The sequence below is a fragment of the Pseudophryne corroboree genome, chromosome 6, assembly GCF_028390025.1.
Source record: "Pseudophryne corroboree isolate aPseCor3 chromosome 6, aPseCor3.hap2, whole genome shotgun sequence".
NCBI classification, from domain to species: Eukaryota; Metazoa; Chordata; class Amphibia; order Anura; family Myobatrachidae; genus Pseudophryne; species Pseudophryne corroboree.
Genome location: NC_086449.1, coordinates 803,091,976 through 803,656,218, shown reverse-complemented (window position 1 = coordinate 803,656,218; position 564,243 = coordinate 803,091,976). Strand labels below are relative to the sequence as shown.

The 564,243-nt window shown below is 46.7% G+C and overlaps 4 protein-coding genes and 1 long non-coding RNA gene across 11 annotated transcripts; 2 read left to right on the top strand and 3 right to left on the bottom strand.

Moving 5' to 3' along the window:
* Positions 1–14,172: 14,172 nt before the first annotated feature.
* Positions 14,173–57,944, bottom strand: MKRN1 (makorin ring finger protein 1). 2 transcript variants are annotated; one of them, XM_063928954.1, is made up of 8 exons: positions 57,732–57,944; positions 51,734–51,862; positions 50,703–50,911; positions 46,734–46,957; positions 45,794–46,008; positions 33,133–33,243; positions 32,621–32,762; positions 14,173–14,641 (listed from the first exon to the last, which is right to left on the bottom strand). In XM_063928954.1, exons 1-8 carry the CDS (start codon positions 57,848–57,850, stop codon positions 14,432–14,434), a joined length of 1,359 nt encoding a protein of 452 aa, XP_063785024.1. In that variant the 5' UTR covers positions 57,851–57,944; the 3' UTR covers positions 14,173–14,431. The 2 variants fall into 2 exon arrangements, with proteins under 2 accessions (XP_063785024.1, XP_063785025.1); XM_063928955.1 differs by having other exon boundaries at positions 50,811–50,911.
* A 135,770-nt stretch (positions 57,945–193,714) lies between these two features.
* On the top strand, positions 193,715–270,975 carry LOC134933611 (uncharacterized). Of its 6 annotated transcripts, none has more exons than XM_063928950.1 (19): positions 193,715–193,851; positions 215,027–215,133; positions 215,822–215,936; positions 217,047–217,221; positions 223,094–223,205; positions 223,852–223,958; positions 225,219–225,345; positions 226,550–226,670; positions 229,506–229,591; positions 230,520–230,662; positions 232,842–232,901; positions 235,862–235,928; positions 243,638–243,732; positions 244,546–244,674; positions 246,770–246,884; positions 265,226–265,377; positions 266,121–266,312; positions 266,667–266,755; positions 270,070–270,975. In XM_063928950.1, the coding sequence occupies exons 2-19, from the start codon at positions 215,037–215,039 to the stop codon at positions 270,299–270,301; spliced, it is 2,214 nt and encodes a 737-aa protein (XP_063785020.1). In that variant the 5' UTR covers positions 193,715–193,851; positions 215,027–215,036; the 3' UTR covers positions 270,302–270,975. The 6 variants fall into 6 exon arrangements, 5 of the variants coding, with proteins under 5 accessions (XP_063785020.1, XP_063785022.1, XP_063785019.1 ...); XM_063928949.1 differs by lacking the exon at positions 193,715–193,851 and adding an exon at positions 214,555–214,908 and having other exon boundaries at positions 265,226–265,363; positions 266,149–266,312; XM_063928948.1 differs by lacking the exon at positions 193,715–193,851 and adding an exon at positions 214,555–214,908.
* Positions 270,976–283,326: 12,351 nt separating this feature from the next.
* Positions 283,327–426,353, bottom strand: DENND2A (DENN domain containing 2A). Its single transcript, XM_063928946.1, has 20 exons — positions 426,257–426,353; positions 358,060–358,158; positions 347,541–348,656; positions 339,489–339,613; positions 324,905–325,023; positions 321,609–321,806; positions 321,268–321,361; positions 320,514–320,564; positions 309,511–309,698; positions 306,911–307,020; positions 306,438–306,507; positions 305,921–305,998; positions 304,817–304,957; positions 304,371–304,519; positions 302,791–302,968; positions 293,676–293,717; positions 293,094–293,211; positions 289,532–289,771; positions 287,550–287,636; positions 283,327–285,583 (listed from the first exon to the last, which is right to left on the bottom strand). Exons 2-20 carry the CDS (start codon positions 358,125–358,127, stop codon positions 285,552–285,554), a joined length of 3,204 nt encoding a protein of 1,067 aa, XP_063785016.1. The 5' UTR covers positions 358,128–358,158; positions 426,257–426,353; the 3' UTR covers positions 283,327–285,551.
* LOC134933610 (uncharacterized) lies at positions 327,255–339,915 on the top strand. Its single transcript, XR_010179742.1, has 3 exons — positions 327,255–327,337; positions 331,617–331,827; positions 339,704–339,915. It is a non-coding gene; the product is annotated as an uncharacterized LOC134933610 (long non-coding RNA).
* Positions 426,354–460,730: 34,377 nt separating the features above from the next.
* Positions 460,731–472,850, bottom strand: RAB19 (RAB19, member RAS oncogene family). Its single transcript, XM_063930597.1, has 4 exons — positions 472,760–472,850; positions 469,878–470,156; positions 462,876–463,059; positions 460,731–461,356 (listed from the first exon to the last, which is right to left on the bottom strand). The coding sequence occupies exons 2-4, from the start codon at positions 470,070–470,072 to the stop codon at positions 461,091–461,093; spliced, it is 645 nt and encodes a 214-aa protein (XP_063786667.1). The 5' UTR covers positions 470,073–470,156; positions 472,760–472,850; the 3' UTR covers positions 460,731–461,090.
* Between the last annotated feature and the right edge of the window lie 91,393 nt (positions 472,851–564,243).

The window sequence follows — 564,243 nt, the reverse complement described above, 5'->3', positions numbered from 1 at the left end:
ATTAGATAGCCCCCAGAGGGACAATTAGCCCTGGTAAATTACTGTGGCTAATTGGATATCCCCCTTAATCTAGCACAATTTGAGCACCTAATTATTTCTTGCCAATGTAACACTTAACACTCTAATTACCTCCTTTTCCACTGCAACCCGGGAAATTGGCAAGTCTATCAACTTGGCAAATTCCCAGGTCTCAGCTCCGTGACCCTGGTCGGGAGAAGGGTCAGGGACCCAGGACTTAGTCCCAGGTAGGTTGCGTTTACACTGACCAAAATCCCAGCATTTGCGGTGCAAAAACCTGGGATTTTTGAAGTCCGTGGAAAAGCAGTATAACCTGTAACATTTAACACATAGCTGCTGCTTCTTACTAATGTAACACTTACACCTCTCACTAGTGTGATGCCTTGGAGCGGACGGCTTGTGCTGGCCTGGGTGCTCCCATGCCCTTAACTTGAACCTTAGCGTTAGAAACTCACCCCAGATGTGGTCACTTGGTCGCAGCTGGCAGACTCGTATGTTTGGCCACAATTATGAGAAGCACCCTTAAATGTATTCCGTTATATTGCAGAGTTATTAGAATTATTCTGATCAGCATCGTTTAGTATTTAGCGTGCACCTGCATTTTCTCTCGTCTATACACTTTAGCCTCAATAATAGCTAGAATGGCAGTGTGCTAAAGGCACTTAATTGCTGCTTTCATAGTAATTAGTAAGCGTCCCATAACATACAGATTACTCGAAGATGCCCCACCTGGGAACATATGAAAGAGGGTAGCTGAAAAAAACAAAACAAAGAAGTGTTGAAAAGTAGACTCCCTAATATAACATCACCCACACCTGTACCACTCGGCAATCGGTCCCACATGACCAATGATTTAATTCTCTGCATCTATAATAACCCAGAATGGGTATCTGCAGAATAAATGATGGTCATTAGTACATGAGAGACAATGTGCAATGATGATATCACCAAAGTACTACAGTTATTAACTTCCACCATTTCATAGACTGTGATATTGATATCACCCATTGACTATTTATCTTTATACTTTCGCGAAACCTTTGTCCACACATAGACACTCATAAAAATTATTTTTAAATACCTATCTATTAAAAATGTTTTTACCAGTACCAAACATGTTACAACGTCAGCCTCTGAATTAGAGTGCTCCCAAAAAAAAGAGTCTACTTTTCAACACTTCTTTGTTTTGGTTTTTTCAGCTAGATTAATTTTTGACTCTAGGGAACACCACTGAAGGCAACAATTATATGTACTAGGATAGACTATCCATATACATAAGGTTGCTATACTCAGAAGCAATTCAATAATAATTCAGTTTCTTTTTCATCCACTAGGGGTCACTGGAGTACTCTTGGGATATGGACGGCTTCCGTAGGAAACAGCACTGAATATTTAAATTTAGCACACTCCACCCCTCCCTATCCCCGAGTCCACAATTACTTTGAATTTTTTCTTTTTTTTTTTCTATTTTATACACATCCCTTTCCCCCTTCCAAAAGGCAGGGTCAGGGATACTGCAAGCTGCTGATAGCAGCAGTGGCGTGTCGGTCCTCACTGAATGAGCACCCTCACAGCCACACACAGATCTCCTGCACACTGGCTGGCCGGCGCTTACTGAGAAGCCCCGTCGGAGCCTTACCAAACAGCAGCAGGAGTGCAGGTATGTGAAACGGGGCGGTCAGCTCCCGCTGCCGCCCCGCTGTGTGGGGACATTGTTTTTATGCTGACGCCAGGATCCCTCTACAGCCCGCCGCCGCTACTCCGGCCATCGCCAGCCCCCACCGCTGCTCCGGCCGTCGCCAGCCCCCACCGCTGCTCCGACCGCTAATCCGGCGCTGCTCAGAGCGCTGCAATACGCGCTCCCCGCTGTCGGTCCCTGCGTCCCAATATCCCGCTGGCGGCCCCACACGCTGCCGCCCGCACTGCACGGAGTACAGGGGGGGGGGGGGCATTACGGTGATATACTATAAGGTGCATGAGGGGGGATACCCTGCAGCAACAGCAGTATGCTAGGCTGCAGGGTTAATTACACAGGATAAATGTCACTTTAAGGTGGTAACCTGTATTGTGGTTATAACTTTAAGCATGGCAGCCATTTTAACCATGCTTCCTGTGTCTTCCTGCTGTGATTCCAGAACGTTCCAGTACTACATCTCTACTCCACCGGAGGCGCAGGGGTGTTAGTGGGAATTTGGGATCACATTTCATAGTACTGGCCACGTGTACTGCACTTGGCCAGATATATATACAGAGACACCTTACTGCTATTTTACTGAGTCGTGCAAGTGTCTGTTTTTTGTGTATTGTGTTGTCTGTCGCCATAATGAGTAAGGCACCAGCAAAAACTAAAAAGCATAATTGCAAAGTCTGTAGCAGTGTGTTACCGGATGGATCTACCACATGTACAGTATGTTTTGTGGATTCGGTTCAGAATACAATTTCTGCTCCAGTTTTAAAGCCGATTTCCTCACCGAACCCTCCTTGGGAAATGCTAGCCAATGTACTGGCTGGGTTGCAATCAGAATTGACCGATGCTCGACAGGAGCGGGAAACGGCAAGATCTGAGTCTAGGGTGAGACCGCCAGAACTACCGGAGGCCTCTCAGCCTTGCGAAAGGTCCAAATCCATTTTGGGTAGAGGGGATAAATTTCATATGTCTTATGATTTACCAGTTTCTGCTATGTTGCATTCTGACGATTCCATGCCAGATCTCACAGCACAAGATGAGGGCGAAGTGGAGTCAGATAGTGAGGATTTTAACAGCTCAGGCATTGATAATCTCATCAGAGCGGTGCGTCAGTCTCTGAAGTTTACAGAAACTGAAGAGCCTCTCACAAATGATCAGGTCGTATTTACTAAACGACAAAGAACTCCAATAAGTTTTCCTGTGTCGGAATCTCTTCATCAGATGTTAGTAGAAACACGACAGACTCCAGATAAACGGTTTTCTATACCTCGCAGATTTAAGTCTAGTTACCCGTTTCCAGACTCTGTAACCTGTACATGGGAGAATCCACCAATAGTTGATTCGTCAGTGTCGAAGCTTACCAAGAAATTAACCATACCAGTGCCAGCAGCTACTACGCTTAAAGACCCTTCAGACCGCAAAATAGAAAATAGGCTAAAGTCCATGTATGTAGCAGCAGGAGTGCTGCTGAGACCTGGCTTGGTTGGTATCTGGGTCACTAAGGTGCTCATAGTATGGATAACAGAACTTAAGTCTGCCTTACATGACGAACACCTTATACTTCTTGCTGATCAAATGTGTGAGGCTGCAGAGTATCTCTGTACAGCTTCTACTGACGTCTGTCAGCTCACTTCTCGTATTTCATCGTCGCTAGTTACAGCACGACGAACACTCTGGCTGCGTGCTTGGCAAGCGGAGGCAGAGGTCAAACGAGGTATAGAGGTGTTGCCTTACGATGGCAAGAAGTTGTTTGGTCCTGAATTGGACACATGGATTGCTGAGGCTACGGGAGGAAAGTCTGTTTTCTTACCATTGCCTCCACCGGTACCAAGAAGGAGGTACTCTGGACCTTCGTTCAAATCTTTTAGACCTCAGTCCTTTCGAGGACGTGGCAGAGGAACAGCCACGCCTGGTAGACGTGGTCGTGGACGTGGTTTTCAACAAACCAACACAAGTCGTCAGGACGCTAAGGTTACCGACAAGCCAGTGGCATGACGGGCTACCAGCCCATCTCGGTTCTCCGATTGTGGGAGCACGCCTTCAGACGTTCCAGTTGGCGTGGTTCCAGACATCCGCGGATGGGTGGATCCGCAATTTAGTGTTAAAAGGTTACAAAATAGAGTTCGACTGTCTTCCGCCACTGCGGTTTTTCAAGACAGGATTGCCTCTGTCGGACGACAAGAGGGCAGTTCTGCAAACTGCCATTCAGTCCCTACTGGATTCAGCAGTTTTGATTCCAGTCCCTGTACACCAACAAGGTCAGGGTTATTATTCCAGTCTGTTAGTGGTACCGAAGCCGGATGGCTCAGTCAGACCAATATTGAACTTAAAAGGTCTCAATCGGTACGTAACTTACTACAGATTCAAGATGGAATCTCTGCGTTCCGTGATTGCGGGTTTAGAGCCAAAGGAATTCATGATTGCGCTAGATCTCAAGGATGCGTACTTACACATTCCGATTTGGCAGCCTCATCAGAGATTCTTGCGGTTTGCGATACGCCAAAACCATTACCAGTTTCAGGCTCTACCGTTTGGCCTGTGTCCGCGCCTCGGGTGTTCACCAAAGTGATGTCTGTGATGATAGCTCATCTCAGATACCTGGGAGTGACAATAGTTCCGTATTTAGACGATCTGCTCATCAAAGCCCCGTCTCAACACATACTTCTCCAACATGCACTACTAACGTACAATGTACTGGTTCACCACGGTTGGATTGTCAACTTCAAGAAATCACATCTAATTCCGTCTCAACGCCTTCAATTCCTAGGTATAATTTTCGAAACGGTCAATCAAAGAATTTACCTACCACAGCAGAAAGTACAGATTCTACGACATCTGGTACAATTAGTGCTCAAGCCACGCACAGTGTCGGTACATTTGTGCATTCGCCTCTTAGGCACAATGGTGGCAGCTTTCGAAGCGATTCAGTTCGGAAGATTTCACTCGCGTCCATTTCAACTGGATGTGCTCGCACAGTGGTCGGGCTCGCATCTGCAGATTCACCACAGGGTGAGGTTGTCGCCAAGGGCAAGGGTGTCTCTGCTCTGGTGGCTCAAGGAACACAATCTAACCGCAGGGAGACTGTTTGGCGGCTGGAATTGGATAATTCTAACGACGGACGTCAGTCTCAGAGGTTGGGGAGCTGTAGCTCAAAATTGTCAGCTCCAGGGTCTCTGGGCGGATCACGAAAGATTGTTGTCTATAAATGTCCTGGAACTCCGCGCAATTTACAATGCGCTACGACAAGCAGTGCACATGCTTCGGTCTCGCACTGTCCAGGTGCAGTCATAAAACACGACGGCGGTCGCATACATAAACAAACAAGGAGGAACGAGAAGCCGCATGGCAATGCGGAAAGTAGCTCGAATCCTCAATTGGGCGGAATACCACCAGGTGATATTGTCGGCAGTGTTCATTCCGGGAGTGGACAACTGGGAAGTGAATTATCTCAGTCATCGGGATTTTCATCCAGGAGAATGGGCATTAAATCCAGAAGTGTTTCACATTTTGGTTCAGCGGTGGGGTTATCCTCAGGTGGACCTGATGGCGTCTCGACACAATCACCAGACGCTCCAGTATGTGTCCAGAACGAGAGATCCAAAGGCAGTGGCGGTGGATGCTCTCACCGTCGCGTGGCCGTACAGCCTCGTGTATCTGTTTCCACCGTTTCCGTTGCTCCCTCTGGTGCTAAAACGGATCAAAAGAGAGACTGTCACAGTCATACTAGTGGCGCCTCATTGGCCTCGGAGAGCTTGGTTCTCGGATCTCCGCGGACTACTTGCAGACGAACCTTGGCCGCTCCCTCTGCGTCCGGACTTGTTACAACAGGGTCCGTTCCTTTACCCCGATTTAGCGCGGCTGCGTTTGACGGGGTGGCTGTTGAGACCGCCCTCTTAAGAAGAGAGGGCATTCCAGAATCGGTTATACCAACCATGTTACGAGCTAGGAAGCCAGTTACGGCAGCTCATTATTACAGAATTTGGCGTGCCTATATAGGTTGGTGTGAAACTCGTAAGTTTCTGACATCTTTCAAGTTATCCCGTCTTCTGTTATTTCTACAGACTGGGTTAGATGGAGGACTGCGTTTATCTACACTAAAGGTGCAGGTATCTGCGTTGTCAATTTATTTTCAAAGACGATTGGCTCTGTTGCCGTCGGTACACACTTTTCTGCAGGGTGTCCTCAGAGTACAGCCTCCATTCATTCCACCTACAGCGCCATGGGACTTTAATCTGGTTTTAGACTTCTTACAGTCTTCATATTTTGAACCCTTACAGCAAGTGGATATAAAGTTTCTCACTTGGAAAACAATTTTTCTTCTAGCCTTAGCTTCGGCAAGGCGTGTTTCAGATTTGGGTGCCTTGTCATGCAAGCCACCGTATTTGGTGTTTCATGATGACAGAGCGGAACTTCGGACGAATCCCGCTTTCTTACCAAAGGTAGTGTCATCTTTTCACATCAATCAACCAATAGTAGTTCCTGTGTTGACAGCACATTCTGGAACTCTGGATGTGGTACGCGTTTATGTATCCCGAACGTCTTCAGTTCGTAAAACGGATACGTTGTTTGTACTCTATGATGCTACCAAGATGGGTTGGCCAGCGTCTAAACAAACCTTATCCAGATGGATAAAACTGACCATACGTCAGGCTTACCTTCATGCTAGGTTACAGCCGCCTACATCAGTAACCGCTCATTCCACACGTTCAGTGGGAACTTCATGGGCAGCTGGTCGGGGAGCTTCTACGACGCAGCTTTGCCGTGCGGCTACATGGTCTTCAGTGCACACGTTTGTGCGCTTTTACAAGTTTGATACGTTTGCGGCATCAGCATCTAGCTTTGGCCGCCTAGTGTTACAGGTGCCAAACAGCTCTCCCACCCACGGGGGAAGCTTTGGTACGTCCCAAGAGTACTCCAGTGACCCCTAGTGGATGAAAAAGAAAATAGGATTTTGGTACTTACCAGGTAAATCCTTTTCTTTGAATCCATAGGGGGCACTGGACGCCCACCCAGAGCAGTTTTACCTGGTTTGTGGTAAGTTCAGAGGATCTTATGGTAACACACACTCACCGACTGGTTCAAATTATCAAGTGCTGGTTATGGTGTCAACTGTTTAGTTGTCAGTAACGTTATGTGTCAACTCCGTTGTTGTCCGTTGTTATATTATATGTAATACTCCATTGTCAACCTCTCTATAGTTCCTGTTCGGCTCAGTAAAAAACACTGAGGTACTCGGGGATATGGAGGGGTGGAGTGTGCTAAATTTAAATATTCAGTGCTGTTTCCTACGGAAGCCGTCCATATCCCAAGAGTACTCCAGTGCCACCTATGGATTCAAAGAAAAGGATTTACCTGGTAAGTACCAAAATCCTATTTTTTCAGAGGCTAATATCTATTTTGAATTTGGACTTGTGCGGTTCCCACACCTCTTTTTCAAAAAACATATGAAAGAGGGTCAGCTGTGGGTTGGGAGGTAATGAGTATGTAGTTATCCATGTAATGATATTCAGATATAAAAGCTTAGTAGCAGGGCAGTCCCAGAAAGCTTTGTAAATATCTCCCACCTGGCCACAGTTCCTCCAATAATGTGCCAAATCTTATGTTGCTTATCAGGAGCCAAATATAATCTATGAATGAGGCTGAAGAAAACAGCTGCATGATTAATGCATTGTGATTAAACCAGATTGGAAGAGATTTTTCCCACCCTTCCACTGATAATGCCAGCTTCCCATTTCAGTTGGTCTGGGAGATTACTTTTTTTGGGGGCAGTTTACAGACAGAACCACTAAGCGATGCCCCCTTCATGGGCTTTTTAAAAGATGCGCTGTAGGACAAAGTACTATAGACTGGGTGGGATGGAAAATCTGTAGCCAGAGGTAAAGGTGTAGGGATTTGTAAAATTTTTGTGGGGCTATGTGGAAACAAACATCCCTCCCACTGTAATGTTACCTTTCCCATGTCATGCCAAAGAGTAAAAGCTGTAGATTTGGGATCAAGCTGGCTATACCAAGGAGAGAACGGTTTAAGGCAAGCAACTCTAATCCCTCTGAGCTATGTGCCAATGTATAGCAAGTTTACATAGGCCCTCATTCCGAGTTGTTCACTCGCTAGCTGCTTTTAGTAGCATTGCACACACTAAGCCACCACCCTCTGGGAGTGTATCTTAGCTTTGCAGAATTGCAAACGAAAGATTAGCAGAATTGCGAATAGAAATTTCTTAGCAGTTTCTGAGTAGCTCGAGACTTACTCCTACACTGCGATCAGTTCAGTCAGTTTCGTTCCTGGTTTGACGTCACACACGCCCAGCCACTCCCCCGTTTCTCCAGACACTCCCGCGTTTTATCCTGGCACGCCTGCGTTTTTCCGCACACTGCCAGAAAATGGTCAGTTTCCACCCAGAAACACCCACTTCCTGTCAATCACACTACGATCAGCAGAACGATGAAAAATCTTCGTTAAGCCACGAGTAGAAATACTAGAAAGAAAAGGATAGTCTCTTTGTTGGCGCACTTTTAGGAAAAGAGTGAGTATATTTAAAATTTAACTTTTCATTTCATTTAATTAAAATACCTGAGAATGTGAAAAATCATGAGACAACAATCACAAACAATACATACAATAAAATAAAAATGATAACAAATCCTCCTGTGTGTCTTGGTTGTATTTATACAATTTGTGGTTCTTAAGTGTGTGCAGCAATAACTCAGACCTTGCCGCAAATTAGTGACTGCTCAATCTGACCCTTATTTATTGGGGTACCTTTATTCAAATTATCAAAGGGGTATATCACTATGTCCAGCAGTCTGAGGATTTGCGGTTAAGATTTTATTCTATATTCATAATTGTGCATATACACATGTGGGACCAACTTGTGTCAATTCTACACACGGTGACAATAAACAATTGTTATAACACATACTTCAGTGATTATAGTTCATTTCTGGCTCTATCATATAGCTATTCTGTCGCTGTCTAGAGAATTTCAGCAATCCGTGGTTATTGTGATGCAGACCTAAGAAATTGCAACAGTTAACGCTGGAGTTGCAGATTATCTTTCTGCCTCTGTGAATGGTCATATACACATTTCTGTGTCTATTAATTGTACAGAATGATCTGCAGAGGACGTTTATTTGTCAGAGATACAGCTCCACCATGTAAATTCTTATTCAATAAATGTGAGCTGTCTGCTGTGTGTGTCTATTTACACAAGATTTTTCCCATCCAGTGTATTGTGCCAGTTTAATTTATCGGGGTGGTTAGTTGGTATCTCTCACACACAGCTGCTCTGTAACTGTCTCTGTTCTCTTTATTAAAACGTCATTGGTGAACCACTATGTCCGTTTGTTATATGTAGTATCCTGCAGAAAGTCTATGTAATAACGTCTAAAAAATACAATTCTACCACATGAGCTGCTTTCTATGTGCATTCATTGCACAAGATTTCCACAGCCCATGTCAGAATATATCTGCATACTGTGTTAATTTAAGCAGAATTCAGATCACAAATGCCGGATCTCACCCGGTAAGAGAAACGTGTCCTTACCGGGTGGGATCCGGCATTTGCTCTGCTATGGTGGCTTTCCGACCCGGCAATATACATAGCAGCGGTGGGGCGCAGCAGGGCGGGGTTGGAGGCGGCGCTGGGAGATGAGCTCATCTCCTGCGCCGCCTCTCCCTATGCTGTGAATGGGAACCGTGTCGCATCGACGTGGCTCCCATTCACACTGCACCTGACCCGGTTTTCAACCCGGGTATAATCCTTTTATACTGGGTTGAATTACCGGGTCAGGTGGAAATCTTGTGCAATGAATGCACATAGAAAGCAGCTCATGTGGTAGAATTGTATTTTTTAGACGTTATTACATAGACTTTCTGCAGGATACTACATATAACAAACGGACATAGTGGTTCACCAATGACGTTTTAATAAAGAGGACAGAGACCAGCAGTCTCAGTGGCAACTGTTGCAATGTTCAGGACAAAATTATAAAAGCCGTGGTTTGTTGCAACTTTTGAGACAGTTACAGAGCAGCTGTGTGTGAGAGATACCAACTAACCATCCCGATAAATTAAACTGGCACAATACACTGGATGGGAAAAATCTTGTGTAAATAGACACACACAGCAGACAGCTCACATTTCTTGAATAAGAATTTACATGGTGGAGCTGTATCTGACAAATAAACGTCCTCTGCAGATCATTCTGTACAATTAATAGACACAGAAATGTTTATATGACCATTCACAGAGGCAGAAAGATAATCTGCAACTCCAGCGTTAACTGTTGCAATTTCTTAGGTCTGCATCACAATAACCACGGATTGCCGAAATTCTCTAGACAGCGACAGAATAGCTATATGATAGAGCCACAAATTAACTATAATCACTGAAGTATGTGTTATAACAATTGTTTATTGTCACCGTGTGTAGAATTGACACAAGTTGGTCCCACATGTATATGCACAATTATAAATATAGAATAAAATCTTAACCGCAAATCCTCAGAGACTGCTGGACATAGTGATATACCCCTTTGATAATTTGAATAAAGGTACCCCAATAAATAAGGGTCAGATTGAGCAGTCACTAATTTGCGGCAAGATCTGAGTTATTGCTGCACACACTTAAGAACCACAAATTGTATAAATACAACCAAGACACACAGGAGGATTTGTTATCATTTTTATTTTATTGTATGTATTGTTTGTGATTGTTGTCTCATGATTTTTCACATTCTCGGGTATTTTAATTAAATGAAATTAAAAGTTACATTTTAAATATACTCACTCTTTTCCTAAAAGTGCGCCAACAAAGAGACAATCCTTTTCTTTCTAGTATTTCTCTTCCATTTCTATTGTCTATGGCGGCACCCCCATATAATATTATGAATTGATCTATGATAATAAAATTGGGGAATCACACTAGTTCATTATGAGTATTATTAATTTGATATGAGTCCAGTGCAGAGGATTTCTACCCAATCCTTAAGCAGTGAGTAGAATACCAAACTTTTGTGCTAATTTACTTGGCGCAAGCGCACTGCGAACATTGCGCATGCGCAGTTTGCGACGTATCGCACCGATGCGAAGAAAAAGAACGAGCGAACAACTCGGAATGAGGGCCATAGTGGCCAATGTTGCTTTAGAGATGGTCAGATAGTGCACCTTGGAATGGGGAAGCCACAGTAGGCCTGTCAAAGGGGGCTGGTGGGACACTCAATTCTATAAAAGGACCCACTGTTTTTGTTTTTTTTTTGGTTTTTTTTGGGGGGGGGGGGTGAAGCTTCTAAAACTAGTCTCTCACTTTTAACTAAGGCAATGTCAGACACCCTTCTCTTTTCAGAAGGGACACCGCCAATCTAGCTAACCTAAGATTTTTACTTCCTGGTGACAAATTCAGTAGCTGCCTGTTACGTCCTGTATGGAAAATGGATAGATACTATTCAGCTCCTGCAAAGCTGAGCAATTAAAAAATATAGCCCCCCCCCCCCAACATCACATCAATAGCCTTCACATTTAGCAAATGGGTTTATATTTCATAATGATCAACTTTACATTAGGTACCATTGCATCAAGCCCCATCATTATTGCTATTAATAAATGGTCCTCAGCGCAGAAACATATCCCTAGCAACCAATCTCCAGGAGGTAGTTCCAGTCAACCAAACGCTGAAGCCTTGTTCGTGTATTCTTGGTAGGAGACCACGCTCAGAGAACCAAAAAATGCCTCACATGAAAACTAAGTTAAGAGTCTAAGAAAACAGTCATTTAGGATGGTGAGGGAGCTTTTAGGGAACGCCCTATGCCCAACAAGACTTACGGAAGGCATTGGGTCGGTGGAATCTCTCCTTGGGTTCAGGGCAATGTTTCTATCACCAAGTCATGGATGCAGGAAGCAGATGAAAGCTGCCTCCTTCATCCCCTTCAGTCTCCAAAAATATTAAGTTCCCATTTTATCCTCTTCCAAAATTATTGCATTGGTCGCTCAGTGTAAACACAGTCTTATGAAGGTAGTAGTCCTCATCAGCTTCAGGAGTTCCAGACCAGAGACATTTCTGTTAATTTATCAGTTTTCCAAGCGGTGCCGTTTCCTCAGAGTCAAGAGAATATCAAACACAAGTGGGTGTAGGCATTTTCCATACCCCTCTACTGGCGGGGCAGATGGGATATATAGATCGGGTCAATCTCACAATTAAAGTTAGAATCAATCCTTGGCCAAAAAGGGAAGATGCTATCATGCTTCCTAAAGAAAATTCCTTACTCCCTTAAAACAGACCATGTTTCGGCCACCCAAGCCCTCTTCTTCCAATGTCTGTCCTCAAATTTAGAAAGGTTACCAGGCCTGGGTTGAAGAACAGAGTCTTCTACATAAAGACCAACACAGAATGGATATAAATTACTCTAAAAAGCACAAACAAAAAGTAACTTCCACCCATTAAAAAAATAATAAAAAAAAATGGGATGCTGTAAAGCTCAGTCCACTGGCAATACCAAAGTAGCCGCAACAGGCGTGTTTCTTTAGAAGAGCCAATAACTTCTTGAGATGAAGCTGTGGACCACTTAACAATGAAACGCGTCAGTTATGCTGTTTAGGGACTACCCCCTGGACTGATCTTCACAAAACCCTCAACTTGGCTATAAGACAAATATGCCTAGCATCTCCTACTAAATTACTCTAGAGCGGGTTTCTATTCTTAAGTGGTGTCCAGGAAACCATTTACATTACTTAGGAGTGAAGACACAACACTTTTTTAAAAAGCAGCTTCATCTACATCTCTGTAATGCCATTTTCAGATTAAATTAGCACTATCGGAAAGAAAAACCATACTCTGGTATGAGAAAGCCAAAGCTTAACGGTTTTAACAAGCCAGAAATTTCAGCATTAAATAAAATGTTTAATGCCAACTAAAGCATTCTATAAATAACTGAATAAAAAAGGCAATTCCATCCTTTCATGTGGAGTTACCAGCCACATAGCAGTAGCCATGTTGACTAATATTCCTAGCTTTACACCCACCCAGCACTTTCATCCCTGACACCAGTAGTGGAAAGATCACGTATATGCTCATTCGCTTTGCGAGCATGTTTTCTTTATATGTTAAACAAAAAACGTATTTATTGTAAATGTACAGTAGTCGATTACACATACACACATTAGAAATTATATAGAACATATGAATTTTCACTAGTAATTCTGTAAAAACAAACTTGGGACTCTACTTCTTTTAGACACTAAGGATTTGTTTTTGTTGTTGTCTGCACGGATTTCAGAATGGTGTAGTATGGTAATGCAGGCAGACATATCAAGTTATTTCGAGTCCGTATTATTGGAGAGTTGTTTTTTTCTCCTATTACAGTCTGTGGCTGGAAATTCTACAGAACATTAAACATCCTTCACTAATAAAAACTTTACAAATGAGGTTCTGCCTAACTCCTCTTATAAAAACCAGGCAATTTTCTCGGCGTCAAGGATTTCCAAAAGGATTCAATTGCAAGATGCTCTTGTATAAAGGAGTCGTCTGCAAATGGCTAGGGGGAAGGGAACCACACAAAAAAAAAAACAGAAAAATAAAAAATTGTGCCCTAAATACTTATTCAGTAGGAGTGGAAATACAAAAAAAAAAAAAAAAAAAATTAAGAATAATAATAATAATAATAATATTGAAACAAGAGGGGACAAAAAAAAACCCTTTCCTCAGCCATTTTAATTATTTAATTCAGACGAATACATTTAGTATATCAGGTGGTAGGTTAATTTTAAATGGCAAACTCTGGAAAAACACATCTAACCCGAGTTAGCAGCCCCCATCTAAATTTGAATGGAAAATGTCTGTGCAGTACAAAGGGAGCCAATAACCCATAGAGGGTGGATGTGGCATTGTTGCTATTGACTAAACAATTTCCAGCCTAGTCTCTCTGGAAATGTTAACAGTGAGCTATAAACAGGGATTACCACCAGGTTCAAGACACCACAACAAAAAATAACAAAGTATTAAAAAAAAAAAAAAAGAGAAATAACACATAAAGGGTGGCTAAAGCTCAACTATGGCTACGAAGAGCTTTTAGTCACCGACTAAACTACGCCAAACGACGGTAACACCAACAGTGACAAAGGCCTGGAGAATGCGATAATCCACAGGGGCTTCCAAATATAATGAAAAACAAAGAGTTGGCGAATGAACTAAAGGGAGGACGTGTGTACGCACCATAATAGATCACAGCCAAGGAGCTGAACAACTTAACCTACACATATAAAGTTTCTTACTAGAGCCACTTTGTGGTCAAGACTGGTGAGTGAATTGCCTATAGCTACCTTAATGTATTTCAGTGCCATCTAGTGGTCCAAGCAGGTACCACAAGACCTATATATTATACATAGGGGGACGGGTTAGGAAAGGATTGTGCAAAAGTGGACAACCACTTTCAATACAGACCACTAGAGAGACAAACCACAATTTGCACATGGGTATAATTTCGTACTTGTGTGTAGTATTTTTTTTTTTTCTTTTAGTTTATTCGGGGTGGGGAGGGGATTATCTTGAAAACAGAGGAACACACACTCTGGGAAACAGGGGAAAAAAAAAAAAAGACAGACGTCAGGATAAAAATTATTACAGCACCTGGAATGGATAGGCCTGCCTAGGAGAAAACACAGGCACTGCCACAACACCACAGGAAATAGCTACTGTCTGAGGCTGCACAGACAGTCCATACTTCTTTCACAGGCGCTATAGGTCCAGGTCATAAAAATCGTCCAGATCCTCGTGAAACAAATCCCACTCATCCTCTGAGTCTGTAAGGTCTTCGTCTGCACCCGCTGCCAAAAGCATTAGAAGCATTTCACCTAGCTCAAAGGTCATCACTTCGTCATCGTCATTGTCAAAAGGATCTCCACCCTCACGTTCCTCAAAGTCCCAGAACCGGTTACGACGTTGGGCCTGGAGAAAAAGAGCGCGTTACAAAAAATAAATACAATGAAAGTACAAAAAGCAGAACTGAAAATAAGATTTTAAACCTTCCAGTAAATCTTTTTCTCCTAGTCCGTAGAGGATTCTGGGGACTCCGTAAGGACCATGGGGTATAGATGGGCTCCGCAGGAGACATGGGCACTCTAAAGACTTTAGGATAGAATGGGTGTGCACTGGCTCCTCCCTCTATGCCCCTCCTCCAGACCTCAGTTAGAGAAACTGTGCCCAGAGGAGACAGACAGTACGAGGAAAGGATTTTTGTTAATCTAAGGGCAAGATTCATAACAGCCCACCCCATCCACACCGTATAACCTGGAATATACGCAACCAGTTAACAGTATGAACAAAACAGTATCAGCCAACGACTGATCTTAACTGTAACATAACCCTTATGTAAGCAACAACTATATACAAGTTATGCAGCAATATGTCTGCACTGGGACGGGCGCCCAGCATCCTCTACGGACTAGGAGAAAAAGATTTACCGGTAGGTTTAAAATCTTATTTTCTCTTACGTCCTAGAGGATGCTGGGGACTCCGTAAGGACCATGGGGTTTATACCAAAGCTCCAGACTGGGCGGGAGAGTGCGGATGACTCAGAGCACTGATTGAGCAAACATAAGGTCCTCATCAGCCAGGGTATCAAACTTGTAGAATTTTGCAAAAGTGTTTGAACCCGACCAAGTAGCCGCTCGGCAAAGCTGTAAAGCCGAGACGCCTCGGGCAGCCGCCCAAGAAGGGCCCACCTTCCTAGTGGAATGGGCCTTTACCGAATCTGGTAACGGCAATCCAGCCGTAGAATGAGCCTGCTGAATCGTGTTACAGATCCAGCGAGCAATAGTCTGCTTAGAAGCAGGAGCTCCAACCTTGTTGGCTGCATACAGGACAAACAGTGCTTCTGTTTTCCTAATCCGAGCCGTTCTGGCTACGTAAATTTTTAAGGCCCTGACTACATCAAGGGACTTGGAATCCTCCAAGTCTCCCGTAGCCACAGGCACCACAATAGGTTGGTTTATATGAAACGATGAAACTACCTTAGGCAAAAATTGAGGACGAGTCCTCAACTCTGCTCTATCCACATGGAAAATGAGATAGGGGCTCTTATGAGACAAAGCCGCCAATTCGGACACCCGCCTTGCAGATGCCAAGGCCAACAACATGACCACCTTCCAAGTGAGACATTTTTAATTCAACGGTTTGAAGAGGCTCAAACCAGTGAGATTTTAGGAACTGTAACACCACGTTAAGGTCTCATACTGCCACTGGGGGGCACAAAAGGAGGTTGGATGTGTAGCACTCCTTTTACAAAAGTCTGGACTTCTGGGAGAGAAGCCAATTCCATCTGAAAGAATATAGATAGGGACGAAATCTGTACCTTAATGGAGCCTAACTTTAGCCCCATATCCACTCCTGTTTGTAGAAAGTGGAGAAAACGGCCCAGGTGGAAATCTTCCGTAGGAGCTTACTTGGCTTCACACCAAGATACACAATTCCTTCAGATACGGTGATAATGTTTTGCAGTCACCTCCTTCCTAGCCTTTATCAGAGTAGGGATTTAGGATTCGTGTTCAACCACCATGCCGTCAAACATAACCGCGGTAAGTCTTGGAACACGCAGGGTCCCTGCTGCAACAGGTCCTCCCTGAGAGGAAGAGGACATGGATCTTCTGTGAGCATCTCCTGAAGATCTGAATAGCAGGCCCTTCGAGGCCAATCTGGAACAATGAGTATTGTCTGCACTCTTTTTCGTCTTATGATTCTCAATATTTTTGAGATGAGAGGAAGAGGAGGGAAAACATAGACCGACTGAAACACCCACGGTGTCACCAGGGCGTCTACCGCTACTGCCTGAGGGTCCCTTGACCTGGCACAATACCTCCAAAGCTCCTTGTTGATGGCGTGATGCCATCATGTCTATTTGAGGAAGTCCCCAAAGACTTGCGCTTACGTGATTTTCCGCCCAGCGTAGAATCCTGGTGGCTTCTGCCATTGACACTCTGCTCCTTGTCCCGGTAGGTCGCGAAAAAGAGTCTCCACTTGTCATAGGCCGTTGTATATGGCCCTTAATTCCAGTATGTTGATGTGTAGACAAGCCTCCTGGCTTGACCATAGTCCCTGAAAATTTCTTCCTTGTGTGACTGCTCCCTATCCTCGGAGGCTCGCGTCCGTGGTCACCAGAACCCAGTCTTGAATGCCGAACCTGCGACCCTCTAGAAGGTGAGCACTCTGCAGCCACCACAGGAGAGACACCCTGGCCCTGGTGGACAGGCTTATTTTCTGATGAATTTGAAGATGTGACCCGGACCATGGACTGACACTCTTTTCGGTTTTAACAGGTCTCCGACCATGTTCTGGAGTTCCTGGGCTTTTTCCATCGGGAGAAAAACCCTCTTTTGTTCTGTGTCCAGACACATGCCCAAGAAAGATAGCAGAGTCGTTGGAACCAACTGTGACTTTGGTAGATTTAGAATCCAGCCATGCTGCTGCAGCACTCTCAGTGAGAGTGACACGCTTTTCTGCAACTGTTCCTTTGATCTCGCTTTTATCAGGAGATCGTCCAAGTACGGGATAATTGTGACTCCTTGCCTGCGCAGGAGCACCATCATTTCCGCCATTACCTTGGTGAAAATCCTCGGGGCCATGGAAAGCCCAAACATCAACGTCTGAAACTGGTAATGACAATCCTGTACAGCGAATCCCAGGTATGCCTAATGAGGATATATGGGGACTTGAAGGTATGCATCCTTTATGTCTAGTGATAGCATAAAATCCCCCCCTCCAGGCTGAAGATAACTGCCCTGAGAGATTCCATCTTGAACTTGAACTTTTTCAAGTACAGGTTTCGGGATTTTAAATTTAGAATGGGTCTGACCGAGCCATCCGGTTTCGGGACCACAAATAGGGTTGAATAGTAACCTTTTCCCTGTTGTATTAGGGGAACATTGATAATCACTTGCTGTTGACACAGCTTTTGAACTGCAGCTAAAACTATCTCCCTCTCTGGGGGAGACGCTGGTAAAGCAGATTTGGAGAATCGGCAAGGAGGCACGTCTTCGAATTCCAGCTTGCAGCCTTGGGATACAATTTCCATCGCCCAAGGATACATGTCCGACTGAACCCAGACCTGGCTGAAGACTCGAAGACGTGCCCCCACCGGTGCGGACTCCCTCAGTGGAGCCCCAGCGTCATGCGGTGGATTTAGTAGAAGCCGGGGAGGACTTCTGTCCCTGTGAACTAGCCGTAGCAGGCATGCTTTTCCCTCTACCCTTACCTCCAGCGAGGAAGGAAGAGCCCCGACCTCTTCTGGACTTATCAGGACCGAAATCAGGAATCAGGATTTTGGTACTTACCGATAAATCCCTTTCTCAGATTCCACAGGGGCCACTGGAGCACAGTTACAATGGGGAAATAGTAGGCAGTAATTGGGAGCTGGCACTTTAAAAATTCTAACACTGTGGCTAGCTCCTCCCCTACTATCTCCCCTCCAAGCCAGTCTACGTAAAACTGTGCCCGAGGAGAGCTGGAATAAACAAACTTGAAGGCAGAGGAGGTTAACGCCGCCATGTAAACCAGGATAACACAACAACCCTGGAACTTAACCCAACAAAAAAGGTAAAACTGAACCCAACAAGCAGTCACATAGTGATCTGCAAACCTTAAGCAAAAAAGGAGGAACAGCGCTGGGTGGGCGTCCAGTGGCCCCTGTGGAATCGGAAAAAGGGATTATCGGTAAGTACCAAAATCCTGATTTCTCCTTCATCCACTAGGGGCCACTGGAGCCCAGTTACAATGGGGACGTCCCAGAGCTCCGAAAACGGGTGGGAGAGCGCCGAGAGTCCTGTAAAACCGCTCGGCCAAACTGCGATGCAGAGGCCGCAAACGTGTCAAACTTGTAGAATTTGACAAACGTATGTCGGCCCGACCAAGTAGCCGCCCGACAAAGTAGTTATGGAGACCCCACGGGCAGCCGCCCACGAAGGTCCCATAGAGCGCGTAGAGTGCGCTGAAATCGAAGATGACGGTTCCCGAGAAGCAGCCAAATAAGCTTGTCTGATGGTCAGTCGAATCCATCGAGACAAAGTCTGCTTAGAAGCCGGCCAACAACGGCGGGCCGCATCGTAGAGAACAAATAAGGAATCTGACTTCCGAATAGTCGAAGTCCTCTCCACATAGATCTTGAGCGCTCTGACAACGTCCAATGATCTCGAATCCGGCGAGTCCACCGAGAGTGCCGGAACCACAAGAGGCTGATTGATGTGAAAATCAGACACCACCTTAGGTAGAAAAGACATACGAGTACGAAGCTCGGCCCTATCCGCATGAAACACCAGGTAAGGAGACCTACAAGAGAGAGCCCCAAGTTCTGACACCCGTCTAGCTGAAGCCAGCGCCAGGAGAAGAACCACCTTCCAGGTGAGATTTTATCTCCACTGATTCCAGGGGCTCAAACAATGAAGACTGCAGAAAGGAGAGGACCAGATTGAGGTCCCATGGCGCTGTCGGAGGGCGGAAGGGAGGCTATATTCGAAGAACCCCCTGAAAGAAAGTCTGGACTTCCGGCAGCATGGCTAACTTTTTCTGGAAGAAAACCGAAAGAGCAGAGACCTGCACCTTTAGCAAACCCAGTCCTAAGCCTGTTGAAAAACCTGCCTGCAAAAAACGGAGAAGGCGGGCTAAGCAAAACACGGAAGGAGAAAATTCTCGATGTACACACCAGGCTACATAAGCCTTCCAAATGCGGTAGTAGTGAGAAGATGTGACTGACTTTCTAGCCCGAAGCATAGTAGGTATAACCGTACGAGGAATCCCCTTCCTTTTCAAGATGGCTTTCTCAACAGCCACGCCGTCAAACGTAGCCTGCGTAAGTCTGGAAAAAAAAAGGACCCTGTTGTAGAAGATCGTCTCGTAGTGGCAGGGGCCAAGGCTCGGCTACCGACAACAGGTGTAGGGTGGAGTACCAAACCCTGCGTGGCCAATCCGGAGCCACCAGGAGGACCAGAGCGTTTTCTCTCTTGATGCGCTGCAGAACCCGTGGCAACAGCGGGAACGGAGGAAAGAGGTAAACGAACTGGAAATTCCAAGGAGCCGTGAGAGCATCCACGCCGGCCGCCGCCGGGTCCCTCGTCCGAGAGTAATACAGAGGCAACTGATGGTTCAGGCGGGATGCCATGAGGTCGATCTGTGGTTTTCCCCACCGGCGGACCAGTTGCCAAAACACCTGGGGATGTAGAGACCACTCTCCCGGGTGCATATCCTGTCGGCTTAGATAATCGGCTTCCCAATTGTCCACTCCCGGAATAAATATCGCCGAGAAGGACAGAGCATACTTTTCCGCCCAGAGAAGGATGTTGGTGACCTCCCTCATCGCTGCGAGTGCCGCCCTGACGGTTGATGTACGCCACCGTCGTGGCGTTGTCGGACTGAACTCTGACCGCTCGGCCGTGTAGTAAGTGATGCGCCTGAAGCAGAGCATTGTACACCGCCCTTAGTTCGAGAATGTTTATGGGGAGAACGGATTCGTGTATTGACCAACGCCCCTGAAACCGATGTTCCAGGGTCACTGCTCCCCAGCCTCGCAGACTGGCGTCCGTGGTGAGGAGAGTCCAATCCCATACACCGAACCGCCTTCCTTCCAACAGATGCGTCGACTGGAGCCACCAGAGAAGAGACGACCGTGCCTTTGGGGATAGCCTCACCCCTTGATGAAGGAACAGATGAGATCCTGACCACTGATGTAGAAGACACAGCTGAAACGGTCGAGAGTGGAAGCGACCGTACGGAAGAGCTTCGAACGCTGCTACCATCTTTCCCAGAAGGCGAATGCACAGATACACTGACATCCGACGGTTTCGAAGAACCGACCTTACCAGAGTCCGCAGAGACAGGATCTTGTCCTGAGGAAGGAAAACCCTCTGACGGACCGTGTCGAGAATCATCCCCAGAAACAACAGCCGTTGTGAGGGGTATAAGTGAGACTTCAGAAAATTCAGGATCCACCCGTGACGAATCAGAAGGTCCTGTGTCATCCAGATATTCTGAAGCAACAGTTCTGCCGAGCTTGCTTTTATTAGCAGATCGTCCAGATAGGGAACAATCGTCACACCCTGCTTCCGAAGTAGGGCCATCATGACCGCCATGACCTTTGTGAATACTCTGGGAGCAGAAGAGAGACCGAAAGGAAGGGCCTGGAACTGGAAATGAGCGTCCTGTATCGCGAACCGGAGAAAAGCCTGATGAGGAGGCCAAATGGGAACATGTAAGTATGCATCCTTGATGTCTAAGGATGCCAGAAACTCGTTTCTCTCCAACCCCGCAATAACAGACTGGAGGGACTCCATCTTGAACTTGAATACCCTCAAATACGGATTGAGATCCTTCAAGTTCAGGATTGGCTTGACTGAGCCGTCCGGCTTCGGTACGAGAAACAGGCTTGAGTAATAGCCCTGCTTCCGAAGATGAGAGGGAACAGGGATCACCACCCTTGCGGATAGAAGCTTCTGGACTGCTGCCTGTAAGGCAACTCTGTCGGAAACTGGCAAACCCGTGGTAAAAAAAAACGCTGGGGCGGTTGTTCCTGAAAATCGAGCTTGTAACCGCAAGTGATTAGATCCCGGACCCAAGCGTCTGGGCAGAACTGTACCCAGACCTCCTTGAAATCCCACAGACGAGCTCCCACCCTGTGGTCTCCCAGGTGGGAGGGAAGCCCGTCATGCGGTGGTAGAGGTAGAGGACTTAACCTCTGACTGGGCTGAGGACCCTCTACCCCTGCCTCTACCTCTATGGCCACGGAAGGTAGAAGTTCCTCCCCTGGCCTGGCCTCGAAACCTGGAAGGGGTACGAAAGGAAGAACCCCGATATGGCCTGCGAGTGGCTGGAGCAGCAGAAGGAAGATAAGTCGACTTACCTCCGGTGGCCTGAGAGATCCAGGCATCCAGATCCTTACCAAACAGAACCTCACCCGTAAAGGGCAACGCTTCTGCCGCCCTTTTGGATTCTGTATCCGCTTGCCACTGCCGGAGCCAGAGAGCTCTGCGGGCCGCAATTGCTAAAGCGGAAATCCTAGCCCCGAGAATACAGATGTCCTTGGAGGCTTCGCAAAGATAAAGGGCTGATTCACGGATGTGTTCCGCCCACGGTATTAATTGCTCTGCCGGCAATTCGTCACGAATTACAGAGGACAAGTGCTCCGCCCACGCTTCGATCGCCTTGTTGACCCAACAACCTACCTGCGCCGGGCGATGCAATACCCCCGCCGCCGAGTATATAGTCTTCAAGGTGGATTCCAACTTCTTATCAGACGCCTCCTTAAGCGAAGTTGCTCCCGGAACCGGTAGGACCGTCTTTTTGGACAGATGAGACACCAAAGGATCCACAATCGGAGAGGTCTTATAACGTTTCCTGCTATCTGCGGGAAAAGGATAGGAAGACAACAGTTTTCTTGATACCTGAAATTTTGCATCTGAATGTTTCTAGGCAGCCGTTAGGAGCGCATCCAGCTCCTCCGAAACTGGAAAGGTCACCGGCAGGCATTGGTTGGTGCCAAACCTTGAAGGGCGTAAGGCATCCTGCTCCGTCTCTTCCACCTGTAAAACTGAGCGAATAGCAGTAATAAGAGCCTCTATACCCTGAGCTACTGGTTTAGAGTCCCCATACACCTGATCGTCATCAGTATCCTGTATATCGACATCCGGAATATCCTGTACATCTAACCCCGCCTCATCTAATTGAGGCATATCATCGTCAAAGTCCTGCAACACAGAGGCTAGCAATCTCTTTTTTGAAGCCTGCTGAGGGGGGCTAAAGGACAGGGCTTGGGAAGGGATTACAGTCCTAGAGAGCCCTTCTACGGACTTAGCCAATGAGACAGCCCAAGCAGGTTCTGGCTCCGGTACCGGGACAAGCTGTCGGAACCGGGCCGCCTCTCTATCTTCCCGAGAGGCCTTTAGTTCCCTAGTCAGCAAAGACATAACCTCGGTGAGTTGTGTCGTCCATGCAGGGGCGCTTTGGGGTTCTGAGGAGGGCTGAGCAGATGGTTCAGACCCACCTTCCTCACCTAAAAGGTGCCCCTGTTTTTGTGCTGCCTTGGAGCCTTTACTAGCCATGGCAGCCCCTAACAACTGTGACCCTCCCTTACAAGAAACAGCAATAAGCAGAAGGGGAGGGACGGGGGAGAGTAGGGAAAAACGCAGCCACAGCAGCCAGAGCTCTCCTGCACGATACTGTGCAGCTACAGGCTTTAAAGAAGTATATAGATGCCCCCCAGTGCCCCCCTTCCCCACTGTAACAGGCTCACTGTGATCCGTGCAGTGCCGTGGCGCTTCTGTCCCGCGCTGCTGCAACGGAAATGGCCGCCAGCGCGCGCTGAGTCCGGCGGCGCAGAGCAGGACTAAGCTCCGCCCCCTCCGCAAAGGTGCCAAGTTTGAAGTTGCTTTGCGCCTTTTTCACGATCCCCGTAGTGGCACTGTGAGCCGCGCTAAGCGGGGATCCGAGCGAGGAGGGGGGCGGGCGGGAGACAAGCCCGATCTGAACTGAGGTCTCTGTATTTAAATAAATAAATTAAAATAGCCCGAGCTACCCAAGCCTATAGTAGCGGTGGAAAAGCGGGGGAAGGAGGGAGGGGGGCTGCAGCATAGAGCACTCATAATATGGTGGAGTGGCCGCGACACACGCCGCACGCAGCGGTGTCCGGCCACATATAATTACCGCCGCCCAAGCTGCCGGAATCTTCAGCCGACGGAGCGGCCCCGACACGCGCCGCACGCAGCGGTGTCCGGCTGGCTCCGGAGAGCTAGTGTCTCCTTCAGCCGGGGCCCATCCCGAGCCGCACATAGCTGCGATGGGACCCCGCCGGCAGCCTCCCGCGGTGCAGACTGGCAGTGGCAAAGCTGCCAGTCTGTGGATGTAAGTAAGAAAAAGAAAGAAAAAAAAATTCTTCAGAGAAGACCCAAGTGAACCAGCTCCCTTGGGCACAAATGAAAGACTGGCTTCGAGGGGAGATAGTAGGGGAGGAGCTAGCCACAGTGTTAGAATTTTTAAAGTGCCAGCTCCCAATTACTGCCTACTATTTCCCCATTGTAACTGTGCTCCAGTGGCCCCTAGTGGATGAAGGAGAAAGTACTGCATCTGATATTGTGGTGTTTTCTTTTGCTGTGGGGGAACATAAGGTAAAAAAGTAGATTTACCCGCGGTAGCTGTGGAAACCAGGTCCGCGAGACCTTCTCCAAATAAAACCTCACCCTTGTAAGGCAGAACTTCCATATGTCTCTGAGTCGGCATCACCCGTCCATTGGCGGGTCCACAGTGCTCGCCTAGCAGACATCGCCATGGCGTTGGCCCTCAAACCTAGCAGCCCAACGTCTCTCTGAGCGTCTCTCATACTTAAGACTGCGTCCATAATGTGACCTAAGGTCAATAAAATGGTATCCCTATCTAGGGTATCAATGTCAGCTGACAAGGTATCTGCCCATGCTGCTACAGCGCTACAAACCCAAGCCGATGCTATTGCCGGTCTGAGCAAAGCACCCGTATGCGTATAAATAAATAGATTTTAAGGTAGTTTCCCGTCTGCGATCAGCAGGATCCTTGAGGGCTGCCGTGTCTGGAGACGGTAGCGCCATCTTCTTGGACAAGCGCGTTAAAGCCTTGTCCACCCTGGGCGTGGACTCCCACCGTACCATGTCCTGTGCAGGGAAAGGGTACGCCATAAGAATCCTCTTGGGAATCTGCAGCTTTTTGTCTGGAGTTTCCCAAGCTTTTTCAAATAACGCGTTCAGCTCATGAGATGGGGGAAAGGTTACCTCAGGTTTCTTTTCCTTAAACATGCATACCCTCGTGTCAGGGACAGAGAGGTCATCTGTGATATGCAAAACATCTTTTATTGCAATAATCATATAATGAATACTTTTGGCCACCCTTGGGTGTAACCTCGCATCATCGTAGTCGACACTGGAGTCAGAATCCGTGTCGGTATCAGTGTCTGCTACCTGGGACAGGGGACGTTTTTGAGACCCTGAAGGGCCCTGTGACACAGTCTAAACCATTGATTGACTCCCCGTTTTATCCCTGGACTCAGCTTTGTCCAACCTCTTATGTAATAAAGCCACATTTGCATTTAAAACATTCCACATATCCAACCAATCAGGTTGGATATGTGGAACAATCATCTGCTCCACCTCCTCAGACGAGCCTTCCGCTTCAGACATGCCGACAGACACGTACCGACACCCCCACACACTCAGGGATATATCTATATGGAGACAGTCTCCCAATAAGGCCCTTTGCAGAGAGAGAGAGAGAGAGAGAGAGAGAGAGAGAGAGAGAGAGAGAGAGAGAGAGAGAGAGAGAGAGAGAGAGAGAGAGAGAGAGAGAGAGAGAGAGAGCCAGCACACACCCAGCGCCACTGTACTCTTGAATAAAATCCCAGTTAGTACTCAGCGCTTTTATATATCTCTATAAATACACTCACTGCGCCAATAAATTGTGCCCCCCCCCCCCCCCCCCCCCATTTTTTTTGCCCTGTGTAACCTTGTTCAGCAGGGGAGAGTCCGGGGAGCCAGCTTCTCTGCAGTGTGCTGTGGAGAAAATGGCGCTGGTTAGTGCTGGAAGTATCAAGCCCCGCCCCCTCACAGGCGGGCTTCGGTCCCGCACAAATTATTTATACTGGCAGGGGTTTATTAATATACTGCCTCCGCAGTACCTACTTCATGTGCCAGTGTCCCTAGAGGTTTTTATTGCTGCCCAGGGCGCGCCCCCCTGTGCCCTGCACCCGTGCAGTGCCCGCTGTGTGTGTCTGTGTGGGAGCAATGGCGCGCAGCGTTACCGCTGCGCGGTACCTCAGTGAAGATCTGAAGTCTTCTGCCGCCTTTAAAGTCTTTTTTTCTTCTTAATACTCACCCGGCTTCTATCTTCCGGCTCTGTGAGGACGGTGGCGCGGCTCCGGGACGAACGGCGAGGGTGAGACCTGCGTCCCGACCCTCTGGAGCTAATGGTGTCCAGTAGCCTAAGAAGCAGAGCCTATCATTTAAGTAGGTCTGCTTCTCTCCCCTCAGTCCCACGATGCAGGGAGCCTGTTGCAAGCAGTGCTCCCTGAAAATAAAAAACCTACCAAAAAGTATTTTTTACAGAGAAACTCAGGAGAGCTCCCCTGCAATGCACCCAGTCTCCTCTGGGCACAAGATCTAACTGAGGTCTGGAGGAGGGGCATAGAGGGAGGAGCCAGTGCACACCCATTCTATCCTAAAGTCTTTAGAGTGCCCATGTCTCCTGCGGAGCCCGTCTATACCCCATGGTCCTTACGGAGTCTCCAGCATTCTCTAGGATGTGAGAGAAAAACTTCTAACTACGCACTTGACGCTACTCCCAATGTAACATAGAAAAATAAGATTTTACTTACCGGTAAATCTATTTCTCGTAGTCCGTAGAGGATGCTGGGGACTCCGTAAGGACCATGGGGAATAGACGGGCTCCGCAGGAGATAGGGCACTTTAAGAAAGACTTTAGGATTCTGGGTGTATACTGGCTCCTCCCTCTATGCCCCTCCTCCAGACCTCAGTTAGGGAAACTGTGCCCAGAGGAGACGGAAAGTACGAGGAAAGGATTTTTGTTAATCTAAGGGCAAGATTCATACCAGCCACACCAATCACACCGTATAACTTGTGATATACTACCCAGTTAACAGTATGAAAAACGACATAGCATCAGTCCAAGACCGATGAAACTATAACATAACCCTTATTTAAGCAATAACTATATACAAGTCTTGCAGAAGTAGTCCGCACTTGGGACGGGCGCCCAGCATCCTCTACGGACTACGAGAAATAGATTTACCGGTAAGTAAAATCTTATTTTCTCTAACGTCCTAGAGGATGCTGGGGACTCCGTAAGGACCATAGGGATTATACCAAAGCTCCCAAACGGGCGGGAGAGTGCGGATGACTCTGCAGCACCAATTGAACAAACAGGAGGTCCTCTTCAGCCAGGGTATCAAACTTATAAAACTTTGCAAAGGTGTTTGACTCCGACCAAGTAGCTGCTCGGCACAACTGTAATGCCGAAACCCCTTAGGCAGCCGCCCAAGAAGAGGCCACCTTCCTAGTGGATTGGGCCTTAACAGATTAAGGCAACGGCAATCCTGCCGTAGAATGCGCCTGCTGAATCGTATTACAGATCCAGTGAGTAATAGTCTGCTTTGAAGCAGGAGCGCCAACCTTGTTGGCCGCATACAGAACAAATAGAGCTTCAGTCTTCCTGATCCTAGCTGTTCTGGACACAAATCTTCAAAGCCCTGATCACATCCAGGGACTCTGAATCCCCCAAGTCCCGCGTAGCCACAGGCACGACAATAGGTTGGTTCATATGAAAAGATGAGACCACCTTTGGCAGAAATTGAGGACGAGTCCTCAATTCCGTCCTATCCACATGAAAAACCATGTAGGGGTTTTTATATGACAAAGCCGCCAATTCCGAAACACGCCTTGCAGAAGCCAAGACCAATAACACAACCACTTTCCAAGTGAGATATTTCAATTCCACCATCTTGAGTGGTTCAAACCAAGGTGACTTGAGGAAACTTAATACCCCGTTAAGATCCCAAGGCGCCACCGGAGGTACAAAGGGAGGCTGAATATGCAGTACCCCTTCACAAATGTCTGTACTTCAGGAAGAGAAGCCAATTCTTTTTGGAAGAAAATGGATAAGGCCGAAATTTGGACCTTTATGGACCCTAATTTTAGGCCCAAACTCACTCTCGTTTGTAGGAAGTGAAGCAGACAGCCCAAATGGAACTCCTCCGTAGGAGCAGTTCTGGCCTCACACCAAGACACATATTTTCGCCATATACGGTGATAATGTTTCGATGTCACGTCCTTCCTAGCCTTGATCAGGGTAGGAATGACCTCCTCCGGAATACCTTTTTCCGCTAGGATCCGGCGTTCAACCGCCATGCCGCCAAACGCAGCCGCGGTAAGTCTTGGAACAGACAGGGCCCCTGCTGCAGCAGATCCTGTCTTAGGGGAAGAGGCCACGGATCTTCTGTGAGCAACTCTTGCAGATCCGGATACCAAGTCCTTCGTGGCCAATCCGGAACAATGAGGATCGTTCTGACTCCTCTTAGCCTTATTATTCTCAACACCTTGGGTATGAGAGGTAGAGGAGGGAACACATAGACCGATCCGAACACCCAAGGTGTCACTAGAGCGTCTACCGCTACCGCCTGAGGGTCCCTGGCCCAATACCGCTTTAGCTTTTTGTTGAGACACGACGCCATCATGTCTATCTGAGGCAGTCCCCACCGACCCACGATCTGTGCGAAGACTTCTGGATGAAGTCCTCACTCTCCCGGATGCAGGTCGTGTCTGCTGAGGAAGTCCGCTCCCCAGTTGTCCACCCCCGGGACGAATACTGCTGATAGGGCGCTTACATGGCTTTCCGCCCAGCGAAGAATCCTGGTCGCTTTTGCCATGGCCACTCTGCTCCTTGTGCCGCCTTGGCGGTTTACATGAGCCACTGCCGTGACATTGTCTGACTGAATCAGAACCGGTTTGTCCCGAAGCCATGCCTCCGCTTGGCGTAGGGCGTTGTATATGGCCCTCAACTCCAGGACGTTGATGTGGAGACTAGTCTCTAGATTTGACCAGAGACCTTGGAAATTTCTTCCCAGTGTGACCGCTCCCCAACCTCGGAGGCTTGCGTCCGTGGTCACCAGGATCCAGTCCTGAATTCCGAACCTGCGGCCTTCTAGGAGGTGAGCACTGTGCAGCCACCACAGGAGAGATACCCTGGCTCTGAGAGACAGGGTGATCCTCTGATGCATTTGTAAATGGGACCCAGACCATTTGTCCAGTAGATCCCATTGAAAGGTCCTCGCATGGAACCTGCCGAAGGGGATGGCCTCGTACGATACCACCATCTTCCCCAGGACACGTGTGCAATGATGCACTGAAACAGTTTTTAGCTTTAATAGGTTCCTGACCAGGGCTATGAGCTCCTGAGCCTTTTCCATCGGAAGTAAAAAAAAAATTCTGGTCTGTGTCTAGAATCAGACCCAGAAAGGTCAGGCGCGTTGTAGGGACTAGCTGGGACTTCAGTAAATTGAGAATCCAGCCGTGCCCCTGCAACATCCTCACCGACACGCTGTCCAGCAACCTCTCCCGAGATCTCACCTTTATGAGGAGATCGTCCAAGGAGCACCATCATTTCCGTCATTACCTTGGTGAAAATTCTCGGGGCTGTGGAAAGCCCAAACGGCAACGTCTGAAATTGGTAATGACAGTCATGTACTGCAAATCTCAGAAACGCCTGATGAGGAGGGAAAAATCGGAACATGAAGGTATGCATCCTTTATGTCCAGGGACACCATCCAATCCCCCCCCCTCCAGACTGGCGATGACCGCTCTGAGCGATTCCATCTTGAACATGAACTTTTTCAAGTACAAGTTCAGGGATTTCAGATTCAAAATGGGCCTGACCGAACCGTCCGGTTTCGGGACCACAAACAGGGTTGAGTAATACCCCTTTCCCTGCTGGAGAAGAGGAACTTTGACTATCACCTGTTGAAGATACAATTTTTGAATCGCAGTCAACACTAACTCCCTTTCTGACGGGGAAGCTGGCAGAGCAGATTTGAAAAACCGGCGAGGAGGCACGTCTTCGAATTCCAGCCTGTATCCCTGAGAAACAATCTCTAATGCCCAGGGATCCACCTGTGAGTGAACCCAGACCTGGCTGAAAAATCAAAGACGCGCCCCCACTTGAACTGACTACACCCGGGAAGCCCCAGCGTCATGCGGTGGACTTTGCAGATGTAGGGGAGGACTTCTGCTCCTGGGAACTAGCTGCATGCAGCTTTTTTTCCCCTTGCCTTTTCCTCTGGCAAGGAAGGACGATCCCCGTACCTTCTTGCTTTTATTGGAACGAAAGGACTGCATTTGATAATGATGTGCCTTTTTAGTATGCTGCGGGGGGACATAAAGTAAGAAATTCGATTTACCGGCCGTAGCAGTAGAGACAAGGTCCGAGAGGCCTTCTCCAAACAACTCCTCCCCCTTGTAAGGCAACGACTCCATATGCCGCTTTGAGTCGGCATCCCCCGTCCACTATCGGGTCCACAGGCGTCGCCTAGCAGAAATAGACATAGCATTTATTCTGGAGCTTAGTAAACAAATGTCTCTTTGAGCATCCCTCATATATAAAGCAGCATCCTTGATATGCTCTAGGGTCATTTGAATGGAATCCTTATCTAGGGTTTCAAGTTCCGTAGATAAGGAATCTGTCCATGCCGCGATAGCACTACACACCCAGGCCGATGCCATAGCCGGTCTAACGATAGTACCGGAATGTGTGTAAATGTGCTTCATGGTAACCTCCTGCTTACGATCAGCAGGATCCTTGAGGGAAGCTGTATCCTGAGAAGGCAGTGCCACCTTCTTGGATAAGCGTGTCAGCGCCTTGTCTACCTTCGGCGAAGATTCCCATCATATCCTGTCCTTTTGTGGAAAGGGATACGCCATAAGAATCCTTTTGGGAATTTGTAGTCTCCTATCTGGAGATTCCCAAGCCTTTTCGCACAAGTCACTTAGTTCAAATGAGGACGGAAAAAAGTGACCTCAGGCTTTTTCCCTTTATACATGTGTACCCTCGTGTCAGGGACAGGGGGTTCCTCAGTGATATGCAAAACCTCTTTAATGACCATAATCATGCAACGAATACCTTTCGCCACCTTTGGCTGTAATTTTGCATCCTCATAGTCGACACTAGTCAGTCTCTATGTCGGTATCTGTGTCAGTGATCTGGGATATGATGCTTTTTGAGACCCCGAAGGTCCTGGTGCCACAGGGACAGGCATGGTCTGACTACCTGACTGATCCCTAGCTTCAGCCTTGTCTAATCGTTTATGCAGTAAATTTACATTTGCATTCAAGACATTCCACATATCCACCCAGTCCGGTGTCGGCGTTGCCGACGGCGACCTGGCCATCATGCACTCCCCCTCCTCCTTAGGTGAGCCTTCCTCGTCAAACATGTCGACACACACGTACTGACACTTCACACACACAGGGAATCTTTTCTGAAGACAGGTTCCCCATGACGCCGTTTGGAGAGAGAGAGTATGCCAGCACACACCCCAGCGCTATATGTCCCTGGAGAAAAACACAGAATGTTTACCCAGTAGCGCTGCTGTAGTGTATAAACGCCAATAATGTGCCTCCCCTCTACTTTAAAACCTCCTTTCACCGTGTGTCAAGCAGGGGAGAGTCCGGGGAGCTTCCTCTCAGCGGTGCTGTGTAGAGAAAATGGCGCTGGTGAGTGCTGCGGGAGAAGCCCCGCCCCCTCGGTGGCGGGCTTCTATCCCGCTCAAACTTATTAAAAAAAATGGCGGGGGCTCTTTTATATACATGTACAGTGCCCACCTGTACATGTATATACACTTTTGCCATAGGAGAGGTGTTTTATTGCTGCCCAGGGCGCCCCCCCCTGCGCCCTGCACCCTTACAGTGACCGGAGTGTGTGAGGTGTAGCGTTGCAATGACGCACAGCTGCAGTGCTGTGCGTTACCTCTGTGAAGCACCGAAGGCTTCTGCCGCCTGAGACGTCTTCTGTCTTCGTTTCTTCTGGCTCTGAGGAGAACGGCGGCGCGGCTCTGGGGTGAACGCCCAGGACGAACCTGTGTTCATTCCCTCTGGAGCTAATAGTAGCCGAGGAAGCAGAGCCTAACATTTAAGTAGGTCTGCTCCTCTCACCTCAGTCCCTCGATGCAGGGAGCCTGTTGCCAGCAGTGCTCCCTGAAACAGAGAAAAAATCCTAACAAAAATGCTTTCTAAGCAGGAAACTCAGGAGAGCTCCCTGCAGTGCACCCATTCTCCTCTGGGCACAGTCTAAAACTGAGGTCTGGAGGAGGGGCATAGAGGGAGGAGCCAGTGCACACCCAGAATCCTAAAGTCTTTCTTAAAGTGCCCCATCTCCTGCAGGGCCCGTCTATTCCACATGGTCCTTACGGAGTCCCCAGCATCCTCTAGGACGTTAGAGGGAAAAAAAACTTCAGCTACACAAAATCAGTGAATGCAGTTAAACTGCTACACAAACCAATGTCTAAGAGAATGTGGCCTTCAAGACATCGGCTGCCAATTGAATCACAGAGGCAATGAGGTTCTACAGAAGCATCTTCACTCACGCATACTTTTTGCTCCCTTGGGTGCGATTTAGACACACAGCACAGATTCTCACACTTTCATACCCATATCTTAATTTAGCATCTGTCACTTCACAGCTGGCTACAAAGTCGCTTATGGTATATAAAGTTGCAGATTAAAGCCCGAAGCTGCATGTCGGGATGCAAGACGCAGTTCACTCGTATAGGTTCTCTGCCTTTTGATGCCAATGGCTGTGTCCAGGGTACTCTTACACTGAACTTATTGCAATCGAAGTGAATAAGACCACATTCTGCATAAAACCATGTGGCGGGAAGCATGGCACAGCTAAACTGCATAATCTATGGCGCATCAGATGGGACGATAAGAGAATAGGTCAGGGAGGATACATCCGTAGGTTACTAGGGAATGAAGATGCTGTATCCCCAGATAATGGCAATAGCTGTCTGCAGGGTGTAGGAGACATCATTGCAGCAAGATGAGCATGGCTACATCTGTAATGTAAAAGAATCTCAGATATAGGAGTACCTTCTATGGTTCTAAAAGAATATTCATGAAAAGTTATCTAGAGAGAAAAGCTGCAGAATTAACAAAACCGCTTACTGCAATTTCATATTATAAAAAAAAAAAAAAAAAAAGCAGATTTGTAAATCCCCATTTCCAAAGTCAAAAACAAAGGCGCTGAAAGGGGAGCAGAATAACCCCCCTCCACCCAACACCCCCACCCCCCAAAAAAAGGACTAAGCCTAGAACATTTTTTGCTTTTGTTAATAACTGATCATTGACAGAAAATTATCTCACTTACTCGGTACCTACTGGACATTCCCCCTTTTTGCCGCGGCTGTGGTTCTTCTATGCGGCCATCGGGGTACGCATGCTTGTAAAAGCAGTTGCCGCCAAAAGGGCAGGTGCCACGCCCTTCATCGAAATACCGGCAAGATTTGTTGCTGGAAGAAATAAAGAATGGAGGGTTACAGCAAAGCTCTGTTCATTGCAAACCAAAGGATCTATGCGTAGAACGGACTGTTAGGACATATAAGCAGTACAGAGCGTTAGCAAGCCGCTAATACCATCATATATACTGCCTTATACAGATGGAGGATAGGTAAAGCTGCAGAACCCCTTTCACCCAGACACAAAGGGGTCAGATTAGCAAATAAACCAGAGGCAGGCAGCAACACGTCACCCACCGACTGGGAAACCGAGCTGCAGAAATATCGCTGATATTGCAAATAACGCTGTCACCCTTCTATTTGCCTGAACTCATTCTGCTGCTCATGATGTGAAAAGAAAGATGTAAACAGAACACACACATACCTCATGGCTTCTTTGTACTTGAGGATCAGCTTCTGTTTATCATCCTTCTCTTCCACCCAGTATTCACTTGGAATGACAAAGTTTGACGTGATGCGGCATTCTGGGCACGACCTGTACACAAGACAGGAAGTTATAGAAGAGCCAATCTGCTTCTCCAGACTGATCCCCATCTAATACGGCTGAAATGGTCAGGTGACTGCAATGGCTGGTACGTGATACATGCAATACACCTATACGGGTGCCAGTCTTTATTTTATCCGTCTTCCAGGCACTTCTAGAATTCATTGGACGGGGGCTGGACTGCATACCCTAATTTTAAACATAATGAGAGGTGCTACCGTGCTGAGACTTGTAGTGGGCATTATTTTGTAACACTTAATCTAGCAATTTTTAGCATCTAAATTGTTTTATTACTAATGTAACACTTTAACACCTTAATTATTACCTCTCACCCATGCACTTCACACATAGCTGATACTAATGTAACAAGTTTTAACACGTTAACTACTACCTTGCACAAATATTATGCCTTGGGGCAGTTTGGATGTGCTGCTCGGGGGGTCCCGTGCCCTGGACTTCAACCTAAGGAACGTTACGGACTCATCTGATGGAGGTCACCTAATCGCGGAAGGTGCCAATATTTTTGGCCAAAATTATGCTAAGCAACTTAATTTTACTCCATGTTCAACTGCAGAGTTTTATTATAATTGTCCGATTAGCAGTGTTAAATACTATAAGAGGGTGCACCTGCATTCTCTCTTACTTCTAGAATTCAGCCTGTGGTCCAATACCCTCCAGAGATACAGCTGATCGATTCAAGGGGTAAAACTGCACTACCACCTGCTAGGACACCCTCCACCACCATTTTTATGTAGCCAACAAAAATAAGATTTTAAACCTACCGGTAAATCTTTTTCTCCTAGTCCGTAGAGGATGCTGGGGACTCCGTAAGGACCATGGGGGTATAGACAGGCTCCGCAGGAGACATGGGCACTCTAAAGACTTTAGATGGGTGTGCACTGGCTCCTCCCTCTATGCCCCTCCTCCAGACCTCAGTTAAAGAGCTGTGCCCAGAGGAGACGGACAGTACGAGGAAAGGATTTTTGTTAATCTAAGGGCGAGATACATACCAGCCCACACCATACAACATGGAATATACGCAACCAGTTAACAGTATGAACAAAACAGCATCAGCCAAAGACTGATCTTAACTGTAACATAACCCTTATGTAAGCAACAGCTATATACAAGCCTTGCAGAACTATGTCCGCACTGGGACAGGCGCCCAGCATCCTCTACGGACTAGGAGAAAAAGATTTACCGGTAGGTTTAAAATCTTATTTTCTCTTACGTCCTAGAGGATGCTGGGGACTCCGTAAGGACCATGGGGATACCAAAGCTCCAGACCAGGCGGGAGAGTGCGCATGACTCTGCAGCACCGATTGAGCAAACATGAGGTTCTCATCAGCCAGGGTATCAAACTTGTAGAATTTTGCAAAAGTGTTTGAACCTGACCAAGTAGCTGCTCGGCAAAGCTGTAAAGCAGAGACGCCTCGGGCAGCCGCCCAAGAAGAGCCCACCTTCCTAGTGGAATGGGCCTTTACCAAATTTGGTAACGGCAATCCAGCCGTAGAATGAGCCTGCTGAATCGTGTTACAGATCCAGCGAGCAATAGTCTGCTTAGAAGCAGGAGCGCCAATTTTGTTGGCGGCATACAGGACAAACAATGCCTCTGTTTTCCGAACTCGAGCCATCCTGGCTACATAAATTTTTAAGGCCCTGACTACATCAAGGGACTTGGAATCCTCCAAGTCCCCCGTAGCCACCGGCACCACAATAGGTTGGTTTATATGAAATGACGAAACCACCTTAGGCAGAAATTGAGGACGAGTTCTCAACTCTGATCAACATGGAAAATCAGATAGGCGCTCTTGTGAGACAAGGCCGCCAATTCGGACACCCACCTTGCAGATGCCAAGGCCAACAACATGACCACTTTCCAAGTGAGAAATTTTAATTCAACCGTTTGAAGAGGTTCAAACCAGTGTGATTTTAGGACCTGTAACACCACGTTAAAGTCCCATGATGCCACTGGGGGCACAAAAGGAGGCTGGGTGTGCAGCACTCCCCTCACAAAAGTCTGGACTTCTGGGAGAGAAGCCAATTCCTTCTGAAAGAATATTGATAGGGCCGAAATCTGTACCTTAATGGAGCCTAACTTTAGGCCCATATCCACTCCTGTCTGTAGAAAGTGGAGAAAACGGCCCAGATGGAAATCTTCCGTAGGAGCATTCTTGGCTTCACACCAAGATACATACTTCCTCCAGATACGGTGATAATGTTTCGCCGTCACCTCCTTCCTAGCCTTTATCAGAGTAGGGATGACTTCCTCCGGAATACCTTTCCCAGCTAGGATTTGTGTTCAACCGCCATGCCGTCAAACGTAACCGCGGTAAGTCTTGGAACACGCAGGGCCCCTGCTGCAACAGGTCCTCCCTGAGAGGAAGAGGCCATGGATCTTCTGTGAGCATTTCCTGAAGATCTGAGTACCAGGCCCTTCGAGGCCAATCTGGAACAATGAGTATTGTCTGCACTCTTTTTCGCCTTATGATTCTCAATATTTTTGAGATGAGCGGAAGAGGAGGGAACACATAGACCGACTGAAACACCCATGGTGTCACCAGGGCGTCAACCGCTACTGCCTGAGGGTCCCTTGACCTGGCACAATACCTCCAAAGCTTCTTGTTGAGGCGTGACGCCATCATGTCTATTTGAGGAAGTCCCCAACGACTTGTTATCTCTGCAAAAACTTCTTGATGAAGTCCCCACTCTCCTGGATGGAGATAGTGTCTGCTGAGGAAGTTTCCTCCCCAGTTGTCCACTCCCGGAATGAAGACTGCTGACAGAGCGCTTACGTGATTTTACGCCCAGCGAAGAATCCTGGTGGCTTCCGCCATTGCCACTCTGCTCCTTGTCCCGCCTTGGCGGTTTACATGAGCCACGGCTGTGATGTTGTCTGATTGAATCAGCACCGGTAGGTCGCGAAGAAGATTCTCCGCTTGTCGTAGGCAGTTGTATATGGCCCTCAATTCCAGCACGTTCATGTGTAGACAAGCCTCCTGGCTTGACCATAGTCCCTGAAAATGTCTTCCTTGTGTGACTGCTCCCCATCCTCGGAGGCTCGCGTCCGTGGTCACCAGAACCCAGTCTTGAATGCCGAACCTGCGACCCTCTAGAAGGTGAGCACTCTGCAGCCACCACAGGAGAGACACCCTGGCCCTGGGGGACAGGCTTATTTTCTGATGTATTTGTAGATGGGACCCCGACCACTTGTCCAGAAGTTCCCACTGAAATGTCCTTGCATGGAACCTGCCGAAGGGGATGGCCTCGTAGGCCGCCACCATTTTTCCCAGGACTCGAGTGCAGTGATGAACTGACACTCTTTTTGGTTTTAGCAGGTCTCTGACCATGTTCTGGAGTTCCTGGGCTTTTTCCATTGGGAGAAAAACCCTCTTCTGTTCCGTGTCCAGAATCATGCCTAAGAATGATAGCCGAGTCACTGGAGTCAACTGTGACTTTGGTAGATTCAGGATCCAGCCGTGTTGCTGCAGCACTCTCAGTGAGAGCGACACGCTTGTCAGCAATTGATCTCTCGATCTCGCTTTTATCAGGAGATCGTCCAAGTATGGGATAATTGTGACTCCTTGCCTGCGCAGGAGCACCATCATTTCCGCCATTACCTTGGTGAAAATCCTCGGGGCCGTGGAAAGACCAAACGGTAACGTCTGAAACTGGTAATGACAGTCCTGTACAGCGAATCTCAGGTACGCCTGATGAGGGGGATAAATGGGGACATGAAGGTATGCATCCTTTATGTCTAGTGATACCATAAAATCCCCCCATTCCAGGCTGGAGATCACTGCCCGGAGAGATTCCATCTTGAATTTGAACTTTCAAGTACAGGTTTAGGGATTTTAGTATCAGAATGGGTCTGACCGAGCCATCCGGTTTCGGGACCACAAACCGGGTTGAATAGTACCCTTTCCCTTGTTGAACTAGGGGAACCTTGATAATCACTTGCTGTTGACACAGCTTTTGTATTGCAGCTAAAACCATTTCCCTCACTGGGGGAGAAGCTGGCAAAGCAGACTTGAAAAATCGGCGAGGAGGCACCTCTTCGAATTCCAGCTTGTAGCCTTGGGATACAATTTCTATCGCGCAAGGATCCACGTCCGACAGAACCCAGACCTGGCTGAAGAGTCGAAGACATGCCCCCACTCCCTCAGTGGAGCCCCAGCGTCATGCGGTGGATTTTGTAGAAGCCGGGGAGGACTTCTGCTCCTGGGAACTAGCCGTAGCAGGCATTCTTTTCCCTCTACCCTTACCTCTGGTGAGAAAGAAAGAGCCCCGACCTCTTCTGGACTTATGCGACCGAAAGGACTGCATCTGATATTGTGGTGTTTTCTTTTGCTGTGGGGGAACACAAGGCAAAAAAAAAAAAGAGGATTTTGGTACTTACCGATAAATCCATTTCTCTGAATCCTCTAGGGGACACTGGAGCATTCTGAGACAGTAGGGGTGTGAAGCTTGCAACCGGAGGTGTGGCACAATCTAAAATTAGCATTGTCTGCACAGCAGACTCCTCCCCCTTCACATCCCTCCTCCCTCAGTTTGGAAAATTTGACTGAGAGAATAGGACATGATACTAGAGCACCAGGCGAGGAACCGAACCGTACAACATAGCAAACAGCATCCCAGAAACCCTTAATCGAAAAACCAACGCTGTTTGTACGAACTGCGTAAACCAGAACTTTAAACACAGCAGGCCGACAGCACCGAGGCGGGCGTCCAGTGTCCCCTAGAGGATTCAGAGAAATGGATTTATCGGTAAGTACCAAAATCCTCTTTTCTCTTTCATCCACTAGGGGACACTGGAGCATTCTGAGACAGTAGGGGACGTCCCAAAGTTATCCCCCAGGGAGGGAGTGCTGTCGGTGGCCTGCAAAACGAAACGTCCAAACTAAGAATCTGCGGAAGCAACGGTATCAAACTTGTAAAAGTTCGAACGTGTGGGCTGAGGACCACATCGCCGCTCTGCAAAGTTGAGTAGAGGAAACACCTCTGGTCGTCGCCCATGAGACACCCACTGAACGGGTGGTATGTACACCCGACTGAACTGGAACCTGTTTTCCACAGGAAATATAATCTAGCCGAATGGCCAGTCTAATCCATCCAGACAAAGACTGCTTAGATGCTGGCCAACCCTTCTTAGGCCCATCCTACAAAACACACAACTGGTCCGACTTTCTGAAGGACAACGTAACTTGCACGTATACCCGTAAAGCTCGGACAACATCCAAGGACACGTCCCCCCATCTGCGAGACCCTGGAAAGATGGGACCACCAGTGGCTAGTTTACATGAAACCCTGAAACAACCTTAGGAAAGAAATCTGCTCTTGTACAGAGTTCTGCCCAATGCTCATGAAAAATTAAAAAGGCGACACTTGCACGATAAGGTGCCCAACTCAGAAACCCGCCTGGCCGAAGCCAAGGCAGGCAATAATGTGACCTTCCAAGAGAGATATTACAGGTCTGTTCTTGCCAACGGCTTAAAAGTATGTTATTACAAAAATTCCAACACCAAATTTAAGTCCCATGGTGCAGTAGGATGACGAAAAGGGGGCTGCATCCTTGTAAAACGATTTCAACCGCTGGCAAGGATGCTAACCGCTGTTGAAATCGGATGAGAGAGCCGAATCTTGAACCTTCAGAGAGCTCAGCCTCAGTCCTACATCCATACTGGCCTGAAGAGTAGAAGTCCAGATAAGTGGAAGTTCTCCGAATTCCACCCACGGTCTTGACATCAGTCCATGCACCTCTGCCAAATCTTGCAGTAGTGCATGGTTGTTACCGGCTTCCTAGCGGCAAACATCGTAGGAATGGCCATTCGTGGCATTCCTCTGTTCCGTAAGATCCGGGTTTCAATAACCATGCCGTCAAACGCAGCCTGTGCAGGTCTGTGGAACGGTCCCCGAGACCGCATGTCCTCTCTCTGAGGTAACCGCCAAGGATCTTCCGCTAGCAAACTCGCAGGTCTGAATACCAACTTCCGCGGGGCCAAGCTGGTGCGATTAGAATCGCCCACACTCGCTCTCGTTTCAACCTCGTCAGGACCCTGGGTACAATGGGGAAGGGTGGAAAAATGTACACCCTCCTGTAACACCAAGGAAGTGTTAATGCGTTCACTCCGTCTGCTGCTGGATCTCTTGTCTTGGACACATATCTGGGCAGCTGATAGTTTTGCCGAGACGTCATGAGGACCCTTTGAGGTAGACCCCATCTCCTCACCACCATGTCGAAAATACGTGGGTGTAGGCACCACTGTCCCGGATGCCTGTCCTAGCGACTGAGATAATCCGCTTCCCAGTTCTCCACACCTGGAATGAACACTGCCGAGAGGATGACGTTTCGCCTGTCTGCCACAAACAAGATCTTTGTGGCTTCAGTGAACGCCATCCTGTTCTTTGTTCCTCCCTGACGGCTTATGTAAGCCGCCGTCGTGACATCGTCCGACTATCTTTAAGTGTTGACCCAGGACCAGGTCTTCGGATAAGAGAAGCGCACTGTAAACAGCTTTCAGTTCTAGAATGTTAATGGGTAGTGTGCTCTGCTGTAACGTCCATCTGCCCTGAAACTGATGTTTGTCTAGGACGGCACCCCAATCTCTGAGACTGGCGTCCGTTGTCAGGATCCTCCAATCCCAAATGCCGCATCTCTTGCCTTCTGTGAGATTCTGGTGCAACGACCACCAAATCAAGGAGGTTTGTATGCGCGGTGAAAGTCTGATTCTTTGACGTAGAAGCCAGTGCGAACCTGCTCTCTGAGCAATGAGGGTCATCTGGAATGGTCTGGAATAAAGTCTGCCGTACTGGAGAGCGTCGAACGACGCCACCAACTTCCCGAGAAGTTGCACACAGGTGTAGAGAAACAGTCTGTGTCCGTAGTACCTGAGCCACGAACCTCTGTAGGTCCTGGATCTTGCTCTCCGGTAGGAAGACTCTCAATTGTACCATGTCCAATATGAGACCGAGGAATTGAATCCGTTGGGTTGGTATGAGATTGTATTTCTGGAAGTTCACAATCCACCCATATCGAATGAGAAATTGATGAGCTGTCCGAGCATCCTTTATCAGCTGTTCCTGAAAGGAGGCCTTGATAAGTAGATCCTCTAGATAAGGTATTATCGTGACCCCCGACAGTCTCAATCCTGCAACCATTATCGCCATGACCATCGTAAAGATTCTCGGAGCAGACGACAGACCGAATGGTAGGGCTCTGAATTGGTAGTGATCCTTCACCAGTGCAAACCTTAAGTAAGCTTAGTGAGGAGTCCAAATTGGGATATGCAGGTATATATCCTTTATGTCCATGGATACCATGAACTCGTCTCATTCCAAACCTGCAATGACTCCGGCTTTGGCACGACAAAAAGATTGGAATAGAACCCCGTTCCTCTTTGAGAGGCAGGAACTGGAATAATGACCTCTGACTGTAGCCATTTTTGGATCGCTAGCAGTAGGGCTTTTGTTTTCTGAGGGCACCGAGGCAATCCCGTTGTAAAAAAAAACGGACTGTGAGGTCTCTGTTGAAAATTCAGTTTGTACCCTTGGGAGATTATGTTGTTTAGACAAAGTCCTGGTGAGGTTTTGGCCCAGATGTCCCGAAAACCCTCCAGACGCGCACCCACCAAGGGGGACACCAGGTAAGCTGGGAGACCGTCATGCCACGGTCTTGTCAGCAGGTAAATCCTGCTTTCTGGTATTTGCCTGTGAACGGCCTCTACCTCTAGCTCCACGTGTACCGAAACCTCTTCCTCGAGCACGAAAGGACTGCGGTCTAAATGAATGAAACGCTGGTCCCGAATAACCTCTCCTAGCCTGTAGAGCAGCTCTCGTGAAAGGAGTAGGTAAGAAAGGCGGATTTCCCTGCTGTAGCATGCGAAATCCACTTGTCTAACTCTGGACCGAAAAGCATCTCTCCCCCAAAGGGGATGTATTCTACCGCCTGCTTGGCGTCAGAGTCTCCTTACCATTCTCTGAGCCATAAAATCCGTCTAGCCTATATGGCCGATGCAGGGATGCGCAAAGCTATCCTACTAATATATTTTGAGGCTTGACACAAGTATGAAGCAGATTCTTCGAATGTGTTCCGCCAGTTGGGTAATCTCTTCTAAGCTATTTTCCTCTTCAATAGCCTGTACAATACATCCAGACCATGCTCCCATGGCCTTGTTGACCCAAGCACAGACAATCGCAGGTGTCTGTGCCGCACCTGCAGCTACGAAAATTTACTCTAAAGCTGTGTCAACCTTACGATCTGTTTAAAATCGGTACATTAGGTATTGGTAAGATTGTTTTCTTCGACAACCTTCCTAGGGGAGTATCCACTACTGGTGGAGTCTCCCACTTATCCATTACACCCTTAGGTAGGGGTAAGTTACTTGAAACCTTTTCGGAAATTGAAAGCGTTTGTCAGGTCGTTTCCAAGCCTCCTCCATTTGAGATTGGAGGGATTTAGGAATGGGAAACACTGCTGAACGCGGCTTTTGGGATTCGAACAAGTCGAATTCTTTCGGCTCCTTTAAAAGTGCAGGATCTCCTTCACCGCATAAATGAAGGACTCAAGATCTGCGATTGCCGTCTAGTTTAGAATCAATTAACTCACCTTCTTGTAACTGCCTTGCGCACATTCGTTTCTGTGCGGGCGGCGTTAACCTGATGAGAGATTCCTCCATCGTCTTAAAGAATCCCGTAGCCCATTTCGATTGCTGCTTGCGTGATTCTGGCATCTCCTTGGAGATTCTATTTGCTAGGATGTCATGACCTAGCGAGAGCACTGCTCTCAGGAGGAGCGTTCTTGTCTAAGCAGGAGTCGCCCACCTCGGAGCTGCCAACCCGCGTGCTCTTCTTGTTACATTTTGTACCAACAGAACAGGGCCTGGATTTCTTGGTTGGTGCTTTAGACATGTTGTTTAACCCTGTCACCAGGGTATTACGCAGCGCTTTCACCCTTTAAACGAGGAAGTGAAAGCCTGTGAGAGCCGACGGTAGCGGATCTAGCTGGAAGTACCTTTTCCCTTCTTTAGGTAGAAAAGGAGCAGGATGAATATATATATATATATATATATATATATATATATATATATATATATATATATATATATATTTTTTTTTTCAAATTAAATCAGTCTATTCGCAACCCTCACACTCCAACCGTAATCAGCTACGATGTTAGAGTTGGTATCCGCCTTCTGTGTAGTTTCGTCAGGATCTTTGCAATAGAATTCCTTTGAAAATATAAATTATAATTATTTTCCACGGTCCCTTGAAAATATAAGGCATAAACATGTTTGAGTAAAAACACATGGAAAATCCTTCAGTACAAGCAGCAGCAGAGGGAGTAATACTAAAACAAACCCTCCCCCTGTTCTAACTGGTCAGGAGTATGCTCCACTAAAGGGGGCGTATAACTTCCCCTTCTCAGTACCTTGGCGCCTCTTATATATTAAATATGGACGCTACTGAAATATATAGTTAACATCATTAAATGTCCCCCAGCGCCCTTCCAGCGCTCCAACAAACAGACCTCACCGCATAAATGAAGCTGTGCGGGCGGCGTTAATCTAAAGCGCACCTGTGCGGGAGGAGGGAAGTGATCAGCGTTGGAGATCGTGGCCGCGGCTCAGAGAATGCACCGGAGCTGCCTACGGCTGTCATCCGCTGCCCGGAGTGAGGAGAGCGGGAGTCGCTGCGCTGTCTCCCCCCCCCCCCCCCCCACCACTGACTCTCCCAGCCCTCCGCGCCCCGTTGTGTGCTGGTGGCGGGAGGGGACGTGCAGCGGGACATAGCTTCTGATATGCGGTGGGAGGGGGGCGAGCGGTGCTCTCAGTGAAGAGCCGGCCGGGGAGAACGGGGAAGGTCCTTAAAGTAAGCCGTTGCGCGGCTGAATTAACATTTGGGTGGCCCTGTACTCCGGAGTCAGGAGATCAGCCATGTGAGCTGTAAAAGCTCTCTTCAACCGCAGACTATATTAAAAACAGTGACTTCTGTTATGACCAGACCCCTTATACAACCAGTACTCACTAACTGCATCTGGATTTTCTGAGGAGAGATGCAGATCCCCTTTAGTAGGGATCATTGTCTCTCTAATGTGAAGACTTTGTTCCCCCTTTCATTAGGTTGACGCAGCCTCCTTTTCTGTAATGGAGCATGGAGCTCCCTTCAGTGCCTGTTACCTCCTAGGCACAATTTTCCAAACTGAGGGAGGAGGGATGTGAAGGGGGAGGAGCCGGCTGTGCAGACAATGCTAATTTTAGATTGTACCACACCTCCGGTTGCAAGCTTCACACCCCTACTGTCTCAGAATGCTCCAGTGTCCCCTAGTGGATGAAAGAGAAAGAAGATTTACCCGCGGTAGCTGTGGAAACCAGGTCCGCAAGATCCTCCCCAAATAAAACCTCACCCTTGTAAGGCAAAGTTTCCATATATCTCTTTGTATCGGCATCACCCGTCCATTGGCGGGTCCACAGGGCTCGCCTAGCAGAAATTGCCATGGCATTGGCTCTTGAACCCAACGTCTCTCGCAGCGTCTCTCACATATAAGGCTGCGTCTTTAATGTGACCCAAGGTTAATAAAATGCTATCCTTATCTAGGGTGTCAATGTCAGATGACAAGTTATCTGCCCATGCTGCTATTGCGCTACATACCCATGCCGGCGCTACTGCCGGTCTGTGCAAGGCACCCGTATGTGTATAAATTGATTTTAAGGTAGTCTCCTGTCTGCGATCAGCAGGATCCTTGAGGGCTGCCGTGTCTGGAGATGGTAGCGCCACCTTTTTAGACAAGCGCGTCAAAGCCTTGTCCACCCTGGGCGTGGATTCCCACCGTAACCTGTCCTGTGCGGGGAAAGGATACGCCATAAGAATTCTCTTGGAAATCTGCAGTTTCTTGTCTGGAGTTTCCCAAGCCTTTTCAAATAAAGCGTTCAGCTCATGAGATGGGGGAAAAGTTACCTCAGGTTTCTTCTCCTTAAACATGCATACCCTCGTGTCAGGGACAGAGGGGTCCTCTGTGATATGCAAAACCTCTTTTATTGCAATAATCATATAATGAATACTTTTGGCCACCCTTGGGTGTAACCTCGCGTCATCGTAGTCGACACTGGAGTCAGAATCCGTGTCGGTATCAGTGTCTGCTACCTGGGACAGGGGACGTTTCGGAGACCCTGAAGGGCCCTGTGACAGTCAAAGCCATGGATTGACTCCCTGCTTTTTCTCTGGACTCCGCTTTGTCCAATCTTTTATGTAATAAAGACACATTTGCATTTAAAACATTCCACATATCCAACCAATCAGGTGTCAGCGTCGCCGACGGAGACACCACAATCATCTGCTCTACCTCCTCCTTAGATGAGCCTTCCGCTTCAGACATGCCAACACACACGTACCGACACCCCCACACACTCTGGGATATATATGTATATGGAGACAGTCCCCCAATAAGGCCCTTTGGAGAGAGTATGCCAGTACACACCCAGCGCCACTGGACACTGGAATAAAATCCCAGTCAGTACAGCGCTTTTATATATCAATAATACACTCACTGCGCCAAATAAATGTGCCCCCCCCCCCTCTTTTTTTGCCCTCTGTACTTGTGTTCAGCAGGGGAGAGTCCGGGGAGCAGCTTCTCTGCAGCGTGCTGTGGAGAAAATGGCGCTGGTTAGTGCTGGAGGATCAAGCTCCGCCCCCTCAACAGCGGGCTTCGGTCCCGCTCAAATTCTTTATACTGGCGGGGGTTTATGTAATATACTGCCTCCGCAGTATCTATATGTCAGCCAGTGTCCCTTGAGATTTATAATTGCTGCCCAGGGCACCCCCACTGCGCCCTGCACCCATACAGTGCCGTCAGTGTGTGTGAATGTGGGAGCAATGGCGCGCAGCGTTACCGCTGCGCGGTACCTCAGTGAAGATCTGAAAACTTCTGCCGCCTTTGAAGCCTTCTTTCTTCTTATACTCACCCGGCTTCTATCTTCCGGCTCTGTGAGGAGGACGGCAGCGCGGTTCCAGGACGAACAGCGAGGATGAGACCTGTGTTCCGACCCTCTGGAGCTAATGGTGTCCAGTAGCCTAAGAAGCAGAGCCTAGCACTTAACACTTCTCTCCCCTCAGTCCCACGATGCAGGGAGCCTGTTGCCAGGAGTGCTCCCTGAAAATAAAAAACCTAACAAAAGTCTTTCACTCAGTAGAGCTCCCCTGCAGTGCACCCAGTCTCCTCTGGGCACAGGATCTAACTGAGGTCTGGAGGAGGGGCATAGAGGGAGGAGCCAATGCACACCCATCTAAAGTCTTTAGAGTGCCCATGTCTCCTGCGGAGCCCATCTATACCCCCATGGTCCTTACGGAGTCCCCAGGATGTAAGAGAAATGGACAGTAGCGTCAAAGCCCTGAGAAAAGCCGTTGCATGGATCAGCCTCGGGCTCTATCTAGGGCCAGAAGACCGTAATACTATGTAGCACATATAAGGGGATCCCTATATATTACTCAGGAAGCCAACATCAAACATACTGCAAGTGACCCAGTCTAAGGTCAGAAGAACGCTCACTTTATGATCTTGCTCTCGAACTGCTTGGCGCTCCTCCACCTGCGGATGCACTTCAGGCAGTAGGAGTGGTTACAGTTGGAGAGGATGCCGAAACGCCTCTCGCTAAGGTTTGTTTTCTCATAGACCACCTCCATGCAGATCCCGCACACTATGTCCTTACTGCGCTGGATGGCAAACGACAGTTCCATGTCCTTCTCGTGAGCCTCAATGCAGGACTGGTGGGAGAGAACACAACAGGGTTATAAAGAGAGGACACAAGGCCTGAAGAGATCCATACTGTGTTTGTCCATCATTCTTTCTGGCAGGTGTAGTATGGTATGCCGGCGGACGGGCTCCCGGCGACCAGCATACCGGTGCCAGAATACAGACAGTGTGGAGAGTGCAAATGAGCCCCTTGCGGGCACGGTGGCGCGCTACGCTATTTATTCTCCCTCCAGGGGGGGTCGTGGACCCCCAAGAGGGAGGAGAAGTGTCGGTATGCTGGCTGTTGGGATTCCGGCGCCGGTATACTGTGCGCCGGGATCCCGACAGCCGGTAAACTGAAGACCACCCTTTCTGGCAGGTTATTAAAGAATGACTGTACATATTACACTGCCAGACCTCTCTAGCGGATACAATCATAAAATAAGCCAAGAGATGGGCAGAGGTATCAAACCTTCCAAATAGAACAAGTGTCCATAGCAACCAGGTTCTTACTTTCCTTTGACAGAACGAACTAGGTAAATTACAGATAACATCTGATTGGATGCTGTGGGCAACTTCTACACTATCAAAAGGTTTGTTACATCTCCCCCAACGTTACAAAGAGGACCTCTAGGTTTGGAACACCTATTCCAAACAGAGGTCCAGTTCCTTATCCCATGTTAATAGAAGGTTAAGTTGACCTATTTAGGAAAAACCAGAGATCAGTACATTATAGCTGAGAGTTTGTACTGTCTACCTTGATGTGTTGAGACCTCTGAGAAGGGTCTGCAGGATGCAGGACCTGTAGCCCACACATATCACACGGGTCTCCGTGCAGGTAGACACAGTTCTCTCCGTATCGACACTCCCCCACCGCAGCGTATGGACAGAGCTGCTTCTTCAGCTCTGGGTCGGCCGGCTGCTCCTTCTCCTCCTCTTGGTGTATAGTTCCCTGAGTGTGAGTGTCTGGGCCGGATGGACCTGCGAGGAGATGGGTGGGGGGAGAAGGACAACTGTATCAGGCAAGCACTAACACATACTCCATACCAACAGACGTTGCAGCACTGTTCTTGTCCCTTACACTAAGCAGGTGGTAAATTTTGTGATGGGTCATACCTGCGGTTGTAGCAGTCAGGTGCTCATTACCATATTATTATTATACCAAGGACATCAGTAAACCACCATGCAATAAGAATCCTAGTGGCTTAGAAGACAATGTTGTATGAAGGTTACTTGCTTATTTTAGGAAGCCTTCAATAGGACAGAGCTATCTAGTGACAACTGCATCCGAGGGGATTTATCCGTTGCCAAAACAGAACAATGAATATGAGCAATTCTACATAGGTGTTATCCTTTAAGTTTAGTAATTTGTTCACCAATCTAGCATTTGTTCCAGGTTTCACGCAACACGCTTTTGTACATACATCATAAATCAGCTAAATTGCTCCCTACAGCAGAACAACCCAACACCAAGCCACAGGATTCTGGAAACGTCAATATCAGAACCAATAGTGGAAGCGCCATGTGTTGCGGTACCAGATTGCTCCAGCTGTTCTACCCCACACTTTCTATGCCTCACAGCTCTGACTTTCAGTTAAAAAAGAAAAAGCCATGTGGGCATCTATTGTACTTCCGCCCTGTCTGGTTAAAACAGAATGAGCAATTACTGACCTAACTATGGCATGGAGTAGGATGGAAGGACTTGAAACGCAGTGTTTCCAAACACTATAAGGATTACCATAACAAAGATCCTACAAGTTTAAAATTTGTTGGTATACAAAAAGTGTATATTGACTGGAGGGGAGGAAATCTCTCTATGGAACTAAGAAGAAAAGAAACTAAATGGATTACACGCAGACTTTACAACCAACTGGACTTAGTGTTGAAATTGACATCAATGCCTTTTTAAATTAATTAGCTATTTACATAATATACATACATTTTTACTGAGTATATACACTTAGGGGGACATTCAATTTGACTCCGAAGAGACATCGGGAGTAAAAACCCCCGATGTTTCTTCGGGTGCTGTGGTCGGGCTATTTAATTAGCTCGGCTAGTAACGAGTGCAGTTACACCCGTAAACACACATTCAGTGAAACCTGTGTGTTTTCGGGTGAAATAGCCGAAAACTGGGCTGTTATCGGGCAATTAGCTTCGACTGCCGGAGGCAGGTGAAGCAAAATCCCCAATAAGCCGCGGCACGCGCCGGCTTATCAGGGATAATAAGATAGCACCCCATGGCGTCACTTCACGCCCGCAATCGTTGCGGGCAAATTGAATATCCCCCTTAATTTTATTGAACCCCATACCAATATTTTTTTCAACATTGGTTATATATGTATATGGGAAAACACATGGTTGTCGCTTATTTGAGAGAGCATCCTGTTACACACTTCCCGTTTCTTAATTTAAAAAAAAATAAAAAAAAAAGGAATAAAAAGGAGTTTTTTTTTTAAATCAATAAAAGGAATCTGCGAGCAATGATCTCTATCCTTAACAAAGGGCATCAAAGCCCGAAACGCGTTGGTTAGGGTACGCTACACAGAGAACGGAACCGCAATTGTGACGTCATCACCAACCACGGGTAGACACCGCTAACACACGAGGTATACAAGGTACACGAGGTATACAAATGAACCGTATCATATCCGGTCCCTTGTTACTAGGGACCAGGAAACGGACCGGTCGCCTAGTAACAAGGGACCGGATATGATACGACGCTCATCTAAATAAGCATAAGCTTTCTATGGTGGATGAATGCTTAGAAGATCTTTGTTTTGTTTTAACAGTTTTATATGATCATTAATCAGTATATATAATAGAGAAATCTGTAATTGAGAATTTTTAATGTTTACATGGTTCAGTTCCCATGGTAACCGAGATAAACATATGGGGCAGCCATATTGCAACAGGTGCTCCACATATGTGATCTATAAGATGATTGGTGGAAAGCTAAATAAAAGGATCACCATGAGGAGGGATAAGCACACTTGACCTTGATAAAGAACCCAGAGGGGTTTGAAACGCGTTGGTGGAGCGCAGGTGACACCGCAGTGTCTTTCTGAGGAACCAAATACCGGATACCAGCGGACCATTTCCCGGGAGGCCAGCTGGAACTTTTCACACTTGTTTGAGAGCTTGTTTGGGCTCTCAAATTGTCCGGTAATTATTTCTTCTATTACCTGTTTGGGATATCATCTGGCGTTCAGTGTGCTCACACATTGGTCCCACATTTGGGACCTTATGTTTTTTTTAATGTTTTATGTATTGTCCAGTCTGTGAATTTTAAAAATAAAAAAAAGAACGTATTACACTAGATACGGTTCTCTTTCTGTCTTTTTATGATCATTACGACTGAGACATTGGCACTCCAGAAAAACTTTAGGAAGAAGGACGAGATTTGAAAGATGAGATCACACGCTGGATTTTAAATTCACCACAGGAACGTAATTAAAATCAGCACTGTCACTGATATTTATTATAAATAGATATCCATATATATCACAGCGCCATTTATAGTTGATTGCACAAATCTGTTTTTTTAAATCCCCTGCTGTAATGTCTTAATCCCCTGCTGTATTGTTCTCTCTGTATTGTATTGCAGCTGAGAACAATAGACGAAAGGCTTATGCTAATAAACCCTGGTGCACCCAGGACACAAAGGGGCTGATTCACAGCTGGAAGCAGAGCAGAGGAGAAAGGCGCAACTTTGCCCCTATTGGCCAGGCTGCACTGCATGCGGGCAGATGTATAATGTGCAGAGAGATTTATTGTTGGTGAAAGCCTGCCCTAGGAAGGTAGTCAATTAGCTGCAGTCATTGTTCTCATGAAAAAAAAAAAAAAAAAAAAAAAAAAAAAGATTTGCTATTTTTGCCCAATAGTCATTAGCAGGCTATCCAATTATAGCCAGTGTTTTCACACATGCATAGGGGGGAATCCAATTGTGCCACACGCCCCCTGCTGGGTATCTATACGAATGGGAGTTTGAGCTATTCAATTGTTTCTTCCATCATACATCCATTAGCTGCGACATACACAGCTTTAGGCGTCTCCGCGGCTGTAGACAAAATGCTTACTTCTCAGGGATTTCATTACTAAATCCCCAATAAATGCCAATATTAAGGCTAACAGAATAGCCCTAGGTGAGTCAATTAGCCACGGTAAATTACCACTGCTAATTGGACACCGCCCCTAGTTGGAATTCCAATTTGCAGTGTAAAAATGAAGTTGTGGGCTACCATCAAAAGCAGCCAGTATTTACCCTGCATGCAAAAATAACCATTTACAAAGCTTGCAGTGTGCAACATGGCTTGCTCCAGGTGCAAGTGCGCAACGGCGACACTGGAAGCAACGGTTTCTAGTATCAGAGCTATGACTACCAGCAGGTGTAAGCACCTACCAAAATCGGTTTCACCCACCACTAAACCAATTCTGCAACACTTCTAATGTGCCCGACAATTGCCTGGACTGCAGTGGAAGCAATCAGTGCACAATAAATGCCGCCCACTGGGCAATCCACTCCTATAGTCACACTCTCCGCTCCTAGTGACTTCTAACAAGGTGGTACTCACAGCCCCCATAAAACGTCCCATGATTGTAATACAGTGCTATAGAGACTGATGAGAAAAGAAAACCGCACGAAAGATAAGTCACATACACAACCACTGACTGTTTTTGGTTTTTCCAGGTGGCATAAAAATAAATTTCCCTCCCAAACAATTACCACGTCCAGAGTAGAGCTGCCCCGGCACAAACTCCACGGCATTGACCCAGTCTTCAGCCTGTGAGACCCCAGCTGCCAGGTCACTAGCTGCCAATTCAGCTGCCTTACTGTTAATGTTGCCGCTGGTTTCCGGGAGGGACCCGTGGGGGCAGATCCGTGCAGTGGAGTCACCGATCACTTCTTGCTTTAGTGGTTTTGTGTGTTCGTATCTTGGGAGAGAACACAGAGGTAAAAGGCGGTTAGGACGCTTTCTTTTCTTTACCTACTCGAGTGAATTTTATATTTAAACTAGAACTTTGTATTTATATAGCGCCTTCTCCTTAATACAACTCACAGCACTTTACATTATTTCTCAAACTCTGGGTGTATATACAAACCCCACACAGAGCGTCCGGAATGGAACTGAACTCGTGACCCAGGCGCCGAGAGGAAGCAATACTACCCACCGTGCTGATAGGCTGCCTGGATATTTACAGATGGTGGGGACAGGAAGCAAATTGAAATGCTGCTTTAGAGATTGTAAGCCCAAAAGCCGGGGCCTCTTCTCTCACTTATACAACGGCACCAAGTCAATGGGTTCCACATCTGGCGTTACCTCTGACTGCAGATGTAGCAATGTTTATATGCCTTGTATTCCTTGCTCTGCAATGTTACGTACTGTAAGTCCTTTGCACTGTTTCTGCTTATGGTAAGGCGCTGCAGACCCCTTATGGCACCATATAAAGGATAATGTTTCTGGACTCACTGCCCGTTACTAACAGCTGGGGGCCTGAGGTGAGCAGCACAGCAGGAGCGCGGATGCAAGAAAAAACCACAACGCAAGATGCGACATTCACAGTCATCATACACGGCAAGATATAAACTGAACATGTTTTTGTAAAGAATAAATACACAAGGTTACAGCCCTCTGCCTTCACAAATTAAAGAATGCGCTCTGAATTGAGAAGAGTTTGAAACGGTCAGGCACACTGCAAAAGTCAGCTGATCGGCCCCCACTGGCAGGAGGTGTGGCAATGCGGAGTCCCCCTCACCTGCATTGGTCTCCGTAAGCACAGCACCCGCGTTGGTAATATCTGCAGATCATAGTAGATCGGCTGGTGGACAGATCATGCGAATAGCGACAGTTGTTTCCTTCTTTGCAGACGCCGTGCATGAAATATCTGTAATGTAGTCAATAAAACACAGAAAATGTTGTGATATTATATAGGTCACTTGCACTTAAATGGACTTTTAAAAAAAAATGTATTCTAGTTTGTCAGTTCCTGAAAATCTAGAATTATTATTATTATTATTAAAAAGATCATCTTAGCGAACAGACATGTATTTCTGCGCTTACAATTTCATGTCGCCTTAATATGAGACTGAATGAAAGTATCAATAGAGGGAGGGCCGTACTGGCCCACAGGGGTACATGGGAGATCCCCAGTGAGCCCCATCCCCTTTCCTCAGTCAGATTCCAGCGCACTCAAATGATACATGGCTACTCTATTAGAGGGTCAGTTACAGGGTCCAAGCCTCCGTGGAGGCTGGTCTCACCCAGTTGTAAGTGGCCAAATCCCTTAAGCATTGGCCCCTATTGCTGCATTACCCCAATGGGCCCTTCATGCACCAGCCCGACAGATTATAGCCATTTCCCAAAAATACCAGAGTCAATATCCTGCTCACAATAGAGGCAAACACAGCCTAAAACCATCCTAGTGAGTCTGCCAATAAAGAGAGGAGCAGCTTAGAGGTTCCTATAGGTAAAGCATATCACTGGCCGGTGGAGGGCTCAGCCGCTACACTGAATGCTGCCTTGCTCCTCTCCCGGTGACAGCCGCCTGCACTCAGACAATGGGGACCCGCTCTTTTTACATGAAGCAGGTTTTCAAAAACGGAGACAAATTCTGTAAAACTCAATTATGAGCGAAGCCACTAGTTCTATTCAGAGCCTGATGCAGCCACCAGCTGTGGTGTCTCACCACGATTGCTGTGCGGGGCATAACAGCGGATGGAGAGTCTAGTGATTAAAGGTGCATTTTACTATTACCCTGCAATCACATAAAGTGTGATGGTAGCCTGTATGTGCCACTGCAAACCCTGATGGGACCACAGTGCCTGCTGTCTGCATTTTCTTGCATGCACTGTCCTCTCCAGGGCAGATTGTGTTTTGCAGGATTGTCTGCATTTTTAACGATTCGCTTCGCTGCTAGAAATGATAGGTTATAGTAATAGCATTAACTAAAATTGACTATAGACAGGGTAGTCCGTTAGTGAACGCACAACATGAGAGTTTTAAAAACACACTGATCCCAGATTCGGAAAGGAACACAACACTTCACTGTTGCAATACAAGTGGATACTGTCCTACTGTATATTTACAACAGCAATCACCATTTCCAGGGGCTGCCAATGTACGAGAAAGTCCCCACACTATCCTAAATTACAGACTAAATAGTCTAGTTAAAGGCCCCCACATACATCAGCAATCAACGGGAAGAATTTGGAGTTTTGCAGATGATTGCGTATATAAATCTGCAACATGTGGGGTTCACAGATTGCAGATTCAAACCAAAACGTGATTGGGATTGGTAGCTAGGGTGGCCAATCCCGGGATTTAGAACAAAAACCATCCGGGATTCAATCCCGGGATTGGAAGCTCCAATCCCGGGAATTGCGGGATCAGGCGTTCCTTTGTGTTTGTTACTGCCGAGCAGCATTGATCGTCCTCAGGTAGCCCAATGCTGCCCGGCTCCCCCTGCGCAGCATGATGTGAAGTCAGAGGTCACACTGCACAGTCAGCTGCCCGTGACTCGCCGCCGAAACCGAAGGAGATCTGCCTGTCACCGAGCCCGAGGGAAGTTTCCCACCCACCCGCCCCCGTAGTATGGCAAGTTAGGTGTGCGGGGCAGGGATGTGGTGTGGATGAGCAGACACAGCAAAAAAAGCCAATCCCAGGTATCTCGGAATTGAGCATTTTTCAATCCCGATAGCCGGGATTGGAAAAAAATAGGGATTTTAAATACCTACCGGTAAATCCTTATCTCGTAGTCCATAAGGGATATTGGGGACAGATTAATATGATGGGGTATAGATGGGTCCAATTGGGTGTGCTGGCTCCTCCCCTCTATGCCACCTCCCACAGCTCAGTTATAGGTAAAACAGTGCCCGAAGGAGAATGACATACTTGAGAGAAGGAACATAACAATAAGTGTGGTGAGATTTACATACCAGCACACCACAACATAACCGGGCCAGCAACTGCTGGCAACATAAACAGCAGCAGCTGAACAGGAACACATAACAGAGAACCTGCAGAAAGTCACCGCAGAGGCGGGCGCCCAATATCCCCTATGGACTACGAGAAAAGGATTTACCGGTAGGTATTTAAAATCCTATTATCTCTAGCATCCATAAGGGATATTGGGGACAGATTAGTACGATGGGGATGTCCCAAAGCTTCCAGAACGGGCGGAGACATCTGCAGCACAGCGTCCCCAAACTGGGTATCCTCTTTGGCCAGGGTATCAAGTTTGTAGAACTTCAAAGGTGTTCTTCCCTGACCAGGTAGCAGCTCGGCACAGTTGAAGGGCCGAGACTCTACAGGCAGCCGCTCAGGAAGAGCCCACTGACCTTGTAGAGTGGGCCTTCAGAGACTGTGGAACAGGTAAGGCTGCCAACACATGGGCCTTTTGGATAGTAAGCCAAATACAGCACGAACAAGGACTCCGTCTTTCTGATCCGAGCCGTTCGCTTGACATAGACCTTCAAGGCTCGCACTGCATCCAACGCCTCCGGAGGAGCAGAAGTGTCAGAACTGGACGGAACCACAATAGGTTGATTCAAGTGAAACGCGGAGACCACCTTCGGCAGGAACTGCTGTCTAGTCATGAGCTCTGCTCTATCCTCGTAAAAGACCAAGTGTGGACTTTTACACGATAAGGCCCCTAATTCTGTGACACGTCTAGTAGAAGCAAGGGCCAGTAACATCACAGTCTAACTTGTGAGATACTTGTCTTCTACCGTCATCAGAGGTTCAAACCAGGAGGACTGTAGAAAGCTTAATACTACATACAGATCCCAAGGTGCTGTAGGCAGCATGAATGGAGGTTGTATGGGAAGCACCCCTTGCAAGAAGGTCTGAACTTCCGGCAAGAGAGCCAACTTCTTCTGAAAGAAGATGGAAAGAGCTGAAATCTGGACCTTAATGGATCCCAGACGTAAGCCCTTATCCACTCCAGCCTGCAGGAACCTTCCCAAGTGGAACTCTGCAGGCAGATACGTGTGTTCCTCGCACCAAGTGACACATCTCCGCCAGATATGATGATAGTATTTTGACGTCACAACTTTTCTGGCTTGCACCATAGTGGCAATGACCTCTTTGGAAAGCCCTTTGTGAGCTAGGATGTTCCACTTAACTTCCATGCCGTCAAACGAAGCAGCCGTAAGTGTGGGTAGACAAACGGTCCTTGTTGAAGAAGATCCCTTCTTAGCGGTAGAGGCCATGGGTCCACTACAGACATGTCCAGAAGAGTCACGTACCACGCTCTTTGGGGCCAGCCCAGGGCAATCAAGATTGCTTCCACTCTGACGTCTGATCCGCTTGAGCACCTTCGGGATCAGCGAAATCGGAGGAAACAGGTAGACCAGCTGGTAAGGCCAAGGTGATGTCAGCGCATCTACTGCACTCACCTGAGGGTCCCTGGTACTGCCCTATTGCATGTGGTAGGAGACACAGGAGAGAGGACACCAGCGCACCCAACGCTGCACAGCCCCAGCGAGGCTGTCAGTGTTTTTATATGTAAACGACAGTGAGACTGTAATATGAAAAATCCCTCAGATGGATGTTATTGTGCACTAATATAGCGTCTCTCCCCCTCTACACTCGGTACCAGCGATCCAGGGACTGTAATGGAGGAGCTGTGGAGGCTGCTGCTGCTACTATGCAGAGGAAGGCGCCAAAATGCCGCTGAGCCCACTCTTGTGTAGCTCCGCCCCCCGACATGGCACCGGAGCTTCTGCTGAATATTTATACTGGCCATTTCTCCCTGTGTGTGTAACCTCACATAAATACTTGGTACAACTATATTAGCCAGTCTCACGCAGGGCCTATAGCGGGTCCCCCCCCAGGAGGTACCCGTACGCCTCATCCGCACATTAAACTGGGGGACCCCCCTAGCGGGGTCCCCGGTATGTACTCGCCACCGTTGATCACCTTCAGGCAGCGTTAGGGGTATGCGGCATGCTGAGGCTGCCAAGGCGCCATGCCCCTCTGAACAAACAGCCCCTCAGGACGACAGTCCTGTAGCTGGGAAGCGGCACTGCACCTCAAAAGGACGGTGACTGCCAAACCCCCCCCCCAAAATCCCACGGCGCAGGTATGCTGTTGCCCAAACAGCATGCCGAAAGAAATAAAACTTTGAAGAGAGATTGAAGAAAAACTCTGGAGCTTGTGCATCCTCTCCTGAGGGCAGTAAATCTCACCACACTTATTATGTTCCTTCTCTCAAGTATGTCATTCTCCTTCGGGCACTATTTTACCTATAACTGAGCTGTGGGAGGGGGCATAGAGGGGAGGAGCCAGCACACCCAGTGGAAGAAATTTAAAGTGCACTGACTCCTTTGGACCCGTCTATACCCCATCATACTAATCTGTCCCCAATATCCATTATGGATGCTAGAGAAATGGCCCGGGATCTGCCACTCTATTGGTAACATGTTTTACAGATAGTGTATGGTAACAATCAGCAGATTTGCAGACTGTTTCTACTAAACTGACGAGCCTTTGAAGACTGGCAGATCTGCTGAAAATGATCTGCAAATCACTGAAAAATATCTGTAATGTATGTGCGCAGATTGGCAGGGAAACCCTTAAATCTGGGACAAAATCTCAGAATCTGCAAATTGTTTTTTTTGCGATTGCTGATGTATGGGGACTTACATCACCTCACCTGCCTCCCCACACACGCACACAGCCCCCTCACCTGCCTCCCCCTCCACACACACAGCCCCCTCACCTGCCTCCTCCACACACACAGCCCCCTCACCTGCCTCCTCCACACACACAGCCCCCTAACCTGCCTCCTCCACACACACAGCCCCCTAACCTGCCTCCTCCACACAGCCCCCTCACCTGCCTCCCCCGCACACACACACAGCCCCCTCACCTGCCCCCCCACACCTGCCTCCCCCGCACACAGCCCCCTCACCTGCCCCCCACACACACCTGCCTCCCCCGCCACACACACAGCCCCCTCACCTGCACCCCCACACCTGCCTCCCCCGCACACACAGCCCCCTCACCTGCCCCCCCCACACAGCCCCCACACCTGCCTCCCCCCACACACACAGCCCCCTCACCTGCCTCCCCCCACACACACAGCCCCCTCACCTGCCTCCCCCCACACACACAGCCCCCTCACCTGCCTCCCCCCACACACACACAGCCCCCTCCCACACACAGCCCCCTCACCTGCCTCCCCCCACACACACAGACCCCTCACCTGCCTCCCACACACAGCCCCCACACCTGCCCCCCCCACACCTGCCTCCCCCCACACACACAGCCCCCTCACCTGCCTCCCCCACACACACAGCCCCCTCACCTGCCTCCCCCACACGCACACAGCCCCCTCCCACACACAGCCCCCTCACCTGCCACCCCCCACACACAGCCCCCTCACCTGCCACCCCCCACACACACAGCCCCCTCACCTGCCACCCCCCACACACAGCCCCCTCACCTGCCTCCACACACAGCCCCCTCACCTGCCTCCCCCCACACACAGCCCCCTCACCTGCCTCCCCCCACACAGCCCCCTCACCTGCCTCCCCCCACACACAGCCCCTCTTTCCTGCTCCTTCCCCATACACAGCCTCAAACACCAACCGTGACCCCGCATGCCCGCTACTGCCACCATAACCACTACCCATCCATAGCCCATACACCCCCACAGCACCACCATGGCATTTTCCGGACGTTCATGACCACCTCACAGCGGACACAACACCCTCAACCCGCCGGCCCCTCCCCGATACGCAGCCACCTACCTGCAGGTTACTTGCCGGGTCCAACCACCCACGGGGGGATTGTCAGGGAAGACGGGCAGCGGGCTCTTTCCTGCCGCGGCTGATGTGAGGGCTACAGGCGCCGCCGCTGCCTCCGCCATTCCTGTTTATCCCCCCTTCACAGCGACGGAACTTCCGGGATCACATGCTTCCGGCAAGGGGCGGGGCGCCGCCGCTCCAAAACTTCCGGTCACGGGAAAAGACAACTGCTATCCCAAACAATGGGGCGTGGCTAAGGCTCCACCTATTCGTCTGTATCAGCCAATGAGAACAAAAGAAATAGGTAGCCCCGCCCACAGCGCATTCCTTCTGTCTTTTGTTATCTCTGTGTAAATGCTGTGTGCTCCATTATATACTATATATCTATATATTATAACCCAATGCTGCTGTGTGCTCCAGTATATTCTATATATTATTACCCAATGCTGCTGTGTGCTCCAGTATATACTATATATTATTACCCAATGCTGCTGTGTGCTCCAGTATATACTATATATTATAACCCAATGCTGCTGTGTGCTCCAGTATATACTAGAGATGTGCACTTGAAATTTTTCGGGTTTTGTGTTTTGGTTTTGGGTTCGGTTCCGCGGCCGTGTTTTGGGTTCGACCGCGTTTTGGCAAAACCTCACCGAATTTTTTTTGTCGGATTCGGGTGTGTTTTGGATTCGGGTGTTTTTTTCAAAAAACACTAAAAAACAGCTTAAATCATAGAATTTGGGGGTCATTTTGATCCCAAAGTATTATTAACCTCAAAAACCATAATTTCCACTCATTTTCAGTCTATTCTGAATACCTCACACCTCACAATATTATTTTTAGTCCTAAAATTTGCACCGAGGTCGCTGGATGACTAAGCTAAGCGACCCTAGTGGCCGACACAAACACCTGGCCCATCTAGGAGTGGCACTGCAGTGTCACGCAGGATGGCCCTTCCAAAAAACCATCCCCAAACAGCACATGACGCAAAGAAAAAAAGAGGCGCAATGAGGTAGCTGTGTGAGTAAGATAAGCAACCCTAGTGGCCGACACAAACACCTGGCCCATCTAGGAGTGGCACTGCAGTGTCACGCAGGATGGCCCTTCCAAAAAACCCTCCCCAAACAGCACATGACGCAAAGAAAAAAAGAGGCGCAATGAGGTAGCTGTGTGAGTAAGATAAGCGACCCTAGTGGCCGACACAAACACCTGGCCCATCTAGGAGTGGCACTGCAGTGTCACGCAGGATGTCCCTTCCAAAAAACCCTCCCCAAACAGCACATGACGCAAAGAAAAAAAGAGGCGCAATGAGGTAGCTGTGTGAGTAAGATAAGCGACCCTAGTGGCCGACACAAACACCGGGCCCATCTAGGAGTGGCACTGCAGTGTCATGCAGGATGTCCCTTCCAAAAAACCCTCCCCAAACAGCACATGACGCAAAGAAAAAAAGAGGCGCAATGAGGTAGCTGTGTGAGTAAGATAAGCGACCCTAGTGGCCGACACAAACACCGGGCCCATCTAGGAGTGGCACTGCAGTGTCACGCAGGATGTCCCTTCCAAAAAACCCTCCCCAAACAGCACATGACGCAAAGAAAAAAAGAGGCGCAATGAGGTAGCTGTGTGAGTAAGATAAGCGACCCTAGTGGCCGACACAAACACCGGGCCCATCTAGGAGTGGCACTGCAGTGTCACGCAGGATGTCCCTTCCAAAAAACCCTCCCCAAACAGCACATGACGCAAAGAAAAAAAGAGGCGCAATGAGGTAGCTGTGTGAGTAAGATAAGCGACCCTAGTGGCCGACACAAACACCGGGCCCATCTAGGAGTGGCACTGCAGTGTCACGCAGGATGTCCCTTCCAAAAAACCCTCCCCAAACAGCACATGACGCAAAGAAAAAAAGAGGCGCAATGAGGTAGCTGTGTGAGTAAGATAAGCGACCCTAGTGGCCGACACAAACACCGGGCCCATCTAGGAGTGGCACTGCAGTGTCACGCAGGATGGCCCTTCCAAAAAATACTCCCCAAACAGCACATGACGCAAAGAAAAAAAGAGGCGCAATGAGGTAGCAATGTGAGTAAGATAAGCGACCCTAGTGGCCGACACAAACACCTGGCCCATCTAGGAGTGGCACTGCAGTGTCACGCAGGATGTCCCTTCCAAAAAACCCTCCCCAAACAGCACATGACGCAAAGAAAAAAAGAGGCGCAATGAGGTAGCTGTGTGAGTAAGATAAGCGACCCTAGTGGCCGACACAAACACCGGGCCCATCTAGGAGTGGCACTGCAGTGTCACGCAGGATGTCCCTTCCAAAAAACCCTCCCCAAACAGCACATGACGCAAAGAAAAAAAGAGGCGCAATGAGGTAGCTGTGTGAGTAAGATAAGCAACCCTAGTGGCCGACACAAACACCGGGCCCATCTAGGAGTGGCACTGCAGTGTCACGCAGGATGGCCCTTCCAAAAAACCCTCCCCAAACAGCACATGACGCAAAGAAAAAAAGAGGCGCAATGAGGTAGCTGTGTGAGTAAGATAAGCGACCCTAGTGGCCGACACAAACACCGGGCCCATCTAGGAGTGGCACTGCAGTGTCACGCAGGATGGCCCTTCCAAAAAACCCTCCCCAAACAGCACATGACGCAAAGAAAAAAAGAGGCGCAATGAGGTAGCTGTGTGAGTAAGATAAGCGACCCTAGTGGCCGACACAAACACCGGGCCCATCTAGGAGTGGCACTGCAGTGTCACGCAGGATGGCCCTTCCAAAAAATACTCCCCAAACAGCACATGACGCAAAGAAAAATTTAAGAAAAAAGAGGTGCAAGATGGAATTGTCCTTGGGCCCTCCCACCCACCCTTATGTTGTATAAACAGGACATGCACACTTTAACCAACCCATCATTTCAGTGACAGGGTCTGCCACACGACTGTGACTGAAATGACGGGTTGGTTTGGACCCCCACTAAAAAAGAAGCAATTAATCTCTCCTTGCACAAACTGGCTCTACAGAGGCAAGATGTCCACCTCATCATCATCCTCCGATATATCACCGTGTACATCCCCCTCCTCACAGATTATCAATTCGTCCCCACTGGAATCCACCATCTCAGCTCCCTGTGTACTTTGTGGAGGCAATTGCTGCTGGTCAATGTCTCCACGGAGGAATTGATTATAATTCATTTTAATGAACATTATCTTCTCCACATTTTCTGGATGTAACCTCGTACGCCGATTGCTGACAAGGTGAGCGGCGGCACTAAACACTCTTTCGGAGTACACACTTGTGGGAGGGCAACTTAGGTAGAATAAAGCCAGTTTGTGCAAGGGCCTCCAAATTGCCTCTTTTTCCTGCCAGTATAAGTACGGACTGTGTGACGTGCCTACTTGGATGCGGTCACTCATATAATCCTCCATCATTCTTTCAATGGTGAGAGAATCATATGCAGTGACAGTAGACGACATGTCCGTAATCGTTGTCAGGTCCTTCAGTCCGGACCAGATGTCAGCATCAGCAGTCGCTCCAGACTGCCCTGCATCACCGCCAGCGGGTGGGCTCGGAATTCTGAGCCTTTTTCTCGCACCCCCAGTTGCGGGAGAATGTGAAGGAGGAGATGTTGACAGGTCGCGTTCCGCTTGACTTGACAATTTTCTCACCAGCAGGTCTTTGAACCCCAGCAGACTTGTGTCTGCCGGAAAGAGAGATCCAAGGTAGGCTTTAAATCTAGGATCGAGCATGGTGGCCAAAATGTAGTGCTCTGATTTCAACAGATTGACCACCCGTGAATCCTTGTTAAGCGAATTAAGGGCTCCATCCACAAGTCCCACATGCCTAGCGGAATCGCTCCGTGTTAGCTCCTCCTTCAATGTCTCCAGCTTCTTCTGCAAAAGCCTGATGAGGGGAATGACCTGACTCAGGCTGGCAGTGTCTGAACTGACTTCACGTGTGGCAAGTTCAAAGGGCATCAGAACCTTGCACAATGTTGAAATCATTCTCCACTGCACTTGAGACAGGTGCATTCCACCTCCTATATCGTGCTGAATTGTATAGGCTTGAATGGCCTTTTGCTGCTCCTCCAACCTCTGAAGCATATAGAGGGTTGAATTCCACCTCGTTACCACTTCTTGCTTCAGATGATGGCAGGGCAGGTTCAGTTGTTTTTGGTGGTGCTCCAGTCTTCTGTACGTGGTGCCTGTACGCCGAAAGTGTCCCGCAATTCTTCTGGCCACCGACAGCATCTCTTGCACACCCCTGTCGTTTTTTTAAAAATTCTGCACCACCAAATTCAAGGTATGTGCAAAACATGGGACGTGCTGGAATTTGCCCAGATTTAATGCACACACAATATTGCTGGCGTTGTCCGATGCCACAAATCCACAGGAGAGTCCAATTGGGGTAAGCCATTCCGCGATGATCTTCCTCAGTTGCCGTAAGAGGTTTTCAGCTGTGTGCGTATTCTGGAAAGCGGTGATACAAAGCGTAGCCTGCCTAGGAAAGAGTTGGCGTTTGCGAGATGCTGCTACTGGTGCCGCCGCTGCTGTTCTTGCGGCGGGAGTCCATACATCTACCCAGTGGGCTGTCACAGTCATATAGTCCTGACCCTGCCCTGCTCCACTTGTCCACATGTCCGTGGTTAAGTGGACATTGGGTACAACTGCATTTTTTAGGACACTGGTGAGTCTTTTTCTGACGTCCGTGTACATTCTCGGTATCGCCTGCCTAGAGAAGTGGAACCTAGATGGTATTTGGTAACGGGGGCACACTACCTCAAGAAATTGTCTAGTTCCCTGTGAACTAACGGCGGATACCGGACGCACGTCTAACACCAACATAGTTGTCAAGGCCTCAGTTATCCGCTTTGCAGCAGGATGACTGCTGTGATATTTCATCTTCCTCGCAAAGGACTGTTGGACAGTCAATTGCTTACTGGAAGTAGTACAAGTGGGCTTACGACTTCCCCTCTGGGATGACGATCGACTCCCAGCAGCAACAACAGCAGCGCCAGCAGCAGTAGGCATTACACTCAAGGATGCATCGGAGGAATCCCAGGCAGGAGAGGACTCGTCAGAATTGCCAGTGACATGGCCTGCAGGACTATTGGCATTCCTGGGTAAGGAGGAAATTGACACTGAGGGAGTTGGTGGGGTGGTTTGCGTGAGCTTGGTTACAAGAGGAAGGGATTTACTGGTCAGTGGACTGCTTCCGCTGTCACCCAAAGTTTTTGAACTTGTCACTGACTTATTATGAATGCGCTGCAGGTGACGTATAAGGGAGGATGTTCCGAGGTGGTTAACGTCCTTACCCCTACTTATTACAGCTTGACAAAGGCAACACACGGCTTGACACCTGTTGTCCGCATTTCTGTTGAAATACTTTCACACCGAAGAGCTGATTTTTTTGGTATTTTCACCAGGCATGTCAATGGCCATATTCCTCCCACGGACAACAGGTGTCTCCCCGGGTGCCTGACTTAAACAAACCACCTCACCATCAGAATCCTCCTGGTCAATTTCCTCCCCAGCGCCAGCAACACCCATATCCTCCTCATCCTGGTGTACTTCAACACTGACATCTTCAATCTGACTATCAGGAACTGGACTGCGGGTGCTCCTTCCAGCACTTGCAGGGGGCGTGCAAATGGTGGAAGGCGCATGCTCTTCACGTCCAGTGTTGGGAAGGTCAAGCATCGCAACCGACACAATTGGAGTCGGACTCTCCTTGTGGATTTGGGATTTCGAAGAACGCACAGTTCTTTGCGGTGCTACTGCTTTTGCCATCTTGAGTCTTTTCATTTTTCTAGCGAGAGGCTGAGTGCTTCCATCCTCATGTGAAGCTGAACCACTAGCCATGAACATAGGCCAGGGCCTCAGCCGTTCCTTGCCACTCCGTGTGGTAAATGGCATATTGGCAAGTTTACGCTTCTCCTCCGACAATTTTATTTTAGGTTTTGGAGTCCTTTTTTTACTGATATTTGGTGTTTTGGATTTTACATGCTCTGTACTATGACATTGGGCATCGGCCTTGGCAGACGACGTTGCTGGCATTTCATCGTCTCGGCCATGACTAGTGGCAGCAGCTTCAGCACGAGGTGGAAGTGGATCTTGATCTTTCCCTAATTTTGGAACCTCAACATTTTTGTTCTCCATATTTTAATAGGCACAACTAAAAGGCACCTCAGGTAAACAATGGAAATGGATGGATACTAGTATACTTATGGATGGACTGCCGAGTGCCGACACAGAGGTAGCTACAGCCGTGGACTACCGTACTGTGTCTGCTGATAATATAGACTGGATGATAATGAGATGAAATCAATATATATGTATATATAATATCACTAGTACTGCAGCCGGACAGGTATATATATTATGTAATGACTGATGACGGACCTGCTGGACACTGTCAGCTCAGCAGCACCGCAGACTGCTACAGTAAGCTACTATAGTAGTATGTATAAAGAAGAAAGAAAAAAAAAAAACACGGGTAGGTGGTATACAATTATGGATGGACTGCCGAGTGCCGACACAGAGGTAGCTACAGCCGTGGACTACCGTACTGTGTCTGCTGATAATATAGACTGGATGATAATGAGATGAAATCTATATATATGTATATATAATATCACTAGTACTGCAGCCGGACAGGTATATATATTTATTATGTAATGACTGATGACGGACCTGCTGGACACTGTCAGCTCAGCAGCACCGCAGACTGCTACAGTAAGCTACTATAGTAGTATGTATAAAGAAGAAAGAAAAAAAAAAACCACGGGTAGGTGGTATACAATTATGGATGGACTGCCGAGTGCCGACACAGAGGTAGCTACAGCCGTGGACTACCGTACTGTGTCTGCTGATAATATAGACTGGATGATAATGAGATGAAATCAATATATATGTATATATAATATCACTAGTACTGCAGCCGGACAGGTATATATATTTATTATGTAATGACTGATGACGGACCTGCTGGACACTGTGAGCTCAGCAGCACCGCAGACTGCTACAGTAAGCTACTATAGTAGTATGTATAAAGAAGAAAGAAAAAAAAAACCACGGGTAGGTGGTATACAATTATGGATGGACTGCCGAGTGCCGACACAGAGGTAGCTACAGCCGTGGACTACCGTACTGTGTCTGCTGATAATATAGACTGGATGATAATGAGATGAAATCAATATATATGTATATATAATATCACTAGTACTGCAGCCGGACAGGTATATATATTTATTATGTAATGACTGATGACGGACCTGCTGGACACTGTCAGCTCAGCAGCACCGCAGACTGCTACAGTAAGCTACTATAGTAGTATGCATAAAGAAGAAAGAAAAAAAAAAACACGGGTAGGTGGTATACAATTATGGATGGACTGCCGAGTGCCGACACAGAGGTAGCTACAGCCGTGGACTACCGTACTGTGTCTGCTGATAATATAGACTGGATGATAATGAGATGAAATCAATATATATGTATATATAATATCACTAGTACTGCAGCCGGACAGGTATATATATTTATTATGTAATGACTGATGACGGACCTGCTGGACACTGTCAGCTCAGCAGCACCGCAGACTGCTACAGTAAGCTACTATAGTAGTATGTATAAAGAAGAAAGAAAGAAAAAAAACCACGGGTAGGTGGTATACAATTATGGATGGACTGCCGAGTGCCGACACAGAGGTAGCTACAGCCGTGGACTAACGTACTGTGTCTGCTGATAATATAGACTGGATGATAATGAGATGAAATCAATATATATGTATATATAATATCACTAGTACTGCAGCCGGACAGGTATATATATTTATTATGTAATGACTGATGACGGACCTGCTGGACACTGTCAGCTCAGCAGCACCGCAGACTGCTACAGTAAGCTACTATAGTAGTATGTATAAAGAAGAAAGAAAAAAAAAAAACCACGGGTAGGTGGTATACAATTATGGATGGACTGCCGAGTGCCGACACAGAGGTAGCTACAGCCGTGGACTAACGTACTGTGTCTGCTGATAATATAGACTGGATGATAATGAGATGAAATCAATATATATATATATAATTATATAATATCACTAGTACTGCAGCCGGACAGGTATATATATTTATTATGTAACTAGGTGCTTCATCGCGCCCTACGGGCGCTCTTCACACCGTCGCAAGGGGCTACGCCCCCTTAACCCTTGCATGCCTTTCTGGGGTTCAATATTTGTATTATATGGAGTATTACCTGCATTCCTTTGTTAGTGGTTAAATATTGCACAATGAAAGGGCGTGCGATGGTGAAGGAGGCGCAGCCCCTTGCGACAGCGTGAACAGCACCTGCAGGGCACGATGTACAGAATGTAGCGGGTGCGGGGGGGACTGCGGATGGTGTCTGTAGATGCAGCAGGTGGAGGGGGGGGGGGCAGAAGTGGGGGTGGGGCCCGTATGGGGAAGAGTCGGGAGGTGCTGCGGGTGGGGGAGGGGCAGAGGAGTGGGGGATGCAGATTGGGGAGGAGTCCGGAGGCACTGCAGGTGGGGGAGGGGCAGGGGTGCCATGGGTGAGAGAGGGGCAGGTGTGGGGATGTTGTGGATGGGTGAAGGGTTCCGGAGGTGCTGTGGGATGGGAAGGGGCGGGAGTGCCGGGGGTGGGGTAGGGGTCCGCAGGCGCCATGGGTAGGGGAGGGGCAGGTATGGGTGGTGCGGCGCATAGGGAAGGAGATCCGGAGGTGCTGCTGGTGGTGGAGGGGCAGGTGCGGTGGTGCCGATGGTGGGGGAGGGGTGGGTGAGGGGGGGACCGCGGATGGAGGAGGGTGTCTGCAGATGCTGCGGGTGGAGGGGGGCAGGTGTGGGGGGAGACATATAAAGGGGGTGGATGGTGGAGGGGGCCTGGAGGTGCTGTGGGTGGTGAAGGGGCGGAGGAGTGGGAGCCGCGGGTGGTGTAGGGGGTCTGGAGGCACAGCGTGTGGGGGAGGGGTGGAGCGGAAGGTGCGGAGGTGTGATGCATTGGGGAGAGGTCTGGAGGCGCTGCGGGTATTGTACCTGCCAAAAAGGTAGTTGGAGGGTATGCAGTAACAGGGCCAGGACAGGGGTGACAGGGTCAGAACAGGGTTGACGGGGCCAGGACAGGGGTGACAGGGTCAGAAAAGGGGTGACGGGGCCAGGACAGGGGCGACGGGGCCAGGACAGAAATGACAGGGACAGGATAGGGGTGACAGGCCAGGGTAGGGGTGGCAGGAACAGGACAGGGGTGACAGGGCCAGTATAGGGTTGACAGGGCAAGCACAGGGGTAACAGGGCCAGGATAGGGGTAACAGGGCCAGCATAAGGGTAACATGGCCAGCATAAGGGTGACAGGGCCAGCATAAGGGTGAAAGGGCCAGGATAAGGGTGAAAGGGCCAGGATAAGGGTGACAGGGCCAGGATAAGGGTGAAAGGGCCAGGATAAGGGTGGCAGGGCAAGGCCAGGGGTGACAGGGACATGACAGAACACAGGGCACGGGAGAGATTGGTATTAGGGACAAAACAGTGGTGACAGACAGATGTGTCTTACCAGAGTCACTGCTGCTGGCTGCTGCTGTTCCACTCCAACCTGTTGGGATCTGCTGCTGGTGGAGACTTGGCATGGCTGACTCTCTTAGGCTGGAGTCCTGCTTCCTCTGCCCGTCCGCATCCCTCCCCCCCTCCTCAGTCATACACCGCAGACCTTGCGCAGCTGCCGGGCACTGTGGTAAGAGGAGACTGGGAGTGACTGGTTAGCCCCCAGGAGATGCTGCGGCTGGAGGGAGGAGGGGGTCGGAGCCTGCAAGCAGCTCGGACTTCTGCAGTGTTACCCGCCGGCTAAAGTGTGTGAAGGAGCTGGGCGCACCTCACTGTGGGTGGCAGCGCTGCAGCTAGCGGTGGGGTTGCCGGGGCTGGAGATAACAGAGGCAGTATGGAACCTGCACAGCGGCAGGTTCCCCACAAAACTGCAGCTAAGAAGCGTGGAGTGTGCCAGAAAGTGACGCTCCTCTGCGCCAGAGAGGGGGGGGGTCAAGCACACAGTGAGCCGGTGCCCGTCTGTCTGTAAGGCATTCCCCCTCACACACCCCCATACCTCCCAAATGTCCCGATTTTCGCGGGACAATCCCATTTTTTTGGGTCTGTCCCGCTGTCCCACCCGCGGGTCGCAGTGTCCCGCGGTAACGGGGGGGGGTCAGTTGGAAAGCTCCTGTACTCGCTGTTCTACTTAGCAGAGCAGCGGTGAATAGTGGAGACAGAGGGAGAGGGGGCATCAGGGGGTATGGATTAAGGGGGGGTTCCAGCAGCAGAGCCGGATTAAGGGGGGGGGGGCAGGGGGTACGTACCGTTGGCCCCACAGTTTTAGGGGGCCCCCGGCTCGAGTAGCTCTGTCCCAGCTCAGAAGCCCCCCCCCCTGTCCTGCCAGCAACAACGGCAGCATTGTGCTACTGTCAGCACACGCTGCTGCGTGTTGGCAGGTCTGTGGTGTTGCAGGGAGACAGCAGTCTCCCTGCTTTCTTCTGCCTGTGCGGGTGTGTAGGTGGGAGCGACCACCCCCTCTGGATTTACCCCTAGCTGAGGGGCCAAAATTCCATTTAAAAACAACAACAACGGAATTTGTGTAAGGGGGCGTGGCCTCGCGTCCGCGATTAGGCCACGCCCCCAACCCACAGCAGGCACAGCAATGAGATAGGGCTCCCCTGTCTCAAGTGCCCTGGCCCCCCCGGACTCATAATCAGCCCCTCATTGACGAAAACGGGGCCCTCCCGTGAAGCCACGCCCCCTTTTCGCCGAGTGTGTGTCCCTCCTTCTGTCTGAAGAAAGCTCCTGCAGAAAGCTGGGAGGTATGCACCCCTGCCTGTGCCATGCCCATACTATCTGCTTCTGCTCCTAGTCTCCTGTAGATTTGGCCAGATCTGTGACTCATTTGACTAACTCTGCCCACTGTTGTGACTCCGCCCAGCGTTAGCAAATGAATCACAAAGTCACAGATCTGGGCTATTATATAGGAGATGACTGATGACGGACCTGCTGGACACTGTCAGCTCAGCAGCACCGCAGACTGCTACAGTAAGCTACTATAGTAGTATGTATAAAGAAGAAAGAAAAAAAAAAAAAAACACGGGTAGGTGCTAGGTGGTATACAATATTATATATATATTATATACAATTATATATATATATATATATTAAACTCATAAACTGGTGGTGATTATTAAACTGGTGGTCAGGTCACTGGTCACACTATCAGCAACTTGCAAGTAGTACTCCTGAGTCCTAAGCAGACAATCACAATATATATTATACTGGTGGTCAGTGTGGTCACAAACAATGGCAGTGTGGCACTCTGGCAGCAAAAGTGTGCACTGTACGTTATATGTACTCCTGAGTCCTGAGTCCTGCTCTCAGACTCTAACTGCTCCCCACTGTCAGTGTCTCCCCCACAAGTCAGATAATACAGTCACACTATCTCTATCACTTCAGCAAGTACTAGTAGTAGTAGTACTCCTCCTAATGCTCCCCAAAATTACTACTGTGTCTCTCTCTGTCTCACTCTCTTCTCGAATCTCTATAAACGGAGAGGACGCCAGCCACGTCCTCTCCCTATGAATCTCAATGCACGTGTGAAAATGGCGGCGACGCGCGGCTCCTTATATAGAATCCGAGTCTCGCGATAGAATCCGAGCCTTGCGAGAATCTGACAGCGTGATGATGACGTTCGGGCGCGCTCGGGTTAACTGAGCAAGGCGGGAAGATCCGAGTCGCTCGGACCCGTGTAAAAAAAACTGAAGTTCGGGCGGGTTCGGATTCCGAGGAACCGAACCCGCTCATCTCTAGTATATACTATATATTATTACCCAATGCTGCTGTGTGCTCCAGTATATACTATATATTATAACCCAATGCTGCTGTGTGCTCCAGTATATACTATATATTATTACCCAATGCTGCTGTGTGCTCCAGTATATACTATATATTATAATAACCCAATACTGCTGTGTGCTCCAGTATATTCTATATATTATTACCCAATGCTCTGTGTGCTCCAGTATATATATACAGTGGCGGTTCTTGCCACGGGCAAGCAGGACTTTTGCCCGGGGCGCCGCCTTCCGGAGGGCGCTGGCGCCATCCGGAGGGCGCCGCACCGTGGCAAGATCCGCCACTGCTGCCCGCTGTGTCCCCCGTCCGCCTCCGCTGCCCGCTGCCGTCCCCGTCCTCGGCGCCTCCTGTGAAGGGAACTAGACGCTATGCGTCTAGTTTCCCTTCGTGGAGAGTAACTGCTGAGCGGTGCGCGATGACGTAATCGCGCACCGCACAGCAAAGGTCCTCTCCACGAAGGGAACTAGACGCATAGCGTCTAGTTTCTCTTCGTGGAGAGGACCTTTTGCTGTGCGGTGCGCGATGACGTCATCGCGCACCGCTCAGCATTCAAGCGGCGCTTTCAATGTACAGGGGGCGTGACTCACCACGCCCCCTGTATTAGGCCACGCCCCTTTCCTGCCCGGGGCGCTCTGCGCCCTTGAACCGGCCCTGTATATATACTATATATTATTACCCAATGCTGCTGTGTTCTCCAGTATATACTATATATTATAACCCAATGCTGCTGTGTGCTCCAGTATATACTATATATTATTACCCAATGCTGCTGTGTGCTCCATTATATACTATATATCTATATATTATAACCCAATGCTGCTGTGTGCTCCAGTATATTCTATATATTATTACCCAATGCTGCTGTGTGCTCCAGTATATACTATATATTATTACCCAATGCTGCTGTGTGCTCCAGTATATACTATATATTATTACCCAATGCTGCTGTGTGCTCCAGTATATACTATATATTATTACCCAATGCTGCTGTGTGCTCCAGTATATACTATATATTATAATAACCCAATGCTGCTGTGTGCTCCAGTATATTCTATATATTATTACCCAATGCTGCTGTGTGCTCCAGTATATACTATATATTATTACCCAATGCTACTGTGTTCTCCAGTATATACTATATATTATAACCCAATGCTGCTGTGTGCTCCAGTATATACTATATACTAGGTGCTTCATCGCGCCCTACGGGCGCTCTTCACATCGTCGCAAGGGGCTACGCCCCCTTAACCCTTGCATGCCTTTCTGGGGTTTAATATTTGTATTATATGGAGTATTACCTGCATTCCTTTGTTAGTGGTTAAATATTGCACAATGAAAGGGCGTGCGATGGTGAAGGAGGCGCAGCCCCTTGCGACGGCGTGAACAGCACCTGCAGGGCACGATGTACAGAATGTAGCGGGTGCGGGGGGGACTGCGGATGGTGTCTATAGATGCTGCGGGTGGAGGGGAGGCAGAAGTGGGGGTGGGGCCCGGATGGGGAAGGTTCGGGAGGTGCTGCGCGTGGGGGAGGGGCAGAGGAGTGGGGGATGCAGATGGGGGAGGGGTCCGGAGGCACTGCAGGTGGGGGAGGGGCAGGGGTGCCACGGGTGGGAGAGGGGCAGGTGTGGGGATGTTGTGGATGGGTGAAGGGTTCCGGAGTGCTGTGGGATGGGAAGGGACGGGAGTGCCGGGGGTTGGGTAGGGGACCGCAGGCACCATGGGTAGGGAAGGGGCAGGTACGGGTGTTGCAGCGGATGGGAAAGGAGGTCCGGAGGTGCTGCAGGTGGTGGAGGGGCAGGTGCGGGGGTGCCATTGGTGGGGGAGGGGTGGGTGAGGGGGGGACCGCTGATGGAGGAGGGTGTCTGCAGATGCTGCGGGTGGAGGGGGGCAGGTGTGGGGGGAGACATATAAGGGGGGTGAATGGTGGAAGGGGCCTGGAGGTGCTGTGGGTGGTGAAGGGGTGGAGGAGTGGGAGCCACGGGTGGTGTAGGGGGTCTGGAGGCACAGCATGTGGGGGAGGGGTGGAGTGCCGCATGTGGTGGAGGGGAAGGTGCAGAGGTGTGGTGCATTGGGGAGAGGTCTGGAGGCGCTGCGGGTACTGTACATGCCATAAAAGGTAGTTGGAGGGTATGCAGTAACAGGGCCAGGACAGGGGTGACAGGGTCAGTACAGGGTTGACGGGGCCAGGACAGGGGTGACAGGGTCAGAACAGGGGTGACGGGGCCAGGACAGGGGTGACGGGGCCAGGACAGGGGTGACGGGGCCAGGACAGGGGTGACAGGGCCAGGACAGAAATGATAGGGACAGGATAGGGGTGACAGGGCCAGGGTAGGGGCGGCAGGACCAGGACAGGGGTGACGGGGCCAGTATAGGGTTGACAGGGCAAGCACAGGGGTGACAGGGCCAGGATAGGGGTAACAGGGCCAGCATAAGGGTGACAGGGCCAGGATAAGGGTGAAAGGGCCAGGATAAGGGTGAAAGGGCCAGGATAAGGGTGGCAGGGCAAGGCCAGGGGTGACAGGGACATGACAGAACACAGGGCACGGGAGAGATTGGTATTAGGGACAAAACAGTGGTGACAGACAGATGTGTCTTACCGGAGTCACTGCTGCTGGCTGCTGCTGTTCCACTCCAACCTGTTGGGATCTGCTGCTGCTGGAGACTTGGCATGGCTGACTCTCTCAGGCTGGAGTCCTGCTTTCTCTGCCCGTCCGCATCCCTCCCCCCCTCCTCAGTCACACACCGCAGACCTCGCGCAGCTGCCGGGCACTGTGGTAAGGTGAGACTGGAAATGACTGGTTAGCCCCCAGGAGATGCTGCGGCTGGAGGGAGGAGGGGGTCATAGCATGCACGTGGCGCGGACCTCACGGCTTCCGGGCAAAGTGGTAAGGGGAGACTGGCAGTGACTGGTTAGCTCCCAGGAGACGCTGCGGCTGGAGGGAGGAGTGGGTCAGAGCCTGCAAGCAGCTTGGATTTCTGCAGCGCTACCCGCCAGCTAAAGTGTGTGAATGAGCTGGGCGCACTCCACTGCGGGTGGCAGCGCTGCAGCTAGCGGTGGGGTTGCCGGGGCTGGAGATAACAGAGGCAGTATGGAACCTGCACAGCGGCAGGTGCCCCACTAAACTGCAGCTAAGAAGCGTGGAGTGTGCCAGAAGTGACGCTCCTCCGCACCAGAGAGACCCTGCTGAGTATGCCGATGTGGGGGGTCAAGCACACAGTGAGCCGGTGCCCGTCTGTTTGTATGACATACCCCTCACACACCCCCATACCTCCCAAATGTCCCGATTTTCGCGGGACAGTCCCATTTTTTGGGGTCTGTCCCGCTGTCCCACCCGCGGGTCGCAGTGCCCGGCGGTGGGGGGGGGGGCAGTTGGAAAGCTCCTGTACTCGCTGTTCTGCTTAGCAGAGCAGCGGTGAATAGTGGAGACAGAGGGAAAGGGGGCATCAGGGGGTACGGATTAATGGGGGGGTTCCAGCAGCAGAGCCGGATTAAGGGGGGGGGGGGGGGCAGGGGGTACGTACCATTGGCCCCACAGTTTTAGGTGGCCCCCCGGCTGGAGTAGCTCTGTCCCAGCTCTGAAGCTCCCCCCCCCCCGTCCTGCCAGCAACAGCGGCAGCATTGTGCTACAGTCAGCACACGCTGCTGCATATTGGCAGGTCTGTGGTGTTACAGGGAGGCAGCAGTCTCCCTGCTTTCTTCTGGCTGTGTGGGTGTGTAGGTGGGAGCGACCACCTCCTCTGGATTTAGCCCTAGCTGAGGGGCCAAAATCCCATGAAAAAAAATAAAATAAAAATCGGAATTTGCATAAGGGGGCGTGGTCACGCGGGGCGCGATTAGGCCACGCCCCCAACCCCACAGCAGGCACAGCAATGAGATAGGGCTCCCCTGTCACAAGTGCCCTGGGCCCCCCGGACTCATAATCAGCCCCTGGGGGCATGCCAGCAGCTCACAGAGCACTGGGCATGCTCCCTCACTGACGAAAACGGGGCCCTCCCGTGCAGCCACGCCCCCTTTTCGCCGAGTGTGTGTCCCTCCTTCTGCCTAGATAAAGCTCCTGCAGAAAGCTGGGAGGTCTGCACCCCTGCCTGTGCCATGCCCAATGCCCATGCTATCTGCTTCTGCTCCTAGTCTCCTGTAGATTTGGCCAGATCTCTGTGACTCATTTGACTAACTCCGCCCAGTGTTGTGACTCCGCCCAGCGTTAGCAAATGAATCACAAGGTCACAGAATAGGGCTATTATATAGGAGATTATTACCCAATGCTGCTGTGTGCTCCATTATATACTATATATCTATATATTATAACCCAATGCTGCTGTGTGCTCCATTATATACTATGGCCCTCATTCCGAGTTGATTGCTCGCAAGGCGAATTTAGCAGAGTTGCTCACGCTAAGCCTACGCCTACTAGGAGTGTATCTTAGCTTCTTAAAATTGCGACCGATGTATTCGCAATATTGCGATTACAAACTACTTAGCAGTTTCAGAGTAGCTTCAGACTTACTCGGCATCTGCGATCAGTTCAGTGCTTGTCGTTCCTGGTTTGACGTCATAAACACACCCAGCGTTCGCCCAGACACTCCCCCGTTTCTCCGGCCACTCCTGCGTTTTTTCCGGAAACGGTAGCGTTTTTATCCACACGCCCCTAAAACGCCGTGTTTCCGCCCAGTAACACCCATTTCCTGTCAATCACACTACGTTCGCCGGAGCGAAGAAAAAGCCGTGAGTAAAAATACTATCTTCATTGTAAAATTACTTGGCGCAGTCGCAGTGCGAATATTGCGCATGCGTACTAAGCGGAATTTCACTGCGATGCGATGAAAATTACCGAGCGAACGACTCGGAATGAGGGCCTATATATCTATATATTATAACCCAATGCTGCTGTGTGCTCCATTATATACTATATATCTATATATTATAACCCAATGCTGCTGTGTGCTCCATTATATACTATATATCTATATATTATAACCCAATGCTGCTGTGTGCTCCATTATATACTATATATTATTACCCAATGCTGCTGTGTGCTCCATTATATACTATATATCTATATATTATAACCCAATGCTGCTGTGTGCTCCATTATATACTATATATCTATATATTATAACCCAATGCTGCTGTGTGCTCCAGTATATACTATATATTATTACCCAATGCTGCTGTGTGCTCCATTATATACTATATATCTATATATATTATAACCCAATGCTGCTGTGTGCGCCGTTGTATACTATATATTATTACCCAAAGCTGCTGTGTGCTCCATTATATACTGTATATCTATATACACTGCTCAAAAAAATAAAGGGAACACTAAAATAACACATCCTAGATCTGAATGAATGAAATATTCTTATTAAATACTTTGTTCTTTACATAGTTGAATGTGCTGACAACAAAATCACACAAAAATTATCAATGGAAATCAAATTTATTAACCCATGGAGGTCTGGATTTGGAGTCACCCTCAAAATTAAAGTGGAAAAACACACTACAGGCTGATCCAACTTTGATGTAATGTCCTTAAAACAACTCAAAATAAGGCTCAGTAGTGTGTGTGGCCTCCACGTGCCTGTATGACCTCCCTACAACACCTGGGCATGCTCCTGCTGAGGTGGCGGATGGTCTCCTGAGGGATCTCCTCCCAGACCTGGATTAAAGCATCCGCCAACTCCTGGACAGTCTGTGGTGCAACGTGGCGTTGGGGGATGGAGCGAGACATGATGTCCCAGATGTGCTCAATTGGATTCAGGTCTGGGGAACGGGCGGGCCAGTCCATAGCATCAATGCCTTCGTCTTGCAGGAACTGCTGACACACTCCAGCCACATGAGGTCTAGCATTGTCTTGCATTAGGAGGAACCCAGGGCCAACCGCACCAGCATATGGTCTCACAAGGGGTCTGAGGATCTCATCTCGGTACCTAATGGCAGTCAGGCTACCTCTGGCGAGCACATGGAGGGCTGTGCGGCCCCCCAAATAAATGCCACCCTACACCATTACTGACCCACTGCCAAACCGGTCATGCTGGAGGATGGTGCAGGCAGCAGAACGTTCTCCTTGGCATCTCCAGACTCTGTCACATCTGTCACATGTGCTCAGTGAGAACCTGCTTTCATCTGTGAAGAGGACAGGGCGCCAGTGGCTAATTTGCCAATCTTGGTGTTCTCTGGCAAATGCCAAACGGCCTGCACGGTGTTGGGCTGTAAGCCAACCCCCACCTGTGGACGTCGGGCCCTCATACCACCCTCATGGAGTCTGTTTCTGATCGTTTGAGTAGACACATGCACATTTGTAGCTTGCTGGAGGTCATTTTGCAGGGCTCTGGCAGTGCTCCTCCTGGTCCTCCTTGCACAAAGGCGGAGGTAGCGGTCCTGCTGCTGGGTTGTTGCCCTCCTACGGCCTCCTCTACGTCTCCTGATGTACTGGCCTGTCTCCTGGTAGCGCCTCCATGCTCTGGACACTACGCTGACAGACACAGTAAACCTTCTTGCCACAGCTCGCATTGATGTGCCATACTGGATGAGCTGCACTACCTGAGCCACTTGTGTGGGTTGTAGACTCCGTCTCATGCTACCACTAGAGTGAAAGCACCGCCAGCTTTCAAAAGTGACCAAAACATCAGCCAGAAAGCTTAGGAGCTGAGAAGTGGTCTGTGGTCACCACCTGCAGAACAACTCCTTTATTTGGGGTGTCTTGCTAATTGCCTATAATTTCCACCTTGTCACAACTGAGGGCCTGAGCTGACGGGAGGCAGCCTCAGTTGTAGGGGCTGAGATGTAACGGAACCTGGGAGGTTGTATCAGATCCCTAGACATGTAAGTAACATGTAGAATAACTGCCCGAAGGCGTGACCACGACAACCAGGATAAAAGTCAATGATGTTTATTATGACAAACTCCGTAACACAGCAGCAGTAAAGGAAACATAAAAGTCAACAGAGGATAAATACAATTCCTGGGTACTACAGGGTGGCAAGGGCCACAGGCACTGGTAGGGTGAGACAGTTCTTATAATCTTCTAGTTGGAAAGTCCTTACCAGACCTGACTGTAGCAATGGAGAGAACCCAGGATCGTACCAGCTGGTGTTCCAGGAAAGGCTGGGTTGCTGAAGATAAAACGGCTGCTGTGGATACTGGCTGGAACCAGACTATTGTTGGTACGGAGTGGATACTGGCTGGAACCAGTTAAATAATAAACGAACTTGAGAGCGATGAAATAATAATGAAGTTTGGAGTTTGAGAGCGGTGAAATAATAATACCGGTGGAGAGTGGTAAACTGCAGAAAGGACACCGGCCCTTTAAGAGAAGCTGTACACTGCTGGAAGCTGGGCTGGAAGCAGGTGATTGATGAAGTTTGGAGTTTGAGAGCGGTGAAATAATAATACCGGTGGAGAGTGGTAAACTGCAGAAAGGACACCGGCCCTTTAAGAGAAGCTGTACACTGCTGGAAGCTGGGCTGGAAGCAGGTGATTGTTGTAACTGGAAACAGGTGAGTCCAGAATGGATCGGAGAGTCAGGCTACACCGCAGATGGAATGCTGGTGCGGGTCTCTATAGCAGAAGTCTGGAGACAGGAGCTGGAACCTGGAAGACAACCACAGGAGAGAGACAAACTGGAACTAGGTTAGACAACCAAAGCACTGACGCCTTCCTTGCTTAGGCACAGCTTACTTATACCTGCAGCAAGGAAGGGGTTGGCTAGGCAATTATGCAAATCAACAATACAGACAGCAGATTGGTGGAAATGCTCAGATGACAAAATCCAAGATGGCTGCGCCCATGCAGACACTTGGAGGGAAGTTTGGTTTGTAATCCATGTGAGAATTGAAACAGTAATGGCGACGCCGGCCACAGGAGACAGGAGACGCCAGACTGACAAGCGCACATTTAACCACGCGGGCACAGCGGAGGCCGCGGCTGATGAAATCACCACTCTGACATTCTGCATGTGGAAACTCAGGAACAGCGGGATCCGGTCCTGGAACGCTGAGCCAGCCTTAGGAGGCATCTGAAGGGTAAGTAATGGCGTCCAGATACCCGGATCGTGACACACCTGTTGTCTATTCCATTTGCACAACAGCATGTGAAATTTATTGTCAATCAGTGTTGCTTCCTAAGTGGACAGTTTGATTTCACAGAAGTGTGATTGACTTGGAGTTACATTGTGTTGTTTAAGTGTTCCCTTTATTTAAGAGGCTACAATACAATGGTACATACGTTTGATTTCGCCAGCGCCACACGGTCCAGTGCTCAGATCAATCAAGCAAGGTGATCTTCAGAGAGAGATGCAGCTTGGCTTTTATACAGTTGGTCAAAACACAATACAATAGAAACTGTAACCTCTTCATCAATAGGACAAAGGGCTGGTCATTTACAGTACAGGAGGGGTCATAGGTTGGTTTGAATAGGTGGGTGATGTTTGGTCCAGGTGTGCTTGCAGTTGGTCTCCACTGGGTTCCCGCCGAATATCAGAGTACAGTAAACACAGTATAATATTAATATCCTGTCCCTGCGCATAATTATGCGCAGGAGCGTGCTATCTTCTGCAAACTGCTACCGGAATGTTTCCCTTAAAATACCCTACAATTGGATACCAAACACCACCTCATAACCTAATGCTGTCCCCTCATATCCTGCAAAGGTGAATCCCTTTGTTGTTGTACCTTTTAAACAAGTATAACTTGCTGGTGTGGTGCGTGTGGGCTATGTGTACATTGTGCACTATGTGGACTAAATATGAAATATGTCTTTGTGGCTTTTCCATGCGATTACAAATGCTACCGTAATTACTCATACCACCTGCTAATACGCAGGACCGCGTGAGCGGTCATACGCAATTTGCGAATATGCGCACGCATGGCAGAACAAGTACGCGCACGGAGGCCATCTGTGTGGAGTTTGTTCGTGATGTGTGTACTGTAATATTTTCCGACTTCGACAGTCCACCCTTTGGCAGTCATCAATAGCTGCCACTCTTAACTAATAAACTAAAAATATTACCTATTCAATTTATACAATGCTTGGATGATCGGGGGAGAGTTGTAGGTGGGAAATGTATAGCCTAGTGGGATAGTAAAAGCATGTATGTATGAATCAATGTCTGAGGGGCATGTATCATCGTGCCGTATATGTTCTAAGTAAGCTTCAAGGTATTGCAAAGTATACATTAAATCCTTCTTATCCCATATTAAGGGTCTGTACTTGGGCAAACAAACACTACCGAGCTCCTTTCGGGCAAGGGCTTTTGACCCTCACCTCTTCGGCTTCTAATACCAACAAATGGGGAGCACATTTAGTTGATACATGAAGGGGGAACGTATGTGAATGCTACTACATGTATATAACACCTGTCGACTATGTGTGCCATAAACTGAGGGTTGCAGAGATGAAGATAAGACACATATATAATAATACATTCACATAAACATTGGGTAGGGTTGACGTCTTTTCCGGTTGGATGTTTCTGGGTATAGGGGGAAACAGAGAAAAATGGTGAAAGAAACAGGCCATGAAATTAATTTGCAATCCTTATCATAACACTGTCTCTATGGATGGATCATAAACCAAATCTGCTGCTGTAACATCGCCCTCGCTCCTTAGACTCATCAAATTTGTGCTGTGCTTGCGCCGTGTCAGAATTCGAACACACTTAAATATCAAACAAATAATTATGACGACACCTAGGATACAAAGGAGAAACTTTCCCACACTTGCAATTACATTCTGCACCCACTCTCCTAATCCAGACAACCATTTGAGTGGGTTTAACCATGAGACCCAGCCGGTCAATTCATTACCCACAGCCGTCAAGGTAAGATTGTGTCTCCTCCGGAACTCCCACTTCAACTGTAAGATCTCATCCATCTTTTGATCGATGATCTCTGTGGGGTCGTCAGTGCTGTTCGTAATATAAGTACAACACTTCACGCCATAGTGAGTTGCCAAAGTGACACAGTACCCACCTGTCACAGCCGTGACATAATTCAGGACCATCCTGTGCTGGACCAGCTCCGTCTTGTAGGCTTGTAACTCCCTGCCCGTATACCTAAAGGTGTCATCATTCATCTCAGTGATATTATCTAACAAGTTCGCAAGCGCATGGATGTACTTAAAATTTATAATTCCTCTGGCAGTACGGGTGATGTCTAATGCGAGAAGAATTTGAATCCCGGTGGATTCATGGATCAAATCAGAGGCTGCGTGCTCTGCCCTATCTATGATGTGTCTCTTGATGATGTGTTCATAATGGGTATGACTATAAGGAGTCTGAGCGTTGCGGTGAATGTCATTCATTCTATCGTGCTCTATGGTCATGACCTCTGGTAGTACCCTTCCAATGTAATACAATCCCTCAGAGCTCGGAGTGAGCCACTTGTACGCTTTCCTCCCACATATGAAATAGGCATCATCTGGGAGAACATAGAGGACGAAATGTAACAACACCATATTGCAAATCTTCCATGTAAAGAAACCAATCCCTAGTTCTCTCATTTGCTCAGTACAAGTATCGGGCTGGATGATGTGGGCACAATACCCTTGCGATACCTTTCCAACACACATGGTTTTGATCCCACGTGTATACCTATACCGAAAATACCTCCCACTGTTGGCTATCTTGCGTACAAGTTCAGAGTCAATAGATATCCTATCAGCTCTGTGTGAAAAGGTAATTGTCTCGTTATTCCAGGTTACTTCCCAATTTCCTGGTTTTCGGAAATTGGAGACATTAAAACATATTAGTGATCTATCTACATGGTACTGGTGGAGCTTCAAGCTAGGGGGCCTAGATATATTGAATTTCTTGTTCACCGGTCTCCCTCCCCGTAATTCGAGTACCTCATCTAACGTTAAAGGATATGGCACTAATCCCGACTTACTCTGTCCTTGAGGTACTTGGGAGCACACCCAACATTCTGTCTGGTTTAAGACCTTACCCACTAATGAGTGGTAATCACTCAACGGATGATGGTCCATGTCGATATTAATGTTGGACTGACATCTCTGGATGCACCCATCTTCAACTATGTTCTCGCAATATTTACAAATGCAATATTCATCAGACAATAACCCCTCACATTGCCTCCGAGCTCTGTGACTACCAGAGCGCTTACTGATACCAGCCTTTACTAGAGTGATGTGCTGCTCCTGAGATCCTACAAATCCGTACTCGCCATCAGAACCCATTCCAGATCCTTGCTCGACTTCTCTGGGACCCTCACCAAAACAGATGGTCCTGGGCAAAAACAGAATTACCAGAAAAACCCGAAACTAAGTCTCTTGAGGTAGATCCATTTCGTTACGGAAAAAGAAGGGAAATAAGAAGAAGGAGAGAGAGAAAAGGGCAGTGGGATGTGAAAAAAGAAAACTGGTACGACAACCGTCTTTGATCTTGTTGTTCTCCGCGCTCAGGTGCCATTTCAACAGTCCTGCCTCTCAGCTTTCCCAGAACAAACACTCTAGTGATACGAGGTTCTCTTCACCTTGCTTTTTGTCACGAGTTTTCTCAGAGTCAGCGACCTTCTTGCAGTGGGACGAGTGGACCCAAGTCTCTCTTTCGGCGAACTTTAGTGCTGTCGTGCTGGTTAACAAGACTTGATACGGTCCTTCCCACCTGTCTATGAGGCAACCTGAGCGTAAAAAATTTAGAATCATCACATAATCCCCAGGCTCAATGGGGTCAATTCTATTCGGCAACTAAAGAATAGCGCCGGGAATTAGCTCCCGACGCTATTCAATTCTGCTACTAGTTGCCCGCAATTGTCGGGAATTCTTCTCTCATCCCCGGGGGATGAGAGAAGAAACCCGACAAAAGTGCTGCCTCGCGGCAGGCGCAAGGGTTATTCTGTCGGGAATCAGCCTCGCGCCGGGTAGTTAAGTCGGAGAATGCCCGTTCTCCCGACAAAACTACCTGTTAAGTCGGCGAGAACGGGACATCGCCGGCTTAACTTTAGCTGAATTGAATAGCGTCGGGAGCTAATTCCCGGCGCTATTCTTTAGTTGCCGAATAGAATTGACCCCAATGTCATGACAATTACTGTTCGGTAGGTCAGGAATCACCAGCTTTAGATTTCTTTGTTGATTTCTCAGCTGCTGGCTCATCCTAACCAAATATTTCACAGTTATTTCGTTATTGCATTTCAAATTATCCTGGGGGTCTATCATTACATGGGGTTGTCGACCAAAAAGAATTTCATAGGGTGATAAGTTAAGCGGTGACCTGGGAGTGGTTCTGATGCTGTACAACACTAGTGGCAAAGCTTCTGGCCACAGCAATCCAGTTTCAGACATCACTTTGCTCAGCTTATTCTTAATAGTGCCGTTCATTCTCTCCACCTTCGCACTCGCCTGTGGCCAGTACGGAGTGTGCAGCTTGCTATTAATTCCCATCAGTTTGCACATGACCTGAAAGACTTCACCTGTAAAATGGGTACCCCTATCACTTTCAATCATTCTAGGGATACCATATCTGCACACAAATTCCTGCACGATTTTCTTTGCAGTGAACACAGCAGTATTTGTGGCAACGGGGAATGCTTCTACCCAGTTGGAAAACACATCAGTACATACTTACACATATTTTAAATTCCTACAGGGTGGTAACTGTATGAAGTCGATTTGTATTACCTGAAAAGGTCCGTCTGTAGGAGGGATATGGGATGGCTCTGTTGGTATTGCCTTACCAATATTCTCCCTCAAGCAAGTAAGACATGTCATTGCTTTCCTACCTGCATGAGAAGAGAATCCTGGCGCACTCCAGTAGGCTCTTACCAGCTTGCACATACCTTCTTTACCCAGATGAGTCAGACCGTGTGCCGCTTCAGCTAGACTTGGAAGATATGCTCTGGGGGCCACTGGCTTACCGTGTCCATCTGTCCAAAGTCCTGAGGACTCCTGACCATATCCCTTCCAGACCGCCTTTTCCTGTAGGGAACACAAATTTTGCATTTCGATTAACTGTTGCATGTTAACTGTTTCAAATGTCATCAGTGATGTGATGTTTGTTTGTATGGTTGTGCTTGCTGCTGATTTAGCAGATTCGTCTGCCCGGCTGTTACCAAGTGAGATTGGGTCTTGGTTGTAAGTGTGTGCTTTACAATTGATAACAGCCACTCTGTTTGGTTCCTGTATTGCTGTCAGAAGCCTTTTGATGTGGGACGCATGTGCTACAGGTGTGCCAGCTGCCGTCATGAAATTTCTGAGGTGCCACAGTGCCCCGAAATCATGCACCACTCCAAAAGCATACCTAGATTCCATGTATATATTAGCTGACTTACCCTTGGCCAACTCACATGCTCTGGTCAGTGCGACCAGCTCAGCGACTTGTGCTGAGTGCGGTGGGCCAAGGGATTCAGCTTCTATGATATCTTGGTCATCTACAACTGCATATCCGGTGCACAGGTCTCCCGATTCCGTCTGTCTGTGGCAACTACCGTCAGTGTAGAAGGTAAAGTCTACACCTTCCAGTGGGTTGTCACTGATATCAGGTCTCGCAGTGAAAGTCTGGTTCAGGTATTCCATACAATCATGCGTATCAGTATCTGCACTAAATCCTCCTTCACCATTGTTCTCATCCTCCACCCTTTGTGCCTGTCCAGGCACACTTGGCAAGTAAGTTGCAGGATTTAGTGAGCTGCATCTCTTAATGGTGATGTTTACCGCGGCCATCAGTGATAATTCCCACTTTATAAACCGAGCAGATGAGACATGTCTGGTTTGGGCGGAGTTTAGCAAGGCTGATACTGCATGAGGTGTATGGATGGTCAAGTTGTGTCCTAACACTACGTCCTCGCTTTTACTTACCAGCAAAGCTATTGCTGCAACACTTCGCAAGCAAGTGGGGAGAGACCACGCTACGGTGTCCAACTGTGCACTGTAGTAAGCTACCGGTCTGCTGGCTTCACCATGTCTCTGTGTTAAGACTCCTGCCGTGCACCCAGCACTTTCAGTACCGTACAATTCAAAGGGCTTCTCATAATCTGGCATACCCAACGCAGGTGCTTGTGATAAACACTGTTTTAGCCTCTCAAACGCCAGTTCGGACTCATCTGTGTGTGAGACCCGTTCTGGTTTGTTCGAAGAGACCATCTCCTGCAAAAGTAGTGCCAGTATAGAGAACCCCGGAATCCAGTTCCGACAGTACCCACACATTCCGAGGAAAGTGCGGATCTGCTGCTGGGTTTGTGGCAGAGTCATGTCGCGAATCGCCTGTATTCTATCAGCGGTGAGTTGCCTAAGTCCCTGTGTCAAGCAATGTCCCAAGTATTTAACCCTGGTCTGGCACAACTGCAGCTTATCCTTTGAAACCTTGTGTCCTGTCTGGGAGAGATGAAACAGAAGCTGTTTAGTATCTGCCAAGGACGACTCGAGTGAGTCAGAACACATCAACAAGTCATCAACATATTGTATTAGCACTGATCCATTCTCAAGTTGAAAGGATTGCAAACAGTCATGTAAGGCCTGGGAGAAAATACTCCGGCTGTCAATGAAACCTTGAGGAGAACGAGTCCAGGTGTACTGTACTTCCCTGTACGTGAAGGCAAAGAGGTATTGTCTGTCAGGGTGAAGAGGAACAGAAAAGAAAGCAGAACAGAGGTCATTGACAGTGAAGAATTTTGCGGTAGAGGGAATCTGCATGAGGATGACAGCTGGATTGGGCACTACGGGGAATTGGCTCTCAACTATTTTGTTTATCCCCCTTAGATCCTGCACTAGCCTGTAACCCCTCACCCCACTCTTTTTCACAGGGAAGATGGGACTATTGGTTGTGCTGGACATCCTGACTAGGATGCCCTGCTGTAGCAGCCGCTCTATGACAGGGTACACTCCTAACTCTACCTCTGGCTTCAGAGGATATTGAGGGATTTTTGGAGCTATCCTACCATCTTTTACTTGTACTGCTACTGGAGCTACATTCGCCATCAATCCAGTGTCCTGTCCATCTTTGGTCCAAAGGGAACCCGGTATTTGTAAGATCATTTCCTCTACCTGCGATGGACACTTGTCTATAGCAGTAGAATGCGGCATTAGCCTTTGAGGGGTGTCTAGTATATCTTGCACTTCTTGTGCGTGGTTCTCAGGTATATCCAAGAAGACACCCTCAGGAGTACAATATATGACACACCGCATTTTACACAATAAGTCTCTGCCAAGTAGATTAGTCGGAGCCGATGCAGCCAGCAGAAAAGAATGTTTTGTCTGCAAGAGCCCTATCGTAATCTCTGCAGGTCTACTCAAAGGGTATTGTTGCATCGTTCCTGTTACTCCCATTGCCGAAATCGTTTTACCCATGGTTTTTACACCTGATGTGGAATTCAACACTGACCTGGCCGCCCCTGTATCTACAAGAAAAGGTAATGGTACACCAGCTACATCAACCATGACCTCAGGTTCACTACCAAGGCTAGCAATCAATTTCACTGGCTGCAGACTACAGGTGTGGCCCAACCCCTATTGTGTAGTGGGACCCTCCCACAGCGCATTGGCAGCTACAATATGTGAGGGGGGTAGCTGTGAGTTTTCGGAGGCCTGCCAGTGTCATGCCGCCGCGGCCGCTGCGCTTACCCCTCCGGGTGCGCTGGGCTTCCTGGCGGCCGTCCCCGCTGGTGGTCCCCGGCTCCTGTTGCTCTGTCGGCGCTGGTCCCGGCGGATGTCCGGGGGACGGGCGTCACGCGTGCGCCTGGCGTCCCCGTGGGTCAGATGGGCGGGTAACGTCATCGGCGCTCTCCGCCAATCGGAGAGAGGTGGGAAGTTTAAATTCAGACGCCGGGCAGAGCTCCGGTGCCTGAGTATCATCAATTCTGCTGTCAGAAGCTGTGATCTCCAGAGCTCCCACGTTCCTGCGGTCTCCGTGCCTCCAAACACTTCCGTGCCTCCAAGCACCTCCGTGCCTCCAAGCACCTCAGTGCTTCCAAGCGCCCAAGCACCTCCACGCACCTCCGTGCCTCAATACCTGTGCCCCCAGCACCTCAGTGCCTCCAGCACCTCTGTGCCTCAGCACTCAGCATCGCTGTGCCTCCGGCACTTCCGTGCCTCAATACCTGTGCCCCCAGCACCTCAGTGCCTCCAGCACCTCTGTGCCTTAGCACTCAGCATCGCTGTGCCTCCGGCACTTCCGTGCCTCAATACCTGTGCCTCCAGCATCTCTGTGCCTCAGCACTCAGCATCGCTGTGCCTCAATACCTGTGCCTCCGGCACCTCCGTGCCTCAATACCTGTGCCCCCAGCACCTCAGTGCCTCCAGCACCTCTGTTCCTCAGCACTCAGCATCGCTGTGCCTCCGGCACTTCCGTGCCTCAATACCTGTGCCTCCAGCATCTCAGTGCCTCAGCATTCAGCATCTTTACAAGTCTTGTCTTTCAGGAGACCTTCAAGCATTCCTCCGTGCCTCCTGCCTGCCGTCTTAATCCTGTATGAGGAAGACCTACATCCGGCCATCTCTACTGCAACCCAGTAGCGGTTCCTCTTCCCGGTCACCGGAAGAAGCCCCGAGTACACAACACTTTCCAATCAGGTCAGTGATAGTATACTCAGGCCACATGGACCCGGGGAATCGGAACACAGAGTCGAGCGCCATCCAAAGTTTGGCTTCCCGAGTTCAGTCTCAAGAGGCGACACAGGGTCAGGTGATGCAATATCTCCAGGAACTGTCCGGCCGAATGGATCAAATCCAAGCATCCTTAGCCTCCGCAATTCCGGCTCCAGCTTCGTAACTGCTCCAGTTGCTGTTTCCAGTAATGTCCAACCTCCGGCCGGTACCAGGTCACGTCTTCAGCTTCCTACTCCTTCCCGCTACAATGGGAACCCAAAGAATTGCCGTGGTTTTTTAAATCAGTGCGAGGTGCACTTCGAGCTGCTCGCTCATAACTTCCCTACGGATCGCTCTAAGGTAGCGTATATCATTTCCCTGCTTGAGGGATCAGCGTTGGATTGGGTGTCTCCGTTGTGGGAACGATCTGATCCCGTGGTTTCCAACTACACCAACTTCATCACGTCCTTTCGTAGAATCTTCGACGAACCCGGCAGGATGACCACTGCTTCTTCCGATTTGCTCCGTGTTCGTCAAGGCTCCCGTTCCGTGGGTCAGTACGTGGTTCATTTCCAGACCATTGCCTCTGAATTACGCTGGAATAATGATGCCCTGAGAGCTGCCTTCTGGAACGGTCTCTCCGATCGGCTGAAAGATGAGCTGGTTACAAGGGATCTGCCGGATCCATTAGAAGAGTTGATTTCCCTTTGCGTCAAGGTGGATCTTCGGATGCAGGAGCGTGGAAGAGAACGTAGCCGTTCAGATCGTTCCAGGTTCTGGAATCCTACTCCTAGACCGGTGGCTATGCCTAGCTCGGACGAGCCCATGAAAATTAACCGATCCCGACTGTCTCCGGAAGAACGACAGCGTCGTCGTGAGGGTAAACTTTGCCTTTACTGTGGAGCCGCAGATCACTTTCTCAAGTTTTGTAAATCCCGTCCGGGAAACGGGCAGGCCTAGCTTGTTCCGGAGGAGTCAAGCTGGGGGTTACGACAAAATCTTCTCCAATTTTGGACTGTTTGCTTCCTGTAACTCTAGTCACCGAATCAGCCTCCAAGTCTTGTGAAGCCCTGTTGGATTCCGGGGCTGCGGGGAACTTCGTTTCTTCCTCCTGTGTTCAAAGCATGGTTTTAAAGTTACGGCCTATCGAGCGGCCTATTTCGTTGACGGCTATCAACGGGACTAGAATTTCCAAGGGTCTCATAATGTGGCGCACGGAGCCAGTTAAGCTGCAGGTCGGGGCTCTACATCAAGAAAGTCTGGAACTCTTGGTGATCCCAGAAATGCACCATGATCTGGTCCTTGGAATGCCTTGGCTAAAAATTCATAATCCTCACATTGACTGGAAGTCTTCACAAATTCTGTCCTGGAGTTCCTTTTGTCACGCTAATTGTCTCACTCCTGTTTGTCCGCTCCGTGTCTCTTCCAAGACGGATGAAGAGCATATTCCGGAGGCGTATCAAGGGTACAAGGATGTGTTTTCGGAACATTTCGGAACAAGCAGCTGATCTGTTACCACCTCATAGGCCTTGGGACTGCCCTATTGACCTTGTCCCAGGGAAGACGCCACCTCGTGTTCGCACATATCCCCTATCACTTCCCGAGACTCAAGCTATGTCGGAATATATTAAGTCCAATCTGCTCAAGGGATTTATTCGCCCCTCTTCCTCCCCTGCTGGAGCGGGCTTCTTTTTCGTGAAGAAGAAGGACGGGGGGTTGAGACCATGTATCGACTACCGCGGCTTAAACGATATCACTATCAAGAATAAATACCCCTTGCCACTAATCACAGAGTTATTTGATAGGGTTCGTGGTGCCCGCGTTTTCTCCAAACTCGACTTGAGGGGAGCTTATAATCTTATACGTGTCAGGAATCGACTTACCAGACTGGCATCCGTCCGCCGCTGCGGACTCCGTCCTGGTTCCCTGCGGTCACCTGTCGCCTATGCCCCTGCCATGGGACATCATCAAGGTCCTGGGAACACTCCTGAGCCAGCGGGCGTGTGCGCGCCGCGTCCCCGCTGGGCCGCGGCGTGGGCGCCGCCATGACAGTTTCCAAACAGCTAGTATACTGCGGCCAATCCGGTGCGTGGCCGCACCCACTGTCCTTTCCTCCATCCAATCCCTGCACACCATGGGGTATATAGGAGGCTACAGTTTCACCTCACAGGCATCCTGGACTTCGTGTCATTCTGACAACCTGCATGAAAGGATCGGCTCCTGTTTCTCCTGAGTTCCTGGTTCTCTGCTAAGAACTTATACTCCTGGTGATTCTGCTTGCTCCCGTGGAACTTCAAGGCTCAGCAATACCAGCAACCTGCATTGGGCTTCACACTCATCACCACCTTGTGTGCTTCAGCCTGCAGTTGAAGACTAAACTCCAGGTGTGTTCATTCCTCCACCTGTGACACAGCTTGCTGCTGCCAGTGCCTCATCACCTGCACTGTGAGTTGGTCTCCTGCTTATGCTCAGGTTTGCAATATCCATTTACTGCCTTAGTTCTCTGTTTTAAAACCCTGCTCTGGTTCCCAAACCAGAATCATTTCATTGACATTCATTCTGTTGTTTTATTTCCGGATATGATTTCTCAAGTCACCTATCATCCATTGCCATAGACTATTTGTTATCATTCCAAGTATTTGACTTTCTCATCTGATATTATTATTTCTGCTGCATTTCTGTTTAAAACTTATCTGCTAATAAAATACCATTGCGCTCATGCGCAAGAACGTGATACAACCTCCTCGTTTCTTTCCTCCTACCTCCACTGACCCACTAGCGCCCCCTCCGGGGACACAGACCAAACACAATCTGACAGTAAGTCCAGGATCGATGGACTCGGATGGTGGACGGAGTGTGGGGTCAGAGGCCTTGCAAAATCTGGTCTCCCGTCTGGATGGTCAAGAGGTTGCGCAGCAGCAGATGCTTCACTTTCTACAAGGGATGTCCTCCCGATTGGATACACTGCAGCAGTCCCTGCCAAGTGTACTCTCACCTACTGTTACCCCAGCACCTGCCAGTGCTGCAAGTTCTTCTATGTCGGCTGCATCAGCTCCAGTGTCACGTCTGCACCTGCCCGTGCCGAGCAAATATGATGGCAGTCCTAAATTATGTCGCGGGTTTCTTAATCAGTGCGAAATACAGTTTGAGTTATTGCCACATAACTTTCCTACACCAAGGTCCAAGGTTGCCTACATCATTTCCTTACTCTCTGGATCTGCTCTGAATTGGGTGTCTCCTCTGTGGGAACGTGCTGACCCTCTGATCAATAACTACTCAGACTTCGTGTCAACCTTTAGACGGATCTTTGACGAGCCTGGTCGTGCAACATCAGCTTCGGCAGACCTGATCCAACTTCGTCAAGGTAACCGAAGCATGGGACAATATGTCATCCAGTTCCAGACGTTGGCTGCAGAAGTCCAATGGAACAACCAAGCTCTGGTAGCAACCTTCTGGCACGGACTTTCGGATCGGATCAAGGACGAACTGGCAACCCGTGACATTCCTGTTCAACTGTCTGACTTGATCTCCCTGTGTATAAAGCTGGACTCTCACATCCGCGAACGCAATAATGAACGCGCTCGGAGTGAGCCTCGCAGAGTAAGGTTCATACCTTCTGTACAGTTTCAGCCTCCTTCTTCTGACGAGCCTATGCAGGTAAATAGGTCCCGCCTAACCCCTGAGGAGCGGGCAAGAAGAATACGAGAGAGGCTTTGCCTATACTGTGCTGCTGCGGGTCATCAAATTAACTCCTGCACGATGCGTTCGGGAAACGCCAGATCCTGACTTGTAAGGGAGGAGTCAAGTTAGGATCATTCAGTCAAGCTCCTTCTCAACAAGATCTCATTCTTCCAGTAACGCTAGAAACTTCCGTTGGGCTCCAGTCTGCGTCAGCATTAGTGGACTGCGGTGCTGCAGGAAATTTTATCACCCAAGCTGCGGTAAACAAATTTTGTTTGTCTACCTGTGAACTCTCTTATCCTGTATACATTACTGCTGTGGATGGTAGTAGAATCTCTAAAGGGAACATTTCACATCAAACTACCCCAGTGGTTCTGGGAGTTGGATTTCTCCATTCAGAAGTGATCAAGTTCCTGGTCATCCCTCAAGCCACCCAGGAGATTGTCTTGGGCATGCCTTGGCTTCAACTACATAACCCACAGTTCGACTGGACAACGTTGCAGCTTACCTCATGGAGTTCACACTGTCATCATTCCTGCTTAGCCCAAGTGTGTCCCATCAAGTCTACCGAAGTAAAGTCACAGCTAACACTCCCAGCAGCTTATCAAGACTTCGCAGACGTCTTCTGTGAAAAGGCTGCTGATATCCTGCCGCCCCATAGGGAATGGGATTGTCCCATCGATCTCCTTCCTGGCAAGAAGCCACCCAGGGGGCGCACCTACCCTTTGTCTGTTCCTGAAACAGAGGCGATGAGTAATTACATCAGAGAGAATCTTCAGAAAGGATTCATCCGTCCGTCATCATCACCCGCTGGTGCAGGTTTCTTCTTCGTCAAAAAGAAGGATGGTGGATTACGTCCATGCATTGACTATCGGGGTCTCAATGACATTACCATCAAGAATAGTTACCCTCTACCACTTATTACCGAACTTTTTGATAGAGTTAAGGGGGCTCGCATCTTCACCAAGTTAGATCTCCGCGGTGCCTATAATCTCATCAGAATCCGGAGTGGTGACGAGTGGAAGACAGCCTTCAACACTCGAGATGGCCATTATGAATACCTGGTAATGCCATTTGGGTTAAGTAATGCTCCAGCAGTATTCCAACACTTCGTGAACGAGATCTTTCGTGATGTCCTGTATAAGTACCTTGTTGTTTACTTAGATGATATTCTTATCTTTTCTCAAGACCTTCCATCTCATCGCCTACAAGTCTGTGAAGTTCTCCGACGTCTTCGTGAGAACCGTCTCTACGGGAAATTATCTAAATGTACCTTCGAAGTTCCCTCTATACCCTTCCTGGGGTATATAATTTCCGGATCGGATCTTCAGATGGACCCGGCAAAATTGGAAGCCATTGCCAATTGGTCCATTCCAAACTCCCTCAAATCTATCCAGCGGTTCCTGGGTTTTGCCAACTATTATAGAAAATTTATTCGAGGATTCTCCACTCTCATCGCTCCTATTACCAACCTGACTCGGAAAGGGGCAGATCATTCCAACTGGTCAGAAGAAGCCTTGGCAGCCTTCCGGAAGATCAAGCTAGCCTTTATGTCTGCTCCAGTGCTGTCACAGCCAGATGTCAACAGGCCATTCGAGTTGGAGGTAGATGCCTCTACAGTTGGGGTTGGAGCTGTTCTCTCCCAGAAGGGATCTGATGGGAAAGTTCACCCTTGTGGATTCTTTTCTCGCAAGTTTCTTCCCGCAGAAGCTAACTACTCCGTGGGAGATCAAGAGTTACTGGCAATCAAACTGGCTCTCGAGGAATGGAGATATCTCCTAGAAGGGGCTAAACATCCGTTTAACATCTTCACGGATCATAAAAACCTGCTATACCTAAAAGCAGCTCAGTGCCTTAACCCTCGCCAGTCCAGGTGGGCTATGTTTTTCTCACGTTTTAATTTTAGGCTTCATTTCCGCCCAGGTTCACAGAATGTGAAAGCCGACGCATTATCCCGGTCCATGGAATCAGAAGAGGGAACATCTGACTCTGTGCCACATTCCATCCTGAGTCCCGTGGTTTTCGCTGCCTCTCAAGTCTCTCCAGCTCCACCTCCGGGTAAGACTTTTGTTTCCCCAGAACTCCGTCCCAAGTTGCTAGCTTGGGCCCACCAATCCAAGTTCACTGGTCATCCTGGTGTCCTGAAGACATTCAAGTTCCTTTCTGCGTCATATTGGTGGCCGAAGATGAAAGTGGACATCCAGGATTTCGTGGCATCCTGTCCGAAATGTGTGCAGCACAAGACTCCTCGTCAGTCTCCAGCAGGTCAGTTACAACCCTTATCTGTCCCTAATCGTCCTTGGTCTCACCTATCAATGGATTTTATCACTGATCTTCCACCTTCTCAGGGACATAACACTATTTGGGTTGTAGTGGACAGATTTTCCAAGATGGCTCATTTCGTTCCTCTCCAGGGTCTCCCTTCTGCCCCGAAACTTGCCCAGATCTTCCTACAGGAGATCTTCCGTTTACACGGTTTACCCTCCGAAATAATATCTGATCGGGGGGTACAGTTTGTAGCGAGGTTTTGGAGGGCCCTCTGTTCTGCCATGCAGATAAAATTGAAATTCTCGTCATCATACCATCCTCAGACGAATGGGCAGACAGAGAGAGTCAATCAAGAACTTGAGACTTTTCTAAGGTTATATGTGACATCCTCCCAGGATGATTGGTTCAATCTGCTCCCATGGGCCGAGTTTGCCCATAACTTTCGTTACCACACTGCTACAGACACGACACCATTCTTTGCAGTCTATGGGCAACATCCCCGAGTACCTGAATTCCAAGAACTCCCTCACTTGGATGTTCCTGCTGCCACTACTGCTCTGACTCAGTTTTCCTCCATTTGGAAAAGAATTCATGTTTCCCTCAAAAAAGCCTCCAGTCGATACAAGATCTACGCCGACCGCAAGAGACGTGCGGTTCCCCATTTGAAACCGGGGGACAGGGTTTGGTTATCAACCCGCAACCTTCGTCTCAGGGTCCCATCCATGAAGTTTGCACCACGCTTCATTGGTCCTTACCCTATTGAGAGTGTCATCAACCCAGTGGCTTACAAGTTGAAATTACCACCTTCACTTCGTATTTCTAATGCCTTTCACATTTCTCTCCTCAGACCTCTAATCCTAAACCGCTTTCAGAATACTCTTCCAGTAGGTCCCAAGGTTCGAACTCAGCGGGGCGTGGAATTTGAGATCAACAAGATTCTGGACTCTCGTTGCCGGTATGGACGTCTCCAGTACCTGGTCGATTGGTTCGGTTATGGCCCAGAGGAGAGAAGCTGGGTGAATTCATCTGATGTCCATGCTCCTAGGTTGGTCCGTGTCTTCCACAGCACTCATCCCTCCAAACCACGTGGGTGTTCGGTGTCCACCCCTAAAGGAGGGGGTACTGTCAGGAATCGACTTACCAGACTGGCATCCGTCCGCCGCTGCGGACTCCGTCCTGGTTCCCTGCGGTCACCTGTCGCCTATGCCCCTGCCATGGGACATCATCAAGGTCCTGGGAACACTCCTGAGCCAGCGGGCGTGTGCGCGCCGCGTCCCCGCTGGGCCGCGGCGTGGGCGCCGCCATGACAGTTTCCAAACAGCTAGTATACTGCGGCCAATCCGGTGCGTGGCCGCACCCACTGTCCTTTCCTCCATCCAATCCCTGCACACCATGGGGTATATAGGAGGCTACAGTTTCACCTCACAGGCATCCTGGACTTCGTGTCATTCTGACAACCTGCATGAAAGGATCGGCTCCTGTTTCTCCTGAGTTCCTGGTTCTCTGCTAAGAACTTATACTCCTGGTGATTCTGCTTGCTCCCGTGGAACTTCAAGGCTCAGCAATACCAGCAACCTGCATTGGGCTTCACACTCATCACCACCTTGTGTGCTTCAGCCTGCAGTTGAAGACTAAACTCCAGGTGTGTTCATTCCTCCACCTGTGACACAGCTTGCTGCTGCCAGTGCCTCATCACCTGCACTGTGAGTTGGTCTCCTGCTTATGCTCAGGTTTGCAATATCCATTTACTGCCTTAGTTCTCTGTTTTAAAACCCTGCTCTGGTTCCCAAACCAGAATCATTTCATTGACATTCATTCTGTTGTTTTATTTCCGGATATGATTTCTCAAGTCACCTATCATCCATTGCCATAGACTATTTGTTATCATTCCAAGTATTTGACTTTCTCATCTGATATTATTATTTCTGCTGCATTTCTGTTTAAAACTTATCTGCTAATAAAATACCATTGCGCTCATGCGCAAGAACGTGATACAACCTCCTCGTTTCTTTCCTCCTACCTCCACTGACCCACTAGCGCCCCCTCCGGGGACACAGACCAAACACAATCTGACAATACGCATCCGAGAAGGGGATGAATGAATGAAAGACTGCCTTCAATACCCGAGATGGGCATTACGAATACTTGGTGATGCCGTTCGGTCTTAGTAATGCTCCTGCTGTTTTCCAGGGATTCGTCAACGAAATCTTCCGAGACATGTTATATCAGAGTGTTGTGGTATATTTGGACGACATACTGATTTTTTCCAAGAATCTTGTTGAACACAGGACTCAAGTCAAAGAAGTGCTCCACCGTTTACGAGAGAATCATCTCTATGCTAAGCTTTCCAAATGTACCTTTGAAGTAACATCAATTCCGTTCCTCGGTTATATCATCTCGGGGACGGAGCTTCACATGGATCCGGAAAAGCTTTCTGACATTCTTGACTGGACTCAGCCTCTCTCTTTGAAAGCAATACAAAGGTTCCTGGGCTTTGCGAATTACTACAGGAAATTCGTTAGAGGTTTCTCCACCATTGTCGCGCCCATTACTGCCCTGACAAGAAAGGGCTCTAATCCGAGTTTGTGGCCTCCCGAAGCCATTGAGGCATTTTCCCACTTGAAGTTAGCTTTCATGGCCGCTCCAGTTCTCCAACAACCAAATTTCGATGAACCTTTCTTCCGAGAGGTTGACGCATCTTCAGTCGGGGTTGGAGCCGTTCTCTCTCAGTACTCCTCTGATAAGAAGTTACATCCGTGTGGCTTCCACTCTCGTAAGTTCTCTCCGGCAGAACGAAATTACACTATTGGAGACCAGGAACTTTTGGCAATTAAATCCGCCTTGGAAGAGTGGAGATACCTCTTGGAAGGGGCTAAACATGTGTTTACCATTTACACGGATCACAAAAATTTGCTGTACATCAAATCCGCACAATGCTTGAATCCTCGCCAAGCAAGATGGGCACTTTTCTTTACTCGATTTTCTTTTGTTATCAAGTACCGGCCCGGGACTCTCAATATTAAAGCAGATGCGCTGTCCCGTTCACAAGTTTCCACAGACGAGGACGAATCTTTTGAGCGGAGTTTAATTCTAAGTCCAGTTTCTGTCTCCGCTGCTTTAACTACTCCAGCTCCTCCTCCTGGAAGAATGTCCGTACCAGCTAGATTCCGGCCAAGAATATTACAGTGGGTCCATAACTCCAAGTTTTCCGGTCATCCCGGTGCCCAGAAGATGTACAAGTTTCTACAAAGGTCTTACTGGTGGAACACCATGAGGAAGGATGTACAGGATTACGTTAATTCTTGTCCACAGTGTACACAACATAAATCTCCTCGCCTGCCTCCTGCTGGGTTACTTCGTCCTTTGCCTATTCCTGTGAGACCCTGGACTCACATTTCCATGGACTTCATCACTGACTTGCCCTGTTCCAAGGGTTGCAACACCGTCTGGGTAATCGTTGACCGTTTTTCGAAGATGGCACACTTCGTGCCTTTGACTGGTCTACCGACAGCTCCGAAACTAGCTCTACTGTTCATCCAAGAACATTTTCGGTTGCATGGGTTGCCACAAGAAATAGTCTCTGACCGTGGGGTACAGGTCACCGCAAGGTTTTGGAAAGCCCTCTGTTCGAACCTACAGATTAAACTTAAGTTTTCATCCGCTTATCATCCCCAAACGAATGGTCAAACGGAACGAGTCAATCAAGATCTAGAGACTTTCCTTCGTCTTTATCTCTCCCCTTCACAGGACAACTGGGTGGAGTTGTTGCCTTGGGCGGAGTTTGCCCATAACCATTCGTTTCATTCTTCCACTGGGGAATCTCCATTCTTCGTCAACTACGGGTTCCATCCACGTGTTCCAGAATTACCAAGCCTTCCGACAGAAGAGGTTCCAGCTGTAACGTCCACTCTACGACACTTCGGACAAATTTGGAGTAAGATTCATGCTAATCTTAAGAAGGTTTCAGTCCGGTACAAGTTCTTCGCAGATAAGAAACGGCGAGCCGCTCCTCAATACAAGGTTGGTGACAGGGTTTGGCTGTCCACACGTAATCTCCGGTTGAAGGTGCCCACCATGAAGTTTGCTCCAAGATTCATCGGTCCTTACCCTGTGCTACAAGTCCTGAATCCTGTGGTCTGTAAGCTGGGTTTGCCTTCTCACCTACGTATACCTAATGCCTTCCATGTTTCTCTTCTTCGTCCTCTCGTCCTTAATCGTTTTCATTTAAAGGCCTCTAGCCCCACCTCAATGGAGACTGAAACAGGGACAGACTTCGAGATCAAAACTATTCTAGACTTTCGTTACTATCACAAGGGTTTACAATATTTGGTGGAATGGAAGGGTTATGGACCTGAAGAAAGAAGTTGGATAAAATAAGAATTTACTTACCGATAATTCTATTTCTCGTAGTCCATAGTGGGTACTGGGAACTCCGTAAGGACCATGGGGAATAGCGGCTCCGCAGGAGACTGGGCACAAAAGTAAAGCTTTAGGACTACCTGGTGTGCACTGGCTCCTCCCCCTATGACCCTCCTCCAAGCCTCAGTTAGGATACTGTGCCCGGACGAGCGTACACAATAAGGAAGGATTTATGAATCCCGGGTAAGACTCATACCAGCCACACCAATCACACCGTACAACTTGTGATCTGAACCCAGTTAACAGCATGATAACAGAGGAGCCTCTGGATAGATGACTCACAACAATAACCCGATTTAGTTAACAATAACTATGTACAAGTATTGCAGACAATCCGCACTTGGGATGGGCGCCCAGCATCCACTACGGACTACGAGAAATAGAATTATCGGTAAGTAAATTCTTATTTTCTCTGACGTCCTAGTGGATGCTGGGAACTCCGTAAGGACCATGGGGATTATACCAAAGCTCCCAAACGGGCGGGAGAGTGCGGATGACTCTGCAGCACCGAATGAGAGAACTCCAGGTCCTCCTCAGCCAGGGTATCAAATTTGTAGAATTTAGCAAACGTGTTTTCCCCTGACCAAGTAGCTGCTCGGCAAAGTTGTAAAGCCGAGACCCCTCGGGCAGCCGCCCAAGATGAGCCCACCTTCCTTGTGGAATGGGCTTTTACAGATTTTGGCTGTGGCAGGCCTGCCACAGAATGTGCAAGCTGAATTGTATTACAAATCCAACGAGCAATAGTCTGCTTAGAAGCAGGAGCACCCAGCTTGTTGGGTGCATACAGGATAAACAGCGAGTCAGATTTTCTGACTCCAGCCGTCCTGGAAACATATATTTTCAAGGCCCTGACTACGTCCAACAACTTGGAGTCCTCCAAGTCACTAGTAGCCGCAGGTACCACAATAGGTTGGTTCAGATGAAACACTGAAACCACCTTAGGGAGAAAATGAGGACGAGTCCTCAATTCCGCCCTGTCTGAATGGAAGATCAGATAAGGGCTTTTACAGGATAAAACCCGCCAATTCTGACACGCGCCTGGCCAAGGCCAGGGCCAACAACATGACCACTTTCCATGTGAGATATTTTAACTCCACAGATTCAAGTGGTTCAAACCAATGTGACTTTAGGAACCCCAAAACTACATTGAGATCCCAAAGTGCCACTGGAGGCACAAAAGGAGGCAGTATATGCAGTACCCCTTTTACAAACGTCTGAACTTCAGGAACTGAAGCTAGTTCTTTCTGGAAGAAAATTGACAGGGCCGAAATTTGAACCTTAATGGACCCCAATTTTAGGCCCATAGACACTCCTGTTTACAGGAAATGCATGAATCGACCTAGTTGAAATTCCTCCATCGGGGCCTTACTGGCCTCGCACCACGCAACATATTTTCGCCAAATGCGGTGATAATGCTTTGCGGTTACATCCTTCCTGGCTTGATCAGGGTAGGGATGACTTCATCCGGAATGCCTTTTTCCTTCAGGATCCGGCGTTCAACCGCCCTGCCGTCAAACGCAGCCGCGGTAAGTCTTGGAATAGACAGGGTCCATGCTGGAGCAGGTCCCTTCTTAGAGGTAGAGGCCACGGGTCCTCCGTGAGCATCTCTTGAAGTTCCGGGTACCAAGTCCTTCTTGGCCAATCCGGAGCCACGAGTATAGTTCTTACTCCCCTCCGTCTTATAATTCTCAGTACTTTTGGTATGAGAGGAAGAGGAGGGAACACATACACTGACTGGTACACCCACGGTGTTACCAGAGCGTCCACAGCTATTGCCTGAGGGTCCCTTGACCTGGCGCAATACCTGTCCAATTTTTTGTTTAGGCGGGACGCCATCATGTCCACCTTTGGTTTTTCCCAACGGTTTACAATCATGTGGAAGACTTCTGGGTGAAGTCCCCACTCTCCCGGGTGGAGGTCGTGCCTGCTGAGGAAGCCTGCTTCCCAGTTGTCCACTCCCGGAATGAACACTGCTGACAATGCTATCACATGATTTTCCGCCCAGCGAAAAATCCTTGCAGCTTCTGCCATTGCCCTCCTGCTTCTTGTGCCGCCCTGTCTGTTTACGTGGGCGACTGCCGTGATGTTGTCCGACTGGATCAGCACCGGCTGACCTTGAAGCAGAGGTCTTGCTTGGCTTAGGGCATTGTAAATGGCCCTTAGCTCCAAATATTTATGTGAAGTGATGTCTCCAGGCTTGACCACAAGCCCTGGAAATTACTTTCCTGTGTGACTGCTCCCCAGCCTCGCAGGCTGGCATCCGTGGTCACCAGGACCCAGTCCTGAATGCCGAATCTGCGGCCCTCTAGAAGATGAGCACTCTGCAACCACCACAGGAGAGACACCCTTGTCTTTGGTGACAGGGTTATCTGCTGATGCATCTGAAGATGCGATCCGGACCATTTGTCCAGCAGGTCCCACTGGAAAGTTCTTGCGTGGAATCTGCCGAATGGAATTGCTTCGTAGGAAGCCACCATTTTTCCCAGGACCCTTGTGCACTGATGCACTGACACTTGGCCTGGTTTTAGGAGGTTTCTGACTAGTTCGGATAACTCCCTGGCTTTCTCCTCCGGGAGAAACACCTTTTTCTGGACTGTGTCCAGGATCATCCCTAGGAATAGAAGACGTGTCGTCGGGATCAGCTGCGATTTTGGAATATTGAGAATCCAACCGTGCTGCCGCAACACTACTTGAGATAGTGCTACCCCGACTACCAACTGTTCCCTGGATCTTGCCCTTATCAGGAGATCGTCCAAGTAAGGGATAACTAAAACTCCCTTCCTTCGAAGGAGTATCATCATTTCGGCCATTACTTTGGTAAAGACCTGGGGTGCCGTGGACAAACCAAACGGCAGCGTCTGAAACTGATAGTGACAGTTCTGTACCACAAACCTGAGGTACCCTTGGTGAGAAGGGTAAATTGGGACATGGAGATAAGCATCCTTGATGTCCAGAGACACCATATAATCCCCTTCTTCCAGGTTCGCAATCACCGCTCTGAGTGACTCCATCTTGAATTTGAACCTTTGTATGTAAGTGTTCAAGGATTTCAGATTTAAAATAAGTCTCACCGAGCCGTCCGGCTTCGGTACCACAAACAGCGTGGAATAATACCCCTTTCCCTGTTGTAGGAGGGGTACCTTGATTATCACCTGCTGGGAATACAGCTTGTGAATGGCTTCTGCTGCAGCCTTTTTCCTCTCCCTCTGCCACGGGGCAGAAATGAGGAGTCTTTTGCCCGCTTGCCCTTATGGGGCCTAAAGGACTGCGCCTGATAATACGGCGTCTTCTTATGTTGAGAGGCTACCTGGGGTAAAAATGTGGATTTCCCAGCCGTTGCCGTGGCCACCAGGTCTGTTAGACCTACCCCAATTAACTCCTCCCTTTTATAAGGCAATACTTCCATATGCCTTTTGGAATCAGCATCACCTGACCACTGTCTTGTCCATAACCCTCTTCTGGCAGAAATGGACAGCGCACTTACTCTTGATGCCAGTCGGCAAATATCCCTCTGTGCATCACGCATATATAGAAATGCATCTTTTAAATGCTCTATAGTCAGTAATATACTGTCCCTATCTAGGGTATCAATATTGTCAGTCAGGGAATCCGACCAAGCCACCCCAGCACTGCACATCCAGGCTGAGGCGATTGCTGGTCGCAGTATCACACCCGTGTGAGTGTATATACATTTTTAGGATATTTTCCTGCTTTCTGTCAGCAGGTTCCTTAAGGGCGGCCGTATCCAGGGACGGTAGTGCCACCTATTTAGACAAGCGTGTGAGCGCTTTATCCACCCTAGGGGGTGTTTCCCAACGTGCCCTATCCTCTGGCGGGAAGGGTTATGATGCTAATAACTTTTTAGGAATTAACAGTTTTTATCGGGGGAAACCCACGCATCATCACACACTTCATTTAATTCCTCAGATGCAGGAAAAACTACCGGCAGTTTTTTCTCTCCCAACATAATACCCTTTTTAGTGGTACTGGTATTATCAGAAATATGTAAAACATTTTCCATAGCCTCAATCATGTAACGTGTGGCCCTACTGGAAGTCACATTCGTCTCTCAATCGTCGACACTGGAGTCAGTATCCGTGTCGGCGTCTGTATCTGCCATCTGAGGTAACGGGCGTTTTAGAGCCCCTGATGGCTTTTGAGACACCTGGACAGGCACAGGCTGAGTAGCCGGCTGTCTCATGTCATCAATCTTTTGTAAAGAGCTGACACTGTCACGTAACTCCTTCCATAAGCTCAGCCACTCAGGTGTCGACTCCCTAGGGGGTGACATCTCCATTACAGGCAATTGCTCCGCCTCCACACCATTTTCCTCCTCATACATGTCGACACAATCGTACCGACACACAGCACACACACAGGGAATGCTCTGATAGAGGACAGGACCCCACTAGCCCTTTGGGGAGACAGAGGGAGAGTATGCCAGCACACACCAGAGCGCTATATATATACAGGGATAACCTTATAGAAGTGTTTTTCCCCTTATAGCTGCTGTTTTATTAATACTGCGCCTAATTAGTGCCCCCCTCTCTTTTTTAACCCCTTTCTGTAGTGTAGTAACTGCAGGGGAGAGCCAGGGAGCTTCCCTCCAACGGAGCTGTGAGAGAAAATGGCGCCAGTGTGCTGAGGAGATAGGCTCCGCCCCTTTTTCGCAGACTTTTCTCCCGCATTTTTATGGATTCTGGCAGGGGTTAAAATACATCCATATAGCCCTGGGGGTTATATGTGATGTATGTTTGCCAGCCAAGGTGTTTTTATTGCTGCTCAGGGCGCCCCCCCCCCCCCCCCCAGCGCCCTGCACCCTCAGTGACTGCAGTGTGAGGTGTGTATGAGGAGCAATGGCGCACAGCTGCAGTGCTGTGCGCTACCTTGGTGAAGACTGATGTCTTCTGCCGCCGATTTTCCGGACCTCTTCTTGCTTCTGGCTCTGTAAGGGGGCCGGCGGCGCGGCTCTGGGACCGGACTCCGAGGCTGGGCCTGTGTTCGGTCCCTCTGGAGCTAATGGTGTCCAGTAGCCAAGAAGCCCAAGCTGGCTGCAAGCAGGCAGGTTCGCTTCTTCTCCCCTTAGTCCCTCGATGCAGTGAGCCTGTTGCCAGCAGGTCTCACTGAAAATAAAAAACCTAAAACTAAACTTTCACTAAGAAGCTCAGGAGAGCCCCTAGTGTGCAACCTTCTCGGCCGGGCACAAAAATCTAACTGAGGCTTGGAGGAGGGTCATAGGGGGAGGAGCCAGTGCACACCAGGTAGTCCTAAAGCTTTACTTTTGTGCCCAGTCTCCTGCGGAGCCGCTATTCCCCATGGTCCTTACGGAGTTCCCAGCATCCACTAGGACGTCAGAGAAAGGCTTCTGAGGTCACCGCTCCCAGACTAATTCGGATCTTTCATTCCAGACACCCAACTAAACCAGGAAAGTGTCCTGAGGCCACTCCTAGAGGAGGGGGTACTGTCATGCCGCTGCGGCCGCTGCGCTTACCCATCCGGGTGCGCTGGGCTTCCTGGCGGCCGTCCCTGCTTGTGTTCCCCGGCTCCTGTTGCTCTGTCAGCGCTGGTCCCGGCGGATGTCCGGGGGACGGGCGTCGCGGGTGCGCCTGGCGTCCCCGGGGGTCAGATGGGCGGGTGACGTCATCGGCGCTCTCCGCCAATCGGAGAGAGACGGGAAGTTTAAATTCAGACGCCGGGCAGAGCTCCGGTGCCTGAGTATCATCAATTCTGCTGTCAGAAGCTGTGATCTCCAGAGCTCCCACGTTCCTGCGGTCTCCGTGCCTCCAAGCGCCCAAGCGCCTCCACGCACCTCCGTGCCTCAATACCTGTGCCCCCAGCACCTCGGTGCCTCCAGCACCTCTGTGCCTCAGCACTCAGCATCGCTGTGCCTCCGGCACTTCCGTGCCTCAATACCTGTGCCCCCAGCACCTCAGTGCCTCCAGCACCTCTGTGCCTCAGCACTCAGCATCGCTGTGCCTCCGGCACTTCCGTGCTTCAATACCTGTGCCTCCAGCATCTCTGTACCTCAGCACTCAGCATCGCTGTGCCTCCGGCACTTCCGTGCCTCAATACCTGTGCCTCCGGCATCTCCGTGCCTCAATACCTGTGCCCCCAGCACCTCAGTGCCTCCAGCACCTCTGTGCCTCAGCACTCAGCATCGCTGTGCCTCCGGTACTTCCGTGCTTCAATACCTGTGCCTCCAGCATCTCTGTACCTCAGCACTCAGCATCGCTGTGCCTCCGGCACTTCCGTGCCTCAATACCTGTGCCTCCGGCACCTCCGTGCCTCAATACCTGTGCCCCCAGCACCTCAGTGCCTCCAGCACCTCTGTGCCTCAGCACTCAGCATCGCTGTGCCTCCGGCACTTCCGTGCCTCAATACCTGTGCCTCCAGCATCTCAGTGCCTCAGCAATCAGCATCTTTACAAGTCTTGTCTTTCAGGAGACCTTCAAGCATTCCTCCGTGCCTCCTGCCTGCCGTCTTAATCCTGTATGAGGAAGACCTACATCCGGCCATCTCTACTGCGACCCAGTAGCGGTTCCTCTTCCCGGTCACCCGAAGAAGCCCCGAGTCCACAACACTTTCCAATCAGGTCAGTGATAGCCAGTCTCTCCTTGGTGGGTACCTCCTTGTTTCTCCTCTATGTGGCTCGTAATCTCTTCTATATGGTCCCTGATCCCTATTATGTGAGTTGTAGTGTGGCTCGTATTCAGGTCTAGGAGGTTTGTATACGTTATGTGTCCCTTTATTCCTACAGTCCCTTGCAAAATGTCCTTCTTTCTAACAATAAAAACATACTATTGACCGTGACTTACCATCAGGGGTCTGGGGTTATGGCTGATAGGACTTTCCTGTAAGTGCCTGTATACTTACCGTCATCAGCCTATCCCCTTGCGACTCCCTGTGTTTGCTGATGTTACGATCATGCTCAATAGCGGACTCTCTCAACGCAGCCACCGAGATACCTCTCCAGTTAGGTAGAGAGGTTTGCACCCTTGTACTCAGTGCCTCCTTTAAACATTCCATCAACACAGAAACAGCTACCTCCCTGTGGTGTGCATTATCCTTAATATCCTCGATCCCAGTGTATCTAGCTATTTCCTGCAGTGCTCGATGGAAATATTCGGATGCCATTTCACCTTCCTTTTGTCTTATGGAGAAGATTTTATTCCATTTAACAACAGTAAGGAAATATACTCCTAATTGCAGATTGATTTGCATTACGTTCTCCTGATTGTACTCATCAGTGAGAGGTACCTCTGCATCTAACTTACAATCCGTTATGAATTTCGTGATGTCAATATTTGAGGGTAAACACACCCGTAGCACTGTTCGCCAATCTTTATTTGTGGGCTCATGGGCGTTACCTAACTCTTTAACGAATTTCTGGCATCCGACTAGATCTTTTCTGGGATCGGGGAATTCTGACATAATTGACCTCAATTTTGCTCGGAACCAAGGACAATGCATGGCAATGTTCCTGATGGGAGTTACTCCCTGAATGTCAGTTCCCCCATTGGGGACTGCAATCACCCTGACAGGATTTAGTTCAACTATATCATTTTGACTCGATTCTATAATGCGGGGAGCTATCGTTTCTGCATAGTGTATGGTACCGTACTTCTCCGCTAATGTTCCACGACTCATTCCAATAGTGACCATCGCGTACCCAGTGAGGCCCTAACTGGCTTCTATTCACTGGAAGTTTTTGGAGTAACTTACCTTTTCCAGTGAATATCCACCGTTGAAGATTTTCCTGAGAGAGACCAGCGAAAACTTCCCTTTATGCAATACACAAATCACGCTTGCGTATGCTCTACACAGCTCTAATGATACCGCAATTTTACGCAAAACTCGTAGAGGGGTATCAAGTTGCGCTACGTATCACACCCACAAACATGCGGTCCAAACGTACAGCGTATAGGTACTTGTTACCTATCTGCCCTGCGATCACTGTAGTCGAATATACAAGCTGCGCTCCTCAGCCGGAGCGTAATACAAAACCTTTAAACTTCAATTCACAATTTCTATACTTCTGCACAATGCACAATTCTATATCACACTCCTCTGCAAATCACCTCACGATTTGTGTATTATTTCTATCTGTATTAACGTAAGTCAGCCGCCTCACGCCACCAAGCCTCCACTTACTTGGTGTACCACGGGACCCGATTTCCGGGGTTCAAATCCACTCACTCCGCTTTCACTCACTCAGATACACCTTGTTTTTCTTTTTTGTACAGAAAATTTCCACTCCCTTAGGTTGGTTTCTTTACCCCAGAGGCACTTACAGTTTTAAACAAAATATTTAAGGTAACCTGCTTTTAAAATCGGATAGTTATGTGCTATTGTATTAAATGTATACTATCCCGCCTTTAATTGAACAAACTATTGTGTGATTTGTACTTAGCGTCCGTACTCCTACGCAACCTTGCGTAAACACGCGACCGTGAGTGCCTTTTACGCCGCGTGCGCTCTCCTGTACTTTGTCCGTACCACGTGTACAAACGTGCGTCCGCAATAAAACAAATCACACAATCTCTATAAATGTGAGCAATACAAACTATAATCGCTCACTTAACACAACCGACACTTGTTCTGTATAAACCTAAAACGACTAGGCCAGAACTGCGTTTTGTGTTTTATAATTACTCCCTTAAATACATTTATTTCAAATTTATCTGTATAGCAAACAAATGTATCCGATTTCACACAGCTCTATAATGACTAATAACCTATGACAACAATATGTGGGAGAGTATGCAAAATATCGGTACCCTTTGTGTATGCTTTTGGCGCCAAAAAAAATTACACAGATTTTTAAATAGCTTTTTTCCTGTTTACCTCCGGATTCTATCAGCACCTCTGCAGACTAGACAGAGCGGACGCAATCTAACTGCACAAAATAGAGTTTTAAAACATCCAAGCAACCAGGGAAAGGTTTAACTTAAAGATGTATCTCCACCCTTTGCTGATAGATTAAAGTCTGCTATGATCTGCAAGCCTATGAGCGTGTGAAAAACCGGATCGAGCCCCCAATTGTAAATGTTGATTTACTTACAGGACTAAAAGCAATACGTTAATACACTCAATACACTTTAAATTCGAGCCGCTGCGGCCGCTGTATGTAATCCTTTCCCTACGTACTTTTTACACAGTTAGCGTACAAAGGTCCGTACCGTGTACGCACTTTGCGTACACACGCCGCGATGGACGTACAAAGTACACGCGGTGCATACACACACACCGACATGCTGATAGCACTATGCAGCTACACGTGCGACTGAGTTACACTTTAAAACCTTAGCAGGAAAAGAGACACGACACCAGTTGTATTTAAAATGTTGGGATCCGACCCACTAACATATAATTGCTGAAAGGGGTTTACAACAGATATACAATCACAATAACAGAAAAGAGGCTACAATACAATGGTACATACGTTTGGTTTTGCCAGCGCCACACGGTCCGGTGCTCAGATCAATCAAGCAAGGTGACCTTCAGAGAGAGATGAATGACTGGCTAGGCAGCTTGGCTTTTATACAGTTGGTCAAAACACAATACAATAGAAACTGTAACCTCTTCATCTCTAGGACAAAGGGCTGGTCATTTACAGTACAGGAGGGGTCATAGGTTGGTTTGAATAGGTGGGTGATGTTTGGTCCAGGTGTGCTTGCAGTTGGTCTCCACTGGGTTCCCGCTGAATATCAGAGTACAGTAAACACAGTATAATATTAATTTCCTGTCCCTGCGCATAATTATGCGCAGGAGCGTGCTATCTTCTGCAAACTGCTACCGGAATGTTTCCCTTAAAATACCCTACAGTTGGATACCAAACACCACCTCATAACCTAATGCTGTCCCCTCATATCCTGCAAAAGTGAATCCCTTTGTTGTTGTACCTTTTAAACAAGTATAACTTGCTGGTGTGGTGCGTGCGGGCTATGGCGGTCGTTCCGAGTTGTTCGTTCGTTATTTTTTTTCGCTACGGGGCGATTAGTCGCAAACTGAGCATGCGCAATGTACGCAGCGCGCCTGCGCCAAGTAAATTAGCACAAAAGTTTGGTATTTTACTCACTGCGTAACAAAGTTTTTTCTTCGTTCTGCTGTTCGTAGTGTGATTGACAGGAAGTGGGTGTTTCTTGGCGGAAACTGACCGTTTTCTCGGAGTGTGCAGAAAAACGCAGGCATTTCAGGGAAAAACGCGGGAGTGTCTGGAGAAACGGGGGAGTGGCTGGCCGAATGCTGGGCGTGTGTGTGTGACGTCAAACCAGGAACGAAACTGACTGAAATGATCGCTATTTGTGAGTAAGTCTCGAGCTACTCAGAAACTGCTAAGAAATTTCTATTTGCAATTCTGCTAATCTTTCGTTCGCAATTCTGCTAAGCTAAGATACACTCCCAGAGGGCGGCGGCTTAGCGTGTGCAATGCTGCTAAAAGCAGCTAGCGAGCGAACAACTCGGAATCACCCCCTATGTGTACATTGTGCACTATGTGGACTAAATATGAAATATGTCTTTGTGGCTTTTCCATGCGATTACAAATGCTACTGTAATTACTCATACCACGCGCTAATACGCAGGACCGCGTGAGCGGTCATATGCAATTTGCGAACATGCGCATGCACGGCAGAACAAGCACGCGCACAGAGGCCATCTGTGTGGAGTTTGTTCGTGATGTGTGTACTGTAATATATTCCGACTTCGACAGTATATATACATATATACTATGCTGCTATGTGCTCCATTATATATTAAACCCTAATGCTGCTGTGTGCTCCATTATATATATATATATATATATATATATATATGACAATAGCGCTCGGCACTCAAATAAACTTTCAAATATATCAGCTCACCGGGTGCCCTCCACAGCGTTTGCAGCAATGTAGAATATGTAGATAGGCGGCACTCACGGATTTCTGAACAGACAAGTAAGGAGACAACCCTTGCTTGTGAACTTAACGTTTCGGTTTATTAACCGTCGTCAGAAGTAACAATAGACAGACATAAACAATCTTACCTTTATACATAACTAAGACCACCACGTGCAGTGTCCTCCGTTCTCCTAACGGACTGACTTCCGGTTTCGTCATCATGCAGAGACAACTGTGTCAAAGAGATGACGTATACCGGATTGTGAATGAACCATCACCATAGCAACATAACAACATGGCAATACAATAACAAGAGAATGCTCAGTTTCCACATAACCATTCAATTACATGAATTTGCAAATCACATTTAGTTAATAGCGACTGGTTAGAGATCATGTTTATCCACATAATGAAATCATAAACAACTAAATAGGTTTATTTCACATGAAGCTGACAAGAGACAAGGTTTCATTGAGACCATATGGAGCCACGGTGTTGAGCCGATGTATCCACCGTGCCTCTTTCTGCAATAAAATCTTGTGTCTGTCTCCCCCTCGTTTAGAAAAAGGGACTTGCTCCAATATCTTATAACGTAGAGCTGCTAATGTGTGATTGTGTGATTTAAAATGTTTAGCCACAGGCTGATCTATATTTTTGCCTTCTAAAATCTGTTTGATGGCGCTTCTGTGTTGAGACATGCGTTCTTTAAAGAGACAAGTGGTCTTTCCAATGTAATATAGACCACATGGACATTTTATGCAGTAAATTACAAATTTACTTGTGCAGGTGAGTACCTGATGGATTTTGATTTTAGTGCCCGTATGGGGATGCAAGATATAATCACCTGTCTCCAGGTACAAACATGTGGTGCAGCCAGTACACTTATAGTTACCTGGCTTTCGTTTCAAGAACGTACCGCCATCTATGTCACCCAGTTGAGAGATATCATTATGAACAATTAAATCCCTTATGTTGCTACCCCTCTTGTAACAAGGAAGGAACCTGCTGGATTTAATGCTGGAGAGGTCAGGGTCTGCTTGAATTACCGGCCATATTCTTTTGGCCGTGTGGGTGAGCTTCTGACTAGCTGTAGTATATGTGGAGACGCATATAACTGCATTGTCCAGTGACTTCTTTTTGCTAGCCTCATTTGCTGGTATCTTAGGTTCTAACATGGCTCTTGCCCTAGCTGTTTGAAGCAGATTATTGCTATAACCCCTCTCCAGAAATCTTTGGGTCATAGAATCCATTTGCTTGGATTCCTCTATAGAATTACTACAGATTCTTCGTACTCTGAGGTACTGAGAATAGGGGAGCCCATCCTTAAGAGATTTTGGGTGATGACTTGAGGACAGTAACAAACTATTAACATCTGTAGGTTTTTGAAAAATAGAGGTAACCAATTTACCATCAAGTATACTCACTTTTACATCTAAAAAATGTATGCTCTCAGCTTGGATATCAAATGTGAATTTAATGGATTCATCCATCGAATTCACTTGCTCCATCATGTCTATGAAGGCTTCTTTTGAACTTGTCCACAGTAAAAACACATCATCTATATAGCGTGTATACATAGCGATATTGGACTTAAAGTTGGTATTAGACAGAATCAAATCATTTTCTACTTTAAACATAAATGAATTGGCATATGCCGGTGCGGCACAAGACCCCATCGCACAACCTTTTATTTGTTCAAAAAATTCATTATTGAATAAAAAATAATTTCTATATAACGTGAGTTTAAGTAGAGAAATGAAAAATTCAATCTCAGGACCAATATACTGAGAGTTTCTTTCTATTAGTGTTTTGACTGCTTCTAGACCTCGTGTGTGCGGAATGCTGGTATACAGGCTAACTACGTCCGCCGTGCATAACCAGCAGGTTTTAGAATTGATATCAACATTACGTAATTTTTGCAAGAATGTAGATGTATCTTTCAGATACGTATCCTCATTCTGTATCACTGGCTGTAAAAAATAGTCAATATATTTGGCCACATTTGAATACAAAGAATCCCTAGCTGCTATGATAGGACGCCCCGGAGGGCATATTGGATCTTTATGTAGCTTGGGGATGGTATAAAATATTGGCACTTTAGGAGCCGGTATTATTAATGAGGCATGTGTATTTTTGGTAATAATACCGTCTGTAACTGCCTTCGCAAGTAATAGATCTAATTCTTTAGTGTATTTCACAGTAGGATCTGCTGCTAATCTTGTGTACACTGTATTATCATTTAGCTGTCTATAAGCTTCTATTTTATAATCAACCAGATCCTGAACCACTATGCCACCCCCCTTGGTTATGTGGAAACTGAGCATTCTCTTGTTATTGTATTGCCATGTTGTTATGTTGCTATGGTGATGGTTCATTCACAATCCGGTATACGTCATCTCTTTGACACAGTTGTCTCTGCATGATGACGAAACCGGAAGTCAGTCCGTTAGGAGAACGGAGGACACTGCACGTGGTGGTCTTAGTTATGTATAAAGGTAAGATTGTTTATGTCTGTCTATTGTTACTTCTGACGACGGTTAATAAACCGAAACGTTAAGTTCACAAGCAAGGGTTGTCTCCTTACTTGTCTGTTCAGAAATCCGTGAGTGCCGCCTATCTACATATTCTACATTGCTGCAAACGCTGTGGAGGGCACCCGGTGAGCTGATATATTTGAAAGTTTATTTGAGTGCCGAGCGCTATTGTCATATATTGAAAATGCACACCTGCCATAGTGTTGCAATTTGCTAAGGCACCGCACAGTGGATATTTACCACCATTACACGTTTACTGAAGTTATCTGCAGATCGGTTGAAACATACTGATAAAACAACATGGATACTTTACAAGAGGAGGTATCTGGTTTCCGACATACACGTTTACCACAAGGAGAATTTCTCTCTCTATCTGATGTAGACGTTGAACGTATCCTCATTAAGGATAAGTTATTATCTGCTGCCGCACCTGATTCTACTGAACAATTATTTCAACAACTACTTAGACTCAAATACAAAGAGACGGATTTTTATCTGCATGGAGTCTGTCTTTCAGATTACTATCGGGACAAAATGCTCCCTAGAGGATTCCGCATCCGAAACACCCCCACAATTGGTAGATACAACGCTGATTTCTGCCGTAAATGGGCAGCTGTTTTAAATAAGGCATCCTTTGATTTAATGTTACTTGTTGTGGAGGAAGCAACAAGAGAATTGAACATTGTTCGGGACAAAATCAGAGAGCTAGAAACAACTACATTGCCTATTCTAACAGCCGACACAAGCTGTGACTGGATGTTGAAATTATCACAACAGGTCGAAAAATACAAAGCTGATTTAATTAAATTCAAGACCAAAAAACTGGCCACAGTCACTAAGGACTATGTTGAAAACAAGGTATATCTTTGGGCCAACAATCCATCTTTTAAACCCCACTCCTACCGTCCAAAATCATATGGAAGAGGACGTAGATTTCCATTGGAGGGAGACACCTCGAGTGGAGCTTCCAACAGTGAATCTGATGTAGCGCCCTCCAGACGACGTCCCATGGCTCAGCAAGTCCCTTTAGGCGTCAAAACAAGGGCTCGACGAGAAAGCCCAAACGAAAAAGAACCAGACGCAGTAAACAATGCCAAAGGGAAGGGAGGAAAAGGGGCAAAACCAAAGAAATAATACACAACTTATCTTCACGTTCTCTGACAGAAACGGAGATTAGAGTCTTATCCAAAGGACTGAATTTTGTGCCTACTAACCCACATAAACCTTTTGACAGCTTGGTCGATCTTTCCAGATTTAATAGACAACTTCGTCTTAAAGAATTTTTTAATTCTAAATCTGATAACAGTCTCTCAGTACCTGAATGTCCTGTCAAAACCAAATCTGTATTTGATCCTTATTCTATAAATCCTGCCATTAGGGTGTATACTAAAACTCTGTCTAAATGCATTGATGAATGTAATGTGACATCAAAAGCTTCTACTGTCTCTAATTTATCTGTAGATGAGCGCATAGCTTTGCGCAATTTATCATCATATCCTGATATCACTGTGCGCCCCGCTGATAAGGGGGGTGGCATAGTGGTTCAGGATCTGGTTGATTATAAAATAGAAGCTTATAGACAGCTAAATGATAATACAGTGTACACAAGATTAGCAGCAGATCCTACTGTGAAATACACTAAAGAATTAGATCTATTACTTGCGAAGGCAGTTACAGACGGTATTATTACCAAAAATACACATGCCTCATTAATAATACCGGCTCCTAAAGTGCCAATATTTTATACCATCCCCAAGCTACATAAAGATCCAATATGCCCTCCGGGGCGTCCTATCATAGCAGCTAGGGATTCTTTGTATTCAAATGTGGCCAAATATATTGACTATTTTTTACAGCCAGTGATACAGAATGAGGATACGTATCTGAAAGATACATCTACATTCTTGCAAAAATTACGTAATGTTGATATCAATTCTAAAACCTGCTGGTTATGCACGGCGGACGTAGTTAGCCTGTATACCAGCATTCCGCACGCACGAGGTCTAGAAGCAGTCAAAACACTAATAGAAAGAAACTCTCAGTATATTGGTCCTGAGATTGAATTTTTCATTTCTCTACTTAAACTCACGTTATATAGAAATTATTTTTTATTCAATAATGAATTTTTTGAACAAATAAAAGGTTGTGCGATGGGGTCTTGTGCCGCACCGGCATATGCCAATTCATTTATGTTTAATGTAGAAAATGATTTGATTCTGTCTAATACCAACTTTAAGTCCAATATCGCTATGTATACACGCTATATAGATGATGTGTTTTTACTGTGGACAAGTTCAAAAGAAGCCTTCATAGACATGATGGAGCAAGTGAATTCGATGGATGAATCCATTAAATTCACATTTGATATCCAAGCTGAGAGCATACATTTTTTAGATGTAAAAGTGAGTATACTTGATGGTAAATTGGTTACCTCTATTTTTCAAAAACCTACAGATGTTAATAGTTTGTTACTGTCCTCAAGTCATCACCCAAAATCTCTTAAGGATGGGCTCCCCTATTCTCAGTACCTCAGAGTACGAAGAATCTGTAGTAATTCTATAGAGGAATCCAAGCAAATGGATTCTATGACCCAAAGATTTCTGGAGAGGGGTTATAGCAATAATCTGCTTCAAACAGCTAGGGCAAGAGCCATGTTAGAACCTAAGATACCAGCAAATGAGGCTAGCAAAAAGAAGTCACTGGACAATGCAGTTATATGCGTCTCCACATATACTACAGCTAGTCAGAAGCTCACCCACACGGCCAAAAGAATATGGCCGGTAATTCAAGCAGACCCTGACCTCTCCAGCATTAAATCCAGCAGGTTCCTTCCTTGTTACAAGAGGGGTAGCAACATAAGGGATTTAATTGTTCATAATGATATCTCTCAACTGGGTGACATAGATGGCGGTACGTTCTTGAAACGAAAGCCAGGTAACTATAAGTGTACTGGCTGTACTACATGTTTGTACCTGGAGACAGGTGATTATATCTTGCATCCCCATACGGGCACTAAAATCAAAATCCATCAGGTACTCACCTGCACAAGTAAATTTGTAATTTACTGCATAAAATGTCCATGTGGTCTATATTACATTGGAAAGACCACTTGTCTCTTTAAAGAACGCATGTCTCAACACAGAAGCGCCATCAAACAGATTTTAGAAGGCAAAAATATAGATCAGCCTGTGGCTAAACATTTTAAATCACACAATCACACATTAGCAGCTCTACGTTATAAGATATTGGAGCAAGTCCCTTTTTCTAAACGAGGGGGAGACAGACACAAGATTTTATTGCAGAAAGAGGCACGGTGGATACATCAACTCAACACCGTGGCTCCATATGGTCTCAATGAAACCTTGTCTCTTGTCAGCTTCATGTGAAATAAACCTATTTAGTTGTTTATGATTTCATTATGTGGATAAACATGATCTCTAACCAGTCGCTATTAACTAAATGTGATTTGCAAATTCATGTAATTGAATGGTTATGTGGAAACTGAGCATTCTCTTGTTATTGTATTGCCATGTTGTTATGTTGCTATGGTGATGGTTCATTCACAATCCGGTATACGTCATCTCTTTGACACAGTTGTCTCTGCATGATGACGAAACCGGAAGTCAGTCCGTTAGGAGAACGGAGGACACTGCACGTGGTGGTCTTAGTTATGTATAAAGGTAAGATTGTTTATGTCTGTCTATTGTTACTTCTGACGACGGTTAATAAACCGAAACGTTAAGTTCACAAGCAAGGGTTGTCTCCTTACTTGTCTGTTCAGAAATCCGTGAGTGCCGCCTATCTACATATTCTATATATATATATATATATATATATATATATATATATACACAGTATATATATATATATATATATATATATATTATATATATAATCCAATGCTGCTATGTGCTCCATTATATATTATACCCTAATGCTGCTGTGTGCTCCATTAAATGCTATGTATATTATACCCCAATGCTGCTGTGTGCTCCATTATATATATATATATATATATATATATTATAATCCAATGCTGCTATGTGCTCCATTATATAATATACCCCAATGCTGCTGTGTGCTCCATTATATTATATATATATATATATTATATATTGTAACACTGTAGGGGTGCAAGGCGCCTCTTCCTGGGGAATATGGCAGCACGCAGCAGCTTAGAAACAACACAAGTCCAGTTTCTGGTACAACTGGCCCCGGCCAGTTTTATTGAAACAGAAAATAAAACAAACACCAAAAGAAAATACCTTGCCTGTCCGGCACTAACTAAACACAAGATGTTCCTAACTATCACTAAACAAAAACACAGGGTTCTCCAGTAAACACTGTATAGCTCACTTGTATCCAGAAGCGTGTTTCTCTCACACAGATCCCTCCAGTCTTCCCAGGCAGTCTGCCCTCAAACACTATCCCAGTGTTCTTGTCACATATCCCCCTCCCCTGTTTCGACCTAGGGGCCGGAACACTTGTAGCCCCCAAACAGAAGATGCGAGACAATGCATCTGCGTTGGCCAATTGTGTTCCCGGTCTATGTTCGACCGTAAACTTAAAGTCCTGCAACGCTAGAAACCATCTAGTTACACGAGCATTCTTGCCTCTATTTACATACATCCATTTTAAAGGGGCATGGTCTGTCACTAGTCTGAATTGTCTACCCAAGAGGTAATATCTCAAGGTATCTAGTGCCCACTTAATGGCCAAAGCCTCCTTTTCCACAATGGCATACCTTTTTTCATGCTCATTGAGTTTCCTACTCAAATAAATGATAGGGTGTTCGTCCCCATCTCTGGTTTGGGACAACACAGCCCCTATCCCTACCTCTGAGGCATCTGTCTGTACCACAAATTCTTTTGAAAAATCTGGTGTTATCAACACCGGTTGTGAACACAAAGCCACTTTTAACGCTTGGAACGCTTTTTCTGCATCAGGGTTCCATTTCACCATATTTGACTGCTTCCCTTTGGTAAGGTCTGACAACGGCACCGCTGTGGTCGCAAAATTGGGAATAAACCGTCTATAGTACCCAGTAATTCCCAAAAAAGCCCTTACCTGTTTTTTATTCACTGGACGAGGCCAGTTTTGAATAGCATCAATTTTATTCAATTGGGGCCTAATCAGACCTCTGCCTATGGTGAAGCCCAAGTATTTGACCTCCTCCATTGCGAGGCAGCACTTCTTTGGGTTAGCAGTTAACCCTGCCAATCTGATTGAGTCCAGTACTGCTTGTACTTTAACCAAATGGGACCCCCAGTCTGTACTGTGAATTACCACATCATCCAAATAGGCAGCTGCATATTTTCTATGGGGCCTCAAAATTTTATCCATCGCCCGTTGAAAGGTTGCTGGAGCCCCATGCAACCCAAAGGGTAACATCTTATACTGGTACAGCCCGTCCGGAACCGAGAAGGCTGTTTTTTCTTTGGCGCTATCAGATAAAGGTATTTGCCAGTAACCTTTGGTCAGGTCCAATGTGGTGAGAAACCTGGCTGTTCCCAGCCTTTCTACAAGCTCATCCACACGGGGCATGGGGTATGCGTCAAACTTGGACACCTCATTTAACTTACGAAAGTCATTACAGAAGCGTATGCTACCGTCGGGCTTCGGGATGAGCACTATGGGACTGGACCACTCACTGTTAGACTCCTCTATGACTCCAAGTTCTAACATGGTTTTAACTTCTTTAGAAATAGCTTCTCGCTGAGCTTCAGGAATCCTATATGGCTTTAAATGAACCCTGACCCCTGGTTCTGTGACAATGTCATGTTTTATTATGGTCGTTCGGCCAGGCAGCTCTGAAAATATCTCCCTATTTTGGATGAGAAATTCTTTAACCTGATTGTTCTGATCAGCTGATAATGTCTCTGACACCTTCACTGCGGGAAGTAACCGGGGTGAAGACACCGAAGGGCAAGGCTCCGCTGACAGAGACAACCTATCTTTCCAGGGTTTGATTAAGTTAACATGGTAGATCTGTTCGGGTTTTCTCTTTCCCGGCTGGTATACTTTGTAATTAACCTCATTCACTTTTTCCCTAATCTCAAATGGACCCTGCCATTTAGCTAGGAATTTGCTTTCCACAGTGGGTACCAAAACAAGAACTCTATCTCCAGGAGCAAATTCCCGTATCTTGGCACTCCGGTTATAGACCCTCTGTTGAGCACTTTGGGCCTGTTCCATGTGCTCTCTGACAACAGGTACCACGGCTGCAATCCTATCCTGCATTTGTGTTACATGTTCAATAATGCTCCTATAAGGAGTGGGCTGTCCTTCCCACGTCTCTTTGGCAATGTCCAACAGCCCTCTGGGGTGTCTACCATACAACAAATCAAATGGAGAAAACCCCGTAGAGGACTGAGGAACTTCTCTGATGGCCATTAACAAGTAGGGCAACAAACAATCCCAGTTTTTCCCATCTCTCTCAACAACCTTTTTTAACATACTTTTTAATGTTTTATTAAACCTTTCCACCAACCCGTCAGTTTGGGGATGGTAGATGGACGTCCTGAGGTGAGTGACCTTAAATAATTTGCACAATTCTTTCATGATCCTTGACATAAATGGAGTACCTTGGTCAGTCAAAATTTCTTTTGGTATTCCCACTCTACTAAATACCTGCACCAGCTCCCTAGCTATCGCCTTGGTTGTGATAGTGCGTAAAGGGACAGCCTCAGGATATCGAGTGGCATAGTCCATAATTACCAGGATATACTGATGGCCCCGAGCAGACTTTAACAAGGGCCCCACGAGATCCATGGCTATACTGTCAAACGGGACCTCTATAATAGGCACGGGAACTAGTGGGCTCCTAAAATGGGGTCTAGGGGCATGATACTGGCATTCAGGACAGGAAGAACAATATTCAGACACTTCTTTATAAACCCCTGGCCAAAAGAACCTTTGTAAAACTCTTTCAGTGGTTTTTTCTGCCCCTAAATGTCCTGCGGTAACGTGACTATGAGCTAAATCTAGTACCGTTCTCCGATAAGGCTGGGGAACTACCAGCTGTTCCACCACATCCTCACCCTTTTTGACAATGTGGTACAAGAGCTCATTACAGATGGCCATGTGGGGATACGTAACCCTGTCACCTGGTACCACAGGCTCCCCATTAACAATCTTAACATTCTCTCTAGCCTTTATCAAGGTAGGATCCTTTAACTGTTCAGATGCAAACAGATCCTTTTTTACCTCCAGGTCAGGCACACTTTCGTTTCTAACCACTATGTCTCTGTTCCCAGCAAGAGGGTCCTCACTGGACTCCCCGTCTGTCACTTCCCCAGCCAAACTGGCAAAAGGCAAAGGGTCAGAAAGTTCCGAAGACACACGTACATCCATACAATCACCGGTATTACCAACTGGCTCTTCACTTCTCACATCTGTTGATAAACGAGATTCCCACAGTTTCCAAAAATGAGGAAAATCCCTCCCTATTATGGCCTTATGCACCAAGGTGTGGACCAGTCCTACTTTAACCATTGCTGACCCACAACAAGTTTCTATATTCACTTCAGCAGTGACATAATATTGGGTATCCCCATGTATGCAAGTTACCCCAATAGGTATTTGCTGGACCTTTAAGGGGTTCACTAACCCAGCTTTCACGAGGGTAACTAAACTTCCGGAATCTAGCAAGGCCTCTACCCGGTTACCCTCTAAGAACACATCACACATTTGTTTTTCCAGCTCAGGTGAAGGTACCACAGTACAGGCTAACCTAGCAAAGAAAGACATTCTGCGACATTCAAAGGCAGCATCACATTGCATGGGTTCTTGCATGACTGGGCAATTGGCAATAACATGACCTGGCATACCACATCTAAAACATTTAACCACACGATTATCAACCCGTTTGGGCAACATAGACCGTTCTAGCCCCATTGGCCTGTCTCCAGGGCCAGTGTTTACAGTCTCTCCAGCCTTGCGTTCTCTTAACCGCCCAGCAACGTTTTCCCACGGAACAGTCTTACCAGTCTTTACTGAAGGGCGCTGTCGAGGATCTATGGGTTGCTGGGTGGTCATCAGTAGTTCCTCTGCTGCCAAATACCGCTCTACCATGTCCACTAATTGGTCAGCAGTACCCGGGTTTCCATGGCTCACCCACTTGCGCAGGACCATGGGCAAAGATCTCAAGTAGCGGTCCATGACGACTCTTTCAACCATCTGGGGACCAGTTAATGTCTCTGGCTGTAGCCATTTTTTTGTTAGCTGAATAAGGTCGTGCATCTGGGAGCGCGGAGGCTTCTCCATGGCGTACACCCAACGGTGCACCCGTTGTGCTCGTACTGACAGTGTGACTCCCAGGCGGGTCAGGATCTCAGTCTTTAGTTTATCATAGTCCCGAGCCTCAGCAGGGCTTAAATCAAAGTACGCTTTTTGGGGCTCACCTGACAAAAAAGGTGCCAGCAGACTGGCCCACTGCGCTTTCGGCCAGTTCTCACGCTCGGCAGTCCTTTCAAACGTGGTCAGGTAGGCCTCCACATCATCAGCCTCTGTCATTTTCTGCAGGAAGTGACTGGCCCGTATAGAACTAGAGCTGGTCGGAGCACTGACGGCCACATCTCCAACCCGAGCTGCAAGTCTCTGCACCACTTCTGCTAAGGCCTCTCTATCCTGACGCTGTTGCCTCCAATTTTCCTCCATTGCCACCTGCTGCTGTCTGATGGCCTCCTGCTGTGCCACTGTAGCTTGCAGCAGGGCTTTAAGCAGTTCCTCCATGTCGACAGATTTTTCAGGCGGCTTGGTAGCTGCTTTCACCCAGGACATATATCAAACCCTCGGGGTGAGTCTCAGCAACTTCACACTGGGCTGTATCTGCATAAACCACCGTGTTCTGCAGGCCTCATAAAGCTGCTGCTTTCACTTATGCGCAGAGCGGCATGCTCGCATTCTCCACCAAGTTGTAACACTGTAGGGGTGCAAGGCGCCTCTTCCTGGGGAATATGGCAGCACGCAGCAGCTTAGAAACAACACAAGTCCAGTTTCTGGTACAACTGGCCCCGGCCAGTTTTATTGAAACAGAAAATAAACCAAACACCAAAAGAAAATACCTTGCCTGTCCGGCACTAACTAAACACAAGATGTTCCTAACTATCACTAAACAAAAACACAGGGTTCTCCAGTAAACACTGTATAGCTCACTTGTATCCAGAAGCGTGTTTCTCTCACACAGATCCCTCCAGTCTTCCCAGGCAGTCTGCCCTCAAACACTATCCCAGTGTTCTTGTCACAATATATATATATATATCTCCTATATATTAGCCCAAGTCTGTGACTCTGTGCTGGCCGTAACACTGGGCGGAGTCACAGGTGTGCGCTAAGCTACTGACGTCACACACCCTTCTCCCCCCGGACCCGCGCCGAAGATGTGAGGGCGGGAGGCGACGCTCTGTGTGAAGCCAAGCGCCTGTCACTCCTGCTCCCCGCCAGAGCCCCGGCGCCTCTCTCCTGCCGTCTGCCCAGTGAGGAGAGAGGCAACCCTCCGTCCGGACCTCCAGGTACAGCGGGTCCCCGGCTGCCGGGGGGGGGGGGGGAGGAAAGATGTGCCTGGCGCCCTGGGGGGGAGATGTGCCTGCCGAGGGGGAAGGTCTGCCTGGCGGGGGGGACATGTGCCTCGCGGGGGAGATGTGCGGCTCACGCGGCAGCGGGGACAGCGCACACTGCTGTGCTCCCCAGCTGCCGAGGGAGGTGTGCCTGGCGTGGGGGACACACATGTGCCTGGCTGGGGGGACACACATGTGCCTGGCTGGGGGGGGGTAAGATGTGCCTGGAGGGGGGGGGGGGATATACTGTACATGTGCCTGGCTGGGGGGGAGATGTGCCTGGCTGGGGGGGGACATGTGCCTGGCTGGGGGGGACATGTGCCTGGCTGGGGGGGGACATGTGCCTGGCTGGGGGGGCGGGGGAAATGTGAGGCAAAGCGCCTCACGCGGGAGCAGGGACACCCCACAGTTACCCTGACACTGCGCCTGGGTGGCCTGCGGACCTGCTGCTGCTAATGGACAACCACCCCCAGCGCCTCCTTACCCCCTACCCCACCTGTGGCACCCCCACACTCGCCCATCCACCACCTTCCACCATCCGCTGCACCACCACCCCACCCCCACATTCCGCGCCTCCAGACCCCCCAGCCTCTACAGACACCCTCCCCCATCCACCGTCAACCCCCGCAGCCGCACATCCCCTACACGCAACGCCTCCTCACCCCATACCGCACCTGCAGCACACCCGCAGCCACCCATCCACCACCCGCACTGCCCTCGGACCCTTCCACCATCCGCCGCACCTGCCACTCCCCCACACGCAGCGCCTCCAGACCCTCTACACCACCCACGCACCCCACTCCGCTGCCCCTCCCTCATCCACAGAACATCCCATCCGCACACCCACATCCTCAGGAGACCCACAGCATCTAGACATCCTCCCCCATCCGCAGTCATTCCCCGCAACCAACCCCACCCGCACCACCTCCTGACCTCCTACCCCACTGCACCCACCCCTCAACCACCCGCAGCGCCTCCAGACCCCCTCCCCCATCTGCCACACTCCCGCACCTGCTCCTCCCCCACATGTATCGCTTCTGGACCCCTACCCCACCCTCAGCGCACTCACCCCTTCCCCACCCGCACCACCTTCTGACAGCCTGCCCCACTGCACCTGCCCCTCCACCACCCGCAGCACCTCCCAACCCCCTCCTCCATGTGCTGCACCTGCCCCTCCCCCACACACGGCGCACTCGCCCCTTCCCCACCTGCAGCGCCTCCGGAACCCCCTCCCCCATCCGCCAGATCCCCGTACCTGCCCCTCCCCTACCCGCCGCACCTACCCGCTGCTCCTCCCGACCCCATCTGCCAAACCCCCCTACGCCACACGCGTCACTTCCGGACCCCCTACCCCACCCGCGGCGCACTCGCCCCTTCACCACCTGCAGCGCCTCCGGAACCCCCTCACCCATCCCCCAGATCCCCGTACCTGCCCCTACCCTACCCGCGGCACCCCCCGCTCTCCCCCACCCATACCGCCTCCGGATCCCACTCCCCCGCACATCCCCACCCGCAGCGCCTCACGACCCCATCCGCGTTCTCCCCCACACCCGCTGCATTCTGTACAGTGTGCCCTGCAGGCGCTGTTCACACAGTCGCAAGGGACTACGCCCCCTTCACCATCCAACGCCCTTTCATTGTGCAATATTTAACCACTCACAAAACTAGGAATGCAGGTAATACTTCATATAATACATATATTGAACGGCATACAGGGGTTAAGGGGGCGTAGCCCCTTACGACGGTATGAAGATGAATCACCTAGTATATATATATATATATATATATATTATAATCCAGTGCTGCTATGTGCTCCATTATATATCATACCCTAATGCTGCTGTGTACTCCAGTATATGCTATATATAGTATATGTTATACCCTAATGCTGTGTGCTCCATTATATGCTATATATATATTATGTATTATAACTAGTGATGTGCACCGGACATTTTTCGGGTTTTGTGTTTTGGTTTTGGATTCGGTTCCGCGGCCGTGTTTTGGATTCGGACGCGTTTTGGCAAAACCTCCCTGAAAATTTTTTGTCGGATTCGGGTGTGTTTTGGATTTGGGTGTTTTTTTACAAAAAAAACTAAAAAACAGCTTAAATCATAGAATTTGGGGGTCATTTTGATCCCATATTATTATTAACCTCAATAACCATAATTTCCACTCATTTCCAGTCTATTCTGAACACCTCACACCTCACAATATTATTTTTAGTCCTACAATTTGCACCGAGGTCGCTGGATGACTAAGCTAAGCGACCCAAGTGGCCGACACAAACACCTGGCCCATCTAGGAGTGGCAGTGGCGGAACTAGCGAGCGGTGGGCCCAGGTGCGACAAAATGCTTTGGGCCCCCCCCCCCATCCCATCCAAGTCCACCCCCTCACCCCTGGAGAAGATCTGGTGAGGGGGACCTGCTCAGGGCCAGAGAAATGGATACCTAGCAACTAGTGATGAGCGGGTTCGGTTTCCGAGAAACCGAACCCCCCCGAACTTCACCATTTTTAGACGGGTCCGAGCCAGACTCGGATTCTCCCGTATGGCTCGGTTAACCCGAGCGCGCCCGAACGTCATCATCCCGCTGTCGGATTCTCGCGAGATTCGGATTCTATATAAGCAGCCGCGCGTCGCCGCCATTTTCACACGTGCATTGAGATTGATAGGGAGAGGACGTGGCTGGCGTCCTCTCCATTTATATAGTTATATACTACACAGTTGATCTGATTGCTTAGCTTATTGTGGGGAGGATTGGGGAGCAGCTGTTAGGAGGAGTACAGTGCAGAGTTTTGCTAATAGTGACCACCAGTTTTTTATCCGTTCTCTGTCTGAAAAAAACGCTCCATACCATATCTGTGCTCAGTGTGCTGCATGATATATCTGTGCTGAGTGCTCACACTGCTTAATTGTGGGGACTGGGGAGCAGCTATAGCAGGAGTACAGTGCACAGTTTTGCTGACAGTGACCACCAGTATACGTTTGTCTGCCTGAAAAAGACTCCTGTGGTGTCTTTTTTTTTTATACTATAAACGCAGTCTGCTGACAGTGTCCACCAGGTCCATTATACTGTATATAGCAGTACGGTAGGCCACTGCTGTACCTACCTCTGTGTCGTCACTCGTCGTCCATAAGTATACTATCCATCCATCTACATTGTATACCTGTGGTGTCTTTTTTTCTTTATACTATAAACGCAGTCTGCTGACAGTGTCCACCAGGTCCATTATACTGTATATAGCAGTACGGTAGGCCACTGCTGTACCTACCTCTGTGTCGTCACTCGTCGTCCATAAGTATACTATCCATCCATCTACATTGTATACCTGTGGTGTCCTTTTTTTTTTATACTATAAACGCAGTCTGCTGACAGTGTCCACCAGGTCCATTATACTGTATATAGCAGTACGGTAGGCCACTGCTGTACCTACCTCTGTGTCGTCACTCGTCGTCCATAAGTATACTATCCATCCATCTACATTGTATACCTGTGGTGTCTTTTTTTTTTCATACTATAAACGCAGTCTGCTGACAGTGTCCACCAGGTCCATTATACTGTATATAGCAGTACGGTAGGCCACTGCTGTACCTACCTCTGTGTCGTCACTCGTCGTCCATAAGTATACTATCCATCCATCTACATTGTATACCTGTGGTGTCTTTTTTTTTTATACTATAAACGCAGTCTGCTGACAGTGTCCACCAGGTCCATTATACTGTATATAGCAGTACGGTAGGCCACTGCTGTACCTACCTCTGTGTCGTCACTCGTCGTCCATAAGTATACTATCCATCCATCTACATTGTATACCTGTGGTGTCTTTTTTTTTTATACTATAAACGCAGTCTGCTGACAGTGTCCACCAGGTCCATTATACTGTATATAGCAGTACGGTAGGCCACTGCTGTACCTACCTCTGTGTCGTCACTCGTCGTCCATAAGTATACTATCCATCCATCTACATTGTATACCTGTGGTCTCTTTTTTTCTTTATACTATAAACGCAGTCTGCTGACAGTGTCCACCAGGTCCATTATACATTATACTGTATATAGCAGTACGGTAGGCCACTGCTGTAACTACCTCTGTGTCGTCACTCGTCATCCATAAAGTATACTATCCATCCATCTACATTGTATACCTGTAGTGCCTTTTAGTTGTGCGCATTAAAATATGGAGAACAAAAATGTGGAGGTTAAAAAAATAGGGAAAGATGAAGATCCACTTCCACCTCGTGCTGAAGCTGCTGCCACTAGTCATGGCCGAGACGATGAAATGCCATCAACATCGTCTGCCAAGGCCGATGCCCAATGTCATAGTACAGAGCATGTAAAATCCAAAACACAAAAGATCAGTAAAATGACCCAAAAATCAAAATTAAAAGCGTCTGAGGATAAAAGCGTAAACTTGCCAATATGCCATTTACGACACGGAGTGGCAAGGAATGGCTGGGGCCCTGGCCTATGTTCATGGCTAGTGGTTCAGCTTCACATGAGGATGGAAGCACTCATCCTCTCGCTAGAAAAAAGAACAGACTTGCGGCAAAAGCACAGCAAAGAACTGTGCGTTCTTCGAAATCACAAATCCCCAAGGAAAGTCCAATTGTGTCGGTTGCGATGCCTGACCTTCCCAACACTGGACGGGAAGAGCTTGCGCCTTCCACCATTTGCACGCCCCCTGCAAGTGCTGGAAGGAGCACCCGCAGTCCAGTTCCTGATAGTCAAATTGAAGATGTCAGTGTTGAAGTACACCAGGATGAGGATATGGGTGTTATTGCTTTATGGAATCTTATTTATGAATATTAATATTTAATATATCATATATGGTATTTAATATATGGATATATTTCAATTAATATGCATTTATCATATATATCTGCAAATATATTATGTCAGGCTTACTAAGTGGCTGAAAAATATATGCAGTCCTTATATATATGACTTATGAAATTATGAAGTTAAGATTCCTTAAAGAGAGTTCAAGCTTGAATATTACCGCTCTTTTTATATGATTCTTTATTTACAGGCAGATCAAATCGTACAGAATAAGATATACACAGTAGTGATATATATACTAATTATTATATTATATATGCTTCCTTCGTTACATAACATAAAACAACATGACATAAGTTTCACAAACAGTTTCAATTGCTAACATAAAATGTATACTTGCAAGTTACAAATCCTTTCCTTCTGCATCTCTCCTTCCCCTCTTCATGACTTCTTCTCTTCCTGACCGACCTTCCTTCTCCTCCTTCCTTCTTCCTCCCTTCTCCTCCTTCTTCCTCTAACTCCTAACTACAAGTCTGGTCCTTTTATCTCATATTTTACCAATTCAAACTATCATATTCTCATAGTTTCCAATGGAATAGGTAATTATAGGTTTGTCAGATTCCAAGGTGTAATAAAACAAACATTGAACTGGGCTGTCGTGTCCTGTTCACGGAGGCATGGTGTCATAAAAGTGTGGTGTCCACACTGCCTTAAGCAAGTATAGTATTGTAAAATCTGGAATGTCTTTTCATCCAAAGTCCTGTTGTATTGACAAGTTTTCCTGGGGTCGGTTACACAATGTTTTATCAATGGATGTGATCTCTTTTCATAGTTGTTAATTTATGCTCCCTAGCTTTTAACCTTCACTGGACAATAGACAAACCAGTAGATTCTGATCTACTGTAAGCACACCTGTGAATTCCAATGACCAACAGAGCTCTGTCACATACCTATTATCATTTATGGCCTAATACCTTTTCTCTACAATGACTCTTGATCTTACTGTAACCTCTCTGGCCTTATTTATGACTAGAGCAGAATAAACCTGTTCCCTACACTATTTTTTACCATCTTGCAGTAAAACACAAATATACAGTATATCTATATAAACACATACACAAACCTAATTTCTTAAATCAGCTAAACATTACCTCATACATTCAAACTTATTTCATATCTATTCCTTACTATATATATCCACTATACTGTCCACTATGGTAACATCGCCTATTTATAATGAATTATATTTTGATTCAGACAACATCTATTGCCCTAATATTAGACTAAGTGCAGACAATTACCTATAAGGCAACAGTCGCCCCCTTGTGGCCATGAGAAATTATTTTGATTGGCCACACATTAAACTAGCGTAATTGCTTCCAAATACATTTCAAAATATTTCTTCAAAACATAACTTTTGTTGTAACCCTAATATATACCATAAGTGTAATAATAATAACCATTGTGATTTTAAAAATCTCTAAAAATTCTTAGCTTACCTAACCTTATTCTACTTTTTAACTAAAGCAGACCAAGACTGAGGTTTTTATTCAGTATTCATGAGGAAAACTAATTTCTACAGACATTTGGAATACCATAGCCCAATTGTAGACCTTTTTTCTGTATCTGGATCAGTACATTTGGACATTTTTGCTGTTCTTGGCTGTAGCAATTTACTGGGATAAGACTGTCATCTGCGTGGTTTGCTTGCAATTGGAGACGCCTTGCGTCTGCATTATGGAGGCAGTTGACGTAGAATTCTTCATAGCAGCTGCTCCTTTGCTTGCCATTTCGCTGTTTGACGCAGAGGGCTGTGTATTTTGCGTACTATGATCTTGAGTTTGCAACTCAGTACTTGTGATGACCCTCGGTAATGGTCTTTATACAGTATTTAGCAGTTCTGTTTCCTTTGCGTTTATCCAATACCGCAGTTGTGACCAGTGTCCATATTGCTTTGCACAAAACAGGTTGTGATTTTGAATAGAACAGTCATATATGAACCAGTCTTTCTTTCTTTCTTTGCTTGTTAATAGTAGGTCTTAATTGTCTTCGGGCAATAGTACCACAAATGGCTGCGAGTAGTACACCTACTCTGTTTACTGTATTTCCTCACTGAATAAATTACCATGCAGTCTTAAATCTCCTTATTCTACCTTGTACCTATTTATACATCTCAATCTTACATAACCTTATACCAGTTTAACCCATATAAAGGCGTTTTCTATCCTACCTATATTTTGACTAATAATTATTTAAAATGCTTTTGATGTGTATATAGTAACATCCTATCAATACAATAAATGAATACAATTTTGCTTCAAACAGATATTAAATATCTTTTAGGAATGGCTTTGACTAAATCTAATTCCATCCAGTATTATTTTATATGCAGCCATGTGCATATACAGTTGACCCTGTTACGCTACAAATAATTCCCTTTGACTTGTTACAGTCTTTATTAAGAGAATTATTCATCCCACTTAATAATCTTGTCCCAATTTGTTAAAACGTGGTATACCATCCTGTATTAGATATTTAATTACTTTTGAAGCTTTTACGAAGGAAGCATAGGTAGTATCTACTGTGTAATATTAAAAAAACATAAAATATTTACAAGGTATATAATACAATTACATAATATATATATATATATATATATATATATCAGACAAATGTTTACATATATTTGATTAAGGTATATGAAGGGATGAGACAGTTCTGTATAATCACAGTGATGAGATGTGCTGTACACTGTTGTGGGGGTGTACATGTAGTTTAAAAGACAAGTAATGATTACTTGTGATGAAAGGGTTAATGAAAACCTTCCCCTTTCTTGTGAAACTGGAAAACTCCTTGAGGATTTGTCCATATATCAGTCTTTAGGGATGCTATGTAGATTTTGCTGGATAGCAGCGATGAAAGGGTTAATGAAGACCTTTTCCCTTGTAAATTGGAGTCTTTTTGGAGTCTTGCACCATTCTGTATACAGGTTGCCAGGATTACTATGAATCAAACAAAAATACATACAATGAATATCACAGATATTTATACAGTGATTTAACATAGCTTGCTATGCATTCTGTCCTATCTGCTGCATGTTATCAGGTACAGAATTTACAAATGTGTCTTTAAAGATTGAAGAACAAACAAACAAACAATTGTTTCTGGCCTGTGCCAATCTTTCCTGTCACATTGTGTGTCAATGACAGCACAATTGTCGCTGCAGATATGATGCTGGTTTAATTTGGAAACTGTGGCTGTTTGAACATCAAAGCAAACAATGGCTACATTGGATCTAACAAGTAAAGGAATGATACTACCGTATTCACTTGTGACCATACTCCCTTGTGACGTAGCCTGGGCCCAGACTGTCTTCAACCATAGCGTTTGCTGCTTGGCATGGCTCCTTAGTCTGGAAGAATCTTGGAGCTTCTGAAAAAACCTACTTTTGTGGGGAGAGAAACTTGTTAGACTTTGCCAAATATGTATTGCAGGTCCCAGGGCTTTCTGTCTTTCCACACCTGTAATAAAATGGTTATGGCACCAGGGCATAAAAACATTTTCATCCTGGTGATCCTTTTTGTCATTGTTAATTGGTGTGTGGTTTGCAGAATGACACTCTGCATGTGGTCTCTCTGAGAGCATGCAAACATTTGCACCATCACTAGATGTTTCTGAGTGTTGTGTGGGGGTTACAAAAGTTTGGGAACCTTGTTTGTAAACATGCATTCCTGAATTAATTTTATGGATTTCCCCTTTAAACATGTTTCCAGGTGAATACATTTCAAGGTTTGCAACTCTGGTTGCCATGGGAGTTTTCACCATGGGGAACTTCTTCACCCCTGTGTGCACTGTACTGCAGCTATCAGTGTTTAAATCTGCTGACAATTCACCTTTGCCTAAGGGCATAACAAATTCTTCATTTACATTGGGAACTCTGAGAGTGTATTCAGCAGAATACTCATAATCTGAGTTACAATGATCTTCCCCTTTAGTAGAAACAGTATAGGGGACATCTCCTATTGCTGCTACCTCCTTTACATTAATGTGCTGTCTGATGATAGACACATCCTGCACATTGCTACTTTCTTCATTTACCAAAGAGGCTGTTCTGCTGGTGGTCTGTGTGACCATAGCAGACTCTGTGTGCTGCACATGGACAATGCTGTCCTGAGTCTCACCTACATCTACAATATTCTCCCTTGTACTTCCTTTTATCTCCTCCTGAGAGGTCATGACAGTTTGCTTACAATCTGCCAGGCTTTTTGCTTCTGCCCCAAACTTTTTCTGTTTATTTTTCTGTTTAAGGGACTTAAATAATGAATGCATTTTTGCATTAATGGTCAGGCACGCCTTACGAAGACGAGAACCTGATTCTTCTTTACATTTCTGTTTGGCTTCTAAAGCCGCAGTTCTGCGCATTTTTCTTAATGCTACAGAAAACTTTTGCATTTTTAACATTGCAATCATTTACAATGCTAAATTTTTATATTCCTTGTTTTTGTACTGACGGTATCCTCTCCTTAAGATTGACCGGTGTCTTAAGGTTAAACTCTAATACCTGGTACATTTATACATTTATTTGGAAATACTCATTTCCACTGTGCACATTTTCTATTCTAGGCCTTTAAATTCTTTATTCTCATTTGTAACCTATTCCACTGTGATCTTGTACTTTGCCAGCAGGCTTATAGCCATTGGTGCTGCTTCCTAATAGATATTATGTTAGTTAAAATAACGTATATTGCACTAACACATTTATCCTAGGTTATACAGAATACAAAATTGACATTACACAATGGTAATAAATTTTCATAGATACATCCCCACCGTGATTCTGCAGATTTGGTAGCCAGCTTATAGCATTTGCTACTCCTCATAAATATTATAAATCAGATAATCAGATTCAGTAATAACAAGTCCAATTCGTGGTCGCCAATATTGCTTTATGGAATCTTATTTATGAATATTAATATTTAATATATCATATATGGTATTTAATATATGGATATATTTCAATTAATATGCATTTATCATATATATCTGCAAATATATTATGTCAGGCTTACTAAGTGGCTGAAAAATATATGCAGTCCTTATATATATGACTTATGAAATTATGAAGTTAAGATTCCTTAAAGAGAGTTCAAGCTTGAATATTACCGCTCTTTTTATATGATTCTTTATTTACAGGCAGATCAAATCGTACAGAATAAGATATACACAGTAGTGATATATATACTAATTATTATATTATATATGCTTCCTTCGTTACATAACATAAAACAACATGACATAAGTTTCACAAACAGTTTCAATTGCTAACATAAAATGTATACTTGCAAGTTACAAATCCTTTCCTTCTGCATCTCTCCTTCCCCTCTTCATGACTTCTTCTCTTCCTGACCGACCTTCCTTCTCCTCCTTCCTTCTTCCTCCCTTCTCCTCCTTCTTCCTCTAACTCCTAACTACAAGTCTGGTCCTTTTATCTCATATTTTACCAATTCAAACTATCATATTCTCATAGTTTCCAATGGAATAGGTAATTATAGGTTTGTCAGATTCCAAGGTGTAATAAAACAAACATTGAACTGGGCTGTCGTGTCCTGTTCACGGAGGCATGGTGTCATAAAAGTGTGGTGTCCACACTGCCTTAAGCAAGTATAGTATTGTAAAATCTGGAATGTCTTTTCATCCAAAGTCCTGTTGTATTGACAAGTTTTCCTGGGGTCGGTTACACAATGTTTTATCAATGGATGTGATCTCTTTTCATAGTTGTTAATTTATGCTCCCTAGCTTTTAACCTTCACTGGACAATAGACAAACCAGTAGATTCTGATCTACTGTAAGCACACCTGTGAATTCCAATGACCAACAGAGCTCTGTCACATACCTATTATCATTTATGGCCTAATACCTTTTCTCTACAATGACTCTTGATCTTACTGTAACCTCTCTGGCCTTATTTATGACTAGAGCAGAATAAACCTGTTCCCTACACTATTTTTTACCATCTTGCAGTAAAACACAAATATACAGTATATCTATATAAACACATACACAAACCTAATTTCTTAAATCAGCTAAACATTACCTCATACATTCAAACTTATTTCATATCTATTCCTTACTATATATATCCACTATACTGTCCACTATGGTAACATCGCCTATTTATAATGAATTATATTTTGATTCAGACAACATCTATTGCCCTAATATTAGACTAAGTGCAGACAATTACATATAAGGCAACAGTGTTGCTGGCGCTGGGGAGGAAATTGACAAGGAGGATTCTGATGGTGAGGTGGTTTGTTTAAGTCAGGCACCCGGGGAGACACCTGTTGTCCGTGGGACGGATATGGCCATTGACATGCCTGGTCAAAATACAAAAAAAAATCAGCTCTTCGGTGTGGAATTATTTCAACACAAATGCGGACAACAGGTGTCAAGCCGTGTGTTGCCCTTGTCAAGCTGTAATAAGTAGGGGTAAGGACGTTAACCACCTCGGAACATCCTCACTTATACGTCACCTGCAGCGCATTCATCATAAGTCAGTGACAAGTTCAAAAACTTTGGGCGACAGCGGAAGCAGTCCACTGACCACTAAATCCCTTCCTCTTGTAACCAAGCTCCCGCAAACCACACCACCAACTCCCTCAGTGTCAATTTCCTCCTTACCCAGGAAAGCCAATAGTCCTGCAGGCCATGCACTGGCAAGTCTGACGAGTCCTCTCCTGCCTGGGATTCCTCCGATGCATCCTTGAGTGTAACGCCTACTGCTGCTGGCGCTGCTGTTGTTGCTGCTGGGAGTCGATCGGCATCCCAGAGGGGAAGTCGGAAGACCACTTGTACTACTTCCAGTAAGCAATTGACTGTCCAACAGTCCTTTGCGAGGAAGATGAAAAATCACAGCAGTCATCCTGCTGCAAAGCAGATAACTCAGGCCTTGGCAGCCTGGGCGGTGAGAAACGTGGTTCCGGTAACCATCGTTACTTCAGAGCCAACTATAGACTTGATTGAGGTACTGTGTCCCCAGTACCAAATACCATCTAGGTTCCATTTCTCTAGGCAGGCGATACCGAAAATGTACACAGACCTCAGAAAAAGAGTCACCAGTGTCCTAAAAAATGCAGTTGTACCCAATGTCCACTTAACCACGGACATGTGGACAAGTGGAGCAGGGCAGACTCAGGACTATATGACTGTGACAGCCCACTGGGTAGATGTATTGCCTCCCGCTGCAAGAACAGCAGCGGCGGCACCAGTAGCAGCATCTCGCAAACGCCAACTCGTTCCTAGGCAGGCTACGCTTTGTATCACCGCTTTCCAGAATACGCACACAGCTGAAAACCTCTTACGGCAACTGAAGAAGATCATCGCAGAATGGCTTACCCCAATTGGACTCTCCTGGGGATTTGTGACATCGGACAACGCCAGCAATATTGTGCGTGCATTACATCTGGGCAAATTCCAGCACGTCCCATGTTTTGCACATACCTTGAATTTGGTGGTGCAGAATTATTTAAAAAACGACAGGGGCGTGCAAGAGATGCTGTCGGTGGCCCGAAGAATTGCGGGACACGTTCGGCGTTCAGGCACCGCGCACAGAAGACTGGAGCACCACCAAGCACACCTGAACCTGCCCTGCCATCATCTGAAGCAGGAGGTGGTAACGAGGTGGAATTCAACCCTCTATATGCTTCAGAGGATGGAGGAGCAGCAAAAGGCCATTCAAGCCTATACATCTGGCCACGATATAGGCAAAGGAGGTGGAATGCACCTGTCTCAAGCGCAGTGGAGAATGATTTCAACGTTGTGCAAGGTTCTGCAACCCTTTGAACTTGCCACACGTGAAGTCAGTTCAGACACTGCCAGCCTGAGTCAGGTCATTCCCCTCATCAGGCTTTTGCAGAAGAAGCTGGAGACATTGAAGGAGGAGCTAAAACAGAGCGATTCCGCTAGGCATGTGGGACTTGTGGATGGAGCCCTTCATTCGCTTAACCAGGATTCACGGGTGGTCAATCTGTTGAAATCAGAGCACTACATTTTGGCCACCGTGCTCGATCCTAGATTTAAAACCTACGTTGAATCTCTCTTTCCGGCAGACACAAGTCCGCAGGGGTTCAAAGACCTGCTGGTGAGAAAATTGTCAAGTCAAGCGGAACGTGACCCGTCAACAGCTCCTCCTTCACATTCTCCCGCAACTGGGGGTGCGAGGAAAAGGCTAAGAATTCCGAGCCCACCCGCTGGCGGTGATGCAGGGCAGTCTGGAGCTAGTGCTGACATCTGTTCCGGACTGAAGGACCTGCCAACGATTACTGACATGTCGTCTACTATCACTGCATATGATTCTCTCACCATTGAAAGAATGGTGGAGGATTATATGAGTGACCGCATCCAAGTAGGCACGTCAGACAGTCCGTACGTATACTGGCAGGAAAAAGAGGCAATTTGGAGGCCCTTGCAGAAACTGGCTTTATTCTACCTAAGTTGCCCTCCCTCCAGTGTGTACTCCGAAAGAGTGTTTAGTGCCGCCGCTCACCTTGTCAGCAATCAGCGTACGAGGTTACTTCCAGAAAATGTGGAGAAGATGATGTTCATTAAAATGAATTATAATCAATTCCTCCGTGGAGACATTCACCAGCAGCAATTGCCTCCAGAAAGTGCACGGGGACCTGAGATGGTGGATTTCAGTGGGGATGAATTAATAATCTGTGAGGAGGGGGATGTACACAGTGAAAGGGGTGATGAATCGGACGATGATGATGATGAGGTGGACATCTTGCCTCTGTAGAGCCAGTTTGTGCAAGGAGAGACTGATTGCTTCTTTTTTGTTGGGGGCCCAAACCAACCAGTCATTTCAGTCACAGTCGTGTGGCAGACCCTGTCGCTGAAATGATGGGTTCGTTAAAGTGTGCATGTCCTGTTTATACAACATAAGGGTGGGTGGGAGGGCCCAAGGACAATTCCATCTTGCACCTCTTTTTTCTTTCATTTTTCTTTGCATCATGTGCTGTTTGGGGACAATTTTTTTGAAGTGCCATCCTGTCTGACACTGCAGTGCCACTCCTAGATGGGCCAGGTGTTTGTGTCGGCCACTTGGGTCGCTTATCTTAGTCACACAGCTACCTCATTGCGCCTCTTTTTTTCTTTGCGTCATGTGCTGTTTGGGGAGTATTTTTTTGAAGGGCCATCCTGCGTGACACTGCAGTGCCACTCCTAGATGGGCCAGGTGTTTGTGTCGGCCACTTGTGTCACTTAGCTTAGTCACACAGCGACCTTGGTACGCCTCTTTTTTTCTTTGCATCATGTGCTGTTTGGGGAGTATTTTTTTCAAGTGCCATCCTGTCTGACACTGCAGTGCCACTCCTAGATGGGCCAGGTGTTTGTGTCGGCCACTTGGGTCGCTTAGCTTAGTCACACAGCTACCTCATTGCGCCTCTTTTTTTCTTTGCATCATGTGCTGTTTGGGGACAATTTTTTTGAAGTGCCATCCTGCCTGACACTGCAGTGCCACTCCTAGATGGGCCAGGTGTTTGTGTCGGCCACTTGTGTCGCTTAGCTTAGCCATCCAGCGACCTCGGTGCAAATTTTAGGACTAAAAATAATATTGTGAGGTGTGAGGTGTTCAGAATAGACTGGAAATGAGTGGAAATTATGGTTATTGAGGTTAATAATACTATGGGATCAAAATGACCCCCAAATTCTATGATTTAAGCTGTTTTTTAGGGTTTTTTGAAAAAAACACCCGAATCCAAAACACACCCGAATCCGACAAAAAATTTTCGGTGAGGTTTTGCCAAAACGCGTCCGAATCCAAAACACGGCCGCGGAACCAAACCCAAAACCAAAACACAAAACCCGAAAAATTTCCGGTGCACATCACTACTAGCAACAGTGCCGTAACAAGACATTGTAGCACTGTGTGCAAGAAACGGCATTGGAGCCCCATCCCTGCATGCAAAACAAGGGCAGTGCGCACCGTAGGCGCGCGCAAAAATACATAGTGGCGTGGCTTCATGGGGAAGGGGTGTGGCCACAAAATAATACCAATTCATAAAACGGTGCACAGTAGTCTCCATTATTCAAATTACGCCGGACAGATTCCTCTTTTTACACATTACAGCAGACAGCTTCCCCTTTTTACACATTACGGCAGACAGCGTTCCCCTTTTTACACATAACCGCAGACAGCGTGCCCTTTTTACACATAACGGCAGACAGCGTGCCGTTGTTACACATAGCGGCAGACAGCGTACACTTTTTACACATAACGGCAGACAGCGTGCCCTTGTTAAACATAGCGGCAGACAGCGTACATTTTTTACACATAACGGCAGACAGCGTCCCCTTTTTACACATTACAGCAGACAGCGTGCCCTTGTTACACATTACGGCAGGCAGATTCCCCCTTTTTACACATTGTGGCAGACAGCGTCCCCTTTTTACACATCATGGCAGACAGATTCCCCCTTTTTACACATCACGTCAGGCAGATTCCCCCTTTTTACACATCACGTCAGGCAGATTCCCCCTTTTTACAGATCGCGGCAAAGATTCCCCCTTTTTACACATTACGGCAGGCAGATTTCCCCTTTTTACACATTGCGGCAGGCAGATCCCCCCTTTTTACACATTGCGGCAGGCAGATTCCTTCTTTTTACACATTGTGGCAAGCAGATTCCCCCTTTTTACACAATGCGGCAAAGATTCCCCCTTTTTACACATTACGGCAGGCAGATTCCCCCTTTTTACACATTACGGCAGGCAGATTCCCCCTTTTTACAGATTGCGGCAGGCAGATTCCCCCTTTTTACACATTGCGTCAGGCAGATTCCTTCTATTTACACATTGCGGCAAGCAGATTCCCCCTTTTTACACATTGCGGCAAAGATTCCCCCTTTTTACACATTACGGCAGGCAGATTCCCCCTTTTTACACATTGCGGCAAAGATTCCCCCTTTTTACACATTACGGCAGGCAGATTCACCCTTTTTACACATTACGGCAGGCAGATTCCCCCTTTTTACACATTACGGCAGGCAGATTCCCCCTTTTTACACATTGTGGCAAGCAGATTCCCCCTTTTTACACATTGCAGCAGACAGTCCCCATTTCTCAAGAAAGAAAGAAAGAAAGAAAGAAAGAAAGAAAGAAAGAAAGAAAATTATACTTAGCCTCTCTGCTGGCTCAGGCTCCTCGGTGCAGCTTCTGGTTACAATTCCCGGGCAAGAGAGAATGAGGAGGAGGGGGGGTGGAGGAGGGAGCCGCAGCAGCGCTGTGTTATTGGTGGAGGCGCTGCTGCTGCTGCCCCTCTGGCTCCACTATAGGCTGTTCTCGGAAGACAGCCTATAGTGAAGCAGAGGGACAGCAGCAGCAGCGCCTCAACCAGTAGTAAAGCGCTGCTGCGGCTCCCTCCTCCACCTCCCTCCTCCTCCTTCTCCCCCGTCCCGCTTCTCCTCTCCTTTCTGTCCGGGCGGCTGTGTGCTGCGGGCAGCGGTTGCCCGCAGCACACAGCGGCATGTAATGAGTCAGTTTGACTCATTACATGCTTTGGGCCCCTGGACAGTGGCGGGCCCCAGTGCAACGCACTGGTTGCACTGGCGGTAGTTCCGCCTCTGAGGAGTGGCACTGCAGTGTCAGACAGGATGGCAGATTAAAAAAATTGTCCCCAAACAGCACATGATGCAAAGAAAAAAAAAGGTGCAATAAGGTAGCTGTGTGACTAAGCTAAGCGACCCAAGTGGCCGACACAAACACCTGGCCCATCTAGGAGTGGCACTGCAGTGTCAGACAGGATGGCAGATTAAAAAAATAGTCCCCAAACAGCACATGATGCAAAGAAAAAAAGAGGTGCAATGAGGTAGCTGTGTGACTAAGCTAAGCGACCCAAGTGGCCGACACAAACACCTGGCCCATCTAGGAGTGGCACTGCAGTGTCAGACAGGATGGCACTTCAAAAAAATAGTCCCCAAACAGCACATGAATCAAAGAAAAAAAGAGGCGCAATGAGGTAGCTGTGTGACTAAGCTAAGCGACCCAAGTGGCAGACACAAACACCTGGCCCATCTAGGAGTGGCACTGCAGTGTCAGACAGGATGGCACTTCAAAAAATAGTCACCAAACAGCACATGATGCAAAGAAAAATGAAAGAAAAAAGAGGTGCAAGATGGAATTGTCCTTGGGCCCTCCCACCCACCCTTATGTTGTATAAACAGGACATGCACACTTTAACAAACCCATCATTTCAGCCACAGGGTCTGCCACATGACTGTGACTGAAATGACTGGTTGGTTTGGGCCCTCACCAAAAAAGAAGCAATCAATCTCTCCTTGCACAAACTGGCTCTACAGAGGCAAGATGTCCACCTCCTCCTCATCCTCCGATTCCTCACCCCTTTCACTGTGTACATCCCCCACCTCACAGATTATTAATTCGTCTCTACTGGAATCCACCATCTCAGGTCCCTGTGTACTTTCTGGAGGCAATTGCTGGTGAATGACTCCACGGAGGAATTGATTATAATTCATCTTCTCCACATTTTCTGGAAGTAACCTCGTACGCCGATTGCTGACAAGGTGAGCGGCTGCACTAAACACTCTTTCGGAGTACACACTGGAGGGGGGGCAACTTAGGTAAAATAAAGCCAGTTTCTGCAAGGGCCTCCAAATTGCCTCTTTTTCCTGCCAGTATACGTACGGACTGTCTGACATGCCTACTTGGATGCGGTCACTCATATAATCCTCCACCATTCTTTCAATGGTGACAGAATCATATGCAATGACAGTAGACGACATGTCAGTAATCGTTGGCAGGTCCTTCAGTCCGGACCAGATGTCAGCACTAGCTCCAGACTGCCCTGCATCACCGCCAGCGGGTGGGCTCGGAATTCTTAGCCTTTTTCTCGCAGCCCTAGTTGCGGGAGAATGTGAAGGAGGAGCTGTTGACGGGTCACGTTCCGCTTGACTTGACAATTTTCTCACCAGCAGGTCTTTAAACCTCTGCAGACTTGTGTCTGCCGGAAAGAGAGATACAACGTAGGTTTTAAATCTAGGATCGAGCACGGTGGCCAAAATGTAGTGCTCTGATTTCAACAGATTGACCACCCATGAATCCTGGTTAAGCGAATTAAGGGCTCCATCCACAAGTCCCACATGCCTAGCGGAATCGCTCTGTTTTAGCTCCTCCTACAATCTCTCCAGCTTCTTCTGCAAAAGCCTGATGAGGGGAATGACCTGACTCAGGCTGGCAGTGTCTGAACTGACTTCACGTGTGGCAAGTTCAAAGGGTTGCAGAACCTTGCACAACATTGAAATCATTCTCCACTGCGCTTGAGTCAGGTACATTCCCCCTCCTTTGCCTATATCGTAGGTAGCTGTATAGGCTTGAATGGCCTTTTGCTGCTCCTCCATCCTCTGAAGCATATAGAGGGTTGAATTCCACCTCGTTACCACCTCTTGCTTCAGATGATGGCGGGGCAGGTTCAGGAGTGTTTGCTGGTGCTCCAGTCTTCGGCACGCGGTGGCTGAATGCCGAAAGTGGCCCGCAATTCTTCGGGCCACCGACAGCATCTCTTGCACGCCCCTGTCATTTTTTAAATAATTCTGCATCACCAAATTCAATGTATGTGCAAAACATGGGACGTGCTGGAATTTGCCCACATGTAATGCACGCACAATAATGGTGGCGTTGTCTGATGTCACAAATCCCCAGGAGAGTCCAATTGGGGTAAGCCATTCTGCGATGATGTTCCTCAGTTTCTGTAAGAGGTTGTCAGCTGTGTGCGTATTCTGGAAAGCGGTGATACAAAGCGTAGCCTGCCTAGGAACGAGTTGGCGTTTGCGATATACTGCTACTGGTGCCGCCGCTGCTGTTCTTGCTGCGGGAGGCAATACATCTACCCAGTGGGCTGTCACAGTCATATAGTCCTTAGTCTGCCCTGCTCCACTTGTCCACATGTCCGTGGTTAAGTGGACATTGGGTACAACTGCATGTTTTAGGACACTGGTGACTCTTTCTCTGAGGTCTGTGTACATTCTCGGTATCGCCTGCCTAGAGAAATGGAACCTAGATGGTATTTGGTACCGGGGACACAGTACCTCAAGCAATTTTCTAGTTTCCTGTGAATTAACGGTGGATACCGGAAACACGTTTGACACCACCCAGGGTGCCAAGGCCTGAGTTATCCGCTTTGCAGCAGGATGACTGCTGTGATATTTCATCTTCCTCGCAAAGGACTGTTGGACAGTCAATTGCTTAATGGAAGTAGTACAAGTGGTCTTCCGACTTCCCCTCTGTGATGACGATCGACTCCCAGCAGCAACAACAGCAGCGCCAGCAGCAGTAGGCGTTACACTCAAGGATGCATCGGAGGAATCCCAGGCAGGAGAGGACTCGTCAGACTTGCCAGTGACATGGCCTGCAGGACTATTGGCTTTCCTGTGTAAGGAGGAAATTGACACTGAGGGAGTTGGTGGTGTGGTTTGCAGGAGCTTGGTTACAAGAGGAAGGGATTTAGTTGGCAGTGGACTGCTTCCGCTGTCCTCTAAAGTTTTTGAACTTGTCTATGACTTCTGATGAATGCGGTCCAGGTGACGTATAAGGGACAGGGACATGCAGTCAGGGGAGGCAGTGCCTCCCCTGTCATTAAAGATTGCACTAACACAAAGAAGGTACTTATGACACATATACTGTGTCATAAATAACTTCTTCATAGTAATCTATTAATTTTAGTACATGAATGTAGTTTGGGAGGCACTGATAATAGTGCCTCCCGTTAACAATGGGAACGAAGATAAAGCGGGGGGCGGGGCCAAGCACTGGGCTGTAAATGCCCATTCAAAAAAAACAGGGAAAGCGGCACATATAGAAGTGCCTCGTTGACAGGGACGGGCTTTTAGCCCACATCATAGCACGCCCCTGTCAACAAGGCAGCTGTGATTGGACAGGTGGATCCAGTGCTGGATCCGCTGTCCAATCACCCATACTCGGCGGGGGAAAGCAGCAGCGGGACCCGACGGATAGCATGACTTGCCTGGCTGTAGTGGTGGGAGCCTGACCACAGCAGCGGTGTCTCCAGAGGCGGCGGCGGCAAGCGGCGCAGATCTCCTGGAACCAGCGGCTCTTCCCTCTCCGTCCTCTTCCTCCTCCTCCGCCGTCCCAGGGCTCTGGGTTGGGGAGAGCTGCAGCAGGTACATGGGGATGACGCCGTCACATACATACCCGAAGGTACCAGTGCGGGGCTGCTGCTGCTGGCGGTGGGAGTGGGCTATTTTGAAGTCAGCATTACAGCCGGGCTAAGGAGCAGCAGATCGGGTAGCCACTACCAGGGCCGTACTGTGCGGGAAGGTGAGGTGCCCATCCCCGGGACAAGAACGGAGACTTGGGGAGGGGCGGCGGGCTGACCTCGGTGCAGCTACTTTCACATCACACGGCAGTGGCGGCTTCTCCTTGTCATAGTAGCGGGCAGGGAGAAGAGATGCTGCCATGTAATAAATTATTATAATACTTCTATATGTACAATCCAATTACTGAATCAAGGTAAATTATACTAATATGAAGTGCTGCCAATTCTTATGCTGGGTGAGGTGCAATATTACATTGATTACATATATATTTGTATGTATATATATATATATATATATATATATATATATTGACCAAATAGCCGGCACTCCCAGAGACTAATAAACAGACAATACCGCAGTTGCTGTAATACTGCGGTATTGTCTGTTTATTAGTCTCTGGGAGTGCCGGCTATTTGGTCCATATCTAGCTTCTTGCTTTAGCAGGGCACCGGAGCAAGCTGTTTATTTGTTTTTGGGAGTGCCGAACTGTGCAGATTACCATATATATATATATATATATATATGTCTATCTATCTATCTATCTATCTATCTATCTATCTATCTATCTATCAATCAATCAATCAATCACATGGACATAGTGCAGAAGGGCAGAAAAGCCAGTGCCTCCACAGCCAATGACCTCACCGCACGTCACTGATAAGGGAGGATGTTCCGAGGTGGTTAACGTCCTTACCCCTACTTATTACAGCGTGACAAAGGCAACACACGGCTTGACACCTGTTGTCCGCATTTCTGTTAAAACAATTCCACACCGAAGAGGTGATTTTTTTGTAATTTGACCAGGCATGTCAATGGCCATATTCGTCCCACGGACAACAGGTGTCTCCCCGGGTGCCTGACTTAAACAAACCACCTCACCATCAGAATCCTCCTTGTCAATTTCCTCCTCAGCGCCAGCAACACCCATATCCTCATCCTGGTGTACTTCAACAGTGACATCTTCAATTTGACTATCAGGAACTGGACTGCGGGTGCTCCTTCCAGCACTTGCAGGGGGCGTGCAAATGGTGGAAGGCGCAAGCTCTTCCCGTCCAGTGTTGGGAAGGTCAGGCATCGCAACCGACACAATTGGACTCTCCTTGGGGATTTGTGATTTAGAAGAACGCACAGTTCTTTGCTGTGCTTTTGCCAGCTTAAGTCTTTTCATTTTTCTAGCGGGAGGATGAGTGCTTCCATCCTCATGTGAAGCTGAACCACTAGCCATGAACATAGGCCAGGGCCTCAGCCGTTCCTTGCCACTCCGTGTCGTAAATGGCATATTGGCAAGTTTACGCTTCTCCTCAGACACTTTCAATTTAGATTTTTGGGTCATTTTACTAAACTTTTGTTTTTTGGATTTTACATGCTCTCTACTATGACATTGGGCATCAGCCTTGGCAGACGACGTTGATGGCATTTCATCATCTCGGCCATGACTAGTGGCAGCAGCTTCAGCACGAGGTGGAAGTGGATCTTGATCTTTCCCTATTTTACCCTCCACATTTTTGTTCTCCATTCTTTAATGTGTGGAATTATATGCCAGTAATATATCAATAGCAATGGCCTACTACTATATATACTGCCCAGTAGCGGATCTTGCCACGGGCAAGCAGGACTTTTGCCCGGGGCGCCGCCTTCCGGAGGGCGCCGCACCATGGCAAGATCCGCTGCTGCTGTTGTGCCCCCCGCTGCCGCGGCCCGCTGTCCGCTGTGAAGGGAAACTAGATGCTACGCGTCTAGTTTCCCTTCGTGGGCTGCCCGCTGTGAAGGGAAACTAGATGCTATGCGTCTAGTTTCCCTTCCTGGAGAGGACCATCACTGTAATGATGTGCAGTGCGCGTTGACGTCATCGCGCACCGCACATAAGCGTCTAGTTCCCTTCGTGGAGAGGACCTTTGCTGTGCGGTCCGCGTTGACGTCATCGCGCACCGCACAGCAAAGGTCCTCTCAACAAAGGGAACTAGACGCTTAGCGTCTAGTTTACCTTCGTGGAGAGGACCTTTGCTGTGCGGTGCGCGATGACGTCATCGCGCACCGCACATCCTACAACAGTACAGGGGGCGTAACTGACCACGCCCCCTGTATGAAGCTACGCTCCCTAATGCCGCCCGGGGCGCCAGAAGCCCCGGAACCGGCCCTGATACTGCGCACAACTTAAATGCACCACAGGTATGGATGGATAGTATACTTGACGACACAGAGGTAGGTAGAGCAGTGGCCTACTGTACCGTACTGCTATATATTATATACTGGTGGTCAGCAAAATTATGCACTGTCCTACTACTATATATACTGCACACAAAAACTTAAATGCACCACAGGTATGGATGGATACTATACTTGACGACACAGAGGTAGGTAGAGCAGTGGCCTACTGTACCGTACTGCTATATATTATATACTGGTGGTCAGCAAAATTATGCACTGTCCTATTACTATATATATACTGCGCACAAAAACTTAAATGCACCACAGGTATGGATGGATAGTATACTTGATGACACAGAGGTAGGTAGAGCAGTGGCCTACTGTACCGTACTGCTATATATTATATACTGGTGGTCAGCAAAATGATGCACTGTCCTATTACTATATATATACTGCGCACAAAAACTTAAATGCACCACAGGTATGGATGGATAGTATACTTGACGACACAGAGGTAGGTAGAGCAGTGGACTACTGTACCGTACTGCTATATATTATCTACTGGTGGTCAGCAAAATTATGCACTGTCCTCCTACTATATATATACTGCACAAAACGTAAATGCACCACAGGTATGGATGGATAGTATACTTGACGACACAGAGGTAGGTAGAGCAGTGGACTACTGTACCGTACTGCTATATATTTTTTTTTTTATTAAACAATTTTTATTGAGACATCATGGAAATCATAGTACAAGACATAAAATTCCAAGACTATAAAAGTAATAATGCAGGGGGAATACAGCTGTGAATTTTACAGTGGATTCATGTACATCTAACAATAAAGCCTTTTACATTTTGTACATTCAATTGTTTGGTTCAGTCATTGGATTACAAACAATATAGGTAGCCTTGAGGGGAGCCGCCATTCACGTCCGCTCTCAAACCAAAGATACAGGTTGGTCCTGTACTGCCAATCTAGTTAGGTACCATGTGGTGTTTTTTAAGCTATTATGAATTTGTAGCCGTGTATTGAGGGGCAGAGTGGAGATATATGATTCCCAAAGATTAAAAAAACAATCTACTTGTTTACCTCTATCTACAATGGCCTCCACCCAGTCCATTCTGAATATATGGTGCAGTTTATTCAAGAATAATGGTATCTGAGGTGGCGTGCTATTTATCCATCCCTGTAGTATCGTCTTTTTCCCCGCCGCACTGAGGGCTATCCGTAGTTTTTTACATTCCGATGGCATTCGGAGAGTGGGATCAATGATACCCAGTACAGCCCATTCGGGGGTAAATGGCACATAAGTTATTAACTTTGCCTCTGCATATCTCCTAACAAGATGCCACAAATACTGTACAATCGGACATGCCCATAAACAGTGATAAGTATCTGCCTCACTCTGGTGGCATTTTGGGCAAGAATGTGTGTCTGACGTTCCCATATGGAATCGTCGTAGCGGGGATAAATAAACGTTATGATACACATTAAGAAATAGTTCCGAGTACATGCTTGCTGGTAGAACATTTCGGGAATAAGATAATGCCTTTTCCAGCATGGGTATAGTCAGTCTAGGAAAGTGGGCCAACCATTTAGACATGCCACCCACCACAGAGGCATGATCTGATATCGTCCTCAAAAAAGTATAATGTATGGAAATGGCCTTATGACTTGGTACGGGACGTATTAAGAGACTATCTAGAGAGTTAGACCAGTCCACCTCCGCAAAATGTGTAAGGACATGTCTGATGTAAAATTGTGTTTGCATAAATGGAAGGGGAAACAAAGCGACTACAACATGTCTCGTTGAAACCTCCGAAAAGGTAAGCAGACGGTGGTCTTCCACTGATATCAATGAGCGAATTGATACTGTACCAGCCTCCCTCCACACTGCGAAGGGGTGGGCAGCCATGCCGTCCAAAAATTCCGGGTTTTTAATCAGGGGCAGGTGTAAGGAGTGATACTGATTCAACTTCGCATTGTGGCACAGTATGTGCCACACCTTCCTAGTAGACCACAAGAGTGGGTTTGATTTAATATGGTCCGGTATGTCCCAGTCATGTTGGTGGAGAAAACATGTTAAGTCAATGTTCGCTAGAAAATTTTGTTCTAGGGACGTGTTCGTGTATATAGAGCTGTTTTGCAGCCGGTCTCTTAAGTGTCTCATGTCACAACTGAGGGTTTTGGCTGACAGGAGAAAGCCTCAGTTGTAGGGGCTGAGAGGAACTTAAACCGGGGAGGTTTAATCAGACCCCTGGACATGTAAGTGTTAAAAGGAAACCCGAAGGTGTGACCATGACAACCAGGTAAAAGTAAAAATAAAAGTTTATTAACAGACTCCGTGTAAACAAACAGCATTCAAGGTAAATAATGGCAATGATAAATAATATGATTCCTGGAGCACTCTGACCATGAAATGGTTACACAGGACACTGGTAGGTAAGAACAGCTGTTACAGTCCTTAGATGGAATAACCTTACCAGGCCTGGCTGTAGTAGTGAAGATATCCAAGGAACATGCCAGTAGATGGAACAGATGAAGTTGGTAACTTGAATCAGCTGTTGTAATTGCTGGATGGAACCAGCCAGGTGGTAAGACACGGAGTGGATGCAGAATGGAATCAGCCAGATGATAAAGTCACTGAATGAATGCTGGGTGGAACCAGCCAGGTGATGAAACACGGAGTGAATATAGTAAGATGCTAGGGAGCGTGGAAACAGAGGAATTGAAGGATGATTACCGGTGCTAATAGATACTGCTGGAAGCAGATGAAATAGCTGGAAGCTGGAAACTGGATCAGCCACGGAGGACTGCAGAGTCAGGCTGCACCGCAGGATGGTAAGCAGGTGCGGGTCTCTTTGGTGGATGCTGGAGACAGGAGCTGGAACCTGGAAACACAACCACTGGAGAGAGACTGGAACAAGGTATGACAAACAAAGCACTGACCATTTCCTGGCCCAGGCACAGGATACTTATACCTGCAGCAATGCAGGTATTGGCTGGGCAATTATGCAGATTTCCAGGCAGTGGATTGGAGGAACTGAAGCATGTGATTAGATCCAACATGGCTGCGCCCATGTTAGAACTTGGAGGGAAAACTGGCTTGGGAAACCATGTGGAAACATAACTGTAATGGCGGTGCCGGCCACAGAGGACAGGAGACGCCAGACTGACAAATGTATGCTGAGACTCGTGGATGACAACGGAGGCCGCGGCAGGCATGGAACACCACACTGACAACCTGCACCTATAACACAGGAGCGGCGGCGGAGGCCGCGGAGAACGGGAGACGCCATGCAGGATTCAAACATGGCGCCACTGTGACAGCATCTCAGCGTGACAGGAGGAATGTGCAGTATGTGGACACAGATGAGATCCGGCCTTGGAACGCTGAGCGAGCCTCAGGAGACATCTGAAAGGCAGGTAATGGCGTCCAGATACCCGGATCGTGACAGCACCCCCCCCCCCTTTAGGAGTGGCCCCAGGACGCTTCTTAGGCTTTAGAGGAAACTTCGAGTGGAAATTCCGGACCAAGGCAGGAGCATGGACATCAGACGCATTGGTCCAAGAGCGTTCTTCAGGACCATAGCCCTTCCAGTCAATAAGATACTGCAACTGACCGTAACGGAAACGTGAGTCCAGAATCTTGGCCACCTCATACTCGATTCCCCGTTGAGTCTGAACTTTAGGAGTTGGAGGAAGTGCAGAATGAAACCGATTCAGGATCAGCGGTTTCAACAGGGAAACATGGAATGTCCTGGGTATTTTCAAGAAGGGAGGTAACTGGAGTCTGTAAGCAACAGGATTGATGACTTGTTCAATTTTAAAAGGACCGATGTAACGAGGAGCAAATTTCATGCTGGGAACTCTCAACCTCAAATTCTTTGTGGACAACCATACTCGATCACCCACCTTGAGAGCAGGAACCGCTCTACGCTTCCTATCGGCAAACTTCTTGTACCTAAATGAGGCTTTAAGCAGGGCTGCGCGGACATTCTTCCAGTTGTTTGAAAACTGACGCAAGGTGACATCCACTGCTGGAACAGAAGTTGCTGGAAGCGGTTGGAATTCTGGAACCTTAGGGTGAAATCCATAGTTGATGAAGAATGGTGTTGAGGAGGATGAGGAATGGTATTGATTGTTGTGGCTAAACTCGGCCCAAGGAAGGAGTTGAACCCAGTCATCTTGGGAGGAAGACACATAAATGCGGAGGAAGGCCTCCAAGTCCTGATTCACCCTCTCGGTTTGACCATTGGTCTGAGGATGGTAAGCTGTAGAAAACTTTAACTTGACTTGGAGGGCTAGACACAAACTTCGCCAAAATTTGGCTACAAATTGTACTCCACGATCGGAGATGATCTCTTCAGGAAGACCGTGAAGTCGGAAGATCTCTTGGATAAACACTTGGGCCAACTTGGAAGCTGACGGGAGACCGGTGAGGGGTATGAAATGTGCCATCTTGGTGAACCGGTCAACTACCACCCAAATGGTATTAAACTTATTGCATATAGGCAGATCTGTAACAAAGTCCATCGACAAATGGGTCCACGGTCGACTGGGAACAGATAATGGAACCAGTTGCCCCGCAGGAGACTGGCGGGGAACTTTGTGTTGGGCACACTTTGGGCAAGAGGCAATAAACTCCTTGACGTCCTTCTTCAGAGTTGGCCACCAGTAGGACCTAGAGATAAACTCGAGTGTTTTCTGAATGCCTGTATGTCCGGCAAAACGGGAAGCATGGGCCCAATGCATGAGCTTCTTCCTTAACACCGGCTTCACAAAACTTTTCCCTGGTGGGGGCGTAGAGTCCATCCCTACCGTGGAGAATGCCAACGGATTAATAATAGGATGCTTGTCTGAAGACTCTGACTCGTTTTCTTGCTCCCAAGAGCGGGAAAGGGCATCGGCCTTGCGATTCTGAGAGCCCGGACAGAACTGGAGTTTAAAGTCGAACCTGGAAAAGAAAAGTGCCCATCTGGCCTGATGGGGGTTAAGACATTGTGCGCCTTTCAGGTATAAAAGATTCTTGTGGTCAGTAAGTATCGTGATTGAATGAGAAGCTCCCTCCAACAGATATCTCCACTCCTCAAGAGCGAGCTTGATGGCTAGCAACTCCTGGTCGCCAATGGCATAGTTGCGCTCAGCTGGGGAGAACTTCCGGGAGAAGAAACTGCAGGGATGTAGATGGCCATCTTTAGCCCTCTGGGATAACACCGCTCCTACTCCAACGGAGGAGGCATCCACCTCTAAGATGAAAGGAGAGTTGGTGTCGGGCTGTTTCAGAACTGGTGCAGAGATGAAACGTTGTTTTAGAAGATGAAAAGCTTGCGTTGCTTCTTCAGACCACTTGGACGGGTTAGCACCCTTCTTGGTTAATGCAGTGATAGGCGCCACAATGGTGGAAAAGTCTCGTATGAACTTTCTGTAATAATTGGCGAACCCTAAGAACCTCTGGACCCCTTTGAGGGTTAAGGGTATCGGCCAATTCTGGATTGCTTGTAGTTTCTCAGGATCCATCTCTAGTCCGGAACTGGACACAATGTAACCTAGGAACGGAATGGATTTAACTTCAAAGACACATTTCTCCAATTTGCAATAGAGATGATTGACACAGAGACGGGACAGAACCTCCTTTACCCAGAAACGATGTTCCTCTAGATTATTGGCAAAGATGAGGATATCATCTAGATAAACCACGACATGGCGGTATAAGATGTCTCTGAAGATCTCATTCACAAAATGCTGGAAGACAGCTGGAGCGTTGCTCAATCCGAAGGGCATGACGAGGTACTCATAATGTCCATCACGGGTGTTAAAAGCGGTCTTCCACTCGTCACCCTCACGGATCCGGATGAGATTGTAGGCACCCCTCAAATCCAACTTTGTAAAGATGGTTGCTCCGCTGACTCTATCGAAGAGCTCTGTAATCAAAGGTAAAGGATACCGGTTCTTGACGGTAATGTCGTTCAGACCTCTGTAATCGATGCACGGTCGCAGACCACCGTCCTTCTTCTTAACGAAGAAGAAGCCTGCGCCAGCTGGAGAAGAAGAAGGTCGGATAAAACCTTTCGCCAGGTTCTCTTTGATGTACTCCTCCATGGAGTGCGTCTCAGGCAGAGACAACGGGTAAGTTCGGCCTCGAGGTGGAACCTTCCCTGGAATGAGATCAATTGGGCAGTCCCATTCTCTATGAGGAGGAAGAATATCAGCAGAAGCCTTACTGAACACATCCGTGTAGTCTTGATTTGGAGGAGGTGGAACATCAGATGACCTGGGGAAAGAAGAACAAACAGGAAGCACTTTGGACAAACAAGTCTTAGCACAGGAGGAACCCCATGCTAGTATTTGCGTAGTCGTCCAGTCAATCGACGGATTGTGGAGACGGAGCCATGGAAGGCCCAAAACCACTGGGTGTGTGGCTCTTGGAATCACTAGGAAGGAAATAAATTCTGCATGAAGAACTCCCACTCTCAGACGAACTGGTAGAGTCCTTAGAGAAATAACTGCGTCGAAAATCTTGCTGCCATCTACTGCAGTTAAGGAGATGGACGAAGGAAGTCTCTCGGTGGGTAGGGACCACCGTTTAACATAAGCTTCGGTTATGAAATTCCCAGCTGCTCCAGAATTAAGGAGGGCAATGACGTTCCTGTAACGTTGAGCAATTTGGAGCGAGACTGGGATATTACAATCATGAGGAGATGGAGAGGAGATCATTACTCCTAGCCGGCCCTCTCCTTGGCGAGCTAGGATTTGGAGTTTCCCGGACGTTTGGGACAGGCATTGATAATGTGAGACGGAGCTGCACAATAGAGATAGAGAGACTCAGAGAGACGTCTTCGGCGCTCAGCGGGAGATAGACGGGAACGGCCAATTTGCATGGGCTCATCCTTGGATGGAGACGGTTGACGAAGAGGAGGAGCAGAAGATTTTGGAGCAGACAATCTTCCTCGCTCGGTTGCTCTCTCTCTGAAACGTAGATCAACCTTCGTGCAAAGAGAAATTAGCTCATCCAACTTAGAGGGCAAGTCTCTGGTAGCTAACTCATCCTTGATGCGTTCTGATAAGCCACGCCAGAATGCAGCATACAGGGCCTCGTCGTTCCATGCCAGTTCGGATGCCAGGATTTTGAACTGTATGAGATACTGTCCCACAGTACGTGTTCCCTGGCGTAAACGGAGAATCTCAGATGAAGCAGAGGTTACCCGGCCTGGCTCGTCGAAGATGCGCCTGAATGTTGCCACAAAGTCCGTATAGGAGGACAGCAGGGGATCAGACTTCTCCCATAAAGGTGATGCCCAGTCAAGGGCTGAGCCGCTGAGAAGGGAAATGATATAGGCAATTTTAGTACGGTCGCTGGGGAAATTGCCAGGCTGAAGCTCAAAGTGGATTTCGCATTGGTTAAGAAATCCCCTGCAGAACCTTGGAGATCCGTCAAATTTTGCTGGCGTTGGGAGATGAAGACGTGGAATGGAAATGGGTAAGGTGGGTGGGGTTACAGCTGGTGTCACTGTTGTGGACGCACCGGACGTGCCAGGTCCACGGAGGGTCGTTTGAATCCCGTCCAGCCGTGTAGAGAGATCCTGGAGACAGCGGATGATGTGGCCTTGTGCAGCCTCCTGATGTTCAAGTCGGGCTGCCAGTTCTTGCATCGGCCTGGCCGCTTGATCCTGGTCTCCGGCTGGATTCATATGGTCAGTGCTTACTGTCACAACTGAGGGTTTTGGCTGACAGGAGAAAGCCTCAGTTGTAGGGGCTGAGAGGAACTTAAACCGGGGAGGTTTATTCAGACCCCTGGACATGTAAGTGTTAAAAGGAAACCCGAAGGTGTGACCATGACAACCAGGTAAAAGTCAAAATAAAAGTTTATTAACAGACTCTGTGTAAACAAACAGCATTCAAGGTAAATAATGGCAATGATAAATAATATGATTCCTGGAGCACTCTGACCATGAAATGGTTACACAGGACACTGGTAGGTAAGAACAGCTGTTACAGTCCTTAGATGGAATAACCTTACCAGGCCTGGCTGTAGTAGTGAAGATATCCAAGGAACATGCCAGTAGATGGAACAGATGAAGTTGGTAACTTGAATCAGCTGTTGTAATTGCTGGATGGAACCAGCCAGGTGGTAAGACACGGAGTGGATGCAGAATGGAATCAGCCAGATGATAAAGTCACTGAATGAATGCTGGGTGGAACCAGCCAGGTGATGAAACACGGAGTGAATATAGTAAGATGCTAGGGAGCGTGGAAACAGAGGAATTGAAGGATGCTTACCGGTGGTAATGGATACTGCTGGAAGCAGATGAAATAGCTGGAAGCTGGAAACTGGATCAGCCACGGAGGACTGCAGAGTCAGTGTTACGCACACCAGTGCTAACAGGAGTATACCGGTGTATAAACAGAGAGGGAAGCGAAGCAAACGAACTCACAGACAGTATAACATAACATACACAGGAGGTGATGGAATAACTAATAAACACAAAGTGAACGGAGAAGCCCAAAGGCTCAGGAATTGGGTGGCTCCCTAGTGTCAGGAATGCTCAGATGGAATAGAGCGGACAATGAAGCGATGTGTAGTGATTTAACATGTGGAGCACCTGAAATGATGTTGCTAAGAGCAACAGAAAAAAATCCCAAAGGGTTACCAACGGGTGTGGGAATAAACTCCTTGGTCAGAGATAGAAATATAGACACAAGGAGAGTATCCCCAATCCTAACCCCCACTTGCAGGGCACAGGTTCAGCTTACTGCCACTAAACTGACACCTGGACGCCCTGCACAGTGAGGGAGGATTAAGCAAGCAGGTCTGAGAGTACAGCCGCAAACCTGCTGGGTTCACAGAATAGCAAAAGAACCCCAGCAGGTCAAACAACTGACTCCAGTCTTACTGCTAGGTCCGGATTGGCAGAATGAAATACCGAATCCCAAGGCCTATTCGCAGTAAGCAACAAGTAAATACAAAGTCACACAGTACTAGCTAACTTCTCTGGAACTGACAAACAAAGATTCAGCAGCATTTGCCTAACCTGAGAGGATAGTTTATATAGCAGGTGCTGTCCACGCCCCACTCAGACCTCACAGACTGTGAGCACAAAACCAGCGCCGGATTCCCTGCCGTGCACAGAGCCTGTAACCACTACACAGTAAAAACCCGGACCGGAGTATCAGCTGCGCTCAGGTTACTTCGCTAACACTTGCCTCCCGGTTGCCATGGCGACGTGGCAGCACAGAGCAGGAGATCCTAACAGTCAGGCTGCACCGCAGGATGGTAAGCAGGTGCGGGTCTCTTTGGTGGATGCTGGAGACAGGAGCTGGAACCTGGAAACACAACCACAGGAGAGAGACTGGAACAAGGTATGACAAACAAAGCACTGACCATTTCCTGGCCCAGGCACAGGATACTTATACCTGCAGCAATGCAGGTATTGGCTGGGCAATTATGCAGATTTCCAGGCAGTGGATTGGAGGAACTGAAGCATGTGATTAGATCCAACATGGCTGCGCCCATGTTAGAACTTGGAGGGAAAACTGGCTTGGGAAACCATGTGGAAACATAACTGTAATGGCGGCGCCGGCCACAGAGGACAGGAGACGCCAGACTGACAAATGTATGCTGAGACTCGTGGATGACAACGGAGGCCGCGGCAGGCATGGAACACCACACTGACAACCTGCACCTATAACACAGGAGCGGCGGCGGAGGCCGCGGAGAACGGGAGACGCCATGCAGGATTCAAACATGGCGCCACTGTGACAGCATCTCAGCGTGACAGGAGGAATGTGCAGTATGTGGACACAGATGAGATCCGGCCTTGGAACGCTGAGCGAGCCTCAGGAGACATCTGAAAGGCAGGTAATGGCGTCCAGATACCCGGATCGTGACATCTCAGAAGTGCGGCATGGTTGTAAACCACCACATCTGGAAAGTTGATACCTCCATTGGACTTAGGTTGGACAAGTTTACGCAAGGCGATGCGTGCCCGGCTCCCCTTCCATATGAAGGTTCTGATAAGTTTGTTAATCAGTTGTGCGTCTTGTCTAGTCAGTAATATGGGAAGCGTTTGCAAAGGGTATAGTATGCGTGGTATAGCCACCATTTTCAGCAGGTTAGCCCTGCCTAAATATGACAGTGGAAGGCGTTCCCATCCCTTAATATCATCGGTTAGAGTGTGTATGGCCTTGCTTACGTTGAGTTTGTACAGTTCTGACATATACCGCGGCACCATAATACCCAGATATGTAATATGAGTTGATACCCAGTGCAAAGGAAAGTGTGAGGTCCAACGCGGACAGGACACATTGCCATATAACAATAACGCTTTAGATTTGTCCATATTAATACTGAAACCTGAAACGTGGCCAAATAATTGGATTTTTTCTAAGATCAAAGTGAGGGAGCGTTCAGGGTCAGATATATACAGAAGGATATCAGCAAAGGCTGACAGTTTAATTTCCTGTCCACCTACTTTTATACCCCGAAAAACCGACCAATCCTGTAATGTCCTAAGTAATGGGTCCAGGGCCAGATTAAATAGCAGCGGCGATAGAGGGCATCCTTGACGGGTGCCCCTTTCTAAAAAGAACCGTTGGCCCCTGATCCCATTTATCAATAGAGAGGCGGATGGTTTGTTGTAGATATAGAGTATGTAGTTAATAAAACCCCCATCAAAACCTCGTCTCTCCAACACAGCAAACAAATGTGGCCACATGACCATATCAAAGGCCTTATTTGCATCGAGACTAAGAAGCATATTCGAGTCTGTACATGGAGATTGAGATGCAGCCACCGCCGCCAGTGCCATGCGGATTGCCGTAACCGCATGTCTGCCGGTCACAAAACCCATTTGTGTTGTGGTGAGGATATCGGGGAGAATGGATTGTAGCCTTAGCGCCATTATTTTAGCCAATAGTTTATAGTCGACATTCAACAGACTAATTGGTCTGTACGAGGAAAGGAAATTAGTGTCCCTACCCAGTTTGGGGATAAGTGTAATAAACGCTTCATGAAAGAGAGGAGATGGAGAACTATTTTCATGTATGGCTCGAAACAATTCTAATAGAGCGGGAACAATATGGGCCTGTAGCATGCGATAATAATCTCCAGACAGGCCATCTGGACCAGGGGATTTACCATGGGGCAAGTTGGAAATAGCAGTGTTAATTTCCTCCGCCGTTATATTACCCACAAGGGCTTCTCTCTGGTCCCGAGTCAAGGGGGGTAGTACCTCAATTGTGAGCATTTGTGTTTGTATGTCAGTGTCTATTTGTGCTGAACTAAACAAAGACTGAAAATAAGTTTGGAATTGTGCTACTATTTCTTGAGATTTGGTAATGATGCGACCTGACATAGGGTGGTGTATAGTGGTTATAGTATGTCGTTTTTTAGGAGGTCGGGAAATGACCGCCAGTAATCTACCGGCCTTATTGCCCCATCTATAAAATGTATTTTTGGTAAAATCTAAGGAATGCTTCGCTTGGGTCGCCAAATAAGTTTCAAGTAGGCGTCTGGCCTATTTGACTTTGTACGCAGTGAGAGTGGTTTCCGTTGGTGTAGAAGTATAGGTTCGGAAAGCCATAGACATTGCTGCTTTTAACGCAGTGTATTCCATTTTGGATTCCTTTTTTTTCCGGGTGACATAGCTAATAATGTGACCTCTCATCACTGCCTTAGAGGCATTCCAGAAGATGTCGGGTCTATCCCAGTAATCTATATTTTCATCAACGTAGTTGGTCCAATGATATGTGAGATATATAATTTAAAGTCTTCCGAGTCTGCCAGGTATTGTGGGAATCGCCAAATGCGATCTGTTGAATGCATATGAGGATGGGTTAAAGCCAACGTGACAGGGGCATGATCAGAGATCTATATGTCGAGTATATCCACCCCAGCAACCTGAGACATCTAGTCATCGGCAATTAGGAACTTGTCGATAAGAGACAACGTCCCATGTACCAGCGACAGGTGGGTGGGTGTTTTGTCAGTAGGGTGCAGCAATCTCCATGGATCAGAAAGATCTAGTGAGTCTCGAAATGCCAGCATGTGTCTGCTATGGAAGTCAGTAGTTCTCGGTACAATCGGTGATCTGTCAACTGTAGGGTCGTCCACCATGTTATAGTCCCCACCCACTAACAGGGAATAATTAGTTCTGCCTTGAAGAATGTGGGTGAGGTCTTGAATAAATATGTGCGTGTTAACATTTGGGGCGTACAGGTTGACAAGGGTGAATTTGGAATGAAAAAGCTCTATATCCAATATTATGTATCTGCCCTCGGGATCAATGACTTCTGCCAAAACAGTAACAGGGAGATTCTTCCGAAAAAGTATAGCTACCCCTCTGGCTTTCGTGCGAAAGGGAGCAGCGATACAAGAACCAAGCCATGGAGCTTTTAATACGTTTTCTTCGCCCATCAGCCAGTGCGTTTCCTGTAAGAAAATCACATCTGGGTGAGAGCGTTTAAGGTGCGTGGCCACCCGGCGTCGTTTGACAGGGCAATTAAGGCCTCCGACATTCCAGGAAAGAAAATGTATAGGTTTTGGGGGTATCCGGACTCCAGGTCGACAACAAAAAGGTCGACACACCTTAGGTCGCCGCCAACTGGTCGACACACCTTAGGTCGGCATGGACAAAAGGTCGACATGGACAAAAGGTCGACAGGAACAAGGTCGACATGAGTTTTTTATGGGGGTTTTTCTTTTTTCGAACCTTTTCATACTTAACGATCCACGTGGACTACGATTGGAACGGTAATCTGTGCCGAGCGAAGCGGAGCAGAGTGAAGGCACCATGCCCGAAGCATGGCGAGCGAAGCAAGCCATGCGAGGGGATGCGGTGCACTAATTGGGGTTCCCAGACACTCTACGAAGAAAACGACACCAAAAAAACATAAAAAACTCATGTCGACCTTTTTCCACGTCGACCTTGTTCCTGTCGACCTTTTGTCTATGTCGACCTTTTGACCATGTCGACCTAAGGTGTGTCGACCAATTGGCGGCGACCTAAGGTGTGTCGACCTTTTTGTTGTCGACCCTGAGTCCCAGACCCGTTTTGGGGGTAGTACCTCAGACGAGGAAGAAATTATTGACGGCATGGCTACCCAATCCCCACAGGGCAATGAAGCACTTGACAGACAATCAGTAAAATCAGTTGTACAATGGCGGCTCCCCTCTTAATCCAATGTCCCCTGAATAGCATAGATTTCCGCAGCCTAAGCACCAGTGTAACATAAAATGCAATGCACAGTCTTTGTAGTCGAGATATCAATAGTGAACCATAATGACTCATAACACTATTTTCTAACGTTTTCCTTAAAACCAAAACCATGGTGGTGACACCAACCACTAATATTGGATCCACTTGCCATCTCCGGTACATATTGGACTCTCTTGCTTTCATTTGGACACCATCAGCCCTGAAACCTGAAAACAACCCCTGCTGCTATTGGATCTCTAATTGCCAAACTGCGATCCACGGGGATAACCTTCATAAGGACTGGGTAATTACTAAACCAAAGCATTGAGGAGTGAGTCCTAACCATAGACTGTGTTTACAATCACTATTAAGTGAGATCCTAGTGGACGTAATCCCTCCATTTGGGAATACACAAAATAATTGTGGTCACCTCTGTGATATTTTAATCTTTTTATTTCATGTATTAATGTTTATTAAAATCATGTGACATTTTATTCTAGCACTTTTTCGTCCCTTATTGGTCTTTCAGCCGGCGCCAGTATACTTTTTATACTACTGTTTATTTCTCTTAGGGGCTGACCCCCCTATACTGGCTGCCGTTGACAGCGCACTCACACCCTTTTCCAGTGGGCACCAACTAGGCCTAGTGGTGCGCACACTGAACATTAACAAAAACAATTACCAAATCAAAAAGAAGTAATATTGATAGTTAATTACAATAACAACTAGAGCAAAAAATACAAAGTAGGTTAACACACATCCGCCCGAAGCGGGAGTGCCCGAACTGCTCCACCCATTGCGCTCCACCGACTGGCACCCTAACTAATGGGCGACCGTGACGGGGACCTGTGGGTTAGAAAGTGAGACCTCGCCACCTCTGGGTCTGTATAAAACATCTGATTTCCATTTTCTGAGACCCGCAGTTTGGCTGGGTACAGCAGGGCAAATCGGATATTTTTATTATGTAGGTAGGAACAAACGTCAGAAAATTATTTTCTTTTTTGAGCCACGGCTGCCGAAAAGTCCTGAAATATCAAGACCTTATGGCCCTTGACTAACAATTCCCCAGTTTTATGATATGCAGCGAGAATTTGTTCCTTGGCCCTGTAGTCCAGATAACGGGCAATGACTGGACGGGAGCGCTTTCGCGCTCCGTCCTGCATTGCTCCCAACCTGTGGGCTCTCTCTATGTGCGGGACTTCAATATCATCTATGATTCCCAATGAGGCGGGGAGGTCCACGCTAAGATAAGAGGAAAGGGCCTGGCCCGTCAAGGGGCAATATTTACTAATATTCATGTTTGATTCGGTTTGTGTAGTGTTTAAACTCGTTTTGTATCGGGTGCATTTTCATGCAACTTTTTGAATCCATATACGCAAAGTTACGAAGCAGTGGTTTTCGAGTTTTCCGATGTCGATGCCAGTCGTTTTTTTTTGGCACATTTACGGCCGTCATTGTCGTTTGCGTACGTGTTTTTGTTGGATTTGCAGCTTTTTTTCCTAAGTTAAACGCGGCAGGGTTTTTTTTCCCCGCGGCCGCATTTTCACTTTCAGTTTCGATTTTCATCCCCGTTCGTGATTGGTTGTGTTTCAGATGGTAGGAGTGTCTGTGCGCAACCATAAATACGCCCCAAACCGTCCGCACCTCGTGGGTTTAGTTAGTGGTGAGGAGGAGGGAGGTTGTGCTGTGGAGGTAGGTGAATTTGTGGTTTGGTGAGGAGTGTTGGTAGCGATTTCTGAGTGTGGTATTGTGTTTGAAAGTCGTCTTGTCATTCTTGTTGTCTTGTATTTTGTGGTTTTGTCTCATTTTTAGTCCAAGTTATTTTTCTTTATAGTCCCTTGTCAGTGTTTGTGTGGGTGTGTGTGGTGTGTGTGTGTGTGTGTGTGTGTGTGTGTGTGTGTGTGTGTGTGTGTGTGTGTGTTGTGTAGTGGTAGTGGAGTGTGTTGTTTGTCTTTTTTTTTCCCTGTGTTAACTGTGTAGACACACAATTATGTGTGACTCAGAGGTGGAGGGTGTGAGTGAGGGGGAGGAGGTCGGTCAGGTGGAGGAGGTGAGTGTTAGTGAGGTTAGTGAGGTGGAGGAGGTGGGTGAGGTTGCTGCAGCAGCCTCAAGTGACAGTGACAGTCAGAGTGCTCCGCAGCCACGCACCACTACTAAGACTGGGCGGAATGTTTAAGTTTAGTTTTGCAGAAAATGTGGCATTGGTGTGTGAGCTGATGAAGTATCAGAGGCAGCTATTTGGCCCTGAGTCTGCCAAGGTGCCAACACGGAGGAAGACGGTGTTGTGGTCGAAAGTAGTTGCTGCTGTCAATAGTGAGGGGGTGGTCAAGCGGACGGAGGACACATGCCGCAAACGGTACTATGACATAAAGCGACGTGTCAAGTCCAAAATGGCCAAGGAGGCCAAGTCTGCTCGGAAAACCGGTGGTGGGCAGCCCTATATAGCAAGTTATCTGGAGTATGAGGAGCCCATGCGGAGTGTAATACCTCCTAAAGTTGTCTCTGCAACCCATGTCCGGGATTCAGATAGGCCAAGGAAGAATGGTGAGCATGTGTTTTATTTTTTATTTTTGTGTTAAAATGTTTTATTTTGAAATCTGTGTCATGTGACGTTGCATATTACTCCCATCTTCAAGTGTGTGTCTGCAAATTCATTGTTTTGGGTCATGTGTTAGCTAAAAGCCAATGTAACATCTTACTTTATTGTATGTCATGTGTTTTTCAGACAGATATTTTGCATGTGTAGTTTGGACTTGGTGTGTCTCTGATTTGTCCTGCAATAATGTGTTCCTTTTGGGCGTTTTTTTTTTTTTAGATTATGACTATGTTTTATATATGTGTTCCATGTTTTTTTTAAGTTAACAAATTCGTTGTCATGTTAGAGGCTGGAGTACTGGAAAGTGGTTTTTAAACCACTTACATGTGTAATGTCATCTTTAGAGAATGTTATTGTTTTTTGTGTTTTTTTGTTTGTTTTTTTGGCTTGTATTTGTACCGTGACACCATACTGCATATTTTTTTACCCAAAAATTAGTTTTTAAAATATTTTGGACATATACTGGTAATGTGTCTTTGGAGTGCCACATCACAGAGCAAATTAGATATTGCATCTGTAATATTTTTAAAATCAATACTAAATGAAGTTGTATTTTAAAAAATAAATAAAAAAACCTTTCCTTGAACTTGTGGCCTATGTCAGTGTCCTGTACATGTTTGGCTGTCTTGATGTTGCCATACTGCATATGTGTTTTGGTTGTTTTTTGTGTTTAATTTTTGGCTTTCTGGTCCTTATGTTTGTTTGAATTAAAAACCAAGCATTTCTAAATGTAAAACTGTTTATAAGCATAATGGGTGGATGTATACACAATAGCATGATTTATGAATATATCTCATTTTATACAGTGTCTGAAAAAAGCAGTACTACTCGTCGGCCAGTAAATCCTAACACATCTGATGATGATGACGCTGCGGAAGCAGGTAAAGTGTCCATTGTAGTATAGGGTATGCTTGTAAAGGAATGGCCATAACAAAATTGCACTTTCATTAAAAGGTCCATCAAAAGAAGTATGGAGCAGCAGAAGTGGCTCTTCTGGAAGACATCACCACAAGAAACCTGTGGCGGAAAAGAAAGCAAGGTCGTCTGTCCCGGCACAAACACAGCAGGCTACCCCGCCACGAAGATGATCGTCCGTATGTTCGGTGCCCCCACTCCAAATTATGGACACACCTCCAAGACGTCATCCACACTCCCCTCATCTTGATTGTGAGTATCAAACTGGAATCAAAGTGAAAAATGTCAGAACATAATCATAATTAGTCATAACCGCATTAAGTCAAAACACTTCCAAAACAAAAATACTTACCGCAGTAAGTAAAAGCTGAAATGGAATCCAAGCAAAATGTCCTTGTCCAGATCCAGTAAAGATATGTATGTCCACTTGAGTCATACAGTATGATATTGGGTATAAGATGCTGCAACAAAAAAGCATGTTGGTTTGTTTGTTAAAAGTTTTTTTTTTCTGAAACTCTCATGTGTGCTTGAGGTTACATTGCAAAATACATTCAAAAACATTACTATGTTTGTTGGAACAAAGCTATAAGGTAACACATTATGTATTACAATGTTTTTTTATGGTGGAGTATGTGTGAGCTACAATAAAACTAAAGTGTTTGCTTTCACAATTAAGTAACCAGACACATTTGCCACAAACAGGCATATGTATGCATTTAAGCTATGAGTGATGATGTTGCTAGGCAGAATAGTTGAAAGCAACAGTGAATGACATGTGTTCCATGTGTAGTGTTTTTTTTATCATTTCACAAACATATGTATAGCTAATGTAGATATGTTTAATATTTCAGCTTCGAGTCCTGGGAACATCATCCCTCCACAACAACACCAACACAGTGACATGGAGGAGACAAACATCTTAGAAATGCAGCCATTACTGCAAGGAATGAGCCCCCCAGCACCTGTGAGTACACCACCACAGCAAAGCACACCACCACCACAACACAGCCCAACAACACCAGGAACACAAGGCCCTGATCAGGTGTTTTGGACTATTTGGGCTAGACAGCAGGCCACTAATGAAGATTGCCTGCGTAAGCAGACACAAATGTTTGCAAGCCTACCATCTCACCTCAGAAGAATCTCAAGAAATCTGAGTCGACAAAATGAGCAAACAACCAGAATAGGCAATACCATGGAAGTCATGCGTACAGACATTACACAGGTCATGGGCAACTTACAGCGAATAATGGAAGAACAGCACAGACTAATGGAAAAACAGCACAGACAACAGCATAGTTATATGAACATTTTTCAAAACAGTCAAAAGATTAATGAAAGTTTAATCAGAATAGTAGACAATCAAAATGCTGCTACACGTGAACTCAATGCCACCCTCACTAACCTGAATGAAACTCTCAGATGCATGCACCAACAGCAAACAACCAGCAGTTATGGTACGACTACTTTAAATATCACGCCAGTCTCATCACCACCAAGACGGTCCACCAAAGCACGCCAACATGACAGTGCTAAAGGCAAAGGCCAGGACAAGCAGCCACCCAAAAAAACGTAAATAAAACAAGTTAGACATTTGTGATAATTAACACAAAATAGTTTGCAAGTGTTTTTGATGGTTTACAAAATATCACACTTAGCTCCTTGACCCTTTTTTTAACATCATTAATTATAAGTGGGCCAAAATAATAGAAAAAAATAGTACGCACATTTATTCCTTTTCTTTTTTTTAGGGTATTGGAGGAGGAAAATGTTGATGTAGCCACACATACATGTTAGCAGGAAGTAAACTGACCACTTGATTTTTTTCTAATCATTACTCTTTCTAGATTCCAATCATTCTCTTTGCCTGCAGATACAATAATTGCCTGCCAGTCAGAATGTCTTTAGCAGGAAGTAAACTGACCACTTGATTTTTTTCTAATCATTACTCTTTCTAGATTCCAATCATTCTCTTTGCCTGCAGATACAATAATTGCCTGCCAGGCTGAATGTCTTTAGCAGGAAGTAAACTGACCACTTCATTTTTTTCTAATCATTACTCTTTCTAGATTCCAATAATTCTCTTTGCCTGCAGATACAATAATTGCCTGCCAGGCTGAATGTCTTTAGCAGGAAGTAAACTGACCACTTGATTTTTTTCTAATCATTACTCTTTCTAGATTCCAATCATTCTCTTTGCCTGCAGACAATCCAAATTACAATGTTAGTGATACATATCTTAGCTATCTTATCTATACAACATTACAAGATGAACTCAATTGAGTGGCGTAAAAAGCTTGTAATATGTTGCCTTTGTTTTGTTTATAAAACATTGTCCAAATGAATGTCAGTATTGTTGGGACATGTTTGTGTGTGTTAAAAATTATTAAGCATGTTTTTACACATGATGCATAAACAAACAAATATGTACTTTTACCCTTAAAAAAAAGTGTATAATAATGTATATGTGTGGCAAACTGTGTATTTACTTACACATCATCAAGTTTACAGCATCAAACATTAGTAAAAAAAATTATTCATGATTACAGTAAGTTTGTGAGTCTTAAATATGATGGTGCATCACACATAGGGACACATGTTTTCCTCAAGGCTAACATATTATATGTTGAGGAGTGTTTTTTGGGAACACGGGTTCTCAAACTCGACCATCAGGAACCCACACAGTGCATGTTTTGCAGGTCTACTCACAGAATCACAAGTGACATAATTAGCTCCACCTGTGAACCTTTTAACATATGTCTGTGAGTAATTCATACACCTGTGCTTCTACTGTGTTACTTGAAAAACATGCACTGTGTGTGGTCCTGAGGGCCGAGTTTGTGAACCTGTGCATTAGGACATTACACACAATGATAAAGTAAAATACTAAATGGTTGATGTTGGCTTGTAAGAAATTAGCACTGCAAGATTTCGAACACTTATCCAGACTTAATGCATGCCACTCATAATCTGTTGTTTTGATATTAAAAAAACACACAATACACATGCGACATTTTTTAAGCATATAGCGAGGGTATGTTTGTATGTGTCAAGGAGACAGACACATTCAGAGTAATGGATTTTGGCAAAAAACACAAAACATCTATTTATGAAGACACAACAAATGAAATAAGCAATCCAAGCTTACCTTAGAAATAGCGATTTATGATCTGTTGCCTAACCTGCCTCCCTACATCAGTACTCCAAGTATCACCAGATGTCTCTAATTCCTCTGCTTGCTGGCTGCTTTCTTCCTCCTCCTCCTCCTCCTCCTCAACATGTGGCAGATGTTGTTGCAAACACATGTTATGAAGAAAGCAGCAGCAGAACACAATTTGAGTCACCTTGGAGGGACTATACAACAAAAGGCCACCAGACTTATCCAGTCACCGAAACCTAGATTTCAGCACACCAAAACATCTTTCTATCACATTCCGCGTGGACTTATGTGCATTATTGTAATTGTGTTCAGCAGGGGTATCAGGTCGGGACAATGGAGTTAGAAGCCAAGAGTAACAGCCATATCCTCCATCACCTAAAAGACAGATATAGTAACGTGAATCATGTTAAGATACAGCAACACATAAGTAACACACTGTGGGGCAGATGTATTAACCTGTAGAAGGCATAAGGAAGTGAAAAACAAGTGATATGTGCAAGGTAAAAAAGGCAGCAGACAATCTGTTCCTAAATGTTATAGAAATAAAGACTACGGCGCTTAGGTGCGGCTTTGTGTTATCTATACCTTAAATTTTAAAATAACCTTTTCGTAAGAAATAGAATAAAAACACTTCTCACAATATTAAGTGAGTGGCAGCTTATAATACATAAAAATGTGCTTGGCATGCACACATAAAAATTTAAAGGAATTGGTGAGAATAAGCGCCCAAGAGTGTGATTTATATAACAAGGTGAATATAAATGAAGGTATCAAGGGTGGGTATATTGAAACCAGTTAGAAAAACTTATCTGAAAACCAGAGAAGCTAAATTCAGGCGATGCTTCTTGGATGCTTAATACATGTTGAAAAAAAGAAGAGCAAACATAGTGTGTACTGTTTTGTACAATATCAAAATATATCACTGGCTATAAAACATTTAGGCTTAATTAGGGAAATAGCATATTCCCAAGTATGTAATCAGTATATAGCCTAGGCAGTGTATATATAAAAAATTAAATTATTTAATACACAAAATGACATAAAAATACATAAAAATGCATAAAAAAATATGTGAATAGCTGTATGTCATGCGTACAGGATGAAAGATTATATCAAGCTTATCTGTCCATAAATAACTGGAATGCATGCGTACAGAATTCAGAGTAATAAAATGGCTTATCTGTCCATAAGAGGAAATGTCAGCAGGTAATCCCAACGCGTTTCGTCCATCTTCAGCAGGACTTCATCAAGGGAATAGACAAACAGAGCAGGCATGCTTTATTTATACCCTCCTTGGGCAATTTATGATGACATCACTTCCTGTGATGTCATGTACTGAAGTATTGATGTAGAATTAAAAAGGGGGTTTAAATTGCACTCAAAAAGTGACAATATATAATAGTGAGGTGGAGAGATAGAAGGAAGAAAGAACAAGGAAGAACGAGGTGGAGAGGTGACTTAAAACGCCAAAGGAGCATCCGGAATTTACTGTGAAACGCATGTGGAACGCATGCGTCATTTCCGTGTACGGCACAGACGTAACTACCGGTCAGCGTATTCCGATTGAAATCGGTCTAAACCAGTGGTTCTCAAACTCGGTCCTCAGGACCCCACACAGTGCATGTTTTGCAGGTAACCCAGTGGGTGCACAGGTGTATTAATTACTCACTGACACATTTTATAAGGTCCACAGGTGAAGTTAATTGTCACTTGTGATTCTGTGAGGAGACCTGCAAAACATGCACCGTGTGAGGTCCTGAGGACCGAGTTTGAGAACCTGTGGTCTAAACAATAAAGTGACCGAGGTTATACGTGTGTGGCATCATTACAAAGATGTGTAGGGATGAATAACTAAGCTGATTAGTGATTAGAAGTGACCGTAGAAGATGTGGTGATCCGTCTTAGTTTGGCGGTCACGTGACTTCCGATATATCACGGAAGTAAGTGTGTGGAACGCAAACAAATGACGTAACTTCCGCTAAAGCCGGAGTTACAGACGGAGAACGTCAAGAATTAAGATATACATATGGGCCACAAGGCTAATAGTGAGAAGTGATGTTACTGGATATTTGTGATCCGTCGGGTATGACGATCATATGACATCCATTATTAATTAATTGTGTGTGGACCACAATAAAGTGACATATCTTCCGCTAATAATCGGAAGTACGGGGGAAAGAAGAAGGATATAGTAAAAATTATTAAAGGACTAGTAGAGAATTATATATTGCACCGTTGTGATGCTATTTCTGTCACATAACCTATTGTGACAGGTGAGATTAAAGTGAACAATAGCGGTGAAAAGCACCGTCTTTGTAACTTATCACCATGGAATTAATTTCTATAATAATCATAATTAATTTAATGAAGAAGTGCAAATAATTAGTGTGTATTTTTTGAGTGCAATAGAGAAAGGGGATAATCCATATCATAAGGAAGGATCATAAGAGGCGAGATATGTACTGATTACACCATGACACAAGGGAAGTATTTTGAGTGGCAACGTTATAGTTAACTGGTGGTTTCCTTCATCAAAGATGCATAGTCATATCATATTTAGGCTGCGCAACATTTGTTGGTGGTTTCCTTCAGCGAAAGTGCATAGTCATATCACGTTTAGGATGCGCATTGTGTGTTCTTCTTTAGAGAAAGTCTTGATGATAATCCACATCAGGCAAGGGGTTGGTAATTTACTGAAATAATAAAAAATATTGACTATTGATATCTAATCTAAAGCAGAATAAAGTTACTAGAAAGGGTGCTGAATCTAATTAGTAAGAAACAGTGGAATATTTGTGAAGGTTAGGGATTATGTGGAAAAAACGAGAGTGAATGGAGACAGGAAAATTAGAGAAAGGGAGCTATCTCGAAAGCTTCATTAAGTCCGAATGGTGATAAGGTCTTTAGTTCATAGATCCAGAACATTTCTCTTTTGGAGAGTTTGTTCAAGATATCGCCCCCTCTTTCACCGGGTTTGACAAGTTCTATTGCTTTAAAAAAGATGTTTTCTGGGTTCGATTGATGTTTTTCAATGAAGTGTTTGGGGACTGTATGATTGTCGATCTTATTTTTGATGTTCCGAATATGCTCCTGGATTCTTAATTTTAGGACCCTTTTGGTTTTACCAACATATTTAAGTCCGCATGTACATTCAAGCAAATAAATTACCATTGTGGAGTTGCAATTTATGTATTCTTTGATGCTGTATTCTTTTGTGTTGTTGTGGTTGCTAAATTTTTTCCTGACTGGATGAAGGTATTTACAAATGTTACATTTTCCACATTTAAAGCAACCTTTACAATTAATAAATGTGTTATTTCCAGGTTTATTTTTGCTTCGTAAATGACTGGGTGCCAAGATATCTTTCAAATTGCTGGTTTTTCGGAACACGATGTCAGGTTTTGGTGGAAGGATTTCTCTTAGTATTGGGTCCATCAGCAAAATATTCCAATGTTGATTGATGGATTTCCTAATTATTGGTTCTTGGTTACTGAATGTGGTGATGAAAGGAGTGAAGTTGTCGGATTTCTTTTGTATCTGTTTAGTAAATAGCTCAGATCTTTGTTTGTTGGCGTTTTTTTCTAACGCTTTGTTGATCACATGCTCTGGATATTTCCTGTCTTTAAATCTGGTGGCATATGTTGTGAGTTGTTTTTGACATTCTTGTTCATTACTGCAGTTGCGTTTAATCCGGTAGAACTGTGAATATGGGATATTGGTTTTCCAGTTCTGAGCATGATAGCTATCAAAGTGAAGATAACTATTAGTATCTACTTCTTTTATGTAGTTGCTCGTTATGATCTTGGATGAAGTGTTGGAGAGAGTTAAGTCCAGATAGTGTACATTTTCTTTATTCATCTCGTACGTGAATTTCAAATTATATTTGTTCATGATGAGTATTGAAAAGAATGACTTGAACGATTCTTCATCTCCTTCCCAGATGATTAATATATCATCTATATAACGCTTGTAGATGATCAAATTGCTGATATACGGATTATTATTGTATATACAATCTTCTTCCCATGCACCCATTAGTAAATTTGCGAAGCTAGGCGCAAATGATGTGCCCATGGCTGTTCCACAGGTTTGTAAATAGAATATCTGTTATTCATCCCTACACATCTTTGTAATGATGCCACACACGTATAACCTCGGTCACTTTATTGTTTAGACCGATTTCAATCGGAATACGCCGACCGGAAGTTACGTCTGTGCCGTACACGGAAATGACGCATGCGTTCCACATGCGTTTCACAGTAAATTCCGGACGCTCCTTTGGCGTTTTAAGTCACCTCTCCACCTCGTTCTTCCTTGTTCTTTCTTCCTTCTATCTCTCCACCTCACTATTATATATTGTCACTTTTTGAGTGCAATTTAAACCCCCTTTTTAATTCTACATCAATACTTCAGTACATGACATCACAGGAAGTGATGTCATCATAAATTGCCCAAGGAGGGTATAAATAAAGCATGCCTGCTCTGTTTGTCTATTCCCTTGATGAAGTCCTGCTGAAGACAGACGAAACGCGTTGGGATTACCTGCTGACATTTCCTCTTATGGACAGATAAGCCATTTTATTACTCTGAATTCTGTACGCATGCATTCCAGTTATTTATGGACAGATAAGCTTGATATAATCTTTCATCCTGTACGCATGACATACAGCTATTCACATATTTTTTTTATGCATTTTTATGTATTTTTATGTCATTTTGTGTATTAAATAATTTAATTTTTTATATATACACTGCCTAGGCTATATACTGATTACATACTTGGGAATATGCTATTTCCCTAATTAAGCCTAAATGTTTTATAGCCAGTGATATATTTTGATATTGTACAAAACAGTACACACTATGTTTGCTCTTCTTTTTCAACATGTATTAAGCATCCAAGAAGCATCGCCTGAATTTAGCTTCTCTGGTTTTCAGATAAGTTTTTCTAACTGGTTTCAATATACCCACCCTTGATACCTTCATTTATATTCACCTTGTTATATAAATCACACTCTTGGGCGCTTATTCTCACCTGTTCCTAAATGTTAATTTACATATTGGAGCAGATTGGCAGGTGCCTTTATCACCTTGCACAGATCACTGCTTTCTCACTTCCTTATGCCTTCTACAGGTTAATACATCTGCCCCTGTATTTGGACAAAGTATACGCAGGCCTACACATATCAAATTACATACCCAGCAGCCATCCATCTGGCATTTGTCCGTCCTCAAACTTATCAAAGAGGGATGACTGACTGAGGATGAAGGAGTCATGGCAGCCCCCAGGGTAACCAGCAACAACACTCATTATTTTGAGATTTGCATCACAAACCACCTGCACATTTGTGGAGTGTTGAAAATGGCGGTTAGTATATATGTGCTGCCTGCCCCTAGGTGGTCTCAGCTGAATGTGTGTGCAATATATGGCTCCAAGCACATTGGGCATGCCAGCCAGCTCATAGAAATCTACCCTGATGGCATGCCACTGAGACTCCTGGGTAGGGAAGCAGATTGAGGCCTCGATGTGGGGCTGTAAAACAGCCAAAACCTGTGTGAACATTTTAACGAACAATAAACTTGAGATTTTAGTACATTACTGGCCACCGAGAAATTAAAACAAACACAAAACAGAAGAGGTTGTTAGGTATACATCACCTGTATTAAGATTCTTGAAAATGAGGGCTGTGAGATTCCTATGACATCCCCAGACACAGCCTGAAAGCTGCCAGTAGCCATAAAGTGCAACACAGCCAGGAGTTTGTGCAGGCCTGAGACAGGGCGAGAGCGTGCTGTCTCAGGGTCTAGGCCCAGTTTGACAAGGTCATACAGACGGAAAATGTTGTTACGATTTAGACGGAACATCTGTATGACCTTATCATCGGACAATGCGTTCAAGTTTAAACGCCCCCTAAAAAAACGAGGCCTGCGCAGCCTCCGCGGAACCTGTACAACCTGCTGACCATGTTCATTTTCTTGGCCCTGGGTACTTACAGGCTGATGTCTGAGTCTGAGGAATCCCACAGCACACAAAAGATCACTGGCCCACAGTCCTGCTGCCATTTCTGAGTGTAGGTGTATTGAAATGGGCCTAACATCCTTTTATAGGCATCCTAATTCAGGTGTGAGTGATTTTTTATTGCCAACACATGTAAACACGACTGAAAAAAGCAGGTCTATTTTTTTGCCGCTTTTTTTAACGAATCGCAAAAAAATACGACCGCATTTGAGCCCTCAGAGACTAACACCAAAATACGAATGAATAGCGAATTCCCGTATTCTATGAAATAACAGCCGCGTTTGACCGATGGTCTATTCATTCGTATTTCGGGACGTTGTCAGTCAAACCATTACGAATAGACCAGACACTGCCGAGATTGGTGCTTAGTGAATTCCCGGATTGGGACTTCGAAAAAAAAACACAAATCGACCAAACTCGGATTTTTAGTAAATACTGGCCAAGGACTCTGGTACACCTATAAACCTAAGGTTATTTCTACGAGATCGATTTTCCAGGTCCTCAACTTTATCCTGCAGTTGTTGCATATATTTACCCTGAGTTGACACCTCTTCCTGACAAGTTTGGACTAGGTCTTCAGTATCACCCGTTCTCATTTCTAACGCGGAAATACGTGTCGCGTGTGAATCTATGCGGGCTAGACCCGCATCTAAGCGGACCTGTAGGTCGTCAAATCGTTTATCAAGCAAGGGCATAAGAAAATCTGAAATTTCTTTAGCTGTCAAGGGGGATGTTTTATCACTAGGTACACTAGACGAGTCCGTCCCAGGGCCAGCTGGGGAGGGCGGACCCGATTCAGGGGGAACGTCCTTCCCCTTCCCCGCTTTATAAGAGGTGTTTGATTGTTTTGGAGGCATGGTTTTGTCGAGGTATTTGTCCATACCCTAGGGAACGAGGTGTAGAACAACCGGCGTCCTCTAAAGGCACCAATCCAGCAGCTACAGGCAACAGTAGTTAAACAAAAGTAGTTATATATGAGGCTCGGGCGAACGTGTGAAACCAGATCAAGTTATTTAAAACATATTTCACCACCACAGCATTCCCACTAGGGGAAAAAGTAGGCCGCAGCTATTCACGATGGCCTATAACCTGTGGAGGAGCACATGGGAATGATCCCAGCAACAAGTGTCGGCAGACCCCAATGGGGGTGAGAACATATAGCAGAATCCAATTTGAAATGTCAAGCAATACAAAATAAAGTTGTCGAATGAAAATAACAAACGGCACATATAGTTCTCAGCGGGAGAAGAGTAAAAGAAATATATCACACAGAATCCGTAGTAGAAGAAAAATAACAAACGAACATGAGGTTCTCAGCGAGAGAAGAATAAAAATATATCACATAGAATCTTTGGCATGAGAAAAATAACAAACGTCACATAAGGTTCTCGGCATGAGAAGAATAGAAATGTATTACGTAGAATTCTTGGGCCCTCATTCCGAGTTGATCGGTCGCAAGGCGAATTTAGCAGAGTTACACACGCTAAGCCGCCGCCTACTGGGAGTGTATCTTAGCATCTTAAAATTGCGACCGATGTATTCGCAATATTGCGCTCACAAACTACTTAGCAGTTTTAGAGTAGCTCCAGACTTACTCTGCCTGTGCGATCAGTTCAGTGCTTGTCGTTCCTGGTTTGACGTCACAAACACACCCAGCGTTCGCCCAACCACTCCCCCGTTTCTCCGGCCACTCCTGCGTTTTTTCCGGAAACGGTAGCGTTTTCAGCCACACTCCCATAAAACGGCCTGTTTCCGCCCAGTAACACCCATTTCCTGTCAATCACATTACGATCGCCGGAGCGATGAAAAAGCCGTGAGTAAAAATACTATCTTCATAGCAAAGATACTTGGCGCAGTCGCAGTGCGAATATTGCGCATGCGCACTAAGCGGAATTTCACTGCGATGCGATGAAAAATACCGAGCGAACGACTCGGAATGAGGGCCTTGGTGTGAGAAAAATAATAAACGTCACATATATTTCTCCGCAGAGGAAGAACAAAATTATTACATTCAACAGTGCGAGAGAAAAATAAGGATAAAAATTACAAACAGTGCAGATGGGGATCAACGGTAACCAGCAGGGAGAAAGATGTGATTAGGACATATAACAGTGTGGGGTTGTTAGTAAAAAGTGGAGGGGGGGACAAACAGGGTTAGTACCTGGAGTGATTAAGGGGTTGCAGATCGCCCAGCAAAGTGAGCCCCCGCAGCAGCTTTCATGCACAAAAGGTCCCAGAAGACCAGCCTTCAGACTCCCTGGATGCCAGCAGCAGGGATGGGCACACAGCCAGACTTGACGGTCACTCTCAGCGGCACAAGTGAGGACGAACCTCGGCCGACTTGGCAGGATCAACAGGGGAGAGGTCAGCAGAGGCAGGTCATCCCAGGCGTCTCAAGCCGGCCAGCCATCCACACAGGCAGCGGGGGAAAGTTGCACGTCGTGCTCCAGCCGCTGCCGGGGAGAGACGGGAAGGCAGCTCCGGGTCAATATCTCCCGCCCGGCAAGCTGCGGCGCCGCCGGTCTCAGCAGATTCCGCTGCGGTGTCACGGCCGAGGGGTCCTCCGTCCGGCAGATCAGGCCTCAAGATCACAGCGCCAGTGTCACTGACCTGGGTTGGGAGTGTTGAGAACTCGGGGGTTCTTCCGATGGTCGGGAAGAGGAACCACAGCTGGGTCGGAGTAGAGATGGCCGGATATAGCTTTTCCTCATGCAGAACTTGACAGTTATAATTGGTGCAAAACGTTAAAGAACTTTACTATGTGAAGGGTTGGGGAGCGATGCTGAAGCACATAGAAGAATGAGAACTTGTGAGCGATGTCGAAAGACACTGAAGAATTTGTGAGCGATGTTAAAAGACACTGAAGAATGAAGAACTTGTGAGCGATGTTTAAAGACACTGATGAACTTGTGAGTGATGGTGAAAGACACTGATGAATGAAGAACTTGTGAGCGATGTTTAAAGACACTGATGAACTTGTGAGCGATGGTAAACGACACTGATGAACTTGTGAGCGATGGTGAAAGACACTGAAGAATGAAGAACTTGTGAGCGATGTTTAAAGACACTGATGAACTTGTGAGCGATGGTGAAAGACACTGATGAATGAAGAACTTGTGAGCGATGTTTAAAGACACTGATGAACTTGTGAGCGATGGTGAAAGACACTGATGAATGAAGAACTTGTGAGTGATGTTTAAAGACACTGATGAACTTGTGAGCGATGGTGAAAGACACTGATGAATTTGTGAGCGGTGGTGAACGACACTGATGAACTTGTGAGCGATGTTTAAAGACACTGATGAACTTGTGAGCGATGGTGAAAGACACTGATGAATTTGTGAGCGGTAGTGAACGACACTGATGAACTTGTGAGCGATGGTGAAAGACACTGATGAACTTGTGAGCGGTGGTGAAAGACACTGATGAATTTGTGAGCGGTGGTGAACGACACTGATGAACTTGTGAGCGATGGTGAAAGACACTGAAGAAATTGGTGAGAGTCTCGCTAAACGCTGGTTGCACTGGTGTCTATGTTTCTGAGATACTCACAGGGCGCTGGAGGCGCAGAGATCTGTGCAGCAAAAGAGCACCAGGGTTAAAAGCAGTAATAGGAGACACTCGCACCCTGGAACACTGGAGTTTCAAAGTAGTAGTAGTTAAACCTTGCAGGCTAGAGCACTGGAGTCCACTTTCTGGGAAAGAGAAGATACTCAGGCGCCGGGGCCCTGTCCGCAGGGCCGGATTAACAATGGGGCGGGTAGAGCTGCAGCTCCAGGCCCCCCATCAAAATAGGCCCACAGGATCTGCTTTGCTGCTGCTGCAGCCAGGGAATTTTATTCCCTGCTACAGCAAGAGCAGCCCCCTCCTGCCAGCAGCGTAGATGCCACTTCATGCCAGCCATACCCACGCTTCCAGGAGCTGCTCTGGCAGCAGCAGGGCCGCTGGCAGCGCAGGGGATACAGAAACAACCGTCAGGATGGAACAGTCACAGCCGGACACATGACTCGGGGGCGGAGCTACATGGGACTCGGGGGCGGAGCTACATGGGACTCGGGGGTGGAGCTACACGGGACTCAGGGCAGGCTGCTGCTCACATGCTGTGAGAGGGGAGAGGAGAAGCTGCTGCACATCATACAGGGACTGCCCAGCCTGTGAGACTGCACTCTGCTGTAGTGTGTAAGGTAAGAGTGAATGGAGGACACAGTGTGTGTGTGTGCTTCCGTGTGTGTGTGTGCTTCCGTGTGTGTGTGTGTGTGTGTGTGTGTGTGTGTGTGTGTGTGTGTGTCTTGATTGTGAACTTCTGCAGGGAGTAGGGTAAAATATAGCACTAGGGTGAGGAAGTGTGTCAGTGAGAGAGAGCGCAGGGTGAGGGAGAGCGTCAGTGAGATAGAGCGCAGGCTGCAGGGTGAGGGAGAGCGTCAGTGTGATAGAGCGCAGGGTGAGGGAGAGCGTCAGTGAGATAGAGCGCAGGCTGCAGGGTGAGGGAGAGCGTCAGTGAGATAGAGCGCAGGCTGCAGGGTGAGGGAGAGCGTCAGTGTGATAGAGCGCAGGGTGAGGAAGAGCGTCAGTGTGATAGAGCGCAGGGTGAGGGAGAGCGTCAGTGTGATAGAGCGCAGGCTGCAGGGTGAAGGAGAGCGTCCGTGTGATAGAGCGCAGACTGCAGGGGGAGGGAGAGCGTCAGTAAGATAGAGCGCAGGTTGCAGGGTGAGGGAGAGCATCAGTGTGATAGAGCGCAGGCTGCAGGGTGAGGGAGAGCGTCAGTGTGACTGTGATAGAGCGCAGACTGCAGGGGGAGGGAGAGCGTCAGTAAGATAGAGCGCAGGCTGCGGAAGAGTGTCAGTAAGATAGAGCGCAGGGTGAGGAAGTGTGTCAGTAAGATAGAGCGCAGGCTACAGGGGGAGGGAGAGCATCAGTGTGATAGAGCGCAGGGTGAGGAAGTGTGTCAGTGAGATTGAGCGCAGGGTGAGGGAGAGCGTCAGTGTGATAGAGCGCAGGCTGCAGGGGGGAGGGAGAGAGTCAGTATGATAGAGCGCAGGGTGAGGGAGAGCGTCAGTGAGATAGAGCGCAGGCTGCAGGGTGAGGGAGAGAGTCAGTGTGATAGAGCGCAGGGTGAGGGAGAGCGTCAGTGAGATAGAGCGCAGGCTGCAGGGTGAGGGAGAGCGTCAGTGAGATAGAGTGCAGGCTGCAGGGTGAGGGAGAGCGTCAGTGTGATAGAGCGCAGGGTGAGGGAGAGCGTCAGTGTGATAGAGCGCAGGGTGAGGGAGAGCGTCAGTGTGATAGAGCGCAGGCTGCAGGGTGAAGGAGAGCGTCCGTGTGATAGAGCGCAGACTGCAGGGGGAGGGAGAGCGTCAGTAAGATAGAGCGCAGGTTGCAGGGTGAGGTAGAGCGTCAGTGTGATAGAGCGCAGGCTGCAGGGTGAGGGAGAGCGTCAGTGTGACTGTGATAGAGCGCAGACTGCAGGGGGAGGGAGAGCGTCAGTAAGATAGAGCGCAGGCTGCGGAAGAGCATCAGTAAGATAGAGCGCAGGGTGAGGAAGTGTGTCAGTAAGATAGAGCGCAAGCTGCAGGGGGAGGGAGAGCGTCAGTGTGATAGAGCGCAGGGTGAGGAAGTGTGTCAGTGAGATTGAGCGCAGGGTGAGGGAGAGCGTCAGTGTGATAGAGCGCAGGCTGCAGGGGGGAGGGAGAGAGTCAGTGTGATAGAGCACAGGCTGCAGGGGGGAGGAAGAGCGTCAGTGTGATAGAGCGCAGGCTGCAGGGTGAGGGAGAGCGTCAGTGTGATAGAGCGCAGGCTGCAGGGGGAGGGAGAGAGTCAGTGTGATAGAGCGCAGGCTGCAGGGGGGAGGAAGAGCGTCAGTGTGATAGAGCGCAGGGTGAGGGAGAGCGTCAGTGAGGTAGAGCGCAGGATGCGGAAGAGCGTCAGTAAGATAGAGCGCAGTGTGAGGAAGTGTGTCAGTAAGATAGAGCGCAGGCTGTAGGGGGGAGGGAGAGAGTCAGTGTGATAGAGCGCAGGCTGCAGGGGGGAGGGAGAGCGTCAGTGTGATAGAGCGCAGGCTGCAGGGTGAGGGAGAGTGTCAGTAAGATAGAGCGCAGGCTGCAGGGTGAGGGAGAGCGTCAGTAAGATAGAGCGCAGGCTGCAGGGTGAGGGAGAGTGTCAGTAAGATAGAGCGCAGGCTGCAGGGTGAGGAAGTGTGTCAGTAAGATAGAGCGCAGGCCGCGGGGGAGGGAGTGCGTAAGTGTGATAGAGCGCAGGCCACAGGCAGAGGGAGTGCATCAGTGTGATAGAGTGCAGGACACGGGGGATGGGAGTGCGTCAGTGTGATAGCGTGCAGGCCGCGGGGGGAGTGAGAGCGTCAATTTGATAGAGCACAGGCTGCAGTGGGGAGGGAGTGCGTAGGTGTAATAGAGCGCAGGCCACAGGCAGAGGGAGTGCAGGGTGAGGGAGAGCGTCAGTGTGATAGAGCACAGGCTGCAGGGTGAAGGAGAGCGTCCATGTGATAGAGCGCAGGTTGCAGGGTGAGGGAGAGCGTCAGTGTGATAGAGCGCAGGCTGCAGGGTGAGGGAGAGCGTCAGTGTGATAGAGCGCAGACTGCAGGGGGAGGGAGATCGTCAGTAAGATAGAACGCAGGCTGCGGAAGAGCGTCAGTAAGATAGAGCGCAGGGTGAGAAAGTGTGTCAGTAAGATAGAGCGCAGGCTGCAGGGGGAGCGAGAGCGTCAGTGTGATAGAGCGCAGGGTGAGGAAGTGTGTCAGTGAGATTGAGCGCAGGGTGAGGGCGAGCGTCAGTGTGATAGAGCGCATGCTGCAGGGGGGAGGAAGAGCGTCAGTGTGATAGAGCGCAGGCTGCAGGGTGAGGGAGAGCGTCAGTGAGGTAGAGCGCAGGATGTGGAAGAGCGTCAGTAAGATAGAGCGCAGTGTGAGGAAGTGTGTCAGTAAGATAGAGCGCAGGCTGTAGGGGGGAGGGAGAGAGTCAGTGTGATAGAGCGCAGGCTGCAGGGGGGAGGGAGAGCATCAGTGTGATAGAGCGCAGGCTGCAGGGTGAGGGAGAGCGTCAGTAAGATAGAGCGCAGGCTGCAGGGTGAGGGAGAGTGTCAGTAAGATAGAGCGCAGGCTGCAGGGTGAGGAAGTGTGTCAGTAAGATAGAGCGCAGGCCGTGGGGAAGGGAGTGCGTAAGTGTGATAGAGCGCAGGCCACAGGCGGAGGGAGTGCATCAGTATGATAGAGTGCAGGACACGGGGGATGGGAGTGCGTCAGTGTGATAGCGTGCAGGCCGCGGGGGGAGGGAGAGCGTCAGTTTGATAGAGCACAGGCCGCGGGGGAGGGAGTGTGTAGGTTGATAGAGCGCAGGCCACAGGCGGAGGGAGTGCATCAGTGTGATAGCGTGCAGGCCGCATGTTGAGGGACTGTGTAAGTGTGATAGCGTGCAGGCCGCATGTTGGAGCGTCAGTTTGATAGAGCACAGGCTGCAGGGGGGAGGGAGTGCGTAGGTGTGATAGAGAGCAGGCCACAGGCAGAGGGAGTGGATCAGTGTGATAGAGCGCAGGCCACGGAGGATGGGAGAGTGTCAGTGTGATAGAGCGCAGGCCGCGGGGGAGGGAGTGCGTAGGTGTGATAGAGCACAGGCCACAGGCGGAGGGAGTGCATCAGTGTGATAGCGTGCAGGCCGCATGTTGGAGGGACTGTGTAAGTGTGATAGAGCGCAGGCCGCAGGGGGAAGGAGTGTGTCAGTGTGATTGTAAGCAGACCGTGGGGGTAGGGAATGTGTGTGAGTGATAGGGTGCCGGGAATGTGTGAGTGTGATAGGGTGCAGGGGGAGGGAATGTGTGAGTGTGATAGGGGGGGTCATTCCGAGTTGTTCGCTCGCAAGCTGCTTTTAGCAGCTTTGCACACGCTAAGCCGCCGCCTACTGGGAGTGAATCTTAGCTTATCAAAATTGCGAACGAAAGATTCGCAATATTGCGAAAAGACTTCTCTGTGCAGTTTCTGAGTAGCTCGAGACTTACTCTGCCAGTGCGATCAGTTCAGTGCTTGTCGTTCCTGGTTTGACGTCACAAACACACCCAGCGTTCGCCCAGACACTCCTCCGTTTCTCCAGCCACTCCCGCATTTTTCCCAGAAACGGTAGCATTTTTTCACACACTCCCATAAAACGGCCAGTTTCCGCCCAGAAACACCCACTTCCTGTCAATCACATTACGATCACCAGAACGAAGAAAAAACCTTGTAATGCCGTGAGTAAAATACCTAACTGCATAGCAAATTTACTTGGCGCAGTCGCACTGCGGACATTGCGCATGCGCATTAGCGACTAATCGCTCCGTTGCGAGAAAAAAATAACGAGCGAACAACTCGGAATGACCCCCAGGGTGCAGGGGGACGGAATGTGTGAGTGTGATAGGGTGCAGGGGGAGGGAATGTGTGAGTGTGATAGGGTGCCGGGGGAGGGAATGTGTGTGAGTGATAGGGTGCCGGGAATGTGTGAGTGTGATAGGGTGCAGGGGGAGGGAATGTGTGAGTGTGATAGGGTGCATGGGGAGGGAATGTGTGTGTGTGATAGGGTGCAGGGGGACGGAATGTGTGAGTGTGATAGGGTGCAGGGGGAGGGAATGTGTGAGTGTGATAGGGTGCAGGGGGAGGGAATGTGAGTGTGATAGGGTGCCGGGGGAGGGAATGTGTGAGTGTGATAGGGTGTCGGGAGGGAGTGTAGGGACAATATTTTTTTCCTATTGCAGCTATTACGTTTTGTTTCCTGTAGTGGGGACAGTGTTATTTCCTGTAAGTTTTTTGGGGGATTGGGTAAAAACCGTAATGGTCCGGACCCTAGAACGCTGGACAGGACCTGCTCCCTGCAGCAAACTGTCATTCTGGAGCTTGTAGTACTTGTCCTCATCTGGGTGGTGTTATGTTCAGGAGGGTACTTGTGACAGCTGTCACCAGGGAGGCAGTGAGGGAGAGATTACAGCCTCCCTGTATGATTCCAACCGTTACGGCTATTACCCCATCTCTGGATTATACAGGGAGGTTGTAATCTTTCCCTCCCCAACTCCCTGGTGACAGTTCCCCACAGGTAGGACACCCCCTGGACAGAGACGAGCACTACAACCTCCAGGAAGCTGGTCCGGTCCGGCTTTCCAGGGTCCGAACTGTTCCGGTTTCTATCTAATCCCGTTTCTTTTTTCATGTACAGTAGGTGCTGTTTTATTCCAGTGGGGAGAGAATGTGTGTGACAATAGGTGTCTCAATCCTCGCACATTCGGACGCATGCATGTACAGATGTAGCCAGTCAGTATTCCCCGTTTGGCCCTGTTCAGGCGACACCCTCTCTCCAACCCCACACCATCTATCCACCAGTCCTGATACGTATCTCTTCTTCGCATAGCTATTATTTTTTACATATAGAAAGATTTCACATTTACAGTATGATATCACTAAGCAACCCGTAGCCTCTTTCGTTGAGAGGTTTCATATTTACGTCATCACTATATTTTTCATATTACGGTCATGTTAACAAGATGTTTTCCTTTGCCCATTTGTAGATTGTCATATTACACTATTGATATAAGAGAAGAAGGGAGGGAGATTGAAGTTTTTCAAGGTAGGCGCTAGTCACACCCTATGGCACAGGCCACATCCCCTGTGCAGACAGACCCTCATAACATCAACCACACCCCACCATTACTAGTCATACCCCCACAGCGTATTTCACTTCCTCTGCGGTGGCATATAATAGGCCCTTCATAAATTTCAGCTCCAGGCCCATGTGGACCTTAATCTGGCACTGCCTGTCCGGCGTCTGCTTTTGAACTTCCCGCCCCAGTTTGATTGGCGGAGGGAAGAGAGCCGATGACGTCACCCGCCCGCCCATCTCCGCGGACGCTGGACGCGCCGGCGGCGCCCTCCTTCCGGAAGACCACCGGGACCAGCGGCAACGGACGCCGGGACCCGGAGCCCACCAGCGGGGACGATCGCCAAGCAACCCAGCGCACCCAGAGAGGCAAGCGAGGGGGCCGCGGCGATGTGACAGCCAGGAATCCTTCTGCGGCGATCCGTGCTCCCGCGGCGGGGACGCCACCACCCGAAGCACACGGACGGGCGCCCAGAGCTCCGGCCACCCGGAGAGAGTAAGTCAATAGACGGGGGGACGGCAGGGGACGCTGGAGACCAAGCAGTAAAAGCTCTGTGGCATCTGTCCCGTCCCTCCCGAGTTTCGCGCCAAGTGTAGCGGCCATCCACGCCATTAATATAAATGGCCAGACTTCGGTGAAAAAGAGGTCTAGAGGGGCAAGTGAGGTATCAAATTGTTCCTCTACTCACAAGGGACACACTCCCACAAAGGTATCCCCAAGGTGACAATAGGAGGAGGATTCAAACAGATTGCTGTAGCCCCTACACAGACAGGAACTAAAAAGCGGCCATGATAGATGCCCCGCCCACCGGAAGTCCCGTACTGCTATATATTATATACTGGTGGTCAGCAAAATTATGCACTGTCCTCCTACTATATATATACTGCGCAAAACTTAAATGCACCACAGGTATGGATGGATAGTATACTTGACGACACAGAGGTAGGTAGAGCAGTGGACTACTGTACCGTACTGCTATATATTATATACTGGTGGTCAGCAAAATTATGCACTGTCCTCCTACTATATATATACTGCGCAAAACTTAAATGCACCACAGGTATGGATGGATAGTATACTTGACGACACAGAGGTAGGTAGAGCAGTGGACTACCGTACCGTACTGATACAGGTTGAGTATCCCTTATCCAAAATGCTTGGGACCAGAGGTATTTTGGATATGGGATTTTTCCGTATTTTGGAATAATTGCATACCATAATGAGATATCATGGTGATGGGAACTAAATCTAAGCACAGAATGCATTTATGTTTTATATACACCTTATACACACAGCCTGAAGGTCATTTAATACAATATTTTTTGTAACTTTGTGCATTGAACAAAGTGTATCTACATTTACACAATTCATTTATGTTTCATATACACCTTATACACACAGCCTGAAGGTCATTTAATACAATATTTTTAATAGCTTTGTGTATTAAACAAAGTTTGTGTACATTGAGTCATCAAAAAACGAAGGTTTCACTATCTCACTCTCACTCAAAAAAGTCCGTATTTCGGAATATTCCGTATTTCGGAATATTTGGATATGGGATACTCAACCTGTATAATACTGGTGGCCACTGGTCAGCAAAATTTTGCACTGTCCTCCTACTATATACTACAATGCAGCACAGATATGGAGCGTTTTTCAGGCAGAGAACGTATAATGGGGGTAATTCCAAGTTGATCGCAGCAGGAAATTTTTTAGCAGTTGGGCAAAACCATGTGCACTGCAGGGGAGGCAGATATAACATGTGCAGAGAGAGATAGATTTGGGCGGGGTGAGTTCAATCTGCATTCTAAATTGCAGTGTAAAAATAGCAGCCAGTATTTACCCTGCACAGAAACAAAATAACCCACCCAAATCTAACTCTCTCTGCAAATGTTATATCTGCCCCCCCTGCAGTGCACATGGTTTTGCCCAACTGCTATAAAATTTCCTGCTGCGATCAACTTGGAATAACCCCCAATACTGGTGGTCACTGGTCAGCAAAACTCTGCACCGTCCTCCTACTATATAATACTGGTGGTCCCCAGTCCCCACAATAAAGCACACTGAACACAGCATACTGAGCACAGATATTTGCAGCACACTGAGCACAGATATTTGCAGCACACTGAACACAGAAACTGAGAGAACGCCAGCCACGTCCTCTCACTATCATCTCCAATGCACGAGTGAAAAATGGCGGCAACGCGCGGCTCCTTATATAGAATACGAATCTCGCGAGAATCCGACAGCGGGATGATGACGTTCGGGCGCGCTCGGGTTAACCGAGCAAGGCGGAAAGATTTGAATCTGCCTCGGAACCGTGTAAAATGGGTGAAGTTCAGGGGGGTTTGGATTCCGAGGAACCGAACCCGCTCATCACTAATTATAACCCAATGCTGCTGTGTGCTCCATTATATACTACTAGTTAAAAGCCCATCAAAATGACGGACAATAGGGCTGGATAAAGGGGGTCATTCCGAATTGTTCGCTCGCTAGCTGCTTTTAGCAGTATTGCACACGCTAAGCCGCCGCCCTCTGGGAGTGTATCTTAGCTTCGCAGAATTGCGAACTAAAGATTAGCAGAATTGCGAATAGACATTTCTTAGCAGTTTCTGAGTAGCTCGAGACTTACTCCTACACTGCGATCAGTTCAGTCAGTTTCGTTCCTGGTTTGACGTCACACACACGCCCAGCGTTCGCCCAGCCACTCCCCCGTTTCTCCAGACACTCCCGCGTTTTTCCCTGACACGCCTGCGTTTTTCCGCACACTCCCAGAAAACGGTAAGTTTCCGCCCAAAAACACCCACTTCCTGTCAATCACACTACGATCTGCAGAACGATGAAAAAACTTTGTTACGCCGTGAGTAAAATACCAAACTTTTGTGCTAATTTACTTGGCGCAGGCGCGCTGCATACATTGCGCATGCGCAGTTTGCGACTAATCGCTCCGTAGCGGAAAAAAATAACGAGCGAACAACTCGGAATGACCCCCAATATTAGGAGAGCGGTCGTTACTCACACAGGAGCTGCTGGGTGTCTGGAAGTTCTGCTCCTGGGCTCTGTCATGCTGAGTGTGTGTTGTAGCGTTAACCTTTTATAAATATAGATGCTGTATATCTGTAATGGGCAGGCTATAATGATGCTGCACTATATACACCAGTACTGGCACATGTAAGATCACCAGTACCCGCACAGCTCCCGGCCAGTCTGGGGATAGAGGACACCAGTAACCACCAGCAGCTGGCTGGAGTGGTCTGGGCATGGCCTGTGCAGGGTGTGGGAGGGGCGAGCACAGGACCCTGCCCCTCCATTGGCGCGTAGTATATATAAAGCAGCTGAGACGGTTATCTGCCTCCTCCTCACCCGCATCATATGCAGCCGCAGCACCGACCCCTCCTCCTCCCGTCACCTCACCGCTCACCCGACAAAGGCTCTTCTTCCTGCCAGACTGATTCACCTTCTTCCCTGACAGTAAGTCGCCACACGTGTCCCCGATGCCTCCGCTCTGAGAGATGCGGGACCGTCTGGTGGTTCCTGCATCCGTTTCCTGGTTACTGCTGCAACTTGTTGCTGTGTCCCCGGAATAGCAAGTAACCGGGGGTTGCAGTATAGTAAATGGAGAGAGAGAGAGATTCAGTATGATATCCTTGCTGTCGGGATCCCGGCGGTCAGGAGACTGACAACAGGATCCCGACAGTCCGAATACCGGCAGCGACCGCAGCGTGTCCCCTTGCGGGCTCGCTGCGTTCACCGCACTTCGGGCCTGAAGGGTTATATTCCCGAAGGGGATTCCGGGGCGGCGGTCAGGATTGCGGCTGCTGGTATTTCACTGGGTGACGGGATTCCAGTTTCGGTATCCTGACCGCCAGGATCCCGGCAGCCGGCAACTTGAATGCCTCCCATAAGGATGAGGGGGTGCAGAGTATGCGGTATATGGCTGGAGCAGTATATACACGAGGGGGTGCCCTATATATAGGGGGCACTATATGGAGAGGTATGTGGGTGCAAGGGCAGTATAAGGTGGGGGTGCAGAATATTGAAGCGGATGGGGGTGCAGTGTATATTCGGGCAGTATATGGTTGGGGGTGCAGTGTACATAGGGAGTGTATGTGTCCGTGTCACACAGAGGTGACTATATTGAAAAAAATCTGCATCTCTGTCCCTGTCTGTGTGTTCACTGCAGCTTCGTACCCGCCCCTCCGCCACCCGCAGTGGCTCTGGACCCACACCCACGGTGTGAAGAGCGCCCGTAGGGCGCAATGAAAGCACCTAGTCTTGATATATAGCTGTATGTATTAAAAATATTAATAAACATAGAAACATAGAATTTGACGGCAGATAAGAACCACTTGGCCCATCTGGTCTGCCCCTTATTTTTTACCATATTTTTAACTCAATCCTTATTTGATCCTTATTCCTCTGTAAGGATATCCTTATGTCTATCCCATGCATGTTTAAATTGCTCTACTGTCTTAGCCTCTACCACCTCTGATGGGAGGCTATTCCACTTGTCCACTACCCTTTCTGTGAAGTAATTTTTCCGCAAATTTCCCCTGAACCTCCCCCCCTCCAGTCTCAGTGCATGTCCTCGTGTCCTATTGCTTCTCTTCATTTAGAGAAAGTTTCCCTCCTGAACTTTGTTAAAACCCTTGATATATTTGAAAGTTTCTATCATGTCCCCCCTTTTCCTTCTCTGCTCCAAACTATACATGTTGAGATTTTTTAGTCTTTCTGGTAGAGATGAGCAGGTTCGGTTCTCCGAGAACCGAACCCCCCCCCCCCCCCCCCCCCCCCCGAACTCCACGTGGTTCACACGGGTCCGATCTGGTATAAAGTATTGTATAAACTGTGCAAAACAGACACAGATTTAACTAAAGTTAAATTAACTATATATTGTGAAGTTATTGATAAAGGGGGTTATTCAGGTTGGATTGCAGATTCTCCTATAAAGCAGAATCTGCAATCCTTTTTTTTGCATGCTGGGGGGCCGCCCATCTTAGGGCAAGGCTGCCCAGCATGTTGACCGTGCCACAATGGACGACCCTCTGCCTCCGCAGCCTTGCTACAAAGGCAGATGGCCCACCAACATTTTTTCTATAAGAGCAGCTGTATGTGACGTCACGCAGCCGCCCCGTTTTCCCCACGCTGCCCACGCAACTGTCCGTCGTCACCCCCGCCCGCCCTGCAAACACCTCTACCTGTCAATCACTGGTGCCACCAACGGGGAAATTGCGGTTGCATCGCTTCGACCCGAATAACTCCCAAAGTCATTAAACAAAATCAATCAATATCATAATTCATCAAATATATATATATATTTATATATATTCTCGGCGGCGCGGCACTCGGCTATATTGAAAAGAAAGGCACGGATAGCTTCTTGCTTGTCAACGTTTCAATGTATTTCTTTCACATGTTCGTCAGGATGAAAAACAACATAAAACCACATACCTTTATACCTATACATCACCATGTGCACTGCTGGCGTGGGGGCCGGGACTAAACACCCGCCCTCAAGTCGCCCGATGCTGACGTCATCCAAAGATGACTGATCAGCTGTGCTCAAGCCATCACCATGGAAACTAAAAACAAAGCACAAGACATGCTGGTAAAAACTAATGCCCAAACCTAGCACTAGAATGTGCCCGAAGTTATATACTTAATGCTGTTTACTTGTGATACATTTGTTAACCTCTTGTAATAAAGTATCATTTTACACAAAACTTGCAATTATTCTCACACATACGTAACGTTTATGTATCGTATACAAATGATCTAACACAGTAAACTCCACTATCTTAAGGCTGCATATGATATGCTTTCATTAAGACCTCTAGGGCTAACTACATCAAGACGGTGGATCCACTGTGCCTCACGACGCAGCAATTGGAGACCCCTATTGCCGCCTCGAATATCCTCTGGAATGGTGTCTATCATTCTGTAGCGTAAGGTATTAAGCTGATGTTTACTCTCTAGGAAATGCCTAGTGACCGGTTGGTCGCTTTTACCGGATGAGAGTGCTGCCCTTATTGCTGCCCTATGCTGTCCCATGCGTAGCTTAAATTTACAGGTGGTCTTGCCTATATAACAAAGGCCGCAGGGGCACAAAATGTGATAAATTACATGAGTCGAATTACAATTAAAGTAATGTCTGATTTTGTAAACCTTTCCTGAGTGTGGATGAAGAAATGTGTCACCCGCCGACATAAATTGACAGGTGACACACGTGCACCTAAAACATCCCACCCTGTTATTATTATACAAAAAAGTAGAAGAAACATTACTTTTATTAGAATTAATGTTAGTCTTGACTAATATATCTTTCAGATTACGCCCTCTTTTGTAACAGGGCATAAGATGATGTTGATTAATGCTAAGGGATTCATCACTTTGTACTAAAGACCAATATTTTTTAGCTGTTTTGTTAATCATAGAAGAAGATGTATGGTATTGGTTAACGCACGGGAATCTAGTAGACATAGGATCTTTATTTGCTGAAGAATTAGACAATAGCTGATTCCGATCCAAGGACATCACTGCCATTTTTGCCTCCTGTAGTTTTTCTTTATTATACAGCCTTACCAAAAATGTATCTATTTATATATCAATTTCTTTTTCGGCTGTAATTTTATCGCTATTGATACGGAAAATCCGGATCATCTGTGAATAGGGAAGATTATTAATTAACGGTCTCGGGTGGCAATTCGGGGCTTGTAACAAGTTGTTTCTATCTGTAGCCTTGGTAAATAAATTAGTGACCAAATTACCATTATTAATAGTCAGAGTAACATCCAAAAAATTTTTGGTCTGCTGACTGTATACATGAGTAAATTTGATAGGACCGCCTTGGGTATTATGCTGACTTAATACATCATTAAGAAGTGAGATATCATCCTGCCATAAAATGAAGATGTCATCTACGAATTGTATATAACAACATTTTAGAAGAAAATGATGCATCTGTAAAAAATATAGCATGTTCTATAGAAAACATAAAGATATTGGCATACGCCGGGGCCATAGAACTGCCCATTATGCACCGTTTCACCTGTAATTAAAACTCGTTGTTATACAGAAAAAAAATATTATATAGTAATAATTCAAATAGCATGACTATCACATCAATGGCTTTCTGATCAAATGTACTCTTTGCCAACAGGAAGGCTTTATCGGCAGCGATGCCCATGTCATGTGGGACTGAGGTGTAAAGATTAACTACATCCACACATACCAACCAACTGTCAGATGGAATAACTGGTAAATTCCTTAATTTATTCAGAAAGGAAGTAGTACCCAAAAGGAAAGTACTCTCTTTCTTTACAAACGGCTGCAATAACGAATCTAGGAACGCCGCCACCGGCTGAAATAACGAACCTCGGGCAGACACTATAGGTTTGCCCGGGGGGATGGGGGGGGGGCGATAGCCCTTTGTGTATTTTTGGTATTGTATAAAATACCGGGGCCAAGGAGTGTGGTGGAAGTAATATTTCTTTTACTTCTTCCTTAAGAAAACCTGAATCGACTGCCTGTATAAGGATGGAACATAACTTATCACGAGTTTTAGTGGGATCACCAGGATCATTTACGATACACCTGTGAATCAGACAACTGTCTCATAATTTCTGTATGATAATCCGAAATGTCCTGGAGAACGATTGCACCTCCCTTGTCAGCAGGTCTTATAATTAACTGTTTATTGCGTGACAGGGATTTAAGTGCTTGACGTTCCTTTACAGATAAATTAGGATGACTATTATGAGAGGATGCAATATGTTGATGTATATCCGTATCCAGAGTCCGAATAAAGGTTTTGATGGACGGGTTATTTGACATAGGGTCGAATGTAGATGGTGCTTGGAATTGTTTCAATTGCTGAGGAATACTGGTGGTAACTGATGTCACTGTATCTTTAAAATACTCACTAAGTCTAAGTTTCCTGGCCAGTTCATACTTTTCTATGTTCCATTCAAGTTAACAGAAATCTACTGTAGGTATAAATGAAAGTCCCTTGCTGAGGAGACTGTACTCACCATCTGACAAATCATATGAAGATAGGTTGAAGACTAGGTGGACGTCCCACTCTTTCTCTTCCTCTCGGTTTGTCGGCCCCGTCTCGTGTATTTGCGCTTGCGGCGGTAGTAGCCTTCCTGGACTTTGAGCCGCTGCGGGTGCCTAAAGGGTTGGCATTCCTTGGAATCTGATCTGAATCGCTCGTAGAGCTTCCCATTTCTTGTGAAGAGTCGGTTTCAAACCTAGAGGGGTGGGCTTTGGAGTATTGTCGCCTATTTCGACGAAAAAAAGGACGTTTATTGTCCTGCGTAGGGTTGCCACTTAACCACCGATAAACGGCGTGTCTCTCATAATCATTTTCAACCTTTACTAGTTTTTATTTTTTGAAAGTCAGCAGTTCTTTTTTATATACCGCCACTTGTTGCTGAAGGCGCTCAATCCAATCGACACTGGTATCGGTCGTCAATGTCGGCAGATGCATCGTCTCAAATGAGTTGATCTTTTCTTTAATAATTTGCAGTTCCTTAGTGGATTGTTCGATTACTAGGATCATAAGATCAAAGGAACAATGATTTAATATGGCTACCCAACACTTGCAGAAAGCGGGGTCCTGTCTCCCTATTGTCGGGCAATTCCGCACACGGAATCCCCGTGGGATCTTCTTAGTTTTATAGTAATCACTTAATGACAAACAGTGGAGATGAAAATCCACTTCCTTTCTTTTAAGTCGCAACAGGTCCCGGTATATAATTCCTGGTAAGGGGGTATAAGAAAGAAAACCTACAGGAGGCAAAAATGGCAGTGATGTCCTTGGATCGGAATCAGCTATTGTCTAATTCTTCAGCAAATAAAGATCCTATGTCTACTAGATTCCCGTGCGTTAACCAATACCATACATCTTCTTCTATGATTAACAAAACAGCTAAAAAATATTGTCCTTTAGTACACAGTGATGAATCCCTTAGCATTAATCAACGTCATCTTATACCCTGTTACAAAAGAGGGCGTAATCTGAAAGATATATTAGTCAAGACTAACATTAATTCTAAGAAAAGTAATGTTTCTTCTACTTTTTTGGATAATAATAACAGGGTGGGATGTTTTAGGTGCACGTGTGTCACCTGTCAATTTATGTCGGCGGGTGACACATTTCTTCATCCACAAAATCAGACATTACTTTAATTGTAATTCGACTCATGTAATTTATCAAATTTTGTGCCCCTGCGGCCTTTGTTATATAGGCAAGACCACCTGTAATTTTAAGGTACGCATGGGACAGCATAGGGCAGCAATAAGGGCAGCACTCTCATCCGGTAAAAGCGACCAACCGGTCAGTAGGCATTTCCTAGAGAGTAAACATCAGCTTAATACCTTACGCTACAGAATGATAGACACCATTCCAGAGGATATTCGTGGCGGCAATAGGGGTCTCCAATTGCTGCGTCGTGGGGCACAGTGGATCCACCGTCTTGATGTAGTTAGCCCTAGAGGTCTTAATGAAAGCATATCATATGCAGCCTTAAGATAGTGGAGTTTACTGTGTTAGATCATTTGTATACGACCAGAGCCGGCCCTAGCCAATTTGATGCCCTAGGCAAAATTTTGTCTGGTGCCCCCTAGCTCCGCCGCTAGTTCTGCATCTGTACCTGCAACGCTCAGGTAGTGGGGCCCACCGGGGGGTTACCCTGTGGGCCAGTTCAACTCTGCACAATGCCACACAGTAATGACCATAATACATATAATTCCACACCGTAAAGGAACCTTATACATATGCCCCACATTAGTAATGCCCATAATACACATAATGCCACACAGTAATGCACCTTACACATATGCCCCACATTAGTAATGCCCATAATACACATATACTGCCACAGATACTGCCACACTTGCTGGTTATACAAAAAGACCAGTATCAAACATGTAGAAACTGTCCATTCTCTTCACTATTCAGTGTGTTTGCTGGTGTCTGTTACTGCATGCCCTTTACTTTATACTGTGGGAGTGATATGCTCTGCCCTCCAGTCTGATGTGTCCGAAAGTCACGCTGCACTGATGTTTCATATAGAAAAGCACAACGCAACTTACTGACCACGTTACAGTGCTGGGTGGCAGGGGAATTTTACGGCATGGACTGACTAGGAAATAAAGTGTGGGGAGAACATTGCCCATGTTATGTCCCTGCAGACACCTGGGAATTGCACAGGGATAAGGGACACAGGATAACAGGGTCCCCCTCCCCTATGTGCACAAGCAGTATAGGTGATGTCAGGTTTCTGTGAAGCAGTCTTCCAAAATACACATGTGTTATAGAAGCCATCCAGTAATAACCTTATATAGTCAGTGAAAATGTCACAGGTCCAGGAATTGCATTTACTTGGCTTCTGCTGTCTGTCTGAGGTCTCACAAGTCAGGGGCATTCAAGCATGTCAGAGGAAGTTTAAGGCACAGTGTGCATTTTTTTTTACAAATGTAAACAGCAGTGTATACAAGTACTGATTGAATACATTTGGAAAGTAACAGTTAGTTTGCGGACTGTCCCTCCCAGCATGAGATACTGCAGGGACATGCTTGGATGCCCCTAGACATGCTTGGATGCCCTAGGCAAATGCCTAGCCTGCCTATAGCTAAGGCCGGCTCTGTATACGACACATAAACGTTACGTATGTGTGAGAATAATTGCAAGTTTTGTGTAAAATGATACTTTATTACAAGAGGTTAACAAATGTATCATAAGTAAACAGCATTAAGTATATAACTTCGGGCACATTCTAGTGCTAGGTTTGTGCATTAGTTTTTACCAGCATGTCTTGTGCTTTGTTTTTAGTTTCCATGGTGATGGCTTGAGCACAGCTGATCAGTCGTCTTTGGATGACGTCAGCATCGGGCAACTTGAGGGCGGGTGTTTGGTACCGGCCCCCACGCCAGCAGTGCGCATGGTGATGTATAGGTATAAAGGTATGTGGTTTTATGTTGTTTTTCATCCTGATGAAAATGTGAAATACATTGAAACGTTGACAAGCAAGAAGCTATCCGTGCCTTTCTTTTCAATATAGCCGAGTGCCGCGCCGCCGAGAATATACATGCATTTATTGTTGCGAGGGCAACGGCGACAGCTATACCTACTTTGATGGAGTGCCAGACCCCGGAGCATATTATATATATATATATATATATATATATATATATACTAGGTGATTCATCGTGCCCTACGGGCGCTCTTCACACCGTCGTAAGGGGCTACGCCCCCTTAACCCTTGCGGCGTGCAATATTTTTATTATATGGAGTATTACATCCAATCATAATTGTGTGAGTGGTTAAATATTGCACGGACAAAGGGCGTGCAATGGTTAAGGGGTTGAAGCCCCTTGCAACGGCGTGAACAGCGCACACAGGGCCTGATGAATCACCTAGTAGGTGCTTTGGTTGGGGAAGTAGGGGGTGCGGGGAAGAGGCGGATGGGATCCTGGGGTGCCACGGGAGGGGCGGTTGCGGTGGTGCCGCAGGTAGGGGAGGGTGCGTGGGTGCCGCGGATGGTGGTCTGGAGCGGCTGCGGGTGGGGGAGGGGTGGATGCGGTGGTGCGGTGGGAGGTATGGGTTGCTGCGGGTGGGGGAGGGGGTCCGGAGCTATCGCGGGTGCTGGAGGGGGTGTGCGGGGGTGCCGCGGATGGGGTCCGGAGGTACTGTGAGTGGGGGAGGGGCGGGTAATGCTTCTCCTGCTTCTCCTCCTGTCAGCAGCTAAGCTGCTGTCCTCCCTTTGGCAGTGGCTCTCCCGGAGACTCGCACAGCAGCCAGTCACTATTGTTAGCGCCGGTGTCCCAACGCACCACATTACAGGGAAGAAGATGTACGCAATAAACTACAGCTCCCAGCAGCCCTAAGGGCAGGAAAGCTTCAGTGCTAAGGGCTGCTGGGAGCTGTAGTTTATGTAGTGCGTCTACTTCCCTGTAATGTGGCGCGTTGGGACACCGGTGCTAACAATAGTGACTGGCTGGCAGAACTGAGTGACTGGCTGAATCAATGTAAAAGGTGAGAGTGCTGTGCAGTGTCAGTGACACTACACACAAGGCCGGCGCTAGCCGCTCAGCAAAGGGATGCAGTGCAGGGAAGCTCCAGGAAGGAGAGACGTTCTCCCTGCTCTGCATCCCTGTGCTGAGCTGCTGCTGCTATCCCTGCTGCTGCTGCCGGCTGCTGTCACACATGCAGTGGCGCCGGAAGCACAAAACCTTTTCTCCCCCTCGGCGTCGGCAGCACAAAACCTCCTCTCCCCCTCCCCTGTGTGACATTCAGTGGCCGGGAGGGAGCCAAAGTGGGTGGAGCTAGATGGGAGTAAGGGGCGGAGCTACACGGGACCATGCTGCAGCAGGAGGATGAGCTGCTACAGCTTCAGCCAGCCAGACATCATTAGATAAGTGTCTGGAAAGAGAGTGAGTGTGTGTGTGTGTATATACAGTGTCTGTGTATACTGTATATATGTGTGACTGTGTATATGTGTAATGTATGTACAGTATGTATGTGTGTGTGTTTGTATATATGTGTCTGGTGTGTGTGTGTGTGTGTGTGTGTGTGTGTGTGTGTGTATGTGTGACTGCTGCATAATGTGTGTAAGTGTTACTGGTACAGGGGGCATTACGTGTGTAAGCGACACTGGTACAGGGGGCTTTACGTGTGTAAGCAGCACTGCTACAGGGGGCGTTACGTGTGTAAGCGGCACTGGTACAGAGGGCGTTATGTGTGTAAACGGTACTGGGATAGGGGGCATTACGTGTGTAAGCGTCACTGGTACAGGGGGCGTTATGTGTATAAGCGTCACTGGTACAGGGGGGTGTTACGTGTGTAAGCGTCACTGGTACAGGGGGCATTATGTGTATAAGCGTCACTGGTACAGGGGGGCGTTACATGTGTAAGCGTCACTGGTACAGGGGGGCATTACGTGTGTAAGCGTCACTGGTACAGGGGGCGTTATGTGTGTAAGCGGCACTGGTACAGGGGGCATTACGTGTGTAATTGTCACTGCTACAGGGAGTGTTACTTGTGTAAGCGTCACTGGTACAGGGGGGGCATGACATGTGTAAGCGTCTCTGGTACAGGGGGCATTACATGTGTAAGTGTCTTTACTACAGGGGTCATTATGTGCGCTGTGCGTTTGTAAAGTATGCAAGGGTGCAAATTTATAGTTTGCAGGGGGGCACCAAACACTCTAGCACCGGGCCAGACTGCACACCCACTGCAGTGCACAGCACTGTCACCTTTTACATTGATTCAGCCTCCATACATTACCCTCCGCGATATCACCCTCTCTATCCGCTACATTAACCATCTCGGGGCTTCCAGGCCAGCAGGCCAGGTGCTGTGTTGCGGAGTCAGGGCCTCTGGGGATCTGGGTGCGGCTGTGGCTGGGAGGCACTTTTGTGACATCACACGCAGAGCAGGCTCCGGGGCTCAGAGAGTATGTGGTGCAGGGAGGCCTATGAAAGTCTTCCGCTGCGCCGCTTTCATACACATCTATGGTGGCCGCAGCAGCTTTTGTTCCACCTGCGGTGCGGCTAGGGAGTGGAGATTGTTGAAGTCGGAGGGGGCAAGTGGACTGGCAGCAAGACATTGGTGGTCATTCCGAGTTGATCGCTCGCTAGCAGTTTTTAGCAGCCGTGCAAACACTAATGCTGCATTCACACCGCAAATGCCGGGTCCTACCCGGTAAGACAAACGTGTACTTACCGGGTGGGATCCGGCATTTGCGCTCCGTTGCAGGCTTCCCGACCCGGCAATATACCGGGTCGGTTGCCATGACAACGGAGGCCGCAGCAGCAGCAGGGGCGGGGGTGGAGGCGGCGTCGGGAGATAAGCTCATCTCCTGCGCCGCCTCTCCCTATCTTGTGAATGGGAACCGTGTCGCATCGACACGGCTCCCATTCACACCGCACCTGACCCGGTAATCAACCCGGGTAAAACCCTTCTTTTTTACCGGGTTGATTTACCGGGTCAGGCGACCCGCTAAATCGCCGAGTGTGCTTTCACATCGCACACTGACCCGGTTCGACACGGCAATATGCCGTGTCGGTACCGGGTTATTTGTGCGATGTGAAAGGGGTATAAGCCGCCGGCCACTGGGAGTGTATTTTAGCTTAGCAGAAGTGGGAACGAAGGGATCGGAGAGCGGGTACTAAAAAATTTTGTGCAGTTTCAGAGTAGCTTCAGACCTACTCGGTGCTTGCGATCACTTCAGACCATTCAGTTCCTGATTTGACGTCACGAACACGCCCTGCGTTCGCCCAGCCACGCCTGCGTTTTTCCGAACACTCCCTGAAAATGGTCAGTTGACACCCAGAAACGCCCTCTTCCTGTCAATCACTCTGCGGCTGCCTATGCGACTGAAAAGCATCATCGCTAGACCCTGTGTAAAACTACATTGTTCGTTGTAATAGTACGCCGCACGTGCGCATTGCGCTGCATACGCATGCGCAGAAGTGCCGAGTTTTTGCCTGATTGCTGCACAGCGAACGAATGCAGCTAGCGATCAACTTGGAATGACCCCCATAGGACGCTGCAGTAAAAGGATGTTTTTTCCCCTATCTGCAGCGCAGAGACTTGCTGCAGATGCAGTGGCATACCCACCAGCTGCACCTTTTTGGCAGGTACAGTACCTTTTTTTTATGGTCTGTACCGTTTTTTGACTCTCCAAGCTTCCATTGAAAGTATAGGAAAAGGGGCGTGGCCACGGCGCAGGTCCCGTGGCCACGCCCCCTTTTCGAATTTGCATCAATGTTTATGTGTACATTGTTGGAGGGTATGTTGCTGCAGATGCAGGGGGACTATTTTGGGGTGTGGGGCTGGAGCTGCAGCTGCATCAGTCCCATTGCTAATCCTGCTCTGTGAAAACACAGCAGGCAAAGGGCAGAGCCTCCCATTGGATGTAACCTGTGTGGGAGGGCGTTTCTCGCCCAATCAGCTGTGGGCTGGGTGTGATAGACCTGCCACTAACCCAATGAGAGCTCCTAGCCACGCCCAGCATTAGAAACCCAGTCACAGAATCACAGGGCTATTATATAGGATATATATATATATATATATATTGTATGTATGTGTATATATATATATATATATATATATATATATAAAATATGTTGGTACAGTAATAAAAATAATAAGGCTTTGATGTTACTGCCACTAATCTGTCATAGACTTCTTTACAGGCAAACACCCTTATAATGCAACTATATCCAATAATCAGGCGTAAATTTTAATGCGTCAGACTAGACGGGCCAAGTGGTTCTTATCTGCTGTCAAATTCTATGTTTCTATAAATTTACTAAAGACCGAGTTCAATCGATTTTAAATAGATCAAAATCAATGTGTTTCAGGGGCTAAGGGGAACATTTACTAAGCAGTGATAAGAGCGGAGAAGTGAGCCAGTGGAGAAGTTGCCCATGGCAGCCAATCAGCACTGAAGTAACATCTATAATTTGCATACTATAAAATTATACAGAGCTGCTGATTGGTTGTTGGGAAAACCTCTCCACTGGCTCACTTCTCCGCTCTTATCACTGCTTAGCAAATGTCCCCCGTGTCAGTAAGTGTATGATTTAGCCCCTGAATCACATTGATTTCGAACAATTTGAATTAAATAAAATCCGTTGAGCGCGACCGTTAGTAAGTTTATCCCTTAGACTGAGTATGGGTGACCGGTGTGTTTATTGTGTACTCATTTGCCGTTCCATAACTGATAGAACTTTTGAATTGGCCGCACATCTGTATGATCTAGAACAATACGTCCGCTTTTGTCTAAAGTCATTAAAGCTGCAATCCCATTAAAAAATGAGGAATGTTTTTTAAAATAATCCTCATCTGCCGACTCTACTAGAATGCCTGGGAGACCCCTGAATTTCTGCCAGTACTCAGGGTCAGTCAGTGTAGGGAAGGCTGACGTAGTTGGCCAGCCTGACAAATGATTGTAATTTTTTGGAACAAACATTCTCTGAATTTAAATGAAATAACAATGAAAACAAATATAATAAATTGCTCTGAAACTATATCACTTATTGCTGTGTTAAGAGACGTTAGTCACCAGGGCAAATCGGCGAATAATAATAAATAAATGTCATGTAGTTATTAGTTAGACATGTGAAGCTTTATCTAAAATAGAAAGAAAATAATTAGTGTTTTATTAAAAAGAAAAAAGGAAAAAAAAGACACCTGAAGAAGAGGTCAGTGCTGTATAAATAAGGGATTGTAATAAAATAGTTACTGCAAGATCCAGCTGATACAAACTTTAGCATAAAGGTTCTTGGAAAGTGAACTTTCGAATGTATTGAACCATGATTTATGATCCATTACATGCCCCAGGCAGACAGCATTTCCAGCTCCCCCTCCCCCCTGTGCCCATGTTAGGAAGCTTGGCAGCAGTTCTGTACATCCCCCTCCCCTCACCAAATGGTCTGGTGGTTAATAATAAGCTAGGGAGTATCTGTGTCGGAATGCAGGACAGTGTAGTAAGGAGGAGGACCCTTTTCTTGAGACCCCCTCCCCTACTTTGACTCAGTGGTGAGGAGTACAATCTGGTATCTTCCTAAATTCAGAAAGGTAAGAATGTGACCAAAAATAGAGGTTAAGCTGCTCTCTATTTACAATCTGTCATATTTACAAAGAACAACTTTCTGAGCAGCTGTTTGCAGAACCATTTCTTCTTGGAAAAATTACCTTTTTTTTTTCAGTACTTTTTTCTTTCTTTTATTTTTTTTATTTTTTTATTTACACATCCTCATTTTTCACGGACTGTTTTGGAACAGGGCTTCCAACTGTGGCCCCCTAGGTATGACATCACAGGCCACGGAAACAGGCAAGGTGCAGGCTGACAGGCCCAGAGAAGGAACGGAATGTGCAGTGTATGTCAGGGTTTAATCTGACCGCTGTCATGCCAAATTGCATTTTCTGTCTTTAGGGCAGTATCAGATTTGCAAATTCAGGGGGAGATGTACTTTGTAGTGATAAAAGTGGACAGGTGAGCCAATGGTGAAGTTGCCAATGGCAACCAATCAGCACTGACGTAACATTTATAACCTGCATACTATAAAAGTATACAGGTCAGCTGATTGGTTGCCATGGGCAACTTCTCCATTGGCTCACTTCTCCACTTTTATCACTGCTTCGTACATGTCCCCTGATAAAATACTTCTGTGTTTGGCAACGTTTTATTTTATTTTATGAGCCATAGTAAAACACAGGTACTCCCATACCTTGTTTGTTATTATAAAGTGAATATTCTTTTAGATTGTAAGCTTGCAAGTACAGGTCCTCTCATACTTACACTATCTTATACTCCATACGCACGTAACCCCTGGTTTTGTGTACTTGTCCTATATCGTCTTGAACTGTAAGTGCTGTTTTGGTCATTTGTTTATGTACTCTAATGGGCGCTGTGAATCCCTTGTGGCGCCATATAAATAAAGGATAATAACAATTCAACCATTTACATTTTTTATCACGTTATTTTGGTTACTGTATAGCTGGTGTGAATCAGTGGTCTTTAATTTTTTTTATCAACAGAGCAAGTAACAGACAGTGGGGTATATTTACTAAGGTCCCGATTTTGACCGAGATGCCGTTTTTTCTTCAAAGTGTCATCTCGGTCATTTACTAAACTCAAATCTCGGCAGTGATGAGGGCATTTGTATTTTTTTTGAAGTCCAACAAAAAAAATACGAATGAATACACCATCGGTCAAAACGCGGCTGTTTAAGTATGAATCTCGGTCATTTACTAAGAAGTGCAAAGCAAAAAAAAAAAAAAAAACACTGCCGTGAAAAAATACAACTCGTAAAAAAGTGCTAAAAAAAAACAGACCTGCTTTTTTGAGCCGTGATTGGATAGGCATGCACGGATCCATGAGATCCGTGCATGTATATCAGTGGGAAGGGGTGGGAAAGTGTTAATTTTTTGAAAAAAAATTGCGTGGGGTCCCCCCTCCTAAGCATAACCAGCCTCGGGCTCTTTGAGCCGATCCTGGTTGCAGAAATATGGGGGGGGAAATGACAGGGGTTCCCCCATATTTAAGCAACCAGCATCGGGCTCTGCGTCTGGTCCTGGTTCCAAAAATACGGGGGACAAAAAGCGTAGGGGTCCCCCGTATTTTTAAAACCAGCACCGGGCTCCACTAGCTGGACAGATAATGCCACAGCCGGGGGTCACTTTTATATAGTGCCCTGCGGCCGTGGCATCAAAATTCCAACTAGTCACCCCTGGCCGGGGTACCCTGGGGGAGTGGGGACCCCTTCAATCAAGGGGTCCCCCCCCCAGCCACCCAAGGGCCAGGGGTGAAGCCCGAGGCTGTCCCCCCCATCCAATAGGCTGCGGATGGGGGGCTGATAGCCTTTTTGTAAAAGTGTAAGATATTGGTTTTAGTAGCAGTACTACAAGGCCCAGCAAGCCTCCCCCGCATGCTGGTACTTGGAGAACCACAAGTACCAGCATGCGGCGGAAAAACGGGCCCGCTGGTACCTGTAGTACTACTACTAAAAAAATACCCCAAAAAAGACAATACACACACACCTTGAAAGTAAAGTTTTATTACATCCATCCACACAAACATACATACATACTTACCTTATGTTCACACGCAGGTTGGTCCTCTTGTCCAGTAGAATCCATGGGGTACCTGTTGAATAAATTATACTCACCAGATCCAGGGTACCAGGCTCCTCGGATAATCCTTTTGTAATCCACGTACTTGATTAAAATAAAAAAACGGAGACCCGAGCCACGCACTGAAAGGGGACCCATGTTTTCACATGGGCCCCCTTTCCCCGAATGCCAGAAACCCACTCTGACTTCTGTCTAAGTGGGTTTCTTCAGCCAATCAGGGAGCGCCACGTTGTAGCACCCTCCTGATCGGCTGTGTGCTCCTGTACTGACTGACAGGCGGCACACGGCAGTGTTACAATGTAGCGCCTATGCGCTCCATTGTAACCAATGGTGGGAACTTTCTGCTCAGCGGTGAGGTCACTTTCGGTCAGGACCAGGCGCAGAGCCCGATGGTGGTTGCTTAAATATGGGGGAACCCCTGTCATTTTCCCCCCCATATTTCTGCAACCAGGATCGGCTCAAAGAGCCCGAGGCTGGTTTGGCTTAGGAGGGGGGACCCCACGCAATTTTTTTAACAGTTTTACAGTGCTTATCTAAAAAAAAAAAAAAAAAAAAAAAAAATTAACACCAGCACGGATCACACAGATCCGGCCGAGATTCATTTAGAAAAAGTCGGCAGTGTTTTGCTAATCACTGCCGTAAAAAACTAAAAAAAAACACGAATGACATCGACATCGGAAAACCCGAAAATGCAGAATACGGCAGCTTAGTAAATTAGTCGTAATAAATTCAAAAAGTTGCAGTTTTACACTTTCGATGTCATTCATGATTATTCTCCCACCAAATCGGGAGAATTACGAATGTTAGTAAATATACCCCAGAGGGTCTAATTCAGTAAGGATCGCAAAAGCATTTTGCAGATGTTCGGGGACTGCGCATATGCAGAACGGGTCCTGCAATCTCTTTTCTAAAATGTGAACGCCTCTGCCTCAGTGACAGGCGTTCGCGGGGAGGGATTAGGGAGGCCGGCGGGGGCGTGCTGCCTCAGTTTTCCGGTAGTGGCAAGGCACCAGAGGCGTCTCTTACCCTCTGGACACCCAGTGCAGCGGTAAAAAAAAAAAGGGCCAGAGCTTCGTGGTAAGGGGGAGGGTGTCACTGGAGGGGCGAGGCTTCATGCCCCGTCATCCGTTTTCCGGCACTTGGGGTCCGAAAAAGGGGCGGGCTTTTTGGGAAGGAGGCAGGGCTTCGCATCCCAACCCCCGTTTTCTCTTACGTCCTAGAGGATGCTGGGGACTCCGTAAGGACCATGGGGATAGACGGGCTCCGCCGGAGACATGGTCACTTTAAGAAAGACTTAAGATCTGGTGTGCACTGGCTCCTCCCTCTATGCCCCTCCTCCAGACCTCAGTTTGATACTGTACCCAGTGGAGACTGGGTGCTTTCAGGGAGCTCTCCTGAGTTTCTTGTCAGAAAGTATATTTGTTAGGTTTTTTTATGTTCAGGGAGCCTGCTGGCAACAGACTCCCTGCATCGAGGGACTGAGGGGAGAGAAGCAGACCTACTTCTGTGAGTTTCAAGGCTCTGCTTCTTAGGCTACTGGACACCATTAGCTCCAGAGGGAGTCAGAACACAGGTCTCACCCTGGAGTTCATCCCGGAGCCGCGCCGCCGTCCTCCTCACAGAGCCGGAAGATAGAAGCCGGGTGAGTATGAGAAGAAAAGACTTCAGAGGCGGCAGAAGACTTCATGATCTTCAGTGAGGTAACGCACAGCCGTGCAGCTGTGCGCCATTGCTCCCACACACCTCACACACGGCAGTCACTGTAAGGGTGCAGGGCGCAGGGGGGGGGGGCGCCCTGGGCAGCAATATAAACCTCATTTCTGGCAAAAGAGATACATATACAGCTAGGCACTGTATATATAAAGAGCCCCCGCCAGTTTTTATTATATTTAAGCGGGACAGAAGCCCACCACCGAGGGGGCGGGGCTTCTCCCTCAGCACTCCCCAGCGCTATTTTCTCCACAGCACAGCTGAGAGGAAGCTCCCTGGACTCTCGCCTGCTTATCCACGGTGAAAGGGGGTTTCAGAGAGAGAGGGGGGGGGGGCACATAATTGGCAGCAAATAATAGTATTACAGCGCTACTGGGTAAACACATTGTGTGTTTTTTCTTGGGGTATTAGCGCTGGGTGTGTGCTGGCATACTCTCTCTATGGGGGTCATTCCGAGTTGTTCGCTCGTTATTTTTTTGAGCGAATAGTCGCTAATGCGCATGCGCAATGTCCGCAGTGCGACTGCGCCAAGTAAATTTGCTATGCAGTTAGGAATTTTACTCACGGCATTACGAGTTTTTTTCTTCGTTCTGGTGATCGTAATGTGATTGACAGGAAGTGGGTGTTTTTGGGCGGAAACAGGCCGTTTTATGGGAGTGTGTGAAAAAACGCTACCGTTTCTGGGGAAAACGCGGGAGTGGCTGGAGAAACGGAGGAGTGTCTGGGCGAACGCTGGGTGTGTTTGTGACGTCAAACCAGGAACGAAACTGACTGAACTGATCGCAGATGCCGAGTAAGTCTGGAGCTACTCAGAAACTGCTTAGAAGTGTCTATTCGCAATTCTGCTAATCTTTCGTTCGCAATTTTGATAAGCTAAGATTCACTCCCAGTAGGCGGCGGCTTAGCGTGTGCAAAGCTGCTAAAAGCAGCTTGCGAGCGAACAACTCGGAATGACCATCTATGTCTCTCCAAAGGGCCTTGTGGGGGAACTGTCTTCAGATAAGAGGATTCCCTGAGTGTGTGGTGTGTCGGTACATGTGTGTCGACATGTCTGAGGCAAAAGGCTCTCCTAAGGAGGAGATGGAGCAAATGTGTGTGTGTGGTGCCTCCGTCGACAACGCCGACACCTGACTGGATATGTGGAATTAAGTGCTGAGGTAAATTTATTGCACAAAAGATTAGAGAACAGACAGGGAATCTACCCATGTCTGTCCCTATGTCGCAGGGACCTTCAGAGTCTCAAAACGCCCACTATCCAAAATAATAGACACTGATACCGACACGGAGTCTGACTCCAGTGTCGACTAAGATGATGCAGAGTTACAGCCAAAACTGGCAGAAAAGTATTCAATATATGATTATTGTAATAAAAGATGTTTTGCATATCACTGAAAACCATACTTACCTACTCTCCCTGAATGGCCGGGAGGCTCCCGAAAATCGGGTGGCGCTCCCGGCCCCCCGGAAGAAAAGGCTAGTCTCCCGGACGAGTGCCCACCAGCCGCAACCCACCCGCATCACCTACATAACCCCCGGCGGCGCAGTTCAAAGTGCGCGGTCCGGGAGTCAGATGACACGATTTGCGCCATCCTGGCCCCGCCCCCTGCCTTGCAATGCCAATATTAACGGCATTGCTAGACAGGGGGCGGGGCCACGATGACGTGATCGTGCAACCACGCCCCCAACCCCGCCCCTAAGCGTCATCAAGCCGCATCTCCACACCCTTGCTGCTCCGACCCGGCTGCCTCCTCCCGGAGGGGGCTGCCAGATTGTCGGTAAGTATGCTGAAAACCCATCTGTCCCTGACACGAGGGTACACATGTTTAAGGGGAAGAAAGCTGAGGTAACATTTCCCCCCTCTCATGAACCAAATGAATTGTGTGAAAAAGAGCGGGAATCTCCAGACAAGAAACTGCAGTTTCCCAAAAGAATTCTCATGGTGTATCCTTTCCCGGCTAGGGCCAGGATACGATGGGAATCCTCCTCTAGGGTGGACAAGGCGTTGACACGTTTACCAAAAAAGGTAGCGCTGACATACCAAGATACAGCTACCCTCAGGGATCCTGCAGATTGCATGCAGAAAAGTACTTTGAAGTCCATTTACACACATTCTGGTACACTACTCAGACCGGCGATTGTATCGGCATGGGTTTATAGCGCTGTAGCAGCGTGGACAGATACCTTATCAGCGGAGATTGAAACCCTAGATAAGGATACCATGTTATTGACCCTAGGATATATAAAAGATGCTGTCTTATATATAAGACAGGCCCAAAAAGACATTGGTCTACTGGGTTCTAGAGTCAACGCTATGTCGATTCCTGCTAGACGTGTCCTGTGGAACATGCAATGGACAGGTGATGCCGACTAAAAGAGGCATATGGAGGTTTTACCTTACAAGGGTGAGGAATTGTGTGGAGAAGGGCTCTCGGACCTGGTCTCCACAGCTATAGCTGGTAAATCTGATCTTTTGCCTTATATTCCCTCACAGCCTAAGAAAGCACGACATTATCAAATGCAGTCGTTTCGGTCTCAGAAAAACATGAAAGTACGAGGAGCGTCCTTTCTTACCAGAGGTAAGGGCACAGGGCACAGCTAGTTCCCAGGAACAGAAGTCCTCCCCGGCCTCTACTAAATCCACCGCTGTCACGATCTAGGTAATTCCTTATCAGTATTTACCTTCCAAATGCCTCCTGAGACTGTCCCAGTGTTCCAAGCCTGGATTCCATCTGCACTGTCTGTGTGCAGTACGCTGCATCTCATTGTCTCAAATCTCTTTACTGTGATTCTGGCAGCTTCATGGTTAAAGCTCACATTCAAGTTACAAACAATCTTTCCCTCCAAAAGCTACCATGGGCGCAGCCATGTTTTCCTAATCACATGTTACCTTTCAGCCTATCAGCTGCACTCTGCTCTCAGCCTGATTACACAGCAGCTGCACTCTGGTCTCTGGTTAATCAGCCAGCCAATCCCTGCTTCCCAGCAGGTATAAATATCCTGTTCCTGGGGTGGAAAGAGGTCAGTGCTTCAATTGTCTTCAGTGATTCCAGTGTGCAGTTCTCCCATGGACTTTCTCTGCAGTACAGCCGGACTCCCTGGTGATTATACTCTGCAGTGTAACCCGACACTCCAGTGATTAACCCTCTACAGTCTACCCTGATTCACCTGTGTCTGAACTCCGGCTTCCCAGCAGCCATTCTCCAGCTTCTTCTCCAGCGATCCCCAGCATCACTTCATGCTTCACCTGTGCTTCTAAGTACAATAGTGTATTTCTATCTGCGAACCCCAGCTTCACTCAAAGCTTACCAACGATCCCAAAGTAACCATCGGTGTTCCGTCATCGATTCCAAGTCACCATCGGTGTTCCGTCATCGATCCCAAGTATTTCTCTGAACTGTGTTTCCTATTACCAGTACCAAGTCATCAGTATTCCTCTGAACTGTGTTTAATAAAACCTTTGAACTTTCCCTTGTTGTCGTGGTCACGCCTTCGGGCATTTGTTCTAAAGGTTCCCTGCATGTCCAAGAACCCTGTACTGCCTCCCAGGTACACATATACCTCAGCCCCTACAACTGAGGCTTCCCCCTGGTCAGCACCAGCCCTCAGTTGTGACAACCGCATGACGCTGGGGCTCCGCTAAGGGACAAAGAAACTAGTGTTACAGCGCATATGGATTAGAATTTAAAAAGGTTTTTTATTAAAACATATATATATATATATATATATATAAAAAATATGCAATTTATACCACCGGCCGGTCAATATACCATTACAATAATCAATTCACATATGAACTGTGTGTAACATATATTATAACAAATTACTCTATATCCACTTGAAATTCTTAATAACACCTGTTGTAGTGGTTAAAATGTAACATATCCGATGTTTACTGAGGCTAAATAGCACACACAGTTCTTTTCTGTGAGACTATTTAACAGTCACTTTTGTGAAGAAAATGAAATAGGGTTGTTCCTCACATTAAATGTGGGTTTTTACGCTGTCCCATTTATATAGCCACAGCCTGTTGATAATATGAGCCAATGCTTCCTCTAAAAGCGTGTCTGGCCAGACATTTATGCAGTACGATCTCACCACTCCTATTTGTGGATTCTTTCACCGAAAATATCCTCCCCGGCTGCTGGTGCTTTCAACCTTTATCGTGCAGTCATCTCTGGGGGATCGTAAATAAAGGTGAAGAGTTCCTGGAGCGTTAGTGCTGGTTATCGAGATCTCCGGATGTAGTGGTATGAACAGCAATTAGATGAGTAATTGACACGTTTCCCCGCCTCCCTCCGGGCTCAGCGGCTTCATCAGATGTTCTGAGTAGCCCTATGTTACAGGCAGCATATTGATTGGAGTGACAGAGCGCTAGATTTAGTATTGGTTGTTTTGTATTGTTCTCCGCTAAGGGAGTCCGCCCTAGTGGGAGCGCGTCTTCGACTCTTCAGCCACATCTGAGTTCACTCACAGGTGGATCCCTGGGCAATAGAAATTGTTTCTCAGGGTTACAAGCTGGAATTCGAAGAGGTGCTTCCTCGCCGGTTTTCCTTATCGGCCCTACCGGCTTCTCTCCCAGAAAGGGAGATAATATTAAATACAATTCACACATTGTATCTCCAACAGGTGGTACTCGAGGTTCCCCTCCTTCAACAAGGAAGGGGATATTACTCAACCTTGGCTGTAGTCCCGAAACCGGACGGTTCGGTCAGACCTATTTTAAAATTAAAATCTCTGAACTTATACTTGAAAAGGTTCAAATTCAAGGTGGAATCGCTCAGAGCGATCATCGCCAGCCTGGAAGGGGGGGATTTTATGGTGTATCTAGACATAAAGTCTGCATACCTTCATGTTCCCATTTATCCACCGCATCAGGCGTACCTGAGAATTGCGGTACAGTATTGTCATTACCAATTTCAGGGTAATTGGCGGAAATGATGGTGCTCCTACGCAAGCAAGGAGTCACAATTATCCCATACTTGGACGATCTTCTAATAAGGGCAAGATCAAAAGGTTGTTAAACAGCGTGTCACTTTCGCTGAAGGTGTCACAGCAACTCGGCTGTATTCTCAATATCCCGAAGTCACAGTTGGTTCCTATGACTCGTCTGCCCTTCTTGGGTATGATTCTGGATACGGACCAGAAAGGGGTTTATCTTCCGATAGAGAAGGCCCAGGAACTAATGACTCTGGTAAAAAAACCTATTAAGCCAAAACAGGTGTCAGTGCATCACTGCACTCGGGTCCTGGGAAAGATGGTGGCATCTTACGGGGCCATTCCCTTCGGCAGGTTCCATGCGAGGACCTTCTAATGGGATCTACGGTACAAGTGGTCCGGATCACATCTACAGATGCATCAGTTAGTCACCCTGTCCCCTAGGGCCAGGGTGTCTCTCCTATGGTGGCTGCAGAGTGCTCACCTTCTGCAGGGTCGCAGGTTCGCCATCCAGGACTGGGTTCTGGTAGCCACGGACGCGAGCCTCCGAGGTTGGGTTGCAGTCACACAGGGAAGAAACTTCCAAGGTCTTTGGGTCAAGTCAAAAAACTTGTATTCAAATCAACATCCTGGAGCTGAGGGCCATATACAACGCCCTTCGGCAAGCTGAGACATTGCTTCGCAACCTACCGGTTCTGATCCAGTCAGACAACATCACCGCAGTGGCTCATGTAAACCGCCAAGGCGGCACAAAGAGCAGAGTGGAAATGGCAGAAGCCACCAGGATTCTCAGCTGGGCGGAAAATCATGTAAGCGCATTTTCAGCAGTTCATTCCGGGAGTGGACAACTGAGAAGCAGACTTCCTCAGCAAACACGACCTGCATCCAAGAGGGGACTTCTTTAGGAAGCCTTCGCACAGATTGCAAGTCAGTGGGGACTGCCACAGATAGACATGATGGCGTCCCGCCTCAACAAAAAGCTAAAGAGGTATTTCGCCAGGTCAAGAGACCCTCAGGCAGTAGCTGTAGACGCCCTAGTGACACCGTGGGTGTTCCAGTCGGTCTATGTATTTCCTCCTCTTCCTCTCATACCCAAGGTGTTGAGAATAGTAAGAAAAAGAGGAGTGAGAACAATCCTCATTGTTCCAAATTGGCCACGAAGGACCTGTTATCCGGATCTGCAGGAAATGCTCACAGAAGATCCGTGGCCTCTTCCTCTAAGACAGGACCTGTTGCAACAGGGGCCCTGTCTATTCCAAGACTTACCGCGGCTGCGTTGGACGGCATGGCGGTTGAACGCCGGATCCTAGCGGATAAGGGTATTCCGGATGAGGTCATTCCTACGCTAATAAAGGCTAGGAAGGACGTGATATCTAAACATTTTCACCGTATATGGCGAAAATATGTTTCTTGGTGTGAGGCCAGGAATGCTCCTACGGAAGAATTCCATCTGGGCCGCTTCCTTCACTTCCTGCAAACTGGAGTGAATTTGGGTCTAAAATTAGGATCTATTAAGGTTCAGATTTCGGCCTTATCCATTTTCTTTCAAAAGGGATTGGCCTCTCTCTCCCTGAAGTACAAACCTTTGTGAAGGGAGTACTGCATATTCAGCCTCTTTTTGTACCTCCGGTGGCGCCTTGGGACCTTAACGTGGTGTTAAGTTTCATTAAGTCGCACTGGTTTGAACCACTTAAAACGGTGCAGTTGAAATATCTCACTTGGAAGGTGGTCATGTTTTTAGCCTTGGCTTCGGCTAGGCGAGTGTCGGAATTAGCGGCTTTGTCACATAAAAGCCCCTATCTGGTTTTACATATGGATAGAGCGGAATTGCGGACCCGTCCTCAATTTCTGCCAAAAGTGGTTTCATCCTTTCATATGAACCAACCTATTGTGGTGCCTGTGGCTACGCGTGACTTGGAGGATTCCGAGTCCCTTGATGTGGTCAGGGCTTTGAAAAATTACGTGTCCAGAACGGCTACAGTCAGAAAAACAGAAGCACTGTTTGTCATGTATGCAACCAACAAAATTGGTGCCCCTGCTTCAAAGCAGACTATTGCTCGATGGATCTGTAACACGATTCAGCAGGCGCATTCTACGGCGGGATTGCCGTTACCTAAATCGGTCAAGGCCCATTCCACTAGGAAAGTGGGCTCTTCATGGGCGGCTGCCCGAGGGGTCTCGGCGCTACAGCTGTGCCGAGCTGCTACTTGGTCAGGTTCAAACTCCTTTGCAAGGTTCTATAAGTTTGATACCCTGGCTGAGGAGGACCTCCTGTTTGCTCAATCGGTGCTGCAGAGTCATCCGCACTCTCCCGCCCGTTTGGGAGCTTTGGTATAATCCCCATGGTCCTTACGGAGTCCCCAGCATCCTCTAGGACGTAAGAGAAAATAAGATTTTAAACCTACCGGTAAATCTTTTTCTCGTAGTCCGTAGAGGATGCTGGGCGCCTGTCCCAAATGTGGACTACTTCTGCAAGACTTGGATATAGTTATTGCTTAAATAAGGGTTATGTTATAGTTTCATCGGTCTTGGACTGATGCTATGTCGTTTTCATACTGTTAACTGGGTAGTATATCACAAGTTATACGGTGTGATTGGTGTGACTGGTATGAATCTTGCCCTTGGATTAACAATAATCCTTTCCTCGTACTGTCCGTCTCCTCTGGGCACAGTTTCTCTAACTGAGGTCTGGAGGAGGGGCATAGAAGGAGGAGCCAGTGCACACCAGATCTAAAGTCTTTCTTAAAGTGCCCATGTCTCCTGCGGAGCCCGTCTATCCCCATGGTCCTTACGGAGTCCCCAGCATCCTCTAAGGACTTCGAGAAAAAGATTTACCGGTAGGTTTAAAATCTTATTTTTCGTCACTTTGGAGGATAGGGAGGTGCGGGCTGCCTCCCGCAGAGTGCTAGTTCAGCAGTGCCGGCTCCTGCTCAGTGACAGGAGCCAGGTACTGCACATAATGTAACAGTGCAGCACTCTTCTCCTGTCACTGAGTAGGAGCCGGCATTTTGGTGTCACCCCTCGGCGGGTGACACCCGGGAGCAGGCTGCACCCCCTTTGTGACGCCAGTGCAAGGCACAACGCAGTTTCCTTGGCCCCGCAAGTTGCACTGCAACGGCAAGGCTGAGTAAGCTGAAGCTTACTGAGCCTGCCGTCACAGATGAACATCGCAACCGATTGACTCAGATGTACAGTACTAAAGGGAAAATGCGTCCAAAAATCCCAAAACTGTTTTTCTATTTTGGCCGCATTTCCCATATGCACCAAGCTCCGGAAATGCGATACAATCTGGACAGGGCCGGTTCTGGGGCTCTGTGCGCCCGGGCGGCAATAGGGGCGTGGCTTCGTACAGGGGGCGTGGTCATTTACGCCCCCTGTACAGACTAAAATAATGTGCGGTGCGCGATGACGTCATCGTGCACTGCACAGCAAAGGTCCTCTCCACGAAGGGAAACTAGACGCGTAGCGTCTAGTTCCCTTCGTGGAGAGGACCTTTGCTGTGCGGTGCGCGATGACGTCATCGATGCACCGCACAGTAAAGGACCTCTCCACGAAGGGAAACTAGACGTGTACGCGTCTAGTTTCCCTTCACAGCGGCCAGCAGCAGCGGGGGGCACAGCAGCAGCAGCGGATCTTGCCCTGGTGCGGCACCCTCCGGATGGCGCCCTGCGCCCTCTGGAAGGCGGCGCCCCGGGCAAAAGTTCTGCTTGCCCGTGGCAAGATCTGCTACTGAATCTGGAGCTTGGACCCAGTGGGTAACACCATCTTTAGATGCTGTTACCCAATTGAAGCCTATGGGCTTCTCTTTGTGCTTTCCTCTGAGAGAGATCAGATCTCTCCCAGCACCTCTGGCGTCCGCAGCTTAACTTCACATGCGCAGAAGGACTCCCGGGTTCTAAACCCAGACGTCCTTCCATTGCAAAGGACAGCTCTTATCAGGAGAGCTGTCCTTTTATTATTATTATTATTATTATTATTATTATTATTATTATTATTTATATGGCACCGCAAGGGTTCTGCAGCGCCTAACAAAGTACATAAAAAATTAGCAAATCAAGAAAAACACATGGTATACAAACATTCCTGCATCAACGGACTGGACACTGAAATAAGTATCATGGTGGCCAAACCCGATGTAAGGAGTATGGAGTAGAAGATAGTCTAGAAGTAAGAGAAGGAAAAGCACATGAGGAAAGAGGGCCCTGCACGTGAGACACTGATGTTTCTATAATGGGTGCAGTGTGTGCGGTGCACACGGGCCCCTGAGTCCAGAGGGGGCCCCAGACCGCACACACTGCACCCATTTTGAAAATACTCACCCCTCCGAAGTCCAGCGCCGGCATCTGCAGCGCTGTTAGAAAACAGTGAAAATGGTTCAGCGCCCATTTTCACTGAGTTCTGCGCATGCGCAGTAGAGAAATCTCAGGGGAAATGGCCGCCGCACCATTTTTCCCGGAGATCTGCGCATGCGCAGTAGAGTCTGAGCCCTCTAGCGCTCAGACTCTACAGCGCTCCGGGCAGAGCGGAGGGGGCCCGAACGGAGGAGGCTGAACACGGGCCTCCTCCTCTCTTAAAATGCCCCTGACGTGAGAGTTTATATTCTAAAGGGGAGGGGCAGACAGACAAGGGTGAGACATGGCGTAGACAGTAAGCGTGGAACAGAGGCTTAGGATGAGAGACAGCTGAGTTTGGTGAAGAAGTGTGACTGAGAGCCCGTTTGAATTTTTCTAGAGAGGTGGAGAGTCTGATGAGGAAATGTAGAGAATTCCAGAGGTAGGGAGCAGCACGTGCAAAACCATGGAGGCAGGAGTGGGAGGAAGTGAAAAGGTGACAGGAGAGGCGGCGTGCGTTTGTGGAGCGAAGAGGACGGGCGGGAGTGTAAAGGGAGATAAGTTCAGAGATGTAAATGGAAGAGGAGTGGGTGAGGGCGCTGTAAGTGAGTGTGAGAAGCTTGAATTGGATTCTGAAGGGGAATGTCTGAAGAGAGGAAGCCAGGAAGCAAAGTTGTCGAGGCATTTGGGGCAGTGCCAGGAGTAAATGACAGCTACTCGAAGGTGAACAGGTTGGAATGGAAATAAGATTCAGGGAGTTGGATATGAAAAGGTCGTGGGTGGGGACCAATTTTTTTTTTCCAATTTACGTTTATTGAAGCATGACAATTTTGTAACTGCATAAGTTTACAGGATAAGGCATATCCATTCGTATATAAACTGTACAAATAATGTACAAATAATATTTTGTTACATAACACATGCATTGACATTGTATAATCGCAGCGTGATACATCAAAAAGCATGTGAAGCAAAGTGTAATTACATAATATGATGTGACGAGAACCCGGGTCCATGTCTGTACCCCCCCCCCCCCCCCCCCCAAAAAAAAAAAAAAAACCCTAAAGAAGAGAGGGGAGAGGGATTAAAAAAAAAAAAAAAAAACACCAACAACCGGACCAAGATTTCACGTTAGGCAAAGAGATGGGGGGGTCTTGCTCACAGACACGCTCCTCGTACCATAATGTATTTTTGAAACACTTCCAGATCTGGTCTTTAATGGATTGGGATAAGGTTTCTATATAGCTCTCCCATGTTTCAAAGAATTTTTGGGTAAAGTTCTCTTTTTGTAACGAGGCTTCCAGCCATTCCATTCGGAAAACAAAAAACAATTTTTTGAAAAGAGTGAGAGAGGAGGGGCCGTTGGTTGTATCCAGATTTGAAGGATACATTTTTTTAGCTACGGCCGATACAGCTATCAGTAATTTTCTGACCCCTCGTGAGACTCGGGAACCCTCTGGCAAAATGCCAAATATCGCCCATTCAGGAGTGAAGGGAATACTAGTCACCAAATGGCGATTCACAAAAACCCAAACCTGAAGCCAAAATCTCTTTATTATCGCACAGCTCCACAGGCAGTGCATTAGTTCTGGCAATCATACATTACCAGGAAAGTCCAGGAACAGAGCATTTTCACCCTCATGGAGAGGGTCAGGTAGGCAAGTATGACCTACGGTGCAGTGAAAGGTAAGTACTATGTAGAACATTTAAAAATAATTCAACATAAGATGCTGCAGGGATCAATTTTATAGATAGCTCAAACGTCTGCATGAGTTTTTTAATACTAAGGGATGGAAACTGGTCTTTCCATAGTGCTAACCCTGTCAGTTGGCCATCATATTGTAAGGGCAGGGCCGCCATCAGGGGGGTGCTGCGGCACAGCTGTCCCGGGCCCAGCCTCTCTGACGGAGAGAGGAGGGCCTGGGATACTGCCCACCCGCGGCCGTCCCCGCCGTTCCGCGGCCATCCCCACTGTTCTGCCGCTGTCCTCCGACCCTCCAGCAGCTCTGTATTGAAAACTTTCCTCCCAAAATGTCCGCCACCACAGAGGAGACAGTTATTCAAGATACTAGAGGAGCCCTCTAATATCTTGAATAACTGTCTCCTCTGAGGCGGCAGCCATTTTGGGAGGGACAATTTCAATACAGCTGCAGGAGGACAGAGGAGAGCAGCAGAACAGCGGGGATGGAGGCAGGCAGAGGCATCAGCATCCCGGGCCCTCCCGACAGCGGCACTTGTATGTATGCATGCATGTGTGTGTATATAATATATATATATATATATATATATATATATATATACACACACACACACACAATGGGCCAGATGTACTAAGCTTGAAAAGTGATAAATATCACTGTGATAAAGCACCAGCCAATCGGATCCTAACTGTCATTTTTCAAACACAGCCTGTGACATGGCAGTTAGGAGCCGATTGGCTGGTGCTTTATCACAGTGATATTTATCACATTTCAGGCTTAGTACATCTTCCCCAGTAAAAAAAAGAAATAAAAAAAGAATTAGGTGAAATCTGGAGGTGTCTTATGGGGAATTTAAAAAGTTAAAAAATAAAAAAAATATTCCTACCTTAAATACACAGGTTGAGACTTGAGGGGGTGGCTTCATGTCTGCATATAACTTTTATGTTTGATTTTTTTTAAATATATATATATATATATATATATTTATTTATTTAACTTTTTTTTTCGGAGGGGTGGGGGGGCCTGCCTATTTGGTCAGTCCCGGGCCCCACAATTTCTGATGGCAGCCCTGTGTAAGGGTGTACGTAAAAATAAGTAGTGTGTCAAAATAGCTTTAAAGGAAGGGTTTTGAGTGATTAGTAGTTTATCCAGTGAGTTATCATAGTCAGCCGGGGAAGGCGCCCCAAGCGCTTGTAAGCATACCAAAGGAAAAGATTTAAGTATCGGGAATTGTTCCGTAGCCTTTGTAAATGTTAGTGTTTTTTTAGTAGTACAGTTCACAAATTGTCGTATAGAAGTAATACCTTGTCGTTTCCATAATAAGAAAGGGTGGGTAGCAGACCCCTCATGAAAATTTGGATTACGTACTAAGGATAAAAATAATGATATATGTGGGTTCAAAGCCCCGTTATGGTGTAGAATATGCCACACTTTTCGGGTTGACATTAGTAATGGGTTAGATTGTATTGAAAGTGGCACCTCTCCATCATGCATGTGTAAGAATGAGATCAAACTTACATTATCCAGGAAAGCCGTTTCCAGGACAGTATTAGAATAAGTATTTGTATAATGAAGCCAGTCTCTTAGGTAACGCATGTGAGCTGCATGACTATAATTAGTGATATTGGGCAGGTTAATACCCCCGTTTGATTTGTGTTGTTGCAATTTCACAAGATCAGTGCTGGTCCTCTTACCATTCCAAATAAACGTGCGTATAATACGTTCGAGTTCAGTAGTGTCTCGTTGGGTTAGTAGAATTGGTAGTGATTGAAGTGGATAAAGGAGCCGGGGAAACAGTATCATCTTCACCAAATTTGCTCGGCCCAAGTAAGAAAGGTTAAGATGTCGCCATCTATCAGACCAGTATCGTCTCTAATACTATGTAAAATACTCTTCAAATTTAAACTATATAGGTTAGTTAAGTTTTTTGGGGAGTTGTACCCCCAAGTAGGCAATCGATTTGGATGCCCAAATAATGGGGACCTCCCTAAACCATGCAGGGCGAACATAAGCAGGTTTTAAATAAAGTGCGGTAGATTTCTCAAGATTCACCTCAAAGCCTGAAATCAGGACAAATACTCTAACATGTTCCATCAACGGCCCAAGGACCCTCCGTGGGTTTGAAATAAATAATAGAACATCGTCTGCAAAGGACGATATTTTCACAGTCTCCATCCCTACTGTAATTCCCGTAAAGCCTTGCCAGGCTTGCAACACTCGTAACATTGGATCCAGGGCTAGGTTAAAAAGTAAGGGCGAAAGTGGACAACCCTGTCTTATTCCCCTGGACATCACTAAGCTATTCCCCATGCCTCCATTGACCAGTATAGAGGTAGTTGGAGAAGCATAAAATAACTTTATCAAGTCCCTAAATTATTGTCCAAATCCCCTCCTGTTTAAAATTCCGTGAAGGTAGGGCCAGGATACAATATAAAAAGCTTTCGTGGCATCCAAGCTTAAAAGCATGTTAGAGGAGGTAGGTTGGAGGCTAGCTGCCATCAATGCAGCGATAGCAGTTCGTATACCTTTCACAGAATGTCTGTGTCTGGTAAATTGGTGATTTGTAAGCATAGAGGCAAAAAAGAGTTGGAGCCTGACTGCCATGATTTTTGCTAATATTTTAAAGTCAACGTTAAGTAGGGTAATGGGACGGTATGATGAGGGGAGAGTGGGGTCTTTGTTGGGTTTTGGAATCAAAGTGGTGTAGGCTTGATTAAAACCAGGAAATAGGGGAAGATCCGTTTGAATATTTCTATAAAGAGCTTGAAGGGCCGGAATTGTTGGGGACCAATTTGTTACTGACAGATCTGGCATTCCAGAGGTCACAGGAGAGAGGGAGAGAGTGTGTGGGAGATATGATGGTGTAATGGTTAGCATTACTGCCTCACAGCACTGAGGTCATGGGATCAATACCCACCATGGCCCTAACTGTGTGGAGTTTGTATATTCTCCCCGTACTTGCGTGGGTTTCCTCCGGGTACTCCGGTTTCCACCCACAATCCAAATATATACTGGTAGGTTAATTGGCTCCCAACAATATGAACCCTAGTGTGAATGTGTGTGCGTGTACCTGTGATAGGGAATATAGAGTGTAAGCTCCACTGGGGCAGGGACTGATGTGAATGGCCAAATATTCTCTGTAAAGCGCTGCGGAATATGTGTGCGCTATATAAATAACTGGTAATAAATAATAATAATAATAATAATAATAAATATGTGAATGAGATTATCATGGTTGCTGTAGCGTTGAGGTGAGATTCATTTGTATGGCGGAGATGGAGAGGGTGTACTGGCGGTGCTGGCTTCTGATTTAGGAAGGGAAACTGCCATAGATTGGTGAGGCGGGAGTGTAGTGTGATGCGGATGGAGGTGATGTGACCGGGAGAGGAGGGAGTAAGCAGGGCTGAGTGGTGGGGTAGTAGGCGATTTGAATGAAAGTGGGAAAGGGGAGGAGGGGAAGAGAAGCAGATATGTGGAGGGAGGAGATGTAGGAGAACAAGGAGAAAGGATAGAGGTGGGAACAGGGAGCAAAATAAAGGATTAGCTAAATATTGAGTGATGGGGGGAGTTGAAAAAAACATGGACATAGTGTGGAGGTAACTAGGGAGTGAAAAGAGACAGAGCAGTAGAATTGCAGGAATGCAGGTGAAAATAAAGTGTTGGTACTTGTGTATGTTCAACGGCAATAATATAGTTTCAAGCGAAGAAAAATGATAATGTCACAGAAATTGAATTATAAGGTAGGCTGTGTTAGAAATGAGAGGTTGTGGTTACTGAGATAGGAGTTGTTTGTTGTGAAGAGTCTGTGAACTCACATTTGTGGCCGGTTGTAATTGCGCCCGAGTTCACCTTTTACATGATTGTCCCTTTAAAAAAAACATCCAAGTTCAGACAGCGGGGGTGACTGAGACCTAATCACTGGGCTGCTAAATTTGTTGTCCTGCGATCAGATAGTCGCCAAGGGGAGTGTATATTCGCCCGTGCAAGTGTGCGTTCGCATGTGTATGCAGTGCAAAATAAAACCCTCAGTCAGCGGACAGCTGCAATTCCGTTTGCAGCACACAAACCATCTAATGATTTTACCACTGTGTGCAGTGTGTGCGCAGCCCAGCAGAGCCGGCCCTAACCAATATGATGCCCTAGGCAAAATTTTAGCTGGTGCCCCCTAGCACCACCGCTGGTTCCGCCTCTGACCTTGCACCTCTTTCCCAGCACCATCACCCCTCACCCATAGCAGTCCTTATTTTGGTGTATGTACCCCATATATTTTAAATATGAACAGTTTGCACATTTGGCCCAAAAAGGGGTATGTTTTTGCTGGCAAGAGGCATGGCCACACAATAGTAACCCCAATTCCAATTACGCCACACAATACTGCAACTTTATTCACATTTGATCATGTGATAGTGTTCATAATTCATATTACATCCCACAGTAGTATCACTTTACCTTAAACGTTACTCCTCGCAGTAGAGCCCCTTATTCACATTATATTACACTGAATTGCTCCTTATTCACATTACACCACACCATATTGCTCTTTATTCACATTAGATGACACAGTAGTGCCCTTTCTATACGCAACGCCACATAGTAGAGCACCTTATACACATAATGCCACACATTAGTAATGCATTTATACACATAATTTCACACAGTAATGCACCTTACACATATGAGACAAATGATTAATGTCCTTATAAACATAATGCGCCTTACACATTAAGACAACCTTTATTAATGCCCTTTTACACATAATGTCCCTTACACATATGCCGTACATTATTAATGCCACTATACACATAATGACACACATAGTGCCCCCTACACATTTGCTGCACATTATTAGTGCCCCTATACACATAATTACACACATGCAGTAGTACCCTGTTACACATATGCCGCACATTATTAACGCCCTTATACACATAATGACACATATAGTGCTCCCTAGACATATGTTGCACATTATTAATGCATTTTTACATGACACACATAATGCTCCTTACACATATTCCAAACACTACTGCACAACCAACCCACTCACATGCACACAGCACTCACACTGCCACTAACACTGTGACCTCTGCCTCTGCTTGGATACAGATGTGTCCTCATAAATCTTGCCTCAATGCTAATGTCGGGCACCTTTTTTTATGAAAATGCATCTTATTTGCATTGCTATGTGGCTAGGATGCACAAGCAGCTTCTGCTGATTAAACTGATATGCAGCATGCCTATTTACTGTATGAGATTGTGGCTGTATCTGCATATGAAATGCTACACACAGAATATAGGCATGCTGCATATCATTTTAATCAGCAGACGCTGCTGATGCCCCTAGGCATATCAAATGCCCAAGGCAATTGCCTAGTTTGCCTATGCCTATGGCCGGCTCTGCAGCCCAGGACTTACTCCTACAGTGCGATCAGAACGTGCTGATCGGGGCCGGAGCTGACATCATACATCCTCCATGAAAACGCTTGGGAACGCCTGCGTATTCCCTGACACTCCCAGAGAACGGTCAGTTACCACCCACAAATGGCTTCCTTCTGTCAATCAGCATGCACATGGCTGAGCGATTGAAATTTTCGCACTAGCCTGCCGCTGTCTGGCGATGCCTGTTGTTGTTTGGCGACGCGTGTGCGCATTGCGGTGCATACGCAGTCTAACGGTAATCGCCCGCTGTGCGAAAATGCACAGAAGCGAACAGGTCTGAATCGGTCCCTGTTTAACTGCAGTATAACGCTGAAGTTATGCTTCAGTTTTAACACGCTTTGCTAATTATGCAATTCAATATATTATGCTCACAGCCTGCCCGGTGTACACAGCCTGTGCAAGCCAGATGCATGTGTTCCCAATGATTGGAATCTACTATGACTCCCCACCCCCTAGCAATAAATTACCTTAAGCAAACAAGCAAGGCATACCACATAGCTAACTGGGTCTATATATCTGGAAAAGACTTTCCCAACCTCGGTCCCCAGGGCACACTAATAGTGTATGTTTCAGTGATATGCATGCTTGAGCACAGGTGGCTAATTAGTACCTCAGTTATTTGGATTTAACCATCTGAGCTGAAGCCTGGATATCACTAAAACCTGCACTGTAAAGGCCCCTACACACGGTACAATTTTTTTAAACAATATTGCCGCTTGCGACCGGTTGGAACGACAAATCGTTTAAAAACTGTCCGTGTGTAGGCATGATAATGATGCGATGAACACGCAGAAAGCTCTGAGGAGGTGGAGAACGATGCTGCATTCCATGTTTTCAAAATGGAGACTGTTATATAGTACCGGAACCAAGGTACAAGATAAGTTGTACGTTTCGGATCTTTTTATTTGTAAACTTGCTTGTTTATGTGACGCTTTCTTTTTGGGATACTAGAAGATGGATCTAGTCACCTTTTATAACAATCCTGTGTCCATATTCCTGCAGGAGAAGCGCTATGTTGGTGTCTGGCCTAAGACGATATTCTACTAGACTGTCCCGCACAGTGGTGCAGACATGGGTTGCCGTGACACCCAGGCTTTCACTTCGTCATAGTAAGTTAATCTGTTTAGTCTTAAGGGGAGGTTTACTAACATTTCTAAAACGGAAAAGTGTAAGGGTTGGCCTTAGCAAGCAATCAGATTCTAACTTTCATTTATCTAGTACATTGTACAAGTTGATAGCTAGGATCTGATTGGTTAATTTAATTAGGCCTCATACACACATAAAAGCGAGTGCTCAGGTCAGGCTCCTGCATCTCTCTGATGGACCACGTTGATAATTATGGGGTCTATTCATGAAGCAGGAAAAGAGTGCAGAGAAAGATCAGTGGAGATGTTGCCCATGGCAACCAATCAGCTTTGAAGGAAGCCTTTATCAAGTACATTTTACAAAATGTAAGGGAGATGCTGATTGGTTGCCATGGGGAACTTCTCCACTGGTCTGTTTCTCCACTGTTTTCACTGCTTCATGAATAGACCCCTATGTGCTAAGACAATGACCACTAACTGACCGTTCACAGCTGCTGTGACACGGCTTGAAACACTTGTTCAGTGACTCGGGTAGGCCGTGTAAAAGGGGCATTAGTTTTGCTGATTTTTGTAAGTTATTTTATATTTAATGTGAACTTGATGCCAGATCCCAGAGGAGACCAGCATTTGTTGCTTTTTTTTCCCCTCCCCAAATAAGTATTTTTATGTGGTTATACTGTGTCCATACCTTATATTGGTGTCTCCACTGTAGACTCTTCATTCAAAATACACCCCAATGTGGGCGAGGCGTTGGCAGAGAGAAGACCTGTTGTGGCTCTGGAGAGCACAATTATTACACACGGCATGCCATATCCGGAAAACATCAGGTGACCTCAATGCCAGTTATGTTGTACACTGGGGTGGGCCAGGACTGGATTAAATGAAATGTCTGTGGGAGCACTAAGGCAGCTAGCTTGTGTGTGTCTCGGGGGGGGGGGGGGGGGTAGGCTGCTAAACAATTGTCAAAATTATTTATTGGTGATGTTGCTAAATAGTATCGTGTATATACGGGATGCGTTTGGCATCCCAGCGGTCAGGATGCCGGCTGTCATATGACCAACATCGGAATGCCGAAACCGCTCAGGGTTAGGGTTTGGCACTAGAGATTTAGCCGTAGCCGCTGCACCCTAGATTTATCCCTAGCTTCCACCGGTTGATGGGGAGGGGGGGTGTTAGCTTACTCCTCCCCCCCCCCAACTGTTGGATTCTCAGATATAGGATGCCGGGGTCGGTCATGTGACTGCTGGCATCCCTGGGATAATGTATCACACCTATATATACTCCCAGCACCACAAGTGTGTTAAATATACTGTAGGCTAGTTAAATGTACATTTAAAGAAAATGGACCTGATATGCCATTGGCAATTCCTGATGCCTACAGCGCACGGAAATGGCTTGGGAGCGTCTGCATGGAATTCTATGCAACAACACCCCCACCTCCCCCGAACTCTGGTGTTGAGCGCAGCCGCCATAACTATCATCTGCGCTTGCTCTAGCCCCTTTGGGGCATGTAGGCCGACTGACAATGGGCGGCTCTCTGCCTACACATGGCTCAGAATAGGATGCAACTCTGTCCACACGCCGACGGGATGCTCCCCCTATGTGTGGAAGCCCTGTCGGCACCCTGTAACGCTGATTCAGCCATAGGAGAGAATCAACTGAGATGCAGCCGACACAGAATGCTCTAAGTGCGCATGCTACAAACTGCGCGGTGTGGCCACATTGGGAAATCGGCTTTCATTAAACGACAGCCAATTACTTTGCCTCTGTTGACTTGCCACCTATAGTCATTGATTGACGGAAAGCTCTTAAAAGTATGGGGGCTAGGGGTTAGGGACAACCACAAGTTATGTTTCATTATAGGTTCACTTTAAACATATTACATAAAAGGTAATGGGACCTCTGCTGACTGTTATCCATCCTCTGTATGTGGCCAGCATGGCTAATGAAGTGGAAGAAATCGTTCGGATTAATGGGTCAGTACCAGCGACAGTCGGCATCCTAAAGGGCAAAATTCATATCGGCCTCTCTGAAGAAGAATTGAAGATCCTGGCGACTAGCAGAGACTGCGTCAAGGTGTCACGGAGGGACCTGCCCTACGTCCTCAGCCAGGTTTGCCAATAGAATAACCTATAATAGAATCATGTGACTATATTATATTTATGAACCATATATTTAAATGTATTATATGTGCAGGGCCGGCCCAAGCTTATTTTTTTTAGTAAACAAAAATCTATTTTGGCGCCCTTTGATGGGATAAAAGGGGTGTGGTCTTACAAGAAAGGGGAGTGGCTACACAATTGTACTCCCCGTGGTACAGAGTGATAGTGGGTGACAGGGAGATAATAGGTTAATGGTGAGGCAGGGGTGACAGAGAGATGGTGGGTGACTGTGACAGGGAGATAATGGGTGACTGAGGCAGGGTGACATTGAGATAGTGGGTGACTGATGTCCCACAGTGCCAGATACACATGTCCCCACAGTGCCAGATATGCCCCAGTGCAGATACACACGTCCCCACAGTGCCAGATATGCCCCCAGTGCCAGATACACATGTCCCCACAGTGCCAGATATGCCCTCAGTGCCAGATACACACATCCCCACAGCGCCAGATATGCCCCCAGTGCCAGATACACATGTCCCCACAGCGCCAGATATGCCCCCAGTGCCAGATACACATATCCCCACAGTGCCAGATATGCCCCCAGTGCAGATACACATGTCCCCACAGTGCCAGATATGCCCCCAGTGCAGATACACACGTCCCCACAGTGCCAGATATGCCCCAGTGCAGATACACACGTCCCCACAGTGCCAGATATGCCCCCAGTGCCAGATACACATGTCCCCACAGCGCCAGATATGCCCCCAGTGCCAGATACACATGTCCCCACAGTGCCAGATATGCCCCCAGTGCCAGATACACATCCCCACAGTGCCAGATATGCCCCCAGTGCCAGATACACACATCCCCACAGTGCCAGATATGCCCCCAGTGCCAGATACACACATCCCCACAGTGCCAGATATGCCCCCAGTGCCAGATACACACATCCCCCACAGTGCCAGTTATGCCCCCAGTGCAGATACACATATCCCCACAGTGCCAGATATGCCCCCAGTGCCAGATGCACATGTCCCCACAGTGCCAGATATGCCCCCAGTGCCAGATACACACATCCCCACAGTGCCAGATATGCCCCCAGTGCCAGATGCACATGTCCCCACAGTGCCAGATATGCCCCCAGTGCCAGATGCACATGTCCCCACAGCACTAGATATGCCCCCAGTGCAGATAATCCATATCCCCACAGTGCCAGATATGCCCCCAGTGCCAGATACACATGTCCCCACAGTGCCAGATATGCCCCCAGTGCCAGATACACATATCCCCACAGCGCCAGATATGCCCCCAGTGCCAGATACACATATCCCCATAGTGCCAGATATGCCCCCAGTGCCAGATACACATATCCCCATAGTGCCAGATATGCCCCCAGTGCCAGATACACATATCCCAATAGTGCCAGATATGCCCCCAGTGCAGATACACATGTCCCCACAGCGCCAGATATGCCCCCAGTGCCAGATACACACATCCCCACAGCGCCAGATATGCCCCAGTGCAGATACACACATCCCCACAGCGCCAGATATGCCCCAGTGCAGATACACATATCCCCACAGTGCCAGATATGCCCCCAGTGCCAGATACACATATCCCCACAGCGCCAGATATGCCCCCAGTGCCAGATACACATATCCCCACAGCGCCAGATATGCCCCCAGTGCCAGATACACATATCCCCACAGCGCCAGATATGCCCCCAGTGCCAGATACACATATCCCCACAGCGCCAGATATGCCCCCAGTGCCAGATACACATATCCCCACAGCGCCAGATATGCCCCCAGTGCCAGATACACATATCCCCACAGCGCCAGATATGCCCCCAGTGCCAGATACACATGTCCCCACAGCGCCAGATATGCCCCCAGTGCCAGATACACATATCCCCACAGCGCCAGATATGCCCCCAGTGCCAGATATGCCCCCAGTGCAGATACACATGTCCCCACAGTGCCAGATATGTCCCCAGTGCCAGATACACATATCCCCACAGCGCCAGATATGCCCCAGTGCCAGATATGCCCCCAGTGCAGATACACATTTCCCCACAGTGCCAGATATGCCCCCAGTGCCAGATACACATATCCCCACAGCGCCAGATATGCCCCCAGTGCAGATACACATATCCCCACAGTGCCAGATATGCCCCCAGTGGCAGATACACATATCCCCACAGCGCCAGATATGCCCCCAGTGCAGATACACATGTCCCCACAGTGCCAGATATGCCCCCAGTGCAGATACACATATCCCCACAGTGCCAGATATGCCCCCAGTGCCGATACACATTTCCCCACAGTGCCAGATATGCCCCAGTGCAGATACACATGTCCCCACAGTGCCAGATATGCCCCCAGTGCAGATACACATGTCCCCACAGCGCCAGATATGCCCCCAGTGCCAGATATGCCCCCAGTGCAGATACACATATCCCCACAGTGCCAGATATGCCCCCAGTGCCAGATACACATATCCCCACAGCGCCAGATATGCCCCCAGTGCAGATTCACATGTCCCCACAGTGCCAGATATGCCCCCAATGCAGATACACATATCCCCACAGTGCCAGATATGCCCCAGTGCCGATACACATTTCCCCACAGTGCCAGTTATACCCCTAGTGCAGATACACATGTCCCCACAGTGCCAGATATGCCCCCAGTGCAGATACACATGTCCCCAGAGTGCCAGATATGCCCCCAGTGCAGATACACATGTCCCCACAGTGCCAGATATGCCCCAGTGCAGATACACATGTCCCCACAGTGCCAGATATGCCCCCAGTGCATATACACATGTCCCCAGAGTGCCAGATATGCCCCCAGTGCAGATACACATGTCCCCAGAGTGCCAGATATGCCCCCAGTGCCAGATACACATGTCCCCACAGCGCCAGATATGCCCCCAGTGCCAGATACACATGTCCCCACAGCGCCAGATATGCCCCCAGTGCATATACACATGTCCCCAGAGTGCCAGATATGCCCCCAGTGCATATACACATGTCCCCAGAGTGCCAGATATGCCCTCAGTGCAGATACACATGTCCCCAGAGTGCCAGATATGCCCCCAGTGCAGATACACATATCCCCAGAGTGCCAGATATGCCCCCAGTGCAGATACACATATCCCCACAGTGCCAGATATGCCCGCAGTGCAGATACACCTCTCCTGCCCCGGGCCCTCAGTCTCTGGTGGCGGTGTCTATCTTCAATTTGGCTCACGGGCCGGCGCCGATCAGAGCTCGCGGTCCAGCAGCCAATCAGGAGCCTTTGCGGTGTCCGGGAGTAGCTTGCTGGCCACCGCTGCTGTAGAGAGTGAAGTCACTGTGACTCACGGTCTGCAACAGCTCCCTGTACTGCCTGGCGCTCAACGCGGCTGCATAGGTCGCGTATGCATCGGGCCGGCCCTGGCCGTGTTCACTGACTGCTGGGGAACCAGGAATCGGCAGAACAACAAAGAAGATACTATTGTGACCCAGATTTATCAAGCCTTGGAGAGTGATACATTGCACGGTGATAAAGTACCAAACAATCAGCTCCTAACTGCCATGTTAAAGGCTGTATTTTAAAAATTACAGGAGCTGATTGGTTGGTACTTTATCACAGTGCGAGTTATCACTCTCCAAGGGGTCTATTCATGAAGCAGTGAAAAGTGTGGAGAAGTAAGCCAGTGGAGAAGTTGCCCATGGCAACCAATCAGCATTGAGGTAACTTTTATAATTTGCATACTGCACAATTGTACGGAGCAGCTGATTGGTTGCCATGGACAACTTCTCCACAGGCTCACTTCTCCACACTATGAATAGACCCCCAAGGCTTGATAAATCAGGGCCAGAGTTTTGGTCAAATACCAAACTTAACACGTATTTGTAGACTGAAATATCTTTCACATATTTTAAAATGTTTCAACTTGATGTTTCCTCACAAATGCTTGTGGCATTTGATGAGTTATGGTGAAACGAGAAGGAGGGGATAGATCGAGCAGGTCTTCTAGTAGTGTAAACCTTTATTATGTGCTGTAACATAAACATAACCTACACATTAAAATCATTATTCCAGGAAAAATTACGGGGAGATTTATCAAACATTATAAAAGGAACAGGTAGAGGCGTTAATACTAGAGATGTGCATTTGGATTCGGTTCCGCGGCCGTGTTTTGGATTCGGACGCGTTTTGGCAAAACCCCCCTTAACATTTTTTGTCGGATTCAGGTGTTTTTTTTTCTTTCAATAACCCCTCAAAAACAGCTTAAATCATAGCATTTGGGGGTCATTTTGATCCTATAGTATTATTAACCTCAATAACCATAATTTCCACTCATTTCCAGTCTATTCTGAACACCTCACACCTTACAATATTATTTTTAGTCCTAAAATTTGCACCGAGGTCGCTGGATGACTAAGCTAAGCGACCCAAGTGGCCGACACAAACACCTGGCCCATCTAGGAGTGGCACTGCAGTGTCAGACAGGATGGCACATAAAAAAATAGTCCCCAAACAGCACAGGATGCAAAGAAAAGAGAAAAAGAGGTGCACTGTGGTCGCTGGGCGGCTAAGCTAAGCGACCCAAACACCTCAAAATCACAGGAATTATTCGTTCTAATCAATGGTATTATTGGTCCAAATCACTGGAAGAAAATGACAAAATCACTGTAATTATTTGGCAAGATCACTGTAATTAATAATTATAAATCACTGATATTAATTGGTAAAATCTCACTATCGCCTGCCTAGTGAAGTGGAATCTAGATGGGATTTTGTACCGGGGACACATTAACTTCATCAATTGTCTAAATCCCAATGCACTAATGGCGGAAAACGGGCGCACGTCTAACAGTGCACTGATTATACTGAGAACTGATTATACTGATCAATCACTGATTATACTGAGCACTGATTATACTGATCACTTATTTGACTGAGCACTGATGATACTACGGAGAACTGACACTGAGCAGCGAGAACAGCACTGGACTATTGTACTGTAGTATACTGGTCACCACAATGCAGCACTGACACTGAGCACAGATATTAAGCACTGATCAGGATACTAGAAGTGACACAGAGCAGCAAGATACAGCAATGGCCTACTATACTGTACTACTATATACTGGTGGTCCCCACAATGCAGCACTGTACTACTATATACTGGTGGTCACCACAATGCAGCACAGATATTGAGCACTGATCAGGATACTAGAAGTGACACAGAGCAGCAAGATACAGCAATGACCTACTGTACTGTACTACTATATACTGGTGGTCACCACAATGCAGTACTGTACTACTATTTACTGGTCACAACAATGCAGCACAGATATTGAGCACTGATCAGGATACTAGAACTGAGTCTGACATGGAGCTGCAAGATACAGCAATGGCCTACTGTACTGTACTACTATATACTGGTGGTCACCACAATGCAGCACACTGAGCACAGATATTGAGCTTTTCAGGCAGAGAACGTAGCCACGTCCTCTCCGCTCAATCTACAATGCACGAGTGAAAATGGCGGCGACGCGCGGTTCTTTATATGGAATACGAATCTCGCGAGAATCCGACAGCGATATGATGACGTTCGGCCTCGTTCGGGTTAACCGAGCAAGGCTGGAAGAACCGAGGCTGACTCGGACCCGTGTAAACCACGTGAAGTTTGGTGGGGTTCGGATCTCGACGAACCGAACCCGCTGATCTCTAGTTAATACCAACCAATCAGATTGAAGCTTTTCTTTATCAGTCTATAAAATGATAGCTAGAACTTGATTAGTTGCTATAGGCAACATCTCCATTTGCCATCTTATTTGGTTTCATACATCAACCCTATATATGTTCTGCTGTTTCTCTTGCCAGGGACTCTCCGGAGGCAGTACAGTGTCTGGGACGATGATAGCCGCCCATCATGCTGGGATCCCCGTGTTTGTGACGGGAGGGATCGGAGGAGTACATCGCGAAGGAGAGAACAGTAAAACATTTGTTCATCTTTTAAATTAAGCAGCGCATTCCATGGACACTGAACCAATGAACGTGTGCTGATAAATCAGATGTTATCACCATAACTTAGGGTGCGTTGTATCAAACCTTGGAGAGAGAGAAAGTGGAGAGAAGTCAAACACAGCCTGTAAAATGACAGTTAGTACCTGATTGGTTGGTACATAGGGCCTAATTCAGATCTGATCACAGCAGCAAATTTGTTAGCTAATGGGCACAACCATGTGCACTGCAGGTGGGGCAGATATAATATGTGCAGAGAGAGAGAGATTTGGGTGGGGGGTGTTGAAACTGAAATCAAAATTGCAGTGTAAAAATAAAGCAGCCAGTATTTACCCTGCACAGAAACAATATAACCCACCCAAATCTAACTCTCTCTCTCTCTGCATATGTTATATCTGCCCCATCTGCAGTGCACATGGTTTTGCCCATAAGGTAACATTGCAGGGTGACACCTGCCTCCAAGACCCCACTACCACCGCCTCCCCCTACCTGGAACTTGGGGTTAGCAGAACAATTCTCCAAAATTGGGACAGTCCCACTGATTGGGAGGTATGCCCTAGGAGGATAGTCAAGTAATCTTATCTGTATACGTACATACGGTTTCTTTCTTGCCATAGCTATGGATATAAGTGCAGACTTGACTGAACTTGGAAGGACTCCGGTAGCTGTTATATCAGCTGGGATAAAATCCATCCTGGACATTGGCCGGACCCTTGAGTATCTGGTGTGTAAAGAAAAGCTTCTTCCGTGATTTAGACAGGAACCTATTTACCTGCTAGGTTGACTAGGCACTTGCCTACAGCAGTCCTTTCCAGGGGTCAACACGTTTTTTTAATGTCTTTATTTTATTTACTTGGTCTCTGCCAATGGGTGTAGTACGGCTGACCGGCGGTCAGGAGACCGCCGGTCAGCTTACCGACGCCGGGATCCCGGCAGCATACCGACGGGGAGGGGCGAGTGCAGCAAGCCCCTTGCGGGCTCACTGCGCTCGCCACGGGTTCTATTCCCACTCTATGGGTGTCGTGGACACCCACGAGTGGAAATAGTCCATGTTGGTCGGCATGCCGACCATCGGGATAGTGAGCCGTCGGGATGGTGAAGGGGGTCATGTGACTGTCGGTCAGCTGACCGCCAGTCACATCAATACCACCCCTGCCAACAACCTGTTATTCCCAATAAAAATATCAGAAGCCGGTGTGTTGTACTGGGAACGTTTATTAATGATCCTGTGCCAGAACGCCAAGTGCAAAAATCCTAGACACCGCATACAACAAATTAAATACTGAACATACACTTTTTTTTTTTTTTTTTCACCTTTTTTGTTTCAAAACCTGTAAAAGGGGTAGTGGCTAGGCACGAAGGTGCCAACATGCTTAACAAAAATGTACTCTAAAGTCACTTAAAAGTCATAAAAATGGTGCACAATGCACAACATTTTGGGAAATTTCTAAAAATAATTTTGCAAATTAAATCAGTAGAGCACCATTGTTTGTGTCTCTGTGCAAATAGGGTGGAGCTTCTCCAAAAGGGGAGTGTCTTATAGGACAGGCCATAATGCTACATCGCTGGGGATGTAGTGTGTAGCCCCACTTCCTGAAGGCCCACCCCCTCCCTATGGATCAGGTTCTAGAGTGTGCACTTGAATTATACATAAAACATATGCACAGGACTACAGTGTATTTTCTACAGTGCATTGCTTTTATTAATCTGGTACATTATTATGCATGGACAAGCAGTACTACTATATACATTTATTAAGGGGCCCAGACCATGCACCCTCTAATGGTTAGCCAAGCATCTATAGGAGCTGGCCACGTACCTAAGCATGGGCCCCTCCCACTGCATTTTCCCAATGGGCCCTTCATGTCCCAGTCCAACACTGGCTCTGACCAATGCACACTGCTAAAAATCACAAGATCCATCAATAGCAAAACAGACTTTCTGCCCCAGAATTTGAATTCTTTTCTCTTAATGTTAATGGCAGGAGACGGAAGGGGTCTGTGTAGCCACGTTTGGTGATTCCAGCAACTTCCCAGCTTTCTTCACCCCACATAGCGGTTTTCGGGCCCCGTGCCATGTCCGAAATGAAGAGGAGGCTGCACAACTTATTGGTGAGCCAAGAAAACTCTCATCTTAATTATGACACTGTTATAAAAATGTACTGAGTCTGACATATTGACTCATTTATAGACCGAACAGGATTTTGTAGGAAGCTCATAACCTTTCCAGTCACACAACTGTACTCCAATTCTGCTAATCATTTTTCCAAATTGCCAATTTTATCAGACTGGTTATCTCACTTCTTTCATATACAGGGTCGTAGAAAGCAGAAACCAGATGTTCCCAAACGCGGTCCTCAAGGCACCCCAACGGTCCTGGATTTAAATGTATCTATGCTTGGCCACAGGTGACTTAATTAGCACCTTAGTCAATTTGATTTTACCATCTGTGCTGAGCCATAGATATACCTAAATCCTGGACTGTTTGGGTGCCTTGAGGACCCCGTTTGGGAACCTCTGTCATAAACCCAAGTGTCCCTGACACTAACCCATCATATAGTCTCCTTGACACTAACCCACTATAGCGTCTTCCTGATGTTAACCTACCATAGTCTTCCTGACAATAAACCTCCATAGAGTCTCCCTGACACTAACCCACCATAGTCTCCCTAACCATAGTCTCCCTAATACTTCCACACCATAGTCTCCCTGACACAAACCCACCATAGTCTCCCTGACACTAACCCACCATGGAGTCTCCCTAACGACAATCTCCCTAATACTTCCACACCATAGAGTCTCCCTGACACTAACCCACCATAGAATCTCCCTGACACTAACCCGCCATGAAATCTCCCTGACACTAACCCACCATAGTAGCCCTAACCATAGTCTCTCAAATACTATCACACCATAGGGTCTCCTGGACACTAACTAACCGTAGAGTCACCCGGACACTAACCCACAATATACTCTACTAAGAGATGGCCTCGTTGTGACATCCCACCCTCTTTAACAAACGTTGCCCAATAATTGCGACTGGCAGGGTTTCCAAGCCTTATCGATAAAGTTTACTGACTGCTATATTTTTTATACTGATGCATTACCATGTTATTTCAAACTTTGTCTGTAAGAGAAAGTAGAAGCTGTATCTACACCAAAAAGGGGACACAAGCTTAGTACACAGCCCAACACAACTTCAAAATATTTTTCAAAACAGTTTATGAAGCTACTCCGTTTCCGCGCTGCTCTCCTGGAATCAGGTGTTGGTGAATGTTCATACAGTTTTTTTTATCCCTTACTGCTTCTCACGCAGCCAGTTCTCTGGACCTCAGATTGGGCAGCGGGGTCCTCATTGCTGTTCCCATCCCACCAGAGCATGCTGCTTCTGGGCAGATGATAGAGGAAGCTGTTCAGCAAGCTTTAAAGGAGGCCAGGTTAGTGCCACCCTCGTTTGTTTGGGTTTTTTTTGTTGTTTTTTTTCTGATCTTCTTTGTCACTTTAAAGATGACCTGTCAAGTTTTAGCGGACGGTGCCTTGTGCACTATGGGAGCGATTTATCCACAGCAAGCAATCAGATTCCAGCTATCATTGTATTGAATAAGCTAGGTAAATTATACCTACAATCTGATTGGTTGCTTTCGGCACCTCCTCCACTTGTCCTCTTTAGGGTTGACTAAAAAGAGAAGGCAAGTTAGGGGTGTGGATTATTAGATCTACACTAAAAAGGTCTAGTCAACAGGTCTACCACTAATGATAGACATGCATTAGGTTGACATGGTCAAAAGGTCGACAAGGTCAAAATGTCGACACAGAATATGTAGATAGTAGGAAAGGTCAACAGTGTCAAAAGGTTGACATGTAAATGGTCGACACAAAAGAGGTAGACACAAAAAAAAATTGTGGTGTTTTGTCACTTTTCTTCCACAAACAAGCCCTTTTAGTGTACCACATCCCCTCGCATGGCGAGCAAGCTGCGGGCAAGGTGTCTCGCTCCACTACCGCTGCACACGGCACAGGTTACTATTCCCAGTCGTAGTCCACATGGATGGTCAAGTATGAAAAAGTTGAAATGTAAAACATTTTTTTTAAAACTTGTGTCTACCATATGTGTGTCGACCATTGTCATGTTGACCCTTTGAGCATATTGACCTTTAAACTGTCTGGCTTTTTACATGTCGATCTTTTGACCCTGTTGACCTTTTCACCCTGTCGACCTAATGCATGTCTACCATTAGTGGTAGACCTATTGACTGTAGACCTTTTTTTAGTGTAGATCTATAGTCCGGATATCAAATAGTCCGACCACCACTGCTTGCATTCATTGCAGCACCCAAACACACACTCTCTCCGGGGGTGTCGAGATGGAGAGAAGGGTACTAATTACATGGGCCAGGGCTTGTTAGAGGAGCCTGGCCCATCTAAGGGAAACATGGTCCCACCTGCGCGACTACCTGTGCCCCCCGTACAGCTGCAAGGAGAAGGGGACATTAGGGTGGTGGGGGGGGTGCACTTAAGAGGAAGTTTCTCCCCATTGGAGCTGGGGAGGGGCCTTGCCTAGACCCTCCGCTTTCACTTCCACCTCCCCAGCATCACCCAGACAGGGAGAGGGAGGACAGCGGCCCATACCCCCAGGGCTCCCTGCTTATACCTGCTCTGGGGCGCATAAAGCAGAACCTGGAGCAATGGAGGAGGCCAGTGTGCCCCGTTCAGGGCCGGCGCCCGGAAGCGACCGCCTTCCATTGTCTCCTGTATTTACGCTGCTGCTTTGCATTCTGTGTCAAATGTCAGTTGCAGAAATGAACTTGTGCCTACTCCCAAAAGGCTCCCTTCTACGTCACAAGGCCCTGTATAAAACGTCCATTAGGTGAAGCGTAACAGTTTTTCGGGGAGATGTTGCCAATACCTCCCCCATCCCCTCTGCCCATGAGATTCCTAGTTGGGTGAATGGATCACATGTATTGTAGTCAGTAGCGGATCTTGCCACGGGCAAGCAGGACTTTTGCCCGGGGCGCCGCCTTCCGGAGGGCGCCGGAGCCATCCGGAGGGCGCCGGAGCCATCCGGAGGGCGCAGCACCATGGCAAGATCCGCTACTCTGTGCTGCCCGCTGTGTCCCCCACTGGTCCCGCTGTCCCCCGCTGTGAAGGGAAAGTAGACGCTACGCGTCTAGTTCCCCTTCGTGTAGAGGACCTTTGCTGTGCGGTGCACGATAACGTCATCGTGCACCGCACAGCATTGTGGGACTGACAGACGCTAAGGGTCATAATTGACCTCTAGTGTCTGTCATCCGAGGAAAAGAGCGGCGCCGGCGGAGACTTGCAGCGGTCGGGAGCGGGGATAGTAAGTATTTATTTATTTTTTCAGCTGCGCTACTCCACTGTACAGGGGGCCTAACTGACCGCCCCTGTATGAAGCCACGCCCCCATTTTCCGCCCGGGGCGCCAAAGGGTCTAGAACCGGCCCTGATCGTAGTCATATACACCTTAGAAACATAGAAACATTTTGACGGCAGATAAGAACCACTTGGCCCATCTAGTCTGCCCATTTTTTTTTATCCTTTAGGTAGTCGCAACCTTTTTTGAACCTTAATTCTTTGTAAGGATATTCATATACCTATCCCATGCATGTTTAAATTGCTCTACAGTCTTAGCCTCTACCAACTCTGATGGGAGGCTATTCCACCTTGGCACCTTACCACACAGATCTGTGCCAGGCAGTCTTCAGCTATACTGGGAAATGATGAGACTAAAGGGCTGATTCTATGTGGAGTGCTGCTGCGGAGGCTTTAGATTTTGGAATTTGACCAGTAAAAATAAATTCTAAAATATAAAAGTGAAACATGTAATTTAGACCATTGCTTCCCAACTCCAGTCCTCAGGGACCCCTAACAGATCATGTTTTACAGATCTCCTCAGAATCACAAGTGAAATGATTAGCACCACCTGTGGGGATCAGTGTGTCAGCCATTAATGAATATACCTGTGCACCAACTAGGAGATCTGGAAAACATGCACAGCTCGAGATCCCTGTTGGGAAACACTGATTTATACAGTTATGATGTCCCCTCACTTTCATGATCTGTTACAATGAAGTATTTGGTCCTGGCAAGGTGGCAATCTGGATCTGACTTTTCACTACTTTCTCTTAAGTTGCCGCTGAGGACTGGTCTTAGGTAGTCACATATAAGACTGAATATATTTCTGTGCAGCGTGTTCTACAGGCGTCCATCAGATTTGTTGCTTAAAAAACCCATATGTATTGTTTTTATCAGGATACAAGGGATTGTGGGTAAGGCGGTGACTCCATTTCTGCTGCGCCGAGTGAACGAGCTGACTGGAGGGAAATCCCTGGCTTCTAGTATCCTTTAATGAGTAAGAGACATTGGGGGACATTTACTAAGCAGTGATAAGAGCAGAGAAGTGAGCCAGTGGAGAAGTTGCCCATGGCAACCAATCAGCACTGAAGTAACATCTATAATTTGCATACTATAAAATTATACAGAGATGCTGATTGGTTGATGGGGCAACTTCTCCACTGACTCACTTTATAGTATGCAAATTATAGATGTTACTTCAGTGCTGATTGGTTGCCGTGGGCAACTTCCCCACCGGCTCACTTCTCCACTTTTATCACTGCTTAGTACATGTCCCCCATTACTTACTTCCATTACTTTCTTCTCCAGTAACTTTCTTTTTACAATGTTATTAGTTTGGAAAATGGTAGATTGTCTGCGGCTATGTATCAACCAGCTTCTGGAGCGCAGCTAATCCGTTTCATATTTACTATTAAGTGCCTTTTTTATTTTTTTATTTAAATAAATGCAAATAAGCAGAGACGGGCAACATTCATGAGAAATGAGAATGTAGTCTATTTAGGGGGGAGATCTATCAAAGCTTGGAGAGAGATAAAATACAAACCAATCAGCTCTGGACTGTCATGTTACAGGCTGTTGGGGAGATATACTAAGCTTTGGAGTGTGATAAAGTGGAGAGAGATATTGGGGCATATGCAGTAAGCCTTGGTAAGAGATAAAGTGCCAACCAATCAGCTCCTAATTGTCACTTATCAAACACAGCCGGTAACATGGCAGTTAGGAGCTGATGGGCTGGTACTTTATCTCTCTTCACTTTATCACTTTCCAAACTTTGATAAATCTGCCCCTTAGTTCCGTGCCCGATTTCCATCCAACTCTGCATTGAGCCCGAGGTATACATCACTGGCAATTCCACGGAACATGGCAACAAGCGAATCGATCTGCAGAAATATTTCCTTAACCCTCGTCAAGATATTGCGCTGATAAAGAATAATGCGGCAGTCGGAAGCCGCATAGCTGCGGCTCTCAGCAAGCTCCAATACCCTAGAGATGGCGTCAGAAAAGTATATTGTCACGGCGAGAGTGGGGAGGAGGCAAACCCTGATTCCAGGCCGGTGAGATATTCTATAGGTTTAGGTGCTACTATTGCCTATCCCTACTATTGGGAGACACTCAGACCATAGTTGTCACATTCAAGTATAAAAATACAACTCTGCCTGGATGATGCAAAGGTCATAGTGAAATGCACAGAAAAATGTCAGCGAAAAACAAAGATAAAGAAGCAATAAATGAAAAAGTTGTCTGAAGGTGGAAACCCATTTCACATGCACCTTCTGTATGTAGGATGACCTTTATATTTACAGAACTTGTGAGAGCAATCATATTTTTCTTCCAATTTTGTTGGATTTATTATCTACCTAACTGCATGTTATAATCTCATGGATGAAGTTACAGCTCAATCCGATTCCACGTTTTCGGTCACGTGCGAGCATTTTGTGGTGCACGCACTGTTCTTTGTTCTCAACCAAGAGCACACTGTCAGTATTCCCAGGTTCTTCAGTGTTCTATATTATACAGGTAAATGGTGTTCGGATCTGCTCCTGTATGTGCTGGAAACTGAAATATATAAATATCTATTCAGATAAATTCTATCCTATGGATTCTGCGCACACCTGTGTATTATACATTATGGGTCATTTATGAAATTGCTAAACGTGCATCCTTGTAGTACACTCAGCTTGGTGGAAATGTATCTACTCTCAGCCATGCGCACCTATTTCCAGTCTCTGAAATTTATGTGCCAAGATGCTTAGCATAAAATTTGCAACGGTCTGAGATTAGGGTGCGACTGTCAGCAAAAGGTTCAAAATAAAAAAAAAAAATCACATTAAAGTCCTGCTTACTATCAATTTTGGAACAACTCCCCCATCTCCCCTCCTAACTAATGACTTTTCCTTTTTTTTTTTTTTTTTTATCCTTAAAATACTGCTTGTTGGAGCCACAGGTAACTTTAAACATAACATCAGGACTGTATATATTTCACATCATGTATATACTTTTAAATGCTTTTATTATATTGGTATTTGTGTACCTATAAATTGCATTTACATAAATTAAGTGTACCTGGACCTTATATCCTTACTGTACTGTGACCAGTGCGTGTAAAAACGCACTACGTCCACCTCTCCTCTCCTACAAGACCTTCACTGGCTCCCCTTCCCTTTCAGAATCCATTTCTAGCTTCTCACACTCGCTTACAAAGCCCTCACCCACTCCTCTCCCATCTACATCTCTGACCTTATCTCCCTTTACACTCCCACCCGTCCTCTTCGCTCTGCTAATGCACGCCGACTCTCCTGCCAACGGATTACTTCTTCCCACACCTACCTCCAAGATTTTTCACGTGCTGCTCCAATTCTCTGGAATTCCCTACCCCTCCCTTCTCAGACTCTCCACCTCTCTACAAAACTTCAAACTGGCTCTCAAGACCCACTTCTTCACCAAACCCAGCCAAATCTCATTCTGACCCTCTGTTCCACGCTCTCTATGTACCCCATCTGTGTCACCCCTGTCTGTCTACCCCTCCCCTTAGAATGTAAGCTCTCACGAGCAGGGCCCTCTTCCCTCATGTGCTTATCCTTTGTCTTACTTTAATAATCTTCAGCTGCACCAAATCCAGCAGTCTTCTGCCACCTGATACTTATTCCAGTGTCATCTGCTGATGTAACTATGTTTAGTTACCCTGTACTTGTCCTATACTGTCATCAACTGTAAGTTGCTGTTTTCCTGTTTGATTATTTGTTTATGTACTCTGTAATTGGGCGCTGCGGAACCCTTGTGGCGCCATATAAATAAAGGATAATAATAATAATAATAATAATACTTCATAAAAAACATGGAGGATTAAATAAACAAGATTCTTATTAGAAATGTATCAGAATCATGTATTGTATACTATTGGAGTACAGAGAGATCTCACAAAGTGACTTTCCACATCACAGCGCCACCTAGTGTTACTTCATTACAGCCTCCCATTCATTCCCATTTTGTGTCGACCTTTTTTTGTGTAGATTATTTGTCATTTCAACCTTTTGACGTGTTGACCTTTTGTTCCTGTTGACCTTTTCCACGTCGACCATATGGGGTTGACCTATTGAGTGTCGACCTAATTAGGGTGGGCCTAATGATCCATACCCGATACGCCTATTGGCAGGAATATTGGCATTTTACACAACAGAAAAAGATCACTTTATTGTATTTTCTCACTTATCTGCAATTCTCACTTATCTGCAGGTTGTTATTGGAGGCATCAATGTGGACTTCATAGCAAAGGCTTCTAAGGACAAATTGGAGGTCAGTATTAATATTACTGAAACATACTCCAGTCTACACAAAGCATAGTTTTACCGTACAATGGTGGTCATTCCGAGTTGTTCGCTCGGTATTTTTCTTCGCATCGCAGCGATTTTCCGCTAACTGCGCATGCGCAATGTTCGCACTGCGACTGCGCCAAGTAAATTTGCTATGCAGTTAGGTATTTTACTCACGGCATTACGAGGTTTTTTCTTCGTTCTGGTGATCGGAGCGTGATTGACAGGAAGTGGGTGTTTCTGGGCGGAAACAGGCCGTTTTATGGGAGTGTGTGAAAAAACGCTACAGTTTCTGGGGAAAACGCGGGAGTGGCTGGAGAAACGGAGGAGTGTCTGGGCGAACGCTGGGTGTGTTTATGACGTCAAACCAGGAACGACAAGCACTGAACTGATCGCAGATGCCGAGTAAGTTTGAAGCTACTCAGAAACTGCTAAGAAGTGTCTATTCGCAATTTTGCTAATCTTTCGTTTGCAATTTTGCTAAGCTAAGATTCACTCCCAGTAGGCGGCAGCTTAGCGTGTGCAAAGCTGCTAAAAGCAGCTTGCGAGCGAACAACTCGGAATGACCACCAATAGTTCCCTGGGTTTACGGGGAGGTGAATAAGTACTATTGCAAATGTTTCAGAACTTGAAAGTCCAACCCAAGTCCGGCCCTTACCATGTTCTCTGGCCCCTATCGACACCCTAGGGCGTTTTTTTCATCGTTTGTCCTATGTTCCCTCTGACCTCTTTCTAGGAATAATAAATATAAGCTGGTGGTTGTCAAAACCATTTAAACTAACAGGCCACAGACCCTCATTTACTTTCACTTTATTCTGTCTCATCTATATGTATTGGGGGACATATCTGAAAACTGGTGCAGTAGAAAAAGGTAGTGTTGCCGGTAGGAACATGTCACATTCTATCATTTGCATAAACTGAAAACAAATAGCTGATTAGTTGCTATAGCAACAGGCATCACCACATATTCCGTTTGCGCCAATTTTATAATTGTCTCAAATTGTGGTTGTAAAGGATAACGTCACAGAGAAAATAAAAACGTTCTTTTTCTGGTGCGTTCAAGGCAGCATTAATATGGGTTTGGCTCTGTCCTAATTTCTCTGTAAGGGTTCGCGGTATATGGCTGGTGATAAGGACTGAGAATAGCCATATTTGGATGATGGAATCCTCAGCTGGATCCCGGCAGCCAGGGCAGAACCAGCTACTGAACTCTAAAGTCCAAAGGTTTAGTCACAGTCAATAAATAAACTTCCCTTGTAAAATCCACTTTGCATTCAGCAATTCTCAAGTAGACTGAAATTTCCCATCTAAAAATAGTTTTTTTTAATAAAATGATGAGAGACAGAAGGGACAGACCAGACACATGCTGACAATAGATATTCAATTTATATATATATAAAAAGTACACAACTAATATAATTTGCTGTTTTATAATGTGCAGTGTGATCAGGTACCAAAAGGGGATCCATCCGTGGCCTTGTATGACCCCTTTGGGGCATTTCAGTACAGGCAAGGACTGTCCCAGGACACACAGGGGGAGATTCAAATGTTTGAAAAGTCAGTTGGGAGTCTGTTTTTTCCTATATAATAGACAGGAAAAAACAGACACCTAACCGACTTTTCAAACATTTGAATTCCACCCATAACGTTCTTAGTGGGACCAGCATTTACAGCCATACTGCTGTAAAGGATATTTCTCATACGTCCTAGAGGATGCTGGGGTCCACTTCATGACCATGCAGAACAGTCTAAACCCCATGGTCATGAAGTGGAGCCCAGCATCCTCTACGGACTAGGAGAAAAGGATTTACCGCTAGGTATCAAAATCCTGTTTTTGTGTGATACTCCTTCTGTTTATTGTGATGTTGTGCACCAGCCTTTTCCCACAGAGTATACTTCCTCACAGACAGCACTGACACCTGTAGGTATAAACCAGACCCAAAAACCGTTACCCTGTAATGTGGAGCTTGACAAACAAAAATAAGAAATAAAACATATTGTTTTAAAAATGGGGGGAAAAAAAGAAAAAATACAAAGTACATTGTTTGGGGACTTTTTTCTATATGGGGCAGTACGGATGGTGTAATGGTTAGAATTACTGCCTCACAGCACTAAGGCCATGAGTTCAATTCCCACCATGGCCCTAACTGTGTGGAGTTTGTATATTCTCCCCGTACTTGCGTGGGTTTCCTCCGGGTACTCCGGTTTCCTCCCACAATCCAAAAATATACTGGTAGGTTAATTTGGCTTCCAACAAAATTTAACCCTAGTGTGAATGTGTCTGCTTGTCCATGTGATAGGGAATATAGATTGTAAGCTCCACTGGGGCAGGGACTGATGTGAATGGGCAAATATTCTCTGTAAAGCGCTGCGGAATATGTGTGCGCTATATAAATAACTGGCAATAAATAATACATATTGAAAATGTGTGTAATTTTGTAAATCAGCAGTAAATTCTGCAGTGTCTTAGACTGCCATGGCAACCACAGTCACATTGCATATGATGTATTGAGCAGAGAGGCTCTGGATTGTCCCTCTGAGCTCTGCTCTGTATATAATAGCCACCCCTCTGCCTTTTTTATGACTGTAAACCTGTGTGTGTGTGTGTGTGTGTGTGTGTGTGTGTGTGTGTGTGTGTGTGTGTTTGCACCTCCAGAGACATTTTGAAAAGGAGATAATTGTTAAAGAACAGCTAATATTCCACCATGTTCCACTGCTGGGTGACTTTTTTTCGTAGAACATATTACGTTACACATGATCTCCTTCTGCAGAAGTAGAACATAGAAAGTACTTACAAGTAGGCTCATGTAAGGTATTGTTGCTAACATGTCCATTCCTGTAGGAACCACTTAATTTTATTACATTTAATTCTTACGTGCATCTTGTCTGACCAAACTGAATATATTAGTGACAGTGATTCTGGTCTATGACTTATACTTGCAGTTTGGAGAACAGACCAATCCTGGGCAAGTGCACCAGTCGTTTGGAGGTGTGGGGAGGAACCTGGCAGGTGAGTAGGATAAGGTGAACGAATGACCCTGGCACAGTTAATAAGAATTTACTCACCGGTAATTCTATTTCTCGTAGTCCGTAGTGGATGCTGGGAACTCCGTAAGGACCATGGGGAATATACGGGCTCCGCAGGAGACTGGGCACTCAAAAGAAAAGATTAGGTACCATCTGGTGTGCACTGGCTCCTCCCTCTATGCCCCTCCTCCAGACCTCAGTTAGGGAAACTGTTCCCGGAAGAGCTGACATTACTAGGAAAGGATTTGGAATCCAGGGTAAGACTCATACCAGCCACACCAATCACACCGTACAACTTGTGATAATTATACACAGTTAACAGTATGAACAACAACTGAGCCTCAGTCAACAGATGGCTCATAACAATAACCCTTTAGTTAAGCAATAACTATATACACGTATTGCAGAGAGTCCGCACTTGGGACGGGCGCCCAGCATCCACTACGGACTACGAGAAATAGAATTACCGGTGAGTAAATTCTTATTTTCTCTGACGTCCTAGTGGATGCTGGGAACTCCGTAAGGACCATGGGGATTATACCAAAGCTCCTAAACGGGCGGGAGAGTGCGGATGACTCTGCAGCACCGAATGAGCAAAGGCAAGGTCCTCAGCCAGGGTATCAAACTTGTAGAACTTAGCAAATGTGTTTGAACCCGACCAAGTAGCAGCTCGGCAAAGCTGTAAAGCCGAGACCCCTCGGGCAGCCGCCCAAGAAGAGCCCACCTTCCTTGTGGAATGGGCTTTTACTGATTTAGGATGCGGCAATCCTGCCGCAGAATGAGCTAGTTGAATCGTGTTACAGATCCAGCGCGCAATCGTTTGCTTTGAAGCAGGAGCACCCAGCTTGTTGGGTGCATGCAGGATAAACAGCGAGTCAGTTTTCCTGACTCCAGCCATCCTGGCTACATAGATTTTCAAAGCCCTGACTACATCTAGTAACTTGGAGTCTTCGAAGTCCCGAGTAGCCGCAGGCACCACAATAGGTTGGTTCAAATGAAACGCTGATACCACCTTAGGGAGAAATTGGGGACGAGTCCTCAATTCTGCCCTGTCCATATGGAAGATCAGATAAGGGCTTTTACACGACAAAGCCGCCAATTCTGACACACGCCTAGCCGAAGCTAAGGCCAATAGCATGACCACTTTCCACGTGAGATATTTTAGCTCCATGGTCTTAAGTGGCTCAAACCAGTGGGATTTCAGGAAATCCAACACAACGTTAAGATCCCAAGGTGCCACTGGAGGCACAAAAGGGGGCTGAATATGCAGCACTCCCTTAACAAACGTCTGAACTTCAGGCAGTGAAGCCAGTTCTTTTTGAAAGAAAATAGATAGGGCCGAAATCTGGACCTTTATGGATCCTAATTTTAAGCCCATAGTCACTCCTGACTGTAGGAAGTGCAGGAATCGACCCCGCTGGAATTCCTCTGTAGGGGCCTTTCTGGCCTCACACCAAGCAACATATTTTCGCCATATACGGTGATAATGTTGTGCTGTCACATCTTTCCTAGCCTTTATCAGCGTAGGAATCACTTCATCTGGAATGCCCTTTTCCGTTAGGATCCGGCGTTCAACCGCCATGCCGTCAAACGCAGCCGCGGTAAGTCTTGGAACAGACAGGGCCCCTGCTGCAACAGGTCCTGTCTGAGAGGCAGAGGCCATGGGTCATCTGAGATCATTTCTTGTAGTTCTGGGTACCAAGTTCTTCTTGGCCAATCCGGAACGATGAGTACAGTTCTTACTCCTCTCTTTCTTACTATCCTCAGTACCTTGGGTATGAGAGGAAGAGGAGGGAACACATAAACCGACTGGTACACCCACGGTGTCACTAGAGCGTCCACAGCTATCGCCTGAGGGTCCCTTGACCTGGCGCAATATCTCTCTAGTTTTTTGTTTAGGCGGGACGCCATCATGTCCACCTGTGGCCGTTCCCAACGGTTTACAATCTGCTTGAAGACTTCTGGATGAAGTCCCCACTCTCCCGGGTGGAGGTCGTGCCTGCTGAGGAAGTCTGCATCCCAGTTGTCCACTCCCGGAATGAACACTGCTGACAGTGCTAGCACGTGATTTTCCGCCCATCGGAGAATCCTTGTGGCTTCTGCCATCGCCATCCTGCTTCTTGTGCCGCCCTGTCGGTTTACATGGGCGACCGCCATGATGTTGTCTGATTGAATCAGCACTGGTTGGTTTTGAAGCAGGGGCTCTGCTTGACTCAGGGCGTTGTAAATGGCCCTTAGTTCCAGTATATTTATGTGTAGTGAAGTCTCCTGACTTGACCACTGTCCTTGGAAGTTCCTTCCCTGAGTGACTGTCCCCCATCCTCGGAGGCTTGCGTCCGTGGTCACCAGGACCCAGTCCTGTATGCCGAATCTGCGGCCCTCGAGAAGATGAGCACTCTGCAGCCACCACAACAGAGACACCCTGGCCCTTGGGGACAGGGTGATCAACCGATGCATCTGAAGATGCGATCCGGACCATTTGTCTAACAGATCCCACTGAAAGATCCTTGCATGGAACCTGCCGAAGGGAATTGCTTCGTAAGAAGCCACCATCTTTCCCAGGACTCGTGTGCAGTGATGCACCGACACCTGTTTTGGTTTCAGGAGGTCCCTGACCAGAGATGACAAATTCCTGGGCCTTCTCCACCGGGAGAAACACCTTCTTCTGTTCTGTGTCCAGAATCATGCCCAGGAAGAGCAGACGCGTCGCAGGAATCAGCTGCGACTTTGGGATATTCAGAATCCAGCCGTGCTCTTGCAACATTTCACGAGAAAGTGCTACGCTGACTAACAACTGCTCTCTGGACCTCGCCTTTATAAGGAGATCGTCCAAGTACGGGATAATTATAACTCCCTTCTTCCGAAGGAGTATCATCATTTCGGCCATTACCTTGGTAAATACTCTCGGTGCCGTGGACAGACCAAACGGCAACGTCTGGAATTGGTAATGACAATCCTGTACCACAAACCTGAGGTACTCCTGGTGAGGTGGGTAAACGGGGACATGCAAGTAAGCATCCTTGATGTCCAGCGACACCATAAAATCCCCCTCTTCCAGGCTTGCAATAACCGCCCTGAGCGATTCCATTTTGAACTTGAACTTCCTTATATAAGTGTTCAAGGATTTTAAATTCAGAATGGGCCTCACCGAACCGTCTGGTTTCGGTACCACAAACATTGTGGAATAGTAACCCCGTCCCTGTTGAAGGAGGGGAATCTTGATTATCACCTGCTGGAGGTACAGCTTGTGAATTGCCGCCAATACTACCTCCCTTTCCCTGGGAGCAGCTGGTAAGGCTGATTTGAGGTAACGGCGAGGGGGAGTCGCCTCGAACTCCAGCTTGTATCCCTGAGATACAATTTGTACAGCCCAGAGATCCACTTGTGAGCGAACCCACTGGTTGCTGAAGTTTCGGAGACGCGCCCTCACCGCACCTGGCTCCGCCTGTGGAGCCCCAGCGTCATGCGGTGGACTTAGAGGAAGCGGGGGAGGATTTTTGTTCCTGGGAACTGGCTGCCTGGTGCAGCTTCTTTCCTCTACCCCTGCCTCTGGGCAGAAAGGATGCGCCTCTGATCCGCTTGCCTTTCTGAGGCCAAAAGGACTGTACATGATAATACGGTGCTTTCTTAGGCTGTGAGGGAACCTGAGGTAAAAAAGTTGACTTCCCGGCTGTTGCCGTGGATACGAGGTCCGAGAGACCGTCCCCAAACAATTCCTCACCCTTATAAGGCAACACCTCCATGTGTCTTTTAGAATCAGCAACACCTGTCCACTGCCGAGTCCATAATACTCTCCTGGCAGAAATGGACATCGCATTAATTCTAGATGCCAGCAGGCAAATGTCCCTCTGTGCATCCCGCATATATAAGACGACGTCTTTTATATGTTCTATGGTTAGCAAAATAGTATCCCTGTCGAGGGAATCAATGTTGTCTGACAGGGAATCAGACCATGCGGCTGCAGCACTACACATCCATGCTGAAGCAACAGCAGGTCTCAGTATAGTACCTGAGTGTGTATACACAGACTTCAGGATAGCTTCCTGCTTTCTATCCGCAGGCTCCTTTAAGGCGGCCGTATCCTGAGACGGCAGTGCCACCTTTTTTGATAAGCGTGTGAGCGCCTTGTCCACCCTAGGGGATGTTTCCCAACGTAACCTGTCCGTTGGCGGGAAAGGGTACGCCATCAGTAACCTCTTAGAAATCACTAGTTTCTTATCGGGGGAACTCCACGCTTCCTCACACAATTCATTTAATTCATCAGATGGGGGAAAAGTCACTGGCTGCTTTTTCTCCCCAAACATAATACCCTTCTTGGTAGTAACCGGGTCAATATCAGAAATGTGCAATACATTTTTCATTGCAGTAATCATGCATCGGATGGCTTTCGTAGACTGTGCATTTGTCTCATCCTCATCTACACTGGAGTCAGACTCCGTGTCGACATCTGTGTCTACCATCTGAGCTAGCGGGCGTCTATGAGCCCCTGATGGCCTCTGAGACGCCTGGGCAGGCGCGGGCTGAGATCCCGGCTGTCCCAAGGCTGCTGCGTCATCTAACCTTTTATGTAAGGAGTTGACACTGTCGGTTAAAACCTTCCACATATCCATCCAATCCGGTGTCGGCCCCGTCGGGGGCGACACCACACTTATCTGCCCTTGCTCCGCCTCCACGTAACCCTCCTCATCAAACATGTCGACACAGCCGTACCGACACCCCGCACACACACAGGGAATGCTCTGACTGAGGACAGGACCCCACAAAGTCCTTTGGGGAGACAGAGAGAGAGTATGCCAGCACACACCACAGCGCTATATAACACAGGGATTTACACTAAAAAGAGTGATTTTTCCCAATAGCTGCTTATTATCACAATTGCGCCTAAATTTATGTGCCCCCCCTCTCTTTTTACCCTTGTTGTAATGGATACTGCAGGGGAGAGCCTGGGGAGCGTCCTTCCAGCGGAGCTGTGAAGAGAAAATGGCGCTGGTGTGCTGAGGAAGAAGGCCCCGCCCCCTCAGCGGCGGGCTTCTCCCGCATTTTGTATAATATTAATGGCGGGTTTTTTGCACGTATACAGTTTTATAAACTGTATTATGTGCATTTTGTGCCAAAAGGTAATCTAATTGCTGCCCAGGGCGCCCCCCCCAGCGCCCTGCACCCAACAGTGACCGGAGTGTGTGGTGTGCTGTGGGAGCAATGGCGCACAGCTGCAGTGCTGTGCGCTACCTTAATGAAGACAGGAGTCTTCAGCCGCCGATTTCGTTGCTTCTTCTGTCTTCTGGCTCTGCAAGGGGGACGGCGGCGCGGCTCCGGGAACGGACGATCGAGGTCGGGCCCTGTGTTCGATCCCTCTGGAGCTAATGGTGTCCAGTAGCCTTAGAAGCACAAGCTAGCTGCAAGCAGGTAGGTTTGCTTCTCTCCCCTCAGTCCCTCGTAGCAGTGAGTCTGTTGCCAGCAGATCTCACTGAAAATAAAAAACCTAACAAATACTTTCTTTCTAGCAAGCTCAGGAGAGCCCACTAGGAGCACCCAGCTCTGGCCGGGCACAGATTCTAACTGAGGTCTGGAGGAGGGGCATAGAGGGAGGAGCCAGTGCACACCAGATAGTACCTAATCTTTTCTTTAGAGTGCCCAGTCTCCTGCGGAGCCAGTCTATTCCCCATGGTCCTTACGGAGTTCCCAGCATCCACTAGGACGTCAGAGAAATTAGGTTTCCATCCTGTCACACCTGAGGTTCATGTAAAAGTACTCTTATTGCTGACATACAGTGGAGGCAGCCATTTTGCGGGCTGAACTAATATTCGTGGCAATGCACCCTATCACTAGCGTAGGCGAGGGCGACACTCCCTGCTGTAATCCAGATTTATGAAGTCAGGCTGTTTGCACTGACCTTATAGCACTGGACAAGCACTTGCGTTGTAATAATAATAATTTTATTTATACAACGCAATTTGCAATGTTTCCAGGCAGCGGTCACCCTGCGCAGGCTGAAGCTTACTCGGGTTGGCCGTCGGATCCGGACACCCGATTGCAGTAAGCCTGCGTCCGACGACACAGACCTAGGACCAGTCACGCCTTCAAATCAGGGAGACGCCCCCGTTTTGAAGAACGGTTCCGGATGCTGCCCCCACTCCTCTCCCCCCAACTTATTGACATGCTGTAGCTGACAGTGGGCTGCGAGCGACATCACAATACCTGTTCTGCACCTGCACAGAACGGGTCTTACAGCTGCGCAGACCCCACCCCATCGGATTTGTACGTAAACCATCGGGTTTGCGTACAAATTTGAATTATGGTATTAAAGCGGCAATTTTGCTTTATGCTGTATTTTGTATGTTCTACATCTGCTCTTGCATCCTGATAGTTACCATGAGAGATCCATGCCGTTCCGTTCCGTTCCATGCAATTCCAAAATGCAGTCCTGTGCAGTGATGGTGTGGGTGGATGAAATACTTGGCCTCAATACATACAGCAACATTTACAAATCCTAAATGCGGCCAAGCAGTATAAGATTATTATTATTAATGAACACCACTAGGGGGAGCACTTTCCCTCTTAAGAGCCTTGAATATGGCAATATACCTGCACAGATGCAGAAAGGATACTCCTTGTAAAACCATATATCCCCTGACCTGGATACAGTAATAACCTCGTAAATGTGAGTATGTTTGGGGAAGTATGCATTAAAATGTAATCCTGGTGCTATAGATACTAGATAGGAAAGTGAGACTCAAAGGGATCGCTTAAGAAATGTATGAGAGAGAGAGCACATTCCATAGCGAGTTTCAAAGTAACTATACTAAGAATACTGAAAGTGTAATCTGATACAGTGTCGGATTTAGGGGTAGGCTAAATAGGCAGCAGCCTAGGGGTCCCAACCAGTGGCTGCCCCAGAGGTATCAAAAATTCATATAGGGGAGCCACACCAACTGCCACCGCAAATGCTGGCAAACATCGTGGGCCGGGACTCGCTAGCAGTTGGTGCGGCTTACCTGTTTGAAGTCTGGACTGCGCTGCTTTCCCACCTCTGGATCCGCCACTGATCCCAACTGTCCCTAATCCAGTCCTGGTCTGATAACACCTTGATACAAAATTATATGGATATATTTAATATAATAGTGTGCATATAAATATTACACAGAGATACTAAATAACACAATACTTTAATACAGTACATACTGTAATCCCCTTTATTTCTTATTTACACATTAATTTAATTTTTTTTTGTTTCTAATATTGAAGTTAGGGTTTTGATGTTATTTTTAAACCGTAACCAATAAAGCGGAAAATGCTTTGTAGTATGAACTAGTGGAGTCCACCTTTTATAATTTATATGTTCTCTGCTTTTATTGGCTCCAACGTTTGTCAGCAGTGATCCGTCTGGGCTTATCAGCACTGCCGCCCACTGATTGCATCATTACCAATCTGATATAATGCATCTATTTACACCTTATGTTTATCCTATTGCTTCCTGAATAAAGCAATACTGTATGTAGTCAGGTGGCCGGGCCCCTGGATAGGCGGGGCCCTTAGTACATACTTAGAGTAATGTCTATACACCACTAAATGACAAATGAAAATGCACTGGTTCTATGTTAGCGCTATTGGTATATTTTTAAATATTGATTTAGAGACGTCTTAGATCCCTGCTCCAGACCCCACAGCTAATTCCATTATTTTCATTTACAGACTGTATGAGCCGCCTGGGAGCGAGGCCTCTCTTTATCTCCGCCATTGGGCAAGATGACCTCTCACACTCCGTCCTCCAATTCTGCTCCCACATGGTGAGCATCCGTCACCCATTACAGTGAGGAACCATATCTGAGTGCTAGTGCTACGTACAAAACTACTTAGCTATGAATATGACTACCGTATATCCGTGGTTCCCAAACTTTTTTGAATCATGGTAGAGTATCAGAATTTTTTTCACGGCACCCCATGGCCAGAAGTTTCTTATTTAGAAATAAATACTAAATGAAGTAAATTGTGTTTATAGGTCTTCCTTAGGGTCCGTTATCTGGTGAGGGACAGGATTCGCTTCAGTTTGTCCACCAGCATTGGTTTTGCCTATTACATTGACCATAAATAATTTGAATTGGTCCTGGACCACCAACCCAGGGCACCCCTGCAAGTGTCCCGAGGCACCCCAGTTTGCGAACCACTGCCCCATAAATATAATTTTTATTTATTTTACATTTTATTAGTTATTTAGATTAAATATGTATAATTTCCATTATAGGCGAATAAATGAAATATAAAGACCAACATAATGCTATTTTAATTTAGCTAAATAATGTCATTTTAAAATATGTCCTATTCCCTAGCTGACAGTGGCCATTGATAAATGGTGCTCCAGCCAATCAGCTCCTAACTGTCACATGTTTGAAAAATGACAGTTGGGAGTTGATTGGCTGGAGGACCATTCATCATCCGAAACTCGTTGCGTATGAGAACTTGTTGATAAATCAGCCCCTTAATATGTTAAACATACTCTTGGGTTTGTCTTTTAAGTGAATGAAAACTTGCAGTAGAGAGGTTTCCTGTCGGACAGGATCTTGCAGTGTTTTGGTACTGGAACAGCACCGTTTCTTTTGCAGGACATGCGAGGGGTGGCGCGTCTCAAGAGCCACAATACCGCCACCTACTGCGCTGTGATCACCGGCAGTGGGGAGCTGAGCCTGGGGCTGGGAGACATGGAGATACACAATCAGATAACAGAGAGCCATGTAAGAATCCCTGGGGAATGTGCGGCGTTCCTGCACGTTATCCCTGCAGAAGAGACGCGTAGAGTCACCCAAGCCACTTTCATGTATAATTCTTATTCTTACCCGATGTCTTAGGATAAAGCTTGGAATTTATAACGGTTATTATTCTACAGAACAATCAGCAGATCGCCTGAGCACCTGAGATGTTGAAAGTTTTAGTTTTTTGGGGGGGAAATGTATCAAACCTTTTGAGAGAGAAAGTTACCCATAGCAACCACTTTATCAGGTATTCCACCATATTATTGCATGGAGTAAGATCCTAGAGGAGCGCTGTCAAATTAGACAGCATTGTCAGTGCGAGTTGGTTTAAGGAGATTAAACTGTATCCATTAGACTTGGAAAGATTACACAGAATGTGGATTTGCAGGAATGCAATCTGTTACCGCCCCCCACCCCAACCCAAACAATAGTCTGGTTGCTAGGATTCTGCTGAGCCCCTCGATGACAGGGTGACGCTGAGGGGGGACTGTTACTCATACACAGAACATGGAAAATGTAAGATTAGGGATCATGCGAGGTCAGGAGATCAGTGAAGATAAAAACAGGGTTTAGCTGTATTGTAGAGAGGACTTGTGTTCCCCTAATACCCAGATTACACTGTTCACGTCCTGGGGTGCTCATCTGAGTCCAGGTACCGCAGTGTTATATGTCCTGGGGTGCTCATCGGAGTCCAGGTACCGCAGTGTTATATGTCCCGGGGTGCTCATCGGAGTCCAGGTACCGCAGTGTTATATGTCCTGGGGTGCTCATCCGAGTCCAGGTACCACAGTCTTATATGTCCTGGGGTGCTCATCGGAGTCCAGGTACCGCAGTGTTATATGTCCCGGGGTGCTCATCGGAGTCCAGGTACCACAGTGTTATATGTCCTGGGGTGCTCATCGGAGTCCAGGTACCGCAGTGTTATATGTCCTGGGGTGCTCATCCGAGTCCAGGTACCACAGTCTTATATGTCCTGGGGTGCTCATCGGAGTCCAGGTACCGCAGTGTTATATGTCCTGGGGTGCTCACCTGAGGCCACGTACCACAGTGTTCTATGGGGGGGTCATTCTGACCCGTTCGCTCGCTGCTTTTTTCCACAGCAAATCGAACGGGTCCCTACTGCGCATGCGCCGGCGCCGTAGTACGCCAGCGCATTGCAGACGGCCGAAGGCCATAGCAGGGATGCGATCGCCTATGCCTGATTGACAGGCAGAGGCGATCGCTGGGCAGGAGGGGGCGGAACGGTGGCATTTGGCCACCCTTTCGTGGGTGCGATCCGGCCAACGCAGGTGTGGCCGGACCGAACGGGGGGCGGACCCCAGCGGCTGCGTCACATCACACGCAGCCGCTGCGGACCAGGAAGCGATGAGTAGCTCCCAGCCAGCACGCTAAAGCTGCGCCGGCCGGGAGCTACTCTTGAAGTGCAAAGGCATTGCCGCTGTGCGATGCCTTTGCACTTCTGCGGGGGAGGCCGGACTGACATGCGGGGCGGACTAACCCTCTGCTGGGCGTCCCCACGCATGTCAGTGTGAATGATCGTAGCTGTGCTAAATTTAGCACATCTACGATCAACTCGGAATGACCCCCTATGTCCGTCGGCGCTCACCTGAGTCCAGGTACCACAATGTAATACGTCCTGGGGTGTTCACCTGAGTCCAGGTTCCACAGTGTTCTATGTCCTGCGGTGCACACCTGAGTCCAGGTACCACAGTGTTATACATTCTGGGGTGCTCACCTGTATCCAGGTACCGCAGTGTTATACGTTCTGGGGTGCTCTCCTGAGTCCAGGTACCGCAGTGCTATACGTACTGGGGTGATCACCTGAGTCCAGGTACCGCAGTGTTCTGTGTCCTGCGGTGCTCACCTGTGTCCAGGTACCACAGTGATATCAGCCAGAGGTCTCCATCACACATTGCAGGAGAGTAGCCAGGCACGGTGCAATAACACAATTATGGTACATAAGCAGCTCATGTAGGTAGGTTCCTGTCCGGCATGTATGTTGCAGGTGAATGTAATAAGTGCAGCAGGTTAGACTTTGGGTCTCATATTCTGACGTAAGATCTTTGCTCCCTGCCAGGTGTCTCAGTTTGCAGACAGTCTCCGCAGGGCGAGACTGCTGTGCATAGACGGGAATGTGTCAGTGTCTACCATCCAGTACGTGTGTGGGATCGCCCAGGAGCACTCTGTGCCAGGTCGGTGTGCCAGGCGTCTATCCAGGGTATCTCTGGCATTTACTCACTTGCATCATACACTCAGCAATCCACATCTCTAGTTCTAAGCCCCAGAGCCAGATAGGATTACAGGGGAACCCGCTGCCGTCTGGCAGTAGTCAGGAATTACTATGCCCCGTCCCTGGAGCTACTATGGTAATTACTACATAACAAGTCACAGTATTACTATATAATATCCTACTATATTACTAACACACAACTAAATTACTATATAATATACTAACGTATTACTATATCACACTGTACTATATTACTATATAATATGTCACTATATAATATCCTACTATATTACTGACACAACTACATTACTATATACTACCATATTACTATATCACACTGTACTATAATACTATATAATATGTCACTATATAATATCCTACTATATTACTGACACACAACTAAATTACTATACTAACGTATTACTATATCACACTGTACTATATTACTATATAATATGTCACTATATAATATCCTACTATATTACTAACACACAGCTAAATTACTATATACTATACTAACGTATTACTATATCACACTGTACTATATTACTATATAATATGTCACTATATAATATCCTACTATATTACTGACACACAACTAAATTACTATATAATATACTAACGTATTACTATATCACACTGTACTATATTACTATATAATATGTCACTATATAATATCCTACTATATTACTGACACACAACTAAATTACTATATACTACCATATTACTATACCACACTGTACTATAATACTATATAATATGTCACTATATAATATCCTACTATATTACTGACACACAACTAAATTACTATATAATATACTAACGTATTACTATATCACACTGTATTATATTACTATATAATATGTCACTATATAATATCCTACTATATTACTGACACACAACTAAATTACTATATAATATTCTACCATATTACTATATCACACTGTACTATAATACTATGTCACTATATAATATCCTACTATATTACTGGCACACAACTAAATTACTATATACTACTATATTACTATATCACACTGTACTATAATACTATGTCACTATATAATATACTACTATATTACAATATCACTGTACTATATTACTATATAATATGTCACTATATAATCACTGATACACAACTACATTACTGTATACCACTGTACTATATAATACCATATTACTATATCACACTGTACTATATTACTATATAATATGTCACTATATTATATCTTACTATATTACGGACACAACTAAATTACTATATAATATACTACCATATTACTCTATATCACTCTGTGCTATATTACTATATAATATGTCACTATATAATATCCTACTATATTACCAACTTATACACAACTACATTACTGTATACCACTGTACTATATAATATACTACCATATTACGATATCACTGTGCTATATTACTATATAATTTGTCAATATATAATATCCTACTATATTACCAACTAAATTACTGTATACCACTGTACTATATAATACTAGGTGCTTCATCGCGCCATATGGGCGCTCTTCACACCATCGCAAGGGGCTACGCCCCCTTAACGCTTGCATGCCTTTCTGGGGGTCAATATTTGTATTATATGGAGTATTACCTGCATTCCTTTGTTAGTGGTAAATATTGCACAATGAAAGGGAGTGCGATGGTGAAGGAGGTGCAGCCCCTTGCGACGGCGTGAACACCACCTGCAGGGCACAATGTACAGAATGTAGCGGGTGCGGGGGGGACTGCGGATGGCGGAGGGTGTCTGTAGATGCTGTGGGTGGAGGGGGGGCGGAAGCGGGATGGCCCGGATGGGGAAGGGTCGGGAGGAGCTGCGGGTGGGGGAGGGGTGGGTGCGGGGGTGCCATGGGTGGGGGAGGGAGGGGCCGCGGATGGAGGAGGGTGTCTGCAGATGCTGCGGGTGGAGGGGGGGGCAGGTGTGGGGGGAGACATATTTGGGGGGTGGATGGAGGAGCGTGTCTGCAGATGCTTCGGGTGTAGGGGGAGACATATATGGGGGGTGGATGGTGGAGGGGGTCTGGAGGTGCTGTGGGTGGTGGAGGGGTGGGGGAGTGGGAGCCGCGGGTGGTGGAGGGGGTCTGGAGGCACAGCATGTGGGGGAGGGGTGAGGTGCCGCATGTGGTGGAGGGGAAGGTGCGGAGGTGTGGTGCATTGGGGAGGGGTCTGGAGGTGCTGCAGGTACTGTACCTGCCAAAAAGGTAGTCGGAGGGTATGCAGTAACAGGGCCTGGACAGGGGTGATAGGGTCAGAACAGGGGTGAAGGGTCCAGGACAGAGGTGACAGGGTCAGAACAGGGGTGATGGGGCCAGGACAGGGGTGACTGGGCAAGGACAGGGGTGACGGGGCCAGGACAGAAATGACAGGGACAGTATAGGGGTGACAGGGCCAGGGTAGGGGCGGCAGGACCAGGACAGGGGTGACGGCCAGGATAGGGGTGACAGGGCAAGCACAGGGGTGACAGGGCAAGCACAGGGGTGATAGGGCCAGGATAGGGGTGACAGGGCAGGCACAGGGGTGACAGAGCCAGGATAGGGGTGACAGGGTCAGGATAAGGGTGAAAGGGCCAGGATAAGGGTGAAAGGGCCAGGAGAAGGGTGACAGGGCAAGGCCAGGGGTGACACGGCAAGGCCAGGGATGACAGGGACATGACAGAACACAGGGCACGGGAGAGATTGGTATTAGGGACAGAACAGTGGTGACAGACAGATGTGTCTTACCGGAGTTACTGCTGCTGGCTGCTGCTGTTCCACTCCAACCTGTTGGGATCTGCTGCTGGTGGAGACTTGGCATGGCTGACTCTCTCAGGCTGGAGACCTGCTTCCTCTGCCCGCCCGCCCGCATCCCTCCCCCCACTCCTCAGGCACACACCGCGGATCTCGCGCGGCTGCCGGGCACTGTGGTAAGGAGAGACTGGGAGTGACTGACTAGCCCCCAGGAGACGCTGCGGCTGGAGGGAGGAGGGGTTCATAGCATGCACGCGGCGCGGACCTCGCGGCTGCCGGGCACTGTGGTAATTGGAGACTGGGAGTGACTGGTTAGCCCCCAGGAGATGCTACGGCTGGAGGGAGGAGGGGGTCGGAGCCTGCAAGCAGCGCAGATTTCTGCAGCCCTGCCCGCCGGCTAAAGTGTGTGAAGGAGCTGGGCGCACCTCACTGCGGGCGGCAGCGCTGCAGCTAGCGGTGGGGTTGCCGGGGATGGAGATAACAGAGGCAATACGGAACCTGCACAGCGGCAGGTGCCCCACAAAACTGCAGCTAAGAAGCGTGGAGTGTGCCAGAAAGTGACGCTCCTCCACGCCAAAGAGCCCCTGCTGAGTATGCTGATGTGGGTGGTCAAGCACACAGTGAGCCGGTGCCCGTCTGCCTGTACGTCATACCCCCTCACCCCCCCCCCCCATACCTACAACTGTCCCGATTTTTGCGGGACAGTCCCATTTGTTTGGGTCTGTCCCGCTGTCCCACCCGCGGGCCGCTGTGTCCCGCGTGGGGGGGGGGGGGGGACGACAGTTGGGAAGCTCCTGTACTCGCTGCTCTGCTTAGCAGGGCAGCGCGGAATAGAAGCATTGCGCATGCACACAGCGTCTATTTAGTGGAGACAGTGGGAGAGGGGGCATCAGGGGGTACGGATTAAGGGGGGTCCGGCAGCAGAGCCGGATGAAGGGGGGGGCCCCAGGGGGCGCGTACCACGGGCCCCACAGTTTTAGGGGGCACCCCGGCTGGAGTAGCCCTGTCCCAGCTCTGAAGCTCCCCCGTCCTGCCAGCAACAGCAACAGCATTGTCCTACAGTCAGCACACGCTGCTGCGTGTTGGCAGGTCTGTGGTGTTGCAGGGAGGCAGCAGCCTCCCTGCTTTCTTCTGCCTCTGCGGGTGTGTAGGGGGGAGTGACCACCCCCTCTGGATTTACCCCTAGTTGAGGGGCCAAAATCCCAATTAAAAAAAAAAACAATTCCCGTAATTTGCATAAGGGGGCGTGATCACGGATCCCGCGATTAGGCCACGCCCCCGAACCAGCAGCAGGCACAGCAATGAGATAGGGTCCCCCGGACTCATAATCCGCCCCTTGGGGCATGCCAGCAGCTCACAGAGCGCTGGGCATGCCCCCTCACTGACGAAAAGGGGGCGTAGCTCATGATCGTGTATCCTCCGCTAAGCCACGCCCCTTTCCCGTTGACCACGCCCCTTTTTGCAGCGTGTGTGTGTGTGTTCCTCCTTCTGCCTGAATAAAGCTGGGAGGTATGCTGCACCCCTGTCTGTCTGAAGAAAGTTGGGAGGTATGCACCCCTTCTGCTCCTATGGATTTGCCCAGATCTGTGACTCATTTGACTAACTCCGCCCAGTGTTGTGACTCTGCCCAGCGTTAGCAAATGAAGCACAAAGTCACAGATCTGGGCTAATAATAGGAGATACTACCATATTATTATACCACACTGTACTATAATACTATATGTCACTATATAATATCCTACTATATTACTGACTGATACACAACTACATTACTGTATACAACTGTACTATATAATATACTACCATATTACTATATCACACTGTACTATATACTATATTAAGGGGTATATTCAATTAGGGTCGAAAGCTGCCGTCTGCCTTCGACCTTTTAAGGTCAAATCGTCATTCGTTCTATTCAATCCCAGCTGTTTTTATTCGACAAGTCTGGGAATTCTACTTGTCGAATAGTACGTGAATTGGCGGTACAGCTGCCGATTCACGTACTTTTGAGGGAAACGGGGCCAAATTCGACAGGATTTGGCCCCGTTTCCGACCATCTCAGTCCGACATAAAAAAATGTCGGACTGAGATGAGGGACCTTAGAGGAGTAGAGGGGGGAGAGCCGCGGGCATACAGGGGAGACCAGCGCTACAACACAGCGCTGCAGGAGGATGTGTCACAGCCGCGCCCCTCATGGCAGCATCCACCCAGCTCCAGCAAGTGAGGTCACGCTTGCTGGAGCCGGGTGGACACTGCCGTGAGGTCTGGCGGCTGTGAGACATCCTTCTGCAGCGCTGCTCTCCTCCGTCTGCCCGCGGCTCTCCCCCCTCTCCTCCGCTCACAGGTCTCATCTCAATTCGACTTTTTTTAAAAGTTGAATTGAGATGGGATTGAATAGGTGTTGTCGGATCCATTCCGACAAATGCATGTCGGAATGGATCCGACCCTAATTGAATATATATGTCACTATTTCATATGCTACTATATTACTGATAGACAACTATGGTACTTTAAAACACTATACTATAATAATGTATAATGTGCTACTATATTACTATATAACACTCTACTATATTACTATATAATATGTCACTATATAATATGCTACTATATTACTGATACACAACTATGTTATTATATACCACTATACCATATAATATGCTACCATATTACTATATCACACTGTACTATGGGCCTAATTCAGATCTGATCGCAGCAGCAAATTTGTTAGCAAATGGACAAAGCCATGTGCACTGCATGGGAGGCAGATGTAACATATGCAGAGAAAGTTAGATTTGGGTGGGTTATTTTGTTTCTGTGCAGGGTAAATACTGGTTGCTTTATTTTTTATTTTTTTTAATTCAACAATTTTTATTAGATTTTTTATAGAAATACAAGAACAGGGAAGACCTTCATGATACAGACATACCAGAAACCGGAGAGAAACCGGTATAGTTACAATAATCCATCGTAAGGTGCTTTTAAGCCACATCAGTGAAACCAGAGATACATAGTCGGTACTTGTAGGCTTGAGTAAGAGGTAAAGGATAAACAATCTTAACCTACATGAGGTCTAGGAAATGATGAAAACATTACCGACGTGCGTCTTAGCATAAGAAATCACCATATACCTAAGGCTAAGCATACAATTTTACCTGAGGATTCACAGGACATCAGTATACCCGAGAGGTCAGTAAAGAAGACAGACAGGGGGGGGACAAATGGGGAAAACAATACAAGTATAATCATATCATGAATGAGTAGCGGCCAAAGAAGTCCTAAGTAAAAATGGTTGCTTTATTTTTACTAGACTAGAACAAAATCTGCTTTAAGCGCCTAATTTTGAGGAATCTGTTTTTAATAACACCAAAGCGCTGCCCAATAAGGCACTGTGTATGTGCCTTAAGATTGTACACAAAGGAGGAAAAGGAAAAGGCTGCGCTAATGGTGTTATTAGTAGAACATATTTGTGGAGAGCTGACAAACGAAATTAATATATAAAAAAAAATTTTTTTTATTAAATCAATAACACACCAATAAAACTTTGTAAAAAGTTATACATTTGTATATACTCTGAAAGAGCTATGCATATTTTTTAATAAACAAAACACAGTATCCACAGATGAATTTGTTATTATAGTATCTAAAATTATTGAATCAATGCAGTAGAGATTGGTAACATTGTTAAAAATATAGAGTAATTATAACTGCTCACTAGAATTGTATCACTCCAAGGTTTTTGATCTTTGTATGAGTGATAGATAGTCTGCAGGCTTTCTTATAAGTGCAGAGGCAACATGCACTTTTGAGGCTGTCAGATCATGGAAGTCCCGGCAGCAATTAAATAAGATGTATATAATTACCTCTCTTGGGCTAATAACCGAGCGTCCTCGGTGAAGTCCACTGGAGCCCACTGATTATATTGACGAAGAGAAAAGAATGAGCACAATTGCTCTAACTATGGCTGCTCCTGTGTGATATAATCCAGACGTTCCTATGATCCACTGCGGGCTGGTAGAAATCCTTTAATATGCCCGCTAAATGAAGGAATAGGAGATGCTGTCGACAGACGCTGATGGTTAGAGCGCCGTGCAGTAATGCTTGCCAGAGTTACCGTTGGTTGCAGGTAATAACAGCCGCTAGCAGCCGAGAGATGCGCTGTATGTTGGCACTGGCCGGAGCCGCCGTCAATTACCGGGGATATCCTCTGACCGGGAGCAGACAGCCGCTGACAGCAGGGAGATGCGCTGTATGTTTAGCGCTGGCCGGAGCCGCCGTTAGTTGCCGGGAATAACCTCTGGCCAGGAGCAGGTAGCCGCTGGCAGCGGGGAATGCGCTGTGTGATAGCGCTAGACGGAACAGCTTCTGGTGATTAGGAGAGTCCTCTGGTAAGTGGCGGGGAGCGTCCCCGTTAGTGAGCAGAGCCGGTGTAACAATCAATGTCAGAGTATAAAGTGGGAGGAGGCTAACGCGTTTCGTCACGAATCACGTGACTTTCTCAAAGGAAAGCAAATATGTTCTACTAATAACACCATTAGCGCAGCCTTTTCCTTTTCCTCCTTTGCTTTATTTTTACACTGCAATTTAGATTTCAGTTTGAACTCACCACACCCAAATCTAACTCTCTCTGCACATGTTACATCTGCCCCACCTGCAGTGCACATGGTTTTGACCATTTACTAACAAATGTGATGCTGCGATCAGATCTGAATTAGGCCCTATATTACTACTGTATATAATGTGCTACCATATTACTATATAACACTGTACTATTTTACTATATAACACTGAACTATATAATAATAATATGCCACTAAATAATATGCTACAATATTACTAACTGAAACACAATTATATTACTACTAGGTGCTTCATCGCGCCCTACGGGCACTCTTCACACCGTCGCAAGGGGCTACGCCCCCTTAACCCTTGCATGCCTTTCTGGGGTTTAATATTTGTATTATATGGAGTATTACCTGCATTCCTTTGTTAGTGGTTAAATATTGCACAATGAAAGGGCGTGCGATGGTAAAGGAGGCGCAGCCCCTTGCGACGGCGTGAACAGCACCTGCAGGGCACGATGTACAGAATGTAGCGGGTGCGGGGGGGACTGCGGATGGTGTCTGTAGATGCTGCGGGTGGAGGGGAGGCAGAAGTGGGGGTGGGGCCCGGATGGGGAAGGTTCGGGAGGTGCTGCGCGTGGGAGAGGGGCAGAGGAGTGGGGGATGCAGATGGGGGAGGGGTCCGGAGGCACTGAAGGTGGGGGAGGGGCAGGGGTGCCACGGGTGGGAGAGGGGCAGGTGTGGGGATGTTGTGGATGGATGAAGGGTTCCGGAGGTGCTGTGGGATGGGAAGGGACGGGAGTGCCGGGGGTGGGGTAGGGGACCGCAGGCACCATGGGTAGGGTAGGGGCAGGTACGGGTGTTGCGGCGGATGGGAAAGGAGGTCCGGAGGTGCTGCAGGTGGTGGAGGGGCAGGTGCGGGGGTGCCATTGGTGGGTGAGGGGTGGGTGAGGGGGGACCGCTGATGGAGGAGGGTGTTTGCAGATGCTGCGGGTGGAGGGGGGCAGGTGTGGGGGGAGATATATAAGGGGGGTGAATGGTGGAAGGGGCCTGGAGGTGCTGTGGGTGGTGAAGGGGTGGAGGAGTGGGAGCCACGGGTGGTGGAGGGGGTCTGGAGGCACAGCATGTGGGGGAGGGGTGGAGTGCCGCATGTGGTGGAGGGGAAGGTGCGGAGGTGTGGTGCATTGGGGAGAGGTCTGGAGGCACTGCGGGTACTGTATATGCCATAAAAGGTAGTTGGAGGGTATGCAGTAACAGGGCCAGGACAGGGGTGACAGGGTCAGTACAGGGTTGACGGGGCCAGGACAGGGGTGACAGGGTCAGAACAGGGGTGACGGTGCCAGGACAGGGGTGACGGGGCCAGGACAGGGGTGACGGGGCCAGGACAGGGGTGACGGGGCCAGGACAGAAATGATAGGGACAGGATAAGGGTGACAGGGCCAGGATAAGGGTGAAAGGGCCAGGATAAGGGTGGCAGGGCAAGGCCAGGGGTGACAGGGACATGACAGAACACAGGGCACGGGAGAGATTGGTATTAGGGACAAAACAGTGGTGACAGACAGATGTGTCTTACCGGAGTCACTGCTTCTGGCTGCTGCTGTTCCACTCCAACCTGTTGGGATCTGCTGCTGCTGGAGACTTGGCATGGCTGATTCTCTTAGGCTGTAGTCCTGCTTCCTCTGCCCGTCCGCATCCCTCCCCCCCTCCTCAGTCACACACCGCAGACCTCACGCAGCTGCCGGGCACTGTGGTAAGGGGAGACTGGGAGTGACTGGTTAGCCCCCAGGAGACGCTGCGGCTGGAGGGAGGAGGGGGTCAGAGCCTGCAAGCAGCTCGGATTTCTGTAGCGCTACCCGCCAGCTAAAGTGTGTGAAGGAGCTGGGTGCACCTCACTGCGGGTGGCAGTGCTGCAGCTAGCGGTGGGGTTGCTGGGGCTGGAGATAACAGAGGCAGTACGGAACCTGCACAGTGGCAAGTGCCCCACTAAACTGCAGCTAAGAAGCGTGGAGTGTGCTAGAAAGTGACGCTCCTCCGCACCAGAGAGACCCTGCTGAGTATGCCGATGTGGGGGGTCAAGCACACAGTGAGCCGGTGCCCGTCTGTCTGTATGACATACCCCTCACACACCCCCATACCTCCCAAATGTCCCGATTTTCGCGGGACAGTCCCATTTTTTGGGGTCTGTCCCGCTGTCCCACCCGCGGGTCGCAGTGTCCCGCGGTGGGGGGGGGGGGGCAGTTGGAAAATAAGATTTTACTTACCGATAAATCTATTTCTCGTAGTCCGTAGTGGATGCTGGGGACTCCGTCAGGACCATGGGGATTAGCGGCTCCGCAGGAGACAGGGCACAAAACTAAAGCTTTAGGATCAGGTGGTGTGTACTGGCTCCTCCCCCTATAACCCTCCTCCAAGCCTCAGTTAGGATACTGTGCCCGGACGAGCGTACACAATAAGGAAGGATATTGAATCCCGGGTAAGACTCATACCAGCCACACCAATCACACCGTATAACTTGTGATCTAAACCCAGTTAACAGTATGACAAACGTAGGAGCCTCTGAACAGACGGCTCACAACAAATAACAACCCGATTTTTTTGTAACAATAACTATGTACAAGTATTGCAGACAATCCGCACTTGGGATGGGCGCCCAGCATCCACTACGGACTACGAGAAATAGATTTATCGGTAAGTAAAATCTTATTTTCTCTGACGTCCTAAGTGGATGCTGGGGACTCCGTCAGGACCATGGGGATTATACCAAAGCTCCCAAACGGGCGGGAGAGTGCGGATGACTCTGCAGCACCGAATGAGAGAACTCCAGGTCCTCTTTAGCCAGGGTATCAAATTTGTAGAATTTTACAAACGTGTTCTCCCCCGACCATGTAGCTGCTCGGCAGAGTTGTAATGCCGAGACCCCTCGGGCAGCCGCCCAGGATGAGCCCACCTTCCTTGTGGAATGGGCCTTGACAGATTTAGGCTGTGGCAGACCTGCCACAGAATGTGCAAGTTGAATTGTGCTACAAATCCAACGAGCAATCGTCTGCTTAGAAGCAGGAGCACCCAGCTTGTTGGGTGCATACAGTATAAACAGCGAGTCAGATTTTCTGACTCCAGCCGTCCTTGAAATGTATATTTTCAATGCCCTGACAACGTCCAGCAACTTGGAATCTTCCAAATCGCTAGTAGCCGCAGGCACCACAATAGGCTGGTTCAGGTGAAACGCTGACACCACCTTAGGCAGAAACTGAGGACGCGTCCGCAGTTCTGCCCTGTCCGAATGGAAAATCAGATATGGGCTCTTATACGATAAAGCCGCCAATTCTGACACTCTCCTGGCTGAAGCCAGGGCCAGTAGCATGGTTACTTTCCATGTAAGATATTTCAAATCCACCGATTTGAGTGGCTCAAACCAATGGGATTTGAGAAAATCCAAAACTACATTCAGGTCCCACGGAGCCACTGGGGGCACAACCGGGGGCTGTATATGTAGTACTCCTTTTACAAAAGTCTGGACTTCAGGAACTGAAGCCAATTCTTTCTGGAAGAAAATCGACAGGGCCGAAATTTGAACCTTAATGGACCCCAATTTGAGGCCCATAGACAATCCTGTTTGCAGGAAATGTAGGAATCGACCCAGTTGAAATTCCTCCGTGGGGGCCTTCCTGGCCTCACACCACGCAACATATTTTCTCCAAATGCGGTGATAATGTTGTGCAGTCACCTCCTTCCTGGCTTTAACCAGTGTAGGAATGACCTCTTCTGGAATGCCTTTTTCCTTTAGAATTCGGCGTTCAACCGCCATGCCGTCAAACGCAGCCGCGGTAAGTCTTGGAATAGACACGGTCCCTGCTGAATCAGGTCCCGTCTTAGAGGTAGAGGCCACGGATTTTCCGTGAGCATCTCCTGAAGTTCCGGGTACCAAGTTCTTCTTGGCCAATCCGGAGCCACGAGTATCGTTCTTACTCCCCTTTGCCATATAATTCTCAGTACTTTGGGTATGAGAGGCAGAGGAGGAAACACATACACTGACTGGTACACCCACGGTGTTACCAGAGCGTCCACAGCTATTGCCTGAGGGTCTCTTGACCTGGCGCAATACCTGTCCAGTTTTTTGTTGAGGCGAGACGCCATCATATCCACCTTTGGTTTTTCCCAACGGTTCACAATCATGTGGAAGACTTCTGGATGAAGTCCCCACTCTCCCGGGTGTAGATCGTGTCTGCTGAGGAAGTCTGCTTCCCAGTTGTCTACTCCCGGAATGAACACTGCTGACAGTGCTATCACATGATCTTCCGCCCAGCGAAGGATCCTTGCAGCTTCTGCCATTGCTCTCCTGCTTCTTGTGCCGCCCTGTCTGTTTACGTGGGCGACTGCCGTGATGTTGTCCGACTGGATCAACACCGGCTGACCCTGAAGCAGGGGTTTTGCCAGGCTTAGAGCATTGTAAATTGCTCTTAGCTCCCATATATTTATATGAAGAGACATCTCCAGGCTTGACCATACTCCCTGGAAGTTTCTTCCCTGTGTGACCGCTCCCCAGTCTCTCAGACTGGCATCCGTGGTCACCAGGACCCAGTCCTGTATGCCGAATCTGCGGCCCTCTAACAGATGAGCACTCTGCAACCACCACAGAAGAGACACCCTTGTCCGTGGCGATAAGGTTATCCGCTGATGCATCTGCAGATGCGATCCGGACCATTTGTCCAGCAGATCCCACTGAAAAGTTCGTGCGTGGAATCTGCCGAATGGAATTGCTTCGTAAGAAGCCACCATCTTTCCCAGGACTCTTGTGCATTGATGCACAGACACTTTTCCTGGTTTTAGGAGGTTCCTGACAAGTTCGGATAACTCCTTGGCTTTCTCCTCCGGAAGAAACACCTTTTTCTGAACCGTGTCCAGAATCATTCCCAGGAACAGCAGACGTGTTGTCGGGGTCAACTGAGATTTTGGAAAATTCAGAATCCACCCGTGTTGTTGCAGCACTACTTGGGTTAGTGCTACTCCGTCCTCCAGCTGTTCTCTGGACCTTGCCCTTATCAGGAGATCGTCCAAGTAAGGGATAATTAATACGCCTCTTCTTCGCAGAAGAATCATCATTTCGGCCATTACCTTGGTAAAGACCCGAGGTGCCGTGGACAATCCAAACGGCAGCGTCTGAAACTGATAATGACAGTTTTGCACCACGAACCTGAGGTACCCTTGATGTGAAGGGCAAATTGGGACATGCAGGTAAGCATCCTTTATGTCCAGGGACACCATAAAGTCCCCTTCTTCCAGATTCGCTATCACTGCTCTGAGTGATTCCATCTTGAACTTGAATTTTTGTATGTACAGGTTCAAAGATTTCAGATTTAGAATAGGTCTTACCGAGCCGTCCGGCTTCGGTACCACAAATAGCGTGGAGTAATACCCCTTTCCCTGTTGTAGGAGGGGTACCTTGACTATCACCTGCTGAGAAAACAGCTTGTGAATGGCTTCCAATACCGTCGCCCTGTCTGAGGGAGACGTTGGCAAAGCAGACTTTAGGAACCGGCGAGGGGGAGACTTCTCGAATTCCAACCTGTAACCCTGAGATACTACCTGCAGGATCCAAGGGTCCACCTGTGAGCAAGCCCACTGTGCGCTGAAATTCCTGAGTCGACCCCCCACCGCTCCTGAGTCCGCTTGTACAGCCCCAGCGTCATGCTGAGGGCTTTGCAGAACCCTGGGAGGGCTTCTGTTCCTGGGCAGGGGCTGCTTGCTGCCCTCTCTTACCCCTTCCTCTGCCCCGGGGCAGATATGACTGTCCTTTTGCCCTCTTGTTCTTATAGGACCGAAAGGACTGCGGCTGAAAAGACGGTGTCTTTTTCTGTTGGGAGGGGGTCTGAGGTAAAAAGGTGGATTTTCCGGCAGTTGCCGTGGCCACAAGATCCGATAGACCTACGCCAAATAATTCTTCCCCTTTATACGGCAATACTTCCATATGTCGTTTGGAATCCGCATCACCTGACCACTGTCGTGTCCATAAACTTCTTCTGGCAGATATGGACATCGCACTTACTCTCGATGCCAGAGTGCAAATATCCCTCTGAGCATCTCGCATATAAAGAAAAGCATCCTTTAATTGCTCTATAGTCAATAAAATACTGTCCCTATCCAGGGTATCAATATTTTCAGTCAGGGAATCCGACCAGACCACCCCAGCACTGCACATCCAGGCTGAGGCGATGGCTGGTCGCAGTATAACACCAGTATGTGTGTATATACTCTTTAGGGTAGTTTCCAGCCTCCTATCAGCTGGATCCTTGAGGGCGGCCGTATCAGGAGACGGTAACGCCACTTGTTTTGATAAGCGTGTGAGCGCCTTATCCACCCTAGGGGGTGTTTCCCAGCGCGCCCTAACCTCTGGCGGGAAAGGGTATAATGCCAATAACTTTTTTGAAATTAGCACTTTTCTATCTGGGTTAACCCACGCTTCATCACATACATCATTCAATTCCTCTGATTCAGGAAAAACTACAGGTAGTTTTTTCACCCCCCACATAATACCCCTTTTTGTGGTACTTGCAGTATCCGAGATATGCAAAGCCTCCTTCATTGCCGTGATCATATAACGTGTGGCTCTACTTGAAAATACGTTTGTTTCTTCACCGTCGACACTAGATTCAGTGTCCGTGTCTGGGTCTGTGTCGACCGACTGAGGTAAAGGGCGTTTTACAGCCCCTGACGGTGTCTGAGACGCCTGGGCAGGTACCAACTGGTTTTCCGGCCGTCTCATGTCGTCAACTGATTTTTGTAATGTGCTGACATTATCACGTAATTCCATAAACAAAGCCTTCCATTCCGGTGTCGACTCCCTGAGGGGTGACATCACCATTACCGGCAATTGCTCTGCCTCCACACCAACATCGTCCTCATACATGTCGACACACACGTACCGACACACAGCAGACACACAGGGAATGCTCTTATCGAAGACAGGACCCCACTAGCCCTTTGGGGAGACAGAGGGAGAGTTTGCCAGCACACACCCAAGCGCTATAATATATATGGGAACAACCTTATATAAGTGTTGTATCCTTATAGCAGCTTAAATATATAAAATATCGCCATAAAAAGTGCCCCCCCTCTCTGTTTTACCCTGTTTCTGTAGTGCAGTGCAGGGGAGAGTCCTGGGAGCCTTCCTCACAGCGGAGCTGAGCAGGAAAATGGCGCTGTGTGCTGAGGAGAATAAGCCCCGCCCCCCTATTCCGGCGGGCTTTTCTCCCGTAGTTTGTAATATCTGGCAGGGGTTAAATACATCCATATAGCCTCAAGGGCTATATGTGATGTATTTTTTAGCCATAAAAGGTATTTACATTGCTGCCCAGGGCGCCCCCAGCAGCGCCCTGCACCCTCCGTGACCGTTGGTGAGAAGTGTGTGACAAACAATGGCGCACAGCTGCAGTGCTGTGCGCTACCTTCAAGAAGACTGAAGAGCCTTCTGCCGCCGGTTTCTGGACCTTCAATCTTCAGCATCTGCAAGGGGGGTCGGCGGCGCGGCTCCGGGACGAACCCCAGGGTGAGACCTGTGTTCCGACTCCCTCTGGAGCTAATGGTGTCCAGTAGCCTAAGAAGCCAATCCATCCTGCACGCAGGTGAGTTGAACTTCTCTCCCCTAAGTCCCTCGATGCAGTGAGCCTGTTGCCAGCAGGACTCACTGAAAATAATAAACCTAAAAACTTTTTCTAAGCAGCTCCTTAAGAGAGCCACCTAGATTGCACCCTGCTCGGACGGGCACAAAAACCTAACTGAGGCTTGGAGGAGGGTTATAGGGGGAGGAGCCAGTACACACCACCTGATCCTAAAGCTTTAGTTTTGTGCCCTGTCTCCTGCGGAGCCGCTAATCCCCATGGTCCTGACGGAGTCCCCAGCATCCACTTAGGACGTCAGAGAAAGCTCCTGTACTCGCTGTTCTGCTTAGCAGAGCAGCGGTGAATAGTGGAGACAGAGGGAGAGGGGGCATCAGGGGGTACGGATTAATGGGGGGGTTCCAGCAGCAGAGCCGGATTAAGGTGGGGGGGGGCAGGGGATACGTAACGTTGGCCCCACAGTTTTAGGGGGCCCCCCGGCTGGAGTAGCTCTGTTCCGGCTCAGAAGCTCCCCCCCCCCGTCCTGCCAGCAACAGCGGCAGCATTGTGCTACAGTCAGCACACGCTGCTGCATATTGGCAGGTCTGTGGTGTTGCAGGGAGGCAGCAGTCTCCCTGCTTTCTTCTGCCTGTGCGGGTGTGTAGGGGGGAGCGACCACCTCCTCTGGATTTACCCCTAGCTGAGGGGCCAAAATCCCATAAAATAATAGAAATAAAAATAGGAATTTGCATAAGGGGGCGTGGCCGCGCGGTCCGCGATTAGGCCACGCCCCCAACCCACAGCAGGCACAGCAATGAGATAGGGCTCCCCTGTCACAAGTGCCCTGGGCCCCCCGGACTCATAATCAGCCCCTGGGAGCATGCCAGCAGCTCACAGAGCGCTGGGCATGCCCCCTCACTGACGAAAACGGGGCCCTCCCGTGAAGCCACGCCCCCTTTTCGCCGAGTGTGTGTCCCTCCTTCTGCCTGGATAAAGCTCCTGCAGAAAGCTGGGAGGTCTGCACCCCTGCCTGTGCCATGCCCAATGCCCATGCTATCTGCTTCTGCTCCTAGTCTCCTATAGATTTGGCCAGATCTGTGACTCATTTGACTAACTCCGCCCAGTGTTGTAACTCCGCCCAGCATTAGCAAATGAATCACAAGGTCACAGAATAGGGCTATTATATAGGAGATACACCACTGTACTATATAGCCATACTATATTACTATATAATATAATGTAATACAATACACAAGTGTAAACTCCTTTAAATAATGTCATAATTTATAATCAGTGAGTTCTGATGTCATCACTTCAGTGCTGATTAGAAAAAGTGTTTTATAAGGAATAACCCCCCATAATAAAAATTACTGTGGATATTAGCATACACTTCGGTATAACATAATTAACATAAAAACATTTAACCTGTAGCCTTAAACTTTCATATGGTGAGGACCTTCCCGTGGGCGGTAGTGCCATCACCTAGTCCCCTAGCTATTAATGTGGCAGTCTTGCCGGGAGCCAGTCACTGGCCTTTCTGTTGCAAGAAGAAGTGCAGATACCTGTAGTCCTTCCTGCAATCCCTGTAACGTGGTTGACATTCCCCTCTTCCACTCACCATGAGTGACATGCCCCTCTTCCACTCACCATGAGTGACATGCCCCTCCTCCACTCACCATGACTGACAGGCCCCTCCTCCACTCACCATGAGTGACAGGTCCCTCCTCCACTCACCATGAGTGACAGGCCCCTCCTCCACTCACCATGACTGACATTCCCCTCCCCCACTCACCATGACTGACAGGCCCCTCCTCCACTCACCATGACTGACAGGCCCCTCCTCCACTCACCATGACTGACAGGCCCCTCCTCCACCCACTCACCATGGCTGACAGGCCCCTCCTCCACTCACCATGACTGACATGCCCCTCCTCCACTCACCATGAGTGATAGGCCCCTCCTCCACTCACCATGACTGACAGGCCCCTCCTCCACTCACCAGAACTGACAGGCCCCTCCTCCACTCACCAGGACTGACAGGCCCCACTCACCAGGACTGACAGGCCCCTCCTCCACTCACCAGGACTGACAGGCCACTCCTCCACTCACCAGGACTGACAGGCCCCTGCTCCACTCACCAGGGCTGACAGGCCCCTGCTCCACTCACCAGGGCTGACAGGCCCCTTCTCCACTCACCAGGGCTGACAGGCCCCTCCTCCACTCACCAGGACTGACAGGCCCCTCCTCCACTCACCATGGCTGACATTCCCCCTCCTCCACTCACCATGGCTGACATTCCCCCTCCTCCACTCACCATGGCTGACATTCCCCCTCCTCCACTCACCATGGCTGACATTCCCCCTCCTCCACTCACCATGGCTGACATTCCCCCTCCTCCACTCACCATGGCTGACATTCCCCCTCCTCCACTCACCATGGCTGACATTCCCCCTCCATCACTCACCATGACTGACATTCCCCCTCCTCCACTCACCATGGCTGACATTCCCCCTCCTCCACTCACCATGGCTGACATTCCCCCTCCTCCACTCACCATGGCTGACAGGCCCCTCCTCCTCTCACCATGGCTGACAGGCCACTTCTCCAGTCACCGTGGCCTTGCGGAAGGTGGCTGCCATAAAAGATCGTGGTATCCAGGAGAAAATTAAACAGGCAAACCTCCACCATCTTTCATCACTCCTCCCACACCTCTGTCTTTTATTTTCCCCTGCCCAATATTTGTCTCATCCCTGCGTAAAATATGTCCAGGATATATAATTTGTAGTAGTACTGAGCAAGTAGCTAACACCTATACTGAGAAACATAGGAGCCCATTTATTAACGAGTGATAAAACTTGTTGCGTATGATATAAATGGTGCTCCAGCCAATCGGCTCCCAACTGTCATTTTTCAAACATATGATAATTGGGACCTGATTGGCTGGAGCACCATTTATCATACACAATGAGGTTTATAATTTGCAGCGAGTTTTATCACCTGTTGGTAAATGAGCCCCATAGTATAAAAAAAAAAAATGAACAGTGAACATATAGGGGCAGATTTAACAATTAATGATATTCTGGTTATTACTCATTACTAATCTTAAATAGTGCTCCAGCCAATCAGCTCCTATCCATCATATGTTTGAAATATGACGGATAGGAGCTGATTGGTGGGAGCACCGTTTAAGATTAGTAACGAGTGATAACAAAAATGTCACTCGTTGTTAAATCTGGCCCTTAGCTTCAGTATATTTTATGATACAGTGTTACATATTATAGTACTATAATAATACATTCCAATATTTTACTATACACTGTACTAATAAAAGCACTACGGTCCTGGGACCAGGTCATATTCCCGTCCCAAGATGATATATTACCAGAGATTAATTATCTTTTGCAGTTTGTTACGAACCCACAGATATAAACAAAGCCTCTAAACCCTTCACGTCACACAGCTGGGCGGCTCTGAGGTACATCTCCCCAAACATAAGGGAACTTGTATCCATCAACAGGACCTTAGGCTATGCTGTGGACTTTGGTAAGTTACACCTGGTACGTATATATAGTTGCTGCTTAGCATATATTCGCGGGGAAAAAAAATACAGTAAGTTTTTACCAGGCACAGCTCACTGGATTTCAAGAGCAGGTTTCCATAGTCTCTCCATTTCCCCAAGCAGTGTGAGAGAGCAGTGATCAGGCTGACAGCCTACTTAACACACCCATACATCTGAGAGCCCTAATTAGCCTTCTGTAAGGCTAAAAGCCCTAAGACCCAAAACTGGGCCTAAATGGATGCAGAACCCGCCCTTTCTTCTCACATCCAACCCCAGGACCCTTATCCGGTTCTTGCCAAAAGCTCTCAGCAGATCTAACACAATATTCCTGGGGTATTAAAATCTAAGAAACCTGGGGCAAATATACCTGCCTTCCACCACTATCCCAGTGATCTTGTCATAATACATACACACACATATATTTGAGATTTAGGTTTTTTTTTAGAGAAGAATAATAAACAGAATCATTCATAGTTAATGGCTCCTGCGTATAAAATAAAATCCCCATTACAGTGTGTTCGCTCACACCGGACACCGGTGAATCACTGCTGGATTTTACCTCCCAGTGTTTCCAAGCATATGATATTGACCTTTTTAAATGATTGACTGGCGTAAAACTGGATTCCCCATGTCTTTCAGCACTTAATCGTTGATAAAAGAATTCTTTATCTATGAGCTAGTAATGAAAGTACTGTCAGGATTCTCGCCTTAGCGCCTATATGATAAGGATTTCCATTACAGTACCGCTGTCACTGTTTCCCTGCCTCAGATGTCCCGCCGTGTGATCTGGATGTCATCGTGGAAACGGCCATCGGCCTCTCGTTGCCCCTTCTGGAGAACCTGCACTGTGTTATAGTGACTCTGGGGGCTCACGGCGTCCTGCTGTGTGGTCACAGCTGTGAGGGAACCCTATCCCTACACCTGACAGACAAGGTAAATGTTATGTGCTGTCTACATGAAGGGCACACAAGGGGGGAGATGTTTCAAACCTACTAAAGAGTGGAGACGTTGCCCATAGCAACCGATCACTTTATAGAATGTACTTGGTAAATGTGAGCTATAAGTTGATTGGTTGCTATAGGCAACTTCTCCACTTGTCCTGTAGAATTACTAGGAATGCCCCCTTCCCCCCAGGTTGTGTCTACGCACGTCCTTTGTGACATGACCAAGTTGTCTTCCATATGTGTCCTGATTTAATCTGACCTCAAGCTGGGAGGTAGTGTATGGTTTAGTGTCAGACATTTTTATATTACTTGTAAAATCTTTGTTGCTGCTCTTCCCTGTCAGGTGCCCGGAGGTGACCTCTGTGCTGTACATTATCCAGCGGCCCCCATATCACCAGAGGAGATTATCAATGTGTCTGGAGCAGGTGACAGGTCTGTAATGCTGAAAGTGACTTTGTCCCTTACACTGCCTATCCAGTGCTAGCCCCACCCCCTGAGCACATGACATCATGACAGGGCACTAAGCGGGCATGGCCGCCAGCACCGAGGAGTGTGGCACTGACTGGATCATCCTCGGGTTGCACCGGGCAGCTGTACAGGCACGCTGCAAGCCAGATGAAGGGGACATGGAACAGTGACAGTACTGCCCCCAGAGCTGTACACCATGGGAGATAACACCACTTGCACACGTCTAGTAACCGCTCTATGCCTATCAGACCACAAAGTAATTGATTGGTTTGTTCCAATATTGGTGCAGCTGCCTGTAGTGTGCACTATAAGACCAGAAAGGCTAAGTAAACAGTAGACATTAATATCAGAAGATAAAACAAATAGATCCTACAATACAGATTGGTTCAGTAGGAAAGGGCATCATGTCACAACTATTTGGGAAAGTACCGCAGCATGATAAGAGGTTATACACAACCCTGTTATATACCTCGCTGTAACCGGTGGTCTGTGGGTCATATATTGTCGTTCAGTCCTCTCACAGACTGGGCTGACTGATGCAGAGATATAAATCGGGCGTAGAATATTTAAAGGAAACTAGCATGGAGATATAGCATATTTCCGCACGTATGCAGAGCTCTGTATGTCATGCCTCTGTGTGTGTGTGTGTGTGTGTGTGTGTGTGTGTGTGTGTGTGTGTGTGTGTATGTGTGTGTCTGTGTGTGTGTAATATACGCGCCTCATTATCAGCATATATTTAATACAGTATCTATATATCAATAGCAGAAGGATAACTTTCATGAGTGACATATTTCTATGATGCCATTACCTGAGCAAAAATACCAAATTAAAGGTCTTCATCCGTAGATTTGCAGCAAAATATTGCCATTGTAATTGGTTGCTTTGTTTCAGAGTTATGCATCAAAATGTCTGCCTGCCATTTACAATGCATCACCATTGTGCTCTGGAAAATGTGACAGATGGTGAACTCTCCCTGTCCACCTGCTGGGTGACCTGGAACATGTGACCCAGTGCCGTAACTAGGCATTTTAGCGCTGTGTGCAAGAAACGGCATTGGCGCCCCCCCATTCAAGAAAGGGGCAGTGCGCGGGGTAGGCGCGCGAAAATTATATATGGGCGTGGCTTCGTGGGGAAGGGGCGTGGCCACAAAATAATACCAATTCATACTACGGTGCACAGTAGTCTCCATTATTCAAATTACGCTGCACAGTAGCGCCACTACACCAGGTAGAGCCCCTTTTATGGCAGACAGTCCCCCTTTTTACACATTATGGCAGACAGCGTCCCCTTTTTATCACACATTATGGAAGACAGCGTCCCCTTTTTATCACACATTACGGCAGACAGCGTCCCCCTTTTTACACATTACGGCAGACAGCGTCCCCTTTTTTACACATTATGGCTGACAGCGTCCCCTTTTTTACACATTATGGCTGACAGCGTCCCATTTTTACACATTATGGCTGACAGCGTCTCCCTTTTTACACATTACGGCAGTCGGCGTCCCCTTTTTTACACATTACGGCAGACGGCATCCCCCTTTTTACACATTACGGCAGACAGCGTCCCCCTTTTTACACATTACGGCAGACAGCGTCCCCCTTTTTACACATTACGGCAGACAGCGTCCCCCTTTTTCAACATTACGGCAGACAGCGTCCCCTTTTTTTACACATTATGGCAGACAGCGTCCCATTTTTACACATTATGGCAGACTGCGTCCCCCTTTTTACACATTATGGCAGACAGCGTCCCCCTTTTTACACATTACGGCAGGCATGCAAGAATATAAACAGTTCGGGGGAGGGGGGGTCACACATCAACGTTACCCTTAGCAATGCCTGTGCTACACTGCAGTGGGAGAAGGGATAGGCAGTGACAAGGTCAGTGCAAGATGGTGTGAGGGAAGAGAGGAGCCAGCTCAACCACTGGTACTACTATTTCATTAATCTGCTCCCTGGGTCAGCCTGCAGCCAGTACACTCCTACATTGTCCTGCAGCAGGTCCAGGTAACTCACCGCGGGGGGAGGGGGATCCTCGGCTGGGCCAGCATCGAATTTCCATTCTCCATCTCTGACCCTGGGCAGGTGGTGTTTTGGGCTTTTGTCAGCTCTCGGGTAGGAGGAAGAAAGTTTAAAAGGGAGGACTGGGCGGGTCTGTTAGAAAAAGATGCAGCTCATAGGTGGCTGGTCTTAGGGGAGGCACCAGCCACAGGAGCTTGGGTGGACGGTGTCCCCGAGGTTGTGTGGCAGAGATTGTCGTGGATGGCTGCATCACGTGAGTGGAGGGCGATCAGCATGCGGCATGCTGCACCCGCTCCCCGCAGCTCCGTGGAAACGCGATGGCCGGCGCTGCTGGCAGCTCTGCTCTTGCACATCTGAGCAGAGCCGCCTGCGGTAGCGCCAGATCAGGTGCTCTGCTCAGATGTGCAAGAGTAGAGCTGCCAGCAGCGCCGGCCATCGCCTTCCCACGGAGCTGCGTCTCTGCTCCTCTCCTTGCTACGGGGGCTGCCCAGCACAGGCGGCTTGTAATGAGTCAGTCTGACTCATTACAATGTCGCAGACTTTGGACCCTTTGATAGCGCCGTGGTGGCGGCACAAGGGTGATGCGGGCAGTTACGCCCTCAGGGCGACTGCGCTGTGTGCCAGGCACATACGTAGTTACGGCCCTGATGTGACCTGCTGGGTGGTCTGGAAACTGTGACAGGTATTTGCAGCCACCCACTATGCAGGGAGTTTTCCAAATTCCACTCGTAAGGGGGTGAAAAGATGTGAAATGTTCCTCCCGGCAAACCGTTGCCTGGTGGAAACCACTAAATGCAATAGTTACATAAGCGGCAGGGATAGATCTATTACACTTTCCCCCAGTGTAATTCTGTTATACTTACTGACTCTGGGTGCACCACCAAATAGATAGCTATTGGGGTAATTTTCCCCATCATTTTCTAATTTTGGTCCTCCTATATCTACTATATATACATTCTGCGGTGTCCACTTCTCTTTGTCCAGGGATAGATCTATCAAAGCTTCTAAAACAGGAAAGTGTTGCCCATAGCAACCCACCATCTATCACTAATTCTCACTATCTAGAATGCAATGGAGAAATGATAGCTAGTTTCTGATTGGTTTATGTAAATTCACCATAGTTTTCAAGTTGCCCGTTAGCTGTGCCCCCCAGAGTGGTAATTGGGAAGGAGGTCACGTTGCCATCCAACAGTGCTCAACATTGTATGACTACGTTCAGTACAAAATCATTTCTCTTCTCACCTTCATCCACAGTCTCATGGCCGGCCTCCTCTCGGGGGTACTAGCCCAACTGGACACTGACACCTGCGTCCGGATGGGTCTCCTGGCGGCTCGCCTCACCCTCCGCTCCCCTTGTCCCATCTCCCAGCTCATCTCTACCAGCAGCGTCAGTGTGCAGCAGGTGGCAGAGGAGGAATGGCCTGCACCCCGAGTCTGGAACATCTCCCCGCCTACTGGCAAGTCCTTCCTCAGGACCAGCCACTGAGAGGAGTCTGAGAGAGAGGTGCACGTCCTGACTGAGCCAGCGTTGTGAGGAGGGACTGTCTGACGCTGTGGAGCCCCAGGGTGGAAATATCTGACGCTACAGTCACTTTGCAGCAATTCCCAGCTCATATCTTTGGAGCTGCATTGACATTGCAGAGATCCAGGGTTGGAATAAATGGAGCTACCTAGATATACAGTGTTCTGGAGCTCACCTGGCATTCGGGAAGTTGTCACTATGTAAAAGGAAGAATGCCGACAACATAATGCCGACACAGTTCTAATGTTATTTCAAGTATATTAACCATGTCCACATTATAACTTAATTATACTGCTAATAATAATAATAATTATTATTATTATTAATAACTTTATATTATACATGAAGATGATTATTAATATCTTTTACTTATATGGCGTCACAAGGGTTCCGCAGGTCAGCAAGAAGTAATGATTTATTAAGTTTATTGATTCCCATTAAAATTTTTATATTTTCAAGGTTTCACAACAACTGTTTAAAGATTTGGAAAAGGGTCAAAATGTGAACGAGACACTGATTGGATCTCCCTCACTCCGTGACCCGTCTCTCTTCCACCAGGTGGAGCCACAAACAGGTTCTATATTGAGCACAGGCTCCTGGCGCGTTTTCAATTAAAAATATTACAATTTGTAACATTATTGATTCGTTTTGGTTTAATTTTCCAGTTTTCTTTGAACTGACATTGTACATATTTCATATATGTTTTATTCTAAATAACATGACACTCTAGTATCAGGGACGGTTCTAGCCCTTTTGGCGCCCGGGTGGAAAATAGGGACGTGGCTTCATACAGGGGGCGTGGTCAGTTACGCCCCCTGTAGAGTTGTGCCCCCATTGTAGAGTAGCGCTGCTTACACACACAAAAAAAAATAATACTTACAATCCCCGCTCCTGATTCCCGACCGCTGCAGACCTCCACCGGTGCCGCTCCTCTCCTCGGATCTATGGGACAGACGTCATGATATCTCTCCCATAGCATAGCATAGACAGACACTAGAGGTCAAGTATGACCCCTAGCGTCTGTGTCAGTCCCACAATGCTGTGCGGTGCGTGATGACGTCATCGCGCACCGCACAGCAAAGGTCCTCTACACGAAGGGAAACTAGACGCATAGCGTCTGGTTCCCTTCACAGCAGGGGACACAGCGGGGGGGCACAGTAGCGGATCTTGCCATGGTGCAGCGCCCTCCGGATGGCACCGGCGCCCTCCAGAAGGCGGCGCCCCGGGCAAAAGTCCTGCTTGCCTGTGGCAAGATCCGCTACTGTCTAGTATTAGTTTATCATTGATTCTTTCTTTAATTGCTAAATTAATTGTCATTTACAAAAATTATATATTTTTTTTATATTTTGTTGACGTCTGACATTTAGTTCATGATGAAGAAACGTCTCATTTCGTTGTAGTAAGACCGTTACCCTCGCCATATATATAGCGGTCTCTCAAATATTCTAACCGTCACACTATATACAGATTGTCTACAACAGTCTAACTCGCTGTCCTCTTATTACCTTTGTTCTGAGAGATGGCTCTCGCGAATATCTGCATACTGCGCATGAAATGTATCGCCAACCGCGCATGTGCTGCAGAAAGAAATTGGCAACTGCGCCAGAGCCGGACCACGCAAGTGCACACAAATGTGGATTAACAGTGCAGACTGACTGTGATGTATGGGATCTTGTTTCCACAAAATTCAGCAATTTTCTATTTGTATGTGCTTAGGAAGACAGTAGGCTGGTAATGTCATAGGCAAATGCAGGGGAACTTTCCGGTTGCCTGGACCCCCCCCCACACTCCTCTTGGCAAGTGGCTCAAATTATGACAACAATAGCAATGGTATATAATATGATTACTAGAACTGCCACCATCATCAGAGCAGAGCTGCTGCACATGCGCAGTGGTAGCAGCTTCATCTACCAAGTTTGCTGTGTGTGTGGATCTGAGTCCTCAATCAGTGCACTAGAGCAGGGAGTAGCTACCAGGAAGAAGAGACAGGAGCCTTACTATGAGGCGGGAGAATGTGTGCTTAGAAAGTGCAATATTGGTTCTATTATGTTTGTGTGTTTATTATGGTATGTTTAACCTTTTCCTGACAACTTATGTATCTTATTTAAATGTTTGATACAGTCTATACTAGAGACCATCTATAGTGGTAAATATTAATACTGTATTCCATACAGTGTGCAGTGTATAAAAAGACCAATATTTACATTAATGTCAAGGGTCATTACTAGGTTCTTCCACTGCTCCCCCATACGCCCGCACATGCGCTAATGTTCCATAGAGTGGAAGATTGTGGACTTCATTTAGAAACCCCTCTCTAGAAATCCTGCGTTTGTCACTGAATGTAGGGGTATACACTCCCGAATAGCTCTGGCCACACCCACACATGAGTGGACACACCCATGTGGCTCTGGTCACACCCACACACTACTGGTCACAGCTCCTCCCCTTCTCATTATAAGCCATTGAACATTTTCAGCCTCTTGCTCAAGTGGCCCTTAATCCGATGCTGGTTGGTACTAGAGGCATCACTGGGGCAGGGGCGCCCCAGGGGCTCAAGTGGCCCTTAATCCGATGCTGGTTGGTACTAGAGGCATCACTGTGAAGGCTAGGCACGCCCCAGAGAGAGCTAAACGGGGGCTCCCTTTCCCACGAGGTCACTTCCCCTTTTTGGGCACAGGTGGATGGGGACTATTGACCGCATCAGATATCACCGACCTTGGTGCTGCCATTAGTTGGAACATTAATGGTATGGAATGGTCATGAAAAAATATATATGACCGTGGAAAGCCTTGATGTCTTCTGTCCCAAGCGTGTGACTTGGGTTTACGCACAAAGGAAATTTAACAGCAACAGTATCCATTACAAATAAAGCTATTCGTCTCCTAGCTGATAATTACCCTGATGGCATCATCAAGTTTTTATTAACAGAGGTTTTAGCCTTTATTGTTTTTCAATGACACCTTAAACGTTTCTCCACTCTCTTTATCCTGGGTGAGGGTGAGTAACTCACATCAGAGTCCCTGTGAGATGAGTCTTTGTCATCTCATCACCACTTATCGAGGTGTTGGGGGAAAAAACATGTTCTGGGATGAATAGATTATGTTTCTGGGAAGGTGATGTCAGAATGGGGAAAAAGTTTCCGCACGTCCACAGGTGTGTCAAAGGTGAGTCCTGGAAATTACGGGAATGGCACACCACGCTATATAAGGGTTTGGTGCCATGAAGACTGAGACAAAGCCCTGAGTGATCTGGAGTGAGCTTGGGCGGGCCGGAGAGAAAGATCAAACCTTAAACAATGAACGTCTCATCCCTTATATGGTCGGCCACCCTAGTGACAGGACTCACACTCTATGGTCACTCCAGTGGTGCCACATGGAGAAGCAGGCAGGTGCCCCTTGGCCAAGCCGAGCTGGTTCCTGGTGAGACTGCAAAGCCTTGGGTGCTGGTTAAGAAGAGGTCAGCCTTAGATGTACATGGACTGAGCGATACGTTTGAGGCCAATCTGATACATAGAGGGAAGCGTCAGTATTTACAGGGACCGTCCAGCGACCAAGTCCGTACCCTGATTCACTGGCTAAGTGACCACGGAGCATTCACCCAGGACACGGTAAGATGTTGGCTCTTGTCTACACATAGAAGCACCGCTCGGTGTAGCCGTACTTTCATTGCCCCAGGATGTGTGTCACAACAACACTCTATTAGTATGCTTTATATAAGATATCCCATGTTGTGACTGTAGAAACATTATCCAGGATTCGCAAGATTGCTCTGAGTGGGTCTGGGTGCAGTGTTTTTAGATGCATACATAACATAGGATTATAACTCTTGGAAATAATTTATATTCCGTTCCATTGTTGATCTGCACGTCCCATATTTTGCGTCCTGGCTTGACTTTGCTACATCAGAACGCCGCCTACCCACCTCTGTTCCACCTCTGCGTTTACAAGCTTTAATATGTGCGAAATGCGTGTGGCTCTTCAAAAACATGACTCCATGATTTCACCTTCTGTGCATGTGTGGTGCAAAATCATGCAAGACATCCTATGCAAACCGGGTAATAGTCTGCATTATTCCCATCATGTCGTCATCATCTCCTATTTATAGCTTGCTATAAGACTTGGCAGTGCCAGAAAGTCGGCTTAACATATTGCACATAAAACCTACACTGCCACACCAGACTGAGGGTATGAGACAGAGGTCGGATCCCAACTAGTGACAGTCTACAGTATAGATACTGTACATAATTGCTTTTAATGACGTGACTGTGCCAGTTATTTTTGAATTGGCCATCTATCTCACAGTGCCCTGTATGACACCGTTCTTCTTACATTCCCAGCACTCCTGTGATGACATCATGAAACGCCAATGTCAGAGACCCTCAGACTGCGACGGCTGTCTGGGTTTATTCACATGCAGGACCCCACAGGGCACGTGTGACTTCAAAGGCGTCTCCAAGAGCACAGGTATGTCTAGAATTTGCACCAAGATAATATGGAATGGGATTCAGGAGATCTAAATGGAAATAGAAAATCTGTCAACATGTAGTTATTTTGAAAGGGACTCTATGGTATGTTTTTTTATTTTTTTTAATCTTAATATAAACTGTAAACTTTAGGGCACCGTGCCACTATCTGTGTTACAACAATAAAGATAGTTCTTTTCAAATGTTTTCTTTATTTGAATACCCCGCACGTTTCTCCAAAAGCAGTGAGGCTCTGTGCACATGTAACAGTTACTCCTGCACAGAAATGCCATCTATCTATTGGTGGGCAGTGTCCCCCATAGTCATTTATCTGTCAATGCAAGTGTAAATGTGATGGCACTACTATCTCCTCTAGCCCCCAAGTGCGCTGTCTTGGAGTAATCCTTGACTCCTCCCTCTCCTTCAAACCACACATTCAGCACCTCTCACAAACCTGTCATTTTCATCTAAAAAATATTTCCAGGATCAGACCCTTTCTGACCCAGGATGCTACTAAGACCCTTATCCACTCACTGGTCATCTCCAGACTGGATTACTGTAATCTCCTCCTGACTGGCATTCCTGACAAATACATCTCTCCACTCCAATCTACCCTCAATGCTGCTGCCCGGCTCATCTTCCTCACCAAACGCACTACGTCCACCTCTCCTCTCTTACTAGACCTTCACTGGCTCCCCTTCCCTTTCAGAATCCATTTCAAGCTTCTCACACTCGCTTACAAAGCCCTCACCCACTCCTCTCCCATCTACATCTCTGACCTTATCTCCCTTTACACTCCCACCCGTCCTCTTCGCTCTGCTAATGCACGCCGACTCTACTGCCTACGGATTACTTCCTCCCACTCCTACCTCCAAGATTTCTCACGTGCTGCACCACTTCTTTGGAATTCCCTACCTCTCCCCCTCAGACTCTTTACCTCTCTACAAAACTTCAAACGGGCTCTCAAGACCCACTTCTTCACCAAACCCAGCCAAATCTCATCCTAACCCTCTGTTCTACGCTCTCTATGTACCCCAACTGTGTCACCCCTGTCTGTCTACCCCTCCCCTTTAGAATGTAAGCTCTCACGAGCAGGGCCCTCTTCCCTCATGTGCTTATCCTTTCTTACTTTAATAATCTTCAACTGCACCAATTCCATCAGTCTTCTGCCACCTGATACTTATTCCAGTGTCATCTGCTGATGTAACTATGTTTATTTACCCTGTACTTGTCCTATACTGTCATCGACTGTAAGTTGCTGTTTTCCTGTTTGATTATTTGTTTATGTACTCTGTAATTGGGCGCTGCGGAACCCTTGCGGCGCCATATAAATAAAGGATAATAATAATAATAAAATGTTTAATTATGGTCGGTGAGAGCTGATATCATCACTTTCAGTGTTTATGAGGAAAGTTTCCAATTTCCACCACCTGTACACTAACTATATTATATTATTTGGCCACAGACTTCCTCAGTGACTGTATATCCTCAACTTTACAGTAGGGGGCACATTATCCCATAAAGCCTTGACGAGAGATAAAGTGGACGAGAGATAAAGTACCAGCCAATCAGCTCCTGTCAGCATGTCACAGGCTACTTTATCTCTCTCCAAATCTTAGTACATAGACCCCTTTAATACTGAACTAATTTATATGTCCCTAATCTCCTATTATAACTTGCAATATTAAATAATGTACGACTTATCGAAGGATAATGACCATCCTAATAGAAATTATATGTATTATGGATTTTACGTACAATATATGTGCAGGACATTTGCCTGTTCTAAAAAGATGCAAATTTTATTTTATTTTTTTCTTCCAGGTGATTTCAATCATAGAAACTGGGATAAACTCCAAAACTGACCATCTGCAGCTGTCAACTCTCCGCGTCTGCTTGGGATCACCTAACTTGCCCGCTGATCCTTCCAATCCAAAATGGCCGCTATGTCGTTCTGAATGCTGAAGTTATTAGATCATTAACCACCTGGGGTTTAACTATGGCCACATGGACTCATGTTATTGGGATCCCGGCCTATCAGAGTAATTAACGAGTCTCTGGCTGATTCTCAGTGTAGCTGCATATTCATCTTACTCAGACAGCTGCTGGTCTGCGGCCACTGATAAAAGATGTACGTAGTTCGGGCAGATGTTGTCATTATTGCGTTGTAGTGATCGGTATTATTGGAGAGCGATGTTGTATTATATGTGAAGTGTTCTATTATATTCAGGCGAAATATCGGTGCTCAATTAGATAACATGAACCCTCTTATTCAAACGGCCTCTTGTAGAAGAGTTGATAAAACTCCCTAAATATATTTGTGACTCTGTGAGTGTTTGATATGATAAACTGACTAGGCTCCCAGCCTGCCGTGTTATATATAATAAATGTACAATCATACATGTAGATAAGTGAAAATCCTGTATTTCAGTTGACAGGATGATTAATAATTTGGGGCCAGTACTTAAATATTACTCAAATAGTTTATAAAATCTTTTATTTTTGGTTTGGAAAAAAAAAATCTCTTTGAGAGTAAACATATTTCCAGAATAAATATGTTCATTATTTGAGTTTTGATTTATTATTAATAATAAAAAAATGTATTAAACTCTTTTACAATTTGTTAAATATAATTTTAAGATATAATTATACTTAACCAAATAATTAAGTTTTGACAAATTGCTGTGATTTAGTTCAGAAATTGATAGAAAAAAACAACAACCTAAAACTGGCCAATAATCCATCAAATCTAGAACTTTAAGAACTTTTCAGTTTATATGAATGATTAGGTGGCTATATATATATATATATATATATATATATACATACATATATATATATATATATATATATATATAAACTAAGCACACGATACATATTATAGCTAATTTTGCAATTATAGATAATAGCTGTGCATCTAGGGTAATCCGACATTAAACAGACCTCTTTATATAACGTCAAAGGAAATTCAGAATTAATAAACTTATGGCTATAATTATTATTATTATTTTTTTCTTCAAGTTACTGTACTTTTATTTACGTTAAGATGATTAATATCCGTAGGCATTTGCAATATCTAATCTAGATATATTTTCAAATATTTAATCTGAACACATTTTTTTTTTTTAATTGTATAATCTGCATGTACAAAGACTATCTAATACATACAATGTCATGCTGTACACAAGGCTCTATTGCTGCAAAAATTCTTATCAGAAATATGTAGAGCATTTTGTGGTACCTTAAAACATTCAAAGGCATTAACCGTACTGTCATTTTATTTTCAGTGTTTTGCATTGACAAACCAATCGGCAAATAAATATTATTTAAATAACAACTGAATTTTTGTAGTTTTTTTTTTGTCTTGCTCTATAGAAAAACGTATGTTTTGAACTTTTTGCACTGTCAGTCTACAATAAAACTTTTACTAGCAATGACATAATAGGATGTGTGTGACAGTGAACATGATAGTATGGAAAGGAAATGGAAAAGAAAATTGTGTTTTTGGATTACGCCTCAGCAGGAAAGGACAAATGGTTTTCACACATGCAATTCTGTAATTTTAGTTCCGGCCTAGTGTTTTCCTAGTAATGAATTTGCCCGCCTCCTCATTACTCTGCAGTGATGAGGAGGCGGGCAATTACTTCTGTGGAATTTCAGAGACGCTTGTTTTTGTTGGTTTATGGAGTGCGCCACTGCAGCAACGGTCCTTTACCAAGATGGCCGACATTCAGTACCCTGGCAGGCGAAGCCCCATTTTGGCCACAGTGCTTGAGCAGCACGATACTACAGTGAAGTGCAGTACCTAACTCGGGGAGAACCCATTGAATTATCCCACGCGGACGCATATACATGAGTGGATGATCCAATGTATATACCGCTACGTAATGGTGTAACTTGTGCATTACAAATAAACCCATCCTCTTTATGTCTCTGCGCCTGGTGTGCCTCAGTTGTTAGTTCCGCTGGGGTCTACCATCAATCAACCTGTGTACAACACAATATATAGAAATACACACAAACTGTTTTCACAGCAGAAAGTGTGTCGCTACGGCAACCACTAAAGCCAAAACAAAATGGAGAATTTACGGTGCAGCCAGAGATTCCTCATGCATAATTCTGTACGTAGGGGACGGCCGAAGTCTGAATAGACAAACATGGATCAGGACATATATTTTACATTATCTTAAACAGAAGATTCTGTAAGTTATAGCTCAACAACTACCAAATGTCAATCATTTCTTCTAGGCCTCCATCCAAACTATTAAATACTTTATGGATTAAAACCCTTCTTAGTCATACTGCCAGTTTTGGTTCATTTAATCTACCAATTAAAGTCTAAAAGAAATGCACCCCGTGTTTAAAAGAGCGAGCTAATCCACTATTTGACTTGTAAATAATCAAAAGTTGTGTATTACAGAGCTGAATAATGTTCCAAGAAATAATTGTAGTTTGTAAACGTAACTAATTATATCCACCATGCTCCCCACTCTGCACCGTGCCGCCTCTCAGGAGAGAGATGCTTTTATCAGGCAGAGCATGAGTGACACAGTGCTGTGCACAAATGCAAATTGGATTGGTGGATTCATACAAAGGGGTGGGGCTAGCATGCAACTGTGGCTCAAAGGACTGCAGTCTCAGCAGCTTGACCTGGAGTCACAGCGGTAATACTTTACTTTTTAAGATCTGCTTGGTAAAGTCAGGATGGCCCTAGACCAGGGGTAGGCAACCTGTGGCACTCCAGCTGCTGTGAAACTACACATCCCAGCAGGGCTGTAACTAGGTGTGTGTGGAGTGTGCTCCGCACATAGCACTGCAGGGTAGGGGGCGGCACTTGTCAATTATGAATTATCTAACTACTTTCAACTGCAGCTTCCCCCCTTTTCGAAGCCCAGCATCTCCTGGCCGCCCCTGTCTCCTACCCCCACCCCTTTTGTCACTAATACCTATACAGCATTCATGAACTTGACATGATAGCTCTTAGTTGTTCAGTCGCACTGTCTCTTATTACATTTCAGGATGCTGATGTGTCCAGGATTCAAACCCGTTGTCTATAACATTGCAGTCGGACTCTTCATTCATTGAGATATCTGCCCTCGCATAGAAAGCTAGAGAATTCCAAACTGGACAGATTTAAGTATTTGAAGCTTACCTTGTACTCTGTGAAGGGGTGATCAGCGTTACGGCTGGGCAGATCTATGTAGTGTGTGGCTGCAAGGGATTGGATGTGTGGCTGTATATTGCATGGATCTGCACGATTATGGTGCTGGGTTTTTTTTTGTTTTTTTTTTACGGGGCACAGGCAGCTTCATATAGTTATAAATCTCAGAGTTTTTATGCGGGAACAGGTGGCTTGGTGGGTGGGGTGTTTGGCTGGGATGTAGCAGGTTGTGGGTTTGAGTCCTGGGTGTGGCGATATATTGAAATGTGTTATTTTTAATGAGGGGTATTGTGACTGAATGGCGGCGAGCTCTCGGGTTGAGTGCATGAATGTGGTATAAAGAGGATTTGTGTTCAACTCCATTTTCTTGCAGTGTTCTATAAATGTGTGTGTGTATAATAAATAAATAAATACATCTTATGTCTATATATATATATATATATAATAATTTTTTTTAATATATAAATATATATATATATATATATATATATATATATATATATATATATATATACATACATACCACACACATATGCATACACACACAGCATCTGAAGCCAAATCATGTTTTGTATTTCCAAATGGAAAGACAGACAAGGACCTGAGCTATGTCCTAACTGTGATTAAGAAAATTTGCTATCGGAATTTATAATGAAGTTTAACACAGCAGAAGCGGCCGAGCTGATTCCCCCACAAGTTCTCCAAATATTCTGTCATCATAGCACTGCCTATATCAGGCTTTTTCAACCAGTGTGCCGCGACCAGTTGCAAGTAGAGATGAGCGGGTTCGGTTCCTCGAGATTCGAACCCCCCCGAACTTCACCCATTTTACACGGTTCCGAGGCAGACTCGAATTTTCCCGCCTTGCTCGGTTTACCAGAACGCGCCCGAATGTCATCATCCCGCTGTCGGATTCTCGCGAGATTCGTATGCCATTTTCACTCGTGCATTGGAGATTGAACGGAGAGGATGTGGCAGCTTTCTCTCCCTGAAAAGCTCCGTAATCTGTGCTCAGTGTGCTGCAAATATCTGTGCTCAGTGTGCTGCAAATAATCTGTGCTCAGTGTGCTGAAAATATCTACATTCTCTGCCTGAAAACGCTCCATATCTGTGCTCAGTGTGCTGCAAATATCTGATCAGTGTGCTGCATTGTGGGGACTGGGGACCACCAGTATAAGTATATACATGATGTGGCCATTAACTGGTACCTGGTGACAGAACGTATTCTGGATTCCCCCACAATGTAACTTTATATCTGTCACCTATATACATGATGTGGTCATTCACTGGTACCTGGTGACAGAACGTATACAGGATTCACCCACAATGTAACTTTATATCTGTCACCTATATACATGATGTGGTCATTCACTGGTACCTGGTGACAGAACGTATACTGGATTCCCCCACAATGTAACTTTATATCTGTCACCTATATAATAATTATAGTAGTACAGTACAGTAGGCCATTGCTGTATCTTGCAGCTCTGTGTCACTGCAAGTATCCATTCCATATCTGTGCGGCATTTTTGTGAGCAGTATATATAGTATTACAGTGCAGCATTTTGGTGACCCAACAGTATATAGTTGTGTACAGTAGGCCATTGCTGTATCTTGCAGCTCTGTGTCACTGCAAGTATCCATCCATTCCATTTTCTTCCAGTGATTTGGACCAATAATACCATTGATTAGAACGAATAATTCCAGTGATTTTGTCATTTTCTTCCAGTGATTTGGACCAATAATACCATTGATTAGAACGAATAATTCCTGTGATATTGAGGTGTTTGTGTCGCTTAGCTTAACCGTCCAGCGACCACAGTGCACCTTTTTTTCTCTTTTCTTTGCATCATGTGCTGTTTGGGGACAATTTTTTTAAGTGCCATCCTCTCTGACACTGCAGTGCCACTCCTAGATGGGTCAGGTGTTTGTGCCGGCCACTTGGGTCGCTTAGCTTAGTCATCCAGCGACCTTGGTGCACCTCTTTTTTTCTTTGCATCATGTGCTGTTTGGGGCCAATTTTTTTAAGTGCCATCCTGTCTGACACTGCAGTGCCACTCCTAGATGGGCCAGGTGTTTGTGCCGCCCTCTTGGGTCGCTTTGCTTAGTCATCCAGCGACCTTGGTGCAAATTTTAGGACTAAAAATAGTATGTGAGGTGTGTGGTGTTCAGAATAGACTGGAAATGAGTGGAAATTGTGGTTATTGAGGTTAATACTATAGGAACAAAATGACCCCCAAATTCTATGATTTAAGCTGTTTTTGAAAAAAAACACCCGAATCCAAAACACACCCGAATCAGACAAAAAATTTTCAGGGAGGTTTTGCCAAAACGCGTCCGAATCCAAAACACAGCCGCGGAACCAAATCCAAAAACACAAAACCCGAAAAATGTCCGGTGCACATCTCTGGTTGCAAGGTGTGCCGTGGAGCCAGAGCAGCTTCCTGCACCTTCAGAGTGAACTATTGGCCCGGGCTCTTCTTAGAGGATCAGTCGTGCTCCGGCCATGATCTATGCCTTGAAAACGGTGTGATATCATAGGTCCCGGCCGCCACGTCTACCACCCAGCCAGCCCACCCGCCTGCATACACATCTTCCAGTTCCCGCCTGCATACAAGGCTTCCCTTGCCCACCCACATCCACACCTGCCCAACCGCCCAATGCTCAGTATTTGCAGAACTCCACTATGAACAACCCCCGTCACTGAGGGACAGGGAGGAGGACAGCCGATAATAATATTGATTTTATTTCTCCTGTGGGGAACAATGGGATTTCAACAGGATTTATGTGGGGAGAATAAGAATTTATGGATGTATTCAGGGAACAATGTGAATAATGTGTGGAGCAATAGGATTTATATAGGGAGCAACATGATTTATGTGGGGAGCAATGTGATTGTGTTTTCTGTGTAGGCCAATGTATGTGTGGATTTTTGTTTTACTGTCAGGGCCAATGTGTGTGTTTTTTTTTTCCTGTGGGGAACTGATGGTGTGCCTTGGCAATTTTAAAATATTGTTCGGTATGCCGCAAGTAAAAAAGGTTGAAAATCACGGTCCTATATAAAAGGGTCATACCAGCAATAAACCCTAATGGGGCACGCCCTCCAGTGGCCAGACATGGGAATAACCAAAGTGCACCTGCCACCTTCACAAATTTGAAGCGGACATATTGTGGGTGGGAACAATGGTCAAGCGAATACCAGTGACATCACTGAGGCACTATGGGACTTCTTGCGGCTTTACCAACACTGTACACTATCCTCCATTTTCTATATTTGTTACACACTGGCCACCAGTAGCTGTATTGGGGCAGAGGAAGATATATTGCCAAACACAGCGACTTTTAGAAAGGAAAAAGATAAAGACATTTTAATATAAACCACAGGCTCAATTTTATTGAGATATTATATATATCTCACAGACACACATACATATATTTAGTACAAACACAATTATACTTAAACATTTGTGCACAGTATTTCCCACAGAGGGCGCTGTCTAGCTTTGTCTAACTGAATCACAGGCTTCTATATTAGTGGTTTCAGTATTCCGCCAGCCCACTGAATCGCTCTGCATCATCCACCTTCTTCCCTACAGTAAATTCATCACTAGGAGTTTCTGGCGCTGCCATTTTCAGCCACTTCACTGCATCTGGCTGAAAACTTTTTTTTTATTTTTTTTAAACATATTTGAAGAACAATCTTTTCCCGTCTTTGGTATCTTCCTAAGGCACAGTCCCTGCAGGCAGCAGAGTACAGACACAGAGCTGAATGAACGTCTTAAGGCAGGCCTGGCCAACCTGTGGCTCTCCAGCTGTTGTAAAACTACAGGTCCCATCACGCCTTGCCATAGTTTTGCTGTTAGGGAATGCTAAAACTGTGGCAGGGCATGCTGGGATGTGTAGTTTGACAACATCTGGAGAGCCACAGATTGGCCAGGCCTGTCTTAAGGCATGCATTGGGCTGGGAGTGTCGCTATAAGACACCCCCAGCCCAGTGATGTGGAAGATGCACTCTTATGGCGGATTTCTAAAGTTAAGTACTCACGTGAGTATTGTACTTTACAGCAGAGAGGGGTATGATAACTGTTACTCCTGATGGGGGCTGTATTTCATGCTTTAGCCCTCCAAAACTGGCTACCATTCACTGGAAGTGTGTGTGTGTGGGGGGGGGGGGGGGGGTAGTTACTGATTACCCGGGTTTGTTTTTGGGCCTGAGCCAGTTATGGAGGCGGAGCAATGCCCCCTCGGTGGAACAAACATTCTTCCCAAGGGATAGTTTTCTGATCAGCAATGGCCGTTCCCCCATGCAGGGCCATGTCCCCTTTTCTAGGGCCAGGGCCTGCAATATTGTCAAGGCGGCCCTGACCATTCACACTAGAACATCAGACCGAGACTCCGGGTAACAGGAAGCTGCACTCACATTTTTAGGTTACAGTAAACCTACGACGCAAACTATTGTGTCGACAATCCATTTTCTCGTGCTCACACCTTTGCTTTTCTTAGTTCAGATTTACTGTTGTGCAAAGGCGCTACTTGGTTCACCCACAAGATCCGTTCAGCCTGATCGAGCTAACAGGGCCGTCTCTACTTCTGGCCCAGTCTACTGAATGGTAAACCCAAGGTGCACTTCAGTCCCCGTTCTCGACCACAAACGTTTCATGGCGCTATAATGCAATTCTTCAGATCACATGACAAATATCCCTGTCTGTCGTCACCACAATTGTGCTACAGGTCTAATGTCTAATGGAAGAAAAAAAAAAAAAACCAACATACAGACTACCCTTCAAATGCAAACAAATTCAAAAAGACGAAGGTTCTTTGTAAGTCCGGCTCAGGTTATGGGCCGAGCGTTAGTACCACAGACAATGAACATCACGGAACAGGATAAAGCACTGGCAGAGCATAGATAGGGGGAGCGGGGGGAGGGGGAAGGGTGCATAATTAGTGATCACAACCGTCAGCAACAGTCCTAAATATGCACCCGTACACATAAACAGGATGGGACAGCTTACTCGGAATTACTACAAGTCCTTATGACAATTCCCTTTTCACACAAGGGTCTTGAACTGTATTATATTAATAAGCATTTTTTGCAGCCCCATCAAGTTCTATCCGACAACCGCTTTCCGCTTGGGCGCTCCTCCCAACACACGGATTTCTTGGACAAACAGTTAAATATCCCCAATGTTTAGAGGTGATAAAAATCATTCAGTCTTCTCGCACAGATTGTCTCTTTATCCTAGTATAAATTAAAAATATCTTTTGCAAAACAACAAAAAAAGAAAAACAAATCAGCGGCTGTTGATGTGGTTGTAATAGTGAGCTTATCCAAGGGTCTGTCCAGTGCATGATCCAGCAGAGACCCCCAAACCGTTCTGTTGAAGGTGTCCGGTGAGAGTGGCTTCTCCACGAGGGGGAAGAATTTGGCGTCGGCTCAAACTTCCCGAGTCCCTCCATTTTTGTGAAGACCTTTCTAAAGAGCACACAGCGAAAGGAAGGCGTTCCTGCACCGACGCCATTGTCAGAAAACAGAGACAGCTTGTTAATAAGTTAAAGGCGCGTCGCTGTTGACGACTTTATCTTCTGCTTTCTTATTTCTTGTGTAAAAATCGCATTTTACTGCCTAGGGAAACGACAGAACAGTTATCAAAAATAAAAGTATTCACCGTTGGATTAATAATGCATAAAGTTCAGGGATATATATATATATATATATATATATATATATATATATATATATATATATTTATTAGGGTTGGTCATCGTCTATCGATGGTTGCAAACAGTCGATGGTTTAATGCCACTATTAAATATGGCTCTTGATGGGTATTCTCCCCACTCATGCCCCCACCAGTTGGTGCCGGGACACGGCGTTTAGCTCCCCCCCCCATATGCACCCATGAAGAACCGCCAGTCAGTGAGGGAATATGTATGACCATTGGTCGGTCAAACTATCTATGGTCCTCTATTGCATAGTTTGCAACCCTCGATGGTCACTTAATATTCCGCCACCAATGGTAACCACACCGACAGCTATCCCTAATTTATAGCCGCCTGAGATTTGTGGGGATGGGCCGCAATGACTGGATACACCTCCCTGTACCTTATGTCTGTGCCTGCCATGGAGATATCTTGGTGGGCTTTAGAGAAATACCAGCAAGTATGAACTGGTGTCATCTTCGGGGGCGGCCATGCTACAGCTGTCCTTCAATGATGCTATAGCGGTGCAAGTATGCGGGTACGGGTGGGTACGGCGTACCCTTAAGAATTTTGCCGTGGGTACGCCGTACCCAAACCGACGGGCCACCGCTTGCTACCGCTGATGTGAGGGGAGGAGAGCGCAGCCTGCGCCTCTCCTGCCCCTCAGTGTCTTCGTTCAAATCAGCGCCGCCCGTGAGCCAATCAGAGCTCGCGGAGCTTTGATTGGCTCACGGATCGGCGCTGAATATTGAACTCACCCGCCGGAGACTGAGGGGAAGGAGAGGCGCAGGCTGCGCTCTCCTCCCCTCACACAAGACAGTAGCAGCGGTGAGCAGGGGAGGGGAAGGGAAGGGGGGTGGGGGGAGATTCTGCTGCTGCTTCACGAATACCTGGCACTGTGGGGGGCAATGTATACCTTGCACTGTGGGGGGCAATGTATACCTGGCACTGTGGGGGGCAATGTATACCTGGCACTGTAGGGGGCAATGTATACCTGGCACTGTGGGGGGCAATGTATACCTGCCACTGTGGGGGGCAATGTATACCTGCCACTGTGGGGGGCAATGTATACCTGCCACTGTAGGGGGCAATGTATATCTTGCACTGTGGGGGGCAATGTATATCTGGCACTGTGGCGGGCAATGTATATCTGGCACTGTGGGGGGGCAATGTATATCTGGCACTGTGGGGGGGCAATGTATATCTGGCACTGTGGGGGGCAATGTATATCTGGCACTGTGGGGGGCAATGTATATCTGGCACTGTGGGGGGCAATGTATACCTGGCACTGTTGTGGGCAATGTATATCTGGCACTGTTGTGGGCAATGTATATCTGGCACTGTTGTGGGCAATGTATATCTGGCACTGTGGGGAAATGTATATCTGACACTGTGGGGCATTCGTGTATCTGGCACTGTGGGGCATTCGTGTATCTGGCACTGTGGGGGTCATATGTGTATCTGCCCCTCCCCCATATGTGTATCACGCCCACATTTTCATTGGCCACGCCCCATATAGCATTTGGCCACACCCATTTTTTGGCGCGCTTGCACCACTGATGATGCATCAGCAGCTTTGCACACAATGGCATGAAAAGCAATTTGTGCTACACCATCCAAACCTAATAAAGTCTGCTTTATGATTCTGTGGGTAGAAGTGGCCACAGGACCTCCCTACGTCAGGACAAGTTCTATATACGCTCTAGTAAGGAATGCATACAGCAGATCCTTACAGATAGAATAAAGTTTATTTTGCTATAAATAGACCTTTAAACCTTGATTTAACGTAGGACCATAGAATTCCCATTAGGGATTCAGTGATTCCATATACAAAGCCTACGTTATAGCGCATAAGGGCAGACGGACTTTATGTTTTTCCTTCACCTTACCTATTCTATTGAAGAACTTGTTGACCCCGCTCTGCTCTCCACCTGGGAGGGTCTCCAGATATTCCTGTGCCCGAACCTCAAAAAGACCTGTAGGTACAAACAAACAGCGGGGTCATTCCCAGCCCTCAGCTTCTTCCGCACACACCCGAGGCCTTCACCGAGAGAAGATCCACAGCTGTGCACATCTGTGGGGGCCGCACTGCGAGCTCCCAGGGGCTGGCTTCACGGCAAAAAACAACAGGAAAGAAGAAGAAGCGGACAAACACACAGACAATGTGCTCCTGTTTATCAGCAGGTCTGTACAGGAAATTATCAGCTAGAAATACCAGAGGGTACAAAGAAGGCTGCCGGGACGTTGTGCTGCAACACTGCACGTTCTATAGACAGTGCAGAAATCGCACAGCCCCATTTGTTTAATCAAAAACAACGGATGGAAGGATGAAGCAATGCGACTAGTAAATGTTGTAGGAGGGCGATATTTCCTGCCGCCCATTTCTGTCTGTGCTTGCTGTTGCCATCCATTTGTGTGTCACTATTCTTGTTTATATCCTCCAAGGTGACAAAGAGGTAAGAAGGTACCGCTAACAGTCTGTAGAGCGGTGCTTCCATATAGAAGAGATAGTTGTGAGACATTTTTGCGGCCACATCAGCACCAACTACGGTATAACCTGGCCACACCAGCACCAAGTGCAGTGGCATCCATTCCATTGCCACATGAGCTGCACCCATTCCACGTACCCCATCAGCTGCAACCAATACGCGTGCCCCATCATCTGCAACCAATGCGCGCGCCCCATCATCTGCAACCAATGCGCGCGCCCCATCAGCTGCAACCATTGCGCACGCCCCATCAGCTGCAACCATTCCCCCTGACCCATCAGCTGCAACCATTCCGCGTACCCCATTAGCTGCAACCAATGCGCGTGCCCCATCAGCTGCAACCATTGCGCGTGCCCCATCATCTGCAACCATTGCGCGCGCCCCATCAGCTGCAACCATTGCGCACGCCCCATCAGCTGCAACCATTCCCCCTGACCCATCAGCTGCAACCATTCCGCGTACCCCATTAGCTGCAACCAATGCGCGTGCCCCATCAGCTGCAACCATTGCGCGCGCCCCATCAGCTGCAACCATTGCGCGCGCCCCATCAGCTGCAACCATTGCGCGCGCCCCATCAGCTGCAACCATTCCGCGTGCCCCATCAGCTGCAACCATTCCGCGTGCCCCATCAGCTGCAACCATTCCGCGTGCCCCATCAGCTGCAACCATTCCACGTGCCCCATCAGCTGCAACCATTCCACGTGCCCCATCAGCTGCAAAACCATTCCACGCGCCCCATCAGCTGCAACCATTCCACGCGCCCCATCAGCTGCAACCATTCCGTGCACCCCTTCAGCTGCAACCATTCCGTGCACCCCTTCAGCTGCAACCATTGCGCATGCCCCATCAGCTGCAACCATTGCGCATGACCCATCAGCTGCAACCATTGCGCATGACCCATCAGCTGCAACCATTGCGCATGACCCATCAGCTGCAACCATTGCGCATGACCCATCAGCTGCAACCATTGCGCATGACCCATCAGCTGCAACCATTGCGCATGACCCATCAGCTGCAACCATTGCGCATGACCCATCAGCTGCAACCATTGCGCATGACCCATCAGCTGCAACCATTGCGCATGACTCATCAGCTGCAACCATTGCGCATGACCCATCAGCTGCAACCATTGCGCATGACTCATCAGCTGCAACCATTGCGCATGACCCATCAGCTGCAACCATTGCGCATGACCCATCAGCTGCAACCATTGCACGTGCCCCATCAGCTGATACCATTCCGCGTGCCCCATCAGCTGCAACCATTCCGTGCACGCCTTCAGCTGCAACCATTCCGCGCACTCCATCAGCTGCAACCATTCCGCGCGCCCCATCAGCTGCAACCATTCCACGTGCCAAACCAGCTGCAACCATTTCACTAACCTTTGCTGCCCTGTTTCCGCATCTCCCGCTCCTGGGTAAAGCCCCCAAACATTTGCGTCTCCATGAACACCTCCAGGAATCGGCGAACACTCTTGGAGGAAACGGATTTACGGAAGGAAGGAAGGAGGAGGGATCTTTCATCTTGCTCCCCGGGTACCATGAACAAGGAATAGTGACCAACAATTTCCACAAAGAAGCGGACGAAGGCCTCTGACACCACATCATTGAGAGCGTTGGAGTCTGGGGGACATGAGAAATTCTGTTACTAGGCGATAAAGTATATGAGGACAATAGGGATAGAGTGTAACAGACATGGGGAGACAATTATTACAGCCCCTGTCTAAAAAATAGTTTGCTTCACACATTAAAATAGTCCTGTTTTCCTTTTACAAGCATTAAACATGTATTTCAATGAATGCAAGTACATCATAAGGGTGCACTGTCCGAAACAGGTGGCATGAGGGTGGCTTTAGTGATGGCTGTACTGTATACCTATAGAGATGGAGCACAACTGAACTAGTATTATTAAAGGCAGAGGCATTTTAACCAAAGACGGGACATATGTGCAGCTCTACGCCTGCCATACTTATCTTCCGGGGTCAGCTTTCTGGGAATGTCAGCAGAAACATGGCGTGTCTCCTGTGCCGGAAACATCTTTCCGAAGACATTGGTGGAAACATGCGCCGCTGGCATCCCAGTAAGTCTGTTCGTGTTGTGCAGCATGGGCAAATATTATGTACTAGGTGATTCATCGCACCCTACGGGCGCTCTTCACCCCGTCCTAAGGGGCTATGCCCCCTTAACCCTTGCACACCCTTGTGGCGTGCAATATTTGTATTATATGGAGTATTACCTCCAATCATAATTGTGTGAGTGGTTAAATATTGCATGGACAAAGGGCGTGCGATGGTTAAGGGGTTGTAGCCCCTTGCAACGGCGTGAACAGCGCACACTGGGCCTGATGAATCACCTAGTAAGTGCTGTGGTTGGGGGAGTGGCGGGTGCAGTAGAGATGCGGATGGGGGAAGGGGTCCGTGGGTGCCGCGAGTGGGAGAGGGGTGGCACGGGTGGGGGAGGAACTGGTGTGGTAGTGAGGAAGGGGCGGGTGCCACGGGTGGGGGTCCGGAGCCACCGCGGGTGGGGAGGGGCAGGTGCGGTGGTGCGGCGGGGGAGGGGAGGGGCGGGTGTGGGGGTGCTGCGGGTGGGGGAGGGGTCAGGAGCCACCGTGGGTGGTGAAGGGTGTGTGTGCGGGTGCCGCGGATGGGGGCCGGAGGTACTGTGAGGGGGGGTAATGCTTCTCCTGCTTCTCCTCCTGGAAGCAGCTAGTCTGCTGTCCTCTTTGGCAGTGGCTCTCCCGGAGACTCGCACAGCAGACAGTCACTATTGTTAGCGTCGGTGTCCCAATGCACCGCATTACAGGTAAGAAGATGCACTCAATAAACTACAGCTCCTGGCAGCCCTTAGCGCCGGCATGCTTTGGCGCTAAGGGCTGCTGGGAGCTGTAGTTTATTTAGTGCGTCTACTTCCCTGTAATGCGGAGCATTGGGACACCGGCGCTAACAATAGTGACTGGCTGGCAGAACTGACTGACTCGCTGAATATGTAAAAGGTGAGAGTGCTGTGCAGTGTCAGTGACACTGCACACCCACTGCACTGCACAGCACTGTCACCTTTTACATTGATTCAGCGTCCAGACATTACCCTCCGCGATATCACCCACTCTATCCATTACATTAGCCATCTCGGGACTTCCAGGCCGGCAGCCCAGGTGCTGTGTTGCAGAGTCAGGGCCTCTGGGGATCTGGGTGCGGCTGTGGCGGGGAGGCACTTCTGTGACATCACGCGCAGAGAAGGCTCCGGGGCTCAGAGAGTATGCGGCGTAGGGAGGGCTATGAAAGCCTTCCGCTGCACCACTTTCATACTGTACTATACTTCCGCCGCACCACTATGCCGGTGGCCGCAGCAGCTTTTGTTCCACCTGCGCTGCGGCTAGGGAGTGGGGATTGTTGATGCCAGAGGGAGCAGGCGGATTGGTAGCAGGACATAGGGGGTCATTCCAACCTGATTGTAGCTGTGCTAAATTTAGCACAGCTACGATCACTTACACTGACATGCGGGGGGACGCCCAGCACAGGGCTAGTCCGCCCCGCATGTCAGGCCGGTCGCCCCCAGCACAAATACAAAAGCATCGCACAGCGGCGATACTTTTGTACTTGAAGAGTAACTCTCAGCCAGCGCAGCTCCTGTGGCTGGCCGGGAGTTACTTTTCGCTGCCCTGGTCGCAGCGGCTGCGCGTGACGTCACGCAGCCGCTGCGGGCCGCCCCCTCACGGTCCGGCCACGCCTGCATTGGCCGGACCGTGGCCACAAAACGGCGGACAAATGCCGCCATGCCGCCCCCTCCCACCCAGCAACCACCTCTGTCTAAGGAAGAGGCGATCGCTAGGCAACGACAGCCGTCGGCTGTCAGCCATGCGCCGGTGCACTGCGGTGCCAGGGCATGCACAGTTCTGACCTGATCTCTGCACTGCGATAAACTGCAGCGAGCGATCAGGTCAGACTTACCCCCATAGGACGCTGCAGTAAAAGCTTTTTCCACCCCCCTATCTACAGCACAGAGACTTGCTGCAGATGCAGTGACATACCCTCCAGCTGCACCTTTTTGGCAGGTACAGGACCTTTTTTTATGGTCTGTACTGATTTTTGGCTCTCCAAACATCCATTGAAAGTCTAGGAAAAGGGGCGTGGCCTCGCCACTGTACCCATGGCCATGCCCCCTTTTCGAATTTGACCCGATTTTTAGGTATAAATTGTTGGAGGGTGTGTTGCTGCAGATGCAGTGGGCCTATTTTTGGGTGTGGGCTTGGAGCTGCAGCTCCATCAGTCCCATTGCTAATCCTGCTCTGGGAACACACAGCAGCCAAAGGGCAGAGCCTCCCATTGGATGTAACCTGTGTGGGAGGGCATTTCTCACCCAATCAGCTGTGGACTGGGTGTGATAGACCTGCGGCTAACCCGAGAGCTCCTAGCCACGCCCAGTGTTATCCACACAGTCACAGATCTGGGCAATTATATAGGAGATAGACAGAGATGGCCTTAGGCATAGGCAAACTAGGCAAATGCCTAGGGCATTTGGTATGCTTAGGGGCACCAGCAGCTTCTGCTGATTAAAATGATATGCAGCATGCCTATATTCTGTGTGTGACTGCGGCTGTATCTGCATACGAAATGCTACGTTGCAGTGTATTCCTGGAAATCACTGTAATGTAGCATTTTGTATGCAGATACAGCCACAGTCGCACACAGAACATAGGCATGCTGCATATCATTTTAATCAGCAGATGCATCCTAGCTACATAGGATTGCAAATACGATGCATTTTCATAAACAAAAGGCGCCCGCCGTTAGCAGAGCTGCCAGCTGACTCATGCCAGGCATCAACTAGTGGCAGTGCTAGGGGGCACCAGCCAAAATCTTGCCTAGGGCACCATATTCGTTAGGGCCGGCTCTGGAGATAGACATATTAACCATTCCAAATTCAGGCTTGTTCCTATGGCATTTACCTTGCTGCCCATTCGCAGAACCCTGGTCTAGTTCACTGGCCAGCTCGGTCCTCTGATCCAAGATCTGTTCCAGAGCCGCTTGCAGCTTCCGGGGTAATATGGAGTCTTCGTCGTCCATCTGAAAGCACAGGGGGCCTTGTTTGTGGCGTATGTAAAAAGCAAACAGACTACAATCCTTTTCACGCTTCAGAAAGTGAATCAAGACGAGATAAGAGGAAGTCCAGCTGTGCCAAGCTCAATCAGAGTTCCCGCTAAGAACACGCACCAATTAAAATGATCGGCGTCTCTTTTTTTTACGGAGACAGCTCCCATATAGATGCACATTATACATGAGCTAGGCGAAGGAACAAGCGCGTTTGTGTAATACGGATGCTCTTGCGTCCACACAACTCGCCACTTGGTCGCAGTGGAACTTAGCACTGCCGTCTCTCTAACCAATTCGTTTCTATGGGCAACGTCTCTACTGGCCCGCTCTGTTCTGCTTGATACATAATCCCCTGAGTGTTAGAGCAGTAGGAGACATGGCAGGATTGGCCAGAGTAACGCATGCAGGAACTATCGTGTAGTCACGGCCACACTCACCTGCCGCAGGAAGCGATTGTTAACGAGGTCCACCAGCAGAACCTGCGGAGGAACAAAACAAAGAGCTTTAACATTTCCTGTTTCCAGGGGTACTTTCCAATCATTCATCCCACTTGTGCCCTTCCTGCCTGATGGAATGTCAGCAACAGCCTGGGCCGGTGGCCATTTGTGCAGCCTGCACATCCTCGGCTGTGGTTTGAGGTTTCCCTGCTGCTGACCAGAAATGATATCTCACTGTATTGTCCTGGAGACTATCCAGCAAGTATACGGCCTCTGCCTCACACTCGCATCTACTTACAGGACGGGGAACTGCGACAACCGGAGAGAGACTTTGGTTATGTACACATACACAAAAACACATATACATATATAATAAGCACTAGACGTACACATATACACATTATATATAATTAAATTGACTGCTGACAAAAATGATGTCATCACAGTGGAATGTAATGACAGTTTGTGTGACCTCTGACCTCTCGCAACAGTGTTAGAGATGCACAGGAGGGAGTGAGGGGGCGGTGATGAAAAGATACAGTTGGGGAGGGAGCAGGAGAGGTTGGGAGAAAGTGTTGGGGATGGGAGTGCAGTGGGGAAGGGTGCAAGCTTCAGAGGGTACCGGGACAAGTTTCGGAATAAAGACTACATACAAATACACACACACATATATACATACATATTAGGGGATGTAGTTACATTGCTGGCAGTCGAGATCCCGGTGGTCAGGATACAGACGCCGGAATCCCGGCTAACGGGCTATTCCCACTCAAGGGTGACCGCGACACCCATAGAGTGGGAACAGAACCTGTGGCAAGCGCAGCGAGCCACCGGGCCAGCAAGGGCCTTTTTTTAAACTAGCCCCCCTGCTGGCATTCTAGCGTCCGGGAACCCGGCGTCGGTATGCTGACCGCCGGGACCCCGTCTGCCGGCATCCCATACCCAACACCATACTAGAAGTGGCTTGTGGGAATGTTGCCGGCCTGTAGCCAGGTTTACACCAGATACTGAGTCGTGTATGCTGAGGGGGGAATCCTGTTTCAGTCACATCTCTAATGACAACAGCTGCTCTCGCGGTGCCATGCGTACACACTAGGGCAGAGGTTCTCTAACTCAGTCCTCAGGGCACCCCAACGGTCCAGGTTTTAAGTTTATCCATGCTTGGCCACAGGTGACTTAATTAGCACCTTAGTCAATTTGATTTAACCATCTGAGCTGAGCCATGGATATACCTAAAACCTGGAATGTTGGGGGGCCCAGGGACCACGTTATGAGAACCTCTGCACTAGGGCACGCATATAAATTAATCACATTCATATTCCATCTGCAATGTGGCCGCACTCGGACTAGCCTGCGATTCAGAACTGGGCCCAAGGAGTGAATAGAATAGAATTCATCAGTAAGTCACATGACTACCCCGAGCCATAATCCCACGGATCGCTCATGGTTCAGCAGTTTATCATGTACAAGCATCCCAGAGCGGTGTTATTTTTGGCTTCTTCTGCCCCCAGAGGCTATTAGTAATTAATCCTCTGTTGCGAAATCTGTCCTAGTGACTGCCGGGCCTGCTTAAACACTGTGATACAATGCACTTCTCTGTGCTGTCCGTCGGAGCAGGTGGACGGACACACTGGGAAGTATCTTGCTGCATAATGAGTTGTTGTAAGTAAATAGAGAGTCGTCAAACACCGGCTCCGCATGCATCCGCATTAGGGGTGCGCGCTGTATTTAAAAGGCATAAACATAGAATCAGAAATTAACTAGCGCTCATTAAAGTCTAACGGTCTTAGCATGCGTCGGAAGCAGCCGTTTCATTTGCAAAAATTCAGCTAATCAGGACCAACCACAATTTACAACACCACCAGGCAAACATTACTTATATATAAATTTATATGTAATAGTTCTAAAAATAAGCAGTAATTTGTCACAGCTCCGGAGATCAGAAGACGGCACTTAAAATCGGATTGGTTGATAAGGGTTACAGTGGCACATAGGGGGTCATTCAGAGTTGATCGCTAGCTGATTTCGTTCGCAGCGCAGCGATCAGGCAAAAAAACCCTGCAAATCTGCGCATGCGTATGGGGCGCACTGCGCACGCGCATCGTACTTTCACAAAAGCCGATGCAGTTTTACACAAGCTCTAGCGACGCTTTTCAGTCTCACTGCTGGCCGCAGAGTGATTGACAGGAAGTGGGTGTTTCTGGGTGGTAACTGACCGTTTTTCGGGGAATGTGTGAAAAAACGCAGGCATGCCAGATAAAAACGCAGGAGTGGCTGGCCGAACACAGGGCGTATTTGTGACGTCAAAACAGGAACTAAATAGTCTGAAGTCATCGCAAGGTAGGAGTAGGTCTAGAGCTACTCTGAAGCTGCACAATCTTTTTTTTGTAGCAGCGCTGCGATCCTTTCGTTCGCACTTCTGCTAAGATAAGATACACTCCCAGAGGGCGGCGGCTTAGCGTTTGCAATGCTGCTAAAAGCAGCTAGCGAGCGAACAACTCGAAATGAGAGCCATAGCCCCTTTAAATCAACTGCAATTATTATACATCCATCCAAGGTCATTTGGTTGTAATCTTGCCTACTTGGCACGGCAATGGGCTCTAGCTATGCCCTGCCTGATGCCACTTTGAACTTTCATAATTTAGGCGATATTTAATTTCTCTGGGCAAGGACGGAGACATTCTGCCAGGGTACAATAAGGCAGTGTATTTATATAGAGGACTGATTTTGTGAGGATCATAAAAGGAACTGCGTCACTGCTCGTATGTTTATTAAAGGCCTCTTTGTATTCATCATTTTTCCCACACTGCTAATTTACTTGCCTCAAATAAAGCGGGAATGTATTTATTATTATAGGAAGTAGAAATGGTCAGATCAGTTATATAATCTCTCCAGGGACAATCGGCATGTACTCCAGAACAGGGCTTCTAATATCCAGTCCTCAGGACTCACTAGCAGTGCATGTTTTCCATATTTCCTTGCTAGGGGGCATAGATGTATTCATTACGACTGACGGACACATTTTAAAAGGTCGCTGTAATTATTTTATTTGTGATTCTGTGAGACCTGGAAAACATGCACTGTTAGTGTGTTCTGAGGGCTAGACTTGAGAAGCACCCCCATAGAATACGCCCGTTTACATTAATATAACTTACAAACTCCATCTAATTACACAACTGATTTATGGGTGGGGGTGGAGGCATGTCTTAAAATACATTTGTCATTCATAGAAATACCATGGGAGTGTTGAGAGGCTTCGTCTTAGCAAAAATTCTGCAAACGTACAGGTAGGAAAAAAATAATAAGAATTTACTACCGATAATTCTATTTCTCGTAGTCCGTAGTGGATGCTGGGAACTCCGTAAGGACCAAGGGGAATAGCGGCTCCGCAGGAGACTGGGCACAAAAGTAAAGCTTTAGGACTACCTGGTGTGCACTGGCTCCTCCCCCTATGACCCTCCTCCAAGCCTCAGTTAGGATACTGTGCCCGGACGAGCGTACACAATAAGGAAGGATTTTGAATCCCGGGTAAGACTCATACCAGCCACACCAATCACACCGTACAACTTGTGATCTGAACCCAGTTAACAGCATGATAACAGAGGAGCCTCTGGAAAGATGGCTCACAACAACAATAACCCGATTTAGTTAACAATAACTATGTACAAGTATTGCAGACAATCCGCACTTGGGATGGGCGCCCAGCATCCACTACGGACTACGAGAAATAGAATTATCGGTAAGTAAATTCTTATTTTCTCTGACGTCCTAGTGGATGCTGGGAACTCCGTAAGGACCATGGGGATTATACCAAAGCTCCCAAACGGGCGGGAGAGTGCGGATGACTCTGCAGCACCGAATGAGAGAACTCCAGGTCCTCCTCAGCCAGAGTATCAAATTTGTAGAATTTAGCAAACGTGTTTGCCCCTGACCAAGTAGCTGCTCTGCAAAGTTGTAAAGCCGAGACCCCTCGGGCAGCCGCCCAAGATGAGCCCCCTTCCTTGTGGAATGGGCTTTTACAGATTTTGGCTGTGGCAGGCCTGCCACAGAATGTGCAAGCTGAATTGTACTACAAATCCAACGAGCAATAGTCTGCTTAGAAGCAGGAGCACCCAGCTTGTTGGGTGCATACAGGATAAACAGGGAGTCAGATTTTCTGACTCCAGCCGTCCTGGAAACATATATTTTCAGGGCCCTGACAACGTCCAGCAACTTGGAGTCCTCCAAGTCCCTAGTAGCCGCAGGTACCACAATAGGCTGGTTCAGGTGAAACGCTGAAACCACCTTAGGGAGAAATTGTGGACGAGTCCTCAATTCTGCCCTGTCCGTATGAAAAAACAGGTAAGGGCTTTTATAAGATAAAGCCGCCAATTCTGACACGCGCCTGGCCGAAGCCAGGGCCAACAGCATGACCACTTTTCATGTGAGATATTTCAAATCCACAGATTTAAGCGGTTCAAACCAATGTGATTTTAGGAACCCCTAAACTACATTGAGATCCCAAGGAGCCACTGGAGGCACAAAAGGAGGCTGTATATGCAGCACCCCCTTGACAACGTCTGAAACTTCAGGAACTGAAGCCAGTTCTTTCTGGAAGAAAATCGACAGGGCCGAAATCTGAACCTTAATGGATCCTAATTTTAGGCCCATAGACACTCCTGTTTGCAGGAAATGCAGGAATCGACCCAGTTGAAATTCCTCCGTTGGGGCCTTCCTGGCCTCGCACCACGCAACATATTTCCGCCAAATGCGGTGATAATGCTTTGCGGTCACATCCTTCCTGGCTTTGATCAGGGTAGGAATGACTTCTTCCGGAATGCCTTTTTCCTTCAGGATCCGGCGTTCAAACGCCATGCCGTCAAACGCAGCCGCGGTAAGTCTTGGAACAGACAGGGTCCTTGCTGGAGCAGGTCCCTTCTTAGAGGTAGAGGCCACGGGTCCTCTGTGAGCATCTCTTGAAGTTCCGGGTACCAAGTCCTTCTTGGCCAATCCGGAGCCACGAGTATAGTTCTTACTCCTCTCCGTCTTATAATTCTCAGTACCTTGGGTATGAGAGGCAGAGGAGGGAAACACATACACTGACTGGTACACCCATGGTGTTACCAGAGCGTCCACAGCTATTGCCTGAGGGTCCCTTGACCTGGCGCAATACCTGTCCAATTTTTTTGTTGAGGCGGGACGCCATCATGTCCACCTTTGGTTTTTTCCAACGGTTTACAATCATGTGGAAGACTTCTGGGTGAAGTCCCCACTCTCCCGGGTGGAGGTCGTGCCTGCTGAGGAAGTCTGCTTCCCAGTTGTCCACTCCCGGAATGAACACTGCTGACAGTGCTATCACATGATTTTCCGCCCAGCGAAGAATCCTTGCAGCTTCTGCCATTGCCCTCCTGCTTCTTGTGCCGCCCTGTCTGTTCACGTGGGCGACTGCCGTGATGTTGTCCGACTGGATCAGCACCGGCTGACCTTGAAGCAGAGGTCTTGCTTGGCTTAGGGCATTGTAAATGACCCTCAGCTCCAGGATATTTATGTGAAGTGATGTCTCCAGGCTTGACCACAAGCCCTGGAAATTTCTTCCCTGTGTGACTGCTCCCCAGCCTCGCAGGCTGGCATCCGTGGTCACCAGGACCCAGTCCTGAATGCCGAAACTGCGGCCCTCTAGAAGATGAGCACTCTGCAACCACCACAGTAGAGACACCCTTGTCTTTGGTGACAGGGTTATCCGCTGATGCATCTGAAGATGCGATCCGGACCATTTGTCCAGCAGGTCCCACTGGAAAGTTCTTGCGTGGAATCTGCCGAAGGGATTGCTTCGTAGGAAGCCACCATTTTTCCCAGGACCCTTGTGCATTGATGCACTGACACTTGGCCTGGTTTTAGGAGGTTTCTGACTAGTTCGGATAACTCCCTGGCTTTCTCCTCCGGGAGAAACACCTTTTTCTGGACTGTGTCCAGGATCATCCCTAGGAATAGAAGACGTGTCGTCGGGATCAGCAGCGATTTTGGAATATAGAGAATCCAACCGTGCTGCCGCAACACTACTTGAGATAGTGCTACCCAGACTACCAATTGTTCCCTGGATCTTGCCCTTATCAGGAGATCGTCCAAGTACGGGATAACTAAAACTCCCTTCCTTCGAAGGAGTATCATCATTTCGGCCATTACCTTGGTAAAGACCCGGGGTGCCGTGGACAAACCAAACGGCAGCGTCTGAAACTGATAGTGACAGTTCTGTACCACAAACCTGAGGTATCCTTGGTGAGAAGGGTAAATTGGGACATGGAGGTAAGCCTCCTTGATGTCCAAAGACACCATATAATCCCCTTCTTCCAAGTTCGCAATCACCGCTCTGAGTGACTCCATCTTGAATTTGAACCTGTGTATGTAAGTGTTCAAGGATCTCAGATTTAAAATAGGTCTCACCGAGCCGTCCGGCTTCGGTACCACAAACAGCGTGGAATAATACCCCTGTCCCTGTTGCAGGAGGGGTATCTTGATTATCACCTGCTGGGAATACAGCTTGTGAATGGCTTCCAATACCGCCTCCCTGTCGGAGGGAGACGTCGGTAAAGCAGACTTAAGGGGAGTTCCCGAGTCCGCTTGTAAAACCCCAGCGTCATGCTGAGGACTTGGCAGAAACGGGAGAGGGCTTCTGTTCCTGGGAACTGGCTGTTTGCTGCAGCCTTTTTCCTCTCCCTCTGCCACGGGGCAGAAATGAGGAGCCTTTTGCCCGCTTGCCCTTATGGGGCCGAAAGGACTACGCCTGATAATACGGCGTCTTCTTATGTTGAGAGGCTACCTGGGGTAAAAATGTGGTTTTCACAGCAGTTGCCGTGGTTACCAGGTCTGATAGACCTACCCCAAATAACGCCTCCCCTTTGTAAGGCAATACTTCCATATGCCTTTTGGAATCAGCATCACCTGATCACTGCCTCGTCCATAACCCTCTTCTGGCAGAAATGGACCGCGCACTTACTCTTGATGCCAGTCGGCAAATATCCCTCTGTGCATCCCGCATATATAGAAATGCATCTTTCAAATGCTCTATAGTCAGTAATATACTGTCCCTATCCAGGGTATCAATATTGTCAGTCAGGGAATCCGACCAAGCCACCCCAGCACTGCACATCCAGGCTGAGGCGATTGCTGGTCGCAGTATAACACCCGTGTGAGTGTATATACATTTTAGGATATTCTCCTGCTTTCTGTCAGCAGGTTCCTTAAGGGCGGCCCTATCAGGGGACGGTAGTGCCACCTGTTTTGACAAACGTGTGAGCGCTTTATCCACCTTAGGGGGTGTTTCCCAACGTGCCCTATCCTCTGGCGGGAAGGGGTATGATGCTAATAACCTTTTAGGAATTATCAGTTTTTTATCGGGGGAAACCCACGCTTCATCACACACTTCATTTAATTCCTCAGATGCAGGAAAAACTACAGGCAGTTTTTTCTCACCAACATAATACCCTTTTTAGTGGTACTTGTATTATCAGAAATATGTTAAACATTTTTCATAGCATCAATCATGTAACGTGTGGCCCTATTGGAAGTCACATTCGTCTCTTCATCGTCGACACTGGAGTCAGTATCCGTGTCGGCGTCTGTATCTGCCATCTGAGGTAACGGGCGTTTTAGAGCCCCTGATGGCTTTTGAAACGCCTAGACAGGCACGAGCTGAGTAGCCGGCTGTCTCATGTCATCAACCGTCTTTTGTAAAGAGCTGACACTGTCACGTAATTCCTTCCATAAGCTCAGCCACTCAGGTGTCGACTCCCTAGGGGGTGACATCTCCATTACAGGCAATTGCTCCGCCTCCACACCATTTTCCTCCTCATACATGTCGACACAATCGTACCGACACACAGCATACACACAGAGAATGCTCTGATAGAGGACAGGACCCCACTAGCCCTTTGGGGAGACAGAGGGAGAGTATGCCAGCACACACCAGAGCGCTATATATATATATATATATATATATATATATATATATATATATATATATATATATATATACAGGGATAACCTTATAGAAGTGTTTTTCCCCTTATAGCTGCTGTTTTATTTATACTGCGCCTAATTAGTGCCCCCCTCTCTTGTTTTACCCTTTTCTGTAGTGCAGGACTGCAGGGGAGAGTCAGGGAGACGTCCTTCCAGCGAAGCTGTGAGGGAAAATGGCGCCCGTGTGCTGAGGAGATAGGCTCCGCCCCCTTCTCGCCGGACTTTTCTCCCGCTTTTTGCTGTATTCTGGCAGGGGTTAAAATACATCCATATAGCCCTGGGGGTTATATGTGATGTATTTTCGCCAGCCAAGGTGTTTCTATTGCTGCTCAGGGCGCCCCCCCCCCAGCGCCCTGCACCCTCAGTGACCGGAGTGTGAAGTGTGCCTGAGGAGCAATGGCGCACAGCTGCAGTGCTGTGCGCTACCTTGGTGAAGACTGATGTCTTCTGCCGCCGATTTTCCGGACCTCTTCTTGCTTCTGGCTCTGTAAGGGGGCCGGCGGCGCGGCTCTGGGACCGGACTCCGAGGCTGGGCCTGTGTTCGGTCCCTCTGGAGCTAATGGTGTCCAGTAGCCAAGAAGCCCAAGCTGGCTGCAAGCAGGCAGGTTCGCTTCTTCTCCCCTTAGTCCCTCGATGCAGTGAGCCTGTTGCCAGCAGGTCTCACTGAAAATAAAAAACCTAAAACTAAACTTTTACTAAGAAACTCAGGAGAGCCTCCTAGAATGCACCCTTCTCGGAAGGGCACAAAAATCTAACTGAGGCTTGGAGGAGGGTCATAGGGGGAGGAGCCAGTGCACACCAGGTAGTCCTAAAGCTTTACTTTTGTGCCCAGTCTCCTGCGGAGCCGCTATTCCCCATGGTCCTTACGGAGTTCCCAGCATCCACTAGGACGTCAGAGAAAATACAAATACACAGTTAAACTTTCATATGAATGTAAATGAACATATAGCACTTCATAAACTTGCTACTGGCTTATAAACAATCGCCATGGCAACAGTACAGCAGCAACCTATGACCAGGCTTGTTGACATTTACAGCCATTTAGGTCTTGATGGGGTCTTTGTTTACTAGTTTTCAGCAGTGAATTGCAGGCCATACACGAAGGCAACCTTAAACTCACCTCTTCCACCGGCATGTCTTTGAGTCGAGGCAGAGAGCTGGAAAGAAGGCCAATGAGAAACGGGGTGGGGGAGCAGACTATGTCGATCATCGCTGGTGGAAGAACAGGAATGTAGGTGTGCTGCCAGGCAAAGGGGTATATTAAGGCGACCATTGCATGGCAACATTTGGACAAGGTGCTAAAATAAAATAAACAGGGGGAAAAAACACTATTATAATGTTTATTTATTAACAGAAGAAGTACATTTTATCAGAGATTTTAGCAAAGGCAGCCATTTTGTGAGCTGGACCCATATTCATTTGATCGAAGCTTATCCATTCACAAGGGTCCTGATGACATCACTTTGTGCGTCAGTGATGTTACGTGTTTTTTGAATAACGGATAGGCTGAATTCACAGCGAGGTCACTAGTTCCACATGAACGGGTAGTATTTTTATGGATCATGGCCCAGCCCACAAAATGGCTGCGAACTCGATGTGTTGATGACAACCACACTTTATTCTGGGACTCGAATGGAAGCCATAAAAATGCAAGCTACTCTAGGAGGAAAAGGCACCTTGAAACATTCACGACCTTGGAATTCCTTTCACTGTACACTATTGTTTTATTTTTAAAGCTATACTTGGCTCAAAAATACTTCCTGCATAATACATATCTGACAGGAAGTCTAAAGTGCACAAACAAAGGATTCCCCACCTGCCCTACTCTCCGATATGGTCCTCAACCTATCACCTTCTGTCATTTTACAGGCTACGCTAGAAAAGTGACAGAAGCTTCTCCACTTTATCTCTCTCCAAGATTTGATAAATTCCCCCCCCCCCCCCCCCCCCACAAATCTGTGAAGCCTCAGCAAATTTAATTTTAAAGAGAAACTTCATTTCATTTAAATTTACAAATCATGGAATTTCTAATACGTCATGTCAAAATCAAGGAACCGCTTACATATTTCCTCAAGATGGCGCCTTTCATACAGACGTGGCATGTGTTTTACATTTAAGTTGTGTTTATTAAATGCGGGCAAGTTTGTCTAATGCCGACATAGAATACGTTTAAATAAACACATAGGAAACATGCGCGACGTTACACATCTGTGTTCTCAAACATCAAGAGGCATTTGGAATGGTGCCCAGAATCCCACACTCTATAATTATATGTTGGGTGACATCAGCGCTGAGCGCTGTCATGTTTACACTCATCTCCATGGAAACACAACATGCAAAGAACGAAAAAATGCTCTCTACTTAACCCCTTAATCGGCAGGAAATTGGTGCTGGGAAAAATACGTTAACATCAAAAAACACGGTCACAGAAAACAACTTTGGGATGAAAAGTATAAAGATATTGTGCAACAGTAGGGATCACTCAGCAGTAGGGATGTTCTGCAACTGGAATGGTTACATGAATGAATAGTTTGCATGGTCAGCACCAGAAAAAGCAGCGAAATATATTTTGCAATATTATATATTAAAATTAATTATTGGCTTAAGAGATTCTGAGAGGCCACCATATTTTTTATTTAAATCCATATCCCCAATTGTGCACATGAGTCAAACCAATGTATATTTAGAGTAGGACTCTACCTAAGTGTGTCTGCCATGAAGATGACTCTTCTTTCTAGGAGGAGGGAGGCGAAGACTTGTATGAGGTGCCGTACACTAAGCGTGGAGAAGAGGGCTTCAAAATCCACATGCTCAAGCCTGGAGTCCAGAGGTCGGCAAAACTCGATCACCTAGGGGGAGAGCAGAGGTGAGGAACGATCTCTCCAGTCACAGCTGCAGAAAGCGAAATGCGTTAGTTGTGCTTAGAAGGTGCTGGATAGCCAACACATAACCGGATAAGAGTTATTAGACCACACGGTATGATGGACAGATGTAACCACTATTAGGACCTGACTGGGATCAAGTAAATCTGCACCCCTTTATTAGATAGGAGTTACACCCACCCAATCAGGTTCTTCAGTCACTGCACACCTCTCATTCTAGGGAGGCTTCCTTTATGGTCATACCAGTGACTTGTGAGCCCATACCTCAGTTCCTGACCCAGGTAGGAAGTTCTTCACCGTGATCTTCCTTCCTAAAGCTGGGAACGGGGCCTCTATGATGGCTCTCATAAATGGCTGCACCAAAGCTGGAGATATACCTCTTCTTTTCTCCACTTCATCCAGGATCTGCAAGGGGGGGTGAATATATCAGAGTAGTGGCAGAAAACATTATATTTATTCATATGTAACTGGTTAAAATAATACATTTAAATAACCAACCCGATCACAGAAAATTCCCCCACAAAAACAGTGAAGTTAAAATCTAACGTCCACCAGCTGTTATATAACTACAAGCCAAGGAGCATGCTGGAACTTACAGTTCCACAACAACCGGTGGCCACAGGATTACCTGCTTGTACTAGAAAGATTATTTTACCCAACGTTAGTAGATACAAACATTCCGGAAACAGGCATCCTCCGCCCACACGTACTACTGATCAGTTAAATAAAAAGAAAACTAACCCTACATACGAGAAGTAAGTTCATGTTAAACTGCTACTAATGTAAAGATTCTTAATCAATACTACAAACACTCATCATTTTTACAATCAATGATTTAAATGAGATTTTCCTTACATAAATGTGCGTTTTGCTTTCATTGGTTCCTTTACATATTCCATTATGGAGACTCCTAAAATGTGCGTGAGGCCTATTTATCAATGCTTGGAGAGAGATAAAGTGGAGAGCAATAACCACCCAATGAGCTCCTAACTGCCATGTTACGGGCTGTGTTTGAAAAAGGACAGTTGGAAGCTGATTAGTTGGTACCAGTGGCGGCTCCAAGTTTCAAATAGGGGAGCCGCACCAACTGCCTCCAACTGTCACCCAAACGGACTCACCGGCAGTTGGTGAGGCCCCCTATTTGAAATTTGGTTTGCGCTTCAGCCCCACCTCTGGAGCCGCTACTGGTTGGCACTTTATCTCTCTCCACTTTATCTCTCTAAGGCTCCCCCCAAGCGTCTTTAGACTAACACAAATAAACAGTGATTGGCAAATCCTATTTCCTTATATTTCCTACTATTTTAGCAACATGGACACCAGGTAATGAAACCATTGAACATCCACTGGCTCGCTGCCCCCTACCAGTACCTTGGAGAAGAGGTTGAAGCAGCCTAACCGGCTCACGATACAATACACTTCCGGGAGGCGGTTTCCTTTCCCGCTGGGCTTTAAAAACAAAAACGGTAGACCAAATGTTAGCGGCGATGGAAAATGTGACAGATGCTTTTTTTTATTCTCTGAGGGTCACATTCTGGAAAGATGGATTTGATATACACTAGCTATGCACACACCTGTAGACATTTTATTTCATAGAGAGTAGTATCTTTTACAGCCAGCAAGTGTCACTGTTGCAGTCAATGAAAATACAAGGAGGAGCTTTTTACATGCTAAGAGAGAACAGCGTTGCAGTTTTAATTTTTTGGGCACTTCTAAACCTCATTTATGTATAATCTTTACATTTAAACTACTGTCAACAAATTAGATGGCTCCTCGTCATTTAATGAGCAGACGTATCTGTAATAACAAGCTCTGCCACATGTGACATAAACGTGTGGTCGGTTTGAGGTCGGTGGCATTATCTTGGGAATATACAAATAATAGTTACCAGGAGGCGTCTGCAGTACCCAAAACGGCGACTACCATCCTCCCCGGTCAGCACAAAGGAAAACGTCTCACTGGAGAAAAAAAAAAAAACACACATGAGACACGCAAGTACAGGTATCTCATAATAATACAATAAACCATGAAAAAAAACCTGACCAGAATAATATTGTTAAAATGATATCACCACTTCCTATTGTACATACCAAATATGGCTGCAATGAAGCCACAGCTACCAACTTAGGGGTACATTTATTAAGCAGTGATAATAGCGGAGAAGTGAGCCAGTGGAGAAATTTCCCCATCAGCCAATCAGCGGCTCTGTATCATTTTATAGTAGGCATATTATATATGTTACTTCAGTGCTGATTGGTCGCCATGGGCAACATCTCCACTGGCTCACTTCTCCGCTCTTATCTCTGCTTAGTAAATGTTTCCCTTAGGGTTATATGTCCCACACTGAACGGACACTTTTACCTGTCAAACTGGCTAACTGGGGACCAGTCCTTGGCATCCGGGAAACAGAACTGGGGGATGGCTTTGAACTGGTCACCGGCTTCTCGCATGAACTTGAACGATCGCTCCAGCTGGAAGAAAAACACACCAGAGTTGAGATTCTGCAGTCCAGGAGGAACAGTCAGCACCCACTTACAGCACGCAAACCGCAGCTCGCTGCTCTGTAATTAACACGGCACAAAGCTACGATTACTTTGGCCCAAAAGTATGTGGAAAAAAGCGACAGCATTCTCTGTGAACCTTACAGGAGGAGAAAATTAAAAAGGTTCAGAATATATAAATGTGTCATATAGCGCCTGAAAAGTGTGGCCAAGGCTTCAAGGGATTCACACAGCATGGGACTTGCAGCGGATTTATCATATACAGTATTTCACAGTAGGCCAGGCCTTGCCAAACAGTCCAGGTTTTAAGGATATCTGTGCATATGCACAAATGGCATAATGAAAGAGATTGAGGTACTAATTTAAGTCACATGTGATATTATTATTATCAGTTATTTATATAGCGCACACATATTCTGCAGCGCTTTACAGAGAATATTTGGCCATTCTCATCAGTCACTGCCCCAGTGGAGCTTACAATCTATATTCCCTACCACATGTACACGCACACACAATCACGCTAGGGTTAATTTTGTAGGGAGCCAAGTAACATAACAGTATATTTTTGGATAGTGGGAGGAAACCGGAGTACCCGGAGGAAACCCACGCGGGGAGAATATACAAACTCCACAGAGAGTTAGGGCCATGGTGGGAATCGAACCCATGACCTCAGTGCTGTGAGGCAGTAATGCTAACCATTACATCATCCGTACTTCCCATAGGGGTCTATTTACTAAGCCTTGGAGAGAGAGAGAGAGAGAGAGAGAGAGAGAGAGAGAGAGAGAGAGAGAGAGAGAGAGAGAGAGAGAGAGAGAGAGAGAGAGAGAGAGAGAGAGAGAGAATAAAGCACCAGCCAATCAGCTCCTAACTGCCATGTTACAGCCTGTGTTTTAAAGATGTCAGTTAGGAGCTGGTCTCTCTCGTTTTTGGGCAGATTTATTAAGCCTGGTGAAGTGATAAAGTGGAAGGCGATAAAGCACCGGCCAATCAGCTCCTAACTGCCATTTTTCAAACCCAGCCTGTAACATGGAAGTTCAGAGCTGATTGGCTGGTGCGTTATCACCTTCCACTTTATCACTTCACCAGGCTTAATAAATCTGCCCCTTTATCTCTCACCAAAATTTGATAACTCTCCCCTATGCTTGGCACACATTACTCTTTGAGTCCTTAATTCTGATTTATTTATGTTGACTTGTTACATGGCTAATTTATTTTTCTTTATATAGCAGGATAAATACCTTCTGAGCCAGTGGTTCCCAGTCCTCCAGTCCGCACATACCCCCAACAGATCATGTTTGTGGATGTCTTTAATCATGCACAGGTGAGTTAATCTATGTTGCTGTGTCGGTAATTATCCCACCTGCTTCCACAGACAGAAATACACAAATCATGACCTGTGGGGTTCTAGGGGACTGGAGTTGGGACCATGGGGCAGATGTATTAAGCCTGCAGAAGTGATAAAGCAGTGATAGGTGGAAGGTGATAACGCACCAGCCAATCATTACGGGTTTGAAAAATGACAGGTCGGAGCTGATTGGTTGGTGCGTTATCACCTTCCATTTATCACTGCTTTATCACTTCTCCAGGCTTAGGGGTCTATTCATGAAGCAGTGAAAAGTGTGGAGAAGTGAGCCAGTGGAGAAGTTGCCCATGGCAACCAATCAGCATTAAAGTAACATTTATAATTTGCATACTATACAATTGTACGGAGCAGCTGATTGGTTGCCATGGGTGACGTCTCCACAGGCTCACTTCTCCGCTCTTTTCACTGCTTCATGAATAGACTCCTTAATTAATACATCTGACCCCATGTTCTAAACTTGCTTACTTCAAATCATTATCTTTTCTTCAAAACCTCTCTGGAAGGGCATTCAATATGGCTCCCAGTCATATACACATACACATCTCTCAGCATGTCATGTGTAGGCAGTGTGTGGAGGCTTCTGCAGTACTTTTAATCAGACAGAGCCCAGTGGGGTGTTCTGCAGCAACATAGAATGAGGGCATTTATTTTTAAACTTGTGTATACTTTGTTATTATTAACATTGGTTATGATACAGCAACATAACCCTAGACAAGATCGGTACTAAATCCAGCTGGATGGGATCCCGGTGGTCGAAATACCGACGCCGGATTTCCGACCACACAATCCCGACAGGGGTGGCGAGCGGAACGCAGCCCCTTAAGGGCTCGCTTCGCTCACCACGCTGCGGGCACGGTGCCTCGCTACGCTCGGCACACTAATTTATTCTCCCTCTATGGGTGTCTTGGACACCCACGGAGGGAGAATATGTCGGGATTGTGCCGGTCGGGATTCCAGCGTCGGTATTCCGACCGCCAGGATTCCGTCCGACGGGATCTTGACCGCATCCCCCCTAGACAGTGTGCGCCGTTAGTAAGAGCTTGCAATCAATTTTTTTAAAGTTAACGGTTCAGTCTGTGGAGAGAGAGCATTTATACCTTCAAGGGGAATTGCTGGGTGATCTCGGGAACGTAGACTGTCCCGGTTGTCTTCTTCTGTAGAGATACCACCACAAAGTACTCAAAGAGCTGCCGCTCCTGATATTCAATCAGGTCTCGCTCGAGGGTCTGATAGCGCGGAGAGAGGCTGACGCGGGACTTGACATGCACCAGTCTCTGGCTATGGGCTGCGGGAAACAGACACATTTGTTTTGTGGCCATCACCATCTGTCAGATTCATAACAACTGGCGACGGTCACATTTTACATCAATATGTATAATTTGCAGCTTACAATTACCCCTTCGCTACAATCCTATTACCTACTGCAACCCTGAGAATTAGAAACATTTGGGCCCAGATTTATCAAGCCTTGGAGAGTGATAAATTGCACAGTGATTAAGTAGCAACCAATCAGCTCCTAACAGTCAATTTTCAAACACAGCCTGTGACATGGCAGTTAGGTGCTGATTGGTTGGTATTTTATCACCGTGCAATTAATAACTCTCCAAGGCTTGATAAATGGGGGCCTTTGTTTGAATACAACATGAATTATAAAGTTTGCAGTTATTACTGATCTACTGCAGTAAATTCCGGATCCGGTTGGAGAGTCTTTTCCGAATCCTACAAGGTTTTAGCAGGATTGCTGTAAAGGCAAATCCTTAGAACCTGGAAAACTGGATCCCGAGCCTAGGCGATTTTAATACACAAATGAAATCTTCAAATTATATTTGATCTTTATTGCCTTCTCCTACTGAACTTAAACAAGCAAATTAGGGTTTGCATTTTATTTGGAATTTGGAAGACCCAATTGTAGAAGAATTTGGAATTCTGCCTATTCCCCAATATGGAATTTGGTTCATTCTTGGCAATAGAAAGAAATTACATTTATTGCAAATCTACTGGAAACATGCAACTGCTTTTTAAATGGCTTTTAGGTGTGACAATGACAGATGACTGCAATAGGTTACGCTCACCAGGTAATGATATGATCATAGAAACATAGAATTTGACTGCAGATAAGAACCACTTGGCCCATCTAGTCTGACCCTTTTTTTTTTATCCTTTAGGAAATCTCAACCCTTTTTGAACCTTAATTCTTTGTAAGGATATTCATATGCCTATCCCAAGCATGTTTAAATTGCTCTACAGTCTTAGCCTCTACCACCTCTGATGGGAGGCTATTCCACTTATCCATTACCCTTTCTGTGAAGTAATTTTTCCTTAAATTTCCTCTGAACCCCCCCCCTCAAGTCTCAGTGTATGTCCTCAAGCTCTAATACTTCTCTTCCTTTGAAGAATGTTTCCCTCCTGAACTTTGTTAAGACCCTTGATACAGGTTGAGTATCCCATATCCAAATATTCCAAAATACGGAATATTCTGAAAATCGGACTTTTTTGCGTGAGAGTGAGATAGTGAAACCTTTGTTTTTTGATGGCTCAATGTACACAAACTGTGTTTAATGCACACAGTTATTAAAAACATTGTATTCAATGACCTTCAGGCTGTGTATATAAGGGGTATATGAAACATAAATAAATTGTGTGAATGTAGGTACACTTTGTTCAATGCACAAAGTTACAAAAAAATAAGAATTTACTTACCGATAATTCTATTTCTCGGAGTCCGTAGTGGATGCTGGGGTTCCTGAAAGGACCATGGGGATAGCGGCTCCGCAGGAGACAGGGCACAAAAGTAAAGCTTTTACAGGTCAGGTGGTGTGTACTGGCTCCTCCCCCTATGACCCTCCTCCAGACTCCAGTTAGGTACTGTGCCCGGACGAGCGTACACAATAAGGGAGGATTTTGAATCCCGGGTAAGACTCATACCAGCCACACCAATCACACCGTACAACTTGTGATCTAAACCCAGTTAACAGTATGATAACAGAGGAGCCTCTGAAAGATGGCTTCCTAAACAATAACCCGAATTAGTTAACAATAACTATGTACAAGTATTGCAGATAATCCGCACTTGGGATGGGCGCCCAGCATCCACTACGGACTCCGAGAAATAGAATTATCGGTAAGTAAATTCTTATTTTCTCTATCGTCCTAAGTGGATGCTGGGGTTCCTGAAAGGACCATGGGGATTATACCAAAGCTCCCAAACGGGCGGGAGAGTGCGGATGACTCTGCAGCACCGAATGAGAGAACTCCAGGTCCTCCTTTGCCAGGGTATCAAATTTGTAAAAATTTACAAACGTGTTCTCCCCTGACCACGTAGCTGCTCGGCAGAGTTGTAATGCCGAGACCCCTCGGGCAGCCGCCCAAGATGAGCCCACCTTCCTTGCGGAATGGGCCTTAACAGATTTAGGCTGTGGCAGGCCTGCCACAGAATGTACAAGTTGAATTTTGTTACAAAACCAACGAGCAATCGACTGCTTAGAAGCAGGTGCACCCAACTTGTTGGGTGCATACAGTATAAACAGCGAGTCAGATTTTCTGACTCCAGCCGTCCTTTAAATGTATATTTTTAAGGCTCTGACAACGTCCAACAACTTGGAGTCCTTCAAGTCGTCTGTAGCCGCAGGCACTACAATAGGCTGGTTCAGGTGAAACGCTGATACCACCTTAGGGAGAAAATGCGGACGCGTCCGCAGCTCTGCCCTATGTCGAATGGAAAATTAAATAAGGGCTTTTATAAGACAAAGCCGCCAGTTCAGATACTCTCCCGGCCGAAGCCAGGGCCAGTAACATAGTCACTTTCCATGTGAGATATTTCAAATCCACATTCTTTAGTGGTTCAAACCAATTGGATTTGAGGAAATCTAAAACTACATTTAGATCCCACGGTGCCACCTTAGGCACCACAGGAGGCTGTATATGCAGTACTCCTTTGATAAAAATCTGGACCTCAGGGACTGAGGCCAATTCTTTGTGGAAGAATATTGATAGGGCCGAAATTTGAACCTTAATAGATCCCAATTTGAGACCCATAGACAATCCTGATTGCAGGAAATGTAGGAAAACGACCCAGTTGAAATTTCTCCATCGGAGCACTCCGCTGCTCGCACCACGCAACATATTTTCGCCAAATACGGCGATAATGCTTCGCGGTGACTTCCTTCCTTGCCTTTATCAAGGTAGGAATGACTTCTTCTGGAATGCCTTTTCCTTTTAGGATCTGGCATTCAACGCCATGCCGTCAAACGCAGCCGCGGTAAGTCTTGAAAAAGACAAGGACCCTGCTGAAGCAGGTCCCTTCTCAGAAGTAGAGGCCACGGATCGTCCGTGACCATCTCTTGAAGTTCCGGGTACCAAGTCCTTCTTGGCCAATCCGGAGCCACTAGTCTTACTCCTCTTTGCCGTATAATCCTCAATACCTTTGGTATGAGAGGCAGAGGAGGAAACACATATACCTACTGGTACACCCAAGGTGTTACCAGCGCGTCCACAGCTATTGCCTGCGGATCTCTTGACCTGGCGCAATACCTGTCCAGTGTTTTGTTGAGGCGAGACGCCATCATGTCCACCATTGGTTTTACCCAACGGTTTAATAGCATGTGGAAAACTTCTGGATGAAGTCCCCACTCTCCCGGGTGAAGGTCGTGTCTGCTGAGGAAGTCTGCTTCCCAGTTGTCCACGCCCGGGATGAATACTGCTGACAGTGCTATCACGTGATTCTCCGCCCAGCGAAGGATCCTGGCAGCTTCTGCCATTGCCCTCCTGCTTCTTGTGCCGCCCTGTCTGTTTACATGGGCGACTGCCGTGATGTTGTCCGACTGGATCAACACCGGTCTTCCTTGAAGCAGAGGTTCCGCCTGGCTTAGAGCATTGTAGATTGCTCTTAGTTCCAGAATGCTTATGTGAAGAGACTTTTTCAGGCTCGACCACACTCCCTGGAAATTTCTTCCCTGTGCGACTGCTCCCCAGCCTCTCAGGCTGGCATCCGTGGTCACCAGGATCCAATCCTGCATGCCGAATCTGCGGCCCTCCAATAGATGAGCCTCCTGCAACCACCACAGAAGGGATACCCTTGTCCTCGGCGACAGGGTTATCCGCAGGTGCATCTGAAGATGCAACCCTGACCATTTGTCCAACAGATCCCTTTGCATGGAATCTGCCGAAAGGGATTGCTTCGTAAGAAGCTACCATTTTTTCCCAGGACTCTTGTGCATTGATGTACAGACACCTTTCCTGGTTTTAGGAGGTTCCTGACCAGGTCAGATAACTCCTTGGCTTTTTCTTCGGGAAGAAAAACCTTTTTCTGAACTGTGTCCAGAATCATCCCCAGGAACAGCAGACGAGTTGTCGGCATTAATTGGGATTTTGGAATATTCAGAATCCATCCGTGCTGCTTTAGCACCTCTTGAGATAGTGCTAAACCCATCTCTAGCTGTTCTCTGGACCTTGCCCTTATTAGGAGATCGTCCAAGTATGGGATAATTAATACGCCTTTTCTTCGAAGAAGAAATATTATCTCGGCCATTACCTTTGTAAAGACCCGAGGTGCCGTGGACAAACCAAACGGCAGCGTCTGAAACTGATAGTGACAGTTTTGTACAACGAACCTGAGGTACCCCTGGTGTGAGGGGTAATTGGAACGTGGAGATACGCATCCTTGATGTCCAAGGATACCATAAAGTCCCCTTCTTCCAGGTTCGCTATCACTGCTCTGAGTGACTCCATCTTGAACTTGAACTTCTTTATGTATAGGTTCAAGGACTTCAGATTTAGAATAGGCCTTACCGAGCCATCCGGCTTCGGTACCACAAATAGAGTGGAATAATACCCCTTCCCTTGTTGTAGAAGAGGTACCTAGACTATCACCTGCTGAGAATACAGCTTGTGAATGGCTTCCAAAACCGTCTCCCTTTCTGAGGGGGACGTTGGTAAAGCAGACTTCAGGAAACGGCGAGGTGGATCTGTCTCTAATTTCAACCTGTACCCCTGAGATATTATCTGCAGGATCCAGGGATTTACCTGCGAGTGAGCCCACTGCGCGCTGTAATTTTTGAGACGACCGCCTACCGCCCCCGAGTCCGCTTGCGAAGCCCCAGCGTCATGCTGAGGCTTTTGTAGAAGCCGGGGAGGGCTTCTGTTCCTGGGAAGGAGCTGCCTGTTGCTGTCTCTTCCCTCGTCCTCTGCCTCGTGGCAGATATGAATAGCCCTTTGCTCTCTTATTTTTAAAGGAACGAAAGGGCTGCGGTTGAAAGGTCGGTGCCTTTTTCTGTTGGGGAGTGACTTGAGGTAGAAAGGTGGATTTCCCGGCCGTAGCCGTGGCCACCAAATCCGATAGACCGACCTCAAATAACTCCTCTACGCATCGCCTGTCCACTGTCGTGTCCATAAAGCTCTTCTGGCCGAAATGGACATAGCACTTACCCGTGATGCCAGTGTGCAGATATCTCTCTGTGCATCACGCATATAAAGAAATGCATCCTTTATTTGTTCTAACGACAGTAAAATATTGTCCCTGTCCAGGGTATCAATATTTTCGATCAGGGACTCTGACCAAACTACCCCAGCACTGCACATCCAGGCAGTCGCAATAGCTGGTCGTAGTATAACACCTGCATGTGTGTATATACCTTTTTGGATATTTTCCATCCTCCTATCTGATGGATCTTTAAGTGCGTCCGTCTCAGGAGAGGGTAACGCCACTTGTTTTGATAAGCGTGTTAGCGCTTTGTCCACCCTAGGAGGTGTTTCCCAGCGCTCCCTAACCTCTGGCGGGAAAGTGTATAAAGCCAATAACTTCTTTGAAATTAGCAGTTTTTTATCGGGGCACCCCACGCTTCATCACACACGTCATTTAATTCTTCTGATTCGGTAAAAACTACTGGTAGTTTTTTCACACCCCACATAATACCCTGTTTAGTGGTACCTGTAGTATCAGCTAAATGTAACATCTCCTTTATTGCCAAAATCATATAACGTGTGGCCCTACTGGAAAATACGGTTGATTCGTCACCTTCACCACCGGAATCAGTGCCTGTGTCTGGGTCTGTGTCGACCGACTGAGGCAAGGGACGTTTTACAGCCCCTGACGGTGTTTGAGGCGCCTGGACAGACACTAATTGAGTGTCCGGCCGCCTCATGTCGGCAAACGACTGCTTAAGCGAGTTGACGCTATCCCGTAATTCCACAAATAAAGGCATCCATTCTGGTGTCGACCCCCTAGGAGGTGACATCCTCATATTTGGCAATTGCTCCGCCTCCACACCAATAACGTCCTCATACATGTCGACACACACGTACCGACACACAGCAGACACACAGGGAATGCTCTATACGAAGACAGGACCCACTAGCCCTTTGGGGAGACAGAGGGAGAGTCTGCCAGCACACACCAAAAAGCGCTATATATGACAGGGATAGCCTTATGATTAAGTGCTCCCTTATAGCTGCTTTTATATTAATATATTGCCATTTATTCTGCCCCCCCTCTCTGTTATACCCTGTTTCTGTAGTGCAGTGCAGGGGAGAGACCTGGGAGCCTTCCTGACCAGCGGAGCTGTGACAGAAAATGGCGCCGTGTGCTGAGGAGATAGGCCCCGCCCCTTTTTCGGCGGGCTCGTCTCCCGCTATTTAGTACATTTAGGCAGGGGTAAATATCTCCATATAGCCTCTGGGGCTATATGTGAGGTATTTTTAGCCTTTTTAAAGGTTTTCATTTGCCTCCCAGGGCGCCCCCCCCCAGCGCCCTGCACCCTCAGTGACTGCCGTGTGAAGTGTGCTGAGAGGAAAATGGCGCACAGCTGCAGTGCTGTGCGCTACCTTAAGAAGACTGCAGGAGTCTTCAGCCGCCGATTCTGGACCTCTTCTTGCTTCAGCATCTGTGAGGGGGCCGGCGGCGTGGCTCCGGTGACCATCCAGGCTGTACCTGTGATCGTCCCTCTGGAGCTTCATGTCCAGTAGCCAAGAAGCCAATCCATCCTGCACGCAGGTGAGTTCACTTCTTCTCCCCTCTGTCCCTCGTTGCAGTGATCCTGTTGCCAGCAGGAATCACTGTAAAATAAAAAACCTAAGCTAAACTCTCTAAGCAGCTCTTTATGAGAGCCACCTAGAATTGCACCCTTCTCGGCCGGGCACAAAAATCTAACTGGAGTCTGGAGGAGGGTCATAGGGGGAGGAGCCAGTACACACCACCTGACCTGTAAAAGCTTTACTTTTGTGCCCTGTCTCCTGCGGAGCCGCTATCCCCATGGTCCTTTCAGGAACCCCAGCATCCACTTAGGACGATAGAGAAATATTGGCTAAAATTACCTTCAGGCTGTGTGTATAAGGTGTATATGTGACATAAATGCATTCTGTGCTTAGATTTAGGTCCCATCACCATGATATCTCATTATGGTATGCAATTATTCCAAAATACGGAAAAATCAGATATCCAAAATACCTCTGGTCCCAAGCATTTTGGATAAGGGATACTCAACCTGTATATGTGAAAGTTTCTATCATGTCCCCCCTTTCCCTTCTCTCCTCCAAACTATACATGTTAAGATCTTTTAGCCATTCTGGGTACGTTTTGTGATGTAGGCCATGCACCATTTTAGTTGCCCTTCCTTGTACACTCCCTAATGTATGTATATCCTTCTGGAGATATGGCCTCCAGAACCTGACACAGTATTCCAGATGACCACCGCCTGAACAATTAGCGAATACAGCAAATACAACCATCCTTCAGCCAAATCTCTTTGGCCATGAAAGGGTTTAATTATAAACAAACCTTTATTCATAGGAAAATTAATAAGAACGGACAAGATGCAGCAAGTTCCCCTCTCACTTCTCCTTGCACTATATAAATGGGGGTCAGTGACCCTTGCTCAGAATGTAGGCAGGCTCAAATATGCAGCACAAGAACGTGTCTCACAGGCAGGAACTTGTAACAGACAAATATCAACCATGCAAACTCAGTACTGAACGTGACTAAGCGGGACAATACCTTCCTGTGCCTAACGGTGGGCCGCAACTAAAGCACATTACTACCAGCAAGGGGTTATTTATTACAGAAATAGTTTTGCCGGCAGGGACGTGGCTTTGAAAAGACCACTGAACCTAAGTTGTCCTACATACCGAAGCTGTGAGTAATATTCAGGTATAGGTGAAGGTTTCCATACCTTGACAGATATTTCAGATTGTATTTTCTGGACATGCATGCGACTCGCGAGGGTCTGTAGTTGATCTTTGTTACAAACCATGTGAGGCTGAGGAGAAGCTACTTGCAGTTTCCTTTAATGTAATTACTGACAGGAAGTCTACTGAGCATTGGAAAAACATTGACCCCCCCCCCCCCATCGCCAAGGTCTTCTTCATAGTCCATAGGGATCCACAGGGATGCCATAGGGTGTAGGTGGTTGAAGAGGATCGGGCCCCAAACAGTTAAAGCTTTAGCTCCCAGGATGCCTTGGGACCTCCACCCCCAGCCTAGACAGATTTTGTTTGGTGACGGCAGGAATGGGATGCACCTTTAGACAAGGGGGCTGTCAATTTTATCTCAACTCCTCTCCAGTTCTGATGAGTTCTTTATATATATATATATATATATATATAGTGAATGTTATAGAGACCCCCCCCCCCCACCCTATAAGAGAACATTTATTTTAGATCATGTGGTCTTAATAACCGTTTCCCTATTTTAAAACCGTAGCATATAAGGTTACATAACATTGGGTTTAGTTTCCTTATTTTAAAGGTGATTTGCAGTGCACTTGTTTTACGTAATGTCCTGCTTGTCGTATAGCAGGAAAGCAGTGGTCCACCTTCAGTTTAGCTTTGTTGTCCCTCATATAATAATACACTGCTCAGTGATACTCAGTGACAAGCTGATCTGCATTGTATCCAAGGGTAACTGGAAAAAGCTAATTTTCCACAAATTGTGCAAAGGCTTTGATACAAAAACACAAGAAAAGCACAAGAATAAAAGTAATAGATGTCATTAACTCTGCAAGGAGGCATGTACAGAGCTACAAGACACAGAAGCCTGACAGAAAACCCCATTAACATGGGAAAATCAGAAATCTTTTAAAAATACATTTAAAAGATTTTATATTCCATGTTAAATCCAGATTTCAGACATGTGGTTTGCAATACATAAAACCCGATATACCATACCCTGATGGATCCGTAACGGAAGCGCTGACATTTGTGAAGCAACAAAACACATGTCCGCTGATTAGCAATCCCACTAAAATCTGCTTCTATTTACAAAGTTTAGTTTGGTCCATTCCTCGTACTGCTGTGTCACAATAATGAGGAGGAAAGGGGGAAGTGGATGGGATTCCAAGAGTAAACAATACACCAACACTTTGCGCAAAACAAATTGTTTGTCCATGGGATATTACCGCTAGCTAGAATGTAATCCCACTCTGCTTTCAGCATGGAATTCCTGCCGCCTCACAATCACCAGTGCAAATTGAGCATTAAGGCGGTGAGTTGGCTGAGGCTGTTCCAGGATCTGACGGATCTCCGTTCACCGGTTTACACATTTTTGTGCATCTCTGTATGGTTTGAAGTTGGATGGATCTAGACTGGATTTCTCTCTGCGTTAAATGAGCTGCGACCGTGTGATCATACGGAACTGTTCTGTGTTATGGGTGCGTCTCTAAAGCTCTGTGCAGTTCTGAGCCTGCTTGTGAGGGATCTGTCGTACCCAGCGTAGGGCATGGGCAAGGGCCATTACTAATAATCCAATTATAAAGCGCAACGGAATTTGATGCGCTATATAAGAAATGGTTAATAAATAAATAAATAATGGGGCAGATGTATTAACCTGGAGAAGGCATAAGGAAGTGATAAACCAGTGATAAATGCAAGGTGATAAACGCGCCAGCCAATCAGCTCCTAACTGTTAATTTACATATTGGAGCTGATTGGCTGGTGCGTTTATCACCTTGCACATATCACTGGTTTATCACTTCCTTATGCCTTCTCCAGGTTAATACATCTGCCCCACTGACAGTTGCGGCTGTGGATGGAGAAACAGTGGGCGGATCATGGCCCTATACATCCCCTCGCATGGGCACTTGCGGTAGCGTGAGATAGTAAACCTGGCAGCCACCACTTCCTGCAAAGCCAGCCCCTTTGTGTCCGATTCAGAATCCCCCTATAATGCGCAAAAATGGATGCGACTGCAGCTAAAGTCAGTACCAGAACATTTCTCCTACGAGTCGTGTTCTATTCCGCCAACTAGCGCATAACAACATACAGTAAATACTGCAGGCCAGTGGTTCCCAAACTTTCTTGTATCGGCACGGCACCCCTAGGCCAAAGGTATCTTATTAAGAAATTCTGGAAAAAAATCTTAAATTGTGCTTATAGGTCATCCATAGGGCCGGATTCAATTAGCCGCGTTTAATTACCGCCGGCTAATTGATCTGACGGGGCTATTCAATTAGATCCATTGCTTATAGCAGATTATTCTTAGAGCCTGAGGGAGGCTCAACAGAAGTCCGCATTATAAGCCCTGATGGTAGGTGCCGCGGGCGTGTTAACCCATAACTCTGGAAACTTATCCCCAGATTCTTTGGAAAAATGCGTTAGCCGGTAATTTACAGTGCAGGGAAAAGGGGATGTAATTGAATAGCCCCAGGCGTTAAAGCCTCAGGCTACAACCCTTTTCCTGGCATCCAATTGAATCCGGCCCTAAGGGTCAGTTGCAGCATGTGGCGGGGGACAGGGCTGTGCTTCTGTTTGCCTCCATATTGTATGATTGGCAGCACCAGGACTGCTGTTGCCCGTCACACTGACCATAGATAATTAAGGAGGTGAGTGGATGAAGGTGTTATGTTACGTTTAAAAGAAACGTAGATATTCTGGGTTTAAGATACATTATTAGCACTTGATAATTGGACAGAGCACTTAGCCACAAAATATACAGTAAATAGACCAACATTTAAAGTCACATGGTTACTATGATCCCTAGGTCATAACTCCTTCATCCACTTCTTCAATTTGATTTGGTCCTGGTTCACCAACCCCTGGCACCCCCTGCTTGTACCGCGTGGCACCCGGGCTTGGAAACCGCTGTTGTAGACGATACAATAAGACCCAATATTACCTTTCAGTTTCTCTTCTGTGTCGCTGTCAGATTCACTGTTGTCGTCTGTAACTGGGAGAAGAAAGAAAATAATGTCTGGATTAGTAAATGCGCACCCATCAGTGATAGCAGAGGTAGTAGTCGCTCTACGGAACATTATTAATAAGCCAGAGAAAACTTACTGCCCCACCCCCCCTCCCTTACATCTACAGTCCCTGCAATCCCTGTAACATCAACTGCTGGGGGCTCTTTCACATGCTTTGTCTACTGGTGCATCAATGCGTCATTACATCCCCACCCCCACAGCAGCTATAGAACACAATAGGGTCTCTCCTAAAGGTGGGGAGTGACGTAATGACATCACAAACGTGGCAATGCGCTATGACATCATCTAATGCGGAACTGGATCTGAGAACAGTTGGGGAACCCGTCCTGACTGTCCGCTTGGGGCTAGTTTAGGCTTTGCAGACCAGGCTGTTGACTGCTGTCTGCAGTGTGAGGCGACAACCGCACAGCCCCTTCACAAGTCACAAACTTATGATCAGGGTATTTATTAGCAAGGCAGCTCAGATAAAGGGGGAGATGTATCAAGCCTTGGAGATAAAGTGGAGACGGTTCCCAAAACAACCAGTCTAGCGGTCATTTCAAATAAATGACAACATAACGGCGGAGTGGTTGCTGTGGGCAACCTCTCCATTTTATCTCTCTCCAAGGCTTGATACATCGCCGCCAAAAGGTTCAGGACCGAAACACAGAATGCCGTAGTCATAATCACCTCTGCCGGAGTTATTCTCTGTAGCCTGGTATAACCTCTTGACTCTCTTCTTACCCCGTCGTGCCTCATAAATGGAATTAATTCGCATCACTAGCTACATAGAAGAAACAAATATACATAGACATATAAACAATAGGATAGCACAACCCTTCTTGCGCAGAACGTCCGCTGCGTTCAAGTGTTCTTGCCACACAGTGATAAGCGTAAAAGCAGAGTAAAGGCAGTGTCCGGGTGACGTTGTTATTACAGACAGCCAACGCATTTCAGTTCTTCTGATAGCTGAGAATGAAGATGCGGAGGACAATAAAGTAGCTGGTCTCCAACGGCAACACACGACATACCTTTGGGATTTTCCTCCTCCGGCGCCCGTTCTGTTGATCTCCCGTGTTGAAAAAATTCTCATCTGGGCTGCTGGGAGAGGACGGGGGGCTGAGCTTACTGGGGGAGGCCACTCCATCTCTCCCCAATTTCCTTAGGTCCAACAGCTTGAAACTACGTCGCTCCGAGTTCTGCCTGAAGAAGGGGGGCTTCTGCTGCACCTGAAGGGGACACAGATGGGGCAATATAATATAAGCTATAAAAGTAAATGTATTCTACATAATAATCAATCTTAAAGGAAGGGTTGATATTGAGATCCCGGCACCCACTATCCCGACCGTTTGAATGACAACAGAAGCATCCTGACGGATCGCGGGACATATTTTATTCCTAACCCACCCCTGCTGCAGCCTAACTCTAATTGCCCCCCTGAAGCCTAACCGTAGTGCCTAATCCTAACTCCCCCCCATGAAGCCTAACACCTAACCCTAGTGCCTAACCCTAACTGCCCCCCCCCGAAGCCTAACCCTAACCGTAGTGTCTAACCCTAACTGCCCCCCAAAAGCCTAACCCTAACTGTAGTGCCTAACTCTAACTGCCCCCCAGAAGCCTAACCATAGTGCCTAACCCTAACTGCCCCATGAAGCCTAGCCCTAGTACCTAATCCTAATTCCCCCCCCCACGAAGCTTAACCCTAACACCTAACCTGACCATAGTGCCTAACCCTAACTGCCCCCCCCGAAGCCTAACCCTAACTGTAGCGCCTAACCCTAACTGCCCCCCATGAAGCCTAACCCTAACACCTAACCTTAGTGCATAACTGCCCCCGAAGCCTAACCCTAGTGCCTAACCCTAACTGCTCCCCCCTGAAGCCTAACCCTAGTGCCTAACCCTAACTGCCCCCCCTGAAGCCTAACCCTAGTGCCTAACCCTAACTGCCCCCCCCTGAAGCCTAACTTTAGTGCCTAACCCTAACTGCCCCCCCTGAGGCCTAACCCTAGTGCCTAACCCTAACTACCCCCTGAAGCCTAACCCTAGTGCCTAACCCTAATTGCCCCCTGAAGCCTAATCCTAGTGCCTAACCCTAACTGCCCCCTGAAGCCTAACCCTAGTGCCTAACCCTAACTGCCCCCTGAAGCCTAACCCTAGTGCCTAACCCTAACTGCCCACTGAACCCCTGAAGCTTAACCCTAACTCCCCCCCGAAGCCTAACCCTATTGCCTAATCCTAACTCCCCCCCGAAGCCTAACCCTAACTCCCCCCCGAAGCCTAACCGTAACTGCCCCCCCCCCCACCCCGATGCCTGACCATAGGGTCTAGCCCTAAACCCTTCCCCTAGTGCCTGATCCTAACACCAAAACTTACCACCAGGATCCGTCTGTACCCCGACTGCCAGGATACTGACCGCATCCTCATAAAGGACAACAAAATAATTTAAATACAATTGTGTGTGGGGGGGGGGGGGGGGGGGGGGACACAAGGTATAAAAGATTTCATAACATTTTTTTGTTGTGGTTCCAGAACTGAAAACCATTTTGGGATTAGATTTACTGTCTTCCGGGCTCCGTTTCCCGCCTTCAGCTTTAGCTAACCCAACGCTCCTCTCACATACATGTCTACATTCCTTGTATTTCCATAATTCACTTATTAATCCCTTCTAGTTTAAATCCTGACCGTGAGCTCCCCCCTCCCCCTATTTCCTCCAATGCTTTCTTATGTAACCACGCAGATTGCCTCTTAATTCCTAGAGATGTTGTTGCTGTACGGTATAATACATAAATTCCCATTTGTCCGCATCTTCCAGTCAACAATCTTCGCTGCTTCTCTGAGCAGATTAAACTTCGCCTTTCTGAAACAAATCATTTTATGGCTCTCTTCACTGAAAATCAAGCATCAGCATGTGAACACCATTCCCTAAGTATCCCTGTACAGTACATTACATATATCTTATAGACAGAACAGTCCATCAGTGCCTCCCCTCCCCTATATGACACTCTAGAGCAGTTCTATTCAAAAGTTTTGCATTACCTCCCCAGTGCTTTCCAGAAAGCTGAAGTCTCCCCTACATGTTTAGATTGGTGCCGTAGGGAGAGATGTATCAAACCTTTGAGAGAGATATAAACTGGGACAGTTGCACAAAGCAACCAATCAGCTGCTAACTGTCATTTCAAAGACCGTTCTAGATAAATGACAGGTAGAAGCTGACTGTGCAACTACTACATTATCCCACTCTCTCCAAGGCTTGATCCATCTCCCGACTAATGTGATTGAATACAGGGGTCAATCCGAGTTGATCGCTAGCTGCTTTCGTTCGCTGCGCAGCTATCAGGCAAAAAATCTGTACTTCTGCGCATGCGTATGCGGCGCAATGTGCATGCGCGTCGTACTAATACAACGAACGATGAAGTTTCACACAAGGTCTAGCGAAGCTTTTCAGTCGCACTGCTGGCCGCAGAGTGATTGACAGGAAGAGGGCGTTTCTGGGTGTCAACTGACCGTTTTCAGGGAGTGTTCGGGGAAAAAGGCAGACGTGCCAGGAAAAACGCAGGCATATCTGGGCGAACGCAGGGCGGTTTGTGACGTCAAAACAAGAACTGAATAGTCTGAAGTGATCGCAAGAGCTGAGTAGGTCTGAAGCTACTCTGAAACTGCACAAAATTATTTTGTAGCCGCTCTGCGATCCTTTCGTTCGTACTTCTGCGAAAATACACTCCCAGTGGGAGGCGGCATAGCGTTTGCATGGCTGCAAAAAATTGCTAGCGAGCAAACAACTCGGAATGACCACCACAGAGCAAAATGATGTGACCGAAATCTATTAAACTGCTGTGACATTTCTTCTCCCCCGTGTATGAATCCACCAATCAACGCAGGGCAAGCCTGCATACCTGTCAGCCTCTCACTGTCTGTGCAGACACTGAAGCACCTCCCCCTGCCGTGCCAGCCTGCTGCAAAGGGCACCGCCTATGATCAGCAACTTATAAACATTTATATTATTTCAGGCCTATTATTCAGAAAGAACCTTTGCTATATATTAATGTCAAATAGTGCATCGATTAGCTCCCTGAGGGGCAGACACTGCCGTCATGCACTGGAGACAGCCATACTGTAGGCTGAACCAATATCTGTGTGAATACAGGGAAGGACCTGTGGACTGACCTATCTCAGCTATGTCACTGCTACCTAGCGAATTAATCGGTTGCATTGTCATTGAGACTGGTTCAGCCGCCTCCGCTGTGCGGAGTATTATGTGGGTTTCACATTACATTAAACTCCCATAAGATCACTTTACAAGGACTGATAACTCTATAATGTGGATTACCTTGTTCTGTGTCCCGGGGACGGAGGGCAAGGTCCCGGGGAACGCAGGCACGCACTTCTTCCCTAGACACCGACTGTCCGTCTCTATGTCCTCGTAAGGATTTTCCTTCGATGGGGGATCTGGCAAAACATAAAAGGTTAGTAAAATGTAATGTTTATACATTTGAGAACATATTTATCCCCCCAAAAACCCACATTTTCAGGGGGTACCCGCAAATATTGAGAATCCCTGAATGTATCTTGGCGGGAGTGCAGGCGATATACCCTTAGTTTCTATAGAGGGCTGCCTAAATGTTGAATTTACAAGGCTTGACCCTGGTAGGCTCCGGTAGCTTGACATCAGTAGCCAGCTGGCGTTAGACGATGCAGCCTAAACGCTACAGATGGCCGTAGTTACCGACGCGTGCAATGGGTCTGCAGGATCCCTTACCGGCACTCCCCTCTCGAGCACGCTTGGCTGGCCCACGAGTCTAACAGTAAAGTGACCACATTAGCGATTACTTTTACACATGACAGGGACGGAGACCCAAACCATGGATGTGAGTTTTGATAAATTCCATCGATCTTTCATTTCTTATTGCAGCAATAACAAACTAGAATTCTAGGGTCTAATACCGATAGCAAATAAATAGGCACGCTTTACGCCAAGAATCTATACAGTACGTTACATATTAATCTATTAGTAAAATTAAGTATTGAAACCAGTAAAATGAGGCAACGTCAACACACACCGTACGTCTCACACACCAAAGGTCTGGGAACCAATCACAGAACTCGGTTGGCGCGTATAGTCAAATTTTGATTCATTTTAATAAATTAACTGGCACCAAAAGCCCTGGGATCCGGTCCCTAGGTCGACTGTGTCTAGGTCGACCACTATTGGTCGACAGTAACTAGGTTGGCAGGTTTTCAAGGTCGACAGGGACTCTAGGTCAACAGGTCAAAAGGTCGACATGAGTTTTTCAATTTTTTTGAACTTTTTCATACTTAACGATCCACGCGGACTACGATTGAGAATAGTAACCTTGCCCGAAGCTTGCTCGCCATGCAAGGGCACACAGTGCACTAATTGGGGTTCCCGGTCACTGTACGGAGAAAACAACACCCAAAAAAACTTAAAAACTTATGTCGACCTTTTGAACTGTCGACCTAGCCCATGCCATCCTAGAGGCTCTGTCGACCTAGCATTCCTGTCGACCAACAGGACCCTATGATCCACACCTAAAAGCCCTGCCTGCCAGTATACAGATAAAATAGAAAGAAAACATAGGACTGTCACATGAAAGTGATGCCATACAAGTGTTTGATCACATTGATTGGTGAATAAGTGCGAGTCTTCACTCCAGTTGCAGCAGGGGGCGTGGGGAAAATCACTACCACATGTCACCATTATGCCCTGAAGGTGCTGCATGCAATATCATTTTCTGAAGGTAATTACTCCCATGTGACCAAGGATGAGCGTTCCCAATTCAGTTCCATTCACTACTGCTGTAAGCTCCAGTGTGTGACTGCGCTGCTGAGTATGTGGGTGCAATAAAAATAAACGTTTGTCATAATATTTAGATTGTGCAATATCAAAATGATTGCCTGTAAATTAGCCTCTGCTGTAGCCTGTACGTTAACTGCCAATATGACCTATTTCAATATGTTCTGCTCCTGTTTTCCCCCATTGATTCTCCAGTTACAAAAGCTTAAGCTGAATAAATGAACAGACTGACATTTTTTCTTTAACATTTACTAAATTCCCCGTAAGCCTGTGACAGGCAGCCTAATACCGTTCAGGGCGTTATCGGATCTCAATAGGGAGGCAGAAAGAGACACCTGGTTGTTATAACACATCTACAGGCATTTAAACAAGTGTTACTGTACAAGCCATAACGGGCACATCTGACAATACAGCAGGAAAGGTCTGGGGGTAGCCGGTGGAGGCACGGAGGGAGGGGGGGGTGGGGGCTGCCTGTTGCCCGTCGCTGTCCTGGGTTACTGAAATTAAAACGTGGGGAAAACAGGAGCACCACGTGATCACACAGGTGAAATGAAACCAGCAGAAATGGGTCCCGCTGTCAGACAGGCTAAACTCTCAGTCACCTCTATGAATGACACATAAACCCCCCTTCCCTCAGAAAACAAGTGACAAAGTTTTGTTTCCTCTTAGTTGTTGTGAAGTAAAAGTTTCTGACGAGTTGAACTTTCGATTCTGTCACCTCAGCGCTGTAGGCACCTGGTGACGTGACTAGTCCTACCTGGCAGGTGAGGGGAAGGGTTTTTAAGGTAGGGGTGCATAGCAGAAGTTAGCATGACACTGAGAGATACACCTTGGATTCCTGTACCTTCCCCTCCTCCTATGTTCTAGGTCTCACCTTTCTTTCTCGCCATGGTGCACCTCATGCAGAATCTCGCCTGCTTGTCACAGGATCAGGAAGTGAAAGCTCAGGTAGGGAAATAAAAAACCTTTTCTTGGGGAGGGACATGGGTTAATAATACTGCTAGTGATAGGGGAGAGAGGGAGGGCGGCTGTGTCTCTGCTCTGCATCCTGTTAGCTCAAGGTTAGGCAACCTGTGGCTTCCCAGCTGTTGTTCAATGCCGGCCTATTACTAGAAGAATGTGGCTGATGGTAATTATGGTGATGGTGGGGAATAGCAATACGTTTGCTGACCCTGGGGCTACAGCTGAGTCCAGACATAATGCAGCAATGTGCAGGCAGCCTCATATCAAGCAACAATCTGGGTATATATACAGATGGTGCCACCTTTATCTTGGTTTTTAATAGGATTAATTGAGCCAGGGCAGTCAGACTTAGGGGGACATTTACTAAGCAGTGATAAGAGCAGAGAAGTAAGCCAGTGGAGAAGTTGCCCATGGCAACCAATCAGCACTGAAGTAACATCTATAATTTGCATACTATAAAATGATACAGAGCTGCTGATTGGTTGATGGGGAAATTTCTCCACTGGCTCATTTCTCCGCTCTTATCACTGCTTAGTAGATGTCCCCCTTAATCTCCTGCTGTAATGACTTAATCCCGTGATGTATTGTTCTCTCTGTATTGTATAGCAGCTGAGAACAGTCGATGAAGGGCATATGCTAATAAACCATGGTGCACCTAGGTGCAGCAGAGAAGCCAAGATAACCGTGGCTCCATTTGTACATTATGTCACAACTCATGTGTACAGTATTACTAAAACTAACATATACTCTATATATGCTTACCATACTATCCCTTTAAACGAGGACACTAATGTAGTACACAGATTCTGTGGCTGGCTGACTTTCAGCCTGCATTTACCCTAGTTTTAAACAGCCACGGAACCTGTGTAATCAATGAGCGTCCAGGTTTAAAGGGTTAAGTATGGTAAGACATATAATATAAATGTTGGGCTGTAATAAGTCAGGGTTTATATGTATAGTTTTTAATATAGCTTTCTAGAGATGATCAGTAATGTGTCTTTCTGCACAGGACGCTGCGTCAACGGTATATTCGCATTTATTTATCTGTGCGCGTCTTATTCAAAGGAAAAATAGACCAGAATTATTAATTAGCATTGTTAAAGTATAACGAAAATTGTCCAATAGATATTGTAGTATCTTTGTAATAGGCAGGTAGACATCTACAGTATATATAACAGTAGACAGCAGTATGCATGATGGTATATTTTACACCCGCATTGCGTGTGTATGTGTGTGTGTGTGTGTGTGTGTGTGTGTGGGGGGGAGGGCAGTATTTAGGGTAACACTCAAAAGAGGATGTATGAGAGGTCGCCTGATTCAGAAATCATTAACCAAATAACTAGATTTGGGGATTATTATTTATATTCTGAACTATGCAGTTGTTAATTCCTGCAATGTATTTGGAACAGATCTTCTGGTCTAAGACATGTAAAGAAAAAATAAACCAAAATAAATATATATATATATATATATAGAGAGAGAGAGAGAGAAATGGACACTGCAACCATCTAGGTTTTAGCTTTCCAGCCTCAATAGCTGCAATGTAGGAAAATCTGACTCTGCTATAATTAGTGCACAACAGGAAGTGCTGCAGAATAATGATTTAGAAATATCTGACCTAATTGCACTGTAGGCAAACTTCAGCCTCAGACGTTGGTGTAAAATGTTCTAGTGTGCCCTGATGATGCAGTTTTGCTGGAAGCTGCAGTTTCTACTACTAACATTGTATTTATGTCACCATCGGCACCGATGTCCTCTAATGTTTTATTACATCAATTACTGGAGTGCAGATTTATGCTAAACTAAGCAGCAGACTATAACCATGCCTTGAAGAAGGGATAAGTCATCCCGAAACGCGTCGGCCATACCGGCCAGTGCCTTTTTCCTGGATCACCAGCTTATCACTTGCCACATTGGGTATAAGTCTGAGGAGCCCTGCAGGGTATACCCTGGTACCCTGTAACACTTACCACCTGCTGGCTCCTCCACCTTTATGCGGTATGGGACTTCATTTTAAAACTTGAAAAATCTATGCACAATGTATTGATAGACATTGGTCAAAGGACACAAAGCTTGAATATTTATTTAATACTGCCATTGTCTTCACTTGCTATATATTTTACATGTGATATTTTATCTACAAAGTATCTCAGTGCATATGTGACCAGCGCCAGAAAGAGTCAACACCGTTTCTCTGTACAGACTATAACCATATTTTAGCCACATTTACCATTCATACGACGCGTTTTATTAAGAGCATTTCTGGAATCACTGAATCATATTTTGCAAATCTTACAAAATATCCAGAATGTCAGGATGCCCTCCTGGACTCCCGGGATAGAAGGACAGCCTTGCAGGTTTTCACTCTTCTTCCATAGAAGTGGGTGGTACAGGGGCTCTGTGACGCGTTTCGTAGTGAACCACATCATTGGGACTTTTCCAAATGCCACACAATGCTGCCAATCACAGCACCTGAACCTCCTGCTAGAGTTTTTCTCCCTCCCCTCTTCACTAAGGATGCATCAAATTGTTTTTGATGTCTGCATACTGTATGTAACAGATCTGCCCAACGTCCGGTCCGTCGTGGCACCTTCCACTCAAAAGCCAGTTGGATATATAACATATAAAAGTCAGCATACTGTATAATGCTCTTTTATGATTATCATGCGTCTGAGTAGACATGCTTCTTATGTACGATAGAGCAAATGGGGATCTGAGGACGCTAGACTGATGCCAGTAATGTGTACAGTACTACCACCATAAGTGTTATAAATTCAAAGGCATTTTAACATAAAGCAACACTTTTTAATTTGTTAAAGTGTCCATTAAAAAATTCCAAGTTGATTGCAGATACATAAAAAAAAACATCCATATATTGTACAGACGTAAGACACATCCGATGATCACTGTGTAATCAAATGTTCATGGAGAAATCAGGAATTTGCACTCCGTTGTTGGCTCATGTAGATACAGATGAAATTCAAAGAAACTCAATGCGTTTCGTCAAAATGACTTCCTCAGGGGGAAATCCCTGGCAGTAGTGGAGGAGCACTGGCCAACAGGATTTGGGTGGGATGAAGGTGTTCCTTGCCAAATGTGTATTAAGCACAACATCATTCTGGGGTCTATTTATCATTGGTGGACGCTGCATACAGTATTAATTTTATTATTCGCATTCTGTAAGCTTTGCTATTTCACTGATTCATGAATTGTGTAATTTCACTCTCCCCACAGCAGTAAATAGGTCAAGGCTGGAGAGATTTTCTCTGGGGTTAAAGGGGAGATGTATCAAATCTTGGAGTTATAAAGTTATACTTACCTACTCTCCCGGAAGTTGCAGGAGACTCCCGATTTTTCAGGTAGTCCCCTATACTTCCAGAAGAGTGGTTGGATCACCCGCAAGCAACCCACGCACTTCCTAGTGAAGTAGGCTGGGGTGGGAGAAAAAATACTAGGAATAGCAGCTCCGTTTTCAGGCAGTGGGGCTAATTGCAGCAAATCTGCCTCACGAAAACCTGCCCCGTCGTCTCAGACCTGTGGTTCATGGCATGTTGCCACTGCAGGGGCGGGGCCTAATGACGTGACAGCCAGACTCTGACCCCCGAAGCTGCCTGCAGAGTCTCATCTCCTGGCTTCCCCCGAAGAGGTGTCCAAGAAAGTCGGAAAGTATGTAATATGTATGAAAGTAGGCATGTTACAGGCTGTGCTAAAAAAAAATGTCAGAAGCTGATTGGTCGATACTTTATCTCTCTCCACTTTATCAGTCTCTGAGATTTGATAAATCTCCCCCTAAGTCTTAAATAAGTCAGAGAAAGTGCTCCAATTGCCATTCTGCAGAGCATGCTGACATTTTCTCTGGTGTTCAGGCTGCAGCAGAGCGAGGGGAATAAAATTAGATAGAGGGGTATAGTGGGCACTTTCTAGGGGTGTTCTGTAGAAGGGCGCACATCAACATCTTTGCAAAACCATTTGGATTTCGCAACAGAGGAGAATGGAGATAGATAGATAGATACTCGCACGTACACCCTGTTCCCACACACATGTACAAGGATTTCATGTGTCCGTATTAACATGACAGGAAGAGAGCATTTTTTTTGTAGCAAATAGGAGGTTTAACAAGAGCCAGCAAAGTGCTCAATGCAATAAATTCCTGTTTGCATAATGTCCCAGGGGAACACAGGTTTGGGTTTAATTCTGTTTATTTTGGTTTCGGAGATGTAATGCGATGCTGTCTTTTTCTCTCCCTTTTTTTTCTGTTTCTTAGAGGACTAAAAAGGACAAAAAGCCGAAAGGATAATTTTGTACAAAATCCCATCACCCGTCCGTATTGCAGAGCCGCACAGAGGCAGCGGGGGGAGCGTCATACTGTGGGAATATTACTTTCTGGGGGTATAAGAGTCAGTTACAGGTAGAAAGTGCAGGCCCTTCTGTGACGTCACCCGCTGACCGATGCACAACTCTTCTAGTGATTATAGGTAACACTTTTTTTAAAGTTATTTCTTTATTCTTTCTCTGCCATATTTTTGGCATATAATGCAAATGAGAGGGAGGAGTCAGGTTACGCTATAAGTTTAGTAGTAAAAACATATAGTCCCCCCATTTCCCTATAGCAATATAAGGGAAATTAGAAAAAAAAAAATATTTTTTAATTATTTCTTAACATCCATTTAATAAAAATATGGGCGGGATGTAACGAAGTCTGTATCCCGCACGCCCTCCAAACGTGGACTTCATTACATCCCGGCTAATGTGTCTATATTTGATGGTTCTAGTTGGCAGTTTGTTATTATTTGAAAATGAAATTATGGCTTTATAACATATACAGGTATATATTTAATTTTTGTTATCTCTATAATAAGAATTTACTTACCGATAATTCTATTTCTCGGAGTCCGTAGTGGATGCTGGGGTTCCTGAAAGGACCATGGGGAATAGCGGCTCCGCAGGAGACAGGGCACAAAAAAGTAAAGCTTTACTAGGTCAGGTGGTGTGCACTGGCTCCTCCCCCTATGACCCTCCTCCAGACTCCAGTTAGGTACTGTGCCCGGACGAGCATACACAATAAGGGAGGCATTTTGAATCCCGGGTAAGACTCATACCAGCCACACCAATCACACCGTACAACTTGTGATCTAAACCCAGTTAACAGTATGACAACAGAAAGGGCCTCTTAAAGATGGCTCCTTAACAATAACCCGAATTAGTTAACAATAACTATGTACAAGTATTGCAGATAATCCGCACTTGGGATGGGCGCCCAGCATCCACTACGGACTCCGAGAAATAGAATTATCGGTAAGTAAATTCTTATTTTCTCTATCGTCCTAAGTGGATGCTGGGGTTCCTGAAAGGACCATGGGGATTATACCAAAGCTCCCAAACGGGCGGGAGAGTGCGGATGACTCTGCAGCACCGAATGAGAGAACTCCAGGTCCTCCTTTGCCAGGGTATCAAATTTGTAAAATTTTACAAACGTGTTCTCCCCCGACCACGTAGCTGCTCGGCAGAGTTGTAATGCCGAGACCCCTCGGGCAGCCGCCCAAGATGAGCCCACCTTCCTTGTGGAGTGGGCTTTTACAGTTTTAGGCTGTGGCAGGCCTGCCACAGAATGTGCAAGTTGAATTGTGTTACAAATCCAACGAGCAATCGACTGCTTAGAAGCAGGTGCGCCCAACTTGTTGGGTGCATACAATATAAACAGCGAGTCAGATTTTCTGACTCCAGCCGTCCTTGCAATGTATATTTTTAAGGCTCTGACAACGTCCAACAACTTGGAGTCCTCCAAGTCGCTAGTGGCCGCAGGCACCACAATAGGTTGGTTCAGATGAAATGCTGATACCACTTTAGGGAGAAAATGCGGACGAGTCCGCAGTTCTGCCCTATCCGAATGGAAGATTAGATAAGGACTTTTATAAGATAAAGCCGCCAATTCAGATACTCTCCTGGCAGAGGCCAGGGCTAGTAACATAGTCACTTTCAATGTGAGATATTTCAAATCCACCTTTTTCAATGGTTCAAACCAATGGGATTTGAGGAAATCTAAAACTACATTTAGATCCCACGGTGCCACCGGAGGCACCACAGGAGGCTGTATATGCAGTACTCCCTTGACAAAAGTCTGGACCTCAGGGACAGAGGCCAATTCTTTTTGGAAGAATATTGACAGGGCCGAAATTTGAACCTTAATGGATCCCAATTTGAGACCCATAGATAATCCTGATTGCAGGAAATGTAGGAAACGACCCAGTTGGAATTCCTCCGTCGGAACCCTCCGATCCTCGCACCACGCTACATATTTTCGCCAAATGCGGTGATAATGTTTCACGGTGACTTCCTTCCGTGCCTTAATCAAGGTAGGAATGACTTCTTCTGGAATGCCTTTCCCTTTTAGGATCTGGCGTTCAACCGCCATGCCGTCAAACGCAGCCGCGGTAAGTCTTGAAAAAGACAGGGACCCTGCTGTAGCAGGTCCCTTCTCAGAGGTAGAGGCCACGGTTCGTCCGTGAGCATCTCTTGAAGTTCCGGATACCAAGTCCTTCTCGGCCAATCCGGAACCACTAGTATTGTTCTTACTCTTCTTTGCCGTATGATCTTCAATACCTTTGGTATGAGCGGCAGAGGAGAAAACACATACACTGACTGGTACACCCAAGGAGTTACCAGTGCGTCCACAGCTATTGCCTGTGGATCTCTTGACCTGGCGCAATATTTGTCCAGTTTCTTGTTGAGGCGAGACGCCATCATGTCTACAATTGGTCTTTCCCAACGGTCTATTAACATGTTGAAGACTTCTGGATGTAGACCCCACTCTCCCGGATGAAGATCGTGTCTGCTGAGGAAGTCTGCTTCCCAGTTGTCCACGCCCGGGATGAACACTGCTGACAGTGCTATCACGTGATTCTCCGCCCAGCGAAGAATCTTGGCAGCTTCTGCCATTGCACTCCTGCTTCTTGTGCCGCCCTGCCTGTTTACATGGGCGACCGCCGTGATGTTGTCCGACTGAATCAACACCGGCTTTCCTTGCAGGAGAAGTTCCGCCTGGCTTAGAGCATTGTAGATTGCTCTTAGTTCCAGAATGTTTATGTGAAGAGACTTTTCCAGACTCGTCCATACTCCCTGGAAGTTTCTTCCTTGTGTGACTGCTCCCCAGCCTCTCAGGCTGGCGTCCGTGGTCACCAGGATCCAATCCTGAATGCCGAATCTGCGGCCTTCTAATAGGTGAGCCTTCTGCAACCACCACAGAAGTGACACCCTTGTCTTTGGTGACAGGGTTATTCGCAGGTGCATCTGCAGATGCGACCCTGACCATTTGTCCAACAGATCCCTTTGGAATATTCTTGCATGGAATCTGCCGAATGGAATTGCTTCGTAAGAAGCCACCATTTTTCCCAGGACTCTTGTGCATTGATGTACTGACACTTTTCCTGGTTTTAGGAGGTTCCTGACCAGATCGGATAACTCCTTGGCTTTTTCCTCTGGAAGGAAAACCTTTTTCTGAACCGTGTCCAGAATCATTCCTAGGAACAGCAGACGAGTTGTCGGGATTAAATGGGATTTTGGAATATTCAGAATCCACCCGTGTTGTCTTAGCACCTCTTGAGATAGTGCTAAAGCTGTCTCCAGCTGTTCTCTGGACCTTGCCCTTATTAGGAGATCGTCCAAGTATGGGATAACTAATACGCCTTTTCTTCGAAGAAGAATCATCATCTCGGCCATTACCTTGGTAAAGACCCGAGGCGCCGTGGACAATCCGAACGGCAGCGTCTGAAACTGATAGTGACAGTTTTGAACAATGAACCTGAGGTACCCCTGGTGTGCGGGGTAAATCGGAACGTGTAGATACGCATCCTTGATGTCCAAGGATACCATAAAGTCCCCTTCTTCCAGGTTCGCTATCACTGCTCTGAGTGACTCCATCTTGAACTTGAACTTTTTTATGTAGAGGTTCAAGGACTTCAGATTTAGAATAGGCCTTACCGAGCCATCCGGCTTCGGTACCACAAATAGAGTGGAATAATACCCCTTTCCTTGTTGTAATAGGGGTACTTTGACTATCACCTGCTGAGCGTACAGCTTGTGAATGGCTTCCAACACCCTCTCCCTTTCGGAAGAGACGGTTGGTAAGGCAGACTTCAGGAAACGATGAGGAGGATCCGTCTCTAATTCCAACCTGTACCCCTGAGATATTATCTGCAGGATCCAGGGGTCTACCTGCGAGTGAGCCCACTGCGCGCTGTAATTTTTGAGACGGCCCCCCACTGTCCCCGAGTCCGCTTGAGAGGCCCCAGCGTCATGCTGAGGTTTTTGCAGGAGCCGGGGAGGGCTTCTGTTCCTGGGAAGGAGCTGCCTGTTGGTGTCTCTTCCCTCTTCCTCTGCCTCGTGGCAGGTACGACAAGCCCTTTGCTCTCTTATTTTTGTAGGAGCGAAAAGGCTGCGGTTGAAAGGTCGGTGCCTTTCTCTGTTGGGGAGTGACTTGAGGTAAAAAAGTGGATTTCCCGGCAGTAGCCGTGGCCACCAAGTCTGATAGACCAACTCCAAATAACTCCTCCCCTTTATACGGCAAAACCTCCATGTGACGTTTTGAATCCGCATCGCCTGTCCACTGTCGTGTCCATAAGGCTCTTCTGGCTGAAATGGACATAGCACTCATCCGAGATGCCAGTGTGCAAATATCCCTCTGTGCATCACGCATATAGATAAATGCATCCTTTATTTGTTCTAACGACAGTAAAACATTGTCCCTATCTAGGGTATCAATATTTTCAATCAGGGATTCTGACCAAACTACTCCAGCACTGCACATCCAGGCAGTTGCTATAGCTGGTCGTAGTATAACACCTGCATGTGTGTATATATTCTTTTGAATAACTTCCATCTTTCTATCTGATGGATCCTTAAGTGCGGCCGTCTCAGGAGAGGGTAACGCCACTTGTTTGGATAAGCGTGTGAGCGCCTTGTCCACCTTAGGGGGTGTTTCCCAGCGCGCCCTAACCTCTGGCGGGAAAGGGTATAATGCCAATAACTTTTTTGAAATTATCAACTTTTTATCAGGAGCAACCCACGCTTCATCACACACGTCATTTAATTCTTCTGATTCAGGAAAAACTGTTTGTAGTTTTTTCACACCATACATAATACCCTGTTTTACGGTATCTGTAGTATCAGCTAAATGTAACGTCTCCTTCATTGCCAAAATCATATAACGTGTGGCCCTACTGGAAAATACGTTTGAATTTCTACCGTCGTCACTGGAATCAGTGCCCGTGTCTGGGTCTGTGTCGACCGACTGAGGCAAAGGGCGTTTTACAGCCCCTGACGGTGTTTGAGGCGCCTGTACAGGCATTAATTGATTGTCCGGCCGCCTCATGTCCTCAACTGACTGTTTAAGGGAAGATAAACCATCACGTAATTCCACAAATAAAGGCATCCATTCTGGTGTCGACCCCCTGGGGGGTGACATCTGCATATTTGGCAATTGCTCCGCCTCCACACCAATATCGTCCTCATACATGTCGACACCACGTACCGACACACACCGCAAACTCACAGGGAATGCTCTAATGAAGACAGGACCCACTAGCCCTTTTGGGGAGACAGAGGGAGAGTCTGCCAGCACACACCACAAAGCGCTATATATACAAGGGATATCCTTATATTAAGTGCTCCCTTATAGCTGCTTTAATATATATATATATAGCCATTAATGTGCCCCCCCTCTCTGTTTTACCCTGTTTCTGTAGTGCAGTGCAGGGGAGAGACCTGGGAGCCGTTCTGACCAGCGGAGCTGTGACAGAAAATGGCGCCGTGTGCTGAGGAGATAGGCCCCGCCCCTTTTTCGGCGGGTTCTTCTCCCGCTATTTTTCCAGTCAGGCAGGGGTTAAATATCTCCATATAGCCCCTATGGGCTATATGTGAGGTATTTTTAGCCTTGTATAAGGTTTATATTTGCCTCTCAGAGCGCCCCCCCCCAGCGCTCTGCACCCTCAGTGACTGCCCAGTGAAGTGTGCTGAGAGGAAAATGGCGCACAGCTGCAGTGCTGTGCGCTACCTTATGAAGACTGAGGAGTCTTCAGCCGCCGGTTTCCGGACCTCTTCACGCTTCAGCATCTGCAAGGGGGTCGGCGGCGCGGCTCCGGGACCGGACTCCACGGCTGGGCCTGTGTTCGATCCCTCTGGAGCTAATGGTGTCCAGTAGCCAAGCAGCAAATCCACTCTGCATGCAGGTGAGTTTACTACTTTCCCCCTAAGTCCCACGTTGCAGTGATCCTGTTGCCAGCAGGACTCACTGTAAAGAAAAAAACCTAAACTAAACTTTCTCTAAGCAGCTCTTTAGGAGAGCCACCTAGATTGCACCCTTCTCGTTCGGGCACAAAATCTAACTGGAGTCTGGAGGAGGGTCATAGGGGGAGGAGCCAGTGCACACCACCTGACCTAGTAAAGCTTTACTTTTTTGTGCCCTGTCTCCTGCGGAGCCGCTATTCCCCATGGTCCTTTCAGGAACCCCAGCATCCACTTAGGACGATAGAGAAATTACCCATGAGCATGCAGCATATAAATTCACTAGTGACATCACAGATGTGCTCCCATGTCACTAGTGATATCATAGTGGTACTCTCATGTCACTAGTGATATCACAGATGTAATCTCATGTCACTAGTGATATCATTGTGGTACTCTCATGTCACTAGTGATATCATAGTGGTACTCTCATGTCACTAGTGATATCACAGATGTGCTCTCATGTCACTAGTGATATCACAGATGTAATCTCATGTCACTAGTGATATCATAGTGGTATTCTTATTTCACTAGTGATATCATAGATGTACTACAATGTCACTAGTAATATCACAAGGATATTCTCTCATGACACTGATCATATTAGTGATATTAAAGAGATACTCCAAGGTCACTAGTGATATCACAGAGGTGCTCCCATGCCAGTAGTGGTATCAAGAGTTACTCTCGTGTTACTAGTAATATCACAAAGGTACTCTCATGTTATCAGTGATATCACAGAGGTACTGTCATGTTATTAGTGATTTCACAGAGGTACTGTCATGTTATTAGTGATTTCACAATGGTGCTTTCCAGTCACTAGTGATATCACTGAGATACTCCCATGTTACTAGTTATATCACAGAAGCACTCCTATGTTACTAGTGATGTCACAGTGGTGCTCCAAGTCACTAGTGATATCACAGAAGTTCTGCCATGTTACTAGTGATATCACAGAGGTACTGCCATGTTACTAGTGATATCACAGAGGTATTGCCATGTTACTAGTGATATCACAGAGGCACTGCCATGTTACTAGTGATATCACAGAAGTATTGCCATGTTAGTAGTGATATCACAGAGATACTGCCATGTTACTAGTGATATCACAGAGGTATTGCCATGTTACTAGTGATATCACAGAGGTATTGCCATGTTACTAGTGATATCACAGAGGTATTGCCATGTTACTAGTGATATTACAGAGGTATTGCCATGTTACTAGTGATATCACAGAGGTACTGCCATGTTACTAGTGATATCACAGAGGTACGGCCATGTTACTAGTGATATCACACAGGTACGGCCATGTTACTAGTGATATCACACAGGTACGGCCATGTTACTAGTGATATGACAGAGGTACGGCCATGTTACTAGTGATATCACAGAGATACAAACACTCTCATGTCCCAAGTTTGTATACATTCTCATACATAATAATTCTAACACCTGTTAGAAATTTTCAAATGCATACATATCATATTTAAGGGATATGTATCAAGCCTTGGTACCAAATAATCAGCTTTTACCTGTCATTTTACATGCTGTGTTGACAGAAGTCGTTGGTACTTTGGAGGCAGAGATGCAGATGTACTAAGCCCTGGAAAGAGAAAAAGCGGAGAGGCATAAAGCACCAAACCACCAGCTCCTTAGTGTCATTTTCAAACACAGCCTGTAGCATGACAGTTAGGAGCTGATTGGCTGGTACTTTATCTCCATCCACTTTATCTCTCTCCAAGGCTTAATACCTAGACCCCAGAGCCTGTAACATGGCAGTTAGGAGCTAATTGGTTGGTACTTTATCTCTCTCCAAGGTTTGATACACCTCCCCCTTATTCTGTACCTCTATCCTTACCTAAGATGTCTTCATAGACGTTTTCGTCGGATAAAGTGCGTGTAAGGGCAAGCTTGGTCTGTGCGTACCAGTCTACTCGGCCGTTTTCTGACGACTGTAGTAAATCTTCAAACTCATATGACTTCCTGGTAGTCAGGGAGAAGTGGTGTTAGAGAAGATTAAATATCGGTTACTTGCAACTGTATATGATAATGGATATTGCATGTTTTCCGCAGGAGAGAACTGGTTCTACAGGAAGAGATAATCATGAGACATGGCTGCTAAATGACACGGCGGAATATTTATACACTAACATATCGCCGGCAGGAAAAGGCCATTATACATCATTTAGCTGTGGACCTCTCTCTCGCCCAACAGACATGTCATACACAGCATGCAGGCTGTTTTAAAGATTTTATATATTTTAATTATAGAACAATTTAAAATATATTTTAACCATGCCTATCAGATCTTTACATTAAGGGTCTGTTATAGTTAAAGTTCAATGCCAAAAAATGCAAAATCATGCACTTGGGTCTCAAAAATCCAAAGGCTAAATATAGTATTAATGGCACTATACTGGAAACTACTGAGGAGGAAAGGGATCTAGGAGTCACTATTTCAGGTGACTTAAAGGCAGGTAAGCAATGTAACAAAGCAATGAGGAAGGCTAGTCAGATGATCCGTGCATAGGGAGAGGAATCAGTAGCAGATAGAAGTAATAATGCCACTGGGGTCTGGGACTCCAGGTCGACAACAAAAAGGTCGACACACTTTAGGTCGACATTTACAAAAGGTCGACATGGACAAAAGGTCGACAGGAACAAGGTCGACATGGAAAAGGTCGACATGAGTTTTTTTATGTTTTTTTGGTGTCGTTTTCTTCGTAGAGTGACCGGGAACCCCAATTAGTGCACCGTGTCCCCTCGCATGGTGCCTTCGCTTCGCTCGGCACAGATTACCGTTCCAATCGTAGTCCACGTGGATCGTTAAGTATGAAAAGGTTCCAAAAAAGAAAAAAATTGTGAAAAACTCATGTCGACCTTTTTCCATGTCGACCTTGTCCCTGTCGACATTTTGTCCATGTCGACCTTTCGTCCATGTCGACCTAAGGTGTGTCGACCAATTGGCGGCGACCTAAGGTGTGTCGACCTTTTTGTTGTCGACCAGGAGTCCGGATACCTGCCACTGTATAGGTCATTGGTACAGCCCCATCTAGAATACTGTGTTCAGTTCTGTAGGCCATATCTTCAAAAGGATAATAATACATTAGAGACTGTACAAAGAAGGGCAACTAAAATGGTGCATGGCCTATATCACAAAACATACCCAGAAAGACTAAGAAATCTCAATATGTATAGTATGGAGCAGAGAAGGGAAAGGGGGGACAAGATAGAAACGTTCAAATATATCAAGGGTTTTAACAAAGTCCAGGAGGGAAACATTCTCCAAATGAAGAGAAGCAATAGGACATGAGGACATGCACTGAGACTGGAGGGGGGAGGTTCAGGGGAAATTTGAGGAAAAATTACTTCAAAGAAAGGGTAGTGGGCAAGTGGAATAGCCTCCCATCAGAGGTGGTAAAGGCTGAGACAGTAGAGCAATTTAAACATGCATTTGGGTACACATAAGGATATCCTTACAAAGAAATAAGGATTAAATAAGGTTTGAGGTAAAAAAAAAAAAAAAGGGGCAGACTAGATGGGCCAAGTGGTTCTTATCTGCCGTCACATTCTGTGTTTCTATGTTTACACTTCCATTTAAATTATTGTATATATAATGGATATAATCACCCCCCCCCCCCCTCTTAGTTTCATTGTCAATTAACAACTTCACCATCACCTCTTCTATATCGCAAGTCCGCTGTCTTATGCCCTCTCCTACAAATCACTCATACAGTCCCTCTTCCAGTCTTGCTGCCTCCACCTTCGAAAAATCTCCAGGATCAGACTCTTCCTAACTCTGAAGCAACAAAGACCCTCATCCACTCACAGGTCATCTCTAGACTGGATTACTGTAACCTCCTCCTACCTGGCCTCCTTGTCTCCCACCTCTCTCCACTCCAATCTGTCCTTCATGCTGCTGTCAGGCTCATCTTCCTCTCCAAACACACTCCGTCTGCATCCCTTCTCCTACAAGCCCTACGCTGGCTCCCTTTCCAGACTTTTCACACAACTGTCAAGTGTCACCAATTGTCTTCACTCTACAAATTTGACCTCATCTACCTCCAAACTTTGCCCTGCCAGCGACTGCCACCTCTCCACCCAATTGATTTCTTCATCCCATTCCTACCTCCAAGATTTCTCACGTGATGCTCCCACTGGAATTATCTCCCTCTCCCTATCAGACTCTCCACCTCTCTACAGAACTTCAAACGGGCTCTCAAGAGTCAATACCCACTTCTTGATCAAAGCCTTCCAGCTCACATCCTACCAAACTGCTCCATGCTCCTCGTCCACTGTCTCTCCCCACTGTGTCACCCGTCTGTCTGCTCCTCCCGTTTAGACTGCAAGCTCTTACGAGCAGGGCCCTCTTCTCTCATGTGCTTTTCCCTCCCTTACTTATACCACCAACTCCTTCTCACTTCCAAAAATGGCCCTGAACATTTGGGTTTAGACTGCGCTGCTCTTGTGTATAAATACAATGGTTATATAGCTTCTACCCCACGTTCTGCTTTGTACTGTAAGTTTTTTGCACTTTTTGATTGCTTCTTTGCACCGTTTCTGCTTTTGTACTTTGTAAGGCAATGTGGATCTGTGGTGCCAGTTAAATGAAGGATAATACTTGACTAGAAGTAGGATGTATACATTAGGAATAACTCCTACCCCAATGTGAATATGGTAACAGGTTGTACGCCCTCCATTTATAAACACCAAAATCCTGGTATAGCCAGTTAGAGGCACTGGCGGCAGGGCTGTGACGAGGGTTCCATGGCGTAGATTGGCATGTGATTCCGTATGAGTTTCCTTAGCCTTCCCTTTCTGGGCGGCAGACCTAACATTAGTCCATATAGTGATATAAGGATTTATGGCTGCATGAACCCGTAAGGAATAGAAGAATGCATTTTCCCTCTTATTCTCACACTTCCATTAATACAGCCATTTAGCATTTACCATTCCGGGATTCCAAAAATAACATCTGCTCCTTCCAATTTTCCAATGTGAAACAAAAGGATAAGAATAATTTGATGTGTTACATAAGCCGTTTATGCTTTATTTATAGAGTATAATAAAGATCTGGTCTCGCCCATTTGCAATGAAGCTGAACCTGTACCCTAATAAGGACTAATTAGCCAATAAGCTCCCTGAGTCATTGAGCAAGATGCAATATGGTGTCAGCAATCTCAATTGAAAATTGGGCTAGCCAAGTACCTGCATTGCCAGGTGTGTCAGGACATCGGCCTAGCCAGGAACACAGGAGAGCACAGGTCAAGTAGATGTAACAATTTGCACTAAATACCTTGACCACGGCTGGAACTAAAGAGCGTTTAACCAAGCAACTTTGTAACTTTATATGGGCACTGATCGATCTCCTTGATGAGTGCTACTATTACTATTACTCCCTGATGAGTGCTACTATTACTATTACTCCCTGATGAGTGCTACTATTACTATTACTCCCTGATGAGTGCTACTATTACTATTACTCCCTGATGAGAGCTATTACTCCCTGATGAGTGCTACTACTACTATTACTCCCTGATGAGAGCTATTACTCCCTGATGAGTGCTACTACTACTATTACTCCCTGATGAGAGCTATTACTCCCTGATGAGTGCTACTACTACTATTACTCCCTGATGAGAGCTATTACTCCCTGATGAGTGCTACTACTACTATTACTCCCTGATGAGTGCTACTATTACTATTACTCCCTGATGAGAGCTATTACTCCCTAATGAGTGCTACTACTACTATTACTCCCTGATGAGAGCTATTACTCCCTGATGAGTGCTACTACTACTATTACTCCCTGATGAGAGCTATTACTCCCTGATGAGTGCTACTACTACTATTACTCCCTGATGAGAGCTATTACTCCCTGATGAGTGCTACTACTACTATTACTCCCTGATGAGTGCTATTACTACTCCATGATGAGTGCTACTATAACTCCCTGATGAGTGTTACTACTACTATTACTCCCTGATGAGTGCTATCCTATTACTCCCTGATGAGTGCAATTACTATTACTCCCTGATGAGTGCTATTACTACTCCATGATGAGTGCTACTATTACCATTACTCCCTGATGAGTGCTATCACTATTACTCCCTGATGAGTGCTATTACTACTCCATGATGAGTTCCACTATTACTATTACTAGCTGATAAGTGCAGTCACTATTACTCCCTGATGAGTGCTATTACTACTCCATGATGAGTGCTATTACTATTCCCTGATGAGTGCTGCTGCTACTACTACTACTACTACTACTACTCCCTGATGAGTGCTATTACTACTCCATGATGAGTGCTACTATTACTCCCTGATGAGTGCGATGACTATTACTCTTTGATGAGTGCTACTATTACTATTACTCCCTGATAAGTGCTATCCTATTACTCCCTGATGAGTGCTATTACTATTACTCCCTGATGAGTGCTATTACTACTCCAGGATCAGTGCTTCTATTACTATTACTCCCGATGAGTGCTACTATTACTCCCAGATGAGTGCTATTACTACTCCATGATGAGTTCCACTATTACTATTACTAGCTGATAAGTGCAGTCACTATTACTCCCTGATGAGTGCTATTACTACTCCATGATGAGTGCTATTACTATTCCCTGATGAGTGCTGCTGCTACTACTACTACTACTACTACTATTACTACTACTACTACTACTATTACTCCCTGATGAGTGCTATTACTACTCCATGATGAGTGCTACTATTACTCCCTGATGAGTGCTACTATTACTATTACTCCCTAATGAGTGCTATTCTATTACTCCCTGATGAGTGCAATTACTATTACTCCCTGATGAGTGCTATTACTACTCCATGATGAGTGCTACTATTACTATTACTCCCTGATGAGTGCTATCACTATTACTCCCTGATGAGTGCTATTACTATTACTCCCTGATGAGTGCTATCACTATTACTCCCTGATGAGTGCTATGACTACTCCATGATGAGTTCTACTATTACTATTACTAGCTGATAAGTGCAATCACTATTACTCTCTGATGAGTGCTATTACTACTCCGTGATGAGTGCTATTACTATTCCCTGATGAGTGCTGCTGCTACTACTACTACTACTACTACTACTACTACTACTACTATTACTACCTGATGAGTGCTATTACTACTCCATGATGAGTGCTACTATTACTCCCTGATGAGTGCGATGACTATTACTCTTTGATGAGTGCTACTATTACTATTACTCCCTGATGAGTGCTATCCTATTACTCCCTGATGAGTGCTATTACTATTACTCCCTGATGAGTGCTATTACTACTCCAGGATCAGTGCTACTATTACTATTACTCCTGATGAGTGCTACTATTACTCCCTGATGAGTGCTATTACTACTCCATAATGAGTGCTACTATTACTTTTACTCCCTGATGAGTGCTATCACTATTACTCCCTGATGAGTGCTATCACTATTACTCCCTGATGAGTGCTATTACTACTCCATGATGAGTGCTACTATTACTTTTACTCCCTGATGAGTGCTATCACTATTACTCCCTGATGAGTGCTATCACTATTACTCCCTGATGAGTGCTATTGCTACTCCATGATGAGTGCTGCTATTACTATTACTCCCTGATGAGTGCTAACACTATTACTCCCTGATGAGTGCTATTATTACTATTACTCCTTGATGAGTGCTATCACTATTACTCCCTGATGAGTGCTATTACTACTAAATAATGAGTGCTATTACTATTTCCTGATGAGTGCTGCTGCTACTACTACTACTACTATTACTCCCTGATGAGTGCTATTACTACTCCATGATGAGTGCTACTATTACTCCCTGATGAGTGCTACTATTACTATTACTCCCTGATGAGTGCTATCACTATTACTCCCTGATGAGTGCTATCACTATTACTCCCTGATGAGTGCTATTACTACTCCATGATGAGTGCTACTATTACTATTACTCCCTGATGAGTGCTATTACTATTCCCTGATGAGTGCTACTACTACTACTACTACTATTACTCCCTGATTAGTGCTACTATTACTAATACTCCCTGATGAGTGCTATTACTATTCTCTGATGAGTGCTACTACTACTACTATTACTTCCTGATGAGTGCTATTACTACTCCATGATGAGTGCTATTACTATTCCCTGATGAATGCTACTACTACTATTACTTCCTGATGAGTGCTATTACTACTCATGATGAGTGCTACTGCTATTCCCTGATGAGTGCTGCTGCTGATACTACTACTACTATTACTTCCTGATGAGTGCTGCTATTACTACTTCATGATGAGTGCTATTACTGTTCCCTGATAAGTGCTGCTGCTACTACTACTACTACTCCCTGATGAGTGCTATTACTACTCCATGATGAGTGCTGCTGCTACTACTGCTGCTGCTGCTGCTGCTACTACTGCTACTACTATTACCCCATGATGAGTGCTATTACTACTCCATGATGAGCGCTAGTGCTACTATTACTATTACTCCCTGATAAGTGCTATTACTACTCCCTGATGAGTGCTACTATTACTATTACTCCCTGATGAGTGCTATTACTTCTCCCTGATGAGTGCTATTATTACTATTACTCCCTGATGAGTGCTATTACTACTGCATGATGAGTGCTAGTGCTACTATTACTCCATGATGAGTGCTATTACTACTCCCTGATGAGTGCTACTACTACTATTACTCCCTGACGAGTGCTAATACTACTCTATGATGAGTACTATTACTACTCCCTGATGAGTGCTACTATTACTATTACTCCCTGATGAGTGCAATTACTACTCCATGATGAGTGCTACTATTACTATTACTCCCTGATGAGTGCTATTACTATTACTCCCTGATGAGTGCTATTACTATTACTCCCTGATGAGTGCTATTACTACTCCCTGATGAGTGCTACTATTACTATTACTCCTTGATGAGTGCTGCTATTATTTTTACTCCCTAATTAATGCTACATTTATTATCCTTTACATAAGAGTAACAGGGCCTTATTCTAAGTCAGACGCTAGTCCAGTATCCAAGCAAACATCCATTTTATTCTTCTGAGCAAGCGTCTGAGTCACACCGTGCATGCGTCCTGATATTGTATGGACACATCCTCAGGTCACCATCGCGACCATCGCCAGCATCAGTCACAATTCCCGATGGTTTCAGGCACCGGCCAGCCTGCATAAGCTGAAGCTTACTCAGGAATCCAGACACCTGGGTCCAGGAAGTCTGTGTCCAACGCAGACATGTAAGGGCCGGTCCTGGACGCTGACTGGGAGGTAATAGAGGTGTGGCTAAATAGATGCACCAAGATGTTGCATCTGATGGGAGTGCCACAGGTGTGTCGATGAAAGTGATGAATAGACACTCAACCGCCCACACAGGAGATGGATAATCTGTACCTAGCATGGGGCTGGTGCAAATTTCGATGGCACGTAGACCTGGGGAAGGCTGTACACCTGGGGAAGGTCTGAGACAGGGGCGTTTCAACAGAGGAGGGGGCCCGTGTGCGCTTCCGGGTGGGCCCCTTCCTCTGTACGGCGCTGTAGACTCTGGCATTGTAAGTCTCCGGAAACATGGCGTCCCCCATGATCTGGAGAACATTTTGGCTACCACACATGCGCGGTGGCCATTTTGGCGTCGATTTCCACCGCTATCGCAGCGCCCCCCCGACGCTGGACTCCGGAAAGGTAAGTATTAAAATGTGTGCAATGTGTGCGGTGTGTGCCCCCCCTGTACCCAGGGGCCCGTGTGCACGACACACATTGCACCCATTATAGAAACGCCAATGGGCTGAGACTAGCATCAGCATAACGTTACAGACGTGGCTACTTTCCCATGTCTGTATCACATCACATCAGTACATAAAACGATAAAATAGAAGTACCTGTGGTCTCCATTGTTTCTGTGTTTGCTATTCCAAAGTCTTCTGCTGACCGCTGAGGGTGGTGGAGATGTGGGGAGAGGAGGTGGGGGTATACAAGGCAGTGGAGGCAAGTCTCTGTTCATCCTCCGTATACCTGTTTTCTCTGGACCCACCTCCCCTTCGTGACGGAAAGTCCTCCTAGGTTTGGGTAAGGGGTTTATAGGCAATTTCTTCTCTGGTGCCCCCGGTTCCGTATATACATTCCCTGCATTGCTTGTCCTTCTAGATCTTCTACCCTCCCCCACCCTCCCAAATATTGGTTCTGCGTTTTCAGGATCTGACCCCCATTTCAACTTTGAGCCCACTCTGTTCTCCTGGTTCTCTGAGTCCAACAAACACTGCGGTGAGTAATAGGTCCCTGGTAACTGCGGCAGACCCTCTGCTGGACCGTCCTTTAATGAGCGTTCAAACCTTTTTACCTGGCTCAACACTGTTGCCTGGTCCTTCTTTGGACTTAAAACTTGCTCCTGAAGCCTTTCTACACCCGGGTTAATCTCTTTATCTGCTCTTTTCTCGACTGTTATGACGTCTTTCCGGTCAATGTCCTTGTTGTCCATTTCCCAGCTGAACATCCGTTTAATGCTACCTTTCTGGTGAATTTTCCCATCGTCCACGTTGGTGTCTCCAAACGAGGTGCCGGTGGAATCCTGCCTCTTAACCTGTACGGACTCCTTCCTGTTGAGTATTGGGGACTGTGTCTCTTTCTTGCCTTCCCACACGGAAATCTTATCTTTAATGCTTGATGTCTTCTTCAGTGCGATCTTTTGGGGTGATGGAGAAGCCTTGGTGTTCTCCAGCTGTTTCTTGAGGATAAGTCCTGGGTCCTTCACATTCAGCTCCATCACTGGGTCATTGAGGATCATTTTGTTACTGAGCATGTTCTGGGAAAGTCCTTTTGTATGGTAATCTCCTGGCTGGTTTTCCAGGCTTCTCAGGGGATTTTTTTCTGGGAAAAGCTCTGGAATATATTTTATTGGGAGAAAATTCTTGAGGGCTTGATTCTTTATATTTAAAAGAAGCTGAGGGGGTTCAAGTTTTCTCCAAGTCCCAGAGTTTTCTTTACCTGCAGGCGTCACCCTGGGGTGGAGAGACACAAAGAATATTGTATTTAGGTCATAGAAATATTACTAGGTAAACAAATGCAAGCTACACTCATTTTTCTGGAATCAGTCACTGAAAATGACATGGTCTGCTGGAACAACTAAAGGAGAGGTTCCCAAACGCGGTCCTCAAGGCCCCCCAACAGTCCAGGTTTTAGGTATATCCATGGCTCAGATCAGATGGTTAAATCAAATTGACTAAGGTGCTAATTAAGTCACCTGTGACCAAGCATGGATACATTTAAAACCATGACCGTTGGGGTGCCTTGAGGACCGCGTTTGGGAATCTTTGAACTAAAGTATATATGGGAGAAATGTATCAAAGCTTGGAGAGATAAAAAATGGAGAGGGATATTGTACCAAAGATCCAATTAAGGTCCAATTATTTTCCACCATGGATGGCACAGAGCCCCTTGATAGTGTTTTTAATTTATTTCTCCTTGGCGCCGGAACACAGAGTCTAGCACCACCCACTGACATGACCCACCTCCGATTGGCAGGCTGCCTGATGAGTAATAGAGCAGGGTCAAATGGAGAAGTTGCCAATAGTAACCAAATAGCTTCTAGCTAGCATTTATCAAGTACATTCTATAAAATAAGCAGAAGCTAATTGTTGCTATGGAGGTCTCCATTCTTTAGAAGGTTTGATACATTTCCATCTAATTACCCAGGGTGCAGGACCTAGGGTCGGCACAGTCACTACCCCAGAGCACCAGTACGCTCCTAGAGCTCAGTTGCCCGTAATCCTGTTGTCAAGCCAGTGCAGAGCTGATTGGAGCATCTTTAGGGAGCGCTCCAATCAGCTTCCCCATAGTCCTGGTGGCAAGCTACCACAAAGCTGTCTGGAGTGTCCAAGAGCTCAGCTTGGTGCCAGCGGCCCCACCCCTTGTTTTGACATCATGACATCACACGTCCAGAAGTCAGGGCCAGCACAGGGCGTCCTATTGATCAGTTACCACCCTGGGAGAGGCAGCTCCCTTGTAACAAAGAAACATCCTGTAAAGTGATGAAAGATAGCATGGTGGAATTATATATAAATACTCCAACTATTTAAGGTACATCAATCAGCCTTCAGTATATAATTAAGTGTCTTTACTTGTTCTTTAAATGTCCGCCTTGAACCACTTGAATAGTTGGGAGCTATTCTTAACAGTGTGAGTGACTGTTAATAGACTCACATAAAAGGGTTAATGAACTCTGGAAACATCCACTTTTATCACTTCCTGCATTTAGGACAGGGAGAGGAACTGCAATTTACTGAGAAGAGGAGGAAATCACATGGAGCATCCTCCTAAGATCAGTTTTTTAGTGTGTGAGTCAGCAATCAGACCAAGTAAAGCCACATTAAACTCTCACAGCTCCTGGCTCCAAATTCTCGAAGCACAATGGAAAAAAAGTCAAAACCCTGGTTGAGAAACCACAAGCCGCAACAGCGGTGGAGGACGGAATGGTCACGGACACTAATGCATGGCTTGTAATCCCTATGCCACAAGATCAGTCTGCCAGGGGCAATTCATAAGCTCGGTCTGAGAGATGCATTTGTCTCATCTCTTCAGTTTCTTACATTAGCTCCTGTTTTGTGAACTAGGCTAACAACAAAGTACCCTGAATAATCTAGTACTTGATCCTCCCATGCTATGTCCTGTAGCATTTTACATTTTTTCAGTGTTTCACTACTGATTCTTAATTATGTATCTTAGCTGTCCTTCTAGAAACCACTATCTCCTTTTCAAAATCTCTCTGGAAGGCAGACAAGTATGGGCGCCAGCTGCATACACACATTTATGCTCTCAGCATGTGATATGAAGACAGACTGGAGAGAGGGGGGGGGGGGGGGGATTTTACAGTACACAGAGCAAACAGAGCTCAGAAAGCCACCCTGCTCACTACATAATGTGCCATGTGACTGTGGTTGTCATGGCAGTCATGGTCACTTTGGAGTCAGTGAAGTCTTTAGAAATAACTAAGGCCTAAATAAACAAATCGAGGAACATGGTACTTATCAAGCTTCTGTTAATATTCTGCCACGGTGATTTAGAATTAAAAAAAAGAAAAGAAAAAAACTAGATGGAAAGAACCTAAAAAATAAAATAGGTAGGCTTAAGTTATTATTTTATTTTGAGACCAGTGAAATATAAATTATCTCTATTCTGTGAAGCTGTGAATAACTAAAGTGTAGTAAAATTCAAAATACACTTGCAGTCTGGTGATTTCCCAGTTATACAACCCGATGCCAGCCTCACCCTGCCTCAAAGTGGGAAAGACAAGACTAAACCTGTTGACAGACCAGTCCTTACACATGTTAGTACTAAGGTAAATGTATATTTCTCTGACGTCCTAAGTGGATGCTGGGACTCCGTAAGGACCATGGGGAATAGCGGCTCCGCAGGAGACTGGGCACAACTAAAGAAAGCTTTAGGACTACCTGGTGTGCACTGGCTCCTCCCTCTATGACCCTCCTCCAGACCTCAGTTAGAATTTTGTGCCCGGCTGAGCTGGATGCACACTAGGGGCTCTCCTGAGCTCCTAGAAAAAGAAAGTTTATTTTAGGTTTTTTATTTTCAGTGAGATCTGCTGGCAACAGACTCACTGCTACGAGGGACTAAGGGGAGAGAAGCGAACCTACCTGCTTGCAGCTAGCTTGGGCTTCTAAGGCTACTGGACACCATTAGCTCCAGAGGGATCGAACACAGGGCCCGACCTCGATCGTCCGTTCCCGGAGCCGCGCCGCCGTCCCCCTTACAGAGTCCTGGAAATCAGCGGCAGAAGACTTCGGTCTTCAAACAAGGTAGCGCACAGCACTGCAGCTGTGCGCCATTGCTTCCCATGCACACCTCACACTCCGGTCACTGATGGGTGCAGGGCGCTGGGGGGGGGGGCGCCCTGGGCTGCAATATTAAGTACCTTGGCTGGCAAAAAAACACATAATATAGTCATAGAGACTATATATGTGTAAAATACCCCTGCCAGATATACATAGAAAAAAGCGGGAGGGCGGGGCTATCTCCCTCAGCACACTGGCGCCATTTTTCCTCACAGCTCCGCTGGAAGGATCGCTCCCAGGCTCTCCCCTGCAGTTTCCAGACTACATAGGGTAAAAAAGAGAGGGGGGGCACTAAATTTAGGCGCAATATTGTGTATACAAGCAGCTATTGGGAAAAATCACTCAGTTATAGTGTTAATCCCTGTGTTATATAGCGCTGTTGGTGTGTGCTGGCATACTCTCTCTCTGTCTCCCCAAAGGGTTGTGGGGTCCTGTCCTCAGTCAGAGCATTCCCTGTGTGTGTGCGGTGTGTCGGTACGGCTGTGTCGACATGTTTGATGAGGAGGCTTATGTGGAGGCGGAGCAAGTGCCGATAAATGTGATGTCACCCCCTGCGGGGCCGACACCTGAGTGGATGGACTTGTGGAAGGAATTACGTGAAAGTGTCAACTCCTTACATAAAAGGTTTGACGACATATCAGATGTGGGACAGCCGGCTTCTCAGCTTGTGCCTGCCCAGCTGTCTCAAAAGCCATCAGGGGCTCTAAAACGCCCCCGCTACCTCAGATGGCAGACACAGATGTCGACACGGATACTGAATCCAGTGTCGACGACGATGAGACAAATGTACATTCCAATAGGGCCACACGTTACATGATTGAGGCAATGAAAAATGTGTTGCACATTTCTGATATTACCCCAGGAACCACAAAAAAGGGTATTATGTTTGGGGAGAAAAAACTACCAGTGGTTTTTCCCCCTTCTGATGAATTAAATGAAGTGTGTGAAGAAGCGTGGGCTTCCCCCGATAAGAAACTAGTAATTTCTAAAAAGTTGCTAATGGCGTACCCTTTCCCGCCAGAGGATAGGTCACGTTGGGAAACATCCCCTAGGGTGGATAAAGCGCTCACACGTCTGTCAAAAAAGGTGGCACTACCGTCTCCGGACACGGCCGCCCTAAAGGAGCCTGCTGATAGGAAGCAGGAGGCTATCCTGAAGTCTGTATATACACACTCAGGTATTATACTGAGACCAGCTATTGCTTCAGCATGGATGTGCAGTGCTGCAGCTGCGTGGTCAGATTCCCTGTCGGAAAATATTGATACCCTAGACAGGGACACTATATTGCTATCCATAGAGCATATAAAAGACGCAGTCTTATACATGAGAGATGCACAGAGGGATATTTGCCGGCTGGCATCTAAAATAAGTGCAATGTCCATTTCTGCCAGGAGAGGATTATGGACTCGGCAGTGGACGGGTGATGCAGATTCTAAAAGGCACATGGAAGTTTTGCCTTATAAGGGTGAGGAGTTGTTCGGGGATGGTCTCTCGGACCTCGTTTCCACAGCAACAGCTGGGAAGTCAGCATTTTTACTAGAGATGAGCGGATTCGGTTTTACTCGGTTTTACTCGGTTCTCAAAACCGAATCTTATTGGCTATCCAAAACACGTGACATCCGTGAGCCAATTAGATGCCGTTTTGAGAACCGAGTAAAACCGAGTAAAACCGAACCCGCTCATCTCTAATTTTTACCCCATGTTCCCTCACAGCCAAAGAAAGCACCGTATTATCAGGTATAGTCCTTTCGGCCCCATAAAGGCAAGCGGGTTAAAGGCGCGTCCTTTCTGCCCAGAGGCAGAGGTAGGGGGGAAAAGCTGCAGCATACAGCCAGTTCCCAGGAGCAAAAGTCCTCCCTCGCTTCCTCCAAGTCCACCGCATGACGCTGGGGCTCCACAGGCGGAGCCAGGTACGGTGGGGGCCCGTCTCAAAAACTTCAGCAATCAGTGGGCTCGCTCACGGGTGGATCCCTGGATCCTTCAAGTAGTATCTCAGGGGTACAAGCTGGAATTCGAGACGTCTCCCCCCCGCCGTTTCCTCAAATCTGCCTTGCCAACAACTCCCTCAGGCAGGGAGGCAGTGCTAGAGGCAATTCACAAGCTGTATTCCCAGCAGGTGATAGTCAAGGTGCCCCTCCTTCAACAAGGACGGGGTTACTATTCCACAATGGGGTCGATTCTATTAGGCAACTTGAGAATATTGCCGGGAATTAGCTCCCGACGCTATTCAATTCAGCTCCAGTTAAGTTGGCGATGTCCCGTTCTCGCCGACTTAACAGGTAGTTTTGTCGGGAGAACGGGCAATCTCCGACTTAACTACCCGCGGCGATGCTGATTCCCGACAGAATCAGCCTCGCGCCGGCCGCGAGGCAGCACTTTTGTCGGGTTTCTTCTCTCATCCCCCGGAGGAGAAAGCCAAGGAGCTAGTCAGAGGCCTCCTGAAACCAAAACAGGTGTCGGTGCATCACTGCACGCGAGTCCTGGGAAAAATGGTAGCTTCCTACGAAGCAATTCCATTCGGCAGGTTCCATGCAAGGACTTTTCAGTGGGACCTGTTGGGCAAGTGGTCCGGATCGCATCTTCAGATGCATCGGCTGATAACCCTGTCTCCAAGGACCAGGGTGTCTCTGCTGTGGTGGCTGCAAAGTGCTCATCTTCAAGAGGGCCGCAGATTCGGCATACAGGACTGGGTCCTGGTGACCACGGATGCCAGCCTTCGAGGCTGGGGGGCAGTCACACAGGGAAGAAACTTCCAAGGACTATGGTCAAGTCAGGAGACTTTCCTACACATAAATATTCTGGAACTGAGGGCCATTTACAATGCCCTAAGTCAGGCAAAACCCCTGCTTCAAAACCAGCCGGTACTGATCCAGTCAGCCAACATCACGGCAGTCGCCCATGTAAACAGGCAGGGCGGCACAAGAAGCAGGACGGCGATGGCAGAAGCCACAAGGATTCTCCGATGGGCGGAAAATCACGTGTTAGCACTGTCAGCAGTGTTCATTCCGGGAGTGGACAACTGGGAAGCAGACTTCCTCAGCAAGCACGACCTCCACCCGGGAGAGTGGGGACTTCATCCAGAAGTCTTCCAACTGATTGTACACCGTTGGGAAAGGCCACAGGTGGACATGATGGCGTCCCGCCTAAACAAAAAGCTAGAAAGATATTGCGCCAGGTCAAGAGACCCTCAGGCGATAGCTGTGGACGCTCTAGTGACACCGTGAGTGTACCGGTCGGTTTATGTGTTCCCTCCTCTTCCTCTCATACCCAAGGTACTGAGGATAATAAGGAGAAGAGGAGTAAGAACTATACTCATTGTTCCGGATTGGCCAAGAAGAGCTCGGTACCCGGAACTTCAAGAAATGATCTCAGAGGACCCATGGCCTCTGCCGCTCAGACAGGACCTGCTGCAGCAGGGGCCCTGTCTGTTCCAAGACTTACCGCGGCTGCGTTTGACGGCATGGCGGTTGAACACCGGATCCTGAAGGAAAAGGGCATTCCGGAGGAAGTCATTCCTACGCTGATTAAAGCTAGGAAAGAAGTGACCGCAAACCATTATCACCGCATTTGGCGAAAATATGTTGCGTGGTGTGAGGCCAGGAAGGCCCCAACGGAGGAATTTCAGCTGGGCCGTTTTCTGCACTTCCTACAGTCAGGGGTGACTATGGGCCTAAAATTGGGTTCCATTAAGGTCCAGATTTCGGCTCTATCGATTTTCTTCCAGAGAGAACTGGCTTCACTACCTGAAGTTCAGACTTTTGTTAAGGGAGTGCTGCATATTCAGCCCCCTTTTGTGCCTCCAGTGGCACCTTGGGATCTCAACGTGGTGTTGGATTTCCTAAAGTCACATTGGTTTGAGCCACTTAAAACCGTGGAATTAAAATATCTCACGTGGAAAGTGGTCATGCTGTTGGCATTGGCTTCAGCCAGGCGTGTGTCAGAATTGGCGGCTTTGTCATGTAAAAGCCCTTATCTGATTTTCCATATGGATAGGGCAGAATTGAGGACTCGTCCCCAGTTTCTCCCTAAGGTGGTATCAGCCTTTCATTTGAACCAACCTATCGTGGTGCCTGCAGCTACTAAAGACTTGGAGGCTTCCAAGTTGTTGGATGTAGTCAGGGCCCTGAGAATTTATGTTTCCAGGACAGCTAGTGTCAGGAAAACTGACTCGTTGTTTATCCTGTATGCACCCAACAAGCTGGGTGCTCCTGCTTCAAAGCAGACTATTGCTCGCTGGACCTGTAGTACGATTCAGCTTGCACATTCTGCGGCTGGACTGCCGCATCCTAAATCAGTGAAAGCCCATTCCACGAGGAAGGTGGGCTCTTCTTGGGCGGCTGCCCGAGGGGTCTCGGCTCTACAACTTTGCCGAGCAGCTACTTGGTTGGGGTCAAACACATTTGCTAAATTCTACAAGTTTGACACTCTGGCTGAGGAGGACCTAGAGTTTGCCCATTCGGTGCTGTAGAGTCATCCGCACTCTCCCGCCCGTTTGGGAGCTTTGGTATAATCCCCATGGTCCTTACGGAGTCCCAGCATCCACTTAGGACGTCAGAGAAAATAAGAATTTACTCACCGGTAAATCTATTTCTAGTAGTCCGTAGTGGATGCTGGGCGCCCATCCCATGTGCGGATTGTCTGCAATACTTGTATATAGTTATTGTTTAACTAAAGGGTTATTGTTGAGCCATCTGTTGAGAGGCTCAGTTATTGTTCATACTGTTAACTGGATATAGTATCACGAGTTATACGGTGTGATTGGTGTAGCTGGTATGAGTCTTACCCGGGATTCAAAATCCTTCCTTATTGTGTCAGCTCTTCCGGGCACAGTATCCTAACTGAGGTCTGGAGCAGGGTCATAGAGGGAGGAGCCAGTGCACACCAGGTAGTCCTAAAGCTTTCTTTAGTTGTGCCCAGTCTCCTGCGGAGCCGCTATTCCCCATGGTCCTTACGGAGTCCCAGCATCCACTACGGACTACGAGAAATAGATTTACCGGTGAGTAAAATCTTATTTTAATCAATATAATGAACAGCGCATTGGCAGATGCATCACGGAGGGATGGCGTCCTGCCTGGCTAATGCCATTAATAATTTGTGTGAAAGTTACAGACATGCAGAGGTAACAGTGACAATGCGTTTCTGTGCATAATGATATATATCAGCTCTTTCCCTCCTATCTACCGTATGAAACCTGGTATCCGTTCACATGGTCGACCATGTTATGGTCGACAGTCATTAGGTCGACCACTATTGGTCGACATTGACATGGACACATGGTCGACACATGAAAGGTCGACACATGAAAAGGTCGACATGAGTTTTTTAACTTTTTTTTCTTTTGGGAACTTTTCCATACTTTACGATCCACGTGGACTACGATTAGAACGGTAATCTGTGCCGAGCGAAGCGGTAGCAGAGCGAAGGCACCATGCCCGAAGCATGGCGAGCGAAGTGAGCCATGCGAGGGAACGCGGTGCACTAATTGGGGTTCCCAGTCACTTTACGCAAAAAACGACACCAAAAAAAGAAAAAAAAAAAAACCTCATGTCGACCTTTTCATGTGTCGACCTTTCATGTGTCGACCATTTTCACGTGTCGACCATGTATCCATGTCGACCATGTCAATGTCGACCAATAGTGGTCGACCTATTGACTGTCGACCATAACATGGTCGACCATTCATACCGGAACCATGAAACCTTTGCTAACAGCTGCGTTTGGATCATTTCAAATACCGACTATAGGTCAGAAAAAAATTACCTCACAGATATAATATACACTGACCTATAGAGTGTAAGCAGCGAGCAGGACCCTCTTACCTCTCTGTCTGACTGTTACTACCTAGTCATGTCTTATTACTCTTTGGTTCCCAATTATAAGGTGCAGCAGCAAGGATAGTATTAGTGAGGACTGGAGGGGGCAGGTGTGCAGTCTCCATGTGGCACTCCTCTTCGCTGTTGTGAATAGTGCGAGAGTCTATGTGATGTTTTTCTCTATGCATGCGCGGCTGCCATTTTCCCAGTGACGTCTGCTGCACCAATTCTGGACACAGAGTCCTGGATTCAGGGAGGCCAAAACCTGCTGCCTCAGAGGCGTTTCAACAGAGGAGGGGGCCCATGTGCACCTCCTGGTGGGCCCCCTCCTCTGTACGGCGCTGTAGACTCCGGCATAGTACCAGAGTCTACTGCGCATACGCAGGTCTCTGGAAACATGGTACTCGCCATGATCCGGAGACCAATTTGGCTTTCACGCATGTGCGGCGGCCATTTTGGTGGTGATTTCTGCCGGGATCGCAGTGCCCGACGCTGGACTCCAGAATGGTAAGTATTAAAATGGGTGCAGTGTGTGTGTGTGGTGTGGGCCCCCCCTGAACCCATGGGCCCGTGTGCACCGCACACATTGCAGCCATTATATAAACGCCAATGCACTGCGTAGTGGTATATGTTTGCACATTATAAATAACTGTTAATTAATCATACATTTCTATTTAAAAGCTGTGAACACAAGCCTCTGCCACCGTTCCCACCCCATTGCTGCAATAATTGGCGGTCCTTACCTGCGGCTAGGCTGGTGCACAGCGCGGTACTGATTCCTAGTCACCTCCGCTGCCCGTCTCACAGTCATTGTGTCAGCATGTGAAATTGGATCCGCTCCCCTACAACGTAACGAAAGCCAAACGTTATTCTTTCAATGGCCTAAAAACATATTTACAGGAAGATTTATTGACTCTTGGGGTTAAATTTACTAAGATGGGAGTTTTATTTAAGATGGGATGTTGCCCATAGCAACCAATCAGATTCTATGTATTATCTTCTAGAAGGTGCTAGATAAATGAGAAGTAGAATCTGATTGGTTGCTACGAGCAACATCCCATCTTAAATAGAACTCCCATCTTAGTAAATTTACCCCTTGGTGAGAGATCAAGTTGAGAAGTTTGTGAAATGACAGAAGATCATTAGCTATGGGCAGCTTCTCAACTTTATCTCTCTCTTTCCAAGATATGATAAATCCCCCCCTTCATGTGAAAACTAGGGGGGTCATTCCGAGTTGTTCGCTCACAAGCTGCTTTTAGCAGCTTTGCACACGCTAAGCCGCCGCCTACTGGGAGTGAATCTTAGCATAGTAAAATTGCGAACGAAAGATTAGCAGAATTGCGAATAGACACTTCTTAGCAGTTTCTGAGTAGCTCCAGACTTACTCTGCCACTGCGATCAGTTCAGTGCTTGTCGTTCCTGGTTTGACGTCACAAACACACCCAGCGTTCGCCCAGACACTCCTCCGTTTCTCCAGCCACTCCCGCGTTTTTCCCAGAAACGGCAGCGTTTTTTCACACACTCCCATAAAACGGCCAGTTTCCGCCCAGAAACACCCACTTCCTGTCAATCACATTACGATCACCAGAACGAAGAAAAAACCTCGTAATGCCGTGAGTAAAATTCCTAACTGCATAGCAAATTTACTTGGCGCAGTCGCACTGCGGACATTGCGCATGCGCATTAGCGACTATTCGCTCCGTTGCGACAAAAAAATAACGAGCGAACAACTCGGAATGACCCCCTATAGCTGTTTTTCAAACCAGAAAGGGCGAATCAATTGGAAATTGCCACATAACACTGAAATGTGGTATTTCCCATTTGTATAATGATTACAATAGTTGCCAGGAAAAACACAAAGAAGAATTTTATGAAGCATGAAAATGAAACAAGCAGTGCCTCAGTCAAGCCTGGAAAACGTATATAAATCACAAATCAAATGCATTCTGCCATGCAGGGAGGAATTCTGGGAATGCTGCTCTGAGCACACAACCCTGATAAAGCCATCTTTTTTGAGGTCACACGGAGACGCTTGGATATGTCAAAAGGCCATTTAGTCTGGAGTTCAGGGGTACAGGGGCACAACTGCGCTGGCTTTTCAGATTATTGGTTTTTTTTTTTGTATTTTGTGCATTAATAATAATTTATGCATGGTAAACCTTCACCCACAGTCTGAATTTTTCCTTTTATTAAATACGCTTCTCTGCAAGTTTTGATAAATCTCCCCACTAGAGTCTCCCAGACGTTCTCCCAGAATGGGAGTTCTCTTAGGATTTCCAGAGAATAGAGAACTCTCCCTCATCCGGTCCACTTCTGCAGTGAAGCACACGGGGCTGTATTGTGATGACGCGTTTCGTCGTGAGTCAAATCACAGTGGAACAGCCTTACGCTGCTAAATGCAGCAAAGCGGTTGGGGCAGGCGCGTGATGACGCGTTTCGCTTTGTACTGTGTCACGGTGGCGCTGCCTTCCGCTGCTAAATAAGCTTTAGCTCACACTTAAAGAGCAATAATTTACATTACTGTACGACCGGTCTAGATAAGCATTTTAGGAGAAATTATTACATCGTTTTCCAAAAAGAAACGCAGCGCAAGTATATTGCCAAACATACTCAGACTGTCGGTTGAAACTGGTCAGCCAGGTCAAGGAAGTATGGGTACGGCAAGCCTATCAAATAGGGAGGAGCTGACCCCCCTTTGTAGAACGTTCCTGGTCACCATTCCTGCTCCACCACCCAACACAGGACCCATTCTGATCATGTGCAGATCCACAACCATCAAATTTGTATGTAAATCATCGGATTTGCATACAAATCCGAATCATGCCCAAAGTTCAACCAGTACTTCAGCAACAATGTTTCATGCACCATTGTAAGGGCGACGCATGCCTATCCTAACCCATGTACTACAGATGATAGCTATTATTATGACACATGAAGCTTTAACATGGGATTTTGCAAACATTGCTGGTAGCGTGACCCAATGACCTGAGTGGAGAGAGAAATGAACTACACAACTAACCACTAATAAAACACAAAATCTGCTCCAGTTACAGGCAAGAAACCTCGTAACCTCAGCTTCCAGCAGAGCACAGGCCTCTGCCAAATGCATCCTTGTGTTCCGATGCACTGTTCCGCCCAATTAAGTGTTGCAGGCCATAGCTGAAGTCAAGCCCTGGCTTCAGGCTGTAAGGATTTTCACTGCACGGCTAAATCCTCAATTGTGCCACTTCACTGCGTCCTCACAAAGTCTGGCTGTTATGTAACCGCCTGAATCAAAGCTTCACCTTTCTCCAGACGTTCAGGATTAGTAATTAAATTCTACACAATCCCCAATAAAGAGGGGACAACAGAAGGGAAACCGCGGGATGAGAAGTGAGAAGGAGCCAGTGTTGGAGAGAATGTGAGGAGCTGATAATGGTGAATAAGGAGATGTGAAGGTATTAGAACGCACAATTTCAATGCTTACAGCTTTATTAGTGATCTACGACTGGGAATGCCGTATCTGATTACTAAAACATGAAGGGACCCCAGTGCCGTGACAAGCGCACATAGACAGTGGCGCATACTGGGGCTAATTCAGACCTGATCGAAGATGCGCACAGCGGCGATGCTTCTGTACTTCAGGAGTAGCTCCCAGCCAACGCAGCACCTGCGTGCTGGCAGGGAGCTACTCATCGCTACCTGGGTCGCAGCGGCTGTGTGTGACGTCACGGAGCCGACGTAGCTCCCCCCCCCCCCCAATGATTTGGTCATGCCTGCGTTGCACGGATCGCGGCCCCTAAATGGTGGCCAAATGCCGCCGGCCCACCCCCTCCCGCCCTCCGACCGCCTTTGCCTGTCAATCAGACAGAGGTGATCGCAGGGCTACGACAGCCTTCGGCGCCGGCGTAGGCTCACTTCAGACTCCATAGCTGCTGTGCGAAAACGCACAGCACCGATCAGGTGTGAATCAGCCCCTCTGTCGGGAATATGTGTGCAGGCTTGCTGTGACCCCTCCCGTTTTCTAGCACCTGATAAGTATTTCCACAGTGAGTGAGCTGCTACCACTGTTTGTTTGCATGTGTGGGTAGGCATTGAATGGGAGCAGCATTTGGAAGGCATGCTGGTCCTTGTAGTGCTAATGGGAGATCTTAGGGGTGGCTCTCAGGTAAGATAGCCCTCGATCTGGATGTAATTTTGTATGAGCATTTATCATGAGGCCTTACTGTAGACAAATCACATGGTCCTATGTGGGCACTGCTATTATGTAATGTAGGACTGCTGATATCAGAGAAGCCGTGAAGTGGCTCAACAGCTTCCCTTGTATTTGCAAATGTATGTAACTAATATCTCTGAAATTCTATTACCAGATAGGTTCAGGTATTGTTACAGGTATCAGTCAGTGTGCTGTGGGGCATAGCGGGGGGGGGGAGTTGCGCTCCACTTCTAACATACGCACTCGGAAGGAGCATACGCAGTGGCATTCAGACATTCTGCAGCACACGACAGACATTTGGGACCTGAATCTGATTTGTGTAATGCTGAGGAAGACAGATTTACTACCTTATACTACTGCAAATTTCTGTAGGGCTAATGAGAGACTCCGTGCGGCTTCAAACGGGAAGCTGCTCCGCCCACTGTTTGTCCATCCACAGCCGCAACTGACATCATTACTACTGGCAACTGTGCAACACACCCACAACATTCCCATGACACTCACACAGACGGATCCCTTGTGGGCACTGCAACGTTGCCACCCAAAAACGTCACTGCCCTTCACTGTGCAAAAGCGCTTACTTGCCGACTCTCTTGAAGATCCTAAATTTCAGCAAAAGACTCCTGAATCCCGCCCACTTTCCCAGTGGCAGCCCGGGGGATTAGTGAATTTGCGGTGAATTGCATTATTACAGGCCCACCCCCCAGCTGTTCAAATGCACAAATAATGGCACTGCACAGGAGGGGGCGGGGCTGAAATCATGTGACTTTCATAACCACGCTCCCCTCATCTCCCACATTGACCTCCTTATCCTGGATCTCCCGGATGGGATTACTAAAATGTCGGTGGGCAAGTAAGGCCGGGGTCCTCTGGCATTTTAAGCAGGAGTATTGCCGAATTCATTGCATCCTCCTGGGTTATTGATTCCTCAAGTTTAGTATTGTCCTCAGCTAATAGGTTGACAAGATGAAAGAGACTTAGGGGGACATGTACTAAGCAGTGAGCCAGTGGAGAAGTTGCCCATGGCAACCAATCAGCTGCTCTGTATACTTTTAAAGTGTGCAAATTATTTCTCATACGTCCTAGAGGATGCTGGGGACTCCAAAAGGACCATGGGGTATAGACGGATCCGCAGGAGCTTGGGCACACTATAAAGACTTAAACTGGGTGTGAACTGGCTCCTCCCTCTATGCCCCTCCTCCAGACCTCAGTTAGACTTTGTGCCCAGGAGTGATGGGACACACACTAGGGGAGCTCTCCTGAGTTTCTCTAAAAGACTTTATGTTAGGTTTTTTATTTTCAGGGAGACCTGCTGGCTACAGGCTCCCTGCAGCGTGGGAGTGAGGGGAGAGAAGTCAGACCTACTTCTTCTTAATTTAAAGGCTCTGCTTCTCGGCTACTGGACACCATTAGCTCCAGAGGGTTCGATCACTTGGTGCGCCTAGCTGCTTGTTCCCGGAGCCGCGCCGTCACCCCCCTCACTGAAGCCAGAAGAAAGAAGTCGGGTGAGTATTAGAAGAACAGAAGACTTCAGTGACGGCAGAAGACTTCAGTAACGGAGGTACAGCGGTCGCGTTGCACTCCATGCTCCCACACACCAATGGCACTCTCAGGGTGCAGGGCGCTGGGGGGGGAGCGCCCTGGGCAGCAGGTTGCTGATTTCTTCTAAAGGCTGGCGAAAAAGCATTTCGGTACCTGGGTATCGTACATCATTCCCCCGCCAGCATATAACTTATATCTGTGAGCGCACTACGCGCCATTTCTTCCCCGCCGCCGGCTCTCACGGGTGCAGGGCGCTGGGGGGGGGAGCGCCCTGGGCAGCATTTTACAGGTGATTGTGATTGTAATGCTGGCGGTGCCAGGGCTCTGTGTCCCGGCCCCCGCCAGCGTGGATAGCACACTACGCACCATTTCTCCCCCGCCGCCGCCGGCTCTCACGGGTGCAGGGCGCTGGGGGGGGGAGCGCCCTGGGCAGCATTTTACAGGTACTGGTGATTGTAATGCTGGCGGTGCCGGGGCTCCGTGTCCCGGCCCCCGCCAGCGTGTGGTAGCGCACGGCGCGCCATTTTCCTACCAGCGCCGGCTCCATGGGTGCAGGGCGCTGGGGGGGGGCGGTCTGTGCAGCATTTGTTGATTCATCCCAGGCAGGGTGAACATACCCGGACACCGGGTGTATTCACCCCGCCAGGGCACCGCAGCGTGCACGCTGCGCTCCATCGCTCCCACACACCAACGATTTCCGTGGGTGCGGGGGGGGGGGGCACCCTGGGCTGCGGTTTTGTACATATAGGGGTGTATACAGGGGGTAAATCCCTGTATATAAGCCCCAGCTCAAATTAAGGTTATGTACAGGTTTGAGCGGGCTTAAGCGCACCGGATTGGGGCGGAGTTTAGCCCTCCTAGAGTCAGCGCCATTTTCCTCAGATCCCCGCCAGAGCGGGAGGGGGGGTGGGGCACAGTGTTTTAATGCTATATGGTTGTCATATAGCATTATGTTTTATAATGGACACTTAATCACTCATATTACATAAATTCACTGGTTCCCTGGTTGTACCCACTATTGGTTAGTCAACATGTCGGCAAGGGTGAGCGTTTTGTCATAAGCTGCTGTTGGGATAACTGTCGGCTTCGCCGGCGTATGGCGGTACTTGATTCGGAAAATTAAGTATTAGCAAATGGGTGTTTGTGTGCTTAAAACAGTAAACACGATAGGGGAGATACAGTTGTTTATGGATGCCCTGTCGGCATCAACGGTGTTTCCTGGGCAAAGAATTATCAGACGGTTATTGCCTGGTACCTGTATATATATGTATATTTATAGGTATATGGAGGGGGAGTGTTATTAAAATTGTATGTGTATGCTTCCCTCAGACCCCTCGGGGTTCCGTGATTATCGTTATTAATCTTTTGCCCACTTACTATTACTTGCTGTCGACATTTACTAAGTTTCGGTCGACCTGAACGTTCCTGGTAGATCCACATCGGGGGCATGTCAGTACATGGTCATACACATTCGCAACACATTACTGTCACTAGGGACCTGACAGGTCGGGACAATCCACTTGCGTATAGGTTATATCTATATGTGTATATATGTAGATATAGGTTTATATATGCATGGTTAGGATATATGTGTTTAATTGTGTATTACATGATGTATATCCATGAATGCTGAAATAATGGTATTCTTATCATGTGCTGGTCGCTCTGTTGATTAAGCTCTAGATTGGCCGTGACGAGTTGGTTTCGATCCTCTCAAGGAGTCCGAATATTATTCTCTTCACAACGCGGAGAGAAAATTATGACCGTCAACTCCTGGTCGACGCAGAGCCCGGTCGCAAAGGATCATATACAGGCAGCTAAGTGAAATTTTATTTATATACTTTGACCTTATTTGCACGGTATGCACTTGAGGGAGTGTTGTGGTCGGGTAGGCATCCGATAGAATTATCCTACCCAGAGTGGGTAGGCTTGCCTATGTTTATTCTTCCTTATAACATTACAGCAGGCTGCCACGTGACAGCAGGTGGTGTGACCGTAAAAATGCGGAGGATGTCTCCGGGAGATGCTGGTGGGAGGTATACAGCTGTTTGGTGTGGCCTCTGTTCAGTCTTGGCGGTTTCCACTGGTAAGTCTAATTGCGTGAGTTAGCCTCCTTCACAACGGGTGGTGACGCATTCTTTTGTGGGATGCAGTCGTTTAACCGGTTCGATACAGTTCTTTATCCTTTTTCTGTGCAGACAGTGGAAGGTGGAAAGGTAAGTGTTCTGCAGCCTTGTTGGGTTCGCAGAAGTGGATGTTGTTTTCTGTTTCCACTACATCCATCACTTGTCGCTGAGTCTATCTGACTGGTCTCCACTCCGGTGACCACTGGTCTACTAATTTTCAGTTAGTCCGGGAATAGACTAGGACCTGTGAGTTATTTATAGAAGCCAAAGGGGAACACTCTGAGTTACGGTGGTTTCCCCTTACTGTCTTTTCTAATAGATCTTGCCTTTCCCCTCTGGAAGGGGAGTTAGTGCGCGACGCCATACAGAGGTGCGTCAGGTTCAGGACATTGGCTGGTTGTCCCTGTATAAAGGTGCAAATCGTTGTTTCTCTCTGACTGTTCTTCGGCACAGGGATTGGCTGTTGTTCCCAACGACGCAGATGTCAAAAGTGGGTTTCAGAGTAGATACTGAACGGTTAAGGTTCGGTGTTTTTCCTGTGGAAAGAGGTCTGAGGATCCAGAGTTGGATCGGTTTTGAGGTGACGCCTCTTCAATATGTTCCGTTAATAAGACAGATGGGTGCGGCCTAGGAGGCCTTTTTCGGTGAGCAGGTCTAATACCAGAGTGGTTTTCATGGAACCAGTTGGAAATGCGGTTTGGGTCTCACCTGCGCTTGAATCGGAATATAATCCAAACGGCCAGGACAGCGTTCCTGTGGTGTCTGCTCTGTTCTTTTCTTCTAGAGGAATGAAGGTTCGGGATCCAGGTTTAGATCCTGGTGTCAGTGCATATAGATCTCCGAAGCTGGGGAGCAGTCCGTAGCACCAGAGGATACGGTCAAGTTGGGAAACTTGTCTGCTGTAAGCTTTCTTGACTTAAGAGCTATTTTAGACGAACGTATTCTTCGTGTTCTGCCCGTGTTAGTTCTACCAGACGACTTGTCAGCAGTGGCGTAAGTAAGCCACTTTGGTGCAACAAGGAGCAAAGCGGCAATGGCGGAAGATGCACAATTTACAATTGAGTGGGAAGTCTGGTAAACGCTGTATTGGCAGTCTTCGTTTCGGAGGTAAACGACGGGGAAATAGATTTCTTCTGCGGACACGGTATCCAGCCGGGAAAACTTCAGTCATCATCGAGAAGCTTTCCCAGACGTGACAAGTATTTGAGGAGTGTCACAATTGGGCATGTTGGTGTCTCGCCTCAACGAGGGGCCTCAAGGAGATTGGTCCAAGTCAAAGGACATTCAAGATATAGCAGTGGACATCCTCGTGACACCGTGGGTGTTTTTAGTCGATCTATGTGCCCTCTCCGCTTTCACTTTTCTGACAGTGGTAATCGTAAGATGATCAACGGTCGGTGATTTCTCTTGAATCCGGTCTAGCCAGCAAGGGTTGACTATCCAGTTTTTCATGGTTTACTCATAGAAGATTATTGCCCTCTTCCTCTACGTGAGGTAATGTTAAACAAGATCAGAGCGTGTATCCGGACTTACCGCGACTGCGTCTGACGGCGGGGCGGTTGAATGCCATCTCCTAAGCCGAACGGGTGTTCCCAGGGAAGTCATTTCCTCAATTCTTCAGGCTAGGAAAGAACTGACGGCAACGCGTTAATACCATAGTTGGACTAATTATGTGTCTCGGTGGGTATCCAGGAAGGCTCCTATGGAGGACTTTCAGCTAGGTCGTGCTTATCCATACGTTACAAGCCGGTGTGGAGGCAAGCCTAATAAGTTTCTTTACAAAATTTCTCTCTTGGAACGTGGTCAGGCTATTGGCTTTGACGTCCGCAAGGCGGGTGTCGGAAGTGATGGTTTTGTCTCACAAAAGCCTTGTTTGATCTTTCAGGTGGATAGAGAGGAATTGAGTACTCGGTTGGCAGTTCTACCGAGAGTGGTTTCTGGGTTTCGCTGAAATCGGCCTATTTTTGTTCCCGGTGGTTACTTAGGTTTTCGCTGATTTGAATTCCCTCGCTCTGGCCAGGGATTTGAGTATGTAGGTCGTCAATTTGGCTCAGTTTGGAGAATCAGAGGCTCTGTTTGTCTGGTATGTTCCCAGCAGGGTTTGGGAGACTGCGTTATGCAGTCTGTTCCGCGCTGAATCTGTGATGAGGTTTGGCAGGTTTGTTCTACGGCTGAATTGCTGTCACCGAAGTCGGTGGAGGTCCATTGTTTTGGGAAGATGGGTTTTTCTTGGGCGGATGCCCAAGGAGTCTCGGCGGTTAAATTTTGCCGAGCGGTTTCTTGGTCGGGTTCAAACGCTTTTGCTATGCTTTTCAAGTTTGATGCCCTATTTTTTGGGGACCTTATGGTTGCTCATTCGGGGCTGCAGAGTCCGCACTCTCCCGCCCGTTTTGGAGCTTTGGTATAATCCCCATGGTCCTTTTGGAGTCCCCAGCATCCTCTAGGACGTATGAGAAAATAGGATTTTAGTACCTACCGGTAAATCCTTTTCTCTTAGTCCATAGAGGATGCTGGGCGATCGTCCCAGTGCGTACTGTGTCTGCAGTTATTGCTTTTGGTTACACCCTGGTGGTGTGTCTTCTCTGTCTGGCGGTTGCTACCGTTGTTCATGACATGGCGTGCGGGGTCTTATTTTTGCTTATGTGGACACACTGGTTGTGTTACATATTCTCTCAGCTTGTGGCTGTGTTTGTTCATGCCGTTGGCGGGTATTCTACTGAATGCCACGTTCTACGGTGTGTTTGAGGTGTGAGCTGGTTTGACACTCACCGTGTTATAACAATAAATTCTTTCCTCGAAATTGTCCATCTCTCCTGGGCACAGTTTTCTAACTGAGGTCTGGAGGAGGGGCATAGAGGGAGGAGCCAGTTCACACCCAGTTTAAGTCTTTATAGTGTGCCCAAGCTCCTGCGGATCCGTCTATACCCCATGGTAGTTTTGGAGTCCCCAGCATCCTCTATGGACTAAGAGAAAAGGATTTACCGGTAGGTACTAAAATCCTATTAAATGTTACATCAGTGCTGATTGGTTGCCATGGGCAACTTCTCCACTGTCTCACTGTCTCACTTCACTGCTTCATGAATAGACCCCACAATGAGAGTTGACATACTAATGGAGATGTGTGAGGTCTTCAGTTCTGAAGGGAAATGCAAAAATAAGTGACTGGCTTTGGGTTCAGTGTCCTAACTATATAATCCTATCTGTTCTGAAGCATCAATCATGGAAGAGGAAGCTAAGCATGAGACTGCAGTAATGTGACCTCATGTATAATGTAACCCAGGATCCCCTAAATACAAAGCATAAGCTTAGAACAGTGGGGGTCATTCCGAGGTGATCCCTCGCTTCTGTTTTTGCAGTGCAGCGAACAGGTTACTACTGCGTATGCACCGCAATGCGCAGGCGCGTCGTACGGCTACAAAGTGGATCGTTGCTGAGCGATGGATTTAACAAAGAATCCATTCGCACAGCCGATGGCAAGGAGATTGACAGGAAGAGGGCGTTTGTGGGTGTCAACTGACCGTTTTCTGGGAGTGGTGCGGCGAACGCAGGAGTGTCCAGGCGTTTGGAGGGCAGATGTCTGACGTCAATTCCGGGACCTGCAGTGCTGGATTAATCGCACAGGGTAAGTAACTCTTACCTTAGTCTTGTTCTACACAAAACTTTTTTAGCATAGCAGGGCTGCACAAGTGATTGCAGCCCTGCTATGCAAAAATACACTCCCCCATAGGCGGCGTCTAGTTGATTGCACGGGCAGCAAAAAATTGCTACGTGCGATCAACTCGGAATGACCCCCAATGAGCGCAATGATAATGGTAATAATGGTAGGGTGTCTCGCTCCGCTTCGCTCGCCACGGGTTACTATTCCGCCACAGGTTACTATTCCAAATAGTTTGTGACATGGACCCAGGGGCTTATGGGAAAGGTCCTCTCCATGAAGGGAAACTAGACGATACCATAATGGTAGGGGGAATCTTATAATAAAAGCTCAGTAGTTCACTTACAGTATTAGTTGTGATAAATAACAAAGTGAAGAGGTAGAAGAAACAATTTGTTGGCCTCTTCGGAAAGTGGAGCAGACGCGCATGTGGGTGCACGCGGCAAGCCGTAAATAACAATAAAGCAATCCAACACTAACGGTATACTTGGTAGGGAACATAGAGCCTGATTCATGTTTGTACGCAGATGCAATTGTGATTTTCTAGACTACGGAACTGCTAATGTTAGCAAGTGAAGGTGCTGCCTAGAGAGACACCCACCACGATTGCGTAGACATACGCAACCCACGCGCAAAAACAAGGAACATCGACTGTTAGGGTATCCCTATGGCTACACAGACAGGAGTAGCGATGCTGGAGCCATGTTATTGTCAGTGGCGGATCTTGCCACGGGCAAGCAGGACTTTTGCCCGGGGCGCCGCCTTCCGGAGGGCGCCGGCGCCATCCGGAGGGCGCCACACCATGGCAAGATCCTCCACTGTCAGTGTGCGCCCCAGCAGTGTCCCCCCGCTGTGCCCCCCCTCCCGCTGTGAGAAGGGAACCAGACGCTATGCGTCTGGTTTCCCTTCGTGGCGCTGGTCCTCCCCCGCTCTGAAGGGAATCAGACGCTAAGCGTCTAGTTTCCCTTCATGGAGAGGACCTTTGGTGTGCGGTGCGCGATGACGTCATCGCGCACCGCACAGCATTGTGGCATAGACGCTAGGGGTCATAATTGACCTCTAGCGCTTATGCTGTGCTATGGGAGAGACGTCATGACTGACGTCTCTCCCATAGATCCGAGGAGAAGAGCGGCGCCGGTCTGCAGGGTCTGGAAACCCTGGAGCGGGGTACAGTAAGTATACTTTTTTTTTTTTCAGCGGCGCTACAAATGGCCCCCATGTTAAGCCACGCCCCTAGCTTTTGCCCGGGGCGCCGCAAGGGCAAGAACCAGCCCTGGTTATTGTACATACAAGCTCGCAGCTGACGGCAGATACACGCTGCCCAAAACAGCCGTGACACGCCATGACACGTCTGCGTTTACCCAACCGCTCCCCGTTAACAACTCCAAGCGGTCACTTCCTGTCAATGGCTTTCCCATGAAATCCTCTTTGTGAGCGGGATGGCAGCCGCACCTTGGAGCATGTGCATTGCGATCACAGCGTGATCATCAGTTGCGTGAACATCAGTCATATACAGTAGCGTACAAATATGAATTAGACCCATAATGCAAAGCACATATACTATAGTCATGATTCATTATCAGGGCTTCTTGTTACCCCCAATTAGAGAGCACTGCGTGCTAAGTGCCTGTGTATAGTAAGGATGAGCAGAGGCATCTAATCTAGTAGTTACAGACTGAGAACTTTGAGGAACAAGCCCCATTCTAGGCGTGATGCTGAGGTGGACCCAGACGAGGCGGCACCTGCGCCTTTTGCAGCAGTGACATCTACGTCTTTATGCTGCCTCCAATTTATAAAGAAATGAGACGCCCACTTGCAACATAGAAACATAGAACCATGGAATTTGACGGCAGATAAGAACCACTTGGCCCATCTAGTCTGCCCTTTTTTTTATCCTTTAGGCAATCTCAACCCTTTTGAACGTTAATTCTTTGTAAGGATATTCATATGCCTATCCCAAGCATGTTTAAATTGCTCTACAGTCTTAGCCTCTACCACCTCTGATGGGAGGCTATTCCACTTGTCCACTACCCTTTCTGTGAAGTAATTTTTCCTTAAATTTCCCCTGAACCTCCCCCCCTCCAGTCTCAGTGTATGTCCTCAAGTTCTAATATTTCTCTTCCTTTGAAGAATGTTTCCCTCCTGAACTTTAAGACCCTTGATATATGTGAAAATTTCTATCATGTCCCCCCTTTCCCTTCTCTGCTCCAAACTATACATGTTAAGATCTTTTAGCCTTTCCGGGTACGTTTTGTGATGTAGGCCAAGCACCATTTTAGTTGCCCTTCTTTGTACACTTTCTAATGTATTTATATCCTTCTGGAGATATGGTCTCCAGAACTGGACACAGTATTCCAGATGGGGCCGCACCAATGACCTATACCAGTGATTTTCAACCTTTTTCAATTTGCGGCACACCGCACAAGATCTGAAAATTGCCAAGGCACACCATCAGTACTCCACGGAAAAACAACACACACACGGTGAAATAAAACAAACATATATTGGTCCCCAAGGGGAAAAAAACACACACATTGTCCCCAACAGTAATTCAAATAATGCACTGGCCCCCACAGTAATTAAACACATTGTCTGCCACAGTAATTCCACACATTGCCACCCATAGTAATGCCACCACACACACACTGTCCCCCTGTAGTAATGCCACCACACACACTGTACCCCTGTAGTAATGCCACCACACACACACTGTCCCCCTGTAATAATGCCACCACACACACACTGCCCCTGTAGTAATGCCACCACACACACACTGTCCACCTGTAGTAATAATGCCACCACACACACACAATGTCCCGCTGTAATAATGCCGCCACACACACAATGTCCCCCTGTAATAATGCCACCACACACACACACTGTCCCCCTGTAATAATGCCACCACACACACACTGTCCCCCTGTAGTAATAATGCCACCACACACACACACTGTCCCCATGTAATAATGCCACACACACACACACACACACACACACACACACACACACACACACACACACACACGCACACTGTCCCCCTGTAGTAATAATGCCACCACACACACAATGTCCCCCTGTAATAATGCCACCACACACACACTGTCCCCCTGTAGTAATAATGCCACCACACACACAATGTCCCCCTGTAATAATGCCACCACACACACAATGTCCCCCTGTAATAATGCCACCACACACACACTGTCCCCCTGTAATAATGCCACCACACACACAATGTCCCCCTGTAATAATGCCACCACACACACACTGTCCCCCTGTAGTAATAATGCCACCACACAGACACACACACAATGTCCCCCTGTAATAATGCCACCACACACACTGTCCCCCATAGTAAAAAAGCACTGGCTCCATAGTAAAAAAAAAAAGCACTGGCCCAAACCTTTTAAAGTTCTTTTCACCCTCAGCGGTGAGAGCGGTGGGACAGGGAGGAGCGGAGCAGCACAGCGGGATGGCGACGTGGTGTAAGTGACCTATGAGTCACACCACGTCGTAAGGGTCACAGGCCGGGCCGCGGAAGAGCTGCCTCTGCTACCCGATAGTGATACTATAAGTGTATAGTATCACTATTAGGCAGCTCTTCCGCAGTCACGTCATGCAGTGAAGACGATAGCAGCCAGGTCCGGAGCAGCAGAGAGACTCTCTGACTGCGGCGGCACATATGACAACCGCTGGCGGCACACCAGTGTGCCGCGGCACAGCGGTTGAAAAACACTGACCTGTACAGTGGCATTATTACTTCTCTTTTCCTGCTACTGATTCCTCTCCCTATGCAACCAAGCATCTGACTTGCCTTCCTCATTGCTCTGTTGCATTGCTTTCCTGCCTTCAAGTCACTTGAAATAGTGACTCCTAAATCTCTTTCCTCCTCAGTAGTTTCCATTATAGTACCCTTGATACTATATTTAGCCTTTGGGTTCTTGAGACCCAAGTGCATGATTTTGCATTTTTTTAGCATTAAACTGTAGTTGCCACGTTCTTGACCATTTCTTAAGCTTACCTAGGTCATCAATAATTTGTTTTACCCCTCCCGATGTGTCTACCCTGTTGTATATCTTTGTATCATTTGCAAAAAGGCATACCTTCCCTTCAATACCATTTGCAATGTCACCAACACAGATATTAAAGAGAACTGGACCAAGTACAGATCCCTGGGGTACTCCACAGGTAACATTTCCCTCCATAGATTGCACTCCATTAACTACAACTGTCTGTTTCCTATCCTGCAACCAGTTTCTTATCCATTTAACTGTTCTATAATCCACCCCCACGCGTTCAAGTTTATTTACCAGTCTGCGATGTGGGACAGTGTCAAATGCCTTACTAAAGTCTAGATATGCTACATCTACAGCTCCCCCTTGATCTATTATTTTCATCACATCTGAAGGCAGTGCATTACCTCACAGTGCGTCTTTAGGTGCATCATCGGTTGCACCATCGAAACTTGCACCATAACGTAGGTAAATATTATCCAAGGTGGCCTCACCTTCTAGCGGGTTCCCAGCTCTGTGCCCAAGGCCTAGTGTTACCCTTAAAACATGCAAACACGGAGAGAACATACAAACGCCACACAGACGGGGCCTTTGGAGGGAATTGAACCCAAGACTTCAGCACGGCTAGGCAGCAAATGCTACCCACTGTGCAAACCATGCTGCCCGTTGAGGCGTTTAGGAGAATAGCTGCCTGAGATTTGGTATAAAGTCCTGCGCTATCCAGCTTTCATTGTATACATATGTTTTTCAGGCCAATGCCCCTGACCTGCAGCATACAAACAAACTGTTCCTGGTTCGCCCCAATCAGGGGACGGCAACATTTCAACTGAATACTCCGCTAGATTTCCCAAGAGAAATGAGCCGGTCTTGTTCCATGACAACACTCAGGCTGCCGGTTAACCCTCGCGCTGCCGGATGTGGTGTTATGTAACAGTGTGTTGCTGACGGGAGTAGCACCAACCCCGCGCTGAGGCTAGTAGAAGGTCACGGGGTAATCAGCCATCAGATCACAGTAGGGCGCCCCTAGTTCTTGTGGTCATGTGCAGTATAAAAAAAAGCCTTACCATCTGTTAGCATTAAGCAAGGTTGAAAGAGCCAAGTCAGTAATAACTGCAGTGCTAGTATGAATACTGAGTGTGGTATGGAAGGTAGATAGTAACTAGGTCAACAGTGTCTAGGTCGACTACTATTGGTCGATAGTAACTAGGTTGACAGGGTCTTTAGGTCGACATGGTCTAGGTCGACAGGGCAAAAGGTCGACATGAGTTTTTTAATGGGTTTTTTTTTGTGTCGTTCTCTTTGTAGAGTGACGGGGAACCCCAATTAGTGCACCGTGTCCCCTTATATGGCTCGCTTTCGGGCAAGGTGCTTCGCTCCGCTACCGCTTCGCTCGGCACGGGTTACCGTTCCAATCGTACTCCACGTGGATCGTTAAGTATGAAAAGGTTCAAAAAAAGAACAAAATTGTGAAAAACTCATGTCGACCTTTTGACCGGTCGACCTATAACCTGTCGACCTAGAGACCCTGTCGACCTAGTTACTGTCGACCTAGAGACCGGATCCCATGAATACTAGCGGAGGGGAGATTGCCCTGATTCGGCTTACGGTAATTAGGTCGACAGCAATTAGGTCGACCACTATTGGTCGACATGGTTTATATGTCGACATGGACTAGTCAACATAGAAAAGGGTTGACATGAGTTTTTCTTTCATTTTTTGACCTTTTTCATACTTTACGATCCACGTGGACTATAACTGCGAACGGTGACCTGTACCGAGCGCAGCCGGAGTGGAGAGAGTAGCCATGCGAGGGGACATGGTGCCCTAATTGGGGTTCCCCACCACTTTCCGAAGAAAACGACACCAAAAACAGTAAAAAAACTCATGTCAACCTATTGACCATGTCGGCCTAGTGACCATGTCTACCTACTGCATGTCGACCAATAGTGGTCGACATAATGACTGCCGACCTAAGTGTGGTCGACCTAATGACCCATACCCCCTGATTCACGCTGGGACAAGTTATACAGAAACATACAAGGTCCACCAGTTTTGCGTCATCTTACTTACTACCGCTACTGCGCTAAAGGCTGCTAGTTATGCACTTATCACGCTGCACCACAGAACTTAGAGGTCTATGTACTAAGCCTTGGAGAGAGATAAAGAGAACGGAGATAAAGTACCAGCCAATCAGCTCCTAACTGTCATTTTTCAAACACAGCCTGTGACATGACAGTTAGGAGCTGTTTGGCTGATACTTTATCATCATCCACTTTATCTCTCACCAAGGCTTGGTACATAGGCCCTCATTCCGAGTTGTTAGCTCGCTAGCTGCTTTTAGCAGCATTGCACACGCTAAGCCGCCGCCTACTGGGAGTGAATCTTAGCTTATCAGAATAGCGAACGAAAGATTCGCAGAATTGCGAATAGAAATTTCTTAGCAGTTTCTGAGTAGCTCCAGACTTACTCCTACACTGCGATCAGTTCAGTCAGTTTCGTTCCTGGTTTGACGTCACAAACACACCCAGCGTTCGGCCAGCCACTCCCCCGTTTCTCCAGCCACTCCCGCGTTTTACCCAGAAACGGTAGCGTTTTTTCACACACACCCATAAAACGGCCAGTTTCCGCCCAGAAACACCCACTTCCTATCAATCACACTCCGATCACCAGAACTAAGAGATTTCTTCGTTAAGCCGTGAGTAAAATACCAAACTTTTCAGCAAATTTACTTGGCGCAGGCGCACTGCGAACGTTGCGCATGCGCAGTTTGCGACTAATCGCACCGATGCGAAGAAAAATAACGAGCGAACAACTCGGAATGAGGGCCATAGACCCCATGGGGGTAATTCCGGGTTGATCGCAGCAGCAAATTTGTTAGCAGTTGGGCAAAACCATGTGCACTGCAGGTGGGGCAGATGTAACATGTGCAGAGAGAGTTAGATTTGGGTGGGGTGTGTTCAAACTGAAATCTAAATTGCAGTGTAAAAATAAAGCAGCCAGTATTTACCCGGCACAGAAACAATATAACCCACCCAACTCTAACTCTCTCTGCACATGTTACATCTGCCCCACCTGCAGTGCACATGGTTTTGTCCAACTGCTAACAAAGGCCCTCATTCCGAGTTGTTCGCTCGCTAGCTGCTTTTAGCAGCAGTGCACACGCTAAGCCGCCGCCTACTGGGAGTGTATTTTAGCATAGCAAATTTGCGAACGAAAGATTCTCAAAATTGCGAATAGACATTTCTTAGCAGTTTCTGAGTAGCTCCAGACTTACTCGGCATCTGCGATCAGTTCAGTCAGTTTCGTTCCTGGTTTGATGTCACAAACACTCCCAGCGTTCAGCCAGACACTCCTCTGTTTCTCCAGCCACTCCCGCGTTTTTCCCAGAAACGGCAGCGTTTTTTCACACACACCCATAAAACGGCCAGTTTCCGCCCAGAAACACCCACTTCCTGTCAATCACACAACGATCACCAGAACGAAGAAAAAACCTTGTAATGCCGTGAGTAAAATACTAAACTTCAAGGCAAATTTACTTTGCGCAGTCGCAGTGCGAACATTGCGCATGCGCAGTTTGCGGAAAATCGCTGCGATGCGATGAAAAAGAACGAGCGAACAACTCGGAATGAGGGCCAAAATTGCTGCTGCGATCAACTCAGTCAGAATTAGACCCCATAGTTTTATAGATATACTTGCAAACACACTCCCGTTACTCTCCCCTGTGCAGCTCCGAGACCTACTTCAGCCACCCATGGGCGTAGCTAATATGGGTCATACAGATGTTGACCTGCTCATCTTTGCTGCGATGCTGCATGCTGCATCACGGCTTGCTGCATGGCGTGCCAGGCGATTGCGCCATGAATTCCAGTCACAGCCTGGAACACCACGCAACATGCCGCATCGCAGTGAGCTACATCTATACTTGTCTGCCCTCCCGGGAACGTCCGGAGGCTCCTGAAAATCTAGTGGCGCTCCCGGCCCCCCCGGAAAGAGGCTAAGTCTCCCGCTTTCCCCATCACCCCCGGCATCCCCCCCCAGCCACCCACAACAGAGCACAAGTGGGGACCCAATGGAGACCCGATGCCACGATTCGCACTGAATTGTGCCATCGTAGCTAAGCCCCTCGCTATACAATGTCTGTTTTCTCTGAACTGTATAGCGGGGGGAGCCACCATGACGCGGTGATGCCCTGCACCCAGCCAGCCCACATTCCCGTCGGCCACGCCCCCTATGCGCCTACTACGCTGCCCCCTCTCCTCTAAGGGGACAACAAAGTATGCAAGTATGATAATGGGTAGAAGGTGCAAATGGGCTCCTAGGTCTAGGGGGCCCACACCGCACACGTGTTCTACGATACTTACCTCTTTGCCTGGAACAGAGCCAGTGTCTACTCACTTGCACCTCCAGCTAGAGCAGATGGGGCCCAGACGTAAACTGCACATGGGCCCCCTCCTCTCTTATATGCTCCTACCCCCACCCATGCACCGGCCAGCTCTCTCTCCTCTTGCTAAAGACGGCGTTAGCAATTGGGGCTAAGCGATACATTCTGATGCTTGGTACAGACGCAAAAGGTGGCCAAACCTCTGAAAACTGCAATTTTTGAGGTTTGCCGTAAACTGTGCACCCCGCACTTTATCTCTCTCCACTCTACCACTCTACGAGGCTTAGAACATCAGAAACGCCCAGCACATGTCCAATACAGTCCTGAGACCAAGGGGTAGATTTGCTAAAGTTCCTGAAAAGTAAACGTGGCGCTGTTGCTCCTAGCAACCGGACTCTAGTAATAATTTCTTCATGCTAGAAAAATTATACAGAATCTGATTGGTTGCTATGGGAAACACCTTGACTTCTCTGTTTTAGTAGCTTTAGTAAATCTGCTCCCATGCATCTGAATTGCAACTGCGCCTCTGTTTATACACACCGCGGGTCACATGCGCTTGTTAGCGACTTAGATGCACGTGCAGTTAAGAAACATCGACCATTTGTGCCAATATCAGCATTACATGTAACTCACAACCAGAATTTAAAGCGAAGATTTTTTTTTTACCCTTAAAAAAATTTGAATTTTAAAATCCTGTAGCAAAAATAAAAAAAGTTCCATAAATTTTTAGATTTTGCCAGTTTGCTGTTCCCTACATTTGTCTCCAAGGTGTTATGAAAAATGGAGAATCCGGAACAAGCACAATTAAACCAGAAACATCTCGATGTCAATTCAACAAAGTTCTAATTTCCAGTTTCATTTCCACTGGCTTGTTGGAAAGTACGTACGGTACAGTTGCACATAACAATACAAAAACACTGACACTGCACAACGCTGCCGTTGTATTATTAAACCTTGTACATGCCCTCCTGCAACTTTTACTTTTAAGTGGAATATTTTTTGAAGAATATTTGCGAGACATTCCCCCAAAACATACGGATGTTTTCAGCGGGGTACTTGCAAATAATCCCTAGGATTCAAGAAGGAGGGACCTTCAGATATATCTGATATCTACCGTGGTTCCTCAATTTCCAACCGCAAAAGCCGCCCCCCATAGGTTTCTAAGGGGGCTGCTAAACTGTCAGATTTTTCCAGCTTGGCTCCGGTAGCTAACGCCATCTGAAGATGGCGTTAGCCCATAGCAGCCTATACAATTAGGGTTAGGCTGCACTTACGGTTAGCTTTAAGCCAAAAACAGCAGTGTCGACATTCACAGTTGCGACATTTTGAAAATGTCGACAGTGTGGATGTTGACGTGTTATCTGTCAAACTGTGAACACCTCGGCTTCCGGAATGTCGGCATTCATAACATGCCGACATTATGGGGTCTGAATGCCGACATATCATGCCACAGCCGGACATAGCAGAGGTGACGGATGGGGGTGTTCTATACTAATTGTCCAGCAGTGCTGTTATTTTGCTGGTCCTGCTCTGCGGGCACGGGGGGCTCATCTCTTAGCTGGAGACTGCCCGCAGATTAGAGCCTTATTGTTGGTTATTTAAGTTTAGACGGAAAGCGACTCTGCAGAGGACAGATAGAATTTCCTCCTAGAGGAAGGGGGGGATCTCCACAGGGGGGACGAGGTCTGGCAAAGAGAAGTTGCTGGTTTTCTAAGACCTTGTACGGAATATCAATGGGGATGCATGAAAGGAAAAGATGGGTACGGTTGCCCAGAAACAAGTGCAACCAGCTGTGCGGGCAGAGAGAAGATAATATCTGGTGGCAGCACCGTCTCTTATTAACTGTTTCACCACCATCACATAAACCTGGGGGGAGTATTTGCTATGTCGGCTACATACGATGCTACCTTGTATATAATATAGTTATGATATGTGTCAGACACAAGACAGTGGGGCTAATTCAGACCTGATCGCTGCTGTGCGTTTTCGCACGGCAGCGATCGGGTCTGAAGTTGAACTGCGCATGTGCTGGCACTGCAGTGCGCCGACGCATGCCAGACAGCCAACGGCTGTCTTAGCTCTGTAATCGCCTCTGCCTGATTGACAGGCAGAGGCGGTCGCTGGGCGGGCTGGCGGCGTTTGGCCGCCGATTAGGGGGTACGGTCCGGGCATCACACGCAGACGCTGCGACCTGGGCAGTGATGAGTAGCTCCCTGCCAGCACTGCCTGGGAGTTACTCTTCCAGTACAAACGCATTGCCGCTGTGCGATGCTTTTGTACTTGTGCGGTGGGGCCGGGCCTGACATGCGGGGCGGACTAGCCCTGTGCTGGGCGTCCCCCCGAATGTCTGAAGACTGATCGTAGATGTGCTAAATTTAGCACATCTATGATCAGGTCTGAATTAGACCTAGTGTTAGTTCTAAGGTGGTCATTCCGAGTTGTTCGCTTGCTAGCCGTTTTTAGCAGCCGTGCAAACGCTATGCCGCCGCCCACTGGGAGTGTATGCTAGCTTAGCAGAAGTGCGAACGAAAGGATCACAGAGCGGCTACAAAATAATTTTGTGCATTTTCAGAGTAGCTCAAAACCTACTCAGCGCTTGCGACCACTTCAGACTGTTCAGTTCCTGTTTTGACGTCACAAACACGCCCTGCATTCGCCCAGCCACGCCTGCGTTTTTCCTGGCACGCCTGCATTTTTCCGAACACTCCCTGAAAACGGTCAGTTGCCACCCAGAAACGCCCACTTCATGTCAATCACTCTGCGACCAGCAGTGCGACTGAAAAGCTTCACTAGACCTTGTGTGAAACTACATCGTTTGTTGTAATAGTACGATGTGTGTGCGCATTGCGCCGCATATGCAGAAGTGCCTTTTTTTGCCTCATCACTGCACAGCGACTGAAAACAGCTAGCGATCAACTCGGAATGACCACCTAAATGCAAAACAATTGCATTTACCATATAAGAATAATTAAAATATAGAAACCCCCAGATCCATCATTTTACCACTTTATAACTCCAAAAAGAATATTCATTTCTGGAGAAGTCCAACCGGCCGACAAGAAATACGAACCTTAAGGTAATATAGCTGCAGAGCTAAAGTATGGAGTATAATCATTTAGAGACGTCGGTATGCAAACAGCCAATCAGAAGCAGCGAGACAGTGCTACTGGTGTCATCATCATCATCGTCATACATCCTTACACTGGACCATGGTACCTGCAAACGCTACGACTCCTAGGAAGGTTATCCAAGTCTGAGGTCACATCCAATGCACGCGCATGCCTCACGTGCACTCAACCGATGGTTCCCCAGCCCTGTTCTGTCTCTTCAAGTGGTACTGCCTAAGAGTTACCCAAATCTATGCACCAACGCGTTTCGATGCGCTTATGCAGTACGGGGGTGGGCCGCATAGGTGGGCATTGTGGAGGTGTAACGGCACAATCGTTTCATCGTGGTCCCATCACCGCTATACAATGCCGCGATTACCATCACCAGCCACCTGCACTGCCCACTTTACTTGGAAAGGTGCAGAAGATCAAATGCTGTGGGCGCCACCAAAGATTTGGTAGCCTTACGGCCATTCCGGCGGCGTAGGTAAGTGTGGTTTGAAATCGACACTGCGTCCACCTCTATATCAGGTCTACTCAGGGTTGGACTGGCCACAGGGGTAGAGGGGAAACCACCGGTGGGCCCTACTCATACTTACCGACTTTTTGGCTGCTCTCTCCGGGAGAGAGCAGCCAGGTCGGCTCGGCAGGGGAGCGGGCTGCGATGTGCGTGCAGAGGGGGCGGGCCGGAGGCGGACCGGGGGGGGTGTTGGAAGCAGACCGGGGCGTGGCCACGGGAATCGTGTCGTGTAAGCCCCCCCCCCCCCCGCTGTGTAATGCCGCTATTACCGGCATTATACAGCAGGGGGCGTGGCTATGATGACGCAATTCAACAAGAATCGCGTCATTGCCTGCCCGGACCGCCCACTTTACTCGCTTAGTGGGCGGCCGGGCAGGGGGGGACCCCCGAAATCGGGAGACTTGCCTGCTCTTCCGTGGGGCCGGGAGGGTCACCCGATTTTCGGGAGCCTCCCGGCCATTCCGGGAGAGTAGGCAAGTCTGGCCCTACTGCCTGGGGGCCAACCCCCTTCTCTAGGGATCAGGTTTCAGAATGTACTTTTACTAATCTAGGGGTAATTCCAAGTTGATCGCAGCAGGATTTTTTTTAGCAGTTGGGCAAAACCATGTGCACTGCAGGGGAGGCAAATATAACATGTGCAGAGAGAGTTAGATTTGGGTGGGTTATTTTGTTTCTGTGCAGAGTAAATACTGGCTGCTTTATTTTTACACTGCAATTTAGATTGCAGATTGAACACACCACACCAGTGGCGGAACAAGCAAGCGGTGGGCCCAGGTGCAACAAAATGCTTTGGGCCCCCCCATCCCATCCAAGTCCACCCCATGGGCAGTGCGCGCCGTAGGCGCGCGCAAAAATACATAGTGGCGTGGCTTCGTGGGGAAGGGGTGTGTCCACAAAATAATACCAATTCATAAAACGGTGCACAGTAGTCTCCATTCTTCAAATTACGCCGCACAGTAGCACCACTACACCAGGTAGAGACCCTTTTACTCCTTACAGCGAACAGATTCCCCTTTTTACACATAACGGCAGGCAGCGTGCACTTTTTACACATAACGGCAGACAGCGTGCCCTCGTTACACATAGCGGCAGACAGCATACACTTTTTACACAATGGCAGACAGCGTGCCCTCGTTACACATAGCGGCAGACAGCGTGCCCTCGTTACACATATCGGCAGACAGCGTGCACTTTTTACACATTACGGCAGACAGCGTCCCCATTTTACACATTACGGCAGACAGCGTCCCCATTTTACACATTACGGCAGACACCATACACTTTTACACATAACGGCAGATAGCGTGCCCTTTTTACACATTACGGCAGGCAGATTCTACCTTTTTACACATAGCGGCAGGCAGATTCCCCATTTTTATACATAGCGGCAGGCAGATTCCCCATTTTTATACATAGCGGCAGGCAGATTCCCCATTTTTATACATAGCGGCAGGCAGATTCCCCATTTTTATACATAGCGGCAGGCAGATTCCCCATTTTTACACATTGCGGCAGGCAGATTCCCCATTTTTACATTGTGGTAGGCAGATTCCCCATTTTTACACATTGCGGCAGGCAGATTCCCCATTTTTACATTGCGGCAGGCAGATTCCCCATTTTTACACATTGCGGCATGCAGATTCCCCATTTTTATACATAGCGGCAGGCAGATTCCCCATTTTTACATTGCGGCAGGCAGATTCCCCATTTTTACATTGCGGCAGGCAGATTCCCCATTTTTACATTGCGGCAGGCAGATTCCCCATTTTTACACATTGCGGCAGGCAGATTCCCCATTTTTACATTGCGGCAGGCAGATTCCCCATTTTTACACATTGCGGCAGGCAGATTCCCCATTTTTACACATTGCGGCAGGCAGATTCCCCATTTTTACATTGCGGCAGGCAGATTCCCCATTTTTACATTGCGGCAGGCAGATTCCCCATTTTTACATTGCGGCAGGCAGATTCCCCATTTTTACATTGCGGCATGCAGATTCCCCATTTTTATACATAGCGGCAGGCAGTCCCCCCTTTTTACACATTGCGGCAGGCAGTCCCAACAAATAAAAAAAGAAAGAGACAGAAAGAAAGAAAGAAAGAAAGAAAGAAAGAAAGAAAGAAAGAAAGAAAGAAAGAAGAATTATACTTACCCTCTCTGTTGGCTCAGGCTCCTCGGTGCAGCTTCCCGGGCAGTAGAGAAGAAGGAGGAGGGAGGTGAAGGAGGGAGCCGCAGCAGCGCTGTGTTACTGGTGGAGGTGCTGCTGCTGCTGCCCCTCTGCTTCCCTATAGGCTGTTCTCAGAGACAGCCTATAGTGAAGCAGAGGAGCAGCAGCAGCAGCGCCTCCACCAGTAACAAAGCGCTGCTGCGGCTCTCTCCTTCACTGAGAGACTGTGACCTGTTTGTATATGAGGGAGGGAGGGACGGACCCTCCTCCCTCCTTCGTGTGCGGGTGGCCAGAATCGTTCCTTATGACGGGCGGGTCACGGGAGCACTGGTGTGCGGCTGTAGCATGACATACAATGAGTCATTGTGACCAGTGGCGTAACTAGAAATTTTTCTCCCCCAAGCCAAAAAATCCTTCGGCGCCCCCCCCCCCCATACACCCCGTAATTGGCACTAGCAAAGGTAGAAAAATGCGTGCGCCGCATTGCCCGTTATACATTATGCTACACACTGCAATGCCCCTGATACATTATAGCACATACAATGTCTGTGACACGGTATGACACACACCACAATGATCCTGAGACATTATACCACATACCACAATGCCCGTGATATAGTATACAACACACCGTAATGCCTGAAACATTATGACACACACCGCAATGTCCGTGATACATTATGCCACACACCGTAATGCCCATTACACATTAAGTTCTACAGTAAGGCTTCCAATTACTTTTAAATTACCTGCTTGTTGCCAGGGGTTTCATGCACTTGGTTCCACGCACGGTGCCAGGATGTCATGCTCGTTGCCAGGGGTTTCATGCACTGGGTGTCATGCTCGTTGCTAGTGGGTAGTGCTTGTTGCTAGGGCCGTGCTCCCAGTGCCACATATGCTCCCAGTGCCAGATATTCCCCCACAGTGCCAGGTATATGCACCCAGTGCCAGATATTCCCCCCCAGTGCCAGGTATATGCCCCCAGTGCCAGGTATATGCCCCCAGTGCCAGGTACATGCCCCCCCAGTGCCAGTTATATGCCCCCAGTGCCAGGTATATGCCCCCAGTGCCAGATATTCCCCCCCAGTGCCTGCTTCCCCCCCAGTGCCAGGTATATGTTCCCAGTGCCGGGTATATGCCCCCAGTGCCGGGTATATGCCCCCCCAGTGCCAGATATTCTCCCACAGTGCCAGATATTCCCCCCCAGTGCCAGGTATATGCCCCCAGTGCCAGGTATATGCCCCCAGTGCCAGGTATATGCCCCCAGTGCCAGGTACATGCCCCCCCAGTGCCAGTTATATGCTCCCAGTGCCAGGTATATGCCCCTAGTGCCAGATATTCCCCCCCAGTGCCTGCTTCCCCCCCAGTGCCAGGTATATGTTCCCAGTGCCGGGTATATGCCCCCAGTGCCGGGTATATGCCCCCCCAGTGCCAGATATTCTCCCACAGTGCCAGATATTCCCCCCCAGTGCCAGGTATATGCCCCCAGTGCCAGGTATATGCCCCCAGTGCCAGGTACATGCCCCCCCAGTGCCAGTTATATGCTCCCAGTGCCAGGTATATGCCCCCAGTGCCAGATATTCCCCCCCAGTGCCTGCTTCCCCCCCCCAGTGCCAGGTATATGCCCCCAGTGCCGGGTATATGCCCCCAGTGCCGGGTATATGCCCCCCCAATGCCGGGTATATGCCCCCAGTGCCAGATATTCCCCCCCAGTGCCTGCTTCCCCCCCAGTGCCAGGTATATGCCTCCAGTGCTGGGTATATGCCTCCCCCCCAGTGCCAGGTATATGCCCCCAGTGCCAGGTACATGCCCCCAGTGCCAGGTATATGCCCCCCCAGTGCCAGGTACATGCCCTCAGTGCCGGGTATATGCCCCCCCAGTGCCAGGTATATGTCCCCAGTGCCAGGTATATGTCCCCAGTGCCAGATCTGTCCCCCCAGTGCCTGCTCCCCCGGCCCCCCCTCCCCCCTCTATGTGTTGGAGGGACACGAGCGCATCGCGCGTCTCTCCTGTGTCCCTCCTGGCTCTCCCCCGGCCGGTCTAAGGAAGCATGTGCCGTTCATGAGCCAATCAGAGCTCACGAACGGCACATGCTTCCTTAGATCGGCCGGGGGGAGAGCCAGGAGGGACACAGGAGAGACGCGCAATGCGCTCGTGTCCCTCCAACACATAGGAGGGGGGGGGGGGGCCGGGGGAGCAGGCACCACAGCAGGGAGGGAGAGGAGACCGCAGATTGACATGCGGACGTTCGTCCGCATGTTAATCTGTTCTAAATGCCGGCCGGCGGCTGTGGGCCCTTTAGTGCGGCGGGGCCCCAGTGCACTGCACTGCCTGCCCCGCCAGTAGTTCCGCCCCTGCACCACACCCAAATCTATCTCTCTCTACACATGTTATATCTGCCCCCCCTGCAGTGCACATGGTTTTGCCCAACTGCTAAAAAAAAATCCTGCTGCGATCAACTTGGAATTACCCCCCTAGTACATTATCATGCATGCACTAAAGTGTTTACTGTATATATTTATCTAGGGGACCAACACTTGCAAAATGGTTAGGCAAACCAATGTGGTGGCTGGACACCCCCCCCCCCTCTAGACACTGGCCACACCCCTAAACATGGGCCCCTACCACTGTATTCCCCCGAATGGCCCTACATGCCCCATTCCGACACTGGGTCCACTGTCCCTGAACAGTTTTGTCCTGAGCTTATGTCTAAATGGCCCAAACAGTAAATTCAGCCCTGACCTTAACTATTCTTTTCTTATCTATGTAATATTTGGATTTAGTTGAATTATGACATTTTATGTGAATTAACAGGACATTTAGTTCCACACATTGGTCCGACTCTGATGTGAGGCTGAATTTCATGTAATTAAGGGATTCTTTGCTACCGCTCCTGCACGAGAATCCCTAAAAACTCCTCCGGTGCATGCGTTACGCGGTGTGCGCACACAGAGGTGCAGCTGCAACGTACAGTATCAGAAATGTACGGAAAATGCACTGCGCATTCCAGAACGGTGACTGGGAGCAGGCTATTCAGACACACGGACCATCGGACGTATTATATGAGTGGGGCAGTTGTGTCGCTGAACTGGTTGCGTACACAGGGGGTCATTCAGACCTGATGGCACACTAGGTTTTTTCGCTGCGCTGTGATCAGGTCAGAACTGCGCATGAGTATGCACCGCAATGCACAGGCGCGTCGTACAAGTACAAAGCGGATCGCCGCTCAGCGATGGATTGTATGTAGAATCCGTTCACACAGCCGATCGCAAGGAGAATGACAGGAAGAGGGCGTTTGTGGGTGTCAACTGGCCGTTTTCTGAGAGTGTTTGGAAAAAACGCAGGCGTGTCCAAGCGTTTGCAGGGCGGGTGTCTGACGTCAATTCCGGCCCCGCACAGGCTGAAGTGATCGCAGCGGCTGAGTAAGTTCTGTGCTTCTCAGAAACTGCACAAAACTTAGTACCGGCCAGCTGCACATGCGATCGCACACTTGCAAAGCGAAAATACACTCTGCTATGTGCGGCGACTATCTGCTCGCAGCAGCGCAAAAAATAGCTAGCGAGCGCTCAGGTCTGAATGACCCCCACAGACCCTTAATCGCTGACACTGCCGTACTGTGACGGAGAGACTGCACGTTTCACAGTTTGGTGCAGGTTTCCATAGTGGTGTCTAAGGATGCACCAATCAGTATTACAGCTCAAAGTGGGCGTCCTAGTCGTTACATGGTCATACGCACGGATGTGCACCAGGGTCGCGCAAGTTTCCTATTTTTTTGGGATCATGCGCAGATCCGGTTCTGTGACGTTGGACACAACTGTCCAGCGTGAGTGGCAGTCTGCAGCCGTTTGGGGACATTGAGGGAGTGCACTGCAAAAAAATTGGGACGTGTGAGCCCCATTTTCTGGGTGTGATGAAGCCAGTGGCTGCGGCTTCAGAGTTTCAGAGTAGTTTTGCCGAACACCCTGAGTGACCGGAGAGTTAATCAGCTGTCTTATGGCTGTCGATGTTCACTCAATAGTTCCGATGCTGCAACAGCGGCTCAGAGAAGACAAAGACGCAGCGGCGGTGCCATTCAATACCACCTCTGAATCTGACGCAAAGTCGCAGGCGCATCCGATCAGGCCCACAGTCTTCCAAATGACTGGGAAGAGTTAAAAGCACATTTTCCACATTTTAAAGATGTCATTTTAATCTGTTCCATAACGTCACGGTTTCCTGTTCATTCTGATGTACAAAAAAAAAGAAGAAAAAAAAAATTAAAAATATAAAATGTGTACGTTCTACTCAACACGCAGGCGGAAACAGAACTATGTTTTAAGGGCAAAACCTGATCTTTGAAGGAAGATCTCTGGAGAGGAAACGGGTCAGGACGGGACGGGATAAAATATTTGTTTGGCCATTTGTCTGCTGTGACAAGTCGTCTTCAGCCTTTCCTCGTCGTCATTTTTACTTCTTTTGTATAAACGTACATTTTCCGAACAATATTTCCATTTTATTGGTGGGGATATTCAAATACGTCTTAGCTCACTGTTGCTTATATTCAGCGTATTGTTATCATTGTGCGCTGTCAGACTAAGTTTTAAAAGATATATCAGTGAAACGTGACTATTTTTTTTTAAAGCCTGACCAAATGTACATCACAGCGTCCTTACTTCTGTAGGCTACAATATGTACGGACACGCCTCTTGTATGTGGCAGCGACACCATCTTCGGAAACACAGTGACATAGGGGTCTATTTACTAAGGAGGAGATGTACTAAACATTGGGGAGTGATAAAGTAGAGAGACAAAGTAGCTCCGAACTGTCACTTTTCAAACAAAGCGGCTGACCGCGAGTAACCTCACCGCTGACCGCAAAGTTCCCACCATTGAAGATAATGGAGCGGCTGTGCAATGCGCTGTCTGACAGCTCAGACGCGCATAGCCAATCAGGAGAGTGCCACGACGTGGCGCACCCTGATTGGCTGAAGGGACCCTCTGTGACAGGAGTCACAGGGGGTCTCAGCATTCTGGGAAAGGGGTCCCATGTGTAAACATGGGACCCCTTTCAGTCCGTGGTCCGGGTAAATGCGATTTGTTTTTTTGCCAAGTACGTGGATTACAAGCTCAGAAGAGGACCGATCTACACTGGATTTTGGTGAGTATAATTTTATTTTCAGGTACACCGTGGATTCTACTTGGAGAAGTGGACCGAACCTCGTGTCAACATAGGTAAGTATGTGTGTGTCGGCATGTATGTAATAAAGTTTTACTTTCACGGTGTGCGTGTACTGTTTTTATTTAGGTATTTGTTTGCAGTAGAACTACAGGTACCAGCGGGCCCGTTCCCCCCCGCATGCTGGTACTTGTGGTTCTCCAAGTACCAGCTTGCGGGGGAGGCTTGCTGGGACTTGTAGTTCTGCTGCAAAAAACAATATTATTTTCTTTGACACAAGGCTATCAGCCCTCCATCCGCAGCCCTTGGATGGGGGGGGGGGCAGCCTCGGGCTTCACCCCTGGCGGCCGTTTTTTTGTCGAAAAGTACTGTATTGTATTGTCAAATCTAATTCGACATGTTTTTTTTTGTCGAAAATGCCCTGTTTTTCGACTTTTGCGGCAATTCGACCGCAATTGCATTGCATATACCCCCCAGTATCTATTTACCTTTTATTATGTATGGATATTGCATAGTACCACGTCTATATGTTCTGTATGCTGTGTGGAATTCCCAGTATCTATTTTTTACCTTTTATTCTGTATGGACATTGCATAGTACCACTTCTATATTTCCTGCATGCTGTGTATAAATCCCAGAATCTATTTTCCTTTTATCATGTATGGACATTGCATATTACCACTTCTATATGTCCTGCACGCTGTGTGGTATTCCCAGAACCTATTTACCTTTTATTATGTATGGACATCGCATAGTACCATTTCTATATGTCCTGTATGCTGTGTGGAATTCTCAGTATCTATTTACCTTTTATTATGTATGGATATTGCATAGTACCACGTCTATATGTTCTGTATGCTGTGTAGAATTCCCAGTATCTATTTACCTTTTATTATCTATGGATATTGCATAGTACCACGTCTATATGTCCTGTATGCTGTGTGGAGTTCCCAGTATCTATTTTTTACCTTTTATTCTGTATGGACATTGCATAATACCACTTCTATATTTCCTGCATGCTGTGTATAAATCCCAGAATTTATTTTCCTTTTATCATGTATGGACATTGCATATTACCACTTCTATATGTCCTGCACGCTGTGTGGAATTCCCAGAACCTATTTACCTTTTATTATGTATGGACATCGCATAGTACCATTTCTATATGTCCTGTACGCTGTGTGGAATTCTCAGTATCTATTTACCACCTTTTATTATGTATGGGCATTGCATAGTACCACTTCTATATGTCCTGTATGCTGTGTATAAATCCCAGAATCTATTTACCTATTATTATGTATGGACATTGCATATTACCACTTCTATATGTCCTGTACGCTGTGTGAAATTCCCAGAATCTATTTACCTTTTATTATGTATGGACATTACATAGTACTACTTCTATATTTCCTGTATGCTGTAAAGAATGCTCAGTACCTGTATATTATATAAATGTCCCACGATAGAGCAGGTATAATAAAGTTTACACTATTAAGTTTTATCCCCAAACCAGTGGGAATGCACCACCGTCAGGCCTAGAGACAGTATATACTGTATACATGTGCTAGAACCAGATTACATAGAAACTGTCCGATATACAATATTTTTTGATAGATTCTCCTCTGGAAGTATTCTGACATTCCGTGTGTTCTGAGGATTTCCGCATTCTCCATTCATCAGCAGTTTTACGTCTGGTTAAGTGGAGCATTCGCTGCTGAGCACAGTATATTGTATTACTAGAAACCAGTTATTACAGGGGGGAAATATCTTCTTTAAAGGAACACAGATGTAAAAGGAGTTGGGTTTTTTTTACGGTATTTTTCTACTTCTGTTCAGCAATACGTACAGACAGATCATTCTGCACATACTGTAGGGCCTGATTCAGCTTCAGTTGCAGTTTTGCGATTTCAGTAAAACTGCAACCGGCAGCGACGCAATAGCAGAATTGCGATCGCATTGCTGAATTTTGGACGCCCCCTGCCTCTACAGCCAGGCTGCAAAGGCAGGCATAGAGCGGCCATCTTTCGGGTCGCAGCGTCCGCCTCTTGACGTCACGCAGCCGCCGCGAACCCGCCCCCATTTTTTACGCCACGCCCGCCCAATGCTGCGTCGACGCCCCAGAATGCTTCTGCCTGGCAATCAGGCAGAGGCGTTCACATAAGTGAGAAGCGGTTGCATCTCACTGTGTGCGCATGCGCAGTACTGCGCCTACGCGTATGCATTGGACATTAATAGTTCAGTATGCGATCGTATCCTAGTGATTAAGGGGGACATTTACTAAGCAGTGATAAGAGCGGAGAAGTGAGCCAGTGGTGAAGTTGCCCCATCAACCAATCAGCACAGAAGTAACATCTATAATTTGCATACTATAAAATGATACAGAGTAGCTGATTGGTTTATGGGGCAACTTCTCCACTGGCTCACTTCTCCACTCTTATCACTGCCTAGTAAATGTGCCCCTAAGGCTCTTAGGGGGTCATTCCGAGTTGTTCGCTCGTTGACCGTTTTCTGGGAGTGTGCGGAAAAACGCAGGCGTGCCAGGATAAAACGCGGGAGTGTCTGGAGAAACAGGGGAGTGGCTGGCCGAACGCAGGGCGTGTTTGTGACGTCAAACCAGGAACGAAACGGGCTGAGCTGATCGCAGTGTAGGAGTAAGTCCCGAGCTACTCAGGAACTGCTAAGAATTTTCTATTCGCAATTCTGCTAATCTTTCATTCGCAATTCTGCTATGCTAAGATACACTCCCAGAGGGCGGCGGCCTAGCGTGTGCAATGCTGCTAAAATCTGCTAGCGAGCGAACAACTCGGAATGAGGGCCTTAGGGCCTAATTCTGAGTTGATCGCAGCAGCAAATTTGTTAGCAGTTGATCAAAACCATGTGCAGTGCAGGTGTGGCAGATGTAACATGTGCAGAGAGATATAGATTTGGGTGGGGTGTATTCAAACTGAAATCAAAATTGCAGTGTAAAAATAAAGCAGCCAGTATTTACCCTGCACAGAAACAAAATAACCCACCCAAATCTAACTCTCTCTGCACATGTTACATCTGCCCCTCCCCCCCCTTGCTGTGCACATGGGCCCTCATTCCGAGTTGTTCGCTCGCTAGCTGCTTTTAGCAGCATTGCACACGCTAGGCTGCCGCCCTCTGGGAGTGTATCTTAGCTTAGCAGAATAGCGAACGAAAGATTAGCAGAATTGCTACTAATACCCCTTTTCCACTAGCTCGTTTAAAGAACACGGGTAAATGCGCGGGGGCGCGCATTTACCCGTGTTTTTCCCTAGTGGAAACGGTTCCCCCGGCAAATTCCCGGATCAAGTGATCCGGGAATCCTACCCTGGTAGCAAGTTTTAAAACTCGTTGCATATGATAAATGGTGCCCCAGCCAATCAGCTCCCAACTGGCATGCATTTGAAAAAGGACAGTTGGGAACTGATTGGCTGGTGCACCATTTATCATAACTGTCATGTGTTTGAAATATGACAGTTGGGGCTGATTGGCCGGTGCACCATTTATCAGAACTGTAATGTGTTTGAAAAATTACAGTTGGGAGCTGATTGGTTGGAGCACCATTTATCATAGCTGTCATGTGTTTGGAAAATGACAGTTGGCAGCTGATTGGCCGGAGCACCATTTATCATATGCAACAAGTTTTAAAACTCGTTGCATATGATATAATTTGTTGATAGATCAGCCCCATAATAATGAAAATTCTTTGAGCATTAGGGATAAAATAAACTCCACCTTAAGTTGCTTTGAATCAAGGGCCCTCATTCCGAGTCGTTCGCTCGGTATTTTTCATCGCATCGCAGTGAAATTCTGCTTAGTACGCATGCGCAATATTCGCACTGCGACTGTGCCAAGTAATTTTACAATGGAGATAGTATTTTTACTCACTGCTTTTTCATCGCTCCGGCGATCGTAGTGTGATTGACAGGAAATGGGTGTTACTGGGCGGAAACAGGCCGTTTTATGGGCGTGCGGGAAAAAACGCTACCGTTTCCGGAAAAAACGCAGGAGTGGCCGGGGAAACGGGGGAGTGTCTGGGCGAACGCTGGGTGTGTTTGTGACGTCAAACCAGGAACGACAAGCACTGAACTGATCGCAGATGCCGAGTAAGTGTGGAGCTACTCTGAAACTGCTAAGTAGTTTGTAATCGCAATATTGCGAATACATCGTTCGCAATTTTAAGATGCTAAGATACACTCCCAGTAGGCGGCGGCTTAGCGTGAGCAACTCTGCTAAAATCGCCTTGCGAACGATCAACTCGGAATGAGGGCCAATAACCGAGCTGTTGTACTGCTCACAATTAATAACCAGGCGCTTCTTAGGAATTGTGGAAATTCTGATCAGGACCTCTCTGAACATTCCTCAGCAATTGTGTTCTGCTCTGTGCTCAGGGTCCCCCATCTCTATTACACCCCTGGCCGCCCCCCCAGCCCCTCTCACTGCATGACAGCATGCCTCCCCGCCTGGACAAGAGCCAGGCCGTGTGTAAGGACACAAGCAGCTCCCAGAGCGAGCTCTCCGCACATCCATGGAGTTATATAAACAGTGTCCATCTTCCAGGAGGCCTGTGAGAATAGCAGGGTCTGCAGCTGCCCTTTTCCTCTTAGAATCAAGTCGGGCACTTATTATACTTAGTGCGCTTCCATGTACCTGCCAGTCTCAGTGTTTGCAGAGCTGGTGCCACGTTAGTAGAATATTATATAAGTATAGCACAAATGCATACCCTCCAACTGTACAGTACCGTTTTTGTATGGTCCGTACTGGCCAAAAAGGGCTTTATACCGATTTTAGCTCACTAAGGGGTCTATTTATTACCATTATTATTACTAAAATAATGTGAAAAAGGGAGTTTTCTGTTTTCACATTATTTTAGCATCACCTGAATGTATTAAAGGGCATTCGGAGCAGTTTTAATGAAAAACTGCTCCAAACCCTTTAATTTAACCCACATCGCACTCCCCATACTTATAATGGGAAATGTGATGTGGCCAAATTTACTAAAAAAAAAAAGTGAAAACATACCGCAGTGTGCCCTGTGATAATCTCTCCAGCTCAGGCTGGCGAGTTCACAGGGCAGCACTGCGATGTGCACCCTTTTGCCCAGCTTTCTCTGCCCCCTGGAAGAGAAAGCTGAGCGGGGACCCGGCAGGGTGATCAGCTATGTGTATCCGATGGACCCACAAGCTGATCACAGTGTAAAAAGTAAAAATAACCCATACTCACCAGTCCAGGGATCCGGTGTCCGCTGCTTCGGTGAGCGCTGCCGGGCGCCGGGTCCCCCATGTGCTGCAATGTGACCCCGGTGCAGCAAAGTGACGCTGAGAAGCGGCAGCGCACTTTACAGCACCAGGGGTCACCGCAGCTGCGCACAGTATCCGGTGCCGGGCAACCCAGCAGATGCAGCGCGCACCGGCTCCCTGGACTGGTGAGTATATTGATCTTCTTGGGAAGGGGATCCGTGGCGCGCGGGGGGTAGTTGTGACGGGGGGGGGGAGGGAGTCGACCGGGCGGCTGCAGTAGTGGCGCATGCGCAGCAGGACGTCGGGGTATTTTTTTTGAAAAGTACCCCAATGATGCTGCGGAGTATCATCGCAGGGACAGAGCTTGACCGCAAGCTCTGTACCTTCATGCAATAATTGATACATCCCTGCGATGTAATCAATTATTGCAGTGCGAGTTGGGGCGATTTTATCACCTGTCATCCGCATCCTGGATGCGGATGGTGATAAATAGGCCCCTAAATCTCCATAGAAAGTATAGGAAAGGGGAGTGGCCACGCACTTTTTCCTAATTTGTACCAGTTTTCGGGTGTTCAATGTTGGAGGGTATGCAAATGTGTTGAAATCCAAGGAACCCAAACACACACTTGCCTTCATTAGATAAATTGCACTAGACTGGTCACTATGGAATATGGGGCAGATGTATTAAGCCTGGAGAAGTGATAAAGCGGTGATAAGTGCAAGGTGATAACGCACCAGCCAATCAGCTCCTAACTGTCAATTTACATATTGGAGCTGATTGGCTGCTTAATACATCTGCCCCTATGTCACAAAAACATGGCGCTCCCAAATATAGGATGGTGGTCTGTACTCGGTGTTGCAGGAATTAAAGGTCGAGGTAATCGGTTTAATTCATTTGTAATTCCTGATTGTGAAGGCCCATTGGGGTAAATTTACTAAGATGGGAATTCTATTTAAGATGGGATGTTGCCCATAGCAACCAATTAGATTCCAGGTATTATCTTCTAGAAGGTGCTAGATAAATGAGAAGTAGAATCTGATTGGTTGCTATGAACAACATCCCATCTTAAATAGAGCTCCCATCTTAGTAAAATGACCCCATTGTGGTGGTTATTCCGAGTTGTTCGCTCGCTGCCATTTTTAGCAGAATAGCGTTCAGGCTAAAAATGGGCGATTCTGCGCATGCGTATGGGCCGCAGGGCGCACGCGCTAAGTATTATCACACAAAACTATGCAATTTTACACAGGTCCGAGCGACGCTTTTCAGTCGCTCTGCTGATCGGTGAGTGATCGACAGGAAGTGGGTGTTTCTGGGCGGAAACAGCGTTTTCCGGGAGTCTGCTGAAAAATGCAGGCGTATCAGGCTAAAACGCAGGAGTGGCTGGGGAAACGGGGGAGTGGCTGGACGAACACAGGGCGTGTTTGTGACGTCAAGCCAGGAACTAACGGACTGAGCTGATCGCAATCTAGGAGTAGGTCTGGAGCTACTCAGAAACTGCAGGGAAATATTTAATAGCAGAACTGCTAATCTTTAGTTCGCACTTCTGCTAAGCTAAGATACACTCCCAGAGGGCGGCGGCCTAGCGTGTGCAATGCTGCTAAAAGCAGCTAGCGAGCGATCAACTCGGAATGAGGGCCTGTGTTTCCAAAAGAATGCTGCACAGCAGTCTCATCTCTCCCAGCGGCTGATCAGGATTTGGACTAATTTGCCCTGATTTGTCCCGATCAGAAGTGCTGGCAGTCATGCAGACAGGCATTCTTCCCAGCTGTCCCAATTTCGAGAGTACAGTCCTGATTTACGGATCTTGAAAAAGGCGTGGTTTCAACCAAAAGTAGCCTTTTCTGGGTGAAGAGGGGCGGAGTTTATGTTTACCAGAATTCTCGTGTATAAATGTTTGGAGGTATGACTCCGGCAATCTAGAGAAAATCAACGTAAGAATTTTTTAATATGCTTCGGCACTTTGCAAAAAAACATTTATTCCCGCACATCAGCACCTGCCCCGTTGGAGCTTACACTCTAAATACATTTTTTTTTTTTTTTAAAGTGGAAGGAAACTGGAGCATCGTGAGGCATACAGGCATACACAGGGAGAACATAAAAACTCTACACAGGTGATGCCTGAGTCCGAATTTAACCCATGACTCACGTGCTGTGAGATAGCAATGCTAACCACTATTCAACAATGCCGCCTATACTAAATGTATGTGCAGCATGTATATGAGCCACACCTCTGGACACAATGATGCCACAGGTTTGTATTTCCATAATAGAGGACACTAATGCAATTGGTTCAGCTATAACATAGGCTTTGTGTATGTGACAGGTGCGCTGTAATTAAATGCTAACTTTTGAAATTTGTAAATAATAGCTGCAGAAGTAAAAGACCACGACATAAACCCCTGCCCGGTGTTAGTCAGGGTTAATGCAAAATCCAAATGGTTCCAGCATTCCCACATCACGTCCTCCAAAATAAAAACCACCTGGAGGATTTCACAACCAGGAATATATCAGTAGTAAATGTAACGCAGAACCTGAAAAATTTCCCCATAAACAAAAAAAAGACACGACTCATACAGTCATTGAATAACACGCTGGGTGTGCGCATGGCTGGAAACTGCGCTCGTAGATTACACAGAGATGAACAGCAATGGCCGCTGGTGGGCGGGGCTTACTGAGTGAGAGTAATGACACTGGTTGGTGGTGTCGCTCCATAGGAGATGGCTGTTATCAGCAAGATGGTCAGATGGTGTAGGCTGATCTCCCGGGTCCGGACAGCGACCCACATCCCTGGGGAAATGGGCAGGATGTGCCCTTTATTACACCATTTTTATGCAACTTGTGTCATCGTGGCCCTTCTCCCACTGCACCATTATGCAATTTACAGCATTTTGCACCATTATGCAAATTACAGAATGGCCCTTCCCCCGCTGGACCATTATGCAAATTACATAATTGCACTATGATGCAAATTACAGCATGGCCCTTCTCCTCCATTGCACCATTATGCAAATTACATCATTGCACTATGATGCAAATTACAGCATGGCCCTTCCCCATCTGCACCATTATGCAATTTACAGCATTTTGCACCATTATGCAAATTACAGCACGGCTCTTCCCCCTCTGCACCATTATGCAATTTACAGCATTTTGCACCATTATGCAAATTACAGCAAGGCTCTTCTCCCGCTGCACCATTATGCAAATTACGGCATTGCTCCCTCAGCACCTGTCCCCTGTAGCGTCCCTCTCGCCCAAAAAGTATGCAAGTATGTTCTAAAACAGCCCCCGTTCTCTTGCCCCACGGATGTCACATATTCCCAATGTACTGAGAAGCAATGCTTGTGAAATGTGTTAGTAGTTAATGCGCCTGTCTACCACTGGTCCACAGAAACTCGCGCTGCCAATAAACATTGCTCCCGCACTGAATTCCACTGAACATCCTTACATTACGTTATCTGTGAAGATTTTATCCATGTATTACAGTTACATCATCTTCCCTTCCCCCTGCACAGGCTAGACACACACAGGCCTACAGTCATGGCTGTATGCGGATTTATGTTATGGCTCGCTGGCTGGGCTGTAAGCAGACAAAAGTATCTCTTGAAGATATACAATCACTATCCCTTTTGATGTGTAAACTCACTGGTCTACTGTTGTCATTGCAAACAACAATCTTTGGGGGAAAACTGCACTTTTCACGAGGCTCTTGTGAATCTTCCTGCGGCATCATCAACTAAGAAGACTGTCAGCCCTTGGACCATTGGTTGTGAGTGATCACATGATCTTAGTATTACAGGGTCTTCAGTCCGCAAGACTGCCTACACTAACAGTCAATTCTAATAATACCTAAAGTGGTGGTTCCCAAAGTTTCTTGAGTTAGTTTCAGCTTAGTTTTCACGGAACGCCTAAGCCCAAAAGTTTATTGTTGAGAAATGAAACAAAAATGAATATATGCCATCCTTAGGGTCAGTAATGTGGTGGTGGATAGGGCAGTCCTTCTGTTTGTCCACACTTTTATGATTGGTAGCCACCAGCACTGGTTTTGCCTATCACTCTAATTTGTTTTATTCCTGGACCACCAACCCATGGCACCCCTGGAAGGGCACTTAGGCGCCCCGAGGCACCCCAACGTATCTTGCATATGTGCAGGCCGACAGTAGGACTCCTGGGTCATAATACCGTAAGTCCTCACAATGAAAAGGAAGAGCTGTCATTTGCAATTATTCATGCATATGGCATTAATAAACGTAGCTATGCATGCGATAAGGGGCGGGGTCCCATCCTTAAGGAGACCAAAACACAAGAAAGTTGTTTTATTTTTATTATTTTTTTATTTAACCCTTCTACTGAACTGAAAGAGTACAAATCGGAGCCCGGACAGACCGCCTCTGTGATGTGGGAAATGTGACTGACCAGATAATTAACCCACCCTGTGCCTGAAAATCCTCCAGTGGCGTCCTCTTTCCCACCAGAGAAGTCCTGACTTTCCCACCAACTAACTGGGAACATATGATCTATTACCTCGCTAACCGCTATGTGGGATCTCACCGTGTCTGTCGCTTACATGACGTAAGCTGTATAATACGCGTAGCAACCATACAGGAAGCATAGCTGGGATATGCAGATCCAGCACAGGCTGCAGCAAATTAAACTGGGCAGAAGGTGCACTGCCATCTACGTCTTGCCAACCCAAAAAAGTCCTATCACAGGAGTTGGAATAAATAATAATAATCATAATAATAATAATAATAATATTTATTAGTTTTCTTGCTGGTTTGTGGGGTTGTTGTTTTTTTTAGATTGATTTTTTTGGGGTGTTTGAAGTGGTCGTGTTGTAACTTGTAAGGTGGTTGTTTAGTTATATTTTTAGATGGGTGTGCGCTCCTTCAGTTGGTGGTTACCGATGAATCCCTATGGGTTCGACTTAATTGGAGAAACTCTGCCATATGGTAGTCAGGCCAGATCGTCTGTAGTAGTAGTAGTGCTGTGAGACAACGACCATCGATGGTACCATTGGTGGTTATTATCTATGGTATGAACTACTCACTGGACTGGGGGGGCAGGCCGTTACAGGTGCATCAGGGGAGGAGGGGGGCGGGGGGGGGGGGGGGGGGGAGGATCTGTATTCCAACACCAAATAAGAAAACATAAAACGATCATGGGGGTGGAGAACCATCGATGGTCGAATGGCAACCTTACCATCCACAGCGTACTTTTGTACAGGAAAAAAATCAGTCATTATCAACTAGGTGTAATGTTCGGTGAAGCCTCACACACGGCCACTTTGGCACATATTGGTGAGCTGTATGGCACTTATATCAATGAGGACAAGCTGAAAGCTCAACTAGCCAATGACTGCTATCTGCAAGTGAGCGCCGTGGTCAGCTGACCACACTAACTGGGCCCCATGAGGTCCCATTGCTGGGTTGAAATGAAAAGGGTATGTCTCATATGGTTATGCACGAAAGTAGCCAAAGCTGTTGCCTTACTGAGGGGTCTATATTTACTAAGCCTTGAATGGAGATAAAGTGGATGGAGATAAAGTACCAGCCAATCAGCTCCCAACTGCCATGTTACAGGCAGGGTTTGAAAAATGACAGTTAGGAGCTGGTTGGTTGGTTGGTTGGTTGGTTGGTACTTTATCTTCATCCACTTTATTTCCATACAAGGCGTAGTACATAGACCCCTGACATGTTCCATTTCCCTAAACTCGTCATAAAGGTTGATCCTATCCCCACGCCCTCTCCGCTGAACTTTCTAAAGTGGTGAATAGAATAGTATCTTGAATTGGGATGCAGTCACTATGTTGACATTCACAATGACAAAACCAGAACATGTTGAGGCCTGCAGAATGCCGACATGTTGACGGATATGGTTAGGCTGCAGTGCTAGGGAAAGGACCTAGAACAGTCACCATGGAAACCACTGGATCAGTCTGACACCACCGCTGAATGGAGGTAAGTGGTCGACGTACAGCCAGTACCCACTGTTCTGTCAACATTCTGAGCATGCGTTGAAATGCTGAGTGTTGACGCATGGTCAATGACGACGCGCTGCATGTCGACACAATGGGGTAAACTTACTAAGGTGGGAGGATTTTTTTAGAACTAGTGATGTTAGGATAATTGGCTGCAAGCTCAAAATGTTCTCTACTGCTTGTGTGTCCGGGGATAGTACACTGTACGCTCCAATGGGGCAGGGACTGATGTGTATGAAGGACATTCTCTATATAGCGTTGTGTAATTGCTGATGCTATATCAGTGGCAGATCTAGACTTAACATTTAGGGGGGCGTTCGCCCTAATCGCCCCCCGCTAAATCCGCCACTGTGCTATATGGATAAATGATAATAAGGATATATTTTGTTTATCTTAGAGAGCAAATAAAATTATCTGAAAATATAAATGCTTTATTCGGTTTTATTTATTTTTTCAGTACAGATTTTTTTTATATTGATTGATACATGTCATTGACTTGTGGTGAGAGATGTAATCTCACTGATATATGGCAAGGGGCAGTGAACTACTCCGTAGCTATATGGCGAAAAAGCAGTAAAATCACAATTCTTAAGTTTCTGTAGCACTCATATAAATGTTAAATATATTTAATTCTGTTTATAAATGATACAACACATTTTCCAGCTAGAACAATGTGTTCATTAGCTTTAGTGGAAATCAATAGGAAAAACAAAATATTCTGAATTCCTTATTTAATCTCTAAGGGACACTTAAGAGGCTGCTTTCAATAAAACTGTGTGCCCTCGACCATTGACAAGTTTAATGAATTGCCTAATGACTCGTTTAGAACAAACATATGATCATTTCATTGGTCTTTAATAAGCCTCATTATAATCAGGGTCACAGTCCGTTCCGCCGCTTATGCTATCCTTCCCCCATAAGATCACTGAGATCCAAGCAACAGCGGATCACATCACTAACTCACTAACAGCGTCAGCGATTGATGCGTAGAGATAATTATATTTTGGTGATTGGTTCTTCTTCTTACACAGCCCCATGAGACATAAAACCGTATCTAATTACCCCTGGACGGCGTGCTCAGTGCACGGACCATACCCTATAATATGTGTAAGTGCCGGTGGCGTGTCTTCTCCTGTAGCTTAATATGTCGCTGATTGGCATTCACATAGCTCATTACTTTCCTCATTTACTCGTAATCATCTGTGAGATGCATCAAACCTTCTAAAGAGGACCAGCGGAGGTGTTTCCCAAATCAGCCAATCAGATTTCAGCTCTCATTTTTCTAGTACACTCTATAAAATGATAGCCGGAATCTGATTGGTTACTGTGGGCCACTTCTCCACTTGTCCCATCATGTTCTACCTGATCCTGTAGCAAAGCGTACGTGATTCTCACAAATCCTTATCATGTTTATGAATCATAATATTCATTTTCATAATAGTAATAATATTGGTACATGCATGTGAATCTTGGACAATCCCTACGCCCAAATTGTTCACAGCTAATTAATTAATTTTATTAAGGCCGGTATGCAACCCATAAATGTTGGGATGTATCGCATCCACAACATGTAGTACATACCGCTCCTAGTGGTCTAATCATGAAGCAGTGAAAACAGTGGAGAAACAGATCAGTGGAGAAGTTGCCCATGCAACCAATCAGCATCTCCCTTACATTTTAAAAAATGTACTTGATAAAGGCTTCCTTCAAAGCTGATTGGTTGCCCAGGGCAACTTCTCTACTGGTCCTTTTCTCCACTCCTTTCACTGCTTCATGAATAGACCCCATAATATTTAAGAATAAATATTTTTTTTCTTTCATATCTTTCTATCCTTATACAGCAATAACGGAAGGACTATGGGTATACATGTACCAAAGGGTTTCCTGTTAACTATAGGCTACGCACAGCGACACCTGGCGAATATTACCGTTCACAGCTATCGCCAGCGGTAACCCCTTGGGTTATAAACCAATTAATGCTCTATATAGACCCCTTAGGTATAAAATATTCTTGTGCAACTGAGCCGCAGATAAATACGACAATGGTTCTTAAATTGCTTTGAGGCAGCGGTTACATTAACACATTTGCTTAACAGCATGTTTTAAAAATCAGGTTTTTAAAAATTCAGCTACTTACTGATTTGTGCTCACCCTTATAGTCCCTCGTCTAGATTGTAAACCATCTTATGGCAGCGTCCTCGACCTCTTTGTTTTCTCTATGTAATTATGTCATCAGCACCATGTAATTAAGGGGGTCATTCCGAGTTGATCGCTAGCTGCATTCGTTCGCTGCGCAGCGATCAAACAAAAAAAACGGCATTTCTGCGCATGCGTATGCGGCGCAATGCGCACGCGCGTCGTACTATTGCAACAAACGATGTAGTTTCACACAGGATCTAGGGAAGCTTTTCAGTCGCACTGCTGGCCGCAGAGTGATTGACAAGAAGAGGGCGTTTCTGGGTGTCAACTGACCGTTTTCAGGGAGTGTTCGAAAAAATGCAGGCGTGCCAGGGAAAATGCAGGCGTGGCTGGGCGAACGCAGGGCGTGTTTGTGACGTCAAAACAGGAGCTGAACAGTCTGAAGTGATCGCAAGCGCTGAGTAGGTATTGAGCTACTCAAAAACTGCACAAAACAACTTTGCCGCCGCTCTGCGATCCTCTCGTTCGCACTTCTGCTAAGCTAAAATACACTCCCAGTGGGCAGTGGCATAGCGTTTGCACGGCTGCTAAAAACTGCTAGCGAGCGAACAACTCGGAATGACCACCTAAATTCTTTTGCAACTATGGGGTAAATTTGCTGAGGAGGGATTTTTTTTTTTTTAGAACTGTTGATGTTGCTCATAGTAGCCAATCAGATTCTACTTAACATTTATCTAGCTGCTTCTGGAAGATAATAGATACAATCAGGTTGGTTGCTATGGGCAACCTCACCTGTTCTAAAAATGAAAACTCCCACCTTAGTAAATTTACCCCTATGATTCCGTATGCAAATTTCTGCAAAGATATGCTAATGTGGCATGCATGAATATTTGTACAGAGTTGCCTACTGACGGTTGCTTACAACGACTCACCATCGGATGCACAGCGGTCGCACCTTATGTTCGATAATCGCTTATCTGCGTAAATATCAGCATTGCGAACAACTATGAATCAGGACCTCCAGTCACTATTATTATTTTGCACTGCTTTTACTGATTTGCTAACCTGCAAGCCTAGGGGGTCATTCCGAGTTGTTCGCTCGGTAAAAATCTTTGCATCGCAGCGATTTTCCGCTTAATGCGCATGCGCAATGTCCGCACTGCGACTGCGCCAAGTAAATTTGCTATGCACTTAGGAATTTTACTCACGGCATTTTCATCGTTCTGGCGATCGTAATGTGATTGACAGGAAATGGGTGTTACTGGGCGGAAACAGGCCGTTTTATGGGCGTGTGGGGAAAAACGCTACCGTTTCCGGAAAAAACGCAGGAGTGGCCGGAGAAACGGGGGAGTGTCTGGGCGAACGCTGGGTGTGTTTGTGACGTCAAACCAGGAACGACAAGCAGTGAAATGATCGCAGATGCCGAGTAAGTCTGGAGCTACTCAGAAACTGCTACGAGGTGTGTAATTGCAATATTGCGAATACATCGTTCGCAATTTTAAGATGCTAAGATTCACTCCCAGTAGGCGGCGGCTTAGCATGAGCAAATCTGCTAAAATCCACTTGCGAGCGAACAACTCGGAATGACCCCCCTAGTACGTATCTGTAACGCAATGGCAGCCCGTACCGTTTTTTTCCATTTATTTCTTTCTAAACTCACTCTATTCCTGAAATTCCTGGGTCCCTCATACTGCACAGTCAGCGCTCAGCATCAGGTTACTACAGTACTGTCCACCACCGAGTAACGACTTATATTTTGGTTTAATTTACTGCGCCCTCTTTTCCTTCCCCGTTATTCCTGGAAGAGATTTGGCCTTCATTGGGTTTTCCACTTGGGATTATAATTCTTGGAAAACCTGCAGGTCTTCAATCAGCCCTCAAAACAAATCCAGATTTTTGCAGGAGTCTGAGTGGGGGTGGGCGAGGATGGTTTAACCCCTTCTGCACCAGCGTGATTGATCAGAAATTGCATGAACCAGAATATAATGTGTACGTGTGAGTGCACGTGATGGCATATGGATGGTAAGTGATAGATGGTGAATGAGTTCTGGTGCACTGGTCCATCCACAAGATCTAATTTAAGTCTATTGTCTATACTTCAAGCTACTGTAGTTGTGTACCTCTGTAGGGGGGAATGCATGCTGTCAAAGTGTGTTTGTGCGCCATTCATCACTCATTTCCAGTATGACCTAATACGAAGGAGGAAACTAAACATATGAAGGTTTGCATTCTAATGATAATAATAGCTACTATTTTGAGTCACGTTTTTTTATTATTTCAAAAGTTTTCATACGGATAGAATGTCGTTTTGATACATTGCATCGAAGCATCATTTCAAAGATAAATGACAGTTAGGAGCCGGTTGGATTCTTGGCCAATCCCTCCGCTGTATCAGAGTTTGATACATATCTTCCACGCTGTGAAAGCCTAAAATACATACAAGAAAAGAGTAACCCAAAGGTGCCCGGAGGAAAAGGGGGTTGAGGCGTAAGGACGCGATTCCTGTAGCAATGGGCCGGCCACCTTCTGCGCAATCACGCAATGAAACTGACCATGCCACAGGAAGCAATGCCGTGACGATGTGATTTGCAGCAATTTGCGTCATTAAGGCCCCGCCCACTTACCTTCTGGGATTGTGGGTCTCCAGGGACTCTGAGAGAACCAGAATATTTAAAATATGGATTTTCTCTGCTGACTAGGTGCCATGGAGTTCTTTACCATACCTCCCAACTGTCCCGCTTTAGGTGGGACAGGCCAGCAGTGTCCTGCGGGTATAGGAGAGTTGGGGGTAGCAGAACAGTGGGTGAATAGATGCCGTGTTGGGGCATCCTACCATCTCTGGGAGTGCTGGGCACACCAATAGAGTGATGATAATGGGGATGTGCAGAGAGATGACGCCCCTTCCCACGAGGCCACCCCTTTTTGGGCACACACGAATACACCCTCTTTAGAAATCCAATATGTTGGGAGGTATGATCACTGAGTGCGTGCTTAGCTAATATTCAGAAAACCAGCCTATCAGTTCTGTCAGTGACATCACCGAGAGACTTCACACCTTTAATGAATATTGCTATAGACTGGTACTTTATCTCTCTCCACTTTATTACTCTCCCAGGCTTGGTACATCTCCCCCATAGACTATTATCTGGACTCACTCATCAGTTTAGCAGTGTATAGTCTCATCACTGGGCAGCAGCAATTATTCACTTTTTCATTTTCTTTCTGGTTTCTGGACAATACCTGAGGATTTGCAAATAAATTATTCAGGGATTGGCGTTTTTTGTGTGTCTAACTCATAAGTCAAATGGGGGAACTATACCAGTCCTAGATATCAGAGGGAAAATGTATATAAGGCTTAGGACCCTATTTATCAAAGCAGCCGTGATTGCGGAGATAAGGATGATTTTTTTTTTTTTAATCACTTGCTTATCACAGCGATATAAAAAAACAACAACTGAGTGATACTCAGCTGTCCTGGCAATACTGGCCTAGAGCAGTAAGGGTTAATTTATCGCTTAACCGGGAAAATGCGCACGTGAGTCGGCAATCTGGCGTGTCCATGCGCAGTGGAACTGAAATTCCAGAATTTAGATTCCTAACCAAAATGAAATATATAAAAAGTGTAAATACAAAGATGTTTTAAAAAGTTTATAACTGTAAAAAAAAAAAATATATATATATATATATATATATATATATATATTTATTTTTTTTTCTCAGTTTGTGTCTGCTTTTGTCTCCATCCAAGGATGGTGACAATATGGCGTTCCATGTACGGCTGCGAACCACGTTATATATGCTTTCATGGAGCAAAGAAAAATCCCTGTTGCATTTGATGGCAATGGGGCTCTTTTCAGTCTTTTGATCTCTGATGACTATGTTCCATAATCTCCAAAAAGTTGATCCAATATGCAAAGTAAGAAATACTGTTATTCTGCTCCAATTGTGAGAATATTAGTTTAGAATATCAGTAGCAGCGTGTAATACCAGCGCCAAAATGACTGCGTAACATACAGAACTGCACTCTCCTGGCAACTTTTTCCAAAGTGCCTCCATCCCAATCACTAGGGGGGTAGGTGTCAAATCAGCAGCATTTCCAAAGCCAACATTTTCCAGGTGGAGCAACTAGTGGCGAGCAAATTGCTACCCGTGGAGGTCTAGGAAGGAAATAACTGTGGGGAAGTAGGGAGTTTAGAAATTTTATATTATGAGACCAGAGATCTCGGTTCATCTCCTACTACCAAACAGTAATTTTAACCTACCGCGGCATGTGCTTTCCTCCTAAGTTGGGAAGTCACTGGTTCCTAGTGTAGTCATAAGGTCCCAGCAAGACAACTCTTCCAATAACCCATTTAAGGCTTCACTGCACCTTTCTCCGCACCCACGCCTGACCAGAAAAGCAGAAAGAGGAGGCTTTCTGTGGCAGGGTTGCAGATAAGGAGGTAGGTGTTTACAAAGTACCAAAGTTCAGGCCTTTGATAGACGCAAAGCTGTGCCCATGGCGGCCCTACCTTGTGTATGTTCAATGCTGGCGCATGAGCGTTGATTGGAACGCAGAGCTGAAGGGTTAACACTGGGCTATTCCCCTAATTTCATGGGACCAGGAGACCCCTGTACTGGGCACAGTAGATGGAGCCACAACTTCCCTTCATCTCTACGGTCAACAATCTGAATAATAAGCCATAAGAATCTTTATGCATGACTTGATAGAGCAAGTGGAAAATATAGAAAGATAACAAACAGACAATTATCTGCCTGGTTTACATGTTATTCTCATTTCATTTTGAATCATTTCTCCTTCCTGAACGCTTCCTGTCCCGATGGGGGTGAGGGCACTTATCTCCTGTCAGGACAGCACATTCTATTGTCTTGTGATATTTGTTTAGCTGTTACACAGAGATGGGTGTAAATTTAGAAACAAAATAACACATTCATTTTTCTTTGTCAAGCGACAACGGTAGTTCAGTGACTAAATAAGCCCCCAGAGCTGACACTCGTATAATAGCCCAGTGACTCATAACTGGAAGTTTACAGTTAATTACTTACAAAACGCGTGGTACAGGAGCGAAACCAGGCATGACGCACAACTGACTTACTGTATATAGACGTAGTATACCCAAGTATATCTTTACATAGTTCTCTTACATTTGACAATTAACTTGTGTGTATACTTTCCTCTGATACGTTATTACCTGTTTTGTCTTTTATACAACTGTACAAAGCCGGGATTACATACCCAACCCGATTTAAGAATAGTTTTTTTTAAAATTTTGCCCTGCCAAGTGTTGCAGTTTTGTTGAGAATGTTTTTTTTAACTTTTATGTTGTTGTTTTTTTTTGTGCATTGCAAGATGTCATGACATCATAATGTCTTCTCCTTGAAGTGAAGGGACAAGCTGCATGGGGTGTGGATCATTTAGATCGACAGTGTCTAGTTCGACAATGTTTAGGTCGACCACTAGAGGTCGACAGGGTTGGAAGGTCGACAGGGTTTCTATGTCGACATGTGCTAGGTCAACAGGTCAAGGGGTCGACATGAGTTTTTTTGGTGTTGTTTTCTTCGTAGAGTGACCGGGAACCCAAATTAGTGCACCGTGTCCCCTCGCATGGCTTGCGTTCGGGCAAGGTGCCTCGCTTCGCTCGGCACAGATTACCGTTGCAATCGTAGTCCACGTGGATCGTTAAGTATGAAAAAGTTAAAAAAAGAAAGAAATATGAAAAACTCATGTCGACCTTTTGACCTGTCGAACTAGCACATGTCTACAGAGAAACCCTGTCGACCTAGTGACTGTCGACCTATAGTGGTCGACCTAAAGATTGTCGACCTAGACAGTGTCGATCTTCAGACCGGATCCCAGCTGCATGACCAGGGAAAAGAGGCAGAGAAGAACGACCATGCAAGTAACAGGGAAATTTCGGGTGGTGGAATGGGCAATAAATTAATCAAGTTATATAAAGGGGAGGAGTCACAAAACCACTCGCGCTATAAAAAGTGGGAGCACAATAGTGCTGGCCACCGGTTGGCAATTAAACCATCTATTGTGAACCAAAAATAAAAATATTTGGTTCTACTCAGCCATCAATAGCAGAGAACCATTTGCTCTTTGTCACTGATGGCAAAACCATTGTCCATTGGTAGTTAGCCATCGATGTTCGGCAACTATTGATGGTCGATGGCCCTAAATCTAAAAAGTTAAAGGGAAGAGAAATTATTTTATTCTTTTTCTGTACTTTTTTTTTGTAGTTATACTGGAATGTCCAGCCTCCAAATCTCCCTAACTTTTCAGTGAGGCCTACTTAAAAGAATGGTTGAATACCCCTGGTATTGTATATAAGTAGTTGCTGCTTAATGTAACCACTGGAGCAAAGTGATCTAGTGGGAATGCGCGGTGGGTGGCAGGCTGTAATCGGGCAACTAGAAAGGTTGTACGCAGCAAAGTGATGAGGATTCATATAAAAAAAGAGAATAGTCTTAAAGCAAAAGTGTTTATGCTCCAATGTATAAGAGATGAGAAAGACGCCTTTTAGAAGGTCCTGGGGAAGTGCGGGTCTTCTGTGTACGCGGCCTCATTGATGTCATTGGTTCATAGTATGTGAATACAGCATGCTTGCTTATATATGGGCCTCTCCTCCAGGAGATTCCTGAAAGGGAGTTCCAAGGAGCAAGTGCAGGGGTAACATCGACGCGTTTCGTGTCATTGTGTCTCCGCTCCTACGCTGCTGTACAAGTGATTCATTAGGGAAGTGGGTGGAGTATGACAGGTTGGCCTACATACCTGGGAGTAGGATGGTAGTGTGGTTTCCCTGACATTCCAGGAGAGTAAGTATAGAATAGTCTGGATTCTTCAGTTTCTCCATTTTTTTAATTTTTATTATTATTAAAGTTTTCGCCTCCCCCCCTTTTTGCCCAATTCCTGAGCATTTATTCCTAAAACTCCCAATGAGCAAAATTTGTTCCCAACAGCAAACAGCAGTTTGGGAACATTAACCATCGCCAGAGGCGTAACTATGGTAGGGCGAGCAGGGTGCGTGCCTGGGCGCCGTGGCGGTCATAGCTGATTGGGGCGCCGCCCAGGGCATCGCACCTGCCCACGCAGCCACCCGCCCGCAGCCCCTGCCGCCGAGCAAGTTCAGCCGTGGTACTCGGTGGCGTTACTGCAGCGGCAGCAGCTCCTAGCCTCCCTCCTTGCTAGGGCTGCTGCCGGGAGCGTGACTGCGATGCTGGCGTCAGTCACGCTCCCTGAGCTTCTGTCGCCAGTCCTCACCGTCCCAGCCGGCTCCCTGCTGAAGCTGAGAGGTGAGGGGGGAAACACTAGGCACACAGAGAGAGGCATAGAATGCCAGTACCTTGCGCTCGGACCCCCAGATACGCCCTTGGGGGGTATGCACAGAGAGAGGCATAGAATAAGGGGGGGGGGGGGGGGGTCACAGAGAGGCAAAGAAAAAAGGGGTGGGGGGACACAGTGAAGCAAAGAGTGAAGGCTGATAAAAACGGCCGGTTATAGCGGTAAATGACCAATGGTCATTATCACTGTATCCAATTACAGGCCGTTTTTATCGCCGAAATTGGACCCGTGATCGTGCGATAATACATGGGAACGGGTCCAACAATCCCATGTGTTATCGCAGCTCCGGCAGGACACTTATCGCGGATTATGCTTTGGATGCCTGAGGCACCTGAAGTATAATCCCTAATTAGTGTTAGCATCGGGGCTAATTCGATAGCCCCCGGATATTAAAATTATCCCAGTGGTCATTGTCAGTGGGTAACTGGATACCCCCCATAGAATGATGGGGGAGACGACGCAGGGGGAGGTGATGGTGTGCTGTGAGACGACGCAGGGAGAGGTGATGGTGTGCTGTGAGACGACGCAGGGGGAGGTGATGGTGTGCTGTGAGACGACGCAGGGGGAGGTGATGGTGTGCTGTGAGACGACGCAGGGGGAGGTGATGGTGTGCTGTGAGACGAAGCAGGGGGAGGTGATGGTGTGCTGAGAAATGACGTGGTGGGGAGGTGATGGTGTGCTGTGAGACGATGCAGGGGGAGGTGATGGTGTGCTGTGAGACGACGCAGGGAGAGGTGATGGTGTGCTGTGAGACGAAGCAGGGGGAGGTGATGGTGTGCTGAGAAATGACGTGGTGGGGAGGTGATGGTGTGCTGTGAGACAATGCAGGGGGAGGTGATGGTGTGCTGTGAGACGACGCAGGGGGAGGTGATGGTGTGCTGTGAGACGACGCAGGGGGAGGTGATGGTGTGCTGTGAGACGACGCAGGGGGAGGTGATGGTGTGCTGTGAGACGAAGCAGGGGGAGGTGATGGTGTGCTGAGAAATGACGTGGTGGGCAGGTGATGGTGTGCTGAGAGACGACAGACAGGGCGGTGAAGGTGTGCTGAGAGACGACGCACGGGGATGTGATGGTGTGCAGAGAGATGACAGAGAGGGAGGTGATGGTGTGCTGTGAGACGACGCAGGGGGAGGTGATGGTGTGCTGTGAGATGACGAAGGGAGAGGTGATGGTGTGCTGTGAGACGAAGCAGGGGGAGGTGATGGTGTGCTCAGAAATGACGTGGTGGGGAGGTGATGGTGTGCTGAGAGACAACAGACAGGGAGGTGAAGGTGTGCTGAGAGACGACGCACGGGGATGTGATGGTGTGCAGAGAGATGACAGAGAGGGAGGTGATGGTGTGCTGTGAGACGACGCAGGGGGAGGTGATGGTGTGCTGTGAGACGACGCAGGGGCAGGTGATGGTGTGCTGAGAAATGACGTGGTGGGCAGGTGATGGTGTGGCTGAGAGATGCAGGAAGGAGTTGGTGTAGCTGAGAGACACAGGGGGCAGGAAGTGACACGGAGGGCACGTGTCTGGTTGAACCGCTATTGTATGATGATGACCTTGTTAATATTCCTACACAGGCAGGTATCTTCCAGGCGATGTGACTTACATAAATAGTGAATACCAACTGGAGATGTCCTTTTTCACAAGGAGGATGCATTTCTTCAGAGGTTCCACATTGTGAGAAACCATCATATAGGTAAGGTGTGTATGCAATGGAAAGGAATGTTCCCATAGTGACGAGAGACAGGTGGACGGGTGGCGTGTCATGTTGGCACGGCCGCCCCTTCTAGCATATGACCACGCCCACTTCTTTGGCGCATGCACATACTGTTCTTTATATATATATTTTTTTTATTAACATCTTTATGTCAATTTTTATTGGCAATCAACTAACACATCGCCTCTTCCTCCTCATGTTTTATTGCCGTGAAGGGGTGGGTAAGGGCCATCTGTCCCCCCTCACCATGATGATGAATGGTAAGTATGATCCACTCTCCCGGAAGTTGTGTGAAGCTCCTGTTTTTTGTGGTAGCCTCCGCACCCCGGAAGAGCAGGCTAATCTCCCGCATCCTAACCTAAACAGGAAGGTAAGATAATTGTATCGCATAATTTAGCCCCTCCCCCATCATGCTGACTTGCGAATCATAGCATATTCCTTGATGATGTCAGAGCCCTGCCCCGCCCCTGAAGTTCCTTGTAGCGTCTCCTTAGAGAGGTTGACCTGAGCCACTAACATTTTGCATTCCTCTGGGCCTCTGGCCTCCACTTATACAGGGACGTTCCTGTCTGAAAAAAGATGGAGGGGGTGATGCATCAAGCAGTGAAAACACTGGAGAATTGGGCCAGTGGAGAAGTTGCCCAAAGTGGTGCCCCTCCCCCATCACTGCTCTGTGCAGCAGGCCTCAGCACCATCTTCCCAATGTATTCAACAATTATGGTACATAAGAGAAATGTAAACTTATACCCCTTTCACATCTCCAATGCCAGATCCCACCCGGGAATTGGAAACGGGTCCTTCCCGGCAGTGCTGTAACTAGGCATTTCAGCGCTGAGTGCAAGAAACGGCATTGGCGCCCTCCCCCCCCCCCCAACCCTTATGGAAAATACGGGCAGTGCGCACCGTAGGTGCACGTAAAAAATGTGGGGGCGTGGCTTCATAGTAGTAGTCTCCATTATTCAAATTACGGTGCCCAGTAGCGCCACTACACCAAGTAGAGTCCCTTTTACACATTACGGCAGACAGCGTCCCCCTTTTTACACATTACGGCAGACAGCGTCCCCCTTTTTACACATTACAGCAGACAGCATCCCCTTTTTACACATTACGGCAGACAGCGTTCCAATTTTTACACATTACAGCAGACAGCTTCCCCTTTTTACACATTACTGCAGACAGCGTCCCCTTTTTACACATTACGGCAGACAGCTTCCCCTTTTTCACTGACGTCCTAAGTGGATGCTGGGGACTCCGTCAGGACCATGGGGATTAGCGGCTCCGCAGGAGACAGGGCACAAAAGTAAAAGCTTTAGGATCAGGTGGTGTGCACTGGCTCCTCCCCCTATGACCCTCCTCCAAGCCTCAGTTAGATTTTTGTGCCCGGCCGAGAAGGGTGCAATCTAGATGGCTCTCCTAAAGAGCTGCTTAGAGTAAAAGTTTTGTTAGGTTTTTTATTTTCAGTGAGTCCTGCTGGCAACAGGCTCACTGCATCGAGGGACTTAGGGGAGAGAAGTGAACTCACCTGCGTGCAGGATGGATTGGCTTCTTAGGCTACTGGACACCATTAGCTCCAGAGGGAGTCGGAACACAGGTCTCACCCTGGGGTTCGTCCCGGAGCCGCGCCGCCGACCCCCTTGCAGATGCCGAAAAGTGAAGAGGTCCAGAAACCGGCGGCAGAAGACTTTTCAGTCTTCATAAGGTAGCGCACAGCACTGCAGCTGTGCGCCATTGTTGTCAGCACACTTCATAGCAGCGGTCACTGAGGGTGCAGGGCGCTGGGGGGGGCGCCCTGGGCAGCAATGATAGTACCTTATTCTGGCTAAAAATACATCACATATAGCCCCTGGGGGCTATATGGATGTATTTAACCCCTGCCAGGTCTCAGAAAAACGGGAGAAGAAGCCCGCCGAAAAGGGGGCGGGGCCTATTCTCCTCAGCACACAGCGCCATTTTCCCTCACAGAAATGCTGGTGGGAAGGCTCCCAGGCTCTCCCCTGCACTGCACTACAGAAACAGGGTTAAAACAGAGAGGGGGGGCACTTATTTGGCGATATGACTATATATATTAAAATGCTATAAGGGAAAAACACTTATATAAAGGTTGTCCCTGTATAATTATAGCGTTTTTGGTGTGTGCTGGCAAACTCTCCCTCTGTCTCCCCAAAGGGCTAGTGGGGTCCTGTCCTCTATCAGAGCATTCCCTGTGTGTGTGCTGTGTGTCGGTACGTGTGTGTCGACATGTATGAGGACGATGTTGGTGAGGAGGCGGAGCAATTGCCTGTAATGGTGATGTCACTCTCTAGGGAGTCGACACCGGAATGGATGGCTTATTCAAGGAATTACGTGATAATGTCAACAGAGACGGCCGGCAAAAAAAAAAAAAAAAAATAGTACCTGTCCAGGCGTCTCAAACACCGTCAGGGGCTTTAAAACGCCCATTTACCTCAGTCGGTCGACACAGGCACAGACACGGACACTGATTTCAGTGTCGACGGTGAAGAAACAAACGTATTTTCCTTTAGGGCCACACGTTACTTGTTAAGGGCAATGAAGGAGGTGTTACATATTTCTGATACTACAAGTACCACAAAAAAGGGTATTATGTGGGGTGTGAAAAAACTACCTGTAGTTTTTCCTGAATCAGATAAATTAAATGAAGTGTGTGATGATGCGTGGGTTTCCCCCGATAAAAAATTATTGGCGGTATACCCTTTCCCGCCAGAAGTTAGGGCGCGTTGGGAAACACCCCTTAGGGTGGATAAGGCGCTCACACGCTTATCAAAACAAGTGGCGGTACCGTCTCCGGATAGGGCCGTCCTCAAGGAGCCAACTGATAGGAGGCTGGAAAATATCCTAAGAAGTATATACACACATACTGGTGTTATACTGCGACCAGCGATCGCCTCAGCCTGGATGTGCAGAGCTGGGGTGGCTTGGTCGGATTCCCTGACTAAAAATATTGATACCCTTGACAGGGACAGTATTTTATTGACTATAGAGCATTTAAAGGATGCATTTCTATATATACGAGATGCACAGAGGGATATTTGCACTCTGGCATCAAGAGTAAGTGCGATGTCCATATCTGCCAGAAGATGTTTATGGACACGACAGTGGTCAGGTGATGCAGATTCCAAACGGCACAAAGAAGTATTGCCGTATAAAGGGGAGGAGTTATTTGGGGTTGGTCCATCGGACCTGGTGGCCACGGCAACTGCTGGAAAATCCACCGTTTTTACCCTAAGTCACATCTCTGCAGAAAAAGACACCGTCTTTTCAGCCTCAGTCCTTTCGTCCCCATAAGAGTCATATCTGCCCAGGGATAGAGGAAAGGGAAGAAGACTGCAGCAGGCAGCCCATTCCCAGGCACAGAAGCCTCCACCGCTTCTGCCAAGTTTCTCAGCATGACGCTGTGGCCGTACAGGACCCCTGGATCCTACAAGTAGGATCCCAGGGGTACAGATTGGAAAGTCGAGACGTTTCCCCCTCGCAGGTTCCTGAAGTCTGCTTTACCAACGTCTCCCTCCGACAGGGAGGCAGTATTGGAAACAATTCACAAGCTGTATTCCCAGCAGGTGATAATCAAAGTACCCCTCCTACAACAAGGAAAGGGGTATTATTCCACACTATGTTGTGGTACTGAAGCCAGAAGGCTCGGTGAGACCTATTCTAAATCTGAAATATTTGAACACTTACAAAGGTTCAAATCAAGATGGAGTCACTCAGAGCAGTGATAGCGAACCAGGAAGAAGGGGACTATAGGGTGTCCCGGGACATCAGGGATACTTACCTCCATGTCCCAATTTGCCCTTCTCACCAAGGGTACCTCAGGTTCGTGGTACAGAACTGTCACTATCAGTTTCAGACGCTGCCGTTTGGATTGTCCACGGCACCCCGGGTCTTTACCAAGGTAATGGCCGAAATGATGATTCTTCTTCAAAGAAAATGGACGACCTCCTGATAAGAGCAAGGTCCAGAGAACAGTTGGAGGTCGGAGTAGCACTATCTCAAGTAGTTCTACGACAGCACGGGTGGATTCTAAATATTCCAAAACCGCAGTTGTTTCCGACGACATCGGCTGTTCCTAGGGATGATTCTGGACACAGTCCAGAAAAGGGTGTTTCTCCCGGAGAAGAAAGCCAGGGAGTTATCCGAGCTAGTCAGGAACCTCCTAAAACCAGGAAAAGTGTCAGTGCATCATTGCACAAGGGTCCTGGGAAAAATGGTGGCTTCTTACGAAGCGATTCCATTCGGCAGTTTTCACGCAAGAACTTTTCAGTGGGATCTGCTGGAAAAATGGTCCGGATCGCATCTTCAGATGCATCAGCGGATAACCCTGTCTCCAAGGACAAGGGTGTTTCTTCTGCGGTGGCTGCAAAGTACTCATCTACTAATGGGCCGCAGATTCGGCATTCAGGAAGGGTCCTGGTGACCAGGGATGCCAGCCTGAGAGGCTGGGGAGCAGTCACACAGGGAAAAAATTTCCAGGGAGTGTGATCAAGTCTGGAGAATTCTCTCCACATAAATATACTGGAGCTAAGGGCAAGTTACAATGCTCTAAGCTTAGCAAGACCTCTGCTTCAAGGTCAGCCGGTATTGATCCAGTGGGACAACATCACGGCAGTCGCCCACGAAAACAGACAGGGCGGCACAAGAAGCAGAAGGGCAATAGCAGAAACTGCAAGGATTCTTCGCTGGGCGGAAAATCAGGTGATAGCACTGTCAGCAGTGTTCATTCCGACGCCCGGGAGAGTGGGGATTTCATCGGGAAGTCTTCCACATGATTGTGAACCATTGGGAAAGACCAAAGGTGGACATGATGGCGTCCCGCCTGAACAAAAAACTGGACAGGTATTGCGCCAGGTCAAGAGACCCTCAGGCAATAGCTGTGGACGCTCTGGTAACACCGTGGGTGTACCAGTCAGTGTATGTGTTCCCTCCTCTGCTTCTCATACCCAAGGTACTGAGAATTATAAGACGTAGAGGAGTAAGAACTATACTCGTGGCTCCGGATTGGCCAAGAAGGACTTGGTACCTGGAACTTCAAGAGATGCTCACAGAGGACTCATGGCCTCTGCCGCTAAGAAGGGACTTGCTTCAGCAAGTACCATGTCTGTTCCAAGACTTACCGCGGCTGCGTTTGACGGCATGGCGGTTGAACGCCGGATCCTAAGGGAAAAAGGCATTCCGGAAGAGGTCATTCCTACCCTGGTCAAAGCCAGGAAGGAGGTGACCGCACAACATTATCACCACATGTGGCGAAAATATGTTGCGTGGTGTGAGGCCAGGAAGGCCCCACGAAGAAATTTCAACTCGGTCGATTCCTGCATTTCCTGCAAACAGGAGTGTCTATGGGCCTCAAATTGGGGTCCATTAAGGTTCAAATTTCGGCCCTGTCGATTTTCTTCCAGAAAGAATTGGCTTCAGTTCCTGAAGTCCAGAAGTTTGTCAAGGGAGTACTGCATATACAACCCCCTTTTGTGCCTCCAGTGACACTGTGGGATCTCAACGTAGTTCTGGGATTCCTCAAATCACATTGGTTTAAACCGCTCAAATCTGTGGATTTGAAATATCTCACATGGAAAGTGACCATGCTGTTGGCCCTGGCCTCGGCCAGGCGAGTGTCAGAATTGGCGGCTTTGTCTCACAAAAGCCCATATCTGATTGTCCATTCGGACAGGGCAGAGCTGCGGACTCGTCCCCTGTTTCTCCCTAAGGTGGTGTCAGTGTTTCACCTGAACCAGCTTATTGTGGTACCTGCGGCTACTAGGGACTTGGAGGACTCCAAGTTGCTAGATGTTGTCAGGGCCCTGAAAATATAGGTTTCCAGGACGGCTGGAGTCAGGAAAACTGACTTGCTGTTATCCTGTATGCACCCAATAAACTGGGTGCTCTTGATTCTAAGCAGACGATTGCTAGTTGGATGTGTAGTACAATTCAGCTTGCACATGCTGTGGCAGGCCTGCCACAGCTAAAATATGTAAATGCCCATTCCACAAGGAAGGTGGGCTCATCTTGGGCGGCTGCCCGAGGGGTCTCGGCTTTACAACTTTGCCGAGCAGCTACTTGGTCAGGGGCACACCCTGACTGAGGAGGACCGGGAGTTCTCTCATTCGGTGCTGCAGAGTCATCCGCACTCTCCCGCCCGTTTGGGAGCTTTGGTATAATCCCCATGGTCCTGACGGAGTCCCCAGCATCCACTTAGGACGTCAGAGAAAATAAGAATTTACTTACCGATAATTCTATTTCTCGTAGTCCGTAGTGGATGCTGGGCGCCCATCCCAAGTGCGGATTGTCTGCAATACTTGTACATAGTTATTGTTACAAAAATCGGGTTATTATTGTTGTGAGCCATCTTTTCAGAGGCTCCGCTGTTATCATGCTGTTAACTGGGTTCAGATCACAGGTTGTACAGTGTGATTGGTGTGGCTGGTGTGAGTCTTACCCGGGATTCAAAATCCTTCCTTATTGTGTACGCTCGTCCGGGCACAGTATCCTAACTGAGGCTTGGAGGAGGGTCATAGGGGGAGGAGCCAGTGCACACCACCTGATCCTAAAGCTTTTACTTTTGTGCCCTGTCTCCTGCGGAGCCGCTAATCCCCATGGTCCTGACGGAGTCCCCAGCATCCACTACGGACTACGAGAAATAGAATTATCGGTAAGTAAATTCTTATTTTACACATTACGGCAGACAGCGTCCCCCTTTTTACACATTACAGCAGACAGCGTCCCCTTTTTACACATTACGGCAGACAGCGTTCCAATTTTTACACATTACAGCAGACAGCTTCCCCTTTTTACACATTACTGCAGACAGCGTCCCCTTTTTACACATTACGGCAGACAGCTTCCCCTTTTTACACATTACGGCAGACAGCGTCCCCCTTTTTACACATTACGGCAGACAGCTTCCCCTTTTTACACATTACGGCAGACAGCGTCCCCTTTTTCACACATTACGGCAGACAGCGTCCCCCTTTTCACACATTACGGCAGACAGAATAGATAGAGAGATAGATAGATAGAGATAGATAGAGAGAGAGAGAGAGACAGACAGACAGACAGACACTTACCATCTCTCCCCACTGGCTCAGGCAGTCAGGCTCCTCGGTGCTGGCAGATCCCGGGCAGGGGAGAAGGAGAAGGAGGGAGGGGGACTGGAGCTGCAGCAGCGCTATGTAATTAGTAGAGGCGCCACTGCAGCTGTCCCTCTGCTTCCACATTGGCTGCCCGCCACCGCTGTGAATACTGGGATGAGGGAAGCGCATCCCATCATTCACAGCAGCGCCGGCCAGCCAATGTGGAAGGAGACGGACTGCTGCAGCGCCACCGCTACCAATTACATAGCGCTGCTGCGGCTCCAGTCCCCCTCCCTCCTCCGGTTCCTCCCCTGATGCTGCTCATCTCCTCTTCTCCTCCGGCGGCGCACACAACACAGGCGGCTTGTAATGAGTCAATTTGTCTCATTACAAGCCGCTGAAATAGTTGCAGGCACACCAGGCAGACACGTAGTTACGGCTCTGCTTCCCGGGTGGGATCCGACATGGGACCCTAAGAACAGGCTTCCCGACCCTGCAATATGGCGGGTTGCATAGCCATAGCTGCTGGCAGTGGATCTGGTGGCGGTGGAGGCGCTCATTTCCGCGCCTCCTCTCCCTATGTAGTGAACAGGTCCCGGGCCGCCTTGACCCGGCAACCCGTTCACACTGCCACCGACCTGGTATGATACCTGGGAATAACACTGCTTTATTCCTGGGTTGAATTTCCGGGTCAGGCGGGCCGGGAATTCGACAATGGCCCCTTTCACACCGTATAGCAACCCGTGTCGACTCGGCAATGTGACACACCTGTGCATGCGTTCAGTGACATACTATTCACACACGTAATAATATTTAAAAATACCTTATTGCGCATACAGCTACAAACAATGTGATGCAATAAATTCACAACGTGCTAATTTCCCTCACTGAAACGATCACAGAAGGAATATAACATGATAAATTCCGGTAACCACATTGTTACCTCGCGTGACTGTCAGCTGGAAAACTGAATCATTTCATATTTCACCTCAGGAAATCTATTTATTTATGTGTGGTCAATCCAGCGAGCCAATAGGAAGCCACCTTTATGAACCCAGTGATGTCAATATTTTGGCGGCCATTTTTCTTTCTTTATCACCATTGAACAATCTGTAACACACGACAAAGCTCAGGTTTCACGGAAAAGAATCCGGGTCTGTTTCTCATTACATAATATGCAGGGCTTCCTTTCCTGAGGTGATTATACAGTAATCAGTATATTATCAGAGGTACAGCATGACGTTCTAACACTGAAGCTAAAATACATGTTTAATTGGGGGTCCACATGCTGAAAGGGAAATTCTGACTCCAAAAAAAAATCACATCGACCTCTTCATGTGTCAACCATTTCCGTGTCAACCTTTTGGAGTCTACCTAGTCAATGTCAACCTGACTGTCGGCCCTTTGATCCATAACCGATGAATAGACATACAATCAGCGCTAACAGTATTTAAGAAGAGCCTCTGGGTAAGAAGCACAGAGCCAATATGGCTGACAGCACGGCAGCATTCAGAATCATGGGGGTCATTCCGAGTTGTTCGCTCGCAAGCGGATTTTAGCAGATTTGCTCATGCTAAGCCGCCGCCTACTGGGAGTGAATCTTAGCATCTTAAAATTGCGAACGATGTATTCGCAATATTGCGATTACACACCTCGTAGCAGTTTCTGAGTAGCTTCAGACTTACTCGGCATCTGCGATCAGTTCAGTGCTTGTCGTTCCTGGTTTGACGTCACAAACACACCCAGCGTTCGCCCAGACACTCCCCCGTTTCTCCGGCCACTCCTGCGTTTTTTCCGGAAACGGTAGCGTTTTTTCCCACACGCCCATAAAACGGCCTGTTTCCGCCCAGTAACACCCATTTCCTGTCAATCACATTACGATCGCCAGAACGAAGAAAAAGCCGTGAGTAAAAATCCTAACTGCATAGCAAATTTACTTGGCGCAGTCGCAGTGCGGACATTGCGCATGCGCATTAAGCGGAAAATCGCTGCGATGCGAAGATTTTTACCGAGCGAACAACTCGGAATGACCCCCCATGTCTCCGGTGACCATTTATTGATCAGAAGTAGATACTTAGGGTAATGCATAAGCAGCGGCTATCCCGTACGCAGGTGTGGATCATTGGGTCGACAGCCAATAGGTTGTCCCCATACGGTTGACATGGCAATGGTCGACTGGATCAAAAAGTTGACAGGGTCATTAGGGCGACATGACAAAAGTAGACAGTGATAAAGGTCAACATTAAAATGGTCGACAGAAAAAAAGATCCATACAAAGTTTTGTTTTTTTTTGTCATTTTTTTATGTTCAACAACACGTGAACCCAACTGGTGTACCACATCCCCTGGCGTGGCTCGGCACAGGTTACTATTTCCAATCGTAGTCCACGTGGATGGTAAAGCATGAAAAAGTTTAAAATATATATATATTTTTTAACCTGCTGAACTTTTGTACCTGTTGACCTTTTACACGACAACCTCTTGACCATGTCTACTTAATGCACTTCGAACATACGGGGTTGACCTAATGACCGTCGACTATCATCTGGAAACCACCGTACGCGGGTAATGTGGGAATATATACTAATTCTGGTGCCACATTGAAATGGATTGTGATGTTTTCTGCGTACAAGATGGCAGATGTAGGCTGGGACTCCTGAGACACCCCCCCCCCCCCCCCCCCTGGAAAACGTTGGCAGCGCACCTGTGTTTTTGTCGCCACCTACGTTATCTTCCCCCAAACGGTCCTCATCTGTCAATCACTTTGCGGATACATCATCACCGCAAGCAGTATCGTTATGGTACCCTGGCAAGTGCGCAGTGTGATCGTGGCCCATTCACATTGGGTGCTAATCGCTGCGTGAATATCAGCATTGCGGAAACTGTGAATCAGGCCCTTTCTTTCTGCATAGCTCATTGACAAAACTTCCAGGCCACAGCATCATGCTCCGTCGTGATTTATATATTACTTGCCCCATGCCCACAGTATACAGGGGGTCATTCCCAGTTGATCGCTAGCTGCTTTCGGTCGCTACGCAGCGATCAGGAAAAAAAACGGCACTTCTGCGCATGCGGCGCAATGCGCACGCTCGTCGTACTATTACAACGAACGATGTAGTTTCACACAAGGTCTAGCGAAGCTTTTCAGTCGCACTGCTGGCCGCAGAGTGATTGACATGAAGTGGGAGTTTCTGGGTGTCAACTGACCGTTTTCAGGGAGTGTTCGAAAAAATTCAGGCGTTCCAGGAAAAACGCAGGCGTGGCTGGGCGAACGCAGGGCGTGTTTGTGACGTCAAAACAGGAACTGAACAGTCTGAAGTGATCGCAAGCGCTGAGTAGGTCTGAAGCTACTCTGAAACTGCACAAAATTGCACAAAATTATTTTGTAGCCGCTCTGCGATCCTTTCGTTCGCACTTCTGCTAAGCTAAAATACACTCCCAGTGGGAGGCGGCATAGCGTTTGCACGGCTGCTAAAAACTGCTAGCAAGCGAACAACTCAGAATGACCACCATAGCCCCATAACGTCTTCCCTTGGATACCAGACACATTACAGCAACCTTACATACATACTGGGGGAGAACAATTGTATCTCTTCTGTGGTTTTCCTGTGCACAAATGTTACTTCCCCGACAGGACAGTTATATCTGAATGACCTGACGAGATATCATAGGTTATAAGTGGCTGTTCTTTGTTGTCATACTTTCATATAAGTCACAAATGTTGACATTAGCGCAGGCTTATCCCCGCAGTGAGTGTAACTGAGGCGAAGGTTACAAAGCGAGCCAAGAATTGTATTTAATTGTTACACATGGGCTGAAAACATCTCCTAGCGTCCCAGCTCACACCACAGGACAGTGACACACAATTACAGTAAGCTAAGGGGACTGTGTAACGGGTCACATAAACACACAATGCTTCCAGGATGCTCATTTGGAGTGTAAGCTCTCCGGAACATTCAGAGCAGTCAGTACACAGTTGAAGATTTTGTATGTATGTCAGTTATAGAGATATGTGAACTGTAAAAGGGAAAACAAATTTCATATGAGCCTAAGTTATGCTGCACAAAGTATAGATCCATCATAGTAGCACATAGCCCAGGCATGTTATTATATAGCCCCATCATGCCGCCATATATAGAAGGACCATCATGCCCCCATATACAGTAGGACAATCATACGATCATATACAGTAGGACCATCATGCCACCATATACATTTGTACCATCATACCACCATATACAGTAGGACCATCATACTGCTATATACAGGAGGACCATCATACCACCATATACAGTAGGACCATCATGCCACCATATACATTTGTACCATCATACCACCATATACAGTAGGACCATCATGCCGCCATATATAGAAGGACCATCACGCCACCATGTACAGTAGGACCATCATGCCACCATATACAGTAGGACCATCATACCACCATATACAGGAAGACAATCATGCCCCCATATACAGTAGGGCCATCATACCGCTATATACAGGAGGACCATCATACCACCACATACAGTAGGACCATCATACCACCGTATACAGTAGCACTATCATACCACCATATACAGCAAGACCATCATGCCACCATATACAGTAGGAACATCATGCCACCATATACAGTAGGACCATGACGCCACCAGATACAGTAGGACCATCACGCCACCATATACAGTAGGACCATCACGCCACCATATACAGTAGGACCATAGAATTTAGAAACATAGAATTTGACGGCAGATAAGAACCACTTGGCCCATCTAGTCTGCCCTTTTTTTTTATCCTTTAGGTAATCTCAACCCTTTATAGAAACATAGAATTTGACGGCAGATAAGAAATCATCATACCGCTATATACAGGGGGACCATCATACCCCCATATACAGTAGGACCGTAATACCACCATATACAGTAGGACCATCATACACCATATACAGTAGGACCATCATACCACCATATATAGTAGGACCATCACACCACCATATACAGTAAGAGCATCATGCCACCATATACAGTAGGACCATCATACCACCATACACAGTAGGACCATCATGTCACTACCATATACAGTAGAACCATCATGCCACCATATACAGTAGGACCATCATGCCGTTATATACAGGAGGTCCATCATGCCACCATATACAGTAGGACCATCATTTTACCATATACAGAAGTATCATCGTGCCATTATATACAAGAGGACCATCATGCCACCATATACAGTAGGACCATCATGTCACCATATACAGAAGGACCATCATGCCATTGTCAGACTGGGGCATGAAGGGCTCACCAGGGAGATGCAGTGGTAGGGGCCCATATTTAGGGGTGTGGCTACTCCAAATGGGGTGTGGCCACCACAGAGGCTTGGCTAACCATTAGAGACTGCATGGTCTGGGCCTCTTGATAAATACAGGTTGAGTATCCCTTATCCAAAATGCTTGGGACCAGAGGTATTTTGGATATCGGATTTTTCCGCATTTTGGAATAATAGCATGCCATAATGAGATATCATGGTGATGGGACCTAAATCTAAGCACAGAATGCATTTATGTTTCATATACACCTTATACAGACAGCCTGAAGGTCATTTTAGCCAATATTTTTTATAACTTTGTACATTAAACAAAGTGTGTGTACATTCAGATAATTCATTTATGTTTCATATACACCTTATACACACAGTTTGAAGGTCATTTAATACAATATTTTTAATAACTTTGTGTATTAAACAAAGTTTGTGTACATTGAGTCATCAAAAAACAAAGTTTCACTTTCTCACTCTCACTCAAAAAAGTCCGTAATTCGGAATATTCCGTATTTCGGAATATTTGGATATGGGATACTCAACCTGTATATATAGTAAATACGGCTAGTGCATGCATGCTACTGTATCAGATTAATAACAGCAATGCACTATACAAAATACACAATAGTCCTGTGCAGTACAAAGTAACATAGTAACATATGGATAATGTATATTTCAAGTGCACAGTCTGGAACCCTATCCCTAGAGGAAAGGGTTAACCTCCAGGCAGTGGGGCCCACCGGGGGTTTCCCCCTGTACCTCTATGACCCAGTCTGATACTGGGTAGAACCATCAGGACTATCATGACACATATACCATGATGCCACATTTTACAGTAGCACTATCATACCACCATATACAGTAAGACCATCATACCCCCATATACAGTAGGACCATCATACCCCCATATACAGTAGGACCATTATGCCACCATATACAGTAGGACCATCATACCCCCATATACAGTAGGACCATCATACCCCTATATACAGTAGGACCATCATACCCCCATATACAGTAGACTCATCATACCCCCATATACAGTAGGACCATCATACCCCCATATACAGTAGACCCATCATACCCCCATATACAGTATGACCATCATACCCCCATATACAGTAGGACCATCATACCCCTATATACAGTAGGACCATTATGCCACCATATACAGTAGGACCATCATACCCCCATATACAGTAGACCCATCAAACCCCCATATACAGTAGGACCATCATACCCCCATATACAGTAGACCCATCATACCCCCATATACAGTAGACCCATCATACCCCCATATACAGTAGGACCATCATACCCCTATATAGAGTAGGACCATCATACCCCCATATACAGTAGGACCATCATACCGCATATACAGTAGGACCATCTTACCACCATATACAGTAGGACCATCATACCACCATATAGCTACATCATTCCACCAAATAGCCCAATCATGCCATCATAAGCCCCATCATGTCTCCATACAGCCCCATCATGCCACCTTACAGCCACATCATTTTACCATGTAGCTCTAGAATGCCCACCCTGCCAACATATAGCCACATCATTGCACCATGTAATCATTCCACCATACAAACTCACCAACCCACCATGTAGCCCCATCATGTAACAATACAGCCCCATCACACCACCATATAGGCCCATCATGCCACCAAATAACTCGGTCGTGTCACCATACAGACACAAAATGGCACATACAGGCCCATCATTCCACCATATACAGAAGGTCCATCATGTCACCTCATAGCCCCATCATTGCATCAGATAGCCTCATCATACCACCATATAGCCCCATCCTGCCACCATATAGCTCCCTTATGCCACCTCATAGCTCCTTCGTGCCACCATATAGCCCCATCATTGCATCAGATAGCCTCATCATACCACCATATAGCCCCATCCTGCCACCATATAGCTCCCTTATGCCACCTCATAGCTCCTTCGTGCCACCATATAGCCCCATCAGTCCACCATTGTCCATCATATAGACGCATCATGCTACCGTACAGCCCCATCCTGCACAATAAATAATGGGGATTAGGGGAAAGCCGTAACGGTCCAGACTACGGAACGCTGGACTGGATTGGACAGGACCTGTACCACTGCGAAGCTCTCTGTGCGTGTCTACCTGCACCATTTGCTGTGTGATAGCTGTTATATATAAGGGGACAACACAGAGAGCTCCGCAGCAGCACGGGTCGCTGTAGGGTGCTAGTCCGGTGTTCCGGAATCTGTACCGTTGCGGCTTTCACCCAATCCCTAAATAAATATATATCAGTGGAACAGTGTAAGACAGCAGCCAAACTAACATTCTCAGACACCACTTACTATGATATTTACAGGGAATTTGTACTTTTTTTACTTATTTATTTTTAGTAACTCGGAGGGTATATGTAGCCGAAACACAACAGAGGCCGCCATTTTTGTTTGTTATCTAGACCAGATATTATGTGGAAACATAGTGTTCCATGAACCGTCTGAGGTTCAGCTCCTCCGCAGCGATCATATTCTGCATTCTGCGCATTACAGGCTGAACGATTAACCAAATGTCTAAAATGTTCTACAGAACCTCGGTGACTAAAATGGCACAAACGGAGAATACTGGCAAAACTGAATATTCCTCCGCTCGCGCTGTCACAGGCCGCAAGTGTCATTCCAGTCTTTAGCTGATGACAATTCGCTGTACACAGCCACCGCAGATCTGTCCAACGCATACGAACCAAAACATTCGTCTTTCTCTATATAAAACATTTGTAAACATTATTCTGCATTTATACTATACTGTATAATATAACATGTTACAGAGATCAAGCCAGCTGGTCTGCTTTACTAGTAAATCGCCTTTAAATCACTGATATAGCAAATACCCTTTTAAAATATTCCTCCATTCCACAGTAAGTGACACATAGAGATAGATAGATAGATAGATAGATAGATAGATAGATAGATAGATAGATAGATAGATAGATAGATAGATACAAGACCTCCTGACAGCTGACCTATGGAGTAAAGATTTTTCCCAATTTTTCCCAATTCTCTGGTTGGACACAAAACTCTTTCTCTCCGCGAAACCTTGACAAGTTATTCCAACAGCCCAGAAACGTTCCCAGCACTTTTATTTTGATTCTCCTCCACATGAAGACGGCAGAGCTCCATGCATACCACAGGGTTTTATTTCTGCAATATCTACCTTAATATAAAGTACGCATGCATATGTATAATGGTTAGAAGAAAATACCTTTTTTATAACCCAGGGAGCAGCCTCATTCTCTTCCTCCCTCATCTTGTGTAACTTGAGAAAGGAGCAGGGATTGGAATAAGGAGCATCTGGATACCCCCCCTCCCTCCCTCCTCCTCCCCTCTTTTGTTAAACTTCCAAATCCTCTTTGAGAAAAAGAAAAAAAAAAAACAAGAAAAACTTTTGCCTTCTTCTCCCAATGATTTTCCAGTCCGAAATGCAACAAGCCGGCAGGATTCCTACCCTTCCCCAGCTATCTCCCCTCCTCCATACATCCTGTAGCCCTTATTTCCCTGTTGATAATGGGATTTTTTTTTTCTGTGTGATTGCTGGAAATTCTTTTACTCTTTCTCTTTCTCTCTCTCTCTCTCTCTTTGGAGTCTCTCTATTTCCTCCTCTGTCTTTCTCTCTCTCCTCCTCCTCCTCCCTCTACTCTATTCCCAACCGTGCAGGCTGACCCATTCTTCATCTGCAGCTGGCTGGGGAAAGGTTCTATCTCCATGACAACCTGTAGCCCTGAATACAGGATGGGCCCTTACAGTGGGGGGATAGGGTTAGGGTTCACAGATTTTAACTCTTTTTTTTTTGTCTCCAGTATCATGCAATCAAGGTCAACCTTGTCACAAAGAGCTAATTGCAATTATTTTAACCTCTGTGTGTGACTTGACGGTACTCCGAGGCATCTTTGAGATGAACCAGCCCAACACGCCAAGAAGTTATTTTTCTTTTTAAGAATGTTGGAATTTTTTTTTTCTTTTTGTTTATGAAAATATCCACAAGGGTTTGATTTCACCTGCTGGAGCAGTAAGGCCTGCAATCAGGATGTAGGGATGGTCATCGATTATCGATGGTTTTGTACATATGGTCAATGGTTTTGCCATTAGTGGCGTTGGTCCAATGTTTCTCCACCATCGATGGTGACACAACAATGCTTGCTTTTTCCCGTTGCACGTCACTTGCTCTCCTGTCGCACATCGCTTAACTCCTCTGATCATCCCACCACTGTCACGGGTCCCCTCTAGTAATGCCTATCGATGGTTCAAACAATCAATGGCTTTCCATCAATGTTTTCCTGCAATTGATGGGAAGTACAGATGGCAACCTTTGATGGTGATCAGTATGACCGACCAAAGCTGTTGGCTCACATCCGCATGGTTATAATTAATCCCCGTATCTGGCACCGTGACTCCACCTCTGTACACCGCATTAGGGCAAAAGAGGCAAATATGGAGAATAGAATGGAAATACAACACTATTTTGTTTTGTGTTAGTACTTATAGGTGCCAACATTTCAGGATAGTCTCCAGCAACACAATGGGGTAAATTTATTAAGGTGGGAGTTTTTTTTATAACTAGTGATGTTGCCCATAGCAACCAATCCGATTCTATCTAATTGGTTGCTATGGGCAACATCACCATTTCTAAAAAAAATCCCCACCTTAGTAAATTACGTATTGATTCTAAGCTGGAGCATCTAAGCACATTGCATGCATCAACAAGTTTATGAATGATTCCGATTTGCACGCAAAAGTGCGCACAGCGGCAGCTCTTGGCGGTGACTTGTCTGTGAGTTTATGCAAATACCACTACATGCTCCTTCCCTGGTGTACATCCATCCGGCCCCATGTGCAAGGACTGAGATGCCCACTTTAGCATCCACGCACGCTGTAATACGATTGGCTCATCCTTAGGGGCCCTGCTGCATTGGATACCAGGATGTTTTTGCCTTTCAAAGATTGTTTTTGAATTACTATTAACTTATAAGATCCAGAGAATAAGGCTGGTGGTAAGAATTGCATTCACCGTGCAGGAACAGAGGAATTTTTCAGGGACAAATCATTAACACCTGGGGCTGTGCCAGAAACTTAAAGTCCTTATTGATGAATGTCTCGTGCCCCATGCACCTCAGCCTGCTGCTCGTTTTGATAATGATAGGGTGAGAATCCTTTGAAGTGCCAGGGAATTCGGGGCTGAAGAAGGTGGCATGTAATTGGTTACCTGTGGGTCCCGTCCTGCTTTCAAGTTTTGCTGTCACATACAATTCAATGTAATACTTAAGTGGTGTTGAGGACGGGCAGTTGTCCAGCTTAATTTATCTTTATATAGAACGGTTCTGTTAATGATAATTCCACGCAGATACTATTTTATGTTTTACTCTCCAAATCCCCCCCCCCCCCTCCTCTTCCACCAAGTAGCAGACTTAGGGGGGTCACGTGTGCTTGCTGCTCATAGGTGGTCATTCCGAGTTGATCGCTAGTTGCATTTGTATGCAGCGCAGCGATCAGGCCAAAAAACAGCAGTCTGCGCATGCATATGTGGCGCACGCGCGATGTACGGGCACAACGAATGATGCAGATTTGCACAGGGTCTAGCAATGCATTTCAGTCGCAATGGTTGCTGCAGAGTGATTGACATGAAGTGGGCGTTTCTGAGTGGCAACTGACCGTTTTCAGGGAGTGTTCGGAAAAATGCAGGCGTGCCAGGGAAAACGCAGGCGTGGCTGGGCGAACGCTGGGCGGGTGTGTGACGTCAAATCCGGAACTGAATAATCTAAAGTGATCGCAAGCTCTGAGTAGGTTTTGATCTACTCTAAAACTGCACAAAATTATTTTGCAGGCGCTCTGCAATAAAAACATTCACACTTCTGCTAAGCTAAAATACACTCCCAGTGGGAGGCGGCATAGCGTTTGCACGGCTGCTAAAATAAGAATTTACTCACCGGTAATTCTATTTCTCGTAGTCCGTAGTGGATGCTGGGGACTCCGTAAGGACCATGGGGAATAGACAGGCTCCGCAGGAGACTGGGCACACTATAAGAAAGATTTGGTACTACCTGGTGTGCACTGGCTCCTCCCTCTATGCCCCTCCTCCAGACCTCAGTTAGGATACTGTGCCCGGAAGAGCTGACACAATAAGGAAGGATTTTGAATCCCGGGTAAGACTCATACCAGCCACACCAATCACACCGTATAACTCGTGATATTAAACCCAGTTAACAGTATGAAATATAACTGAGCCTCTCAACAGATGGCTCAACAATAACCCTTTAGTTAGGCAATAACTATATACAAGTATTGCAGACAATCCGCACTTGGAATGGGCGCCCAGCATCCACTACGGACTACGAGAAATAGAATTACCGGTGAGTAAATTCTTATTTTCTCTGACATCCTAGTGGATGCTGGGGACTCCGTAAGGACCATGGGGATTATACCAAAGCTCCCAAACGGGCGGGAGAGTGCGGATGACTCTGCAGCACCGAATGAGAGAACTCAAGGTCCTCCTCAGCCAGGGTATCAAATTTGTAGAATTTAGCAAACGTGTTTGCCCCTGACCAAGTTGCAGCTCGGCAAAGTTGTAAAGCCGAGACCCCTCGGGCAGCCTCCCAAGATGAGCCCACCTTCCTCGTGGAATGGGCTTTCACTGATTTAGGATGCGGCAATCCAGCCGCAGAATGCGCCAGCTGAATTGTGCTACAAATCCAGCGAGCAATAGTCTGCTTAGAAGCAGGAGCACCTATTTTGTTGGGTGCATACAGGATAAAAAGCGAGTCAGTTTTCCTGACTCCAGCCGTCCTGGAAACATAAATTTTCAAGGCCCTGACTACGTCCAGCAACTTGGAATCCTCCAAGTCCCTAGTAGCCGCAGGCACCACAATAGGTTGGTTCAAGTAAAAAGCTGATACCACCTTAGGGAGAAACTGGGGACGAGTCCTCAATTCTGCCCTATCCATATGGAAAATCAGATAAGGGCTTTTACATGATAAAGCCGCCAATTCTGACACACGCCTGGCCGAAGCCAAGGCCAATAACATGACCACTTTCCACGTGAGATATTTCAGATCCACGGTTTTAAGTGGTTCAAACCAATGTGATTTTAGGAAACTCAACACCACATTGAGATCCCAAGGTGCCACAGGAGGCACAAAAGGGGGCTGAATATGAAGAACTCCCTTTACAAAAGTCTGAACTTCAGGCAGTGAAGCCAGTTCTTTCTGGAAGAAAATCGACAGAGCCGAAATCTGGACCTTAATGGAACCCAATTTTAGGCCCATAGTCACTCCTGACTGTAGGAAGTGCAGAAAACGACCCAGCTGAAATTCCTCTGTAGGGGCCTTCCTGGCCTCACACCACGCAACATATTTTCGCCAAATGCGGTGATAATGATTTGCGGTTACTTCTTTCCTGGCTTTTATCAGCGTAGGAATGACTTCCTCCGGAATGCCCTTTTCCTTTAGGATCCGGAATTCAACCGCCATGCCGTCAAACGCAGCCGCGGTAAGTCTTGGAACAGACAGGGCCCCTGCTGTAGCAGATCCTGTCTGAGCGGTAGAGGCCATGGGTCCTCTGATAACATTTCTTGAAGTTCCGGGTACCAAGCTCTTCTTGGCCAATCCGGAACCACGAGTATCGTTCTTACTCCTCGCCTTCTTATTATTCTCAGTACCTTTGGTATGAGAGGCAGAGGAGGGAACACATAAACCGACTGGTACACCCACGGTGTCACTAGAGCGTCCACAGCTATCGCCTGAGGGTCCCTTGACCTGGCGCAATATCTCTTTAGCTTTTTGTTGAAGCGGGACGCCATCATGTCCACCTGTGGCCTTTCCCAACGGTTTACCAACAGTAGGAAGACTTCTGGATGAAGTCCCCACTCTCCCGGGTGTAGGTCGTGTCTGCTGAGGAAGTCTGCTTCCCAGTTGTCCACTCCCGGAATGAACACTGCTGACAGTGCTATTACGTGATTTTCCGCCCATCGGAGAATCCTTGTGGCTTCTGCCATCGCCACCCTGCTTCTTGTGCCGCCCTGTCGGTTTACATGGGCGACTGCCGTGATGTTGTCAGATTGGATCAGAACTGGCTGGTTTTGAAGCAGGGGCCTTGCCTGACTTAGGGCATTGTAAATGGCCCTCAGTTCCAGAATGTTTATGTGTAGGGACGACTCCTGACTTGACCAAAGTCCCTGGAAATTTCTTCCCTGTGTGACTGCGCCCCAGTCCCGAAGGCTGGCATCCGTGGTCACCAGGACCCAGTCCTGTATGCCGAATCTGCGGCCCTCTAGAAGATGAGCACTCTGCAGCCACCACAGTAGAGACACCCTGGTCCTTGGAGACAGGGTTATCAGTTGATGCATCTGAAGATGCGATCCCGACCACTTGTCCAAGAGGTCCCACTGGAAGGTCCTTGCATGGAACCTGCCGAATGGAATTGCTTCGTACGAAGCCACCATTTTTCCCAGGACTCGTGTGCAGTGATGCACCGATACCCGTTTTGGTTTTAGGAGGTCTCTGACTAGAGATGACAGCTCCTTGGCTTTCTCCTGCGGGAGAAACACTTTTTTCTGTTCTGTGTCCAGAATCATCCCCAGGAACAGTAAGCGTGTGGAAGGAACCAGTTGTGACTTTGGAATGTTTAGAATCCAGCCATGCTGTTGTAGCACTTCCCGAGATAGTGCTACTCCGACCAGTAACTGCTCCCTGGACCTCGCCTTTATTAGGAGATCGTCCAAGTACGGGGTAATTAAAACTCCCTTTTTTCGAAGGAGTATCATCATTTCTGCCATTACCTTGGTAAACACCCTCGGTGCCGTGGACAGTCCAAACGGTAGTGTCTGGAATTGGTAAAGGCAATCCTGTACCACAAATCTGAGGTACTCCTGGTGAGGAAGGTAAATTGGGACATGCAGGTAAGCATCCTTGATGTCCAGGGATACCATGTAATCCCCCTCGTCCAGGCTTGCAATAACCGCCCTGATGGATTCCATCTTGAACTTGAATCTTTTTATGTATGTGTTCAAGGATTTCAAATTTAAAATGGGTCTCACCGAACCGTCCGGTTTCGGTACCACAAACAGTGTGGAATAGTAACCCCGTCCTTGTTGAAGTAGGGGTACTTTGACTATCACCTGCTTGTGAATTGCCTCTAGTACAGCCTCCCTGCCCGAGGGAGTTGTCGGTAAGGCCGATTTGAGGAAACGGCGGGGGGGAGGCGCCTCGAATTCCAGCTTGTACCCTGAGATACTACTTGAAGGATCCAGGGATCCACCCGTGAGCGAACCCACTGATCGCTGAAATTTTTGAGGCGGCCCCCCACCGTACCTGGCTCCGCCTGTGGAGCCCCACCGTCATGCGGCGGATTTGGAAGAAGCGGGGGAGGACTTTTGTTCCTGGGAACCTGCTGCGTGGTGCAGCTTTTTTGCCCTTCCTCTGCCTCTAGACAGAAAGGACCCGCCTTTTCCCCGCCTGTTTTTCTGGGGTCGAAAGGACTGTACCTGATAATACGGCGCTTTCTTAGGCTGTGAGGGGACATGGGGCAAAAATGCTGACTTCCCAGCTGTTGCTGTGGAAACAAGGTCTGAGAGACCATCCCGAATAACTCCTCACCCTTATAAGGCAAAACTTCCATGTGCCTTTTAGAATCTGCATCCCCTGTCCACTGCCGAGTCCATAAGCCTCTCCTAGCAGAAATGGACAATGCACTTATTCTAGATGCCAGCCGGCAGATCTCCCTCTGTGCATCTCTCATGTACAAGACTGAGTCTTTTATATGCTCTACGGTTAGCAATATAGTGTCCCAGTCCAGGGTGTCAATATTTTCTGACAGGGAATCTGACCAAGCAGCAGCAGCACTGCACATCCACGCTGAAGCAATAGCTGGTCTCAGTATAACACCAGTGTGTGTATATATAGACTTTAGGATAGCCTCCTGCTTTCTATCAGCAGGTTCCTTTAGGGCGGCCGTATCCGGAGACGGTAGTGCCACCTTTTTAGACAAACGTGTGAGCGCTTTATCCACCCTAGGGGGAGTTTCCCAACGTGACCTATCCTCTGGCGAGAAAGGGAACGCCATTAGTAATTTTTTTGAAATCACCAATTTTTTATCAGGGAAAGCCCACGCTTCTTCACTGTCACAACTGAGGGCCTGAGCTGACGGGAGGCAGCCTCAGTTGTAGGGGCTGAGATGTACCGGAACCTGGGAGGTTGTATCAGACCCCTGGACATGTAAGTAACATGAATAATAACTGCCCGAAGGCGTGACCACGACAACTTGGATAAAAGTCAATGATGTTTATTATGACAACTCCGCAACACAGCAGCAGTAAAAGAAAACGTAAAAGTCAGCAAAGAATAAATACAGTTCCTGGGTACTACAGGATGGCAGGAGCCACAGGGCACTGGTAGTGTGAGATAGTTCTTATGATCTTCTAGATGGAAAGTCCTTACCAGGCCCGACTGTAGCAATGGAGATAACCCAGGATTGTGCCAGCTGGTGTTCCAGGAAAAGCTGGGTTGCTGAAGATAAAACAGCTGCTGTGGATACTGGCTGGAACCAGACTGTTGTTAGCACGGAGTGGATACTGGCTGGAACCAGTTAAATAATAAATGAACTTGGGAGCGATGAAATATGAACTGAAATGTAGAACTTGAGAGCGGAGAAATAATAATACCGGTGGAGAGTGGTAAAGTGTAGAAAGGACACCGGCCCTTTAAGAGAAGCTGTACTCTGCTGGAAGCTGAGCTGGAAGCAGGTAATGTTGTAGCTGGAAACAGATGAATCCACAATGGATTGGAGAGTCAGGCTACACCGCAGGTGGAATGCTGGTGCGGGTCTCTATGGTGGAAGTCTTGAGACAGGAGCTGGAACCTGGAAGACAATCACAGGAGAGAGACAAACAGGAACTAGGTTTGACAACCAAAGCACTGACGCCTTCCTTGCTCAGGCACAGTGTATTTATACCTGCAGCAAGGAAGGGATCGGCTAGGCAATTATGCAGATTATCAATACTGAGAACAGATTGGTGGAAATGATCATCTGACAGAATCCAAGATGGCTGCGCCCATGCAGACACTTGGAGGGAAGTTTGGTTTGTAATCCATGTGGTAATAAAAACAGTAATGGCGGCGCCGGCCACCGGAGACAGGAGGCGCCAGGCTGACAGATGCACATCCAACCACGCGGACACAGCGGAGGCCGCGGCTGACGTAATCGCCACTCAGACACTCTGCATGCAGAAGTTCAGGGACGGCGGCGGAGGCCGCGGGAGACGCCATGCCAGGTGTAATATGGCGTTTACTGTGACAGCGTCCCAGAGTGACAGGAGAGGATACAGGAATGTACACATCAGGATAACAGATGGGATCCGGTCCTGGAGCGCTGAGCCAGCCTTAGGAGGCATCTGATGGGTAAGAAATGGCGTCCAGATACCCGGATCGTGACAGCAGCACCCCCCTTTAGGAGTGGCCCCAGGACACTTCTTTGGCTTTTGAGGAAACTTGGAATGGAATCTCCGGACCAAGGCAGGAGCATGGACATCAGAAGCATTGGTCCATGAACGTTCCTCAGGACCATAACCCTTCCAGTCAATAAGATATTGTAGTTGACCGTAACGGTGACGTGAGTCCAGGATCTTGGCCACTTCATACTCAACGCCTCGTTGAGTTTGGACTTTCGGAGTTGGAGGAAGTGAGGAATGAAACCGATTCAAGATCAGCGGTTTCAACAGGGAAACATGGAATGTCCTGGGTATTTTTAAGAAGGGAGGCAACTGGAGTCTGTAAGCAACAGGATTGATGACTTGTTCAATCTTGAAAGGACCGATATAGCGAGGTGCAAACTTCATACTGGGAACTCTTAACCTCAAATTCTTCGTGGATAACCATACCCGATCACCCACCTTGAGAGCAGGAACTGCTCGACGCTTCTTATCCGCAAACTTCTTGTACCTGAACGATGCCTTGAGCAGAGCTGATCGTACGCTCTTCCAGATATTGGCAAACTGATGCAAGGTGATATCCACTGCGGGAACAGAAGTTGCTGGAAGCGGTTGGAACTCAGGGACTTTAGGGTGGAATCCAAAGTTAGTGAAGAATGGTGTTGAAGCAGATGAAGAATGATACTGGTTGTTATGACAGAACTCGGCTGTGGCCGGAGAGACTAGCCAGCCACACGTGTAATGGCGTCTGCGGCACTGAAGGGGTTAACCCTCGTGCCCAGCGCCATGTTGCGGACTGTTTGAAAGTTTGTTGAATCATGTGTTTTACTTTTAACATGTCATATGTAGTGCTCTGTGCACTATTGCAGGAATGCATGTTTAACTGTACCTATTTTATATTCAAGACAGGCTTGGTGTATATTTAAAGGAAAAATGCAGTTACTATAGATGTCTGAATACGCATCTCTTATCCTCTGGAAATAGGAAGTGGCATGCTAATGGCCCTGTTCTATCAGAGAGGTGTGAAGGACAATACCTTTTGATGTGTAAGTTCCTTAGAGAGAGATGCTAATCATTGGGTTTATGGGCTTGGATTTGATATACGATCCCTGAATGGAAGATAAAGGAAGGAAGACTGTTTGTTTGTATTGTAGCCATTCCTGTTGTAATCTTAAACACTGGGATTGCCTGGAGATGTGAATGACCAGAAACATCTGTATTTTGAAGATATGTGATAAATTTATCAATAGTGAATGTTAATCTGATACCAAACGTTGTCTGGGTGACAGGAAGGAGGATATTGTTTTATTGCACTTATATCCTTGTAAAATGTAATTTATTGGTATTTTCTAAAATAACCTGATTGGTTGGAGAAGACAGGGAGGGCTTACCCCCCTGTGGTACTGTGTGGAAAACTGACATAAAAAGGAGACCTGCGTGCCTCCAGAGTTGTAGTTATACCATCTTATTCTGCTGGAACATCTTGCTGTATGCTGTTGCCCCTAGCAATAGGGAAGAGTTCTCTTTAGAACTATATTTGAGCAAATAAACATCATTGCCTCAAGAAGATTGCTTCATCTTGTGACCAACAGGGTTAGGCCAAACCTAGCCCCGTCCTCCGGCTGTCCAGGGAAGCACCTAACGTCTCCAAGCTCCGCCTTCCGCCAGCTACTGGTAGAGGCCTAGCAAGTGGCTAGTGGGGATTCGTCAGCACCACACAGCTGTGGTAAAGCAGTGCGTCGGCACATACAGAGCAGAACCGTGGTTCCAAACGCCACGGCAGGTTAGGAGTTTGGTGGTGGCAGCGAGAACCCGCCCACAGCGCAGTGGGTGGAGTCAGTAACAGGCGGTTACTGACGGTAAGCGGGAATCCCCTATGTGGTCAGGCCTCGTGCGGCTTGACCTTCCATTCTGTGCGCAGTCGACGGGACGCGGCAAGCGGCGAGTGCTTCCGTACGGTACCGTCCTGTCACAGAAATGGTGGCAGCGGTGGGATATTCCCAGGCGGCTTTTCATCACTCGATTGGAGAAGCCGAGTTACTCAGGAGAGGAGTAACTGCAGCGCAGGAGAACGCACAAGATGGCGGAATTCAGCGGAATGTCCGAGGAGGATCTGGAGATCGTATGCCAGGGGAAGGGTGTGGATATCCCTTCCAACGCGTCCAGAAGCGTCATGAAGGCGGCGCTCAGGAGCGTGGAGGAGTCTCATCGGGCGGAGGTGGAAAGCACTGACGGCGTCAGCATCGCAGAGGACGGCCCAACAGTGGACCTTCGTAAGGAACCGGTGAGAACCACAAGCCCCGCCTACTCTCACAGCAGCAATGTTTCCCAGCAATCCCTAGCAGGGCCAGGATCCCAACGTCCCAGCGGGGGCAGTACGGATAGCCTAGCAGATCGGCTAGCGGAATTGGGGGAAAGGGCAACGGAGCAAGAGCGCTTGATCATCATCCAGATGTGGCGTGATGAGCGGGCACCACAGGCCGTGGTACCCCGGGAGCCGTTGTCAGCTGTTGTACACAGATCAGGACGTATACAGTTTGCCAAGTTTGCAGACAGTGATGGGGACATTGATGGACATTTGCAAGTTTTTGAAAGGACTTGTAAACTACACGATCTACCCAAGTCAGAGTGGGTGAGACACCTTGTGCCCACTCTGCATGGAGAGGCCTTGGAGGCCTATCGAGGAGTGGCCACGGAGGACTGTGGGAACTACGACGAAGTCGCGAAGGCCCTCCTCCAGCGATTCTTCATCACTCCCGAGTCTTACAGGAAGAAATTCAGAGACTTGCCTAAGAATCCTAGCAGCACCCATGAGCAATTCGCCACCCAGCTGCGGCAGTACGTGGTGAAGTGGGTGAAGGATTCGGAAGCCACTACATGGGACGCACTGATCGACCTGATCTGCAGGGAGCAGTTCTACCGCAGGTGCGCCCAAGAAGTGAAGGAGTGGGTGCTAGATCGGGAGCCACCCAGCTTAAAAATGGCTGCCCAATTAGCCGACAAATATGTGGCAATTCGGCCACGGGGGCTGAAGCGCCCCGCCAGCAGCCAGCTCCAACAGACTGTACCACCAAGGGGACCCCCCTCTTCAGCTCATCACCCCCAAAGACAAGCATCTTCCAACCCGGGTGCTCTTAGCCAGCAACCGCACCGCAGAGTCCCTGCAACTGATCAGAGATCATCGGTGCCACGACTGGAGAAGAAGTGCTACGGCTGTGGGAAAATCGGACATCTGAGGATGAACTGTCCTGCATCCCAAGCACCCCAGACTCGTGCCCTAAATCCGAGTGCTGGAGCCCGGCTCGCTTGTTTGACGAGAGGAGATGAGCCTACAGAGACTGTTCCCCCTCCAGTCAGTCCGATGGAGTGTGGCGAGAGACAGGTGCACTCTGCGGAGAGAGTCACCTGCATGGCCAAACAGCCCCTACACAACATGTGGAGGCACCTGCAGCCAGTCCACGTGGGACCCCTGCAGGGAGAAGGCCTAAGAGACTCTGGGGCCTCAATCACTGTGGTGAGCCCCCACCTTATAGATCCTGCTGCAGTATTGCAGGGTCGCACTGCCACGATCACCCTGGCAGAAGGAACAGAAAAAGCGGTTCCCATGGCAAGAGTCTACCTGGACTGGGGAGCTGGACCAGAGTTGCGAGAAGTTGCCGTCATGGATGGTCTCCCAACTGATGTGGTCCTAGGAAATGATCTGGGTGGTGGGATCGTCACTATGTTAGTTGGCGCCATTCCCCGGAGTCAAGTTCCACAACCACCGTTGACATCAGCTACTCCAGCACAGCCCAGCCCAGAGGAAAAGACTACAGCTGTAAGACAACTGCCAGCGCAGCCAACCACAGCATCAACCAGCCCAGAGGAAAAGATTACAGCGGCTAGATCGGTACATCGACCCCGCATGCCTTTTGCCTCTGGTATGCCTACGTCCCCTAGCAACGCAGAGGATGTCGGTTCCAGCTCGTGTGATCCTGTGGGGGTGCCCAATGATGCTCCTGACCCAAGTGGTTTGCCAACTCCGGCGGTGAGTATGAGAAACCACACTGATTTTTCCATGACTGACCCCTACCAGACTGACCCTAGTAGTCCCCACCTAGATCCCCCTGTAGAGTGTCCCAATTTAGGAGAGATTGAGGGCCACAGGCAGGAGTTTAGGGAGGCTCAACTCTCTGACCCATCCCCAAAAGGCATGAGGCGCCACTCTGGCAGCGGCCTTGACAGGGTTGGGGCAGGAAGTTTGACCTGGCAGGAAGGGTTAAGGTACAGGGTAGCCAGGAAAGTGGGAGGGGATAGACCAGATAGGGAATGTGTCCAACTGGTCCCCTCAGGGAACGTTCCTGCGCAACTGGTGTCGGTTGCCAGCGAAACCCCTTTGGACAGCAACCCGGAGACAGACCGTACCCTGAAGGGCCTGACACAGAGCTTACCCTGGTCTGGAATGTCAGATGACGCCCAGACCAAATGTAAGGCTGGTGCCATGCGTTGGCAGCCGGGGCACTCCAGCGGTTGTGTTGTCTCTGGGCCTCTGCCCATAGGAGAACCCTTGCAGCAAGTTGCTGTGGACATAGCAGGTCCCCTGCCTGTGCACAGTAGATCGGGGAAGACACGCAGCCTCCCTGTAGTGGATGCCACACAGGATCCAGAGGCTGGTGGTCTGGCCGCCATCACTGTGGCACAGGTAGCGGACGAGGAGGAAGGAGTAGGCCTAGGTGACAGGGTAGGTTTCCCGAGTCATAGGTCGACGGAGGAGGATTGGAGGGCAGGTCTGACAGTTAAGGCAGACAGTTGCCAGATAGGTATGACGGAGGTGCAGTGCCTGGGGCACCATGTGGGAGGAGACAGGGGTAGGCCCAACCCAGAGGGGGTGGAGGAAACCAGAGGCTGTCCCCGACCCACATCACCCAGACAGGTACTGACCTTAGAACCTGTAAGGCCCTACGGACATGTTGTCATTGACTTTAGTCCTGTAGTGAACCCCTTGACAGAGATGGCTAGGAAGGGCATTCCCAAGTCAGTGGACTTTGCACCCGCTTGCGAGTTGGCATTCCAGTCATTGAAGAAGACTCGGGTACCCGCTCCAGTGCTGATGTCGCACATTCTTGACCAGGACTGTGTGTTACGAACTATTGCGCCACTGCACGGACTGGGAGCAGTACCGAGACGGAAAGAGCCATATGGGCAGGAGCACCCTGTGGCCTGTTTGAGCAGGAAACTGCTATGGTGGGAGGTGGGGTATGCCACAATTGGGACACCTTTGGTGGCACTTGTTTGTAACCAGCCCCCCACCGTGGTGACTTACCACCTACCTGTTAGGTGGCTGAAACCTACCTTGGGGAAATTGGACAGACTTTTGTGGTGGAGCCTTGAACTTGGACTTCAGGTGGACTATTTGAACATTGTGCACCCACGAAGAGATGCCCACTGCACTATGGATGAACTGTCTAGGCCGGAGCCTACACACCCTAGGTAGCGTCACCTTCAACACAAGGGACTGCGGGACAGGACCCAAATCGTTGGGACATGGGTCCCTGGTTGACCCGCTTGAATGGGGGGGAAGGAATGTGGCCGGAGAGACTAGCCAGCCACACGTGTAATGGCGTCTGCGGCACTGAAGGGGTTAACCCTCGTGCCCAGCGCCATGTTGCGGACTGTTTGAAAGTTTGTTGAATCATGTGTTTTACTTTTAACATGTCATATGTAGTGCTCTGTGCACTATTGCAGGAATGCATGTTTAACTGTACCTATTTTATATTCAAGACAGGCTTGGTGTATATTTAAAGGAAAAATGCAGTTACTATAGATGTCTGAATACGCATCTCTTATCCTCTGGAAATAGGAAGTGGCATGCTAATGGCCCTGTTCTATCAGAGAGGTGTGAAGGACAATACCTTTTGATGTGTAAGTTCCTTAGAGAGAGATGCTAATCATTGGGTTTATGGGCTTGGATTTGATATACGATCCCTGAATGGAAGATAAAGGAAGGAAGACTGTTTGTTTGTATTGTAGCCATTCCTGTTGTAATCTTAAACACTGGGATTGCCTGGAGATGTGAATGACCAGAAACATCTGTATTTTGAAGATATGTGATAAATTTATCAATAGTGAATGTTAATCTGATACCAAACGTTGTCTGGGTGACAGGAAGGAGGATATTGTTTTATTGCACTTATATCCTTGTAAAATGTAATTTATTGGTATTTTCTAAAATAACCTGATTGGTTGGAGAAGACAGGGAGGGCTTACCCCCCTGTGGTACTGTGTGGAAAACTGACATAAAAAGGAGACCTGCGTGCCTCCAGAGTTGTAGTTATACCATCTTATTCTGCTGGAACATCTTGCTGTATGCTGTTGCCCCTAGCAATAGGGAAGAGTTCTCTTTAGAACTATATTTGAGCAAATAAACATCATTGCCTCAAGAAGATTGCTTCATCTTGTGACCAACAGGGTTAGGCCAAACCTAGCCCCGTCCTCCGGCTGTCCAGGGAAGCACCTAATGTCTCCAAGCTCCGCCTTCCGCCAGCTACTGGTAGAGGCCTAGCAAGTGGCTAGTGGGGATTCGTCAGCACCACACAGCTGTGGTAAAGCAGTGCGTCGGCACATACAGAGCAGAACCGTGGTTCCAAACGCCACGGCAGGTTAGGAGTTTGGTGGTGGCAGCGAGAACCCGCCCACAGCGCAGTGGGTGGAGTCAGTAACAGGCGGTTACTGACGGTAAGCGGGAATCCCCTATGTGGTCAGGCCTCGTGCGGCTTGACCTTCCATTCTGTGCGCAGTCGACGGGACGCGGCAAGCGGCGAGTGCTTCCGTACGGTACCGTCCTGTCACATCGGCCCAGGGAAGTAATTGAACCCAGTCATCTTGAGAGGAGGACACATAGATGCGGAGGAAGGCCTCCAAGTCCTGATTCACCCTCTCGGTTTGACCATTGGTCTGAGGATGGTAAGCCGTGGAAAACTTTAGCTTGACTTGGAGGACTTGACATAAACTTCGCCAGAATTTGGCTGTGAATTGAACTCCTCGATCTGAGATAATTTCTTCAGGAAGACCGTGGAGTCGGAAGATCTCTTGTATGAATACTTGAGCCAACTTGGAAGCTGACGGAAGACCGGTGAGAGGAATGAAGTGTGCCATCTTGGTGAACCGGTCAACTACCACCCAGATGGTATTGAACTTGTTGCACATGGGTAAGTCTGTAATGAAATCCATCGACAAGTGGGTCCATGGTCGACGGGGAACGGATAGTGGAACCAGTTGCCCCGCAGGCGACTGGCGGGATACTTTATGTTGGGCACACTTTGGGCAAGATGCAATAAACTCCAAGACGTCCTTTTTCAGAGTTGGCCACCAATAGGACCTAGAGATAAACTCCAGGGTTTTTTGGATACCTGTATGTCCGGCAAAACGGGAAGCATGGGCCCAATGCATGAGCTTCTTCCTTAGCATCGGCTTCACAAAACTTTTCCCTGATGGGGGCGTAGAGTCCATCCCTACCGTGGAGAATGCCAACGGATTTATAATAGGATGCTTGTCTGAAGACTCTGACTCATTTTCTTGCTCCCATGAGCGGGAAAGGGCATCGGCCTTGCGATTCTGAGAGCCCGGACAGAACTGGAGTTTAAAGTCGAACCTGGAAAAGAAAAGTGCCCATCTGGCCTGACGAGGGTTGAGACATTGTGCGCCCTTCAGGTATATAAGGTTCTTGTGGTCTGTAAGTATGGTGATTGAATGAGAAGCTCCCTCCAACAGATACCTCCACTCTTCTAGAGCGAGCTTGATGGCTAGCAACTCCTGGTCGCCAATGGCATAGTTGCGCTCAGCTGGAGAGAACTTCCGGGAGAAGAAACTGCAAGGGTGTAAATGGCCATCTTTAGCCCTCTGAGATAACACCGCTCCTACTCCAACGGAGGAGGCATCCACCTCTAAGATGAAAGGAGAGTCGATGTCAGGCTGTTTCAGAACAGGCGCAGAGATGAACCTTTGTTTTAAAAGATGAAATGCTTGCATGGCTTCTTCAGACCACTTGGACGGGTTAGCACCCTTCTTAGTGAAAGCAGTAATAGGCGCCACAATGGTGGAAAAGTCTCGTATAAACTTTCGGTAATAGTTGGCGAACCCTAAGAACCTCTGGACCCCTTTGAGGGTTAAGGGTACCGGCCAATTTTGGATTGCTTGTAGTTTCTCAGGATCCATCTCTAGTCCGGAACCGGACACAATGTACCCTAGAAACGGAATGGACTTGACTTCAAAGACGCATATTTCTAATTTGCAATAGAGATGATTGACACGGAGACGGGACAGAACCTCTTTAACCCAAAAACGATGTTCCTCTAAATCGTTGGCAAAAATGAGGATATCGTCTAGATAGACCACGACATGACGGTATAGAATGTCTCTGAAGATCTCATTGACAAAATGCTGGAAGACAGCTGGAGCATTGCTCAATCTGAAGGGCATGACGAGGTACTCATAATGTCCGTCACGGGTGTTAAAGGCGGTCTTCCACTCGTCACCCTCACGGATCCGGATGAGATTGTATGCACCTCGCAAGTCCAGCTTTGTAAAGATGGTAGCTCCGCTAACTCTGTCAAAGAGCTCAGTAATCAGGGGTAAAGGATAACGGTTCTTGATGGTAATGTCGTTCAAACCTCTGTAGTCGATGCACGGCCGCAGACCACCATCTTTCTTTTTTACAAAAAAGAAGCCTGCGCCGGCTGGAGAAGAAGAAGGTCGAATGAACCCCTTTGCTAGGTTCTCTTTAATATATTCCTCCATAGAATGCGTCTCAGGCAGAGACAACGGATAAGTTCGGCCTCGAGGTGGAACCTTCCCTGGAACGAGATCAATCGGACAGTCCCATTCTCTATGAGGAGGAAGGATATCAGCAGAAGCTTTACTGAACACATCCGTGAAATCTTGATATGGAGGAGGTGGAACATCAGACGACCTGGGGGAGGAAGAACAGACAGGCAATACTTTAAACAAACATGTCTCAGCACAGGAGGAACCCCATGCCAGGATTTGCGTAGTCGTCCAATCAATTGTAGGATTGTGAAGACGGAGCCATGGAAGGCCCAGGACCACAGGATGTGTGGCTCTTGGAATCACTAAAAAAGAAATAAGTTCGGAATGAAGAACTCCCACTCTCAGACGAACTGGTAGAGTCCTTAAAGAAATAACTGCATCAAAAATTTTGCTGCCATCCACGGCAGTTAAAGAAATGGACGAAGGAAGTCTCTCGGTGGGTAGGGACCACCGTTTAACATAGGCTTCGGTAATAAAGTTCCCAGCTGCTCCGGAATCAAGGAGGGCAATGACGTTCCGATAACGTTGAGCAACTTGAAGCGAGACTGGGAGATTACAATCTTGAGGAGATGGAGAGGAGATCATTACTCCTAGCCGGCCCTCTCCTTGGCGAGCTAGGATTTGGAGTTTCCCGGACGTTTGGGACAGGCATTAATGGTGTGAGACGGAGCTGCACAATAGAGACAGAGAAACTCGGAGAGACGTCTTCGGCGCTCAGCAGGAGTTAAACGGGAACGGCCAAGTTGCATGGGCTCATCTTTAGATGGTGACAGTTGACGAGGAGGAGGAGCAGAAGATTTTGGAGCAGATGATCTTCCACGCTCAGTTGCTCTCTCTCTGAAACGTAAATCAACTTTCGTGCAGAGTGAGATTAGCTCATCTAACTTAGAAGGTAAGTCTCTGGTAGCTAACTCATCTTTAATACGCTCAGATAAGCCATGCCAGAATGCAGCATACAGGGCCTCGTCGTTCCATGCCAGTTCGGATGCCAGGATCTGGAACTGTATCAGATATTGTCCTACAGTACGTGACCCCTGGCGTAAACGGAGAATCTCGGATGAAGCTGAGGTTACCCGGCCTGGCTCGTCGAAGATGCGCCTGAATGTTGACACGAAGGCAGTGTAGGAAGATAGCAGGGTGTCGGACCTCTCCCATAACGGTGATGCCCAATCAAGGGCTGAGCCACTGAGAAGAGAAATAATGTAGGCAATTTTTGTACGGTCACTGGGAAAATTGCCAGGTTGTAGCTCAAACTGAATCTCACACTGGTTGAGAAATCCCCTGCAGAATCTTGGAGATCCGTCAAATTTTGCTGGCGTTGGAAGATGAAGACGTGGAGCAGAAATGGGTAAGGTGGGTGGGGTTATAGCTGGAGTCACTGTGGTTGACGCACCAGACGCGTCTGATCCACGGAGAGTTGTCTGAATCCCATCCAGCCGAGTAGAGAGATCCTGGAGACAGCGGATGATGTGGCCCTGTGCAGCCTCCTGATGTTCTAGTCGGGCTGCCAGTTCTTGCATCGGCCTGGCCGCTTGATCCTGGTCTCCGGCTGGATTCATTAGGTCAGTGCTTACTGTCACAACTGAGGGCCTGAGCTGACGGGAGGCAGCCTCAGTTGTAGGGGCTGAGATGTACCGGAACCTGGGAGGTTGTATCAGACCCCTGGACATGTAAGTAACATGAATAATAACTGCCCGAAGGCGTGACCACGACAACTTGGATAAAAGTCAATGATGTTTATTATGACAACTCCGCAACACAGCAGCAGTAAAAGAAAACGTAAAAGTCAGCAAAGAATAAATACAGTTCCTGGGTACTACAGGATGGCAGGAGCCACAGGGCACTGGTAGTGTGAGATAGTTCTTATGATCTTCTAGATGGAAAGTCCTTACCAGGCCCGACTGTAGCAATGGAGATAACCCAGGATTGTGCCAGCTGGTGTTCCAGGAAAAGCTGGGTTGCTGAAGATAAAACAGCTGCTGTGGATACTGGCTGGAACCAGACTGTTGTTAGCACGGAGTGGATACTGGCTGGAACCAGTTAAATAATAAATGAACTTGGGAGCGATGAAATATGAACTGAAATGTAGAACTTGAGAGCGGAGAAATAATAATACCGGTGGAGAGTGGTAAAGTGTAGAAAGGACACCGGCCCTTTAAGAGAAGCTGTACTCTGCTGGAAGCTGAGCTGGAAGCAGGTAATGTTGTAGCTGGAAACAGATGAATCCACAATGGATTGGAGAGTCAGGCTACACCGCAGGTGGAATGCTGGTGCGGGTCTCTATGGTGGAAGTCTTGAGACAGGAGCTGGAACCTGGAAGACAATCACAGGAGAGAGACAAACAGGAACTAGGTTTGACAACCAAAGCACTGACGCCTTCCTTGCTCAGGCACAGTGTATTTATACCTGCAGCAAGGAAGGGATTGGCTAGGCAATTATGCAGATTATCAATACTGAGAACAGATAGGTGGAAATGATCAGCTGACAGAATCCAAGATGGCTGCGCCCATGCAGACACTTGGAGGGAAGTTTGGTTTGTAATCCATGTGGTAATGAAAACAGTAATGGCGGCGCCGGCCACCGGAGACAGGAGGCGCCAGGCTGACAGATGCACATCCAACCACGCGGACACAGCGGAGGCCGCGGCTGACGTAATCGCCACTCAGACACTCTGCATGCAGAAGTTCAGGGACGGCGGCGGAGGCCGCGGGAGACGCCATGCCAGGTGTAATATGGCGTTTACTGTGACAGCGTCCCAGAGTGACAGGAGAGGATACAGGAATGTACACATCAGGATAACAGATGGGATCCGGTCCTGGAGCGCTGAGCCAGCCTTAGGAGGCATCTGATGGGTAAGAAATGGCGTCCAGATACCCGGATCGTGACATTCACACACCTCATTTAATTCTTCAGATGGGGGAAAAACTATTGGTAGTTTTTTCTCCCCAAACATAATACCCTTTTTTGAGGTACATGGGTTTATATCAGAAATGTGTAAAACCTCTTTCATTGCCTCAATCATGCAACGAATGGCCCTAGTGGACACTAAATTTGACTCATCGTCGTCGACACTGGTATCAGTATCCGTGTCGACATCTGTGTCTGCCATCTGAGGTAGTGGGCGTTTTAGAGCCCCTGATGGCCTTTGAATTGCCTGGGCAGGCACGAGCTGAGAAGCCGGCTGTCCCGCATTTGGCATGTCGTCAAATTTTTTATGTAAGGAGTCGACACTTGCACGTAATTCCTTCCATAAGTCCATCCACTCAGGTGTCTGCCCCGCAGGGGGTGACATCACATTTATAGGCATCTGCTCCGCCTCCACATAAGTCTCCTCATCAAACATGTCGACACAGCCGTACCGACACACACACACACACACACACACACACACACACACACACACACACACACACACACACACACACGCAGGGAATGCTCTTAAAGGAGACAGGACCCCACAAAAGCCCTTTGGGGAGACAGAGAGAGAGTATGCCAGCACACACCAGAGCGCTATATAATGCAGGGACTAACTGAATTATGTCCCCTATAGCTGCTATAATATTTACTGCGCCTCAATTTTGTCCCCCCCCCCCCCTCTCTTTTTTACCCTTTACTGTAGTGTAGACTGCAGGGGAGAGTCAGGGAGCTTCCTTCCAGTGGAATTGTGAGGGAGAAATGGCGCCAGTGTGCTGAGGGAGATGGCTCCGCCCCTTTTTCGGCTGACTTTTCTCCCGCTTTTTTTCTGTATTCTGGCAGGGGTAATTACCACATATATAGCCTCTGGGGCTATATATTGTGGTTATTTTGCCAGCCAAGGTGATTTTATTCCTGCTCAGGGCGCCCCCCCCCCCAGCGCCCTGCACCCTCAGTGACCGGAGTGTGAAGTGTGTATGAGGAGCAATGGCGCACAGCTGCAGTGCTGTGCGCTACCTTGGTGAAGACTGAAGTCTTCTGCCGCCGATTTTCCGGACCATCTTCTTGCTTCTGGCTCTGTAAGGGGGGCGGCGGCGCGGCTCCGGGAACGAACACCAAGGACGGGTCCTGCGGTCGATCCCTCTGGAGCTAATGGTGTCCAGTAGCCTAAGAAGCCCAAGCTAGCTGCAAGCAGGTAGGTTCGCTTCTTCTCCCCTTAGTCCCTCGTTGCAGTGAGCCTGTTGCCAGCAGGTCTCACTGTAAAATAAAAAACCTAACATATACTTTCTTTCTAGGAGCTCAGGAGAGCCCCTAGTTTGCATCCAGCTCGGCCGGGCACAGAAATCTAACTGAGGTCTGGAGGAGGGGCATAGAGGGAGGAGCCAGTGCACACCAGGTAGTACCAAATCTTTCTTATAGTGTGCCCAGTCTCCTGCGGAGCCCGTCTATTCCCCATGGTCCTTACGGAGTCCCCAGCATCCACTAGGACGTCAGAGAAAAACTGCTAGCGAGCGATCAACTCGGAATGACCCCCATAGAACGAACCGCCATTGTCATTCCTAACCGGTTCCTCCAGGTGATGACTGTCAGAGAGAATTCAAATCAAACACTAAAGAGTGGGCAATACTGCAAAGACCAGCAGCAGTTACGGTGCGCACACACGAGGACGATATCGGCACAATGGGGGTCATTCTGACCCGATCGCACGCTGCAGTTTATCGCAGCGGTGCGATCGGGTCAGAACTGCGAATGCCAGACGGCCGAAGTAGCTCAGCAAAAACATTTTGTGCAGTTTCTGAGTAGCTCTGGATTTACTCAGTCCTTGCGATCACTTCAGTGTTTTTGTTCCCGGAACTGACGTCAGACACCCGCCCTGCAAACGCCTGGACACGCCTGCATTTTTCCAAACACTCCCAGAAAACGGTCAGTTGACACCCACAAACGCCCTCTTTCTGTCAATCTCTTTGCGACCGGCTGTGCGAACGGAATCGTCGTAGAAGCCATCGCTGGGTAACGAACCACTGTGTACTCATACGACGCGCCTGCGCATTGCGGTGCATACGCATGCACAGATTAGCCCCGTTCTGCCATGATCGCTGCGCTGCGAAAATCCATTGCGAGCGATCAACTCAGAATGACCCCCTATGTCGCTGACGACGCACGCTCCCATGCGTCGTCAGCATCATTCTCCATCGGACCCCACAATTACACGTTGCTGCCGGCATCAGCAAGTAAGTATACCAAGGAAGGTTGTAGCGGCATTTTCATAAAGTCGCAGGTGCGACCCGCGACAAAAGACGCAAGGACGGCCTCGACTATATCCGACTCAGTCAGCCCCTATGTCTCCGGTATTTCCTGTTATCGTATCTGCAGCGTACAGCCAATAAAACTCCCTCGTTTATACATTCAGCGATATGGGGGGGGTTCAGGTCAACAACTTGTCTTTACATCAGCCCACGTCTTTTGCTTAACGACTGAATATTCACAATGTGAATCACACAGGTGAGGAAACCCTTTAAGCTAATTAGGGTAATTTAATAAGGCCATGCCAAAAATATTTCTGCGCCAGTGAATTGTGGATAGAGCTAACGTGTTCCAGCGCTATGAATACATGAAGCAAATGTATCGTAAAAGCGGCCAACATTGCACGAGCCGCATTGTGAATTAGCGTGTTAAGATGGCGGCAGCTGCCTGTGGTAAAAAGTTGATGGGAGATGCTCGAGACATTGCTCGCTAAATACGTCATCATGTGTCATAGTCACACGCTAAGCGGCCCGCATCTGCAATTTTTCCCCCTTCCCATGCTCCCGAGACCAAACAAGGCAAATATGCACATCTCTGTGGATCTATGGGGCTAGTCAGAGTGGCAGATGGATCTCCACTAAATGGGCGTAACTGGGCATCAAAAGGCATACAAAATTCTACGCTTGGATCCAGTGATTTTGAATGGATATCTTGCACCCAGGATATGGCTGGCACTGACGCACTGGCAGTGATGGCGGTCACACTCACAAGCCGATGTATAGGGGCGTTGCAGCCAGAGTCGGATTAAGGGGAAGGGGGGAGCAGGGACACAATGTCCAGAGCCGCCCTCGGATATCAAGCTGCAGGTCACAGATTGATATCCGCATCATCACCGCACTTTACCTCGCAGGTGGGCGGACGCAATGGGAGTCCGGCAGCTGCTGCCTAAGGCCCTCATTCCGAGTTGTTCGCTCGCTAGCTGTTTTTTGCAGCCATGCAAACGCATAGTCGCCGCCCACTGGGGAGTGTATTTTCGCTTTGCAGGAGTGCGAACGCCTGTGCAGCAGAGCGGCTGAAAACACATTTTGTGCAGGACAAGACCAGTCCTGTAGTTACTTATTCTGTGCCATGATTGCTGCGACGAATGACACGGTAATGACGTCAGATACCCGCCCAGCAAACGCCCGGCCATGCCTGCGTTTTTCCAAACACTCCCAGAAAACGGTCATTTGCCACCCAGAGACTCCCACTTCCTGTCAATCTCCTTGCGTCCGCCAGTGCGACTTAAAGTGTCACTAGAACCTGTGCAAAAGTACGATGCTCTTTGTACCTGTACACCGCGCCTCCGCATTGCGGAGCATACGCATGCGCAGATTTGCCGTTTTTTTAAATGATTGCTACGCAGCAAACAACGGCAGCTAGCGATCAACTCGTAATGAGGGCCTAAGTCAGGATAGTCCCGGTAAGCGTCTCTTCTGGGCTCACAGCAATCAGTTAGTTATCACTAACAAAACCCGGGTCTTGACTGACTGATTACACAACTTTTGGGATAAATTATGACACAGGTAAAGCCTGTGTAAATATAGAGAATCTTTCTGTAAACACATATTATTCATTTTCAGGGGAAGATTTATTAAAACCATCAACAGAGGAGAAGTGTTTTCCATAACAACCGATCAGATTCTAGATTTATCTAGTACATTCTATAAAATGGTAGTAAGAACCTGACTGGTTGCTATAGGCAACGCCACCAACCACTTGGACCTCTTTAGGAGGTTTGATAAAACTCCCCTTCAAAATTCATAAAACCTAAAATGTAACACGTAATACTCTGCTGACCCCTGCTGGCAGAAGAGGAAATGCCTGACCCAGTCTGTAAACAAAAATGGGATTTCGAAGATCTCTTAACCTGGAATCACTTATATCACAAAAATAGAGCATTTATCTTACATGGTTGGGGTCTGACTGGTCAGAACTTTGTCGGAGCCCTCTTTTACAGAGGCACAGTGCCCTCTAATACATGTACATATCTATCACAATCTGCATCTTTAATGCAGATATTTTTTGCCCAAATTTGCAATGTAAAAATGAATATTTTCATACAAATTCACTGAGGTTCTCTTGCCGGGAGATAGGCTCTAATAAGAGCAGTCCTGGCAAAGAGCTGGAAGCAGTGTGATAGTGTAACGCTAATGGGATAATGGAGTGGAGTGGGTACAAGTTTGAGTTAACTATCTGCTAGATTGACCTTCTGGCTCCTTTGTTCAATGACAGCTTCCAACTCAGCCCACATCCCAGCAGAGAGGCAAGGGTTTTCCCCCCAGACACTGTAAATGCACAACCAGGCCAGCATGCAACAGAATGGAATATTTCATTTAACTGATCCCAGGTGGGAACTGATTCGGGCAGTACGATGAAATGAGATTTAGATGTTCATTAAATTCACAATAAATCAAAATGCAGTCTTACATTTGCTGGTAACTAGTGAATTACTATAAAACTACAGTATATTTTTTTCAGACAAATTCTATACACATACAATACATAAAAAAAACTGGATATTCACATAGACCTAACATAATACGCACTCTGCTAGCACTTTTCGAATGTCCCTGTAGTAATGGAGGATCCTTTAACGCAAATACCAATGCCCACAACACTATGAAATCTGATGTAGAGTCTCTAAATGATATGAATGTGTAATCTGGGTCACATCTGAGCCTTTGTGTCCACGTTTGGGCCATTAAAGTGTATACACAATACCGGCTTCTATGGACTGCATCGGCTGCAGCCCATAGAAGCCGGACTGGGCCGCACGAAAGGCAGGGAGTGGCTTCCTAGTGGATGCACGCTCTCTGCTAATCGCAGCCCTGTGATGGCAGGTAGCGCAAGTTCCAATAGGAAGTCACTGACAGTCACAGTGTAGCCAGTGCAGTCACGGACTGTCTCACTGAGGTGAAGGATTTTACATGGGGGGCTGCAGTCCTGCCGCCCATAGCCAAAATCGGGTGTGTATTGCATCCCGGCAGCGGAATGCCGGCGTGTGTGTGTGTGGGTATTTGGGGCAAGCACAACAAGCGGGTTTTATTCCCACTCTATGGGTGTGGTGGACACCCATTAGTAAGAATAGTCCCTGTTGTTCGGCATGCCAACCCTCGGGATAGTGAGGGGGCTGGATGTAGGGGGTGGTAATGTGAACGCTGGTCTCCTGACCGCGGTCACGTAACTACATCCCGGTAAAATCCTTCACTGATCCTAATCAATCGTTTCATGATTCTGTTGCCTAGTGTTCTGTACTTGTCCTGTGCTTCTCTGCTGCCATCTTCAGGTGAACAAGTGGAATTTGTTAGTGTCCAAGTTGCATTATTATTATTATTATTATTATTATTATTATCTCCTATATAATAGCCCTGTGACTCTGTGCCTGGCCCTCTAACGCTGGGCGGAGTCACAGAGCCCATCACATGTGCAGCAAGTGTCTGCAGAGTCCTTCCTCCTGCTGCTTGTCCATCACCCCCTCCAGCATCAGCACACTCCCACTCCCCGGCCGCGACACCGGGGGAACAACTACAACTGCCGCCTGTCCATCACCCCCTCCGGCATCAGCACACTCCCACTCCCCGGCCGCGACACCGGGGGAACAACTACAACTGCCGCCTGTCCATCACCCCCTCCGGCATCAGCACACTCCCACTCCCCGGCCGCGACACCGGGGGAACAACTACAACTGCCGCCTGTCCATCACCCCCTCCGGCATCAGCACACTCCCACTCCCCGGCCGCGACACCGGGGGAACAACTACAACTGCCGCCTGTCCATCACCCCCTCCGGCATCAGCACACTCCCACTCCCCGGCCGCGACACCGGGGGAACAACTACAACTGCCGCCTGTACATCACCCCTTCCCGCATTAGCACACTCCCACTCCCCGGCCGCGGCGCCTGGCTGACGCACAACAACAACTGCTACCGCCGCCGCCGCCATACACGAGGGACGTGTGGTGCAGGAGAAGGCTTTCACAGCCCTCCCTGCGCCGCGTACAGAGACCCGCCGCCTCCTCCGCACACGTGACGCTGCCTCCCACCATCGCCAGAACCGATGCCCTCACTGCACACCACAGGGCCTGCCCTGCCGCCCGAAAGCCCAGAGACGGGAACACGGACAGCGTGCGTCCTACTGAGAGTGACAGGTGCGAGCTGGGGCCAGGAGAGAGATCTGCCACCCCGGTTACCTAGGTATGTGGGGTCACACTGTCAGCACTTCCACCACTGCCCACATCCACCAGGCCCCCCATACTTTCCCTGTATCACCCCCTCCCTGCCGCCCGCGTCTCCGTATCCCTTCCCCGCCCCCTCCCTGCCGCCCCGCCTCTCCGCGTCCCCTCCCTGCCGCCCCGCGTCTCCTCCCTGCCGCGCCGCTTCCCCTCCCTGCCGCACTGCGTCTCCTCCCTGCCGCACCGCTTCTCCTCCCTGCCGCACCGCGTCCCCTCCCCGCCGCTCCACGCCCCCGCCCCGCGTCCCCTCCCCGCCTCTCCGCGTCCCCTCCCTGCCGCCCCGCGTCCCCTCCCTGCCGCTCCGCATCCCCTCCCTGCCGCCCCGTGTCCCCTCCCTGCCGCCCCGCATCTCCACGTCCCCTCCCTGCCACCCGCCTCTCCGTATCCCCTCCCCGCCGCTCCGCGTCCCCTCCCTGCCGCCCAGCCTCTCCGCATCCCCTCCCTGCCGCACCGCATCTCCTCCCTGCCGCACCACGTCCCCTCGCCGCCGCTCCACGTGCCCACCCCGCGTCCCCTCCCTGCCGCCCCGTGTCCCCTCCCTGCCGCCCGCATCTCCACGTCCCCTCCCTGCCGCCCGCCTCTCTGTATCCTCTCCCCGCCGCTCCGCGTCCCCTCCCTGCCGCCCCGCCTCTCCGCATCCCCTGCCTGCCGCCTCGCCTCACCGCGTCCCCTCTCTGCCGCCCGCATCTCCGCGTCCCCTCTCTGCCGCCCCGCCTCTCCGCGTCCCCTCCCTGCCACCCCGCCTTCCCTCCCTGCCGTCCCACGTCTCTGCCTTCCCTCCCTGCCGCCCCGCGTCCCCTCCCTGCCGCCCTGCGTCTCCGCGTCCCCTCCCTGCTGCCCCACCTCTCCGCGTCCCCTCCCTGCCGCCCGCCTCTCCGCGTCCCCTCCCTGCCGCCCCGCATCTCGGCATCCCCTCTCTGCCGCCTCACCTCTCCGCGTCCCCTCCTTGCCGCCCCGCCTTCCCTCCCTGCCGTCCCACGTCTCTGCCTTCCCTCCCTGCCGCCCTGCGTCCCCTCCCTGCCGCCCCGCCTCTCCGTGTCCCCTCGCTGCCACCCCGCATCCCCTTGCTGCCGCCCCTCGTACCCTCCCTGCCGCCCCGCATCTCCACCCTGCCACCCCGCCTCTCCGCCTCCCCTCCCTGCCGCCCCGCGTCCTCTCCCTGCCGGCCCGCGTCCCCTCCCTGCCTCTCCGCGTCCCCTCCCTGCCGCCCACCTCTCCGCGTCCCCTCCCTGCCGCCCACGTCTCCGCATCCCCTCCCTGCCTCTCCGCACCCCCTCCCTGCCGCCCCGCCTCTCCGCATCCCCTCCCTGCCGTCCCGCGTCTCTCTATCCCCTCCCTGCCGCCCGCATCTCTCTATCCCCTCCCTGCCACCCCGCCTCTCCGCGTCCCCTCCCTGCCGCCCCGCCTCTCCGTATCCCCTCCCTGCCTGCTTTCCCACATCTCCGTATCCCCTCCCTACCGCCCTGCGTCTCTGTATCCTCAACCTGCGTCGGTGTGTCCCCTTCCTACCGCCCTGCCTCTCTGTATCCCCTCCCTACCGCCCCGCCTCGCCGTATCCCCTCCCTGCCGCCCAGCGTCTCTGTATCCCCTCCCTGCCGCCCCGCCTCTCTGTATCCCCTCCCTACCACCCAGCGTCTCTGTTTCCCCTCCCAGCTGCCTAGCGTCTCTGTATCCCCTCCCTGCTGCCCCGCTTCTCTGTGTCCCCTCCCTACCGCCCAGCGTCTCTGTTTCCCCTCCCAGCTGCCTAGCGTCTCTGTATCCCCTCCCTGCCGCCCGCTTCTCTGTGTCCCCTCCCTACTGCCCCACGTCTCTGTGTCCCCTCCCTCCACCGGCAGCATCTACAGACTCCCTGCCTCACCCGCGGTCTCCCCCCGCACCCGCTACATTCTGCACATTGTGCCCTGCAGGCGCTGGTCACACCGTCGCAAGGGGCTACGCCCCCTTCACCATCGGACACCCTTTCCTCCTCCAATATTTAACCACTACCAAAACTAACAACGCAGGTAATGCGCCATATAATACAAATATTGAACCCCAGAAAGGCGTGCAGGGGTTAAGGGGCGTAGCCCCTTCCGACGGTGTGAAGAGCGCCCGTAGGGCGCGATGAAGCACCTTGTTATTATTATTTGTGGTGAGAGGGCTTGTGTCTCACCACAATTGCCCACATTCTGGTGGAATCAGCTCCCTCCAAGGGAGAAGAATACAAGGCCTGCACATTCTGGACCTGTAGTGTAATTTTATAATTCCAGGCTTTCTAAATTGCACAGCTGTAGCTAGAGAAACAAAGGTAGTGAAGTGGGCAGGTTGAGGAGAAAACTCTGGGAATCGCAGGTCCGTTTTGAAGGGGCAGGGCCTAAATGATGCAAAACCATGTAATTTAGCTCCAGTCCTTGCTGACCCACAAATCCCAGCATTTTGCTGCTGCAGGGGCCTTATGACGTGTTAGCCCAGCCCTGGCCCCCCAAAGTAGGCAAGTGTGCTCTTTTCTTATGCTAAAGTTCCAGGCATGTCCAAACTGCGGCCCTCCAGCTGTTGAGAAACTACATATCCCAGCATGCCCTGACACAGCTTTAGCATTCTCTGACAGCAAAACTGTGTCAGGGCATGCTGGGATATGTAGTTTCACAACAGCTGGAGGGCCGCAGTTTGGACATGCCTGTGCTAAACCATACATTTTGGTAGCAGGTAGCACCTCTCCACTATTACTAGGATATACATTACATAATATATGAGAGACAGCGTCAGCAAGAACCTGTTTGTTTGGTTGTTCTTTCTTCTAGTATATGAATATTTTCTTCTGTAATGTTTGTAGGTTAGTTTTTATATCACCTGTGATGACAAATTTTGTGCTATACAAATAATGCATTGTGTGTGTAATATACCCAATTTGCTGGTGGATTGTGTTTGCAGTTGCACCTTATCTCTACAGCAAGATAACAGATAGAGAGCTCATTGGACTGTTCCACCCTTTTCTGTGAACTCTGTCACTGGGAGAGCTGCAGGGGGTTCATCTGTTTTATTTAATCTCACTCTGTTGTTTTTTGCACCGCTGTTCGGTGACTTGAAAGCGGATCACACTAACCGCTCATTGCCTTTACTATATGCTGGAGGCTGATGTTTTAGAAGTTTGAATGATATATTTCCCCATAATTATTTTGCACTAAGGACCACTGTAATGTTACTGTATATGGGGGGTCATTCCGAGTTGATCGCTCGCTAGCAGATTTTAGCAGCATTGCACACGCTAGGCCGCCGCCCTCTGGGAGTGTATCTTAGCTTAGCAGAATTGCGAATAGAAAATTCTTAGCAGTTTCTGAGTAGCTCCAGCCCTACTCACAGATTGCGATCAGCTCAGGCCGTTTCGTTCCTGCGTTCGGACAGCCACTCCCCCGTTTCTCCAGACACTCCTGCGTTTTTCCTGGCATGCCTGCGTTTTTCTGCACACTCCCAGAAAACGGCCAGTTTCCGCCCAGAAACACCCACTTCCTGTCAATCACACTCCGATCACTTCGGACGTGAGTAAATCTACTAAGTTTTGTGCTAAAATACTAACCGCATGGGCACTGCGTACCATGCGCATGCGCATTTTTGTCTTAATCGCTCTGTTGCGAAAATCGGCAACGAGCGAACAACTCGGAATGACCCCCATGGACCGTTCATCACACCTATGCTAAATAAATATCATGATGACTTCCGTCATTGTTACAATATGCGCACGTGGTAGATGTTCTCCGTGCTTATTGCTGAACCCCTAGGTTTCACATTCCCTCTAGAATGCAACAGAACCCTTTCTCCCATTGAGGTCACTAGGGCTGATTACGAGGCGGACTCAGAAAACGTTCCGTTGCGTCCAACATCTGCAGTGCTTACGCCTCTGAATCACCCTCACTCTCATTATGCATGTAAATTGTGGGTTGTAAGATATATGTAGGGGATTAACTACTGTTAGTGCAGGGGATGCGGCTGCTATGGGGCCCGGACTAACTCCAGGGCCTGCCGCTACCCCTGCACTCAGTCACAGTCCCACATCAGAAACCGCCTTGCCCTGGCACAGCTTCTCCTAAGACTCCGCCGTGCCCCCAACCTCACAATTTATCAGCTGGGCGGCGCCATGGGACTGTGTAGCTGCAAGGTGAGATCTGTATCCGGTCTGGAGGGATGCGGTCAATTTACCTACAATCAAAATCCCTACGGTCAAAATCCCGACATGGTCAAAATACCGTCATTTAAGATACCGACAAGGTCAAAATACCAACATTTAAAATGCAGACATGTCAAAAAGTCGACATCAGGTTTTCATGATTTTTTTAACCGACTTGTTCATACTTTACCATCCCAGTGGACCTGGAGGGGGAATATAATAGTGTGCCAAGCTCAGCAAGGCGCCGTGCCCGAAGCATGGTGAGCGCAATGAGCCATGCGAGGAGACACGGTACACTTATACGGTGTCCATGTCAACCTATGTCGACATTTAAATGTCAGTATTTTGACCTTGTCGGGATTTTGACTGTCGGTCAATTGTTGTCAGGATTTTGACAGTCGGGATTTTGATTGTAGGTATTTCATACCGATCCCGGTCTGGATCCACCTGCCGTCGGCCTCCCCTGTAGCTGGGTCTGCAGACCTCCCTCTCTGACACCCTGAAGTGGAACGGAGCACAGATCGGTGAGTGCTCAGGGAGCCCTGTACACCCCTCACCCCCAGTATGTGGATCCCTGTACCCCCCTACACCCTCAAGTCTGTGACCCCCTGTATCCCCCTGCCACCCTCCAGTGTGTGACCCCCTGTATCTACATACCCCCTCACCCCCGGTGTGTGACCACCTGTACCCCCTCCCACCTCCGCTGTATGACCCCCTTGTACATACCTACCCCCCCTCCACCCTCTGGGGTGTGTGACCCTCTGTACCTGCTACCCCTCTGCCCTCCAGTGTGTGACCCCTTGTACCCACTACCCCTCTGGTGTTTGACACCATGTACCCCACTACGCCCCATGTATGACACAGTGTACACCCCTTACCCCTGTGTGTGTATTTGTGAAAACTGCAACCCCACTCTCCCCGCTGTGTGTGTGATACGCCCCTGGATTCATGTATTTGGTGAACTTGTCTTTGTAACATCGGTATGTTCCATCCCCTGTGTATGAAGGCTAGGGATCCCTGGTTTACGCCAGAGTGCAGCATGAAGGGAAAGGGCGGTCCCTGGTGATACAGAACGTTGCAGCAATCTGACTGTTATGTGTGTGAGGCTATAACTGGAGCTGTTAGTTTACGTGAACCTATGGAATGATCTTAATGTTACAAGTCCTGTTTATCACACAAGTCTAAACATGTATACGGAAATGCCACAGCTGTTTACCACACAAGCAGTTAGCGTGACCAATGCAATTGTATTCCTAAGATTGCAAAGGTGCATTTATTTATAGCATGTAAAACATTTGCTGAACTGTCCATTTCAGAGGCTACAGGGAACTCTCAGAGAAGTGCAGCCATTTGTGTTCAGCACATTTGTATGAGATTCGGGTGTTGGGTGCTAGGCATACTTGCCTACCTGACCCTCTCCATGAGGGAGAAAATGCTCTGTTCCTGGACTTTCCTGGTAATGTATGATTGCCATCACCTGTGGTGAGCTAGTTAATTGATAAGAAAGTTGTTTCACCACAGGTGATGGCAATCATACATTACCAGGAAAGTCCAGGAACAGAGCTTTTTCTCCCTCATGGAGAGGGTCAGGTAGGCAAGTATGGTGCTAGGGCAGCTTGATAGCTTTCGGACTAGACGGGGGACCTCTTAGTTTAGTTTGGTTGGAAGATGCTGCACACGCAGGTCAAATATTGGTCAACTTGTCATTCAAGTAGGAACTTGACTTATGATTGACTCATTCTTGACAACTATCCATGTCTTGAAGCGCATACACTGCCAAACATTGCTATCTGTGCAGCCAGCTTGACAGTCCACAGAATATATTGTAGTATTTGTGTTATGACTCAGTGATGGCTAACCTTGACACTCCAGCTGTTGTTGAACTACACATCCCAGCATGCCCTGCATCAGTTTTAGCATGGCCAAATAGTAAAACTGATGCAGGGCATGCTGGGATGTGTAGTTCAACAACAGCTGGAGTGTCAAGGTTAGCCATCACTGTGTTAGGTAGTCCTACTTGCCAAACCCTGATGAGAAAACAAGGAGCACAGATGACTTAGACACACCAGCCGTGGCTGATTTACTGCTCCCAAGACCTTCATCAGACAATCCCAGCATTCATTTCCCGGGTTTCAAATAAACTTTTTGCTTGAAACTTGCACTTTCCAAAATATCATGGTTCCACCTTTGTGTATTCTCCCCGCCTTGTAGGTTATTCATGTACTGACCTCTAGGTAGTTCTACAGAACATATCTGTATAACAGGTCCATATCAATAAGCTTTACATTGAATATTTACCCTAGGAACTGGATTGTGATTCTTCTATGACTGAGGATCTACAGTTGTAAAAGACCATTTTACATATCCTCTAACACAGTGGTTACCAAACTTTTTTGAATCACGGCGCCCTAGAATATCAGAATTTTTTTTCACGGCACCCCTAGGCCAAAAATGTCTTATTGAGAAATCTAGAAATAGATATTACATTAAGTAGATCGCGTTTATATGTCATCCTTAGGGTCAGTTGTGTGGTGAGGGACAAGATTTGCTTCTGTTTGGCCACATATTTTATGACTGGCAGCCACCAGCACTGGTTTTGCTTATTATATTGACCATGAATAATTTGAATTGGTCCTGGACCACCAACCCATGGCACCCCTGCAAGTGTCCCGAGGCACCCCAGGGAGCCACGGCACACAGTTTGGGAACCTCTGCTCTAACATTAAAGTTTTAGCAGGACAGCCCCATTTACCATGAATTAAAAAGATGCCCTTACCACTTTGGGACATTTGATTTCCAAGACAGACTCTGAGCATGGAGTTGGAGAAGATTTGGAGCATGCTCTGATTTGTCCTTGTTTTTATATAGTGAGATTTGGGAAGTATGGCCCTGACATTACATGAATCTTTGCTTTTCTCAGCACCATGAGTTATTCTTAACAAAACACACCAGATCACTCGTCCTATGATCTATAGAGCAACAGAGAATATCAAATTCTTCTGCTGCCTCCAACACCTCCACTTACGGTGGCCAAGACCTGTGGTTGATTCGCGGAGCTCTCAAGACTACATAGCTTGACTACAATGTTTACATAATGTTGCTGATTAAGACACAGTAACTCTATATAGCAGTATTGTGGTTCTTATACACAAACAAACTTAAAACCATCATAACCTCAAACAAGTTATGTGCTTAATTGCACCTGGCATCTGGCCCAGTCAATTGGTGGCAGTTGCCACCTGCTATTTGTCATATTTTCAGTCCACTTTGGATCTGGAAAACCTTCAGTGAAGTCACATATAACTGCCACTAGGCTCGCTCCCCTTGTTAATGTATTGTAAGACAATTGTCAAACATCAATAGGTCAGACAAGAGAGGTAGAACATAAATAAGACTGACAGGAGAGCTCATGGTAAAACATCTAGAACACTGGCAGAAGAGGTCCAAGTAGACCATCAGTAAGACTGAAAGGAGAGCTCCAAGTAGACCATCAATAAGCCTTGACAGAAGAGCTCCAAGTAGAACATCAGCAAGACTGACAGGAGAACCCCAGGACAGGTAGACACTCAGTAAGACTGACAGGAGAGCTCCAAGTAGAACATCAATATGATTGACAGGAGAGTTCCAAGTAGAACATCAGTAAGACTGACAGGAGAACCCCAGGACTGGTAGACACTCAATAAGACTGACAGGAGAGCTCCAAGTAGAACATAAGTAAGACTGACAGGAGAGCTCCAAGTAAAACATCAGTAAAACTGAGAGGAGAACTCCAAGAACAGATGAGACAATTGTGGAAAAGGGAATAGAAACTATAGCAGCTCTACTAAACGATGAGCTCTGTGAGCAGACTTACCAGGATCATCACAGAAACTAGGTGAATTCCTGTATCATTATTATTATTTTTTTTATAAAACTATCCATTGATATTTGGAAACATAAACAATTTAGGTTACATTTTCTTTTAGATAATCTCAATAAGCACCTTTTAGAGTACAAGCTGTTGGGGAACTACATTTACCAGGATCTTGTGATCATTGCAGGAGTTGTTGTTCGTGCATAGCTAAGCTATACTCCTAAAGTCTAACCCAGTAGCGGAGAAGGACCGCTTTTTCTGAACATTTGGAAGGGCTTCCTGTGGTTGATAGATACATGCCCAAGTTGTGAGAAGAGCCATTGGCATCATTCAGAAAGGTAAACATGACTCATCAAATAATGGCTGGGGGCCAGCATTGCCCAAATGCCCCCAACTATCCACACATACAGTTTTTATCCGGCTCCTTTGCCACCACAATGGGCTGAGAGTCCAGGACAAAGCTGGTTCGAGGAACGTCCTTGTGGAAGTGGAGGGTGTTCCGAGCAATGAGTTCTTTAGCCATCAGGAGGAAAACTTCATCGATGTTGCAGGACTCTTTAGCTGAGGTTTCTAAGACCGCCAACAGGCCATGCTTCTCTGCGAGCGTGCAGGCCTCTTCAAACAGGATCTGACGCTTCTCAACCAGGTCTGACTTGTTACCTATAAACAGAGAAAGGCAAAAGGAGAGCATATAGGTTGTAGCGGTGGAAGGAGTCTTAATAAACACAATGCAGAGACGCCAGTTTGACCTGTACCATCCAGAAGGGGTTATCTTTTGTTATTCATTGTTATATTTTTTTATTTAAGCTGTGGCCTGGACAAATTAGCAGCTGGCCATAAGGTATCTCCATTTTCAAATTGCCACTTACACCAAGTACAGGTATATAGATATTGCAAGACATTGGCAATTGGAAATATTTGTGCGGCTTCGGACAAGGCCAGGGACGTTCCTTTCACTGTTATTTGCAGCCTAATTGGGGCTTAAAATAGTAAAAAAAGGAATTTCAAACCCTGATTCAAAATGCACACCAATTTGAAACAGCTTGTTCATATACAAGTGTGTATAGATCGGGATCCGGTCTGAAGATCGACACGGTCTAGGTCGACAATGTTTAGGTCGACCACTATAGGTTGACAGTCACTAGGTCGACAGGGTTGGAAGGTCGACAGGGTTTCTAGGTCGACATGTGCTAGGTCAAAAGGTCGACATGAGTTTTTCACATTTTTTTCTTTTTTTTTACTTTTTCATACTTAACGATCCACGTGGACTATGATTGGAACGGTAATCTTGCCCGAAGCATGGGGAGCAAAGCGAGCCATGCGAGGGGACACGGTGCACTAATTGGGATTCTATGTCACTCTACGAAGAAAACAACAACAAAACCCCCACAAAAACCTCATGTCGACCTTTTGACCTGTCGATCTAGCACATGTCGACCTAGAAACCCTGTCGACATTCCAACCCTGTCGACATAGTGCCTGTCGACCTATAGTGGTCGACCTAAACATTGTCGACCTAGACACTGTCGATCTAATGATCCACACCCGTATAGATCATGGTGTCCTGTCTTTAGATCGACAACACGTAGGCGTAGGTCGACCACTAATGGTCAACATGCATAAGGTCGACATGGACCTTTTTTTGTCATCAATTTCACATGTCGACCTTTTCATGTGTCGACCCATTGTACCTGCGGGAGGACACAGTGCACTAATTGGGGTTCCCGGTCACTTCACGAAGAAAACGACACAAAAAACCCCCTCATGTCAACTTTTTCCATGTTGACCTTATCCATGTCGACCTAATGGCCGGGTCAACATATTTCATGTGTCGACCTAGTCACAGTCGACCAATAGCGGTCGACCTAGTTACTGTCGATCCAACGAACCACACCCCGGATCATCGTGGTTGTGGCTCTTCCCTTCCCTTTTTGTTTTGCAATAGTCGGATCTATTTTTAGTTGATTTTTTTTATCATTTGTTCTTTCTTTTATAAATATCTTTATTATTATTATTATTATTATTATTATTATTGTGACAATTACACCACAGTAAAGTACACATGATTATTGAGTTTATGCTTCAATAATGAAAACAGTTTTATAAAGATAAACAGCTAATATGTGAAGTACGATCGATGGGTAGATGTTGGACCTACGGTGTGAGATACCCCACCTACCAATTAGCATCAACATCAAGTTGGCTGCTCCGTATTTTTCCACTTCGTGGATCCAGTGAGGGACGGACTCAAACGTATGGCGGCGTGTGATGTCATAGGCTATGATGGCTCCATGCGCACTGCGGTAGTAACTCTGTGTGATGGTACGGAACCTCTCCTGGCCGGCCGTGTCCCAAACTTGTACCTGTGGGAAACCGCCGAGTTACTTTGACATACTGTTACACTACTATAACATAGGCTTCAAGGTAGGCAAACTATGGCTTCCAAGCTGTTGTGGAACTACACATCCCAGCCTGACCTAGATGCTATTGTTCAAGCAAAACCCACTTTTATAGAAATGTTAGATTTTCTCTGTGTCTGCGGGGACTGTAAAGGGATTTGTGGAAAAGTGTTACATTTTCCCTAGCAGTCCACGCACAATAGTGCACTGCTGCAGCTGACATGGACAATCTACAGAGGGGACGTGGCCAGCACGATGAGATCATGAAGCGGCAACTGCATAAAGTCGCAGGCGGGCGACCGCCAAAAGCCACAGACAGCAGCCATGTCTGCATCTACCCAGTAGCGGATCTTGCCACGGGCAAGCAGGATTTTTGCCCGGGGCGCCGCCTCCCGCAGGGCGCCATCCGGAGGGCGCCGCACCAGGGCAAGATCCGCTGCTGCTGTGCCCCCCGCTGCCGCTGGCAGCTGTGAAGGGAAACTAGACGCGATGCGTCTAGTTTCCCTTCGTGGAGAGGTCCTTTACTGTGCGGTGCGCGATGACGTCAGCGCGTACCACACAGCAAAGGTCCTCTCCACGAAGGGAACTAGATGCTACGCGTCTAGTTTCCCTTCGTGGAGAGGACCTTTGCTGTGCGGTGCGCGATGACATCATCGCGCACCGCACATTTCAGAGCGCTACAGTAGTCTGTACAGGGGGCGTAAATGACCACGCCCCCTGTACGAAGCCACGCCCCCTATTGCCGCACAGGACGCACAGAGCCCCAGAACCGGCCCTGCGTCTACCTTTGAATCAGGCCCCACAAATGCAGTAGTGCCAAGAGAGGGGGAGAGAGGGTTCATATTACCCGGGCCCAGACCTGATGGAGGGGCCCTGGGCCCCCTCCTCCTTACCTGTCAGCAGAAGCTGCAGCTCTTCTCTGTGTGCTGGGCTGCAGTGTGGCCATGAAGGCTCTTAAAATACCATTTCTCTGACGTCCTAGTGGATGCTGGGGACTCCGTAAGGACCATGGGGAATAGACGGCTCCGCAGGAGACTGGGCACATCTAAGAAAGATTTAGGACTATCTGGTGTGCACTGGCTCCTCCCCCTATGACCCTCCTCCAAGCCTCAGTTAGATTTCTGTGCCCGGCTGAGCTGGATGCACACTAGGGGCTTTCCTGAGCTCCTAGAAGAAAGTATAGTTTAGGTTTTTTATTTTCAGTGAGTCCTGCTGGCAACAGGCTCACTGCAACGAGGGACTAAGGGGAGAAGAAGCGAACCTACCTAAGTGGTGGTAGCTTGGGCTTCTTAGGCTACTGGACACCATTAGCTCCAGAGGGATCGAACACAGGACCCGACCTCGTCGTCCGTTCCCGGAGCCGCGCCGCCGTCCCCCTTACAGAGCCAGAAACAAGAAGGTGGTCCGGAAAATCGGCGGCTGAAGACTTCTGTCTTCTCCAAGGTAGCGCACAGCACTGCAGCTGTGCGCCATTGCTCCTCATGCACACCACACACTGCGGTCACTGATGGGTGCAGGGCGCTGGGGGGGGGCGCCCTGAGCAGCAATAATAACACCTTGGCTGGCAAAACTAACACCATATATAGCCCCAGAGGCTATATAGGTGTATATTAACCCCTGCCAGAAACGATAAAATAGCGGGAGAAAGCCCGCCGAAAAAGGGGCGGAGCCAACTCCCTCTGCACACTGGCGCCATTATTCCCTCACAGCTTCGCTGGAAGGAAGCTCCCTGGCTCTCCCCTGCAGTCCTGCACTACAGGAAGGGTAAAAAAGAGAGGGGGGGCACAATTTAGGCGCAGTATATATATATATTATAGGCAGCTATAGGGGAAAACACTCTGTATAGTGATATCCCTGTGTTATATAGCGCCCTGGTGTGTGCTGGCATACTCTCCCTCTGTCTCCCCAAAGGGCTTTGTGGGGTCCTGTCCTCTGTAAGAGCATTCCCTGTGTGTCTGCTGTGTGTCGGTACTGCTGTGTCGACATGTATGATGAGGATAATGATGTGGAGGCGGAGCAAATGCCTGTGAATGTGATGTCACCCCCTGCGGGGTCGACACTAGTGTGGATGGACTTATGGAAGGAATTACGTGACAGTGTCAGCTCCTTACATAAAAGGTTTGACGACATAGGATAGCCGGCTACTCAGCTTGTGCCTGTCCAAGCGTCTCAAATGTCATCAGGGGCTATAAAACGCCCGCTACCTCAGATGACAGATACAGATGTCGACACGGATACCGACTCCAGTGTCGACGATGATGAGACGAGTGTACCCTCCAATAGATCCACCCGTTATATGATTGAGGCTATGAAAAATGTTTTACACATTTCTGATGATACCCCAGGTACCACAAAAAAGGGTATTGTGTTTGGTGAGAAAAAACTACCAGTAGTTTTTTCTGCATCTGAGGAATTAAATGAGGTGTGTGAGGAAGCCTGGACTTCCCCAGATAAGAAATTGATCATTTCTAAACGGTTAATGGCTGCGTACCCTTTCCCGCCAGAGGATAGGTCACGCTGGGAAACACCCCCTAGGGTAGATAAAGCATTGACACGCTTATCAAAGAAGGTGGCACTACCGTCTCCGGATACGGCCGCCCTAAAAGAACCTGCTGATAGAAAGCTGGAAAGTACCCTAAAAGCTATATACACACACACTGGCATTATATTGAGACCCGCTATTGCATCAGCTTGGATGTGCAGTGCTGCTGCTGCGTGGTCAGACTCCCTGTCGGAAAACATTGATACCATGGATAGGGACAATATTTTGCTAACGATTGACCATATAAAAGACGCGGTTTTATACATGCGTGATGCACAGAGGGATATTTGCCGGCTGGCATCAAAAATAAGTGCTATGTCCATTGCCGCCAGACGGGGGTTATGGACTAGGCAATGGTCAGGTGATGCCGACTCCAAGCGGCACATGGAAGTTTTACCCTATAAAGGGGCGGAACTTTTTGGGGAAGGTCTTTCAGACCTCGTTTCCACAGCTACTGCTGGGAAATCGACTTTTTTGCCACAGGCTACCCCACAGCAAAAGAAAGCACCGTATTATCAGGTACAGTCCTTTCGGCCCCAGAAAAACAAGCGGGCTAGAGGCTCATCCTTTCTGCCGAGGGGCAGAGGAAGGGGGAAAAAGCTGCAACACACAGCTAGTTCCCAGGAGCAGAAGTCCTCCCCTGCGTCCGGTAAGTCCACAGCATGACGCTGGGGCTGCTCAGGCGGAATCGGGAACGGTGGGGGCACGTCTCAGGTTTTTCAGCACACAGTGGGCTCTCTCACAAGTGGATCCCTGGGTCCTTCAAGTAGTATCTCAGGGGTACAGGCTGGAATTCGAGACGTCTCCCCCCGCCGTTTCCTAAAATCTGCCTTGCCGGCAACTCCCTCTGCCAGGGAGGCAGTGTTGGTGGCTATTCAAAAACTGTATTCACAGAAAGTGATCGTCAAGGTACCCCTCCTTCAGCAAGGAAAGGGTTACTACTCCACAATGTTTGTGGTACCGAAACCGGACGGTTCGGTGAGACCCATCTTAAATTTAAAAACCTTGAACACTTATATCAAAAGGTTCAAGTTCAAGATGGAATCGCTCAGGGCGGTTATTGCGAGCCTGGAGGAGGGGGATTACATGGTATCCCTGGACATCAAGGATGCGTACCTGCATGTCCCCATTTACCCTCCGCACCAGGAGTACCTCAGATTTGTGGTACAGGACTGTCACTATCAGTTCCAGACGCTGCCGTTCGGGTTATCCACGGCACCGAGGGTCTTTACCAAGGTAATGGCCGAAATGATGATACTCCTTCGCAAGAAGGGAGTTTTAATTATCCCGTACTTGGACGATCTCCTGATAAAGGCGAGGTTCAAAGAACAGTTGATAGTGGGGGTGGCACTTTCTCAGGAAGTGCTACAACAGCACGGCTGGATTCTAAACATTCCAAAGTCACAGCTGGTCCCGACGACACGTCTTCTGTTCCTGGGAATGATTCTGGACACAGACCAGAAAAGAGTGTTTCTTCCACTGGAAAAAGCCGAGGAATTGTCATCTCTGGTCAGAGACATTCTAAAACCAGGAAAAGTGTCGGTACATCAATGCACACGAGTCCTGGGAAAAATGGTAGCTTCGTACGAAGCAATTCCATTCGGAAGGTTCCACGCAAGGACGTTCCAGTGGGACCTGTTGGACAAATGGTCCGGGTCCCATCTCCAGATGCAACAGCGGATAACCCTATCGGTCAGAACCAGGGTGTCGCTGCTGTGGTGGCTGCAGAGGGCTCATCTACTAGAGGGCCGCAGATTCGGAATACAGGACTGGGTCCTGGTGACCACGGATGCCAGCCTTCGGGGCTGGGGGGCAGTCACAAAGGGAAGAAATTTCCAAGGACTGTGGTCAAATCAGGAGATTTCTCTTCACATAAATATCCTGGAGCTAAGGGCCATTTACAATGCCCTAAGCCAGGCAAGACCCCTGCTTCAAAACCAGCCGGTACTGATCCAGTCAGACAACATCACGGCGGTCGCCCATGTAAACAGACAGGGCGGCACGAGAAGCAGGATGGCGATGGCAGAAGCCACAAGGATTCTCAGATGGGCAGAGAATCATGTGTTAGCACTGACGGCAGTGTTCATTCCGGGAGTGGACAACTGGGAAGCAGACTTCCTCAGCAGACACGACCTCCACCCGGGAGAATGGGGACTTCATCCAGAAGTCTTCCAAATGCTGGTCAACCGGTGGGAAAAACCACAGGTAGACATGATGGCGTCCCTCCTCAACAAGAAGTTGAAAAGATATTGCGCCCGGTCAAGAGACCCTCAGGCGATAGCGGTGGACGCTCTAGTGACACCATGGGTGTACCAGTCGGTTTATGTGTTTCCTCCTCTACCTCTCATACCCAAGGTACTGAGAATAATAAGAAGGCGAGGAGTGAAAACCATACTCGTGGTTCCGGATTGGCCAAGAAGAGCTTGGTACCCAGAACTTCAAGAGATGCTTACAGAGGACCCTTGGCCTCTGCCGCTCAGACAAGACCTGCTGCGGCAGGGACCCTGTCTATTCCAAGACTTACCGCGGCTGCGTTTGACGGCATGGCGGTTGAACACCGGATCCTGAAGGAAAAGGGTATTCCGGAGGAAGTCATCCCTACCCTGATCAAACCCAGGAAGGATGTCACCGCAAGACATTATCACCGCATTTGGCGAAAATATGTTGCTTGGTGTGAGGCCATGAAGGCCCCGACGGAGGAATTTCAACTGGGTCGATTCCTGCACTTCCTGCAAGCAGGGGTGACGTTGGGCCTCAAATTGGGGTCCATAAAGGTCCAGATTTCGGCTCTGTCGATTTTCTTCCAAAAAGAACTGGCTTCTCTGCCCGAAGTTCAGACTTTTGTCAAAGGAGTACTGCATATTCAGCCTCCTTTTGTGCCCCCAGTGGCACCTTGGGATCTCAATGTGGTTTTGGCATTCCTGAAATCACATTGGTTCGAACCACTTAAGACTGTGGATTTAAAATATCTCACGTGGAAAGTGGTCATGCTGTTGGCCTTGGCGTCGGCCAGGCGGGTTTCAGAATTGGCGGCTTTGTCTTGTAAAAGCCCTTATCTGATTTTCCATATGGATAGGGCAGAATTGAGGACTCGTCCTCAGTTTCTCCCAAAGGTGGTCTCAGCTTTTCACTTGAACCAACCTATTGTGGTGCCTGCGGCTACTAGGGACTTGGAGGATTCCAAGTTGCTGGACGTAGTCAGGGCCCTAAAAATTTATATTTCCAGGACGGCTGGAGTCAGAAAGACTGACTCGCTGTTTATCCTGTATGCACCCAACAAGCTGGGTGCTCCTGCTTCTAAGCAGTCTATTGCGCGCTGGATTTGTAGCACTATTCAGCTGGCGCATTCTGCGGTAGGCTTACCGCAGCCTAAATCTGTAAAAGCCCATTCCACACGGAAGGTGGGCTCATCTTGGGCGGCTGCCCGAGGGGTCTCGGCTTTACAACTTTGCCGAGCAGCTACTTGGTCGGGGGCAAACACGTTTGCAAAATTCTACAAATTTGATACCCTGGCTGAGGAGGACCTGGAGTTCTCTCATTCGGTGCTGCAGAGTCATCCGCACTCTCCCGCCCGTTTGGGAGCTTTGGTATAATCCCCATGGTCCTTACGGAGTCCCCAGCATCCACTAGGACGTCAGAGAAAATAAGATTTTACTCACCGGTAAATCTATTTCTCGTAGTCCGTAGTGGATGCTGGGCGCCCATCCCAAGTGCGGATTGTCTGCAATACCTGTACATAGTTATTGTTACAAAAATCGGGTTTTTGTTGTGAGCCATCTCTTCAGAGGCTCCATTTTGTTATCATACTGTTAACCGGGGTTCCTATCACGTGTTATATGGTGTAATTGGTGTGGCTGGTCTGAGTCTTACCCGGGATTCAAAAATCATTCCTTATTGTGTCAGCTCTTCCGGGCACAGTTCCTAACTGAGGCTTGGAGGAGGGTCATAGGGGGAGGAGCCAGTGCACACCAGATAGTCCTAAATCTTTCTTAGATGTGCCCAGTCTCCTGCGGAGCCGTCTATTCCCATGGTCCTTACGGAGTCCCCAGCATCCACTACGGACTACGAGAAATAGATTTACCGGTGAGTAAAATCTTATTTTTTTTTCCTAAGGGTGCATGACCACGCCTCCTGTGATTAGGCCACACCCCCTGAAAAGTACTTGGGCCCAGACAGGCTCTCTACTGCCCTGCACATATGATATCTTTATGGAAGAGTGTAGATTACACAGGGGGCTTACCTTTACTTTTTTGCCATCAATATTCATGGACCTCACGGTAAAATCCACCCCGATGGTGTTCTGATGCTTGTCGCTGAAGACCCCAGACTGGAAGCGGTGCACCACGCAGGTTTTCCCCACATTGGAGTCCCCAATTAGAATTATTTTAAATAGAAAATCAAAAGGGTCATCTTCTGGAGGGTCGGCTGTGGACATGTTCTATGTGAGCGATGGGCAGGTAATCTCTGAATGGAGCGTGTACAGATCTGCAGGTTAGGAGCCAAGAGACATCTCGTGGACCTGGGATCAGACAGAAACTGTGATAACTTATGTGTATTTAAAGGGAGGCTGCAGGGGCGCAACTAGAAGTTTGTGGGCCCCATAGCAACATTTTGAAGGGGCCCCATCACAATCAAAATAATAATTCTAGTTAACCTAAAAGTATTTTCTTTTTAATGATCTCAAACTACAAATCTACTGGTTCGCAGTTCCCCATTCATATTCAATGTTTGCCATTCACAATGAAAATATGCCCAAATTATGACAAGTTAGCCTGACTGTGTGAACCGACTCGAACTGGTTCTGACTTTCTAGATATTTAAATTTCAGAACCGATGCGTCAAAATTATTCTGGTTCAAGCATGCAGTTATTTGGCGTTCAGGCTAAGGGATTGAATTGCATCCCAGACACACTGGATCCACACGCATAGGATGATAATGTCCTGACCACATTTACAGATAAGCAATATGGAGAAAAAAAATGTAAAGACCGTTCCTGGTTGGGACACTCGCCTATCTTAATAAACAGATCATATTTACATATATGCCTAATACAGAGGTTCTCAATCGTGGTCATCAAGGCATCCCAACGGTCCAGGTTTTAGGGATATCCATTACTCAGCACAGATGGTTAAATCAAATTGACTGAGGTGCTAATTATCTCACCTGTGGCCAAGCATGGATCAACTTAAAACCTGGACTGTTGGGGTGTCTTGAGGACCACGTTTGAGAACCTCTGGCCTGATATTCATCTCACCTGATGCCACTTGGCCTCCACACACTGTGATACTCAATAATTTCCCAATTATCTTGCCTATATTACAGAGTGGTGGCTACCTTATGTTTGGGCCCCAAAACCAAAAAGGACCAACTTGATTTTCATATAGTAAATCAGAAATCCATTCAGCCAGTGGTACAATCTGGATTTGTGTGTGGTCACTGGTCAACTGCTGGGTCCGAGACTGGTTTGACTTCATATGTACAGGGTCGGTACTACCATCAGACGAACCTGGTTCCGTAGGGTGCCAATGGCTAGGGGATGCCTAAATCACAGAGCAGAGGCCGCAGACATGTAGTGGAAGCATCTGAGCAGCTTCTTAAATATGGAGCTGCCGCCTACTGCTCCTCCCAGTCCCTTATGGCCTGGTGGCGTGGCACTGGATTATGATGTTGCAGCTCAGTTGGGGTGCTACCACCAGGTGAGGAGGCACTCTGAGCACAGGAGGCAATTGGGGAAAAAAAACCTTTTGGCCGACGTGTTGTCAGCTTCAGAGACGTAAAATAACTAAAGACCTTTTGTAATGAGCAGTGATGCATTGAGATGTTCTCTATTACTAGATACACATGATTGACCTACAATTTTCTGCCATTCAGAGTCAGGGCTGGACAAAACAAAAACAAAACCTTTTTTTTTCATGGGTACGTCCTTACTAAACTGTATTGAATGTATTCCGCCCTTTGTGTCCAGAGGCAGAGAAACATCAAAAGGATGACACACAATAGGCACATCAAACACTGGCTGCTAATGAAAGTGTAACATTGTATTAGGAGACCACGCAATGATACCCTATGAGTGAGTGACACTAAAACCTGCATGAATAGGCCTCTGTAAAATATTAAAGACTTTATATATTCCCTTCACGTTTATTTTTCCAACAATCACTGATACAAAAGTAGCAAGTTTAAGACTCTCATTAGAATAACAATATATTTAAAAAAAAACATTACGTTGCACAGCACATAAATGGGGCAGGTCAGGTGCTTAAAGGTTAACCGTCATGGAGACGTTCCACAGGAAACAAATATTCATCCTACCAGTTCACCAGAAAGGTGTGACATTACTGTGGAATGCGGGGCTTGCAAAGGGTTAAACCCTTGTAAACCAGTTCCACATCTGCCAGTCAATAAATGGGAAATACATTCTCGATCTTATGAGTATTTCTATACTTGCCAATATTTAAAAATACTGTACCTGCCGATCATTCAAATTCCCAAACCGAAGCACTTTATAAAAGTGTCACCTCTTTGATAGGCCCGGTGGAATTCCAGCTAAAGGCTGGCAGAGCATTCTGGGACTTACAGTTCTACAACCTTTGGGTAATCATCTAAAGGCCACGAAACTCAAACTAAAAACAGATCTGACATATCACAAGGTGTAACATTCATTTGCAAAAGTTTTTATTTCATGAAAAGTGTTGGGACAAATACATCTCTCGAGCTACAAGGCCCAGGTCATGCTGGGACTTGTAGTTTGGAGTTAAGATTTCATTTGATACAGTGCTGTTTATCACATTCTATTCATTCCCAAACCAACATAGCGATACAATCGCTGTTTCAAAATTAAATTATACTTTAAAAGAAACTCACAAGTTTAATTTTAATTCATTTTATTTTTTTTAATTTACTTAATTTGCCAACTTAATGCAATTATGTTTCGTCTGTAATAGCCAAATCTACTCCCTCTGCTCTCTCTTCTATGACAATAGCAAAGGTGATGGCAAAGTACAATAAGAACATTATATACATCCCCAGTAAAGGAACTGCACAATGTATATTACAGCTCTAATGTATTCCCACATTTAAATCCCCACCCAGAGTCCTCCCAACAGTCCCAGCTTCCTTACCTGTAGCCTTGTCCGCCAGCACCTGTTTACCTGTCACACACCATCCTGCGACTGCATCTCACCTGGCTGAACAGACCTGCTTCTGTCCTCTACCTCCTCTAATGATGCATTCTGGGTGTTGTAGTCCAGGAACCAATAGTGCAATAAGGAAGTGAACTCACCTGTCTTGGCAGGAGACAAACAACCTTTTAATGCCCTTGCGTGTTCTATAAAACCATCCAGGCCAAGAAGCAGCAACCGGCAATGCATTAACCCATCCCAGGCACTGTATTCATCACTCTATAAAGGATATATATTTAGATTTTAGCATTAACAATACTAAACCAGGCAACTCCTTTGCATTGCAGCAGGCCAGTGGTATATGGCAACTGTGTATACAACAGGGCGACACAATTACCATATACAACGATTACAAAGAGTCATTTGTGTTTATTATAATGAGATACAGTAATTAGACAGTGACATCTTCTCTCTGGGTTTTCATTGTCTTATTGTCAGTGGACAAATTATCATTTTAGCTTTGTTAAACATATTTGGATTTTTTTTTTCCACTTAAAGACCATTTACTGTTACATAATTATATTTTATTAAGGCTGGAGTAAGAGTAAGAAAAATTAAATACACATTTCCATAACCAAAACATATACAAGATATAACAGAGATAATTGGCTTACAAATAAAATTACATGTATTAAACGTGAAGTTATTACATAATTTTTAACTATATTTTATAGTAACACCCCTGCCCAACTTACCTACCTTTGAGCTATTGTGCTCCCTGCTGACATCTAGTGGTGGGCCAGAGGCACCAGTAGATTGCAACGGAGTCTTCTTTTCCCTCCCACCCTTCCGCTCTCTTGCTGTTTGATCGCAGCTACTGCACAGGCAACTAATGCAATTACCGTTCAAAGTCTAACTGCAATCATTTTTGGGACGGGGGGGAGGGGTGGATCTATTACATGTGGAATGCCGGAGATAGTGGTTAAAAATAGTAGATGTTCTTAGTTTATCACAGCATTTGTTAAAGTCAAACCATCCAAAAACAAATTGGCAAAAATTGCAAAATCAATTAAACTATAAATATTTATGAATAGCAGTGGAGTGTGTGTATTCTGGCGCGGTCTAGAGTGTCAGCCCAATCTCACTCCTCTAGTGATTTGCCCAACCTCAAATCACACACAATATTAAGAAATAAAAAAGTCGTTGAGGGGAAATCAAAGGCGATACTCAATAATTTAAGCAAGGTGGAGAAAATAAATAAATATACGTCACATGAAATCTCGATGAACTGGTATCAATATGGGTCTTTTCTCATCCAATGTCTATAGTGAATTTTTTCTTTATCAATTCAGACAGATCTCCAACGCAAAATACATAGGAAACAAAAATGGAAAAGGGGCACACAATGTGTAGTAACGTTTGTTATAGGGTAATATGAATAAGTCCAGTGACTTCTCCAACGGAAAAAATGAACCATGTATGGTGGAAATCTTGATAGCTGAGAAAGGGACAGTTCCTCACCACCTTTTCATATAAGGATAAACGTACCAACACTCACTTAAAGAAGTGTAACACCATGCATATCAAGGTATCTTTATCATTTCTAAACAGACGACAGCAAAGCAAATACAAATCCGTTCACTCGAACGTACCACACTCACTTTCTCGGAATGTGGGTATCCTCATATAGCGGTTTCTTTAGAATGGATATGCGTGAAGCCTTCTTTTTCCAAGAAAAGCTCATTTATTGTCACAAATTAAAAATTCCATAAAAAGATTTCTCCTTATATGTTACCATAAAAAGGTATAGACACAATAGGTGGGTCAGATGAAATGAGACTTGACATAGGTGAATTCCGGACTTACACCTAGGTAGCACCAATGTACTATACTTTCAGGATTTTTGATGGTAACAGGAGAGCGCAGTAAAAACACGATTAAATCACTGTCTGGGAGCACCAACGCCGTTTCGACCCAAAGGTCTTTTTCAAGGTGTGTGCCCAGACAGTGACAGACAGGATATTTATACCATAAAACAGGAAGTGATACAGGAACATGGGTAATACATTTTATCGAAGTAACAGACTTCAATTCTATATTTGCGTTATTAATTCCTATATATATAACCAATTCTTATGTTCTCAAGTCATATATATGTGCTTTAAAATGATCTAATGATAGTAGAATGTTTAAAAGATCTATAGCGAAATCGCGGGAACCTCACTTCCGCGTTCCAGTATGCGTTCCACGGAACCGGAAGTGGCCCGCGATCGCATTGTACTGAAACCCCACTAGTTTGTACATAATGTCAGTAATGTGGTGGTCCTCCAGTAGTTCTGCTGGCACAATTAATGTATGTCATGTGTGGGCGGTTTGTACCAGTGGTGGATGGACTTCCTCGTAATCCTACTCTTGCGGGAGACGCACTTCCGCATTCCATCGTGCGTTCCACTTACCCGGAAGTGGTCTACAGTCGTGTCCACACAAATTATCAATTTGCAAATGATGTTATATATGGTAGTCTTAACGTTTCTTAATAAGTTTATACATTTAGGGGGGTAGAATAAAGGAAACTCACATTTCCCTTGTAGTGGACCCACTTCCACAATACCCCTTGTGTTACACACTGCCGAAATGGACAAGCCTAGGTAAATCTTGGTAGACACGGATGGCACTAGCATATGTGCCCTCCTCAAATGACTACTTTATCGTATAGCCTTCTAACATCCCTTATAAAAAAACGTAATAGTGCTATATGGTAGGGAATTTAGAAGTCTCCATGTAGTAACAATAAATGGGGTAAGAACATAATGGAAAATTGACAAGGTTCACATAAACCATTTTAGTTCGAAATCCGAATTTAAACCACAGGGAGAGAGGGTGTTTAATCTAAAAATCCAGCGCATTTCTGCTTTAGCGAGATTGGTCTCAATGTCCCTATCTCTCCAATTAGATCTAATTTGTTGGATACCCAAGAAGTACAGAATTTTGGAAGTAGAACAGTTGTGTTTTTTGGAAAAATGTTCAGAGAGTGAATGCGTTTGCAGGCCTTTCTTTATATTGCGTATATGCTCTGCTATCCTGGTTTTAAGGGCTCTACCTGTTCTGCCCACATATAGTAAACCACACTCACATTTTATCAGATACACAACATTAGTTGTGTGGCAAGTGATAAAAGTATTAATTTTATATTCCGTATTGTTAATCGTGAAACTAGTAATTTTTGAAGTGTCTGACTGTATGGTTCGGCATGCTATGCATGTGCCGCATCTGTGAAATCCCTTCGTACGTATGGGATTAGTGGAATCAACAGATAAAGCGCTTTTTACCAAAGTGCTTTTGAGGTTTTTTCCTTTCCTGTAAATGAATTTCGGTTGAGCTGGAATCATTTCTTTCAACACTGGATCTCTTAGGAGGAGATGCCAGTGTTGTCGGATGATCTGCTCCTGTTTTTTGTAATTAGCTCCAAATTCTGAAATAAAGGCCCATTCGGCCTGATTAGATTTGGACTTCATATTTTCTTTTTTCAGGATATCTTTCCTATCTATGGCTTCCACTTCTTCTTCCGCTTTTTCTAGGAGTTCAGAGTTATATCCTTTTTTCAAGAATTTTTTCTTCATGACATTCTTTTGGGTCTCATAGTGATGATTCTCACTGCAATTCCTCTTTAGCCTCAGGAATTGTCCTTTTGGAATGCCCCTTAACCAGTGTGGGTGATGTTGACTTGAAAAAGGAATAAAACTGTTTGAGTCCGTGGGTTTCGTGTCCCCTTTGGTGTGTATAGTATTATCTTTAATGTATATTGTTAGATCCAAGAAATTTATTTCTTCTTTACTTATATTGTATATTAATTTGATATTCTTGTCATTGGAATTTAGATGGGAGCAGAATTCTTCCAGACGATGTTGATCTCCTTTCCACAGGAAGATAATGTCATCTATATACTTGTGCCATGACACCAAGTCCGCACCGGCCGATATGTGGCTCCACACATGTTCTTCCTCCCATCTTGACATGAAGAGATTTGCGTAGCTCGGTGCGAACTTGGTGCCCATGGCCGTGCCGACCTTCTGCAAAAAAATAATCCCCATTGAAAAAGAAAAAATTGTTTTCAAGTATAAATTGGATACTTTCTAGGATAAATTCCCTCTTCTCTATCTCCAGTTCTGATTTTTCTAAATGCCATTTTACTGCATTTAGGCCGTCTTCATGTTTGATTATGGTGTACAGTGATGTGACATCAGCTGCAACCAAAAATGCTCCTTCCGGCCATTCAATTTCTGCCAATTTTTTGATGGTACCTGTGGTGTCCTTCAGGTGAGATTTTTCCTTGGTAACCAATGGTTGTAAATAAAAATCAATCATTTCGGAAAGGTTGGTGGTCAAACTGCCCACCCCCGAAATAATTGGACGTCCTGGTGGTTGTTTGGGATTTTTATGAACCTTTGGTAAGGTGTAAATGGTCGGGGTTTTAGGATGATCGATATTCAAAAATTCAAATTCTTTTTTTGTTAGTGTACCTTTCTCCAAATATTTGGTAATAAGTATAAGATAGTTATTCTTAATTTTTACTATTGGATCAGATTTTAATTTCTGATAGGTACCATTTGCACTCAATTGTGTGTTGATTTCTTTAATATACTCCCCCTTGTCTTGGATTGTTATTCCACCACCCTTATCACAAGGTTTTATCACTATGTTTTTATCACTCTGGAGAGTTTTCAAAGCTATTCTCTCTTTTCTTGTCATATTATACTTCTGGTGGGATTTCTTTATTGTTGCTCCTAGTGGTTTAATCTTTTTGAAATCTTCCGACACGGATTTTGTGAAGCTCTCCACCATGCATCCTTTCACATGTGATGGGAAAAAGGTGGATTTCTTCCTAAAAGGTGTAATTTCCAATGTATCTGTTTCTGGGGTCTTTGGTGCAGTGTTGGTGGCGAAGAATTTTTTTAAAGTGAGTTTCCTAGAAAACTTCTGCACATCAATATGAGCATTGAATGGATCAGTAATCGATGTGGGGGCAAATTTGAGGCCTTTCTGTAAGAGACATTCTTCATCTTTCGTTAATTCACGTGAGCTTAAATTGAATATTTGTATATCTTCTTCCTCACTCTTATCATTTTTCTCACTTGATACTTTTTCTTTCTTCTTTCTTTTTCGTCTCTTTTTTTGTCCCCCTCTTTTACCCCGACTTTTAGACTTCAGTACCTGGTATTCCTCCTGTTGTTCTGTCTCCCTAAAAAAGGCCCCCGATCTCCTCTGAAATTATCAAGAGCCTCGAATCGGTTATACGTGTTAACCTGAGGTCTTCTATTCCATCTGTTGTATCCGAAATTTCTTTTGGCAAATCTTCTCGGATAACTCCAATCACTTTGTTGGTAATGTTCTTCATCCCTATTTCTTGATGGATATCTGTTTCTCTGCTCTCTTCGGTAATCCTCATATACGGGCATGTTATCCTCCTGATAGTCATTAATGTCCCTTGCAAAGGTGACTGTTTTATTCTTACGTTCGGTATTATTCTCTAAGATTCCTGAAGTCTGGTCCGATGTCCTTTTGTTTTTCTTTTTGTTTTTCTTCTTACCATTTTCTCCTCCATTTCTATAAAATTTATGGTCCCTTTTGAGTTTCTTTTGTTTCTTCTCTACTAGCTCTTTGGTATGTTTGTTGATACTGAGCTCTAATTCTTTGTCAAGTATGACAAATTCAGATAACTGTTGATATGGTTGAACCAGAGTCTGTAGGGTCTTAATTTTTTCATTGAGATCTATTAATTTGTCTCTCCTTTCCTTTATGATTAATTTAATTAAAGAAAAGGAGCATGCCTCTATAATCTTGTCCCAATCCCTCTTGAATTGATCACTTGAATCAGAGAAACTAGGAAATTTCTTGATTCTCAAACCCTTTGGGATGATGTAATCAGCTTGATACTTTTCAAGTGTTGCCACCTCCCACCATAGGGCATTTTCTTTTAATAGTAGTGAACCCAATTTGTTCATTGCTGTCTCCAAGTCATCATCCGACATTTCTTCATTCTCTACACAACAATCTAACTTAAATACTTCTTTGAGTGATTCTTGTCTCTCTTTTAGATGTTTGAACATGACTTCTGCCTAAATGCACACGGTATGGGGACAGAAGGAAAGACTGAATAGCAGTGGAGTGTGTGTATTCTGGCGCGGTCTAGAGTGTCAGCCCAATCTCACTCCTCTAGTGATTTGCCCAACCTCAAATCACACACAATATTAAGAAATAAAAAAGTCGTTGAGGGGAAATCAAAGGCGATACTCAATAATTTAAGCAAGGTGGAGAAAATAAATAAATATACGTCACATGAAATCTCGATGAACTGGTATCAATATGGGTCTTTTCTCATCCAATGTCTATAGTGAATTTTTTCTTTATCAATTCAGACAGATCTCCAACGCAAAATACATAGGAAACAAAAATGGAAAAGGGGCACACAATGTGTAGTAACGTTTGTTATAGGGTAATATGAATAAGTCCAGTGACTTCTCCAACGGAAAAAATGAACCCTGTATGGTGGAAATCTTGATAGCTGAGAAAGGGACAGTTCCTCACCACCTTTTCATATAAGGATAAACGTACCAACACTCACTTAAAGAAGTGTAACACCATGCATATCAAGGTATCTTTTTTTTTTTTAAACACAATTTATTAGGTGGATCAGAATAAGATTACATTGGTAACAGAGCACCCGGACAATTTGGGTGTTTAAAGAACAAATGTAGTTACAATAAATTGTTACAACAGCAAAATAATTGATCCTTTTTTGTTTTTGTTTTCCCCTAATTTTAAAAGATTAAAATTAAGATGTATGCGGTGGGGAACTCTCGGCAACGGAGTGGCCTTCCGTCATAGAGAGTCAGCGGAGGCAATGAGAAGAAAAGAATACTCAGAGATCGAGTAAAAGGGGACAGAAAAGCAGGTGAGGCTGAGCGCCTCCAATCGGAGAGAAAAGCAGGGGGAATAGAGGGGGAGTGGAGGGGTGGCCCTCTGGGGCAGGAGGCGGGCCGGACCGTGGCGTACCGCGTCAGGTTACAAATGGGGAGGAGGCCTGTTGTAGGTTTAGCCACGGGGACCATACTTTGTCAAATTGTTTCGAGGTGTTACGTATGACTGCGGTCATATATTCCATTTTGTGGACATACCATATCCGGGAGATTATCACCGGCATTGGTGAGGGGGTCAGGTTCTTCCAGTCTGTGGCAATTTGGCAAGTCATTGCCGAGACTACATGTCGAAATAGTTTGTTTTGGTGTCTATTGAGGGTTGGAAGAGACATGGGGAGCAAGAAGTATTGGGGTCAGGGGGGATAGAGATGTCAAATAAGCGCGAAAGCAATGTAATGAGTTCACCCCATATTTTGTGAATTTTAGGGCAGGCCCACCATATGTGTAAGAAAGAACCACTGTCCGTGCAACCCCTCCAGCAACCATCTGGAGTGTCGGGGAACATAGTGTGTAGACGGGCAGGGACATAGTACCAGCGGTAGAGTAGTTTATAGATGTTTTCTTTAATTCTCACACAGAAAGAGCTGGAAGCCGCATTGTCCCATATATCTACCCAATCTTCATTGTCTATAGTTACTCCTAGTTCCTCTTCCCATGCCGCTTCGTGAGGGGCCTGGGATGTATTGGGGTAGTCGTCAAGTAAGGTGTAAATATCTGATATGAGGCCCTTAGTGTTGGTGCGTTTCCAGCTAATGTATTCGAAGGGGGATAAATGTCTGTGGAGGAGGGTAGTGGTAATGGTGGAGTGGAAGTGTCTGATTTGTAGGTAGCGGAAGAAGTCCGAAGAGGGGATTACTGTTCTTTCACGGATATCCGCGAATTGTGGGAAAGTAGCATTGGAGGTGATATCGTTAACATATAGTATACCACTCGAGCGCCAAAATGTATGCAAGGTTTTACCCATGCCTGGAGGAAAGGCTGGGTTGTGAAATAACGGAATTAGCGGGGATGGGTATGGGGCTAAACTGAACCGTCTATTTGTCAGATCCCATGTCGCTAATGAGCGACTTACTACGGGGTGCGAGAGGGCCGCGCGCGGGCGCTGGTTCCGGTGGAGCCACAATAGGGAGGATAATGTAGCTAGGCCCGTCTCCTCTGCCTCTATCCCCACCCAGACCTTTCGTGTCCCTCCCTCGTTGCACCATTGTGCGCATTGAGCAAGTTGTGCAGCATAGAAATATTTCTTAAAGTCCGGAATACCCAGGCCTCCGCCTCTGGAGGGGCGTTGAAGCAATTTAAGTCTAACGCGGGGACGCTTATGGTTCCAGATAAAAAGGGAGGATTGGCGTTGCAGGGTCTTGAACACGTAGGTAAGGACATAAATCGGGAGGGTCTGAAATAAATACAGAAGTCGGGGGAGTACGCTCATCTTGACGGAGTTAATTCTGCCTATCCATGATATAAAGTAGCTGGACCATTCCACCAAATCCTCCTTGATTGTCTGCAATAAACGGGGATAATTTGCTTGGAAGAGTTGGTGGTGATGGTGGGTCAGGTACACACCGAGGTATTTGATTTTCTTTGTGTACCAGTTACAGGGGAGGGTGTTCTGAAGGTCCTGTTTGAGAGCTGCTGGGATATAAAAGTTGAGGACCTCTGTTTTGTTAACATTTATTTTATATCCAGAGAACTGGGAGTATGAGCTGATCTCGGATAAGAGGGCGGGGAGAGATTGGGCTGGGTCTGTGAGGGAGATCAGGACATCGTCGGCATATAACGCTATCTTATGTTCGGATAGGCCTGTGGATATTCCACGAATAGTATTGTTGTTACGGATTCTTGCTGCTAGGGGCTCCATGACTAGTGCGAAGATTAAAGGGGAAAGGGGGCATCCCTGCCTGGTACCATTGGCAATCCCAAAACTGGAGGAGGAGACACAGTTAACCATAACCTGGGCCGATGGGGAGCGGTAAAGTGCTTTGATCCCTTCCAAAAATTCTCCGGAGAATCCCATTTTGTCAAGGACTGCAAAGGTAAAAGACCACGATATACGGTCGAAGGCCTTTTCCGCATCGAGAGCCAGAATGAGAGAGGGAGATTTCCTTTTTTGAATCGAGTATATTAGATCTATGGCCCTTCTAGTGTTATCAGGTGCCTGGCATCCAGGGATGAAGCCGACCTGGTCCGGATGGACCAGACCAGGCATCAAGGGACCCAGACGGTTAGCTAATATTTTCGCGTATATCTTCAGGTCGACATTCAATAGTGAAATCGGTCTGTAGTTCAGGCAACTAGTCGGGTCTTTGTCGGGCTTTGGGATTACCACTATGTCGGCCCCGGTGGTCTCTGGCAGGAAGGAGGCTCCCTCAAGAATACCGTTAAATAGGGAGGTTAGGTGTGGGGTCAGCTCCTTTGCGAAGAGTTTATAATATTGGGCTGTGAAACCATCCGGACCTTGAGCGGCCGACGAGCGCATTGATCGTATGGCGGCTATTGTCTCCTCCTCCGAGATTCGACAATTAAGGGCTTCCAACTGAGAATCCGATAGGGTTGGGAGGGGGGTATCAGACAAGTATGAGCGCACTCCCCCAGTCTCTTCAGGAGACTGCTGGGATGGGCCAGGTAGGTTATAAAGGGAGCTATAAAACAAACGGAAGTCTTCGGCCATCACTTCAGGGTCATATGTATAGGTTCCCCTTCGTGACGAATACAATTTATCTATTGCACCCAACGCTTGCTTGCGACGTAGTTTGTTGGCCAGTAGGGAATCTATTTTGTCCATTTTATCATAGAAGCGTTGTTGCAGCTTCCGGAGGATCAGTGCCGCGCGGTTGGAAAGAAGGGTGTTAAGTTGTCCCCGAAGGGAATCTATCTGGGTGAGCAGGGAAGGATTGGGGGATGCTTTATGTTTGGATAGTAGGGTGGCTATTTCTGATTCGAGGGAGGATATCTCCTGCGCTGCTTTTTTCCTAAGTGCTGACGATTTTGCCAGTAAGGCTCCGCGAATCGTAGCTTTATGGGCTTCCCAGAGAACATTAAGCGAGATGTCGGGAGATGTGTTTTCGGTGAAGTAGTGTGTGATTGCTAGTCTGGTTTCCTCTAATGCTGAGGGGTGTTGTAGAAGCGAGTCGTCCAGACGCCATTTATATCTCCTACGTGGCGCGCGGTATATGTCTATAAGAAGATAGACCCCAGCGTGGTCCGTCCATGACAGAGGTGTAATGCCCGTGTCCGAAATCAGTGGTACGAGGGCAGAGGAGATGTGGATCATATCGATCCTGGAGTAGTGTTGATGTGGGGCTGAAAAATGCGTGAAATCTTTGGTGTGAGGGTGTTGGGAACGCCAAGTGTCACAGAGGCCGTGATGTTTCATGATGGCGGTAAGTGTGCGGGAGGCCCGAGGAAGGGTCGTTATAGAAGCGTGAGGGGGGGGCCAGATCTATCTAGCAACGGGTCGATTATGGTGTTAAAATCGCCACCCATGATAATGCTTCCCTGTGCTTCCCGTGATAAGCGTTTAGAGAGAGAGTCGAAAAACAGAGACTGGTCTTGGTTGGGGGCATAGGTGGAGACCAGTGTGAGAGCCATTGAGCGGAGGGTACCCATTACCATGAGGAACTGTCCTTCTGGGTCTGTCACTGTCCTAGAGTGAGTAAACGGGATGTTACGGCGAACTAATATGGCCACACCCCGTTTTTTACAGTCTGCCGAGGCAAAGTAGGACTGGGAGAACCATTTGCCCTTAAGCTGGGTATGGGGACCGGTGAGGTGTGTTTCCTGGAGGAATGCTATGTCGACTTTCTCACGTCTGCAGGCGCTCAGGAACACGGTGCGTTTCCTAGGGGAGTTTAGAACATTTACATTGGGCGAGAATATTTTAAGGGACATGGCTATTTACGTGGGGGAGTATGGCATGTTGCCCTAAAGGTCCAGTAACGTACCGTCCGCGCCAGAAGAGGGCCACCCCTCTAGGCCAAGGAAGAAAAGGAGCGGGAAGGTCAGGCAGAGGTCGCCAGAAGAGAGAGAGAAAGAGGAACATAGAGAAGAAGAAGAAACACCCCAAACGGGGAAACATCCCTAAGGTTGTGGGTCCCATTCGGGGACCGCCAGGGAAAAAGCATTGCAACAGTAACATTGTAAGCAACAATAAGGGATTATTGGGGGGTAACCAGGGTACCATGTGGGAGGGCGTAGGGTGCCCGGGCCACAAGGGTTGGGATTGGCTTTGGCCGTTTTTTATCTATATCTGACATATTACAATATAGGACAATGAGAACTGCGTCCAGACAACAAGAACCTCAAACATAAATTCAAGATAGGGAGGGGGAAGGGGGGAGAAGGAAGGGGTTGGGGAAGAGGAGAAGAGAAGAAGGAGGGGAAAAAAATAAAAAAATTATATTATAGGGGTGGGGGGGGGGGAGGGAGAAGGGAAACCACAGGGGTGCAAACAAGTATGACTTAATTATAACAGCAATAACTGAGGATAGTTACGACACTGGCATATGGATGGAGGTCGAATCTTCCACGGCTCTGGCTCAGTTCGAGGCGCGGAATTGTTGCGCCAACATTACGCATATAATCCACAGCGGGGAGCTCCCCAGGTCAGGGAGGGTCTTTGTCCACATTGCGCTGTCGGGTCACCCTCGTCCAGTCGGGAAGGGGTGGCGGAGGGTGCGGTGATTTAGATGAAGAAGTCGCCGTGTTGACTACGGATGATGCTGAAAGGAGATCTAACTTTGCCAGTAGTTCCTGTCCTTGGTTTAAGGTCTTGACTGACTGGACAAAGTTATTGACCGAGACGTGAAGTTGAAAGGGGAATCCCCATCTGTATCTGATCTGATGCTGACGCAGGACCCGGGTGACCGGCTGGAGGTCCCGCCGTTTCTGGATCGTGGAGGGGGCTAGGTCCTGATAAATCTGCAGTTGCATACCCTTAAACAGAATCTCCGATAAATCTCGAACGGAGGACAGAATTTTCTCTTTCGAACGGAAATAATGGAAACGGATAATAACATCCCTGGGTGGTTGGGCAGGAGACGGTTTTGCACGGAGTGCTCTATGTGCCCTGTCGCAGAGGCATTCTTCGTCTGTGAGGTCTGGTACTATGTGTGTGAAGAATTCTCTCAGAAATGACGGCAGCGATGGTCCGAGGACCGATTCTGGGACACCGCGTATGCGTAGATTATTTCTACGCGAGCGATTTTCTTGGTCCTCTTGACGCTCTTTGAGGGTCTCCATTTCTTCGTGCAATCTGGTGAGCTCACTGTCAAGGCGGTGTTGGGAGCGGCAGAGATCGTCCGTCTTAGTTTCCAATGTGTCCGTTCGATTGCCGAGGGCTGTAAGGTCTGATTTAAAATCAGCTATGGCGTTCGAGAGTTCCTGCTTGAACGCAGATTGTACCCCCTCCAGTAGGCTCGACATGACCGCCTGTATCTGAGGGTCGATACCTGTTTCCGATGAGCACGGAGAGGGGGGGGGAGCCTGCGGGCATGTTGGGGTTCTTTAGATTTTGAGCCAAAGAAGTTAGTCGGGACTTGTGTTGCTTTTTTATTTTTGGACATAGTGGCATATATGTACTAAAAGAAATGGGAATGAAAAATTATTGACGAGGGGACACAGTTCAGGGTCCGTACATTGAGCGGGTAGTCCGGGGAGCAGGGCCATCTTAACAGCAGTGTGGGCCCCTGGGCACAGCAATGCACTGGGGCCCCTACCCATCCTCTATGGGAGGGGGTGCTATCAGCAGCAGCTTTGATGTCCCGCGGGCGGTATGGAATGTTCTATCTTCCGCTCAGCATGCAGGACCTGGAGCAGTAATTTCTGCTAATTACTCCTTTACTGCACAGATGGGGTGGGAGGGAGAACACTAAACTGTAGAAGGTGGCATTGGGCTGAATGAAGGGGCCCCGGTACATGACTTCCAGGGTGGTATGGGGTGTTTAATACGCAGGAGAGGGGTCGACAGTGGAGTGGGCTTAATATTTATAATTTTCTGGTCAGACAGCAGCTTGCTTGACTGCAGATATCTCAAGTTCCTGGAAAAAAAATTCTTAGCTTTGAATGGGATAAAAAAATTAGAGTGTCTCACTTGTCAAGAGGTACTGGGGACTTGGAGATCAGAGTTCAGGAGCCAGAGCAATCCACCAACAAATATATAAAACTGCATATTAGGCGTGTGGAGCTTGAGCAGGGACCAGCTGCTTGAAGGCTGATATCTCTGGCTCTTGGCACAGTAGAGACAGGCTGCTAGTGTCCACTGAAAGTGGAGAGTCTCAGCTTTTGAAATGTACCCTCAGAAAAACTCTAAGTCATACAGAGCCTGAGATATCTGGCTGGGAAGAGCAATTACCAGGCTTGGATGGGGACCACTGCTTTGAAGTCAGATATCTCTGGTTCCCTAGGGCCGATTTTCAAAAATCTGGTACCCCTGGAAAGAGGAGACCATCAGCTATCAGCCTAGGGCCCTTATACTCCTGGGGCCCTTGGGCAAGAGCCCATTGAGCCCATACGAAAAGACGGCCCTGCCGGGGAGGTCAGGCTGCTGTCTTTTTTAGCTTCGCACCGGTCTCCTACGTGACTGGTGGAGTAAGTACTGATAGCCCCAGGAAGGTCGGAGGGTGGAGGAAGGTGTCTTATCAGGTTCGTAGAAGTTGATCGGTATTCAAGATTATATCGTATTCCTGACTTCTGTTATTGTAGATCAAATAGCTCACCGTAGCGGCCTCCAGATGGGGATAAATTTGTCATTTTCAGGTGTCCTAGCCGCGGAGTTGGGGATAATGTGCCAGAGCGTTATAAATAGAGTCCAACTACTTAGTTATGGCACTTGTAGCATTTTATTATCTTGCGTTAACTCATCTTGAGAATGGGTCGGGGACGTGTGGATCCGAGTGTCATAGCGCCGAGGCCGTGGCTCTCCCAGGCGCCAGCTCTGTGGTCGGGGTAGATTGCGGCTTAACCCTTCATCTTGTGGCCCTGGCACACCCCGTGGATATTAAAGCTCTTTCATGGTTGTCGCCACTGCGGGCAGTAATGCGGGCAGAATCTGTAAGCCTGCAAGGGTGAGGAGTGTGTGGTATAATGCGATTTATCTTCACCCTGGCTGAGTGCCAGAAAGCAAAATGGCGGCTCTGGGCTCGTGTCACAGGATTCTATGGAGCAGGGGTGCAGATCGGGAATGGTTGCTGTGGCAGCAGCAGGTACTCACCACATGCCAAGTGGACTGGGCATTGAAGACAATTCAGCCTGCTGGAAGTGTTAAACAGCCTTTCAGAACTTCCCGTAGGTGTGCACAGCTCCCTCCAGCCTGTGTCCCAGGAATCCAAAATGGCCGCCGCAGCACACACAGGACATCTTGTACTCCTCAAATATCTCCTGTGGGGCCGGTGGAGGCGCTGAGGCTCTCTCCTGGTGTCAGGGGGTGCCCAGCCACACCAGGGGAAGAAGATCCGAGGTCCTGGGGGGGTCCGTCGCGGCCGCGCTCCGGTCCCGGAGCTCCCGGCCGGGGTATCCCCAAACTCCAGGTCCCGGCTGCGGGGCGCGTAGTAGGCCGCGGCGGCCGGAGGTAGCTGGAGGACGCAGGCCCGGCTCGTCAGTCACACAGCTCCGCCGGAGGGGCCCACGGGGGGGGGGACGAGGTCACCGCAGCCAGGAACAGGTGGTCCGGAAGGGCTGAAGGAAGGATCCCGGCTCCCGCGGACAGCTCCAGAGCCCAGCCCCGCAAGGCGCCAAAATCGAGGCCCCGGCTTCACAAGGGGGGGAAGGCCGCAGTCCGCAAAGGCAGCCAAGGCCGCCTCCCGACTCCGCAGCTCGTCTCCCCGTGTCAGGCCACTGAAGGCAGAGGCAATAAAGCAAGTGGAGGGGGCATCAGGGCACTATTTGGGGGGTAATTCCGAGTTTTTAACCCTTGGGTAGCAGGAGCTCATGTGAGGTGCTACTGTCCCCACTGCTAGCCAGGCCACGCCCGCATATCAAGGTATCTTTATCATTTCTAAATAGACGACAGCAAAGCAAATACAAATCCGTTCACTCGAACGTACCACACTCACTTTCTCGGAATGTGGGTATCCTCATATAGCGGTTTTTTTAGAATGGATATGCGTGAAGCCTTCTTTTTCCAAAAAAAGCTCATTTATTGTCACAAATTAAAAATTCCATAAAAAGATTTCTCCTTATATGTTACCATAAAAAGGTATAGACACAATAGGTGGGTCAGATGAAATGAGACTTGACATAGGTGAATTCCGGACTTACACCTAGGTAGCACCAATGTACTATACCTACAGGATTTTTGATGGTAACAGGAGAGCGCAGTAAAAACACGATTAAATCACTGTCTGGGAGCACCAACGCCGTTTCGACCCAAAGGTCTTTTTCAAGGTGTGTGCCCAGACAGTGACAGACAGGATATTTATACCATAAAACAGGAAGTGATACAGGAACATGGGTAATACATTTTATCGAAGTAACAGACTTCAATTCTATATTTGCGTTATTAATTCCTATATATATAACCAATTCTTATGTTCTCAAGTCATATATATGTGCTTTAAAATGATCTAATGATAGTAGAATGTTTAAAAGATCTATAGCGAAATCGCGGGAACCTCACTTCCGCGTTCCAGTATGCGTTCCACGGAACCGGAAGTGGCCCGCGATCGCATTGTACTGAAACCCCACTAGTTTGTACATAATGTTAGTAATGTGGTGGTCCTCCAGTAGTTCTGCTGGCACAATTAATGTATGTCATGTGTGGGCGGTTTGTACCAGTGGTGGATGGACTTCCTCGTAATCCTACTCTTGCGGGAGACGCACTTCCGCATTCCATCGTGCGTTCCACTTACCCGGAAGTGGTCTACAGTCGTGTCCACACAAATTATCAATTTGCAAATGATGTTATATATGGTAGTCTTAACGTTTCTTAATAAGTTTATACATTTAGGGGGGTAGAATAAAGGAAACTCACATTTCCCTTGTAGTGGACCCACTTCCACAATACCCCTTGTGTTACACACTGCCGAAATGGACAAGCCTAGGTAAATCTTGGTAGACACGGATGGCACTAGCATATGTGCCCTCCTCAAATGACTACTTTATCGTATAGCCTTCTAACATCCCTTATAAAAAAACGTAATAGTGCTATATGGTAGGGAATTTAGAAGTCTCCATGTAGTAACAATAAATGGGGTAAGAACATAATGGAAAATTGACAAGGTTCACATAAACCATTTTAGTTCGAAATCCGAATTTAAACCACAGGGAGAGAGGGTGTTTAATCTAAAAATCCAGCGCATTTCTGCTTTAGCGAGATTGGTCTCAATGTCCCTATCTCTCCAATTAGATCTAATTTGTTGGATACCCAAGAAGTACAGAATTTTGGAAGTAGAACAGTTGTGTTTTTTGGAAAAATGTTCAGAGAGTGAATGCGTTTGCAGGCCTTTCTTTATATTGCGTATATGCTCTGCTATCCTGGTTTTAAGGGCTCTACCTGTTCTGCCCACATATAGTAAACCACACTCACATTTTATCAGATACACAACATTAGTTGTGTGGCAAGTGATAAAAGTATTAATTTTATATTCCGTATTGTTAATCGTGAAACTAGTAATTTTTGAAGTGTCTGACTGTATGGTTCGGCATGCTATGCATGTGCCGCATCTGTGAAATCCCTTCGTACGTATGGGATTAGTGGAATCAACAGATAAAGCGCTTTTTACCAAAGTGCTTTTGAGGTTTTTTCCTTTCCTGTAAATGAATTTCGGTTGAGCTGGAATCATTTCTTTCAACACTGGATCTCTTAGGAGGAGATGCCAGTGTTGTCGGATGATCTGCTCCTGTTTTTTGTAATTAGCTCCAAATTCTGAAATAAAGGCCCATTCGGCCTGATTAGATTTGGACTTCATATTTTCTTTTTTCAGGATATCTTTCCTATCTATGGCTTCCACTTCTTCTTCCGCTTTTTCTAGGAGTTCAGAGTTATATCCTTTTTTCAAGAATTTTTTCTTCATGACATTCTTTTGGGTCTCATAGTGATGATTCTCACTGCAATTCCTCTTTAGCCTCAGGAATTGTCCTTTTGGAATGCCCCTTAACCAGTGTGGGTGATGTTGACTTGAAAAAGGAATAAAACTGTTTGAGTCCGTGGGTTTCGTGTCCCCTTTGGTGTGTATAGTATTATCTTTAATGTATATTGTTAGATCCAAGAAATTTATTTCTTCTTTACTTATATTGTATATTAATTTGATATTCTTGTCATTGGAATTTAGATGGGAGCAGAATTCTTCCAGACGATGTTGATCTCCTTTCCACAGGAAGATAATGTCATCTATATACTTGTGCCATGACACCAAGTCCGCACCGGCCGATATGTGGCTCCACACATGTTCTTCCTCCCATCTTGACATGAAGAGATTTGCGTAGCTCGGTGCGAACTTGGTGCCCATGGCCGTGCCGACCTTCTGCAAAAAAATAATCCCCATTGAAAAAGAAAAAATTGTTTTCAAGTATAAATTGGATACTTTCTAGGATAAATTCCCTCTTCTCTATCTCCAGTTCTGATTTTTCTAAATGCCATTTTACTGCATTTAGGCCGTCTTCATGTTTGATTATGGTGTACAGTGATGTGACATCAGCTGCAACCAAAAATGCTCCTTCCGGCCATTCAATTTCTGCCAATTTTTTGATGGTACCTGTGGTGTCCTTCAGGTGAGATTTTTCCTTGGTAACCAATGGTTGTAAATAAAAATCAATCATTTCGGAAAGGTTGGTGGTCAAACTGCCCACCCCCGAAATAATTGGACGTCCTGGTGGTTGTTTGGGATTTTTATGAACCTTTGGTAAGGTGTAAATGGTCGGGGTTTTAGGATGATCGATATTCAAAAATTCAAATTCTTTTTTTGTTAGTGTACCTTTCTCCAAATATTTGGTAATAAGTATAAGATAGTTATTCTTAATTTTTACTATTGGATCAGATTTTAATTTCTGATAGGTACCATTTGCACTCAATTGTGTGTTGATTTCTTTAATATACTCCCCCTTGTCTTGGATTGTTATTCCACCACCCTTATCACAAGGTTTTATCACTATGTTTTTATCACTCTGGAGAGTTTTCAAAGCTATTCTCTCTTTTCTTGTCATATTATACTTCTGGTGGGATTTCTTTATTGTTGCTCCTAGTGGTTTAATCTTTTTGAAATCTTCCGACACGGATTTTGTGAAGCTCTCCACCATGCATCCTTTCACATGTGATGGGAAAAAGGTGGATTTCTTCCTAAAAGGTGTAATTTCCAATGTATCTGTTTCTGGGGTCTTTGGTGCAGTGTTGGTGGCGAAGAATTTTTTTAAAGTGAGTTTCCTAGAAAACTTCTGCACATCAATATGAGCATTGAATGGATCAGTAATCGATGTGGGGGCAAATTTGAGGCCTTTCTGTAAGAGACATTCTTCATCTTTCGTTAATTCACGTGAGCTTAAATTGAATATTTGTATATCTTCTTCCTCACTCTTATCATTTTTCTCACTTGATACTTTTTCTTTCTTCTTTCTTTTTCGTCTCTTTTTTTGTCCCCCTCTTTTACCCCGACTTTTAGACTTCAGTACCTGGTATTCCTCCTGTTGTTCTGTCTCCCTAAAAAAGGCCCCCGATCTCCTCTGAAATTATCAAGAGCCTCGAATCGGTTATACGTGTTAACCTGAGGTCTTCTATTCCATCTGTTGTATCCGAAATTTCTTTTGGCAAATCTTCTCGGATAACTCCAATCACTTTGTTGGTAATGTTCTTCATCCCTATTTCTTGATGGATATCTGTTTCTCTGCTCTCTTCGGTAATCCTCATATACGGGCATGTTATCCTCCTGATAGTCATTAATGTCCCTTGCAAAGGTGACTGTTTTATTCTTACGTTCGGTATTATTCTCTAAGATTCCTGAAGTCTGGTCCGATGTCCTTTTGTTTTTCTTTTTGTTTTTCTTCTTACCATTTTCTCCTCCATTTCTATAAAATTTATGGTCCCTTTTGAGTTTCTTTTGTTTCTTCTCTACTAGCTCTTTGGTATGTTTGTTGATACTGAGCTCTAATTCTTTGTCAAGTATGACAAATTCAGATAACTGTTGATATGGTTGAACCAGAGTCTGTAGGGTCTTAATTTTTTCATTGAGATCTATTAATTTGTCTCTCCTTTCCTTTATGATTAATTTAATTAAAGAAAAGGAGCATGCCTCTATAATCTTGTCCCAATCCCTCTTGAATTGATCACTTGAATCAGAGAAACTAGGAAATTTCTTGATTCTCAAACCCTTTGGGATGATGTAATCAGCTTGATACTTTTCAAGTGTTGCCACCTCCCACCATAGGGCATTTTCTTTTAATAGTAGTGAACCCAATTTGTTCATTGCTGTCTCCAAGTCATCATCCGACATTTCTTCATTCTCTACACAACAATCTAACTTAAATACTTCTTTGAGTGATTCTTGTCTCTCTTTTAGATGTTTGAACATGACTTCTGCCTAAATGCACACGGTATGGGGACAGAAGGAAAGACTGAATAGCAGTGGAGTGTGTGTATTCTGGCGCGGTCTAGAGTGTCAGCCCAATCTCACTCCTCTAGTGATTTGCCCAACCTCAAATCACACACAATATTAAGAAATAAAAAAGTCGTTGAGGGGAAATCAAAGGCGATACTCAATAATTTAAGCAAGGTGGAGAAAATAAATAAATATACGTCACATGAAATCTCGATGAACTGGTATCAATATGGGTCTTTTCTCATCCAATGTCTATAGTGAATTTTTTCTTTATCAATTCAGACAGATCTCCAACGCAAAATACATAGGAAACAAAAATGGAAAAGGGGCACACAATGTGTAGTAACGTTTGTTATAGGGTAATATGAATAAGTCCAGTGACTTCTCCAACGGAAAAAATGAACCCTGTATGGTGGAAATCTTGATAGCTGAGAAAGGGACAGTTCCTCACCACCTTTTCATATAAGGATAAACGTACCAACACTCACTTAAAGAAGTGTAACACCATGCATATCAAGGTATCTTTTTTTTTTTTAAACACAATTTATTAGGTGGATCAGAATAAGATTACATTGGTAACAGAGCACCCGGACAATTTGGGTGTTTAAAGAACAAATGTAGTTACAATAAATTGTTACAACAGCAAAATAATTGATCCTTTTTTGTTTTTGTTTTCCCCTAATTTTAAAAGATTAAAATTAAGATGTATGCGGTGGGGAACTCTCGGCAACGGAGTGGCCTTCCGTCATAGAGAGTCAGCGGAGGCAATGAGAAGAAAAGAATACTCAGAGATCGAGTAAAAGGGGACAGAAAAGCAGGTGAGGCTGAGCGCCTCCAATCGGAGAGAAAAGCAGGGGGAATAGAGGGGGAGTGGAGGGGTGGCCCTCTGGGGCAGGAGGCGGGCCGGACCGTGGCGTACCGCGTCAGGTTACAAATGGGGAGGAGGCCTGTTGTAGGTTTAGCCACGGGGACCATACTTTGTCAAATTGTTTCGAGGTGTTACGTATGACTGCGGTCATATATTCCATTTTGTGGACATACCATATCCGGGAGATTATCACCGGCATTGGTGAGGGGGTCAGGTTCTTCCAGTCTGTGGCAATTTGGCAAGTCATTGCCGAGACTACATGTCGAAATAGTTTGTTTTGGTGTCTATTGAGGGTTGGAAGAGACATGGGGAGCAAGAAGTATTGGGGTCAGGGGGGATAGAGATGTCAAATAAGCGCGAAAGCAATGTAATGAGTTCACCCCATATTTTGTGAATTTTAGGGCAGGCCCACCATATGTGTAAGAAAGAACCACTGTCCGTGCAACCCCTCCAGCAACCATCTGGAGTGTCGGGGAACATAGTGTGTAGACGGGCAGGGACATAGTACCAGCGGTAGAGTAGTTTATAGATGTTTTCTTTAATTCTCACACAGAAAGAGCTGGAAGCCGCATTGTCCCATATATCTACCCAATCTTCATTGTCTATAGTTACTCCTAGTTCCTCTTCCCATGCCGCTTCGTGAGGGGCCTGGGATGTATTGGGGTAGTCGTCAAGTAAGGTGTAAATATCTGATATGAGGCCCTTAGTGTTGGTGCGTTTCCAGCTAATGTATTCGAAGGGGGATAAATGTCTGTGGAGGAGGGTAGTGGTAATGGTGGAGTGGAAGTGTCTGATTTGTAGGTAGCGGAAGAAGTCCGAAGAGGGGATTACTGTTCTTTCACGGATATCCGCGAATTGTGGGAAAGTAGCATTGGAGGTGATATCGTTAACATATAGTATACCACTCGAGCGCCAAAATGTATGCAAGGTTTTACCCATGCCTGGAGGAAAGGCTGGGTTGTGAAATAACGGAATTAGCGGGGATGGGTATGGGGCTAAACTGAACCGTCTATTTGTCAGATCCCATGTCGCTAATGAGCGACTTACTACGGGGTGCGAGAGGGCCGCGCGCGGGCGCTGGTTCCGGTGGAGCCACAATAGGGAGGATAATGTAGCTAGGCCCGTCTCCTCTGCCTCTATCCCCACCCAGACCTTTCGTGTCCCTCCCTCGTTGCACCATTGTGCGCATTGAGCAAGTTGTGCAGCATAGAAATATTTCTTAAAGTCCGGAATACCCAGGCCTCCGCCTCTGGAGGGGCGTTGAAGCAATTTAAGTCTAACGCGGGGACGCTTATGGTTCCAGATAAAAAGGGAGGATTGGCGTTGCAGGGTCTTGAACACGTAGGTAAGGACATAAATCGGGAGGGTCTGAAATAAATACAGAAGTCGGGGGAGTACGCTCATCTTGACGGAGTTAATTCTGCCTATCCATGATATAAAGTAGCTGGACCATTCCACCAAATCCTCCTTGATTGTCTGCAATAAACGGGGATAATTTGCTTGGAAGAGTTGGTGGTGATGGTGGGTCAGGTACACACCGAGGTATTTGATTTTCTTTGTGTACCAGTTACAGGGGAGGGTGTTCTGAAGGTCCTGTTTGAGAGCTGCTGGGATATAAAAGTTGAGGACCTCTGTTTTGTTAACATTTATTTTATATCCAGAGAACTGGGAGTATGAGCTGATCTCGGATAAGAGGGCGGGGAGAGATTGGGCTGGGTCTGTGAGGGAGATCAGGACATCGTCGGCATATAACGCTATCTTATGTTCGGATAGGCCTGTGGATATTCCACGAATAGTATTGTTGTTACGGATTCTTGCTGCTAGGGGCTCCATGACTAGTGCGAAGATTAAAGGGGAAAGGGGGCATCCCTGCCTGGTACCATTGGCAATCCCAAAACTGGAGGAGGAGACACAGTTAACCATAACCTGGGCCGATGGGGAGCGGTAAAGTGCTTTGATCCCTTCCAAAAATTCTCCGGAGAATCCCATTTTGTCAAGGACTGCAAAGGTAAAAGACCACGATATACGGTCGAAGGCCTTTTCCGCATCGAGAGCCAGAATGAGAGAGGGAGATTTCCTTTTTTGAATCGAGTATATTAGATCTATGGCCCTTCTAGTGTTATCAGGTGCCTGGCATCCAGGGATGAAGCCGACCTGGTCCGGATGGACCAGACCAGGCATCAAGGGACCCAGACGGTTAGCTAATATTTTCGCGTATATCTTCAGGTCGACATTCAATAGTGAAATCGGTCTGTAGTTCAGGCAACTAGTCGGGTCTTTGTCGGGCTTTGGGATTACCACTATGTCGGCCCCGGTGGTCTCTGGCAGGAAGGAGGCTCCCTCAAGAATACCGTTAAATAGGGAGGTTAGGTGTGGGGTCAGCTCCTTTGCGAAGAGTTTATAATATTGGGCTGTGAAACCATCCGGACCTTGAGCGGCCGACGAGCGCATTGATCGTATGGCGGCTATTGTCTCCTCCTCCGAGATTCGACAATTAAGGGCTTCCAACTGAGAATCCGATAGGGTTGGGAGGGGGGTATCAGACAAGTATGAGCGCACTCCCCCAGTCTCTTCAGGAGACTGCTGGGATGGGCCAGGTAGGTTATAAAGGGAGCTATAAAACAAACGGAAGTCTTCGGCCATCACTTCAGGGTCATATGTATAGGTTCCCCTTCGTGACGAATACAATTTATCTATTGCACCCAACGCTTGCTTGCGACGTAGTTTGTTGGCCAGTAGGGAATCTATTTTGTCCATTTTATCATAGAAGCGTTGTTGCAGCTTCCGGAGGATCAGTGCCGCGCGGTTGGAAAGAAGGGTGTTAAGTTGTCCCCGAAGGGAATCTATCTGGGTGAGCAGGGAAGGATTGGGGGATGCTTTATGTTTGGATAGTAGGGTGGCTATTTCTGATTCGAGGGAGGATATCTCCTGCGCTGCTTTTTTCCTAAGTGCTGACGATTTTGCCAGTAAGGCTCCGCGAATCGTAGCTTTATGGGCTTCCCAGAGAACATTAAGCGAGATGTCGGGAGATGTGTTTTCGGTGAAGTAGTGTGTGATTGCTAGTCTGGTTTCCTCTAATGCTGAGGGGTGTTGTAGAAGCGAGTCGTCCAGACGCCATTTATATCTCCTACGTGGCGCGCGGTATATGTCTATAAGAAGATAGACCCCAGCGTGGTCCGTCCATGACAGAGGTGTAATGCCCGTGTCCGAAATCAGTGGTACGAGGGCAGAGGAGATGTGGATCATATCGATCCTGGAGTAGTGTTGATGTGGGGCTGAAAAATGCGTGAAATCTTTGGTGTGAGGGTGTTGGGAACGCCAAGTGTCACAGAGGCCGTGATGTTTCATGATGGCGGTAAGTGTGCGGGAGGCCCGAGGAAGGGTCGTTATAGAAGCGTGAGGGGGGGGCCAGATCTATCTAGCAACGGGTCGATTATGGTGTTAAAATCGCCACCCATGATAATGCTTCCCTGTGCTTCCCGTGATAAGCGTTTAGAGAGAGAGTCGAAAAACAGAGACTGGTCTTGGTTGGGGGCATAGGTGGAGACCAGTGTGAGAGCCATTGAGCGGAGGGTACCCATTACCATGAGGAACTGTCCTTCTGGGTCTGTCACTGTCCTAGAGTGAGTAAACGGGATGTTACGGCGAACTAATATGGCCACACCCCGTTTTTTACAGTCTGCCGAGGCAAAGTAGGACTGGGAGAACCATTTGCCCTTAAGCTGGGTATGGGGACCGGTGAGGTGTGTTTCCTGGAGGAATGCTATGTCGACTTTCTCACGTCTGCAGGCGCTCAGGAACACGGTGCGTTTCCTAGGGGAGTTTAGAACATTTACATTGGGCGAGAATATTTTAAGGGACATGGCTATTTACGTGGGGGAGTATGGCATGTTGCCCTAAAGGTCCAGTAACGTACCGTCCGCGCCAGAAGAGGGCCACCCCTCTAGGCCAAGGAAGAAAAGGAGCGGGAAGGTCAGGCAGAGGTCGCCAGAAGAGAGAGAGAAAGAGGAACATAGAGAAGAAGAAGAAACACCCCAAACGGGGAAACATCCCTAAGGTTGTGGGTCCCATTCGGGGACCGCCAGGGAAAAAGCATTGCAACAGTAACATTGTAAGCAACAATAAGGGATTATTGGGGGGTAACCAGGGTACCATGTGGGAGGGCGTAGGGTGCCCGGGCCACAAGGGTTGGGATTGGCTTTGGCCGTTTTTTATCTATATCTGACATATTACAATATAGGACAATGAGAACTGCGTCCAGACAACAAGAACCTCAAACATAAATTCAAGATAGGGAGGGGGAAGGGGGGAGAAGGAAGGGGTTGGGGAAGAGGAGAAGAGAAGAAGGAGGGGAAAAAAATAAAAAAATTATATTATAGGGGTGGGGGGGGGGGGGAGGGAGAAGGGAAACCACAGGAGTGCAAACAAGTATGACTTAATTATAACAGCAATAACTGAGGATAGTTACGACACTGGCATATGGATGGAGGTCGAATCTTCCACGGCTCTGGCTCAGTTCGAGGCGCGGAATTGTTGCGCCAACATTACGCATATAATCCACAGCGGGGAGCTCCCCAGGTCAGGGAGGGTCTTTGTCCACATTGCGCTGTCGGGTCACCCTCGTCCAGTCGGGAAGGGGTGGCGGAGGGTGCGGTGATTTAGATGAAGAAGTCGCCGTGTTGACTACGGATGATGCTGAAAGGAGATCTAACTTTGCCAGTAGTTCCTGTCCTTGGTTTAAGGTCTTGACTGACTGGACAAAGTTATTGACCGAGACGTGAAGTTGAAAGGGGAATCCCCATCTGTATCTGATCTGATGCTGACGCAGGACCCGGGTGACCGGCTGGAGGTCCCGCCGTTTCTGGATCGTGGAGGGGGCTAGGTCCTGATAAATCTGCAGTTGCATACCCTTAAACAGAATCTCCGATAAATCTCGAACGGAGGACAGAATTTTCTCTTTCGAACGGAAATAATGGAAACGGATAATAACATCCCTGGGTGGTTGGGCAGGAGACGGTTTTGCACGGAGTGCTCTATGTGCCCTGTCGCAGAGGCATTCTTCGTCTGTGAGGTCTGGTACTATGTGTGTGAAGAATTCTCTCAGAAATGACGGCAGCGATGGTCCGAGGACCGATTCTGGGACACCGCGTATGCGTAGATTATTTCTACGCGAGCGATTTTCTTGGTCCTCTTGACGCTCTTTGAGGGTCTCCATTTCTTCGTGCAATCTGGTGAGCTCACTGTCAAGGCGGTGTTGGGAGCGGCAGAGATCGTCCGTCTTAGTTTCCAATGTGTCCGTTCGATTGCCGAGGGCTGTAAGGTCTGATTTAAAATCAGCTATGGCGTTCGAGAGTTCCTGCTTGAACGCAGATTGTACCCCCTCCAGTAGGCTCGACATGACCGCCTGTATCTGAGGGTCGATACCTGTTTCCGATGAGCACGGAGAGGGGGGGGGAGCCTGCGGGCATGTTGGGGTTCTTTAGATTTTGAGCCAAAGAAGTTAGTCGGGACTTGTGTTGCTTTTTTATTTTTGGACATAGTGGCATATATGTACTAAAAGAAATGGGAATGAAAAATTATTGACGAGGGGACACAGTTCAGGGTCCGTACATTGAGCGGGTAGTCCGGGGAGCAGGGCCATCTTAACAGCAGTGTGGGCCCCTGGGCACAGCAATGCACTGGGGCCCCTACCCATCCTCTATGGGAGGGGGTGCTATCAGCAGCAGCTTTGATGTCCCGCGGGCGGTATGGAATGTTCTATCTTCCGCTCAGCATGCAGGACCTGGAGCAGTAATTTCTGCTAATTACTCCTTTACTGCACAGATGGGGTGGGAGGGAGAACACTAAACTGTAGAAGGTGGCATTGGGCTGAATGAAGGGGCCCCGGTACATGACTTCCAGGGTGGTATGGGGTGTTTAATACGCAGGAGAGGGGTCGACAGTGGAGTGGGCTTAATATTTATAATTTTCTGGTCAGACAGCAGCTTGCTTGACTGCAGATATCTCAAGTTCCTGGAAAAAAAATTCTTAGCTTTGAATGGGATAAAAAAATTAGAGTGTCTCACTTGTCAAGAGGTACTGGGGACTTGGAGATCAGAGTTCAGGAGCCAGAGCAATCCACCAACAAATATATAAAACTGCATATTAGGCGTGTGGAGCTTGAGCAGGGACCAGCTGCTTGAAGGCTGATATCTCTGGCTCTTGGTACAGTAGAGACAGGCTGCTAGTGTCCACTGAAAGTGGAGAGTCTCAGCTTTTGAAATGTACCCTCAGAAAAACTCTAAGTCATACAGAGCCTGAGATATCTGGCTGGGAAGAGCAATTACCAGGCTTGGATGGGGACCACTGCTTTGAAGTCAGATATCTCTGGTTCCCTAGGGCCGATTTTCAAAAATCTGGTACCCCTGGAAAGAGGAGACCATCAGCTATCAGCCTAGGGCCCTTATACTCCTGGGGCCCTTGGGCAAGAGCCCATTGAGCCCATACGAAAAGACGGCCCTGCCGGGGAGGTCAGGCTGCTGTCTTTTTTAGCTTCGCACCGGTCTCCTACGTGACTGGTGGAGTAAGTACTGATAGCCCCAGGAAGGTCGGAGGGTGGAGGAAGGTGTCTTATCAGGTTCGTAGAAGTTGATCGGTATTCAAGATTATATCGTATTCCTGACTTCTGTTATTGTAGATCAAATAGCTCACCGTAGCGGCCTCCAGATGGGGATAAATTTGTCATTTTCAGGTGTCCTAGCCGCGGAGTTGGGGATAATGTGCCAGAGCGTTATAAATAGAGTCCAACTACTTAGTTATGGCACTTGTAGCATTTTATTATCTTGCGTTAACTCATCTTGAGAATGGGTCGGGGACGTGTGGATCCGAGTGTCATAGCGCCGAGGCCGTGGCTCTCCCAGGCGCCAGCTCTGTGGTCGGGGTAGATTGCGGCTTAACCCTTCATCTTGTGGCCCTGGCACACCCCGTGGATATTAAAGCTCTTTCATGGTTGTCGCCACTGCGGGCAGTAATGCGGGCAGAATCTGTAAGCCTGCAAGGGTGAGGAGTGTGTGGTATAATGCGATTTATCTTCACCCTGGCTGAGTGCCAGAAAGCAAAATGGCGGCTCTGGGCTCGTGTCACAGGATTCTATGGAGCAGGGGTGCAGATCGGGAATGGTTGCTGTGGCAGCAGCAGGTACTCACCACATGCCAAGTGGACTGGGCATTGAAGACAATTCAGCCTGCTGGAAGTGTTAAACAGCCTTTCAGAACTTCCCGTAGGTGTGCACAGCTCCCTCCAGCCTGTGTCCCAGGAATCCAAAATGGCCGCCGCAGCACACACAGGACATCTTGTACTCCTCAAATATCTCCTGTGGGGCCGGTGGAGGCGCTGAGGCTCTCTCCTGGTGTCAGGGGGTGCCCAGCCACACCAGGGGAAGAAGATCCGAGGTCCTGGGGGGGTCCGTCGCGGCCGCGCTCCGGTCCCGGAGCTCCCGGCCGGGGTATCCCCAAACTCCAGGTCCCGGCTGCGGGGCGCGTAGTAGGCCGCGGCGGCCGGAGGTAGCTGGAGGACGCAGGCCCGGCTCGTCAGTCACACAGCTCCGCCGGAGGGGCCCACGGGGGGGGGGACGAGGTCACCGCAGCCAGGAACAGGTGGTCCGGAAGGGCTGAAGGAAGGACCCCGGCTCCCGCGGACAGCTCCAGAGCCCAGCCCCGCAAGGCGCCAAAATCGAGGCCCCGGCTTCACAAGGGGGGGAAGGCCGCAGTCCGCAAAGGCAGCCAAGGCCGCCTCCCGACTCCGCAGCTCGTCTCCCCGTGTCAGGCCACTGAAGGCAGAGGCAATAAAGCAAGTGGAGGGGGCATCAGGGCACTATTTGGGGGGTAATTCCGAGTTTTTAACCCTTGGGTAGCAGGAGCTCATGTGAGGTGCTACTGTCCCCACTGCTAGCCAGGCCACGCCCGCATATCAAGGTATCTTTATCATTTCTAAATAGACGACAGCAAAGCAAATACAAATCCGTTCACTCGAACGTACCACACTCACTTTCTCGGAATGTGGGTATCCTCATATAGCGGTTTTTTTAGAATGGATATGCGTGAAGCCTTCTTTTTCCAAAAAAAGCTCATTTATTGTCACAAATTAAAAATTCCATAAAAAGATTTCTCCTTATATGTTACCATAAAAAGGTATAGACACAATAGGTGGGTCAGATGAAATGAGACTTGACATAGGTGAATTCCGGACTTACACCTAGGTAGCACCAATGTACTATACCTACAGGATTTTTGATGGTAACAGGAGAGCGCAGTAAAAACACGATTAAATCACTGTCTGGGAGCACCAACGCCGTTTCGACCCAAAGGTCTTTTTCAAGGTGTGTGCCCAGACAGTGACAGACAGGATATTTATACCATAAAACAGGAAGTGATACAGGAACATGGGTAATACATTTTATCGAAGTAACAGACTTCAATTCTATATTTGCGTTATTAATTCCTATATATATAACCAATTCTTATGTTCTCAAGTCATATATATGTGCTTTAAAATGATCTAATGATAGTAGAATGTTTAAAAGATCTATAGCGAAATCGCGGGAACCTCACTTCCGCGTTCCAGTATGCGTTCCACGGAACCGGAAGTGGCCCGCGATCGCATTGTACTGAAACCCCACTAGTTTGTACATAATGTTAGTAATGTGGTGGTCCTCCAGTAGTTCTGCTGGCACAATTAATGTATGTCATGTGTGGGCGGTTTGTACCAGTGGTGGATGGACTTCCTCGTAATCCTACTCTTGCGGGAGACGCACTTCCGCATTCCATCGTGCGTTCCACTTACCCGGAAGTGGTCTACAGTCGTGTCCACACAAATTATCAATTTGCAAATGATGTTATATATGGTAGTCTTAACGTTTCTTAATAAGTTTATACATTTAGGGGGGTAGAATAAAGGAAACTCACATTTCCCTTGTAGTGGACCCACTTCCACAATACCCCTTGTGTTACACACTGCCGAAATGGACAAGCCTAGGTAAATCTTGGTAGACACGGATGGCACTAGCATATGTGCCCTCCTCAAATGACTACTTTATCGTATAGCCTTCTAACATCCCTTATAAAAAAACGTAATAGTGCTATATGGTAGGGAATTTAGAAGTCTCCATGTAGTAACAATAAATGGGGTAAGAACATAATGGAAAATTGACAAGGTTCACATAAACCATTTTAGTTCGAAATCCGAATTTAAACCACAGGGAGAGAGGGTGTTTAATCTAAAAATCCAGCGCATTTCTGCTTTAGCGAGATTGGTCTCAATGTCCCTATCTCTCCAATTAGATCTAATTTGTTGGATACCCAAGAAGTACAGAATTTTGGAAGTAGAACAGTTGTGTTTTTTGGAAAAATGTTCAGAGAGTGAATGCGTTTACAGGCCTTTCTTTATATTGCGTATATGCTCTGCTATCCTGGTTTTAAGGGCTCTACCTGTTCTGCCCACATATAGTAAACCACACTCACATTTTATCAGATACACAACATTAGTTGTGTGGCAAGTGATAAAAGTATTAATTTTATATTCCGTATTGTTAATCGTGAAACTAGTAATTTTTGAAGTGTCTGACTGTATGGTTCGGCATGCTATGCATGTGCCGCATCTGTGAAATCCCTTCGTACGTATGGGATTAGTGGAATCAACAGATAAAGCGCTTTTTACCAAAGTGCTTTTGAGGTTTTTTCCTTTCCTGTAAATGAATTTTGGTTGAGCTGGAATCATTTCTTTCAACACTGGATCTCTTAGGAGGAGATGCCAGTGTTGTCGGATGATCTGCTCCTGTTTTTTGTAATTAGCTCCAAATTCTGAAATAAAGGCCCATTCGGCCTGATTAGATTTGGACTTCATATTTTCTTTTTTCAGGATGTCTTTCCTATCTATGGCTTCCACTTCTTCTTCCGCTTTTTCTAGGAGTTCAGAGTTATATCCTTTTTTCAATAATTTTTTCTTCATGACATTCTTTTGGGTCTCATAGTGATGATTCTCACTGCAATTCCTCTTTAGCCTCAGGAATTGTCCTTTTGGAATGCCCCTTAACCAGTGTGGGTGATGTTGACTTGAAAAAGGAATAAAACTGTTTGAGTCCGTGGGTTTCGTGTACCCTTTGGTGTGTATAGTATTATCTTTAATGTATATTTGTCACAACTGAGGGCCTGAGCTGACGGGAGGCAGCCTCAGTTGTAGGGGCTGAGATGTACCGGAACCTGGGAGGTTGTATCAGACCCCTGGACATGTAAGTAACATGAATAATAACTGCCCGAAGGCGTGACCACGACAACTTGGATAAAAGTCAATGATGTTTATTATGACAACTCCGCAACACAGCAGCAGTAAAAGAAAACGTAAAGTCAGCAAAGAATAAATACAGTTCCTGGGTACTACAGGATGGCAGGAGCCACAGGGCACTGGTAGTGTGAGATAGTTCTTATGATCTTCTAGATGGAAAGTCCTTACCAGGCCCGACTGTAGCAATGGAGATAACCCAGGATTGTGCCAGCTGGTGTTCCAGGAAAAGCTGGGTTGCTGAAGATAAAACAGCTGCTGTGGATACTGGCTGGAACCAGACTGTTGTTAGCACGGAGTGGATACTGGCTGGAACCAGTTAAATAATAAATGAAATTGGGAGCGATGAAATATGAACTGAAATGTAGAACTTGAGAGCGGAGAAATAATAATACCGGTGGAGAGTGGTAAAGTGTAGAAAGGACACCGGCCCTTTAAGGGAAGCTGTACTCTGCTGGAAGCTGAGCTGGAAGCAGGTAATGTTGTAGCTGGAAACAGATGAATCCACAATGGATTGGAGAGTCAGGCTACACCGCAGGTGGAATGCTGGTGCGGGTCTCTATGGTGGAAGTCTTGAGACAGGAGCTGGAACCTGGAAGACAATCACAGGAGAGAGACAAACAGGAACTAGGTTTGACAACCAAAGCACTGACGCCTTCCTTGCTCAGGCACAGTGTATTTATACCTGCAGCAAGGAAGGGATTGGCTAGGCAATTATGCAGATTATCAATACTGAGAACAGATTGGTGGAAATGATCATCTGACAGAATCCAAGATGGCTGCGCCCATGCAGACACTTGGAGGGAAGTTTGGTTTGTAATCCATGTGGTAATGAAAACAGTAATGGCGGCGCCGGCCACCGGAGACAGGAGGCGCCAGGCTGACAGATGCACATCCAACCACGCGGACACAGCGGAGGCCGCGGCTGACGTAATCGCCACTCAGACACTCTGCATGCAGAAGTTCAGGGACGGCGGCGGAGGCCGCGGGAGACGCCATGCCAGGTGTAATATGGCGTTTACTGTGACAGCGTCCCAGAGTGACAGGAGAGGATACAGGAATGTACACATCAGGATAACAGATGGGATCCGGTCCTGGAGCGCTGAGCCAGCCTTAGGAGGCATCTGATGGGTAAGAAATGGCGTCCAGATACCCGGATCGTGACAATATTGTTAGATTCAAGAAATTTATTTCTTCTTTACTTATATTGTATATTAATTTGATATTCTTGTCATTGGAATTTAGATGGGAGCAGAATTCTTCCAGACAATGTTGATCTCCTTTCCACAGGAAGATAATGTCATCTATATACCTGTGCCATGACACCAAGTCCGCACCGGCCGATATGTGGCTCCATATTCAATTTAAGCTCACGTGAATTAACGAAAGATGAAGAATGTCTCTTACAGAAAGGCCTCAAATTTGCCCCCACATCGATTACTGATCCATTCAATGCTCATATTGATGTGCAGAAGTTTTCTAGGAAACTCACTTTAAAAAAATTATTCGCCACCAACACTGCACCAAAGACCCCAGAAACAGATACATTGGAAATTACACCTTTTAGGAAGAAATCCACCTTTTTCCCATCACATGTGAAAGGATGCATGGTGGAGAGCTTCACAAAATCCGTGTCGGAAGATTTCAAAAAGATTAAACCACTAGGAGCAACAATAAAGAAATCCCACCAGTAGTATAATATGACAAGAAAAGAGAGAATAGCTTTGAAAACTCTCCAGAGTGATAAAAACATAGTGATAAAACCTTGTGATAAGGGTGGTGGAATAACAATCCAAGACAAGGGGGAGTATATTAAAGAAATCAACACACAATTGAGTGCAAATGGTACCTTTAATAAGCAAGAGAGAAAAGACAACTCCTTTTTATGGGGCACTCATTAGTAGTAATCTAATTAAAACGTAACTTTTATTGAAACGGACTCACAATGGACATACAACATAAAACACTCAATTTATGGGGATGTTAATGATATATCTGGCTGTATTAATTACAACTACCCCCTGCTAATGATTTGTTATTCCATTCATCTGTCAAATCACACAGCACTGCCTAATATATGGCTGATTGATTTACCCAATAGGGTAATAAATCAGTATTGTGTGAAAAGAATTACTGAAGAAAAAAGTCAGAAGGAAGATAGGGAAGGATAGATGATAATGCCTGGTTTCTGCTTTTGAAGATCTGCTTAGGTAGCATCGAATCCCCAATGAGAGAACCAACTGGAGCATATATGCATCACTCCCAAGACCTGTATCTGCTGTTAACTCCACCTAGCTAAGCTATGGCAGAGTTAATGAGAGTGCAGGGGAGAGGTCCCTAGCCAGTGTTAAATAACTGTGATACTGATTATTTACTAGCCCTTAATTTGTATCAAATGCAGTATACATTTAGGGCATCGCCCTCTTGTGAATATTCACAGTGAATTTATGTAACATTTAGTGAAGGAACACTCAAAAGATCAAAAAAGATACTTAGGTATGTGTCTGTGACACATTTGATGAATTGGTTTCTAAGAAATACAGCTTTCATATGCAGTGACACCCAGGATGTCTACTGTCCCCAATCTTATCCAATGACATCGAATTGTGGATGAGAGAGTCCTGATGGGTGTGAGTGCAATATGAAAAAAGTGTGCTTCTGCTGTCGTTGTCTCAATAGATGAGTCAAACCGATGAGAGAGCACTTACAAAGAAAAATAAATACAGATGAAAATAAAAATAAAAATAAAAATGATAATACATTATGTGTTTTAGAATAAATTATATTATATTTTCTTGGTGTTTTTTTGTACTGTGTTTCTTTGAGTGTATTTACTCCACATCATAAATATAAAGGGATTAGCTCAGTATCAACAAATTTATTTATTCCCATATAATTTATGTTTAAGACCAATAAAACAATGGGTTAATCTGCCCTACAAGATTTGATCAATTAAGTACATAATTATGCAAATGGGTTTATTCTGCCCTTAATGGGTTAATCTACCCAACAAACTGTACAATTAATCCCAATTAGAACACTGTACAATTAATCAATTAAGTGCATAATTTCTGTAGTATGTTAAGTACCCACACAATAAACAATGTGCGTTTAATCAATTAGGTATATGATTAATGTAGTATATTCAGTACCCGCACAGTAAAGATTATATCCAATTAGAACACATTTGCATTATATTTGCTCTAATCAAAATAATTTACATTATATTTGCAGAAGGCGGATTTGTACATGCGGATGCGACCCTGGTCGCTCGTACCACAGTAAGAAGAAACACCCTACTATTCAATTCATCCACAATTATTCATATTATACTAATAGTAAATTGATTGTTAAATAATTAAGCATGTAATAGCCCATCAGTAATAAAAATGGTGCGATAATAGAATAAGAGTAGGGAATGTTGTTACTTATCCTCTGTGTGTTGTTATCGATTACCCTCTGCTGCTATCAGTGTGCGGCTCCTCATTACTCGTTTGTCTCCGAGGCCGTGATGCTAGGAGATGTAGTTACTAATGTCTCCGACATGCACCTCCCTTTAGGATATCCTTATTCTAGGGCGTCATCGGGATGGCTGGTCACAGTCAAATAACTGGCGTTCAAAACCACCGCGGGCAAATTGCAGCCCGTCGCTGCCGCTAGATCGGTGTATGAAGGCAGGAGAAGCAATTCTCAAATGGCATCCACGTACGCTGTCATCCGTCATTAATCCCTCACTGACATACAATTCCCTTCAGGATATCCTTGATCTAGGACATCCACGGGATGACTGGTCACAATCAGGAGCCTGCCGTCTTAGACTGCCGCGGGCAGCGTGCAGCCCGTCGTAGCCGCTGAACCTATGTATATGAGCAGGATAGGCAGTTTACGGGTAACATCCACATGCACTGTTATCCGCCGTTAACCCAACGTGCACGTTTCACCTGGACGGCTTCGTCAGGGGTAATAAAGCTCTTCCTGCCGGTAGTCTTATTTACCTGAAAAGGTGTAATTCACTCGACCAATCACTGTTATCCTGCGATCTGATACAGTGTGGATTGAATTAATTCATTAAGCATTGCTGCATTGTGGGATACGTAGTTTTAAATCCCCATCCATGTTCTGTGATTACTACAATTAAGGGTATAGTGCCTGATCTCGGCAGCTAATTAGGACACAGATTATCACATACTAAAGTTCGCATTGCAGCAATATATTTAGGTTTAGAAATTACAAAAATTGTAAACATATAGGGATACCAACAACCATATTCAACAACATATAAAGGGAATATTTTATATATATATATACACATAAGTATATTGAAAGTGTAATACAAAAATCGATTACAACATTAATTAATCTTAAAGCACAAATTCAGAAATGAGAACCCAATAATTACCCAGAAATGATAAATGTTCTAAAATAAAATATTAGATCTGATGAGACAAAAAAGAAGAATAATAATATACAGAAATAATAATAATGAAAATTTTTTTTAAACATATATGAATAAAATTATAATCATTATAACAGATCATAATAAAATAAAGAATAAATAATAATAATTAATTTATAATAGAAAAAAATTATTATATAAGGTAATTCAAAAATTGTAATAAACAATAATAATAATAAAAGTAATACAAAAAAACCCCAGATTTTGTCATTATTTGAGAAAAACATTTTTTTATATATATTATATGTGATTTATCTCTTCATATCAATTATCCTATAAATGTATATACATTTGGGACCAAGTTGATTACACTTTACTAGTATAAACATTGACATGCAATTTCACATGTACCTCTTTTTAATCGTATTTATGATCTTAGTAATTCACACATAGCTGGAGAACAGATCCATAACAGTTGTTTGAAAATAGCACAGTCATAATGTAGCCAGTAAATCATAGCTAATCTATACATTCTGTTGAGTCCTCAACTGATGGGAATATCTGTTATCAGACACCCCATCTATTATATAACTCCAAGTTTGCACATTGCTTAAACATTGTGACTTTATCTATAATAAGATGTCTTCCAGAATATTAGTATGATTAGCGTTAATTATGCGTATAATGTCGCCCTACAGCGACTTATTTCATGTTCTCCCACAAAAAATCTATTAAAGATTGAAGATTTTAACTATTGGATTAATAGAGGATTAAGATAACTGCAGGAAAAAATTGCAAGAAAACATGTATATATATATATATGTGCTGAAAACAGCACATACATATATATATACATATACCCGGAAAAATATATATATGTGACCACATGCAAAGTGTACAAAAAGGGGTCCATGCCCATTTATAGATCATTACACAAGGATCCTCCCATGTGTACACCCATCTACACATACCTACATGGATATGTATAAATGTAGATAACTACCCATATATAAAGATAGTGATTATCACAAATGGAGGGGAAAGGAAGGGGAAAGAACCGTACTCAGAAAGGTGGAAAGGTCAGTTTGTATTTTAAAGAAAGGCTCCATAGTTTTGACTTTCATTAAGCCCATCCGGACTCAAAGTCCCTAGTCTAAAAATCCATTTACTCTCCTGTTGAAGAAGTATCTTGTTCAGATCTCCTCCTCTAATACCTAGATGGATCTTTTCCAGGCCAAAGACTTTCAGACTCTTACCACCACCTCCATGTTTGACATGCATATGCCTTGCTACAGGGGAGAGTTTTTTCATCTTGTTTAAGTCGGTGGTTATGTTCCTTATATTGCCAATATGTTCCAGAACTCTCTGTTTCAAAGCTCTTGATGTCATTCCGACATATTTCATTCCACATTCACATTGCAAGCAGTATATGACTCCCGTGGTATTACAATTGAAAAAAGATTTAATTTCCACCCTATTTCCTTGTCTATCATAGGTGTATTTTGTCTTAGCCATGTATTGGCAAGCCTTACAGCTTCCACATGGGAAGGACCCCTCGATTGTAGGTGTTTTTCTTGGTGTTCTTTCAAAATGGCTGTCTACCAGAATGTCTCTCAAATTTTGAGATCTCCTCCAGCCCATAATTGGTTTTGAGGCAAGTTGTCAACTCAAATCTCTATCGGTATGTAATACTGACCAGTGTTGTTGTGTGATATTCACTATCTCCTGCCATTCTTGGCAGAAGTCACCAACAAATCTGGCCTGATTTGTTGTACTGGTTTTGGCTTTGTTCTTGGGGAGGATCAACTCCTCCCTTGGGATTTTGGAAGTAATATACATTGCCTTTTTTATACTCCTGTTGCTATAACCCCTTTCTCTTAGGCGCTTGCCCAATTCTATACTTCTGCTCTTAAAGGTTTCCATATTAGAACAATTCCGGCGTAACCTCAAAAATTCACCTTTTGGTAAGTTTCTAATCGTTGGTGGGAAATGACTGCTGTTTCTATGAAGAACACTGTTTGTTGCTGTGGTCTTTCTAAAGAGATCCGTGGTCAGTTCTCCTTCTTCATTTTTAATGATTTTTAAGTCCAAGAATGTTATTGAATCATTACTAATATCCGATGTTAATCTGAGATTCAGATGGTTATTGTTAAGATGTCCAATAAATTCTCTCAAAAGATTTGTCCTTATGAGAAATTATTTTACTTTCGCAGATGCCTTTTACCTGCAAACTCGCGGAACTGCGATGGGTGCGGCTTGCGCACCCACGTACGCAAACATCTACCTAGGATGGTGGGAACGGGAGATCGTTTTCACAGAAAATAACGAAAAGTACACGCAATTCATTACAGTTTGGCTGAGGTACATCGATGATGTCCTGATGATTTGGAGTAATACGGAGGGACTTTTGAGAGAATTTATTGGACATCTTAACAATAACCATCTGAATCTCAGATTAACATCGGATATTAGTAATGATTCAATAACATTCTTGGACTTAAAAATCATTAAAAATGAAGAAGGAGAACTGACCACGGATCTCTTTAGAAAGACCACAGCAACAAACAGTGTTCTTCATAGAAACAGCAGTCATTTCCCACCAACGATTAGAAACTTACCAAAAGGTGAATTTTTGAGGTTACGCCGGAATTGTTCTAATATGGAAACCTTTAAGAGCAGAAGTATAGAATTGGGCAAGCGCCTAAGAGAAAGGGGTTATAGCAACAGGAGTATAAAAAAGGCAATGTATATTACTTCCAAAATCCCAAGGGAGGAGTTGATCCTCCCCAAGAACAAAGCCAAAACCAGTACAACAAATCAGGCCAGATTTGTTGGTGACTTCTGCCAAGAATGGCAGGAGATAGTGAATATCACACAACAACACTGGTCAGTATTACATACCGATAGAGATTTGAGTCGACAACTTGCCTCAAAACCAATTATGGGCTGGAGGAGATCTCAAAATTTGAGAGACATTCTGGTAGACAGCCATTTTGAAAGAACACCAAGAAAAACACCTACAATCGAGGGGTCCTTCCCATGTGGAAGCTGTAAGGCTTGCCAATACATGGCTAAGACAAAATACACCTATGATAGACAAGGAAATAGGGTGGAAATTAAATCTTTTTTCAATTGTAATACCACGGGAGTCATATACTGCTTGCAATGTGAATGTGGAATGAAATATGTCGGAATGACATCAAGAGCTTTGAAACAGAGAGTTCTGGAACATATTGGCAATATAAGGAACATAACCACCGACTTAAACAAGATGAAAAAACTCTCCCCTGTAGCAAGGCATATGCATGTCAAACATGGAGGTGGTGGTAAGAGTCTGAAAGTCTTTGGCCTGGAAAAGATCCATCTAGGTATTAGAGGAGGAGATCTGAACAAGATACTTCTTCAACAGGAGAGTAAATGGATTTTTAGACTAGGGACTTTGAGTCCGGATGGGCTTAATGAAAGTCAAAACTATGGAGCCTTTCTTTAAAATACAAACTGACCTTTCCACCTTTCTGAGTACGGTTCTTTCCCCTTCCTTTCCCCTCCATTTGTGATAATCACTATCTTTATATATGGGTAGTTATCTACATTTATACATATCCATGTAGGTATGTGTAGATGGGTGTACACATGGGAGGATCCTTGTGTAATGATCTATAAATGGGCATGGACCCCTTTTTGTACACTTTGCATGTGGTCACATATATATATTTTTCCGGGTATATGTATATATATATGTATGTGCTGTTTTCAGCACATATATATATATATACATGTTTTCTTGCAATTTTTTCCTGCAGTTATCTTAATCCTCTATTAATCCAATAGTTAAAATCTTCAATCTTTAATAGATTTTTTGTGGGAGAACATGAAATAAGTCGCTGTAGGGCGACATTATACGCATAATTAACGCTAATCATACTAATATTCTGGAAGACATCTTATTATAGATAAAGTCACAATGTTTAAGCAATGTGCAAACTTGGAGTTACATAATAGATGGGGTGTCTGATAACAGATATTCCCATCAGTTGAGGACTCAACAGAATGTATAGATTAGCTATGATTTACTGGCTACATTATGACTGTGCTATTTTCAAACAACTGTTATGGATCTGTTCTCCAGCTATGTGTGAATTACTAAGATCATAAATACGATTAAAAAGAGGTACATGTGAAATTGCATGTCAATGTTTATACTAGTAAAGTGTAATCAACTTGGTCCCAAATGTATATACATTTATAGGATAATTGATATGAAGAGATAAATCACATATAATATATATAAAAAAATGTTTTTCTCAAATAATGACAAAATCTGGGGTTTTTTTGTATTACTTTTATTATTATTATTGTTTATTATAATTTTTGAATTACCTTATATAATAATTTTTTTCTATTATAAATTAATTATTATTATTTATTCTTTATTTTATTATGATCTGTTATAATGATTATAATTTTATTCATATATGTTTAAAAAAATTTTTCATTATTATTATTTCTGTATATTATTATTCTTCTTTTTTGTCTCATCAGATCTAATATTTTATTTTAGAACATTTATCATTTCTGGGTAATTATTGGGTTCTCATTTCTGAATTTGTGCTTTAAGATTAATTAATGTTGTAATCGATTTTTGTATTACACTTTCAATATACTTATGTGTATATATATATATAAAATATTCCCTTTATATGTTGTTGAATATGGTTGTTGGTATCCCTATATGTTTACAATTTTTGTAATTTCTAAACCTAAATATATTGCTGCAATGCGAACTTTAGTATGTGATAATCTGTGTCCTAATTAGCTGCCAAGATCAGGCACTATACCCTTAATTGTAGTAATCACAGAACATGGATGGGGATTTAAAACTACGTATCCCACAATGCAGCAATGCTTAATGAATTAATTCAATCCACACTGTATCAGATCGCAGGATAACAGTGATTGGTCGAGTGAATTACACCTTTTCAGGTAAATAAGACTACCGGCAGGAAGAGCTTTATTACCCCTGACGAAGCCGTCCAGGTGAAACGTGCACGTTGGGTTAACGGCGGATAACAGTGCATGTGGATGTTACCCGTAAACTGCCTATCCTGCTCATATACATAGGTTCAGCGGCTACGACGGGCTGCACGCTGCCCGCGGCAGTCTAAGACGGCAGGCTCCTGATTGTGACCAGTCATCCCGTGGATGTCCTAGATCAAGGATATCCTGAAGGGAATTGTATGTCAGTGAGGGATTAATGACGGATGACAGCGTACGTGGATGCCATTTGAGAATTGCTTCTCCTGCCTTCATACACCGATCTAGCGGCAGCGACGGGCTGCAATTTGCCCGCGGTGGTTTTGAACGCCAGTTATTTGACTGTGACCAGCCATCCCGATGACGCCCTAGAATAAGGATATCCTAAAGGGAGGTGCATGTCGGAGACATTAGTAACTACATCTCCTAGCATCACGGCCTCGGAGACAAACGAGTAATGAGGAGCCGCACACTGATAGCAGCAGAGGGTAATCGATAACAACACACAGAGGATAAGTAACAACATTCCCTACTCTTATTCTATTATCGCACCATTTTTATTACTGATGGGCTATTACATGCTTAATTATTTAACAATCAATTTACTATTAGTATAATATGAATAATTGTGGATGAATTGAATAGTAGGGTGTTTCTTCTTACTGTGGTACGAGCGACCAGGGTCGCATCCGCATGTACAAATCCGCCTTCTGCAAATATAATGTAAATTATTTTGATTAGAGCAAATATAATGCAAATGTGTTCTAATTGGATATAATCTTTACTGTGCGGGTACTGAATATACTACATTAATCATATACCTAATTGATTAAACGCACATTGTTTATTGTGTGGGTACTTAACATACTACAGAAATTATGCACTTAATTGATTAATTGTACAGTGTTCTAATTGGGATTAATTGTACAGTTTGTTGGGTAGATTAACCCATTAAGGGCAGAATAAACCCATTTGCATAATTATGTACTTAATTGATCAAATCTTGTAGGGCAGATTAACCCATTGTTTTATTGGTCTTAAACATAAATTATATGGGAATAAATAAATTTGTTCATACTGAGCTAATCCCTTTATATTTATGATGTGGAGTAAATACACTCAAAGAAACACAGTACAAAAAAACACCAAGAAAATATAATATAATTTATTCTAAAACACATAATGTATTATCATTTTTATTTTTATTTTTATTTTCATCTGTATTTATTTTTCTTTGTAAGTGCTCTCTCATCGGTTTGACTCATCTATTGAGACAACGACAGCAGAAGCACACTTTTTTCATATTGCACTCACACCCATCAGGACTCTCTCATCCACAATTCGATGTCATTGGATAAGATTGGGGACAGTAGACATCCTGGGTGTCACTGCATATGAAAGCTGTATTTCTTAGAAACCAATTCATCAAATGTGTCACAGACACATACCTAAGTATCTTTTTTGATCTTTTGAGTGTTCCTTCACTAAATGTTACATAAATTCACTGTGAATATTCACAAGAGGGCGATGCCCTAAATGTATACTGCATTTGATACAAATTAAGGGCTAGTAAATAATCAGTATCACAGTTATTTAACACTGGCTAGGGACCTCTCCCCTGCACTCTCATTAACTCTGCCATAGCTTAGCTAGGTGGAGTTAACAGCAGATACAGGTCTTGGGAGTGATGCATATATGCTCCAGTTGGTTCTCTCATTGGGGATTCGATGCTACCTAAGCAGATCTTCAAAAGCAGAAACCAGGCATTATCATCTATCCTTCCCTATCTTCCTTCTGACTTTTTTCTTCAGTAATTCTTTTCACACAATACTGATTTATTACCCTATTGGGTAAATCAATCAGCCATATATTAGGCAGTGCTGTGTGATTTGACAGATGAATGGAATAACAAATCATTAGCAGGGGGTAGTTGTAATTAATACAGCCAGATATATCATTAACATCCCCATAAATTGAGTGTTTTATGTTGTATGTCCATTGTGAGTCCGTTTCAATAAAAGTTACGTTTTAATTAGATTACTACTAATGAGTGCCCCATAAAAAGGAGTTGTCTTTTCTCTCTTGCTTATTAATTGTGTCTTTAACAACTCAAGGGAGCACCGCCGGGTGTTAGTTATTGTGACAAGTTTATGATTCAACAAGTAATGGTTAACATTAGATATCAGTGACAACAACATATTTTTCTTATTCCGGTTTTGTATTTTTGTTATACCATTAGACAGGTAGCTCAGTGCGCCATTTCTCCCACAACAATCCTGGTTTCGTTTGCAAATGGTACCTATCAGAAATTAAAATCTGATCCAATAGTAAAAATTAAGAATAATTATCTTAAACTTATTACCAAATATTTGGAGAAAGGTACACTAACAAAAAAAGAATTTGAATTTTTGAATATCGATCATCCTAAAACCCCGACCATTTACACCTTACCAAAGGTTCATAAAAATCCCAAACAACCATCAGGACGTCCAATTATTTCGGGGGTGAGCAGTTTGACCACCAACCTTTCCGAAATGATTGATTTTTATTTACAACCATTGGTTACCAAGGAAAAATCTCACTTGAAGGACACCACAGATACCATCAAAAAATTGGCAGAAATTGAATGGCCGGAAGGAGCATTTTTGGTTGCAGCTGATGTCACATCACTGTACACCATAATCAAACATGAAGATGGCCTAAATGCAGTAAAATGGCATTTAGAAAAATCAGAACTGGAGATAGAGAAGAGGGAATTTATCCTAGAAAGTATCCAATTTATACTTGAAAACTATTTTTTCTTTTTCAATGGGGATTATTTTTTTGCAGAAGGTCGGCACGGCCATGGGCACCAAGTTCGCACCGAGCTACGCAAATCTCTTCATGTCAAGATGGGAGGAAGAACATGTGTGGAGCCACATATCGGCCGGTGCGGACTTGGTGTCATGGCACAAGTATATAGATGACATTATCTTCCTGTGGAAAGGAGATCAACATCGTCTGGAAGAATTCTGCTCCCATCTAAATTCCAATGACAAGAATATCAAATTAATATACAATATAAGTAAAGAAGAAATACATTTCTTGGATCTAACAATATACATTAAAGATAATACTATACACACCAAAAGGGTACACGAAACCCACGGACTCAAACAGTTTTATTCCTTTTTCAAGTCAACATCACCCACACTGGTTAAGGGGCATTCCAAAAGGACAATTCCTGAGGCTAAAGAGGAATTGCAGTGAGAATCATCACTATGAGACCCAAAAGAATGTCATGAAGAAAAAATTCTTGAAAAAAGGATATAACTCTGAACTCCTAGAAAAAGCGGAAGAAGAAGTGGAAGCCATAGATAGGAAAGACATCCTGAAAAAAAGAAAATATGAAGTCCAACTCTAATCAGGCCGAATGGGCCTTTATTTCAGAATTTGGAGCTAATTACAAAAAACAGGAGCAGATCATCCGACAACACTGGCATCTCCTCCTAAGAGATCCAGTGTTGAAAGAAATTATTCCAGCTCAACCAAAATTCATTTACAGGAAAGGAAAAAACCTCAAAGGCACTTTGGTAAAAAGCGCTTTATCTGTTGATTCCACTAATCCCATACGTACGAAGGGATTTCACAGATGCGGCACATGCATAGCATGCCGAACCATACAGTCAGACACTTCAAAAATTACTAGTTTCACGATTAACAATACGGAATATAAAATTAATACTTTTATCACTTGCCACACAACTAATGTTGTGTATCTGATAAAATGTGAGTGTGGTTTACTATATGTGGGCAGAACAGGTAGAGCCCTTAAAACCAGGATAGCAGAGCATATACGCAATATAAAGAAAGGCCTGCAAACGCATTCACTCTCTGAACATTTTTCCAAAAAACACAACTGTTCTACTTCCAAAATTCTGTACTTCTTGGGTATCCAACAAATTAGATCTAATTGGAGAGATAGGGACATTGAGACCAATCTCGCTAAAGCAGAAATGCGCTGGATTTTTAGATTAAACACCCTCTCTCCCTGTGGTTTAAATTCGGATTTCGAACTAAAATGGTTTATGTGAACCTTGTCAATTTGCCATTATGTTCTTACCCCATTTATTGTTACTACATGGAGACTTCTAAATTCCCTACCATATAGCACTATTACGTTTTTTTATAAGGGATGTTAGAAGGCTATACGATAAAGTAGTCATTTGAGGAGGGCACATATGCTAGTGCCATCCGTGTCTACCAAGATTTACCTAGGCTTGTCCATTTCGGCAGTGTGTAACACAAGGGGTATTGTGGAAGTGGGTCCACTACAAGGGAAATGTGAGTTTCCTTTATTTTACCCCCCTAAATGTATAAACTTATTAAGAAACGTTAAGACTACCATATATAACATCATTTGCAAATTGATAATTTGTGTGGACACGACTGTAGACCACTTCCGGGTAAGTGGAACGCACGATGGAACGCGGAAGTGCGTCTCCCGCAAGAGTAGGATTACGAGGAAGTCCATCCACCACTGGTACAAACCGCCCACACATGACATACATTAATTGTGCCAGCAGAACTACTGGAGGACCACCACATTACTGACATTATGTACAAACTAGTGGGGTTTCAGTACAATGCGATCGCGGGCCACTTCCGGTTCCGTGGAACGCATACTGGAACGCGGAAGTGAGGTTCCCGCGATTTCGCTATAGATCTTTTAAACATTCTACTATCATTAGATCATTTTAAAGCACCTATATATGACTTGAGAACATAAGAATTGGTTATATATATAGGAATTAATAACGCAAATATAGAATTGAAGTCTGTTACTTCGATAAAATGTATTACCCATGTTCCTGTATCACTTCCTGTTTTATGGTATAAATATCCTGTCTGTCACTGTCTGGGCACACACCTTGAAAAAGACCTTTGGGTCGAAACGGCGTTGGTGCTCCCAGACAGTGATTTAATTGTGTTTTTACTGCGCTCTCCTGTTACCATCAAAAATCCTGAAGGTATAGTACATTGGTGCTACCTAGGTGTAAGTCCTGAATTCACCTATGTCAAGTCTCATTTCATCTGACCCACCTATTGTGTCTATACCTTTTTATGGTAACATATAAGGAGAAATCTTTTTATGGAATTTTTAATTTGTGACAATAAATGAGCTTTTTTTGGAAAAAGAAGGCTTCACGCATATCCATTCTAAAGAAACCGCTATATGAGGATACCCACATTCCGAGAAAGTGAGTGTGGTACGTTCGAGTGAACGGATTTGTATTTGCTTTGCTGTCGTCTATTTAGAAATGATAAAGATACCTTGATATGCATGGTGTTACACTTCTTTAAGTGAGTGTTGGTACGTTTATCCTTATATGAAAAGGTGGTGAGGAACTGTCCCTTTCTCAGCTATCAAGATTTCCACCATACAGGGTTCATTTTTTCCGTTGGAGAAGTCACTGGACTTATTCATATTACCCTATAACAAACGTTACTACACATTGTGTGCCCCTTTTCCATTTTTGTTTCCTATGTATTTTGCGTTGGAGATCTGTCTGAATTGATAAAGAAAAAATTCACTATAGACATTGGATGAGAAAAGACCCATATTGATACCAGTTCATCGAGATTTCATGTGACGTATACTTATTTATTTTCTCCACCTTGCTTAAATTATTGAGTATCGCCTTTGATTTCCCCTCAACGACTTTTTTATTTATAAATATTTATATTCCCCAAGTATTTAGACGACTGGGAACACGATTTACAGATTTCTTTCATTCCTCTGGACCAAATTCAGATTTTTGATGACTCTTTTGCCAGCTCAGTTAGCTACTCAGTGATATAGGCCCATAATAAAGTTATCTCCCGCTGGTACTGATGCCTGCAAATCCTAGCTAAAATGTATCCTACAGTGTCCAATAGTTCTTGGCTCTGGGCAGTACTAGGTTGCTTATTTGGTGGGATTATTCAGCCATATGCCCCTTTAGGGAGAAACTCATCTCTCCTTTTGGATCTTAAATTTGTTCCCTGGTCCCTTAACGCATTACAAAAATGCCCTGCTCAGATTTTTTAATAGCACAACTAAAGCGGTTATACCGGTGCATTGGAAGTCTATGACACCACCCTTCCTAAAGTAATGGATTGCTAGAATAGATTTATATATGGATATGGAGGAGCTACGCCTCGTAGTAGAAAAACATTGTGAATTTTGCTCCACTTGGCGCGCCTGGCTTGAGTTTAAATCCCTCTGCGGATTACAAAGAAGCTGTGATTTGAGATCATGGCACTTTAAGTAGGTTATCTCCTTTCCCCTTTCCCTGTCTCCCTTCCCCTCCTCTCTGGTCTTTGTATGTGTTTTTTTTTTTATTTTTTTTTATTCTTTTATTATTTTTGTTTTTGTTTTTCTTCTGTGTGATTGTGGAATTTTTCTGTTTATTGGTTAAGACACCATCGACTGTTGAATCATACTCCACGGTACTGATCTTTGTTTGTGCCATTGTGTAATTACCCTAGTGGATTTTGTACCACTGGCAGAATATTGCTTTAAAATAAATAAATATATTGTCTAGCCAAGGGCGATTAGCAAATTAAAATTAGCAAATTGACAGAGTTTTAAACTCAGGAGATTATAGATTAATATATATATATATATATATATATATATATATATAATTTCATGTACAGTAATTGGAACGAGTGGGCCCATTGCAACAGATTGGTAACACCCTGTCCATCTCTATTTAAAGTATCAAATATACTGGAACCACAAAGTTGCCTGTCCAGAGGTCCCAACCTTCTTCTTTACAAAAGTAAGCATAGTTGGGGTGGGGTGATACATGTGCTGATGTCTTTTTTTACTTGGAAGGAGGTTGATTTTATTTTATCGTGGCCACAGCTCTTGTCTAAAGTGATGGGAGCTATTCACGCCGGGTGCCTATCACTTAAAACGGGAGCTATGGACAACTGAATTCCCCCCTTTAAACAATGACAGCCCCGAGTTTTTCCCATTCATTTCAATGGACAAATGAATTTCAATGGGTTATCCACACATAGGGGGTAATTCCGAGTTGTTCGCTCGCAAGCTGCTTTTAGCAGCTTTGCACACGCTAAGCCGCCGCCTACTGGGAGTGAATCTTAGCATATTAAAATTGCGAACGAAAGATTAGCAATATTGCGATTAGACCTCTCTTAGCAGTTTCTGAGTAGCTCCAGACTTACTCGGCATCTGCGATCAGTTCAGTGCTTGTCGTTCCTGGTTTGACGTCACAAACACACCCAGCGTTCGCCCAGACACTCCTCCGTTTCTCCAGCCACTCCCGCGTTTTTCCCAGAAACGGTAGCGTTTTTTCACACACACCCATAAAACGGCCAGTTTCCGCCCAGAAACACCCACTTCCTGTCAATCACATTACGATCACCAGAACGAAGAAAAAACCTTGTAATGCTGTGAGTAAAATTCCTAACTGCATAGCAAATTTACTTGGCGCAGTCGCACTACGGACATTGCGCATGCGCATTAGCGACTATTCGCTCCGTTGCAACAAAAAAATAACGAGCGAACAACTCGGAATGACCCCCATAGTGTAGTATGACTGTTGGAACAATTACATTTACACCTATTTTTAGTTTATTTTTGAACAATTTATAACAATTTAGATCAAGTATATAAAAATGGGAAACGACAGTTGTTTTATTTTCTCCTGGGACTTTGACTGTTGGTACACCAAAGAATATAGAAGGGGGCACTAAGACCGGGAACCTCACATATCAGGCAAAAAAAATGTCCAAATGAAATCAGAAAATAGCATTTAATTAGAAAACACAATTTAGCAAGGCTACTATGTCTGGGTGAAGGTCTTATTAAGCTGCAGATCAATAATTACACATATAAAAGTTTTACAGATTAATATGTAATGGGCAAATTTAAGAGTGGACCAATTGAAAACAGAGACAAAAACTGAAGTTGCGTTCCAAGTCTGTTTAGTTGTGACTTTATTTAAAGACCCAAGTTATCAAAGGGATAACTTCACCCAAAACGTACAAAATTTTTGTTGGGTGGAGTCTCCTAAGTCAAAATAACATATATTTGTTACCAGGGTTCTACCAAACCAGTAGGGTCCCAGACATCTTCGGCAATCCAGCTGCAGTCTCCTGATTATTTCAAGTGTAATGAAGTATATGTGATGTATGGTATACTAGATGGCTCAAAAGGCATTTTATTATATAATCTTACAGCTCTTGACTCCCGTTTCTCTCATTTCCTCTCAGATTCAGCCTAAGCTCATTACAATGCTATCAGAGCAGGCTCCTTTAATTGCAAATTGAGCATAGGTGCAAATGCAATATTATCAGGCTACGAAAATAAGTCACAGTGACTAATATGTGTCTAGAATAACACGTTACGCTACTTTAAGATACCTGAGTTACCTGAGATTAATTTATTTAAAATATGTCAAAGTAGCATTTCCTGTCCTAAAGAAAAACAAATCACATACACAAGCAATTAATCACCCAATGATAGGCGAAGACAGCGATCAGTCACTTGCCGTTCATGCCACGGTCTTAAGATGCTGCATTGCACCGTCAAGAGCTAAGGTCGCGCTATACAGTGATTATAAAATGTGGAACTAACTGCAGCAACCATTAAAAAAAGATCACTAATAATGCGATTAATTACCAGCCGTCAAGCGACCAAAAATCCCTGGTATGGTTAGACTGCTACTGGAGAATAGAGACAAACTAACAACGCACCATGGTGGTCATTCCGAGTTGATCGCTAGCTGTTTTCGGTCGCTGCACAGCGATCAGGCAAAAAAGCATCACTTCTGCGCATGCGTATGCGGCGCAATGCGCACGCGCGACGTACTTTCACAACAGCCGATTCAGTTTTACACAAGGTCTAGCGAAGCATTTCAGTCGCACTGCTGGCTGCAGAGTGATTGACATGAAGTGGGCGTTTATGGGTGTAAACTGACTGTTTTCAGGGAGTGTTCGAAAAAATGCAGGCGTGCCAGGAAAAATGCAGGCGTGGCTGGGGGAACGCAGGGCATGTTCGTGACGTCAAAACAGGAACTGAACAGTCTGAAGTGATCCCAAGCGCTGAGTAGGTCTGGAGCTGCTCTGAAACTGCACAATTTTTTTTGTAACCGCTCTGCGATCCTTTCTATCCAGCCAATCAGCTCCTAACTGCCATGTTACAGTCTGGGTTTGAAAAATGACTGGAGCTGATTGGTTGGTACTTTTCTCCGTCCACTTATCTCTCTCCAAGGCTTAGTAAATCGCAACACGACTGCAAGCATGATTTTCTGGCATAAACCTAAAATCGATCCTCACAATTATCCGCTTCAGTACAATTTATTTTGATGTGGCAGAAATATGAGATAAGATATTCATATCCACTTGTTTAAAAAAAAAAAAACCAACATATTATTGACAACTGTTTTATCAACAGTCCTAAGTATTACATCCAGATAGTGAATCTTAACCTCATTTGTTTTTAGAAAATGTAAATAAAAGTAATTGTTCCCAATAAACTGACCAAATTAATGAAGAACTTCCAATGGGACAATCCAAGTCAGTAAGATGTCATCAATGTATCTTAGATAAAAAAATGAAGTATTTAAATAATAGAACATTGCTCTTGTTTTATTGTGATTCTTTGTATATCATTTACAATTTTGGGCATAAAAATTGTGCCCATCGCTGTACCACATAGTTGAAAGTAAAACATCTACACATTTTAAGTAATGGTGTGGTAAAATGAATGAAATCACAAATAAATTGTTTAGGTTTGTTGGTAAGATTATGGTCACATTCTAGAAACATCTTCACAGACTGAACACCTTTGTATGCTCAATAGAAGTAAAGAGTTATAGAGTGAATAGACATCTATAGCTATCAATTTATATCTATCTTGCCAAACAAATCCTTATAATAACCTATGAATGAAGGTATTTTCTTTTATAAAAAGAAGGTAATTGAATTACATACTTTTTCATATTATTATAAGTTTTGTTTTTGTACTTAAGTATATGTTTTGGGATACGGACAGCATCCCGAAGGTTGGGCTGCCAGCAGTCATGTGACCAATGCCGGAATCCCATCACCAATCGAAGGTAAGTTTCGGCGGGGCGATTAGCGTAAGCAGTGCCGTTTCTTGCGGCGGGCGAGCCGTGCAACTGCACGGGGCGCCCGCCGCGGCACTTCCTGGGCACTTTCAAACCCCCCTCCCCTCTCCTCCTGAGTGCCCAGCTCGGGGGGCGGGATTTTGCGGAATGACGCGTTTGCATTGTGACGTCACGACGCAATCGCGTCATTCTGCGAAACCCCGCCCCCCGAGCTGGGCACTCGGGAGGAGGGAGAAGGGGGAGCCAAGACGGCCAGCGCTGCGCAGACGAGGGAGAGGCGGCTGAAGAGTGGGAAGAACCGCTTCAAATGTAAGTCAGCCCCTCTCCCTCTCTCTCTCTCCCTCCCCCCCACCACCACCTGCCGTACTGTGTAAAATGAGGACACTTGTCTGCCGGAATGTGTAAAATAGGGACACTTGTCTGCAGGAATGTGTAAAATAGGGACACCTGTCTGCCGGAATGTGTAAAATGGGGACACTTGCCTGCCGGAATGTGTAAAATAGGGACACTTGTCTGCCGGAATGTGTAAAATAGGGACACCTGTCTGCCGTAATGTGTAAAATGGGGACACTTGCCTGCTGTACTGTGTAAAATGGGGACACTTGTCTGCCGGAATGTATAAAATAGGGACACTTGTCTGCCGGAATGTGTAAAATGGGGACACCTGTCTGCCAGAATGTGTAAAATGGGGACACTTGCCTGCCGGAATGTGTAAAATAGGGACACTTGTCTGCCGGAATGTGTAAAATAGGGACACCTGTCAGCCGGAATGTGTAAAATGAGGACACTTGCCTGCCGCAATGTGTAAAATGGGGGCACGTGCCTGACGCAATGTGTAAAATGGGGGCACGTGCCTGCCGCAATGTGTAAAATGGGGACACTTGCCTGTCATGCTGTGTAAAATGGGGGCACGTGCCTGCCGGAATGTGTAAAATAGGGACAGTTTCCTGCCGCAATGTGTAAAATGTGAACACTTGCCTGCCGTACTGTGTAAAATGGGGGCACGTGCCTGCCGCAATGTGTAAAATGGGGACACTTTCCTGCCGCAATGTGTAAAATGGGGACACTTTCCTGCCGCAATGTGTAAAATGGGGACACTTTCCTGCCGCAATGTGTAAAATGTGAACACTTGCCTGCCGTACTGTGTAAAATGGGGGCACGTGCCTGCCGGAATGTGTAAAATAGGGACACTTGTCTGCCGGAATGTGTAAAATAGGGACACCTGTCTGCCGTAATGTGTAAAATGGGGACACTTGCCTGCTGTACTGTGTAAAATGGGGACACTTGTCTGCCGGAATGTATAAAATAGGGACACTTGTCCCCCGGAATGTGTAAAATGGGGACACCTGTCTGCCGGAATGTGTAAAATGGGGACACTTGCCTGCCGGAATGTGTAAAATAGGGACACTTGTCTGCCGGAATGTGTAAAATAGGGACACCTGTCAGCCGCAATGTGTAAAATGGGGACACTTGCCTGTCATGCTGTGTAAAATGGGGGCACGTGCCTGCCGGAATGTGTAAAATAGGGACAGTTTCCTGCCGCAATGTGTAAAATGTGAACACTTGCCTGCCGTACTGTGTAAAATGGGGGCACGTGCCTGCCGCAATGTGTAAAATGGAGACACTTTCCTGCCGCAATGTGTAAAATGGAGACACTTTCCTGCCGCAATGTGTAAAATGGGGACACTTTCCTGCCGCAATGTGTAAAATGGGGGCACGTGCCTGCCGCAATGTGTAAAATGGCCTACCGTGCTGTGTAAAATGGGGACACTTGCCTGCCGTGCTGTGTAAAATGGGGTCGCGTGCCTGCTGTAATGTGTAAAATGAGGACTTTTCTTTTTTATCGTGTGGTGGCCGTGATGATGAGATCAGATGAGGCCACACCCATCTTAACAAATCCACGCCCATTTTAACGATGCCACGCCCCCTTGCCATACTTTTCCTCTTTATATCTATGGGGGGGGGGCGCATTTTTTCTTATGTGAATGGGGGGGGGCGCATTTTTAAATCTCGCACTGGGAGCCAAATTGGCTAGAAACGGCCCTGAGCGTAAGGGCCCGGGGATTTTATGGTTAGACACTGGTGGGGGGTTAGCCGTAGCCACCACACCCTGAGTCTTAGCCCTAGCCGCCACACTTTGTGATTTAGCCCTAGCCGTCAGCCCCTGTGACTTAGCCCTAGCCACCACCCCAGGTGGTTTGGGTTAGGGTAGGGGACAGTATGGATAAAATAATTATCACATCCACGGTCGGCATTCTGAAGGTCAGGATGCCAGTGTCAGTTTAGTGACTGCCAGTATCCCAACCGCCGTTCACAAGTATCACATCCTATGTCTTGGGGTGGGTGTGGTACAGAAGATCTACAATGTCTAGGTCGACAGTCATTAAGTCGACCCTATATGGTCGACATGCATTAGGTCGACACTGACAGAAAGTTTTGAATTCATTAGGTTGACACAGGAAAATGTCAACAGGCACAACAGGTCGACACATGAAAAGGTCGACATGGGGAATTGTGGACACAAAAAAGGTCGACACAACTTTTTTTTTTTCATTTTCACCATATGAACACAGGGAGCCCAAATTAGTGCACCGCGTCCCCTTGCATGGCTTGCTTTGCTCACCATACTGCGGGCAAGGTGCATCTCTCTGCTACCGCTGCGCTCAGCACAGGTTTCTCTTCCTATAGTCCACATGGATAGCAAAGTATTGAAAAGGTGTAAAAAAATATAAACCTTAAAAAAGCTGTGTCAACTTGTGTCGACCATATGTGCGATGACCATTGCCATGTCAATTTTTTGAACCTGTCAGCCTTTTCCAATGCATGTCGACCATATGGGGTTGACCTGTTGCTTGTTGACCTAGATATTGTCTAGCTAAGCATTGGAACCCTTTTGGTGTCTATTTATTTAAAAAAAAATTGTGGTTATTATGACTAGTTTCAATAAATTTAAATAAAAATACAATACAGAATGTACAGTAATAACCCACTTCCCACATTGAAAACACAAAAAAGCCTCTTTCATGCACAGCATCTAGTTTATATCATTAATGGGTTAATCTTTAAAATGTAATTAATGAAAATAATTAATGGACATAATTACACACTAGTAAAAAAAATAAAAAAATATTGGGCCTGTACTCTATGGGACACCTCACACACATGTATGCCAAACAGAAATTGTGGGGGAAAAATAGGATTTTAATTACCTATCGGTAAATCCTTTTCTCGAAGTCCGTAGGGGATACTAGGAATCCATTTAGTACCATGGGGTATAGACGGGTCCACTTGGAGCCATGGCACTATAGAAGTTTGATAACGTGTGCTGGCTTCTCCCTCTATGCCCCTCCTACCACACTCAGTCTAGGAAACTGTGCCCGAGGAGACGGACATACTTTGAGAGATAAGGAAAGTGGTGAAATTTTGAACCAGCACAACCAGAACAAGGGACCTCTGACAGCAGCAGAGGAGGTCTCTCTGCCTTCCCGCACCCTCTCCCAGTGTTTGTCGTGCTGCCGATCACGGCTGATCGGTCAGCACAGCAGGACCCCCCCACCTGGTGGCAGCAGACTGTCAAAGTCAGAAAAATATCTCTATGCACGCTACCATATTTGCACCGCACACAGGTCCGTGCTGCGCATGCGTACGCTCTCCCGTACGTGCGCATACTCACAGTCGCGGGCACCCGCAGGCGCATGGTATGCGTATTTACGGTAGAGTTTATGCGATCGTAGCGTGCGACTCAATCATTACATATTTTCACTAATAATGTATTTTGTAGATCATGGTCCCTTTGATAGATTCTGAAAGTTTGGTTAATATAGAATGTTCATGAACAGAGGAATCCCTCATTGTTTGATACGAAGGGTCAGATAGGAGTAATACAGTGGTGTTTAGTATCCATCGGAAGAATATTTAATTAGAAATATTCCGGTGTTGGTTTGAAGCAGATCAATCGCTCGTGCGAATAGTTATGGACATAAGAAGTTTATGAACATTTACTTTATTTGCACTTTATTACCCATGCGGCGGGAAACCCAGTTTCCCTCCCACCTGAGCAGTTGGAAATAGTCACAGCCCACCTGTATGAATCAACCTATGACCTTTTGTTATAATGCGAAGCCGAATTCCTGTGTCCAATGAACAATGAGATTGTAGGGACCATTGAATTGTATTGTGTGTGGAGCATAAATAGCAGGCCGACCATATCCAACTGCACTCTCTTCAACGGTTCTCATTGCTGATAATCGGGAGCTGGATATCGAGGCGCATGCGATCGTTCCCCTTGTGCGTAAGTTTTCTCCGTAATCATATTGTCTTACTGTGAGCCATCTCTCTCTCTCTCTCTCCCTCTCTTCTCTTTCTCTCGTATTTTCCCTTGATTAGACTTAAATTGTATTGTATTGTATTTCCTGTGTAGTTATCTGGTTAGTTGGTTTATGTTATACTGTAGTGTATGCTTTGTACTGTGATTCTTTTTGCAAGTAATAGTCATAATACATATAATAGGTTTCGGACCCTAAGCCAGGTATCTGTGTATTCTTTATAGTGTTAAGTATTCTCTGAGCGTCGGTGACGCTCAAGCAGCTTTGTAGGTAATCAGGTTACACAAGGTTGCACTTACACATTGTCTCCACACTAAGGTTTACTGTGTATTTCATTGTTAGAGGTATAGATATAAAGGTTTAACGTTGTGAGCGTCTGCATCGCTGGTGATCTCCTCGTGGTCCCGAGCGCTGCTACGCTATAGCGAATCATTACGATAAGTCAACAGCCAATATTCTGCCTGCCTGCGATCACTTGGCCGTGAGTGAACGTGACGCCTGAGCGTCTCGATCACGGCTAAGCGATCGATACGCAACTTGCGTACCCTTACGGTACTTCTTACGTAGATAGCGTACAGTGTTCTTAGACCTCATAAAGGGTTATATACACGATAAAAAATTTAGCTTTATCAATTGGCGGCTCGTCCTGTCCTTCACATATCTGCACTAGGTAGATCAGCAGACATTATCCCTCAGCAAAGGGCGGGAGGTTGTCTCGTAGTGCTGACGGGATAAGCGTCTGCTTCGCTTAGACAAAAGAGTGCTGAAGGAATCCGGGAACCGGAGGTAAGAACAAAACGCTAGTGTCTTTTAAAACTGTATTTTTCTGTCTTGCGTACACACGCACGCACACATATATCTGCATTTCTTTTCTTTTTTCATTTTCATATATCACTCTCCTGTCTGCCAGTTTTATAGTCGATAGAAGTGCTAAAAAAAGATTTGCCGTTATTTCATAGTTTAAGAGTAAAGGTAATATAGTTAAAAGACAGACAAACACACAGTTTTGCCTGGGAGATAAGGCGAAGTCAGTGTGTTGTGTGGTAGATGACCAGGGATCATCTACATTGATAAAAATATAAATTGTGTTACGGTGGATCTTTGCTTTGCGTACACGTGTCCCTAACAAAAGACTTGTGTACGCAATCCAAAGGCGGACGCACGCAGCGTACATTACGCAACGGAGCGTCCGGTTACGCCCACGTAGCTCAAGTCACGATAAGTTGATTTTTAACGCAACGCGATAAGTAACGCAAAGCGGTAAATAGCGCCACAGGCGATAAATAACGCAAGTCTATTTTTTGGAAATCCAAAATTTAAATTAACAGATCCTGCTCCTAATTGGTAACACAGCTGGGCTAAAGAAAAATTTCTGCGCAGAAATAGAAATAGAAGCAAAAGTGTACATGTGATGAGTGAGTGTTTTTGTATTACATAAGTTTATATAACTTAAAGGTTGAACCACAAGAAAAGTCGAGTACTCGTGAGGTACACGCGTGTAAGTGACGTGCACGGTGGCTAGGGAGGCATCCTTGGTTAAACATAATATTTGAGCATTAGAGTATAGCGGACCAGTATAGAACAAGACCAGGAGGTCAGACCAGGAGGTCGTACAGAACAAGACCAGGAGGTCATAACAGACCAGGAGGTCCAGGTACAGTAAACAGGGAAGTCCGCTATACAGTTCAGAGGCACAACACCGAGAAGGGTTGGTGCAAGACCCATATAGGCCGTACAAGCTCTGGCTGAAGGAATTCGCAGTCGTAAGTTTCGATTCCATTGGTCTTTCTGTACACAAGCTTAGTTGTTTGTGTACTGAACGACTGGACCGCACGTAATTGTGTACAGTAGTTAGTAATCTGACCTAGTACCATTAGAGTAAAGGGGTCACAAACGCTATTTGTACATTCTGACGTGATTTGTGTAATTTTTTATTTTTCAAGAAGGGAAGTTCGCTGGTCACTCAGGAACTATCTGACAAACCTCACCTTTACTGGAAAGAGTAAGTGTTCTGCGGATAACCCTCACATGTTCCAGTAAACAACGGTTTTTATAGGTGCCCTGGGTCGAGTACGCCAGCACCATATCGGTGTGATCAGGTCGTATTGGTCGGCGTGGGCGAGTGAGTGGGGTACTCGGTAAACCGCCACCGTCGGCCTATTGTGAACAATCTGGTTTTCTGTAAGGGTTCGCTGACGACCTTGATATAGAGATCAGAGGTAGAGCAAGCAACGCCTGCAGAGTTATGGGGGCCAGTTGTTTAGGTAGGGGGCGATCAACCTCGGTTCGGGTTGATTCAGTGGTCCGACCAATTGGGTCGGCCAGGTATATCATGTGTGAGAAATATGGAAGTCACACAGAGGTTTTATGTGATGAATGGGAGAGAATGACGGTACAAGACCGGGAGAAATTCCCAAGAATAGGTAGCTTCAGCCCAGAGGTGTTACAAAATTTAAGGAGGAGGATATGTCTCATAAAATCAACAAAGAGACGAGTTCAGCATTATGATTATTTACAGTTGTGGCAACAGGAAGGTGAGATACAGAGAGGTTTGGCTCAGGCGGCAGGATCTGGCTCTAACAGAAAACTAATTGCCACGGCCCCGCCGCCACCATATATATCAGGAGAGAAGTTGATTACGGAGAAAGACGCACTAAGGGGTAACACAAAACCACTTAGTAACGGTGTAAATGTTAATGATAATGTTAACCCATTAACCCATGCAAGTATTAACCCGTGCAAGTTGTACCCTGTTTTGAACTTTCCTCAGGAGTGTGATCAAGAGGACGAAGCGACAACGATTTCAGCGCTCTCTCTTGCAGCCACCATAGCAGAGACCACAGTAGGCACAGCAACACCCACGAGATTAGTAAAGGCCCCTAGCGGAGGGATAGGTGAGGTTGTATCACTGGAGTGTCTGTTCCAGGAGGACTGAGGCGGCACCTGAGCCTTGAAGACCGAGAGCTGTTGTCAACTCCCCACTCCCTTTTATTGTTTTTCTCCACTTCCCATCCCCTCTCCCTCAAATGTATTTTTCCTCCTTCTCACTCTTCTTCGTCTCCTCCTCAAAGATGGACTTGCCCCAAGAGACTGTGATCCGGATTTTCCTGTTGACCATGATGTTGACCAGAGCAGTCTGTTCCGGCGAGAGTACCATGGAGGTCGATAGAGGTTCTGGAATGGGTTCTGATGATAAAGATGGAGGCGTAGTTTTCCAAGATCAACCTAACCAACAAGCAAAGGCGAGTATCAGAAAACGATCCGATAGCATTGACCATAGAAGAAATTGTGACGGATTGTTAGCTGAAGAAAACTGTATCTGTAGGCTCTGTAACAATGTCATTGAAGATGGGTGCATTAAGAAATGCCAATCCAGTTTTAATATCCATATGGACCGGCATCCATTGAGTGATTATCACTCCTTAGTGGGTAATGTATTAAACAAAACAGATTGTTGGGTATGCTCTCAAGTACCTCAGGGTCATAGCAAATCAGGGCTAGTACCATTTCCTTTAACGATAGGGGAGGTACTTGAGTTAAATGGTGGGAGACCGGTGGACCGGAGGTTTAATATCTCCAGCCCTCCTAGTTTGAAGCTCCACCAATACCACATGGATAGGTCCCTATTATGTTTTAACATCTCCAATTCCAGAAAGCCGGGAAATTGGGAAGTATCATGGAGCGACCACACCATGACCTTTTCACACAGAGCAGATAGAATGCCTACAGATACAGAGCTTGTACGCCACATAGCCAGTAGAGGAAAATCTTTCCGGTATAGATACACCTTAGGAAATAGGATTACTAGAGTTGGAGAAGTATCACCAGGATACTGTGCACATATCGTACAACCTGATACGTGCATTAAGCAGATGGAAGAATTAGGTCTAGGAGATTTCACCTGGAAGGTGTGTAATATGGTGATGTCTTTCTCCGTCCCATATGTTCTCCCCGATGATGCATATTTCATATGCGGGAGAAAGGCGTACAAGTGGCTTGCCCCAAACTCTGAAGGATTGTGTTATATTGGAAGAGTATTGCCTGAAGTAATGACTGTAACACATGACAAAATGAAAGACATACACCGTGGTGCCCAAGCTCCTTATACTCACACTCATTACGAGCACCTCGTTAAAAGACAACTGTCAGAAAGGTTAGAGCATCCGGCCTCTGATCTGATCCATGAATCCACCGGGATTCAGGTTCTGGTGGCGTTAGATTTCACTCGCACCGCTCGAGGAGTGATGAATTATAGATACATTTCCGCACTCGCCAATTTGTTAGATAATATCACTGAAATGTATGATGACACGTTTAGATATACTGGAAGAGAACTTCAGGCTTATAAAACAGAACTGGTACAGCATAGAATGGTTCTTAATTACCTCACAGCAGTGACAGGCGGATATTGTGTTACATTAGCAACACAGTACGGCGTGAAGTGTTGCACGTATATCACGAATAGCACCGAGGATCCGGTAGAGGTCATAGACCAAAAGATGGACGATATTCTCCAATTAAAGTGGGAATTTCGTCGAAAACACAATCTCACTCTTGCTGCTGTAGGTAATGAGCTGACTGGTTGGGTGTCATGGTTGAACCCGCGAAATTGGTTCTCCGGTTTGGGAGACTGGGCTCAAGGAGTCATAATGGATGTTGGGAAGTTTCTACTATGTATCTTAGGTGTCGTTATATCGATTGGATTGATATTTAGATGCGGGCAGGCTTTAATGAGGTGCAAACAAAGTACCAGAGTGATGAGTTTGAGGAGTGAGGAAACTGTAATTAACCTGGATTTGATTTACGACCCAACGATAGAAACAATGATGTGATGAAAATGCGATTTCTACGGTCCGTTTCTTTCACCTGTTTTTCTGGTTTTTCTCCAAGATAACAAGACCCCCTTGGACGAGGAAGTTGATGAGACGCTATACAGACAACGGATAGACCAAAGAAGAAGTTTTGACCACTTGAGATATGGACACTTGATGAACTTTGCCATGGATCCCCAGTTTCCCTAGAATTCTTAAAATTACGCTAGCCCAACATTTTTTGTAAATCTAATGGCATCGACAAAGCTTATTGCTCACGCTTAATGAGCAAAACAGCGCAAAGAAGACGACTTTCAACTGATACCGAACAAAACTTCAACCGACAGATGTACATTAACCTGACATAGAATACCACCGCATTTACCGTAATTATGTCTTTTCTTCATTTCTACAACCCTCAGGTAATGACACACATAGTATAGGGAATACAGGCACAGATATCAGCAATCACATATTCCCCCATTCATGTATCATCAACTAAAATGTGCTCCCCATTTTGTTCAAAATCCGAAAAGAGCTCGGTAAAGTTTGACAGCCCATCCACAGACCTGTACCACGGGATAAGAAGGAATTCAAATGTATACTTCGCAATACCTCGAAGCTTGATTTACAACACGTACGGCACGATGATACATGACCCCCCAAACATGGACTCATACACACATGCTTCTGCTATCTCACTAGGTCATACCCTCTTCCCACCTACTCCTCTCTCCTCCCTTACCCAACCATGGAAATGAATTAACCCCTGACATATATTTTTCTCCTTTTGAAATGTTTTCAGGAAGTGGCAGTTATTATTGACTGCCAAAGGGTGGACTGTCAAAGTCAGAAAAATATCTCTATGCACGCTACCATATTTGCACCGCACACAGGTCCGTGCTGCGCATGCGTACGCTCTCCCGTACGTGCGCATACTCACAGTCGCGGGCACCCGCAGGCGCATGGTATGCGTATTTACGGTAGAGTTTATGCGATCATAGCGTGCGACTCAATCATTACATATTTTCACTAATAATGTATTTTGTAGATCATGGTCCCTTTGATAGATTCTGAAAGTTTGGTTAATATAGAATGTTCATGAACAGAGGAATCCCTCATTGTTTGATACGAAGGGTCAGATAGGAGTAATACAGTGGTGTTTAGTATCCATCGGAAGAATATTTAATTAGAAATATTCCGGTGTTGGTTTGAAGCAGATCAATCGCTCGTGCGAATAGTTATGGACATAAGAAGTTTATGAACATTTACTTTATTTGCACTTTATTACCCATGCGGCGGGAAACCCAGTTTCCCTCCCACCTGAGCAGTTGGAAATAGTCACAGCCCACCTGTATGAATCAACCTATGACCTTTTGTTATAATGCGAAGCCGAATTCCTGTGTCCAATGAACAATGAGATTGTAGGGACCATTGAATTGTATTGTGTGTGGAGCATAAATAGCAGGCCGACCATATCCAACTGCACTCTCTTCAACGGTTCTCATTGCTGATAATCGGGAGCTGGATATCGAGGCGCATGCGATCGTTCCCCTTGTGCGTAAGTTTTCTCCGTAATCATATTGTCTTACTGTGAGCCATCTCTCTCTCTCTCTCTCCCTCTCTTCTCTTTCTCTCGTATTTTCCCTTGATTAGACTTAAATTGTATTGTATTGTATTTCCTGTGTAGTTATCTGGTTAGTTGGTTTATGTTATACTGTAGTGTATGCTTTGTACTGTGATTCTTTTTGCAAGTAATAGTCATAATACATATAATAGGTTTCGGACCCTAAGCCAGGTATCTGTGTATTCTTTATAGTGTTAAGTATTCTCTGAGCGTCGGTGACGCTCAAGCAGCTTTGTAGGTAATCAGGTTACACAAGGTTGCACTTACACATTGTCTCCACACTAAGGTTTACTGTGTATTTCATTGTTAGAGGTATAGATATAAAGGTTTAACGTTGTGAGCGTCTGCATCGCTGGTGATCTCCTCGTGGTCCCGAGCGCTGCTACGCTATAGCGAATCATTACGATAAGTCAACAGCCAATATTCTGCCTGCCTGCGATCACTTGGCCGTGAGTGAACGTGACGCCTGAGCGTCTCGATCACGGCTAAGCGATCGATACGCAACTTGCGTACCCTTACGGTACTTCTTACGTAGATAGCGTACAGTGTTCTTAGACCTCATAAAGGGTTATATACACGATAAAAAATTTAGCTTTATCAAGACAATAGCAGCCGCTGGGGAAGTGTAAATGTACCCCCGAGACCCCCCCCCCCCCCCTCCTGTGTACCTGGCGTCTGTCCAGGCTTTCAAAATGAAAGCGGTCGCAATGTTCCTGATGGTCGCCGTATTCCGATGGTGGTGACCCATGTTACAATGTTTGGGGGGGGGGGGGGGGAAACATTTAAAAATCTCCAAAAAAAAATATTATTTTTTCTTTTTAACTACAATCATTTTGAATAAGGTCTAATACACATTCTACACCTAATTCACTCATTAAAAAAAATACATTTTCTGAGCGTTTTTTCTGAAAATAATTCATCAGTTAAGTGGTTAAGTGGTTAAGGTTTTCTTTTATGTCTGCGTGGCTAGTCTATTGCTGTATTACTTACATCTTCTGTCTTATGTGCAATGGTTTTGATATTTGTAAAGCAACTTGAGACCTGTTGGAGAAAGAGTGCTAAATAAATAAAAGTATTATTATTATTATTAATAATAATAATAATAATAATAATAATAATAATAATAATTCTCCAGAGGACTTAATGCAAATTGTTTTTCGAGTACCCCTGAGAAGGTGCAAAGATGTGGAAAATCCCTCTTTTAAGGTAAAAATGTTGGTACTTTTTCCAGAACCATTCGGACACCGTCCCTAATGATTAAGTAGGCACTTAGAATTTTTTAATTATCTTAATTTGACCAATAATGACATGCCATTTTTGGGTGAAATTCTGCAAAGTGCAGAATAATGGGTTACAAGATGTGGGACTGGTATATGGAGTGCTGTATATATGGGGCGGGTGTTGTTAACATTGTGGTGCTTCTAGCACAGTCTGGTTTGTATCTCAATGCTGAGATACAGACCAGAGTGTGCTAGAAGCACCAAAGCAGAGAACGACACCCTGGGCAGGAAAGATATACCGCACGGGTTTTGAAAGGTGCAGGGTAGGGATGGCCATCGACCATTGACGATTTGATCAATGGTATATGACCGATGGAAAGTACTTTTACCATCGATGGGGAGGGGGAGATGACTTCCCCCATCAATGTTAAAGAGGAACCAAATGTTTTCTTATTTAAGATGTCGGGGCATGGAGCCTAACGCTGCAGGGTGGTACTTCAGAAATCCGGTCATATTAAAAACGCCAAAAGTACCCACATTTCATTGACTGGGTCATGGTTACTTTTGTGTACTGATAAAAACATATCTTGTTGTGAATGCTGACCTATGCAACACTATATTAACACTAGCTTGTAAACAGGAACTGTGATTAAACTAAGGACATATTCTACATGTTATTCAGAACACAAAATAAGATTTACTTTCAATACAGACATGAAACGGAAGTCATGGTTGTGTTGCAACAACCCCTGGTAACAGCTGTCCCACAGGAAAAGAGAAGTGTATCTCGCAGTCTCCATGTATACAGACATTTAAACTCAAACAACGAAACTAAAATTGCCTTATATGCGGAATAAGAGCAGACACGGGGAATTACACCCAGGAATGACATCCTTGTAAAGTCCTGTAGCAGTGTCTATATAAATCCCATACAGCAATATAGATTTATTTGAGGCTAACGTTACTATTGCTTTACCATACAACTTTGTAGCGCGGGGAATCCAGATAGCACTCGTGCCCACATCATGGTAGAGTAGCAAGCGCAACCTTTTGGGTGTGTCTAATATTGCTTTTAAAGCATCAGGCTGTACTTCATCGCCCTCCAAATACCCATTCGTTATCGCGCGCACTGACAACAAGCATGCATGGTGCTGTTCACTTAGCGCGCCGCTCTGTTATTCACGCAGCCACTTTAAGCACTATAGGTGATAGCTGCTGAGTGTTAGAGAGAGGATAGCAGTGAAGTATCAAAAGTGAAGGTAGCTGATAAGCAGGGATGGCCATTGTCCATCGATGATTAAAAATCATTGATGATCTATGCCAGATGGCAAATATTTTTGCCATCGAAGGGGGAGAACTAAATGGTGTCCCGGCATCATGGTATAGAACTATCCGATGGATTTTCTTTTCTAGCAGTACAGGGAACACAAAGCATAGCTCCACCCCCCTACACTCACAAAGCCCCACCCTCAGCCTGTGATTGGCCTGCGGGCCAATAATTTAAATAATAAGGATGATCATCGGTGGTTGAAACCAATGATGGTCTCCCATAGAATAGTTTGTTACCATCCATGACCACCCATAGGTTTGCCATTGATAGTAACCATTAATGTAGAGCGCACCGATGGCCATCCCTACCGCTCAGTGTTAAAAGTGAAAGACAGATGTGTGAACATGTTGCATACATAAAAAAAATAGGATTTTAAATACCTACCGGTAAATCCTTTTCTTGTAGTCCATAAGGGATATTGGGGACACATTAGTACGATGGGGTACAGATGGGGTCCAAAGGAGCCAGTGCACTTTAAATTTCTTCCACTGGGTGTGCTGGCTCCTCCCCTCTATGCCCCCTCCCACAGGCAGTTATAGGTAAAACAGTGCCCGAAGGAGAAATTACATACTTGAGAGAAGGAACATAACAACGAGAAGTGTGATGAGATTTATACACCAGCACACCATAACAAAACTGTGCCAGCAACTGCTGGCAACATAAACAGCAACGGCTGAACAGGTAACACCAAACAGAGAACCTTCAGAAAGTCACCGCACAGAGGCGGGCGCCCAATATCCCTTATGGACTACGAGAAAAGGATTTACCAGTAGGTATTTAAAATCCGATTTTCTCTAACAACCATAGGGGATATTGGGGACACAGTAGTACGATGGGGACGTCCCAAAGCTTCCAGAACGTGCGGGAACGTGCAGAGACATCTGCAGCACCACCTGCCCAAACTGGGTATCCTCTCTGGCCAGGGTATCAAACTTGTAGAACTTCACAAAAAGTGTTCTTCCCCGACCAGGTAGCGGCTCGGCATAGTTGCAAGACCTAGACTCCACGGGCAGCTGCCATGGAAGAGCCCACCGATCTAGTAGAGTGGTCCTTTAGAGACTTAGGAACAGGTAAGGCTGCCGACACATAGGCCTGTTGGATAGTAAGTCGACTCCAACGAGCACTGGACTGCTTTGAAGCAGGGCAACCCTTTTTCTGCGCATCATCGAGCATGAACAAGGAATCAGTCTTTCTGATCCGAGCTGTACGCTTGACATAGATCTTCAAGGCACGCACAGCATCCAATGCCTCCGGAGGAGCAGAAGTGCCAGAACGGAACAGAACCACAATAGGTTGATTCAGATGAAATGCGGAAACAACCGTCGTCAGGAACTGCTGTCTAGTCCGGAGCTCTGCTCTGTCCTCGTAAAAGACCAAATACGGACTTTTATACGATAAAGCCCCCAATTCTGAGACACGTCTAGCAGACGCCAGGGCCAGTAACATCACCATCTTCCATGTGAGATACTTGTCTTCTACCGTCATCAGAGGTTCAAACCAGGAAGACTGTAGAAATCGCAATACCACATCCAAATCCCAAAGAGCCATAGGCGGCACAAACGGAGGCTGGTTGCAAGAAGGTCTGAACATCAGGCAGTATAGCCAACTCCTTTTGGAAGAAGATTGAAAGAGCTGAAATTTAAACCTTAATGGATCCTAGACGTAAGCCGTGATCCACTCCAGCCTGCAGGAAACTAAGAAATCTTCCCAAGTGAAAACCGTCAGATGGATATGTGCATTCCTCGCACCAGGAGATGTATCGCCGCCAGATCTTATGATAGTGTTTTGACGTCACAGGTTTTCTGGCTTGCACCATAGTGACAATGACCTTTTTGGAAAGTCCCTTGTGAGCTAGGATGTTCCACTCAATTTCAAACGAAGCCGCCGTAAGTCCGGGTAGACGAACGGTCCTTGTTGAAGATCTCTTCTGAGTGGTAGAGGCCAGGGGTCTTCGACGGACATGTCCAGAAGATGCGCGTACCTTGCTCTCTGGGGCCAATCAGCGGCAAGCAGAATTGCCTGTACTCCTTGATGCCGGATCCTCTTGAGCACCTTTGGCATCAACGGAATCGGAGGAAATATGTAGACCAGCTGGTAAGGCCAAGGCGACGTCAATGCATCCACTGCGCACGCCTGAGGGTCTCTGGTTCACGAGCAGTAGGAGCGAAGTTTCTTGTTGAGGCGAGACGCCATCATGTCGATCTGGGGGAAACCCCACCGGTCGATGATCTGTTGAAACACTTGAGGATGTAGGCCCCTGGGTGGAGATTGTGGCGACTCAGGAAGTCCGCTTCCCAATTGTCCACTCCTGGAATGAAGATTGCGGACAGTGATAGTGCATTTCTTTCTGCCCAGAGGAGCATTCTTGATGCTTCTCGCATGCAGGCCCTGCTTTTTGTCCCTCCTTGTCGATTGATGTACGCCACAGCCAAGGCGTTGTCTGACTGTACCTGGATTGCTTGATCCCAGAGCAGAAGGGAGGCCTGAATCAGGGCATTGTAGATAGCCCGAAGTTCCAGGATGTTGATCGGAAGTAGGGCCTCTTGGACAGACCACCTGCCCTGGAACTGCACCCCTTGGGTGACAATCCCCATCCTTTCAGACTCGCATCCGTCTTGAGGAGAATCAAATTCTGAATTCCGAAGTGTCAACCTTCCTGGAGATTGGAAGACTGCAGCCACCACAGGAGTGAAATCCTGGCCCGGGGTGACAGTTGAATCATCTGGTGCATCTGAAGATGGGAACCGGACCACTTGTTCAGGATGTCCAGTTGAAAGGGTCTGGCATGGAACCGTCCATACTGGATGGCCTCGTACGAGGCTACCATCTTTCCCAACAATCTTATGCAAAGATGGATGGAAACTCGAGTCGGTCGGATAACCACGCGAACCATTTCCTGGAGAGTTCTCACTTTGTCCTCTGGGAGGAACACTTTCTGCGCTACAGTATCCAGTAGCATTCCCAGAAACAGGAGCCGCTGAGATGGCTCCAGGAGGGACTTCTGTAAATTGAGGATTCACCCGCGGTGCGACAGAAGGTGTATAGTGCGATCTATATTGAGCAGTAGGAGCTCACTGGAACTCGCTTTTATCAGGAGATAGTCCAGGTAAGGGACACTAGGATTGGGATATGGAGATAGGCGTCCTTGATATCCAGGGACACTAGGAATTCCTGACATTCCAGGCCTGCGATCACTGCTCTCAAAGATTCCATCTTGAATTTGTTAAACCTTTAGGTAAGGATTCAAGAACTTCAGATTCAAAATTGGCCTCACAGACCCATCTGGTTTTGGCACAACGAACAGACTGGAGTTAGTAACCCTGTCCTTGCTGTTGCAGGGGTACTGGAAAAATGACTTGGGACTGGACCAACTTTGTGATTACCTGTAGTAGTGTAACGCATATTTTCCAAAGCTGGTAAGCTTGATTTGAAAAATTGTTAGGGAGGAGCACCATCGAACTCCAGCTTGTAACCTAGAGAAATAAGGTCCCTTACCCAGGCGTCCTGGCAGGAATTTTCCCAGATGTGGCTGAAGTGACGTAACTGGGCTCCCACCTTGTGATCTTCCCGTGGTGGGAGGGCACCGACATGCTGAGGTCTTTGCGGAAGCTGAACTGGTGCTCTGTTCTTGAGAGCCGGCAACGGCTGGTTTCTTAGGTTGACCCTTGGTGCCTCTAGCTGCATTTGTGTTATGCACACCAGTGCCTGCAGGAATGTACTGGTGTCAGAACTGTTATGCACTCCAGTGCCTGCAGGAATGTACTGGTGTTTGAACTGTTATGCACACCAGTGCCTGCAGGAATGTACTGGTGTCTGAACGGATAGTTATGCAAAACAAATGAACTCACAGACAGACTGGGGAATATGACATTACGTACACAGAAGGTGATAGGGTAACAAAATACACACAAAGTGAACAGAGAAGCCCAGAGGCTAAGGAACTGGGTGTCTCCCTAGTATTAGTAATGCTCAGATGGGAAAAGCAAGATGTTGTGTTTTAATACGTAGAGAACCCGAAATGCTGTTGCTAAGGGCAACAGCAAAACCCTAAAGGGTTACCAACGGGTGTGGCAGTAAACTCCTTGGTCAGAGATGGAATGATAGACACAAGGAGAGTCTCCACAATCCTAATTCTCACTTGCAGTGCACAGGTTCAGCTTACTGCCACTAAACTGACACCTTGCACAGTGAGACAGGATTTAGGCAGGCAAGTCTTAGAATACAGCCGCAAACTTGCTAAGTTCACAGAGTAGTAAAAGAACCCCAGCAAGTTAAATGACTGACTCCAGTCTTACTGCTAGGTCTGGATTGGCAGAGTGTAGTACCAAATCCCCAGGCCTATTTGCAGTAAGCAACAACAAATACAAAGCTACACAGTACTGGCTAACTTTCAGGAACTGACTAACCAACAAAGATTCAGCAGCATCTGCTTAACCTGAGAAGAGGCCTTATAAAGCAGGTGCTGTCCACGCCCCACTCAGACCTCACAGACTGTGAGCACAAATCCAGCACCGGATCCCCTGCCGTGCACAGAGCCTGTAACCACTGCACAGCAAAAGACCCGAACCGGAGTATCAGCTGCGCTCAGGTTACTCCGCTAGCACTTGTCTCCCGGTTGCCATGACGACGTGGCAGCACAGGGCAGGAGACCCTAACAGTACCCCCCCTCTGACGAGGGGTCAAAGAACCCCTACCACCCGGTTTATCTGGGAACTGCGTATCAGTCTGGGGGCATGAAGATCACAACTGCGCACCCACGACCACTCCTCCGGGCCATACCCCTTCCAGTGCACCAAAAATGACAGCCGACCCCGAACCATCTTGGAGTCAAGAATCCTTTCAACAACAAACTCCCTCTGGCCACGTATCAGAAGAGGGGAAGGTCTTCCACTGGAAGAAGGATTACTAATCGCCCATTTTAAAAGGGAACAATGAAATGTTTTATTGATACCCAAAGAACGGGGCAGATCTAACTGAAATGCCACCGGATTGATAACCCTGGTGATCTTATAAGGGCCGATGAACCGGGGGCCTAACTTATGAGATGGCTGTCTCAACTTCAAATTCTTGGTAGACAACCAGACGAAGTCTCCTAATTTGAAGCTGCAGGGTCTTTTCCGCTTATCAAAAACCCTTTTGGTCACTAATGACACAGACACAAGGGCTTTCTTCACTTTCCGCCAAATACCTCTAAGGACCGAAACCACAGAGGAACCACCAGGCGTGGAGTCCAGGGGGTCAAAAGAATTGGCCTTAGGATGATGCCCATACACACAAAGGAAGGGAGAGATCCCTGTAGCAGAGTGAGCCGCGTTGTTATAGGCAAACTCCGCCATGGACAGATGAGCAACCCAGTCAGTCTGACACTTGGAGACATAACACCTGAGGAACTGCTCCAAGGACTGGTTCACCCTTTCAGTCTGCCCATTAGACTGCGGATGGTAGCCTGACGACAAGCTGACAGAAATCTGGAGATCGGAACAAAATGCCCTCCAGAATTTGGCCACAAACTGGGATCCGCGGTCAGAGACCACCTCAAGTGGCAACCCGTGGAGATGCACAACATGCAGCATAAATAATTCAGACAGGCGTCTGGCCGATGGCAGCCCAACCAGTGGAACGAAGTGCGCCATCTTCGAAAACCTGTCAACGACAACCCAGATGGCTGTCATCCCCGAGGATTTGGGCAAGTCCACCACAAAATCCATTGAAATGTGGGTCCATGGCTTAGATGGGATAGAGAGTGGATGTAATGGGCCAACAGGAACCCCTCTAGGAGTCTTATTTCGGGCACAGATGTCACATGCCCGAACCCACTGATCCACATCCTTAGCCACCGAGGGCCACCACACCGCCCTAGATAGCAACTCCCGAGTTCTGGCAATACCCGGGTGACCTGCCGACTTCTTGGCATGGAATTCCAGGAACACTCGCTGTCTTAACCTAGGAGGCACAAACAAAAGACCTACCGGAAGGTCTGGAGGAGCCTGCTCCTGTGCTCTAAGGACTAATGATAAGAGGTCCTGGGTAATGCCCACTTTAATACATGATGGGGACACAATGGGCAACGGCTCCTCGGTGGTCTCCTGGATTGGAGCAAAACTCAGCGAAAGCGCATCAGCCTTGATGTTTTTTGACCCAGGGCGATATGTTATCAAAAAATTAAAGCGAGCAAAAAACAAAGCCCATCGTGCCTGCCTGGCATTGAGACGCTTCGCTGACTCTAAATATGCCAGATTCTTATGGTCGGTGAGAATTGAGACCACAAACTTAGCCCCCTCAAGCCAGTGTCTCCACTCCTCGAGTGCATCCTTAATAGCCAACAATTCCCGGTTACCCACGTCATAATTCATCTCGGCAGGCGAAAATTTACGGGAAAAGTAAGCACAGGGATGAAGGCGATTATCAGACACTCCCATCTGAGAAAGCACTGCCCCAATACCCATCTCAGAGGCATCCACCTCCACCACAAAAGGACGCTCTGGATCTGGGTGTCGCAGCACCTTGGCCGATACAAATGCCCTTTTGAGACGGGCAAAAGCCGCTTTAGCCTCACAAGACCAGTGAGCAACATCCGCCCCTTTCTTAGTGAGTGCCACCAAGGGCGCCACTATAGACGAAAATCCAGCGATAAATCGTCTATAAAAATTCGCAAAGCCCAGGAAACACTGAAGCGCCTTCAAACTAGTGGGCTGCACCCAATCCAGGACTGCCTGTACCTTGGAACCCTCCATTTGGAAACCTTCTGGGGAGATAATATATCCTAGAAATGCGATTTGCTGAACTTCAAATTCGCACTTCTCCAGCTTCGCCCCAAGCCGGTGGTCTCTGAGTTTCTGGAGGACTAAGCGTACATGCTTCCGATGTTCCTCCAGGGAATGGGAGAAGATTAGGATGTCATCTAAGTATACAACTAAGAATCTATCCAAATATTCCCTGAGCACATCATTCATGAAATCCTGGAAGACTGCCGGGGCATTACAGAGCCCAAAAGGCATCACCAAATATTCATAATGCCCTGAGTGGGTATTAAAGGCAGTCTTCCATTCATCCCCCTCTCTTATTCGGATTAGATTGTACCGCGTAAGTCAATCTTAGAAAAAATGGTGGCAGTACGAAGCTGGTCAAACAAGACCGAAATGAGGGGCAGTGGGTATGAGTTTTTAATCGTGATACGGTTCAATTCCCTGAAGTCGATGCAGGGTCGCAACGAACCGTCCTTTTAACCCACGAAGAAGAACCCCGACCCAACTGGAGACTGTGAAGGTCTGATAAATCCCTTAGCCAAGTTCTCCTGAATGTACTCTGCCATAGCCTGAGTCTCAGGACGTGACAGGGAGTACAACCTGCTCTTGGGAAGCTTAGCATTTGGCAACAAATCAATGGCACAGTCATAGGGGCGATGGGGAGGTAGTACCTCTGCAACTTTTTTGGAGAACACGTCCGCAAAATCTGCATAACACCCTGGCAATCCTGGCAAACTTAGCTGCGAGAGCCTGACTGGAAGGCTCAAGCAACTCCTGAAACAATCAGTACCCCAACTAAGAATCTCCCCAGAGACCCAGTCAAATTGAGGATTGTGGGCCCTTAACCAGGGTAACCCCAACACCAATGGGGCAAAAGTACAGACAGTCACATAAAAGGACAATTTTTCAGAGTGTGTGGCTCCAATAAACAAAGAAATCTGGCTAGTGCAAGAGGTAATTTTACCTTGGGATAATGGTTCCCCGTTTAACCCACAAATCTCAATTTCCGATGCCAAGGGTACTAAGGGAACAGAGTGTTTCAGGGCGAATTGGCGGTCCATAAAAACCCCGTCGGCCCCACTGTCCACAAAGGCCTCAGTCTTGACAGTTTGACCGAGGATCTTCAAGGTCACCGGAATGATAAAAGTCTTCTTGGGAAATTCTGACTTCTGGCCTGGCAGGATATTTGAAATGTAGAAGACCGCACAGACCTCCAGTATATTCTGATATCTGGTATTTTATTATTGTCTTTCCCATAGTTAGAGATTGATTTGTCCCTGAACTGGACTAACGATATATCTTTAGGGGGGTGCACCTGGAATAAAACTATTCAGTATTGGGCAAACAAAGAGAAAAAAGTATTCCTTTATTAGGGCACACAAGGACTTATACCATTCATTTAACTATAAGTCATCATCCTTTCAGATAATGACCACTAATGTTAAAATATAACTTTTATTATATAACGTTAATAGCTGGCGAAATATGTGAAAAAAAATATAAATTTGTGCAAAATGTGGAAACAAAAATTTGATAAATAAAAATAAAGTGATATTAAAAGGCTAAACCACTGAATATGCTTGATTTATTATTCCTTATTAGGATATATTCCTGGTTGCTAAACAGTAAATTGTTGTATTATGGATTGTTGTTCTTATTGTGTGTACAGCTCTAAACAGACACTCTCATTCTACTATAGTGGTGTTAAATGGCCACCCGTTATTAACATGCCATATGATTCTTCAATTCACAACCAAGAAGGGGCACTGGTGAATTTGCTTAAATGTATACATTCACCCTCATTAATCCTTGCCTCATGGGTTGGCATGTTATTATAGACGGTTGTATCTGTTAGTCGACCTGTACTTATTGCATTCTCATATAATCAGGAAATGACTGTGAGCATGCTATTATTCCACTGCTGATTTTGTTCAGATAGAGCAGAGAAGGATCACTATTAAATACCCGTAGCTGTATTTTCTGCTACGAGTTAATTTGAGCTACTCACTTGAGTTCAATATTTAAGCTATTATCGGCTTTATAATTAGCCAGTTGAATTCATTGGATTGTAGCTCAGGTTTATTCACAAATGACAGTCTTGTTGGTTATCTTGCAGCATGTGTGAAATTAATTAATGAGCCGTGTCTGACATGCATACTTTATTATAAATTAACATGAGATTCCTACCCTGAACTTTATCAGGGATGTGGTCTCTGAGCTCATTTTATTGCACCAGATTACAAACTCAAATATAATCAACTAGTGTCGTATCATATATTTCACTGCTGACAACTAGGATCTAGTAACTGGTGCGGGTTCTGAGATTCTATTCTCCGCAATTGTATGCACCGGCTCGTTCACATTAATTACCCATTGGTCTTTTGGGATTAATTAACAAAGTGTGTCTCACAGACTAATTTAGTCAGATCGCGGTGTATGTATACTTTATCACTATAAGACGTGCTCCGTCAGACGAACACCCGGTCTTATTATATTCACCAATAATTAGTATATTTAAGGTTGTGTCCCAGATAAAGATTTATTAAGGAGCTCGTTTGGCATACACCACGTCTCATAAGAGAACTCATTTAGTATTTAACCGTGTGCTGCAGCCAGGGGCTCAGTGTCCAGCATGGACTATTAGAAGTTTCCCCTGCTCCCCGTCAAACTAAACGGCTCACTAAGGTTGCTGTCATAACACACACATGCCGCTGTCTGAAATCCTTCTAACTCCTGCGTACACACATATATCATTCAACTATTCTAGCAACATAATTCTATTTATCAAGCATATTTTTAAACATTTACAGGGCTTATCCACCCATGCAGTGGTTTAACTGAATAAAACGGACACGTCTCCACGTGTACCGCTCAGCCTAACGATCGTTTCGCTTATACAGCTTAATCATAGGAACCCGATTACCGGGTGAAAGGAAGCTATATACATCCAACTCAATTGTGATTGGATGTATCACTTGATTGACGTCTTCGCCCGCCAATTGATTTCATTTGTATATTTCTTATGTTATACTCCTAATCAGAGTCAATATTCTTGAAAAATAACTTCATAGTTTCATCATATATTTCTAATTTGAAGGTAATTGGGAGAAGAAAAAAGAAGAAAAAGGAAAAAGGGGGAAAAGGAGAGAGAAATTGGAATATATAATATAGTGGATGTGACAGAGATTTATTCGAGGCATGTTTCACTCATCATATGCCATTAGGTATAGGATCCTATCAATGCTCCCATCCTTCTTATGAGTAATTTACTGTGTTCCTAGTTGTTCCAAGGGATAGCTATTTACATCCATAACATTTCTCAGGATGGATATGATGTATACAGAAAACATGTATATATGAAATCCATATATCTATTTTGATCAGTCGAGTGAAACTAAATAAATTGAATGGAGAAACATAATAAAATATGTTAATATTATGATGTTAATAATAATAAATCATAATATGTAAATTAATAAATATACAGGTCCATACTAATCATCCTGTCATTTTCTATATAATAGACTAGAAAAATATATATACATAAAAATAGAATAATAATAATAATAATAATAAACTGGCATGTTTTGCTCATGTGGGGTCCGAATAGATATCCACTGAATTATTTTTAATGATATGAAAAATAAAGTGAAATTGTATAATATGGTAAGGTATATTGTGTGTGAACGTGAAACCATATGATCCAATTATGGGTCATATTGATTCTTCCTCGGTGATAAATAAATTATAGTGAATAAATTTGAATGAATTAAATAACATAAATATTATTAAATGTCATATAGAGTGTCAATAAACAATCATATTTTTCTTATTAAATATTGTGAATCAATTGAGTGCAAGTTCATGTGATAAACTATAACAAACAGAAAATAAAAGTGAGAAAGAAAAAACCAAGGTGAGAAAAAACAAAAAGTGATCAGGATATGCTTATTTTATTCTGTAATTATGATACATTTATGTGTTTATTTTGATACTTAAATTAATATATCCTATACTTATGAACCTGAACCATCCCAATATTAGTTTCGTTCTTTTATACATACATATGTATCTCTATCTTTTGGAATAAGCCAAAAGGGGGCATAATTTTCACTGGGACCATCTCAAGGGGGGGAACAGCTGACCGTATCTATCATGTATTTACAGAAAAGCACCGAAATTGATGTTCTCATTTAGACCATGAGGATGTAGTCCATTTAGTAGAAAAATCCATCGACTCTCTCTTTTTGACAGTTCTTGTGTCAGGTTACCACCCCTAATTCCCATGTGGATTTGTTCTATTCCAAAAGCCCTTAGATCTGCAGTTCTTCCATCGTGTTTTTCATGAAAATGTTTAGCTACAGATGTGAGTTGCTTGAATCTGCCATAATCTCTTTTGCTGTTCCTGATTGTGCCTACATGTTCGAGAACTCTTTGTTTCAGTGGTCTGGATGTCATTCCGATATACCTTTTATCACACGTACAGGTTAGGCAGTAAATTACCCCAGATGTTTTGCAATTGATATAGTCATCAATCTTGTGTGTTCTGTCAAATTTGTCCTTAAATGTGGTTGTCTTCACCATATAGTCACAGGCTTTACATTCCCCACATCTGAAGGATCCTACAATGGATTTCTTTTTACTTTCTTTAGGGTCATAATGGCTATGGACCAAACTATCCCTCAAATTTGTTGCTCTCCGCCAACTGATGGACGGTCTTGGGCCAAGTTTTTCTGCCAGATCTGGATCTAGGGTCAGAATTGACCAATGTTTATTCAGAATCCTCTGGATTTCCTCCCATTCCGAACAGTAATCTCCAATAAATCTGATGATTTCTGATTTCTTAGATCTAACATTGTTGGGGTGTAACAGAAGATTCCTATCCGTTTGTTGTGCTTGGTACTTGGCTTTTTTTATAGCCCTCTTACTGTAGCCTCTTCTCAAAAGTCTCTCACTGAGTTCTTTAGCTCTGAGTTCATATTTTGTCATATCCGAGCAATTTCTCCTCATTCTGAGGAATTCTCCTCTCGGAATGCCCCTCAGAACGGCAGGATAATGTGCACTTGATTTATGTAGTACACTATTTGTGGCTGTGTGTTTCCTGTGGAGAATCTGTGGAGATTGTTCCGTCTTCCATTTTCGTTATCTTCAGGTCTAGGAAAGTCACCGTTGTTGTGCTTGTCTCACAAGTAAGCTTGAGATTTAATTCATTTGTGTTTAGTATATTCAGAAAGTCTCGGAATTTGTCATGAGGACCATCCCAAAATATCAGGAGGTCGTCAATATACCTCATCCATATCAATATGTATTGGGTGTATGGTTCCATATTCTCATGGAAGACAATTGTCTCCTCCCACCATCCCAAATACATATTAGCATAGGTGGGGGCACAAGCCGCCCCCATCGCTGTGCCCCTCACCTGCAGATAGTACTTATCATCAAATACAAAGAAATTCTTCTGTAGTACAAAGGTCAGAAGTTTGATGATAAATTTCCCAAAATCTGTGCTGCCATCCTTATTAAGAAAGAACTCAACTGATTCTATTCCCTTGTCGTGTAAAATACTCGTGTAAAGGGATTCTACATCACATGTAATGAGCAGAACCCGCTCACTTACATGAATCTCATCCAGTTTACACAGAACCTCCATTGTGTCCTTTACATAGGATGGCAAACTTCCTGAGATGGGTATCAAGGAATTTGCTTGCTTGTTCAGTGAGACTTTCTATCCCAGACACAATCGGTCGTCCAGGAGGTAGGCTTTCATTTTTATGAATTTTAGGAAGCAAATATAGTGTAGGGATTTTTGGTTCATTGACTTCCAGAAACTTAAACTCTGTGTTATTGATGATCCCATCCTCGTGTGCCGATATGATCATTTTATCATATTGTTTTTTGTAGATCTCCATAGGGTTGGACAATAAGCGTTTATAACACTTAAGATCATTAAGTTGTGTCATCGCTTCATTTAAATACAGCTGTTTGTCCCAAATAACCACATTACCTCCTTTATCTGAGGGTTTAATTTGGACATTGTTCCAAGCATAGTTGCCAATTCAGCTTATAACAAGCGGAATTGGGCTTGTTTTTTCTTCTGGTTGCTTATTTTTTTGGGTGGTTGCTTGTTGCTTGTTTTTGGGCTTATAATTTTATTTGCTGCTTGTTTTTGGGCTTCTTTTGTTTTTAGGTATCACTGACACCAACTTTCAGAGATAATTAGTCATTCATCCATATAACACAGATCCTCACACAGACATACTGTAGGTGAGACGTTGTGGATGAATAGAGTCTTAAAGAAATGATGATGAGTCATTCCTTATGTCTATTGTTGCCGACTGCCGGTTGTGTGTATTCAGTAGGGCTAATTTGTTTTTAACAATGACAACAACAAAGACACTGACCAGTGACCAGACACACAACAGTGAAGCAATTTAGGACCACTTTATGTGGTATTCTTTATGTCAGATATGGTTTAAGACCCTTGGGTATTTGTTGCATTTTTTTTTAAACCAACTACCAATATGCTTCAGCGCTTCAACTCAGGAATGTATAACATGGAAGCTTCTATAGACGATGGAGACAGCTCAGATGAATTTGCTTATATCCATTTTACATAAAACCTTTGTAATTCAGTGTGCCATGTACTTTACCTCACAGTATGCCATCTGCAATGCACTTTACTTCACACAGTGTGCCATGCACTTTACCTCACACAGTGGGGGTCATTCCGAGTTGTTCGCTCGCTAGCTGCTTTTAGCAGCATTGCACACGCTAGGCCGCCGCCCTCTGGGAGTGTATCTTCGCTTAGTAGAATTGCGAACGAAAGATTAGCAGAATTGTGAATAAATAATTCTTAGCAGTTTCTGAGTAGCTCGAGACTTACTCCTACACTGCGATCAGCTCAGCCCGTTTCGTTCCTGGTTTGACATCACAAACACGCCCTGCGTTCGGCCAGCCACTCCCCCGTTTCTCCAGACACTGCTGCGTTTTATCCTGGCATGCCTGCGTTTTTTCCGCACACTCCCAGAAAACTGTAAATTTCCGCCCAGAAACACCCACTTCCTGTCAATCACACTCCGATCACGTCAACGATTAAAATTCTTCGTTCGGACGTGAGTAAATCTACCAAGTTTTGTGCTAAATTACTTAGCGCATGCGCACTGCGTACCATGCACATGCGCATTTTTGCCTTAAACGCTCCGTTGCGAAAATCGGCAACGAGCGAACAACTCGGAATGACCCCCAGTGTGCTATCTGCAATGCACTATACTTCACACAGTGTGCCATGCACTTTACCTCACATAGCATGCCATCTGCAATGCACTTTACTTCACAGTGTGCCATGCACTTTACCTCACATAGTATGCCATCTGCAATGCACTTTACTTCACACAGTGTGCCATGCACTTTACCTCACAGTGTGCCATCTGCAATGCACTTTACCTCTCAGTAATTCCTTTGTTATTTATTGAATTGAGTTACTATTTAATATTTATATATGCATTTATTATTTTGAATTGTCTTAATAATCTTTTGTTTTGTTACCTTGATTTGGCCTCTTTATTTATTTAATAGAAGTACAAAGTTGGATGTTGTAAGATTATTTGTTTTATCTTTACATCGAATAAATATTTCACAGTGAATACAAATGACCACAGATACAGTATATACAGTTGCCAATTTTCACTTGAGATTTTTCTTTAGAGGAAACTTGAAAGTATAGTATCTTAAATTCACAACTCTAACTATAATATTTATAAAAATTCCAGTATTCTTTAAAAGCCAGTTTTGTGCTGATAAATATAATTGTAAAGACCTTAAAGGCAGATTATATAAATAATTATATGTATTTTAATAAGACAAACAATAATGTTTGTTTTTATATATAAAAAAAAAAAACTTGAGTTGGGCTTATTTTTGGGCTGCTTAGGATTGGTTTGGGCTTGTTTTGGGCTTATTTTTCAGTCATTGGTTGCTTGTTTTTCATTTCAGAGTTGGCAACACTGGTTCCAAGATTTTATATCCTTAAGGGCTTCCCTCTCTCCTGGGGTGAGATTATCATTCATGGAAGATCTTTTTCTATGGATTTGCCCAAGTGTGTCTAATTCTTTGGAGACACTTTCCATGAATATGCCCACATTGGGGCAGATCTTTCCCTGGGGGAAGAATGTACCTTTCTTTTTGCAGATAGGTCTCTGACTGGAGATTGTATTCTCTTCCTCATTGGCCAGTTCTTCAAGTATCTGTATTGCTCCTAAATCATCTTCTGTGAGCTCTTGATTGACTTCACTCTCCTGAAGACCTATATTGGTGTCATGTTTCTTGAGCGAATAAAATTTATTAAGTAATACTTTACGCCCAAAGAGGTGAAGATCTTTCTCCAGACTGAACCTATCAAGATGTCTAACTGGAGAGAAAGAAAGACCCTTACTAAGAACTGAAATGTGAGAATCTGTGAGTACTATATCAGATAAGTTGATGATTTTTAAAAGGTCCTCCGTCGTACCATTGTCACCTATTTCCGCTTCTGTGTTCTCTTGGAGTACCGAGGTGTTCCCTGATTGTCCCATCTTCCACGGTTTTGCGTGCTTTTTGCCTCTCCTGATCTTCCTCCTTTTCCACCTCCACGATCTTCCATAGATACAGGAGCTGTGTCTAAAAAATCCCTACTGGAATGGGAGGGTAAATTTGCTTTCAATTGGTATGACTTTTGAGAGTCCTCTGCTTCTGAGGAATCCTGATCTGTAGAGGTAAAACTATGTGATGGTCTCCTTTTCTGACGTGATAGATCTTTCTGATAATTCCATCTGAAGACCTGATTGAGGGCATAATCTCGTTTATCCCTCATGAATTTGTTCTTTTTACGATCCATAATTTCTGTTTCCAATTTACTAAGATCATTTTTGTATTTTTCAAATGTCTGTTGAAATGTTGTTTCCTGTTCATGAACCTTTAATTTATTAGTGACAATTTCAATTTCTTTGCTGCATTGGTCTAATATTAAATTGTCATGTTTTACCAAAATCAGCATAAGGTCATGTGAACATTTCTCTAATACCTCTTCCCATTCCAGTTTAAGATTTTCAGTGTTGAGATCATATGCAGGGAAGACCCTAGGTCTCAGACCTCTTGGGGTGATTTTGTGTTTGATATAATTATCAAAAGTGGTCATTTCCCACCAAGTTTTCATTTGTTTGGTGAGAAGTTGTTTTAATAATATAAGGTCATCATTCCAATTGTTAGTATGTCTGGACTCTCCTCCTGTTGTATCCGAAAAGATGGATCCAACATCATTATTCCATTTTTCTCTCCTACTTAGTAATTCCGCAGTGAGACTAAAATTAGTCATGATAGCTCCCTTTCAGATTAGTATAAATTCTATCAAGGATAAATGCTCAAATAATATATTGTCGTGCTAGATCTGAATCTGAGGATAGACCTCAGTAATAGTGATATTTGAAATGTAGAAGACCGCACAGACCTCCAGTATATTCTGATATCTGGTATTTTATTATTGTCTTTCCCCTAGTTAGAGATTGATTTGTCCCTGAACTGGACTAACGATATATCTTTAGGGGGGTGCACCTGGAATAAAACTATTCAGTATTGGGCAAACAAAGAGAAAAAAGTATTCCTTTATTAGGGCACACAAGGACTAATACCATTCATTTAACTATAAGTCATCATCCTTTCAGATAATGACCACTAATGTTAAAATATAACTTTTATTATATAACGTTAATAGCTGGCGAAATATGTGAAAAAAATTATAAATTTGTGCAAAATGTGGAAACAAAAATTTGATAAATAAAAATAAAGTGATATTAAAAGGCTAAACCACTGAATATGCTTGATTTATTATTCCTTATTAGGATATATTCCTGGTTGCTAAACAGTAAATTGTTGTATTATGGATTGTTGTTCTTATTGTGTGTACAGCTCTAAACAGACACTCTCATTCTACTATAGTGGTGTTAAATGGCCACCCGTTATTAACATGCCATATGATTCTTCAATTCACAACCAAGAAGGGGCACTGGTGAATTTGCTTAAATGTATACATTCACCCTCATTAATCCTTGCCTCATGGGTTGGCATGTTATTATAGACGGTTGTATCTGTTAGTCGACCTGTACTTATTGCATTCTCATATAATCAGGAAATGACTGTGAGCATGCTATTATTCCACTGCTGATTTTGTTCAGATAGAGCAGAGAAGGATCACTATTAAATACCCGTAGCTGTATTTTCTGCTACGAGTTAATTTGAGCTACTCACTTGAGTTCAATATTTAAGCTATTATCGGCTTTATAATTAGCCAGTTGAATTCATTGGATTGTAGCTCAGGTTTATTCACAAATGACAGTCTTGTTGGTTATCTTGCAGCATGTGTGAAATTAATTAATGAGCCGTGTCTGATATGCATACTTTATTATAAATTAACATGAGATTCCTACCCTGAACTTTATCAGGGATGTGGTCTCTGAGCTCATTTTATTGCACCAGATTACAAACTCAAATATAATCAACTAGTGTCGTATCATATATTTCACTGCTGACAACTAGGATCTAGTAACTGGTGCGGGTTCTGAGATTCTATTCTCCGCAATTGTATGCACCGGCTCGTTCACATTAATTACCCATTGGTCTTTTGGGATTAATTAACAAAGTGTGTCTCACAGACTAATTTAGTCAGATCGCGGTGTATGTATACTTTATCACTATAAGACGTTATGTTGCTAGAATAGTTGAATGATATATGTGTGTACGCAGGAGTTAGAAGGATTTCAGACAGCGGCATGTGTGTGTTATGACAGCAACCTTAGTGAGCCGTTTAGTTTGACGGGGAGCAGGGGAAACTTCTAATAGTCCATGCTGGACACTGAGCCCCTGGCTGCAGCACACGGTTAAATACTAAATGAGTTCTCTTATGAGACGTGGTGTATGCCAAACGAGCTCCTTAATAAATCTTTATCTGGGACACAACCTTAAATATACTAATTATTGGTGAATATAATAAGACCGGGTGTTCGTCTGACGGAGCACGTCTTATAGTGATAAAGTATACATACACCGCGATCTGACTAAATTAGTCTGTGAGACACACTTTGTTAATTAATCCCAAAAGACCAATGGGTAATTAATGTGAACGAGCCGGTGCATACAATTGCGGAGAATAGAATCTCAGAACCCGCACCAGTTACTAGATCCTAGTTGTCAGCAGTGAAATATATGATAGGACACTAGTTGATTATATTTGAGTTTGTAATCTGGTGCAATAAAATGAGCTCAGAGACCACATCCCTGATAAAGTTCAGGGTAGGAATCTCATGTTAATTTATAATAAAGTATGCATGTCAGACACGGCTCATTAATTAATTTCACACATGCTGCAAGATAACCAACAAGACTGTCATTTGTGAATAAACCTGAGCTACAATCCAATGAATTCAACTGGCTAATTATAAAGCCGATAATAGCTTAAATATTGAACTCAAGTGAGTAGCTCAAATTAACTCGTAGCAGAAAATACAGCTACGGGTATTTAATAGTGATCCTTCTCTGCTCTATCTGAACAAAATCAGCAGTGGAATAATAGCATGCTCACAGTCATTTCCTGATTATATGAGAATGCAATAAGTACAGGTCGACTAACAGATACAACCGTCTATAATAACATGCCAACCCATGAGGCAAGGATTAATGAGGGTGAATGTATACATTTAAGCAAATTCACCAGTGCCCCTTCTTGGTTGTGAATTGAAGAATCATATGGCATGTTAATAACGGGTGGCCATTTAACACCACTATAGTAGAATGAGAGTGTCTGTTTAGAGCTGTACACACAATAAGAACAACAATCCATAATACAACAATTTACTGTTTAGCAACCAGGAATATATCCTAATAAGGAATAATAAATCAAGCATATTCAGTGGTTTAGCCTTTTAATATCACTTTATTTTTATTTATCAAATTTTTGTTTCCACATTTTGCACAAATTTATAATTTTTTTCACATATTTCGCCAGCTATTAACGTTATATAATAAAAGTTATATTTTAACATTAGTGGTCATTATCTGAAAGGATGATGACTTATAGTTAAATGAATGGTATTAGTCCTTGTGTGCCCTAATAAAGGAATACTTTTTTCTCTTTGTTTGCCCAATACTGGCAGGATATTTCCCATCACCCTCAGGCCCTGAAGTTTTCCGGCTTTTCTGGGCATGATACTACCACATGACCTTTATTCCCACAGTACAAACACAACCCCTGCTGTCTCCTCTGCGTCTTCTCACGCGAGGAGAGGCGGGTAGCTCCAATCTGCATAGGCTCCTCGGAAAATTCCTCAGAGTCTGAGGTTCCCTTGGGAAAGAAGGAAACCTCAGTCTCCCTTTCAAGCCTACGCTCTCTCAGCCGTCTATCCACCCGGATGGATAACTGCATGAGCTGATCCAAGCTATCAGGCAAGGGATATTGTACCAGTTGGTCCTTTATCTGGTTAGAAAGACCTCTTCGGTACTGGTGTCTCAGGGCTGGGTCATTCCACTGGGTATCATGGGCCAACCTCCGAAACTCCGTACAGTAAACCTCAACTGGCCTTCGCCCTTGCTTAAGGATCGAAATCTGAGCCTCGGCTGAGGCCGTCTTGTCAGGGTCATCATACAACATGCCCAGTGCCGTAAAAAAAGCATCAACACTTTTAAGCGACGGACAGTCAGGCTGCAACCCATATGCCCAGACCTGTGGGTCTCCTTGTAGCAAGGAAATCACTATGCCCACCCGCTGAATCTCCGACCCAGAAGACTGAGGCCTAAGCCGGAAGTATAGCTTGCAGCTCTCCTTGAAACAAAAGAACTGCGAGCGATCTCCAGAAAAACGATCCGGGAGATTTACTTTCGGCTCCTTAACCCCTGAAGGTGCTGCTGCTGCGGGAGCTCCGCCAGCGGCCTGGGAGGTGTGCATTTTAATGGACAAATCATTAAATTGTCGAGTCAGGACCTGCACCTGATCGACCACCTGTTGCAACGTATTTTGAGGGGTATGCTCCATATTCCCACAAAATTTCAACAGGAGTATTAGGCTGCTGAATATGTTATGCACACCAGTGCCTGCAGGAATGTACTGGTGTCAGAACTGTTATGCACTCCAGTGCCTGCAGGAATGTACTGGTGTTTGGACTGTTATGCACACCAGTGCCTGCAGGAATGTACTGGTGTCTGAACGGATAGTTATGCAAAACAAATGAACTCACAGACAGACTGGGGAATATGACATTACGTACACAGAAGGTGATAGGGTAACAAAATACACACAAAGTGAACAGAGAAGCCCAGAGGCTAAGGAACTGGGTGTCTCCCTAGTATTAGTAATGCTCAGATGGGAAAAGCAAGATGTTGTGTTTTAATACGTAGAGAACCCGAAATGCTGTTGCTAAGGGCAACAGCAAAACCCTAAAGGGTTACCAACGGGTGTGGCAGTAAACTCCTTGGTCAGAGATGGAATGATAGACACAAGGAGAGTCTCCACAATCCTAATTCTCACTTGCAGTGCACAGGTTCAGCTTACTGCCACTAAACTGACACCTGACACCTTGCACAGTGAGACAGGATTTAGGCAGGCAAGTCTTAGAATACAGCCGCAAACTTGCTAAGTTCACAGAGTAGTAAAAGAACCCCAGCAAGTTAAATGACTGACTCCAGTCTTACTGCTAGGTCTGGATTGGCAGAGTGTAGTACCAAATCCCCAGGCCTATTTGCAGTAAGCAACAACAAATACAAAGCTACACAGTACTGGCTAACTTTCAGGAACTGACTAACCAACAAAGATTCAGCAGCATCTGCTTAACCTGAGAAGAGGCCTTATAAAGCAGGTGCTGTCCACGCCCCACTCAGACCTCACAGACTGTGAGCACAAAAACCAGCACCGGATCCCCTGCCGTGCACAGAGCCTGTAACCACTGCACAGCAAAAGACCCGAACCGGAGTATCAGCTGCGCTCAGGTTACTCCGCTAGCACTTGTCTCCCGGTTGCCATGACGACGTGGCAGCACAGGGCAGGAGACCCTAACAATTTGATGCACCTCTGGCCCTAGATCGAAATCTGGTGGACCGAAAGGACTAAGTAGACGGTCCCGGGTAGGTACGTCTAGCAGGCGGAGGCCCCTTGAAGGAAGAAACACGGATTTCCCGGCAGTAGCTTTGGAGATCCATGCGTCCAATTCGCCTCTGAATAGCTATTCACCTATAAAGGGAAAAAGATTCCACATTGCGTTTGGAGTCAGCGTCTGCAGTCCACAGACGCAACCTATGGCTCTGCGTGCTGACATAGCCATAGCAGTGGTTCTAGCATTAATATATTGGCAATCTCTTTTAGGGAGTCACAGAGGACTCTTGCCGTGTCCTCAATGTGTTTTAGGAAAGTCACCGTAGTAGCTAGGGTCATGTCACCCGAGAGACCCTCCTGAATTTGAGTAGCCCAGGAGTGAATTGCATGTGTCATCCAGCAACCTGCAATGACCACTCTTTGAGATACCCCTGCAGCAATGTAGATAGATTTCAGTGTGGCCTCAATTTTCCTATCCCCCGGGTACTTTCTCGTAAAGGAGCCCAGAGCCGGGAGTACCGCCTTCTTAGAGAGGCGAGAGACTGAGACGTCTACAGCCGGAGATTCTTCCCAGAACTTTCTACCCTCAGGGGCAAAGGGGAATGTATGCAAAAACCGTTTTGACACCTGATGTTTCTTATCTGGATTCTTCCAGGCTATCTTAAATAAATCATCTAATTCTTTAGAATCAGGAAATGTGACAGTCAGTTTGTCTTGAGGGAGGAAAAATGACTGCTGATTTGCAGCGTCCTCTAAGGGGAGCTTTAGTACATCCCTTATAGTTAAATGAGGGGTTCAATACCCTGAGTAGGATTGGAATCCCCACCTAAGGGATCCACACCGTCCCCATCATCCTGTATATCATCATCAGAACCTGATAGAAGTGCAGGTAAAGCACGTTTTTGCACACCTGTATTAGACAGAGGTAGGGGCATAGCCAGAACTTTGTGGGCCCCATAGCAACATTTTGAAGGGGCCCCCGTCCCAATGCTTCTAGAGAGACACCTCTCTGCAGCAGTTGTTAATGTTATGCCCTATATAATAGTGTCCTAGTTCATATTCTGAACCATAGTAGAGCCTTATTTAATGTGATGCCCCATAGTAGTGCCCTAGTTTCTTTTATGAATTGCAGTAGTGCTTAAGTTCACTGTATGTCACATTTCAGAGCTGCCAGTACACATTATGCCGCACTGTACCCCCAATTCACATTATGATATATAGTGCTCCCCATTCATATCGTGCCTTATCACAGTGCCCTGGTTCATATTATATAACATTAAAATGCCCTCCAGTTCATTTTATACCACACTACAATGAGCAGGCCCAGAGGCATACCTAGATATATTGCAGGTCCCAAGGAAAATTTTTGAAAGGACCCCTACTCAATGCCGAAAAATATATATAACATTTAACTGTGACAGGGAAGGTGGCCCCTCTCAGCTCTGGGCCCCATAGCAGCTGCACTGCCTGCACCTATGGTAGCTACGCCCTTGGACAGGGGGGGGGGGAATGGGGAACATCAGCCCTGGCAGCTAGATCTGCTACTGCTTTTTGCAGTTCTTGTGTTTTGTTGGCATTTGCAGTGAACTGATATGACATATCAGACATCATAGTTTTGATAACCCCCAGCCAGATGGGCTTGTGACTCTCCCCCACATTGTCCTCAGCATTTTGTGAGGATTGACTACACTGCTCACATGATATGGAACCAGATGAAAGAGGGGAGAATCTGGCATTACATCATACTTACCTACTTTGTAAGTCTCCTCTCCGGGAGAAGCCCGGAGAGGAGACGTTGCAGGTGTCTTCGGGGGGCGGGGCCGGACTGTGACATCACTAAGCCCCGCCCCGCATCGGGAAATGCCGTGATTTGCGAGTCCGCTGGAAAGGGGCGGGGCTAAAATGACGCTATTTGCGTCATTTTAACCCCTTCTCCACCCGACGGACCCGCAAATCTCTCCATCCTGCTCGCATCACTAGGGTGCGAGCAGGATGCGGGAGACCTGCCCACTCTTCCGGGGGTGTGGGGGGCTACCCCAAAAAACGGGAGCCTCCCGCAGCTTCCGGGAGAGTAGGTAAGTATGCATCACATACACTGCATAACTTTTGTTTTACCATAATGAAAACACACAATACACATACAACACAGACTGATTACAATGCAAGCCTGTCCTATTCAGAGCCGGCCCTAACCAATATGATGCCCTAGGCAAGATTTTGGCTGGTGCCCCCTAGCACCACCGCTAGTTCCGCCTCTGACCCTACACCCTTTTCTCAGCACTATCACCCCTCACCCATTGCAGTCCTCATTTTGGTGTTCATACCCCCTATATTTTAAATAGGAAGACTGCGCACATTTGGTGCACAGCCCATAAAGGACTGTGTTCTTGCTGGTAAGGGGCATGGCCACACAATAGTACTCCCAACTGAAACACTATTGCACAACCAACCCACCCACACACAGTACCCACATGGCCGCTAACACTGTGACCTCTGCCTCTGCTTGGATACAGATGTGTCCTCATATATCTTGCCTCAATACACCATGCAGCAGGAGATGTCTGGCATGAGCCAGCTGGCAGCTCTGCTAACGTCGGGCGCCTTTTTTGATGAAAATGCATCTTATTTGCATTGCTATATGGCTAGGATGCACAAACAGCTTCTGCTGATTAAAATGATATGCGGCATGCCTATATTCTGTGTGTGAATGTGACTGTATCTGCATATGGAATGCTACGTTACAGTGATTTTCAGGAATCCACTGTTGCGTAGCATTTAGCATGCAGATACAGTCGCAGTCCCACACAGAATATAGGCATGCCGCATATCATTTTAATCAGCAGAAGCTGCTTGTGCCCCTAGGCATGCCAAATGCCCTAGGCATTTGCCTAGTTTGCCTATGCCTAGGGCCGGCTCTGGTCCTATTGCATGTGAGAGGAGAGACAGAGGAAGAGAGGACACCAGCACACCCAGCGCTGCAGAGCCCCAGTGAGGCTGTCAGCATTTTTACATAACAGTGAGAACTGCTTATATAATGTAATTCCCTCAGAGGAATAATATCTGTGAACAAAAAAACATCTCTCCCCCTAATCAACACCCTGTACCAGTGATCCAGCGTGTGACAGCCTGGAGGAGCCGTGTGAGGCTGCTGCTGCTTATGCTGAGGGAGGCGCCAAAATGCCACTGAGCCCTCTCTGATGTAGCTCCCCCCCCCCCCCCCCCCCCGTAATGGCACCGCAGCTACTTATACTTATACTGGCCTGTCTCCTAACCATGCTGTAGTCTCACATGAATGTTTAGTACAGCCATCGCTAACCAGTCTCACCCACGCTTCTGCCACACCAAGAATCGGGTAACCCCCTTGCGCGGTCCCCGGAGTGTACTCACCACCGACGATCACCTTGAGGCAGTGTTAGGGGTGTGCGGCATGCTGCCGTTGTGACAGCCAAGGCACAGTGCCCCGCTGAACAAACAACCCCTTAGGATGGTGTTCCTGCAGTGGGGAAGCGGCTCTGCACCTCGTGATGCTGGTGACAGTCCCCTCCGCTAACTCCCACGGCGCAGGTATGCTGTTGCCCAAACAGCATACCGAAATAAACAAAAGTTTAAAATAAAATGAAGAAAAACTCTGGAGCTAGCAGAGTGTGCATCCTCTCCTGAGGGCACTCTTTCTAAAATGCCTGTGGGAAGGCGCATAGAGGGGAGGAGTCAGCACACCCAGTGGAAGAAATTTAAAGTGCACTGGCTCCTTTGGACCCCGTCTATACCCCATCATACTAATGTGTCCCCAATATCCATTATGGATGCTAGAGAAACAAACATAGAGCGATATAAGTGTTAAAAATAAATGTAAGATGGTGATGCCCTAAAGCTGCCCAGCCAGAGCAATCCAAGTAGCCCCACGCCCCAAAAGTTCACCCCACTGACTTGCTATATAATTATAAAGTACTACTTGAGGACTAGATTTGATTCCGCACAGGTATGTGGTAACTAAAGATTATTTTATAAATACCAGTGTACCTTCAATATCTCGGCAGATTGCCATTTTAAATACTTTATTTTTCTATTCTATTCTCTGGGTGCCTGGAATTACTCAGCCCACTCCTGTTCTCACAAATGGTTAACATAGAGTATTAATTGCATTCAAAACTTGCCAAAGAGAACAGGTTTATAGAAATGTTCGCTCTGTTATTTCTTCTGTTACACGTGCTCACTCTCCAATGCTTAATACTCTCAGGAATACGATTTCATACTATAGAGTAAAAGTGAGCAATATACTCAATTTAATACATTTTTAAATCACTATTTTTACGTCTTCAGTCGTCTGAATATATGTTTATTCTGGAAAATAATAAAAGTTAAGTTTTAATTACATCTATATACTTACCGTATTAATTATTATTTTTGAAGTGTGCCCCAGATAGACCAAACAGTCTTCTTTTGCTTCTCTGCAAAACCCCACGAAATGTAGTTTCCTGAACTATTTTCTGGGAGCACTACCAACCAGTCACAACTGTATGAGAATTCTTGAAATCAGTTGCGTTACGTTGGTCAGTACAATATTATTTACATCATCTTTATCATCTACTAATATCATAGTATTCACAATCTTGTCCTGTGCAGAATCCATACCCCAACTTCTTTATACATGTAACACAACAAGAATTAAAAAGGCGATTGGCAGAAGGACTCAAATTGGTCCGAGATATCAGATCCCTAATAATTGGGAAATCCCCAGCGGAGAGAAGCCCCGTAGATAATGTTAATATTGTGGGGACCAGATATTTACTGAGTATTGGATATGCTAAGAGTCAATAAAACCGATGAATAGTGGGGTACCTGGAGTCACAAAGATCAGGTGCAAACTTTCAAATATATCAAGGGTTTTAACAATGTCCAGGAGGGAAACATTCTCCAAATGAAGAGAAGCAATAGGACACGAGGACATGCACTGAGACTGGAGGGGGGGAGGTTCAGGGGAAATTTGCGGAAAAATAATTTCACAGAAAGGGTAGTGGACAAGTGGAATAGCCTCCCATCAGAGGTGGTAGAGGCTAAGACAGTAGAGAAATTTAAACATGCATGGGATAGACTTAAGGATATCATTACAAAGAAATAAGGATCAAATAAGGTTAGAGATAAAAATAATGTAAAAAAAAATAAAAAGGGGCAGACTAGATGGGCCAAGTGGTTCTTATCTGCCGACAAATTCTATGTTTCTATGTTTCTATTTCTATGCAAGAAAAAGTGTGATTCTGCTTTCAATGTTATACTGGAGTTGTTCCTAGGTTTACAGCCTACTACACCGAGTCTTCCCTGGTAGTGTAGTCACCCACCAGGTACTGACCCGGCCCTCTACTGTTTAGCTTCCAAGATCAGACGAGATTGGGCACAAGCAGCGAGGTATAATGGTAGGTTATGAGTGTATAATATGTCCGTCTCCTGAATCATTGATGATGTTCAGAAGGAAGTAATTGAAGACTGGAGAATAGAAGGATCTGCTTTTGGTGTTAGATGGTGAGCGAATGTCCCATCAGTTGGAAAACTGCCATGGGAGAACGTCCCCCAAATCACCAATGAGAGTCCTGAATAGGAAAAATAGACGCGCTCCAAGCGTGGTGCCCCTGTTACTATATAGCAGAGTGAATGTAATATTAAGATATATCCAAGTTGCTCCGTATTGCTGGTAAATCCTGTTAATAACAATTAGTATAGAATAAAGTATCAAAAGGTAGAAAGGTTCAAACAAAACATGATACAGTGACGAAATCTAATAAAACGGCAGATTTATAGAGCTCCCTCGGAGTGACCAAGCCCGTTTGCTAAGGGCGAAACGCGTCTCCCAACTCCTATAGGCAGCGGCGGATCCGACGGTCTGGAGCCCGGCACATTTAGCTCAGATGACATAGCGGTAATCTTACCCCCGTACCCAGATTGGTGAGATCAAGCTTTACACTTCTTAACAGCAGCAGCGGAATGGGGGAGATTTCTTCCGCTCCTTAATTATACAATAGTCTCCGCTTCCAACACATCTTTATGGGAAGAGGGTCATTGTATTTATATGTGTTTTACTGGGCAGTGGTCAACCCGCACTTCAGGAGAGAGGGCACTGTGTCCATATGTATTGAAAGTGCAGGGGCTAACCCGCACATTAGCAGTATCACCAGGGGCGTAGCCAGAACTTTATGGGCCCCATAGCAACATTTTGAAAGGGCCCTCGTCCCAATGCTTCTAGTGAGACACTTGTCGGCAGCAGTTGTTAATGTTATGCCCTATAATAGTCCCTAGTTCATTTTCTGAACCATAGTAGAGCCTTATTTAATGTGATGCCCCATAGTAGTGCCCTAGTTTCTTTTATGAATCGCAGTAGTGCTTAAGTTCACCCTATGTCACATTTCAGAGCTGCCAGTATACATTATGCCGCACAGTACCTCCAATTCACGTTATGATATATAGTGCTCCCCGTATATATTGTGCCTCATTACAGTGCCCACGGTTCATATTATATAACATTAAAATGCCCTCCAGTTCATTTTATACCACACTACAATGAGCAGGTAAAGGTGCATAATTAGATATATTGCAGGCCCCAAGGAAAAAGTTTGAAAGGACCCCTACGTATCACCCAATGGCGAAAAATGTATATAACATATGTAACTTTGACAGGGAAGGTGGGCCCCTCTCAGCTCTGGCCCCATAGCAGCTGCACCTATGGTAGCTACACCCTGTATATAACACATGTAACTGTGACAGGGAAGGTGGGCCCTCTCAGCTCTGGCCCCATAGCAGCTGCACCTATGGTAGCTACACCCTGTATATAACACATGTAACTGTGACAGGGAAGGTGGCCCCATAGCAGCTGTACTCCCTGCACCTATGGTAGCTACACCCTGTATATAACACATGTAACTGTGACAGGGAAGGTGGCCCCTCTCAGCTCTGGGCCCCATAGCAGCTGCACTCCCTGCACCTATAGTAGCTACACCCTGTATATAACACATGTAACTGTGACAGGGAAGGTGGCCCCATAGCAGCTGTACTCCCTGCACCTATGGTAGCTACACCCTGTATATAACACATGTAA

Coding starts and splice junctions, on each gene's coding strand:
- RAB19 (XM_063930597.1), bottom strand. CDS start 470,072: ATGTCCACAGCCGACCCTCCAGAAGATGACCCTTTTGATTTTCTATTT. Junction 463,060..469,877: donor TTGATGGCAAAAAAGTAAAG/GTAAGCCCCCTG, acceptor GGTTTCCCACAG/GTACAAGTTTGGGACACGGC. Junction 461,357..462,875: donor CTTGATGTTGATGCTAATTG/GTAGGTGGGGTA, acceptor CTCTGTTTATAG/GTAACAAGTCAGACCTGGTT.
- MKRN1 (XM_063928954.1), bottom strand. CDS start 57,850: ATGGCGGAGGCAGCGGCGGCGCCTGTAGCCCTCACATCAGCCGCGGCA. Junction 50,912..51,733: donor GCTTACGGAGACCAATGCAG/GTGAGGGGGACT, acceptor TTCTCTCCCAAG/ATACGAACACACAAAACCAC. Junction 46,009..46,733: donor AGAGGTCTCAACACATCAAG/GTAGACAGTACA, acceptor CTCTCCCACCAG/TCCTGCATTGAGGCTCACGA.
- LOC134933611 (XM_063928948.1), top strand. CDS start 214,805: ATGAACACGCAGAAAGCTCTGAGGAGGTGGAGAACGATGCTGCATTCC. Junction 229,592..230,519: donor AGGGAAATCCCTGGCTTCTA/GTATCCTTTAAT, acceptor ACCCTCGTCAAG/ATATTGCGCTGATAAAGAAT. Junction 243,733..244,545: donor TCCAATTCTGCTCCCACATG/GTGAGCATCCGT, acceptor TTTCTTTTGCAG/GACATGCGAGGGGTGGCGCG.
- DENND2A (XM_063928946.1), bottom strand. CDS start 358,127: ATGACTGTGAGACGGGCAGCGGAGGTGACTAGGAATCAGTACCGCGCT. Junction 309,699..320,513: donor CACAGAAGAGAAACTGAAAG/GTAATATTGGGT, acceptor TGTTTCCCGCAG/CCCATAGCCAGAGACTGGTG. Junction 302,969..304,370: donor TTCATGGCAGACACACTTAG/GTAGAGTCCTAC, acceptor ATTTTATTTTAG/CACCTTGTCCAAATGTTGCC.